Source organism: Chlorocebus sabaeus, chromosome 18 (assembly GCF_047675955.1).
Source record: "Chlorocebus sabaeus isolate Y175 chromosome 18, mChlSab1.0.hap1, whole genome shotgun sequence".
NCBI classification, from domain to species: Eukaryota; Metazoa; Chordata; class Mammalia; order Primates; family Cercopithecidae; genus Chlorocebus; species Chlorocebus sabaeus.
In genome coordinates this window covers 11,236,237-11,812,952 of record NC_132921.1, presented here as the reverse complement: position 1 = coordinate 11,812,952, position 576,716 = coordinate 11,236,237, and the positions used below count along the sequence as shown (strand labels likewise).

General features: G+C 35.7%; 2 protein-coding genes and 4 pseudogenes across 8 annotated transcripts; 3 read left to right on the top strand and 3 right to left on the bottom strand.

Annotated features, from left to right (window-relative positions):
• Positions 1–154,783: 154,783 nt before the first annotated feature.
• TMX3 (thioredoxin related transmembrane protein 3) lies at positions 154,784–194,259 on the bottom strand. Of its 2 annotated transcripts, XM_008013826.3 has the most exons (16): positions 194,028–194,259; positions 192,977–193,031; positions 190,463–190,502; positions 189,149–189,272; positions 181,212–181,257; positions 179,882–179,962; positions 177,714–177,813; positions 177,014–177,091; positions 171,148–171,214; positions 168,723–168,821; positions 165,456–165,513; positions 165,223–165,276; positions 163,973–164,029; positions 162,044–162,173; positions 160,520–160,588; positions 154,784–158,281 (listed from the first exon to the last, which is right to left on the bottom strand). In XM_008013826.3, exons 1-16 carry the CDS (start codon positions 194,071–194,073, stop codon positions 158,021–158,023), a joined length of 1,365 nt encoding a protein of 454 aa, XP_008012017.3. In that variant the 5' UTR covers positions 194,074–194,259; the 3' UTR covers positions 154,784–158,020. The 2 variants fall into 2 exon arrangements, with proteins under 2 accessions (XP_008012017.3, XP_037843918.2); XM_037987990.2 differs by lacking the exon at positions 181,212–181,257 and having other exon boundaries at positions 194,028–194,198.
• A 35,472-nt stretch (positions 194,260–229,731) lies between these two features.
• On the top strand, positions 229,732–230,062 carry LOC119620496 (NADH dehydrogenase [ubiquinone] 1 alpha subcomplex subunit 1 pseudogene; annotated as a pseudogene).
• Positions 230,063–271,815: 41,753 nt separating this feature from the next.
• On the top strand, positions 271,816–571,861 carry CCDC102B (coiled-coil domain containing 102B). 6 transcript variants are annotated; one of them, XM_008013822.3, is made up of 9 exons: positions 271,819–272,066; positions 309,151–309,762; positions 312,185–312,405; positions 320,675–320,783; positions 349,889–350,005; positions 374,769–374,978; positions 491,133–491,303; positions 532,450–532,553; positions 567,257–571,861. In XM_008013822.3, coding segments are annotated over exons 2-9 (1,536 nt in total). In that variant the 5' UTR covers positions 271,819–272,066; positions 309,151–309,159; the 3' UTR covers positions 567,258–571,861. The 6 variants fall into 6 exon arrangements, with proteins under 6 accessions (XP_008012016.3, XP_008012015.3, XP_008012010.3 ...); XM_008013825.3 differs by lacking the exon at positions 374,769–374,978 and having other exon boundaries at positions 271,816–272,066; XM_008013824.3 differs by lacking the exon at positions 491,133–491,303 and having other exon boundaries at positions 271,817–272,066.
• On the top strand, positions 340,943–341,449 carry LOC119620497 (succinate dehydrogenase cytochrome b560 subunit, mitochondrial pseudogene; annotated as a pseudogene).
• Positions 472,479–476,442, bottom strand: LOC103244245 (aminoacylase-1 pseudogene; annotated as a pseudogene).
• LOC119620530 (U2 spliceosomal RNA) lies at positions 557,719–557,820 on the bottom strand (annotated as a pseudogene).
• Positions 571,862–576,716: the final 4,855 nt, after the last annotated feature.

Genomic DNA, 576,716 nt, shown 5'->3' with positions numbered 1-576,716 from the left:
CCTCAGATGACTTCATTTTTATTTAAAATTGAAGTGCTTTCCAGTTCGAAGATACTTTTTACATGTTTAAAAGAATGAAAAGAGAAAACAGGCCAGGCATGGTGGCTCACGCCTGTAATCCCAGGAATTTGGGCGGCTGAGGCTAGTGGGTTATTTGAGGTCAGGAGTTGGAGACCAGTCTGGGCAACAAGAAAAATCCAGGAGTAGTAGTGTGCGCCTGTAGTCCCAGCTACTCAGGAGGCTGAGGCACGTGAATAGCTTGACCTCGGGAGGCGGAGGTTGCTAGAGTTTGCTGTGAACCGAGATCACACCACTGCACTGCACTCCAGCCTGGGCAAAAGAGCGAGACTCTGTCAAAGAAAAAAAATAAAAGAGAGAGAGAGAAAACAAGTAGATACAACTTCCAGGAGTTAATGAGCCTTTAGAACCCTGAAGCCCATGCTTATTAGTCTGAGGGTTTTATCATTATTATTATTATTATTCAGAATAGATTTGTAGAAGGTACACTTTCTAGAGATCTCAGACGTATCTATTATTCTGGAAATTCAAGTTTTTAAATCATTTTTGTTTAAGTCCATGAAAGTATCTATTTTGAATGTGATTCTTATCTATTCTCTATTATTGAAGACATGGTAGGTTTATTGCATCTATTTGATTAATTTTTTCTGATTGCATATATTCTACTGGGTTTTATTTAGTGTCAAGCTACAATGTGAAATAAATAAACATGTTCAATTAAAAAACCTGTCAGTCTGATAAACACTGATATATCAAGACACAATTGAATTTCCTTTTTCCTTTTTCCTTTTTTTTTTTTTTTTTTGGTCTGTGTTATGCAAACTAAAAGATCTGACAGTGGTAAATTTTACCCCATCAATCTACTTAAAATCCTAGACAATTTTATTGAGTTATCATCCTAAGTGAGTTGAGGAACACATTTACCTTATATTTGAGTAGGATGGAGAGGAAATCTCATTCACTCCTCCAAGTCATACACTGAAAAATATAAAAACCAAAATAAATCAAATGATGTACTATATAATATAATAGAAAAAGGTAAAGGTAGGAATGCTTGCAAAATTGATTTATTCGTTTAGTGGTATCTAGTCAAAGTTTCCCAGGTGACTTTATACGAAAATATATAGAACTATTATAAAATGTATCTGAGAGACCAAATGATCGTGCAAGATAGTTTAGTGAAAGAACAAAGCAGAATGACTTCCGCTGGGAAACATCAACCAGTTATACAGTTACAGTATTGAGACAAGAAGTTAAAAAGAAGAAAATTATTTATTAACAATTCTATTGTTACAAAAAGAGGTAGACACATTTGTGACTCTGAAAAGAATACATTTTCTCTAAACGATATGTCACATGTTGACAATTTGTCATTTTAGCTTTTCAATTTTGTTTTGTTTTGGTCATGGATTCAAAACTGTAATTCAGTCCTCTGTCCACTACAAATGTCACAATAGCCGATCCTCACTTTATCAAAGAATAATCAGTGTTGCCTTTGTTTTCAGCCACTTAAGGTTAGACTCAAGTCTATTTTAATCCCTGCTCTGTATCCATCATCTAAGGGAACTTCTTCCATATGTTTAACCAAAATACATGTTTTGAATGTAAGTTTTTACTACTTTTTAATGAAAAATGTATGTTTAATTCACGCAATAATTTAGGTGCTGAAACTACCAATGGCTTTAGTTACAGAAAGGAAAACATTGAGCTTATCCATCAAGGAAAGTATATGTCACATATATAATAATATTTTTGTGTATTTATTAAGATTTTAGAGTATGGTATAAAAATTTTAAAAGTTCTTGCTCATTATAAGGGATATGTATCCATAAATACACATAATCTTTATATATATCTATATACACACACACATATAAAATATACCTCATTGTCAATGTATTGCTTGCTTTACGTCCCTTAGTATCTGTTAGTTTTATTTTTCTTAATGCATATTCCAGTGAGGGACCTGGTCAATATTTATATTTCAAAGTATAGTGAAAGACATCTGGAATGCTGACACTATTCTATTTCTTGACCTGATTCGTGTACTTTATTTATTTATTTATTTATTGAGATGGAGTGTCACTCTGTCGCCCAGGCTGGAGTGCAATGGCGTGATCTCAGCTCACTGCAACCTCCACCTCCCGGGTTCAAGCAATTCTCCTGCCTCAGCCTCTTGAGTAGCTGGGATTACAGGCACGCACCAATAACCCTAATGATGTTTGTATTTTTTAGTAGAGACAGGGTTTCAGCATATTGGTCATGCTGGTCTCAAACTCCTGATCTTGTGATCCGTCTGCCTCGGCCTCCCAATACTTTATATTTCAGTAAGATGTATATTTAAGGTTTGTGCACATTTGTTTTTATTTGGTACAGTTTAATAATGTTATTGAAATTGAAAAAATAGAAGATGAGTTTTATTTGTGAAATCAGTCTATGAAAACCTCATGTTATGGGGAAATTGAATCTGCTCATTTACTTTCTTCTTAATACTCATCTTCCACATATTTTGACTCTAGCCAATCTATTTGCACTAGAATTGTATTCTAAGATAAACCCGAGTTTCATAATTTGCATAACTATAGAAAAACAGTGATGGTTACATTTTATATGGGCCTGCACTTGCAAGTAGGCACTCAAATAAACCACAATACCCAATACTTTGTGACTTTTCATGGTCTGTTAGCTTCTTCTTTTGCCAAGGTCAGAGCTGAGTCTCTACCTCAGACTGCTCTGGGATACAGTGAGACTGTCTTTGGGATGACTGCACAATCACCACAACTAACGAGTGATAGCAGAGAAGCTTTGAAATGCATTAATATAAAATTAGGAATATACACACACACACACACTTTCTCTTATTCTTTTATTTCTACCAATGGTTGATAGGGATGTTGAGGACTACATCACGGAGGAACCGATCTTCCTACTGTCATCCTTGAGCTGCTGTTGCTTGATCCTTTAGCTGATGTTGCAGGGGAAAAGACTTTGCAAGAAACTTACCACAGTTAGTGGAAGAGCATTCCTCCCATTAAAGTTCTACTGCTTTCAGCATTCCTGTTTTCAGCTCATAGAGAAAAATTAAGGAAACAAATCAGAGTCAACAGGTGTTCCAAGGAATAGACTGAGAATATTGCAGCCAGAGAAGGGGGAGGAGAAAGACAGAACAAATAAAAAGAGGTAATTTACATGTCATTACAATACAAGAATGAGAATAAAGACAAAACAGAACAAAAGAAATAATTAAGGTTATAGTGGCTGAGAAATTTCAGACGTAATGACAGACATCAAACCACAAATTCAGAAAACAGAGAAATACACACACACACTCACACGCAGATGTATCAATAAAAATGAAAGACAAAGACAAAATCTCGAAAGGAGCCAAAGGAAAAAACACTTTACCCATAGAAGAATAAAGATAAAAATTAAGCAATAATTCTCGTTGGAAACAACGCAAACAAGAAGAGAATAAAGCAAAATATTTAAAAAGTGTTGAAGGGAAAATAATCGACTTGTAATTTTATATTCAGCCATGTTATCTTTCAAATTAAATGAAAAATAATATTTTCAGGCAAACAAAAACAAGAAATGCATTGTCAGCAGGCCTGCCTTCCAGGAAATGTTAAAAGAACTTTTTCTGGCAGAATAAGAATGATGTAGCTTAGAAACTTCTATCTACATAAGAGAAGGAAGTGTTTCAGAGAATAAATAGAAGGGCACAATACAATCTTTTATTTTTCTTGTTCTTAATTGATTTAAAAAGAATACTAGGAGTCAGCTCCAAACCCAAATCCTACATAAGGTGTTTCTGGCCTGACAATAAGTTTTCCCTGGCAGCCGGCATGAGGAAGCAGCTCTTTCCCAAGGTACTTGGTACAGAGTCAGTGTGGATTGCAGCCTCGGGAGGTGGCTGCAGTCAGGAAATGGGCTTCCCCTGGCTCCCCACGCTCCTACCCTGACAGACACTTCTCGCCTAAGTGCCTCCATTCAGAGTCTCCTTTATGAGGTGGGACCTTAGCTAAAAATTGACTCAGGTGTCTCTGTGGAGGCCCCTCTCCTCTCTGACTCAGCAATCAATATTTTTCCTCTCTTACCTCTTCCTCTTTTGTCCTCCATTGACCCCACACTACCTGGATTTCTATACTTACTATAAAGCTACAATATTCAAAGCAGCACAGTGTGGGCCAAATAGAGGCACAGACCCATGGAACAGTACAGAGGGCCCCAAATGCAGACATTTACTACCAGATTTTAAGACTTATCATTAAAGCGGCAGTCATCAAGCAGCATGGTGTTGTTGAAAGAATAGACAAATAGATCAATGGAACCAAATAAAGAGCTCAGAAATAGACCCACCGATCTTGACAAAGTCAACTGATCTTGTCAAAGACAATTCAATGGAGAAAGAACAGCCTTTCAACAAATGGTGCTGGAACAACTGAACATCCATATGCAAACATCTAGAACCTAGACGCAGAACCTATATTTTTCACCAAGATTAACTTTAAATAGAACATAGATCTAAATGTAAAATATAAAATAATAAAGCTTCTGAAAGAAAATATAGGCTGACTAGATGACCTTGGGTTCAGCTTTCAGTTTTTAGATATAATACCAAAGCATGCTCCAAAAAAGAAAAATAAATTTAAATGATAATTTGAACTTTATTTAAGACATCTGCTTTGCAAAAAACATAGTTCTGAAATAAGAAAATGAAGAGACAATCCATCCCTTTGTAGAAAATATTTGCAAATCAAATATTTAAGAACAGATATGTTTCTAAAATGTATAAAAATTCTTAAAACTCATTAATTAGAAAAAAGGCAACTCATTTTTAAAATGGACGGAAGTTATAAGAAAACATTTAACTGAAAAAATGTAAATTTCAAATAAACATGTGAAAACACATTCAATATAATTATACTTAGGATATTGTAAAATGAAACAATAATGAGATACTGCCACACGTCAACTAGAAAGGCTAAAATCCAAAAAACAAAACAACAAAACAAACAAACAAGTGCCGCCAATACCAATCACGAGGCAGGATGCAGAGCAACAGGAACCCTCCCAACTTGCCTTCTGGTGGGAATCCCAATATCTTGAAACTTGGCAGCTCCTTACAAAGCTTTGCATGTCCCACTATACGACCCAGCAATCGTGTCCCTAGGTATTTACTCAACAGCAAAAATAATACCTTTGCTTGTACCCATTAGTGTACTTCTACACACACAAAAACTACACACAAACATATATAACAACTTTATACATAATTGCCTTGAGCTGGAAGCAACCAAGATGCCCTTCGATGAGTGAATCAATAAACTTTCACATTCATACAATGGACTATTATCCAGTGATAAAATAACTGATTTATGAAGCCATAAAAAATGAGTCTGATCCTTAAATGTGCATTCCTAAGTGAAATAATCCCATCTGAAAGCTTACATACTGTATCATTTCAATTATATAACATTTTAGGAAAGGAAAAGCTACAGAGACAATAAAAAAATCAGAGGTTCAAGGATGTAAGAGAGTTTGAATAAGTGAGGTATAAGAAATTTTTAGGGTGGGGAAATTATAAATTATACTGTCATTGTGAATATGTGACACTACTGTCCATTTGTCAAAATCTATTGAACTTTTCAACACTACATGTAATCCCTAATATAGACAAATGAACAAAGTCATTAAGGTGGTCAGAAGAATCCTAAGATAAAGTGCAGGATGGTATAAAAGAATCTGACTCTTATAAATGTATGAAAGAATATCACTGAAGGAATTGGGGGGAAGAAAATGCTCACTTAAGTAACTTCAGAAATGAGCAAAGTCTATAAAACTAAAAGCAAAATGAAAATAAACAGAACAATTGTACATAAACACTCTAGTTGATAAACCTGCTCCCTCACTCTGGTGTGGGTTAACAGTTCTGATGGGTACTCCTCTTCATGCATACTGGAATTGAATAAATGGATGGCGGGTGTTGGAAGCCAGATTTCTTACTGTTGGTGTGAGGGTTTACAGGTAAGCAAGGGGGCAGTTAGAATGACTCATGTGATAATGGATTAGAATCAGATACATCGGTGTGAGCTCATGTTTAGCTTAATAGAGACATGAATATTTTCTGATAGAAATGTTTGTATTTATCCATGGGGTAGTATACCACATATATTTCCTTGCTCTGTCTGCTAAAAGGGCCTAGAAAAAACAAACAAACAAAAAACACCTTCATAACAACCAACACTCATAGCCTACATCTTGATTGCTAATATCACTTCACAATAAAAGAACTAAGGCCTGTTTAAAAAATGGCTGATTCTAAGACTGGGACAGGATCTATACAAGATGAGTGTGAAGCATTGTACAGGGTCGGAAAATACGGAAGTACCAAAAGCAAATACACATACAATGGAGGGGTGTCAGGGAGATAACAGTGCTAACTCAGAGAGCTCCCACTGGGCAAAGCTGAAAGAATTTGACCAAAAAAAACACAAATAAAATAGTATCACATTATAACCCAAAGCATACAATGCATATCTATGTGTCTATATTGTCATATACTTACCTAAGTTATTGAATAAATAAATATATGAGAGAGAATGGACGAAACTCTCCTGCAACAGGAGTCCAAATACTCTATGTAGCTATTCTGCCATGAAGTGAGCAGACCACAACTCCCTAATCCTTAACTGTGGACAGCGCACAGTGGATTCCTTTCAAAGAGTACAGTGTGGAAAGAGGAAAGTGGGAAAAAGTAACCTTTGAGTAGAGAAACCTAACACACCATAGGCAGGTGTTCAAGGTCAATATTAACAGTGGCAAGTCACATTGATTGTACGTTCTCTCGGTATGATGAGATGATAGTGGTACCTTACCTCTGAAATCTTCCTACAAAAACCCAAATCCCAGTGTAATTGTGAGAAATCCATCATGTGAAACCAAATCAAGGAAAAGTCTTCAAAATATGTGACCAGAACACATGAAAATTCTCACGGTCATCAAAACAAGGAAAGCCTGAGAAACTTACACAGCGAACAAGATCCTAAGCAGACATAACTAATGAGTAGTCTTAGATGGGCGCATAGAACAAGAGAACATTAGCTGAAAACTATGGAATTCTGAATTAACTATGGACTTTAGTTAACAAGAATGCATCAATATATTGGCTCATTAATTGTAACAAACATTCCATTTTAATGAAAGACTTTAATAATAGCAGAATCTGACAGGAATATGTGGAGATTTGGGGAGTATCTTTGCAATGTTTCTGTAGTTCGGAGACAATTTTAAAGGAAAGCATCTATTTAAGAACATACACATAGCAAAGCAAAGAACAACTATAATATATCTCTACAGATACATAAAATCAGTCACATCAATTTTGATTCATACGCCATGATTCTAACTTTCTGTAACAGAGTAAAGATTCTAAAGTTCTCGTGAAAATAGGAAAACAAGAAAAGAGAAAATGAGCATTGTGTCATGGAGAAATACACCACAATCACACACTCACTACTTGGCTCTCAGTCTACCATTCTGTTCTTTCCCTTCAGTTAAGTCTCACTTTCGAATGACTACTGGAAATATTTTATTCCTAATAAACACTACCCCTTGCATGATGCATACAAATCCCTTCAAATATGGCTTAACCTAAGGTGAATGATCAGTATGGTAGCAATTATAACAATTAAGGGGAATGAAGTCAATGTATAATATTAAAATTCCAATGATTGTCTTACGATGATGATATATGTGATCACAATGCCGGGTATAAAATTTATTCAGACTAAATATTGGTCTCAGGACTCTAGTTTTCTAGTGTAATCAATTGAAACAAGCTTTATTTTTTTCAAAATCCCACACCATGGTGCCTTTATCTTCAGAATGTGCTCATGATAAAGTTAGTTTTCTATTTTGCTTTTCTGCAGATGATTAGGATATTCTTTTCCTGGGGGAACTCTGGCCATGAGGGCAGGGGCAATGTTGGGTGACATAAGGCTTAGCAAAAAGAGGTGTGATTCCAGCAAATTAAAGGCTGAAGAAAACACAGGACTACTTTGTAAACCTGTGGGTTCTGCCACACTGGGAGGCCCCTGGGAGACAAATCTTTGGAGAAGAAATGAACTACCTTGTGAAACCCAACAGCAACATGGCAGTAAACCAGTAGGGCCGTTGGTGGGGACAATGGAGATGCTGGAGTAAGAGGGCACGAGAAGGAGTTTTGTAGTAACTGTACTTATGCAGGAGACAAACAATTATTAAAACAAACAAACAAAAAAACCTTACAATTTGTTTTGAGGGACCTTGATGTTCATAAATGCTCAGAAAATTGATATAAGGTGATGATACATTTAAGTTACTGGGGCTTGTTTCTTCTTTTTTTTTTTTTTTTATGAAGTCTCACTCTGTCACCAGGCTAGAGTGCAGTGGCACGATTTCGGCTGTCTGAAACCTCTGTCTCCTGGTTTCAAGCCATTCTCCTGCCTCAGTCTCCAGAGTAGCTGGGACCACAGGCACCCGCCACCACGCCCAGCTAATTTTTGTATATTTAGTAGAGACAGGATTTCACCATCTTGGCCAGGATGGTTTCGATCTCTTGAACTTGTGACCCATCCTCCTCGGCCTCCCAAAGTGCTGGGATTATAGGCATGAGTCACCGCGCCCATCCAAGTTACTGTTTTTTCAATGCAGCCGAATTTATAATTTCATCTGTGGCCGGGAATCTAGACAGCCATCGCGTACTCTCAGCTTTAGACAGATTTCTTCCTGACTCTACTCCCTTTTCTTAGAGCATTTACTTGAGAAAACTTGTAATTTTAAATCCTTTCTATAATCCTCTGAGATGTAATTTATTTAAAGCTTTGGCTAGTTTTACAACCTAAGGATGTCTTTCTTAAAAACTTGGGGGCCAATTTTTTTTCTACAATGCAATCAAGAGTGGTTTCCCATCTGCTAGTCTCAGTGAGTGCCTTGTTCCAAGTTATCAAGCCAATTAGCAAACACCATGTCCCTCTCTACCCTGGTTCTTAAAACCTGCTGCCTGTTGTTTCAATAGAACTGAACTCAGACTCAGTTCTGGCGTGTCTCCCCTGTTGTGATAGCCTTAAATAATGTCTCCCTGGATTGTTTCACATTGTCCGGTGTAATTTTTGCTTTGACACTGGAAATATTTTGATGATGGATAAAATAAATGGCATGCCATGATGTTGACAAATGTGTACTGGATCAAAAATTGAAATATATGCGTCGTAGTTCTGAGTGTATGATTTTCTTTTTATTTGGCCTATGGCGAGTGACTTGTACTCTTCGAGCTTCAGGAATTTCTGGTGTAAAATGCACTGTGGGTCAACAAACTGTATTGTCCCATCTGTAGTTTTTGATGACTCCCCCCAGCGCCAACTTGGGACAAGCAATGGATTATGTAGCTTGATCATATTCTATACTTTTCTCATCCTGTCACTACTTTGGGGCAGGGCCAGAATTATCTCTAAACCTTAAATCCTTCCGTTGTAGGAGGTACAATTAACAACATCAACAAAAATACCCTTGTTTCTACCCATTCAATTCATGAGTTAACGCTCAGCAGACATTTCTAGGATATGTTTCTTTCCACAAAAAAATGATTTTGAAGTTGTTTTAAATTGTGTCTATGAAGAACAGCCCTTAAGGACAAACTTGGGCTAAGGTTGTTAAGTCTGATGCCCAAAACTATGGCCCCTAAACCGATTTCTCTTGTACGTGCAGCTACACAAGCCAAAGAAACTAGGCCCTAAAAAGGAAATGCTGCTGTTTCTTTTGTGTAGAGACACGAGTCCCAACATCTCAGGTGGAAATGAGACTTTCTCAGTGTATGATATGCTGGCCTTTGTGTTTGTAACTCCCAAGAGACAGAAGGCCTTTTTTTCTCTGTCAAGTTCAACATTTGTAGGGAACAGTTCTTTTCTATAGAATTTGAGAAAAAGGATGAGGGAAAGAAAGATAAAAGACCACAAAAGGAAGAGAAGGGGGAAGTAAGGGGAGTGGGAAAAAGGGAAAAAGGAGGAACAAATGAAGAAAGAGAAAAAAAGGAGGGAGGAAGAAGAGAAAGAAAAAGAACAGGAAAACAACAATGTGGTAAAGTATGAATTGAGACAGAATTTGTGTTTAAGCAGTATATTTCCTCATCGATCAATTACTAGAGCACATATTTTGAGATGTGTATCTGCACAACCCCAAAAACATTAATTAGAAAGAGAGAACTACTTTTGGTATAGGAAATACTTTTGATATTATTAAAAATAATATGCTGTAGACAGAAATAAAAAATTTACTAAGATGAAAAAGAAAAATCACAGCCCTGCAAGTGTTGACTGGCAAGTGCATTCTCTGCGGGCATATAAATAGTTGGTCATCTCTATAAAACCTCTGGGTGCCTTAACAAAGTGCTGGAATTTTCCACAGAGTATAGCTTTTCTTTATTTTGTACTTTTTATTGCTGTCTATATTTTACTAATAGGGTATCTGTGGGCTTTTTAAGAAATGAAATTTAAATCAAAGAATGTACTAGAGAAGAAATTACATCATTCCCCACTAATAACATGATTTAAATTCCTTTCCTCTCTGAGTGTAAGCTATGCTGCAGCTTTAGAGCACCTAGTCTTATCAGAAACCTAGGATAATATCAAGAATGAGAGGCAATCACGAAAAAGACTTCAATTTCTTTTTTTATGAATTTATTTTTAGTACATGTGGAAAAGAAGAAAAAAGGAAAAAAGAAATGTAGTATTTTGCTTCACTGTGCCTGTTCCTTCAAAAACGATTTTATATTTTTTGCTATATTGTAAGCCCTTTTTTTTTTTTTTTTTTTTTTTCCCTGGGAGACAACCCTTTTCTGAAATAGGTTGCTATTTCAGAAGAAAAAAAATTATTTTAAAAAGATAGAAAAGCACTTCCATTGTATGGGATTCTCATAACTAATAGAGTAGCTTTGGAAAATTGTGGCAGTGTGAAAATGAACAGTATTATCTATTAAAGAGTTAAATTCAGTTCTGGAACCACAATTTCTTCCTTTGCAATTTTATATTGTAAATTTTATTTGCTGTTCTTCTTAGCTTGGAATTTAGGCAATGCATCTGTTCTGAGGATGCCTAATGCACGATCCTAGAAATATGTACAATGTTTACGTAAGTTGTCAAAAAGCACAGAAAATGGTAAGAATTGCCATAATTGGCTTTCTTCTCCTAAGCATCATGATAGCATTTTTTGAACTTAAGGAAACATAAAAGTCAAACAAAAGTTAACAACAATTTGGGCTAAATGTGCAGTGTTTACTTTATTTACATTGTGTGCTACGTTGCTGGTTCAGACTCCAGAAAGTTTTCTGTCCTTGTTAACCAGGAAAAAAAAAAAAAGTTAATGAGCCAATTTATTCAGTTAATTCGTGTGTGTGTGTGCGCGGCAGTATTAGAAGTGCACTAAGTATCTAATTTCCTTCAAGGATTTATCATTTATCAAGTCTACATGGTTTATATGGATGTTTAGAAAGAATTCTTTGACTAGTCTTCTAGAATCTATCATTGCAACTAAGTTGGAAAAGGCAAGATTGTAGCCTGTAACTCATTAGCTTAAATAACACCTTCATATTGTTTTATTCTGATTGCATTCTATATTGCTCATTTTATCGGTTTTATATTTAGTATATTCAAGTCATCATAGACAAAATTCTGTTAATAAATGTATTTGGCTCACTGTATTTTTTTCTGTTGAAACTTTATATATAAAAATCATGTTAATATATCATTGTCAAAATAATAGTTTTTTTCTTTGCATAATGTACAGTAAGACAAGTTCAGAATCATTTCCATTATTTTTATTGACATTTAAATATAATTTAATAACATGGATATGTATAAGAACTTCTAAAAGTTAAAGAATAAATCAAAGCTATAAGACAATAATTAGCATTTCAAAATGCTTATATGAATGGTGATAAAATTATCTTTAATATCTTAAAATATGGTAATGCCTACTTTTGGGGAAAATCAGATGAACAGCAAAAAATATCATCTCACTCAAAGCTTCCGTTGAAGACTATCTAGACAAACCAAGTGGAGTGAAGAGTAAATTAGGTTTTGAGTATATTAAATTCCTATTGCTTGAAACAAAAATTTTAAATATATATATTTTTTATTTTGAAGAAAAGGACTTCTGGCAGATTTAAGTGCAGGAATTCATATGAAGATGTATCTCTCAGACCCCAGAATATAAATTACTTCATCCTTGACACATAAATAATTACTGATACTAGGCTCTTCTAACAGACTAGATAATTAAAGTAAAATATTAGGTTTTCCTAAATTATCTCTACTGTGCCTATGGAGAACTAAACCTTTCTCGTTTTACATAGGCTTTGAAAGAATAATTAGAGGAGTAACCCAGTAGAAAAAGTAAAGGAGAGTCCAGAGAAGTGGCAAGGAGAAGTTTGGGCACCTCTGACTAATTAGAGTGGGGTCTGGAGTACAGGGAAATCATCAAAGCTTGATGCCTAGCCAAGTCTTCTAATAAATTATCCATAATTCAGATTTTAATATCATTGAGATTAAAATGATATAAAAGTGGTTTAAAGCAAGTCTCTAGAATATTTGAATATATGTCTTGCAAAGCCATCACCACCCCCATGACTGCCATAACCAACCAGCACAATGATACTACTGTTAATAAATCTGTTATTATTAATTTCTTCATAGCACTATATAACTCTGTCAGATATCTTTCTATACACTTTAAGAAAACACATGACTTATATTCTATTATTATACCCTGTTTGTGTTGAAGAAATAGAAGCACAAGATGTAATGTACTTTGATTAAAGTTGCACTAATCAGTGATGGAATCAAGAGTTGGAACAAGGCACAGAATGACTCTAGAATCTATGTTCATAGACATTGTGCTCTCCTAATTACAGATGTATGAGACATTCTTGAGGTAAATTTATGTTTTATATATACAGACAATAATGGTAAAATGAGTCAAAATGACATATAATTTCCATAAGATACTTTGTTCAAACCCCAGCAGGAATCTAGCAACTTACTTCAACTCTATGTCAGCAATATTTGCTTGATTTATTTAACCAAGTGCAAGGATAACTTGTTTTAACCAATTATTCCCAAAACAAATTCAATTCCCCACTGTGCTGATAGAGAAAACGACATCATTTAAAAATGAAACGAGGGGAGCCTGAGATAACAACATGGAGAACACTTGTCTCCACCAGTCACTGAGCTAACCCTAACACTTTAGGATAACAGCACAGTTTAGCTTTCCTGAAGGATTTACAGGGTACCTGCTTACGGTGCTAGCTGAAGGACAGGCTGCAGGTCACTCACTACTTGAGAAACATTGAGAGGCAAGAATGAAGTCAGTGTCTACATCCCATGCGCAATGACTGGCCGCCTTTAAATGACCATCTGTTGAAAATGTCACCGAACAATGTCTACAAGCCTGAGCATCACCCTTTCTTTGTGTGCGAGACAGTTTTGTTCTGTTTGCTTTTTTTGATCCTTGAACATATTTCATTTATTGAGCAGAAACAGAGAAGCAGTCTTGATCTTGCCTGGAAACAGTCACAGGTTCATGCTTTTAATCCAATATTAGGTAATAATTTCTAATAATGAATATGTTCATCAAATAAGTATAGTGTAGAAAAAATAAAAATATCTCAATCTTTTACTTATATGACACTGGCTACGTGATTGTAATACGCCCAGAACACATAAAGTCCCAAATAACTAATGCAATGAACATTTTTATTTTCAAGAGAGTACTTAAATTTTTTTCTATTTTCTTTTTAACTTTATATGCTCCAAAATTCTATATACAAACTACACCAGAATCCATGAGAAAAAAATGACTACAAATTTACATTATAAATAGTACTGAAATGGAGGGGTCTTGTTTTTATTCAGCCTTTTTTAACTTAAAATTTTTTTCCAAATATTTTCATAAATGCATTTAGTGGTAGCAAAATTCTCTACAAAAATATTCTTAATATTCAAACATTTTCATATCTATTGATTTTTTATAGATTAAAGAAGAAATATATTCTCATACCGACTTCCATATTGGTGGCAATGATGTACATAGCATATTATTTGGTGGCAATGATGTACACAGGATATTAATTTGTGCATCAAAAAATTACCATTGAGTGACAGGGAAATGCTGAGTACTTATCATCATTTTTTAGTCAAACAAAAGTGATTTTTGATATCAGGTAGTAGTAAAGAATATGTTAAATTTGTTATTCTACACATGAAGCACTTGTTTTATCCAAAAGTAGAAAATGAAGGATTTTTTTTCTTTCAGGTTTATGATGCAAACGCCTGTTTACCAAGCCCCTAGATGTCCTCTAAAGTCCTGCCTAGCTCTAACTTCAATGATCATGACTCGACTGATAAGAAAATCAGCTTTTCACACATGCATGTTTATCTGCTTCTCCATCTAGGTTTTTTTAGTTTAATAAGGCTATCTGGACTATCCATGTTTATAATACCATCCCTATTGTACAATATAATCAAATTATAAAAATTCACTATATATATTTTTATAGATAGTGAAATATATATATTTTTATATATAGGGAAATATATAAATATATATATATATATTTTTTAGAGAAAGGATGTCACTCTGTCACCCAGGCTGGAGTGCAGTGGCACGATCATAGCTCACTGCAGCCTTGACCTCCCGGGCTTAAACAATCCTTCTGCCTCAACCTCCCAAGCAGCAGGAACCACAGAGGGGCACCAACATTTATTTGTTAATAATCATTTTGTTCATTTATTTTGTTCTAATTTATTTTGTTCATTTTTTGTTGATACAGAATGTTGCTGTGTTGCCCAAGCTGAGGGACCTTCCCTCCTGGGCCTCACAATGTACTGGGATCATAGGCATGAGCTGCCACTCCTGGTCCACGCTAAATTTAATTGATTGTGTGGTATTATGTGATTACATTATGTACCTAGAATTAATAATATAGTATGTTTCCGTCACTTAGATGACTACTGAAATGCATGAAGATAGAGCTGTGCATGTGCAAAGTGCTGATGGTGCAAAGTTAAGCACTGCTTGGAGAAATGGGCTGAAAAAGACCTTAATTTACACAGGCTGTTCATCTCTTAGACTCCTTCATAACTTCTCACTTAACAGGTCTTTAAAATGGGCCTCTGAGATGAAGGTAATATTCCATTTCTTGATCCAACAACTAGTTGCCCAGTTATATTTACTATATTGTAAACAAATTAAAAATCAAACTGAACTCTAATGTTTTGTTTATTTTCCTGTAAGTATGCTTTAAAGAACTGATAGAACATAGTTCTGTTACTTGATTATTTAAGCTTTGTTTAAAAATAGTTTATTAAAATATTATTTAAACTGCCTAAGTCATTGTGACTTCATTGAAAGCAATTAGTTGCCATTTTCTAAGATAGGGAAGGATATGGCAGTGACAGGGAAAAACAATACATTAATACAATAATCTAATTTCTGTTACAAATGGTACAATATTTCTTTAGTATTTATGATCAGTGCTTTTATTTTTCTTTACTGGAGATTCTTGTATTGATTTAAAATTTGCCATAAGCAAAACATTACATTATTTTTAACATATTGCTAAATATATTTCTTGAAATTTTTACTAAATTTTAATATTATCAAGGTAATATATAAGCAATGAATACTTGTATAGGAAAGAGGAAACAGAAAAAAGTCTTTGCAGCCACAAAGTAAGTATTTTAACAGTCTTTTAACACCTTGGTAACATAAATAACTTAGAGGTAAACCACATTCTTGCCCTGTTAGTACAAGCTAATCCAAATGTTGCGAAATTCGCTATTGTGTGTAAATCTCTGATTTACAATTTCTCATATATCAGCCTTACCCCCAAAGCAATAAACCTTACTACATTGACAGTTATGTTAAGGGTTATTATATCAGGTGGCGTGCTTTTTTTTTGTAACCAGGAAACATAAAGCTAGATTAAACATGGATGTTTATATGAAAATAAACATATTTTCGTATAAATAAATAAATATAATCTATTTATATTTAGCAAAATAAAATATTAGCAAAATAAAATAACTAAAATAAAAGCTATTGAGTAAAGTTTCCAAGTACAGAGACGATTGCTTTGAAGTACTTTGTTTTACAAGGGGACATTTTTTCTTCTGAGGGAGTCAATATAATTTATAAATATTTGGGAAAAATATTTTTTGCATGGTCCTTTACAAAGAATACACTTATCTAATGCTTTTATTTATATAATTTCCCTGAAAATTCTTTATTTTAAACTGTTATACTTGAAAAATTATTCTCTCGTTAGCTAGCACATTATCAGTGGAGATTTTTGTATTAATATCTATTTATTTATTTATTTTTGAGACAGAGTCTCGCTCTGTCGCCCAGGCTGGAGTGCAGTGGCGCGATCTCGGCTCACTGCAAGCTCCGCCTCCCGGGTTCCCGCCGTTCTCCTGCCTCAGCCTCCAGAGTAGCTGGGACTACAGGCGCTGCCACCACGCCCGGCTAATTTTTTGTATTTTTAGTATTAGATGGGATTTCACCGTGTTAGCCAGGATGGTCTCGATCTCCTGACCCCGTGATCCGCCTGTCTCGGCCTCCCAAAGTGCTGGGATTACAGATGTAAGCCACCGCGCCCGGCCTGTATTAATATCAATGTGTATTGATGCCCTGTTTTAAAGCTATTTAAATAAGTAATTTATTCCCTCATGCAGAAAATTGGTTTAGTTTGAAAAATCTTAAAGAATTACAGGTGTTCGTCAATGTGATTTGTGGTTGTAGCTAGGAATTTGAAAGATAATGTAGTACAGAATGGAGCTACCCAATTTCCTTATTGTTTATCCTAAATTTAATGCATTCTTTTGAATTATTGCCAATCAACACCTGGAAATATATGAGCCTGAAGTAAGCTTCCCAAACTAAGAGTAATGTCTGAAACGTGAACAAGTATCTTAGGAGAAATGAAAGGTTTATATTCATCTATAAGAAAATTTACTCTATCAAAACCTCTTTAAATCTATATTATCAACACATGAGATTACATCATTCTTGGACTTTTCAATGAAATGCAAAATTGCATATATTTATTATCACTACAGTGTTGTATTATGTGAGGCAGAACAGTATGACATAAATAAAAGAAACCAAAGCAAAACAACTAGAAGGTCAGTCTATGAAGAGAATCCTAATTAGGGTGCCATCATTTCGTTGCTAAAGAATAGATAAAGAACAGATGTCTATTGACATCTACCCATGCATGTTTTAGAGGATAAACATTTAAATGATTAACATGTAATCACAGGCATTGTCATCTATCTATCTATCTATCTATCTATCTATCTATCTATCTCTGAGTGATAGGAGATGCATCAAAAATGGGTCCGATCTAGAAAAATATATGGAGCAGCTAAGGGTGACCTTAGTGTCCAGGAATAAATATTTTTCATTATATCTAAATGTGAGAATATAGCTTATTAAAATGAGCATTATTTATAGTATATTGACTTTAAAAATAAATATTAAATTTTATCAATTTGAAGTGAATAGTGAATAGCAATATGTCTTCTATAAATCTGTCAGTAATGGAATACCAAAATGTCAGAAAAGAAATGCAATGGAGACATAACACCCAGAAATAAAAATGCGAAAAGGAAAGGAAAGGAAAGAAGGAAGGAAGGAAGGAAGGAAGGAGGGAGGGAGGGAGGGAGGAAAGAAGGAGGAAAGAAGGAAAGAAGGAAAGAAGGAAAGAAGGAAAGAAGGAAGGAAGGAAGGAAAAAGAAAGAGAGCGGAAGAGAAGTCAAAGAAAAAATTTGAACAAAAATTCAAAGCTAGGAAGTAGATGAACAGATGATATTGGACTTACCAGAAAGAAAGATGATAAAAATTTAAGTCTATAGGGAAGATGTTGTAAGAAGGAAGTTACTTCCTACTTCAGATCCCTGAAGTATGTCAAAAGTTTACCTCAGACACCTCTAATTTTGGGATATGAGAAGCTAAATTAAATTAAAAGAATGGTTTTGAAATGGTAAAACGAAGAGACACCTCTTCACCTTTATTGCACAGCTAATGAAATATGTTTTCTTTCTTAGCAGAAAACGAAGTTATATTCACTCTTTGTTTAGGATGAAACAAGCAGCTTAGATTGAAGAAACCAGCTGGGATTTATATGGAGTGCCTTCTAAAAACAAGGTAGTATACTAACATCTGTAGACTTCCTGGTGAGATCCTTCAGCCCTCGGGCTTTCTTGCTCTCAGAATGTTGCCAACCTGGTTTAAAATATCCACACTTGCATTCCCAGCAGAACCACTGATAATTTCTTTCTAGGAAAACTGACAGACCCAAAGGACAATACTATGAGAAACATACAATAGGGATTCTCACCGTGGAAATATAAGTGGTCAATAATAATAACATTAGTACAAGATATAAAATGTAAACCTTGATGCATAAATACAGATTTTTGGACTAGTTATTTTTAAAATAAATATATAAAGAAAACAAAAATACATGCTTAATTCAATTAATAAAACTAAGGGCAAGCTTCAAACTAGTTTTGCTGTCTAATTTCCCATATGTGACACCCCAACTGCAATGAGTTTTCCTCTCTTTAATGTTAATCATTTCAGTGTGCTCCTTAACACTTTTGAACCCAAAGAAAATCTCTTAAAGCTGACTGGTTTTAAGAGAATCCTGGCCTGGTGCGGTGGCTCACGTCTGTAATCCCAGCACTTTGGGAGGCAGAGGCGAGCAGATCACAAGTTCAGGAGTTCAAGACCAGCCTGGCCAATATGGTGAAATCTCATCTCTGCTAAGAATACAAAAATTAGCCGGGCATGGTGATGCACGTCCGTAGTCCCAGCTACTCGAGAGGCTGAGGCAGAAGAATCCCTTGAACCCGGGAGGTGGAGGTTGCTGTGAGCAGAGATTGAGCCACTGCACTCCAGCCTGGGTGACAGAGAGAGATTCCATCTCCAAAAAAAAAGGAATCGTATGTTTTGCACCCACCATTTTGTGTGTCTGTATGTGTTCATATTTTCTATTAATTTTGTCATATGAAACTAATCTTTCAATTTCATTTTGGTACTATTCTATTGTATGAAAATGCAATAATCTATCTCTTTACTCTTTGATTTCATTGGTTTTGGTTAGTTACTTTGCTATTTCAAAAAATGCTGCTATAAACATTTATTTTGAATCTCCTGATACATGTGTGCAAATATTTTCCAAACGTATTTGTGAAAGAATAAAAACACTGTGCAATAGGGTAGCACTTCTTTAAATTTACTAGATAATGAAAAAAACTATTTCTAAAGTCTTGGTTAAAGCCTGAGTTCTACTAGGAGTGACTATGAGGAACATAATAATTCTTTTTCCTATAAATTCTTGTCAATAGTTTGAGAGGCTTTCTGAGATGTGTGCAGCAGTATCCCTCATGATGTTAGTTTTCAGTTCCCTGGTTAAAAACTTGGTTTAGAATATTTTTATATGTTTTATTTGCTAGTTAGACACCTTATTTTATAAAGTTCTTAATTAAGTATTTGAACATTTTTTCCATAGAGTTTTCTGGCTTTTTCTTACCAATTAGTGAAACCCTTTGTATGCTTTGAGTAAGAACCTATTGCAAGTGTCAGCAACATTTTCTGTAACATGTTAGATGGTGAATATTTTAAACTCTTTTGTCAAGAGACAAAATCAAGGCTATTATTATATAGGTGCCTACGTTAAGAAAGAAAACAAATCCCCCAAAGACTTTTTAAAAATAAAATACATATAATAACACTATAGTATTTTTGTTTTGTAACACAATTTATTAATGAGAAGAATTAACTTCTTTTTGGAAGGAATAACATTTAACTAAAATAGGGCATATAGTTAGCCTTTGTTATTATTAAAATCTTTTGCAAATATTTACCTTTTAACAGTTATCTGTAATGAGATTTTTCCATTGTTCATCATTTCATCTTTGAAAATGCCTTGTTACACAGATAGGTACTGTTATCAGTATATGAGTATATGATTTTAATTTATGATATGTACCTACTAACAGTTATTTAGAAGATTCAATTACATCCTACTCTTGATATTTGCTTTAGGCATATAATTCCATTGCTAATTAAACACCTAAATGAAGATTAAGTAAATGCTCTTCAATTGCAGATAAATATTTTTTGAAATGTGGAAAATATATTTAAATTTGCACTGAGGTCCAATAAATGTGTTGGACTATAATTTTATCTCAGAAAATGTTTCTATTAAAAATTTGTGTGAGAAGAGGGATCTCACATCATGTTTTCTCTTTTGACAATACAGGAAACAGATAAAGCAGTTTGACAGTTTGGGTCAAACTGTTATTTGGTGAAATGATTTTACTGCAATTTAATTTTCATACAAAATGCTCTTTTACCTTGTAAATTTAATTGAATTAACTAAAAACCATTATCTTGTCTGCAGAAAAACCTACTTTTCAAGACCACTTAATAATCAATAGTATATGACGTTAGTTCTTCTTTTTAAGGAAACAAAAAATTCAGCCCTGAGCTAAAAGAATCACATAAAAGTTTACTAATGCTATCAATGTAACTGAAATGCAGTAGGCAATTCAGAAATCCCGTTTCTATATCTGACAAAATACAAGTTACCATAGTTAAATCTCAGAAACAAGGAAGACTGGCGTTGGTACTACTGGTTCCATAACACAAGACAGATTCTAATATTTACTGCAAAAATTTAACATCACAATGTATAATACAATATATTCATAGTCTTTAAACATCTTTTATTTTCACAAGATTTATAAATGTTTCCAGGCCAAGTGGGTGGCTCATGCCTGTAATCCCAGCCATTTGGGAAGCTGAGGGTAGGGAGTGTGGGTCACTTGAGGCCAGGAGCTCGAGACCAGCCTGGCCACCATGGTAAAACACCTTTTCTACTAAAAGTACGAAAATTAGTCAGGCATGGTGGTGGATGCCTATAGTCTTAGCTGCTCCTGAGGCTGAGATGAGGCATGAGAATTGTTTGAACCCAGGAGGCAAAGATTGCAGTGAGCTGAGGTTGGGCTACTGCACCCCAGCCTGGGTGATAAAGTGAGACCCTGTCTCTAAATAAATAAATAAATGAATAAAAATATTTCCAGTGAAAGCTTTTACTCTTCTCTACATTTATTTACCATCATCAAATATAACACATTTTAGCATATTCCACTTCAGGTTGTACCAAATCTGGCTTTTCATAGCATCTTTGAAAATATTCTCAACTGTAATTTTTCTAAGCAGGTATTCACAGAAGTTAGTTATTCCCAAGAGGCAAGTATTGACTCCTGACATAGACTACAAGTGAACATCTGCTAATGCATCCAGATCTAAGGACAAACACTAAATATAATTTGTCTTTTTAAAAAAGACTATTAAGTTACCCACAACATCCTAAACTCTTTGAATATCTATTTTTACTAAAAGGCTAATAGTCATAAACAAACTGATTTTCTCTGGGCACATTTTTCAGCTACTATCATTAGCTCACTAGCAATAAATGGACTTTCCCTGCTTGGTCAACGAATGAGCCACTTGCAAACATACTTTATTTGCAGTTCCATTTTTGCTTTATATTTTTGTGAGGAAATCCTGCTGTTACAAAATATTCCATTTCAAACTTTCTAATTTTCCCCACTGTTTTTTTCCTGCAAGGTGAGAATATCGTTATGACTGCTTAGTCTAGTAATTTCAACACATATTGCATCCTATTGTCATTTAATTAGTGTAATTGCACAGTAATCACAATGTTTTGGCCTAATATAGAAGGAAATATTTCACACTCTAATGTCTCCTAAAAATGTGACATTAATAATCCAATTTTCTCTTTCTTTTTCTTTTGACATGATAGATATCCTCTGGTATTAAAATAGGTAAATAAAACACCTATATAACGATATGTGGCACTCACAACACTGTTCAGTTATACATGCATCCTAGTGATTTGTGGTGCTCTGAGGAAGAATGTGGATCCCTAGAGAATCACATCAGGTCTCTGATGAAACTACTCAATTTTGCCATTATAGTTCAAAAAAAACTGTAGATAACAACTATGGATAAACAAATGAGTATGGCTGTGTCCTTCCAAAACTGTGAAATGTGAATTTCTTACGATTTTCCTATGCCACAAAGTATACTTTTAACTTTTTAAATCAATTTTAAAATGTAAAACCTTCTTAGATTGCAAATAGTAAAAAAAAGAAAAAAAGAAAAAAAAAAAAGGCAGTGACCAGATTTGGCCAATGGGTTGTAGTATTTTAACCTCTGCCCTATATTGATTATATATGTAACAAATATTTTCTCCAAATCTGCAGGTTACCATTTCACTCTTCCCTAGTGTCTAGTGCAAAAAGAGCAGCATTGCGCTAGCAAGTCCCACCTTTCGCCCTAAGGCGGTTTTCTCCTAGTAGGGAGAAGGTCAGCAGTAAGACATATGAATAAAGATCTCTGTGACATGAAGAAGTTTAAGGAAAAGTGCTGTGCCTTGATATGCATATGCAAACATCTCCATAAACCTTTTTAGTGCAAAAAGAGCAGCATTGCGCTAGCAAGTCCCACCTTTCGCCCTAAGGCGGTTTTCTCCTTTCTCAGTAAACAGAACATACAATCGGGTTTTACACCGAGATGTTCCATTGCCCAGGGACAGGCAGGAAACAGATGCTTTTCTCTGTCTCAACTGCCAAGAGGCCTTCTTTCCTCTTATACTAGTCCTCCTCAGCACAGACCCTTCACCAGTGTCACGCTTGGGGACGATCAGGTCTTTTTCTTCCCACGAGGCCATATTTCAGACTATCACATGGGGAGAAACCTTGGACAATACCTAGCTTTCCTAGGCAGAGGTCCTTGCGACCTCCCTCAGTGTATGTGTCCCTGGGTACTTGAGATTAAGAGAATGGTGATGACTTTTCACAAGCATACTGCCTTCAGGCACTTGTTTAACAAAGCACACCCTGCACAGCCCAAAATCCGTTGAACCCTGAGTCACCACAGCACATGTCTCTTGCAAGGACAAGGTTGGGGGTAGGGTCACAGATTAACAGCATCTCAAATACAGAACAAAATGGAGTATCTTATGTCTACCTCTTTCTATATAGACACAGTAACAGTCTGATCTCTCTTTCTTTTCCCCATATTATTTTTTTCTTAGTTAGCTTGCTTGAGGTTTATGAATTTTATTGACTTATCAAAGAATCGCCTTTTATTTAGTTGATTTTCTCAGCATTTTATTCTGTTTCCAATTTTACTGATTTCTGTTCTTTATCACATATTTTCTTTGTTTTAGGTTTAATCCATCATTTTTAGTTTATATAGGCATAAGCTTCTTTATTGAACTCAGATCTTTCTCTTTTGTAATCTATGCACTTAATAACACAAAACTCCTCCTATCTCTACTTTCTCTGAATCAAACAAAATTTCACAAGTTATATTTTATATAGTTTAAAACATTTTGAAATTTCTTTTGAAATGTTTTCATTGATACCAGAAATTTTAGGTTTGATTTTTTAATTATCTTCTTAATGATTTTAAGTTTGACTGTGATATAACATACTTTGTATAATTTATATTACTTCAAATTTGATAAAGTGTCTTTATGGCACCTTAATTTATATAATTTATTTAGTGATTGTCATGTACATAGATATATTGCCTATTGGTTTTGTTTCTCTGGACACCCCTGGCTAATATTAATACATTCTTGAGAAACTATGTCTGCTACTTTATAATCCTGTTACTCTAGTTAAGCCCTGTTGTGATGTAAGATGTGAGTGAGGCGGTCATTCTAAGCTCCTCCAATTAAGTATCATTATTTTATCAGGTTTGTGTGTCAGGCCTGTGGTAAACAGGATACCATGTTGCACTATATTTCTAGATTTTTTAAATCCACACTATAGTAGCCTTTATTTTATGGTTTTTGCCTTTATTTTATGACTTATAGTTTTATTTTTGTGTTTGATTCACTTTGTCTCCCACATTTTGATTCTTGATACTAAATAATTTATAAGTGAACTAATTACTATGACTATATTCTAATTTTCTGTTTCCTTTGACTTTAGTACTTTGGCAGCTACTCATAGGTGATGGAATTTAGGGACTCTAACACTTTTGCTTTTGATATCCCACTCTCCCAGGGAAAATTTTCAATTGCTTTTTTTTTCTTGCTGAAGAATATTATTATAGTCATTTGGTAAGAGAAAGTTCAATAGGTGCTTCTTTCTGTTGGTGTCAATAGTGTTCACTTCCAGCATGAAATGCAGATCTATCTTTCTACTCAACAAGTTCATAAAAGGTGGCATGAAGGTCTCCAGAAACCATATGATAATGGGTTGTAAGACTTTACCTGCTATGTAGTGTAAAGAATGTCTATTAAACAGTTCAAAACACTCCCCAGTCTTTGTATGATTCTAATTTCTGTGTGTCTCATTGAGTTGCCATGAATATGACCATGAGAAACCTAGAATACATGATCACCAACATCAAACATGTACCGGTGGCTTGACCTCTTCTACATTTACATCTCACGTGCTCTTTACCTAAGATTTGCTTTACTCTTGACATAAACCGATATTCACATTCAAGTTTTAATTCAGATGTCTTATGTTTTCAATCTTCAGAAACATTTTGTTTCCTTGCCAATAATTAGTGCTTACATTCAAATACCTATTTTTCTTAACTGAACTTAGAAAGCGTCATTGCAATAGTTATTATCTATTTCTTGTTCTGATTATTATTTGACATCTGTTTGTGGCTTATAGCAAAAGGTAGGGCTGTTTTATATACCTGGAATTTAGGTTGAGAAAACGCCAAAATTCCAAAAAATATTCAAAGAACTAGTGATTATTCAACAAGTGTTATGACAGTGTTTGAAATCGGATGTTGAGATACATTAAGACCTAGATCTAGTCAATAGTTGCTGTTTCTTAATATAAACAAGGGCATACATGATTTCCATTTACATTTCACTGGCCAGAAAATGCACATGGTCCTGACCTTTCTGCAAGGAGTGAAAGGAGCTGGGCACATTCCTCAGCCCAGGGCTCAAAACTCCCTGAGCCCAGTACAAACACATCCCATCCTCCCATCCCACCACATATCGCCATATATCTCTCAAACTCCCTGAGCCCAGTACAAACACCACCTGAAAAGTCTCCCATAAGGAGACAGCCGTTCAAAGTTTTACTGAAAGCACGGGAACCAAAAGAATTCCTTTGTTCCCCTGTAACTTTCGGGCTATAAAAAGCAAACACTCGCATTGCTCGGGGCCCTCTTGTATGCTGTGGAATGGAGGGACCAGGTTTGAACTTGTAGTAAAGATCCTTGCTGCTTGGCTTTGATTCTGGACTCTGGTGGTCTTCTTTGGGGAACAAACGGTCTGGGCATAACATCTGGGGGCCTGTCCGGGATTCCCCAAGCCCACCAGACCCCTGGTCAACGGATCTGCTAGGATTGATCTACTGATAGGTGAGCTGGCTCGTCTCCGTTTGTCTGTCTGCGTCTGTTCTGAATCTGAATCTGTGACTCATGAGGTCTGAAACTGGAGCTGGCACAGTCCTGGCGGACGCGCTATAGGATGGCCAGTGGAGACCGGTGGGAGACGTCCCCTGGCTCTCCTCTGATCTAAATTGCGATCTGAACTGCCCCGGTTTGGGCAGCAGCTGTCTTTGATCTGGGCTGCCCGAGCGCGATCGCGACCCAGGCAGCTAACTCTGACCCGGGCTTCCGGTGCGCGCTTGCGATCGGTTTGGGCAGCAACCGTCTCTGACCCGGGCTGCCAAAGCCCACCTGCGACTAGATATCATTAATAAGTCAGATCAGATTTCCTTTACAGGGATTCTAACCCACATTCCTTTACAGGAATAGACTACAAATCATTACAGGATGGGTAATACCCAGAGTACTCCTCTATCTCTCCTTACAAGTAATTTCAAAGAAGTTAGAGCAAGGGGCCATGATCTTGGTATAGAAATTAGAAAAGGAAAGCTAATTACTCTGTGTCGCTCCAAATGACCTGCCTTTGATGTGGGGTGGCCACCCGAAGGGACCTTCCGACTTGCTGTCATCACTAGGGTAAAGTCTAAGATTTTCTTACCTGGGCGTGCGGGCCACTTAGATCAAATTCCATATATCCTCATATGGCAGGACCTTGTTGAGAACCCGCCTCCTTGGCTGTGCCCTTTCCAATTAGCCTCTGAACCCTGTAAGGCACTGGTTGCTCGACCACTAAAATCCAAGCAACCAACTGCCCCCCCTAATCCTGTTCTACCTGACAGCGGGGACCCACTGTTCACAGAACCCCCTCTGTACCCCTCCGGGCCCCAGGCCCCAGCCCCCCGGGTTGAGCTGCGGGAAGGAGCAGGCGGAGGGGAGGTGGCCGACGCACCTGGACCCACCCCCCGGGCTGAGCCGTGGGAGGGAGCAGGCGGACGGGAGGCGGCCAGCACGCATGGGCCTGCTGAAAGGGAAAGTAACTTTGAAGGGCCAGTGGGGCAGACGCGAGGGCGCACTTCGTGGACTAGCCCCCCCCAGCCGCCTGACTCCACGGTGGCTTTACCCCTTCAGGAAATAGGACCCCCAGATGACACAGGAATCCCCAGGCTCCAGTACTGGCTATTCTCCACCAGTGATCTGTATAACTGGAAGACTCAGAGTGCTCAGTTTTCAGACAACCCCAAAGATTTACTGGCTTTACTGGATAGTGTCATGTTCACCCACCAGCCCACTTGGGATGATTGGCAGCAGCTCCTCCAAATCTTGTTCACCACGGAAGAGCGAGAGAGAATACAGGTAGAAGCTAGAAAGCTGGTCCCGGGGGACGACGGTCAACCGACTGCCAACCCCGACCTCATAAACACGACCTTTCCTCTGACCAGGCCGGCGTGGGACTACAACACGGCAGAAGGTAGGGGACGGCTACACCTTTATCGCCAGACTCTAATGGCAGGTCTCCGGGCAGCTGCTCGCAAGCCCACTAATTTAACTAAAGTATATTCTATTCTGCAGGGAAAGACAGAGAGCCCAGCTACCTACTTAGAAAGATTAATGGAAGCTTTTAGACAGTACACCCCCATAGATCCAGAGGCTCCAGGAAGTCAGGCAGCTGTTGTAATGTCTTTCATAAATCAGGCAGCCCCAGATATTAAAAGAAAACTCCAGATTAGAAGATTTGGAAGGAAAGCAGATTCAGGACCTCCTTCAGATAGCCCAGCGGGTTTACAATAACAGAGATACTCCAGAGGAAAGGCAATTTAAGGCCACTGAAAAAATGACCAAGGTCCTGGCAGCAGTGGTACAGAAAGAGCATCTACAGCCAGAGTACACCCAACCTAGGCGGCCCCTCAGGCATGATAATCTGAGCAAAGACCAATGTGCCTACTGTAAGGAGGCTGGCCACTGGGTAAGAGACTGCCCCAAAAAGAAACGAGGACAGGGACCCCCTAGGTCTACACCCGTACTAGTCACTCAAGATGAAGACTAGGGAAGACGGGGTTCGGACCCCCTCCCCAAACCTAGGGTAACTTTGCAAGTGGAGGGGTCCCCAGTCCAGTTCTTGGTCGATATGGGAGCACAGCACTCAGTCTTAGTTAAAACTAATGGGAAATTATCCTCCAAGTCCTCGTGGGTACAAGGGGCCACAGGAGTTAAGAAATACCCATGGACAACACAAAGAACAGTAAATCTCGGAGCCAAGAATGTAACCCATTCTTTCCTGGTCATCCCTGAGAGCCCCTGTCCCCTACTGGGGAGAGACCTGCTAACTAAAATGGGAGCACAGATCCACTTCCTCCCTGAGGGGGCCCGTCGTGACCAACTCCCACAATCGACCCGTGTCCGTCCTGACTATAACCCTAGAAGATGAGTACCGGCTCCACCAGGAGCAAGCGGCCCCTGACCAGGACATAGCAACCTGGCTCCAGCAATATCCAGAAGCTTGGGCGGAAACAGGGGGCTTAGGTCTAGCAAAACACCGTCCTGCCTTATTTGTTGAACTTAAGCCTGGGACAGACCCCTTGCGGGTACGCCAATACCCGATGCCCCTAGAGGCCAAGAAAGGAATTGCCCCGCATATCCGCCGGCTCCTTGACCAAGGGGTCCTTCGCCCATGTCACTCACCCTGGAATACTCCATTGTTGCCGGTACGAAAACCTAATAGTGGAGAATACAGACCTGTACAAGACTTAAGAGAAATCAATAAGAGGGTTTTGGACATACATCCAACTGTGCCTAACCCGTATACCCTCCTGAGTACCCTAAACCCTAAACATCAATAGTACACTGTTTTAGATTTAAAAGATGCTTTCTTCAGTTTGCCTTTAGCCCCTCAGAGCCAAAAGCTCTTCGCCTTCGAGTGGAATAACCCTGATAGGGGCATAAGTGGCCAACTGACATGGACCAGACTGCCGCAGGGATTCAAAAACTTTTCTACCCTGTTCGATGAGGCCCTCCATGAAGACCTGGGTGAGTACCGACGCAAACACCCTGAAATAACCTTACTACAGTATGTTGATGACCTCCTAATTGCTGCTGAGACCCAAGAAACTTGCATCCAAGGGACCAAGGGTCTCTTACAAGCTCTGGGGAATCTAGGCTACCGAGCCTCGGCAAAGAAACCTCAAATCTGTAAGCCAGAGGTAACATATCTAGGGTACCTGCTTAAAGAAGGGCAGCGCTGGTTAACAGATGCCCGGAAACAAACTGTTCTGCAGATCCCCAGGCCACAATCCACCCAACAAGTAAGGGAATTCCTGGGGTCCACGGGATTTTGCAGACTATGGATACCTGGGTTCGCAGAACTGGCTAAACCCTTGTATCAGGCAACAAGGGGGCAGCAGCCATTTAAGTGGACAGACGAAGCCGAGTTGGCTTTCCAACAGATTAAAACCGCCCTACTCTCCGCGCCTGCACTGGGACTACCTGATGTTACCAAGCCCTTCCACTTATACGTAGATGAGAATAAGGGTGTCGCCAAGGCGGTAATAACTCAGAACTTAGGCCCCTGGCGGAGGCCAGTTGCCTACCTGTCAAAGAAGTTAGACCCAGTGGCTGCCGGGTGGCCCCCTTGTCTCCGAATGATTGCGGCCACAGCTCTGATGGTGCAAGATGCTGATAAACTTGTCATGGGGCAAGAATTGCGGGTTGTACTCCACATGCCATCGAAGGTGTACTCAAACAGCCACCTAATCGATGGGTGAGTAACGCCCGGCTCACCCACTACCAAGGACGACTACTAAATCCTCTCAGGATAACTTTCCTGCCCCCAACGACCTTAAACCCTGCCACGCTGCTGCCCAACCCAGACCTGGACACCCCACTCCACGACTGCACCGAGATACTAGCTCAGGTGCACGGAGTTCGAGAAGATCTGCAGGACCGCCCACTTCCTGACGCCGACCTCGTCTGGTTCACTGATGGGAGCAGCTTCATGCATCAAGGCCAGAGGTGCGCTGGAGTGGCAGTGACTTCAGAGACTGAGGTAATCTGGGCGGAACCCCTGCCCCCGGGGACGTCGGCCCAGAAGGCCAAACTGATAGCGCTCACCCAAGCTCTTACCTTAGGGGTGGGGAAAAAGCTGACAGTATATACAGATAGCTGATATGCTTTTGCAACGGCGCATATACACGGGGCCATTTACAGGGAGCGAGGGTTACTGACAGCTGAAGGAAAAGAGATAAAAAACAAGCAAGAGATCCTAGCCCTGCTGACAGCCCTATGGAGGCCAGAAAAGTTAGCCATTGTGCATTGCCCAGGGCATCAGAAACCAACCACTCCAACTGCTCAAGGCAACTTTCTGGCAGACCAAACTGCAAGAAATGTGGCGAAGGCTCCCAGCCAACTCCTTGCACTCCAGCTCCCTGACCCGGGCCCCCGGGACTTGCCATATCTCCCTGATTATTCAGAACAAGATCTCCAGTGGATCGACAAACTTCCCCTGAAACAGATCCAAGATGGGTGGTGGACTGATACTAATGACCAAACCATCCTACCAGAAAAATTAGGACAACAAGTGTTAGAACACATCCACCGAACCACCCACCTGGGTGCTCGGCGGATGATAGACCTGATCAGACGCTCTAAGCTCAAATTCAGACATACAGCCGAGACGGCCAGCAGCATTGTGACAAGTTGCAAAGTCTGCCAGCTTAACAACGCCTACCCCCAATCCCAGGCTGCAACGGGAACAAGGCTCAGGGGAACCAGGCCCAGTATCTACTGGGAAGTAGATTTTACTGAGATAAAGCCAGGAAAATACGGGTATCGGTACTTACTTGTCTTTGTAGATACTTTTTCAGGGTGGACTGAAGCATTCCCCACCAAAAGGGAAACTGCTCAGGTTGTAGCAAAGAAAATCCTGGAAGATATCCTCCCCAGATATGGCTTCCCCATCCAGATAGGGTCAGATAATGGGCCGGCCTTCGTCGCTAAGGTAAGTCAGGATTTGGCTTCCATCCTTGGGGCAAATTGGAAACTACATTGTGCTTACAGGCCCCAGAGTTCAGGACAGGTAGAGAGGATGAATCGGACCTTAAAGGAGACCTTAACTAAATTAACTATGGAGACTGGCGCTAATTGGGTGGTCCTTCTCCCCTACGCTCTGTTCCAGGCCCGTAATACCCCTTACAGACTGGGCCTTACCCCTTATGAAATCATGTATGGCAGACCCCCACCCCTAGTTCCCAGCCTAAAAGATGATCTGCTCAAGTCTGAAACAGAAAATGTCTCTGAACTCTTATTTTCCCTACAAGCCTTGCAGAAAATTCATCAAGAAATCTGGCCCAAGCTGAAGGAACTATATGAGACCGGTCCCCTGCCGACACCCCATCCGTACCAGCCGGGAGACTGGGTCCTGGTCAAGCGACACTGACAAGAAACCCTAGAACCCAGGTGGAAAGGACCACTCCAGGTACTCCTGACCACACCCACCACCCTGAAGGTAGAAGGCATCACGTCGTGGATCCACTACACCCACGTCAAGCCAGTGGACCCAACCTCCGACCTTCTGGGACCAATCACGGTGGCGGCTGAAGCACCAGACACGTGGACTGTGGACAGAGCTAGGAACAACCCCTTAAAACTCACCCTGCGCTGGCAGCATAGCTCACTGCAAACATGCAGTTAGGTAGTCTAACCCTAATGTTAGCCGCCCTAGTGGCCGCTGGGGAAATCACAAAACCAGCTCTTAATCCCTTTGTCTGGAGATTCTGGCTTTATGAAAACTGAACCCACCCTGGGCAACCTCATAAGCCCGGGAAATTATTGGCCAGTGCTGATTGCCCCTCCTCAGGGTGCAACAGCCCAATTCTACTAAATTTTACTGGTTTTCAAATAGCCAAACCTATGACACCAATAATATGCTTTGAGTTTGATCAGACTAAATACAATTGTAAACACTATTGGGGGCACCAAAATGCCGGCTGTCCTTATAACTATTGTAACATCCATAGACCCCGTTATTGGGGAGAGAAAAAACAGTTAGACCCTAAGTGGCCCTTCCATCGTAGACGGGATGGAGACTTTTCATATACATGGATAGAGACCCCTGGAACTCCTGCTGGACCACGCCTCAACATGGGGCTGTATACTACTCCCGCTCCTCCACATGGCCTAGCAGTCACCTCTATCTGTGGCGAGGCCTAGTGCAAGTACTGCCCCTGGTCCACGGGAATATCCAACAACAGGAAAACAGACTAACACAAGACTTATGTCATTTCTCCTGGTTAAAATTATTACAAGAAGGACTAGAACTTGCTAACCTTACAGGACTTCACAGCCTGTCTGGCTGCTTTCTGTGTGCCACTCTAGGGCGTCCACCGCTAACCGCTGTCCCTCTGCCATGGGGATCCTCTACCTCTGCCCAAGCTAACAACCTCCGAAACCTCTCATATGCTCCTATCCTAAACGTGCCCCTATACCTAAACCCCAGTCAGGAGAAGTTTCCCTACTGTTTCTCAGGAACCAATTCCAGCCTCTGCAGCATCACTGCAACGCCCCCTAATATCACCCTAAAGGCTCTGCCGGGCATATTCTTCTGGTGTAATGGAACATTATCTAAGAACCTACCTAGTCCCTCTATTACCAACCTACTGTGTCTTCCTGTCACATTAGTTCCCTGGTTGACTCTACTAACTGCCGGCGAGTCCCTAGGGTACACCGGTAACTGGACTAGTACTGCTATTCACCCAGTCCCTAGACCGAGACCTGCATGAGCCATATTTCTCCCCCTCATTGCGGGAATCTCCCTCACCGCATCCCTCATGGCGGCCGGACTGGCGGGGGGAGCCCTAGGTCACACCCTCATAGAAAGCAACAAGTTGTACCAACAATTTGCCGTTGCTATGGAGGAGTCGGCTGAGTCCCTTGCCTCCCTTCAGCGGCAGCTCACGTCCCTAGCTCAGGTAACCTTGCAGAACCGGAGGGCCCTAGACCTACTCACTGCAGAAAAAGGTGGTACATGTATGTTTCTGAAAGAAGACTGTTGTTTCTACATAAATGAATCAGGGCTTGTAGAAGACCGGGTCCAACAGTTACGCAAGTTAAGCGCAGAAGTAAAAACATGGCAGTTTGCTTCAGCTGCAGACCAATGGTGGAATTCCTCTATGTTTTCTCTGTTATCCCCCTTCCTTGGACCCCTGCTAAGTCTACTATTTCTGCTTACCATAGGACCTTGTGTTGTTAACAGAATTTTACAATTTGTTAGGGAGAGATTTGACACCATACAACTCATGGTCCTCAGAGCCCAATACCAACCTGTAAACGTTGAAACAGAATCAGACTTATAAGACCCAAGATTGGCTCTAGAGATACCTGAAAAGAAGCGGGGAATGAAAGGAGCTGCGCACATTCCTCAGCCCAGGGCTCAAAACTCCCTGAGCCCAGTACAAACACATCCCATCCTCCCATCCCACCACATATCGCCATATATCTCTCAAAACTCCCTGAGCCCAGTACAAACACATCCCATCCTCCCATCCCACCACATATCACCATATATCTCTCAAAACTCCCTGAGCCCAGTACAAACACATCCCATCCTCCCATCCCACCACATATCGCCATGTATCTCTCAAACTCCCTGAGCCCAGTACAAACACCACCTGGAAAGTCTCCAATAAGGAGACAGCCGTTCAAAGTTTTACTGAAAGCGCGGGAACCAAAAGAATTCCTTTGTTCCCCTGTAACTTTCGGGCTATAAAAAGCAAACACTCGCATTGTTCGGGGCCCTCTTGTATGCTGTGGAATGGAGGGACCAGGTTCGAACTTGTAGTAAAGATCCTTGCCGCTTGGCTTTGACTCTGGACTCTGGTGGTCTTCTTTGGGGAACAAATGGTCTGGGCATAACAACAATTAGCATATAATGAGCAGTGAGGATGACCCCATATAGCTTTCATTGCCATGTTGGTTTTGGTGGGTTTTGGCTGGTTTCATTATAGAATCCTGATTTATCAGCAAGGTCTTTATGATCTGTATCTTGTGACCTCCTACTTCATCCTGTGACTAAGAATGCCTAACCTCCTGGAAATGTACCCTAACAGGTCTCATCCTTATTTTCCCTAGTCCCTGTTCAAGATAGAGTCACTTTGGTTCACACGCCTCTGACAGTATCTAAGTCTTGTGAAAGGATTTGGCATTGTTGTTGTGGGGCTAGTGAAAACCAAGGAAGGAAAGAGCACTTGTCTTATAGTGTTTTATTCATTAACTCACCTTACGTATATGTGTAGATGTAGATACAGATATGGATGTAGATTTATGTAGAAAAACATAGCAACTCTTAGGTAAGGCACTATGATAGTTATTAAAGGGTATTTTAAAAATTGTTGCTTTCCAGAGTTTAAAATAATGTTAGCAAAACAAGACAATTATACAGTCTTCTGGATGTTTATTCGTAGTTTTTGGGTAGCGTGAATATAGAAAACAACTATATTATGGTTTAAAACATCAAAATTTGATGTTTTTCTCTAAAAATTATATACTAGCAAATACTATTGTTCTTAATTCAACAGATTAAATTATCATAAAGACTGACTACACTTGAACATAGGATTTTTTGACCAGGCACAGTGGCTCATGTCTGTAATCGCAGCACTTGGGGAAGCCGAGGCGGGCGAAACTCCGAGGTCAGGAGTTTAAGACCAGCCTGTCCAATATGGCAAGACTCTGTCTCTACTAAAAATAAAAAAAAATTAACTGGGCATGGTGGTGGGTGCCTGCAGTCCCAGCTACTCGGGAGGCTGAGGCAGAAGAATCACTTGAACCCAGGAAGCGGAGGTTGCAGTGAGACAAGATCACAGCACTGCACTCAAGTCTGGATGACAAGAGTGAAACTCCATCTCAAAAAAAAAAAAAAAAGAATAAGACTTTTCCAAAAATTTTAAAGTGGGTTTAAAGAATGTCTCTGCAGCAGCTTTCAGATTTGTAAAACAAATGTATTCATGCAAACAGAAGCAATTAGTATTACAGAGTTTTTATTTTGTAACTTTGCCAGACTAAGTATTTTATAAAATTTGTGTCTGCTTTAAAAACTTTTGCTGCTAAAAGAGTTTTGTAAATATAAACCATATTGAGAAGGGATAGTTCCTTTGACTTTGATCCCCTTCATGGGCAGGAACTGGAGTGGCTCATCTCACTCAGCCCAGCACTGGCCACTCTCCTCGTGAGAGGGAGCATGCAAGCGAGTACGGGAACCGGAGGGAACAAAGGTTGAAACCGGCCAGTCACTCCTTTCTGGCAGGAGCAGGCTCTATGCAGGCTCCACAGCAGCGTCCAAGCCCCTGCCGTCTGGGCACCTGGGTTCTTGTCTGGCCTCCAGGAAGAATCAGGTCACACAAATGGATTGGATGGTAGTGTATGCAGAGGATTTTATTGGGTGATAAAAGTGGCTCTCAGAGGGATGGGGAATTGGAAAGGGGATGGTGTGGGAAGAAAGTGATCTATCCCTGTAGTCATACTGTCTGAAGTTAGCTGCATCTATCTGTAGTCTCTGAGGCTAAGTTGCTGCTTCTCTGCTTACTGCTCAGAAGCTTGTATCCCTCTGCTAGCCAGTCTTTTAGGTAGTGTGAATGGGCACAAGATAGGGGTATGGCAGGCCAAAAAAGCAACATTTGGGTGGAAAAATGGGGTCAGCTGTTTTCACTTAGAACCAGGTTCCAGGCTTAAGGGTGGTGGTGGGGGGGGGGGGTGGGGGGGTTGGTTTAGCCAGGAGCCCAGGTGTTCTGTATCAATATAATTGTCTAATTTCATCATGCCATTTTAAAATGATAGAAAAAAAACCTCGCTATGTAAAATTTTATATTTATGACTGGGCACAGTCACATGCATCTGTACTCCCAGCTACTCAAGAGGCTGGGGCAGGAGGGTCTTGAGTCCAGGAGTTTGAAGCTGTAGTGTGCTATGATCATACCTGTGAATAGCCACTGTACTCCAGCCTGGGCAAAATAGGAGACCCCATCATCAAAACAAACATATGACAAGAAAAAACCCACTTCACATATATGTAATACACACACACATGAATTTCATGTCAAGCGTACGGAACAGTAATGGTAAGGAGAATGGACTTGGATGACTGTTGCTGAAAGTAACCAGTGGAAAAAGACAATGAAAGTCTGAGGCTCAAGGTGTAAGTCCAGGGGTTTTGTTAGCAACATTTGAGAACAGAAGAGGCTCAGGCCCAGGACTTAATCACAAGAGCAGCAGAAGTGGAGAACGTGTTGGATTCTCAGCTCTGGAAGGTCTTCTAGAAGAAAGTCAGAACACTGAGTGATTAGGAGTGGCAGCATGAAATAAGAGCTGGAGCATGAGTTAATACACCTGAAAATGTGAAGTCTCCAATTTCTACGAGCCTCTAGGCCTGCAGAATTAGCCAACTGCTTTGGATTTAAGGAGAATGCCACCACTCCTCCCCCGATTACTTGAAGAAAATGACTGTCTTGCTGGTAAATATATGACCTTTAAGGGCAAACACATATTAAAAATAAGAGGCTTACTTCTGGCTATTAAAATAAGGGAAAAGACTCCCCCACTCCCTTTTCTTAGAGCTTTGACTTTAGAACGTGTTAAGTTCTCTCTTTGAAATGTATGTAAATCTTTTAAAAGGCTAAATAAGCCTCTTGCCCACTTTCTAACCAGGGAACGTCTTTTTTAAGAACCTGGGAATCATGTCTTTGAAATGTGACCATGAGGGAAGACAGCAGCCCTAGCTCCCACTTTCTAGAGAAGGTCGGAAGCCTAACTTCATGGCACCTTGCTCCAAGTTGCAAAACTATAATACCTCTAGTCAGAAAGATGTGAGACGTTTATTTTTCCTTTGGACAAAGTCAATTAGCAAACACAGATGGCCACCCTAATTACCAGATAAGTTTAGGACAAACTACATGTGACAAATGGTAGTGCCAAGTCCTTTTACTTGAGGGCTAGTTATTATTTTTCTTGAAAACTTTTGCGTAATGAGTTGTTTGCCTGCTATATCAAAGGGTGAGATTTCTTTCTGGTTTTGCAATCTCTTAGCAGATTTCCTGTAATGCACATCACATTATGGTTTAATGATTATCCAATAATGAAACTATTTTCTTTCTTTTCTGCTTTTGTGGAGAGGTTTTCTAGGTTCAAAGGAAATTGTGTTTTAATTATATTTCCCCAACAACCCCATCTCCAGGTCAGCCCTTCTCTTCTGACCACCAGATCAATAACTGACAAGAGAACTGCTGGGTGTCCTGAGGAGTAGATGGGGCCACAGGTCAAAGGAGCTGCAGGACAAGGCTAACATGAACCCCAGGAACTGTGTGCAGCTGGAATGAATCCAATGGAAGTAGATCAATAGAAGAACATAGAGATGGATATGAGAATTCTCAATCTGGGAACACTCCCAAAAGATAGGATTTAATCCCCTAGTAGGAGTCCCAGGAGGCCATTCTAACATTACTGCTGGATACCTTCGAAGCTTAGAAAAAGTGATGCCTCGGGCCCGGCGTGGTGGCTCATGCCTGTAATCCCAGCACTTTGGGAGGCCAAGGCAGGCAGATCACGAGGTCAGGAGTTTGAAACCAGCCTGGCCAACATGGGGAAACCGCGTCTCTACTAAAAATACAAAAATTAGCTAGGCATGGTGGCAAGTGCCTGTAATCCCACCTACTCGGGAGGCTGAGGCAGGAGAACTGCTTGAACCGGGACCCAGGAGGTGGAGGTTGCAGTGAGCCAAGATCGCGCCATTGCACTCCAGCCTGGGCAACAAGAGTGAAACTCTGTTTCAAAAAAAAAAAAAAAAAAAAAGTGATGCCTCATATTAACTGTAGTTAAAATAGAACCACAGTGGCATACTCTACAGGATGACTTCAAATGATTTATAAAAGCGGGTTTGCTAAATTGGTTCTATATCTGAGATCCAACACCCCTACCTACTCTGTTTCTCAGGAGGACCTGCCTGAAACTCTATATATCAAAGCAATAAGGATGGCTGATCTCAATTTATCAGAACAAAAAGGAATGTGTATCTTACCAGTATCATTGTCAAGTGATAGCCATCTTCTATAGACCAGGGATGATGGTAGGAGAGGCTCTTACAGAAATGTGCTCCCTGATAGCAATGGGAATAATAGAAACTTCAAATAAGAAAGGAAAGGCAGAGGACCTTCATGTGTGCAGTTATTATAATGAGCAGCCAAAAGGGTACCTGAGCATAGGAGTTATGTGAATAGTTAACAGAAGACGACTTTCCCAGGAGCAAGATGTATGGGCAGCAGATAAGAATATTTTTCTATCTATACAATCAAACTAATTCAAGAATAGATGATTAGGAGCTGAGAGCAGTCATCCCCAAGAAAAATCACAAGCCTCTGACTAGTTTCAGGACATAAGACAGTTTTCATGGAGTCCATTTCTTAGAAAGAGAAGCTGGATCTCAAGCAGGTTGGACCCTGAAACACCATGGTAAGTGAATAAGGCAATAATTCCCCAAGTTCATCCCCAAAACACCTATGGCCATTTACTCAGGCAACTATGTATTCTGAACAAGGGGAATACTCATACATTTTGAGTTTACTGGGCACAGAGTCCGAATCATCATTGATAACTGGAAACACAAAGCATCATCATGTCCCTCTCTGAAAGAGTGTGGGTTATATGAGGACCACGTAATAGAATTCTGGCCCAGGACCAACTCACATTGGGTCTACTGGGGCCATGGACTCTACTAGTGGATTGGATATATTTAGTAGTCGGCAGAATCTTCAGGGTCCTTGGTATGGTGAGGTTAAGACTTCTTATAGGAGGAAAGACAGTTGGAAGCCTCTGAAATCACCTTTACCCCCAGCAGTCAAGATAGCAGATCAAACTATGTTGCGTTCTAGAGTCTAGGGAAAAGATTAGAACCAGCGGTTGGGACCTAAAGGTTACTGGAGTGGTGGTGCGCATTTTATCTCCATTTAATTCATTGAGTTAGATCAGAGATTGGCAAAATTTTCTGTAAAGAGATAGATAGTAAATACTTCAGGTTTTGTGGGACATTCAGTCTCTGTCCCAAACATTCAACTCTGGCTTCATAGCACAAGCAGCCATAGACAATACCTAAATAAATTAGTGTAGCTGAGTTTCAATAAAACTTTATTTACAAAATCAGGCACAGGGACAGATTTAGCCTAGAGACTATAGTTTGTTGACTCATGATAGAGACAATATTTAAAAATCATAGCTCATATGTGCTGAGAGTTTATTATATTTCAGGCATGATCAAGTTTATAAAATATTTATTAAGCTGTGTCTTACTGTAGCCTTATAATTTATTATTGTCTTCATTTAAAAAAATAGCCCTTTCTGTTATGCATAAAATAGTAAAAAATATTTTGATCTTCAGTAAGGAAAGAAAGCAAACCAATAGAAAAATGGGCAAATGATATTCTGGGCTGATTCACAGAAGACAAAATTCTAATCGTGTTTAAACATGTAAAAATACACCCAGTAAGATACTGCATCATCCCTATGAGTATCACAAGAACGATAGATTATATTCCTACTTAAAATATACACTTTTCATCCCTGAAAGAGGAGCCTACTTCTCTACCGCATTGGTATTGGGCTTGGTGTGACTTAAAATGATATGTGACTTAAAAATGATATCAGGGAGTATTTCTCCCAGATATCAAGCTTGGCTACATGGTGTGTGGGCCCTACTCTGAGGGAGAATTTTGTATGATCAAACTGTTGAATCCATGTTACTTGCTTTGGCTAACAAAATGTAGACAAAACTTATCTGTGTCACTTCTGAGCAGACGCTTTAGGAGCCAGCTTAAAGTTGTGAAGTCCTTCTGCATCTGACACAAGGCTGACAATGTCCTACACAGAGGAAGATCCATCAGCCTGGGGTGGAAAAAACAGTGTAAAGCAGCAGCTTATAGACAATGGGCTTGCAACACGAGGCCTGTAGGAATAAAAGGTTGCTTATGCATTTGCAAGAGCTGTATAAATTGGTTATCGACACTTGGACAGGATTTGAACCTTGCCAGTCTCCTTGTTAGAGATGTCACCTTGGTCAAGTTGCTAAATCTCTCCTCTGACTTCCTTTCCTAATCCAATGTTGATAATGATCGTGTTTTTAGAAACAAGTTTGTTTTGAAGATTAAATGAATGAGTACCTGTAGATTACACAGAACTGTGCTTAGTGCTTGGCAGAGAGTCAATGCTATCTTCTCCATGATTCATTGTACTTTGGGAAATCTGTGCTAGCTTTGCTGGAAAGCTGATTTGGGTTTATAGTGTTGGCAGCAACTGATAAAACTTTGTTGCCTTTCTTTATTCTTGAACCTTCCCTGCTGTTATTTTGCATCAGGATATTTGTTTTGAATATGAGATCCCAGAGGAGGAAAGAATCACTTGGCAAGCCCAAAGAAAGTTCCATTAGCATTTTCATCAAGTTTGGCATATGGCACCTTAGACAGCACAGGAAGGGGAGATGTTAAGGGCCAGTAGACTGGAAAGAGATTTCCTACTAAGTAGAATGTCTATTCAAAAGAAAAAAAAAAGTAAAAGAAGAGATATGATTGTCCACAGGAAAGAATAAAAGAAATCTGAAAGTCATACTAACTCGATCTAATCTTTGAATCCTCATGCAGAAAGTATTCAATTCCTTGTGATACCCAGTGAAGTTTAGTATTGTACTCACCGTGATATTTACATATGAAAAGTGTCTAGTTAATTATATTCTGACTGTTCCACCTGTGCGAAAAAGATAATCAAAACAAAGAAGGGTCAGCAAGAACACAACATTCAGAAGCCATCTGAAGGAGCTCAGTCTCTACAGAAAGAATGGGGAATGATAATATTGAAGTGTCTTGTTATTTGTAATATCACAGAGCATTAGGACTTAAAGTCACTTTAGCATTCAGTTCAGTTCAACAGCATTGCTGACACTGCTAATGTGTGCCAGGCTTGGCTAGTTACTGGAGATGGAAAGGAGAATGATGGTGAATGTGGCTGCCTTGGGGAACCACAACCTTCCCAGAGTAATCAGGACACACAAACACAGTTTCATGAGAAAGAGACATACCTATGTATAAAAGTAAATTTTAAAAAAAATACACAAAGGAGGAAGTGATTCAGTCTACCTTTTCGAGTCAGAAAGAAAACTCCAGAAAAGAGTAAATCCCCATTATTATAAGTTCAAGAGAAATGAATTATCTAAGGTTAGGTAGTTGCTTCATGTCAGCAGTGGAATTTGAACTACAGACTAACTCTTTGTTTTATAGAAATATGGAGGGTTTTTTTTTTTTTTAATCTTTTTAAATAGTTTTGTTCATTCTAGTGCCACATCATTCAAAATGTAAATGAGAAATATTCTCATTAAAAAAAACCCATTAGATCTGAATTTTCATTAGAATAGAGAATTACTCTGTCAATGTAAGGATTAGAATATTACCATCAAATTCAAACTTGCGGAAATTCAGGCTATATTAGCTAGATTAAATTTCCAACATAGAAAATGTGTAGTGCAGACCATTCAGTATCTCACACATGTTGAAATATCCTCATCCATTAGAAAAATGCCAGTATTCAAAAACATTATCTCCTCAAAAGAACACATACACAAAATTAACATGTGAATTCCTTTGAACACATAGAGCATATTGAAACGTTTTTTAATGTATGTAATTATTTGATAATGTTCACTACTCTGGCAGTGCTTGGGACTTGGCCATTTTGTCCATTGTTGTATTCCTAACTTCTAACAACAACAGCAACAACAAATCTGGTGTTGTAGCAGGACGAGTGGCGGACAAAACTCCTCAGACACCAAGTTAAAGAAGGAAGGGGTTTATTCTGCCGGGGGCATCGGCAAGACTCGTGTCTCAAGAGCCGAGCTCCCTGAGTGAGCAATTCCTGTCCTTTTTAAGGGCTCACAACCCTAAGGGGGTGTATGTGACAGCGTCGTGATTGAGCAAGCAGGGGGTACGTGACTGGGGGCTGCATGCACCGGTAATTAGATTGGAACAAAACAAGACAGGGATTTTCACAGTGCTTTTCTATACAATGTCTGTAATCTATAGATAACATAACCAATTAGGTCAGGGATGGATCTTTACCAGGCCCAGGGTGCAGCGCCGGGCTGTCTGCCTGTGGATTTCATTTCTGTCTTTTAGTTGTTACTTCTTCTTTCTTTGGAGGCAGAAACTGGGCATAAGATAATATGAGGGGTGGTCTCTTAGTGTAATAGGGTTCTCCAGAGAAAAAGAAATAATAGGATGGATATTTGTTAGTCTGTTCTCACACTGCTGATAAAGACATACCTGAGACTGGGTAATTTATAAAGAAAGGGAGGTTTAACCGACTCACAGTTCCACATGGCTGGAGAGACCTCACAGTCATGGTGGAAGATGAAGGAAGAACAAAGTCATGTCTTACATGGTGGCAGACAAGAGAGCTTCTGCAGGGGAACTCCCATTTATAAAACCATCAGATCTCCTGAGACTTATTCGCTATCACAAGGACAGTATGGGGGAAACTGACCCCATGATTCAAATATCTCCACCTGGCCCTGCCCTTGACACATGGGGATTATTATAATTCAAAGTAAGATTGGGTGGGGACACAGGCAAACCATATCAAATATATGGAAAGAGTTTTATTATAACGGATTGGCTCACACAATTATGAAGGCTGAGCAGTCCTATTATCTAAGGTTGACCAATGACAGCAATGATATGCAGGACAGCCAATAACATAATTTCAGTCTGAGTCTGAAGGCTTAAGAACCAGGGGAGCTAATGTTATTGTTCCAGTCCAAAAACAAACAGGTTCAAAACTCAAGAAGAGCTAAAGCTTTGTTCAACTTCACAAGCAGGAAACAAAAACAAGAACAACAAAATGGTGTGTCAGTTCAAGGTATTCAAGTGGGAGAAATCCCCTCTTACTCTCAGGAATCAGCCTTTTGTTTTTATTTAGGCCTTCAACTGATGAGATAAAATGCACCCATATGGGGGAGGGCAATCTGGTTTACTCAGTGTGCCCATTCAAATGCTAATCTCGCTCAGAAACACCGTCACAGACACAGGGAGGGCAATGCTCCACCAAATGTTGAAACGCCCTAGAGCCCAGTCAAGTTGACGCATAAAATTAATCATCACATATGGTAAATAATAAGACCCAATCTATAATGCGTCAATGAATGAAGAAAGCTATGCAAAGAGGCAAGTCAAGAAAATGTGTAAAATACAGACTTGAATTTAGGTGCTAGATTAGAAAATTGTAATTTCTCCGTAATGGAAGAAAAAGGATCTCTAATCAAAGAAAACTAATGAAAAATACTAATTGAACCTTGATAGGCTGAGCCATTTGATTCTTCCTATTGATGATAAAGGGATTTGGGAGTCTGACTTTTCCTCTCTGGGCACATGAGTTATACAGTCTTTCCATTTGGTATGCTTCTATTCCAGGCAGCATGAGGTATCAAACTTAACTGAAGAACTGAACACGACTAGAACATAATTTACCAGTCTCTTCACGTATAACTGACTGCCTTCCTCAGTAACACGTCAGGGAACATTGTAATTAAAACTGCTTTCAATTTATTTCCACTTGAGAGCCTTGCCTCCCTTGGGATTCTACAATAACATAGGAATGCCTGAGACTCCCGTACACAGTAAGAAACTCGGCTTATTTGCAAAACTTTTAGGTTGTCTTCTAACATTGTGATCCTGTTTCCTGTGTGTGTGTGTGTTGTTTTTTTTTTTTTGAGATGGAGTCTCGTTTTGTCACCCAGGCTGGAGTGCGATGGTGTGATCTGGGTTCACTGCAACCTCCACCTCCTGGGTTCAAGCAATTCTGCTGCCTCAGCCTCCATGCCCACCTAAGCTCCCGCCACCACGCCCAGCTAATTTTTGTAGTTTTAGTACAGATGGGGTTTCACCGTGTTGGCCAGGTTGGTCTTGAACTCCTGACCTTGTGATCCACCTGCCTTGGCCTCCCAAAGTGCTGGGATTACAGGCATGAGCCACTGTGTCCGGCAGTGATCCTGTTTTAACTAAAAGCTCTGTTTACTCCTTCCTGTTCCTGATTACCGTTTCTTCTTTTTCCAACATTATGTGACTAATTCCTATCTCTGTGTCACATTTTCTACTCATACTCTTGAACATATTGCATTTTACCTGAAAGATCAAAAGATGCAATTTTCTATGTAACTTTTGGGGTTGTTGTAAATGATAAATGAAATGATGACTTGGAAGGATTCATTATCTCCCAGTTATGCTGTTAGCAGTATTCTTTTCAATTAAAAATAAATTGCTTTTAAAATAAAAATAACATGCAGGGCATGGTGGGTCACGCCCATAATCCCAGCACTTTGAGAGGCCAAGACGGGTGGATCACTGGAGGTCAGGAGTTCGCGACCAGCCTGACCTGCACGGTGAAACCCTGTCTCTACTAAAAATACAAAAATTAGCTGGGCATGGTGGCGGGCGCCTGTAATCTGAGATACTTGAGAGGCTGAGGCAGGAGAATTGCTTAAACCTGGGAGGAGTTTATGATCCAATTGGCCACCTTTGGCCTGGTGCAGTGGTTCACACCTGTAATCCCAGTACTCTGGGAGGCCGAGGCAGGCGGATCACCTGAAGTCAGGAGTTCAAGACCAACATGGCCAACATGATGAAACACTGTCTTTACTAAAAATATGAAAATTAGGCAGGATAGTGGCATCCACCTATAATCCCAGCTACCCACGTGGCTAAGGCAAGACAATCGTGAACCCGGGAGGTGGAGGTTGCAGTGTGCCAAGATCACACCACTGCACTCCAGCCTGGAGTGACTGGTTTCTCACCTCCTTGAGACTTTCTACAAAGCTATAAAAATGTGTTTCTGTTTGTGGGGAGAAGAGAGGAGGAAATGTTCATTCACTGACTCCTGTACCCCAGTTGTTAAAGTTTTAAGCCCATGGAGCATTAACTGCCTTATTCTTTGAGGTCGGGGTGCCTGGGTATGAAGCATGCTCCAGTGCCATCCCATACTCTGATCTGAGCAGTGAAGCGCTGAACTGGGAGAAAGAAATAAGCAACTCTTCTCTCCCTAAGAGAACAGTTCTGTTGTGAAATAATCTCATTGCTATGTCACGCCTCTGGTGCCCTATAACAGTTTTCCCATGTCATTCTACACGGCACTTTCTCATTTCACTGCCTTTGCAGAATGCTAAAGGACAGTGTTGCATAGTGATGAAGAGCACACATTCAGGAGTTAGAGTGCCAGAGTTCAAATCTCAGCCTCAACTTTTTAACATTATATACCAGCCATGTCATTGTTCCTTAGTTCCCTAGCCTAAATAATAAGAGATAATAAAAGTACCCTACCCTAAAGCCTTTTTATGAGGCTTAAAGAAGTAAAATGCATAGAAGAGTGCCTATCACATAGTCAGCTTTATATATCTACAATTATTTTGTTTTAAATTTTTGCTTCTTCAGATATTCAAAATTTACAATAAACACAATCTATATTGAGATGTTTCTTCTTCCTAACATGAGCTACAAAATGTTGACTGTTTTTTTTTATTATTTACCCTGATCGTATCTTTCTGTTTACTTGACCCTGTAGTATCCTTAAATTTGAATATTTCATTTTTTATTCCCTGTGCTACAAACAACATTTCACTTGGGATATGATAATGGAGGAAATTTTAAACTACATTACTTAGAAAAACACATGCTTTCTCTCTCCTATCTCTGTCTCTGTCCATCTCTTTGTTTCTGTGTGTGTCTCTTTTTCTCTGCATACTCTCTCTTTCTCTCTCTCTCTCTCTCTCACACACACAGACACACACACACACCCTTCGATCTTAAGGAAACAGGTTCAAATTCAAACTGACATGAGGAAAGTAGAGAGAAAGAACTTTGAATAAAACATGAGACTGAAATTTTAAACTAGACTGGACTCATATTTAATAAACCAAAGTGACTGGAATGTTTTTAAATCCACCCTAAGTTTATGTGAAGTAATGGGGAAAAGATACATCTCTGGAACATAACTGAATTATTTTAAAAAATAAAATCATTATATGCCTGTTTATACTCTCAATGAACTGAGACACCTCAACAAACTTATAAATACTTGCAACTTAAGTTTTCAGTTTTAGTTACCATATTATCTGCATCTATAATATATGGTTGAATATAATAGGGAACTGAATATTATGATATACTCTTTTCCCAATGAGAAGCTTTCTTGATCAATTTGAATGGATTAAATTCTAGGGATGTGGTTGAAATATAATTCCACTTTATAGTGGTTACTGCATAAGAGTAGCAATATGTACCTACAAGGTAAAATAATACAGACAGTCCCCAACTTACAATGGTTCGACTTATATAATTTTCCAATTTTACTATGGTACAGAAGTGATACGCATTTGGCACGCTCTTCAACTTACAACGGGGTTTGAGACAATCTACTTGTCAGTCTCTGGGGGAAAAGGCTAAGTGAGAGGAATAGATGCACAGTTTGTAATATACCGTGGAAGAGTTAGAAACAAAGGATTAGATGAACCCAGCAATATGGCCAGATCTTAAAATGATGTTAATACAATCCTAATGAAAACAGTAAGAAACATAATGAAGTCTTCATCACAATCTTATATTTTCATTACAAATACATGCACACCCATCCACTTTTTTTTATGAGGAAAACTTTAAAACACATCTAAAGACTAAAAGAAATGTGAACAAATGAAAATATATGTCTTGTACTTAGATGGGAAAGCTCAAATGACAAAGAAATATTGAATTCAGTTGGTGTACAATGAATAATGTTGTGGTGGTAACTCTGAAATTATATTTTTATATTGTATTGTTGAACAAATACAAAAATATATTGCTTTCCCTGAGCCCAGGAATTCATGACTGCAGTCAGCAATTATCATGTTGCTCTACTCCAGCCTGGGTGACAGGTTGAGACCTCAACTGTAACTACATGTGTGTGTGTGTGTGTATACACATATACAAGTATATGTATATGTATATGTATATATATAGCTGTTATTGGGAATGAGAATTTTGTTGGGGAAGAAAGGAGATACAAATATGGAAGGAAAGAACTAGTACTGAATTTTATTTACAGATATTAGTATGAACTCATATTTTCTAAAATATGTGTATATCTCAGTTCTGGTCACAGAAACACCCCGGGGCAATAAAGTCCCAGTGACCACAAACAAACCCAGCAGCCAGATCTAAGCATGTATGTCCATTCCTGACCCAAAATAACCAGGGCTCCTTGGATAAATGACTGATTTCAGGTCTGGGTCAAAGAGAATACGAGTGAATACAAGAAAGTACAATGTGTTGAATCAGAAATCTAGAGAGTGCCTAAAAAGATAAGAAGGGCATGCCAAAAGCACATAAGACTCAGCCTGAGGGGATTCCACATGCCAAATTTAGATTACTTTGAACATCAAAAAAGAAAAATGATAGTGAGGGATTGTGATACATTGGATTAAAAATAAATCAATGGATCAAAAGATGAGGGAGTGGTAAAAGGGTAAGCTCTTCTTTACAGATTAAGGTAAGCAGTAAAGTATTTGTAACTTTATAAATATTACAAGTAAACAAAACAAATTTTAAAAAATAAACACAAAAGGCCGTCAGATTTTTCAAGGACACATGCTAATACAAGGACCCAGATCAAATACTTTATAATGGTTGTTTATGATGGGAAAAGGGAAATATTAGTAAGGAGGGGGAATGAAAGAGAATAAATAAATGAAACAGGAAAGAAAGAACATATTTTACTGTAATTTGAAATGATAATAACATGAATATTTCACTTTGCTAGTGGAGAATAAAACCAAAAATAACTAAAGAAAAAAACAGAATCATATTTTAAGATCAACGAATTCCCTAACATTTTTTGTTTATCTGTAACTCTTTCTTATTTAGTCCTTTAATCTAAAGCTGGTTTATCATTTTTGTACAGAAAATATCATAGGATAATATTTTCTTTTGTGTTGGCCAAGAATGTAATACTTATGTATTCAGATCCATAATTTCATAGTGAATGCTCCTTGCATTTTTATTATCACACAAAAGTTTAGCAAGAGAGTATAAGTTGGAATGATCTGAAGACAGAAAGATTTTTATCAATTGATATCATTATATTAAAAAACTAATTTACTAACAGAGAGCTTTGAAATCTTGTTATTTTATCCAACTTTTCAAATTATACACTTCTTTCCAGAATAAATATAACAGCTGATGCAGTAATCAAGTACATATTTGCATATAAAAAGCATCTACTTAATTATATTTTGACTGTCACACCTGTCATAAATAGAAAACTGAAAACATCAAAATTAAATGGTTCCAGACCATCAAGGCAAGAGGTAGATTAGCAGGAATTCCAGACATCAATAATAAGGAAACTTCCAGTAAGACATACTGTTAGCATTCTGAATTCACATCTCAATAGAATCACACTTTTTTTTAATGCAAAACAGAAGGATAAGATCCAACCATCTGCTGTCTACAAAAGACCTACCTAATAGGAAAAGACACCATGCAAACAGAAAACAAAAATGAACCCAAGTAGCTATATTTATATCAGAGGAAAAAAACTTTAAATCATCAACAATAAAAAAAAGAGAAAGAAGGTCATTATGTAATAATAAAGCATTCAGTTAAACAAGAAGACATAACTATCCTAAATATATATGCACCAAACACTGGAGCACCTAGATTCACAAAACAATTCTGCTAGACCTACGTAAAGAGACCGAATACAATAATAGTAGACTTCAATACCCTGCTGACAGTGCTAGACAGATGACGAAGACAGAAAATCAACTGGAATTCAGCTGCACTCTAGACCAAATGAACCTAATAGACATTTACAAGAAATTCTTCTAGCCCAAAACCACAAAATATACATTTTTGTCATCTGCTCATGGGACATTCTCCAAAATAGACCATATGCTTTGCCATAAAGCAAGTCTCAACAATTTCAAAAAATCTAAATCATATCAAATATCTTCTTGGACCACAGTGGAATAAAATTAGAAATTAATACAGATAGGATATGGTGGTTTATGCCTGTAGTACCAGCACATTGGGAGGCCAAGGCAGGCAGATCACTTGAGCACAGGAGTTTGAGACAAGCCTGGGCAACACAGCAAAATCCCATTTATATACAAAAATTAGCCAGGTATGATGGCAAGTGCCTGTAGTCCTAGCTATTCAGGAGTCTGAGATGAGAGGTTCCCTTGAGCCCAGGAAGGAGAGGTTACAGTGAACCAAGATCATGACACTGCACTCCAGCCTAGGCAACAGAGCAAGACCCTGTGTCAAAAAAAAAAAAAAAAAGGAAAAGGAAAAGAAAAAAAAGACATTAATGCAGAGGAATTCTCAAAAGTAAACACACACTTGGAAAATAGATGACTTATTCTTGAATGATCTTTGGATAATCAATGGAAATTTTAAAAAATTTGAAATGAATGAAAATAGAGACATGATATACCAAAACCTCTGGGAAATGTAGCAAAAGTAGTGCTAAGAGGAAATTTTATAACATTAAATCCCTACATCAAAAGGATGTAAAGATATTAGAACAACAACTTAATATTCCACCTCAAGGAATTAGAAGAACAAGAATAAACCAAACCCAAACCTTGTAGAAGAAAAGACATTTAAAAAAATCAGCAGAACTAAATTAGATTGAGACCCCCAAAATAATACAATGATCAATGAAGTGAAAAACTATTTGAAAAGATAAACAAAATTGATAGACCACTAGCTAAATTAAAGGGAAAAAAGCAAGAAGATTTAGATAAGCACAATCAAAAGTTATAAAAATTTTACAGCTGTTACCACAAAAATACAAAAAGATCATCAGAGGTTAATAGGAACATCTGTGCAAAAACTAGAAAACCTAGAGGAAATGGATAAATCTGGAAAGGTTGTACATTTCTGGAAACCTATCCATTTCATCTAGGAAGAAATAGAGCCAGGAAGGAATAGAAACCCTGAACAGACCAATAATGAGTATTGAAATCAAATTAGTAATTAAAAATCTCCCAAAAACAGAAAAGGAAGGTACCAGATGGATTAACTGCCAAATTTACAAGATGTACAAAGAAGAGCTAATACCAATATTACTAAAACTATTCCAAAATATTGAGGAGGAGAGATTCCTCCCTAACTCACTCTATGAAGTCATTAACACCTTGATTCCAAAATCAGCAAAGACACAACAACAACAAACTATAGGCCAATATCCCTAATGAACATAGATGCAAAAATCTTCAACAAAATACTAGCAACCCAAATTAAACACATTAAGAAGATAATACATCATGATCAAGTGGGTTTTATTCCAGGGATGCAAGGATGGTTCAATGTACAGAAATCAATAAATGTGATTGACAACATAAACAGAATTAAAAACAAAAATTCTATGATCATCTCAACAGATATAGAAAAAAGCATTTGATAAATTCCAACATCCCTTCATAAATAAAAAAAAAACTCAATAAACTAGGCATCAAATTAACATACCTCAAAATAATAAAAGCCATATTTGACAAACCCACAGCTAACAACATACTGAATAGGGAAAAATTTGAAAGTATTCCCACAAAGAACTGGAACAAAACAAGTATGCTCACTCTCACTACTCCTATTCAACATATTACTGGAAGTCATAGTTAGAGAAATAAGGCAAGAGTAATAAATAAAGGTATCTAAATAGGAAAACAGGAAGTCAAATTATCTCTGTTCACTGATGACATTATGTTATACTTAGAAACCCTAAGGACTCCGGCAAAAGATTTCTAGACAGGGTAGATGATTTCAGAAAAGTTTCAGAATACAAAAATCAATGTACAAAAATCAGTTTCTATACACCAATAATGTCCAAGCTGAGAACCAAATCAGTAACTCAATCCCATTTGCAATAACCACACAAAAAATCGAATACCTAGGAATACATTTAGCCAAGGAGGTAAAAGATTTCTACAAGGAGAAATACAAAACAGTGGTGAAATAAATCATAGATGACAAAAACAAATGGAAAAAACATACCACGCTAACAGATTAGAGGAACTAATAGTGTTAAAATGACCATACTGCCCAAGTAATCTACAGATTTAACACAATTCCTATCAAATTACCAACATGATTTTTTACAGGATTAGAAAAAAAAATTCTAAAATTCACATGGAACTAAAGAGTGAAAGTAATTCTAAGCAAAAGGAACAAAATTGGAGGCATCACATTACCTGACTTCAAATTATACTACGAGGCTATAGTAACCAAAACAGCATGATATGGTACAAAAACAGACATGTAGATCAATGGAACAGAATACAGAGCCCATAAATAAAGTTATACAACTACAACCAACTTGTCTTCAAAAAAATCAACAACCGCAACAAAATGGGTAAAGGACATGATGCTCAATAAATGGTGCTGAGAAAATTGGATAGCCATATGCAGAGGAATGAAACTGGACCCCTATCTCTCACAATACACAAAAATTAACTTAAGATGGATTAAAGACTTAAATGAAGACGTGAAACTATAAAAATCTTAGAAGAAAACCTAGGAAAACTGTTTCTGGAGGTTGGCATAGGCAAAAAATTTATGACTAAGACCTCAAAAGTAAATGCAACAAACACAAACATTGACAAACGAGACATAATTAAATGAAGAAGCTTCTGTATAGCAAAAGAAATGATAAACAGAGTAAACACACAACCTACAGCATGAGAAAAAGTATTTGCAAACTATATATCTGACAAAGGGCTAATATCCAGGATCTGTAAGGAACTCAAACAACTCAACAAGAAAAATCAAGCAACCACATAAAATGTGGGCAAGGGACACGAGCAGATATTTCTCACAAAAAGACATACAAGCAGCTAACAAACATGTGAAAAAATGCTGAACATTGCTAATTATCAGAGAGATGCAAATTAAAGTACCAATGAGATATCATCTTACATCAGTCAAAATGGCTATTATTAAAGTCAAAAAACAACAGATGTTGGTAAGGATGCATAGAAAAGGGAATGTTTATACACTATTGGTGGGAATATAAATTAGTACAACCTCTGTAGAAAACAGTATGGAGATTTCTCAAAGAACTAAAATAGAACTACCATTCAACTTGGCAATCCCACTACTGAGTGTCTACCCAGTGGAAAATAAATTATTATACAAAAAAGATATCTTCACTCATATGTTTATTACAGCACCAATCACAATACCAAACATGGAATCAATCTAAACATCCATGAATGGCTGCTAAAGAAAATGTGCTGGTCGGGCATGGTGGCACATGCCTGTAATCCCAGAACTTTGGAAGGCTGAGGCGGGTGGATCACAAGGTCAGGAGATCGAGACCATACTGGCTCACATGGTGAAACCCTGTATATACTAAAAATACAAAAAATTAGCAGGGCATGGTGGTGGGCACCTACATGTAGTCCCAGCTACCTTGGGAGGCTGAGGCAGGAGAACGGCACAAACCCGGGAGGCAGAGCTTGCAGTGAGTTGAGGTTGCACCACTGCACTCCAACCTGGGTGACAGAGCCAGACTCTGTCTCAAAAGAAAAGAAAAGGTGTTACATGTATAACATGGAATACTATACAGCCATAAAAAAGAATAAAATCATGCCTTTTCAGCAACATGGATGAAGCTGGAAGCCACTTTCCTAAGTGAAATAACAGGAAAAATAAAATCATCTACTTCACGTTCTTTCTTATAAGTGGAAGCGACCCAAAGGAAGCACTAAATATGGGAAGGAAAAAACGTTACCAGCCACTACAAAAACACACTGAAGTACAAAGACTAATGACACTAGGAAGCAACTACATCAACAAGTCTGCAAAATAACCAGCTAACATCATGATGACAGGATGAAATTCTCACATAACAATATTAACCTTAAACGTAAATGAGCTAAATACCTAATTAAAAGACACAGAATGATAAGCTGGACAAAGAATCAAGACCAATCAGTATGCTGTATGTGAGAGACCCAGCTCACATGCAGAGACAGACATAGGCTCGAAATAAAGGGATGGGGAAAAATTTTACCAAATAAAAAGCAGAAGAAAGCAGGGATTGCAAGCCTAGTTTCTGACAAAACAGACTTTAAACCAACAAAGATCAAAAAAGACAAAGGTCATTACATAATGGTAAATAGATCAATTCAACAAGAAGAGCTAACTATCCTAAATATATTTGCACTCAATACAGGAGCACCCAGATTTATACAAGTTCTTAGAAACCTACAAAGAGACTTAGATTCCCACACAATAATTGTGGGGTACTTTAACATCCCACTCTCGATATTAGACAGATTATCAAGACAGAAAATTAACAAGGATATTCAGGACTTGAACTCAGCTCTGGATAAAGTGGACCTGATAGATATCTACAGACCTCTCCACCCAAAAGCAACAGAATATACATTCTTTTTGGCACCACATGGCCCTTACTCTAAAATCTATTACATAAATGGAAGTAAAATGCTCCTCAGCAAATGCAAAAGAACTGAAATCATAAGAGTCTCTCACCACAGTGCAATCAAATTAGAACTCAATATTAAGAAATATTGAGTTCTCAAAACCACAGACCTATATGGAAATTGAACAACTGCTCCTAAATGACTCTTTGGTAAATAATGAAATTAAAGCAGAAATCAAGAAGTTCTTTCAAACCAAAGAGAACAAAGAGACAGCATACCAGAATCTAAATGCCCACACCTAAAAGCTACAAGGATCTCATATCGACACCCTAGCATCACAATTAAAAGAACTAAAGATAAAATTCAATATCCCATCATGCTAAAAACCCTCAATAAACTAGGTATTGATGGTCTGTATCTCAAAATAATAAGAGCCATTTATGACAAACCCACAGCCAATATACTGAATGGGCAAAAACTGGAAGCATTCCCCTTGAAAACCAGCACAAGACAAGGTTTCCCTCTCTCACCACTCCTATTAAACATAGTATTGGAAGTTCTGGCCAAGGTAATCAGGCAAGAGAAAGAAATACAGGGTATTCAAATAGGAAGAGGGAAGTCAAAATGTCTCTGTTTGTAGATGACAAGATCCTGTATCTAGAAAACCCCATCATCTCAGCCCAAAAGCTTCTTAAGCTTATAAGCAACTTCAGCAAAGTCTCAGAATACAAAATCAAAGTGCAAAAACAGCAATCATTCCAATACACCAACAATAGACAGTCAAAGAACCAAAATATGAATGAACTCCACAATTGCTACAAAGGGAATAAAATGCCTAGGAATACAACTAACAATGGAAGTGAAGGACCTGTTCAAGGAGAACTACAAACCACCGCTCAAGGAAATCAGAGAGAACACAAACAAATGGAAAAACATTTCATGCTCATGGATAGGAATAATCAATATCATAAAAATGGGCATACTGCCCAAAATAATTGATAGATTCAGTGCTATTCCCATTAAACTACCATTGACATTCTTTGCAGAATTATAAAAAACTGCTTCAAAATTGATATGGAACCAAAAAAGAGCCCGTATAGCAAAGACAATCCTATACAAAAAGAATGAAGCTGGAGGCATCATGCTACCTGACTTCAAACTATACTACAAGGCTACAGTAAACAAAACAGTATGGCATTTTTTTCCAAAATAGATATATAGCCCAATGGAACACAATAGAGATATCAGAAAAAGGAATGCATATCTACAACCATCTGATATTTTACAAACCTGACAAAAACAAGCAATAGGGAAAGGATTCCCTATTTAATAAATGGTGCCGGGAAAACTGGCTAGCCATATGCAGAAATTTGAAAATGGGCCCTTTCCTTACACCTTATACAAACATTAACTCAAGATGAATTGAAGACTTACATGTGAAACCCAAAATTATAAAAACCCTACAAGAAAAGCTAGGAAATACCATTCAGGATCTTAGCATCAGCAAAGATTTCATGACAAAAACACTAAAAGTAATTGCAACAAAAGCAAAAATTGACTAATGGGGTCTAATTAAACTGAAGAGCTTCTACACAACAAAAGAAACTATCATCAGAGTGAACAGACATTCTACAGAATGGTAGAAAAGTTTTGCAACCTAACTATCTGACAAAGGTCTAATATCCAGAATCTACAAGGAACTTAAACAAATTTACAAGAAAAAACAACAAACAACCCCATTAAAAAGAGGGCAAATGCTCTGAGCAGACACTTCTCAAATGAAGACATTTATGTGGTCAACAAATGTATTTTTAAAAGCTCAATATCATTGATGATTAGAGAAATGCAAATCAAAACCACAGTGAGATACCAACTCACGCCAGTCAGAATGGCAATTATTAAAAAGTCAAGAAACAATATATGCTGGCAAGGTTGTGGAGAAATAGAAATGCTTTTATACTGTTAGTGGGAATGTAAATTAGTTCAACCATTGTGGAAGATAGTGTGGTGATTCCTAAAAGACCTAGAACCAGAAATAACATTTGACCCAGCAATCCCATTACTGGGTATATACCCAAAGGAATATAAATCATTCTATTATAAAGATACAAACACACATATGTTCATTGCAGCACTATTCACAATAGCAAAGACATGGACTCAATCCCAATGCCAATCCATGACAGACTGGAAAAAGAAAATGTGGTACACATACACAATAGAATACTATAGAGCCATAAAAAGGAATGAGATCATGTCCTTTGCAGAGACCTGGATGGAGCTAGAAGCCATTATCCTCAGCAAACTAACACAGGAACAGATAACCAAACACCACATGCTCTCAGTTATAAGTGGGAGCTGAATACTGAGAACACATGGACACTGGAAGGGGAACAGTGCATACTGGGGCCTGTCAGGTGGCAGGAGAAGTGAGAGGATCAGGATAAATAGCTAATACCTAGGTCATGGGTTGATAGTTGCAGCAAACCACCATGGCACATGTTTACCTATGGAACACATGGACACATCCTGCACATGTATCCCAGAACTTAAAATAAAATATTAAAAAATCATAAAAATAAGTGGGAGCTAAAGAATGGATACATATGAACATAAAGTTGGAAATAATAGATACTGGGGACATGAAAAGGAGGGAGGCTAGGAAAGCAATGAGGGTTACAAAAAATTACCTACTGGGTACAATGTTCACCATTTGGGTGATGAGTACACAAGAAGCCTAAACCTCACCAATACACAATATATTTATGTAACAAACTTGCAGATGTACCTCCTGAACCTAAAATTGTAAATAAATACAAATTAAGAAAAAAATAATAAAAATGCCTGCATATGTAAATTGACTATAAGAGGAGTTTTCTGTGGCATGTATACACAACTGGATTTCTATGAGTTATAGAATTCTAAAACTTAAGAAAAACCTTAAGAGACAAAGAAAACAGATTGTGAGGTGACAAATCAGTAACCTGTCTGAGCCAACACTCAGTAATCTGTCCTCCTCATTTCTGAGATCTCTCACTTGGAGTTCTCAAACCCCAAACAGAGAAACTAGCTTTGTGGCTTAAGAGACTCTAATGAAATGGCGTTAGTCTGCAGCCCTCAGCTATGAGACTAACTTAGAAAAGTTAGACAGTCACCAAGACTATTTTCACATGAGTTAAACCATATTTTCAGAAATCTCATGACCGTAACTACCACAAAGCTTAAGTTTCAGAACCCCCCAGTTTCACGTGTCCTTTCCAACTCCCAGGCAGTTTTGTTTTGTTAAAATGTGAATAATTTTTCTTGAAGACACCACCAAAATTGTATCAGCTTTTGGCAGGACAAAACTTGGATCCATCCAGGTGTCCTCTTCTTCAAAGCCAAAATAGTCACTCAACAACAATACTTGCCACCCATCCTCAATAAGTTCCCTCCACCACTTCTGCCAAATCACCTACACAAGTGTCATGAACAATAGACTGACATTCTGAACACTTAAGGTACACAGTGTACCAAATATACTAGGATAAATATTTCACAGATTATATAGGGGCTCTTAAAATAAAACATGCCATCAAATTCCAGTAATAGGTATAGTAACAGCTATTTCAATCAAGTTGTGAGCATTAAATGAGCTAACACATAGTTGTATTTAAGATAGCAACCTGTTATGTATTAAGCAATCAATACCTGTTAGTTTTATTGTGTGTGTGATTGTTTCTGTCATTCTTGGCATTTTCAGTCTCGCGATATTTTTTTTTACAGGCAGACAAATTAGGTTTGATCAAGTAGTTTTAAGAAGGGGGAACGAAAAAAGAAAATAAACACATTATACTGCAGTAAGCTGACACTGTAGAAACCCAGGATAGGTGGCTTCTAATTCAGGAAAATAGAAGCAAATGCATCAACTTTTAGAGGAAGCCAGGGACTGACGCTTCATTTGACTGGAGAAGTATGAAGCACAAAAGGAAGTATAAGAAAGGTGAAAAATTAATTAGTACAATAATAATAATGACAACAAATAATTCAAAACAATGCAAATGAGAACTAAATGTAAGTAAATATATGGAAAATAGAAGACAAATTTTAAAGAGTGAATTTATATTGAGGTTTGAGTTTAGGTACCAAAAAAAGAAAACAATTATTATTTTTTCTTTTTTTCCTTTTTTTAAAGGACTGCAAAGAGATTAATGTATGACTATTTCACAAGTGCTTACTGCCTACCAGGTGCTATTACAGGCCATGTGATGCCACGTGGGAGTTGGGGGGAGTCATCATCCATCAATCCATGCTTCTATCCATTCATCCATCTATCCATTCTACCTTCCTCCATTATTCCTCTTTTTCACAACATCTCTCCCTCCCTCCCTCCCTCCCTTCCCTCTCTTCCTCTCCTCCTTTCCTCCTTCCTTCCTTTATTCCTTCCTATCCAGTGCTTATAACTTGTCAAGCATATATTCTAGCCACTGGAGACATTGTGGTAAATAAAGCAAAGTCCTTTCTGGCATTCTGTGACAGACTGAGATAAAAAGGGTAATTAACAAATACAACCCCCCCACACACATTTATTTATTTATTTATTTATTTATTTATTTATTTATTTATTTATACCATACCAGTTATCGCATCAATCAGGATCCATTTAAGAGACAGAAATTAAATAATAATTTTAACAGAGAAAGTCTAACACTAAGAATTATTAGGCAAAACAGGGTATTGGCTATTAAAGGGTAGAGAATCAGTCCAGGAGTGGGGGCTCATACCTGTAATCGCAGCCCTCTGGGAGGATGAGGAGGGAGGATCACTTGAGCCCAGGAGTTCAAGATCAGCTTGGGTAACACAGGGAGACTCTGTCTCTATTAAAAAAAAAAAAAAAAGAATAAAATGAAAAGTAGCTGGGCATGGTGGAGCACACTGGTGGGCCCAGCTACTGGGCAGGCTGAGACACGAGGATGGCTTGAGCTCAGGAGGTTGTGTCCTGCAGTGAGCTATAGTCTCACCACTGCACTCAAGCCTGGGTGACAGAGTGAGTCCCTGTCTTTAAAAAATAGATAAATATGCCTGGCGCGGTGACTCACACCTGTAATCCCAGCATTTTGGGAGGCTGAGGCAGGTGGATTATGAGGCCAAGAGATCAAGACCATCGTGGCCAACATGGTTGAACTCTGTCTCTACTAAAAATAAAAAAAAAATAGCTGGGCATGTTGGTGTGCACCTATAGTCCCAGCTACTTGGGAGGTTGAGGCAGGAGAATCGCTTGAACCCGAGAGGTGGAGGTTGCAGTGAGCTGAGATCACACCACTGAATTCCAGCCTGACAACAGATCAAGACTCCATCTCAAAAAATAAATAGATAGATAAATAAATAAATAAATAAGTTAAATTAAATTAAGAGTAAACAGTAAAAAACTCTAAAGAATCCAGGAATACAGATTTGGGAGCAGCCCGCACCATGAGGGCTGGGGCAATGGTCCTAGGGAAAGAACAAATCTAGGGTCCCCACTGGCCAGGACTTGGATCTGAACCAGGTCATCACCCATTGGATCGCAGAGAGATTCTCAATGAAGCCCCATTAAAGTGAGACTCACTGGTAATAAAACAATGACATTTAAAAGGCAAAATAGAGCACCCGGAGATTACTTCTAGAGGGAAAATGAAGAGCAGGTGATGGTGGACTTATTGAAGAGGGCACAAAGACTGATGGAAGAGAGAGATGGAATTCTGGAGAACCCTAGGCTAGAGATAGAGGTGAGATGTAAGTGATGGGTAAAGACCGATCTGTCAAATTAGAGCAGAGGTCATTTCACTCATGAATGGAATGTAAGAGAAATTCAAGTGAAAACCCTAGAGAAACATATACTTTTTTGGATGCAAGAAAAAAGAACAGCAAGTGAACATTACCAAGAAATAGAAAGAAAAGAGGGAAAAGAAGTTACTGGAATGAGTTTAGAAAAATAATTCATTGAGACCAAAGAGAAGCCAAGGATAAGGACACTAGGAAAGAACCTTTGGATTTAGGGATGAGTCCAGCTGGGAAATTTAAGAAAGCAATTTCTATAGAGAGGTATGCGTGAAAGTTAAATTACTTAGACAGTAAGGAAAGGTATAGGTCATGTGGTAAGGAATTTTGGTAAAGAAATGGAGATAAAACTATTACCCAGTCAGAATTTTATTTAATCTCAATGACGTAGACTGCAATAATTCTCTAAATTGTCTCACATACTCTGAAATCTTCTCATTGGAATTTGTTCTAAATACTTCATCTTATAAATCTTTCCAAAGTGAAGATCAAATAGTAACATTTCCTTGCTCAAAACATCAATAACTTCATTTTAATATTTAAATTATCCAATTATTTAGACTAGACCTCAAGGTCCTCTAACACTTAAACTAAACATTACTTTGTGTTTGTTCTCTGACTGCTCCCCAATTTATTTTCTATTATAACACAATTACAAAATTCACTAACCTGCACGCATGCCTGAACTTTCACGTCTGTATACCAGGGTGTCCAACCTTTTGGCTTCCTTGGGCCACACTGGAAGAAGAATCATTTTGGGCCACACATAAAATACACTAACACTAATGACAGCTGATGAGCTTTTAAAAAAAATCTCAAAAAAAGGTCATAATGTTTTAAGAAAGTTTATGAACCTGCACTGGGCCACTTCCAAAGCTGTGTGGATGGCATGTGGTCTGCGGGCCATGGGTTGCACAAGCTTGCTCTATACATTCATGATCTCCCTTACACTTAATTCAGAGTATGACTTCCACCTCAGTGTTCTGGGTCCTTACACAGACTTCCATCCCATCCCAAGTGCTTCTTTCTTTATCAAAATTTTCGTGATTGCTGTGGACTGAATTGTGCCTCCTCCATACATCTTTGAAACCCTAATCCCCAATGTGACTGTATTTGGAGACAGGGTACTTAGGATGTAATTGAGGTCACATAAGGTCATAAGGGTGGGGCCCTATTCCAATCGAACTGCTGGACTTATAAAAAGAAACCTCTTTCTCTCTCTGTCTCTCATTCAGTGTCCCTCTCTCTCTGTCTCTCTCTCCTCTCTTTCTCTTGCTTTCTCTCTCTCTCCCTCATTCTCTCTTCCTCTTCCTTGCTCAGTCAGAGGAAAGGCCATGTGAGGAGAAAGTGGCCATCTATTATCCAGGAAAGGAGCCCTTGCAGGAAACCCAATCCTGCCAGAAAATTGATCTTGGACTTTCTAGCCCCTAGGACTGTGGAGTAAATACATTTCTATTGTTTAAGCCACTGGGTCTGTGGCATTTTGTTACAGCAACGGGAGCTGGATAATACGAGATTTTATTGCTTTTTTTTTTAACCATCTACAGAATTCATTTTTGCAAAACAAAATGATAATTATTATAGTCTGAAGAATATTATATCTATTTTGTAGCCAACTTATCATAGATATTTGAATAAAATTCATGGAAGGGAAGAAATATAAAATTTATTTTTATATATCCTATAAACAACTGACCCATTACAGTATACCCTGCACACTCAACATATAATTATTATATTGAATTGAAATTGTAAAAATTCTAACAAACTCAGATTCTATTAATAGATTTACCATATGCATGTGAGTTTCTCTGTGTGTGTGTGTGTGTGTGCGCGCGCACACGTGAGAGAGAGAGAGAGAGAGAGAGAGAGAGAGAGAGAGAATTGACCAAGTAGTCTCCTCTTTGAAAAATTAAGAGTAAATGCTCAAGCTTAACTTTCTAAAAGTCCTGTGTTTTAAACTTTTTTCATTGCATATCACAAACACATCTGAAAATTTGTACGACTTACTGGATATTAAAAATAAACTGTAAACTACCAGGCAATGTATATGTAAGTGCGTGATATAATTTGTATATATGAATACAGTTTGTATATGCAAATATACTTTGTGTATCCTCTCACAGTTTGTATATTTGTCTCCATTCAAATTTCATGTTGAATTGTAATTCTTATTATTGAAGGTGGGGCCTGATGGAGGTGATTGGATCACAGGGATGGACTCTCAAGAATGGTTTAGCATCATCTTCTTGGTGCTATCCTCAAGATAGTGAGTGAGTTCTCACAATATCTGGTCATTTAAAAATGTGCAGTCGCACCTCCCCCTTCACTCTCTCTCTCTCTTGCTCCTTCTTTCACCAGGTGATATGCCCACACACCCTTTGCCTTCTGCCATAATTGTAAGCTTCTTGAACCCTCCTTAGAAACAGATACCTGAATTATGCTTCCTGTACAGGCTGCAAACTGTGAGCTAATTAAACCTCTTTTCTTATAAATGGCCCAGTCTCAAGTATTTCTTTATATTATAGCAATGCAAGGACAGCCTAACACAGTGTGAAATTGACAAGTCAATTTCTGGGCCACACTTTGCAGATCCAAAAATGAAAAAAGTGGAATTTGATCTCTAATACTCTCAGTGATTCTCACCTGTTTGTCAATACCTTTGAGATAAACAAAGACATACCAGACAATTTATGATGTTTACAGCTGTGTCTTCAAAGCTAGGACTTCAACAATATAGTATGCAAGGGCACTTACTTTACTAATATGGTGATTTACAGGTCAAAATTGTTTGTGACACTGTATATGATCAGACAAGAATTAAATATAAGAATCATCAAAATACACTGATTACACTCCTAGTATTAGTTAATGCATTATGTTGGGTGCTTTAATACATTCTTGTAATTTCACAGTGATCCAGTTAGGTTGGTACTAGTACCCTACTTTGAGATATAAAGTTCAGAGCATTGTAGCTAAATTTCTCAAGAAAATATATTTTATGTATAACATCATATAATTATATATTGTATTATATATTATATAATAACATATGTTAATACAGTCTAATCTAATATATTATATATGTATATTTAAGGTTAGTGAAGAAACTAGAACCAAATCTTGAAATACATTATATTGGTCGGGAGCAGTGACTCACAGCTGTAATCCCAGCACTTTGGGAGGCCAATGCAGGCAGATCACGAAGTCAAGAGATCATGACCAACTTGGCCAACATGGTGAAACCCTGCCTCTACTAAAAATACAAAAATTAGCTGGGCGTGGTGGCGTGTGCCTGGAGTCCCAGCTACTCTGGAGGCTGAGGCAGGAGAATTGTTTGAACCCAGGAGGCAGAGGTTACAGTGAGCTGAGATTGCACCACTGCCCATCAGCCTGGCAACAGAGTAAGACTTTGTCTCAAAAAAAAAAAAAAAAAAAAAAGAAATACAATATATTGAATTTTATTTGCTTATAAGTAAAGCACAGTATAAACTTGGTTCACTGAATTATGAAATTCAATATTTTTTTTCTTCAAGGTAATGGAAGATTTTTAAATAAATGACATTTTGTTCCACTACATTATATTTGGTGGTATGCCATAGATAAGTATGGGAAAAAAAGCAAAACTTTAAAGCATTTACATTTTTTAAAAGCCTGCTGTGTAATCTTTGTAACCTCCAAGGTATTTTTTTTTTTACTAAAATAAAAAAAAATCTTTAAGTTTGTACTGTGTGTGTTAAGTTAGCTATTTTAAGATGATAAGCATTTCATATATTAGACATTTAGCATAGCTAAAAACCAACACTTTAAAAAATGGACTGAGGGGTTGCCTACTAATTAAAATGTATTATGCTAAAGTTAATGGCAAAAGTTGAGATGTAATTAGCTCAGAGCATAAAGCTGTGAGAGAAACCTGTCAATACACACCCCCTCATTCCTCCTACCTCCACTCTAGTTTAAGCTGTGAATACTCACTCTTAACTCTTTTGCAACTTCCTACGCTTTCCTACTTACCATGTAAGATCCACATCTGTTCAATTCCTCCATGTATCTTTCCAATCTCTCAATCATTTAATCATTTTAAATTAATTACTTATTCTGACCAACTCTTCTTTGTGGGCTACCAGCCACTGGATGGAAAAGATCCCTTGCCTACAACACGTCATGTGAGTATATCAACAAAAGTAGATAAATCTTTGACTGCATGGAACTCTTACAATTCTAACATTGCATATATATTACATTTATAAATCAACATTTCATTCATCGCACTCTGTAAAACCTTGGACGCAGAGAGATATGCACAAGGGTGCTATTCCGAGGACAGACAGACAACAGTTACTGTCTGTCATCATTGGACAGCTCTCCTTCTCAAAAGAGAGGAATTTCACTTCCCACCCACCTAGTCCAGGCTTTCTTATCTCTTGTGCACATTTCTGCATTTTCTGCATTTCTCCATCTCCAAGCTCATCAGCCTTCAGCTCATGCCAACACCACTGCCACAGCCTTCTTCCTAAAATACCTCTTTGCATATGCTAAACTTCAGCACCAGAACTCCATGTTTTATCATCACCTATAGAGTACAGTTCTAATTGCTACACTAGATGTTCACAACTCTCCAATGATCAAGTCCAAAGTTATTTGTTAAACTACTTCTGCTATTCTAAAAGCAATCTCCATACTTCTGAGCTGGTCTTTTTAGCAAACATTGAAACGATGTTATATATTTTTCCAGGCCCTCAAAATGTTAGGCTTAGATTATCTTTCTCCTCATCTACACGCACCTTTCCTTCAGAGCTCAGACCAGTTCCCACATTGCCCATGAAGGTTATGGCCACCACTTTTAGTGATATCTTCCCTGTTGAACTCCTATATACACTATTCTCTGCCTTGATCACCTGACTTTTGGTAAATGCTGTCCCACGATGCTAATTTTATGTATATGTATTTTTCCTTACTAACTATAAGCTTAGTGAGATTAGAAACTAAATACATTTGTTTCAATTTTGATAGAAAAATTAAGATTATATGGCCATATTTGCAATCAAGGACCTTGAGGATTAGGTTCTAAATAATGAATCAATTAACAAACCAATATTTATGAGTGACTACTTTGTTTATGACAGACACTAGATGGCAGGAATTTTAAAAATGAATAAGAAATAGCCTTTGTTCTATACTCAAGGGAATAACAATGTATTCTTAATAATATACATGAATATAAATTATTATACTTCAAAAAGTGCAACTTATTATAAGATGGATAGAGAAAGAATTAATAATGTACCTTGTATTTCATGTTAACCTTCAGTTTACCTATCAAAATGTCTTTCATTGGTAGATGTCTCCTTGAGATGTGAAGAATTTGGAACAGCATTTACATAAAAAAGAACGGCAATTAGATTCCTTCCTAGACATGTCTTGAATGAACCATCCACACAAACTTAGATACTGCCAGGTGCTTAGAACAATTTGAAATTCTGAATCCTGATGTTTTAGTCTCAGATTTTATTTTACTTAATACAATACTATTAGGATCTATTCTCATAAATATTCCCAAGACCCCTGCTAATTGACAAGATCCTGCAATTTGGGTGTATAACCTCTATCCTTCCATACCAGACTGTGTAGATCAGGACAATTCTAGAATCCATGGAAAGTAGAGGGTGTGGAGGTGTGGAGGGAGGTTCAGTCTAGTTGCAATCCTTTCATGAAACTACTGTCCAGATGTACCCATTGGGACAGGGGCGGTAGAGGGTGGAAGCATTGGTAAGGGAGGGTGGTAGATGTCTTCGTCTAGTAAGGAAAATTTTGAAAATGTGGGAGTTTGGAGTTATCACTCTTACTTGTGTTTGCCCACTTTCCTCATCTTATAATTGAGATTCTGACTCTTGGCCCACCAACAGCCTTCATACCCTGGCCTCAGATGCCCGATAATGGCGTCCATGAATTGAAACTGTGGTCTGGTCTGCAGGGGTTTCCGTCAAGCCCTGAGCCTGAGGCTCAAACATGACTTATATTCAGTTGTACGCGTTATGGAACATTTTTGAAGCTTCCACAGAAGATTTCTGATTTTCTTCTTCTTGTTACATGATTTGGGAAATGTTAAAATCTCAATTGTCCTTTTCTCAGTGTACTCTTTTAGGGCAATTCGAAGCAGCCAGTCACTTTACAACCATGATAATATCATCTTTACCATCACAAATAAGCACTATGGCCACATTATCACTTCCTGTGTTACCCTTCATTCCATGCCCTCAACAGTGACAACTTAAGTAAATGTGACACTACCACAAGACACATGTTAACACTGTATCACTTTTCCTAGCAATTTACATGCTAATGTTATCAAATATTTGCATAACCCAATTCCAGAATCCCACTTTGAGATTCCAGCCCTGCCCACTTATGGCCAGTCTTAGTACTCATTCCAACCCCAGCCACTTATGGCAACTCTTAATACTTATTTTATTATTCAACATTCCCACAGAAAGTATATGTCAACACGAAATTAGTGATTAACAAAAGTTTAGTGATTAACAATAGTGACTCTTAAAAGGGTTAAGAGAAACCACTAAAATGAAGCAACCCACAGTTAGAGTGTGTGAGAATTTTTTCCCTAAGACTGAATGGGCAGCAGCTCCCGAAGTGTGAATCTGAGATCCCGCCTTCCACACCCAACCCTCAGGCTCCCTCTTGCCAGGGGATGCAGCAGACTCTTCATCTATAGACCATTTGCAGACACTGAGCCCTGATGAGCAGGGTGTCTACTGCACATTCCCTGCCTTCGTATTGGTGCCAATGCCCACCCACTTCTGGCTCTCACAGCTCCAGGGTTCCTGTGGCCACAGATACATCCTGCTGAAACTGAGCTGTGGGAATGAGCCAGGCCCCAAGAACAACTGTGATTTTCTTTTTTATTGTGTTGACACTTCACACTTGTGCAGTACTAAAGACCAGGTTGCGCTGTTTGGTAGTTGCAGTACTAAAGACCAGGTTGCGCTGCCTGTGAGATAGTGAACAATCCCCAGGCTTGCAAAGGAACTCCAGACTGACCTCGGGGATAGATCCTTAGGAACCAAAAGAAGGCCAAGCTGTTAGCAGAGCACGGAATGCCCTAACTACTGTTCTTTCCAACCCCCTGCCCTCTCAGAACTACCCAATCCTTGCAGCCTCAAAGTTTGCCTTTTCATTTTAAACATAAGGCCATAAATGCCTGCAGCAATGGTGGGAGAAAGTAGTTACTGGTCAAAAAGAAAAGGCAGTTTCAAAGCCAATTCATTTGAAGAAAGTACAATTTCCACCTTACGCTTTGAACATTCACAGTCTCAGTATCTGTCTCTGGGCATAAGCTGATCCCCATCTATTCAGGAAAATAACCTCACTGGGTTTGTAGAGACACAGCGTATGTGCCTGTTTGAAGCTTTTTCCTCTTGGGTCCAATGGAGTTACTTGGTTGAGGTAGCAAAACGTTGACTCTTCTGGGTTTGTTTGTTTGTTTATTTCTTTACTGAGAGTTCTTCCCTGACTTTGGACTTGAGAATGATTCTTATTTGTACTTGAAGCTGTCTCCTTACACCTCACCTCAAAGCAACTCTCGTGTCTTTGGAAAAGAGATTTTTCAGACCACAGATCAAAAATCACTTCTTAAGGTGATGGTACTGGGCGCCAGGAGGAAAGGGTGCCTGCTGTGTACTCTGGGTCAGTGGTGTTGAAAACAGCCCTTTTCTCGGCTTGCTGTTGAGAAATATGTGCTTGTGTCTTGTCTCTCATGACACTTGTTTTCTTCCCTGCCCCTGTGGATTGGCTTCAAGCTATTGACATCTGGTATTTGCAGATTTTGCAATGTGGTTCTACTTCTTTTTTGTCTGTAGGTTATTTCTCCAGGAGCAAAGAAAATAATTTCCTAAATCCATGCACATATGAAGAAATGTAGTATATTACTGGTTTTTATTCTTGTCATTTATAGAGCAAAACAGAAATAGAAAAAGGAAAAAAGGACTCAACTTTTGAATTCACCGAGCAAGTTGGAGAAAGTTGGACAGTAACTATGCTGTAGCAAATGAGGAACAAGCACACATCAGAACTTCAAGTACACATAGAAAGCAACTCTAATGTCTCCTTCCATTACAACTTTCAATAGTCATTAAGCTATATAATAGTAGAATATATATGTTTTACTATAAATTATCACTCTTTTATCCAGTAACTGAATAAAAGCATTGCTTTATGTAAAAGGAATCCCTGATGCAGGTAACTTTTATGTTTGAAGAGAAATCTCCAGGGTAAAGAGTAAGCTTCTAAATAATTAAGAAGCAACGAAATAAAATTGTATTTAAGACTGCCTTCTATATTTAAGATGCATGTAATTTCTGAAACCAAAGTATTTAGAGTTGTGTTTTTAATAGGAACAACACCCTTGCGAGTCCATGAACCTTTGGGAGGAGATGATGGTAAGGCACTTGAAGTTATGATAGAACTAGATACAAGTGGGTCAGCACTAGGGAGCTCACTTGAGCAGGTCTGGGGTTACAGCTGAGAAGGGTGAAGTGACGTAACAGAAGAGTGAAAACCAGGCACGCCTCATTTACTAAAGACTGAACTAATTTCTGCCCTACTTATCTGAGGTAGAGGATGCACACCCTAAATTCTTAACCTTTTGGATATTGTGCAATGTAATGATTGCCCTTAGGTATGTTACAACAATGGGAGTTGTAGATTGATTAATGCATATTTAGAGAATCAAGTGCAAAGAAAATGGAAAGGGGCCATCAACAATATATCCTAACTGAGATGCTGGGAAAGAAAGGCATTGATGTCACTACTCCTTAAAAAAATTAAAATTCCAAAACAAAAACAAAAGGGAAGAAGATTTGAACCTCCATTTCCACAAATTAGTATGTGTTTTCCGACTATTTTTTAAAATTTCATTTTCACGGTCGCTTATTTCCTAGAGCCTCTCCAGCCAGGCTACGTGGATGTGGGTCTCAGCTCCACCATTGACCAATAGTATAAACGTCAACAATTTCTTTAACATTTCTGTGTCTCAACTGGAGTAATAATCATGCCCTCCCACCACAGAGAGCGTCACTCTGCAAACAATGTGGTTAGAAAACACTTTAGAAGAGAAATGAGCATATAGTAAGTGCTTTATGTGTTAGCTACTTTTACTATTACATGTAAATACAGTAAAATTAAAAAGCAAGCAAGTATGCATCTGTCATCAAAGCTTAAATGGGATGGAGCAATGTGAACAGAAGGAAAGAATGAAGCAGTAATAATATAAAAAGGCAATATTACAAAGTATTAATTTTAGTATTTATAAGAGTATACTTCTATTGAAAGCAGTAAAAATTTACACATGACACAATGAAAAACTAGGTAGAAATGAAAGGAGACAGTACATTTTTAAAGTTAATAACTAATAATAAGTCTAGTTTCTATCTTGAATATTTAATATAAATTTAAAACATATTATTAATGCTAATTGACAACACAACTTACAGATATTAAGAAAAATTAAAAGGAATAATGTGTATTATCATAATTGATAGCCAGAAAATGCTATATTTAAAAGAAATCATATAATCTTGTAATACATAATAATATGAATTACAATATTAAATCTATAACCTTAGCAAAGAATAAAGATGAAACTAAGTTCATCTTTAAACTCTATTAGTTTTCATCTTTACAATTGCAAAGAACAGTGTTTTTTAAAAGCAAGGGAAATTAGGTATAGGAAATGAATAAATAAAACATGTGTCAACTGAAATATAAAACAAAAACTTGTTGAAAAAATAAATATCTGAAAGATTGGCAAAATTGAGTAATTCCACCCAAGCCTTACTAAGGCAGAAAGAGACAAGATCAGAAATAAAGTCAAAATCATAGAGTAGATACAGAAGAAAGTAAGGGAATTATAGGCAAACACTAAGTGAACTATATAGTAGCAAATTTTTACATTTAGAAAAAATTATTTATTAACAAAATACAAGTTACCAATATCAAAACAAGAAAATGGGAGAATGTGGGTAACAATTTACCGTTGAAAAAACTGGAAATGTCCTTAGAGCTCTAACATTGAAAAGAGCACCCAGGAACAGATGCATCAATGTTTTTTGTTTGTTTGTTTGTTCATTTCTGTCTGTTGAACAACAGAAAATAATGATATTGTTTACAATATTCCAGGCCATGGAAAAGATTCTAATGTGTTTTATAAGTATAACTTACTCAAGTAACGGACAAAGTTCATTCCAAATACTAGTCTGATAGAAGAGTAGATATGCAGATATAGCAAATAAATATTAGCAAAAAGATCTAAGAAGATACAAAAGTATATTATTTATATTATTCAGTATTTTTATCAGGACTGCAAAATTTGTTCAATATCAGATTATTTGCATATTTTACCTCAGTTTAAAAAAAACTAAAGAAAAACCATATAAATATATTAATAGATATGGAGAATTACTTGATAAAAATTCCATGACTATTAATAAAATTGCTACATAAAACAGGAAAAAAATTTCATTGGGAAATTAATAAGATTCTCACAATATTTTCTGCTAGAGAGACTCGCACTTTATTAGATAATAAATGTTGCTCCTGGAAGTAAAGGATGTGATTACAAAAGACCATTGGAGCTTTTAACTTTATTTCAACATCACTTAAAATATTAAAGATGAAACATTAATTAAACATAGAGAGATATGGTTTAAATATTAACTTGCAGAAAACTAAGAGTTGTGTTAAAAAGAGAATGAGAGTCATTATCTAGTGACTGCTTGGGGAGAGATTAATTCTTCCTCTGCATTTTACTTCACGACAATGTCTTTCCCACATAGGTATGCGTTAACTGCAGCTACTTCTGCAAAATACAGTGTGAGAGCCAAGGGAGTTTCCATTCAAATGTGTAACTCTGATGTTTTCCACTGTCTCATTTAGTATATTATCTTATAAGATCTAAGGTGGAGCAAATATTTACTCAATGGTTGCCATTTATTTTCAGAAAATGGTCCCCTGAATTGGACTACAGGCATTGAGATTTAATATGAACCCTGGAGTTTTCTTTAAAGTTCCTGGAAGTTTTGTTTCAGTTTATTATTGTATATACTCTGCCAATTAAAGAGAAACTAGGTATTTTTTTTTTTTTTTGAGGTGGAGTCTCGCTCTGTCACCCAGGCTGGAGTGCAGTGGCGTGATCTCAGCTCACTGCAACCTTCGCCTCCCGGGTTCAAGTAATTCTGCCTCAGCCTCGTTAGTAGCTGTGATTACAGGCACCCACCACCACGCCTGGCTAATTTTCTTTTTGTATTTAGTAGAGAGGGGGTTTCACCGTGGACTCGATCTCCTGACCTCGTGATCCAGCGGCCTCGGCCTCCCAAAGTGCTGGGATTACAGGCGTGACCTTATTCATATCTTTGTGCATTCAAAAAAAGGGAAGGGAATAATTAGTTGGTCATACCAGCTAAGATTTTAGAAAATATCTATAAGCACTATCGATTCAAGTCAACTGAATGTAATGGTGCCTTGATATTATTAATTGCATTCCATTTGCACATCCATTTGCTGTAATGTAAGTATGTTAGAACTGTATTTGTAATCATAAAAAAATGAATTAAATATAAAATATTTAATTAAATATAAAAAAGTGAACTTGTGCTCTTTAATGAGATAAAAGAAAACATATTAACTAAGCTGTTTGGAAGATGCTGTATCTAAGACAGACTATTCCAAAAAAGTGAGGGGGATATCACCCTATCCCATTCAAACAAAGCCTTATCTTTCTACCAATTTAATTAGTAAAATTTAAACTTCCAAGTTGCATGTAAACTATTAGCATTATCTAACTCAGTATGAAATCACTCTCTTAAAAATAATTACTCCTAAATCACTTTCCTAAAAATAATTACCCAATGACGCCAATCATGTATTCATAATGTGAATGAATTAGATGTAAGGTTTTTCATAACAGCAGTCTTATCCCAACATAACTTACAAGAAGAGAAGCAGGGAGTCTTTAGGTTCAGAAATCTCCATTTAACAATGATTTTGTTTCAGGACTTGTGCTCAGCCCTGGAGATGAGGAGTGGAAACTTCGTTTGTTGGAGAAAGGTCCAGACTAAGGTAGGATACAAACACACAAATGAAAACCTGTGAGGTAAGAGCTGTGGTATAAATTGGAGTGCTATGACTTTACAGAGCAGGGACATTTCATTCCACGAGTAAAAGGAGACATCCAAGGGGAGAATATCTGGGGTAAGAGGAGAAAGAAAAGATAATTAGCAAGGTAGAAAATGGCATTTCAGGCAGGGAGAAGATCTTATTCAAAGACCCAGCTAATGAGACAGTATGACTATGCAGAAAATAGTTCTGGTACCATAGCAACAGTAGAGGAAAGGGATAATGACAACCCAAGCTAAGCAGTGGCAACTGGCAAAAAGAAAAGAGAATAGAATCTAGAGCTATTTCAAAGTATAACTTGTAAGACTTTCTGGCTAGTTGGATGGGAGAAGGAAGTTGGAAAAAGGGTTCATCTAAAATAACTAATCTAAAAACTGGTTAAAGAGCAGAGCAGTGCTACTCACTGAGATATGGAATTCAAGAAGAATATGGGTTTGTTGTTGGGAGAAATGCCAAGCTCAGTTTGCAACATGTTGAGTTTACGACTCACTATCTGGCCGGAGATGATGGTAGGGAGATGGATAGTTAGACCTGGAGAAAATCATTTGGAGACAAAGGAATAATAGCCAAAGCCATGGATGAAATGTCTATAAACTGTGGGAAGAATGAGATATCAGGTTGAAATTATTAAAGGTCACCAAGTCTAACCATCTATATAACACTTCACTCTGCTTTTAAGTATTTACCTGTAAAAAATCAAAAAAGTAGAACATCTTATCTCCAAAACCAGTCTGTTGAAATTTTTTTGTTATAGTTCATTAAAATCACTTTTTAGATTGAATTACTTTTCCTTGATAATCTCTTTTTATACCCACCCATTTATTTAGGGACACCAACTACATGTATTTTGTCTGCTTGAAGTTGAAGCACAACTCACTGTTGCTCTGTGCATATTTTTTTGTGTTTGTTTTGTTTTTCTGTGCTTCATTTTGGATAGTTTCTATTGCTATGTCCTCAAGTCAACTAATCTTTTCCTATGTAACGTCTATTTTGCAGTTAAACCAACAAATGTGTTTTTATTGCAGAAAGTGCAATGTCTATCTCTAAAAGTTGAATTTGGGTCTTTTTTTTAAAGCTTTGATGTTCTACACAACATGCCCACTCTTTCCTTTAGTTATTTTATAGGTAATGTAGTGAAAATAACTGTCTTAATTCTCTTGTCTGCTAATTCTGACATCTCTGTCCATTAGACATTATTTTCAATTAAATAGCTTTCTCATTATCTTGGTCAATTTTCCTTTTTTTTTTTCTGCAGGGCTAGTAACTTTTAACTGGATAGCAGACATTGTACATGTTACCTTGCCAGGTGTTGGATATTTTTGAGTCCCTATAGTCATTCTTGAGCTTTCTTCTGGGAAACAGTTAAATTACTTGGAATCATTTGAACCTCCAGGGTCTTACTTGTAAGATTTGTTAGGTAAGACCAACGTAGCACATACTGAAGGGCTAATTATTCATAGGGTTGCCAAATTTAGCAAATAGAAATATTGTGCATACAGTTAAGTTTGAATTTAAAATAAATATTTTAGTATAAGAATTTTAGCATAAGAATATGAGTTGTATTTGGGATGTACTATAGCAGCCTGCTTGTACTCCAAGTTGCACTGTTTGTGATGGCCATGCAATATTTGGGACATATTTGTACTAACAGTTATTTGCTATATATCTGAAATTTAATTGGGTACACTGTAGTTTAACTGGCAATTCAAATTATTCTTTGTTACTGAGGCAAGACCTTTCTGAATTATATCCTGTGCATTATAAAATTTTTTTGCAACCTGGCTGGTGCAGACAGGCTCTATTATTTTATGCTGTGTGAGCACCAGGTACTGTTTCTTCTTAAGCTTTTTTTGTGGTTCTTTCTCATTTCTCCAGTAGTGTTCTCACATGGATGCATTGATCAGTGCTGAATACTTGAGACCCACTGAATGTCTGCGGGATTCATAGAGATATGCTGCTCTGTTCTCTCTGGTACTCTGCCCAAAAGTCTCCAGTCACTTTATGACTACAGATTCTCTCCTGAACTCATGGAGTGTTCCAGGTTCTTCTTAGCTTCGCCCTCCCTCTAAAAGGTCCTGGAAACTTAGGACAGCGAGTTGTGCCACTTGTAGGGCTCACATACTTCGTTTCTTATTTCTCAAGAATCACTGTACCTCATTGCCTCATGCCCAATGTCTTCAAAAGTGTCATATATTTTGGTCATTGTTTTTGGTTTTGGCCAGAACTACCTACATAACATAAATACATTAGTAAGATCATGAAAATAGAGGTTACAGTGAAGAGCAAGTCATATACAAATAACAAGTGTGTGATGTCTAGAATACAAATGAACTCCTGCAAATCAAAGACAAAAGCACAGACAACCCAGTATTTACAAATGGGTAAAAGACACTTCACAAAACAGATTGTTTAAATGGAAAATAACCATATGAAAAAATTCTGGACATGATGACTTATCTCAGAAATGAAAATTAAAACCACAGTGCGATTCTTATTTACACTGCCAGAAAGACTTAATTTTAAAAAATGGCTCATATCAAGTCTCACTAAAACTATGATGCAACTGAAATTCTTAAGATTGCTGGTGGGAGTATAAGTCACAAAACGATTTGACATTGTCCACTAGAGACTGTGCTGGAAATTTAACCTGTACATAAACAAATACAAACGCATATGTGTACCAAGAGACAGACAAAGAATGTTGATAGAAGTATTGTTTGCAATGGCCTAAAACTAGGGAAAAATTCAAAATTCACCAACCACAAACTGAAGCAACAAGTTTGCTATTTTTATGCAAAGGAATGCTACATGGCAATGCAAATAAACATACACATTGATATAAAACAACATGGATGAATTTGCCAGATAAGGAAGAGAAGCTAGACATAATAGAGTAAGAGTCTATGACAGGAGATAGTAGAGTGTTGATGAGTGCATAATTAGATAGGAAAATTATGACGTAAATCAAGAAAAAAGTCATCATAGGAAACAGGATAGTGGCTGTCTTTACAAGGGAGAGATGTGGTTGTATCTGAGACAGGGAACACCGGGGGTTTCTGATATGCTGGTAACGTTGTATTCCTTACTATATTACAATCATTAAACTGTCCATTTACTCATTTTTCTGAGTGTTTTTAATATCACTAATTAAAAAAAGTTTAGATAAAAAACAAAAACGTCTTCATGTAGCACAGAAGCTATGAATCAGCTTTTATTACACCAGGTGGGCACCATCATCATTCTATAATAATTACATCTATTGATTGATGAAAGTCAGTTTTCTTCTATGATACATTCAAATTTCTTCTAAAGATACAAATTAAGAAATAAACAATTTAAAAAATAAATAATGTTTTTCTTGTCTTCCCTCCAGAGTGGACAACCAAACAAGAAATAATAGTACAGGACTCACTGATAACATCGTATGTGTTATGTGTTCCATGTATATAGAAGGAAAAGAAATTTTTCAGAGATGTTTCACATCATGGATCTATAAATTTTTCTCATTCCTCCATTTATATTTTAATAAAAAGCAGAAGTTTTGGGTGAGCTCAGTATAGAGAAAAACATTTCAAGGAACAACTAGGCTTTTAATTTCAGCTCTGCTAGTCACCAAGTGTGTGATCTTATGCAAATTATCCAACATCTATGAATCTGTTTTATTGTTTGAAAAATGGGAATAGTGATATCAAACTTTATGGTTTTCTGAGACTTAAAATGTATATAGCATCCAACACCCTGTCCTGACATTCAGCCTCAAGAGTAGCTGGGACTACAGGTGCCCGCCACCACGCCCAGCTAATTTTTGTATTTTTAGTAGAGATGGGGCTTCACCATGTTGGCCAGGATGGTCTCAATCTCTTGATTTCGTGATCCGCCTGCCTCGGCCTCCCGAAGTGTTGAGTTTACAGGCGTGAGTCACCGCGCCCGGCCTCAGCCTTTCTCCTAAGCCATCTCACATCCAGAACTCAGGTACATGGCCATCCTGAGCAGCGAAAGACCTCTCTCCCATGCACTCACCTACCCAACCCAAAACTGGAGATCCTATTACAGTAGAAAAAGTGAGGAGTGGATCTTTGGGAAAAATTGGCAGTCTCTGCTTTACGATGTTGCTGCTTCATGTAAAAGAGAGAGAAAGGCAACAGATTGGTGTAGATCTGATAACTGCAGATCAGATACATGGCTTTTTTAAAACCTTAAGCTTTCATGAAAATTCAATTCAGTTATTCATTTGTTAAACAAGTGTTAATGAATCTCAAATGTTCTGGTAGGGACTTGGGAGATTGGAGAAGTGTATAATGAAGTAGGATATAATGTTTTGTTCCTTGAGGAATTTATAATGTAGGTGAAAGACACACTAGAAAATAATCTTCAGCAATAGATGAACAGATACTGAAACTATTTTAGAAATTTGGTTCAGTGCCAAAAAAAGGTAAGCAACAAGTATCTTTACAAACGTAAACCTATTACTTATACTGCATATTGTTTTACGGCACATCCCACAGCATATCATTAGAGTTAGACCTGGCTAAAGAACACATACACAATGCTCTCACAGTGTGGATTTTTAATGAATTGACAGTGACATTTGCCCCAGGCAACTTGTAGAAGCCCAGTTCTCCATACAAGTGCTTTAGTTGCATGAGAGTCTTTTCCTGAGACTTATTACCATTCTAAGAGTGTAGTGTGCAATAGGATCCACTTATTTTGTTCAGACAGAAGCAGAAATCTAACATAATTACTCCTTCTCATTATTAAGCAAATTTAAGAGCAGTAATTTGTAAAAAGATCCATAACTGAATTTCCAAATATTTTTCCCTCAAGCCACTGAAATTGAGTAATAATTGAACTGTATACATCTCCTGTTAATTTGGCTTCTTGGACACTTAAATAGTGATGTGGAAAGGAAGGTTATTTATTCAAAACTGTATAAATTAATACAGAAAGAAGAATATGACATGTTATTAGTTATACTCCAATGGCTCATTTAACTTTGCATTAATCCCCCAAATTAGGATCAGCTGAAGTTAATTATGGTCCTTTAAATGAAACATAATTACTGAAAAAGAATCTGCCAGTTTAACAAATGTCTTACAGGATAAAATTTTATAAAACATATATATGATCACATAAACACATATATGTATGTTTCTATAATCATTTATGTGTTTATGTGTTATACAAAAATACACACACACATATGTGTGTGCAATTGGTTGGGGATTGTGGTTTAATGCAGAATATAGCCAAATCTAAAATCATGTGACTTTTAACAGTGTTGCATTCCTCAAGACTATCACCAGTGCTTGAAGCAATTAATCTTTTGTATTTCAGGGCAAGATTCATTTCTATTGCAGAAACTTTAAAGGACTGCCTTCAGTTCAGAAAATTATATTTCACTTATTAGGAAAGGTAAAAATTTGGCTTAGAACAGTTAAATGGTCAAATACTTAAAAAAAATATTTTCTTCGTATTGTTACCTGCTAGATTTCTGGTGAGACTGCTATTCACTGCACAGTGACAAGTAGCACAGGGGAGAAGACGCTCATGCACTGTGGATATGTACAATGTCTGAAAGTATATTAGATGGAAATCCACTAGGAGTTTAAGACATAAAAATACTTTCAAACAGTGTGACTTTCTAATGTGTTACATTTTCCAGAAAATACAAACTAAGGGTAAGGCCCTAAAAAGAAATTTTCATTGACATCTCTTTCTTTTACCTACTGAAATCATTGTTTGTGATATTTCAGACATAAATGCTCAGGTTTTAAAATGTATCTATTACATTTATAAAAAGATAAAAAAAAAACATAAAATACAGTGGCACAACTGGAATACTTAATATTTCAAATTGTTAATTAACATTCCAGATGTAAAGAATATGAATCCAATTATTGTACTCCTTGATATTATTTCTCTATTTACATAAACTGAATGTTTTTTTTTCTACACATAAATCTTTATATCCTTTATGAAATACCTAATTTTCACATGTCCCTTTGTTATTTTAGACAAAGAACTTATAAGTACACAATGATTTCCATAGAAACAAATTCTGCAACCATTTAGTTTCTATAATTTTTGATACTTAACCCCTGACATAGAACCATCGCTTTCAGTATGTTGCCTGCAGCAATAGGGAATAACTCAGTAGTAGTCTTAGAAAGAAGATGAAGAGCTCCCAGCAGGGTTGTAAGCTACTGCAATAACATCTAGAGAGGGGCGTGGAGAATTGCTTCCTGATACAATGGTGATTAACCTACACAACAAGAGATTCCTTCATCATATAACCTTAGTCTACCAAACTTTCAAATATTGCAGCACATGCATAATTGTAAAATATAATTAATGTATTGTTGGTATACCTTTCTATTATAAGTTGTAAAGGTTTATTTTTTATTTGAATAAAAAATGCACCCCCTAATTTTCTCTAAATGCATAGTCTAATGTTTGAGAGAACACATTTAAGGACAAAATTGATCATTTAAGCAAATTAATTATCTATGATGTCTCCTATGTCCTATAACTATTAAAACTTCTTTTCAACCATTCTTAGAAGGCTAGTTTGATAATCTACCAACTATCTTTTAGTGCCTTCTATGTATTTGTGTCACTTCACATTGCAAATTACAAATTTAAAACATCCGTGGTTTACAATGAAATTTACAGGTAAAAATCAATGCTAAAAACGTGTTTGATATCCTATTAATAGTGACACATTGTTAAGTTAAAAACAACATAGATAGGAATATGCAGACATACACAGTTGTATATTCATACAGTAGAATGCTACGCAGCATTAAAAAAAAATTAGGAGTTTTAACATCGTGAAAAAATGTTGACCACACAGTGTATAGTAAAAGCAAGCACTTCTCAAAGTAAATGTAATAATCATTTTATTTAAAGAGGAAAATAACAATTTTTTAATAGAGCAACTGGGAAGACATCACCTTAATCAAGTGTTCTACTACAAACGGACAAATCAAAATGTGTGCCACTTACAGGGGCAATCAGGAAGCATCTCTTCTTTGACCTCCTTGTCAAACATTCTGCTATGGTTTAAATTTTTGTGTCAACGCAAAATTCGTATGTTGAAATCTTTACCCCTAAAGTGATAGTATTAGGAGGTGGAGGCTTTGGGAAATAATTAGGTAACAAGGGTAGAGCTCTCATGAATGAGATTATTGCCTGTATGCAATGGAGCCCTGAGCGCTCTCTTTCTTCTTTCTGTCCTAAAGGAGACAGATAAAGGAGAACTCAATCCCTACAACCAGAAAAGGATGCTCACCAGAACCCAACCTGCAGACACCCTGATCTCAGATTTTAGTTTCCAGCATTGTGAAAAACAAATGTCTGCAGTTAAGGCCTTCCGTTTATTGTATTCTGCTACCATAGCCTGAACTAAGACACATGTGTAACCAGGATTTCATTATGATGAAACATTAGTCCAACCCAGATTGAGACACACTTATTGAACTGGTCTATAATCTTCAAGGTCATGAGAATCCAGGAAAAAAAAATTGAGGAAAAGTTATAAATTGGAGACAACTAAGGAAAATTGACAAATATAACAGAAGACTGTGGACATGGATTCTTTTGCTATATAGGACATTATTAAAAAATTGGCAAAACTTACACGATCTCTGAGAACTAGATAGTAAGAGTGATGTCGATTTCCTTATTTTGACGGCAAAATTGTAGTTATGCAAGATATTTTGGTTTACAGGAAATAACAGCTTTGGAGCATGATAGAGCATCATGTTGAAATGCATCCTGAAATGATTCTGGGGAAAAAAGATACTCTTTACTGTTCTTGCAGCTTTTCTGTAAGCTTTAGTTTGTTGAAATAATAAACAAAATTATTAACCACATGCCACCTTGTTACATGAATGACCGAGGAACAAAATTTATCTAGTGTTTCCTCCTCATGTTTGTTCTATTATTTACTCCTCCCATGGAAATTTCAATGAATTTTCAAGCATTGCTTTTTTGTTCTGCAAATCCACCCCCAGGATCACAGGTCATTTTTCCAGCCACTGTCTCTCCAAACCTCTGATCAGCCAGAGCCAGCAGACCCCTCAGGCTCTTCCAGGCTGCAGCGGCTTCCTAGGCACCCATTCCTTCAAGGGTTCTCACCATTAACTTGATGTGTCAACCTGGCTGGACCACACTGCTCAGACATTTGATCAAACACTCTTCTGGATGTTTCTGTGAGGGTGGTTTTGGATTAGATTTATACCTGAATCTGTGGACTTTAATAATTTGCCCGCCATGAGGGTGAGTCTCATCCAGTGAGTTGAAGGCCTTCATAGAAAACAACTGATCTTCCCTGAGCAAAACTCTGGCAGTGTATGACCTTCAGACTTGAACTGCTTGAACATGACCTTGAACTGCTGCATCAGCTTTTCTCTGGGTCACCAGACTGCCAGCCTACCCTGCAAAGCTTAGACTTGCCAGCCTCCATAATCATGTGAGCCAACTCTTCGAAATCTCTCTCTCTCCCTATATGTATAGAGATAAATGTGTGTGTGTAAATATACATGCATATACATATGCATATATGCACACACATATACAGACACACATACATTATATATACACACAATAGGATTTGTGTATGTGTGTGTGTATATATATATAGAGAGAGACAGACAGACATAGAGACACACACACACACACACAGAGGGAGATGGAGATGGACTTGGAGATGGAGATGGAGATGGAGAGAGATGAAGATGGAGAGAGATAGAGAGACATGGAAATAGAGATGGAAATGGAGAGAGATGGAGATGGAGATGGACCTGGAGATGGAGATAGAAATGGACTTGGAGATGAAGATGGAGAAAGATGGAGAAAGATGGAGATGGACTTGGAAACTGAAATAGAGAGGTGAAGATGGAGAGGATGTAGAAAGATACACAAAAACTATATAGGCTCTGTTTCTCTGGAAGATCCTGACTAACACAAGTGCTAACAAGGACCCTCCCCTACTTCTCCCTGAGTATACTTGAGATTAACTATTCACAAAACTTTTCTTAAAAACAATGAAAATGGCTTACAACTACTTGTGCAAGGACCTACTTGGAGGACTGAAAAGAGCAAATCCAGGAAGAAGCGCTGTGGAAAGGAAGGCAGGCCTCACAGGGCAGCGTGCAGTTTCCACGCCTAATGACTCCATTAGCAAATGTTCGCATCCGGGCTTTCACCTGACGATAAATTTTACTCCCTCCCCTCAGTTTTAAGGGGGCATTGCCTTTTCTACCTGATTGTAAATTACACAACTGTGTTCCTTTGAGGAAAATTCCTAGATTTACTCAAAACTGTAATCTAGCCCCTATTTCCCAGAAGGGGTCATCATTTATAGTTTCATCTCTAAAATTTTCTACATTTCTTAAGTTTTCAACAATGAGCATGTAGTAATGAAAAAGTTAAACACACTAGTTATACATTAATTATGAACCCACTGTCCAATAAATGGTGGTGCATAGTTTTGCCACTTTCCCTGCCACACTAATCACATTATAAAATGTGTAACTGCTGCCATGTGCTTCAATTCCTGGCACATGTTATCCAGTATCCTGCTGAACCACTTGTACTTTGTGTCTAATACATCTTGTAATTCAGAATATCCTCTTAGCAGAAAGCCTGCAGCATTTGAGAAATTTCCATTGATTTATTTTTAGATGCCTGGCCAGGCATTTTATTGCCTTACGCTACCATGTAAACTAGAGCCACATGGAGTCTTTGTCTACATTTTTAATTTTACTTCTCTAAACAAAGGCATCTCATTATGCTGGGATGACCTGAATAGCTGCATGACACAGGTAGTGATGCTGCAAATCAGAGATGGGCCACAGCCTGTCATGGTCAGTTGCCCAGAAACAGTTAAGCATGAGTTATGGATAAGCATCCATGGAGACGCTCCCCCAAGTCCAAACTCGAGGAACATGTAGGTGTGTGTGACATGCCCTGCCAGGAGAAGACCGTCCATGCTTACGGCACTCTGGGAATGGCCATAGTGTCAGAATTGATCCTATCAATCCAGAAACCTCAGCCATCCCTTCAGCCCCTGTACTCATTACAGCAAGTGTCAGCACCCGTATGGTATTCCTGGGGGCAATTAGGCTGTAGCTGTGCCTTTCAAGATAACTTTGACTTAAAATTGCATCGTTAAAATAATTCCTGTAGAAATGTAATAATACCCTTGTATAACCAATTCTATTTTTACCATCTTAACCATTTTTAAATGTACAGTTCACTAGTGTTAAGTATAATCACGTTGCTGTGAAATGAATTTCCATGATTTTCATGTTGCAGATTTGAAACTCTGTACCCATTAAACAACAAAACAACAATCTCCCTTTCTTCCCTCTCCCCGGCCACCATTTTCATAGATTTGACTACTTCAGATACCTCACATAAGTAGAATCATAGAATCAGACAGTATTTGTCTTTCTGTGACCGGCTTATTTCACTTAATATAATGCCTTCTAGGTTTATCCAAGTTGGTGATGACTGAGTGATAGGATTTTTTTTTTTAAAAAAAAAGTCTCAATATTATTCCATTATGAACATATATATATATATATATATATATATAGAGAGAGAGAGAGAGAGAGAGAGAGAGAGACAGAGAGAGAGACAGAGAGAGAGAGAGAGACAGAGTCTCACTCTGTTGCCCAGGCTGAAGTGCAGTGGGGCTATCTTGGCTTACTGCAACCACCACCTCCCAGGTTCAAACGATTCTCCCTGCCTCAGCCTCCCAAGTAGCTGGGATTACAGGTACCTGCCACCATGCCTGGCTAATTTTTGTACTTTTAGTAGAGGCAGGGTTTCACCATGTTGGCCAGGCTGGTCTTGAACTCCTGACCTCAGGCGATCTGATCTCCTTGACCTCCCAAAGTGCTGGGATTACAGGCGTGAGTCACGACGTCCGGCCATACCACATGTTCTTTACCCATTCATCTGTTGATGACACTTAGATTGTTTCCATATCTTGGTTATCATTAATAATGCTGCAATGCACATGGGAATACAGATATCTCTTTGACATACTGATTTCATTTCCTTTGGACATACGTCCATTAGTGGGGTTGCTGAATCATATGGTAGTTTTATTTGTAGTTGTTTGAAGAACATCCAGACTGTTTTCTATAGTAGTCGAACTATTTTACAATCCCACTAACAGTGCACCAGGGTTCCAAATTTTCACATCTTTAAAATATTTAGTATATTTTGCTTATTGTTTTTTAATAGCAATCCTCCTAATATATGTAAGGTGATACCTCATTGTAGTTTTGATTTGTGTTTCTCTATTGATTAGTGATATTAAGCATCTCTTCATATGCTTGATGGTCATTTATATATCACATTTTGAGAAATGTATATTCAAGTCTTTTGTCCATTTTAAAAATTCAGATTATTTGATTCCTTGTTGTGGAGTTGTAGGATTTCTTTATACATTGTGGATATTGACCCCTTATCAGATATATAATCTGCAAGTATTTTCTCCCATTTTATAATGTCTTTTCACTTTGTTGATTATATATTTTACTGCACAAAATTTTCTGATTTTCTGTTGTTTCTAAGTTTGAGGTAGCCCCCTTGTCTATCTTTGCCATTATTCTCTGTGTATTTTGTGTCATACCCTAGAAATCATTGTCAAGGCCAGTGTTATGAAGTTTCCCCCTATGTTTTATTCCAGAAGTTTTATAGTTTGGGGTCTTACATTTGGGTCTTCAATCTATTTTGATTTAAATTTTGTACATGATGTAAGACAGGGTTCAACTTCATTCTTTTGCATGCGGATATCCAGTTTTCCTGAAAGTATTTGTTAAAGAAACTGTCCTTTCCCTATTGAGTGGTCTTGCCACCCTTTTCAAAATTGGGGATATTAGTTTGCAGTTTGCTTTCTTTTATTGGCAGTGTCTTTGGCTTTAATATCAGAGTTATGCTGGTCTCACAGAATGAGTTTGGAAGAATTCTCTCCAATTTTTTTGATAAAGTTTCAGGAGAATTGATGTTAATTCATTTTTAAATGTTGGATAGAATAATTCTCCAGTGAAGCTATCTGGTTTTAGGTTTTTCTTTGTTGAGAAGTTTTTAATTACTGATTCAATTTTCTTGTTTATTATAGTTTGTTCAGGCTTTCTATTTCTTAATTTTTCAGTCTTGGCAGGTTGTGTTTTCTAGAAATCTGGGCATTTCTTCTAGGTTGTCAAATTTATTGACATATAATAGTTTATAGTCATCTCTTATAATCATTTTTATTTCTGTGGTATCAGTTGTAATGTCTTATCTTTTACTTCTAATTTAGTTATTTGAGGTTTCTTTCCTTTTTTATTAGTTATTCTAGCTAAAGTCTTGTCCATTTTGTTGATCTTTTAAAGAAACCAACTCTTAGCTTCATTGATTTTTTTCCTATTGCTTTCCTATTCACTATTTGATTTATTTCTGCTCTAATCTTTATTATTTGTTTTTCCCTTTTACTTTTGAGTTTAGTATGTTTCTTTTTTACTTTCTTAAAGTACAAAGTTAGATTGAGTTTTTTCTTTTTATTACACATTTGTGTTACAAATTTCCCTTTTAGCATGCTTTGTGCATCCAATGTTTGGCTGCTTAATATCAGGTGTTTTATAAAGTACATTTATTTCTTCTCTTTTCTTCTACCCTGGATCCTCATCCTTTTATGTGACTTTATTATTGAGTGCCTTCTCCGAGCCAAGCAATGAGCTGTAACTGGTGAACACCATACATAAGCAAAACAGTGGTTATCATGCCGTGTACTAAGACTTTAAGGAAGGTAGTGTATGCTGAAAACAGAATATGTATGATGAGTCCTGTATCAATAACAATGTTTTTTTCTGACATCAGAAAATCTAAGCCATTATGACTTAAACAATAAACACATGTACTGCGTTGAAGAATTAGACGTTCAGAGGAATATCAAGCATTGAGATTGTCTTTGTGCGAAAATTCTCTCTCTCTGTGATTATCCCAGCTCTGTCCTTCTTTGTGTGCTGGGTTCATCTTCCGGCCAATAACAATGAGGCTGCAACAGTGATGGGATGCATATTCAAAAGGAACCATGTCTAAAAGAAGCAGAAAAACTATTGCTGGTAGGAGGGATGAGATTAGCATCCCTGATTAGTGGGTTTCAACAAATGTTTCAAGAGACACTACTCACAATTTCGTGTAATGCACCGTTATTTTCTACTCTATCTCATTTTACAAACATTCTTTCACCACACACTATTAATAAATTTATTTTATGAATGACCAGTGGAGCACTCGCTACCGGTGAACTACAATTACTTACCTTTATCAGGGTCCACCCCTGGGGCTAAGTACAGTCACCAAAACTGCAGGGTGTTGGAGGGTGATGGGAAGATTTCAGGGAATAGGACATATAATGTCCACCATAGTCTCCTGACCCAGATTTGAATGGTTGTGATGGGAGATGGAGGTGTTGGAAACAAAGTAACACACAGTGAGGTGAAAAGCAGTTCAATATGGCCAGGATGTGGAATGTGAGAGAAGAAATGTAAAGACAGATATTAAAAAACAATTTAAGAAGTTGGGACTTTTTGAGGCCATTAAAGATTTTAAAGTTGGGTGATTCTAACAAAAAGATAACTCTAGCTGTGGTGTAAAGACTGTCTTGAACAGCTGTTCCCTCTACCTGAGATGGTGGTGGGATATTAAGGGGATGGGTATGTGGATGAAGAGGGTAAAAGGATTTTTTAAAAGAGTCTCAGGATCTGTAGAGTATAGCTGGGAAAATATTAGCCATGAGTCAAGAAACACAGGAATACCAGCTGATTTGAAGGAAATAACGGTGAGCTAAAGTTTGGAAATGCTATGTTCTTTCATCTTTGGGGCTTCAGGAGATAAATCTGGAGCCTAAAAAGGGATTTGAATAGTAGTAGCATGCAGAAAGAAATGGCATAAACTTAAAGACTAGGAGAAATGAGAAGAACCAGCAATGGAACCCTAAGGCCTGCCAATACTTAAGGGCTAAGCAGAAAATAGCACTCACAAGAACTGGAAAAGGCAGGTGAAGATTTGGAGAACATGGCCACAAAGAAGTTGAGACAACAGAATGTAAAAGAAAAATTGAGAAATGTTTTAAAGGATATCATCTAAGATAAGAAGGGAAACTGCCTGTTGTAATCGGGGGAGAGAGTGTGAGGGAGGGAGGGGGAGAGGGCGGGGGAGAGAGGGAGGGGGAGAGGGCGGGGAAGAGAGGGAGGGAGAGAGAGAGAGAGGGAGGCAGGGAGAGAGAGAGAGGGAGGCAGGGAGAGAGAGAGAGAAGGGGGGAGAGAGGGGGAGAGAGAGAGAGAGAGAGAGAGAGAGAGAGAGAGAGAGAGAGAGAGAGAAAGAGAGAGAGAGAGAGCACGAGCATGCAAGCACTAGCAATCTTGGGAGCACATTTCTGCTGAAGCACCACATAACTGGCAATCTGCCCTGTGATGAAAGAGTGCATTGGTGAGTGAACAAATTTTCTATTTCCATCTGCCAACTTGGGCTGTGAAAGGAAGAAATGAGAGAAACCTAGCTGGACAAAGCCATAGAGTTGAGGGAACACTTTATTTTTATTAAGATAGAAGCGGCATGCAAATAACTTCAGTGAATATAACAATACTTTGTAGCTAGTAAGTGGCTCAGCCTACTGCAGCCAGAAGATACAAAATATGTCCTGAAGAGACATATATTTCAACAGGTCAAAAGGAATTAGTGTTTGGAATATTGCTCCTCCTTGTGTTCTGCACAATCAATGTCACCTACTGCATTTTTACCAAGATAACACTTCTTCTCTGTGCTTATTTTTCACTCAGAACAGGTGCTGGCCAAGGAGAGCTGTCACACTTCCGCAGAAGCCATGCCACCACATTCTTGCAAGTAAGGTAGAGCGGCAAAGTCTGTGAATGTTAAAGTATCCCTGAGGTCAAGGACAGCTCCTGTTGGCAGAGCATTATCCAAAAACACAAGTGGTTTGATCTCCCTGTCCGTCCTTCTTCAGAAAAACTGGAATATAAATAACTGCAAGGAAAACTTCTTGCTGGTCATAAAGATAACTCTCCATGGTGCAAGGAAACCACAGCCTTTCCTAGTTCATTTGAAGGCACTTGCATTATTTTATGTCTGTGTATTTGTCTTCTAGAGGGTACTGGGCATCTGCATTAATAAAACGCACAGTTAGCATTACTACAGTATGTAGACACAGAACATCTAATCAAAGAAGGTCAAAGAAAGAAGCTTGCTCCAAAGGCTCTCAATGACCACTAAGTTCTTATACTACTTATTTAGTACGAGCCCCACAGTCCTCATCTTTTACAGGATGTCAACTCACTTTGCTTGCTGCTCAAGGATATGGGAAACTAGCCTGCAGACCACCTTCTGACACTGTTTTTCTGGCCATATGTAAGAATTACTCCAGCCAATTTGTCCACCTTCCTAGTGCCTTATCTTTTTTTTTTTTTTTTTTTTAATTCACACATAAAATTGTATGTATTTACTGTGTGGAATATGATGTTCTGAAGCATATATACACTGTAGAATTACTAAATCTAATCAACCTATGAATCACCTCACGTAATTGTTTTTGTGGTGAGAACACTTTACATCCACTCTTCTGGCATTTTTCAAATAACGCGTTATTAACTACAGTCATTGCATTGTACAATAGGTCTCAACTTACTCTTACGTAACTGAAATTCTGAATCCTTTGAATATCTCCCCATCCCCACAAACAGCAACACCCCAACCCCAGGTAACCACCCTTCTCCTCTCTGCTTCTATGAGATCGATGTTTTCAGACACCATATAGGAGATCACACAGGTCACCTTTGGATATGCAGTTCATGGGGCCAAATATTCTGTTTCATTCTCTTCCCCATTCAATTCTCCCCAGCCACCAGGTCTCACTCTCTATTTCATACTGTCTTCTCTCAACATCCTACCTGTGGTCATTCTTCTCCCCATCTTCTCTTAATTCCTTATTGTACAGATTTTTATATCAACTTTATTTAGAGATCATATGTAGCTTCTGATTATCTTCCATGTATGCATTCAACAAATATTTGTTGAGAAGTTGGAGGGGGGCCGTTCCATGTGCTCAAAAAGTTCTTGGCTTCTTACAGCAAAAGTTATAGTAGGACTTACAAAAGAACACTTACATAATTGCTTTTCAAGTCTGTATCTTTTGATCCCAACGAAACAGAGAACTCTGGAAGATACTATGTCGTATTCAGTAAAGGATGGACTTTGGAGTTAGATGAACCTACTTCATGCCTCAACTCTGTGTGAAATAAAGTAAGTGAATTAACTTCTCTGTGTCCCTCGGTTGTAGAATGAAGCCATTACTACCTGTTTCATAGGTTTATTGAGAGGATTAGCTAATGTAATATGTGTGAAGTTTTCTTACACTAAGCATGCTCTCATTAAACATGTACTAAAAGAATGAATGAATCTTTAGGTCCATGTGAAATGATAAAGGTGGCATATATAAATAAAAATCAGGCTTAAGAATAAAAAGAAAATAAATTGTGACTTCCCATAACAAAAGAAAATGAACATAAAAAAAGTTATGTCAAAAAAAAACTAAATGGAAAAATAAACAGCTCTCTTCTTAATCACTGAGTGATTACTATGCGCCTAGCCCTGGGCTAAGATATTTACTTATATTATCTCACTATGTTAGTCTTTTTTTGCATTGTTATAAAGGAATACCTGAGACTGGGTACCTTATTTAAAAAAGAGGTTTATCTTGGCTCATGGTTCTGCAGGCTGTACAAACATGAGACCAACATCTCGGCTCCTGGTGAGAGCATCAAGAAGCTTCCAATTATGGCAGAAGGCAAAGGGGGAGCCAGCGTGTCACATGGTGAGAGAGGGCGTAGGAGAGGAGGAGGAGCTGCCAGGCACTTTTAAACAGCCAGATCTCATGTGAACTCATAGAGTGAGAACTCACTTATGACCTAGCGATGGCACCAATACACTCATGAAGGCTTCCAGTGACCCCATACACTTCCCACTAGGCCCCACCTCCAACATCGGGATCCCATTTCAACATGAGATTTAGAGGAGACACACATCCAAACCATATCACGCCCTTACTTCTCAAAACCAGTCTGTGAATAACCTTACTTTACAGATATCAAGTTGAAGCTTAGAAAGACAACTAACAGAGCAAATAAATGTCAGATCTGTTTGTGTAAGCTTTACTGCCTAGAATACTGACCACTACATCACAAGAGATTTATTTGGCATGCATACAAGAATTTTTACAAACATATGAGAATAAACTGCACCAAGGTTGCCGCTCTGAATTATTACATTTCTGCATTTTCTATGTTTGACTGACTTGTTAGCATTCATTGAATGCTCAGTTTTTAATAAATACATGAGTAAAGCTTTATGTCTAAATAAATGTTCAATCCAAAGTAGTCCTTTGTAGTTTTAAGGAAGTCATTTGTATATTTCAAGTATTTCAATACCGTTTATTTTTAAACTCTCAATATACATTTTCTTTAGAATTTGTGTACTTTTTTTGCATTTGTGAAATTATTAAATTCTCATCTTCTAAAAATGGATGATTTTTGAAGATGGTCAAAACTTACTGGAGGCCAATGCTGAAAACAGGAGTGTGAGTACCGTGAATACTACTATTTTGACATTGCTATGAAGTCACACAACAGTCTCACTCTAAGTAGAATTTAGATAAAAGGATTATAAGAAATATCCTTTTCTACTATGCATTTGTCCTCACCTTGTATTGTTTGGTAGATTTAATTGACGCAAAAAAACATGCCATAGAAATAATGCAATTTACTTCCATCTTTATTGTCTATTCCTTTGGAGGAAATGTGTAATAAGCCCCATGTAGCATGACTAACAGAATCTATCTCAGCACACCACCTTCATCTGACATTGGGAGCTAGAACACCGCATTTGCAGAGTGATTTATCGTTTCAACCTACCCTGTCGTAAGTTAACTTCACAGTGCCTCTAAGGTACAGTAGTTGATATTTTCACTTCCTTTTGTCTCTGTAAGCACTGTAAGAATGTTTCTTCCACATAAGGCTTCTGACACATCACTCAAATTTTAGAAATTAAGTAATTATCTTTGTGGGTTTTTTATTTTTTTGCATTTTTTTTTTGCAAAGTTTGCTTGCTTTTATTCATGATTTATGTTGTTTATAACTTGGCTCGAAGTTTTAAATATGACAACATCATGCACGTTCAGAAGAGCTCCTTTCTCCATGCAAAAGTCAGCACACATTATAATATAATTATACCAAAAGCTATAAGAGTAAAGATAGACTAATGTAATTATAAAATTCAAAATTTAAAAACCTTCCCATCACAGAAACATCACAGATGACGCCAAAAGACAGAAGACAAACTGGTAAAGTCATTTGGCAGCTTTATAAGACATTATGAATTACAATATGTTGCACTTGTATGATGATTTGTGGTTTTAACACAACAAGAGTATATATAAATATATAATCAAAGGTAATCTTTAACGTAACTGTCACAGTTACTTCATAATTTAAGGAATGCTAAATATGTGCCCCTCCTATGACGTGGCACACAAATACTCTCCCACGATCTTGGTAACGTGCCCCTGTCAGTGTTAAACAGCAGCCCTGATCTGTTACCTCATCTCAACCCCGCAAGGTAGGAACCGCTTTGTGTGGCATCTGACCATATGACTAATCCATTTTAAAAGCATTCGCTTTATTTTGAGTCACCAGAAAAATCAAGAACAAGGCCAGAAATTCAATAGACAGATGGGCTACAGATATGAACTGTTCACAGAAAAATACGCATTGAAGTATGAAAGGATACTCAACCTCACACACACACACACACAAAAGAAAATAGCAATTAAAACTATACTGCAGTGCCATTTCTCAACTATCAGAGTGGCAAAAATATCCCAGTTTGATAACATGCTTCAATGGTGAGGCAGAGGAGAAACAGGCTCTCTCACATATTGCTGGTACAAAGACAGATGGTACAACACTCTATGGGAAGAAATTTGGCAGTGTTCATCAAAATTGCATATTCATTTACCCTTTGATCTAGCAATCCTACTTCTGGAAAAATATTTTAATTATACATTTGCAATTATTCAAAATGATACACATATAAAGATATTCATCTCAAAATTAATAGTACTAGTAGAAAATCAAAAATTATCCAAATGTCCATCAGTAGGGATTGGATAAACTTGGTGCATCCAACATACCCTTGAAGAAACAATGTTTGCTTAGTTCTGCCAAAAAACCCTAGAAACAAAGACATGTTATGAGCAATAAATAACGTCGGATTCTAGAATTGAATTATCTAAATATTATTTTGAATAATAAAAAATAAGTGCTTCTTGAGAAATGGGTGGTACCAAGTCTATAGCAGAAAATGCATAAAATAAACCCAGAACATGTTTTGTGCCAGACAGTAAAGAAGTTACCATTGACTAATGGAATTATGGCAAAAGACCATATGTAACAACATTAAGCATTCTAAATTCAAGCATCAGAAAGAACAATGATGACAGGGATGAAAAAAAAATCATCAAAGATGTTGAAATACATGAGTTATTATTGCTACTGATAATAGTAACGAATAACCAATGGGTCACTACTGGAGGTGACCAGGGTCCAAAATCATGACTTTGATAATTGTGAAAAGCATCCAGTTGCAATTTCCTTTAGCTGTATCAGTGTGACTAAGAGACAAGGTTTATTCATGTTCTATTCCATTCTGAGAAAAATAACTAGGGACCCATGGTGAAATCCCATTAGTACTTTCTCTTATGTTACTTGGAATATAAAGCAAAAGTATATTCCATTAATGACATTCAAATAAAAAACAGAGTGAAGCTGATTCCCAAAGGGGATTTTAAGAAGCAATTTTTAGATTTTTGTTTGGTGTCAGTACACATATGCAATTCTTTTTAACATTAGACCACAAAAAGTCAAAATTGTGTTTTTTGGTTTTTCTTTTTAAAGCACAAAGACCATGCTCACCTTGGTTAAGAACTTTGATTATAATTTAGTAATGCTTCTCTACCAAGAAGAAAAATAGAATTCCATGATGGTGTCAGAATTTTCAGGCCCTGTTCAAAGATTACCACACAAATCTTCCATAAAAACAGCCTACCTGGAAATAATGCCCTATTCTATTGAAATTCTTGTTTTGGTAAAATGATGTAAGATTCATAAAGGGAAATTTTCAGTGAGTTTTGGGGGCCTGGGATAAAAATTCTTATGGAGTAGTGGACAGATAGGGATCATGGCAAGCCAACATCAGTGATTATCAGAAATTACGAGTGAACAGATGAGAAAAAAAAAAAGAAGAGGATGAGGAAGAAATCCACAAAGTGTATATGTGTATAAATAATATATATTTGTTTTTAATTATTTATATATTTTATATATATATACACACACATGCACACACACACACATAAAATAAGAGAGACAGAACTAATCAGTTTTCTGTTGTCTGTCTCTGGATCTCTCTCCATCTGCGCATTTCTGAGGCCTACTTTCTCACATTTCCCAAAGGACATTTGAGAGCTTCCTTTACCCTAAAAACAACAACAACAAAAACAAGAAAACATCTTTCTTTAATTTGATTTAGTTTAAGTGGACTTCTGTCACTGTGAACCCAAAGACACATAACGTAAAGACTGGATTTTATTCTAAGTACAAGGAACACACAGTGAAAACTTGTAAGTGGGGGAGAAATCAAGCAGAACTGATTTGCCAAGAGGGGCATTGAACAGAGGGCTGGAGAGTGAAGACTGGCGGGCAGGGCAAGCAGGAACAGCAGAAGCCCAGTCTAGGGTGGAAGAAACAGACGCAAGATATATTTTGAAGATTTAGTCAAGAAACTCACTGATAAGATAGATGTGAAGGATTAAGGAAAAAAGATTAATCAAAGAGGATTTCTAAGTTTCTGATTTTAATGTTTGGAGAGTTGGTGGTACCATTTAGTGAAACACCCAATCCTGGGGGAGGTTCGTATTGGAAAATTCTATCTTTTGATGAGCTAAATTTGAGATGTCTATGATTCAGCCAAGTGGAACTGTTAGGCATTTAAATACATGGCTTAGGAACTCAGAGAATTTTGGACGAGAAATATAAATTTGGGTGTTGTTACTGTCTAGAGAATATTTAAAACCAAAAGAATGATAGGAGAGCATATCCAGAGCGAGAGAGAGGGAAAGATGGAGACCCAGAGCTGAACCTCTAAAAACTGAAAGGTCAGATTGATGGCCAACCCACTCATGAGAATGTCAACAGTGGATATTAAAAAAAAATCAAGCTAGGATCTTTAATGAATAAAAGGAGATAATCGAAAATTTGGTAGGTGACAGCAATAAAGAGGGTAAAATGTCTATGTTGCATGCCAGGAAATAATGTGTGAACTGGCCTGACAGACATCATATTTTTGGTGGGAGATTGTGTGGAAAGTTTTTGACACTGCTGTCAGGACACTGCATTCTCAGGGAACAGCTTCAGTCATAGCTGGGAGGTAGAAATGCTACAAAAGGATTGGGGAAAGAAGTATGCTGATCAGTGGAAGGGTTTAAAACAGAATGGTGAAATGGGTCAAAATAAAGACTATTCAAAGCAGTATGTTTTAGACATAAGAATGGGAACAACAGACACTGGCGACTACAAGGAGGGGAAAGGATGGAGGAGAGCATGGATTGAAAAACATCCTATTGCGTACTATGGTCAATGCCCGGTGACAGGTTCAATCTTTACTCCAAACCTCAGCATCACACAATATATCCTTGTAACAAACCTATACATGTACCCCTGAATCTACAATAAAAATTGGAAGAAAAGAAAAGCTGTGTGTTTAAGAGAATCCCAGGTGGTCTCCAGGGACACTTGGATACTTAGCTGTCAGTGAGTTACATAGAGATCTAAGAGCGAATAGAATTGGTCCAGAAGATGCCTTAGAGGAGAACAGTATCATGCTTCTAACCTTTCATGCCCCCTCATGGTTTTCTTCCTATGATTCTATATCATGCCTCATGTGAGCATTAATAACTTACCATAAAATGTATGTGTCATTTAGTAGAACATGAGCAATGGAAGCCCAGTACAAAGTTTGTTAAGCCCTAAACCCCCAAACTCTAAATGAGAGCAGCATATGTGAAAAATACTCAGACCCTGAAGCCAGAAGACCTATTTTTGGAAGGCTGAACATCCATGTCCCTTTAGACTTGAGCAAAATGCCTAACCTCCAGGTCACATACTCCTCGTAATACCTATCTCATTAAGTTATTGAGAAGGGAAAATTAGGCAAAATATATTATCAACATGTATTATGGCCAATGTTGGGGAACCACAATTTTTTAAAAAAATTCTTTCCAACCCAGAATACCTCTTCAGAAATGTAGAAGAGATAAAAAAATATATATATATATTGAATAAGCATGAAACCATGTGGTGTGCATCACAAGCATTCTTCTAAAAGATCACAAAGATGAATGAAAATCTCACCATTTTGCATAGCCAAGCAGATTCAACCCATTACACACATGCTTTCAAGATAAATCACCACTAGTCCTCAGGTAAGAGAAAGTAATGGCACAATTTGTTGCACATAGCTCAACCTAAATGCATTTGGTAATTGGGGTGAAGATCTGTGTTTGCCAATTGACTTTACACAAAGAAAAATACATTTCTTAAATCTTTATAACCAGAAATCATTTTGAGAGAGGTGTCTGCTGAAGTGAGGCTCCTATCCTTCTATAAAAAATGAGAGATAGAGGCACTGTCTTCCCGAATGATTACATTTCAAAGAGATGGCTCTCAGGGACTTAAGAAAGACAATACTCAGTCATAAAGAGACTTATTGAGCTCTAAAAACATTCTATGCATTTCAAAATGGCAGAGAAAGAAGCTACAGTTACAAGTTTTCTGAAGTAAATGTTCTAAAATATGGGGTGACATCTCTTATCTTCAAAGGAAAAATTTAGCATCTAATTTTTATTAGTATTTACCTTTACCAAGATTAGTCTTATTAATAATCACCATCATCACCATTATTGCCGTCATTGCCATCTTCATTGTCTCCATTATCATTATCACCATCATCGTCTTCATCACCATCATCATCACTGACTAGACAATATTTAAAAGCAAAGGAATAATAGGATGACAGCACACCGAGAGAGAGAGGGAAAGCCCATCAAAATCTAGACTTAGATGATGACAGACTTTATTCAAAAATATTATTGAAACAGAGAGAACCCTTCTATCTCAGAAATCGGCAAGTGTCTCATTCAAATAGGAAAGGCTTTTAATTTATAAGGAAAGGGGAAAAGACCTTTGCAGGAATTTTTGTTTATTTGTTTTTTGTTTTGAGATGGAATCTCGCTCTGTCACCCAGACTGGAGTGCCATCACACGATCTTGGCTCACTGCAACTTCTGCCTCCTGGGTTCAAGCTACTCTCGTGCCTCAGTCTCCCGAGTAGCTGGGATTACAGGCACGTGCCACTATACCCAGCTAATTTCTGCATTTTTAGTAGAGAGGGGGTTTCACCATGTTGGTCAGGCTGGTCTCCAGCTCCTGACCTCGTGATCCGCCTTCCCTTGGCCTCCCAAAGTGCTGGGATTACAGGCGTGAGCCACCATGCCTGGCCCTTTGCAGGAATTTTTAAGGGGAAGTTGGGCATGCAAGGGGCCATAACTGGTGGAATCTGATAGGAAATTCGTCTCATCCATGGTCAGTCGATGATCAGGAGAAGCAAGGCAGGGGACATGTTCTCAATTTTAGTGCTTGATCAAGTTGGAGAGGAGAGAAGCTTGATTAAATTCCGGTCAGGACAAGGCAGAGAGTAAGAAATGGGCAACTGTAACCACCCAGGCAATGGTAATTATGATGATAAAAAGAGAAACTGAAAAATGCAAGCATCATATAGTAGTAAATGGATACTTTTTCCCACAGTCAGTTCTTTGGACAGAAGGATGCTTTGCATTCTGCAGCCATATGTTCTTTTGCTAGTTTGTTCATTCCAAAATCCAGTAGAGTTATTCTAATAGTTTCAATAAATAAGCTCTGAACATTATTTTCAGCAAAGTAGCAGTAAGGCTCTGAGAAGAACTGAGACTGTGAAGAGCAAGGGTCTCTGTTGTTTCTAGCTATTTGGCAGCATCATTTAATCATAATTAACAATTAATAAACAAAGACACTTTACATGATAAATGCCTTTCAAGTGTCCAAGATACTTTGCAAATGATTACTTTCACAGAGACATTAATTTACAATTTCCACCTGTGTCTGTCCCTCAAGTACAACAATCACAAACTGGAAGCCTAAGAAACTGACTGTGCAAATAAAAGTAAATATGGTCATACTGGACCAGATGTAAGTTACAGCTTTATTTCAGGGAAAGAATGGAAAGAATGGAAAGAATATGCTGTGAAAAATAAGTTAACACTGAGAGAAAAAAAATAAAAGAGATAAGATAAATAAAATTGTGGAATGGATTGACCTGAAAAAATGCCTCTTCAATTTGCTGGAAAAGTTTTTTATAGATCCTTCATTACTAAATTAACTCATTTGTGTATATTATTCAAAATGTTTAGCTACAATAGTAATAGCTAAGACATATTAAAAGTCTACTGTGGGCTGGGTGCGGTGGTTCATGCCTGTAATCCCAGCACTTTGGGAGGCTGTGTGCTGATCACAAGGTCAGGAGATCGAGACCATCCTGGTGAACACGGTGAAACTCCGTCTCTACTAAAAATACAAAAAAAATACAAAAAAAAAAAAAATTAGCCAGGCAGGGTGGCGGGCGCCTGTAGTCCCAGCTACTCAGGAGGCTGAGGCAGGAGAATGGCGTGAACCTGGGAGGTGGAGCTTGCAGTGAGTTGAGATCGCGCCACTGCACTCCAGCCTGGGCGACAGAGTGAGACTCCGTCTCAAAAAAAATAAATAAACAAATTTAAAAAGTTTACTGTGTTCCAGACAATATTTTACGTGTTTATTGATTAATTGGTTTAACTTTCACAGGCCACGTGAGGGTTCTACAATCTGGGGAGGGAGAGGTCACAAAGTCCATCATGTTTATAATTCCATGGGTGGAAATGAACATTTTATTCCTTTACTGAAATGATTTTGAATTAAAGTCAAAATATTCATGGAAAATGGCATTATTAAGTCCTGACTTTACATTTCAGTGTAAAGGAATTCATCTGTCCTTCCTAAGAGTCTATTTTGATGAAGAATATATGAGAAAACTAGAAAACATTTACTCTGGTGAAAGAAACAGGAGGAAGAAGAAAAGGGAAAAGTACCAGAAAGTGTCACAGTTCACTAAGACAACCCAGATATGAGGTAATTTACAATAGCTCCAATTTCCTGAGAAGGTTCTTTGAAAAAAAATATACTATTCATCATTTTATTTTGCTTTTGTAAAACTAAATGAGAATGTATATGAGAATAATGAGAAAGCAAATTTTTACCTTTAGAAAAAAAAGGTAAGTTTTAGGGGGAAAAAAACTTGCATTATTTGACTAATGTATTTTTTCAAAGGAAACTACAGAATGTACACACTAGTACCTCATTCTTAATAACCTGCAATTTCTGACATTATATTGTTTTGTGTATCCTAAGTTGTTTTTAAATGCCCTAAAAATGAATGGGGAATAGAACCATGGAAAAGCCACCTCTCAGCTTAGATTTTTGTGAGGTATCTGTAAAATGACTGTTAAGGACAGTATTGTATTACCCCCTCAAATCCATATGTTGACATTCATATGTATGGTATTGACTGCCAGTACTCTAGAATGTGTCTTTATTTGGAGATAGACTCTTTGTAGAGATAACTTGGTTAAAATGAGGTCTTTGGTGTGGGCTGTAATCCAATACAAGTGGTGTTCTAATAGGAAGAGGAAAATGTGGACACAGATACAGACAGAGGGAAGATGACGTGAAGTCACAGAAAGATGAGAAGATAGACATCTACAAACCAGAGAGAGCGCTGGGACGAGATCCTTCATGGGCTCTGCCAATACCTTGATCTTGAACTTCCAGCCTCCAGAACTGAGAGACAATAAATTTATTTTGTTTGAACCACCTAATATATGGTACTTTCTTCAGGCAGTCCTAGCAAACCAATACAAGGACTGAACCACATCTTCGTTCAGATGGCACATTTTTAACAGCTATGATTAATGTCTGGAACTTTTGGGGACATGGCATCCACATGAAAGATGAAAAGACATACAGGAAAATTACAGCAGCAACAAAACATTTAGTGACAGGACCACAGGTTATGGATTTTCTCTGGGCATGCAGATGTAGTCTTTCTGAAAACTTCCAGGGACTTTTGCCATCTTCATATTAGAAAACAAAGTTGGCCGGGTGCAGTGGCTCACGCTTGTAATCCCAGCACTTTGAGATGCCGAAGTGGGTGGATCACCTGAAGTCAGGAATTTGAGACCAGCCTGGCCAACATAACAAACTCTCATCTCTACTAAAAATACAAACATTAGCTGGATGTGGTGGCAAGCACCTGTAGTTCCAGCTACTCCAGAGGCTGAGGCAGGAGAATAGCTTGAACCTGGGAGTTGGAGGTTGCAGTAAGTCAAGATCACACCACTGCACTCCAGCGTGAGAGACAGAGCGAGACTCCATCTCAAAATAAATAAATAAATAAGTAAAACAGAAAACAAAGTTTAGTTTCTGCATGCATCAAAAGAACTCCATTTCATGCCATTTCTAAACAGAAAGCTCAACGCATGATTTGTAACTAGAATTAAATGGCACAAATATATATATTGACTTCTGTATTTGCCACTAGATTTACTATTTATTTAAGAAGCCTTAAGTTGAGATTAGAGTGAACTATCTCAAATATATAATGGAAGGAACGAGAGCTGTGTGTGCCTTTTCCCCAGCAGCGGAACATATACTAGGAACAAGCAATTGTTTGATGATGTGTGGGACACAAGCAGATGTATTTGTATTCTGCCCTTTGAAAATAGTTCTTGTATATACATATTTTTATGCCTTACAGCTCAAGGGCTGGTGATTATCTCATTTTTAAAAGAACTGCTAACCATTTCAGGAAACTGTTGAATCTAATATCTGAAAATGATTTCAGAGTGTGAAAACATTTTATGCACTTTGCAAATCAAATGCATTCGACTGGAAGGGACTAGCTTATGTTGCTGACTCTATTTTGCATGTTTTTAATACTTAGGAGTCAGAGGGTTTGATCTTTGGTTTCTTTGATAAGATGCAGGTGCAATTATATTGATACACCTCAGTAAGTATCCTCTCTTAATGTGAGTTTTCATGTTTGCCTCCTGATAGGACACTTTCTGCTAATGATAGAATAGTAGAGAATTAGTGGCTTTTTTTCCTAAAAGTTTTTTTTTTTTCCTGCTTCCAGTCACACCTAGAGTTACTAAACATAAAAAGGTCACTGAAACTGATCCAAAAAGAAAAAATAAACAGTAAAATCAAAAGCAAAAACTTCTTACAAATTGGGGTTTGAAGCCAGTTTTAGAAGAAAACCCTAATTAGTTCATTTTTTTTCTGACAAAGTAAAACCTGAACAAAGGAAAAACAGACATAGCCACTTGCCTAGGGTCCCTGTTTCTTTTAATGAAGGTAACCCGGTGATTGGGTGGCCTTATCACATCCCTATGAGATATGACCTTGGGACTCTACTGTCTTCTCCTATAAATCAGATCACTTGAAAATACACGATTCTATCCTGTAAAAGACAATATTAAGAGAATCAAAAGACAAGCCACAAACTGGGAGAAAATATTTGCACAACAAATATCAGATAAAGGACTAGTACAAAGAACTCTTAAATCTCAACAGGAAGAAGAAAACAAACAACCCAATGTAACAATGCACAAAAGATCTCAACAGACATCCTACCAAAGAAGATAACAGATGGCAAATAAGCACATTAAAAGATGCTCAGCACCATATATCATCAGTAAATTGCAGATTAAAGCAACAATTAAGTACTGCTATATACTTATCAGAGTGGCTAAAATCCAAAACATTGGCAAAACCAAATACTGTTGGTGACAAGGAGCAATAGGAATTCTTACTCTCTGCTGGTAGGAATGCAAAGCGGTACAGACACTTTGGAAAACAGTTTGAAAATTTCTTACAAAATTAAGCATACTCTTACCCATAGAGTCCAGCAGTCATGATCCTTGGTATTTACCCAAATTAACTGAAAACTTAGGATCGCACAACAACCTGCACTGAAATTTTATAGCACCTTTATTCATAATCGCCAAGACCTGGAAGCAAACAGATGTCCTTCAATAGGTGGATGAATAAACTGCAGCATATCCACACAGTGGAATATTACTCAGCACTTATAAGAAATTAGCCATCAAACCATGAAAAGACATGGATGAAATGTACATGAACATTGCTAGAGGAAAGAAGCCAATCTGCAAAAGCTACATACTGCATGATGCCAATTATGTGATTTTTCTGGAAATGGTAAAACTATGGAAACAGTTAGAAAAAAAGGAAAATTAGTTGTTGCCAGGGGTTTGGAGGGAGAAAGTAAGGGATGAATAGGTGGAGCACAGGGGCTTTTAGGGCAGTGAAACAATTCTATATGATACTGTAATTGTGGATATATGTCATTATACGTTTGTCAAAAACCCACAACATGTACCGCACAAAGAGTGGGCCCTGATACAAACTATGGACATTAGTTGATGTGTCAATATTTGCTCATCAATTGTCACAAATACATCACATTAATGAAAAATGTTTATAATAGGGGGAGCTGGAGGAGTTAAAGAGTAAATTAGAATTCTGTGCTTTATGTGCAATGTTTCTATAAAACTTAAACTACTCACAAAATAAAGTATAATAACTTTTTTTTTTTTTTTTTTTTTTTTTGAGACAGTCTCACTCTGTCACCAGACTGGAGTGCAGTGGCGTGATCTCGGCTCACTGCAACCTCCACCTCCCAGGTTCAAGCGATTCTCCTGCCTCAGCCTCCCGAGTAGCTGGGACTACAAGTGCGCACCACCACGCCCGGCTAGTTTTTGTATTTTTAGTAGATATGGGGATTCACCATGTTGGCCAGGATGGTCTTAATCTCTTGATCTTGTGATCCGCCCTTCATGCTAAAAACTCAATAAACAAAGTATTGGTGGAACATAGCTCAAAATAATAAGAGCCATTTATGACAAATCCACATCCAATATCATACTGAATGGGCAAAAGCTGGAAGCATTCCCCTTGAAAATCGGCACAAGACAGGATGCCCTCTCTCACCACTCCTATTCAACATATTATTGGAAGTTCTGGTCAGAGTAATCAGGCAAGAGAAAGATAGGGTATTCAAATAGGAAGAGAGGAAGTCAAACTGTCTCTGTTTGCAGGCAACATGATCCCTAGAAAACCCCATCATCTCAGCCCAAGAGCTCCTTAAGCTGATGAGCAACTTCAACAAAGTGTCAGGATACACAATAAATGTGCAAAAATCACAAGCATTCCTATACACCAACAATAGACAAACAGAGATCCAAATCATAAATGAACTCCCATTCACAATTGTTACAAAGAGAATAAAATATCTAGGAATACAACTAGCAAGGCATGTGAAGGACCTCTTCAAGGAGAACTACAAACCACTGCTCAAGGAAGTAAGAGAGGACACAAACAAATGGTAAGACATTTCATGCCCATGGATAGGAAGAATGTATCATGAAAATGGCCATACTGACCAAAGTAATTTATAGATTCAATACTATTCCCATTCAACTACCATTGACATTCTTCACAAAATTAAAAAACAAAGCTACTTTAAAATTCATGTGGAACCAAAACAGAGCCTATATAGCCAAAAAATCCTAAGCAAAATGAAAAAAGCTGAAGGCATTATGCTACCTTACTTCAAACTATATTACAAGGCTACAATAACAGAAACAGCATGATACTGGTAAAAAGCAGACACATAGACCAGTAGTACAGAACAGAGATCTCAGAAATAAGGCCACACATCTATGACTATCTGATCTTCAACAAACCTAACAAAAACAAGCAATGGGGAAAGCATTTCCTGTTTAATAAATGGTACTGGGAAAACTGGCTAGACATACGCAGAAAATTGAAACCAGAAACCTTCCTTACACCTATACAAAAATTAACTCAAGAGATGGATTAAAGATTTAAATGTAAACCTGAAACTATAAAAACCCTAGAAGAAAATCTAGGCAATACCATTCAAGATGTAGGTACAGGCAAAGATTTCATGATGAAATCACCAAAAGCAATTGCAACAAAAGCAAAAGTTGACAAATTGGATCTAATTAAACTAAAGAACTTCTGCACAGCAAAAGAAACTATTATCAGAATGAACAGACAACCTACAGAATGAGAGAAAATTTTGGCAATCTATCCATCTGACAAAGGTCTAATATCCAGAATCTACAAGGAATTTAAATTTACAAGAAAAAAAAAATCAAAAAGTAGGCAAAGGACATAGACATTTCTTAAAAGAAAACATTTACGTGACTGATAAACTTATGAAAAGAAGCTCAACATCACAGATTAGAGAAATAAAAAATCAAAACCACAATGAGATATTGCCTCATACCAGTCAGAATAGTGATTATTACACCGTTGGTGGGAATGTAAATTAGCTCAACCATTGTGGAAGACAGTGTGGCAATTTCTCAAAGATTTAGCAACAGAAATACCATTTGACCTACAATCCCATTACTGGGTATATACCCAAAGGAATATAAGTCATTCTATTATAAAGATACATGCACCCATATGTTCATTGCAGCACTACTCACAATAGCAAAGACATGGAATCAACCCAAATGCCCATTTTTGATAGACTGGATAAAGAAAATGTGGAACATATACACCATTGAATACTATTCAGCCATAAAAAGGAAAAAGATCATGTCCTTTGCAGAAACATGGATGGAGCTGGAAACCATTATCCTCAACGAACTAACACAGGAACAGAAAAGCAAACACCGCATGTTCTCACTTATAAGTGGAAGCTGAACAATGAGAACACATGGACACTGGGAGGGGAACAATGCACACTGAGGCCCGTCGGGGGCTGGAAGGAACAGAATCAGGACAAATAGCTAATGCATGTGGGGCTTAATACCTAAGTGATGGGTTGATAGGTGCAGCAAACCACCATAGTACAGTAACAAAGCTGCATGTCCTATACATGTACCCAGAAGTTAAAATTACAATAAAATTAAATCAAAAAGGAAATCATGTAAAAATCTAGAATTCTAAAGATATATATATTTAATATGTTAGATGTCTCTAATCATTTTTTTTTAAATAACCCTATTTTTAGTTGTCTCTTTTTCCAAGCACTACATTTCTTCCCATCACCCCAACCCCTCCACTCTCAATTATTTTTGCCAAAATTTTTTTTTCAGTGAACCAGGTTTTGGTTTTATTAGGTAAGTTTAATATTTGCATTTTTAAAACTGTTTATTTTCTATTTTAGTCCTTTCTGCTTTTCTTCATATTAATTTTGACATTGTACTTTCTTTAGATTTATTTTTGTCCTTTTGTTTCTTGAATACTTCATTACTTTTACCTTTTTTATTTTTAATAAATGTATTTAAAGCAATACAATTTTTTTTTTGACAGTCTCGCTCTGTCACCCAGGCTGGAGTGGGTGGCACAATCTTGACTCACTGCAACCTCCGCCTCCTGGGTTCAAGTGATTCTTCTGCCTCAGCCTCCTGAGTAGCTGGGCTTATAGGCATGCGCCACTACCTAAAGCAATACAATTTTTGTCAGTATCAGTGTGATTACTTTCCACAGTTCTTAACTTGTAGTCCTCTCACTATTGTCTATGAATAGTTTGCAGTTTAGAATTTGATAAACTACAAAAAAAAAAAAAAAACTTTTACAAACAAATGTTAAATACAATGCATAGGATTTATTTTGACTTCATAGTAGTCAGAAAAGAGTGACTGTATAATTATTTCTTTGAGAACTTAATGTAATATTTGTGGCTTAATACAGGGTAAATGTCTGTGACTATTCATCGATGTTTGAAAATAATATGAAATCCCTCTTGGAGGTATGTTTTTATGAGTGTTCAGGCTTCTTAATTGCATGATTCAGTCCACAGTATTCGTGCTTATTTCTATTTGGTCTAACTTTTGCCGATATAATTTTTAATGTTTCTTACACTGATCACTGTTTTCATATTCTTTTATTTTCATCAAATTCTATTCCAGATATTTCAAACCTGTAATAAGCATGCACATTCATAACTTTCATGCTTCCTTGTTGGAAGTATATTCTATCAATATGAAATATTTCTCTGAATTATCTTGAAGTCATTTTAATATCAAACTCCGTGCTATTAAAGAATACTGTGGGCCGGGCGCGGGTGGCTCACGCCTGTAATCCCAGCACTTTGGGAGGCCAAGGCGGGCGGATCACGAGGTCAGGAGATCGAGACCATCCTGGCTAACACGGTGAAATCCCGTCTCTACTAAAAATACAAAAATTTAGTAGGGCGTGGTGGTGGGCAGGAGAACGGCGTGAACCTGGGAGGCGGAGGTTGTAGTGAGCCGAGATTGTGCCACTGCACTCCAGCCTGGGCCACAGAGCAGGACTCCATCTCAAAAAAATAAATAAATAAAATAAAAAAAAAATAAAGAATCCTGTGTAATCTGTGATGTCTAATTTGCCAGGGATCATTATTCTTTCTTCTCTCTCTGTTTCTCATGTTTGTTCTTGCTTTTTCACTGTCTTCTTTTCCTTTTTCATAAGAAAACCTTGTGGGGAAAACATCCAATTGTGTTAAATGAAAAATGAAAGAAGAATAAGTTTCCTCTTTTTAGCTAATCAAAATGTCTTATACTTACTTGAAATATTCTTCTAGAAATCTAAATTATGAATCTATATCACAATATTTTTCGTTATGTTAAACGTTATGATTTTAGAAGAGTTAGAGCTATGATTCAAAGCCTTTTTCTAAAGTAAAGGTCATTTGACAGAAAATTATCTACATTATTCCGTACTTTTTCAGTCTTGATAAAATTTCAAAATTCAAATTTGTCAATTCTCATACCTCTACTCTGTAGAAAACAGGGATATAATTTTTAACATTGCAGATTTGAAAGCAACCACGAATGGCAAGGGAGAAAGTGCATAATTTTAAAAATTTAAACCTTATTTTTAAAAACAAGGAAAGCAGGACAAAATTGTCAGAGAATAAGGGAAGTAAGGATAACCCCATAAACTACTGTCACAAACCACTCACACGTTGGTGCAGGCTTCCTTTTGAGAGGGTTTGCTGCCCCCTCTTGGCCTTTGCAGTGGGATGCAAAAGAAAAAAGCAAAAAAACAGACATCAAAGAGGCTTAACCAAACGGGCTTGAGTCTAAAACCTTTCGAAGAACAATTTATGTGCTGTATGAAACAACTTTTGTGGAGGAGTCTGTGACACTAAAGGCTGCCCCACCCTCTAGTCCCTTAAAAAGAGAAAGCTGACGTTAAGGATCTTCCTGCCTTGTGAATTGTCACGCTCTGTGTAATCGGATCCCACCCAGTGACTGGGCTCCCTGGACTGGGATGACTGGGCCACCATCTACATCCTCTGAACAAACTAGGCTGTATGGCATAAACCCCACACGAAACTGAGAAATAAAAGTGCTTCATGTTGAAAAATGAGTAAATCATTTTGCAGAACATACTAAGAGCAGTATAGGAAATAAGAGAAGCAGCAGGTAAAAATTGAAGTACACAAAGCCAGAAGCAGAGATTGTTACAGACAGAGATGAAAACAAGGGATAGAAAACTAAATATATATATATATATATATAAATGAGTTTGCTAGAACTCAAACCCCAAAAGCTGTGACTACGTTGCCCTACATTGTTGCACTTTGCAGGTATAACTACATTCACGATCTTGAGATGGCGAGAGTATCGTGGATTATCTAAGTGGGCCCAATGTAGTCACATGAGTCCTTCTTAGAAAAAGCAGGAAAGTCGGAATCAAAGAATGATACAATGATGGAAGCAGGGTCAGAGAGAAAGAGAAAGAGGGAGAAAAAGAGAGAGAGAGAGAAAGAGAGATTGATTTCAAGATAGTACACTCCTGATTTCAAAGATGGAAGAAATGTTGATGAGCCCAGGAATGCTAGTGGCATCTAGAAATCAGAAAGGTAAGCAAACGAATTCTCTCCTAAAGGCTCAAGGAGCAAAGCCTTTCTCACCCATTTTGAACTCCTGACCTCCAGAACCATAGTAAATTTGTGTTGTTTTAAACCACTAATTTTGTATTAATTTGTTACAGCAGCAAGAGGAAACCAATACACGTTTCTGGATTTCTTAGAGAAACTTCAAATTTGCTGTTTCCCCTCCTGTTCTACTGACATGCTCCTACATTTTACTTACATTCCCTATTTTCACAATATTATTCAACAGTCCCTATATTCTTCTGTATTTCCTATATGGTCATTCTTTATAATAGCAGTATCATAATCTGTAAACAGTACATCTAAATTTCCAAACCAAAATAGTGTCTTATTCCAAACAAGTCTCAAATTCACCTTTTTTTCTCTATTTTGACCGGCTTAGTTCTCTTCTGTCTCATCATATATTTGAATTATTAGAACAAGAAACTAATGTTTTCTGATCTCCGAATGCTTCCCAATCAATTCCATACTACGAAATTATCTTTATGTAATAGTCTTTTTTTTTTTTTTTTTTTTTTTGAGACGGAATCTCACTCTGTCACCAGGCTGGTGCAGTGGCACCATCTAGGCTCACTGCAACCTCCACCTCCTGGGTTGAAGCGATTCTCCTGCCTCAGCCTTCCGAGTAGCTGGGACTACAGGCGCTCTCGCCGCCACCACCACGCCCGGCCTAAATAAGTCTTATGTCTAAAAACAAACAAACAAACAAAAACTTCTATTGGCCAGGCGCAGTGGTTCACAGCTGTAATCCCAGTACTTGGGGAGGCCAAGGCGGGCAGATCACCAGGTCAGGAGATTGAGACCATCCTGGCTAACACAGTGAAACCCCGTCTCTAATAAAAATACAAAAAAATTAACCTGGCGCAGTGGCGGGTGTCTGTAGTCCCAGCTACTCGGGAGGCTGAGGCAGGAGAATGGCGTGAACCCGGGAGGCGGAGCTTGCAGTGAGCCAAGATGGCGCCACCGCACTCCACCCTGAGTGACAAAGCGAGACTCCGTCTCAAAAAAGAACAAAACAAAACAAACAAAAAAAACTTCCATCTTTCTCCTACAGGACATCAGTTAGAGTAATTAACTTAGAAGAGCAATTAAGTATAATGCAAAGATGCCCATGAGAATAAATTATAATATTTTATTGAGATATTAAAGACCTGGATCTTGTGGGCAGAAAAGTATTCCTTTAAAAGTACTCAAAAATATTGAAAATAGAAAAAAATTTAAGGTTAATTATACTAAAAGAATAATTATCAAAAAATAAAATATTCTATTAAAATTATGCTATACTTTATATTAGGCTATAAAAAGTAAAAATTATCTTTTAAATATTAAAAAATATGTTATACACTGGAAAAATACCTTCAATACATATACTGATCAAAGATTAGTTATACAAGTATAACTAATAACAAAGATACGAATATAAAGAAATATATATGACTAGTAACACATATGACTAATAATCATGAATATTAGTGTCAGGAAAATGCAAATCAAGACCACATTAAAATACCAGTGTATTATAAAGAAATAAAAACACATTGACTACAATGACTCTCAACATACAGTCTTATAAAGACTCTCAAATAGTTATAGGTACCATAGTTTCTTTTTGTTTTATATGGTTTTAAACAATTAAGAATTAAAAAATATATATTTTTTTACTATTTAAATGAAAAGCAATGGAATCATTGACATAGGATTCATTAATACAGGAATCATTGAATGGAGAGAGGTAAAGGGATGGGATTGTGGAAGTAAATGATTTTATAAGGGTCACTGTCAAAGTTTTAACTTATATTTTTGATGGTAGTTTGATGGGTATTTACTGTATCAATAAAAATAAGTGGTCATCATGGAATAATAATGAGAGTACCCCTTCAACAAAGAATTATGATTAATCCAGTTTTGTGTGTCTGCAGTTCAAAGGGTGGAGAAATGGGATGGGATGGGATGGGATGGGATGGGATGGGATGGGATGGGATGGGATGGGATGGGATGGGATGGGGTGGGGTGGGGTGGGAAGGGAAAGGATGGGCTACTGTCTCTTGAGCACCTAACTATGTGGCAGTCCTTTACTTGCTGCATTTGCATATGTCCTGATCAGTGCCCGCATATATCTTCTTTGTATAAGAATACTTCTACTATTATGATTATTTATTAGTAAGTATAATAGTATATTAGTATTATTAAGTATAATATTAGTAGTAGCATTAGCATACTATAATAGTATTAATAATATACTATTATACTTATTAAGCATTATACTTAACAAGTATGAGACTATAATAATACTATTATTATACTATAATTTTCTTGTTAAGACATACAGGCTCTGGGAGGCTTAGGAAAGCATGCTGAGGTTAATATTTTGGAAATGAAACTTGTAAACATTTTTGTTATTTAAAAATTCTTATTTAGGAATGAATATTTAGGAATATATGAAACCCACTAAAAAGAAATGCAAGTGAATAATCAATATAAGATTTAAAATTACGGTTTCTGCAGGGGAAGAGAAGGACTTGGTTTGACAGAAACGACAAAGCTGGATGTAGGCTATTGTTTTTTGTTTGCTTCTTTCTCTATTGAGGTAGAGGGTGATTCTTTGTAAGTGTTAATTATATTATAAAAAACAGCCAAATCAATTAATAAGTAATAAAAGAAGATCATGTAAGGGTCAGGATGAGGAGGTCTTAAGGATCATGCTTATTTCAACTATATGTTCCTGAAATCCAAACAGAAAAAAAAAAGAATTAGAAAAAATATATATACTTATGGAACAGAAGGGCCCATATATACATATAATTGGTGTTCTAGAGAATAAATCTTAAAATGGAAGAGAAAAATTACCCCCAGATATGTAATAAGAAAAATAAGTTTTCTGGAATTAAGTTTTCAATTTTCAAATTAAAATAGGAAAAACTGACAATGACTAATTTCAAACATATACTACCTGATATTGAAGTGCAGGAAGAAAAGTACAATTCTTACAAAAGGAAAAATCGGATTTTTGAGAGTTTTCCCTTAAACTTTCAATGTCAGCAAAATTTTTGAGGAAAAGAGAGAATAAAAAGATAGTTTTACTTCTGTTCATTTTTTGAAAAGTACTAATATTCATTTTCAAGCATTTAACTGCCTAAAATATAGCTATAAATGTATAAATAAATAAGATAAAAATAAGTAAATACCAAATAACATTTTAATAAACATTATAAATTTATTTAAATTTACTAAAAGAAATAATTAAAAATTAAAATATAACTATAGTATATCGTTTCCTAAAATGTCACTCGGAGACACAGGACTCATGAAGTTTTCTTGAAAAAATAATCTATTTAAAAGTGAAATCCACTGTACCTGAGTAAACATAAAACAAAGCAGAAAGGAATCTGTGGTAAAGGGTTCTGAGATGAGCATTAAACCGATTTATACATAAAACCATAATCAAACAACTCTGGGAACCAGGGTTTTTTTTGTTTGTTTGTTTTTTGTCTTGACAGGGTCTCACTCTGGTTGCCCAAGCTAGAGCGCAGTGGCCAGATTTCAGCTCACTGCAGCCTCAACCTCCCGGGCTCAGGTGATTCTCCCATCTTAGCCTCCCGAGTAGCTGCAATTACAGGTGTGTGCCACCACACTGGCTAATTTTTGTTTTTTAGTAGAGACAGGGTTTTGCCATGTTGTCCAGGGTGGTCTCAAACCCCTAGACTCATCTGCCCAACTTGGCCTCTTAAACTGCTGGGATTACAGGCGTGAACCACCACACCTGGCCTGGGAACCATGGTTCTTAAACAGAATGTAAAAATTAAAAACCTCATTAACAATAAAAACAACAAAATCAGTGGTGCAGAATAATGGATGTGGGAGGAAGTATTTGGTTTCCTCGTTTTTCATAGTAAGGAGTCAATAGATATATCCAATTTTAATAGTCATTAACTGATGCTAACCTCCTCCAAGATTATTTATAATCTTTCTTCTTGAGAATTTCTCAGGTAAGAATATCTCTTATCATGAAAGCATTTATCTGAATTCCATCTACTTCTATAGATCTATATGATGATTCAAGATAAATATTTGTATACTTATTGCTTAAAATTATATATATAGAAGTTAGCATCTATTCTGAAAAGGAAAATAACATTATTATAAATTGCAAAGAAAAGCATGAAACAGCAAAGAACAAACCTTGGGGCTTCTAGAAACTTAATTTTTATAGTGTCCATTTCCGTCAAAAGGCCATAACTGCTGAAACATATCCTCACCTTTCAGGAAACAATGTAACCTGTGGCTATAACCCCCCTGGCATGGTACACTGAAGTGTTATTGACATCTGTGTCTGATTTGATACTTATGACAAACATAAGTCAATGTCTTTGCAGTGACATTGCTGCACAATGCTAATGACAGTGTAACACCCCAGTTTACTATTCAACATAAAATTATCTGCTAGAATATAAAACTGCTTGACATTTTTTCCTCTATTGCTCCTGGAGACTAGGACTTTAATAAATACCTCTATGATTATAACAGTATAATTTTATTGAACACAATCATCTATAGGGATTTTTATTTTTTACTAGGAGAAGGAATGACTGTGTCATCTCGTTGGCTCTGGAAGACCTCATTCCATCGAGGGCCTGGGAGAAAAGCAGCAAATGTCAGGACCTTATTGGGCAATTTGACATGTAGACAGCTTCCTGATAAATGCAAACTATCCCGAGACAGATCAGCTGACAAATTTCTCATCTCTTTTTACGGCTTTAAAAAAATCTTTATCTCGGCCAGGCGCAGTGGCTCATGCCTGTAATCCCTGCACTTTGAAAGGCTGACGATGGCAGATAACGAGGTCAAGAGATCAAGACTATCCTGGCTAATATATTGAAACCCCTGTCTCTACTAAAAATACAAACATTAGCCGGGTATGGCGGCGCATGCCTGTAGTCCCAGCTTCTCGGGAGGCTGAGGCAGGAGAATTGCTTGAACCCCAGAGGCGGAGGTTGCAGTGAGGCAAGATCGCGCCTCTGCACTCCAGCCTGGCAACAGAGCGAGACTCCGCCTCAAAATCATCGTCATCATCATCATCATCTTTATCTCTCACCAATGTTTTATAATTTACTGATTTATCCAATTCATTGTCTTCCCACCTGCATATATATTCACTGATGGAAGCACTTTGTTTTTGTTCACTGCTTATACTCCCAGAACTGAGACATGTGACTGCCATATAGTTGGAATTCATTAAATATTTGTTGACTAAACAAATTGAATGCATTGATGCACAAGCTATAACCATAAATTACCTGCCGTAAAAGTACATCTCAGAGGCCCGCTATTATTTTCAGAAGGAGCTATCACTTTAATTTAGCTACATTATATTAAAAATTTCCTCAACAAGAAAGCACTTGCTAAAAGCTAAAGCTGTGGACTTTAATTGAATCAAATATTGAAATAACCACTAAGAACTATGTTTTATAGCAAGATATACCCTATAGCTGACCAAAAGAATACACTTTTCATTGGAAGTAACTTTAAAACCTTGGGTAGGTGTAAGGAAGATTTGTCAGCATAATACCAGACTAAGAATGTTGTCATTCTCCTTACTCTCTCAAAATATATAAAAGCATCAGTAGATCCATTTTAAATTCTGCAGTAGAAATCATTTTTTTAAAAATTACTTATATTTGTTTCTAAACCGTATTAAGTGTTCATATCCTAAACTAAGACACACTCACATTAAGATCCAAGTACCTTGATTTACTGGATATGTAGACTGGAAAATTACCTCATCTCACTGACACTCATTTCTAAAGCTGTAGAATAGTATATCTCACTGACTCATTTCTAAATCTATAGAATATAGAGACTTCTAGGGCTCACCCGTGCCAATTCTCTTCTCATTTTAATATGTAATCAGATTAATCCCTGCCCCGCCCCCACCCCAAAGTAGAGAGGAACCATGTAAACTGGTCCTTAGCAATTGGCTATGAACACAAATTTCTCTGGACTCCAAGGAGACTCTCGGTTAAGCTCAAAGTGGTAGAGTCTCCAAAAGCCTGGGTCACTGAGTAATCACATATATCATGGGAGAATACCTCTGCTCTCTAACCTAAGCTGGATGTGTTTTCTAGACGTGTACTGTAAGAGATACAATTCTAAATACAAATATTTTCTGAATAACCTTATGAAGTAAAAATTATGATTATAAATATGTATTTTTCCAGATTTTTATTATGTGTCAATAACAATATAAGCTTAACTCCCACTGGTTTAATAAATAGAATTGTATGGGGCCTGTAGCCCCTTTGTTTTGGCCAGTTTCTCCCATTTTCAACAGGTGTATTTACTCAATGCCTATAACCCCATTGTATTTAGGAAGTAACTAACTTGCTATTGATTTTACAGGCTCATAGGTGGAAGGGATTTGCCTTGTTTCAGATGAGACTTTGACTTGGACTTTTGGGTTCATGGTGGAATGAGGTAAGACTTTTGGGGACTGTTGGGAAGGCATGGTTGTGTTTTAAAACGTGAGGCCATGTGATTCGAGAGGGGTGAGGGGAGGAATATGGTTTGGCTGTGTCCCCACCCAAGTCTCATCTTAAATTGTAGTTCTCATAATTCCCACATATCATGGGAGGGACCTGGTTGTTAGGTAATTGAATCGTGGGGGCAGTTACCCCCTGCTGCTGTTCTCATGAGATCTGATGGTTTTATAAGAGGATTTCTTCCTTTTGCTTGGCACTTCCCCTTGCTGCTACCATGTGTGAAGCATGTGTTTGCTTCCCCTTCTGCAATGATTGTGAGTTTCCAGAGGCCTCCCCAGGCATGCTGAACTGTGAATGAATTAAACTTATTTCCTTTATAAATTACCAGTCTCAGATATGTCTTTATTAGCAGCATTTGAATGGACTAATACACAAATAAGCACATGAAAGATGTTCAACTACATTAGTCATCAGAGGAATGCAAATTACAATCACAATGAGATGTCCTAATAATGAGATATCTTTCAAACGACTAAGGTAAAAAAAATAGTCACAACACCAGATGCTAATGAGGCTTCAGAGAAACTGGATCATTCATCCATTACTGGTATGGATGTAAAATGGCACAAGCACTCTAGAAAACATTTGTCTGTTTTGTACAACGTTAAATATGCAATTGCCATAAGACCCAGAAATTACACTTATTTGCATATACCTTGGGGAAATGAAACCCACACAACAACCTGATGTTCACAGCAGCATTATTGGTAACAATCCCAGTAATGATGAAACAACCCAGATGTCCTTCAACTGGTAATTAGTTAACCAAATGGTGGTTCATTCATATCACAGAACACCACTCAACAATAAAAAGGAAAGCACTAGTGATTCACATGACAACCTGGATGGATCTCTTGAGAACTATACTGAGTAAAATTTTTAAAGGGTAATTTTAAAAGGTTATGCACTGTGTTTTTTCTTATGTAACATTATGTTAATGACAAAAATTTAGAAAGGGAAAACCGAGTAGTGGTTTTCAATGGTAAGAATGACTGTGGTATTGAAGAGCAGCCAAAGGGATCCTTTTGGTGTATGAACTATTCTATGCCTTCACTATAGTGATTCATGCACAAAGCTATAAAGGTAATGAAATTTCATAAAGCTACAATATCCACACGCAAACCCAAATGAGAACAAGTAAAAGAGGATATCTGAGGAAGATTAATAGGTTGTATCAGTGTATCAATGTTAGTATCTTGGTTTATTACAGTTTTGCAAAATGTTATCTTTGAGGGAGACTGAGTAAAGGTACACAGATCTATTATTTCTTTTTTTAAAATTTTATTTCCATGTGTTTTTGGGGAACAGGTGGTATTTGGCTACATGAGTAAATTCTTCAGTTGTGATTTGTGAGATTTTTGTGCACACCTGAGCAGTATACATTGAACCCAATTTGTAGTTTTTCTCTCTTGCCCCCCTCCCACCCTTTCCCCTGAGTCCCAAAAGTCTATTATATCATTCTCAAGCCTTCGCATTCTCATAGCTTAGCTCTCACTTACGAGTGAGAATATATGAAGTTTGGTTGTCCATTTCTGAGTTTCTTCACGTAGAATAATAGTCTCCAGTTCCATCCAGGTTGCTGCGAATGCAATTAATTTGTTTCTTTTTATATCTGAGTAGTATTCCATCATATATAAATACCACAGCTTCTTTATCTACTCGTTGATTGATGGGCATTTGAGCTGGTTTTATATTTTTGCAGTTGCAAATTGTGCTGCTATAAACGTGTGTACAAGTATCTTCTTTGCATAATCACTTTTTTCCTCTGCGTAGATACCCAGTAGTGAGATTGCTGGATCAAATGGCTGTTCTACTTTTAGTTCTTTAAGGAGTCTCCAAACTGTTTTCCAAAGTGGTTTTACTAGTTTACAGTCCCACTGGCACTGTGGAAGTGTTCCCTTTCCACTGCATCCCCACCAACATTATCTTTTTATTTTTTTGATTATGGCTATTGCAGGAGTAAGGTGGTATCACATTGTGGTTCTGTGCAGGAGTAAGGTGGTATCACATTCTTGCAGGAGTAATGTGGTATCGCATTTGCATTTTTCTGATCATTAGTGATGTTGTGCATTTTTTTCATGTGTTTATTGGCCATTTGTATATCTTTTTCTGAGAATTGTCTATTCATGTTCTTAGCCTACTTTTTGATAGGACTGTTTGTGCTTTTCTTGATAATTTGAGTTCCTTATAGATTCTGGATATTAATTATTTGTCAGATGTATAAATTGTGAAGATTTTCTCCCACTCTCTGGGTTGGATATTTACTCTGTTTACTCTGCCAACTCTTCCTTTTGCTGTGCAGAAGTTCTTTAGTTTAATTAAGTCCCACCTATTTATCTTTGCTTTGTTGCATTTGCTTTTGGGTTGTTGGTCATGAAGTCTTTGCCTAAGCCAATGTCTAGAAGGGTTTTTACAATGTTATCTTCTAGAAGTTTCATAGTTTCAGGTCTTAGATTTAAGTCCTTGGTCTATCTTGAGTTGATTTTTGTATAATATGAGAGATGAGGATCCAGTTTTATTTTCCTACATGCGGCTAGCCAATTATCCCAGCTTCATTTGTTAAAGAGGGTATCCTTTCCCCACTTTATGTTTTTGTTTGCTTTGTTGAAGATCAGTTGGCTGTGAGTATTTGGTTTTATTTCTGAGTTCTCTTTTCCATTACATTGGTCTATGTGTCTTTTTTTATACCAGTACCATGCTGTTTTGGTGACCATGGTCTCATAATATAGTTTGAAGTCAGATGATGGAATGCCTCCAGATTAGCTCTTTTTGCTTAGTCTTGCTTTGACTATGCAGGCTATTTTCAGTTCCACGTGAATTTTCGGATTTTTTTTTTTTTTTTTGCTAGTTCTGTGAAGAATGATGGTACTATTTTGATGGGAATTGTATTGAATTTGTAGATTGCTTTTGGCAGTATGGTCATTTTAACAATATTGATTCTATCGATTGATGAACATGGGATGTGTTTTCATTTGTTCGTGTTGTCTATGATTTTCAGCAATGTTTGTAGTTTTCCTTGTAGAGGTCGTTTACCTCCTTGGTTATGTATATTCCTAAGGTTTTTTTTTTAATTATTATTTTTTTTTGCAGCTATTGTAAAAGGAGTTGAGTTCTTGATTTGATTCTCAGCTTGGTTACTGTTGGTGTATAGAAGAGCTAATGATTTGTGTACATTAATTTTATATCCAAAAACTTCATTGATTTATCAGCTCTAGGAACTTTTTGGAGGAGTCTGTAGGGTTTTCTAGGTATACAGTCATATCATCAGCAAACAGCAACAGTTTGACTTCTACTTTACCAATTTGGATGCCCTTTATTTTATTATCTTGTCTGATTTCTCCATCTAGGACTTCCACTACTACATTGAATAGAAGTGATGAGAGTGGGCAATCTTGTGTTGTTCCAGGTCTCAGAGGGAATGCTTTCAACTCTTCCCCATTCAGTATTATGTTGGCTGTGGGTCTGTCATAGATGGCTTTCATTACATTGAGGTATATCTCTTGTATGCCGATTTTGCTGAGGGTTTTAATCACAAAGGGATGCTGGATTTTGCCAAATGATTTTTCTGCATCTATTGAGATAATCATGTGATTTTTGTTTTTAATTCGGTTCATGTGGTGAATCACAGTTATTGACTTGTGTATGTTAAATCATCCCTGCATCACTGGTATGAAACCCACTTGGTTCACGGTGAATTATCTTTTTGATATGCTATTAGATTTTGTTAGCTAGTATTAAGGAGTTTTGCATCTATGTTCATCAGGGATACTGGTCTATAGTTTTCTTTTTTATGTTATGTCCTTTCCTGGTTTTGGTATTAGGGTGATACTCGCTTCCTAGAATGATTTAGGGAGGATTCCTTCTTTCTTTATCTTATGGAATCGTATCAATAGGATTGGTATCAATTCTTTGAATGTCTGATAGGATTCAGCTGTGAATCCATCTGGTCTTGGACTTTTTTGTCGGTAATATTTTTATTTCCATTTTAATCTTGCTGCTTGTTATTGGACTGTTCAGGGTTTCTAATTCTTCCTGATTGAAGGTAGGTGGGTTGTATATTTCCAGGAATTTATTTATCACCTCTAGGTTTTCTAGTTTATGCATATTAAGGTTTTCAGAGTAGCCTTAAATAATCTTTTGTATTTCTATGGTGACAGTTGTAATATCTCCCATTTCATTTCCAATTGAGCTTATTTAGATCTTCTCTTTTCTTGGTTAATCTTGCTAATGGTCTATCAATTTTGTTTACCTTTTCAAAGAACCAGCTTTTTATTTCATTTATCTTTTTTACTTTTTGGTTTCAATGTCATTTTATTCTGCTCTTATCTTGGTTATTTCTTTTCTTCTGCTGGATTTGGGTTTGTTCTTGTTTCTCTAGTTCCTTGAGGTGTGACCTTAGATTGCCTATTTGTGTTCTTTCAGACTTTTTGATATAGGCATTTAAGGCTATGAACTTTCCTCTTAGCACTGTCTTTATGGTATCCCAGAGGTTTTCATAGGTTGTGTCACTATTATTGTTCAGTTCACAGAATTTTTAAATTTCCATCTTGTTTCATTGTTAACCCAATGATCATTCAGGAGGTCTTTTAATTCCCATGGTTTCAAAGGTTGCTTTTGGAGTTGATTTCCAGTTTTATTCCACTGTTCTGAGAGAGTACTTGATATAATTTCAATTCTTTAAATTTACTGAGTTTCTTATGACTTATCCCATAGTCTATCTTGGAGAAAGTTCCAGGCGCTGATGAATAGGATGTATATTCTGCAGCTATTGGGTAGAATGTACTGCAAATATATGTTAAGTCCATTTGTTCTAGCATATAGTATAAATCCATTGTTTCTTGGTCGACTTTTTGTCTTGATGAACTGTCTAATGCTATCAGTAGAGTACAGAAGTCCTCCATTATTATTTTGTTGCTGTCTATCTCATTTCTTAGGTCTACAATTGTTTTATAAATTTGGAAGCTGCAGTGTTACATGCATATATATTTAGCACTGTGATATTTTCGTATTAGACAGGATTTTTTATCATTATATAATGTCCCTCTTTTTCTTTAACTGCTATTGCTTTAAAGTTTGTTTTGTCTGATGTAAGAATAGCTATTCCTGCTTGCTTTTGATGACTATTTGCATGGAACTTCTTTTTCCACTCCTTTACCCTAAGTGTATATGAGTCCTTACGTGTTAGGCAAGTCTCTTGAGGGCAGCAGATACTTGGTTGCTGAATTCTTATCCATTCTGAAATTCTGTGTCTTTTAAGTGGAGTATGTAGGACATTTACATTCAATGTTGGTATTGAGATGTGAGGTATTATTCCATTCATCATGCTATTTGTTGCCTGAATACCTTGATTTTTTTGTTTATTTATCGTGTTTTGGTTTTATAGGTTCTGTGAAATTTATGTTTTGGCTTTATAGGTCCTGTGAAATTTATGTTTTGGTTTTATAGGTCCTGTGAAATTTATGCTTTAAGAAGATTCTGTTTTGACGTGTTTCCAGGATTTACTTCAAGATTTAGAGCTCCTTTTAGCAATTTGTGTAGTGCTGGCTTGGTAGTTTTGAGTTCTCTCAGCATTTGTTTGTCTGGGAAAAAAATGGTATCTTTTCTTCATTTGGATACAAAATTCTTGGCTAATAATTTTTTTTTTTAAGGAGACTGAAGATAGGACCCTAATCCCTTCTAGCTTGTAAGGTTTCTGCTGAGAAATCCGATGTTAATTTGATAGGTTTTCCTTCATTGGTTACCCGGTGCTTTTGCCTCACAGCTCTTAAGATGATGTCCTTCATCTTGACGTTAGATAACCAGATGACAATGTGCCTAGGTGATGATACTTTTGCCGTGAACTTCCCACGTGTTCTTTGAGCTTCTAGTATTTGGATATCTAGGTTTCTAGCAAGACCAGAGAAGTTTTCCTCAATTATTCCCCCAAAGATGTTTTCCAAACTTCTATATTTTCCTTCTTCCTCAGGAATGCCAATTATTCTTAGGTATAGTCCCAAACTTCTTGGGGTCTTTGCTCATTTTTAAAAATTTTTTTCTTTTTGTTGGATTGGGTTAATTCAAAAACCTTGTCTTCAAGCTCTGAAGTCCTGTTTTCTGTTTGTTCGATTCTATTGCTGAGACTTTCTAGTACATTTTGCATTTCTCTAAGTGTGTCCTTTATTTCCTGAAGGTGTGATTTTTTAAATTTATACTATCTATTTCACTGAAGATTTCTCCCCTCATATCTTGAATCATTTTTTTATTTCCTTAAGTTGGACTTTACCTATCTTTGATGCCCCCTTGATTAGCTTAATAATTGACCTTCTGAATTCTTTTTCAGTTAATTCAGGGATTTATTCTTGGTTTGGATCCATTGCTGGTGAGCTATTGTGATTTTTTTGGATCCATTGCTGGTGAGCTAGTATGATCCATATTACCAGAGTTGTTTTCCTGGTTCCTTCTTATTTGGGTAGGCTATGTCAGAGGGAAGATTTGGGGCTTGAGGTTGTTGCTCAGATTCTTTTGTCCCACAGAGTGCTCCCTTGATGTAGTACTCTCTCCCTTTCCCTAGGGATGTGGCTTCCTGAGAGCCAGACTGTAGTGATTGTTATTTTTCTTTTTGATCTAGCTAACCACAGTCTTACCTGGCTCTGAGCTGGCACTGAGGGTGTCTGCACAGAGTCCTGTGATATGAACCATCTTCAGGTCTCTCAGCCATGAATACTGGCACCTGCTCTGGTGGAGGTGGCAGGGAAGTGAAATGGACTCTTATTTGGGTCCTTAGTTATAGTTCTTTAGTGCACTAGTTTTGTGCTGGTTTACCTCTTGCCAGGAGGTGACACTTTCAAGAGAGCATCAGCTCTGGTAGTATAGGGAAGATCAGGAAGTAAGCAGGACCCTGGAACTCCTGAGATAATATGACCTTTGTCTTCAGCTCCCAGGGTGGTAGGGAAAGACCATCAGGTGCAGTCAGAGTTAGGCATGTCTGAGCTCAGACTCTCCTTGGGTGGGGCTTGCTGCGGCTCCTGTGGGGCATGGGCTTGTGGTTTCCATGTCAATGGAGTTATGTTCCCAGGAGGATTGTGGCTGCCTCTGCTGTGTCATGTAGGTTGTTGAGGAAGTCGGGGAAAGCCAGCAGTTACAGGCCTCACTCAGCTCCCACACAATCCAAAAGTCCAGTCTCATTTCCACTGTGCCCCCAGAACAGCACTGAGTTTGTTTCCAGGCAGTGGGAGAGCAGGGCTGAAAACTTGCCCCAGGCTAGCAGCTTCCCGGCTGAGAAAGCAAGCAGGGCTTTCACGCCTCCCTGCCTGCTGAGTCTGCACACTGGATTCATGCCCTTCCCTGAGCTCTGGCCAGGAGACTTTGCCTTCGGTTGGAATTGTTACAAAGTTCAGTTGGAGGTTTCCTTCTCCCTGTGGTCTCTTCCCAGTTCCTCTGGCAGCCCTCCCCAAAGACTCCTGTGAAGTCAGAAATGGCTTCCCTGGGGACCCAGAGAGCCCACAGGGCTTTTCCTGCGTTTCCTCTACCCCTGTATTTCACTCAGCTTTCTAAATGAACTCAGTTCCAGGTAAGATCATATCCTTCTCCTGTGATCTAGGCCTTCAGGTGCCCCAGTGAGGGTGAGTGTTTAGGGGCAGATGATCGATCCCTTTCCCACTTTCACAGTTTGGCCATTCAAAGTATTTGGGCTGTCTCCCGGGTCCTACAGGAGGAATCGGCTTCTTTCAAAGGGTCTATGGATTCTCTCAGCTTTCCGGATATATTCCTGCAGTAGTTCTTGGAGCAAAAGTTCATGATGCAAGTCTTCACACACTGCTCTGTCCGTCCAAGTGAGAGCTGCAATTTAATCCTGTCTCCTATCTGTCATTTTCCCTACCTCTCATCGCTGTTATTACTCACAGCTGCACGCAAGTCTATAATTACCTCAAAATAAAAAGGTTAAGGAAAAATAAATTACTCCAAAGTATAAGAATGATATTTCCATTTCTTATACAGAAATCTAGGGAAGGCACATTTTTAAAATTCTGAAGGAAAATCTGCTAGAATCTAAAATAGTATGTTTGAACTCTCATTGAAATTTGAGGATAAAATGATGACATTCCAGATATAAAAGTACAAAGAAAGACTATTATTTATTCCCCTAATTGGATTAAAAACTCAGTAACTTGAAGATTTATTTTGGAAAAAATGAGAAAGGACTCCAAGAGAAAAAAATCATAAGATGGGAGAAATAATATAAAAATACATCACAATAGCAATTACAGCCAGAATGATTATTGCAACTGTTAAGAAAGCATTTCTTTGAAAAAAGACATTAGTTTAAGATGCTAGATAGTCCTTGATTTGATACTTAACTGTGGTATGCTTAAATTTTTTAAACATCTGCTAAAATAATTGGAATAGGATGGAGAATATTCAGATCACTAGAAGAATCAAAAAGAGGGAATTCTAATAATGGAGCAAAAAGCTGAAATGAAAAGAAAAACATTAAACAAGAGAAAGTCTTACAAACAGAAAATATCCAGTATCAATAATAAGAGCAATGATGATTGACACTAATAAATATAAGTATCAAATTATTATCTCAAATAACATTGACTTGTCAAGCAGGGTTAAAATATTGAAATACAAAAGCATTACCTGCACAAGTATACTTCAAATCAGAAGACTATGGTAAGGCTGAAAATAATAATGCAATAATTTTGCAATAATTTTGCAATCTACTCATCTGACAAAGGGCTAATATCCAGAACCTACAAAGAACTCAAACAAATTTACAAGAAAAAAACAAACAACCTCATCAAAAAGTGGGCCAAGGATATGAACAGACACTTCTCAAAAGAAACCATTCATATAGCCAACAGACACATGAAAAAATGCTCATCATCACTGGCCATCAGAGAAATGCAAATCAAAACCACAATGAGATACCATCTCACACTAGTTAGAATGGCAATCATTAAAAAATCAGGAAACAACAGGTGCTGGAGAGGATGTGGAGAAATAGGAACACTTTTACACTGGTGGTGGGACGGTAAACTAGTTCAACCATTGTGGAAGACAGTGTGGCAATTCCTCAAGGATCTAGTACTAGAAACACTCACTATCTGACCCATCCATCCCATTACTGGGGATATACCCAAGGGATTATAAATCATGCTGCTATAAAGACACATGCACACATATGCTTATTGCAGCACTATTCACAATAGCAAAGACTTGGAATCAACCCAAATGTCCATCAGTGACAGACTGGATTAAGAAAATGTGGCACATATACACCATGGAATACTATGCAGCCATAAAAAAGGATGAGTTTGTGTCCTTTGTAGGGACATGGATGCAGCTGGAAACCATCATTCTCAGCAAACTATCCCAAGAACAGAAAACCAAACACCGCATGTTCTCACTCATAGGTGGGAACTGAACAATGAGATCACTTGGACTCGGGAAGGGGAACATCACACATCGGGGCCTATTGTGAGGAGTGGGGAGAGGGAAGGGGGGAGGGGGAAAGGATAGCATTAGGAGATATACCTAATGTAAATGACGAGTTAATGGGTGCAGCACACCAACATGGCACATGTATACATATTTAACAAACCTGCACGTTGTGCACATGTACCCTAGAACTTAAAGTAAAATAATAATAATAATAATAATAATAAAAGAAAAGAAACTAAACTCCCACACACCTAACAAAGTCCAGGCAATGGTGCTGAAGAAAAAAAAAAAAAGAAATTGACACAGAAAAATAGAAGTAAAAACAAGAAATGGACACTCTACCAAAGAAGAAATAGAATGACTAGTTAGCATAATAAGTGACACCTAATCTCAGTTGCAAAATCAAACAATGAGATTTACCTTTCTGTCATTAGATTACAATTTTTAAAAATAATATGAAAATGAAAATGTGGGGGAAACTAGATCCCTAATAAATTGGTATAAAATAAAATATAAAGAGTATGTGGGTATTCCATATGTACTTGTAATTCACATTAGCATATAAAAGTGACTCTGCAATTTATAGTTTTAAAAAAGTTTGTGATACGTTTTTCATTCTTGACTTTTTTGACCACAGGCCCTTTTGTTAAGTAAGATATGTTAATATCCTATAAGGCAATTATATACCTGCTGTTTTAATCAATGAATTAGTTAAGAAATGTGACTCCATGGGTCTGCCTATACCAGAACAAGTGCCTACTAAGAAGGAATAATAAAAACAAGTCATTTGAAAGAGGGCAAAAGCTTTTTATATAGATTCATAACTCCTGAAGCATAATTAGTTTGTCTTTCAGCTGTTTCCCTTGTATCAAAATTCAGTTATTTTCAATAATATGCAAATTAAGATGCCATGAGATGACATAAAGTAATAGATTAGAATTAGTTCATATAAAGTTCCCAGTTTCTCTTAAAACCATTGTCATAAGGTTTCCAAGTATGAAAATCATGTGCCCAATTGCCTTTTAGGATAAACCCTGATATTTGCTATTTTTACAGGAAATTAGTGGAAATATTTTAGTTGCCAAAATTTTAGTTGCCAACTCTCACAGAAAAATAGCTTCTATCTCTGTGTTATTAACCATATTACATTGGAATATTTAAAAAATCCTAACTTCTAAGAATTTGTGCATAATAGTAGAAACTGACTTTTAGGTGAAACAATTTTGGAGTTATTTACTAGTTTGATCACAGAATAAATATGCTATTACAAGATATGTCAGCAGGAGGTGAATTGACAATGGCCATTTCATGCCTAATAATAATGCCATTTTGAGCTCATCAGCAGAAATAGGGTAATATGTAAATTTTACTGTTTCACAGAGCTGATCTCATCTAAATGCAGAAAACCCTAGTTGTATACCTTGTCTCTTTTTCTGAACTTTAATCAATGTGTTTTAATTCTCCAGACAGAGCTGACTGATTCAGCGGACCTGGTTTATACCTTTTCCTCTCCTTGAGATGCTTGGGTGGCAATTCAGTGAGGGAACTGGAGAGAGTCCGTGCTATTATATCATGACTAAAAACCTTGCAATCTGTCAACAGTTTCTTCCTACCTCCAAATACAGACACCTACTCTGACACACACAACTCTGTTTCACCACAATCCCCAACACAAAATCGCTGCTCAACTTTTTATGGACAGCCTGCAGGGTGCTTTCCGGTGACTTTTTGTTTTTTTGTTTTTTTTTTTAAATAACACTTGTCCTTTGATTTTCATTTTACCAGTTTTCACTTAGCTAACATATGGGGTAATGAGAAGGCAGCACACAGTGGGGTTTGTAGCAGAATCTGCTTTAGAAATGGCCTCATGTACCCTGCACTCTTGAATATAATCGGCTCAGTGGATGCTCATTTCCATAATCGTAAAATATTTGACTTATTATTCTATGCCCCCAGAACTATATAGAATCCTTTCTATTTTAAGTATGGCACCCAATTTGGAGCAGTGGGGGCTCCAGAATTTCCGTTATGAAGAGGACTAGGGGACATCATCTGGTTAGGAGGAATGGGTCAGACAGATGAAATAGCTATAGAATTTACCTGGACTTTATTTTCATAACAACACACTCATTTAAGAGTGGGAATTGAGACCATGGTGGAGTGAGGACACCTTCAGTCTTTTTTGGGCACCAAGAAGGTTAAGAAGAAACCTTCTTACTTCGGCAGTTCGTTGTGCACTCAGCATTGCCTACTTTTCTGACCTGAAGTTCAGCTGGCAGTTGTTAGGGGCCCATATTCCTGTCTTAGGATGTGGTCATCCTATAGTTCCTTAGACAGAATTGAAAGCCTGACCCAGCTAATTCTGCTGGCCGGTTGAGTTCCCAAGACCCTCTTCCACTGTACTGTCTTTAGTTCTTTCATAAAGAGGCACAGAACAATATAAAAACTCTTGTTTGTTAAACCCCTGAAGATACTATCTTCTTTCCTTTTTCATCATTCTTTCTTCTTCATGATCCTCTCCTCTTCTGTTGACCTGATGCGTGTTTGTCCTGTGTTTCATTCTTGAACAGAGCCAATTAGAGCAGAGTATTGTGAAGAGAAAGAAGAGGAAAGTTGTCTTTCTCATTTCTTTTTTCACATTTCCTTTTTATTTGCAAAAGAATGCTCTATTCTGGTTGCAGACCCCAGGAAGAGTGGATGAGCAGGAGCCATCTCTAGTTTATTCATTGCCCATAATGAATTTCCAGTCTCAAATGGAGCTTCTTGCCCTTTGGTCAGCAAGCTTTGGCTTCGTATTTTTCCTCCGACTCTGTCTACCCTCTAAAAGGATCTGTGCAAAGCTATCATTTAAGAAAATACTGCTCAGCATGACTTACAGATAGTAAACTTTACTAGGGAACCCGGGGGTTGATCTTTCCCTGGAAACCTGCTCTTTAAAAGTTTTGCAGTGTTTTATTGGAAAGCCATAGAGTTCGTACTTGTTCCTCTAGATATAATCTTTCTCTAAATAACCACCCAATAATGTGTGGTTAGAGATGAGTGACAGGATGTAATGAGAACATTTGTTTGCTCCACCACTGGATTTTCTTTCCTAAGGAAGAAATATAAAACTAAATAATTCGTGTAACATGACTGACTCCCACACTATTGATTATAGCCGTTGTCATCAATTTGCTGCCCCACCATCCACCCTACGGGTATTATTGACAGATTGTGGTATTATTTGCTGCCAGGATTCCATTTTTTAAAGTAAGTATAAACAACATAAGAAAAATTTTAGCACATCAGAGAGTCTTGAAAATCACATAAGCTGCATCTCTGGTTTTTAATTAATCAGATGCCAAAAGTTGATCCTAAAATTTCAAACAGGATCAAAATGAGTGGTAAATAAGTAATTACACAGAGGAAGAGAAGAAAGTTATCAGAATAATTTTTTTTTTTTTTTTTTTTTTTTTTTTTTTTTTGAGACAGGGTCTCGCTTTGTCACCCAGACTGGAGTGCAGTGATATGATCACAACTCACTTTAGCCTCGACTTCCCAGAATAAAGTGATCCTCCAGCCTTCTAAGCAGCTGGGACCACAGGGACACACCACCACGCCTGACTTTTTTTTTTTTCTGGATAGGCAAGGTCTTCCTATGTTGCCCAGACTGTGTCAAACTCCTGGGCTCAGGCTCTCCTCCCAACTTGGCCTCCCAGTGTGTTGGGGTTACAGTCGTGAGCCACTGCACACAACCAGAATGAATTTCTTTATGATTTAAGGCCAATGCCAGAGGAATCAAATTTGATTTTTATTTGGAAAAAATGTAAATTATGTATTTATTAATTATAAGATAGCAACAATCTGTTTTATTATAAGGCCAGGCTTCTAGATTTAGAAAAAAAGCCAAGCTCTAAAAATTACTTATTTATTTGCAATTAGATCTTTAGTTTAATATTTAGAAATTACATTGAAGAGTTTTCTTTTTCTCTTCAGAAGTCTGAGGTAATTATATCTATCCAACTTAAATAGGTAGTATAATAAAAAGTTATGCAATGTGACAATGTACCAGTCTGCAGAAAGTACAACTAGAAAAAATGCTCTTATATAATACATCAAAAAGATCCTCTAAAATACAAACAAAAGGAGTACCAGTGGGTCCCTACTTTAAAAAAAAATGTATTAATATGCTGTCTATTCTAAGTTACAGAAATAATCAGAATATGCATAATTTATAATTTCTGATTTTCTTAGAGCTGAGTACATGGTTTATAAATGTAAGCTTCTCACAATGTGTTCTAATATTTGTGACAAATTATTTTCTTACCCACAAAATTATCACTAAGGTACAATTTCAGCAATCTCAACTGAAGATGATTTAGGAATTGAAAGAGATCACAAAACCATCACCTCAACAAGAACAACAAACCCAGGGTGTTACTTATTCCCAGTTCTTGCCCCGAGAGTAGTCAGGTTAGGGGAGTGGTACTGGTTTCTGTGCTTCCACAGCTGAAGAATTGTCTTACAGTCTGCTATGGTTTAAATGTGTCTGCCCTAACACATGTGTTAGAAACTTAATCCCTACTGCAACAGTGTTGGGGGGGTGGAAACTAATGAAAAGCGATTAGGCCCATGAGGGCTCCATCCTCACCAATGGATTAATGCTATTACCTTGGGAGTTGGCTGATTTCAGGAGTTGGTTAGTTATGAATGGATGAGTTTGGCCCCCTTGTATCTTTTGCCCTCTCTTTGCCCTTCTGCCATGGGATGACACTGCAGACACTTGTCAAACGCCAGACCCTCAATTTTGGACTTCCCAGCCTCCCGAATTGTAAACAATAAATTTCTGTTCATGATAAATTACCCAGTCTCAGGTGTTTTGTTATAAGAAGCACAAAACAAACTGAGACACAGTCTTAACACATTCCATAATAATTTTCCATTTATATATTTGTCATCCCCCTCAAGATGAGAGGGGCCTATGACGTCTAATTTTTATTATTTTCGTAACCAAGCATAGTATTTAATGTATAGTAGATGATACCATTTGGCTGTGTCCCCACCCAGATCTCATCTTGAATTTTAGTTGCCATAATTCCCATGTGTTGTGGGAGGGACCTAGTGGGAGGTAATTGAATCACAGGGGCAGTTACCTCCATGCTGTTCTCGTGATAGTGAGTGAGTTCTCACAATATCTGATTATAAGGGGCTTTTCCCCCACTTCACTGTGCACTTCTCCTTCCTGCCACCCTGTGAAGAAGGTGCCTTTCTTCCCCTTCACCTTCCACCATGATTGTAAGTTTCCTGAGGCTTCCCCAACCACGTGGAACTGTGAGTCAATTAAACCTCTTTCCTTTATAAATTACCCAGTCTCAGGTATTTCTTTATAGCAATGTGAGAATGGTCTAATACACTGAGCAATGAGTAAACCCTAATTAAATTGAATACAATGAAAACTGCCCACCTTCTATGATATAGACTTTTTAAAGAAAATAACTGAAATAGTTTATCTGTTACCTTTCTCTGCATTATCATAGGAATAGCCAAAAACACACACCCTGCAGTGGCTCTTCATATTACACTGGTTCATTCTGAATTCTGCTACTGAAATCCAGCTAGTTCTCCCTTAGAGAACAAAATACATTCTGAATTACTTAACAAATTATATGTTGCCCACCTGGCAAGTTTCGCCCCGTTACTTAGCATTTGTACAGCATTTTTGATTTGCTAAGTGCTTTAAAATAATTTTTATTCTCTTGGCTATCACACTTTCTGATGAGTAACCATATTTCAAATGTACTTTATTGCCTTCTGATTGCCTCTTTACATCACTAAGGAGGAGAAATAAGGATGTAGTGGGATATCCTTGCACAGTATTCATTTGAGAGATTTATTCAGAGTTTTAATATTTCAACTAAGTGGAAAACTTTGGAATAGTCTCCTGTGAAGTAAATAACCATTACTTTCCTAAAATTTAGATTTATTATTATGCTTGTGAAACTATTGAGTCTTCTCCAGGGTACTCAATTTTCTAAAGCTAACTTTTTGCTGAATCAGATATGTCAATAAATCACTGATCTGTGGATAACGTTTTAGGTTCCGTGCCATTTTTTTCTCTTATTTTATATCACATTATGGATGCTGGGTCTCTTGAGATAATTATATTTCATCTTTAACTAAAACAACAACAACAAAACAAAACACCTAGGTGTATAGAGTCTATGCTTGGGTTTTGTTGGGTTCTCTATAAGTACACTATTTCAGAAATATAGCAGCTATGAATCACAATGCCTTTAGCATTTTTTCAGCATCGTTTGCTTATATATATATACTCAGATAACATATTAATATATCCCAATAATTCAGAAGCAGTAAATGACACAATATTAGAAACTGAAAATGCAAACCAATAACCAGTATAAATTGTTGTTTGTACAATACAACATTATTCACCATTATTCTCAATCATAAACCACTCAGGCTGTGCAGGGCATTTAACTTATTAGAAGCAACACATTGATTCATAACCTGCCTCAATTCTATTCTCTTGTCTTCATTTTTTTCCCTGTTACCAATGCTCATTTAAATCTCTAAAATCATTTAATATTCAATACAAGAACTACACACTTCAGGAACCTACCACAAGGATTGTAATCCCGCAGATGTTTCCAGGAGTGTGGAGGAAAAAAAAAAGCTACAATGAGATTTAGGTTTCAGTCCTGGCTCAACTGTTTCCTACTACTGTAGTAGGAGTAGTCACATCATTTACATCATTTATTTCACTTAATCTCAGTTTCTGCATTCGTAAAAGTACATAAAAATTGTACCTATTTCTCAAGTTTACAATTATCCTAATATAAAATAATTCAAGAAAAAGTAACATCGAAAGTTATAACATGTGAATTGTTTTTAAATTTCCACACGCTCCTTCTGCACTTGGAGTCTATACGTATCACCCAGCAGTCAAGTAACATGTTGTATGCTGTTTTTCTTAATTCCTGGAATAGACTACAGTCTTAGTGAGGCTGAAACACGTGCACAGCAATTTTCTTGTGTTCTGCATGGTGTAGTACTGTGCTAGTCACATGCCGGCGCAAATAACATTTAATTATAGATAGACTTGTGTTTTTTGTCTTATTCATTCAGCTAGATTAACGAATTGAACTTGATGAATCTCATTTATCATTTCATTGTCTCTTCAAAAATAAGACATTTATGTTATTTGTTGAAGAGAGTTTCTTTTTGGAACAAAATACTGGAGGAGGTAAACAAACAAAATGACCATACTTTCTTATGATGGAAATCAAGTAGTGCTTTAGAATAAAAATCATTGAAGAGAAAATCAATGAGAAAAACTGAAAGTGGGTAGGAGTTTAGCCAAGAAAGAAAATAGGAAAATTTGTAAATGTCCTGCCCAAGACAATTTCAATTTCCTGCTACACTGAGATGGATTGGGAAGCTGTAGAAAAACTATGGGCTTTGGTGACCATCACACCACATTCTTGCTTTGAGACCTTGGCATAAACTCTCTGATTACAAGTTTTCTCATCTATGAGATAGGGCATAATAACCTCAACGGAGCGTAAGAGTAAAGAGTAATTTTGGCAGTAATTAATCTTTTCAAACAGCAAGCTCTCTGATTGATTCTCTAACTTCAGTGAATCCCCTCTAAAACATTAAATAGTTTTAGAAAGAGTGAACTAGAATGAACACTTAGGAACAGGTAATTAACTGAGATAATTAAGCAGATATTCAGGGTCTTGGCTTTTCCTTCATGATTAACTGAAAACCAAATCTTTATCTCCTACTTATGTGGCATGTCATAAGAAAAAGAAAAATGCTTCCTAATACTAAATAAACCATGCAGCCATCTGTGAAAATTTCATGTAATAAAATTTTTAAATTTCTATAAAACTATTAGGTTAGACCTTTTATAAAAATTAATTCAAAATAGGTCATAGACCTAAATGTAAAATGCAAAGCTATGAAACTCCTAAAAGACAACATAGGAGAAATTCTAGATGATCTTGGATTTTGCAAGGTTTTTGGTGGATGACACCAAAGGCGGGCACAATCCATGAAAGAAAGAATTTATAAGTTGGACTTTATTAAATTTTAAAACTTCTGCTCTTCCAAAGCCTCTGTCAAGAGACTGGCAAAACAAGCTGCAGACTGGGAGAAAATATTTGCAAGATACACACATGGTAAAGAACTGGTATCCAAAATACACAAAGAACTCTTAAAAAGCTCAACAATAAGAAAACAAAAACGCTGATTTAAAAATAGACAAAAGATCTGAACAGACACTCACACACACACAAAATACAGATGGCAAATAAGCATAAGACAGCATGCTCCCCATCCCATGTCATCAGAGAACCACAAATTATAACCACGAGATATCAGCACTCATCAGTTAGAAGACGGAATCCAGAATACTGACACCACCCAATACTGGGGAGGATGTGGAAAAACAGGAACTCTCATTCACTGCTGGTTGGAATGCAAAATGGTACAGAAAATTTGGAAGACCATTTGGCAGCTTCCTTCAAAATGTAACATGTTCTCATCATATGACACAACCATCATACTCTTTGGTATTTACACACATCAGTTGAAAACATACATACACCTGCTCATTAAGGTCCACAGCAGCTTTAGTCATAATTTCCAAAATTTGGAAGCAACGAAGATGTCCTTCAAGAAGTACATGGATAAATAAACTGCAGTACAATTAAAATATTATTCAGAACTAAAAAGAAAAGAGCTATCAATGCCCTGAAAAGACCTGAAGGAAACTGAAATACACATTAATAAGTAAAAGAAACCAATCAGAAAAGGATACGTATTGTGTGATTTCATCTATATAACATTCTGGAAAGAACAAAACTATGGAGACAGTAACAAAGACCGTGGTTACTAGGGGATGGGGGTGAGTAAAGAGGATTAGCTGAAGCACAGAAGATTTTAGGATAGGGAGACTATCCTGCACAATCCTACAATGACAAATACAGAACATCATACATTTGTCCAAAATCAAAAAATGTACAACACAAAGAGTGAACCCTAACATACAGTATGGACTTTGGGTTGTAATGTGCCATTGTAGGTTTACCGAGTAGAACGATTGCACCTTTCTTGTGGGGAATGTTGATATGGAGGGTGAAGGCAGGGGATATATGGGAACTCTGTACTTAATTGCTTGATTTTGCTACAAGCCTAAAACTGTTCTAAAAAATAAAGTTTATTTTTTAAAGAAACAAACTCTGTAGGACATCCACAGAGGCACAAAGAAGCATACTTTGTTAGTGACTTTTAAGACAATTGTTAAACTAGTGATGCTGAAAGTTAACATTTGAGCTTGAGTGTGATGAAGAAGACACGACCAGATGCAGGCAGATTCTTAAGGTTCTACGAGGCTCTTCCAGTTTCCATTTGTAAACATGAGACTTTTATTTCCTTAACCTTCCTGTGTCCAACCTTCTTTGTACCTGACCTCCTAACTCTTGGCAGGCATTTGAAACCAGTTTTCAAATTTCTCATTTCCATACTCATCCTAACCTGATTCCAGTTCATGCTATCTCCTTTCCTTTTTGCTGTGGTTCTACTTCCTGACAATATCTTGTCTCTGTTTAACTCAGAGAATACCCTGATACAAATCCCGCCCACTCTCCTGGCAAAAAACAGACTGTGCAACTGTGTACTCAGATGGTGCTGACCTATTTTCTCAAAAGGACTAAATTTACAATACTTCCAGATACTTACAGGTTTACATTTTATTTTAAAAAAGAACTGTTTACAGTATTTTATAATATAAAATGGCTCTTTATAATCTGTTAAGATATACTGCAGAACTGTTGGAAAATTATATATTGCACAGTTTACATTATCTATATGTGTCTAAAATTACAACCAATTAATAGAAACAACAGGAGCCTCAATGAGAAATACACACATTCACACACACATGCATGATGTTTTTTCTTTCTTCCTTCCACTGAGATCCGGGCAAGAGCTCATTTATTTAATACTTAACTTTGGAAAGACCAGTTAAAAAAAAAAATGTTAGACATTTAATAAGTATGCTAGGTATTAGGTTTTCCCTGAAAAGTGACTGGTAGTATTCATATGCATATTAAGAAGATGCCCCGCTTTGACTCAATTGTCGAGAAATCTAGGCTTGTCAGTTCACCTTGGAAAAATCATAAAGCAGAAATCCGTGAACACATAGCTCAGTGTCTCATTTGATGACTGTGACAGTGACTGCTTATACTTTTATGTGAAGCAGTTTCTTTACTGCCCATCCTTATCACCGCAAATTAAGAATAAGAACATAAAGATTTTTCTTTTGTCAAGCATGCCGTGCTTCTAGAATGTGCCCCCTTGCTATTTAAATACAACCATTAGCAAATAGAGAATAAGTGATAACCAGCTTGAAAAACTTCAAGAAAAGGCATCTTGTTTTTATTTGCTCCTTGTATCAGGCAGGGTTCTCTAGAAGGACAGAACTAATGGAATATATATGTATACACGTTTTCTGCAGGTTAAGGAACAAGGAGAGCCAGTCTGAGTTCCAAAACTAAAGAACTTGAAGTCTGATGTTCCAAGGGCAGGAAGTATCCAGCATGGGAGAAAGCTGTAGGCTGGGAAGCTAGGGCAGTCTCTCTTTTCACATTTTTCTGCCCGCTTTATATTCCAGATGCACTGGCAGCTGATTGTCCCCACCCAAATAAAGGGTAGGTCTGCCTTTCCCAGCCCACTGACTCAACTGTTAATCTCCTCTGGCAACACCCTCGCAGACACACCCAGGATCAATCCAATCCAGTTGTATCCTTCAATCCAATCAAGCTGACGCTATTAACCATCACACTCCTGAATGTTCTTCATAAACCTGGTGAAAATGATGGAAAACTGAAGTTGCATCCTGCTGCTAGCAACAGAAAACCACAGTCCAAGCCAGTGTAAACAATGAGAAAATTGTGTTATCTCATATAACAAGAAGTCCTGAAAAGAGAAGTTCCAGGCTTGATGGCCCAAGTGCTTAAGCTTAAAGCCATCATCAAGACCCTGATTTCTCTTCATCCTTCTACACGTCTGCTTGGATCTCAGCTCAGTTTTTCATGGTCATGAGTGGGACGCCAGATTTCCAGTGTTCACCTGCCTACATCACAACAGTTAGCAGAGACAGAATATCTTCTTGTGTGATTTTGTTCTCAGGGAAGTGTTTTGAGGGAAGAATTGACAGAAATTATATTCTTTGACCATTTCTAAATCATTCACTGGCAAGGGAAATGAGATTGCCATGACTAACATAGGAACACATGTGAAGAAGGTAGGTGTTGGAATCAATCAATATCTTTTCCTAGAAATACATCCTGCAGTTGCAACTGAGAAGCAAATTATAATGAACAACTGAGCTATGTCTCTTAATTGTTCTTTACCAAATTCCATTAATTATACATATTCTTTTTATGTTTGGTTTCAAATACTAAATGCTAAAAACCTTTATTTTGAAAACAATCTTATTTAAGTACACAAAAAAGTAGATATGCCATAAACCCTTTTTACAATTCATTACATTGTAATTCAGTAACTCATAAATAAAATACTTCATCTAGGGTTTGGTGTAAGAATCCTGCCTCCAGCCATGAACTTCTAAATAACAAATATTGTTTTATTTAGGTTAGCGCAATCTACTGTAACAATTAGCTCTTAAGTGTATAATGTGAAAGAAATAAATAGCAGTTTATTCTTTGCTCAGCGAATCGCACCCCCAAGCCATCTTCAGTTTGCAAGTTCTCTGTGGAGATTCTCTCTCTCGCAGCCAGCTGAATAGGAACATAGCACAATGGAAACTCATGAGCCAGGCTTGGAAATAGCACGCTTTCCCTGACATCCCGTTGGCTACGGCTCAATGATAGGGTCACTGTTAGCCATCGGGTAGTGGTTGAGGAGAAAACCTGGTTTTGTAACAGTAAGAGGAGAACAATGATATTATGGGCTCTTTGACTCAAATGCATCACGTCCTACATAGATGACCATGTTTAACTCTCATAACCACAACGTATAAATACGATGAATATCCCTACATTGCATATGAGAAAAAGAACACACTCAAGGAGATTAGTCAAAATCTTTTTGCAGTAAGCAGTTCAGCCTGGATCAAAATTTCCAAAGTGTATATTTTTTATGTTATATCATTTGGTTATGTGAGGAGAAATAAACCTTTGTCATTTGTACCTCAAGATTCTTCGAGAGAAGTTCTCTCAACCTTCCAGTGTGCTTTGCTTCAGCCAATTTTTAGCGGCCAGTGTCTTCCCCTCTGTGCAGGAGGGCTCATCCCCCAACCTCAGAACTGCAGCAAGAAGCCCTGCCGGGGTGCGAAGAAATAAGAACCCGCACGTAGCTCCTCCTCACTAGCTCCTCTCCAGAGGGGGAACCCAGCTATCCTGACTCCTTTCCTCTCAGCAGGATGCTTCTAAGGCTCCTGTTTTGCATCATTTCCCAGAATTACCTGGCAGAATTAAGCCTGCATCACCCACCGTGATTGAATCCTCCATGTGCACTCTTTCTTAATTGTCTCCCCTTCCTGTGTCACTCCCACATTTACCTACCAGCATTCTCAGAACTTTCCACACACAGCTTCTAGAAGAACCACAGCTAAGACTGTAAATCTCAGAAACAGAATTTTGAACTAAACAAAAAAAAAAAGCTAGTTGCAGAAAAATGCATAAAGTATCATACCATTAGAAAAGGAAAGAGGCATGCAGAACTAAATAAAATTATTTTGTAGGGATATACACATATGGGATAAATCATTCAAAAAAGAGTGAATAAGACACCCACATTTCAGGACAGTGGTGACCTGTGGGAAGGGCAGGTGAAGCCATCAGCTTCAGAGGACACAGGGCTTCAGTGATATTGAGAGTGTTCTAGCTCCTTTATAGGTAGAGAGTGAACTGAGTTTATCATTGTGGATTAATTTACAAGTGGACTAGCATATATTCATTCATATAAAGGGAATAAAAATATTTTTAAATGAATACATTTAGTAAAGGACATTAAAAAATCCCAATGGGCTAAAAGAAATGAGTAAAATAGGGAGGAGTTTAAATCCCTGAATTCTAGGGTGGGTATAGTGACTTCTGACTTCTGGCTGCATTTCTAACTTAACATGGAGGCTGTCAAAGGAGAGACTGATAGCATCAGGAGTGCCTAGATGTGCCTGCTTGACTAAGGCTGCCAGAAAAAGTACAGATGCCCCACTGTATTTTAATGTCAGGTAAGCAAAGAGTATTTTTGTATAATTATGTCCCTAGTGTGTCCCTCTCACTTTAGTCTGGTGATGTCCATTTTAGTTACTTATTTTAGTAAAGTGGGATATGTGTGTGTGTGTGTGTATATATATTTTATATATGTATATATTATATATTTTATATATTATATACTAGATATTATATATTATAATTCTATACATTATATTTTATATATTATATATTTTATATTATATTTTTATATATAATATATATTTTAATATATTATATATATATTTGTATGTTCTTAATGTATTCAAATATTGTGTGAGATACACTTATGCTAAAATATTATTTTTTAACGGCCTGAAATTCAAATGTATCTGGGTCTCCTGTTTCATTTTCCTTAAAGGCATTAATTACATAGAGATATCATGAAAAACTTATAAGACACAGAGATTGAGGGTTTAATTCCAAACATAGAACCCAGAGGATTGAAGTTGTACGCACATTATAAAAATTTTAAAATGATCATCACCATCAAGAATTTTTCATTAGAAATTTTATGTTTGGCTTCAAAAATATGAAGCTTTGAGTTTAAAGCACATATTAATCTTTAAGTTAAAATTATAAAACAGTAGTATATGTGGCTGAGTAAAGAAAATGATCATAGTTTATTTCGGGGCTCACGACCCCTCAGAGGGGAGCTTCTTCACCACAGAGACCCTGTATATCCCTGTATATTTCATTTAGATTTTTCCAAATCTCTCTGCTTTCCTACATTGTACTTTAATTGCAAACACAAAAGTGGTGTTTAAAGATTTCCTGGCCACGTAAGCTTCATTCTTGAACATATAAATGAATCTGTCTTTACGGCCCAGCTTTGGTGTTTCAGGAACATACTCTTGTCAACAGAAGAGGTGTTGGAATTCCAGGAGATAATACAAGAGAATGTAGGACATATGGTAGATAATGCACAACTACATTCTTTCACTTGTTCTCACAATGCCCTTCTTTTGCAGATAATGTGATTACATCCATTTTACACATGAGAGGACTGAGACCAACAGAAATATTATGGAATTTGTGCACAGTCCTACAGTTAGTAAGCGGTGAAGCCAGAATGTGATGCTTGGCCTCCCAAGTCCACACTGTTAGCCACTTCTGCCAGGAGCACCAGCCCAAACGGTGCAACTTTCTGAACATGACCACCTAGAACTATATTGAAATTTGGGCAAAGTTCACAGAAAAGCCACACACCTGTCGCTTCCTTAGAGCAGAAATGGGGTATGGTTGAAAGTTGCAAACACACTATGGTTAAATTCCTTTTTCTCACTTTGGCAAAGGAATATTTCAGCCCATCCCTTCAGCCTCACCTCACCATGAGTATAATCACCTGCATCCATTTTCCAAAGACATGGTGCATTGATCCGATCCCTCCCCTACAAACACATACATACTGAACTACATATTATAGCTATCTCACATTCTGGGATAAATGAAAAAAGTCTCCGGTGAAAATTTACATCATAAGACTTGACCAAATGCATGCTGTCCTGTGGTGTATGTTCAGGACATGTGTTATTCTTTTGGGTTGCCCAGAATGTGAATCACATTCCCACGTTTTGGAACCTGTGTGCTGTGGTAGCCTGGGTAATAGATAGGGAGCCTGTCCCATGAAGAAGACAAAAATCAATTTCCCGGCTATCCCATCTTTGCAGCTTGTGTACACATGTGACCATATGACCTGGCCCTCCCAAACAGATGTACTTCTGCCAGATTTGACTAGATGTCAAATCAGAAGTGAATGCTATGTGGTGTCCCTGCTGGCGAGGACTGTGGCAGCAGCAGCAGCAGCCGCCATGTAACTCTACTTTCCACAGGTAACGGTGATTAAAAATCCAGCAACTGCACCCAATATCAAGAATGAGTGGTATTAGTAGTTAAAGTGGTATTGCCTGTGGCCTTGATGGAAACAGTTGTGCAGCATGATTTAGAAACTGCTCTGGCTCTGCAGCACCCAAGGCTGATCTCCAGTCCTTTCAAGGCACTCTGACAATCCCAATGTCCTTTATAAGTTGGGTTTTGTTTAAATCAGTCAGAGCGGGTCTCAGTTGTTAGCAATTAAGAATACTCACTGGCAGAATATGGGAATCACAAGGCTTGAAATTCATTTAAAATACTTCTCTACACATGAACCTATTGGAACTTTATAAGAAGTAATCTGAAAACCACCTGTAGACACTTTTGTAAGTTAGGAATTCAAAATTTAATAGAGGAAAAATTATCAAATATAATGTCACAGTGAAAAATATTAGATATACAAGAAAATAAAGTACCATGAAGAAAATTATGTGGAAGCAACCATTAAAGAATTGTGATTCAAGAATAAGAAAAATAGGAGAATATAAAATAGGTCAAAAAGGCATGTTTATAATAATTAAGGAGATTTAAGAAGGAATGGGAACCAGTGAAAAGCCAAAGGCTAATGGAAAAAAGAGCAAGCATATTTGAAGAACAATCATATGTAACTTTTAATAAAATAAGTGTTTTAATTTAGAACAGTTTTAGATGTACAGAAAAATTACAAAAGTAGTCAAGTTTTCATAACACACTCAGCTTCCCATACTATTAATGTATTACAATAATGTGCTACATTGGTTACAATAAATGGACTAATATCGGTATATTATTATTAACTAAAGTTCATATTTTATTCATATTTCCTTCCTTTTTACCTAACATCCTTTTGTTGTACCAGGATCTCATCCTAGCTACCACATTACATTTGCTTGTTATGTCTCCTTAGGCTCAGCTGTAATTCTTACCCATATTAAGTTTTCTTATGACAAAAACAAAAACAAAAATACTGTTGGAGGTGACAGATGTATTTATTGCCTTGATTATAGCTAGAATTTATGAGTATATCCATATACCCAGACTCATTAAATTGTACACATTAAATATATGCTGTCTTTTGTATATCAATTATACCTCAATAAAGCCATTTTATTTAAAGAAAGATTTAACTATTTAACTACATGAGGTAGCCTTGTCGTGTGTCTATTCAGCTAGGCTGAAAAACATTTCCCAGAATTCTCCCTCTTCTATGTTTCCCAGTAGCATGGGCCACACATAGATTTTTTTGAGTGAGATTTGCAGGGTGGAAGTAAAGGCATAGCATTTGTAGCTCACACACTGTGCCGCTGGTCTGCTGACTAAGCTCACTGGCCGGAGGCAGCATCTGGGCCTACACATGGCCTTACACTTTTGCATCTGAGCCTCCTGGGCCAATGTCTCAATACCTTCAAGGATCCTGACTTCTGAAATGACACTCGTAACACAAGGTGAACACCAGAAGAACTAACACAGGTGAAAGTCACTCCTGGGAGCTTCAGCTGTGCTTGTGGACTTCCCATTCATGTTCTCTTCCAAAGTGCCTACCCTGTGAACTTCAGTAAACTTCAAGCTCCAACACCAGATGTGAAGACGACAGCCTTAGAAGGACTGCCTAACTAGCTTACCCAGTTCCAACAAATCCTTGTAACAAATCTCTCTGTGTGCGTATTAGTCTGCTCTCACGCTGCTATGAAGAGATATCAAAGACTGGGTAATTTATAAAGGAAAGAAATTTGACTCACAGTTCTGCGTGGGTGGGAAGGCCTCAGGAAACTTACAATCATGACGAAGGCAAAAGAGAAGCAGGCACCTTCTTCACGGGGCGGCAGGACAGAGTGAGTGCAAACAGGGCCAGACGCTTGTAAAACCGGCAGATCTTGCGAGACTCACTCACTCTCACGAGAATAGCGTAGGGAAAACTGGCCCCGTGGTTCAATTACCTCCACCTGGTCCTGGCCTTGGCGCATGGGGATTACGGGGATTACGGTTTGAGGTGAGATTTGGATGGGGACACAGAGCTAAACAATATCAGCGTGTGTTTGTATATATGCATTTAGATATGTATCTTCTGGTGTTTTTACCTCTCTGATTGAACCCTGCTGAAACAGAGTTTGCTACTGAGAGCGGTTCAAGAGAAACAGAATATTAACGATATGTTCTACGCGTTGGTTCTGGGATTTCTGGAACTGGTTCTCTGATCTAATTAAATTTAAAGGCACAAATGATCTAGTTTCCAGTGCAGTGCGCCATTAGTAATGCATGCATGCAGTGTCAGACCAGTTTAGACAATCACACCAGCGTCCGTAAGAGTCAAGGCTCCAGGTGACCAAGTATTTGCTGTCTTAGGATATTTTGGTGAAAAAAATAAGTAAAATTGGATGGATTTATTGCTGCTGGAAGTGGAGAACTTGGGAAAAGAAAATGAATCTTCTTTTGTTGAAGTTGGGTTAGTGAATTGAGAGTGAATGAAATCCTGAAAATTGGCATAAGAACATGTGGAGAGATTCTGATTAAACTGGGCACCTCAAACACCGAGTCCCACCAAGACCCCTTTGTTGGCAGAAGCAGCTTTCTCAACTCTGTGAAGAAGTTTGTCCTCCTTGGCCATAAACACCTGTAGTGACCCTCCTGGAGGTAGTTGCCAACGGGCCCAAATTTTGAAAATTTAAGTATGACCCATGAGGAGGTATAAGGCCAACTGAAAGAATGGCATGATTTTGCCCGTTCATATTGACTGAAACCTAAGGATTTGCATCAAAATATAAATAACTCTTAAAACCTAATAAGTAAAGGATAATCTGGTTTTTTAAATGGGTAAATAATCTGAATAGAAACTTATCTAAAGAAGACATGCCAGTGGCAACAGGCACATAAGAAGATACTGAAATTATTAGTCACTAAGGAAATGCATATCAAAACCACAGACAACATATTGTACCCTTTAAGATGATTAAAAGGAAAGAGACAAACAATAAGTTTTGACAAGGATTTGAATACATTGGAACTTTCATGCAGAATAGGTTAGTGGTTGCCTAGGGCTGGTTGGTGAGGGATGAGGAATATAAAGAAAAGGGAGTGACTGCTAATGGGCACAGGGTTCCTTTTGATGTGATGAAAATATCATAAAATTAGGTAGTGCTACAGTTACATAAGTATGTGAATATATGTAAATGAAACAACACTGTGAAATTTAAAATGTTAAATTTTATGGTATATGAATAAAGCTGTCTTTCAATAAAGCTGTCTAAATAAAGGTTTAGGGATGATGGAATATTAATGTGGATTTATCATGTATGACCTGATCTGGAAAGACCTAGAAGACATATCTTTCCTTACAGATGTGAGAAAACAACTCAAGGGGGGAAGCTGCAGCATTTTTGAAGAGTTCGCTCTTCTGTAAGTCAGAAATCACAAGGAAACTGCTATATTGAACTGGGCTCTCTACCCGTTAGAAGGAATGGGATTCCAGGATGGGGGAAGCTGTTGGGAGCTGTTGGAGCAAGACGATCCTTTCTTTCCCCTCTGGAGTTTTGATATTTGAGTCTGACAGATAAACCAACAATAGAGCAATTAACAGGAAAAAGGCAAACACATTTATTATGCGCACGGGGGCATCACAGGAAGGTGAGGACTCAATAACAATGGAATTTGGAAGGCTATGTGCCCTTCTTCATAGGGAGAAGGAGTGGAGAATGAAGACAAGTTAGAGGGGGAGAAAATAACTTTTAGAGCAGATGAGTGGACCTGGAAAACAGACAATCATCTGGTACAAAGTCATCTGGGCTCTGGGTGTGGCGTCAACTATAGTCTTCTTTCTGTGGTATGCGTCAGTCTCACCCTGTTGATAAGACATCTGGGGAAGGGATTCACAACAATTGACTACATTCTGGAGGATCTGGCCTTTAGTAGATGGGAACACTTCAGGGGAAGCCTGTCCCTGCATTTGCTGTTCCCCAGGAGCTCTCTTTTTGAAGTCCAAAGCGGCATATTTAAGGGGATTATTAATATTTCCTGAGCTCCAACAGAGCCAAGTGAGGGCACTTAGTCACTGAAGACAAGGTGAGTTACTGGAAAGGCCAATTGTATAATGTCTGCTAGTCAAACTAGAACTGAAACTGATGCGCAGTCCAGTGAAATTTTACTTGACCCGATTAAGCGGAAAAGCTATAGTCTCTTGAACTGAAGTCTGAATTGAATAACCAAATTAGAGTCATGTCCTTCAATTAATTTCCATTTCATACACTCAAAGCCTCTGAAATGGCTGCCCTGTGCCCAAATTCTTACCCCTGAGGCAGGGTGAAGAAAGCCTGAAGCCATCCCATTGGAAAAAGGACACTGCTGCATAGCAAAACAAAAACAATGTATATCTGCAAATCATCCTCTTTGTGGTCCCACCCAAGGACCCACGCTATTTACCATAATGACAGCTTTGGGTAGGGAAAAATGATCAGATCTTGAGGAATTACAGGATTTATTTCATGGTTCTAAACTGACAATACTTCCTGTGGTCACTGGTCAGAGTAGGAAATTGTGGCTGTCAGATAACTGATGGAGTCTTGGCTAGAGTCTGCCTCACAGTGGGCCACCTTCTGATTACTTTCCTAGCACCAGAATGGTTAGAGCATCTGCAAAGAACTTGCAGAATTCCCGCATGTACCTGACAATGGAGTGAAAAGAGAGCAAAATGGAAGTCGCTGGAACGGCCCCTGCCTTTGATAATAGTAAACCAAAGGTAGCACACATTCCTGGAGTGCAGAGATTGTTGCCACCATCAAGGACTCGAAAGATGCAGGGGTGGGGGATTCCATTCTATTCGGCTATTTTGCCTGTGTGGATAGCAGATGGATATTGGAGAATGAAAGCCGATTATTGAAAATTGAATCAGGTGGGGATTCCAATTGCAGCTGTTGTTCCAAATGTGGCTTTGCCAGAGGAAATTCAGACATCCCCTTGTATCTGGCATGTGACGATGGACCTGGTGAGTACTTTTTCTCTCTATACCAGGAAAACTTGCAAGCCGAATCCAGCCTGCAGCCTATTTTTGAAGAGGGGCAAACTTGCAAGCCAAATCCAGCCTGTAGCCTATTTTTGAAGATGTCTTAAGCTAAGAAAGGTTTTTGCATTTTTAAAGAGTTAAAACAAACAAACGTAGACTGTATGACAGAATCTCTTTGTGGGACCCAAAGACTAAATTATTTATTGCCTGTCTCTTTATAGAAACAAGTTTGCTGACCCCTTGTGGTGCTTTAGAGAAAATATTTTTGTATCTGAACAAATTTTGCTGAACCAGAACCAGGACTAAACGCAAGTCTCAGAAAATAATTTTTGACTGCTTACGTAAAACTCCAGAGCGCTCTATCTCCTGGAGGTATTTTTCTTCGTGTCAGAAGGGTGTGGAGACCTGGGCTGGGAGACACAGAGTTGGAGAGCTGAAGACAGTGGTGTTATCTTCCCCTGGTGAGATGGATTTATATTCTAAAGGGTTGGAGATAAAACTCAGGGTCCTCCTGAAGAAGCAAAAGTTCTCTCCCTTCTTTGAGGAAAGAAGCTGGACGGCATGCACAGAAGCACCTGGACTCTTTGCAGGATTTTCACCTGAAATATAAATACCTTATGTGTAGGATGGCTTCAGGCTTCCATCACGCTGCCCCAGGGATAGGAATTTGGGTACAGGGCAACCATGAAATTGTTTACTGTAAAGTAAATAATGATTAATCTACTCTACTCCAGAGACCTTATGGATGCATTTAGTATAAAATTAATAAATATGAATATTAAAAACTTAAAATTTCTGCTTTATACTTCTTAGTGAAGATCATAAGCAAGTGTCTGCTTCAAGCTGAAAAAGTCAGCAATATGTCCTTCAGGATTTTCTCAGTTCTTCAGTCCCATACCAGAATCGAGCCCAAGGGAACATCACTGTCCTTCCGGAATTTATCAGTTCTTCAGTCCCATACTGTCCCTCACTGTCCTTCAGGGATTTCTAAATTCTTCAGTCCCATACCAGAATCGAGCCCAAGGGAACGTCACTGTCCTTCCGGGATTTATCAGTTCTTCAGTCACATAACAGAATTGAGCCCAAGGGAACATCACTGTCCTTCCGGGATTTATCAGTTCTTCTGTCCCATACTGTCCCTCACTGTCCTTCCAGGGTTTATCAGTTCTTCAGTCCCACACTGTACTTCACTGTCCTTCAGGGATTTCTCAATTCTTCAGTCACATACCAGAATCTAGCCCAAGGGGACTTTTATGGATTTTTTCCTTCTCTGAGTATCACACTGGTGTATTGCATTGATAATACGCTGATCACATCAGTTTGCTAGGGGTGCCATAACAGGGTATCATGGAGAGTGGCTTAAACAACAGACATTTTGTTTTCTCACAATTCTGGAGGTTAAAAGGCCAGATCAAGGTGTTGGCAGAGCTGGTTTCTTCTGCGGTCTCTCTCCATGGCTTGTAGATACTACTTTCTTCTAGTGTCTTCAAAATGGTATTCCCTCTGGAACAAATTTCTTCTTCCGTCAGGACACTAGTCACGCTAGATTAGGGGCCACGCTAATGACTTCATTTTAACTTAATTTCCTCTTTCAAGGTTCTATCTCCAAATATAGTCATGTTCTGAAGTACTGGGAATTAGGACTCCAACACATGAATTTGATGGTGGGGAGGGGGCCGTAATTCGGCCCATAACACAGACTAAACCTGCTGGGCAGGTAGTCGCAACTACCCTAGAGACATTGGTAAGACACTGCAAGCCAGAGGACAGAAAATGAAAGGAAGTCCCCCAAAAATTTAGAGGCCTTTCATCTTGGTGAAGTCACTGATGGTCCAATGGTCTGGGACATATCAAGATACTACTTCTAGTAGTGGTGAAGGTCAAGTTGTGGAATCTGTTCCCAATCACTAAGAAAGATATATCAATGTCTGATAAATTTCATTAGATGCTGGAGACAACATGTACCTCATCTGGGCCCATTACTTCAACTCATTTGCTAAGCGACCTAAACACTTGCCAGTTTGGGGTGGGTTCCAGAACAAGGGAAGGCTCTACAGTAGTGCGGGCTCTGCATGGACCATCAGACCCAGAAAATGTGATGTGTTTATCTAGGTGGCAGATTGAGATGCTGGTTGGTGCTTTGGGCAAGTTGATGAGAGACTCACAGTGAAAACACTCAGGATTCTGGAGCAAAGCCATATTGTCTTCTGTAGGTGTCTATTGACCTTTGGAGAAACAGCTTTCGGTCTTAGCAGCTGACTGCTTGAACTCGGACCACCAACTTGCCATGTGAGCTGAGTTTTTCATCATGACGAGGTGTTGGCTGATCCAGTAAGCCATAAATTTAAACATGTACAGCAGCACTTTATTGTTAAATGGAAGACATATGTATGGGATTGGGCTTGATGAGGTCTGCAGGGAATAAGTAAATTGCATGAGGAAGTACCCTAGATGCCTCTGACCTGTACTTCTGATACACTACCTTCTCCCTCTCAGGACAGCCTCATGAGGAGGTCTCTATGATGTGTTGTCTTGGGAAGAAAAACTGTGGTCATTTCTGCCTATGGAATTCATTTCACTTCAAATAAGTACAGCATGCAATTAATTCATCTCACCGTTAATCTTCCCCATCCTCCTGAAGCAGCCAGCTTGATTGAAGAGTAGAATGGCATTTGGAAGACTCCAGTACGGTCCCAGCCTAGGCTGGGCCCTATCTACCCAGATGGTAACTGTCTGCAGGGCTTGGAGAAAATATGTATCGGGATCTAATAGAAAGTACTATTTCTCCCGTAATAAGAATTCATGGGTCTGAGAATCAAGGGGTGAAATGAAAGGAACCTCCTTTCATTATTATTCCTAATAATCCACAAACAACATTTTTCCTTCCAGTCTCTGCCCCCTTAGGCTCTGCTGGTTTAGATATCTTATTCCAAAGGGAGAAACCCTTCCACCAAGCACCACTTGGTCACTTAGTGTTCCTCATGTCACTAAATCAATAAGTAAAGAAGGGGTTGCTGCACTGGCTGGGGCATTTGATCCAGATTACTAAGCAGAAATCGAGTGGCTTCTATATAACGGGAGTGAGGAGAGGTTGTCTGGAATGCAGTGTGTCCTCTGAGTTGCCTCTTAGCTCTCAGATTTTCTGTAACTAAGGTCAATGGAAAATTATAACAACCTGATTAAAACAGAACCTTTCCAAAAAGAAATTTTACATTACCTCATTAGGCAAGGAACAGTGGCCAGCTGGGAATTGCTGAGGGCAAAGAGAATATGGGATGGGAAATGGAAGGAGGTGGTTATAAATACAGTTACGATCATATGACCAGTGGTAGAAACAAGGATTGTAATAGTCATGAGTATTTCTTCTTTAGTTTTGAAATGGATATATATTTATATATGCACATACACACGTGCTATTCAGAGTATAAACGTTTTTGTTTTTTTCATCTCTCTTATCCCCTTATTATCTACTGTAAGCTGTGTTAGTAGAACTTAACATAGTATTATGCTAAACAGAAGCTTGCCTTAGATACCATCTGTATTTGGTGATCAAGTGTGGTTCAGGATTATAGCACCATGTGTATGACTGCTGGTGGCCGCAGGTGGCCTCTTGTGGCTTTCTAATGTGTCAACTTGGCTATGCAGAATACTTCCGAATTCCTGTCCTGCGTTATTCCTCTGAAGATGAACCACAAAGTGATCTTATGTGAGAGTGAGGGCAGAAGTCAAGATGCAGACATTTCTAGCTCACACACACGACTGACCTCTGACACCTCCTCAATGGGAGGCACGGCTGGGTCTGAAGATGTTCCACCTTCATCTAGGTCCTCCTGCTGCTTCTCAGTCAGATTTTGGGTTTAGCACCATCAGGAAGGCTTTGGAAGGGCTCTCAAAGCACCAAGATCCATGGCAACAAGAACTGAGATGGGTTTCAAGCTCAGGCAGCAGATGCAAAGTTCAGGCAGCAGACACAAAGACCATAGCATTACAGAGATGTTCAACCTGCTCCCACCCACTGTGTAAATTCAAAGTCCCACAGTAAATGTGTGTCGGTGGGGTGGGGGGGGGGGAGCGGGGGAGATTGAGGGGGTACACATCTCCTAGTGTTTCTGCTTCAAAGATACATTATACTTTTTAATTTAGCTGTCTCTGGACATATGACATTTTTCTATTTTTGTTTTCTAATTTTCATGGAAACATGTAGTGGAAATGTTTACTTTGTCATAATTAATATATGAAAACATATAATTTTTTAATTTGTATGTGTGTATAGTCATTAATAAGTAACTGCCAATAAACACAGCAGTCTCTGTTTGAATGTTTTTAAGGGCAGTATTATTAGGGTATTTATGACATTCTTTTGTTTATTGTTTGAAAATTCTATCTTATCTGTCTATCCATTCATTGATTTACTCAATGATTCTTTCATTCAAACTCTTATTGAGCATTGAGCCCAGGCAACACAATTTCAACTCTTAAAAATGCCATCAGACTGAGGGTAGAGGCTTATGCCTATAATCCCAACATACTGGGAGGCCAAGGGCAGATTGGCTTGAGGCCAAGAGTTTGCGACCAGCCTAGGCAACATAGCAAAACCCTGTCTCTACAAAGAAATAATGTCATTAGATTTGCAACAGATAGATAAATAAATTGATTTAATTCATTCATAGTGTAATTCTGTACATTAAGCATCAAACCTAAGTTTATACAATGTCTTATGTGGCCAAGATGGAGGATGAAATTAACACCTCAAGAAAAGTCAGTGTATGCTTCAAAGACCTGTTGATCTGGATTGGTTGTGTAAGAATTAGTCATACTCAGATATATTCTAAGCAACAGTAGTCAGATATTATGTATTAATAATTTCCTTAAAAATGTTAAACTGTTTACATAAATAATTGTTGTTTTCCAAGTTGAATAAAAGGGATAAACCTTTCAGTCTAGGCTCATGGCTTTTCAGCATAATTTAGTAATTTATTATTAGTAGCAAAAGCCTTTTTAAAATCTCCATTAGTCGATTTTGTCCAAACCTATTTTGCATCTAAGTCATTTGAGACAGTACTTTTACAGACCCATGTACAATGCTGCTGTAGTGCATTCTATCTAAAGGCATAATGTATATTTCTATCACATCTGATAATTACTAAAAATCTCTGGCTGCAGATTCAAAATTACTCAATTAAAAATATATTGCTTACTGTATTTACTTTTTAAATAAAAGCATCTATTTTAAAACTTTTTAAACCTATATAAAAGTTACAAGAAGAGTACAATTGATGATTCTAGGTAAAGGGTAGGTACATAGGTGTTATAAACATGTAGCCACAATTGCTTTGTCTATTTGTCTCTCTAAAAATGCACAATAAGAAATATTTATATATATATTTTTTCTCTCGCTCTGTCGCCCAGGCTGGAGTGCAGTGGCCAGATCTCAGCTCACGGCAAGCTCCGCCTCCCGAGTTTACGCCATTCTCCTGCCTCAGCCTCCCGAGTAGCTGGGACTACAGGCGCCCACCACCTCGCCCCGGCTAGTTTTTTTTATTTTTTTAGTAGAGACGGGGTTTCACCGGGTTAGCCAGGATGGTCTCGATCTCCTGACCTCATGATCTGCCCGTCTCGGCCTCCCAAAGTGCTGGGATTACAGGCTTGAGCCACCGCGCCCGGCCTTATAATTGTTTTAACTACAACATATTCATGACCAAAAGCAGAACAATGGAGTCAGAGCCATGGTACCTTTCCTCTTCCCTTTCCAACAGGCATCACCCCACTAGAGGCTGGGAATTTTAGCTCCCATTTTGTTTCCTTTTTCTTTTACCATCTGAAGTTATCCAATCCACTTTCCTAGGGAAGAAACTGCTTTTGATCACAAAAGTCCAGTAATCTAGAAATGAACTGCACCTGGTTATGAGAACACAGCTGAGTAGACACACCCTCTCACGGGTTGTGTGTGTTTGTGTGTGTGTATGTGTGTGCGCGCGCGCGCGTGTGTTTTCCTATTTTAAATTTTGTTTTCTATATAAATTACTCTTGACGATGAAGCCACAAGGTGTGAAACTTCAACGAACTGCAGCTCCCTAGGGCTCCCTCTACTCGGGACATCCCTCCAAGCGAAGGTTGATTTAAGTCAGTTTGAGCCCTTGCTCATCTCTAGAGAAAGCAGCATAGAAAAAAAAAAAGAAAGAGAGAGAGAGAAAGAATCCCAGCTGAACACCTGAAGCTTCCACTGGGGCCGCCTGTCGTGAGGATGCTGTGAAGCACATCAGGTTCTTGTACTGGATTCGACCTCTGAATGCTCAGAAGGAAATCTCGCAAAATCCAACTTCTTTCAGAGGCACTGACGCTTTTACCTTTCCTAACAATCATTTCAACCATTAGTTCACAACTTGGAGTACATACCAAAACCCACTGCCGATTTTTTTTCTTTCTGTTCTGACTTCAAGCGGGAGTTCCTCCAAGACCAACCAAAAAGATTTGCTAAGGTTTATGTGTGTTTTTGTAAATCATCTGAGGTGACACTCATGTAATTCTGATAGGCACCACTGGTTAAGAATCCCTGATTTAAAATATAGTAATTGGCACCACAAAGGCTAACCATTTTAAACTGGCATTTGCAAAAGAGATAATTACTATTTCATAGTATTTGAGGGATGGAAATTATTTGGTTACATAAAAGTTTGCACAGTACTTGACATCAAATCTATTCTTATTTTCAATGACTACACAAATTTTAAGATTTTAGATCCCAAGCTAACTAATGAAAGAAATCTTCCCCGTTAAAATTTAAAATATCTTCAAAGCTAATGACACTTTTATGTTAATTACTTATTTTTCTTGCTGTGGAATCAGTAAGCACTTAAACGCTTTTGTACCATACGTTTAAAATCTTCAATTAAAATTAAATATATGCTTTTGTTTTTTTTAAATCAGAAAACTTTAACACTCTGGTGATAAAAACATCATGATGTAAAAACAACAGATTCCACACTCACTCATTCATTTGACAAATATTTATTGAATGCATAGTACATGCCAAGCATGTTCTAAAACTGAGAATATAGCCTTGAAATAAAACAGATAAAGTCTCTGACTATTTGGAGCTTACAGTTAAAGTGCATTTGAGGATAGAAGCAGTCAGTAAATGAGCAGTTAATACGTATTTTAAAATTTATATAGAACTGGCCTGGCATGGTGGTTCATGCCTGTAATCCCAGCACTTTGGGAGGCCAAGCACTTCGGGCGGATCATGAGGTCAGGAGATTGAGACATTTCTGGCTAACATGGTGACACCCCGTCTCTACTAAAAATACAAAAAATTAGCTGGGTGTGGTGGCAGGCATCTGTAGTCCCAGCTACTTGGGAGGCTGAGGCAGGAGAATGGCGTGAACCTAGGAGGCGGAGCTTGCAGTGAGCCAAGATTGTGCCACTGCACTCCAGCCTGGGTGATAGAGCCAGACTCCATCTCAAAAAACAAAAACAAACAAAAAAAATTATACAGAACCAAAAAGGAACCCAAATAGCCAACGCAATCCTAAGCAGAAATAACAAAGCTGGAAGAATCACATTACCAAACTTCAAACTATACTACAAGGCTACACTAACCAAAACAGCATGGTACTGGTACAAAAACAGGCACATAGACCAATGGAACATAATAGAGAACTCAGAAACAAGGCTGCACATCTACAACTACCTGATCTTTGACAAAGCTGACAAAAACAAGCAATGGGGAAAACATCATATTCAATAAATGGTGCTGGGATAACTGGCTAACCATATGCAGAAGATTGGAGCTGGACACCTTCCTTATGCAAAAATAAACTCAAGATGGATTAAAGACCTCAATGTAAAACCCAAAACTATAGAAACTCTGGAAGACAACTTAGGCAATACCATCCTGGACCTAGGAATGGGCAAAGATTTCATGACAAAGACACCAAAAGCAACTGCAACAAAAGCCAAAATAGACAAATAGGATCTAATTGAACTTAACAGCTTCTGCACAGCAAAAGAAACTATCAACAGAGTAAACAGACAATCTACAGAATGAGAGAAACTATACATCTGACACAGGTCTAATAACCAGAATCTATAGGGAACTTAAACATATTTATAAGAGAAAAGCAACCCCATTAAAAAGTGGGCAAAGATGTGAACAGACACTTTGAAAAACAGGACATACATGCAGCCAACAAGCATATGAAAAAAAGCTCATTATCACTCATCATTAGTGAAATGCAAATCAAAATCACAATGAGATGCCAACTCACACCAGTTAGAATGGCTATTATTAAGTCATTTAAAAAAACCCAGATGCTGTCAAGTTTGCAGAGAAAGTGGACACTTAAACACTGTTGATGGGAATGTAAATTAGTTCAACCATTGTGGAAAGCAGTATGGTAATTTCTCAAAGAGCTAAAAGCAGAACTACCATTTGACCCAATAATCCCATTACTGGGTATATACCCAGTGCAATATAAAGCATTCTCCCATAAAGACACATGTACATGAATGTTCATTGCAGCACTGTTCACAATAGCAAACACATGGAATCAACCTAAATGCCCATCAATGACAGACTAGATCAAGAAAATGTGGTACATATACACCACGGAATGTTATGCAGCCATAAAAAAGAATAAGATCATGTCTTTTGCGGGGACATGAATGGAACTGGAGGCTAACATCCTTAGCAAATTAACACAGGAACAGAAAACCACATACCACATGTTTTCAATTGTAAGTGGGAGCTGAATGATAAGAGCTTGTGAACACAAAGAAGAAAACAAATACTGGGATATACCTGAGGGTTAAGGTTCAGAGGAGGGAGAGGAGGAAAAGATAACTATTGGGTACTGAGCTTAATACCTGGATGATGTAATAATACTATGTACAATGAATCCCCATAACATATTAATATAACAAACCTTCACCTGTATCCCCAAACCTAAAAAAAAGAAAAAAGAAAAAGAAAAAAAAGAAGCACAGTGTAAAGGGATGAAGAACCGGAGGCCAGGAGGTCAAATTTACAGAGAGTAGGTCATAAAGGCATTAATGATAAGGCGATGAAAGTGATTTAGGAAGTCCTGTGGGTATCAAGAGGAATGTTATTCTCATCAGGAGGACCAGAAAGTGCAAAGGAGCATCTGGGTGTGTTCCAGGAACAGCAGAGGTCAGGAAGCTGGAAGGAAATGGGCCAGGAGATAGGTGCACCGGAGTGAAATGTGTTAACAGTGGGAGGCAGGGAGACTGTTGGAAAGCATTAGAAGCTATTTGAATTTGCTGGGGCTGCCATAACAAAGTGCCACAAACTGGGTGACTTCAGCAACAGAAACAGTTTCCCAGTTCTGGAGGCTAGAAGTCCAAGGCATCCACAGGGTCACTTCTTTTCCAGAGGTGTGAGGAAGAATCAGTTTCTGGCCTCTGCCCTAGCTTCTTGTGATTTGCTGGTCATCTCTGGCATTCGCTGGCTTGTAGAAGCATCATCACTCTATCTCTGCCTTCGTCTTCATGTGGTATTCTCGACGGGTGCTTGTCTGTCTCCAAATTTCCTCTTTATATAAGGATCAAAAAAGAACCTGAATAGCCAAGGTAATCCTAAGTAGAAGGACTAAAGTTGGAGGAATCACATTACCCAACTTCAAACTGTACTACAAAGCCACAGTGAACAAAACAGCATGGTACTGGTACAAAAACAGGCACATAGACCAATGGAACAGAATGGAGAACCCAGAAATAATGCTGCACATCACAACTATCTGATATTAGGGCCCACCCTACTCCAGTGAAACCTCATCTTAACTAATTACATCTGCAACAACCCTATTTCCAAATAAGGTCACAATCTGAGGTACCTGGGGTTAGGACTTCTATGTATGAATTTTTGGGTGACACAATTCAAGCAGTAACATAGGCTATGGTAAGGATGTTGGCAATTACACTAAGGAATGTTTTGAGCAGAAAAATGACTTAACCTGCCTTATATTGTGTATTAGTCCATTCTCACATTGCTATAAAGAACTACCTGAGACTGGGTAATTTATGAAGAGAAGAGGTAATTTATGAAGAGACTCACAGTTCCACAGGTTGTATAGGAAGCAAATCTGGGGAAGTCTCAGGAAACTTACAATCATGGCATAAGGTGAAGGAGAAGGAAGCACCTTCTTCCCATGGCGGCCAGAGAGAGAGAGAGCAAAGGGGGAAGTGCCACACACTTTTAAACAACCAGATCTCATGAGAATTCACTCACTATCAAGAGAAAAGCAAGGGGGAAATCCGTCCCCATCATCCAATCACCTCCCAACAGGCTTCACCTCCAACACTAGGGATTTCAATTCAACATGAGATATGGGTGGGGACACAGAGCGAAACCATATCACATTGTAAAAAAAATGACTTCAGTTCCTCTTTCAACAGTAGACCGCAGTCAGGCTATGACAGAAGCCCTTACCAGGGTAAAGGGTAATGGTGGCCTGAACCCTGATGCTAGTCTTGAAAGCCATGCAAAGTTTGGTTTCTGAATATATTTTAAAGATACAACTGATGGGCATTTCTCACAGATTAGATACACGGTGTTGAAGAAAATAAGTCACAGACAGATCCTGGCTTTCTGGCCTGTAATTCCAGCACTTTGGGAGGCCGAGGTGGGTGAATCACGAGGTCAGGAGATCGAGACCATCCTGGCTAACATGGTGAAACCCGGTCTCTACTGAAAATACAAACAATTAGCCTGGAATGGTGGCACATGCCCGTAATCCCAGCTACTCAGGAGGGTGAGGCAGGAGAATTGCTTGAACCCGGGAGGCGGAGGTTGCAGTGACCCGAGATCATCATGCCACTGCACTCTAGCCTGGGTGACAGAGCAAGACTCAATCTCAAAAAAAAAAAAAAAAAAAAAAAAGATAAAATAATGTAACACAGATTTATTAATTACACAGATTGTATATACAGCCTCATAATTTTAACTATTAAATGTTTACTGTGTTTTTGACTGTGTGTTTATAACTGGAAATAGAATTTCCAGTGGTTGCATCAAACAGACGTAGAAACTGGCAAGTCAACTTTAATAGAAGAAAACTATTTTTATATAAATTAGTAAATGACCATGGACACTTACGAACTAAGACAATGATGCAAAGATTCCCGTGAAAAATTTAGATGGGTGGAGAAATAGTCTCAGTTTCTATAAATTCAGCTTCACTGGACTTTTTCATCCACCCAAACAAAACTTGATATATTAAAGTTGGCTAAAAACCTTTTTGGATCTTTTTGTTATTAAAAGAGGAGACTGTCACACACATGGGCATGGATAGTGGCTTTACTGCTTACATTTATGGACTCACAGAATCTCAGTCTTGAAGAAACCAATACCGAGGAGTTTTCTAGCTTGAAAAACATTTTCACTGGGAGAACTCTGAGCCTCCAACAGCCCATTTTATCTCGGGATATTCTTTTTGTTGTTTCCTTACCTTGAACTGCGTTCAATTTCCCTGTTAACCTCCATCCATAGAACTACCACAGTTGCAGACACGCTGAGTAAATCTGACCCCTTCATATATTTGAAGCAAGCTGGTATGTTCTGTTTTGTCTTGGTCACTAACCCTCTGAGTCCCTGAGATCAATTATCAGTGCTCTTATGTTGAACAATAGATTGTGTAAGAAGAGAAACTAAGAAAAACAGAAAAATGGAAGATTTCCAATTGAGCATTTTAAGTAAAAGCTGAACAATCACAGTAGCTAAAAACTTAATGAAGACTGAAGCTATGACTGTTTTTTGCTGCTGTATATTCAATAGAATAAAAGATATTTCTTAAACGTTTATTGAAAGAATAAATCTGGGCAAAGCAGAAAGATTGCTTAAAGCCAGGAGTTCGAGACTCACCCCTGCTTACAAAAAATTTAAAAATTAGCTGAATGTGGTGGTGTGTGCCTATAGTCCTAGCTACTTGGGAGGTTGAAGCAGGAGGATCACTTGAGCCCAGGAGTTCTAGGCTGCAATGAGCTATGATTGTGCCACTGCACTCCAGCCTGGGCAACACAGTGAGACTCTGCTTCTAAAAATAAATAAATTTAAAAACAGAAAGAATAAATCACACAAAAAATTGCCACTTCTCATTAGTTATCATTTCAGTTTACCAGAGATGAGCTTAGAGAAAAGTTGAGCACTTGACTACAGTGAGGTATGCTAGCAGGAAAATCAGATAATTTTCCTATCTATATTCAATATTCATTATTTTAAATCTGTCTGACATTTACGTCTTTTTAAACTCTTCACATACATCAACCAATAATCTTACTGGTTTATATCTGCTTATGTTTATTCATTTTCACTAGAAGCACAAAAACCAGAGGATTTTTCCAAGACATCTGAACCTAAATATTTGTAATTGTTTAATTTTTAAGTCAAAGTAATTTTTTTCATTTCTATCCTAAATGTTAGAACTTACATTGCAGAAAGTAGCCAAGCAAACTTAAGACATTAGAATTTCACATTTCTGATGAACTTGAGGCTTTTCTCTGTGGTAAATAATGGTATAAATTCTAAATAAAGTGAGAAATCAATTAAATCTAAAAAACATTATAGTTAATATTTTAGCTGTTACCGTATGCCAGTCACTGTTCTAAATACACATCATGTACAACTCATTTCTCTTCACAATCCAACGAGATAGGTGCCATCATCCTCCAATTAGACAACGCGGGAGCAGAATGGTTAAGTGGTTCCCTCAACTTTACACAAGTAGATGACAGAGTTGAACCAGGGAGTGTGACACCGGAGCATCCACACACACAGTGCAATACAGCCACTCAACAGAGACGAGAAGCCTCCATCACACTCCTGTGAAATTTATAAACAGCTGAACGTGCTGTGCTTGGCCACCCATATCAGAAGAGGCGCATCCTAACCAGCTAGTCTGCAAATTCACAGGTTTGTGGGTCCATGTTTTGGGCTGTTATTCCTGTCCCAGTCACTCTCATTAAAAGAGATGTCCTTGTTAAAAAAATATATATATATATGAAATTATTTTTTAAATTAACATTTGTATAAAGCCTTTTTTCCCTCATATACCTGATACTATTTAAAACAAAATTTTTAAAAACTTGAGGTTTTAAATGTGGTTGTGTGGTGTCAAAGATAATTTGGCAGTTGATTTAAGGATTGAAATTCTTCTCAAAATAAACTGTAAGATATGCTTTTGGAAAAAATATCAGGTTTGCCAAATACAAATTATATCAAACCTATGAATCTCAGGTTCTTTATTTGTAATACAGTAGAATGAGACTGCAATCTGATCTCTCTCATCTCTAGAATTCTATGTTTCTATAATTGTAATTTTAATAAAAGGAAACACTTTCTGGAAGACATAGACGTAGCTGTTGTCTTTGAACAAAGAGCTATTCTTATTGCAAGCAACCAGGATACACAGTAAAAATAACAATTACAGGTTTTCAATTACTTTATTTTAGAAAAACAAAGGTTTACAATTTGTGCCATAGGCAGAATATCATGAATTCAACAAGTTAGTAATGCAGACTTTCAAAAACCTCTATAGATTAGTCCAAAGTAGAAAATTATTTTTTGCCCACTCTTGGACTCAGACACATTCAGAAAAAATATATATTTATAAAAATAAAATGGCAAGCCTAATCCCACCAATTGATAGTCTTAATATCCCACACTGGTTTATTTGATCTCTTAATGCATAAGAATTGTTGAATGATTTTTCCCTGTCCTAACTCCATGTCACATGAAGCAATGATGAAAATATGTTACTTTTTACGACACCAAAATAAAAAGGCCCCAAAGCAAAACACAAAAAAAGTCACTAACAAAATCCACTAAACAAAAACAATACTGCTAATTTACCTACTCATATAGACCCTTCCTTAAATCCCCCAGGTATTTGGCATTTTAATGTTATTTCTCAATCAGATACCAGGAAGCAACTATGTGAGAAAGCAAATGAAAATTCTAGGTCTAATACATGTTAAACAAGTTTCAGGTAATAGTAGCTGAGAAAAATATTGATGCACAGAATGAAACAAAAAGAATTGCCAGATATAATGCGGTGCACAGGGTACTTGATAAAAACATGCAGTTTGTCTCGCTGAAATATCCTTAAATATTATCTGAGCACCAAATTCTGCAAAAGCAAGGATCTAGAAATCTGAATTTAGAAGTTATAAAGAGAACTTCACTGCAATTAAAAGCTCCAACTTCCTGAAGGACCCCATTATTCACATAGAATCACGACAAAATTCATCATGGAATTAGAATGATACCTATGTTCTTCCACTAGATTCACCTATTAAGAGACCTATCTTTACATGGAAGTAATTTTTCATGGAATGAAACTAACATTCATAGTAATCTCTTATATCACATTGAAGGGAAAAGCACACGAGCAAACAAATTTTAAAATCTGTTTTGTGAGTAGTCTGACAATGTAAATAAACATCTCCCAAAGTAGGAAAAAAAGCAAAATTTTAATACAAAAAGAAATAAAAATTATTCACTTACAAACCACCTGCACATTTTGTTTTCCCAATAGACACACTTTAAAAGCACAAACAATATAAGGCAACAGTACAAAGCTGTGAAAAGGGTAGCAGAGAACTGAGGCATTCATTTATAAAGAACATCACAGAATACAAAGGAAGATCACTGGATATTTGCATTCACACTGAGCTTTACTCTTTTTTTTTTTTTTTTTTTCCTATTAAGGTCTTTCATTTACAGGTAATGATCAACAAGACAAAAATATGCAGATGATTAACTATAAATACGAAAAAAATAGATGACACTTTCTATAGCTATTTCCCCATGTCACTGACTGCTAAGTTTTCACTTCCTTACTAGGCTGAGTTTCAAATGAGGCACCCGTACTCGTGTAAGTTTTTCACTACTACAAAACAAGCTTGACTATTGGGAACATTAAAATTTATCTTCCCAAGAATCACTCATTATTCTTTGGAGAAGAATCTTGTTACTTGTTAAAATAACAGCATTTATCTCCGGTTTCCACTTAACAGCATTTCACTCTAGTAGTTTCTTAATTTTGGACTGCATATTTGTTTCATTTCCAAAAAACAGAAATATGGAGTGCCAAGCACTAAGAATAGGTATTTAATTATTAAATACTAAGAGTACATGGATAAAATAAAACAATTACTAGTAATTCCTTGGTAATTAAGATACAAGTGTCCATACTGTCTTGATTAGTATGGCATTAGAAACAACAGAGGCTGCCCTTGATGACTAAATCGCTAAACAACTTCAGTGTCGGGACCATGAATCACCTATTTTTTGACAATGAGTTACATATTTTTAAATAAATGTTCAATAAAATTCTTTATAGTAGAAAATTACTCAATGAATAGCCACTCAAATCTTAGTTGCCTAACATCAATTCTAAACTTAGCTAAAATGAAGGCCTCAAAAATAATTTATCTACAATAAACATACCAAACTGTTACTTTTAAAAAAAGGGTTTTTAGACATTGCTTTGGATAGAATTCCTGTATTAGTTTACAGAAGATGAGGTCACTTGATGAAATGGGTGACAGAACTAAGGAAATGGAGAAGGTAACCGGCTGATCACTTTTTTCCCACTGGATGTGACTTGTCACTGGACATGCTGATGTCACTCATTATTCATTATGAAACAGACACGGACAGGTCTACAGCATTACATAATAGATGCGTCAATAAACTTTACGTGTCTGTGGGTACAAACATACGTATTCTGGAGTATAAGTTACCATAAAGTTAACACACTGTAAACATAAAAATATGATACATACTACTTTTCAAAAAGCAGAAGATTTTTATCAAAGGAAATGTTAGAAGAAATCTCAATATATAAAATAGAAATAAAATACTAGGCTGTTCTGGCTAAAGCAGGGTAGGATTAATAGAGACCCTTCCCAACCTACAATGACAGATGAAATACTCGTTAAGAGTAATCCAAGGAATGGGTTGAGACCTCTACTCTCAGTAAACCCTGTTCATGTTGTGAAAGTCAATCACAAGACTTTTTTCCCCATTATCTAGGTCCATATGAAAATTTTATGATAATGCAACTGAGTATAAAGTTAAAAAGTAACATTTCTTCTCCTTTAAAAATAACTAACAAAATAAAATCACTATGCTATATAAAACCACGTTATTTTTAACCTCAATCTTAATTTGATACATGGAAAAAGTTATTAGTTCTCTTTAAAGTGCCTAAATTTTAAAGACTTACTTTTGTCCATATAAATATTGTCCAAAATATATGAGGCAAATGAATGGCAGCAGGGGAGGCATTACTTTTCTATATCACACATGTATCTTCTACCTGACTCACCAATTTAAATATTCTGCCCAAGAATCTTAACTTTTTGTCACAGAATATTCAGATAGAGAAACATGCAAATAGAACTGATCTGTTCTAATCACAAATATCAGGTAAATTTTGATGGAGTGCTCTGTGTTTGTTTCAGACAAACTGTTCATCTCTTTGCTCCAAACACTTCCCCACGTATGGAGGGACTACTTTAATCCATGCAGTTGATATTAGCAAAATACAAATAACATGTTCTTTTCTGTAAAGATCATGATTAAATGTCTAAATTCAATAAATAGACTCTTTAATAATTTGAAGTCCTATCAAATATTTTATAGTAATCAAGTCTCAATCTTTCTTCTTTTCTAATACATCCTTGGGCTCCTGCACTGTAGGCACTACAGATCCTCCGCTGCTAGGCTCCTGCTGTTCTTTGCTCTCTTCTATCTGTTCTTGGTTTTCATTTTCACTTTTAGACACTTCATATCGTTCTTCTATATAACCTCCATCTGTGTCGGCTGTGTAGATTCCATAGCACATGATACTGATGACACCCAGTGGCAGGCCAAAGAGAAAGCAGCCCATCAGTGGTGAGCTCTTGAATATAGACTGTGGAAAGAGAATTAAAACTCAGTTCCCTTCGTATGCAATTCTGATATATAAAGCATGACATGAACTTGAAACCACTATAGATTTCTCTTGTTGCTAGTCAACTTGTTTTTAGTTCCAATGAATCAAAGTCAGTAATTTCAGCAGTAACTACCATGTTAAAGACACTGTTAAGAGATATGATTTCTATATGCACATACATACGCATGTGTGTGTAGAACCAGCTATCAGCAGGAGAAAAAGGCATCAAATATTCTATAGCCTTTCCTAAAGACACTGATTTTTCTCACACTAACCACAAAGGTCTCTTTAAGATGCTTGCTATGTGCAACCAGCAGCTTTAGAGTTGTTTCCTGAACTACAGGAATCTGCTTATGGAGAAGGCTGGGTTATTTACCACAAAGAGGGTACACACATATTCTCTTCACATGGCATTTTTAATATTTTTTACTTATCTGGTTAGCAGTAAAGCTTCATGGACTAATTTCCCTCAATGTACATACTGTGTTCATAGCGCCCAGAAAAGTAAGAGTAATTTTAATGAATAGGGTTTTCAACTAGAATATACTGCATGAATTGCAATGATAACTTGAGAACATAGACAAGTTCAGAGAAGAAAAAGATCACTTTGGATTGAGGTAAGAAAAGCAAGTTTCACAGAATAAAGATTGTTTCAGGTAGGAAATTAAGGATGAGTGAGAAGGAGGCAGGATATGAGACAGGTGAGCAATAGGCAATTTGCATCAGCAAAAGCTAATATTCAAAAAACCAATGAGGAAAATACTTTAGACAGACAGAGTATTCTGATGTACACCCCTGGAAAAGGGAAGGAAAGTGATCAAAATCGATTATTTTAGTAATATTAATTGTGTAGTGGAATACAATATAGATTGGAGACTGGGCAAGTGGAAGTATGGAAACCAGGTGAAAAAGAGCAGCAGCGACACAGAATGTGATTAGGGCCCAATCCATGCTTGTGGCAACAGGAAAACACAACAAACTGAAGGATACTATGCAAGGAAAAGAAAAGACTCCCAGAATTTACTTCTAACCAATAAATGTCAGCTACATTTTCATGATTGCTTTGGGCCACAATGAATGAAAATGCCCATGTAATAGCTCAAGAAGGACAACAGGAATTAAGTTTAGGGCTCAAACAAATGTAGGAATTCCTCCACTGTCAAGTTGATTGACAGTTAAAGCTGGGAGAGGAAGAACAATTTCTTAAGAGTTTCAAGCAAGAAGGTTCAGATTCAAGGACTGCAAAGAGGAAAGAGAGGAAAGGGATGCTGAGAAACACTGACTGGAAAGATGGGGCAGGAGCAGGGGAGTAGTGATACTCACAGCAGCACGGAAAGGAGAATATTAAGGAAGGGATGCTTCAAAGAAATCCAGGGGAAATACATCAACTGATCTAATTAGTTTGATAGAGTGAAAGGAAGAGGAAATTAGAATGGCAGAAATAATCAGGTACGAGGTGACAGTGAAGTCAAGGAAATATATTTAGAAAGTAAGAGACAGGTAATTAGGGGCAGACATGTCAATTCATCTACCAGTGTTGATATTCTACTTACATATAACAACTGTGAATAAACACTGGGACAAACAAATGAAAGTAAACACTGTTAGAAAGGATTTGATCCATTACATTTTAATTCCACATTTAAAGTCTTCTATAAAAAGAATAAAAACAAAAACAAAGGAAGGAGAGAAAAAGGGAAGAAGGAAAAACATCTGTAAATGATCTTAATTATTTACCAACTAGGGAAAATAACAGAATTAACAGGGATGTTTAAAACTTTAAGACCTAAAATTTTATTTTGACTCCTGCAAAATAAAAAGTGACTTCCCAGCACACATCGTTTTCTTCAAGAAAAATGACCAATTTACAGAAGACAGCACGTAATGGAACTAAAAATTTCCTATTATCCACACTTTCAACAAATCATGGAAATTACTAAGTAAAAAGTTTACATGATAGGTTGCAGAAATAAAATCTTTTAAGTTATATTAAGTTAATTGATTCTGAATTTTAGTTTTAACTCATCAATCATATAATTAGAAACAATTTCCACCTAATGAACATATTTTCTTAAACACTGACTAGTCATATCCTGCAAATTAAAAAGACATATTTTGACCTAATCTTGTCAAACTCAGATTTTTAACATTAACACAGTTGGACATAAAGAACCTATATCGTCTTCATTATCAATGACATAAACTGTCACAACTTACCACAATAGTAGATTTGGCATCAAATACTATTCTTTTCAATCTCTGCAAAATGCTATCACCTCCTTGGGCCTTCAAACAAAGCAAAAAAAAAATAAATTACTTAAGTACTATTACTTCATTTATTTGGTGTTACATAACCTTGTAATCGCAGGCCAAATGGTTGACTCCAAAATATTACATAATCACCTGAAAAGGCCATGTGGTAAACATTTAATGTTGTTGTTTTTTGTCTGTTTCATGTCCAGCATTCCTCCTGCCTGCTTGTGTTAACTCACCCTGATTCTACTCTAAAACATTCCTCCTCCTCTATTCGTAACCCACGTAGCTTGGCTGAAGCTCACTCACCCCTGAGTACAGCCTAACCAGCTTTTGAGTTTAGCCGGGACTGCAAAACCAGAGCTGCAGGATACCTTTGCTACTGTGCAGGGAGAGTAGCAAAGGAAGCTACTCAGATAAGTGAAAGGAAGAGAGAGAAAAATTCCTGATGAAAATCAATCAAATCCTGTATTCAGTCATACTTGCAACCTGGCTCATTTTTCACATTTCCAAGCTCTATGAGACAATAAAATCTGTTGTTAAATAATCTGAGTTGCATTCCACTAGCTTAAAAATAAAAGTGTGATTATATAGGTGAGTTTCATTTCAACAAATTATTTTCAAAAATCTTACTATTTGATTAAGAGTGTTTTTCAAACTTCTTCACCTTGACTGAAAGTAGTTATGTTTGTTATTCTGTGAGCAAATTTTATATAAAGTTTGTGTAAAACTCAAACAACTCTCAAAAAATAGTAATTAAATTTCACACAAAAAAATGAAGGCTCTTTCTTTTAAAATTTTATTCTAGTCTATTGCATTAAGATGCATGCTGGTCACAACCTGGTTGTGACTTGCAGTGGTTTCACGACTTTCTAATACAGGTTGCAATTCACAGTTTGAAAAACACTGCAGTTAAAGTTTGTAGGAAAAAAATATAAAATTAAGACTATCCATTCACTTATTTCTGAGAAATATTTTATAGGATTAAGTCTAGAACTCTCCATGGGAGCTTTTATTCTCAATACATTTCCTCATTTCTTGAGAACTTGTGGTCTTATTTGCAGATTGTCTTAGAAAACCAATCCTAACAACTTAATCCAATTGTACTTTTTGGACCTAGAAACATACTAACAGACAGGTAAGGTCACTATTAAGATTATCCCACACAATGCAGACCTCCTAGCATCCCTAGCCCTCAACCTTAAATGCCAACAGCACCTCCCCATCACCGTGACAACCAAATAATATCCTCCAAATAACCCCTAAAAGGACATTTCCATCTTTTAGCAACCTCTGCCATAGAAGAACCTTCTGTATCTGGGAGAATATAACTCTATTCTGTCTATAATTGGACAGAAGCAATGTATGCAGGTCCAGCCCTCTACTCTGGGTGACGGCCAACTATTCTTTTCAGAATCAGAAGAAATGAACTAGCTTCTCCTCTACCCACTGTCCATCATCCCTTTGAAACAGAAGTGAACAACTTACTTCTACTGTGCCATCCAAAATGTTATTAATAAACTGGACCATGTCTTCAACATTCTTAATCTGTCTATCCAGCAAGAAATATTGTTGGTTGGAAGTATTCAGTACAACTACAGTTGGAACTGTCACTTCACTGAAAATATAAAAACAAATCAAAATATAGATTAAACACAGCAAAGTATTCTGATATTCATTTATATCTCAGTAGCTATAATTACAGAAGATATTTAATAAATTTGTGCTTATTTTATGGTAGAAAATGATCAAACAGACCTAGTATTTATTTTATGCATTCATGACATAGCTTTTTCTTAATTTTTTTTGGTATTTCTAGGATATGCAATTCATCTTTAAGTCTTTTCAAATTATCAAAAATCTCAAAAAAGTTTTACAATATATGTATTGAAAAAAAATTCCTATGGGTGGATCTGCACAATTCAAACTCATGTTGTTCAAGGGTCAACAGTCCCTTTAATAATTGTATAGATACTTTTTCTTTGTCTTGATTCTTCATCATATCCTACATCTGGTACTTTAATCTTTGGCAAATCCTCTTAAGTTCTTACTGAAATGAGAGGGACAATAAATGAAGTAAGGTGATGCTAATTATATTTCAAGATTTTAGCTGAAAATGATGAATGTTACCTTGGATTTGTAAGTTCACCCCCTTCCTCGCTCAGTGTTCTTACTTAGAAAATAGAAAACATCAAAATAATCTAATATATTGCAATAACGAATGAAGGCATTTGCTAGATCTATGATACTAAGCAAAGTGAGAGAAAACCAACACAGCATCGTGTTGTTGAACTTCCACTGGGCCCTCAATGCGGCTAAGAGTTAGTGTGTCTCTAGTGAGATCTCCCCATCTTCATTTAGAGGCTAGCTTATTTCTCTAGCCCTCTCCTAAGCCCTGTCATACTTGCTATTATGTTCTGCCTAACTTCTCACTCTTTAGACGTTTCTTCATTATTGCCTCTTCCAGAAAACATTTCTTGAGCCCTTCCACCTTAGTGTGTACTGGGTGCAGGGGTGTGTGTGTGTGTGTGTGTGTGTGTGTGTGTGGCGGGGGCTGAGGGTGGGAAAGTGTCTCTATGTTCCAGAGCCCTGTCCTACATAGATCTTTTCATACAGTTCTGTAATTAACATCTGTGGTCTTATCCAGTGGACTATAAGCATTTGAAGACAGGAACTCTATTCGTTTTTCCATCAGCAGTGTTTAACAGCGTACAACATACAGTAAATACTCACTAAATGTTCACTGAATAGAGTGGGTTCTTGTTCCAAATTTATTAATTCAGTACAGGGTTTGGTAAATGTTTTCTAATATCAGTCTTGTGAAATGGCAAATTAAATCTTTATATCATAATTTTAGATAAAAATTATTTTAAAACTGCATATTTTCCTACGAATTTAGTCTACTAAAATAAATTCTAGAACAATTAGTTTTTGAATGCTAAACATTTTCTATTTAATAGTCTTTACATAATTTTAAACAGATAAAAATTTTAAAATTGCACATTTTCTTACAAAGTTATTGGTCTATTAAAATAAATTCTAGAACAATTAGTTTTTGAAGCTAAACATTTTCTATTTAATAGTTACATTGCCTATTAAAACTGAACTTCTCAAGGTATGTATTAAGCAGAAGCTATGAAATTTACAAGATTTGGAAAAATGGCTTCTTTTCAGAATACGAGAAAACATTAAATCAGGAGATAATTTTTCTTTTTTTACTATAGACCAATATTAAAGTCAGTAAGTTTCGAATACAGAATTTGAAAACTAAAGTAAAATATTTAATGGGAGAATATCTGTATCTGAATAAGTCAACTGTTTGCTTTTTTCCAGCTACTTAATCCTTCTACCTGTATCTCAGAAACAAATTTAATAATATTAAGATTTGATAGCAAAATCATTCAGCATTTTACTTACTCCATCAGCAAGGTATTTATGTAGTCATTTCCATCCATATGGCCAAATTGAAAATCCCTAACAAACGACAACCAAAAATAAATAAATAAAAGGCGAGGGGGTAGGGAGAGAAAGAGAGAAAGCTCATTAAATATCAAAAAAGTAAATAAAACAATGAACTTAACTTTAGGCCTCAGTAAGCCCAGAAACTGTAAACATCTCACATGTAAATCATATACAATAAATACTGCTAAGAGTGTAAATTCTACTGGCTTCTGAGATACAAATACACAAGTAAAGGAAATTCTAAGACATTTCTACTTGGTTTATGCATATTTAAAATTCAGGGAAATATAAGCTAATCTATCTGAAATATGTTTAAGAAAAATTGCCCATTTTCCCTAAAAAAAAAAAAAGGACTAATCAAAAGATGCTACATACTATGTAAGAAAACTATATAATGACCCATTATTAGAAGACTCAGAATAGGAAAGAAATAATAATTCCATAATAAAATACATTTATATTGACTGTCTTTTTTTATGGTAGCAACAATGATTCAGCATAGTAAAAATATATGTATTTCTGATGCCATTTTTATTCAGTGATTCTTTTGAGTTTCTGTTAATCGTCTGCCTATCTCTGACTTCTGATTGCTCATTTATCTCCAATTATAACTACATGTTCATATTTTATTTACATAAAATGCATCTCAAATCGTATCAAGAAGCCAGGTATGATACAAATTATAGATCAAACTGTTTCTTTTTTTTAACTTGCAGGACATACCATCAGTGATTTTCAAGATCCAGACAATTCATGCTAAAATGCAATGTGCTATACAGTAGTCCCCCCTTATCCAGTTTCACTTTCTGTGATTTCAGTTCCCCATGGTCAACCATGGTCTGAAAATATTAAATGAAAAATTCCAGAAATAAACATATACATAATTTTATTATAGTGTATTGTTACAATTGTTCTATTTTATTATTACTGTTGATCTCTTACTGTGCCTAATGGATAAATTAAACTTTATCACAGGTATGTAGGTACAGACAAAATTATAGTATACATAGTATTCCATTCTATGCAAAGTTTCAGTCATCCACTGGGGGTCTTGAATGTATCTCCTGTGGATAAGTGAGGATTACTGCTATACTTCCCTTCCTTGATTCACTTCTAAAAGCATGAATACTACTAAGTTTGCTTTATTAAATTACAAAACTGTATTAAGAAAAAATAAAGGAATCCCTCAGAATATAAGCACCTACCTATGGAAGAGGTCTCTGTAATCTCTTGCAACTTCCTGAATAATTGACTTCAATCTGTAGAACAAACATATGAACTGGTCATCTGCACTTGAAAAACATAATTTTCCAATGACAGTATCTGCTCTCTTACATCTAATTGCTGCAGGTAAAGTAAGATACCACATCAAGTCCATCTAAAGCCATGCAGTCTGAAATGAACATCTGAAGCTTAAAACCATATCGAGGCATTATACCTGGCATGTTCAACTGATGTATTTTTCTCATCAATAACTGCAAGAGCCACAAGCTTTCCTGAAATAAAGAATGACACATCTGAATTCAATCGCCCTTATTACACAAACTGTTCAATCAACACTTTAGTTCTGAGTAGGAAATTGTAAAGTATTTCTAGAATTTAATTCCAATCACCCTACATGTTATAGCAAATTAAATCAACAAATTATGGTACATGTTTGTAGAGTGAATCAGTGAATTAGTCAACCCAGGTGGCAAATTCCCTTCCACTTCCCACCCCAAAATGTAAATATGAGTAAATATGTAATAATTTATACACTGAAATTGCACTTTTTATACCAACTTACAAGCTTGAATTGTATTTTTTCCTTGCACCCTACAAATTGACTAAGATAACTTTTTCAAAGGCTAAAAGCATAGGAAATAAGTTGATTAAAAACAAGTTTGCTAAGAATTATTGTAGCTCTAAAACAATGGTCTAGAAAAATAAGAAAATGATTTTTACATGGCCATTGACTTTGGTACCATGATTCAGTACTTGCCAGTTACAATATGCAGAATTAAACTGACTCACATTTACTTAACCCTAAATACAACATAAAGCATATGTATCCTGATATCCTCTAGGAAGCTGGCATGATGTAATAACCAGAAGAGTGGTGTTAGAATCAGAAAACCACACACTGCTATCTAGCAGTGTCCATCATGTTCCAGGCACCATACCAAGGCGCAGGGGAACAGGTAAGTGCCTCAGTACTCTTCCACCTATTTTCAAAAACTAATACATATTTCATAGAGGTATCGGGAGAGTTAAGTACGATTAGACGCACAGAAATACGGACATAAACCTGGTTCAGAGCAGGTACATACAAGTAGGATTAAATCAATAATCTTTTAGTATTATCCCTGTATTTTAATGCTGCTTCTAATTCCATACTGCTTCAACACCTGTTTAAATTCTACACAATCTTTAATCTTCTTTTAACTCTCTGAGGAAAACAGTTCACAATGGTATCTACCTTCTTGAAATATCTCATCTACTACTCATTTTTTTGTATTATATGCTTCTTTAATTTTCAAATGCCTCTGAGTTTTTTTTTTTTTTTCAAAATGTCTACAACACGCAGAGAATTCTCCCACAGACCAACAGGATTCTAAGAAACACAGACACAGTTTCTCACATATTCATTCAACAATTATTGAGTGTTAAATAATGTGCCACACACTGGGCTGGTTACGAGGACATGGTGATGAGCAAACACAGACAATGCTCTGCGCGTGTGAAAGCACAATACGGTAGAACTGGTAGACATTTCCATCAAATAAATGTCCTGTTAAAAATAAGAATATGCTGCTATAAAAAAAAATTATAGCGTCAATTAATGTAGTTTGATGGGGTCAGTAAAGATTTTCCTAAGGAAGCAGTATTTGGTCTGAGTTGGATGGATGAATATGAATTAACTGCATATTTCCAAGCAAAGAAAAAAGCACGTAAAAAGGTGCTTTGGTACAAGTGGCACAGCCTTTTCAAGAAACTGTTATCAAGCAAACTTGGGTAAAAATGGTAAAATAATAGTAACAATAATAAAAGAAACTAAAAGGTTAGTGTGCCTCAAGAAGGAAGAGTGTGGGGAGAGGCTAGAGTGAAATGAGGCTGGAGATGTAGGCAAGAGTTAGAACTTCTGAGAAAGACACGAGGTGTCTGAAGCCACAGAGCGTCGGGAGGCTGCTGTGGTGCTAGCATAAGGGGACAGGTCGGGTGAAGAGCAGGGGCACGACCACAGCTGATAACTAACAAGGGCAATTATGTCAGACACACAAAAGAACACTGCCACAGCACACTTCTGCCTCCAAATTCATCTGGGAAAAGATGTGTTCAGTTGAGCCAAAGCCACTTGTTTTAATCACCTCAAGGTCATGCTCTCTCCTATAATTACTATACAAGCAAAACTACTATATTCCTACATTTCCCCCTTTTCCTTTCATGTGAGTCTGAAATAATCAAAAAGGCTGGGCACGGTGGCTCATGCCTGTAATCCCAGCACTTTGGGAGGCCAAAGTGCGAGGATCACGAGGTCAGGAGATCAAGACCATCCTGGCCAACATGGTGAAACCCCGTCTCTCCTAAAAATACAAAAATTAGCTGGACGTGGTGGCGCGCACTGAGTCCCAGCTACTCGAGAGGCTGAGGCAGGAGAATCGCTTGAACCAGGGAGGTGGAGGTTGCAGTGAGCCGAGATCACATCACTGCATTCCAGTCTGGCGACAGAGAAAGACTCCGTCTCAAAAAAAAAAAAAAAAAACAAAACAGAATCAGAAAGTAAAACCACAGTCTTTGACACTGTCCCCAGCAACTTCCAATAATGAGCTAATACACAGCTCCTTCTGTAAAGATAAGCAAAGACAGAAATATCACTAGACACAGAACATTAAAAGCAAGCTCAGGAACAGCACAGAAATATCCCCCAAAATGTTAAAAACAGGAGAACGTGTAAGAATGTCTCTAATTTTCATTAATTAGATTTAAGAGCAGGCTATCATAAAGAAGAAACTCTACGCCTATTACATTTAAAAAAATTGAGTCTTGAATAAAATTTTCTCATTGTTTTACTCAAAAACTATACTTCCAGGCTATTTACCATAAAGTTACTAATGGATACAAATGTGGCACCAATAACCAAGATTTCTCATTTCTAATTTGCTATAAATTTATAAAACACTTTCTCCTAAAACTTATAGTTAGCTTCTTATAATTTTTATAGTTTGCATCTGAGACCATATCATCGGCTTCTTATAACTTTCATTTTTGTATTTGTGTTTATATTTGCATTGCCTGACATTTGCAACAGTGTAACTTTAAGAAACCATGCCAAATTTAATTTACATTTTTCCCTTTCACAGGTAAGAGCAGGCCTTATAAATAGGTTGTGCTAAGTTTTATCTTAACTCCTATCACAAAATCAGTCTCCTGTGTATAGCTTCTTAGTTGGTTATTTTTCTCACTCTCTTATTACCCAGGCTTTTTGTTTTCCTTGCCACCATCAGTTCTATTAGTAAACCATCGCTTTAATCACTGACCCACATGCAAAGGTATATCTTCTGGTAATATCAGTTTATGTTCTCATAAAGAACTGGCATTCAGATCTAAAATAAAAAAATAAGTTAGGAAATAGAGCTTAAATTCATTTCCTACAAAATAAGATTTTAAATCATCAATCAAAGAAAAATCATGTAACGTGATGGAGACTTGTACATATGCTTGTTACCTGTATCTCCAAGTTCATATAAGAGGAAGCCATCCATAGCAAGGTAATTCTGAAACCTTTCCCTGTTGATCCATGATGACAGATCACCATCTTCATACTCTTAAAACCAAGACAAAGGTTGACAACTTATAATATAAATATAAGTTTAAGATAGTTATAATAGCTTTAATCTGGTAATAGGTATAAAATGCCTGACAGAGAATCATACGTCCATAAATATTATTTTTAGGAATTTATTGCAAGCGTACGATCAAATGTACAGAAGGATTAATGCACAAAGCAATCTTCATTTATAGCATCATTAAAAATAGCATAAAATAATTCAAAATAAAGGAAATAATCAAAATATCCTAAATTGGAAATAATTTAAATAAATTTTGGTATATGTCGAGAAAGATCATTTATAAATTTTCAAAAAAACGTACAATTGAACAGATTACAAAACAATATAGGCTATTATACAATATATAACAGTGTAACTGTAACTTTGTAAAAAAAAAAAAAAAAGTATGAAAAGATAAACTCATAGAATGGTAAAATGAAGTCAGTTATTCCTAAATGGTTACCCTGGATCAATGGTTATACTCAGGTCATGGCACTATAGGTAATTTTTATTACAATTTCTTTGTTCTTCTCTCTTTATGACAGTCTTCCTAGTTTACAGCTCTTTCTCAAAGGTACAACTAACACACATATAAAATCATAGTACCTTAGCTTTTTTCCAATATAAAATAATTCCTCTGCTAAGCAGGTAGAAAATATAATATGTAAGAGAAATATTACATCCTGATTAGAAATATAATTCCGAAGTAATTGTTCAAAATTATTACAATTGCATAAAAAAGGTGATGTAAAGCAAATGTCTGTAAAAGCCTACCAATACATCTGGTTGAAGATAGGATTTTAATGACTTCTGGAAAGGTATGCTTTTTCTTGCAATGCTAAACAAAACATTTTCAAGTTATCAAACCCATAAAATAAGTGACACAATGCAAATCTTAAAAGTATTTATGGATTCGAATTTACAAATTAGGAAAATAAACATAAAACTAGAAATTGATTACTGGGCCACAATGTCCACTCCATGCTAAAAGCAAATTTTCTACGAGATTGCATACAGGGATCAATTTGAATTTCATTTGAAAATAAACCATCTCAAATACTGCACGTTCTCATTTAGAAGTAGGCGGTAAACACTGGGTACCATGTGGACAGAAAGATGGGAACAACAGATACTTGGGAGACGGGGAGGAGGACAAGGGCTAAAAAACTACCTATTGGGTACTATGTTCATTACCTGGGTGATGGGATCATTCGTACCCTAAACCTCATCATCATCCAATCTACATTCTAGAATATTTCTGAATGAATGGGTGTTCCCTATCTGGCCTCAAACATGGTAACCACAAGCCACAGGAGGCCATGGAGCATTGAAATGCGGTTAGTGAGAACAAGAAATTGGATTTTAAATGTTATTGAATTAGAATTTAGAACACTAGCAAGAACACTATCAGCTAACACTGCACTTACTTTTGCTTTTGAGTGGCTTTGTGGTGTCCTACAGATGTCGAGTTTCACCGTTTCCCTTGAAATTTAAAATATCCCCTGTAGCCCCTGTGAGTTTGCTGCACTGCCCTGGGGTATCTCAGAGCACAGTTTGGAAAACATGAAAGTAGGCATTTCAAAATACCAAGGAATGATGTTAGTTGTTGTAGCTGCATGTGGTTTATCTGCAAATAAAAAGTCTGCATTTTGTAAAGAGATGCGTAATATAAAGCCCATGGTGATGAAATGCCACTACAATTTGCTTTAAAGCACTTCAACAAATTCAAAGTTGAAGCTGGAGCAAATGTCATGATGGGCAAAGATCTTGGTAAGTGTTTAACTTCGGTGATGGGTACGCAGGGCTTTGCTGTTCTCTTTTCTATGATGCATGTTTGATATTACAATTAAAATATTTTAAAAGTAGACCAAGTATTTGCTTCAGTGAAGAAATGCTGAATAGCAGGTACATGGTTATTTCTAACAGCTAAGGGGAAATGCCGCTAGGGAGGGATACGCAGGGGCTTCAACACTATTGAACACGTGTTACTTCTTCAAGCCTTTTTCTGTATCTGAAATGTTACTTCAAAAAAATTAATTCTGAACATTTTAAAGTAATGTAAAAAATCACATAGAATTTATTCCTTAAAAACACATACAATTTAACAAACAACAAAAAGAAATGTTGTGTAGGTAAAGCTCGGAATAACAATAACAACTAAAAGTTGAAGGGTGAAAAACCCCAAAACATCAGTCATTCAAGTAATGAGAACTGTTATTCTCATTAAACAGTAGAAGCATTTACAAAATCTTTCCACCTAAGTCGTATAATAGACATTTTAATTTTAAAATGTTTTACATGAGTTAAAGACTTGGAACTTACCGTCATAAACAAAGTAAGTTTCATCTTTGAAAACAAGCACAGCCGGCATCTCTTTTAGTGTCACATACTGCAAAAAATCAGAAGTTTAAATAACTTTTATCACTAAAAAATTCTAATTAGTAACTATAATTTCAAAAGTCTTGAGATACCAGAAAACACAAACACACAAAAAAATAACAAAAAAGAAAGTCACAAACAATTAAAGAGTACAGTCAATCCCAAACTCATCCAAGGAGTATACATGAATCTTTTTATATATCCCCTGGTACAATGTCCTGTTTGCTATAGTAAAAACTGTGGATTATTCTTAACTGATAACAGACTTAAACATCAACCAGCCTATTTAGGTTTAAGTCCTTCCCCACCACTCACTGGCTGTGTGATAATGAGCCACTTTACCTAGGGGAATCTGCTTCCTCATCTGTGGAATAGAGACACTGAGACTGCCTACCTCACAGAACAATTGTGAGAGTTATGTCAGATACCATAACTGAGAACACTGCTTAAAGTGTAAACTGCTTTATAAGCCACTTACAGTAGTAATAAGGGATTCATTCAGAAAGTACCAGCTGCTTACACCTGAGTTGTACTTATTTTGAGAGTAAAATTATACTAGACAACAAATCAGATCAGAAGACAAATAATGTAGAAAAATAACAATAAAATAAAAATAAAGACAGTTGTCCTGGAAATATTAAAAAGGGAGGGAGACACATCTGGGGGGACAGAAAATAATACAGAATGATTTGGTTACATTACTATTAAAAAATGATATAGCACTATGAAAATAACAATTTTAAGGGCACTGCAAGAGCTCTTAAGTCAAGCATGCTCCATTCACCTGCTCTTGGCAACTCATCCACACAGATGCTTAGGAAGTATTTTTCAACATTCAGCACCTCCCTCTTTCATCAACATCCCTGAATGGTTACTAGAACACAAATGATACAGTCTCAAATCTTGCAGCCATCTAGTCTCACACACTCTGAAGCTCTCTTCCTCTCCCGTGTTTTCTTCAACTATCTTCTATTACTGTTATAGTCTGCATGCCAATCTCCTTCGTTCATCTTTAAGTATTCTGAAGTCAGAAACTGTCTAAATTCATCTTTGTACCCCCTTACTGCATCTCCTGGGGTTTTCATAAATACCAGTTGCAAAGCTAATGAAGCTCTGAAGGACAAAACATTAATATTCAAAGTATGGGAAGACCACAAAATTATGGGCTTTGCCCTTATTTGAGAATCATCTATGGGAGTAAAACTCATATTTCTCTGAAGTAACTATTATTTCCCCCTAGCAGACTTTTCCAAATACATCCTTAAAACTAAAAAAGGGAGATGACGAATATTAACATCTTCAGGAATAAAGAATGACTAAAAAAACTAGTTGAGAAGGCCGATTAAAAAAATAATAGAAGTAATGCACAAATACTAAATATGCTTACATAACAGATGCTATATATATGCCTACCCAGGCTCTCTGGGTTCTAGGGATTTTGGCCTAAAACACCTCATTGTTACATGAGGATTAAGATGGTGTCAAATGGTGCCAGGGCCTAGAACACAGCAAACCTTCTGGTGCACTCCAAGTGCCAACTGCTTGCAAAGCTTTGTAGATGAGGACCTAGCATAAATTCTCATCTCTCATACAAAAATGTGGTTCACTGGACTTGGGAGACAAAAATGTGTAAGAAGTTCAGATTCTAGTCCATTTTAAGCCTTTATGTTACATCAGGGCATTCCAGAACAGTGGTTTGTAACCTTCTGGGAACCCTGTCGGAGATTCTGATGGCAAGTGTGGCCTCTTTTTCTCATCTTACTCAAGGCAGTGGCAGCCCGTCTGGAGCAGCTGCTGCGGGAATGCCAGCTGCAGCAGGGGAGGTGTGGCAGGGGCTGCATGCTCCGTGGAGCCAGTGGGGGCCGGGAACAGGCGGGACAGCCCTACCCGCTACCAAATTTGTGGGGTGGGAGCCCCACGCTCCCAGGTGTAGCTGAAGCTGTTCAGCAGTGGTTCTGGACCCTGGCATCCCTGAGCTCTCTGGGACCCAGAAAGCAGCCACCCCCCGCCCAACTCCTGCAGGTTCAAAAATGCCTGCTCCTGCTCCCTGGCCTCTCCCTGCTGCCAGTGCCTGCTCTGATTTTGGAGCAAAGTTGTGGCCGAGCCCAAGTGTTGTCGCAACTTAGCCGGGTGTGTGTGCTCGGGGCAGCACTGACATGCCAGCTCCCACCAGTGCCTGGGCTTCCTCCAGACTTTGGACATCGACAAGCGTGGGAGGGAGGCTGGCTCAGCGCAACCTGCAGGCACTCCTCGGCATGAACAGCCTGGGTGCCACAGACGGTATAATCATGATGGCAGGAGTCAGACAGGTTCCTAAGCAGGAAGGGGTGGGTCCCCAGTAAAATCCCAATTTCCGGCCAAGGAGGGCCTGAAGCCTGGAGGCCAGGCTACCAGTTCTGGGTGAAGTCCACGGTCTGGAGTAAGAACTTCATTGATGACCATACAGCCAACTGGATAGCGCCTTTTCCAGGCCTGACCGTGGCCACCCATGGACCACTCAGCATGCACCTCCTCAATTCTGAGTACATAAAAACCCCAGACTAAGCCAGACACAGACTAGTCTGGATAACCTGCCTGTGGAAAGGAGCTACCTACTCGGGTCTCCTGAGAGCTATTCTGTTGTTCAATGAAGCTCCTCTCCGCCTTGCTCATCCTCCAGTTGTCCATGTGCCTCATTCTTCCTGGATGTGGGACAAGAACTTGGGAACCACTCAGTGGAGGGACTGAAGGAGCTGTAATGCAAACAGGACTGAAACATGCCCCCCAGTCACCATGTTGCTGGTGACAAGAAGGAGAGAAGAGCTGTGACCCTCCTGGGAGCCCAGACCTTGGGGATCCCCAAGTCAGGGCTGCAACACACTGTTAACACCCTCTTCAGGGCTCTGCAGTTCATGGTGTTTTCTGAGCTTTCAGGTGCCACTGCATTCCCCTTGTCCAGATGCTGGTTCTTGCAGCAGTGGAAGCCACTTGCAGCACATCTAGTCCAGCCACAGCCTCACATGGAGCAGAGGCCTGGAGCTGCCTTCCCTATGGCAGCCAGCACGCTTGGCTGTGTGCAGTGGCCAGATCCCACACTTGCTCACTCACACACCCCTTGCTGCTCCATGCCTGGCTCATCCTTGGCAGGCATGGGATCTGGGCCTGTAGCATGAGCCAAGCGCGGCCTGCCAGGATGAGTGGGCGGAATAAGCCCAGCGGGTGCAAGCAAAACCCAAGCAGAGGCACTGGTGGCCACAGAGGTTTCTGGTGGTGAAGTAACAACCTAAGGATCCCGTGACATTACCTTCCCCTTCAAAAGTAAATACATAAGTATAAAATACTTAGGAAATCAAAATGGGTTTAGGTTGTCCAGAAACTGAGGTTCCTCCAGGAGTTGAAAATCATTGTGGGGTACATAAGATAAACACCTACATATATTGCAGGAAGCATTACACACATACTTAGGCAAGTCTGTAATCTTAAAATATTTAAACATTAAAACATTTAAAAGAAATGAAATGTCTGACTTACTTTTGTGAAAAGAAAAACATTTCAATTTTTTTTTATAATTTACATTGATTCAAAAGAAAAACTCCCTTGACTTCTTTCATGTTTCCCCCGAGTTATTGCCAAATTCCTAAGGTCCCCTACTCATTAAAAGTTTCCTAAAGAGAAGTCTACACTTGCGATCTTCACTTTCTTACTTGCCATCAGTGTCTCTCAAACACCAATAAGGTTTTGGTCCCCACTACTCCTCTGAAAACCACAAACAACCTCCATGTGGGCACATATTGTGGTTATTTTCCTCTCATTATTTTCTTGATCACTTTGCAAAATTCTCACACAAACTGTTAACTCCTTTTAAAACACTTCATCTTGGCTTCCAACTCATCTCTTTTTCCCAATTTACTATTTTTTCTCAGTTTCCTTTGCTGACCTCAGGTTCTGGGCCTACTTATTTCCTTAAAAAATTGCTTTCCATGTCTAGGAAGGTTCTTTACACAGCCTTGACTTAACTTTAGACCCCTATGTCCAACTGCTTATTTGATGCTTATATTTAGATTCCTAATATGACATTCTGAATCAAATTAAAATGAGTAATTCAAAGCACTTTTCACTCTCCATATTTTCAACCTCTTCCTTCTCCAATATTCAAGTTCATAAAACACCACCATCTACTCAATTGTTCAAACCAAAACATCTAAGAGTCACCCTTGATTCATTCCTATTCTTCCAGATCAGTAAGCTCTGACAATTCTATCTTCTAAACACAACAATCCTTTCACTTCTTCCCAACTCTCTCACTAACCATCAAGCCCAAATTTCTTAGATTACTGCAAAAGTTCAATTGGTATCTGTGGACCTACTCTCATACCTATCTAATGCACTCTGCACTTAGCACAGAGTAATGTCCTTAAACAAGAACATCGGTCCATGTTCTTCACAAACTTCAACCTCATCACATGCACTGCCATGACTTACAAAGCCTACACTGCTCTCTACCTACTTCCCATCGCACTGTATGCACTACACTCACAATGGCCTACTGTTTTGTTCCTGTATCATGTCAGGTGTGTTCTCATCTTGGACATCTGTTATCTGTTCCTTGTTTCTGGAGTATTGTATCCACAGATCTTTGCACGGCTCCTTCATATCATGTAAAAGTCTCATTTCAAGTATGTTCTTGAGACAAACATTTCTTGACCAATCAACCTACAGCACCCATCCCACTCCTATTTGCCCCAACTACTACACTGTTTTAAACTTTTTAAAAAATTATTATTATTATTATTGTTATTATTTGAGATGGAGTCTCACTCTGTCACCCAGGCTGGAGTGCAGTGGCGCGATCTCGGTTCAACGCAACCTCTGCCTTCCAGGTTCAAGCAATTCTCCTGCCTCAGACTCCTGAGTAGCTGGGATTATAGGCCTGCGCCACCACGCCTGGCTAATTTTTGTATTTTTAGTACAGATGGGGCTTCACCATGTTGGCCAGGCTGGTCCTGTACTCCTGACCTTGTGATCTGCCCACCTCGGCCTCTAAAAGTGCTGGGATTACAAGAGTTAAGCCACTAGGCCTGGCCTTAATTATTATTATTATTTTTTTGAGATGGAGTCTCACTTTGTCACCCAGGCTGGAGTACAGTGGTTCAATCTTGTCTCACTGCAACCTCCACCTCCCAGGTTCAAGTGATTCTCCTGCCTCAGCCTCCCAAGCAACTAGGACTACAGACGCGTGCCACCATGACCGGCTAATTTTTGTATTTTCAGTAGAGACAGGATTTTATCATGTTGGTCAGGCTGGTCTTGAGCTCCTGACCTCATGAGATCCACCTGTCTAGGCCTCCCAAAGTGCTGGGATTACAGGCATGAGGCACTGCACCTGGCCTTTAATTTTTTTTCATGGCACTTATGATATCCTGTTTATCGACTAGTTTACTGAGGACCACTATCTCAGTTTGAGGACCCAAAAATCACTGTATTTGCCACACACACACACACACACACACACACACACACAATAATCGACCACTTGTAAGCCAATTTAGGAGTCTGAGGTATCACTTGTCATCACTACTTTTATTTTAAAAAGAAAGAAGCACTAATGTAAATCCCTAAATGCTATGAATCTGATGGTATTTGTTTATTAATAAAAAGAAATCTAATACTAGTAAAGAATCAGCATGTTTACTCTTTCCACACACATCACAGTAAATAAATCTGATATTAAAATCAATAATCAAGAAATGATAAATCAATTTTATTTATTAAATCAAGTAATAATTTAATAAATAAAATTGTGTCATTAAAATCAAATTTTAAATATTACCTCAGGAACCACTTCTTCTGAGGCAGAAAAGAAGTACGTATATACAATCAATTCTGAAGCAGCATCTATGTATTTCTCCTATGAAGATACAAACAGAAAAACAGTCATTGAAAAATGTTAAAGGTCAAAAATCATTCCTCATTAAACAATGAGAGTTACCTTATGTAGTAAGAGTCACCACTGTAATTTGCTACCTTATATCCTTTTAGGTGAAAAGAAAAAATATAAGCAAATAAAATTGTTTCTAAGGCAAAGCCAACGTAATTAAGAGCTTTTATCTTTCTTCAAATAAAGTTCATTGAATATAACATAAGTTCAATTTGTAGGTATTCATTTAATTATAAATTAGACAAACAAAATGATGGTGATGATTATAGGATGATATGTGTGTATACACATACAAAGTCTGCAGTCTCAAAGACTCAGAATTTGAAAAAGCAGCATAAGACTTAACCAGGTTAATAACAGAAAAAAATACTAAGGCAGGCAACATCTACTCACTTTTTACACACTTCTATTTCATATAGACAAACATGACAGAGGGTATACAAGGAAGTGTTTTTATTGTAAGAAATACTTAGACTGAATGAAAATATTTCTAGTAAGAGCAGAATAAGTTCTGAGTTTCTAGTGAAGTCTTGATTATACAGTAAATTAAATTACAATACATCTGTTTTTGAGGAATAAAAAAAAGTCTTACTTTCAAAGGTGATTCTCCACCTATATAAACAAAAAATACACGGTGTCTCTTCTGCATATGTTCAAACATTTGTTGACTTGGAAGTGGTCGAATTAGAGCCCTGTTGCACAACAAAACAAAAAAATAAACTTGAATTATAAACTAAAGTACATAATTTACTCCTATTTATACTATAACTAATCATGTCTCAAGTTATTTTTAGTAATATATCAATTGCATTTTAAGTATATCACAAAATCCACACGAATCTAATAAAACTGTGGTCCACGACTACTATTGCACATACATATAAAAGGTTAACATAGTACCCACAATTTAATCTATCAGTTTCAAAGTAAGTGTCAAAACATCCCTTCAGAGAGTACCATCATTACCAGTATTTTGATAGGCAAAAAGAGAACTATTGTCCACTTAGAATCCTCAGCCTAAAACAAAACAAATCCCAAGAGAATTATTTTTTTTCTCCCTTTTAAAAGATCATTCACAAAAAACACTGTGAAATACCATCCCAGGAATATACAGTACTTTATTAAGAATATTTATATCTTACTTTGTCAATTTAAATGGTATACACTTTTTAAGTACCCTACAGAGGTTAAAATCCAAAAGTATAAAAAGCATATCATTAATCATTTTCAGAAAAAATAAAATGGAAAATGACAGTCATAACATTACATAAGAACCTCATGAAAACAAAAAATGTTATTATACAAGCATTTTTCAAAGCAAATAGATTGAGAAATGAATTACACCATAGGTTATCATGAAGCACTTCAATTATAAAATATCATTAAAAAACTAAGAAGAGGTAGTCATCTCTTACATACGGTGTATATATTATAATATATAATTTTCACTCTACCACATTTATAAAAAGAACAGAACACAGGCCAATGTATTTTCAAAATCCTTATAATGCATTGCATCATCACTCTACCCTAGCCTCTATTTTAATACTTAGTAATTAACTTGCAAGTGACGCAACTCCAGAACTGACTCCTGAAATTTCATCTACAATAGAGTAATCTCCAATTACATCAGGAGAATGAATCCCTTCTTAAGCCTCAATCAAAACTCTTTAAAAATTTCCCAAACATAATGACTAATATAAATCCTGGGAGGATTCAGTACCTCCCACTGGTACTCCCCTCATATAACACAAAGTTATTTCAAAATTTGTTTATTCACAAAGGAAATAAAATGAAACATAGTCAATGAGAAAAATACAGTGAAAATTACATCAGTAGGCACTACAAATTTAATATGTAAAGATCACTCCTAATCCTGTGAATTTTCTCAAATAATTTGAGACAGTATTGTACCACCACAAATCCATTCCATTTTAATTTAAATTAAAGCTATTTAAAACTATCAGTATAATGTATCTGTTAAACTCATAAATGCCTATACTTTAAAGCCAATAAAGACTAACACAGCTTGATGACCATTCTCCTCAAGAACTTTCACATGATCATGTTAAATAATTCTAAGCACCGACTTTCTTTATATCCCATCAAAACGTAGATTTAAATAAATCAGTGACAAATTCAAACCAACAAGAAATGCTTACAAAGGAATTTGTTTCCTTATCAGTAAAACCTTAGGGATCAGTAACTTGAATAATCTTTGGGTTTTAACTATGTCACATGCTAAGTATAAAATGCACGAATACCTCACAGCTGGCAGAAAGCAGTATATGATAAATAATGAAAAATATTTTAGTTGTATCTAAAATACATTTTCGAGTATCAAAGAGTACGGATGAAAGCCCAAGTCTGTTCAGAACAATAATATCCCAAGGCTTTGTTGAAAACTCTGAACCAGGCAGTCGAAAAGAAAATTATCATAAAATAAAAATTAAGATTCACAGAGTTGCTACATGTAATCAAAATCTGGAAAATGTATTAAAAAAATCACTGGGGAAAATTATTCTATAGACAAAATGAATTTAAATGTGAGGTTAACAAGTATATAATACAAACCATGGTCTCTGTTTCTTTAAAGCATTTCTTTGGATATGCTGTATAATCCTATCTTCTCTCATAAGTAAATAATCAAATTTTACCTAAGAATGTCCTTAAAATATGTTTGTTCAATACAGTCTATTAAAATATATTTAATTTTCAAATATTAACAACATACAGTAAAGGCCTTTCCTAATAACTTACCCAGATACCCTGTGAGCAAACTCAATAATATCATCTTTTGTTCGTGGTCCTCTATAATTATATGCCAAGTCCCCTTTTAATCTTAAAAAGAAAAAAAAAAAAAGATTAAAACTCGGATTGTTTTAACTGTTTTAATATTTAATGTTAATCATTATCCACTGTTTCATAAAATTATATTATATAAAATAGCAAATGCAGAGAAGTTTTAGAAGTAGCTCTCATGTAAAATATGGTAGGCATTAGGCTGGTCAGAGGACCAGCAACACAAAACAAAAGAAAGAGGCTGCATTCTATTAAAATTACATGAAAATATTTTATGCTGCATTTGATAACTGCATTGTATCTATGCCTTCTGAAAAATAATCGACACACTCATGGTCAAGAGCTTGGAAAATTAAAGCACTATAATTCTCACTATGTTCCCTTTCAAAAGGTAAATGAAAGGACAGGGAAATAAGAGTATTTTGGAAGAGGCAAAACAAATGTTAATACAACATCACAGTTATTTGATGCTCCAACATTACAGAGTAAAACGATGCATAAAAACAGCTCTTCTAGAAACTTACGTAATTCTTCAAAAGCCAACCAATGAATTAATCTGTGTGCCTAATTAACTAAAATTTTAAAAAGGAAAAATTGGGAAGCACAATAGAATACTTATAATTAAACAGAAGGAAAAGATAGGATGATTTACTTAACACAAAAGGTAAAAGAGGCTAAGCAAACATTTTTTTAAAGTGGGGGAAGGAGAAAGGGCAACACAAAACCCAAGATATAAACTGAAATTATTTACATTTAAAAATTTGAGTTGTTAAAATATTTTTTAAACTTTATTATAAAAATAACTTTCAGAACAATTCCACAGCTCCCCGCATTACCAAAATAAGATTAATGAAAATCACGAGAAAATGCAATGATGACTACAAAACAAGTCCTTTAGAATTACCACATTTCTTTCAACTTGTACACTTTAATAGACTTGATCAACTCCTACAGATTAGAATTAATATCATCAACTTTGATTCTCTGTATTTCTTTTATCTCACAATCCACGCTTCAACTCCTCAAGGGTGAAAGACCTTTCATAATTTATGACTGTATACCTTGTCCTGCACAGTGCATGTCACACAGCAAGCAAAACATGTGAATTAGCCGTAAACAACATGATGACTTAAATATGAAGAAAAGCATAAAGAAGCAGTCCCTCTCCTTTAATTACACACTTCACTTATAAAGAATGGCCAAATCTCAATCTTCAATCCTCCAAGGAATCTACTAAGTAGAGTGAACTAATAAAAATACACATATAAACATACAACACTCAACTTACAGCTTAATTGTTGGATAACCTCGAACTCCAAACTCTGAAGCAATGCCTTGATAAGAAAAAGAATAAAGCATTCTAAATTTTTTTAAAATATGAGAAACTAGGTAACAAATGAGCCTTTTACTTTAAAAATATAGAAATATTTATACAACCCATATAGATACGTTGTTTTTAAGTCTTAAGAATATAAACTCACACAAAAGAAAAAAACAGGACATTCTCATACAAAACAATTACTTAATAATCCAATCTGTCACCTGCACAAAATACTATGACAAAATAAGAAATGCATGTCAAAAGAATAGTTAAAAATTTATAAAATACTTATTTTAAAAGATATTCTGGTAAAAAAAAAAAAAAAAATACATAAGTACTTCTCATTTGACTTCATGTCCAAGACATATATTTCTTCTAGGTCTCATTTACTCCTCTCAAAAAAAAAAGAAAAAAAAAAGGCCCATCTCTTCCTTTAGTGTTTTTTGAGTTTTCAAAGAACTGCAAGGTATTCTAATTTTAAAAACATAACTCGCATTTGCAAAATTAATTACTATAGTCAATACAGGATTGAAAAGCAACTTTGTTTTAGGAGTTTCTGCTTTTGTGATAACCTAGAGTAATTTTAATTATCTCAAAGATTATTCTGAAATCCTCACATGAATTAAAATGAGAATGGATGCTACAATAGCATCTTTTGAGGGGAAAGGAGAAAGTAACAAAAACAAGCAAATATCAAAAAGGAAGTAAGATATTAAAAAGTAGAGAAATCATATACCAAACTAATGCAACACTACTTTACAGACAAACCACCACCAGGACAGGAAAGAAAAAATATTTTCAGTTAACACACATTATACCATAAAGATATTTACAAAACTATACCCTAGTATATGAAAAGTACACTGTATTATTCACATAATCTTTCCCTTTGTAATTTTCTTTATTTCCAGGTATTTTGTTATCACACTTGGTAAGGAACCTACTGCATCTGAATTCCAGTTTAACAATCACTTTAGTAATCTTCACTAGTCTTTGGTTTCTCATCAACTCACCAATTCAATTCACAAAAATAAGGGCAGTCGATTTGTGACAAAATAATATCTAAAATTTTTCCTTCCTTTGTCAACTCTAGTTTCTCCCTTAAACATATGGAAATAGGCAAATAGAGAGACCTGGACAGTGGCCGACACGTATTTTCCTTAGAGGTAGCATAGACAGCAGAGGTGATAATTAAGAACTCAAGTTCTGAAGATACAGGTCCTGCTTCTGAACAGACATGCAAACTCACAGCAAGCATGTAATTTATTTGTGCCCATCTGTAATCTAGGACTTCATTCTGTCAAGTATGTTCTAATTGGAGACTGTGGGTATGGAGATTGCCTTCTTCCCAGCAAAAACACAGAAACTACTTTGGAGAGATTATGTGAATAATGAATATTCTTAATGATCCCTTTCCAAATTAAGAAGACAGGGAAACGTCCCAAATTAAGAAGACAGGGAAAAAAAATCCCTTATTACCTTTAACTAAAACTCATTTAAATCAAAATGTATTTATACACAAATCAAATAAAGAAAATAAAGCATGCAATCAATGAGAAAACACACTGGTCGTGCTTCACAGCCGGATATTGTGGATCTCATAAGCCTCAGAGAGAAAAATCCCAGCTCCACACTTAACCCGATCACATCATTTCCTTGACCTCAGTATTCACGTCGAGACAATGGAGATCTATCACCCAACTCACAGCCCTTGGCTTCTTGACCATGAACATTAACCTTCACTTCTGACCTAATTTGAATTGCTAGTAACTTCTACAAAACTTCAGCCTTAGATTTCTCTAAAGGGGAATGGCAGTACAATATTTTTAAAAAGCCTCTGGGAGGCCGAGGCAGGCGGACCACGAGGTCAGGAGATCGAGATCATCCTGGCTAACACGGTGATACCCCATCTCTACTAAAACTACAAAAAATTAGCTAGGCCTAGTGGCAGGCACCTGTAGTCCCAGCTACTCGGGAGGCTGAGGCAGGAGAATGGTGTGAAGTTGGGAGGTGGAGCTTGCAGTGAGCCGAGATCGCACCACTGCACTCCAGCCTGGGTGACACAGCAAGACTCCGCCTCAAAAAATAAATAAATAAATAAAATAAAATAAAATAAAGCAAAGCGGGAGTTACAAACACATAATGGCCCTGGTTAGAATTCCAACTTCATTTATCGTCTATGTAACTCTGGATGGTTTTTTATACTTCTCTGATTCCCCTTCTGAGAATACTACTCATCTTGCAGGGCTACAGGTTGGGATTTTAAAATGAAAAAAATAAATGGAACACAATTTGAGTCTGGCACATAGAAGATTCTTAAATGCTAGATCCTTTTCCTTCCTACTCTTGATCCTGACATCGTTAATTAGCTGCTGGACACAATGCACACATAGTATTAATAAAATTAATGTGCAGAATATTTTATAACTGGCATTAATATTTTAAAATTGCACCTCGAAACAATTCTGTGAGGAGGAAAAAATAGTGGCAATTCAGATCAAGAAAGCAAAACAGGAAGATTCGATAACTTGTTTGAGAGAAAACAATTTTGTGAGGAAGAGAAAAATAGAGCTAATTCAGATTAAGAAACTAAAATAGGAAGATTTGGTAACTTGTTTGAGAGCAAACATTGCGTAGGCAGCAGGGCTGAGATTGAAACGCGGTCTGATTGACTTTAAATTTTTTATTCTTTACTTTTTCATATTAGAGAAAAATAGTTTATATAGAAATCTGAGCTCAATTCCTTCATAAATTGAAGAGTCCATTTGCAACAAGAGTTATACCTTTGAAGTTTTACGATTTTATATGTTTATAAAACAAGATTCAGCATGAAGTCTTCTACTTCATTTCTATTTTCTTCTTGAAATGGTAACAATCTGCTGCTAGAGGTAAGTATGAATGTGAATCATGGTGAGCTTGGATACTAGGCCTAATTCTGTTTCTAACTTTGGTGTGTGAAATTACTCAGTCATTTCATTTCTAGTTGCCTTGTTATTTGATCTATAAAACGGGAAAGGGTGAAAGGAGTGAGAAGTTACTCAACCTCTAAAGTCCTTTTTAGCTCAAAGATACTACCTGTTTTAGTATTTACTGAATGTCACTATGTGTCTAACAAGAAAAGGGTATAAAATATGGCAGTGGTTTACCATCAACTGAAGACATTTTATTTGCCAAAAACAGTGAGTAAGGGGCAAGGAAGAAGTTGGGAGAGAACACAACTGGTATCTAGTGGGTAGAGGTAAGGGATGCTCCTAAACATCCCACAATGCACAGGATTCCTCCTCCCATCCAACTCCCAACAAAAACCCCACAGAATTATCTGGCCCAAAATGTCAATAGTGCAAGGCTGATAAACCTTGAGACATAGTCACTGCCTTCCCCTGAACCAAAAACAAACAAACAAACAAAAAAACCCACCGTACTATCTAGCCCAAAAATGTCAATAATGCGAGGTTGAGAAGCCCTGAAACAGTCACTGACCAAAAAGAGTTTATAATCTAGGAAGGTAAAATTAATTTTTAACTACAATCTATGAACAAGATGTCAGAATGTTATTGGCCAAATGTCATTTCAAATTTACACACACAAGAGGGCTAAAATGTGATCTTTATCATAAAATGATGTCACACTTAGTTTGGAGAGTAACAGAATTTCAGTGGTTCATAATAAAGATCAGCATGCCACTATAAGTAATATTATGTCATATGTTAACTTCCAAATGAGAAATACTTTTAGCACTCATTTTGAAGAGGTATGTACAAAAAGAGAAGCTAAAACACCTATCTGGATTTACACTGGACATAATTTTTTATATTATTTGGTTATGGTATTAGTTAACTCTATGCATCAACAATTTTGGTATAATTCCAAACACAGAGCAGACTAAGTCATAACAGTTCAAATTACTCTAGTTCAAAAATTCTGTACACACAGATTGGCTGGACTGAGTCTGATGGCACTTGCCTACGGCAAGTGATTTAATACAGCAAGTGATTTAACTATGGCAATGATTTAATACATGATTGAGAAATGAGTTATTATCAAAGACTCTTAGAAATGGTATAAACTTCATCACTTTGAATAGTCTTATCCCACCCCACACTAAAATCCTGTATCTACCAAAATAACATTCTACACGTCGCGGTTTTCCAACCTCAGTGTGCAGTGCAATCATCTGAAGTGCTGTTAAAAATACAGACTCTTGGCTGGGCGCTGCGGCTCATGCCTGTAATCCCAGTACTTTGGGAGGCCGACACAGGCAGATCACCTGAGGAGGAGGGCGGATCACCTGAAGTCAGGAGTTTAGGATCAGCCTGGCTAACACGGTGAAACCCCGTTTCTACTAAAAATACAAAAAATTAGTTGAGCGTCGTGGCACATGCCTGTAATCCCAGCTACTCGAGAGGCTGAGGCGGGAGAATCACTTGAACCCGGGAGGCGGAAGCTGCAGTGAGCTGAGATTGCGTCATTGCATTCCAGCTTGGGCAACAAGAGCAACATTCTGTCTCAAAAAAAGAAATAAAGAAAGAAATAAAATAAAAAATACAGACTCTCAAGACCCAATTGCAAAGGTTTTCACTTTTCACCAGTAGGACTGGGGTGTGCCTTCAGAGTCTGAACTGACAATAAGTACCCAGATAATGCTATTGCAGGTCGTCTACAGATTACATGCTGAGGAACAGTGATACCATGACCGTCTGAAAAGCAACCTATTGGGCTGCAAGAGTTATCTATGAAACAGTCAATCCTTTAGTGTTCCATAGGTGGACCTAGAATAAAAATGGCAGATGACTTGAAAATAATTCCATTTTTTACCTGTTTGATTCCAAGTTCTGCTAAAATGTCTGTATTTGAGCTGCCTTGAAAAATTTAGGAAAACTTTGAAATTCACAAGGCAAAAATCTGTTTCTAATATGTGAATGGTGGTTTTTGAATACTTAACTTCTTTAATACTACCAAGATACATTTCTTCATTACACATAAAACATTCCCTTGGTGCTAATATTTAAGTGGATAACGCTTCCATCATTGACATTTAACTCTCAACAATAGTCTAGAAAATAACATTAGACAATTGACTAATGTTCACAGGTTACTGTTTGTCTCTTCCCCCAAGAATGTAAGTTCCATAAGAGCAGAAAATTTTATCTGTTTTGCTCAAGGATGTATCACCAGTACCTGGTATATGCCAGGCATATCCTAACATGGTAAGCACATTAAGTGCCGCTAAATGAATGAATGCTAACTCTACAACTTTTCTACAAAGGGGTTTTTTTTTTTTTTTTCAATAAACTACGTTTGGATAATTCAAGTAGGATTTACAAGCAAGCCCCACTATGCAAGGTCAGGTGCAAGTAGTTGAGAGAGAGGGATGGTGGAGGTTTAGCATTCCATATCCAATGAGTAAAAAGTTGCAACCTGTATATGAGGTCTTACTACGGCTTTTTAAAAATAGCATTTAAAACACTTTCTTCTCTAAGTGACTCAGGAAAACAATCTTGGCTATTTTTTTCCCTAATCATAGTGCCACTTAATAAATAGTAGTACACAGGGCACTTAATACTGAATAATAAACTAATGAATTAGATACAATGTAGAATTTGACAATGTAAATTGTTAATTATCACTGAAGTATTACATGAACACTTTATCACTAAGATTTTTACTGGTTCATATGCTCCGTTTTTCTCATTGACTATTTTTCTTCATATTCCCATATTCCTTTATACATGACTCTGACTCCACTGACCTATTCAAGTGATCACAACAATTTGCCATTTTTAAGACTTTACTGCTCTTGTTAGTTTATTCATCTTTCTCCCTTTATTATGTTGTAAGCATTTCCAGGACAAGCAGGATTTGTCTGGGTCTTTAATCTCTAGAGATTAGCACAGTGTCTGACAAATAGTTTTTGGTAAACATTGATTGAGTGAACAAATGAATAAGCACATCTATGAAGAAGTATGTGTATGCACATCTAATCAACATATATACATATATATGGAAACAAGAAATTACTTTCAAGAGCAACAGTGGAAAACGATAACTTCTTAGACATTGTTAAAAGCTTATTTCAAAGAAATGTCAACTCAAACATGTTCTCCCTCTGTCTCTAACAATTTCTGCCATTTATCTCTTCTCCTCTCAAAATTTCAACGCTTCATTCGTGTGACTCAATAATTCCAGCACTAATATCTCACCTACACTGTAGGTCCCTATTCACAAACATCAGTTAAAAGACCACAAATTCAAAATCGTTGGTAACTTAGAAACACACACAAAGTTAAAACTGGTATTTTGCATATACCCAGTGGTAGCATAGTTCAGTAACTATACTAGGAATCTCTTTTTTCTGGTTTTCTTTACAGTGCAAAGCCAATCAATCTGTTACTTCTGTGATTTTGGTACGGAATATGCCTATGAAAATTAGTTTCCATCATACTCTACTGTCACCACCCACAATACCAGGCACCCAGCATCCAACACCAGGATATATACACAAAGCTGACTTCGATGATCTCCCTGTTTCTACATACTCTTTATCTCCCATCCTAAAAGTTGCTGCCAAAAATATTTTTATCAAGTCATTGCCTTCACAAAAATGTGTATTACCTCCTAAGACAAGTGATAAAATCCAAAACACCGCCTGACCTGGGATGCTCTTAACAATCTGGCATTATCCTTTAGTGTCATATATGTGCAGCCACTGTGCTAGGGGTTTTTAAATACAAGACATTAATATGATTTCCACAAGTTTGAGGATTATCACTCTCCTTCGTAGATACAGAAACTAAAATTGAGAGAAGTTAAGTGCTTCCCAAAGCTACAAAAATAGGACATGGCAAAGTTGAGATTAAAACATAGCTCTATCTTGCTCCAAAGTAAAATGCTGATTTCCTAAAAAGAAATACACATTACATACTTCCACTTTCTTCACTAACGAAAGAGAAACTACATGTACTGAATACAGAAAATGTTATATCTGCTGGAGCACTCAAACTTCAAAACCACCAATAAAAGAAGCATTATAATTAAGTATTTATCAATATGGAAACCAGATTAGGTTTGTTCAGAAACTTTCTCAGTGTTACACAGCAAAAGTAGCAGGCAGAGCAAGGATCTGAATCCAAATCTGCTTCCTGAAAGCTATGCTCTTTCCAAATTCTACAACACCTCACACTTCTCTAAATTTTTCTTCTTCTTTTTCCCAAATCCTTTAAAACAGGTATTGGTGTAAAAGGTCAAATAGGCTTCAGGCTTTCTGGGGCATACAGTCTCTGTCACAACTACGGAATTCTGCCATGGGGGCACAAAACCAGCCCTAAACAGATAACAAATGATTGTGCCTATGTTCCAATATAACTCGATTTATAAAAATGGGTAGTAGGAGAAATCTGGCCTACAGATCAAGGTTTGCTCACCTCCACTTCATTCTATTCTCTAGTACACACTCATTAACCTCTTTTACACTTTAGTATTTGCTCTAGTATTTTTTCTAATGTGAAAACCTTCCTGATCCTCATTGTATTTACCCTAACTCAATTCACCCTTCGAGTTCCTTTACAGCACATCTCAGGCTACTCAGAAAAAAACTGATTCGGAACTCAAGCAGCAATATCAATAATTTAACACTCATCTTTTTATAGCTGCCTCATGTAAACTATCTAAGGTGGGCTCAAAGGAGAAAAGATGGTTTAAACACCTGTTAAGCATAAGATTAACATATACCACACACTATATGTTCAATGGCTAATTCATTTAACTCATAAAGTATACAGTCTTAAATTATTAAGATAATGGAATTTTACATGAGCAAAAACAGTCTTCCTCCCACCCTGAATACTGCTGCATATAATTGTTTTTGCTGTGAGAACAGTAAAATAATAAACTAAGTGAAGGCTTACTAGAATAGGAAGTAGCATCCATCTTTCCAACCTTAACTGGGGAACCAATGCTTTTCATCTCAAGACCAACTTCATTCCAAATCGGTTCCAGCTTTTTACAATGGCCACACCATGGTGCATAAAACTTGTTTTAAAAAACAAAAAAAAAGATAACCATTAAAATGTTGTGCTACAGTGAATATGAATCTTAATATTTAAATAATCCCTTTGACTAAATGATCTAATAATGTTTTAGACAAGAAGTTTAAATATAATTTTTAAAGTAGATACATAATGAAAGATCAAAACATACAAACATAAAACTAGATACCTCAAAACCGGTACTATCTTAAGTTCATTTTAATTGACTACTGATACTTATTTAAAACAGATATACAATTCACAATAAGAATGTCTTTACTTCCAAGTAAATGTTCTATATGAAATGTTTTACGTAAAATGAATCCACAAAATAAACATATATACCATACAACATACACACCTAACGATAAATTTCCTATTACAAAACGTTTAACATAGTAGGTGACTTTGCTGACTTCTATCGCAACCACTGGCAAGACAGGGGACGTCATTAAGATGACGGTTTGGCATAGGGACAAGTCAGGTTGATTAAACTAAAGTCACAGTCTTTTACTCTTCTTTAGAATTACCAGATGGTGGAGGTGATACTCAGGCTCCTCTAGTTAGGTGGTGTTACAAACTAGTTGTTATATTTTCATGAAATAAGATTTTTTAACTTTATACTATGAAAATGTTCAAACATATAGAAAAAGAGAAAGAATTAAACAGTGGACCCTCTGTCAACTCTGCCATTCTTTTTCCATCTCTTTTGCTGCTATTCTACTTTTTGCTGAGGCATGTTAAATCATAAGGTTTAAATATATTCCAAACTTTAAAGAAAGGGAGGTGAAAATTTAATTTTGTTCACTGTTAAGATGAAAATATGACTTTGACTAAGTGATACTAATATATCTCTTGGAAACCATAAGAAAACAAGAGTGAATTCTGCAATAAAATCATACCCTATATCATTAAGACATAATCCAAAAGTTGACCTCATTGTAAGACAGGGTTCCAGCTTTTCCTCTTAAAACCCTCGCCCCCAAAGTTTCATCAAAAATAGGTTCCCTTGGGATGAACCTTAAAACTCTGAGGTTCTTTGTAATGTGAAATCTCAAATATAATAATACTTAAGAAATCAAATTGAGTATATACTTAAGCACTAGCTGTATACCGCCATTTTTGGGTAGAGTAGAATAGAAAACAATACTTAAAATGGTAGGGGTAACTAGCATATAAAATTTACATACTTACATCTACAAGCCAAATGTCATCATTTCGATTTTCTTTAAACCTAAAAAACAAGAAAACAAATCTTTGATTGTATGTTTGTGCCCACTATACAACTGTATAGTATAGGCAGAGATAATACATTGATAAACATAAGGGAAAGAACCAAATTCCTTCAATAAATTTTTACATAAAATTTTTACTCAGTGACCTATCCATTAAACATCTTAAAAATAAAAGCAGAGAACTGATCAACGATAAAGTAATTAGGAGGAAAGGCTGCAACAAAAAGAATTAAAGTAGGACTTGCTAGAAACACAAATAGATGCCTAAGCTCCTTGCCCTTCTAGAACAGTTTACACCTGTGCAGAAAAGGTACCAAAGGAAGCCTGAGGCTGCTATGCTTAGAAATAACTGTTTGCAAGATTGGTCCTTGGTTGGCATCTGGGAACTTGGATTTTAGAAGCGTTCTCACCATTTCCTGGTAATGATGGCTCAGTGTTCATAAAATGCTCGTGAAAAATACTGGATTGAGGAATTCCTGTGCTGAGATCCCAGACCACTCCCCTGAGATGTGTAGTCCAGGCCGGGGTACTGTACCTCACCATCAGCTGGTTAAGCCTAACCTTTAACTTTAACCTTTTTCCCTTAAATGTTCACCACCCCTGTGGATTAGAGTTTACAGCACATGAAGAGCCCATTGTATCACCCATAATTGGGCTCACTGATGTGTAGCTTGGGCCAAAAATCCAGGGTCATTATCAGATGCAGTGTTCTTAAGGTAACTGAACAGGAAACAAAGGTGGTCTTGTAGGGCCTAGACAGTGTGGCCCAAGTCATTGGAACACATAGGAATGGCTAAGTGAAACCCAGAGAAAGGTCAACTGCAATCAGTAGCCACAGGAACATTACAGGCAGAATGAGAGGCCCACCATGTTCTGTCTGCTGAGAATACGGTGGCCCACTGGCTTTATGAACCTGTCCCTGGACAGTATTGTTAGCCTTGACTGGGCTCTGACAAGCAAGACAGCTTTCTCATGCTGTTATGGTATCTTCTCACAACCGTCACAGTCCACGCATTCTTGGCCAATCTAGGATCCTGTCTGAATTTCTGTGAGCCATCTCTTGTGGATCCAGGAGGCAACTGGTTGCACATCTGCTTGCTCTGGAACAAGGAACAATTCATTTTCCTCATTTAGCTGATGAACATAGTTTGCTCTTGGTAAAGGTCCTCTTTCTCAGCACAGGGTCCTTTCTGGTGAGCATCCGCATGGGTAACCAAATGGTTATTAGGAGCAGAATCCCTTCCTCCTCCTCATGAAGAGCTGCCCATGTCAGGACACCCTGAAGGAGGAAGTCTGTAGTGACACACCCCACAAGGCAGAGTTTAGTAAGATTATCTCCTTGTTAATAATGGTTCTTCTCAGAATCAAAAACTTTCTGTCAACAATCAGCTAGCATCCTCCAGGGCCCAACAGCATGACCAGCGAAGTGCCCCGATAGGACTGTCAGAATTTTTGCTCTTCCAGAACAGCGCTGTATGAGCACCATCTCACTGCACCCGTCTGGTCATGCTGTCAGGTGTCCAGGTAGTCAACCAGAACAACAAGCGAAACTGAAACTAACAATCACGGCTTTATTCACTTACTGTGACAGTGCAAGTCAAGAGGTTAAAAAAAAAAAAAAAAAAAAAAAAGTGGCAACAGCTCCTCAGTGTTCCATCTCTCCCCATGAAACCAAACCAGGTGAGTCAGGTGAATGTGACACAGATGGGAGAACTCATCTCATTTCCTAGGAGCACTGAACAAAAGTCTTCTGTCTCTTTATGGGGAGGGGGGTGAGAGAGAAAAGGACTAGTAGTAAAGTGCCTGAGCTGACACCCTCAATAGAGATGTTTTAGCAGAGGTGTTTGGAAAATGCCTCAGGTGAGGCCCCAATAAGGAGTCTGCCAAACAGAGGCCACTGGGTTGGGAATGCAGAGATGCAAATGAGCGTGGCTGGCCTGGGAGGCCGAATCCTTGACTGCCACTCCCTCCAGGGACTGCAATGCACTGGTTATACACCAAGTTTGGTGTAGGGAGGGCACCTTCCCCTACGCCAGAAAAACCCTTGCAATTGTCTATAGTCAAGCCTGAAAGATCACACATGGGATTTTGGTCTGAAGGGAACCTCCTCACTTACTATAAGCAAGGTTGACTAATGTTGTGATACTATGAAGATAAATACAGTAGAGTTACCAAATTCTAGCCCCCATTCAATATAATGAAAGCAAAAAGATACAACAAATACAAGGTAAGATAATGGGGAAAAAAAAGAATATGTAAAAGTTTGCCACTGTTTTTTGATCTCATAACTATTAATAACACTCTTTTGGGCACACCCTCATTTTGTATCTATATAAAGCTTACAAGAAGTGAAAAAAAATGAGTAATATATAAAAATTGGTTCTAATCTAAAATACTAGATTCACATGCAAATATTCAGATATCTGAGTTGGACAGTTAAAATAATATTTTAAATATATATATGTATACTCACGATTCATCTAAATCCTCCACAAATCCTTTACAGACGACCATATCAAGTAAAACAACTGGAAAAAAAAAAAGACAAAATGTACACAATAAATGCTGATTATTTGGCTCATACTGTATAAGCTTAGTCATCTTTGAAATGTTTTTGACCTTTTACAACCTACCAAAAAATTCATCACTGATGCATCCCAGAGTGCAAATGATGCAAAAGCAAAAGTAGCTCATCCATTTAATAAATAGTCTGTATGCAACCACATCGCGACCGGCCAAGTTCTAGGTAAGCCAATAAAGCTAATATACACAGTTCCTTTTTCCTCATTTTCACTCTCATCTTACTTCTCCTTTTTACCATTCCATCTTTTTGGAATATAGATAGACAGTATTCTTCTATACTTCTTTTGCTTTAATAGCAATTATCTCTTCAGTAAAAACTCCAAATGTCATTCAAAATATTTACCCCCAAATAGAAAGTCGAGCTGTAACTCTAATACTTATTACACGGCCGCGTCTGACACACAGTGGACTCTAAAAGGTAAAGTGAGCGGACCCCAGTGAGAATGAGGGCACTCCGTGCTGACGGGAGGCAGCTGAGAACCGCTGACACACTCAGGTCCTTTTCACACCGCACAATCCCGGTGGCCTGACCCTGATCTGTCCTCGACCACCCTCTCTGAGCACTGGTGGTAAAAACCCTTAAACGTAACAAGACTCGGAACCTAAAGTCAAGACAAGATCTGGTCGTTAAGGTGGGACGGCGGCATCCTTCTTGCCCATCAAAGGAGTAAGCTTTACTGAAACTTCCTGCCACAATGAGAAAAACACAAACACAAGGCAGCGCGCCCTTCCCACGTCCAGCACTGGTCCCGCACAGCGGCGGCGGAAGGACCCTCAGGTGTCCGCTCCGTCACAGCCAGGCAGGGCGGCGGGGCGGGGACGGCAGGACGCTGCCGGGGACCGGGTGGGCATCTCCGCGGGCCCCGCAGGCCTCGCCCCAGACCCGAGCCCAATCCCGGCCCCACGGCGGGGCCAGGTTGCGACTGCTGAGCGCCCATTACCTGTGGCGCAGAGCCGCAGGGCGGCCCAACTCCTCCACGCTGCCATGCTAGCCAGGGAGAGCTGCAAAAGCTGACTCTGTGCAAAAGAGGGATAAAGACACTAGCGTTCGCTGCCTGCCCGCCCGGAAAGGGAAGCAGACCCAACCCGGAGCGGAAGAGAAGCACCGCGCTCAATACGGGGGCGGGACTAGGCCTCCCTTAACCTCCCAGCACCCGGCTGGTCTCTCTCTCTGGCTATGAGGGGGAGTACGGCGCATGCGCGAGGAGGGTAGCGCCTGCGCAGTCGTGTTCTTAAGAATGCTTTGCGCCCTCGGCGCCCCGCCCAGCCCAGGAGCGTGGGAACCCTGCTTAAGGGCTTTATTAGGGACAATGGTGCTTGTTCACTGGGGCGCGTTTCTGGGAAGGTGAGTACCGGTGAAAGTTACGCTGAGGCTGAGGTAGGCTCCGACGACGCACTTGCAGGTTGAATATTGGCACATCATTTACTTGCTACTCCTGTGCAGTAAGTGCACCTGTGGGTTTTGATGCTGGATCAAATTCCTGGAAAGAGGAGCGCATTAAGACTGTGGATTGCTGAGCTGCGCGACACTTCGTATTTTTCCAAAACGTATTTGTAATATTCTTTCAACCTGTTTGCATAATGGAACATCTCTTAAATGTAGCAAGCTTTAATGCATTTTTGCCAAAGTAAGGATTGCCTCTTTAAAAACTTTCTCTTGAAACTTGAGAACATGAAGTTAAGCGTAGGATATTTTTTGATGACTCTTTTCTGATTATTTTGGGACTAAATAAATAGTATGAAATATTTATATTGCTACCTGTTTTTTCTTCTACACGGCAATGATTTGTAAAAACCATATACTTTCATGAGACGGTTACTACAGCAGTCACTACTTCCAAATTAGATGAAATTTTTATGGGACATAAGGTACCAGAGAATTTAGATCAAACCAAATTTTGAAAACCTATGACAGCAGAAGGGGGATATGATGTCAGCCGGTTCACCTTAGGTTCAAAATTCCAACAGGCCGAAATGTTATAAAACGTTGTTATTCCTAGTGACTGGAAGATTAAATTGCACTGTAATTGAGAGCAAGCCCTAAATGTCACCCCCTTTGTGCATACAGCATGCACAAACGCGAGCCCTCTGCAGATTCAATTTTTCTTTTTGTTTCTTTCTTTTCTTTCTTTCTTTCTTTTTTTTTTTTTTTAAAGTAGACTGAAACGTAAGAGGACTGTTGAAGTGATGGTAATGTTCTCGCGGTGGTGGAACAGCTTTATAATAGTACCATCGCCTCGATACTCTTATACAGAAGCTTTTCTACTTTCTTGGCAAGGTCTCTGAATGACCCATATTCAATTTTTTTTTTTCATTCTTATGTATTTCAAAGTTTTCTGTCTTCCACATCATGCAAAATAAAATAATTTCTTTTTATATTTGCATTACAGTTTAAGTTCACATGTGGAGAACAACGAAAACAGGTTGACCTAAATTTGTGCTCTTCAGTAGTGTAGCCACTAACCACATGTCGCTATTGAGCTTTCGAAATGTGCCTAGTGTGATGAAGTAACTGAATATTTAATTTTAATCTCAGTAAACTCAAAAACTGGCACTTGATTCAGCTATTGGAAAGTTTTTAAAATATGGTTGGAACAACTGAGGTATGTGAATCTACTTTTTCAACTGTAAACTTTATGAAATCTAAATACTGATCAAGTCCCAGGCGTCAGTGGCTCATGCCTGTTATCCCAGCACTTTGGGAGGCTGAAGCAGGAGGATTGCTTGAGGTGAGGAGACTGAGACCAGCCTGGTCAACACTGAGACCCCATCTGTACAAAAAATTAAAAAATTAGCCGGATGTGGTGGCTTGGCGCGGTGGCTCACGGCTGTAATCCCAGCACTTTGGGAGGCTGAGGCGGATGGATCACTAGGTCAAGAGATTATGACCATCCTGGCTAACACAGTGAAACCCCGTCTCTACTAAGAATACAGAGAATTTGCCAGGCGTGGTGGCAGGCGCCTGTGGTCCCAGCTACTTGGGAGGCTGAGACAGAAGAACGCATGAACCCAGGAGACTGAGCTTGCAGTGAGCTGAGATTGCACCTCTGCACTCCAGCCTGGGCGGCAGAGGGAGATTGTTTCCAAAAAAATATATAAGCTGGATGTGGTGGCACACACCTGTGGTCCCAGCTACTCCAGAGGCTGAGGTGGGAGGATAAGTTGGGCCAGGGAAGTTGAGGTTGCAGTGAGCTGGGATCCTGCCACTGCCTTCCAGCCTGGCAACAGAGCAAGACCATGTCTCTATAAAATAAATATCAATTAAGTATTTCTGATGAAATTAGAGAGGTTGTAATGAGATATACTATAAATGTAAAATATACACTGGATCACTGGATTGGGAAGACGATATAAAACTGTAAAATGTCTCAATATTTTTGTACTAATAATATGTTATAATGATTATAGCTTAGATATATTGAGTTAATTAAATTATTAAAATGAATCTCACTTGTTTTTATTTTTTAGTGTAGCTACTAGAAAATTTATAATTACATACGTGGTTTTGCATTATATTTCCGTTGCACATCACTGATCTAGGCAACGTGAAAATGATCAAAATATTGCATTAATCTGAAAATTATTTAATAAACCAATAAACTTTTTAGGCTTTTTGTTCAGAGAACATTCTAAATTTCCACATGCTAAAACATATTCTGCGGTGAAAATTTTAAGTGTTTTTTCCTGCTTATCTACCTCAAGTGGTGATAATTTTTTTTGAGATTTAAAAGATTCTACTATTTTGACAATATTTTTAAAAAGACTTTCAGATAAGCTACACTTGTACAGGTGTATACACACACACACACACACACACACACACATATATATACCTTGTATATTTTGCATACATATTGCTGTAGTCTAAATGTGTAACCCAAATTTCATACGTTGAAACTTAATTGCCAATATGATAACATTAAGAGGTGGGGCCATTTGGGCATGATTTAATCATGAGGTGGGACCCTCATGAATGTGATAAGAGACCTTATAAAAGAGATTGAAGGGATTATCTTAGACCCCTTTTCCCCTTCAACCTTAAGCCATGTGAAAACACAACAAGAAGGTACCGTCCTGGAAGCAGAGAGCAACCTCTTATCAGACACCAAACCTGCTGACTCCTTTATGTGCAGCCTCCAGAACTTTAAGAAATAAATTATTATTTATAAATTACCGAGTCTGTATTTTTTTTGTTATAGAGCACCAACAGGCTAAGACACATGTCCTCAACAAAAGTCATATACAAGAATGTCTTGTCTATAGCAGGACAGTTTGTATTGTGAAAAGCTAAACAACTCGAGTGTCTAATAGTAGAATCGATAAATCGTGCTGTAATCCTATAGTAATGTACTATATAGCAACGAGAATGAACGAACTTTTGTATGGAGAACTACGTGGTCGCAAATCATAAACTAAATGTTGAACAAAAGAAACCAGAAACTATAGAAAGGTACTATATGATTTTATTTACATAAGCTCAAAAGCAGGCAAATTAATCGTATTAAAAGTTGAGGTACAGGTAAACATCATGTTTCTTGATGTGGGTGCTGCTTACAATGATACGTTCACATTGCAAACATGCATTGAGCCATAACTTTAGCGTTTCTGTACTTTTCTGTGTTTGGGTGCTAATAAAAGCTTAAAAATAAGAATAAATACATAAAGCTACATACATTTATGTTTTTTAACGGAGACATATTATATAGTTTTAAGAGTGCTTCTCAAATTTTAAGCATCAGTTGCCTGGAGAGCTTGATTTAATGCAGACTCTAGTCAGTCCCTAGAGAATCTGACCCAGTGGGGCCCGTGAATTTACATTTCTCAAGAGTTCCCAGGTGATGCTGTTGTTTCTGTCCTGCATATCTCATTTAGTGGTGTTGAGGGAAAATAATTTCAGAAAATACCATTTCTTTTTAAATCACTTTGTGTAAAATATGCTTTAAGGAATGATGGGAGAAAAATCTGTTGTATATTGATTATAATCTTTATTTATTCAGTATACTAATTACATTAAAAATACTGGGACCAGAAGAAGAGCATAAATATAGGCAGCAAAACTTAGAGATATAGAACAACTTTATGCAAACATATCTGAAAACTTAAAGTGAATATTATTTAAAAAACAAAAGTGGTTCAAAAACTAAAATGACTTAATAATTAGCAATTAAAGGAATTGAATCAGAAGCTTAAAATTTTATCATTAAAAAATGAGACCTGATTGATTTCAAAATATGTACTACCAATCTTTGTGAAAACAAAAATTAATCTGTATTAGGATTCTCCAGAGAAAGAAAACCAAAGGAAGCTTTATTATGTGAATTGGCTTATGCAGCTATGAAGATCAAGAAGTCCTATAATCTTCCATCGGCAAGCTGGAGAACCAGAAAGCCACTCCAAGTGTTTAATTCAATCCAAGTGTGAAAACCTGATAATGAGGGGTCCAAAGGCCTGAGAACCACAAGTTAGTGATGTAAGTCCTGATCTGAGTCCCAAAGCCCAAGAACCAGGAATAGTGATGTCCAAGGGCAAGAAAAGATAGATGTCTCAGCTCAACCCCAGAGAGGGAATTCACCCTCCCTCCATCTTTTTGTTCTATTCAGGCTTTCAATGAACAGAATGATGCCCACCCAAATTGGGGAGGCCATCTGCATTACTCAGTTACTCATTCAAATGCTAACTTTTCCTGAAAACATCCTCATAGACATGCCTAGAAATAATGTTTTACTAGCTATGTGGGCATCTCTTAGCCCAGTCAAGTTGAAACATAACATTAATCACACGGTTGTTACAAACACGTCCAGACAATCAAAAAATAGGGAACACTCACCAATTGGTTCAGAGTCTAGTATAAACTTGGTACCCAAACCAGGGGAGTCATGTGAGAATGGAAAACAAACAGGCCCATTTCACTTGTGAACAAAAATGGAAAAGTTCCCAATAAAATATCAAACCAAATCTAGCAGTTCACTGAAAAAGATAATAATCATGACCAAATTATTATTATTTTTTTTTTGATCCAGAAATGCAAGCCTTGGTTTAACTTGGGAAAAAAGTTTTAATGAAATTTGTAACACATAAGAGATAAATAACATATGATTATTTAAATAAGCACAGTAAAGGGAATTTATATATTTCAACCTCTCATCAGTAGTAAATTAGGAATAGGAAGACAATTCTATGACATGTTGTGCTGTAAAGGTTAATATCCACCAGTTCCAGAATTATCCTGAGATGTTTTGCTAAATTTCTTGAACACTAACCACTGGTCAGTCACCAAAATGTGCTGATTAATAATGATGTTTTTGTAACCATGGAATTTTCAGGTGTTTTTTACCTATTTGTTACATTGTTTATTAATTAATGTGAGATTGATTTGCATTTGGTCTTAGTGAAATCTCCAGAGGGTTCTAGGATTGAGGCTGATTTTGTAGCAGTAGTATACACACATGGCCAGGAAAACATTTAAAAACTCAGGTGAGACTCCACCTTGTGTTCCTTCATTTTAAAGGGTTCTATGCACATGCACATTGTTCCTGATCCAAGAGAGAATGTGCACTCATGACCCTTAGAGAAAGAAGAAGCTAGAAGCCTTCACGTGGAATCTTTTTCCAGACTCCTTGCTGGGAGAAGGACTTTGATCCATATCCTTATTTCAACACTGTTATTACATCGTATCCCTTTCCTGCATAGATTTGTAAGCATTGTTACATGAAGCCCTGTAAGTCTTTTTTAGCAAGTGAGTTCTGTTTTTGTACAGTTGATGTTAGAAGTGGGATTGCTTAGAAAACTCCTGACTCAGCTGGGCATAGTAGCTCACACCTGTAGTCTCAGCACATTGGAAAGGCTAGGCAGGAGGGTGGCTTGAGGTCAGGAGTTCAAGATCAGCTTGGGCAAACTAGCGAGCCCCTGTCTCTACAATCATTTAAAAAGTAGCCAGGCATGTTGGTCTGTCTACCTGTAATCCTAGTTGCTTTGGAGGATGAGGATTGATGGAGGCCAAGAATTTGAGGCTACAGTGAACTACGGTCACACCCCTGCCCTCCAGCCTGTGGGACGGACAGACACAGACTTTAAATAGAAGACTCCCAGAGACTGGGAGATTGCTGTCTTTCTGCAGAAAGTTCCTACTCTCTCAGAACTCGTGATTAGTCATTCGTTAATAGCAACAATAATTATTGGGCATCTACTTAAACAGCATTTATTGGAGTATAATATATGCACAAACAAGAACACATATCATTAGGGTACAAGTTAATGAATTTTTACAAAATAAGCATGCACATGTAACTGTTTCTTGTGATGATCCAGAAACAGATCATTGAAGCACCCACAAAACCACCCTTGTCCCTACAACCCTTGTCCCTTTCCAGTGCTCCTTTCCACCCTTCCCCTTTACTACCTCTACCATGGGAACCACTCTGCTGACTTCTGACAGGTCAGATTAGTTTTGAACTTGATATCAATGGAATCATACAGGACGTACTCTTCTTTCATTCAACATGAAGCTTGTGAGCTTCATCCAGAAAAAATTTAAAAAATAAGATTCCTTCCTCATTCTTTTATAAAAATATGACTTAAGCATTATTTAGAAATAGAAAGGGAAGAATCTGGTAAACAGGATGAAAATATCCTATTGATTCAGAGGTGGTGCCAAGCTATGCTTGGTTGGAAGTAGCATAGTGTTTGATATTAGTTACTGATAATAAGACTTTCTGTTGCAATCTGGAAATTATAGAAACTGAATTCCAGAAGCGAGCAAAATTGGAAGAGAAATGCAAACTGAAGGCAAGCTGACTAAAATTCCAGTGCCTAGTTGTTGCTTTCAGCATTAGCAAAAGTGAAAGTAAGTTCTGAAGTTGGGTTTCATTCTCTCTGGCTGTCAAAGAAACCTCAACCATAGGAACTTGGACAGTATAACTTCTGGTGAGCCAACTAAGCCTGAGGTTATAACCTATTACAACGAAGAAGATAATTCAAGTGGGGGGAAGTAGATGACACAAGGGAGGAAACAACTGAAGTAAGGGATTGTTCTGTGAAGTAAGAGAGGTATTTTGTACAGGGTTATAAGCCTTACCCTGATGAAACTTTGTTCAAATGGCTTGTAAGAATTTTAGATCCATAGCATTGTCTCTGGCTTTGAACACTGTTGAGGGAGGAGGATGTTTGCACTCATCCTGCATCCTTTTTAGGCTGCTATCTTTGTGGGGATTGTTCAAGGATAAATCCATCCTGACTGGAATGTAGTAAAGAGAAGACAGTCATTCCCAGAGAAGGGCAATTTCCCCACTCTTCCCTTGTCATTAAATGGTTGACTGAAGCTGCAGAAATGCTGATGATACAGACATTACTCGCCTGACTATATGACAATGAAACAGCTCCATCTGGGATGCTCCTCATCCAGCTTATGAGTGCTGCTATTATAAAAGACACCCCACCACCATGAATACCATACGTGATTATGCTTTGGGGACCTAAAAAGGATATAAAAGATACAACTTTGGATTTTTATTCCCAACTTCTTCCTCTCAGACTTCAAGATAATATTATACAAAGGGTAGGGTTTTACAAAAGAAAGTAAATTTAAGAAAAGAAAAGGTCAAGAATTACTTAGATGTTTAAGAATTAGAAGTCTTTAGATGTTTAATTTAAAATGACACGAAAAAGGAACAAATGGGCAGAGTACCCACCAGATCTTTGATGAAATTTTTCAGGAAGCGAGAGAAATACAAATTGCTTCTTCTCAAACTTCCCAAGGTATTAAAATACCAAAGCAGATATACTTGGCTTGTCTAAGATTAGGGGAATTTCAGATAGAGAAAGGTGGTCATGAGTCTCCAGCATTGAATTCCAAAATATCTGCCTTTATTATTTTTTTCTTTCTTCAACTTTTCTTTTTCTTTTTTTCTTTTTTTAGATTCAGGGAGTACAAGTGCAGGTTTGTTATGTGAGTTGTGTATTAGTCCTTTCTTACACAGCTGTGAAGAAATATGAGAGACTGGGCAATTTATAAAGAAAAGAAGTTTGACTCACAGTTCCTCATGGCTGGGGAGACCTCAAGAAACTTACAATCATGGTGGAAGGCACCTCTTCACAGGGAAGCAGGACAGAGAATGGGTGCCCAGCAAGGTGGAAAGCCCCTTTTAAAACCATCAGATCTTGTGAGAACTCAATATCATGAGAATAGCATGGGGAAGAATGCCCCCATGATTAAACTATCTCCACCTGGTCCCACCAGGGGGATTATTACAATTCAAGATGAGATTTGGGTGGGGACACAGGACACCTCTTCACAGGGTGGCAGGAGAGAGAATGGCTGCCGAGTGAAGAGGGAAGCTCCTTATACAACCATCAGATCTCATGAGAGCTCACTGTCTACCCTTTGCCCCTCCCAAATCTCATGTTCTCACATTTCAAAACACAATCATGCCTTTCCAACAGTCCCCAAAGTCAGCTCATTCCAGCATTAACCCAAAGTCCAAGTCCAAAGTCTCATCTGAGACAAGGTAAGTCCCTTCCACCTATCAGCCTGCAAAATCAAAAACAAGGTAGTTTCTTCCTAGATACAATGGAGGTGCAAAGATTGGGTAAATACAACCATTCCAAATGGGATAAATTGGCCCAAAGGGGATACACGCCCCATGCAAGTCTGAAATCCAATAGAGCAGTCATTAAACCTTAAAGTTCCAAAATGATCTCCTTTGACTCCATGTCTGACATCCAGGGCACACTGATGCAAGATGTGGAGCAGCCTGGGCAGCCCCACTCCTGTGGCTTTGCAGGGTACGGCCCCACTCCTGGCTGCTTTCACAGGCTAGTATTGAATGTCTGTGGCTTTTCCAGCTGCGTGGTACATGCTATCAGTGGATCTACCATTCTGGGGTGTGGAGGATGGAGGCCCTCTTCTCACAGCTCCACTAGTGACTGCCCCAGTGGGGACGCTGTGGTGGGGGCTATGATGACACATTTCCCTTCTGCACTGCCCTAGTAGAGGGTCTCCATGAGGACTATGCCCCTGGAACAAACTTCTGCCTAGATATCCAGGCATTTCCATATATTCTCTAAAATCTGGGCACAGGTTCCCAAACCTCAATTATTGACTTCTGTGTACCCACAGGCTCAACACCATGTGGAAGCTGTCAAGGATTGGGACTTGCATCGCCAGAAGCAATTTCCCAAGCTATACCTAGTCCCCTTTTAGCCATGGCTAGAGCTGGAGCAGCTGAAACATAGGGCACCAGGTTCTGAGATTACACAGAGCTGGGGGGCCCTACGCTTGGCCCATAAAACCAGTTTTTCCTCTTTGGCCTCTGGGCCTGTGATGGAAGGGGCTGTGTGAAGGTCTCTGACATGCCCTGAAGACCTTTTCCCCTTTGTTTTGGTGATTAACATTTGGCTTCTCACTACTTATGCAAATTTCTGCAACTTGAACTTCTCCCCAGAAAATGGAGTTTTCTTTTCTAACCTATCATCAGGCTGCAAATTTTCCAAATTTATATGTTCTGCTTCCTCTTGAATGCTTTGCTGCTTAGAAATTTCTTCTGCCAGATACCCTGAATTGTCTCTCTCAAGTTCAAAGTTCCACAGATCTCTGGGGCAGGTGCAAAATGCTGCCAGTCTCTTTGCTAAAACATAGCAAGAATCACCTTTATTCCAGTTCCCAAGAAGTTTCTCTTCTCCTTCTGAGACCACCTCAGCCTGGATTTCACTGTCCATATCACTATCAGCATTTTGGTCAAAGCCATTCAACAAATCTCTAGTAAGTTCCAAACTTTCCCACATCTTCCTGTCTTCTAAATCCTTCAAGTCTCTAGGAAGTTCCAAACTTTCCCACATTTTCCTGTCTTCTTTTGAGCCCTCCAAACTGTTCCAGCCTCTGCCTATTATCCAGTTCCAATGTCGCTTCCACATTTTCAGGTATCCTTATAGCAGCACTCCACTCTATTAGTACCAATTTACTTTTCTTGTGCTGGTATGAAGAAATGCCCGAGACTCGGCAATTTATAAAGAAAAGGGGTTTAATTGACTCACAATTCTGCGTGACTGGGAAGACCTCAGGAAACTTACAATCATGTAAGGCACCTCTTCACAGGGTGGCAGGAGAGAGAATGGCTGCCGAGTGAAGAGGGAAGCTCCTTATACAACCATCAGATCTCATGAGAACTCACTGTCATGAGAACAGCATCAGAGAAACTGCTTTCATGATTCAGTTATCACCATCTGGTCCTGCCCTTGACACATGGGGATTATAATTCAGTGTGAAATTTGGGTGGGGACGCAGATAACTGTATCAGGTGGATTCTGTGTCACTGCAAAATGCCTGCTTTTAATAGAAAGGCACTATATTAATTTTCTATTGCTGCAGTTTAAAGCAACACAAATTTATTATGTCCCAGTTCAGTAGATTAGAAATCCAGTACACTAAGCTAGTCTTTCTGCTCCAGGTCACAAAAATCTACAATCAAGGTGTCCGAAGGCTCTGCTCCTTTTTGGAGGCTCTAGGAAAGGACCCACTTCCAGGCTTCTAAGGTTGCTGTTGGAATTTACTTGTATGTGGTGGTAGGACTGAGGGCCCTGTTTCCTTGACAACTGCTGTCTGGGAATTATTCTCCACCTACATTTCCTGACTCATGGCCCACTTCAAAGCCAGTGACAATGGGGCAAGTCTTTCTCCTGCTTCAAATCTTTTCAACTTTCCTTTCTGCTGCAACTCTCTACCTCTTCTGCTTTTGAGGGCTTGTGTGGTTATTTTGGGTCTCCCTGAATAATCCAAGATGCTCTCCATATCTTAAAGTCAGCTGGTTAATTTTTATCCCAAAAAACCCTTCAGAGCAGTAACTGGATTAGTCTTTCATTGACTGAGCAGAGTATGGGAACTTGGAGTGGACACCTTTAGAATTCTGTCTACCACAGGCAATAATGGATGAAGAAGGGTGATGGGAAGGACTGGGTCTCCTGACCAAATTCCTGTGGGAGAACCAAAGCCTACAGATGTGTGGGTAAAATGGCCTAGAGATGGAGAAGCAGCTCTTTTAGGTCAATTAGGTACAGGAACATTGCCTCAGCCTGCTTAATGAGTCCATTCAGGGTGATAGAATTAATTTAGGGGAACAGGGAGATGCTTCTGGAAGAAGGATAAACCTTAAAATCTCATTGGAAGTTGAAATACATGATTTTCAAAAGTATACTGTGGGGATGTCTCCCTTACCTGAATGTATAATTGGTATGGATAGAATAATTAGCTGCAAATTCTTCCTCCTACTGAGTGAAAATTTTTACAAATGAAATAACTTGTAGATCTGCTCTTCATTCAGTACTAATTGGATATGAAAAATGGGAACCATTAGAGTTACCTAAGCTTATTCGAATAGTAAATTTGAAATGCTAAGTAACATATGCCTACAGCAACAAAAAATTACTGCCTTAATTAAGGAAATGTTAGCTGCAGGCATGTTTGTGTCCACACACTCTTTATACAGTGCCCTGATGTTGCCAGTGAGAGAGGCTGATGGACAATGGAGACTGTCAGTGGTTACCAGAAACTCCATTAAACAGTAACTTTAATAGCTTCAGAGGTCCCTGATATAATCCACACTATTCAACTGCTAAATACACTATTTAACAAGCTAAAGGTGACTGGTTTTCTGTAATTGACCTGGCTCATATTTTTTGCAATTTTAGATGCCAGGAAGAGTCAATAACAATGTGCATTCACGTAGAATGGTTTTCAACATACATTTGCCTCAAGGATACTAGAATTCCTCCCTGCATATTGTCACAATCTGGTGAGGCAGATCTAGATGCAATACGTTGTCCTAATGCTCTATCCTGATGATTCTATGATTATCTTTGAAACTGAGAGTCAAGCTAAAAGCAACTTTGCCATGATCATGAATCTGATTGGGGATCTGATTGTGGATGGTGCATGAACCCTAAACAAATCTAGGACCTTGTAAAGACTGTAAAATTTGGGAGGAGTCCATGGATTGGAGTGCCAAATGATACACAAAAGACTACAAGGAAGAAAATGTTCTTGCTCCTCTCCCCTCAGACTAAATGAGAGAACTAATGCCAAACAGGCCTATTTGGGTTTTGGAAAAATCATGTCATCTACTTTGGGATACAACTGGGTCCATCCCATTAAATCACCTGGAAAAAGTCCATTTGAAGGGAAGCTTGAACAAAACAACAAGCCTTCTTGGAACTGCAGAGCCTGTAGTTGAAGCTGTCCTGTTTGGACCATATTGTGCTAATACTGAGATAATATTCAGTGTCAGTCACCTGCATTCATACTGACTCCAGTCTCTGGCTAAAGCCCATAACCATGGTCAGCAGTGACTTCTGTGTTTTTGGAATAGAAAATTACCTAGTACCGTTCTCTGGTATATTTCTTTTAAAGACAGTTACTAGACAGTCACTGTGCATTTAGTAATAAAGTCTCAGTAATTGGAGGACATAAAATTATATGAACTCCTTAACTACCTCTCATGTCGTGAGTAATGTCAAGAAAGCATCCCAATATGCAGGGAAATGTTCATAGAAATTCCATCATAATGTGGATGTAACTGCACAGAAGCGCTCTGCTATGATATGCAATGAGGCTCAATGTATTCATGAGCAAGTGGCCTTTTTCCACTAGGACTTTCTAAAAAGCCATCTGAAGACTTGGCTGCTGCTGCTACTGGCAGGCCTAACCTTTCTACCAGTTGCCTCAAGGATACATGGCAATTGGCCTGGTTTACAGGTGGCAATTCCAGAATGGAGTGCCATGGCTCAGTATGGAAAGCAGCTGTCTTGTGTCCAGCAGTTAGTAAATTCTTCATGGATGAATAGACCAGGTTGGCAGCCTACTGGGCAGAATTACAGGCTTTGTTCCTGGCAGTAATAGAATTGACACAAATAAAATCCCAATGATTTGGGTGCATATTGACTCTTGGACTGTTGCTAATGGACTTTCAATTTGGTCTGGCAAGTGGACTGTAGATAATTGGCAATAAAGAGACTCCTATCCTGCTCTTTCTATAATTCTGAGTGCAAATCGAAGAAAATCATACTGTTGTTCACCAAAGAACTTCTTTTCTAGTTTCTGAAGGTGATTGGAATCAACAAGTTGATGCTTTCATTCAATCTCTTGAAGTGGCAATATGGGTCTATGAAATGAGTGGACATTCTGGAGGTCAAGCCATGCAGTGATGGGCTGACTGACAATGTATACTGTGGGACTCTGCTGAAGCTCAAATTTCTTATAAAAATAGATTATTCTGCTTGCCAGCAGGAGAAGCAACATTTGAAGTCATTTCTGAGAAGTAATCCCAGGGAAGAAAGTCTAATATATAACAGGGAAGTAGATTATATTGCATCTTTTCCTGCTCCTTCAAGGGTATTTGAGTGGAATAGACAAGCATAATAGATATTCTTGATTTGGCTTTGCATTTCAGTATCTGAATCCATGGCTGCTAATACTACCCAAAGATTGAACAACAGAAACCAAATTATGGCACAAGTTTTGTCCTCCTAGTTAAATTCCTCACGTCAAGGTGAAGCTTTCAGACTGTACATCAAGATTATGTTGCAGCTGTGCTCTTGCATTCTCTCCTCAGCTTTAGGCACAGCTGGCTGTGACCTGAAGCAGGCAGAATGCTGTGGTCTATTGCTGCTTGCCTTTAGCAGCCTCATGATTTACATCAATGTGCCCTAAAAAATTATAATTTTCTCTGAGTGTTATCCTGCACAAACTGTTGAGAAACACCAGGATACACAATAAGGATCAATAATATTCATCAAACATTGTTATGAGTAAAACAAAAAAAGAAAATAGAAGAATTTCCTTTAGTATCTGGAATCGGATGAGACGTTCAATATTACCATACCTATTAAATATTGTACTGAAAGTCCTAGCTTGAGTCGTAGAAGAAAAAAGAGAAAGGGGTAGTATAAGGATGGGAAAGGGAAGCAAAATTGTTACTGATCATGGATAAGGCAATCTATATTGAAATTTTATTTAAAGTTCATGTATTCTGCAGGAGTAAATTAAAAAAAAAAAAAGTTCATGCAAATTATAAACATTAGTAAAGGTTTACCAAAGTAGCTAGGCTTATGGTCATTATGCAATAATAAATTGTGTTACTTTAAAATAGCAATCAAGGCTGGGTGTGGCGGCTCACGCCTGTAATCCCAGCACTTTGGGAGGCCAAGGCGGGTGGATCACGAGGTCAGGAGATTGAGACCATGCTGGCTAACACGGTGAAACCCCGTCTCCACTAAAAATACAAAAATTAGCCGGGCATGGTGGTGGGCACCTGTAGTCCTAGCTACTGGGGAGGCTGAGGCCGGAGAATGGCAGTGAGCCGAGATCGCGCCACTGCACTCCAGCCTGGGTGACAGAAAAAGACTCTGTCTCAAATAAATAAATAAATACATACATATATAAATATATAAATAAATAAATAAATAAAATAGCAATCAAGAGAAAACATGCATTTAAAAATATCAATATTAGTAACAAAATGCTAAATTATAATTAATCCAAAGATGTGGCAGCTATAGGAAGAAAATTATGACACTATTTCAGGAAATTAAACAAGACATCAATAAATGGAGAGAGAAAGCACTGCAGTGGATAGAAAACAACACAAGGTATCTGTTATCCCCAAGATTATCTATCGATTCAATGAAATTTCAACGACAATTTTAAGAAGTTTTTTTCAGGGACCTTGATATATTGATAAAAATTTATAGAGAAGAGCAAAAGTCCAAGTATATCTGAAAAACTAAGATGGAAGAGCTTATTCTGCTAGATACCAAGATTTTACTAAGGACAATGTAGTATTCACACAGGGATAGACCAACTGACCAGTGGAATACAACAGCTCAGAAAGGAATTCAGGCATTAATGGAAACTTGTCACATGACTTGATACATCACATTGGAGAAAACTGCAGAAAAGCGTATAATGTGCTCAGACAATTTTATCCATAAAGACAAAACAATTAATTTGGGTCCAAACCTACACCATTGACAAAAAGTAGTTTCAGCAAGAAAAAAGACAAATGAGCAAGCAAAACATTAGTCTTGATAAGAATATATGGAACATCTTTAACACTTAGAGGTAGAAGAGGATTTCCTGCATACAAATGTTGCAAGTCAGAGGGAAAAGATTGATATATTAATTGAAAGACACCATGAAGAAAGTAAAGTGAAAAGACAAGCAACAGAATCGGAATTGTTATGTGCAACTAACTACTATAAAAAGTTAATTAAACATATGAAAAATACAAAGCACATAACATAACAGTGGGCAAAACATATGGACAGACATTTTATAGAAGAGAAAATGTAAACATCAAATAATATTCAAAGATGCTCTACTTCATTAAAATGTACTAAATTCAAAATAAGACCTCACTGACGTACCATTGACTTTCATTTTGTGTGGTTGTAGAACAATGGGAATCCTTACGCACTATTCATGTGAGTAGAATTTATATTTATAAATACAGTAAACTTAAGTTTCTCTTAGTTGTTTTAATACTAAATATAAAATGTGAGGTTTCATCTAAATGAATTCCATTATTACATACTTCATATTAGATTTCAGATCATCATTACAACAGGTCAGATTCTCTTATCCATTAAAAATATAAAAATACAAAAACTTTAGTGCTGTGTTTTCTTTTTCTTAAAAAAATCTATATTTACTTCTAAGTCTCCCTAGGGTTCAAAGGTACTAACCCAATTATGAAAGTCAATTAATATTACATTTAATTAGGTTATTCATTTTTTTATAGACTTAGTCCAAGAGGATCACTTAGATACTTTTCCAGGACTCTGAAGAAATATTTTGAACCTTATTTGTAGTTATTATGCCATTTTTTCATAATTTCAACAGAGTGACCCACTCATGTAATACTTCCATCTGCTCATAGATGTCTGCAGCTTAAGATAAGCAATCGATCAGAACACTTATGATCTGTTATCATCTTTTCCCTGAATTTTAAAAATGTTAAACATTAATGTAATCTCACTCTCATTCATATTCTTAAAGTAAGCAAATCCTACTGATTTAAAAAATAATAGTAGATTGGTTATGGATGTCTCATATATCTTCATCTGACTGAATGCCACACTTAAGAAGTCAATCCCTTGAGTCAGAAAATGTCTTCTACAGGATGTATTTAACACTGAACTGTATTCTGCATCCTTTATCAATATAAGAAAGGCATCAACATTATCAAAAGGACTAAGTAATAAGAGTCCAGCAGAAATATTCTGATATCTTGATCTTCTTTGGCAGATTTAAATGAATATTTATTTGGGTAGGTCATTATGGATTTAAGACCTTTTTTTCCCCCCCCGAGATGAAGTCTCACTCTGCTGCCAGGCTGGAGTGCAATGGCACGATCTTGGCTCACTGCAACTTCTGCCTCCAGGGATCAAGCGATTCTTCTGCCTCAGTCTCCCAAGTAGCTGGGACTACAGACATCTGCCACCAACCTGGCTAATTTTTGTATTTTTAGTAGAGGCAGGGTTTCACCATATTGGCCAGGCTGGTCTTGAACTCCTGACCTCATGATCTGCCCGCCTCAGCCTCCCAAAGTGCTGTGATTACAGGGGTGAGTCACTGCATAGATTTAATGTATTTGAGTTAACCATAAGTATTTTTCTAGTTTTGATGCTGATATGATCACAAACCCCTATAATCTAGTGTCTGTGTCCTTTTGATCTGATTCCATTAACCCTTGAATGAAACTGGCTTATATGAAAACGTGCACACTCTCTCATACTTTCCTTCCCCAGACTTGGAATCAGTGATCCTTCCAAAATATCCCGGCTTCTTTTCATGGAAAATTGATTTTGAGGAACTATAATCTGGACTCTACATTTGCATATTGGGTTGGTCCCATCTGAGGTTCCATTGCCTCAAGGTCATTTTAGTGGCCAGAGGGATAAACAATTTTGTATATGTATGTATGCATATATAATATAAATAATTTTGTATATGTATATATATAATATAATATCTGTTATATGATCTCCTAAACAATAATGCTAATTCAAGTATATATCAGTTGTCGAATTTATTTGGATCAAAACTTTTCAGACAGACAATAGTCTTGAGATTTTGAAATCTCCGGACACCATTTCTACTGCAGTAAAAGTACTGAAAATTGTATGAATTAGTGCAAGCAAAGCTCTTTTTGGAGGAAAGAAATATTTTTATTTATTTTTATAAAACTGAACACATATCAAAGGAGAATGGTTTACAGTTGTTGAGATTTAAATTGTAGTATCTACTAAATACTTGCTATTTTTCTCACATAAAAGTACTTTCTCAGTCCTTTGGCTTTAATACTCTAAGAGCACTCTGAGGAACTTTATTCATGTTGATGTTTTGAGTTACTCAAACATTAAAGTTCAGAAAGTGGAGAAGCTAATTTCAATAAAATATACTGCTTCAAGAGGGAAACTTCAATCTTTTTCCTGTGGGCCAGTGTTTTTCTTCGGAAAACACACAGGAAGCACAGGGCTTTTCTTCGATCACCCTGTGTATTTTAAATCATTTCTAGTATTTCTATGGTGGATACCATAAACTGTTTGGTTAATAATAATCATAGCTTGAAGTCTTATTCCTTGAAATTTGTATTTGGCATTTCTTGAAGGCTTTTTTTTTTTTTTTTTTTTTTTTTGAGATGGAGTCTCGCTCTGTTGTCCAGGCTGGAGTGCAGTGGTGTGATCTCAGCTCACTGAAACCTCTGCCTCCCGGGTTTAAGCAATTCTCTGCCTCAGCCTCTGGAGTGGCTGAAACTACAGGTGTGTCGTCCCACCATCACGCTCGGCTAATTGTTTATATTTTTAGTAGAGACGGGGTTTCACCATGTTGGCTTGGCTGGTCTTGAACTCCTCACCTCAAACGATCTGCCTGCCTCAGCCTCCCAAAGTGCTAGGATTACAGGCATAAACCACCGTGCCTGGCCTTCTTGAAGGCTTCTATAGGAATGTCTCATAGTGATCTTTCTTTTGTAACCCTCACCTGCCTGCAGACAACATGAATTCATCTATTTAGAGTTAAGGTTTTCCAGTTTTCTCTTAAAATTTTTAGGATACCCTAGTTCCCAGATCTATGTATAAACAAAACAAAACAAAACAAAAACAAAAAAACCCTATGATTTTGAGTCATCCTTGCTATGCCAGTTACAAGTTTTATAGACCAGGGACCATCACGGCTAAACATCCATTGGACAAGGGTGGAGCTCCCTTCCAGATTCTTGGGCTAGGGACTTCCCATAGACTGATTTAGCTTAGGGACAAAATAAAGACATCCAATGTACAAGGAGAACGATATGAAAAAGAAAGATATAAGGGTTGGTGGGAAAGGTTATGCTAAGTCTAGAGAGACTCAGAGAAAAAGTAGACTCAGTTAATGATCCTTCTGTCATTTCGCAAGTCTTTCTGAATAAAACAGCTCAGAAATGGAGCCAAAGCCAACTGCATCAGCCCCAAGCAGGGAAGGGGATTTAATGAGGTGGGTCTGAAAGAATAGTACTAAGAACTCATGCCTTTCACACACACTGTCTTTGTCCTGGAAAATAGGACTGCTGATTCAGAATTAAAAACTAGTGTTGTTTACCAAGAGCCAATTAAAACATTAAAGAACAGAGGAGAAATGTCATCACATCTTGGTTCCTTAATCTGTCAAAATTACAAATATCCCTTTGAAAATTACCTTGTGGTTGAGGAAGGAGCAAAAAGGGATGAGAAGATATTTTAATACTCAGCAAAGGAGAGGAAAGGTAACCTTAGAGTCACAAGTTAGACAACTATCTGTCTGTCTGTCTATCTATCTATCTATAGCTTTTTAACTTAAGCATGCTCTAAGAAGTTAGACAACTTTAGAGATTTCTTTGAAAAGAGCACTGAAAATATAGACTTCATAGTGTTTTGTTGCAATAAACCCTCATATCAACCTTGAGTGTTAAGAGTTGCTAATCTCTATAGATAATTAACTTTAGATTTAGGAAATAAACTCACAGTAGCTTGCTTAAATTGAGAATTTACCTAAGAGGACTTCCAAATTCCTTTATAGCTTCAAGGATTAAAAATTTTTTACACTTTATTGCATGTTTACCCTTTCCACTTTGTGATGCCTTGTAAAAGCTAAGATTATTTTTATCAACCTGGAAAGACCTTTAGATTCCTTTACTCATAAAAATGGTGACATCTGCTGGAACTATGTAGTTCAGCACCAGAGTAAGGTCTGAACAACTGCCTGGACTCACATGTTGGCTGTGTTTCTGTGTTTCCAGGAGAGGTAGCAGATACACTTGCAAATGGGGAAACAACACAGTCTTTGCTTTATTTAGAATGAAGATTGATCATGGACAAAGCCAAGCTCTTTAAGACAAGATTTCAAGAGCTGAAAGCTTCTAGAATAATATCTTTGCAAAGAAACCCACGCTACTAAGAAGCTTAAAAAGTCAGAAAGCAGTTAGCAGTGGTTGCTATGGAAGCAACTGTAAACCTGTCCTGTGGGAAGAACAGAAGAGAATAGTCAGCTTCCCTCAGGGAAGTGGGTTCTAGGGCTCATTAAGAGGCACAGGTGACAGCAGACACCTAGCTCTGAAAAGACAAATAGTTAAGAAGTGCCTGTCTGTAGGTTATTTTATTACCAGAGGCTGCAGCATTAGGGGTGTAGCGATTAGCCAGAACAGCAGGGTACAAACATACATTATTATAAAATCCAGACTGTATTTTGTCGTCAGCATTGCAGAATGTTTTGAATGACACAGTATGACAACAACAAGGGATTATAGTCATCATCTTGCTTAGGGAGAAATTTTATGCATCATGTATATTTAAACCACAAATACCAAAGATTTTATGTGCAGTGACTCAAATATCACAATTTTAAGTCCGTTTCAGATTTGAAGCATATGCCTGCTAATTCAGCATTCTGAAAATGAGTATCCTTGTTTATTTTTTTCATATTTTTATAAAAGTTGACATTTTTATTTTTTCTCAGGCTAGAAATATTTGATAATTTTTGTTACCGTTCTCTAAATCTTATTTTCCAGAACTTGGCAGAATGAAGACAAAGTGTGTGAAAGGTATGAGTAGTTCTTTTAAATTCTCTTTTATCTACCTGCTCATATTTTCTAGGAATTGAGAACTGAGTTTTTATGGATATTCTTTTTTTAAAAAATTATTTACCAATTGCATTTACAGACCACAAAATACTTTAGGGTTTCATTTGATCCACGTTACCATATCTCTTGCAGCAACTCATTTTACTATTTCCTTCATGAAAGTTTATACAGGACTTGTTTAGGGAGAAGAATTTCTGAAACTATATATTGCTGAAATATCTTTTTATTATAGCAACATTTTATTATTTATCTATTTATTTATTTAGAGACGGAGTCTCTCTCTGTCACCCAGGCTGGAGTACAGTGGTGCAATCTCAGCTCACTGCAACCTCTGCCTCCCGGGTTCAAGTGATTCTCCTGCCTCAGCCTCCTGAGTAGCTGAGACTACAGGCATGTGCCACCACTCCTGGCTAATTTTTGGAATTTTTTTTTTTTTTTTAAGCAGAGATAGGGTTTCACTATGTTGGCCAGGATGGTCTCAATCTCCAGACCTCTGGCGATCTGCCTGCCTCAGCCTCCCAAAGTGCTGGGATTATAGGCGTGAGGCAGTGCGCCAGGCCTATAGCAGCATTTTAAAAGGACATTTGCTTGGGTATATAATTTTATATCCAAAATTTTTTCCTTAAATATTTAAAAATATCCTACTCCTTCTTTTGTTGCATCCATTTTTGTTGCTATGTCTGATATTCTGATCCTTGCTTCTTTGCAGGTGATCTCTGACTCACTGTAAGCTTTGTAAATTTCTCTATGACTTGCATGTTCTAAAATTTCTCGCTAGCATTTTCAGTCATAGGTTTTTCTTTGTATATCCTGTTTGGCCTGAAGGCAAATCTGGCAATGAAAACCCAAGTGCTCACACACCCGTGACTCTGCTGAACTGCTCGCACTTCTTACCAGGCGTCCTCATCACAATGTTTTGCCCATGTCCAGGACTCTTTAACCAGAGATGCATTTTTTGATATGTGATATGTGAGGTTCAGTATAAACTAACCAATTAAAAACACCTTATGTTGTTAAGATCTGTGTGCTCTGTTGTTCTAACTGAATATTTTTATCTACAAAGCCTGTATTGGGGTTAATTCCATCCTTAGAACCTGGCATTAGAGGGACATCATGTGGTAGTATAAGGTTATGCAGGCAGGTTTGTTGGCAGCTTTCTTTGTGAATTGCTTTTTCTTGAGAGGTCAACTCTTCGAAGATTCACAGGATGTACTTTTGCTAACAATTATCATACGCCAAATATCATACCCTTTATACTAAAACAACACTTTGTCACTGTATAATGGATTAAGTTATTTAGGTGGAGAGGAATTTTCAGGATTTTTTTTTTAAGTTTTTGAAATAAATAGAGGGAATAACAATTCTAAAGGTTGTTTTAGGATACGCACTAATGGAGAGTATAAAACTATCCAGTGGATGTCACTTTCAGAATGCCTTAAAGTCATTAACATTTGAATCCTAACCAGATTTTAAAAGAAGTGTGAATGTTGTTTGCTCGTCAAAAGCAGTGATGATAATCTTAAATATAGAGTCCAGGAATGGCATCTGTGAAACACAAACATCTTTCTCCAACTTGATGGTGAATTAATGCTGACTGTCAGCTAATATAAGAGCCTTATTATTTAAATTGTGTTTTTTAGTAGCATTCTGATCAAAACCATTATTAATGTTGTTGCCTTGCACCGCTCACATCTTTATATCATTGTGTTCTAATATCATGAGATAAGCATATGGTTCTCATATAATTTTTTAGTGTAATAGTGTTATGTTTGTGCTATGTTTTCTTTACATGTTTTTATTTTGAAGATTTACATCAGATCCAGTTATTTATAGGGGATTGAAGACCAAACATATGCAAACATCAAGTATTTTAGAGTTGATTTCTAGCAGAGGCTGAGGTGGGACTCTTGTTCTAGTGATTTAATGAGGGAGCATCCTCAGGAGAAGAGCATGGGGGGGATCAGTACAGGACAGGGAGTCCAGCTCAGCAAGAATGTGTCTTAGCTGGAGACTGGCTTCAGCTTGACCCCACAGGACAACTCTAGAGCATCGCTGTCCAGCGGAAATATATTACATGCCATACAGGTAATTTTAAATTTTCTGGTAGCCACATTTAAACATGTAAAAAGAAACAGATGGTTTAAACACTTTGTTTGAACGAGTGCATCCAAAGTATTGACATTTCAGCATGTATCAATATTAAACATTTGATAAGATATCTGTATTAGTCCATTTTCACACTGCTGATAAAGACATACCCGAGACTGGAAAGAAAAAGAGAACGAATTGGACTTACAGTTCCACACGGCTAGGGAGGCCTCACAGCCATGGCGAGAGGCGAAATGCCCTCTTACATGGAGTCAGCAAGAGGAATGAGGAAGAAGCAAACGCGGAAACCCCTGATAAACCCATCAGATCTCGTGAGACTTATTCCCTTTCACGAGAATAGCATGGGAAAGACCGGCCCCCGTGATTCAATTACCTCCCCCTGGGTGCCTCCCACAACACGTGGGAATTCTGGGAGACACAATACAAGTTGAGATTTGGTTGGGGACACAGCCAAACCATATCAACATCTTATGTTTCTTTTTATACTAAATCTTTGAAATCTAGTGTGCGAACAATGTGTCTCACTTTAGGTGCTCGACAGACCTGTGTGGCGAGGGATGACGGTATCCAGTGGCACACACCTCAACCTCACAAGAGTTGGTCGCGTCTTGAGCCAAAGGGGTCAACGTTTGTACCCCCAATTCAGTTATTGGCTATACTCTGTTCTCAAGGGTTGGGAGGAGTAGTCTTAAAGGCGAAGTGGTTCCTATTTGTCTGAGGGCAATTCTTCTTGAGAAGGTGTTCTCTTTGAGTTTTACCAGCAGGGGATGGGCATGGGGGGAACATGTCTGGGCACCTGAAAACAAAGCATTCTCGACAGTCCCTAGGGGCGCTCATGTACACTTGCTTCTCACATTAAGTTCCTTCGGTGCACACAGGGCTTTTCCAGGATTACATTTTTTTCTGAGAAAACTATGAGGAAGGCTAGTGGGACCAATGGTAGCTCCCACTGCAGGCTTGGTTCCATCACTCTCTCATACCCAAGATTTCCCTTCCCCACCAGTGTTTCGAGTCTCCTCCCCACTGACTGGTACTTGTGGTGGTGGTGGTGGTGGCAGTGGTGTGGGGGGTGTGTGTGTGTGTGTGTGTGTGTGTGTGTGTGAAGGGAGGGTTTTCTCAAACTCACATTGCTGCAGGATCCGACTCCCTGTTTATTTTGCTCTTATGAATGGCTGTGATTGGCAGTAGAATTAAATCCAGCAATGCTAGTAACAAAAGACATCCTGGTGGATCACCAGAGTGCAAAATATCTTCTGCTCTGTCTCAATTATGTAGCAGCAGCCCTATTTCTTCATGATTAGAGTCAATTGCTCCTGCTAATATAGCAACTTCTTTCTTAGCTAGTTACTTCACTAGCACAAAGAACATAAACTGAGCAGTAATAACTTTAAGTTTAGTGCAATCCACGTTGTTCCTCCTGGTGGAAGTGATTTCTTCTGGGAATCAGGAATGCTGAACCCACAGAGATTATATTTATGCACATTGGAAGTACAAATCCCTTGACTGTGGATGGTAGTGAATGGCTACCTCCCCTGCTCTCTACCTGGACACATGTATTTTACATTTTGAGGACCGTATAATGACCATTCATTTAATGTGTGTATTGCATAATAAAGGATCGTACCCCATCCCCTTGCAGGGTGTCACATTGAAGCTCGTGATTCCCTGCATCTACAAAGCCTGCTTTATCACAGGCCATGGCTCTTGCATGCTGTGGGAGGTGGTAGGACCGGGGTATTCCTTGGTCTTATGCCCACTGCTTCACCTCTATTTCTTTAAAGTGAGTCTCTGGGAATGAGGTGATCATATGTAGGATCCTATGTGAGCAGAGTAGACATTCTTTGCATTCTTAGATAAGAGGGCTCGCTGAGATATTACAGATAGGAAAGGCAGACTATTACCTGGAATACTGGTCTATCCCATCCAAGTTTACATATTAGTTGGAAGAATGGAAGGGATCTGATATAATCATTTCCAAATAATGTCCAATATAGACCTTCTGAGAGATGCTTTCGGCATTGGTCCCTGATGGTGGCATGACAGAGCTTCAGCAGCTGCTGTAGCTAATTCACCCTTGGCCTAAGGAATCTCTTGCCTTTGGACCCATGCATCTCTGCCATAATGGCTGCTTCAACTGAGCCCATTGCATAAGCACTGGGATGACTGAGAATGGAGTCTGACTAAAATTTATTTGTTAATTTATCTTGTCTTCTTGCTTGATGAGTGTCTCTTTGGCAGTAGCTGCTTCTGTGGGCAGTAACCTGATTTAGAAGGAGCTCCACACTTTGTTCCCACTCCCATGCCTCCCATGCATCTCATCTGCATGCCTCTCCCCAGACCTCTCTGAATCCAGTCTACCAGGCCTGCTCCTCCTAGGCCTCTGACTGGACAGTCAGCACTCCCCATGATACACCCTTATCTCAGCCATACCTGTTTTCACACAAAGTGGATGGCCAGGCACATCACCTGAACCTCGGGCCATTGGACTGTAGATAAGCAGCCATTCTCTTTTTTTTTGAGACCAGGTCTTGTTGTCACCCAGGCTGGAGTAGTGCAATGGTGCAATTTCAGATCACTGCAACCTCCATCTCCCAGGGTCAAGCGATTCTTGTGCCTCAGCTACCCAAGTAACTGGGATTACAGGCATGTGCCACCATGCCCAGCTAATTTTTTGTATTTTTAGTAGAGACGGGTTTTTGCTGTGTTGGCCAGGCCGGTCTCAAACTCCTGGTCTCAAGTGATCTGCCCAACTTGGCCTCCTAAAGTGCTGAGATTAACAGGCATGAGCCACTGTGCCATTTGGCCACCTACCATTCGTTTTTGATATGCACCCAAATTTCTAACAGGGTCACTGTTTCATGAACAAAGCCTGAGCTTTTAATTCTTCTCCTTTGCTTTTACTCACCCCACTCCCTGCTGTCATGATGCCATAGGTGTGAGCTTAGGACAGATACCTGTTCACTACTGGCAGGTGACATGAGAGTCTAGGTCAACAGTTTATGCAACTTACTTGTGACCTCTGAACCTGCTCATGTTTGATACTGGGTGTGATTAGTCCGTTGTACTATAGATTATGGCTGGGTCCGCCTATCACTTGGTGTTTCTGAGAGTACACAATATAGTATTTTTGTCCATGAAGTCACTTGATGACTTCATATCTCTGGTTCCACTCTGACCCAGTAGTAAATCAGGAACTGTTTTACACATGGTATATGTAGTTATTTTTTGCAGATGACATGCCTTCTTCCAAACCTAGAGATCTAGCCACAGCCTCTTGCTGGGGCTTACCAGAAGCTCCTCCTGGCATCTGTCTCTATTAAGACGCATCTGGAAATATGAGATGGCCCAGGTAGTAGGTTTGCTGCTACACAGCCTGGAACAACTGCAGAGCTTCCTTGTGTTGTGCTGCCTTCTGAAAAAGCAACTTGTGTCCCAAGATAATTGGATTATGATGTCATTACTAGTATGACATATGTTGAATTAAGTGATATTCTAAAAATAAATACTTAAATAGATACTGAAACACAGTCCTGTGGTATCTCTTAAGAAAGGATTTCTCAACCTCAGTACTATTGACATTCTGAGTCAGATAATTCTTTGTTATGGAGAAGCATCCTGTACAGTTTAGGATGTTTAGCAGCATCTTGGCTTTTACCCACTAGATTCCAGCAGCACCTGCCCCAGTTGAGACAGCCAAAAATGTCTCCAAATATGGCCCAATGTCCCTTAGGGGATAATCAACCCCAGTTAAGAACCACTTGTTTTATGATTCTCTAGACTTTATCCTGTATTGATAAAATGAATGTTTGCTGTCATTTTAAAGATCTAGGAAAATTTTTCTCCAACGTCAATCTGATTTTTGAAGAGGTTATAAAATCTTTGTTTCCTCAAGTTGTAAGATAAAAATGATTATAAAACTTAAAATCCCCATTATAGTTTCTATATGAAACATTTGCAAGTCACAGAAGGTTTTGCTTTGGTTTTGCAGGACTGTTACTCCTATACCATGATCAGATCATTCATGTGATCTCTAACATCGATGTGAGATTGACATATGATAGAATAGGGTGTTGGCGAACACTTGCTTTTAATGTGAGGAAAATCCACCAGTGCAGCAGTGAGGAGGTGAGGACCTTGGCCATTGCTGGAATTGGAGGTAGTGGAGTAGATCTGCGTGAGTAACCCAGTGCTGCCTAGGACAGGGTGGGTACATCTGTCTACAACTGCCTCAAGCCCTTTCATCCCTCACACTAACCTAAGGCCCATTTTAGCCTGTTTCAATAATAAAGTAATATTTACATATGTATACTATGAATATGTGTATATATGTACTTACGAAGTATTAAGTATATATAAATTACTAAAGTAACACTGACTTCTATTTGCTTTAGAAGTACCTTATTTATCAGTTTGCTCAGCATGGAGAAGGGAAGAAAATGTTATTTGTTGCAGGAAGTCAACCCCGAACGGAGGGACCGGCCAAAGCCGCAGTAGAAGAACATAAATTGTGAAGATTTCATGAACATTTTAGTTCCCAAAATTAATACTTTTATAATTTCTTATACCTGTCTTTACTGTAATCTCTGAACATAAATTTTGAAGATTTCATGGACACTTATCACTTCCCCAATGAATATCCTTGTGATTTCCTATGCCTGTCTTTACTTCAATCTCTTAATCCCGTCATCTTCTTTGTAAACTGAGGAGGATGAATGTCGCCTCAGGACCCTGTGATTGTGTCGACTGCACAGATTGTTTGTAGAGCCTGTGTGTTTGAACAATATGAAATCTGGGCATCTTTAAAAAAGAACAAGGTAACAGCGATGCTCAGGGAACAAGAGAGGTAACTGAACTGGCCGCAGGTGAGCCGGATGGAACAGAGCTATATTCCTCCTCTTTCATAAGCAAATAGGAGAAATATCTCCGAATTCTCTTTCTCAGCAAGGAACATCCCTGAGAAAGAGAACGCGCCCTGAGGGTAGGCCTATAGACAGCCCCTTTTTAAGGCGTCCTGTCTTTTATGGTCGAAGCCGAAGGCATGAAATAAGCCTGGTCTCCTATAGTGCTCCCAGGCTTACTAGGATGGGAAAATTCCCACCTAATAAAGTGTGGTCAGACAGGTTACCTGCTCTCAAACCCTGTTTCCTGATAAGATGTTATCAATGACAGTGCGTGCGGAAACTTCATTAGCAATTTTAATTTCTCCTCATCCGGTGGTCCTGTGATCTCACCCTGCCTCCATTTGCTTTGTGATATTTTACTACCTTGTGAAGTATGTGATCTCTGTGACCCACACCCTATTCGTGCACTCCCTCCCCTTTTAAAATCGCTAATAAAACCTTGCTGGTTTTATGGCTGGGGAACATCACCAATCCTGCCGACATGTGATGTCTCCCCCGGACACCCAGCTTTACATTTCTCTGTCTTGTGCTCTTTCCCTTTATTTCTCAACCCAGCTGGGACACTTAGGAAATAGAAAAGAACGCACGTTAAACATCGGGAGCTGGTTCTCCCGATAGTTATTTCTTGAATCTTCCTCTCAGACTTCAATGCCTGGTGCTCCTGTTGGGAATGTTGAGAAATAAAATCAAAGAGTAAATATTCTGTGGCAAGCTGGAGCAGCTCTGTAAGGGCCAGTCTAGTAGGTGCTCTTGTGGATGGTGGCAGCTTGTGTCATGCATGCATTGGATAAGTCCACATGGCATATGGCTCTGTGACTCACAGCGCAAATAGTGTTAACTTTGGCCAGTGACTGGTGCTTATGGCAGCTTTACTCGCAGATGTTTTGCAGTTGCTGTCAGGGCAAGTGTGTACTTACAAATGGCTTCCATCCAATGGTGTCCAGATTGTTTGGGGCAGGGCAAATATAGGCAGGTCAGAGGGTCAAGCCAGTGTTAGCAAACATGCATGGGCTGCACCAATGGCACGCACCTTTCCCAGACAGGCATGATTGAGCGACGGATTACATTTCCTCCTCACAAGAAAACTGGATGCCTCTGTCGCTAAACAGAGCCCACTCTCAGTGCAATTCTGGGGTAGCTGAAGCATGGGGCTCTAAAGGGGACAGAAATGAAGACACTGTGAACGTACTGAAGGGGATAGAGTTGTGCTACAAATAAGACTCAGGAATAGGATTGCCAAGGTTGAAATATTTTCAACTTTGCAATAAGGCAAATGCCTTCCATATTTGGTTATCCTGAAGAAAGGAAAAGGTCCCTTACCCCAGATTTTGTCCAGATGTGAAGGCTGTTCACACACACACACACACACACACACACACACCCCAAGACGATATAGAAAGGTTTATTGCTCAGATAACAAGGCTTTCTTGCGACAACAGGGTGGCTCCTTAGTGGGTCCAAAAATGGTTTGAGAGAACAGAGAAAGCAGTTGAGCCTGGGGTTTTTACTGAGGTTAGTGATAAGAAAGGAGTGGGGGTTCCCACAGGCAGTTTGAAATTCCCACTGGCACCCAAGGAGGGAGCACCTCAACGTTATTATAAACTTTCCCAGGTGCAGAGTAGAAGGAAAACAGGGAGAGGTGAGGGTTCAAACCTGTGCGTGGTCAAACATTAAAAAATGGCGGCTGACTGTGTGTTAGCTTCCTAGGGCTGCTGGGACAAGTGACTATAACAACAGATTATTTGCTTAAAACAACAGATTATTTGCTGCCTCACAGTTCTGGAGCCTGGAAATCTGATATCAAGATGTCTCCAGGGATGATTCCTCCTGGAGGCTCTGAGGCAGCATGTGTTTCAGGCTTCTCTTTTAGCTTCTGGTGATGGCTGGCAGTCCTTAGCTTTTCTTGGCCCATAGAAGCATCTCTGTGATCTCTGCCTCTGCCTCATCATGGTCTCCTTGTGTATCTGTTTTGCGTCTCTTTTCCTCTTCCTATAAGAGCACCAGTCATATTTGATAAAAGGCCCACCCTACTCCAGTGTGACCTCAACTAAATTACATCTTAATTACTTCCAGAACCCATTTCCAAATAAAGTCACATTGACGGGTACCATGGGTTAGGATGTCAACATGTATTTTGGGGAAACACAATTCAAACCACAACTGACTATTAAATGTTACATGCCAGTCTTTGACAGAAGTGATTAATGCTTGTATATAAGGCAAACATAATGGCAGACATAACTTCTTGATGGTTAATTTATCCTTAGTGTAAATTTAAGTGGTCATGGGCCACTGGCATAGATTGGGTGGGTGTCTGGAAGGGCTGAAAGAAATAATTATCTCCATTTATCCTTTCTCCCTCAGTGCCATTGAGTTTCTGCTATGATTTTTGCCATTACTAACCACTGTGTAATAAGAATGAAATTTTGCTTCACTAACTTCATTATTGCTTTGTTTTCTAAATGTGCTGCATATAGAGACAGCACAGTGATCATCTTTGAACTCTTTAAAAGAGACACTGTAATTAAGGTAATTTATGGCTGGTTTGTAACAGCTCTAGCTATATTTCTGGGGATGCCTGAATGTCTGGCTTTAACTTTTGGCCAAGATAATGGTATGGAATTTATAATGTTCTGTTTAAATTTTAACTTATGACTTTTTTAACTTATGACTTTCAACTGGCATAATGGGTTAGACATCCTGACCTATGGGTCAGAGGTACATTAAAAATCTTGAGCCAGGCACACTGGCTCACACCTGTAATCCCAGCACTTTGGGAGGCTGAGATGGGTGGATCACCTGAGGTCAGAAGTTCGAGAGCAGCCTGGCCAATGTGGTGAAACACCATCTTTACTTAAAAAAATAAATAAATAAGCCTGGTGTGGTGGCACACACCTGTAGTCCCAGCTACTCGAGAGACTGAGACAGGAGAATCACTGGAACCCAGGTGGCGGAGCCTGCAGTGAGCTGAGATTGTGCCACTGCACTCCAGACTGGGTGAGACAGAGCGATATTCCATCTCAAAAACCAACCAACCAACCAGCCAACCAACCAACAAAAAACTCTCTTACATCTCTGTCTTGAGCTCTCTGAAGCTTAGATTCATTGCATGGTTCAATTCACAAAGCACATTCGTGTGTGAATAAAGACCCTGAGGAGTTAGCACTGGGATCTCTCAAATGCTCAATGCTTGCCTCCACTCCAGTCTCTTTCTCTAAATGGACCTATCAGTTGCGTTTAAACCAAAGCCTCGCAGGAGAATGCTCTATGGAGTCTTGTCCTTTCAGATACCTGAACTCCTGAAATGTTTGGAGAGGTTGAGGGAAGGCTTGGGAGTAAATTAACACAAAGTTTGTGGTCTGAAGACACCTTAGTCATTTCAATGAGTGAATGCCTAGCTTGCAGCTGATGAAAGAACTTCAAATCTGTCTGATTATTAAGAAGAAAGAACTTCAGATTTGTCCAGTTATTATTATTACTTTGTTGTTGTTGTTGTCATTGTTTCTGTTTTTCAGTTGAGTGTGAGCAGAAAAAGAAACTGGGTATAAATTAATTTTTTTGTCCTACAAGGTCAAAACATTTTTATTTTGGATTTAAATTCTTTTGGATTTTGAAGTCTTTGGACTTGAACACTTTTAGAATTTGCATTTAATTTCTTTCTGAAAATACTGTTAATAAGACTATATCAAACATATGGGACGTTTTCTATAATTGTTAGAATTTTACTAGCAGAACATCTTTAGGCAATTTATTATTTTAATATCTTATTGTTGTAATTCAATTTCACTGAGGATCTTCTGATACGCTCTGTTGAAATTCCTAAGTGGACACAGTTTGGATTGGAAATGAGATAGAGAAATAATTTTTGGCTTTGGTGGCAGACGTGTCTTGGAACTAATTAATTTGTTGTTCTGACTATTTTCAGATCCATATGGGACAAAATCAATACTAACAGCTATTGAACTGTGGAGGTTTTAACATTTTCTGAAAATTTTTTGATACTCCTTTTATAAGAGTTGGGGGATTATGTCTTTTATCTTGAATCTGGGCCCTTTCAGTGACTAGCTTATAAACAATATCATACAGAGAAAGTGAAGTTCCTAACTTCTAGGATTAGGTAGAAAAAGCTGTACTGCATCCTCCTGGTTCTCTTGGCACGTTTGTTTTGGAGCCATGAGTTGCTATGTAAGAAGTCCGACCACCTGGAGTAATGTCAACCAATGCTCAGGTTGACAGCATCAGTTGAGGTTTGGTACCATGGATTCAACCACGTAGGACCAATCACCAGCCACGTGCATGAAGACACCTCTCAATGATTCCCCGGCTGTGTGGTTACCCCCAGCTGTTAAATTGCGCCAGCCAAGACCCCAGAGATGGTGGAGCATGTGTAAGACATTCACACTGCTTCATTCTGTGAGCATTGAAAAGTTATTGTACATCACTATGTTTTGAGTACTTAGTTATGCAGCAGTTATAACCAGAGAATGCTCTCCGAAGTCTATTCAAAGGGGTAGTAGTTAGCATTGGGGATGAAATCCAGTCAAGACTGAAGTTGGACATCCTGTCTGTTACTGAGTTTCCTTCCCCTAGGAAAATAGCCACAGTCCTGATGGAACCATGGCATTAACCCAGAGAACCAGGAGAATGAAAAGCTGAGCACCATCAGGGGAGACCTGTTCTTCACTTCTGGAGTCAGTAGGAGAGACTCTTGTTACCTTCCCAGTCACTCCCCACAGAGGTAGGAGAGGAGGCTGTGGAAGTGATGGACTTGTTGTTATTTGAGAAGAAGTGGGGTGTGCTTGGTTCAGCTCATATATTTCTGTTTTCCTCACTGGGGCCCAGCCTGACCACAGAGAACATATGGCCCTGTTTCAGCTGCCCATGTTACACATGTAGGGGGCCTGGCTCACTTAGGGCAAGCATGTGGGGTTGTAGTGTCTTCTTTGACTAGGACTAATTCCGCAAGTCAACTAGGAAGCTTATTCTCTCCTGCCTCCCACACTGTATAGTACCTGCTACAACTCGGTCTGTGAAAACAAAATATTTTGTCCTTCAATGCCCTCATTTAAAAATTAATTTTTAAATGAGGATATAATTGTACATATTTATGAGATACATAGTCATGTTTTGATACATATATAATGTATAGTGATCAGATTAGAGTAGTGAGCATATCTATCACCTCGAATATTTGGTACTTCTTGTGCTGGGAATATTAAAAATTCTCTCTTCTAGCTATTTTGAAATATACTAGAAATTCTCATTAACTATAATCACCCTACTGTGCTGTCAAACACAATAACTTATTTCTTCTATCTAATTGTATTTTTGTACCTATTATCCTACCTCCCTTCATGTCTCCCGCCCTTTTTCAGACTCTAGTAACCATGATTTTGCTTTCTACTTCTATGAGATAAAACTTTTAGACTTTCACATATGAGTGAGAACATATGGTATTTATCTTTCTGTTCCTGGCTGATTTCATTAACATAACGTCCTTCACACTCATTCATGTTGTCCAATGGCCTCATTTCTAATCTCATTTTTATTACTTTCAGAACTCAGGTGGGGATGGGGGGGTACCATTTGTTGGGCTTCTTTAAGATGCCAAGACAATTCTCCTGTATTTATCTCATACATTCAGTCATACTATTTACATGGTCATGTGATTCATCCAACCACAGACAGAGTAGATCTTTACTGTTATTACTAATTTATAGCAAATTTTAAAAACATATGCAATGCACAACATCTTGTCCTAATCCTTAGAAACAGACTCCAGATTTAAGCTTAGAAACCAGTCTTTCAATATGTTACTGCCACATTAAGAGCTTCTTTCAAAAGAGTGAAACTTTGCATAATTTCTGGGCACTTAGAGTTACTTTTACTTTAACTATTTCTGAATGCTATCCATCACATGAGAGGGTGATAAAACATTTGTAGATTACTAAAGAAAATAGTTCCAGTGTTTTCAGCTGGGAATCCTTTTCAATCATAATACATTTCAAAGGGCTGCCAGAAGATTTATTAACTTTTTCTCAGAAATAAATCTTAAACAGTTTGCTACCCAATGTGATATGCTTCTTTCATAATCCAAACCATACTGAGATTGCACAAAAAATGACAAAGTCCCTAGTTACAGAATTCCTGAACAGTGAAATTATGGCTTCAGAGGTAGGAACAGCCCAATATCTTTCATTTCAAGAAAAACACAATTTTCTAACTTTTACCTCTACAGGCAAAAAATTTACTTCTAAAATTCTTTTGAGTCTTACACCTCAGTGTTTAAATTTTATCCCTGCATTAGTATTTTTTCTTTCTTTTTGTCCACACAGATTCTATATCCTTACTGGGTTATCATCTTTTTAAAAAAATATTGACAGTTTTATTAAAATATAAGTGATATATAAAACTGTACATATTTAATGTATACAACTTTATAATCTTGAACATATAGATATTCCCATAAAAATCATTACCATGATCAAGGCAATAAACACATCTATCACCTTATGTAACCACTTTTTATGGTGAGAACATGTGACATAAGATCTCTATTTATTTATTTATGTTTTAATTGACACATCATAACCATACACATTTATGGGGTACTGCGTGATATTTTGATACATGGATACAATGTGTAATGAGCAATTCAGCATAATGAGAACATCCGTCATCTCAACCATTTGTCATTTCTTGGTGTTGGGAATATTCAAATTCTCTCTTCTAGCTGTTTGAAGATACACAGGAAGTTATTAGCTATAGTCATTCTACAGTGTTGCAGAACACTAGCACTCATTCCTTCTATCTAGTTGTAATTCTGTATCCATTAACCATTCTTTCCCTCTTCTCTTTCTCTGCACCCCTTCCTATCCTGTCGTAAGCAGTATTCTATTCTGTAATTCTACGAGATCTTTTTATTTTTTCCTCTCCCACATATGAGAGAGAACACAGAGTATTTGTCTTTCTGTGCCTGGCTTATTTTACTTGACATAATGTTCTGCAGGATTATATCCTGGAAACAAACTTTTAAAGTGCATAATATAGTATTGTTAGCCATAGGCATGGTGTTGTACAGGTTTCTAAAACTTATTCATCTTGCCTCACTTAGATTTTATACCCATTAAGCAACAATTTTCTATCTTCCTGTCTCCATCTAGCCCCGAGCAACTGCCATTCTCTTCCCTATTTCTATGAGTTTGACTATTATAGACACTTTATGTACATGGAATCATGCAGTATTTCACCTTCTATGACTGGTTTATTTCACTTAGCATAATGTACTCCAGATTCATCTGAGTTGTCACATATGACAGTACTTTCTTCTTTTCAAAGTTGAATACAGTGATACACCATTATATGTATATATCACATTTTTTTCCCATTCATCTGTCAACGGACATTAGGTTGTTGGGTTTTGGCCATTGTGAATAATGTTGCAGTGAACATGGGAGTTCAGATGTCTCTTTGAGATCTTCATCTTAATGCTTTTAGTTATATACCCAGCAATGGGATTGCTGAATCGTATAGTAGCTCTATTTTTATTTTTTTGAGAAACCTCTATTCTGTTTTCCCTAGTCATTTCACCATTTTAAATTTCCACCAACACTGTTAGAAGGGTTCCAGTATCTCTATATGCTCACAAATGCTTGTTATCTTTTCTGCTTTTGATAATAGCCTAACAAATGTGAGAAAATATCTCATTGTGATTTTTATTTTCCTTTCCCTGATAATTAGTGATGTTGAGCACCTTTTCATATACTTGATGGCCATTTATATGTCTTCTTTGGAGAAACATCTATTTAAGTACTTTGTCCGTTATTAAACTGGTATGTGTGTGTATGTGTGTGTGTGTGTGTGTGTGTGTGTACGTATATTGCTATTAAGCTGTAGAATTCCCTTATATAATTTGAACATTAACCCCCTGTCTGACTGCCTGAACTAGAGTTCCAGATACAATAGAGGATTTTCTCATTGTTTGCATCCTGATGAGATTAGACCTGAATATAAAATCTAGAGCATGAGCAAACAGGCTGAGTGCTAGGCATCCATTTACTGTCTGATAGTTTTGTAGTCAGCATGGTGACAGAAATTTCCTAATTTGACAGCTTCATACAGCTGTTTTCCCAAAGGAGTAGTTTTCAATTCTTTCATCAGCATTATGGATAGCAACCTCCTCTGTTAGCAACTCTGGCAGCAATGATAGAACATTACCCAAATGCTTTGTAGGTAATAATGTTCTGAAGATATTTCTGGAAGCATAGCCTAAGCCGAGTGCTTTGGCCCTTCCTATTTTGCAAGCTCTTTAGTATGTAGTAAGACATCCCTTTTTCAACCTAGCTAAAGCAGATTCTGTTTTCTGCAATGGAACTCTAACGTGTAAATTATTTATGAAGCAAAAGTATAGCAACATGCATAGGATGATAAACTCCAAATAACTCAGAATAGTGGTTTTGACTGGCAATGTGTGGCAGAGAAAAGCACAGAAGGAGGTAAATGGAATAAGAATGGGGAATGCGACTGGGAAGGGAGCTGAAGCCCGGTCACCTTTCAAGGACCCAGAAGTAGGGTTTTGGCCTAGGTAACGGGGCAGAGATGTGGTTCGAGATTCTCCCCGGACTTGCCAGGGAGAATGGGCGTGTGCTTATTTATTCCAGGAGTGGCTACTGCGTACATCCAAAGGTTCACTAATGGGGGCAAGGAAAAAAGGGTTGCTCATTTTGGGTATCACTGGAATCTGATGGAAAGAGATAAGCGCATCTCTGGAGTTGATCATTACTATGTGTCAAAGGGTTTGGAGAACATTGATTAAGGAAGCATTTTCCTGACTGATGAAAAAACAACTCAGTTATGGCCATCTACCCCTGCTAGAAGGTTATACAGTGTATTATGTAACATGCAATGTATTATGTAGTGCTTAATAAAAATAAAATAAAAAATAAGAATGGGGAATGCAGATAATTTCATGGCATTATTTTTCAATTTTTATTTCTTAAATGATTAGTGAGTGCCTGCATATTTACTATGTCAATTCTTACACTTTTTGTGTATGAGAAATGTTTTCTTTAAAATAATCTCACCAGATATTCTTTGGAATTTTGTGGATGTGTTTTCTCAGCTGATCATCATTCTTCTGATGATCTCTTATGAAAACTTAGGTATCTCCAGTCTCGAGGATAAAGATATAAGTGATACAAACCAGTTAACAAGCTTATTGCAGATGGTCTCAACCACTTCCACTCATATGCACATGCACACCTCACATACCACACACATTACCACACATGCAAAGTTAAGAAACATAGCATCCTTCCTCCTTTCCTCTCCCTCTCCTCTCTCTCTCTTTCTTTGAGACAGTTTTACTCTGTCATCCAGGCTGGAGTACAGTGGTGTGATCATGGCTCACTGCAGCCTCAGCCTCCTAGGCTCATGCGATCCTCCCACTTCTACCTCCAGAATAGCTAGGACCAGAGGGTATACCACTGCATTTGGCTAATTATTATTTTATTTAAAAAATGTAGAGATTGGGTCTTCCCTTGTTGCCAAGGCTGGTTTTGAACTCCTGGGCTCATGCAATTCTCCCATCTAGTCCCCTCAAAATGTTGGGATCACAGACATGAGCCACCATACCCAGCCAGTATTATCTTTTTATGTGGTTTATATTAATATATACACACTGAAATTGTAAAAATTTGGAATGATTTTTTTCAATAACATGATTCAAATATTCTATTTTCTTTTTAAAGCACTCTGTATGGATTGTGTACAGACAGGTTAAAACTCAATTCCTCTTGCTGTTTTTCAAAGCCTTTTGATTGTAATCAATCTGTCAATACTGCTGTATGGCAGTTTCCTCCTTTGGAAAACAGAAAAAAACATATTAATTTTCTTAAAGTTTTTTGTAAGAGTTATTTTTCAATTGGGTGAAAATTATTTCACAAAATATTTGAGGAGGTTTACAACCAAAGTTATGACAAAAGCAATAGCAAGACTTTTGGCAAAATGAAAGGAACACAAATAATTCCCTCTCTTTGTCTTTTAAAATCCCATTTAAACATCCAGTAGTTAAAACAAAGGCAGAAAATTCTGCATGTTCACTGGAAATCAGTCAGAGGTTTGTGTATTCCACATTTTAGAGAACTAGAGGAATTGCTGCTAAATTTAGTACGAATGTAACTGAACCGAGCAAGCCTACGTAGAAGTGGTATGAGTCTCTGAGACAAGGATATGCAGACAGCAGTGGTAGCTGAACATTCCAGACAGTACAAAATTTGAGAGGAGGGCTGGGCATGGTGGCTCACAGCTGTAATCCTAGAAATTTGGGAGGCTAAGGTGGGCAGATTGCTTGAGACCAGGAGTTTGATGTTGCAGTGAGTTGTGATTCCACTGCCGTACTCCAGCCTGGGTGACAGAGTGAGCCAATGTCTCTACTGAAAACAAAAGAAAAGGAAAGAAAAGAAATTGAGGGGAGAGGTTTGGAAGCAAAGATGAGCTGGGGAGACTGTTATGGACTGAACGTGTCTCTTCTAATTCATATGCTGAAATCCTAACTCCCAATGTGATAGTTAGGAGGTGGAGCCATTGGTACTTGATTAGATAATGACAGTGGAGCTTTCATGAATAGGATCCATACTCTCATAAGAGAAGCTTAAGAGAGCTTTTTAGCTCCTTCCACCATGTGAGCATGCAGGGACAAGGTAGAAGTCAAGGAAGAGGAAATGAGCCATTTCCAGACACTGACTGCTAACATTTGGACTTCCCTGGCTCTAGAACTGTGAGAAATAAACTTCTGTTGTTTATAAGTCACCCAGTCTATGGTATTCTGTTATAGCAACCTACATGGAATAAGATGGAGACCATCAGATAAAACACTTCTAAAGTTTTTCTCTATTCTTTCACTTGGATTTATTGAAAAATGCAAGTAACTTGCATAGTTGGCATTTAGAAAACTATGCGGAGCCTAGAAGCAGAGAAGTCTTAAACTTGATCTCCTTCAAAGAGAGAAATAGGCTTATGGGAGGATGTGCTCCCCAGAAAACCTCTCCAAGTCTTTGCTGTAGTCACTAAGCTCCTGGCTGTGGTTTACATGAGGATCTAATTCATCATTATTTAGCTCAGCCTGCTGGACCTCTGGACTTGGAGACCAGCCCTGCTGTGACTGATGTGGGCAGGCTCAAGCACTGAAAAGTTGTAATGGAACAGAAAACAAGCATGGAATCTATGAAAAATTCCATACTTCAAAATAAGGTAATCTCCATTTCTCTACACATGAAAGAGATTCTTATAATTTTATTATAAGAAATAGAATAGGGATGCTTTATATTTATAAAAGCTACAATGTAAAGTACAAATATAAAAATTACAAATATTTCTATTTTGCTTGACATGGAATGAAATATGTAAAGCAAAATCTACCACAAAATTGTTAGAAAAGTAACTGAAATGGCAGCTGTCATATATCCATGTAATTAATCCATAATATATTTAAGACAAAAATAATATTTTAAAAATATTGATTACAAAATTGTATTAATGATCAAATTAAAAATTTGAGCTCAATATGGGAGAATTCAATTTTCTTACCAATAGCCATAGAAAAACTATAAGAATCAATCATGTAGAAGACCAATAAAATAATTTTATAAATTACAAATGATAGAAATAGTATATAGAGTTGCTATATTTAGCGTATGAAAATACACATGCTTGAAACATTTCACATAGTGTTCTAAATAATTATGAAAGTATAGATAAAAGAGCTATTCAATCAACACTACTAAGAAAATAAGAAAATGTGATAATCCTAATATCAAAATACATGAGATTTAGCCAAAGATTTAAATAGATATAAATACAAATTTTAAATAGTCTAATTATCAAAAATTTTTTAAAAAATTAAGCAAAGTTTATGTATGGTTCATGGAAGATTTTCTGTAAGTATTATTTTGAATCACTAAGTTATTTCAGGCAAAGAAATAAGAGCAAAAAAAATAAAAAATGAAGATGAGTAAAATTACTTAGGATTTTAAAATAGTTAAATTTATATCAATAAATTAGTCCATAGTAAATTAATCTAATAGTATCTATAGCTTCTAAAAGAAATATAACCAAAGCCCTTAAACAATAAATAGATGGTTCTCTGAACTGTTCTATCAATACAAAAGAAAACACTCACAAATTGAAGTAAGAAAGGCAATATAACAGATAAGAGATTCAATAACTCTGTAAGAGAAAGTTATCTTCTATTTATTCTACTAAATATGCATACTTCAATAATGTTTTAAAATGCAAATTGCCAACATTGATTTAATAAGAAAATATCCTCCATAGACTGATGACCAGGTCTGCCACATATAGTAGGCAATGCTAGTTGCAAACTTCTAAAAGGCAAGAGAAGGCAGGCCCAATGTAATCTTTATGTTTAAATGACTCTGCCCGGAGTTTTGCAGTATGGTACCAAATGTGTACAGCTATACTTGGTACACAAACAATGATCAAGACAGAAATGGAAAAGATATTGAACTGTTACTTCTGGGAAAACTCAGAAGCCAAGTAAGTCAATTCAATAAGAAAAGGGAAGGCAGATGTCCCCAGGATTTTCTAAGCCAAGTTTTGTGCCACTACAGGCATGTCCTGTTAATGCAGTGTTGCATAGCGTATTCATGGTTTGGAATGTTGTATCTGGGGTGTGTGTGCGCGTGTGTATGTGTGTGTGTGTGCCCATGTTTGTGCATGCGTGGGTAACCCATCCAACAGCATCCTGAGTGCTGGTGAGAACTGGGTGGTGGTCAAGCCTCTGCTCCAGTGTTACCTCCTTAAAGTGTCAATTCCATCCTTTTTCTATCTGAAAATGTGCCCTACATCCATCAGAAAAGGCTTAACTGTTACTAGAAAGCCTGCCTACAGCCCCTGAATTGAAATACATTCTGTTATATTATAATTGCATTATGTTCTGAATTTTTTTCTCCTTATCCGTGACATTTTAAAGAATATACTGTGCTTGCTTACATAATAAGGACATGATATTAGCTTGCATGAAGAAAAATGGCCTTTTTGTCTTTAGTAAGATTGTAGTTTCTAGTGAAAGCTATGATTTTATGTATGACTGTTGACATTCTTGCCTCTCCAAGGAATCCTTAGAAGATAAAATGTCTCTTTCCTCTTGGTAATATTATTTCAAAAATAGACTTAATCTAAAACAGCTGTTGAAATTGATCCCAAACTGCAGAGTAGGAAAAGGAGGAATAATTTTATTGGGTAAAACTATACATAACAAACTGGTCAACCAGATGGAATTTTCTCTTAAAAAACAACTAATGCTATTTTAAAAAAATACATACTGGTGTGAAGAAAATTATATAAAATGAGTATAACTTTTTATTGCTTTATATTAATTGTTGCTAGATATTATTATTTCCTTCTTTCTATTTTATTTTACTCTACTTATTTCCTCACAAATTAAACATTAAATAATATTTAAGATTTTAAAGAAAAAATAATGAGAAAAATTATAGCTCTAGTTCGCACTTTACTTTTGCTACATAGCTTCTAATATGCTTTCCTCTTTCAGAAGAATTTGTTATGTTGTAAATTTAATGTTCTGAAGAGGAAGGGTTATACCTCACCTCACTTCTGTCCCCAGAGTCAGTGCATGAGCAAATCACATGTGCCTGGCCAATTGGAAGCTCCAACTGGAAATTTTAGCCCTTGAACAAATATTAGAAAGACAAGAGATGGTTAGAATTCCTTTACAAAAACAGCAGTGGTAGCTGTGTCCTGCAGACTTTGAAAAGATGGCCTTTTCACCTCTTCTCAGCTTTATGGTGGTGTCCTGATTTGTGCCTATATTACAAGCCAGTCTTCTATTTCTCTTAGAGTCCAGAAGTATTAACATGTTAAAAATACATTTTCATTTTATTTAAGGTATACAAAATTGATTTTGATACTTGAAGCTGAAGACATATATATATATTTGTATTATACATGTAGATGTATAATGTATGTATTATATATGTAGCTATGTATGTATGTATGTATTAAATATGTATATATGTAATATATATAAATAATTTGGTTTGGTTTCTATAAACACAATATTTTAACAAATCAAATATGATCTTAAAATTGTGCAAGTTAAACATGTTTGTGCTGCAGTAAGAATCAGTATTATTTAAGATATTTCTATGAGAGAAAAGAATGACAATAGATTGTTTAACACAATCTATACAGGGATGGCATGCTGGAAAACTCCAGCACACCATTATCAGTAGGACTCACAAAGAGATAAGACCTCTGTAGCTGTTATAATCTATAATGTAAGCATCACTGTAAATTGGTGGTTATGACCTCCAAAATCCAATGGTGCTGGAGCTTAGGATACTAAGTGGAGAGAAGATTGTGATAAGCTCTGATAAGAGAAAAAAGTCATGATATCTATAGCTTTAAAACGAAGTCATTCTCTTTATTTTTTGAGAAATAGCTCCTGGCTTCTTGCTGGGACCCGGGAAGATTAAATGCTTGTTTCATACATAAATGAGGCAGCGGGGTTATTTGAAAGCCTTTTTAAGACTTGGTGGTTCCTTATATGCCAAATCCTTCCCCATCCCTATAGTAAGAAATGAGCAAAACAAACTTAACAAATAAAAAATACAACAACTTAAAACAAACAAATCTATAAAGAGAGAGAGAAAAAAAAACACTAAAATCCCCCAAATGGATGAAATGATCTTTCAAATAAGAAATAACAGCAGAATGCCACCCCTACCTAAAAAAACAAAAACAAAACAAGACAAAACAAACCAGCAAGATACACTCAGGCTTGAAAAGAGCTTCTGAAAATTAAAACTATGAAAGCACTATTAAAAGCTCAAGAGAAAGGCTGAAAATGATATTTAGGGAAACTCATGGAGTATAACAAAGAAAGAAAAACTTATATAAAATATTGGGGAAAAATGAAGGAATTTTATTACCAGTCCAGTATGTTTAATATCTTAAAAATAAGACTTGTGGAGCCAGCTAATTGAGATAAGAGAAAGAAGAAAATGTTTAACGCAATAATCAGTAAAATTTCATATGAACTTAAAGATATGAGTTTCCATATTTAAAGGACTCGTTGGGTACTCAGCTCAAATAATAGACATGAATATGTAGCAAGACACCATGATATTTTAGTTTACCAGCATTAACAGCTTCTAGTGGTCAAGGGAAGAAGTAAAGGTGAAGGGAACAGGTGACAGTCACATACAAAAAAAATGAGATTAAGAATGACATCAGACTTCTCAACAGACATATGGAGGGCCAGAAGACAATGGAACAATGTCTTACAATTTTGGAAGATGATGCTAAGTATAGAATTCTATACACATTCAAATTGTCAATCGGGTTTTGTACAAACTAAAAATGTTTTAAATCTGTAAAGTATTCATTTATTTTTATAAGTAATTTTTATGGAATGTAGATTTTTGCCAAAATGAGGGAGTAAACCAAAAGAGAAAAGAGGATATACAATACTCAAGATTTAGGGAAGTCTCGAGTGGCAGCTGGATTGTAGACCTACAGAGCAACCATGCTATTATGGACCAAACAGCTGCCCACACCTCTGAGAGTTCTGCAGGAACATTCCCCCCAGCCCTCACCCCTCTTTGGAGGTTACATTTGATGAAGAAAACTGCTTTGTTTGGAGTTTCAGGGGCAGCCTGCATCAAAAGACTGATCACTGCAGGGGTATAAAGGCACAGTTATCTCACCCCAAGTTGGAAGGGGCCATCTCAATTCCAGAATACTGAGGTAGTCTCCCTCGCCAAATTGTCCTTCCTTCTCCATTTCACAGTTGTGATCTCAAGTGCATTTCCTAATAAACCTCCTGCACACTAAGCTCCATCTCAATTTGTGTCTTCTCAGAGCCATTTAGCACAGTTTGGTTTTAAACTACGTTAAATACCGTCTTAAAGTAAAGTTAATAAAAATAAGTACAGTAGCCTGACACAAATTAAAGTAAAAATAAAATATGTAAGTAATATTAGTGTACAAAATTCACACCCTAAAGACCTGTAATATAGAGGAGTTTAAATTAGAATGCAAGCTTTAAATTAGAATACCACCAATGTGAAAGAGATGAACACAGTTAATTACATGACTTGCTAGGTGTAAGATAAAAATAAACTTGCTCCTAAAGAGAAAGACACTGTATTACTTTATTTCAAGAATAAAGAGAAATTTTTCTCATGAGTTATTAAACACTTTTGTTGTACCAGGTATCATTGATACATTCATTTATCCAGTCCTTCCAAAGACTTGTAATTGTACAACAGGAATCTTCAAGGACTACACAGTAAGGTGTAAGAACCAGCAAAGGAAAGATATAACCATTGCCCAGTGTCACATTGTCACTATAAAAGCAAATGCGTGGTGCTATGGGAACCCAAGGACCAATGCTAAAGCTGATTTTGGTGTCATAACAGGGTATCCAGTGAAAGTGATGTCTAAATTTAGGTCTGAAATATGAATAGGAGTTAGATGAATAATGAGAAGAAAGAAGCAGAAAACCAGTAAAGTCCTTTCAGCAAGAAAGATAACAGCTTGCCTGGGTGAATTGAAAGCTTTTCAGGGTAGCTGGATGGCAGGGTTTGCCTAACCTAAATTTATCTTCATCCTGGAGTAAGAGCCGCTTAATTTTGTTAAGATACAATATGCAAGCAAAAGAAAAAAATTCAGCCTCTTTTGTAGCAAAGTAAAGGCATATTACTTATTTATGACCAATGAATACAAGTAGAGATGCTGTATTTCCCACGGAATCCTCTAAATGGAGGGAGTGCACCCTTCTGTGGCTTTCCTTGTTCTGCGCCGTGGAACACAGCTGAGTTTGAGCACGAAGCCCGTCGATTTTCAGTCTTAATTTGTCTTTTTATACAAACATCTCCGGCTACAATTTCCCTCTCAAACAAATTTCATGGCCTCCCACAAGTTATGATATGTATTATTTTTATTTTCTCTAATTACACATTTTTAAACATTCATCTACAACTTGCTTAGTTGTGAAAAGAGTCTTTATGTAGTACTTCTTTGAAATTTGTTGGAAGTTTTTCAATTTTTATAAATATTCTATATAAGTTCCTAGAGAATTCATTTTTTAAAACGTTTCTGTGTGAAGCAGTTTCTGTTAACTAATATACTCTGTTTACCTGGGTAATCAGTCAATACTTGAGATATGTTGAAATATCCCACTCTGAGTGTGAATTTGTCAAATTCTCAATTTTAAAATAATTTTTTATTTAAATATTTGAATCTGTATCATTTGCTCTCTACACTTTTTAGAATTTTTGTACTTTCCTGGAGAGGTGAATATTTTATCATTTTCTTGCAAATTTCCTTAACACTAGCATAGCTTTGTGCTTTAAGATCTATTTTTGGATATTATATAACTACACTAGATTCCTTTAAATAATACCTTGTGTTACAGATTTTTATAAATGTTTTAAAAATTTAACCCTTGTAGCTGGGTTTAGTTTATATCATGTTTATTTAACTGTATTTAAATTTAAGAAGTTCAGTTCATTTACATTTATAATTATTTATATTTTTGACTTATTTTTAAAATCATTACTTTGTGCTTTCATTTGTTCTGATTTTCCACTGCTTTTTAAAAATCTTTTTTGATTGACTGAACTTGTATCTTTATCTGTTTCCCTTCTTCATTTTAAAATCTTTTGCTAGTTTCTAAGTAATTCCATTGTTTAAACTTATTTTGGATGGTGTCCCTTGACATTTTACCATCCATGTTTACATAAATGTTGTTTACAATTACAGTAGTCTCTCCTTATTCAACGTTTCGCTTTCCACAGTTTTGTTTACCCAGAGTCAACCATGGTTCGAAAATAATAAATGGAAAACTCCAGAAATAAGCAATGCATAAATTTCAAACTATGTGCCATCATGAGTAGCGTGATGAAATCTTGTGGTGTTGCTCAGCAAAGACTTATAAAGAAGGCTAACATATCTCTTATAACCTTTTTGTCCTCCAAATATTTTATGGAGAACATATTTGCCTTAAATGTATTGTTGTTTGGGATGAAATAATTTATTATAACTAAATTTTGAAATATTCCTTGACACTTTCTAAGCTAAAATCTTTCTTGTTTCCATGCGTTTTCTCCACACTGACCACATTCCCACTCACTAGTCACTTACTGGCCATGTGGACTATCAGATTGACTGTCATGGCATTCCAGAGCTTGTGTTCAGGTAACCCTGATTTTACTTAATGATGGCCCTAAAGCTCAAGAGTAGCAATGATGGTAATTTAGATATGCCTAAGAAAAGCCAGAAAGTAAAAAGGTGAAAGGTCTGTATTTTATAAGGAGATAAAAAAGCATCATGTGTGGAGGTTGCGAAGACTACAGTAAGAAACAACCTACCTGTGATATTATGAAGAAGGAAAGCAAAAGTCATGCTACTTTTGCTGTTGCACCTCAAACTGTAAACACTACTGCCACAGTGCATGATAAATATTTAGTTAAAATTGAAAAGGCATTACATTTGTAGGTGGAAAACAGGAACAGAAACGTATTCTGATGGATGGCAATTGGGTTTGGTACTACCTGTGGTTTTAGGCATCCACTGCGGGGGCTTGGAATATATCCCCTGCAGATAAGGGGGGCTACTGTAATCAATATTTTATCTCAGCCTCACAAACCACACAAAGGCCTTAGGGGAAAAAAACTGCTATGTCTTCTTGATTTATAAAGCATTGTTTCTGATATTTTAGACATGATCTTATAATTTTACATGGGTTATATTATTCAAATTTACTTACCATTTTATATAGATAAGTTTGGTTTACATTGATTTACTGGACTCCTATAGTCTTTAAAGACCTTTTTTCATGCTTACTACATTGTAAACATGGAGAATGCCTGTTTTTTTAAATGAATCATCTCCCTGTTTCTCATACAACTGTATTGACAGTTGCCATGGCACAACCTCCTTGGAGATTACTTATGTAAGTCACAGGAAAGGACGCCTGCAATATTTAGGTGGATTTGTAAAAAAGCTAGATGGAGTTACCATATGCGTGCATGGTTGCCCCTTTCTCTCTTATGTCCTTTTCATTCCTCCCTAGAGGAAAGGATAAAAGAGTCAAAGCACAATAGCTATATTTAGAATATTGGCAGAAAGATTCTTTGTATTCCGACAATGTAAAAAAAAATGTTTCCTCGATAATAGCATGACAACCTAATCTGAAGAATTAAAGATTTTCTGTTCTGAGAATACTACGATATGCCGATGCAGAGGATTTTGAGGTTGATTGCCTCTTTCTACACTCAGTAATGATAAAAATATAAACACTACCAATACTCCTCAATACAGCAATGGAATCTAGCATTTGTTTTCCCTTGTGTTAACCTCTAGGTATTTCTTCCATGTGAGTATAATAATAGAGTAACTGTGGCTTATAAAGTAGCCTTTTCCACCATTATCATATAATTACCCTTTGTTGAATGCCATGTGCCTAAAAATGCATTAGAACCTTGATCATCGTTGCTTTCTATTCTCATAGCTTCATAAGAACTCCATTACGCTTACTTTTTTAAATCAGGAAATTGAGAGAATTTGCTCAAGATTAGACAGATAATGATGATGAGAGCTGGGCTTAGATTCAAAATCTTACATTCAAAAGCTAAGGATCTTAAGTACTCTTTGTTTGAAATTTGATCAACTACAATCTTGCCTCCAACAAGGCAACATTTCTTGCTGTCATTTCCTTTCTGTTATTTCCCTTCTGTCTACTTTTTTCCAATGGATTTTATTCCAGGTGCTCCATATAACACTACTATGATTACTAATAATAACATCATGTTAACTCCATAGAATAGCATTGCATGGCAACTCACAGTTCTTTGAATGTATTATTCCAATTTATCTGTGCAACAATCCTATGAGGAAAGTTTGCATGACTTCTAGTTTTACAGATAAGTAGCCAAGGCTCACAGAAAGTAATTCAGTTTTTCAAGATTACCTAGTTAGTATATGGCAGACTCAAATTGTATTCCGGGTCCTCCAATTTAAATTCCAAAGTTCTTTATTTCACAATAGCCAATTATTGTAAAGATAAAAACATAAAACAAACAATAACCTTCAAACTACTTAAGGATGTAAGACACCAGGCTAGCAAATTCTTGGTTATCTGCAGACTTGTAAAGAATGCCAGAGTAACCCTTATAACATTTTTGACCTCCAAATATTTAAGAAGAAAATGTTAGCATTAATTTATTATTGTTGCATTAGCTAATTTACTATAATTAAATTTTAAAATATCCCTCAACACTTTCTAGCCTAGAATTTATTTGGCAAGTGACATAATAAGATATGTTTATTGCGGCACTATTCACAATAGCAAAGACTTGGATCCAACCCAAATGTCCATCAATGATAGACTGGATTAAGAAAATGTGGCACATATACACCATGGAATACTATGCAGCCATAAAAAAGGATGAGTTCATGTCCTTTGTAGGCAAAGGACATCATTCTCAGCAAACTATGGCAAGAACAGAAAACCAAACACCGCATGTTCTCATTTGTAGGTGGGAACTGAACAATGAGATCACTTGGACACAGGAAGGGGAACATCACACACCAGGGCCTGTTGGGGGTAGGGGGAAGGGGGAGGGATAGCATTAGGAGATATACCTAATATAAATGACGAGTTAATGGGTGCAGCACACCAACATGGCACATGTATACATATGTAACAAACCTGCACGTTGTGCACGTGTACCCTAGAACATAAAGTATAATTTAAAAAAAAAAGAAAAAAAAAGAAAAAAAAAGAAAACAATGGGAGTCTAAGGCAGGCAGATCACTTGAACCCAGGAGTTCGAGACCAGCCTGGGCAACATAACGAGACCCTGTCTCTAGCCAAATAATAATGATAAAAAAAAATAGCCGGGCATAGTGGCACGGATCTTCAGTCCCAGTTACCCTGGAGGCTGAGGTAGGAGGATCACCTGAGTCCAGGAGTTCGAGGCTGCAGTGAGTGGTAATCATGTCACTGCACTCCAGCCTGGGTAACAGAGTGAAACCCTGTCACAAATAAATAAATAATAAATAAACAAACAAATAAATAAGCTGGGGATGGTGGTGCATGTCTGTCATTCCAGCTATTCTGGAGGTTGAAGTGGGGGGATTGCTTGAGCCCAGGAATTTGTGGCTGCAGAAAGCTACAATAGTGCCAACACACTCTAACCTGGGTGTCAGAGTGAGACTCTGTCAAGAAAGAAAGAGAGAAAGACAGGGAAGAAAGAAAGGAAGGAAGGAAGGCAAGCAGGCAGCAAAGGAAGGGAGGGAGGGAGGAAGGAGAGAGAGAGAGAGAAAGAAAGAAGAAAGAGAGAAAGAAAGAGAAAGGAATGAAGGAAAGAAAGAACGAAAGAAAGAAAGAGAAAGAAAGAAAGAAGGGAGGGAGGGAGGAAGGAAAGAAAAAAAGAAAGGGAAAGAAAGAGAAAATAAGTGGAAGCCAAAGGCACTATAGTAATTTTTAAATTTACATAATCTATCTCCTTTTAGCCCCTTTTAGAATCATTCTGTAAATTTGCTAATACCATTATATACATCAGTAACATTTAGCAAGAGCAAATATTGACATTGGAAAAAGTGGAAAACATTTGCATCATGGTGATTTGCAATCAGGGTTATTAGCATGGCTTCAAAGATATTATCGTTACTTAATGTTCTATCAACTATATTTAATATAACATATATGATTCTTATACTTATTCTGATGTAACTCATACTTTTTCTTTCTCTTTTTTATTTTTATTTATTTTTTTTTAGTTTTCTAAACCCAGCTGCACATGTGTGACTCTCATGATTGCTAGTGAGATGTTCAAATGTAACCGCTATCTGGAATGTTATGCCTTTTAGGGACATAGCAGTTTTGGCTTGTTAGCAAAGACTGAAAATCCAATTGAACAAAATTTTCTTTAAAAATTTTAAAACATATTAATTCATAAGAAATAAGAATTAACCATAGATACATTTAAGTAGCAATCTAAGGAGCCAATTGTTTTGATTCCTATTTTTGCAATGTCTAAGTTTATTCTTAAATATCATAATACATGTATCTATCTTTCTCTTTTCTTAGAATCATGCAATAAAATAGTGATGGGTGATTAAATAACTCCTAGGACAAAGAAGCAAGATTACAAATAAAGCTACTTCTGCTTCTGTGGTCATTAACAAAGAGCTGTATAAAATCAGTAAAACAAGGACTACGTTACTGAAATTTAAGAAAAGTAACACATCCTGCATCTGTCCCAGTGATACGTCCATATATGATTCCCTAAAAAAAGGTCTTACAGCTTTTAGTTAATCTTTGCAAAAATTCCTGAGAAATGCGCAGGTTTAAGAAGTGGAAATTCTCACCCACAAGTGTGGGATGAGGACAATGGGTTGGCAATGGATTGACAGTGCTTAAGTATTCTTTATATCTGGTCCACCAAAATCCATAGACAATCATTCATTTAGTCCTTAATAAGGCACTGTTTTTCAAATCTGAAGTAACTGGCAGCAGATCACACAAGCACAGGAATTTCCAAGTACTGTTCTGAGTCAGAGTCTGGTGTCCCCTTTCTTTATCTTTTCATTTTGGATACTTTGTTTTGCCAGCTGAGAAATACCTTTCCAAAGAAATCAAAAGGTATGAGTCTGGCTGGTGTGCCACGGGCCTCAGTTGAAACTGGCATGTTAGATAGTCAGGAGGTAATAGTTCAGAGAAAGCAAAATTTTGACTTTGGGAATTAAAACAACAAAAAAAGATACTGCTTTGAACTTTTGTAATTTATTATTTTATAAGATCTGGTACATATTACTTCATTATTTTACATAACACCGATTGGAGAGGCAAAGATAAATGCTGTTTTTCCCCATTTCATGGATAAGAATGTTAAAACAGAGATATTAAACTGAAATACACACTTTGTTAAATGCAAATTACAGAGCCAGAAATGTAATATGCTCTTTGAAATAATTTTGAGGACGATATTTTCTCTTATTAGCTGGGTAAAATCCATACTAGGCTAAAATTCACTGTTATGTAGAACTTTGCATTCTGTTTCTGCTTTGCTGTTAATTTGTTGAAGTAAGGAAACTCATTTCTTGTAGTGTTATGGACTGAATGTATGTGTCCTCCCAAACCTCTTATGTGAAGCTCTAACCCTTAGGAGGTAAGGCCTTTGGGAGGTAATTAATCTTAAATGAAGTCATGAAGGGGGAGCTCCTATAATGAGGTTAGTGCCATTTTAAGAGGAAAACACCAGAACCTTCTTTCTGAGCCATGTGAGGATACAGCCAGCTGGCAGCCGTCTGCAAGCCAGGAAGAGAGCCCTCACTAAGAAGGAATCCACTGTCACCTTGTTCTCAGACTTCTAGCCTCCAGAACTGTGAAAAATAAATGCTTATTGTTTAAGCTCACCAGTCAATGTTATTCTGCTGTAGCAGCCCAAGCTGATGAAAACACTTGCAGATCCACGTAATACTGACCAAAGTTGCTTGATACATGATACCAGAACCTCATGCAAACTATCTTTACTATGATTTTTAGAAGCAGTAAAAGGTCGTAGTATCTCTCTGAAAAGCTCATTCATATCATTAGACATATTTTACAAAGAATAGTGTAATAACAGTTGCTTACGGTCATATACAATTTTACACAAAATTATCAAGATTTATGTTAAATATATTCAAGTTTTTCTTCCACAAAATACATTTTAGTAAAAGGTAAATCATTTATGACAAAATATTTGCAAGTTTTTTTTAATTGTTATTTATTTATTTATCTTAGGTATATTGAATGAAGAATTAAAATTTGGATTTCAAGTCATTATGACTATACTTATATATAGTTTAGAATAAAATATAAAAATGATAGTAGTTGAAACATTTATTTTTGGAAATTGACATTTTTCTAAATCTTTTTTTGTGGTTTGTCAATCATCAATATGTAATTTAAACTATCAGGCTAATTTATTACAACTGGTAATCACATAATGGATAGCATTACAAATCCATTCTCTAATGGAAGTCTATAGCAATTTACAATCAGAGAAGAACTTTAAAGAATAAGGTTATTGATTCCCTGTTGCATAATAGGAATTATTAAACCAATAATAAACCAAGGTCTCCTCTGAAGGCAGCAAAGACAGATAGATTTTACTATCATAAGGACAGTAGTTACTCCCCTAATGATAGCCTTTTCCAGGGTTTAACTACTTATTCTGCCAGAGGATTCTCTTGGTTTCACCGAATTTATATTCTAATTTTCAGATCAGAAGAGCAGCTGGTAAATATCACTTAGAATAAACTTTCTGTACTTCAACATGTACAGTCATGACATTATTATTTGTCTTTTACCAGGGGTCTGAAGCTGAGTGCCTTATTGATTTTATATTCTCTTATTTTACATTACTGATTACTTTCCTTTGAAAGATTGCACAATTTATAAATTATTTAGCATGTAACTACTCAATAGCAAATTATAATATTTAGTTACCAAAGTCAAAATCACAAAAGTTCAATGTGGTGAGATTTGATATTTTTGTTTAATGTAAATTACATATGTATGAACAAATTATTTTTCTTGCCCTGAAATATCATATAACCTATACTTTTAGGTTAAAACAATATAATTAGATATATAAATATTATTTCTTATTTTATTTAATTAATATTTATGGGATTAGTATGCACTGAACATATGAGATACAGTGTTATCTCCATCAAGCAGCTTTCAGGCTGATGAGGGAAATATGGATAAGAATTTCTTAAACTATTCTAACAAGTAATAAAGTTATTACTAAGGCATAATTTTAACTGAAAGAAAGGGGAATGAGGTAGTAAGGCATAGGTGAAATGTAAGGTGGAATTGATGGCTGAATTTGGTGGCTCACACCTGTAATCCCAGAACTTTGGGAGGCCGAGGTGGGAGGATCACCTGAGGTCAGGAGTTAGAGAACAGCCTGACCTACATTGAGAAACTCCGTCTCTACTAAAAATACAAACTTTGTTAGGCATGGTGGTGCATGCCTGTAATCCTAGCTACTCAGGAGGCTGAGGCAGGAGAATTGCTTGAACCTGGGAGGCAGAGGCTGCAGTGAGCCGAGATCGTATAATAGGCAACAAGAGCGAAACTCCATCTCAAAAAAACAAAAAAAAATTGAATTGATAGATAAATGTGTTTTTCATAAGCACAGAAGTGGATGAAAGTTATTATAGAGTGAGAGGAGAATAATCAAAGACAAGGATCATACAAATGTTGATGTATATTAATTCTGGGTAAGAGGATGACATATATGTAGCAAACTATAAGCCAGAAATGAAGATGAGTCAAGGGTAAGTTTACTGAGAAAATAATGTGTTATGTTTAGGAAACTAAGTAATTCCTAGAACATAGGAATTGAAAGAATAGGGTGGGAGCTGTCACTGTAATCAACTCTATATGGAATGTCAAAGAGGTTAGACTTTATTTGATAAGTAATGGGGAGCCATTGAAGATGTTTAAGCAAGAGAACAGCCTGGTATAGCTTACTGTATTACTACATTACTATGGAGCAGTGTGTAGATGAATTTCTTGTAAGTAATACCAGACTGAGTTGAATATTTATATAGAAAATAATGAAGTTATTTTATTTAATTTATTTATTTTTAAGACCCTACCTTAAAAAATGATAAGTAATTACAAGCATACATATAAAAGGCAAAAAGAAAAAAAACTTTTGGTAGATACATAAGATATTTTCACGGCAAATTTGAATTTTTAAACAAATACATAAAATTCTCCAAACGAAAAGGAAAATACTGATAACTATTTTTATTAAAAACTCAATAGATTTTCAATAAAAATTTGACAACATCCTGCATTAGTCAGCTTAAGCTGCCACAAAAAATGCCACAGACTGGGTGGCTTAAACAATCAGAATTCATTTTTTAACAGTTCTGGAGGATTGAAATTCTAAGGCCAAGATGCTAGCTGGTTGGGTTCCTGGTGAGGGCTCTCTTCCTGGCTTGCAGTTAGCCACCTGCCTTTGTACTGTCTCTTCATGTGGCACAGAGAGAGAAAGATAGAAAGATCTCTGCCATCTCTCCTTATAAGGATGCTCTTCCCATCAGGAAGACTTCACCTACCTGATCTCATCTAAGCCTTATTACCTCCCAAAGGCCCCGTCTCCAAATAACATCACATTGGGGGTTAGGGGTTCAACATATGAATTTAAAGGGAACCCAATTAGGTCCATAGCACACCGCATCTTCTGCTTCTGTCCTCTCATTTTCTCCAACCCTATGGTTCCTTCTGGAACGATTGCTAGATAACCTCCCTCCAAACAAAACATTGGGTTCTGATTTCAACAAGAATCCAGACTAACTAGTTGGCAGTGGAAAACATACTCTCAGCATGGGATTGCAAAACTCACTGGCAGGTAGGCAAGAAGACTGTGAGTGGTAGTGAGGAAGGCTGTGAGTTAAAAAAAAAAAAATGCAAGATCTCTTGCAATAATCTGAAAGTAATTCTTCTGGCTAGAATACACAGACCAATGCTAAAATCAAAAATGGAGGCTGGAGAGAGAGAATGGGAACAGATTATGCTGATCCTTATAGGACATGTTGAACTGTTTGACTTTTCTCCTAAAACAAATGAGAAAGCACCGAAGGATTTTAAACTGTGGAACAATATGGTCATATTTGCATTGAATATATTAGGATGAGGAAGAGACTAGAGAGGAATAGGTTGCAGTAAGGGTGTAGTCCAGGTGGGTGTAGAGGCTGTTTCATTAGTCCAGCTGGAAAAGATGACAGCTTGGACTAGATGTTGGAAGCAGAGACCATAGGAACTTTTCTAAAACCTTAAATAAGAGCATCTCTGCATTTAATGAAAGATTTGACCAGATGACCATAGTGGCTCCTCTGCATACTCCTTTGAGGGACCATGTGAATATTTCACTAAGAGGTAAGAAATCTCTTGTTAAAGAAATCATGATTTCCTTAAGTTTCTTTTGCTTTTAAATCTCCACTAGTTGATGCAATATAAGAAAAATGAAACACACAGTTATGTATTCCACATAGTATCAGTCAGCTATTGCTGCCTAACAAACATTTCAAAATTTCAGTGGCATACAATAAGAAGCATTTATTTCTTGTGTGTCCATGTGTCAGTTGATCTAGGCTAAATATTTAATTTCTCTTAAGACATCGGCTTAGAAATAACAAGGTGCAACTATCCTTATTCCACTGGACAAGTTTATTGAACTGGGGAAGTGTACTCTGCTTCTATGATGCCAAGGCAAGGTTGTGGATGCATCCTCCCACCATAGGGGAGGGGAGAATTGTGGCTAATAATTCAACCTATGGCAAAAAATTAACTAGATCATATTCTGCTCAGTAAAACCTGGAAGATTTTCAGCAATTCCTTTCGCTGCAGTTCTTCCTGTACCATTTAGTCAAAAGCGATTTCTTCCTGTGTACATTGCTTTTAATAGGATGGTTGATGCATTTTATTGCAAGGAAGCCTGTGTAATTTTGTAAAGTTTTTCTTAAATCTCAAAGTTGTAATATTTCTTGATGCATAAGAGCCAGACTTTGCAGAAGGGAGGAATACTTTTCTGTGAATTTAACAAACTGAGTTTTACAAATTTACAGCCAAGTCCAGAGTACTGAGCATGGTGTTTTAAACCATCAAAGGAAGAATATTTAATATTGTAAAATATCAAATATTGCATCACCCTGAAAGAAATAGAAGTTTGATCAGTAGGTTAGAAGAAATTATTTTGCACGGACCTAGATTGATATGAATGCTGGTAAAGTAACGAGGCCTTTGACTGAGAAGATAGATTTGGAGAATTCCCAGATTTGGGATTCTGTGCCTGACATTCCAAAATGCAACAGGCAAAGCAACATAAAACCTGTTTACATTGTCAATGGCTATATGGTGGTGTTTAGGCAAATGGTCCTGCAGGCAGCCCCATAGTTTTGATACACTCCAGGGTGATGTGGTCAAAGCAGCCAAGACTTCCCAAGCCCTGTAAAGGGGAAAAGATGTTCTTTGGAGATATGTTGGGTCAGGATGAGAAAATGTAGACTATGTGACTAGTCAAGATGAGAAGCTGTAAAAGGGACTGGTGATACCTGAGGCAGATATCACTTCTAAACACGTAAAATCATCAGGGATACAGTATGTCAGGGTGCAAAATAACAATAACTGAACATGGCTCAGGGGTTAGATACTCGCCTCTTCATCTCAGGATGAATACAAGTCACACGCACTTAACTACTTAACTGTCTCACCTTATCTTGCTCTCTGGCATTTAGGTAACCCTTATGAAAAAAGAAAGGATAAGGAGGTTTGGAGAAACCTTGGGACCACTTGCTCTGTAAGCAAGGAGCAGTAAGGTCAAGAGAGCATGGGCCTTGAAACTGTGCAGACATGTGGCTGTGGATACATTTGAATATCTGCTAACAGAATATCAATTTTCAACTACAATCTGACTGAGTTGCCTTGAATTAGAAAAATAAGAGCTTTCTGCCATCAGTGAAAGTAGGGGTTAAAATCAAGGTCACTTAGAAGTTGAATTTACTTATAAAAAGAGAGAGAGAGACTTACATTTATGTACATATGAGTTGTTACTCTGAAATACAAACACACACACACACACACACACATACATATCACACATACAGGCACATATCTTCCAGAAATAAGGATTGTTAAGATACTCAGTTCCTAAATATCTGGTCAGAGTCTCTTTAGGTAAATAGATCTTTCTTGTTCCTAAATGTTTTAAAATTATTGCTTCACCATGCACTTTTAAAAATCTTTATTATTTCAGTTCTACACATTTCCAAGGTGAGTGATAAATGTAATAAAATGCAAAGTCAAATGTAATGAGGTGCAGAATCAAATTCTTCTCCCATGATAACTAAGATCCAAAAGTCCTCAACCCCAGATTTGAACGCCTTAAACTGTCAATCAAAATTAGAAATTGCCAGAGCCTTGTACAAAATCTAGTACCATTTAACATAATGACATTTTTTTACTCAGTGAATTTTTGTACTGAAATCTTTTTTATTGCCAGCACAAGGTGAAATGGAAAGTTGGAAATAATATGAAAAGCTGGTAGCATAGGTGGCCAAACCAAATAATTAAAACAAAATCATACTCAGCAACATATTTTTGGAACTTGTAGAGTACAAATTATCTGCAGCTGTGAATAACTTCTAATATTTAAGTAATGAGTGAAATTTTTACTTTTTGACCCAAACTGTCGAGCTTGGCTCTCTCCATAAGATCTATGGCCAACTTTTCATTTTGCTTTGAACTTTACAGGTTTGGGCAAAATCTGGACTCTTAAGAAACGAGAGAATTTTAGTTCTTTTGTAAAATTAATCTGTCCTATTTAAGAAGTTCTTTTATTATTCCTTGATAGATGTTATCTCTTGATAAATGGTTTAAATTGGATAAAATGTTAATTCTATGTTTACTTGGAAATTGAAATTTAGAAATAATTTATCTTGCCCAAGGAAAGAAGGAATGTTAGCGGAGTATAGCCAGACTTTTCTCCATCACTCTCAATAGACTAATTAAAAGCATGGTTTTAGTATTTTATTTGGGAGAGTTCAGTGAAACACATTCCCAGAGGTCTCTAAAGTTTACCAGAAAAATTTCAGGATGAAAGAATATAAAGGAGATGAAAACTATGAGAAGAGAGAGAAATAGCAAACCAGTGTGAGTCTGTAAAAGGGAGTTAAAGCTTTCTGGTTAAGTGGTCAGAGGGCAAAGGAATGTTACAAAGTTTTGATTCCTGAGACATAAACCATAAAAAGTGGAATACAAAATAGAAGTTAGAAAGTTAAGAAAGGATTTAATCAATACCAATATGCACTCAAAAGCGTATCATTAGCCATAATAATTTATTCCAAACAAATGTATTTTCATTCTTGGAAACAACATTGTCAAAACTAGAAAAAAAAATGTCAAGTCAAAAGAATCAGATTGAATTTCTTCTTTTAGAGGATGTCAACAGCTGTAAATCATTTGCACTCCAAAAGTTGTAAGAATGAGTCTAAGTGAAATACTATAATAGTAATACGGGAGAGGAGCCTGGGAGAAAGGAAAGGTTAATTTGATATGTTCTGAAATATCCAAGAAGTTAGTTTGCTTCATATGCAGTAAAGAGAGGATAAAGTTTATCAAAAATGAAGTTTTTAAACAGTTAATCTTTTCTAACTTACTTTTTCTGTAACACAGTTTTATTTACTGTGTGTACTAGAATTTATAAAAAATTAAATGACTAAATTGCCTTGTTATATTGTGCCTTAATATAAATGCATTTAACTGTAAATTAGTACTTAAATATGATTGTTCTCGAAGCACTGCTTAAAATAATTTTATTTGTTAAAATTGAATACAATTTTCCTTTTTAATAAAAGCTATATTTTTCAAGTACATAAAATGCAAAGTATATTACTTATTGACTATCATTTAAGCGAAAGGTTTGGGGAGCTATAAAAACATTATTTAATTTTAAAAGATAGTTGTCTGAAATATAAACATACTGACTGGTATTAAAATATTTGGGTGGCAGAACATCCAGACGGCATGACTGATTTCTTGAACAATGAAAACAATAATAACCCCATAAAATAGTCAAATATTTATTTTAACTTAACCACACATTTTACCCAAAATTGAAATTTTACATGTGCTTAAGAGAAAAAAACATTTGCAAAAATGTATGCCTTTTCTTTCAATGGTCCCTGTAATTTGTTGAAGGGTTATGCAAAATTGACCATAATATCATTAGTTTTAAAATATGCCATACAAGAAACACACACACAAACAAATTAAAAGTTAGGCAGGTTGTAGGGAGACACCCTGAAACTATTGCTACAGAATAAAAGATGAAATGCTCCTGATTATTGTAAATACAAAATAGCCTGCAGGATTGTGTAAAGACAATGCCAGGTTGGGCTGCCAGAATGAGCCAGCAGCGTGTGATGTACTTCCCCCTGCAGAGAGCCTATGAATGGACGTGCAGTCAGGGAAGTTTCACATCACCAAGATTCCTATCCCAGAAAAGCAGATGTTCATAGCTCTGGGAATGGACTGCAACCGTTGTGGAGAGCCTATAAACTGACGCATGAGGGGTGCCTGTCCATATGGATAAGATAGGGCTATAAACGCCCTTATCTTGCCATAGCTCTTCTAGGCCTCTTTAGGGTTAAGGCATACACCCTTATGAGAATTTCTGATCTAACCGGTTGTCTAGGTTCACGTCCTGTTTCTGTGGATTGTTTGTAAACAGCTTTTGCTGCAACTATTACTGCTGATTAATATCTTGCTAATCACAGGTTATGGAAAGACTGTGTTTCTGTTTTAAGGCCCTTTTAGAAATTACTGATGCACACACTATATTGTAAATTCTTATCTCTGTATACTGTACTTCTACCTATAGATGTTATGTTAAAGAATTACTTCATCCCCATGTGACCATCTCACCTCATAATCAAAAGACCCTAAATCCCTCACTAACCTACCCCCACCCTCACTAAACTTAATAATAAATGCTGGTATATCCAGTGCATTGGTGGCCCTGTGGGACCAGAAGGTGGTGACCCCCTGGACCCAGATTTCACTATCTTGTGTGTGTCTATTATTTCTCGACCTGCCAATCCACCTGGGAACAAAGAAAGAGCCCCATTGCATTGCAGGCTCCTGGCCAGATCAAGCAGTAGCAGGTGGTTCACTAACATTCTGCAACTGACACCTTTGAAGTTATAATTTTTATTCATACTGAAATTGCTCCTTTTTTATCTTAATATCTTTCAATGTGAAATGATATTTTGAGACAACTCTTTGGGTATTAGGGGTTGTCTTTGCTACTGGATTTGTCACTATTCCTAATTTTTTCACTTAACAAAACCAGAGTATATAAATGTATATGTATATGTTTATACACATGTATAGTTATATATAATAATTATATATACATATTTATATACAATGTAGAATGGATTCACACTAATGATTCCATTCAAAATCAGGACAAGGGTTTCTATTAAACTCTTCAGTCTCACATCTGTATCTGTTTTCTCCATGTTGCAAATCCTGGTTCTTGACAATGGCAGGAATGGTAGCATTAGCTTATCATGGTCCACAAAATTTCTCATTTGCCTTATCTATAATATACACACAACAATCTCAGAATAACAATATCAACACTACCACCAAGAATATGATTACAGAAAATAACTAAATATTTTCCAGCTATTTTTGTCAAATTATTGTGATTTAAATAACTTAGAATTATTGATCATTGTGTGTCTATATGCCACTAACTGAATACACGTTTAAGCTCAATTTCTTCGTTTTATTTTAGAATTTTAGGGATTGATTTATTTTTAATTTAATGTTACATGGCCTCAAAGTTGAAACTACAAAAGAGATATAATCAAAATTTAACTTATATTCTTTGCTCTTCATTTAATAATCCCAATAGTTATCATTTAAAAATATTATCATTTGCTTTTAATTTTAATATGTATTAATTACATAATCAGTACTACTTGTACTTTTCATTTGAAATATTATATTTTTTCCATTTAACATATTATACATAAAAGATTTAAAATATGTTATACATATTTGTATATGTATACATAATCATGTGTTGCCTTTCTTCTTTTCTGTTTTATTTTTGTTTTGTCTTTTCACTTTATATTCTAGACATCACTTTATAGTCATATACAGAAATATTCCTTATTCTTTTTTTACAACTGGAGATTATTATGTTGATATGCTACTATTTATTCATCACTTCTAATATTGACAGATATTTGTGCTATTTCTAATATATACTTTTAAAATTATTCTTGCAATGAATGATCTTATACATTTTTTTTTTTGTATTTTCACCAGTTTGTTTATCTTTGGTGTATATTTTTTAAAGTGGCCATACTGCTACATTGAAGGTAAAGGTATATTTAATTTTGCTAGATAGTAAGAAATTCCTTTTATTATGTAAGGTCATTTTAAGTTGTTTAGTTAGAGTCTGATTTAGATAAGATCCATACATTGTATTTGCTTGATATGTATTTTGTCTCTTTTCCCTTGACATTTGTTTATTGTTATAACCAAGTATGGAATTGAATTTTTAATTTTTTCTCTTCTCTGTATTTCTTATACATGGAATGATAGATTTAGAGGTTTGATCTCATTTAGGTTTTCTTGGCAATTATACTACACAGGAAATGCTGGTACTTCCATCAGGAAATGTAAAAAATAGATTGTTTTCCTTATGTGATGCTAGTAGGCATTGATAACTCTTTCCTGGCTTTCTTTTTTTTTTTTTTTTTGAGATGGAGTCTTCCTCTGTTACCAGGTTGGAGTGCAGTGGCGCAACCTTGGCTCACTGCAACTTCTTCCTCCTGGGTTCAAACGATTCTCCTGCCTCAGCCTCCTGAGTAGCTGGGACTACAGGTGCATGCCACCACACCCAGCTAATTTTTGTATTTTTAGTAGAGATGGGATTTCACCATGTTGACCAGGGTGATCTCGATCTCCTGACCTCCTGATCTGCCCGCTTTGGCCTCCAAAAGTGCTAGGATTGCAGGCATGAGCCACCAAGCCCAGCCGGTGGACTTTTTATTAATTCGTGATACTCAGAGTGATGACACTCTAATTCTATTGTAATATATCTTTGATTATTTCTTCTGTTTGTACTCTGTGTCCATTCTTGGTTATTATGATTAGATGATTAGATGAGTGTTTTATATTTCCACATTGTCCTGTACATTTCTTAACCTCTATTTCATAGTTTCCATCTCTTTTATCTGTGGAGTATATTCTGGGTTTTTCTTTGGCTTATATTTTCAAGTTCACTAATTGTCACCTCAGTTGGGTATACTCTGCTTATTATCCATTTTCAATTAATTTTTAAAATTTCAATCACTTAGTTTTTATATTTAGAAATCCTATTTATTTAAAAACCACTTGGACATTTTTCATAATTTCTTGACTTTGCTATATTTTTCAGAATTATGGTTTTATTATAAAGACACATGCACATGAGTGTTCCTTGTAGCACTCTTCACAATAACAAAGACATGGTATCAACATAAATGTCCATGAATAGAAAATAGAATAGAGAAAATGTGGCACATTTACACCATGGAATACTATGCATCCATCAAAAAGAATGAGATCATGTCTTTTGCAAACACAAGGATGCAGCTGGAGGCCAGTGTTCTTAGCAAACTAACTCAGGAACAAAAAAACAAAATCTCGCATGTTCTCACTCATAAGTGGGAGCTAAATGATGAAAACACGTGAACACAAGGGAACAACACACACCGTGGCCTATCAGAGGGTGGAGAGTGGAAGGAGGGGGACGGTCAAGAAAAATAACTGATAGGTAATAGGCCTAATACCTGGGTGATGAAATAATCTGTACAAAAAAACCATGACACAAGTTTGCCTATGAAACAAACCTGCATATGTACCCCTGAACTTTAAAGTTCAAAAAAGACTTATTGATACACATTGAAAATAATTATTTTTGGTTAGTCTCGATTCTAATACATAAATTTGTTGTAGTTTTTCTTGTATTATCATTTTTTTCCCGTATACATCCCACATACATACCACTCACATCCTTTGTGATACTTACGTATTGCGTCTCTGTGTGTATTTGGGTGGGCAGATAATTTCCCTTAGAATTTTACCTATAGGAAATATTTGTGATCTTGGTTGAATTTATTTCCATCAGTTCCATGGGGAAATTTTCATCTCAAAACCATTTAAAAATAAATTTGCTGAGAACTTTTTGATTAAGCAGGTAGCGTGAAGTAGAGCTGCAAACTCGTAACAGGTTCAGCTTGTGTTTCCATGTTTTAAAGGACAATTTCTCCCTTCAATGCTCAATACAAGCTCAAGACGTGCAGATGTCTTTGCTGTACCTTTCTTCTCAGTAGATGAATTGATCATTGACTTTTAGTCTCAAGTTATAGTTATTTTGGATTTCCACTTTTATATGAGGGTCTATGCTGTTGGGGTCCCGCATTGTCAATTTCTAGGCTTCCTCTCCTGTCTCTTAGGCCCTGAGGAGTCCTCAAAATGGGAGTCAAAGTTATCAATTTTAGACAAATACATTCACAATGAAAGTTGACTTTAGCCCTCTTTTTCTCCTTGATTTCTAACTTTCACTTCATGTTGGACCTAATAATTCTTAGTCTCCTTACAGATCAGCAAAATGTTATTTCTTCTTTTATTCTGGCTACTGAAACTCTTTTTGTTGGTATGGGTTAAGGGGGGTATTTAGATCTCTATGCTTGCAGAAAAAGAAACTATTTTATGGCATGTGGAATTTTAAAATTGGTGTAAATGATAAGCTATTCAAATAAATGACTTACTATGTCATGTGCCTCAAATAAGCAGATTAAAGAGTAACTCGAAGAGAGTCTTGCCTGGAAGTAAATGAATAAATAAACAACATCAACAACAAAAAAAACTAAGAACGGTTTCCTAAATATGTCAGATACAGTGATTGCAATTGCTTTTCAAGGGAGAGAAGAGATTCAAGCTTGACAAGTATATTACAATGAATCAAATGGAGAATTTTCTTCGATTTTTAAAGGAAGATTCTCATTACTAAGTCATCACTTGCTGACAGGTTACAGGTACTAGATTCAAAATTAGTTTAGAAACTATAGAGCTTGCATAAGAGTATTCATTAAACCACTGATCCATAAGTTTCACAAGTGAGGCAACACTTTCAGGCAAGGAAATGGGAGACATAGCCCAAGACTAGTATCTACAATTTAACAGCAGAAGAACAACTTTATGACCGTCAGATGTACTTGGGACTCGAGAGTAGAACCAACATTTTCCCTCTCCATATTCCAAATTGTCCTAGCATCTTTCTTTTAATTAATGGCAAGAGTTACTGGTTACTGAGTTCAAAATCTCTCTTTGCCAGCAAAGGAACTTTCTTAATTTCCCAAAAATAACACCATCCATCTTTTTCTAAGATTTACCATTTCTTTTTCATCAACCAATTTACTCTTTAGGAATTCACATTTGATTTCTACCATTTCTGTATAAGTTTGATTGCCAGGAATTCTTTCTTTTAGCTCTGGCAATACTACATTTATAATTCAGTAGCTGCAACACCATTTTATGTGAGATGTACCCGGTTTTAGTTTGTCATCTCACCAGATATTGCTGATTCAGAGAGAAACAGGATTTTGGATGTCATCAGGTCAAATTTTTTTTTTTTTTTTTAATAAGTAGTAAACAAAGTCTAAGTCACAGTGAATTGAGAAACTTTCCCTAAAGTCACTCAGTTAATTGAAATATGTTTATGTTAAAAAAATTCCTAAATCCCACATGCATAACTGATTGAATAAATCAGACTCTTATTCAAAGAGCATTTATTGAAAACCAAATACTTATCAAGCTCATGTGCTGGGAACTGGGGATACAAAGGTGAACAGGGCATGGGAACTGCTTTGAAGGAATTCAGACTTGGGGAAGCATAACCATGAAGAAATAGTGATGAGTTCTGGTGAAAGTGATTTCTCGTTATAGTCTACAATGATGAAAAGGAAGAAAACCAGGAAAAAAAAAAAAACAAAAAAACACTGACAACCTAGTACCAGAATTTTGAAGAAGTGAAGACTATTAAAAGGTAAATAGTGTGGGTATATGAAAAACGAACCTGATTTATTCTAAATTTGGATAGAGGTTATTCTGAATAATAGTAAGAAGGTTCATTATGCATTCCTGTTTGATGACACACACTACCCAGAAAACTGGACAGCCATCCTTTTTTTCTATGAGGTTGACAGATGTTCCCAAATACCTTGCCCTCATCCCCCAGTAGCTTGATAACCAAAAAATAAAAATACTCAAAATTTACTCTGGCAGGAAATTTATGTGCATACGCATGTGTTTGCATTTTTACAGGTGTGTGAGCTGACAGTGCAGCAGGAAATTATATGTGTAGTTCTCATCAGGAGAGAACTATAAGGAAGTAGGCCAATAGGAAACCTAGTAGCACAGATGCTAGGGATTATATCTTTTCCTTGTACTGTGTTGCTTAAGGCCACATAGTCTAAGGATTACTTAAGTCAAAGATGGCTTAAGCATAACACAAGGATTGCTTAGTACAAGATTGCTTAAGGCAATTGAAAAGCATGAAGAAAATAATGAAGATTCATTTATATTTTAAAATCGTACCTTTCTTTTGTATTTTCACAAGAATTCAATAACATACATCACATATTGGCACAACAGTACATTATTATCTTTATAAATAAATTCAGTACATTTATTTATGTTATGGGTTCTTATGGAATATAATTTGATGATTGTTGCATAATCAAAAATGTTTGGAGACTATTAAAGTAGAGAAGCAGAAAATCATACAGTGAGGAAAGGAAAAAAACTAAAACATATAGGTGACTGTAGAGATGAGTTATATTATTGATTCTACAGAGCCTTGCTGTTGATTATAAGGAGCTCGGATAGCTTAGGCAAACTTGCTGCCTCACACATGGGCTGATTTTTTAAAGAGAAAATAATTTTATTGAGCTACAATTCACATGCCATACAATCCACCTATTTAAAATGTACAATTCAATAGTTTTAGTATATTCACAAAATCGTACTACCATCATCACAATCAATTTTAGAACACTTTTATCAACCAAGATAAAATAAAATTAAGAAAGAAACCCTGTGTGCATCAGCAGTCACTCCTCATTTCCCTCTGTCTTCAACTATAGGCAAACAATTATCTACTTTCTATCCTTATTTATTTGCCGATTCTGCACATTCTATATAAATGAATTATATAATATATTATTTTTTCACTGACTTCTTTTACTTATCATAATGTTTCCTAGCTTCCTCAATGTTTCAGCATGCATCAGTACTTTACTGATTTTTATTGTTGAATTATATTCCATTGAATGTATGTGCCATCATTTCTTTGTCCATTCCTCAGTGTAAGGGTTGTTTCTACTTTTTGGCCGTTATGAATAATGCTGCTATAAACATTTGTGTACAAGTGTTTGTGTGAATGTAGGTGTTTATTTCAGTACGGTTTTAATTCTGGGGAACTGCCAGACTATTTTCCAAAGCAGCTGCACTATTTTGCATTCCTCCCATCAACATGTACAGATTTCCCCTCCACATTTTCATCAACACTTTTTTTAATTTTTTTTATTCCATAAAAGTTTATTCACAGACACCGAAATGTGAATTTTCTTGTCATGAAATATATTTTAATTTGTTTTCAATCATTTTAAAATCATGTATGTTTTTATGATCTTAGCTATCCCAGTGGAAATAAGGTAGTAGCTCCTTGTTGCTTTGATTCACATTTCCTAATGACTAATGATGCTGAGGTTTCCAATAGGTGGATTCTGACAGTTTTAACAAGTTTTTCTGTGTTTCTGGGCCCCAGGGTTCCCTACTCTACCATTTTGGCTGATGTTACTTGGATCAGAAACATTTTGCATTCACCAGGAAGGCAGTCTCGTCACAAGTCTGTGTTAACTCTCCTATCCTTCTGTCATAACACAGTCCGAGGATAACGAAATTAGTGTCAGAACAATGACATAGTTATAATCACACCAGATAAGCCAAAAGTGAGTAGAAAATTGAGGGCTTGTTAAGACACATGCTCTACAAACTCTGATGGAAAAAACACTGTCGTATCTGTTAAAGTTTTAGGGATACATGATAACACATTTCGATTAGTTCGTCTTGCAACTAATAAGCATAGATAAGCATAAATTATCTGTTTTTTGTATGTATCATCTGTAGTAACTGGCTGACAACATCATGAAAAGTACAAAACAAAATGCCTTCATTACTTAGCTGATTATGGAGACTACGAGTGGTAGTCTTCTTTGTGCATATTTATATTTTTTGATTTATTGAAAAGAAATATCTATGACTTATGTAATATATATTAATTTTAAGCAGGAACACATTTAAGTTCTCAGAAAATTAATAAGAGAAGAATGAGTGGGTGGACAGAAAGAAATTTGGATATAGAATTTTTTGGCTGAATTCAAGATTCTTTATCTGTAAAACAATAATTTTATTACATTATTTTCCAAAGTGCTCCTTAGAGTCTGGGGATTCCATGGATGACCTCCAATGGCCATTGTTGGAGGAAATTAGATGTGAAGAGAGTTTCCAAGTGGGCAGGTATCCAGGCTGTCCTCCTAGAATTAATGGGAGAAGTTTCACTTTTGACATCCATGACTTCTGTGTAATATATTGTTTAACTCTTGAACAAAAGTTCTCCATTACTTTAAAAACATTTGAAACACAATGTGATAAATAATTACTTAGGTTAATTTTGACTGTATGCTATCAAAATATTAAAATATAATTATTATTTTGTTATTTTAAAAATTGTCTAGAGCTTATCTGGGTTTGGCTTATATAATGATTTGTGGAATAAACAGAAGACAGAAAGACTGGGTTATGGGTATTTAAAATTATTTTTATAATAACATGTATTGCTGAGCCTTTATAGATTAAAGTGAGGAAATGTATAAATTTCGATTTTTAAGATCTAAGAGATATAACTAGAATAACAGTCACTGAAGTATTTTTGAGGGTTTCTAGAATTAGGCAAAGAATATAAATACTGAAGCTACTTTTATTACAGCGATCTTGTGTAAACAATTTCTATAATTTAACCAGAAAGTGAAATTTTCTGATTTCAATGAATAGGAATGTACTTTCTCTTTAAAGAAGCAATAGCACTCTTGTTCTTTTACTATCCTGTCAAATACATTATCATCACTGAATTTTCTTGGAAAGATGGTAAATAATGTTTATAGGTCCAAATTTTCATTTTCATTTCAAATTTTGTAGGTCCAAATTTTCAATTTTCTAGGATTTGGATTAAATTACATATTTTTATTCAGCTTATCACCCAAAAGTTTATATTTTTACTAATGTGGTGCATTTTAGAGTTCATGAGGAAAATCAACATATACACCTCTTTGTCCTTGTTGTGTAGGAATATAATGAAATAAAATCACCATATATATATGTATATATATATGTAATGATTTATTCCTTTTCTTCTTCTCTCTCAAAGGTTTGTGAAGTCAATACAAGTTATGTCTGTGTATAGGAAAGTATGCCATGGAAATATTAGTGCTTTATTTAATTAGCTCATAGCACTGCACATTTCTTTTACATCTGAATGAATATTTTTGCATGGTCTCTGCTTTGACGTCAGAGTTTTCATATTCTCAGTTTTGTTTTGTTTTTTAATCTGGATCAGGGGTATATTACCCTCCTACAGTTCAAAGACACTGTCTTCACTCTCTAATTTCCAGTAGTTGGAAATAAAAGATTTGACTTAATCAGCATTGATTAACCAAAACTAAATGAAATATTGAGGGAAACTTGCTTGAAAGTATTTAGAATGAAAATAGTATTCATTTTTCATGTTTGTGGTGGTGTGCTAATCATGTTTCATAATATAGTAAAAATATTCAACATTATTTCTAAAAGACAAAGACCATATTTTAATCACAGAGTTGATTAATTAGCACCAAACAAAAACAAAAAATTAACCGTATATGAGGCCATTCTTTTTTAGTGTAATCGAACGTATGCCATTATTATTATTATTGTTACTATTGTTATTATACCTGCCATTTACATTTAATGAGTGCTTACTATCTGCCAGGCTGGAGGTTCTTTTTTGCAGATTCACAATCATCTTTTCAACAATGTACTGGCCTTGTTTTGGAGGTGAGGTAACTGGTCCCCAGTGGAGATTGGTGCGATTGGTTAGTTTATTTATCCAGCAGACCTGGCCTGGGAAGGCTTCTGTTTTCAGTCCGGTTTCCCATTGTGATATGTGGGTGAAGAGCAGGTAACCAGGTTCTAGATGTCCATATCTAAAGGTAAGGAAGTCTTACTTTTGAGTAGATTCCTTAAGTGTGTTTCACTAGGAGTGGACTGTCCGTTTCCTTTACTTTCCAGTGTTTGTTGTCGTCTTGAAGTTTTCTAAAACTTTGTGATGTGTCTCTCCCTGTCCCTTGTGCTCATGCTAGGAAACCTCCTCAGAGAGATGATCTACTTCATTTAAATGTCACTTCTTCCAGCATCAGACAGTGCCATTCAAGCAGCTGCTGTGTGTGTGAGCAGAGAGAAAACGTCAAGTCCTGTGGTCAGGCAGGCAATGCACTGATAATCCTAATGGTTTATACCTCATTGGTTTAGCTTATGCTGCACTTAGATTTTCTACCAGATACTTTTGACTTACATTGTTGACGGCCTTCTCTTTCAGATATTGGGTGATGTCGTTTTCTGTGCTTAGATGTCCCTGTCATCAGTTCCCATATATTTCTGGTGTTTAGAAATTCCCAAAAATGTCTTGTCCGATTTACCTCAGAAGACGTAAATCACTCTTTCTTGATTTCACCATTGTTAGAAGTTTATTTTTAAAACAAGAACAATACTTTTATATTATGGGAAATAGGAGAGAAAACATATGACACGGAGCCTATTATATTAAACTAAAATCTGCTGATAACATTTAGGGGTGCTTTTGAGTATATTGACTCAGGTTTAACAGTTGATACTCAAAACTAAACTCCGTGTTTTATTCTTTCTAAAAAGGAAATTGTGTAACATTTCTAATGGTGCTTTTTTCAATCATGACATTTTTGTGTTTCATTTATATGAATTTTTTAAATCCTTAAGCTGCATTGGCTTACCTCACATATGCTCTAAGTATTCAATATTTGTTAAGAGCTGTTGTATTAGTACATTCTTACATTGCTGTAAAGAAATGCCTGAGACTGGGTAATTTATAAAGAAAAGAGGTTAATTGGCTCATAGTTCTTCAGGCTGTACAGGAAGCATGGCAGCTTCTATTTTGTGGGGCAAGTGGGTGGTTGGGGAGTGCTTAGAAAAGCTTCCAGTTGTGGTAGAAGGCAAAGGGTGAGTGAGGTGTCTCACATGGTGGGAGCAGGAGGAAGAGAGGGAGGGAGGTGACACACACATTTAAACAACCAGATCTCACGAGAATTCTTATCATGAGAACAGCACCAAGGGGATGGTTGTAAACCATTCATGAAGGATCCACCCCCATGATCCAATCACCTCCCACCAAACCCTACCTCCAACATTGGGGATTACAATTCGACATGAGATTTGGGTGGGGACACAGATCCAAACCACATCAGCCATCAAACCTGATTAAATGTCATGACTAATTAAATACTTTACAAATCATATAATTTACTTTACTTATAATTATAGTAAATGCAATGTTGTTTTTATTAAAGAACATGTTTTACCACTCAATCATTATTTATATAGATTCTTGTAATATAAGAAAAATAATTTTCTACATATATACATTTTTACTTTCCAAAATCTCCTTCAGTAAAATATATGGTCTAACATAAGCAACATATTAGGATCAAGAACAAACCTAGATCTTTTAGGACTTGGTTCAGATTGTCTTTAAAGCCATAGATTATGCTATAAGCATTACTGTTTTGGTAAATTTTATTTGTTTATTTGTGTTTTGTTTATAGCTGCAATTTATGACCAAAAATGTCAGTCTCTCATGATATAAGGAAATGGCATTTTTTGAATTTCACAGAGTATAAGTAATGTGTGTACTAAGAAATCAAAAGGAGAGATTAGCAAAAAAAAAATAAAATAAACTTTCAAGAGAGTAAAATAAAACTCACACTATGTAGAGAATTAATCCGTATGCCTTAGCAAGTGGTAGTTCAATATTGCTACCAAGAATATTTATTAACATTATTCAGAACAATTATGCATTGAGGATGATTAGCTCTGTCTTGAAAGAGATTATTTAGCAAGGGCTGCCCAAATAGTTTGAGTTTACAGATTCAGAAATGAGATATGTTTTCTTAATCAATGTTGTAAAATCAATGTTTTTGTTAAGTTGCAGACACTCTTTCCTTAGTGAGGTCAAGTGGAATTGCAATTTAATATAGTTTCCTGATCAGTAAAAGCACTTTTCATCAGTATAGTGGATGTTGAGTTCTTTTGAGAAAAAAGCAGTGCTTAGCCTTATTGATTGAGATGTATTAAGGTGAAGTATTTGTTCTTTCTGTGTATGTGGTAATCCTGGAGTAGAAGTCATTCAGAAAAATTAATTATAAGACTGTAAGACTGCTTCCTGCAGACAAAAATGGGTTTTGTAACAATTTTTTTTGTTTTTATTTCTTATGTGTTTGATATCCTAATGTAGACTACATAAATGACTGTGTTTGAAATGTGTAAGTAGAGTGTTTGTGTGTGTGTGTGTGTATGTGTGAGAGAGACAGATTTTAAAGCACCTAATATTTTAGTAAGATAAACTTTCAAAATTATCTAGTCTAATTTTCTAACTATATATATTTTTTATCATATATTTTCATATATATATATGTATGAAAAATAAAAATGAGACTTGGAATGATGGAGTCACTCTGCCTAAGACCACACAGCTGACAGCTGGTGAGTAGCAGAGCTAAATTGTAGCCTCATCTTTTCACTACTCCATCACTATAAACAATGTATCTCAGCTGATAGAGATTTTGCCTCTCAGGGGACATTTGGCAATGTCTGGTAACATGTTTGGTTTGCACAACTGGATGTGCTACCGATAACTAGTAGGTGGGGGTTGGAGACACTGCGGAACACCCTATACTGCACAGGACGGCCTCACATAACAAAGCATTATCTGGTCCAAAGGTCAACAGTGCTGAGTTGGAGAAATCATTCCAAGAAGCTGAGTACATCCAACTAGTACTAACCAAGGAAAGAACAGTTAACCATTTACTGCTGCTATGAGCTCAATTAAAACCTAATGACTGTATTTTTAATCCTAATTTTATCAACTATATCTGACGATTTGAAAAGCAAATATTTATTTCTAGGCCACCTTTTAGTAATTAGATATTCCCAAGAAAATTTCCTAAAATTTTCAGCCTCACAAAGATAACTTCACAGTTTTTATTAGAAGCTTAAGTAATGTGTCTGTTTTGGTCAGAGCCTAAGTAGTGGGTGGCAAAACAAGACCACAACCATGAAGCTACCGGGTTGAGAGGTAGCAACATAAGTTATACCTTCTGACTGGGACATGTCTGAATTTACTTAATGTTCATATTTACAATATAAAAATTTGATTTTAGATTATTTTGTGGATGTTATAGTTAGGTCAACATAACTACTTTTAAAAACAACTATTGCTAATTATAGCTTTAATCCATTCCTTTAATTCATTCAGGTGTTTGTTAGGTACTCTTTTAGCACTTTATATCCATTATTTCTTAACTGTTAGAATCTTTCTACAGGTTACATCTATTTTACAAATACATGAACCGAGGCTTAGAGATGTAACTCTTTGAGAACACGCAACCGATGCTTGAACTCAAGTCTGTCTGACATCAAGATCTCTTCTTTTTTTCTGCATGTTAGATATTGTAGATTAGATTTATTTTTCTTAAATTGTTTTCTTAACTTTTCCTTTAGGTGAAAAAATATAAATATAGTTAGTTTTGTGTTATAGCTTAGACATTTTCATAAAAGTGCATATTCTTTTTATAAAGAAAAGTTAGACATCGAGAGACAATTATTCCTATTTTTAAAACAGCAGGAAGGAAGAAATATTCTTTTCTATATTGATGCAATATGATTCACTTATTGTCATTTGGACTTATGTGACTGATGTATCTGGGCACGCACAGGTTAGTTTAATAAGAGCTGCTGGCTATCCAGCTGGTCTCTCCTGATTAATGAAGAGTGCATTTGGAACATCACAGCTGCGCTCTGTGAATTCATGAGTGCACAGTTGTAATCTGTGATTTCAAATCACCTAGTACATTTCAATCAAAACCAAAATTGGCTTCCTTACAAAAAATTTTCAGTTGCTGACATTGTAACATGTTGTTTTAGAGTAATTTTACAAATATTGTTAAGTCATTAAAATTGTAGCAGTTAAGATTTTTAAACTACAGCTGAATTCAAATAGTTACTAAGGTCCATAGGAAATTATTTATCTGACTTCATTGGTATTTCTATTTTTTAAAAAAGTTTGTCAATATATGTATCTAATGTTAGTACTATTAATTCTTTCAATTTATAAAAGTAGAATAAAAACAATGTTAGAAGAATTTTAAAATCACTATATACTTATTCAATATTTTGATGGTATATCTTTCTAATTTACTTTCTCTATAACATGTCCAATTCTGAGACATTGTTTTTATTTTCTTCAGTGAATTCATAGAACATCCATCCATCCATCCATCCATCCATCCATCCATCCATCCATCCATTTATCCATTTACTGTTCCATTAAATGATGAGACTAAGATATGTCTTAGCTCTGCTACCAACCAGCTATCAGCTTTGTGGTCTTATTCATTAATTTACTTGCTTTGTTTTTTGCAAAATATTAAAATATAAATACAACATTATCTCCTTAAGAAATTCATAGCTTTTTGAGAAAATAGACAGGTAAATAAATCCACCAGTATAACTTTGGCTGTAGCGTTAACTTTTTCTATAGGAATCAGGAACTGTCCCACGGAGATGGTGAGAGATAGATGTAACATTCGGTAAAGGTTGCTGTAGGAGTTTTCAATTTCATGATTTCTTCTGGACCTCCCAATTAGGTGATAAGAATGTAGAGTAAATCAGTTTTGATTAATATTTATTCTCCATTGTGTTTCCAGCTAGATACTATTACAATTTTCCATTGGCCTCTAACTCCCAATCTAATAAATAATGACATAGGAGAAACTTGATGACAGTAGTTTCACCAGATTTAGTTCTCTTTTCCTCCCATCACTGAAATCTCTCATGAGGTTGATTAAAGCTCAGAGTTTTTCTTCTGTTCTTAATGTGTAGCTTGCATCTGAATCATGACTTCAGGAGCTTATTATCATTTAAGAACAGCTTCCCCGTCTCCAGCCTCCTTGTCTTGTTCAAGGAATGAAAAAGGAGAAAGAAGTCAACAGACTGGCATTAGAAATACAAAACTTTTCTAAACCCATTAGGTTTCCACTTATGTTTCATTGGCAAAACTGCGCCACACAGCCAAGTATATTTGTATGGGAGGCTTGTTAACACAGGCTTCAAAAAAATTGACCACATTGTGCTCCAAACAAAAATAAACAAATGTTTTGTAGGGAGGAAGGGGAGAAAGGATACTCAGAAGGTAAATATCAGAACCCACAGGGTGGATCTAATATATAGAATGAAACTGGAATCCACTAAAAAAAAATAGCCTTCATTGATGTGTGCTGAGTACCTCAAGACATTATGAACTTGCCAACAAATTTTGGAAACCTCACAGCTGAATTTTTCTCATTTCTTTTTCATATGCCCCCAAGTGATTGTTATAGGATATGGAGTGTCAGGATAATGGAGGTGTGTGTGCACAGAGGTATTATAACCATGGTGTCAATGTACCCTTTGAAACTAGGATGGAGACCATAGGTAATTTTGTTTTCTATTCTCAGAGGTCCCATGCTATCAATCAACAAATAATTTGTGAGCCAGACTTGGCAGTAAGGATGAAGTAGGACACCTTCTCCACTTTCTGACCCTAATGGATGTGGCCTGTGTAGGGCAAAAAGAGCCTTCACATGAGAAAGCTATAAATAAGAGTGCCCTCCATATATAGTCAAGTTTTGCCTGTCAGTAATTTGTAAACTTGCCAGTAAAAAAAAAAAAAAAAAATGTTGTGGTAAGACAAAAACAAATGCAAAGATATAGAAGGACATAAAGTGAAGAGAGAGGTTTCAGGTTTTAATGTAAAGATGAGTTATTAAATTTAAATGGCGAAGAAGAATAAGAACTTAGGAATAGCAAAGAGGTTTCTAGATTGAAAGACTCGATGGGTGGCAGTGTTTTTATTTAAGATTGAGATTACAAGGTACAGTAGAGTATTTGGAAGAAATATAAGAGCTTGGAGGATTGGAGATTATTGAAAGATTTGAATGGCTCCTAGTGAATATTTCATTAGACTTTGGAAATACAGATCTGAAGCTTTAGAAACTATTAAGGAAAGACCATATATATTTCAGAATTATATGTCTATTGGTTTACTAGGGCTGCTGTAACAAGTATCACATGTTTGTCACTTAAAACAATTGATCTCATAGTTCTGAAGGACAGAAGTCCAAAATCAAAGTGTCAACCAGAAATACTCTTTCTGAAAGCACTAGGGGAGAACTCTTTTTTGACTCTCCTAATTCTGGTGATTGTTGGCAATCTTTGGTTTGTAGACATATCACTCCAGTTGCTGTCTCTGTCTCTCCCATAGCATTCTCCTCTGTGTGTTTTGTCTACATTTCCCTCTTTTTATGAAGATACCAGTCCTTGGATTATGGTTCCCCTTCACTCAGTATGGCCTCAGTGTAACTTGATTACATTTTCAAAGACCATATTTCCAAATAATCATCTTCATAGGTACAGGGAGTTAGGATTTCTTAGAGGACAAAATTCAACTCACCAAATATGTGTGGCAAAAGAAGGCTCAAAAATAGATGTGCTCACCTAGACAGAAATGTGAAATAAGAATAGGGCCAGTGATGGCTTCTTGAAGGTGTTCCACTGTTGAAAGGAGAGAAAAGTAATTAGAGAGGAGATAAAAATATGACATGGTCAGAAAGGTGAAAAAATAATCTAGGAAAGTTGTGTTTTAGAAACCAAGAAAAGCCAATGTATTACGAAAAAGGGAGCTGACAAAAAGATTAAAAATCCTTCAGGGACTTCAAGTGCATAAGTACCGGAAATAGACTACTGTATCTTTTTAAAGATGGAGCAGAAGGCTGGGAGAAGAGAGACAATTTAAGAGGCAGAGAGACACTGCAGTGATCTAGAAAGATCATGATGGTTGTCTGAACCAGAGTAGTGGCAGTGAGAAAAGAAGACTGGCCCATTAAAAAGTGGGCAAAGGATATGAACAGACATTTCTCAAAAGAAGACATTCATACAGCCAACAGACACATGAAAAAATGCTCGTCATCACTGGCCATCAGAGAAATGCAAATCAAAACCACAATGAGATACCATCTCATACCAGTTAGAATGGCAATCATTAAAAAGTCAGGAAACAACAGGTGCTGGAGAGGATGTGGAGAAATAGGAACACTTTTACACTGTTGATGGGATTGTAAACTAGTTCAACCATTATGGAAAACAGTATGGCAATTCCTCAAGGATCTAGAACTAGAAGTACCATATGACCCAGCCATCCCATTACTGGGTATATACCCAAAGGATTATAAATCATGCTGCTATAAAGACACATGCACACGTATGTTTATTGCAGCACTATTCACAATAGCAAAGACTTGGAATCAACCCAAATGTCCATCAGTGACAGACTGGATTAAGAAAATGTGGCACATATACACCATGGAATACTATGCAGCCATAAAAAAGGATGAGTTCGTGTCCTTTGTAGTGACATGGATGCAGCTGGAAACCATCATTCTCAGCAAACTATCGCAAGAACAGAAAACCAAACACCGCATGTTCTCACTCATAGGTGGGAACTGAAGAATGAGATCACTTGGACTCGGGAAGGGGAACATCACACACCGGGGCCTATCACAGGGAGGATGGAGGGGGGAGGGATTGCATTGGGAGTTATACCTGATGTAAATGATGAGTTGATGGGTGCTGACGAGTTGATGGGTGCAGCACACCAACATGGCACAAGTATACATACGTAACAAACCTGCACGTTATGCACATGTACCCTAGAACTTAAAGTATAATTTAAAAAAAAATTTAAAAAAAACACACACAAAAAAAAAAACAAAAAAGAAGACTGGGCAAATTATTGAAGTACCATGAAAAAGGAACTAGTAGAAGGAGTCAAGGGTGACTTCCAGGATTTTTCTTTGAGAAACTGTAAAACTGGGTTGACAGTTATATAGATAACATAGCAGGTCCATCGAGATATGATGATTTCAGATTAGACAAGCTGATGCTGTATCTGTGTCATTTTCTGGATGAGGGGAATAGTGGACTGACAAGTATAAGTACTGAAAATTCAGACAGTCATTGGGCCTAAAAGTAGATATTTGGGAGCCATCCAAAAAGAAAGATGGTAATTGAAACTATGAGGATGGGTGGCATTATCCAGAGACAGAATATACACTTTTTATGTAAATTTATCCAAGAACATACGTGACACACACCAAAGGATGGATGGAGGACGAGGCATCATCAAAGAGGATGAGGAGAGCCAGCAAAAGAGGTCAAGAGGAAAACCAGGAGAGTGTTGTGCCAAGATAAGAGATGTCTTCATGTGGGCAGGGTTGTGAACAGTATGAAAGGCTGTGTAGATGTCAACTAGAAGAAGGACTGAGGTGCATTGGAAAAATTAAAAATAAATAGAATATTTATGTGCATGCGTGTGTGTGTGTGTGTATGTGTGTGTAGTCACTTTGGTGAATTAAAATCAGATGGATGCAAGACTAAACAAAATTCTTGGCTGGAGAACTTTCAATCATTTGGCCATGATGGAAAGAATGGTACCTGAAAGTGAAAATGACTGAATTGAATGTAAAGTTCATTGGCATACATGAAATTGACCAAGGAATGTATGGTATTTAACATCTTGTGGGGAAAATCCAGACAAGAGGGAATGTTCAAAGATAGAGGAGCGAGAATTATGATTAAGTTTAGCTCGAATGGGTCAGTTGGCTTTATACAGGAAGATGGCCACCTTTTCCATTGCATCAGAAAGTAAGTGGGAAAAGAATATTAAGTAGAGATAGATGATAACACCAGAATAAGCCTACAAATTAGGGAAGGGTGAAAAATAAAACAATTCAAAGACATTATTGCCTACATTTCACATGTTGTTTTTGTGCTACTTATAAGGAGCAAGTCGATCCTGTTACCTTTTGACTTTTTCTTTTTTACTTTGGACATTTTTTGCTGCTAGTTTCAACCACAGAAGCTCTCTTTTATGCGGTCTTTGACCTCCCCCGACAACCCCCATCAGAACACTTCCTGACAGCTGAGTCATGTCACTGGAAAGCTACTTCATATTCTTTTTCCCCAGGGAAAGGGGAAAAAGCCAGGGAGCTTTCACTGGGCACCCCAGGGACTACAGCTCACATTCCTGCCAATGTGACCATGATCAAGGGTTTTGATATACAGTTCTTGTTTCATGATTTGTACACTCAGATCTTTTATTAAATGTGATTTCTTTTGCTTTTGTGCAATCTAATGCAAATCAGATTGGATGAATATTTTATATTGTTCTTGAAATCTGCAGTATAATTTTCTTTTAAATATTTTGCAGATAGGTACTTTCTAGACTTTTTTTTTGCTTTGCTATTTTAGTTTTTTCTATTATTATTACAAGTTATACTGTTGTAATTAAACATTAAGTACACTTGGGGATGAAGGCGTGGGTGTCTTTTTCTTTTTCATCCACAGTACAGGTTTCAAATGCTTGTATGGAAAGCTTTGGATAACCATACTTAGGGAACATTAAAAATGATTTTATTTTGGTTGGCTCAATGGTGATCCAAAGAGGGGGTTGTGGTAGTGGTTTCAATAAAATTTCACAACCAATGGGAATCTTTTTTGAATTTGTGTGGAGTGCCCTTAATGCTGGAAATAATCCTGTTGGCTAGGACTCCAGAACTGTACAGATGAGAAAAGGATGCAGGAAATTCTGTTGTTTACACATGTGGCTGCAACTGAGACGCTGGAGCAGCCCAGCAAGCCCAGAGGGTAAGAGTGTTTAATAACCTTGTGGTTTTCTATTTAATTTTTATATTTTCCTGCTGAGGCAGAGCATGTGTTGTTCTCGGAGCAAAGACAGTTGCTTACAAGATGCAGAGCAAAACTACTGTAGAGCTGGGAAGCAGAAGGATTTGGAGTTTCTTTTTAAAGTGATTTCTTCCTTTCCCCTTTCATTTTTCCACTGTGGGTGTTGTTATCCTGACAATTTGTCATACATTTCCTGTCTTTAAAAAATAACTGTATACTAAGCCAAACTCAGGTAAGAATTTCAACTCTGCATTTAGACAGTAATAGTGTATGTTGATATTAAAATTTTGTTTCATAGTTCCAAATGAATGTGAATTAGTCATTGTGTTTGAAGGAATCTATATTCTTACAGTAAAAAAGTAAAAGTGTTATGGAAACCTTTCTATCTATGCCTCATGTACCTTGAGTTCTTTTCAGTTGTTGAGTCTTCATGCTAAATTATTGTATTCATTATTGGAAAGTATTTTTCAAACTTAGCATGAATATTGATTTCTTTACATGTTACCTGTATAATGTGGAGGAGATAGGGATACAGAATAAACTAATAAAATCCTGTGCATAATAAAAGTGATGTTTAGCTATATAGAAATAAATTAGAAAACTGAAAAATATCTCTGGAAACCATCGAGAAGCATTTGCTTATGTTTTCTGCAAAGATAAATTATCAATTGAATGTCAAGTGGGTACATTTATTAAATATAAGAAAGATTCTTTAAAATGTAATTAGAAATATGTCAGTAACATAGGCACCAAAATATATAAAATATTTATTGATGTTCTTATTTACATCAATACCAGCTTTTCTGTTTTCTAAAATAATGTGAATGTGTTTTTGCTATCATTTTTGTGGGAAATAGTGTTATTACAACTTTTGAGTAAATATTCTCTTGTTAGTAAAATATGTTATTGACAATAAATATTTTTATATATCCAGTAAATATTCCTGAATTCTATTTCATGTTTTAATGAAAACAATAAATTAGAAATAAATATTTATAAGTTAGTGACACAGTATCTATGTAGGTTTGTGTGACGTATTTGAATATATTCAGAAAAATGCTTTATGTGAATTGCTTAATTTTCCAAAATCTCATATGTTCTTATGAAATCATAGATCATTTCATTGTCTCTCTTTTGCATCCTTCATATGTTATCATTGGAGTCAATAATTGCTTGGGTCTCACTATGGGCGTGGCTTCAAAATAATTTATAAATGTTTTATCTAATTATTAGAGCCACAAAACTATGGCTGTAATTCTTAAAATACAAAAAATGATCTCAAGTCATCATATCTCTTATGCTGATATTACAAGACCAATTGAATTCTGCCATAATGCCAAAATATTCAGAAATTCCCTTTTTAGCAGATATATCAGTCCTAAAGAGATGCCAGAGCCTCTAAAGAAAAGTTCAACTTCTTGAACTGAGTGTTGAAAAACTAGCAGAACTTGAATAGGTGCTGAAAGCAAGAGGAATACTCTGCTTTGAACAAGTAATTGGCAAAAAGGGTTTTGAACACGAATTAGCACATAGCACAAAAGAACGGTGAGTAATTCATCGATTACAGCAGAAAAAATATACCTTTGTGAGTAGCAGACGTACTCAATACATAGAGCAGGAAAAATTTATGGAGCATCTTAACATTCCACACAGAAAAATTCGGTCTTTACATATCATACAAAGGGTCCAATTGCAAGTTTCTGAAAAGAGATGGAGTTTCTGTGCCTCTTTTCATCATCATTACCATCACCATCATCATCATCATTTTGCCAATACATAAAAGCATTTGCTGCATGCAAGATGATTTACATACATATCCAGAATTTTTATAACTATGCAATAAAATGAACAATATTTTACACATTATTTTCATTTTGCACATGAAGGAACCTGATGTTCAGAAATGTTCAATGATTTGCGGAAAGCCACAGATAAAGATAGTGAGGGAACCAGAATTTCAAACGTCTTTCTGGCTCCAGTGTTATTTCCACTATGTTGTACTGGTATTCTAGGAATGTGAATCTGGCAGAAGTCAAGCAGAATGGTTTGAAGTGGACACTGGGATTACAGGGTGCAGGGAGGAGGCAGTGAGACAACAGTCCAAAGATCCATTCCAATATTCTATAAATCCAGACGAATCACCGTTCTGTCAGTTGGGCCACGCATTTCCTTTGGGAATTGAGAGAAGAGAGACTGACACTGCAAATAAGGGGTAATTTTTACATTTAAATTAGCTGCTCTCATATTCAACACTTATGCTTTTCTATCTCCTACATTTTCTTAAATCTACTTAGAGAAGATATCTTTTGCATTCTCAGAGAAAATGTCATCACTGATTTGCATTGAATACTACCTATTCACAAATGAGACATGTGAGGCGGCCAGGAATGACACTGGGGATGCACTGACTTTCCTCTGTTTCTTTTTGATATGTGATATCAACAAACACACAGTGACCAAATAGTCTTAAAACTATGGAATCACCAAGTTATTATCAAGTAAAGGCATTGTATAAGTTTCATTTCAATGGGTGAAAAGCATATATAAAATTCACATTGTGATAGATAGTGTAAAATACAGTATATTCAAAGTAAAAAAGAATAGAACTTATTTATTAACATGTTTTTCTTCATATATCCAAACCTTAAACACATTGCTTTACTTCTTCTCAGAGTAGAATTAGTGTCTGGAATAACATTCATTTTCTTCTTCTTTTTTCAATGACATTAAAATTATAGCTTATTTCATAACAATGAGTATTTTTTGTTTAATGTATATATGATGGAAACTGTGCTATCATTTTATAAACATGCTATCTACTAGTTTAGAAGCATACTATCATTAAGTAGCCTTTACTGAAGGAGTATCTTTTTGCCATACATGAAAACAAATGAGGATAGTTGAAATGCAAAGATTTGGTCCTTGACCTTCACATTTTATTTTTGTACAGGTCTAGGTTGCATTCTAAGAATATATTATATAGAAGACATTTTGTATAACTAGTACTTCATCCTCAGTGCCCTGACTAATTGTGGATGTTCAACGGAGATTGAATGTGTGCCTGAGACCTTGATTGTAAAAAGGAAAACTAGATATTGTATTGGAAGTTGTGCTCAAGGCCATTTAATTGTAGTCATAGCTTTGCAAAGGATTGTTAACATTATTATATACTTAAATATTATCTGAGTTGATTTATATTTAACGATATTTCCTAAAAGAATTGCTGTTGTGTGTAGTAAAGGCATAAAAATATTTGATGTCAAAATTTTGATAGAAGGATTTTTTTGCTAGCTAAAGAAAAAGGTGTCCTTAATATTGAGAAAAAAACATATGCTCACCGCAGAATTTATAAATGTATCTTATCATAGTGTCTGTTTCAAATTTGTAGAATTAAAGCTTCTAAAAATAAAAGTAGGATTTTTTAGTCACTGACTAGGGAGCATGTATTTCTAAGCTGCAGTACACATTTGGAAATATGACACAGGTAAAGAGGCAACAGTTCCATGAAGAAAAACTTGTAGCAACTTTAGACTCATTTTCATTTGTAAATACTTTTGAGTGTTTCATACAATCTTTCCTTTCCTCCCTTAGTGAATTTAGGATTGTGAAGGCATTAGGTAAAATATTACATTTATGACATCTGCAAAAGATCAAATAGTCTTATTAGTCAGCCTATATTCATGAATTTTCTATCTTCTTTTGGCATAAAGGGTTTTGAACAAAATGTATTTCACAATAAAGCATGAAAATTATAAGATGTTCAGTGGGATTATAACATTTGGTAGCATAGGAAAAAAGAGAAAGATGTGGAAGTGCCATAATCCGTTGGTGTTTCATATAATTCTAGAAGGTTCTGTTTATAACCTCTTCTTAATTTGGAGCTAGAATAATCCCAGGGATTATCTGAGGGTTCAGGTGAGCTCTGCTCTATCTTTGTTTTGAAATCACTTTACAGGTATTGTCAATGGTAGGAATGAGTTGAGTCAAAGCAACTGCTTAGAGTCCCTGCCGTCCTATTTGTGATACCGCCCAGGCTTTTTCAATCTTTTTGTAATAATGAAACTTAAGTTACGGAATTTATGATTGCATGGATTAAAAACGTGGATGTCGCAATTATGCCGTGCTACAAATGGCCTCTAAATGTGTTAATGTTATATGAATTTACATGCTGGCTTTTACATTTTGGGTATGGGACTAAATACATTTGACCTGATAATGCAGATTAATGGGAGAAATTCCAGTATTCATGGATTAGAACTAGCAGGGCTATTTCAGATACAGGCATCTCACAAAAGGTTGGGGCCTAAGCATAGATACTGAATGCAAAACCCTGCTCCTGGACCTCACATGGTCCATTCATTGTCTATGGTTGGCCGCCATTGTTTATTCTGTGGCTATAAGTTTCTTCCATATTACTGAGCAGGATGTTTATCTGAATTAATATAAATGATACACTCGAGAAGCATAGATCTTTATCCAAAACGATATCAGAAGTAGAAATAGTGCAGAAGACAAACTTCACCTCCCATCTGCTGATTCTTTTGAAACCCCTTGGTTCTCTTATCTCTGAAAGGGATACATGGCTTTGTTCTCCCAAATATCCTGTCCACTTTCCACACTGTTTCAAAAGTATTTCTGGCCAAATAAGTGTAAATCTTCATCTTTTGTAGATACAGACAATCATCATAGGCGTATTTGTGTATTATTTAAGTACTTGGGAGAATAAAGTTGCTGACAGCAATTAAAGTGGTGTGATTGGGGTTAACCTCACTTAAAACTGTTCCGTTATTCATTTTAAAAGCCTACAAGCATTTAATATCCAAAAGCCACCTTCTTTAGAGAAGACTGACTTATTTAGTGGAATGTGTAATGCTTGCCTTTTGGAAGAAAAGGAATATTTCTAAGTCACTCTGTTTTAGATTTATCCATTTAGTAATAAATATCTACCATGACTCAGACACTGTTCTAGCAATGGACGTAGAGATGTGAATAAAAGTAAAACCACTTTCTTTTCATTAAGTATATAGTCTAGCTGGTAAAGCAATAGAATCCATACATACTATATAAATATATATTAAGTCATGATAAGTACTGTGAAGGAAAAAAAGAAAATTCAGGCTAAAAGGGAATAGAACATGCTGCACTCTTGAAATGGCCAGGGAATGTCCCTTCTGTTAGGGTGGATGATGTAAGATACCTAACCACGAGGAATCTTGGCAGAAGAGAGGTAGAGGCAAAGGAAATCACATGTGCTAAAGTCTTAAGTCAGAAGAATGTTTGTCCCTTCAAGGAATGGCCAGATGGCCGGCAGCTGCTGGGAATGAGCAAGGCAAGGAGGCATAGACAGAGGCATCTTGGGGAGGAAGTAAATCTAGCTTAAGCTTCAAGATATTAGGGTGGTGCAAAAGTAATTGTGGTTTTTGCCATTACTTTCAATGTTTCCATGTTCACCAACCTAATATTATTTTACTTTTAAAAGACCTCTTCATACCCCAACTGTAGGAGCCTCAAGTCGGGAAATCACGGATCCCGATGAAGAGTTCAGAGTGGTTTATGTTTAGACCATGAGAACATCATAAACTACAACCACTTTATTCTGAGTTTGATGGGAAGCCATTTGAATGTTGGGATCCTAGAAATATTGTAACATTAAGTTGAGTGTTTAAAGCATCACTCAGCTGTAGACTGGAGTAGGGAAAAAGTAGAAGTGGGGAGACCAGATACAATACAATAGTCCAGGCAAGAAACAAGGTGGTTTGAAGGAGTTGTTAGAGATGGAGTTTTTGAAATTCTGCATAGGCTGTATTTCATATTTCCTGCCAGAACTGACAGAGTTTCCAACAGTGATGTGCAGTGTGAAAAGGTAAAGGAATCAAGGATAACCCCTAAGTTTGGTCTGTAAACCTAGAAGAGTGAAATGTGCATTTATTGACACAGGAAACACTGTGGAGGAGCAGGTGTAGATGAGAGGGGAGTTCACGTGTTTGTTTTTAAACACGTGAAATCTGAGATGCTGCTTAGATATCCTTAGCGATGTTAAGTGGGGAACTGGACACATGAGCCCAGAGATAAAGGAACATCTCAGACCAGAGATATAGATGTTAGGAAATTTCAGAAAATTTATGAATTTGAAGGCAAAGGCTTGGATGCCTTCACCCAGAGTAATTGCCCCAGCCTGAAGTCTCAGTGTTGGAGGGCCTCCAGTCAGAGGTGTGAAGCTGGGACAGAATGTGGGCAGCTACCAGGGAGTAGGAGGAGAACCACGACAGAAGATGCCCTCAGAAGCCAAGAAAAGTGAATGATGAAATGGACAATCACATACAGGGCTTCTGACTCGTCAAGTAAAACAGGAATTTCAGGCCTGGAGTTGACCATTAGATTTGCAGTGTAGAAGTCACTGATTTTCTGTTTTGTGGCAAACTAGAGTTGAAAATGATACCATGACTTCAAGAGAAAATGAGATAAATGAAAGTGTCTTTTAAATAATTTTTGTTTTAAAAAATGCCAAAGATATGGAATGGCTGCTAGGTGGGGATCGAAATCTTTTTTTTTTTTTTAAATGTTGAGGGTATTACAGCATGTACATTTGCTAATGGGAACAATCTAATCTAGAGAGAGGTATAAACTGGCTAAATAGGAGAGGAGTGTATTTGAGGAAGCCATGTCCTCAAGTGGATTAGAGGAAATCTTATAGAGCATACAAACGGGAAGTTTGGTGTTAAGAACATGGAGTGAGTCTCTATAAAAACAGACAGAATAACATATGGATATCCATTAGACACATAGATATGATGGAACCAGTGGATGGCAGTTGTCTTATAATTACCTATCTTTTCTGAGTGAAATAGAAAAACTCCTGCAATCTCAACAGATAAGGCAGAGCTGAAGAAGATATGAAAATTTTGAAGATAGAGAATGTATGGAGTTATTCAGTAGAATGTTTGTGAATTAACCAGGGAAAAAGATGAATTTCCCTGTGGTAGAGTTGGCTTGGCTATATTGGAGGCCCATATGAAGTTCAGAGTTGAGAAACTGAAGTGACACCAGATAGCAAAGGGTGTGTTTTCTCGAAGCATGATCAAGTGTGTAGGTGCAGACATGGAGCAGGAAGATAGCTGTAATTCACTGACATTAGAGTTTCTAAGCAAGTAGGGTCACGAGAATGCCAAGCTTGCTCAGAGCAATTTGTTAAAACTGGAGACAGAATAGGGAGGAGAGAGTGGGTGTGATGCGGGTGACGAAGAGAGAAAAAGCAATACTATCCATTGATAGGAGGCCATAATTGGGTCAAAGAAGAGAGTTATGGGGACAATAGTAAAGGGTAATCAGAGTGCTTATCATTGATATGGAAAGAAATGCTAGTATGGTAATGGATCTAGGTGCATATCCAGCCAGTGGGTGGGTGAGGTCATATTATTGGAATTAATAGGAACTGAGAGGTGGGGATATTGTAAGAACACTATATGTGAAATACTTTGGACATTAAAATTTTTCTTATCCCTGAAAACATACTCAACTTCTCCTAATCTATTAACATAATTAGTTTCATTAGATACATGTTAATATCCATTCCCATGCCAAGACTCTACAGTGTTGTCAGTGATCTCATTTACTTTTCTCTCTGCTTATGTAACGTTTTGATCAGTCCTACAGACAGTATTAAAGAACAGTCTTCAGCCAGGGATCAAAGCAAGACAAGGAAGTCTTCAAATACAGCAGACTACAAGCCCATAATATTTTTTAGGTATTTATCATTTTGCCAAAATTGTGGATAAAAATAAAATTATATGTATTAATAATGTTAAGAACACGTGAATTAATATTATTTTTAGGTTTTTATTTACAATACAACTGCTATTTTAACAATGACATACATTTTTAAAATTAATAATTATTTTTTCCCATGCTGTCTAAACAGCTTGAAATATAATGGGATTTTTCAAAGCTTAGATAAGAATGTTCAGCAAATATATCCAATTTTTAAAATGATGTTCATTTTATTTTTGCATGACTGTTGCAACATCACCTCTTCTGTATTATGTGGCCATGTGGCAGAGAATGAGAATGTCACATTCACTTACCTTTGAATAGCAGGCATAGCTACTTTGGTGTGCATTTTTATTATCAGTAGAATATGTTTTTCAAGCATATATTTACAAGTAATATTATTAGTAGTTATCTTAATGTCCTCTATTTAGGAAGCCTCTAGGTGTTAGAGACAGCAATATTGCCAAAACATTCTGAACATGTTTGAAAAAAATCAGAACACAGTTTTCTATTTCTGTAAAATTCTCTGTGGAAAAAGAAAAGTTCTTGAAGTTTTTTGGATGCTCTACAGCTATTTTGTCCAATAGAAATATAATTCAAGCAACATTTGCAATTTGAAGTAGCTACATTTAAAAAATTAAAAAACAAACATGTGACATTAATTTTAACAATATTTTTGATTTAATCCAATCTTTCAAAAATATCACTTCAAAATGTAATTAATATGAAGTTATTAATGAGATAGTTTACACTTTACGTTTCATGCTGTGTTTAATACTCAGCAAACATCACAATTCAGGCAACCTTCATTTCAAGTGTTCGCTAACTACATCTGATAGGTGACTACCATTTAAGACAGCACAGGTTTAACACTCCAGAATGTAAACAGTTCAAAAATATCTTCATAGCAACCATAGAATATATTTCATATTGATATTTATGTCCTTGTTGAAAGGGGGAACACACATGAGTTTGAACGTCCTTATCAAGGAAGAGAATTTACCTAACGTTTTCTGAACCAGTGTTCTCTGGGTTCTACCATAGCTCTCGTGTTATCATATTTACATACTTATGTTATTTTGATACTGAGAAGTATGTAAGACAGTGGCCTCTAGAAACAACTGGGACCAATATATTCTCTGCTTGCTATAATTTAAGAAAATTTACTAATTTAAGAAAATTTAATAGGTATGAAAATCAGGCAATGATAAAAACGATAAAACTCAATTTAGGAGTCCACATAATTCTTAGTACTTTTTCTCTTTGTTTTGTAAATTAAATGCAATGTATAGATCTGGGAAATCATGAGACATTTAAGAAAAACAAGTAAAAAATAGAGGTTTTGAGGAAGATTCAAGATATGACATTATAGGAATTACTTGGGAAAGAATTGAAGAAAGTATTTACATGATTGGGAGGCAAAATATAAAGCAAGCAAGCTTTCAGAAATCTAAGAGTTTAATCTGGTCTTCAACTCTTTGCAGCTTTCCTTGCACATGACATCCATTTTCTGTTTTAGGGACGGAAAGACAGATCTTTTGAGAAATATAAACACTGAGTATTCACTTCCTGTTATTTTGACATTTTTAATCCAGTTCCTTTACTTGTCTTTACTAAGACAAACAACTATGTCAAAATGAAAGGAAACAAATGAAAACAGATCCCAGATCAATCAGCAGTTGTGTTAAGGATTCTGCTTTCTAGTTAAATTGTTTTTTTTCTTTATTTCTACCTTCTCCTATGTCAAAGGATGAAAACCAGAAATATCAACACTTAAAAAAAAGATGATTGCAGAGTTGGGGGCCTCTATGTCTGAATAAATTACTAATTTATTTTTGTTAACATGGAGAAAGTATGAGCAGGGATGAACGTTTCACTAGGATTTAAGCAACTAATCTTCAAATCAAAAGCTAACTTTTTTTTTTTAGGATTCCATGTCTTTTCCTTCTCAAGATTACAAACTTATCTATAAGTTTTATATTATAGATGTAACTTTCCCAGTGAAATCAACATTTTGGATCTCACTATTATAAGAAGTAGCTTACATATTGTACAACCATTCTATCTTGTTTTTCAAGTAACATATCTAAAATTGGATTACTTGTTTTATATTATATTAAGATGGAAAGATTAGAACAAGACATGTGACGGATATTATTTTTATCTTAGAAGAGTTCATATAAATATAATGATTCTGTAAATAAGATTAGAGTGGTCAGGACAAAGAATCCAGCATTTTGTCAAATATTACTAGCTGCTGTTCCTAAAATTTTTGGTGATACACATACATGTATTAATATTTCTTTTTGTTGCATAATAAAATAACATTTGGTTTTTGAATCATTCCATTGTTATTTCATTGCTTTTACTACACATTTTTATTTCAGTTTTCCTGAAGATTATGAAGCTCTTTGGCTTTAGAAAATGATTGGTTTAATGCCTTTATAGTACAATATACTAACAAAGTGTTTTATTTACATACAAAATGAATTTTACATGATTTTATTTTTAAAAATTTATGTCATAAGAAGTATATATTCTGAAATTTATGCTGTTGCTATTCAGAGGTAAGTAGCCTTGTGATTTCAAAATAGATTATGTGTTTTAAGAAAAAACATAATTATGAAACTTGGGAAGTTTCATGTTCACGAATAATTTTGTTTTCTCAACATCCTCTGCAATTACATTAATAAAAGCATATCATTCAAGGACTAAATCCAGCCTGCTGTAATTTGGAGCATTCATAAACGTAATTGAGCTTCTACAATATTGTGCTTTGAACATGTTGCCACGGGTGGGTGAAAGCAGCTGGCTTTCCTGTCTCAAATATTTTGAGAAATTTTAGAAAGTAAAGTTTACTCTCAGCCAAGAAGTCCCTCATTTTCCGTAAAGGAAGAAGAATTGACCATATAAATATTGATATTTGGGAGATAATTCAGGAATTTTAGAGAAACTCTAAAAACACAGTTTAAGTTTGTGTTATAGTTTGCGTGATAGATTATGGAATTCTATTTTTTCTAGCTTTTGATGTACATGAAAACCTATTGAAAATTATAATGTTCAAAGCAATTTGTTTTTAATAATTTAACGCTATTTTTGTTCTATTAAAAATGTTAACATCTAAATAACTTGTAACAAACGTAATTTTGAAAACTTTTAATTTAAATAGTTACATAATTTTTAAAATAAATACATACTCATTTCCATGAGTCAGATTTTACACATAATCAAAAGTAAGTTCCATGAGAGTGGACCTTTACATTTATTGATTCACTGGTACATGATTCACTGGTACCTTTACATTTATTGATTCACTGGTACATTTATTGATTCACTGGTACACGAAATTCAATGCCTAGAATTTCATGGCTGAAACATAGTAGAAATTTGATAAATATTTGTCAAATGAATGAATTCAAGATTCAAAAACTAAGAAATGTTTATTCTTATTCAGCTTTAACAACTTTCAGGAATGAGTAGATATCATTATATACATGTGTGAATGCTTATAGTAAAATGATCATTAAAATACATTGCTTTACCTGCATTTGCTCATTTGTTTGTCGCTTGCTTTGCTTTTGTCTCACATGAGTTACTGAAATGTTTTTAAAACTCAAAATTGGATAACAATCGAAGTAAAGACAAATGAAAATAAGTATACTTTAAAAATCTGAACATTATTTTACCACTTCTTGTTTTTCATTATGTGTAATTTAATTTGCATAAAGATTTTTTAGTCAAATTTATATTTAGAGATGGATTTGAAAGTGTTAATCTTTAAATAGAGTGCGTATGTACAACAGATGCTTTTTAAAAAATACAACAAACAAAATCTAATAACACTAAAAAATTTGGAAAGAGGTCGTAAGCAACTGTCTTACAGAAATTCAATTTTCAGATAGATTTTAGTCTTGTCTTTTTTTTTAACCAATCAAGTTATTTGTAAATCTCACTGAAAAACTTCATATAATGGACAATCATTTGCATATACACACTCAGCAGGTGGTAAGCCCTGTTCAGACTTAGCAGATATCACACATGTGATTTATATCTGATTAAAATGGAAATACAACAATGAATCAACGTATTAGTTTACAATATCATTAGAAAAATATTCAGGAAAAATTTTCTCCCTATCTGCCTTAATCCAGGAAATCATATCTCTGTTATTAGCATATCTTATTCTCCATCACTTTTGAATAATTCCTGAATGCTGGTGACTCTTGGGTAATTGTAAACTTAATGCTTTTTTTCCAGACAGGTTGGGTTCTCTAGGATTGTGATTTTTAGAGAGTCTGTTTTGAAAAATTTTCTTTTCTTTTCTTTTTTCTTTCTTTTTTAAATTATACTTTAAGTTTTGGGATACATGTGCAGAATGTGCAGGTTTGTTACCTAGGTATACACGTGCCATGGTGGTTTGCTGCACCCATCAACCCATCATCTACATTAGGTATTTCTCCTAATGCTATCCCTCCCCTTGTCCCCCACCACCCAACAGGCCCCAGCCTGTGATGTTCCCCTCCTTATGTCCATGTGTTCTCATTGTTCAACTCCCATTTATGAGTGAGAACATGTGGTGTTTGGTTTTCTGGTCCTATGTTAGTTTGCTGAGAATGATGGTTTCCAACTTCATCCTTGTCACTATAAAGGACATGAACTCAGTCTTTTTTATGGCCACATGGTATTCCATGGTGTATATGTGCCACATTTTCTTTATCCAGTCTATCATTGATGGGCATTTGGGTTGGTTCCAAGTCTTTGCTATTGTGAATAGTGCTACAATAAGCACACATGTGCATGTGTCTTCATAACAGAATGATTTATAATCCTTTGGGTATATACACAGTAATGAGATTGCGGGGTCAAATGGTATTTCTGGTTCTACATCCTTGAGGTATAAAACAATACAGAGCCTTCATGGAAACTTTGAAATAAACAGTTTCTTTTCTATGTTGACAAAAACATAAGAGGTTGGGCGCAGTGGGTCACGCCTGTAATCTCAGCACTTTGTGAGGTGGGCAGATCACCTGGGGTCAGGGGTTTGAGACCAGTTTGGCTAACATGGTGAAACCCCATCTCTACTAAAAATACAAAAATTAGCTGGGTGTGGTGGCATGCACCTGTAATTCCAGCTACTTGGGAGGCTGAGGCAGGAGAATCACTTGAACCCGGGAGTCAGAGGTTGCAGTGAGCCAAGTTCTTGTCACTGCACTCCAGCCTGGGCAACAAGAGCGAAAAACAAACAAACAAAAAACATCAGAAAGCAAACAATTTAGGCAGGCAGAAGGGTCTTTAAGAAAGAGGGAGATAGAACAAGATAGACAAAGTAATGAAGAGATTGAAAGGAAGAAGGCTTTCTGGAAGGGGAGCATAGTGAGATAGCAGTAATGACAGGTGAGGATCCTGAGGTTGCGTGAAGCACAGAGGACTTCAGGCTGACTCTCAGAGGTAGGAGAAAAACTGAACCTGGAAGGTAATGTCCAAAGCCAGAAGAGACAAATATTGGGCTGAGGTAGGATTTAATATGCTGAGAATATTCACTTAAAGGGGAAAATAGCTCAGTCACTGAATGTGGTACCTTTTAAATTATCCATTTGGAAAAATAGTATAAGATTCTCCTACCACTGCTGATTGAAATAAAACTCTGTAAGAACAAATATACTCGTAGTGTTAGAGTTTTACCATTACAAATCAGTGCCTAATCTTTTCTTGTCAAACATTCTATTGTTAAAATAAAAAGCTTGCTAAAGCTACACATCATGGTTGGGTTTACAGAAAACAAAAACAGATTTTCATATTTCCCTTAAGAGTATTAACCATTTTGACACGAAAATATATTTGAATAATTTTATTTAAAAATAGATTCAAAATTCACATTATGTTAAAGCATCCAATAGCTTTCATTCTACTTTATAAAATGTGATAAAATTTTAAGATGTATTTTGTGATGAAACTTAATTCTCAACTAAAGACTCTATTTCAGGAGAAATTTTCCTTTTAATTCCTGGACCGTGGTAATCATTTAGAAATTGTGGCTATATATGATTACTGGATTATGGTCATTTTAAAGCAATAGAAAACAACTTTCACGTAATAGTTTACTTTAAGTAATAGAAAAGCATTTTAAAGAACAAAATAGCAAATTTGAATAGCGCCTCTATAGTTTAGAGCAACTAAATACCTCTGTAGCAGAAGGTGTGTCTTTCAGATGTTGAATATTAATTGGGCAGGTTGATATATTTGAATATATCAAGAGGAAGCAAAATACAAAGAGGCAGCGAAAGAAATCATGACCCTAGTGAGTCTTCAAGCATTTCCTATGTTAAAAATGTGAAGGTACATATTTTAGTTCAAGCTGGTGCTTCTACTTTGTGTGTGTGTGTGTGGAAGAAATATTCCTTCTGAAGAATTAACATACAGAAATTGAGTACTGACATCCTAGAGTCAGTGATAGTATTTGGACTAAAGTGGATGAGACAGAGAAGCATGAATGCAAATAAAAATTTTTATAAGTTAAAATGAGCAAGACTTTATAATTGACTGGATATAGAAGACGATGAAGAATGGTTAGTAAGGGAAGCCTAAATCTTTGGCTTACACAAACTGAAAGGATAGTGGTGCCTTTTATTAGTAGGAAAAAATGAGAAAAATGGAATTAATTTTCTATAGAGTGAGAAGTATAAAAGGCTTTATCTAAACTCCTTAAAGCAGGAAAATTTATGCTTTGCTTTTAGAAAACAGAATGAGTATTTTCTTTGCTCCAATTTCTAGGAAAAGGAGGAAAACATTTTTCCAATCTGTGTTTTTTCACATGGAGGAATTTTCTAGCTGTGCAAATTATTGTTTTGCGATTAATCACTTTTTTTCTAGGCTTTTCTCTTAATTACAGGCTTTAAGCACTATTAGCCAGAAATATTTATTCAATTTAGAACATCTCTCTCAATAAATCAGCCACTGAAATAGAAATAAACTGGTTTCATCAAGAAACAATATGAATAGATTTGGGTAATTAATACTTTTTCCTTCAGAGAAACATTATTATAGGACTTTGGACCAGAAATGTGGGTTAGTTTTTCATTCAATGGTCAGTTATATTCAGACATTAACTAAAATCTATCATGTATAATCATATTATTTTCAAAGGAAAATTAATGATTAAAATATAGCAATTTTCTCTATTTAAATATTTCTTTTGATTTACTAAACATTTCTAAAGACAGAGCAATAAATGATAAGGTGAATATCATATTACAGAAACTATATACTTAATGTTTAGAAATAATATCAATAAGAATACCTGGGTTTTAAAAAATGTATATGATCCCAGAAGTGTTTTAAGAACAAATAATAGTAACGAGCATGTTTCCCAAAATATTTCATTTGCAATGAAAACAAATTGAAAAGAAAAAAAAAATCTCCAGTACGTTTATATTTAAAGGCCAAACACAAACTGTACTAAGGAAAACTAATACTCCAGAAATATTAGAATAAATTTCTTCTTCTGATACACACCTATATCATTGCTAAAGTTTTTGATCCACAAATATTTGCCAATAAAAATTATTTTCAACAGAATATTAACAAATAGAATGCAGATTGTCTTGCCTTGTAACGTAAGGAGTTCTTTACCATTCTATGTTAAAGGAGGATATTTTATGTAAATTTATGTAATCATATAACAATAAACATGCTTTTTATTTGCTAGTTCTGAGATTTTAAGTCATTAAAAACTAAATTTTCTTTGAGAACAGTTCTAAAATATTACAAGTCACTGATCACTTTCAAATCATTCTTCTCTTACTTTTTCCTTCATTTCTTTGATTTACACAGACACAAACACGGAGACACCAAATATATTTTCATCTCCAACAAATCTGTGTATTCAAATGGATGGGATAAGATCACTTGTTATGGCCCAATGGACATACATAAACTGCACGTATATGCATTGGGGCAATTGTAAACTGCATTTTAATTGAATTATAGAATTAGTTCTCTCTAGATTCATTAGTTGAATGTCTTCCATGTCCTAGTCACTGTGAAGACAAGGATAAATAAGACATAAGTTCTTTGCTAAGAAGCTTATAGACTGGTATGGAAACACATATATTAAAATTATTATTCAATGCCATAGATACAGAATGAAGTGATTAACCAGAGCATGGGAACACAGATGAAAATGGAACAAACTGACCAGGAAATATGGTATAGATTCATCATTTCTCTCATACCAGTCACCCTTCACCTCCATTTACACACACACACACACACACACACTGAACTCTAGTTTGGTTTTCAAATAGTTTTGCACTAACTTCTTTTTTTTCATCTTTTTATAGATATAAGATATATGTATTTTTTAAAAAATCTGGATCGTGCAGTTCATGTACTGTAACTGTAAGCTAAGAGTTGATGACAGGGCTAGGGCTCTGTAAAATGTGCATTCCATTTGGAGAGGAACCAGGGAAAAATCAATTTGAGTTGTTTATTTCAATCTATCAATTCATTTTTCCCATAGCTTTAGATAATTTGGAAAAAGGATTGTTCACACTCCCGTATCTCATTCTTCATTTTATCTTTAAGTGTTTTGCTTTCCAAATTTTATTAATCCCACACCTGATTTCATTGTAGCAGATTTTTTACTGTCCAAAGGAGAAGTAGAAAATGGAATAAATTGTTCAAAGATTGATTCTTGTGATAATACCCTCTATCTTCACTGAAGATTTGGTACTAGTAATCAGAAATGTATGAACATTGGTTTTAGACTCTGTATTTTAACTTCAGCCACAAATTCACCATGTACAGAAAGAGAATTTCATGTAGAAAGAATGATCATTTATTGAATGTCTACATTGTTCCTGGGGTATCTGAGTGTGCATATTGTAGCATATATTCTAACAATAAACTGTAGGTAAAATCACTCCAGTTTTATGGTTTAAACTGAGTCTGGGAAAAGTTAACTTCTCCAAAATCTCTCCCCGTTCAAAAGTTAAATCAAGTCACTTTTCACTATAGCCTTCTTCCTATTTCCTTTTGGATGGAGTCATGCTCTGTTGCCCAGGCTGGAGTACAGTGGCACAATCTTGACTCACTGCAACCTCCACCTCCCAGGTTCAAGTGATTCTCCTGCCTCAGCCTCCCAAGCAGCTGGGATTACAGGCGCCCACCAGTACTACTGGCTAATTTTTGTATTTTTAGTAGAGGCAAGGTTTGACCATGTTGGCCAGGATGGTCTCGATCTCCTGACCTCATGATCCGCCTGCCTCGGCATCCCAAAGTGCTGGGATTACAGGCGTGAGCCACCACGCCTGGTCTCCTTTTCCCTTTCCAAGGAAACAAAAAGTCTTGCAGAAAATTTCTCTTAAGGAGCTATTGACTATTTTAAGATCAGTAATAATGTCTAAAAGCAGCATTAAATACGGCAATGATCAGTTCGTCTACCTTAGTGTATAATACAACGGGAAATAAAATGTTTTTGTATTCAAGCTAACTTCTGCTATGATTCACACAACATACTCTTGTCTGCTCCATTGTTTTGCATTGTGAGAGAAAGAAATCAGTGAGTTGTGTTCAAGCCACAGGAGTCCCAAGGTGGTCAGACCAAAAATTATGCTATTTTCCATTTATGTTTTCTTACTAGTAGGAAAATCCACTGTTATAAAATGTTGCATGCATTTTTATATTTTATTTCAATTCATGATGACTTTTATAAAACACTTGATTCACATGATTACATATGCCTGAGAATTCTTTAGACTTGTTAATAGTACGTATTATCTGAAAGCATAAAATATATTTGAATACGGGTTTGTTTTCTAGATTTCATACAACAGAACTCAGTGGGACACTTGGGAATCTGAGGAAAGATTTTTAGATTGCCAAACAGTGTTCAAAATGTAAAAGTAAATTTGGCTTTCATAAACATAACGAACAAAAGGAACTCAACATTTGAATTTAGCCTTCTTCCAAAATATGCCGTCATTTTTTTTGCATTTTCCATTTTAACATTCAAACAGCAAAATAATTATCTTGGTTCTGTTTTTCTGTGTCTCAACTCTTTGCAAATGGAAATATATTCAAAGAAGATGAAGGAAGTGGTTAGGCTTTTCTGCAAGTTCAATTATCTTTGTGTTATTGCTCATTATTTTGAAGCAGATTCAGAGAATCTTGTTGGTTATCTATTGAGATTGAACATTTTTATAAACGCGAGAAAGATAACTGTGAATGAAGATGTTGTTAAGCAAATGTTCACAGTCATGTGTGGGGGTGTGCAGGGTAAACATAGGAAAATTGATTACTCGGTCATGAGACTTGCTAAAGGCTTTCCACAACATCTGCTGAGACTCATGCCTCATTTCTATTAAGAGAAGGAATATTTGATAGTGAAATCCTCTTTATCTGAACATACTTGTTTTAATGAGTATTAACTTCATAAGACAAGGAAATATCTGGATAATTTAATTTGGGTGGTAAGATAAAGCATGCATCAACTAGTATTTTGTGATATACTCCTTGTAGTAAAGGCACATGATTAGAAGAAAAGCTAACATTTTCATTATATATGTTATATATACACATTTCATTACTATTTTGTATTTTAAGTCCATTCAAAATCTCCGTATTAAACTACATTATGTTACAACAACGTATTGAGACTCATTGAGTTTGTGCACAGTATTTTCTTTTGGAGGAACATGTCTCCTTTTCAGCATAGCTGAACTGAGCTACAACTTTCTGAGATCTGTGAATTTCGGGCCTTGTGCTGCCCCTGTGGTATCTTTGTACTTCCATGGGAGAACACGTTAGTATATTGTGATAGTATTCTGTTTATCATGTCTATTCTCCTGCTTAATCTGGAAGCTACGTGACAGCTAGAAATTTGAAAAGACGTAGTATTTGTAAGGCTAGTGCTTAGCAATTGGCTGCTTTCTGATTATTTAAATGAGATTCAACGTTAATGACTTTATGTAAAGTTAATAAATTTAAACATATGCACCTCAACGAATTTTTAAAAAGAATACACCCAAGTAGCCAATACCCAGATCAAGATACCCAATACCCAATAGAATATTGTTGGCATTCTAGAAGCCTTCTTCATGACTTCCTCCTGTCATTACCACTCCAACTGAGGGTAAACACTGTTCTGAGTTTTCATGAGTAGCTTTTCCTCTTTTTGAACTTGTTATAATGGGGATTGTACAGTATGTATTATTTTGTGCCAGCTTGTTTTACTTCGCATTTTGTTCGTGAGATTCCTCCAACTGTAGCACTAGTTCATCTGTTTTTATTGTTACATAGTAACTATGGCAAAATTTTTGCATCCGTTTTTAGTTTATAGACAAAGATTCATTTCATTTTGAGCAATTAGGAATAACGTTGCTATGACAATTCTTAGGGGATGTGGGTTTCCATTGCAGTTTTAATTTGCACTTCCTTGGTAACATGTGATGTAAGAACTATCCATGTGATTATTGCCTATGTGCATATTGTCTTTCATGAAGTACGTCTTCAAGTTTTTAGCATGTTATTGAAAAATCATATGGTTAACTTTTTCTTGTCAGTTTGTGACTTATGAGTCCTCAGTGAAAATATGCATGCTTAGTGCGTTCCTCACGCTATTATTTGCCTTTTCATTCTGTTGACAATGTCTTTCTTCTCATGAACAGAAATTCATAGGTTTAATAAAGTTCTATCTATAAATATTTTTACTTTGTGGTTAATGCTTGATACCCTGTTTAGAAAAATCTTTGTTACCTGCAATATCCTGAATGATTTTTCTTAGATGACTTCTAGGAGGGTTATAGTTTTTACACTTTTAGTGAGCATTCTATTGGGAACTGAATTTTTTTATAAGCTGTGATGTAGTGATGTAGCTGTTAGTTCCAAATGGACATGATTGAGCTAGTTCCTTTTGTTGAAAAAGGGACAAATAATTTCACATACTGAACTGTCATAAATTAGGTCCCCAGAGATGTGGATCCATCTTTGGACTCTTAATTCTCTTTCATTTGTCTATTTGTCTCTTTCTGAGCCAATGAGTCATTGTCTTAATTACTGTACCTCTATATCACATTCATATCCAATAATATAATTCTCTAAATTTGTTCTTTTTTACAAAAAAGTTTTGGCTTTCTTTGACTTTTTCTATTTTCAAATGGGTGTTGATATCAACTTATCAATTTCCACAAAATAAAATGTATGAAGTTTTGACTGGAATTATTGAATGCATAGGTTGATTTGGGCATAAATGTCATCCTCACAATTTTGAGCTTTCTAGCCCACAAACAGACATAATATGTTCCTTCACTTTTTTAGATATTCTTTAGTTTGTCTCACGAGTGTATCATAGTTTATAGGATGTAAGCTTACCTATCTTCTGGCACATCCCTAGCTACCTAATGCATGTGATACTATCATGGAATTGTATTAATTATTACTATTTGATATCTGATGTCTAAATATTGGTTTCTAAAATGTAGAAATACACATAATTGTGTATATTGACTTCAGTAACTTTACTAAAAATCACTTATTAGTTTTAATAGTTTGTGAATTATTTTGAATTTCTACTTACACAATCATATTGGACAAAATGAGAGTTTTATTCACTTTCACTTCTATTTAATTTCCTTTCCTTATCATACTAATGACTAGACCTCTCCTTTTATATAATGCTGAACAGTAGTGGCATTAGGAGGCACATCCTTTTCGTACTGTTTTCAGGGGGAAGCTATCAATAATTCAAAATTAAAGGTGATTGCTTTAGGTTTTCTGCAGAAAACTGTTATCATATCAATGACTTTCCCTTCTATTTTTAGCTGGTTAATTTTTCAAATTGTAAACTGATGTTGAATTTTACCAAATGCATGTTATTCATGTATTGGTGTGTTTCCACTTTATTTTGTTAATATGGTTTATTAAGTCAATCACAATGATTGATAATCAAATGCTAAACCAAAGTTATATTTCTGAAGCATATTCAACTTCGTGATATATTAATTGTTTTAAACACCAAATTTCTCTTGCTAACACTTCTATTAGGGCATTTATGTCAGCTTGAGAGATTTGCAATTAAGTCCTGGTAAGGTCTTGGTATCAAGGTTTTATTGACCTCATAAAATGAGTTGGCATGTGTTAACTCTTTTTTTCTTATCTGGAAAAGTTTGTGAAAATTGATATCATTTCTTCCTGGTAACAAAATTTCTTCTTTCTGAATTCTTCATAAATAATCTCTGCTAGATTATTTTCTTTTAAATATCTCGCATTCATTCATTTATTCTTTCATTCATACAATAAATATTTACTTAATGTCCACTCAAACAGACATTGTGCTAGCCTTGCAGATGGAATGGTGAGCAGAGAGAAGCATGGATAGTACCCGCATTGAGCTCACAGCATAGCTGGTGTGGAAGATAGAGTAATCGAATAATTTAAAAGCATGGACCAAACTCTGTTAAAAATTTATGAAGTATGGATACCAGTGCTCAGAGACTACAGCAGGGACACCTAACGTATGACATGATCATGAAGTCTTCCTTAGAAAGCTAATAGTCAGAAGTAGATAGACTGCCTCATTTCTTTTTTCTTGTTTGAACTTATATCTAATTCATGTGGTTAGAATGTTCTAAATGAGGATAACTGGCTTCCCAGTGTGGTTCATTTTCTATGTTACATAGAGGATGTCCCAAAATATTGGAGTTTGGTGATCCAAAAGCAAATTCATGTCCTTCACACTACACAAAAATTTGGAACAAATACTACATACTTAAGTCAGAAACGAAAAACACTAAAAATAAATTAGCCTCACTGGGCCCTTAATAGCAATGCCTAAAAATAAATACTTGCTGCTTGTCTTAAATTTAGTGCAGTCATTTATTCTCATCATTTTCTACTTTCTGGCAAAATACATAACTTTTATTTTCCAGGATGCTATATTTTATAAAACTTTTGAAATTAATTAATTTTATAAATATAATATCTTTATTAATATTTTACAATAACTTGTTTGGATGCACTCTACAATCTCTTTCTTAATTCTTTAATTAGTCTCACATACAATATTTAAATGCCACAGAGATCAAACAAATTTTGAGTAGTCAAAATTCTTCCCTTTAATGAAAAATACAGAGTTTTCTCCTGTCTAGAAAGTCAGCTCATGCACTGCAAAACCATGCCAAATACAGGCAGCAGAATAATGAACCCAATATGTTGCAAAGTTCTTTCTTTTTCTTCTTTTCTTCTCTTTCTTCCTTCCTTCCAATGGAAATATATAAATATATGTGTGTATATATAAGTGTGTGTGTAAATATATATATTTTATAAATATATGTGTGTGTAAATATATATTATAAATATATATAAAATATAAAAAATATATAAATAAAATATTTAATATTTAATATAATAAAATATAATTTAATATAATACATCAAAATATGTTATAAATAATTAAATATATTTTATTGTATATTATAAATAATTAAATATATCATGAATAATTAAAATTATATGTTATAAAATAATATATTAAAATAATAACATAATATAATATATATAAAAATATAATATATATATTTACGCACACACATATATATATTTTCTGGAGAGAAAATCAGTAGACGTTAATTAGTAACTGAAACAAGTTTCTTTCCATTTTAAAACATGTAATAACCATTTTGAATAAACTATATATACACCATTTAATATAATTGTAGAGAAAAATGAAATAAAATATTCCAAAATAATTTCAAAACTCCCTTAGCAGAGAGTCAAGAGTTTCAATGTCAAAAATGTTTCAAGATTTGTATTCTTCTATTTGGGATATGATGAGTATAAAGAATTTGCTAAATGTGCTAGGTCAAATATCACTTTGTTCTAGAAGCTTGTAAAATTATAAATTGGAATACTTTCTAAAAATTATGAAAACTACTGCAGTTTTCTGAGAACTGTGTTTTTTAATTGTTTAAAGCTGAAATATTGGCTGGGCATGGTGGCTCACTCCTTTAATCCCAGCAGTTTGGGAACCCAAGGCAGGTGGATCACGAGGTCAGGAGTTCGAGGCCAGCCTGGCTAACATAGTGAATCCTTGTCTCTACTAAAAATGCAAAAATTGGCTGGTCACAGTGGGGCACCCCTGTAGTCCCAGGTACTCAGGATGCCGAAGCAGGAGAATCACTTGAACTCGGGAGACATAGGTTGCAGTGAGCTGAGATTGCGCCACTGCACTCCAGCCTAGGCAACATAGTGAGACTCCATTTCAAAAAAAAGAAAGAAAAAAACCTGAAATATTGTAGAATCGAATAAATGTTTAACATGTCAATTTGGTGTTTTAATTTGAAATTGGGCATTTAAAAACTGTGATTATTTAATAGTATTATTATTTTTGTTTTTTACAACATCGATTTTTAAATACGCAGGATACATGTGCAGGTTTTTACATGGGTATATTGCCCCCAGGTAGAGAGTATAGTATCTAATAGGTAGTTTTTCAGCTCTCCTCCTCCCAGTAGTCCACAATGTCTATTGTTTCCATTTTTACGTCCGTGCATACTCAATGTTTAGCTCCCACTTAAAAGTGAGAACATGCGGTATTTGGTTTTCTGTTCTTGCATTAATTAGCTTAGGATTATGGCCTCCGGCTCCATCCATGTTGCTGCAAAGGACAATATTTCATTCTTTCTATGGCTGTGTAGTATTTTATGATATATATGTGAGGCAGGAGAATAGGGGCTGGAGACAGGGAGCCTAAGGCCAACCTGAGGCTGACTTCTTGGAATTGAACCAAAAAGAAAACCTCACCTCTCCATGCCTAAGTGACAAGAAACCAGAGGCATCTGCCACTCCAAACCCCCTCCACTCCCCTATAGCACAAATGGGAAGTACCTCTCATTGGTCTGGGGCCAAACCTTCACTTCAGCCTTTGATTGGTGGCGGGGGCAGAGTCTATTTCAGCCTCTGATTGGTTGTGGGCCAAGCCTCCACTGCAGCCTCTCATTAGTCATGGGCCAATGCTTCATTCGCATAGGTTGTAACCAATTGGAGGCCTCTAAAGGGTACATGTAGGTGTTACCAAATTCTTTTAGCTTAGTAAAAACTAAAGAACATTGCAATCGGGACTCTTGAGCCACTTTCTCGAGCCCGCTCCCTGTCTTTAGAGTGTATGTTTGCTTCAATAAATCTGCGCTTTCATTGCTTTTTTCTTTTGTTGTTTTGTTGGTGCGTCTTAGAATTCAGAATTCCAAGAATCAGGACTACTTGCAGTCAAGACTTTCCATCAGGTAACTTATGTGCCACCTTTCTTTATCCAGTCCACCACTGATGGATACCTAGGTTGATTCCATGTCTTTGCTATTGTGAAAAGCAGTGATGAGCCTATGAGGGCACATGTCTTTTTGGCTTCATGATCTATTTTCCTTTGGGTATATACCCAGTAATGGGATTGATTGCTCTGTTGAATGGTAGCCTTGTTTTAAGTTCTTTAGCAAATCTCTGAATTGCTTTGCATGGTGACTGAAGTAATTTACACCCCCAGCAACAGTGTATGAGCATTTCTTTAACTCTGCAGCCTCACCAGCATCCGTTGTTTTTGGGCTTTTTAATAATGGCCATTCTAACTGGTGTGAGATAGTATCTCATTGTGGTTTCGATTTGTAATTTCCTGATGGTTAGTGATAATGAGCATCATTTCACATGTTTGTTGGCTTCTTGTGTGTCTTCTTTGTGAAATGTATGTTCATGTCCTTCGCCCACTTTTTAATGGGGCCATTTGTTTTCTGCCTGTTGATTTAAGTTCCTTAAGCATTCTAGATATTAGATGTTTGCTGGATGCGTAGTTTGTGAATAATTTTTCCCATTCTGCCGGCTGTTTACTCTGTTGATAGGTTCTTTTGCTGTGCAAAAGCTCTTTACTTTACTTAGGTCCCACTTGTCAGTTTTAGGGTTTTTCTTTTGCAATTGCTTTGGGAGACTTAGCCAAAAATTATTTGCCAAGGCTGATGTCAAGAAGGGTATTTCCTAGGTTTTCCTTTCTTTTATAGAAATTCTTTTATTTTATAAAATTCTTTTCAGAATATTATAGTTTGAGGGCTTACATTTACACCTTTAATTCTTCTTGAGTTAGTGTTTGTGTATAGTAAAAAGCAAGGGTCCAGTTTCACTCTCTGCATATGGCTACCCAGCTATCCCAGCAACATGTACTGCATGAGGAGGCCTCTTCCCATTGCTTGTTTTTGTTGGCTTTTTCATAGATTGGATGGTTGTAGGTGTGTGGTTATTTTTCTGAGTTTTCTATTCTGAGCCTTTTGGAAAAGTCTTTAGGGTTTTCTAATTATAGAATCATACTGTTAGTGAAGAGAGATAGTTTGACTTCTTTTTCAATTTGGATGCTTTTTATTTCTTTCTCTTGCCTGATCGTTCCTGCCAGGACTTCCAGTACTAGGTTGAATAGTAGTGGTGAGAGTGGGCATCCTCATCTTGTTCCAGTTCTCAAGGGGAATGGTTTCAGCTAAAACCTGTGATTTTCAATTACATTCCTAAAATACATTTCATTGGATAAAATATAGGCAGAAAAATAAAAATATTGAAATGTGCACAAGTTGTTATTTGAATAGTACAGAATAGCCAGACTGACATATTATAAGTATTTGGAAATGTTTTCTGTTAAGTCAAAGTCTCCATGAAATTACAATTTAAAAAATGATGTGTAATAATAGCAATGATTAAAATAGATCTTTGCTGATCTGAAAAATGTCTTTGTCTATCTTACAAGTACACACTATCACACACTCACACATGCACTCCATAAATAAAAACTGGAAAGGCATAGAGAGACAAATATATATGTACCTCTTGGATTCTGGTAAGAAGGAAATAGGTTAATATATGTGAAATACTCAGGAAAATTCCTGATAATTTCTCTCTCTCTTTTTCTTTTTTTCATTATACTTTATGTTCTAGGGTACATGTGCACAACGTGCAGGTTTGTTACATACGTATACATGTGCCATATTGGTGTGCTACACTCATTAACTCATCATTTACATTAGGTATATCTCCTAATGTTATCCCTCCCCCCTCCCCACACCCCACAACAGGCCCCAGTGTGTGAGGTTCTTCTTCCTGTGTCCAAGTGATCTCATTGTTCAGTTCCCACCTATGAGCGAGAACACGCGGTGTTTGGTTTTCTGAGAATGATGGTTTCCAGCTGTATCCATGTCCCTACAAAGGACATGAACTCATCCTTTTTATGACTGCATAGTATTCCATGGTGTATATGTGCCACACTTTCTTAATCCAGTCTGTCACTGATGGGCATTTGGGTTGGTTCCAAGTCTTTGCTATTGTGAATTGTGACGCAATAAACATACGTGTGCACGTGTCTTTATAGCAGCATGACTTATAATCCTTTGGGTATATACCCAGTAATGGGATGGCTGGGTCAAATGGTGTTTCTAGTTCTAGATCCTTGAGGAATCGCCACACTGTCTTCCACAATGGTTGAACTAGTTTTCTCTTTTATCTTTCTCTCTTTCTTGCTGTCCACAAGTTTCATTGTTAGATGCCAAGCAGTTCAGTTTATCTGTTATTTGATTTACAGAAGTTACTCTTATATAAAGGTAAATATTACAAAATATATTGAGAGGCACTAAAATGATTTATTCTCATAGTAAATGAAATTGATAAAACTGATGTGCTTAAAGATTTTAATGCCACTTTATGTGTTCAGAGTAAGCGCTACTGAACTTAAGGTGCTATTTGAATAGAAAGCTTTTCTCATGCTATTGTATTTGGCACTCAAAAAATGGGAAAGAAAAAGCTAAATAATACATTGGCAGTTCCATTTTTCCAAAGTAAAACAATATTTGCATTTGTGGTTTAAAAATATTTTTCAGTAAATTAGGCCAGGTGCGGTCTGTAATGCCCGTGTTTTAGGAGGCCGAGGTGGGCGGATCACTTGAAGCCAGGAGTTGGAGACCGGCCTGGCCAACATAGCAAAACTCCGTCTCTACTAAAAATATACAAATTAGTCGGGCATGTGGTACGTGCCTGTAGCCCCAGCTACTCAGGAGGCTAAGGCAGGAGAATCACTTGAACCAGGGAGGCAGAAGTTGTAGGGAACTGAGATTACTCCACTGTACTTCAGCCTAAGCAACACAGCAAGACTCAAAAAATAAAAATGATAATAAATAAATAAACATTCAATAAGTTATTAAAACTTCAAGATGTAAAAATGAACATGTTCATCTTTACATACCCTTCAGCGGAAGATCATGCAATGAATTAAATGCAGTAATTCTGCTTGTATAAAATCCAAGTACAAAATCCAAGTATTTTGTACTTATAAGTAGTCATGTGCTCTTGAAAAGCACTTTTGGAAAATGAATCTGTACAGTGTTCTCATTTTCTAATTTTAAATTGTTAAAGGCACCATTTCACGTCAATTTATATTTCCTGTTACTGTCACCTCTTTAGAGGGTTAACATATACTAATGATAACCTAGAATATTTCTCTCTTGTTTGTTTCTATTTTCCAAATATCAAGATATTAAAATGCATTTTTCTGACAATTCACATTCTTTTAATAGACTGCAGACACAGAAACTGTGAGGTAATAAATATAGTGTTCTAAGAAACTAAATTTTGGTTTAATTTTTTATGCAGCAATATCGTTTCTGTGGAATATAGGTGTGGCTTAATTGAATCCTCTGGCCCTGGGTCTCTCTCATAGGCTTCAGGGAAGGTGTCAGCCAGAGCTGCAGTGGATTGCAGACTCAACATGGGGTAGATCTGCTGCCAAGCTTCCACAAATGGTTGTGGGCAGGATTTAGTTTCTGGGAGCTGGTGATCAGAAGCCTTCCTCAGTTCCTTGCCACATGGGCCTCTCCAAACAACTGCTTATGATATGACTCTTGGATTTATCAGTGACCGAGAGAAAAGGCAATAGAAAGAATGCTAGCAACATGGAAACCTCATTCTTTCATAACCTGATTTCAGAAGTCACATCTTACCACTTTTATAACATTATATTCATTAGAAGCAGGTCACAGGGCCAGCCCCCACTGAGAGGAAGGGAATTAGACAAGGCTGTGAATACCAAAAGGGGGGATAAGTGAGGGACATTTTAGAAGTTTGTCTATATTTTAATTTTAAAAAATGATATTCACACACACTGGGAAAATCCATTTGAACGTTTTTTCTTTACCATTTTACCCAATTATTCTGAGGTTAAGGAAACATTTCAAGAGTAAAACAAAATATAATTACAAGGTTTGCAGTCATGGCCATAATCTCACTTTTTATTGGTACTTATTAGCGCCTGATTGATCACATTAATTGTTACATAGCTATAATCTATATTTGAAATTCATGGATAAGAGTTAAAATGAAAGATTTATATGCCATAGTATTTATGTTACTATATAACCAATGCTGAACTTCTAATACAAAATGTCAACACTAGGAATATCACTTCAAATGATAGTGAATTTCTTACCTGAAGCCACAAAGGCTACAAGGAGATGGTACATTTTTAAGTGCTGAAAAAAATCAAGTGATAATTGTAGAACTGGTAAAACTATCCTTCGGGAATGAATGGAGAGTAAAGATACCAGATGAAGGAAAACTAGAAGATGCTATTAATAGCAGGAACTACCCTTAAAAATTGGCTAAAGGAAATTCTATAAAGAGAAACAAAATGATAAAAGAATCCCGTAGCATCAAAAAACAAGAAGAAACAATCAAATAGAAATATGAATATATGATAGAATATCTTTCTCCTCATTTGTTTTATAAATCATATTTAATGATTGAAATAAAAATTATAAAATCATTTTATACTCAAGAAAGTGATATTTAATGATAGAGAAGGTAAAATGACCTAAACAGAAGTAGGTTGTCCATACTTCACTTGAAGAGATGAAATGCTGATTTCCAGTAGATAAGGCTGTTACATTTGTGTATTTTAACTCTCAGAACAACAAGTATGAAAACTGTACAAGTGATAAACTAAAAAATACTGTACCTATATCAGCCAGGTGGAATCCACACAAAAATTCAAATAACAAAGAGGAAAGCAAAAGAAGAAAAGCAGGGATGGAAAGAGAGGACAGAAAGAAAACAAATTATAAAATGGCAGATATAAGTTCTAACACATCAATAATTACTGTAAATGTAAATGGCCTAAATAGACCAGGTAGAAGTCAGAGATTGGCAGGGTGAATAAAATAAAAATAAGCAAACAAACAAAAAGCATGAACAAGTTACATGCTATCAATAAGAAACTTAACAAGAAACTCACTTCCTCAGATCATCAATGAAGATTGCCATCTATCACAAATAAAAGAATGTTAAATAAAAGAGTGGAAAAAAATACCTTGGAAATACTAGTTTTTTAAAAAGTACCTAAGAGTGGCTACGTTAATACCAGAGATGTTACTTCAGAAAAAAACAAAACAAAATAAAATACAGAAACCCACCACAGACAAGGAGGAAAAATTCATGATGATAAAAGGATCAATACATCAGGAAGACATAATGATCCTACGTGAGTATATGCAAAACAACACAGCTTCCAAACACATGAAGCAAAAACAGGTACAACTGAAAAGAGCAATAGACAAATCAGGAATTACAGCTGAGGATTTCAGAAATCTCTCTGAACAACTAGTAAAATGACTGCATAGAAAATCAGCAAAGGTATAGAGAATCTGAACAATATAATCAGCAAATAGGATCTAATTGTTATGTATAGAAGAGTCCACCATACAATTGCAGAACATACATATTTTCAAGTGTCATGTAACATTCACCAAGGTACATATCCTATACAAAAAAAAACAAAAAAAACCCTTCAACTAATGTAAAATAATTGAAATTAGGCAAAGTATGCCATCTTTCTGTAATGAAATCAAACTAAAAATCACAACAGAAATATCCCTAAAGAAGTAAAAATTAGACAACATATGTCTAAATAATTCATGGTTCAATAAGGAATTCGCCAAGAAAATTAAAAAAATACAAAACTGAATAAAATGAAAATACTGTAACATCAGATATTTGAAAGACAGCTAACATAGTGCAGAGAAGAAAGATTATGCCCTAAATTCTTACATAAGAAATAAAGTTCTCAACCTAAGTTCCTACCACAAGAAACTTAGAAAAAGAAGAGCAAAATAAAGGAAATACCAATTCAAATATATTTCAAATATATTTCAAAACAATTTCAAATATATTTGAATTGTTATTTCTTTTATTTTAATTGTTACTTTAAAAAATTTAAATTATTTCTTTTAAATACATTTAAATATAGTTAAATTATTTAAATGTATATTTAAATATATTCTGTCATGTCACTTCCAATCAATATACGGAATACAAAAGTTAAATACTGTTATAATTTTAAAATATTGCTTGACTTGATCATCAAGACAGGTGTGACAATCTTACACAACTTCTTAGGGGGTGTATTTGAAAAGTGGCTTTTCTGGCTTTCTTACTTTTGAAGTCTGGGTGAAAGGCATAGGTTTCTTATGTCTGATCTTTCTCTTTTCTGAAAGAAAAAACTATCTTGCCCCATTTTTCCTACATGTTCGCTACAACATTCGGATTCACCACTAGAAATTTTGGAATTTGAAGAAGCTGGGCTTTTTAAAAAATTCTGTTGATTCAATTTATATTTTTTAAGTGTAAATTTTACTCTTTGGTCGTGCTGTTTACAGTGAAAATTGAATTCCAGATCATACATACAAAATAAAGTTTAACATACCATATCATGCATGATTTTACATAAATACTTTTTACTTTAAGAACTGGGATGACTGAAGTGGAGTATTTGGACACATGCACAGGTATTGCTCATAAAAGTCTTAGGTACATTGTAAAATGTCTGCTTCTGAATCCAATTTTTTGTCTCAGCTTTTTGATGTGGAATATAGTTTAACCCATTTGGATTATTAATGTAAAGAATGTACCGTGGGGAAAATAAAACTGACTTTAAGAATAAATTTTGTTTTGATTAAAAAAATTATAGGTGCTTTTTGAAAATAATAGGACAATCTTTGAGCTTCACTCTTCAAACTTCATGAAGTCTGAGAAAATTTTCCAGTCAGCCAACATAAAGCAGTTGGCAGCTTTGCACATCCTATCAAATGGATGTGAGAAAATATTACCGCATTTTACTGATACATAAGAGCTTTCTCCTGTTCACCACAAAGTGTAAATAGACCTGTGAAGATCTTGTGACTTAGCCACACAGATTCTTTAAGAATAAGTGCGAATATGGTAAACGCTTTAGGAATTTTGCTTAGAAAATGCATAGGAAAATTGGGGTCATCTGTGGTTTTGTTTCCTGAAACTTTAAATGCACAAAAACATTTGGAAATCTCGATGAATTCAATGTTAACGAAAATCTATAATTTTAACAAATAAATAGCTTTTAAATGTAAAAACAACAAAAAGAAACAGAAAAAATTCCCCGATCTTGATGATATAACCATCCTTCTCTTAGCACCACCTAATTTGTAGTGGAACCATGATAGGAATTATTTCATAGAGTGATTTTCCCTCACATTAGATACTGATAATAATTATCATTTGGAGTTATTGGCTATGTGCTCTCATTTTAATTTTCTTTTAACATTTTAGTGTTTCTAGAAACAGTTACATTGTCATCATTGTCATTTAATCGATATGAGGTTCTACAAGATGATGTTTACATAGTAATGTAAATTTCAGATACAGTCACCTGCCCAAATTTAGAAAGTGGTAGAACCTTTAACAATATCAGGCTTGTGCAGTGTTATTTCCCATAAAATGTGCACCATGTCTGTTAGCCACCTGGAAATAGTGCTAAGCTGCTAAGTACATTCTTATACAAAAATAAGATTAGGTGCGGCTATATAGTTCCAGCAGAGCTAATGTTAATTTTATTTTTGGCTTAAAGTCTCAAGAAACATTTTGGCTTTTTTATTTGGCACCATTAAGTTGGATTAGATTGCATAAGAACATTGGGATAGTTGTGGCTTTGTTAACTAAAACCTGGCATGGGTATAAATATTTTAAAATGCGGATGAATTGACTGTCAGGTTTCCATACAAACAGGTAAAATATGTAGAACAGATTATATATACATGTATATACAATACTGTATATTACATTTATTCCATATGTATTCTATATAATATAGAAATATACTTAGGCTGCTAAGCTCAAATGTATGACATAATCTCTTTAAGTCTCAAAATGTGTACACTGGTGAGAAATTTCAGCAATATTTTAAAGCAGAGCTTTCTTGAACCTGCTTGGCATCCCAAGTACTTCATAAGAGTAGTTAAATGATGTATCCACCAAGAAAGTCTAAATTGTCTGAACCTAAATTTGTACTTGGCAGGCAAAGCACCATAAAGGCTTCAAGTTGATCAGCCTGCCAGAAAACAGGAATTTTATTTTTCCAAGACTCATTACAAATTATGCATTGACACTTTATAAAACGGATTATGGATTTTGGATCTCTCTGTATTTCTTTATTCATATTATAAAGAAGTCAGACTGGTCACTTTTTCTCTCTGATCCATGAGGTTATTATTATAATGTAATTTTTAAGCCCCTTAAAGCTTATAAAAAACACAACAATGACATCAAGATACTATGTGGAGAGACTCTAAAATAGTTTATTTTTAAAGAACTGGAGTTTTAAAAATCATTGAACATTATCTTAGAAATGTAATATTTTATCACGATTTTTTCTCAAATAATTTTACTGAAAACCTAGCCTAATGGAAAGGCATCACATACATTTGAACCAGTGACACATTGCTTCAATAGCACTAGGTAATAGCAATAGCTTAAAGAGGGAGCAGTGAAGAGTAAGCTAGCAAAAGGTCTTGTTTACTGTATTAATTCCATCCCAATTCTTTAAAATAGAGACAATTTCTATCTGATCAAATAATGCTATTTAAAATTTAATAAAGACTCTTGGCAAACATGAAATTATGTTTTAAACTTTGTGTTTCTGCTCATTTTATGTTATAATGCTTTTGAAAGTAAAATATCTAAGTTTTAAATTATTGGCAAGTTGTTCAAATTTATTTTATATTATTAGTTGCCTGCTTTGACGAATTATTTTCTGTCTCTATACAATTTAAAAGCCTCTCATTTGCACCAACAAGCATAGAGAGAAACTGTCTGTATAATTTGCTACAGTGTAAGGATTTTTAGAATAGAATATTTAACCATGAGCAAATCTTGAACTACATACATATGATGTCATGTGGCCATTTAGTGTAATGGTTTCATTTATCTCATCATCACAACTATAGTCTTCTATTTAACATTCTGTGTACTCTTGCAAAAATTCATGTGTGTGTGTGTATATATATATGTATTTGCTTTAGACCTATATGAAATGAATTTTCATACTCTTCATTTATGCCTGTTTGACAGGCCACATTTTATAATACAATAAAGTGTTTATTTTCCCAAATATTAAAATCTGATTCTTTTTCTTTTTGTCAGATTATATTTCATCATATCTATCATAATGATTCTTTCTTAGTATTGTACTTTGAATCTGTATTAATCCATTTTCTCACTGCAAATGGCTTTTGTTATTTTATGTGCATTACAAGTCCTATGCTTCTTAGGAAAAAAAATTCAACAAAGGTTTCATTTTCTATAGATTAAGATAAAGCAATAACTATAAACAATAAGACAAACATCTTTGTAATGTCTGTTTTATCCTGCCATGGAAGTTTAACTTCTGCCAAAAATGCTTTTCTTTCTGGCCCATTTCATTCTTCAGATAACACATCAACTGTCACTTGGGAGAGACTTTGATAAGTACATAGGGAGTTTTTGGATTACAACACACTGCTCCTTTCAAAGATATAGTTAAAAACTGTGATTGTTCATTTGGTTTGTTGTTCATGATTGTTAGCAACATTCAGGATGGCAGAAGTGATGTCTATTTTGTTCACTTTCTAGGAGCAGGTCAGCGGTGGATATTCAATCCACCTTATTTTGTTGTTGTTGTTGTGTTTTGTTTTGTTTTAGGCTTTCAGCAGCAGGAAACCTTGGTTTTTAGCTTCTGTTTCTAGTGATAGGTGGAAAAGAGGGATGAGGAAGGGGTTTTGGTAGCCCAGGCAGAAACAGAAACTAAGAACCCGTGACTGTGTCCTCCCCCTTGGACACCCTTAGACAAACGGCCACTAAGGGATCTAGATAATATAATTATAATGCTTTTGAAAGTAAAATATCTAAGTTTTAAATTATCTGACACATTAAGTTCTCCTTTGGCAACAAATAATTTTGTTAGTAATATTATATATACTTTGTAGACCCTTAAGATTTTATTTGGTTATGTACTACATTCAAAAATATTTGCAGGAATCACGGTGGACTGATTGTATAAGCATTTTTACAATGCAAAAATCAGTACAAGAAACCAGAGTCAACAGCATTAAAGTATTTTCCCACGTTATCAGTGGCCCTGTTCTACAACCACTGGCAAATACTTTCATAGTTGTCTGAGCTAAAATACGAAGAGTGCACACGTTTGTATAGGGAAATGAAGACTTTAGTGCATGCATATGTGTGTTAACCAACCTCATCTCAAGCAAGTTTTCCTTGCCTGAGAAAACTTTTTAAAACAGGAAATACTCTTCAAGTTCAAGGACTGACTGATTAAGCCCAACTCATTTTTATTTAGTCAGATGTGAAAAAATACACAGTTAATTGGTAGGCAAGATCTCAATGTACCAGAATCCAATTATAGAATCTTCAAAACACTAGTGAAATAAAAGTTAATGAGACATTTAAAGACATTACAATTTTATGATACTGATTTATTTTGAAAACTAGCAAGGATAATTTTAAGTTTAATATGCTGAATTAAATTCTCTGTCTTCACTTTGGAATTTCAACCAAAAGAAATATCATTAAACAGTGAATAGTAAATATATATATGTGTGTGTGTGTGTGTGTATATGTATATATATATGTGTGTATATATATACACTGTTTCTAATTAAGAGTTCCTTTTGTTCTTTTCTTTTTTATATTGTTGTTGGAGTTTGGTCAGTTGTATTCTTATTGCCCTCTGAATTATAATATATGAAGGGAACAAAATACTCCAAATCAGCAATAATTGAAACATGATTGGACATATACCAATGCTAACAAAAATAATTACAACCATGTGTCTATATTATTATAACAAGTATTATAATGAAGAGTGAAGTGGTTTGACATCTCTACATAACACTTGTTAAAATGTTTTCTTCTCTACTATTAAAAGTTAATATTAATTAAGTTTAATATTATAAGATCTCTTAATAAGATAGCCTTAATGTTCATCTTTTAAAATATTATGTAGTCTTTTTTCCCAATGATTAAAGGCTTATTTTGTAAGTTAGTTATAGTAATGAAACCCATTCAGTTGATTAAATAGATGGGTCATAAGGAGGCGATTTATGATCTGTAACTATATAAAAGCAAATGAAAAAAGTGAGAGGATTAAATGTCATGCACATAAAATATTATATAAGATTATTTACACCAGAAAATCATATCTGAGAATAAAAATGGGTAATTATATACAGCCATGGAACTTTATTAATTTACAAATTAAGCTGCACGTTTTGAGCACTTTTTTAAAGCAAAAATTCTACTTACTATATTCTCAATATACCTATATTACAATGTTGAATAAAGAATTGGGTATATGTATTGTTACATATGGTATGCCTTTACAAATTAATTTGTGTTTGGTATATATATGGAAAGTTGATTTTAATTCCTTTACGAAGCTTTGCATTGGACTAAGACTGTGTGTCGTGTTATCTACGCTGTAAAGTTTCCTCATTTCTAAGTGATAGTCATAACTTCATCAGTATTCCGTAGATCACCTTGACCATACCTAATAATCTAACACTGACTTGACACATTCTACATACTAAACAAAATTATTGAACAAGTACACGTATTTGTTATAATGTAAATTATGTATCTTTAAAACTTAACTGTGCTTCTCTCACCCACCAGACTGTAAAACCTTTGACATACAAGAAACATGTCTTTTTCTTATCACAATATTAACCACAGTGAGAAATTAATTCATGTATAAGTTAGATGTGCTTTTGCCTGAAAATAACAGAAAACTCAACCATCATTAACTTAAATAAATATAGGTTGTTCTGCTCAAATAGCAAAGAAATCAGAGGTATGCATTCTACGTTGTCATGCCATAATTCACACCTTAAATCAGGCTCTTATCTTCATGGTTCACCATTTTGAATGTCATGAGAAGGCTGTTATACTCACCTTCTTCCAGAACTATGTCCTTATTCAAACACATGGAAGGAAGAGGAAAGAGAGTTCCTCATGGTGATATTCTCATATTTTTCTGGATGGGAAATCTCAGCACACTTCATCTCACATCCCAGCAGCCAGAGTCAGGCCATATGGCTGCCTTGAGACTCGTCAATAGTCAACAGATGAAGGGCATCATGGAAAATGTAGACTATGATTTAACCTCTGGCACTGAAATAAGAGGCTTATTTGCCTATACATCAATAGGTTGTGCATTCTGCCTGAACAAATTGAGGCTTAGCAGGGATAAAGAAACCATTAGGTAGTTAGTGGACAATAAATATTACAGTTTGTATTTTGTAGTGGACAGTGTTGCAATAGATATGACCTAAATAGGACTGGATTTGTCAAAATGAATTATTTATGTCATGTGCTATCTTCGATTGATCTTTATAGTTTTATTTGGAATTTTTTGGCAAAATTGAATATGAGAATTTTCTATTTCTTAGTGGACAGTTACAAGTGTTTAAATTCCTCTATATTTTTAGTTACATTGGAAAAATATGCAATATTGAAAAAGCGCGGCCGGGCGTGGTGGCTCACACCTGTAATCCTAGCCCTTCAGGAGGCTGAGGTGGGTGGATCACGAGGTCAGGAGATCAAAAACATCCTGACCAACATGGTGAAACCCTATCTCTACTAAAATACAAAAAAATTAGCTGGGCGTGGTGGTGCGTGCCTATAGTCCCAGCTACTCAGGAGGCTGAGGCAAGGGAATTGTTTGAACCCTGGAGGCGGAGGTTGTAGTGAGCCGAGATCATGCTACTGCATGATCAAGACTCTATCTCCAAAAAAAAAAAAAAAAAAAAAAGTGGCATTGTTTTCATCAAATTTCAAAAACAAAAAAAAGTAGGTCTTATTCCTGTATTTACAAGGGAAATTTCAGCATGAAATTATGTCCTCTATCTTTTCTCAGGTCTCAAAGATGAATATGAATTTAGATTCCATTCATCGATTAATTGAAGAAACACAGATCTTCCAGATGCAGCAATCATCAATTAAGTCACGTGGTGACATGGTGACACCTGCCCCACCCCCCAGGGATACTTGCTTCCCACTTCATGGGCTACAATCTCATGCTGCTCACAATTTCTGTGCACACTCATGTAACACCAACAAATGGGATATTTGTGAAGAACTTCGCCTGCGGGAGCTTGAAGAAGTCAAGGCCAGAGCTGCTCAGATGGAAAAGACCATGCGGTGGTGGTCAGATTGCACTGCCAACTGGAGAGAAAAGTGGAGTAAAGTTCGAGCTGAAAGGAACAGTGCCAGGGAGGAAGGAAGACAACTCAGAATAAAACTAGAGATGGCGATGAAAGAATTGAGTACACTGAAAAAGAAACAGAGTTTGCCACCTCAGAAGGAGGCATTAGAAGCTAAAGACACCCAGGATCTGAAGCTTCCTGGTTTCACAGAAGAATCCTGTGAACATAGAGACCAATTTCAAGTGAGTTCACAAATGTATGAGTCCATCAGAGAGTGTTTGGTAAAAAGAAAATTTTCTACAAAGGAGGACACAAATAATAAGGTAAGAAAAAAATCCAGAGACTATGTGAATATCTGAAGGTCATAGATAGTGATGGGGAGGAAGAAGGAAGTGACAAATCCAGTGATGACTATACTAGTCTGCCAAGGCTACCGTAAAAACGTACCATAATCACAGTGGTTTAAGCAACAGAAATTCATTTTCTTATAATTATAGAAGCTAGAAGTACAAGATCAAGGTGATAGCAGGGTTGGTTTCTTCTGAGGCCTCTCTCCTTGGCTTATAGAAAGCCGTTTTCTCCCTGTGTCTTCATATGGTCTTTTCTTTGTACACATGTCTGTGTCTTAAGTTCTTCTTGTAAGGTCACCTAATGAGCCTAATTTAACTAAATCACCTCCTTAAAGGCCCTGTCTCCACCAACAGTCACATTCTATGGTACTGGGGATTAGGACTTTAACAAATAAATTTTGAGGAAACACAAGTTCAGCCCATCCTAGTGGTTTTACTAATCTTTATAGAAAAAATTAGCTCAGCATTTTTCATCTGAAAAGAAAATATTTGGAGACATTTCTTTCCATTTGCCTTAATTATTTCTAAATTGTAAACAATCCATACAGTAGTTTGAATAGTTCTCAATGTTTGGGACTCAAGCCTCACAATTAACTACTTATAAAATGGGTACTGCAGGCAAATAGGGTACCTTAGGAAATGCTTTATATCGACCACTGATGGAATTTCTTGGTATACTTAGAATCTCAGTTTCTGAGATTTCTGTACAAAACACATGGAACTTTAAAAAGTCTCTCAGTTTATACACTTATTCATCCATGAACCACCACGCTGTTTTTTCTTTTTCTTTTATTTTAGCTTGGTAAATAATATTAACAACCCAAAGAACATACTTTGGGAACTCCTGTTACCTCTTATTATAGTTTCAGTTTATTTTGTTACCTCTTTCTACTTAATTCCTTCTCTAACACACATTAGTTAATATCTTGCACCTCTACCATTGCATTTAGTATTTTAAGCCATTCTATAATGTATATAATTTATGGTAGGTAAAACCTAGATTTAACCATAAATAAAAAAAATTAAGAAGATTGCAATACAATGATTATTTCTGCTTATTTGGTCTTCTATGTTTTCTTTTAAAAATGTTCAAAGTTGATAATCTAGGCTTTGTGTGTATTTTTTGGAAAATCACATATATTCTCAAAACTCAGCTGTATTAATGTATGCGTTAGAAGAATGCAATGATGAGGATAAGGGAACATAGCTCACATCAAGTTCTCTAAATCCACAAAGCGTTTTTATTATTACAAGTTACTAGCCTCTGCATTTGAGAAAATGAAGGATTCTCTTCACATGTATTATGATAGAAATTTCTCAATATTTTGGGATTTATTCTGAAATATCTCCTTAACATTAATGTCAAGAATAAATCAAACATAATACTTATTTATTAAAAATGTATTTATTTGTAAAATATCCTTCCAGATATTCCTTCTGATGGTAGGAAAATAAATATTACCTGTTGAAGAAGCTTCAATCAGTTTTTTCCTTAAAATTTTGACCAGTATCTTTGCCAACTCTATACCTAACAAGAAAGATATGTGTATGTATCCTCAAACAACACATCTTATTTTATTGTTTGTCAAAATATTATAGTATAGATGATTGCAATGATCATTCTTGAGAGAATTAAGGACTGAATCACACTAGGTAACCTGGCATTCACATACTACTTAAAAAATAAAATAAAAGTGAAGTATCATCGAGATTTTACTTGTACTTGACTATTAATTGAGATTTTATTTGAAATTGTCTTTCATTTTAAACTTATAAACCAGGGCAAATTTAAATCGTAGGCAAATACCAACAGCATGAGCCCTGTGAAGTTTTTGAGTTACGCTCTAAGAGTGTCGATGCAGTTGTTGCTCTAGTATTGATGCCCATGTTTATTAAAGTGCCCCATTAAATTCTATTTGAGATGTGGCTCATGAATTAAAAAAAGGGGAACTAAAATAAAGTGATAAGCAAGCTTTTTAAAATATTCAAGAGCTTCCTGAAAATTCTATCTTGTCTTTCAAAAATGTTAAAAAATAATTACTTTGAAACTGTGTCTTATGACAAAAGAAACTTGAAAGAGGAATTCATCAACTCATTAAAAATTATTTACAGCTGTTCAAGTTTGTGCATGATTGTTTTTAGCGTGATTAGAAAAAGAGAACAAACAGAGTTAAAGCAGAACTTTTGAGAAGTGTATTTTTTTTGTAAAGAGGTAGAACATAGAAAAAAATAAGTTTGAAGAAGAATGTAAGTAAGTGCGACCACGCAATGCTTTTAGGGAATGATAATGAAATAAAAATATGAATTTGTTGTTGTATCATAACATTTATTTCTTTATGAAAATGTATTGTCATCACGATTTTTCTCCAAGAGGTTTAAATATTTTTTTTTTCAGGAAGAAGGTGTGGTTATTGATTCTCTAAAATTAAGTGAGGAAATGAAACCCAATCTAGATGGTGTTGACTTATTCAACAATGGTGGTTCTGGAAATGGTGAAATGAAAGCTGGGCTGAGACTGAAAGCAATAAATCTGCCTTTGGAAAATGAAGTAACTGAAATTTCAGCTTTGCAGGTGCATTTGGATGAATTCCAAAAAATCTTATGGAAGGAAAGAGAGTAAGTGCTAATCATTGTCTCCCTTAACCAAGTCTAACTTTCAAACCACTTAAAATTGTTAATACTGATAGATTGGTCATTTGATAATGTATTTTATCCATGTTTAGTCATTAAGTTTTAGGATTTAAAGAAATTAGTTTGACATATATTCATATTTTGAATTTTAAAAAGTAGTATATAACTTGTTAGTGTTTTTCATTCTTTTAAGTTGACTTTTATCATGACTATGTTTTTATCATCTCTGGTAGATTCACTTTAATTGTATCTGAATTCTTAATGTACAAGGTTAAAATATCCAGTGTGTTATTTAATTGTTACAGCATCTTGGACTTGGTAAATAAAAAATGAATAAATATGTTCATACTAATAGCAGAAAAATCACAATTTTGTGAGATATTGATTACAGAAAAAGTTGTCTGATACATGGACCACTAAGGGCATCAGGCTTGTGATTAATTGGCCTGGATATTCATCTTTGTTCTGACGTATTCCAACTATGTGAGGTTGGCTGTTGTCCCTTTGTGAAAATAGCTGTAGTGATGTTATGTTCCAGTTATCTATTGTCTTGAAACAAACTTTTCCAAACAATTATCATTAAAACGTATCAACAGCAACCACCATGTCTTCTGTTCAAGAATCTTGAGCATGGCTTGGCATGGACATCGTATCTCTCACTTGTGCCTTCAGTTGCAATGGCTCAAAGGCTGGCCATGTCTGGAAGGCTGGGGGCTGCAGCCTCTCTCACTCATACGTCTGGCCTCAGTCCTCATCTAGGCCTCAGTTGGGACACCTGCACTGGGGCTATTTAAGGGGGTGCTTGGCTTCCTCACAACACTGGGGCTAGGCTGCGAGTGAACATCTTAAGAACACAGAGAGAAGAACGCCATTTGAATGACGCTGCCTCAAAAGTCACGTAGCATCACTTCAGACCCATTATTGGTGGTGGGAATCTCAAAGGCTGACTCAGATCAAAGAGAGAGAAGCACTTTCAACGGAAGGAGTGTCAAAACAATTTTATAATAAGGGCGTGTGGGATGCAGTCATTGTGGCAATGGTCTTTGCAAAATACAGTCTGTCATAGCCTTCCTCAGTGAATTCTCATAAAGTCAAGAACAAATAACATCTGGGAAAGAGGATAGTAATATGAAATATTCAATATGGATTTTTGTTTCTTTGCAATCAGTTTACAATTTTATTAGCACAATGTGGAATATGTAACATATAAATGTGGTTCCAAAATCTAAAAATAATTACTTTTATCTCTTAGTTATAAAAGCCTTAATGGGCAGAACCAGAAAAGCAAGAAGGATATGTATGCCTATATAAACACAATGTATTATATAAGCATATGTTATATAACAGTTTTAATTTTCCTGGTTTGAATGGACTGAAATCGGGATAAATATGCATACTAGCCATTCACAGATACAGTAAGTTCTTTACCACTTATTTTCTGCCAGAAGTTTCTCATTAGTTCCTCTGAAATTTACTAGTGCCACCGATTCCCTTTTTCAAACTCTTCATCTGTATTTCGCTAGATTAATAGATTGTGATCATACAAGCATTTATGTACAGAATAAATACTTCTTACTCCACCAAGTGTAAATTCCTAGTAGAGGCAACCAACATCAGTAGAAAAAAGAATAAAATTGAATTTTTAGGCTTGTACACATACTGACAATTTTATCTAGACCTATACATTTCAGTCACAATCTAATCTCTTTGCTTTTACTTCTTGAAGGATTTAACTTTTGGTAATTATAGACTTCTCTCCAGCACTCGTACGATATTACTTCCCTGATGCAGTCTAATGGGAGCAGTGCAGAGCTGTGTTTTTCTAGATGTAAACTTTCCTATTCTAAAGTGTCAGTTTTAAAAATATGCATGTTCTGTCTTAACACGCTTATCCATGTACATATACACAACATGTACTTTTTACTTTCTTGGAATACATGAACAATTCTCAGAGTAAGTACATTCTCCAGTTCTCAGTGACTTCAGTCTAGAATCCATAGACAGGTCAAAGAATAAGAGAAAAAAGGAGGCTTTCCATGGCCTTGTCTTCCTACTCTCCTCTTTTAAGAAACAATCCCACAGACTTGATGAGTCATGGTTCCTGTGTCCATGAATCAACATTTGCATGCAATCCGCATGAGGCAATCACAGTCTTTTTTGCTATCACAAGAGAACATTTTCCAAGAATATAGGATATGCTATTACTTATAAATCCATCTAATCTTTTAAATTCTTCTTCCTGGAATATCAGTGAGTGGGTGGCTTGAATTGAGATGTGAATGTATTTTTTTCTGCATTCCCATCTAGTGGGAAAATTCTCTTCTTAACTAGTGCACAGAAATCAGCTCAGAAAACTCAGGGACTCATTTTTTCCATTGTCCTTGACTAGAACCTCTTCATCAAATAGAAGAAACTTTATTGTTTTATTTGCACTCTGAGTACTGTTCAGTTTTATGAATAATTCTCCAGCATTAAAAGTTTCTCATATACTGAGAATTTATATATTTCTGATGACTTTCATAAAGACTTCCCAGGTAGAAAATTTAGAGGAAGGCCAGGAAAGCTGATCCCCTTATAGAGCTATGTGTACCTAAAAATTTAGGAAGCTGAAGTTGGCAATACCAAATCTCAAGTAACAGAGACTGAGATAAAATATTTTGAACTGTTCTAACATTCAGAATCAGTTTTCAAATTTCACTGCAGAGACCTCGTTTATCACTTATAAAATGTTTGTTCTGTGTCCTTTAAGCTGAACTTCAGTCCTCCCTTTCCATTTCATCTTTTTTTTTTTCTTTTCTTTTTGAGACAGTCTCGCTCTGTTGCCCAGGCTAGAGTGCAGTGGTGCAATCTCGGTTCACTGCAACCTCAGCCTCCTGGGCTCGAGCCATCCTCCCACCTCAGCCTCCCGAGTAGCTGGAATTACAGCCTGTGCCACCACGCCTGGCTAATTTTTTTTTTTTTTTTTTTTTTTTTTTTTTTAATTTTTATTTTTCGTAGAGACAGGGTTTTGCCATATTGCCCAGGCTGGTCTGGAACCCCTGGCCTCAAGTGATCTACCCTCCTTGGCTTCCCAAAGCGCTGGGTTTACAGGTGTGAGCCACTGTGCCCAGCCCATTTTATCTTCTTAATTTTTTTATATATAAGAAAAATAGTATGCTTCAATTATTTTGTTTTGCTTCATTAAATGTTCAACTTTTTTTCATAATGAGATTTAAAATCTAGGTTGGAAGTTTCAGCAAATTAAAAATGCTTCAAAGGTTATTATTTTTGGTCTATGTATGAAACAGATGGATTTCTACTTTACATATATATATATAAAGTATATATATATATTCCTCAATTAATGAATACATTGACATGCAAATCTAGTTAATACTATTTAATGTAAAATTTGTAAGTATTAGAAAGTCAAGCTTATTTTGTTTCTTTATTGTCACTCATGGAATATTCAATAAATCTTTACCATCTTTTGACTCTCCAGTGTCTATTTTGTGTTTTGGCAATTTGCTACCAAATGAAACAGAGTCTACACCTGTGCATAGAATATAAAAATACCAGTAAGTCTCTACCACGGTTTCCTTTGTAATGAGGGTACAGACACTTGATTTAGGAATAGTGTATCAGAGGTGGCCGCCTAGAGTTTTAAGCCAAGCCAGTACCCCAAGGCAGTAGACAGCATCTCGAATCCATGCCTGAGGGGGAAGCAGCAGCAGAAAAGAAACTTGTTTCCAGTGGCAGCGGTGGCCTCTGGTGCCTGTCCCATATTGGTGATCTTGAGGTCCCGCTGTGATGTCTCTACCTTAATGGTGGCCGAAATAGTGTGCTTAAGGAAGATTTCGATGGCTTTCTCATCAGTGTTCCTGGCTGCATGTATTCCCCAGAAATTTTTTGAGCTACAATATCCTTTTCCACTCAAATTAGCTAATTTGAATATGTTTGCTTGCCAGACACATAATACCAGGACAGAATACAGGCAACAGACAGAGGAGGTTACAGGCAGTGGGGTCTTCATGGGACCAGTTTTGTGGCATGAGAGTAGGTCTTCGTCCCTGTCTGCTTCATCTGCAAACCTTGTTCTATGATTCTCCTGGAGATCTGAGCTTAACAATATTCTTCAAATACTTATCTTTTCTAATTAAATTAATTGTATATGGCTTGGCTGTTTGCAACAGCCGAGTGCTAACATCCAGTGCTGAAAGATGTAATTATGAATAGTAGGAAGTGCAGTTGCAAAATGACATATATGTTGCTTAAAGTATATTTGTAAAAACTTGTATTGTTAACAGTTTAATACTATCTCTAAATTTTGAACTGTTATAAAAGTGAATATCTGTGTGTTATTACAAGGTATCATTTGATTTGGTAAGAACAATTTTATATTAATACACCCTTTCAGAAAATAACGATTCAATTTTTTCCAGTGAAATTTCCCACAGTTCAACCATGATTAATATTTATACCTAGATATTAATTTTTAGGACCTTTCATCCCTGAGAAATATTTGAGTAATATTATTGTCTAAAAATTTAAATTTTATTTCCAATTATTGTGGAATTGTGACAGTAAACAAAGCATCAAAAAATGCGTGGAAATATAATCACAACTTTTCATAAAAATAATTTTGGTTCATATTTTATTTTATTTTATTTTATTTTTGAGACGGAGTCTCGCTCTGTCGCCCAGGCTGGAGTGCAGTGGCGCAATCTCAGCTCACTGCAAGCTCCGCCTCCCGGGTTCACGCCATTCTCCTGCCTCAGCCTCCCAAGTAGCTGGGACTACAGGCGCCCGCCACCTCGCCCGGCTAATTTTTTCTGTTTTTAGTAGAGACGGGGTTTCACCATGGTCTCGATCTCCTGACCTTGTGATCCGCCCGCCTCGGCCTCCCAAAGTGCTGGGATTACAGGCGTGAGCCACCGCGCCCGGCCTGGTTCATATTTTATATTTAGATTCTACAAATTTTATATATTTTAGCAATATGATTTTTTTAAAGTTTATATCATCATATTAAAGATACTACATTTTTGCTAAGTTTTGCCTTTTTAATTTCATTCTCATGAAGAATGTGTACATAAAATATGCAACATTTTAGAGTAAATATTAAGTGCCTTCTTGTAGCTCAAATGCTCTGACAACAATATACATCTCAATTATAAATTTAACTATATTATTCATCAACTTTGAAAATCTCTCTGAAACACAGAATAAAATGATTAGGCTAGAAAATTAAGGACTTATAGAGTGCCCTCTGCTGCATAAATTTAGACACGCAATGTCCTTAATGCTGGCACAGAGACACAAAAGTTTATGATGGGGCTATCTAAATACTAAAACAATTTAAGTATCCCATTGTCATTAAATAATTTTTTATGAATTCCTTTTTTTCTCACTCCCCTAACCAAATAGTAACCTTTTTCATAATAAAAATGCATAATTTTCTTTTAGGAAACAAATACATATCAGATATTTTCTTTATGATGTATACCTGAGGTAAATATTACTTTCTTTGAAAATTTTTGAATTTATTTTGAGTTTCTAAATTATCATTTGATTTATTAAAGTATAACATCAAAAGCAGACATTTGATTTCGCAACATGTATGATTTTAACTCTTGGTAATTTTCAAGTATGTTTCCATTATTCTATTATAAATAAAATAATTCTCAAAATTAATTTTAAGGAGAAACATAAATATATGCTTCATTACACAAATACAGTTAATTAAAATCTTCTATAAAATTATTTTATTAATTTAACATATGCCATTTGCTTTTCAAGTTTTTCAGTTACTGACAAGACATTCCCACGTCCTACTCAAGAAAATCTAAAAAATTAAAATTGTAAATATGGTGATTCTTATCTTAAACATTCCAATGAAGTTACAAACTTAGTACAATTTTATTATAATTTTCAATATAAATTCACAGGTCTAAGTCAATATTCAATATCTTATAAATATTCTAATTTATCACCCAAAACTTAAAATGCACTCAAATGTTAGATATGCAATATAGTTCATCTTATAATGATTTGTACACATAATTTCTAAATCTAACACAAAATACTAATACTGATCTGTTTATTGTTTCTATATTTAATTCTTTTCCTCTCGTCATCTCAAACACAACTACTAAAACAAAAATTATATCATAATAAGCAACTTGGGTGTCCTCAGCTGGCTAGGTTTCCTTTTCTATCTGAAATTGTGACTGCTGTGGTTAATCTGGATTATAAACATTCATATTCAGTGTTCATAAGACCTAAACTTTCAAGTTGAATCTTTTTGTTTGTTAATTTTGTTTAATATATTTGCTATGTTAATAAGGGATTCTGGATCAGACTACTGTAAGTGGTGCTTGGCACCATTTTTTTTTTTTTTTTTTTTTTGCAACCTGTCTCTTTTGAGGTTAAGCTAAGCTCTAACTAATTCTTTTATATCCTCTTTCAATTTTATGGCTTGATTTATGTAAATATAATTATATAACATTTTAATAGACTGCTTCTCCATTTGATTGAAGTAAACTAATGTATTTACAGCCTAACACTACTTTGAATTATCATAGAATTGTTACCAAGAAGAATCATATTTCTTATTAATATGTAAATGACATTCAATTTTGATTCTGCCTGCGTCTTCTAGCTCTGTGAATATGTTCCTAAGATCTTTCTAGTCACATTTAATATCACTGAAATAGAGCTGTATATTAGTTAATTATGAATACAGTAACTATGTGACTAACAATCACAAAATCTCAGTGTCATATAACAATCAAAGTGTATTTACCTGGAGCTCAAACATACAAGTTCTTTTCAAACTTTTGTTTCTGTCGTCTCTGCTAATATCTCATTGTCAAATCCTAGAATTGAGGAATGAGGAAAACAACTCTGTCCGTGGAAATGGAGGAAAAGCAACGAGTATTTTTTTTTTTTTGAGAAGGAGTCTCGCTCTGTCGCCCAGGCTGGAGTGCAGGGGCCGGATCTCAGCTCACTGCAAGCTCCGCCTCCCGGGTTCGCGCCATTCTCCCGCCTCAGCCTCCCGAGTAGTTGGGACTACAGGCGCCACCACCGTGCCCGGCTAGTTTTTTTGGTTTTTTTTTTGTTTTTTTTGTATTTTTTTAGTAGAGATGGGGTTTCACCGTGTTCGCCAGGATGGTCTCGATCTCCTGACCTCGTGATCCGCGAGTATTTTTGAATAGTAATCAAATCTACCTTACAGATAAGAACAGGCCAGCTTCAAAGGTCAATATATGTTCATTACAACCAGAAATAAAACAATTATCAATGACTAACAGACATTGTGGGCAAAAAAAGAAAAAAAATGAACAAAAATCCAGTGGTTGGTGTATTAAAGGACAAAATTTTTTATTTCTTTTTTTCTTTTTGAGACAGAGTCTCGCTCTGTCGCCCAGGCTGGAGTGAGTGGCGCGATCTCGGCTCACTGCAAGCTCCGCCTTCCGGGTTCCCGCCATTCTCCTGCCTCAGCCTCCTGAGTAGCTGGGACCACAGGCGCCGCCACCGCGCCCGGCTAATTTTTTTGTAGAGACGAGGTTTCACTGTGTTCGCCAGGACGGTCTCGATCTCCTGACCTCGTGATCCGCCCGCCTCGGCCTCCCAAAGTGCTGGGATTACAGGCGTGAGGCACCGCGCCCGGCCTAAAGAACTAAATTTTAATCCTAGTTCTGTTGCTAGTTCTACAAATAGAGAAATTAATTTCAGTTATTTAGAATAATTTAAATAAGGATCCCAGTGAAATTTCTTTTTTACAACCAAATTTGAAATGTTTAAAATTAGTTTTAGATCCCCAATAAATGACTATTTTTTAAGATTGTTAGGTGGCCTGTTGGAATTCTGTGTCATTTCAAATGATTTTTTTCATTCACATACAGACACAATATGAAGATGGATATAATACCATGTTAAAATTAGAAACGTGTATATCCTCCTATGTAAGAAAATGTTATGAGTGAGAGGAATTGAGAGGCATGCATGAACTACATGGAAGAAATCAAGCAGAATGTTAATACTGGCAAAGCCAAGTTAAATATATGTAATCTACTGTAAAGTTCATTGTCAGAATAATAAACAAAAAGTTTTATTCAATATTTATAATTTTTTAATAAGTTGCAAAATGTTTTCTCTCATTATGATCAGATACAAATATCAAAAATTAGGAAAATGGCTATAAAATTGAATGCATCCTTGAAATTATTTTACAATTGAAGCTGACTTTTTTTCTTTTAATTTTTAAATTATTTAGAATGCGCACAGCTTTGGAAAAAGAAATAGAGAGACTGGAGTCGGCTTTGTCTCTATGGAAGTGGAAGTATGAAGACCTGAAAGAATCAAAGCCAGAACATGTGAAAGAGGTATGAGGGAATATGATGTAAAGGAAGAAATGAAACCTAGCTTTTTCTCTCTTTGGATATGTAAACAAGTGGGCAGAAAGGCACAACAGACAAGAGGAAGGGAGGTTAAAAACTGGAATTTCCTCTACAAGAGCAATATTTGAAATCACTTGTCAATGGTGAGCTTAGTCAAATTCAGACTATATATATGACATCTTGTTTTTATTTACAAATTTGTGGCAGTTTTATATTGGTAATTATTTATTTTCAAAAATCTCATTGCATATATTTATGATATAAAAATGATATTTTGATATACATATTGGTAGTTAAATGGTTAATGATTAGCTACATGACACAATTAATTATCCATTCTAGGCACATTAGAGCAGATGGTTAAAGATATCCTCTGATAGCACACCATCTATCATAAATGACTTTATCTTATTCGTTCATGAAGCAGTCTGATAATATCAATTTATCTCAGGCGTATTGAGGTTCTTTTCATATCAACATTGTAGTTATTTGGTATCAGTCACTTGCCAGAATACTTTTCTTTTGCATTTTCATCAATAAAATGCCATCATGAACCTTTCCCATTTTGATGATTTATTATCGTTTATTATTTAAGTAATATTAATTGTACATGTTATGTGTACTAAAGCAGAGTATTACATAAGTGTGTGGGAAAGAATAATGAGTAAAGAAAAGAAAAATAATGGGTAAAATAATGACTATTTTCACGAGTTAACATTTAGTGGGTGTGTGTGCAGTATAAATATATATACACACGTATACATGTATGCACAAACATATACATGGATATATGGATCCATAGTATTTACATGCACAGGAACCTCTCTCTGGGTATGACATTCAAAATGCATTGATATAGACTGGAATAATAGTTCATGGCACAAGAACACATTATGTTTAGAATACGTGTTTATGTGCTCTGTAATATAATGGGTTCTAATTTTGACTGAAAAAGCTAATATTTAAGATGCAATTAGTGGAAAATTTGTTTAAAAAAGGATGCATTTACTACCTCTTGCCACTAGTGTGCAGTACAGACTTGATAATCTTAGTTTCGTAAGCCTTTATTTGAGTAACATTTATGTAGCAAATATACTGAAAAAGTCAAGTTTTTGAGTTGGTTTAAAAAGCAATACGTACATTTGAAAATGTTTAATGTTTTCTGTTCAAATATGAGTTTTGGTAGCAAAGTAAGTGAGAGAAAAAATAAAAGTATGATGTTATACAGTGTAAGGTAGATCTGTATTTGATGACCATTCAAAAGTATTTATGAATACATATATGATACTTTTGATAGATAAAATGCTGATAGGGTTTCAGAACAGGAGAAACCTCAAAATTGTGAAACATGTGTCTTTTGAGTGCATATGTCAGTTAAATGAACCACAAAGTTGAATAATGAACTCAATGAATGTAAAATTTTGTAGACATGGAAAATTTATAAATATAAAGATCAAACACTGTTTGAATTATTTATACGGAAAAATTTTTTAAATATGTCCTTTCATTCCTAACAAACATTTCTGATGTTCTTAGGATTTTTTTTTTTGGAGAAATGTGTTGTATACACATGTTTAAATTGTTTTTGTAAAATAAGGTTAAATTTTTAAAAACGTTTAAAAACTAAACAAACAAGACTACTTAGAAGGAGTTTAATTATTTATATATTCCTTGTTGAATCATTTCTTATAATGGGTTATAACAGATAATAATTTTAGGCTACATTTAGAAATAGTATTGTAGCACAAGTATAAGCGTAAAATATTTAAAGTCTCCATACAGTTGATTGACAATCAGAAGGTGTGTCATGATTCGCTCTTTAAAATTTCATGTAAATTATTCTTTCTTACTCCCTTTTTCCTCAAAGATTCTGCTAATGACCTTTGCATTTATCATAGCACATCATCTCTGTGAATGTTTGAATACAAGTGTAATTTCTGTTGTAGATGCCAAAAATGTTAAAAGCAAATACATGCCTGTCTAAGAACTGGTGATGGAAAGATTAGCAATTGTTAAAGTTGGAAACAGATGTGCTTAATAGACCTAGATTTGTAAAAATGCATTTGAGAGTCTGGTGTGCTTTTAGAGGGAAATCATTCTTCAATTATTGACATATAGAGAAGAGAAAAGATAAGAATTTAATTGCAAAATCTAAGTGTTTAAAATACAACCAAAATAATGTATAGTAGAGGTAATTATATCCAAAGTGCTGTTTTCATGCTGAATTTAATACTTATTCAGCTTTTCCTTTGCAAGTCTGTCTATATTGATTCAGAATTAGATTATGAATTCTGAGTGTGTGAAAAGGATCATTTATATGAAATTTCATGGTCTAGAGGATCAAACATTCATGTAAGTAACATTGAATACTCATAATTCTGGTTCCTCATTTTAACAATCAGTGACTCTGATTCTTTCCATAATGGAAGAGATTCTCTGCCATATGTGAGAATACTTGCTAACATTTAAAAATTAGTCTCAAGGTAACAAAAATTTAAAAAGTAACTTTTAATTCTCTTTGAAAATTGTGAGCATTTGCTTGGGATGTTCTAATATATTTTCTTTTCTTTTTTTTTTTTTTTTTTTGAGACGGAGTCTCGCTCTGTCGCCCAGGCTGGAGTGCAGTGGCCGGATCTCTGCTCACTGCAAGCTCCGCCTCCCGGGTTCACGCCATTCTCCTGCCTCAGCCTCCCGAGTAGCTGGGACTACAGGCGCCCGCCACCTCGCCCATCTTTTTGTGATCATAATGTACCTAGCAGCTTATAATTTATAATATTCCCTCAAAAATATGTACGAATACTTATAGAGACACAGGCATTGTTGGGCCCCTTTCTGTCTTACATTGAAGCCTTATTTTAAACACTACAAAATACCTTTCTGATTTGGGAGAAAATAGAAAATTAGAATTACTAAGTTGTATGTAGCTAAAATTCTACACTCACACCTTACCTTTTTAAAACATGTGGCATACGGGAGCTATTCTGCATACATCAAGGCAGGGTCCTTGAAGACAGTTATTAGAAATAGGTGTATGGTGGAATATTAGTGCAGTTCTGAGCTCAATGCTAATTTTGAAACATTGACTCTTATTGCTATTCCTGTGGCTTAAATTATTCCACTGAAGTGGCTATACACATTAATGTATCTTATCAATTCTGCCTCCAAACTGTATCTCACATCATTCTTTCCATCCCTGCTACTTCTCCAGACAGGGCCATTATCATCTCCTTGCTTTTTCCTTCCAGGTCTATTTACCAACACTGTTGACCTATTTAAATTCATTTTACACCCACCAAGCAGCATGATATTTCTAAGAAATTACATAGGATTGTATTAGCCTATTGTTGGAAACACTTCAGTGAATTACCTGTTACTTAGTAGATAGCTGCCTTCCAAGTAATTCAGCAGTCTAAGGAAGTTCACATTCACCTGCCGAAACCATTACAGGCTGATGGTTCAGTGGATGCCCACTGACACCACTCTTTCCTACCCTAACTGCTGTAACAAGCAATACGCTAAATCCCAGTAACACCCAATAGGTGATTACTGTTGACTCACATATAGCCCTACCTGTGTTTGGAGGGCAGCTTTCTCCATCTATCCGGTGACTCTGCTGTCCTTCAGGTTCTCAGAGATTCACTCAGTTGAACACTAGTCCATCTGATCAGAGATTAGAAAAAAGAGAGAAGGGAAGATTATGCAAGGATAATTTATATGGGCCAGGCTTGGGAGTAGTGTTCATTATTTCCACTTATAATTCACAGATGAGTCCTCATTTGTATAGCAATACCTAATTGCAAGGCATGTTGAGCAATGCATTTAAGCTGTATACCCCAAAAGAAAAAGAAAATGGATTTGGTAAGCATCTAACTAGTTTCTGCAGCAAGAGTCAATACATTACATGGTATAGTCATACTTACTAATGTCATATCTTATTAATAAATGCATTAATTAAGATATGCTTTCATTAGTGTGGATAAATACAGTTTGAGGACTTTGGCTTATATTTAAGGGAGAGTGGGCCTTCTAATCCAAATCTCTCATATTGAGAGTTGGGCTTACATCTGGAGAGCTGGGAAGTGGAAGGCTTTTGTTTCTCCCCCCATGGAACTTGCCCTATGTCCTTGAGAAAGACTGAAGAGTGAGTGCTTCTCAAGGTATATATTTCCCAAAGAAATGGGGAGAGAGGAAGGATTAGAGCTACCTGTGATGAGTTTCCTCTTTTAAACTCACCAACCAGCCAATTCCCTCTTCCTTCTGGGTGGTTGGAGGGAAAGATACTTGGTTGGAGTCTGAAGAGTGTTATGAGGGCAGCTGGCCATCCACAGGGATGGATGTTTTGAGTGGAGAAGGTTTTCTCCTTGTACCATTCATCATGGCCTACGTGGCTTCATTTCTGCAACACCTCTTTTGTCCTATCTTTGTCATTTCCCCCTGCCCACGCTTACCTCTTGCTACCCTGGCTTTCACTCATCTAATCAAAGGAACCAAACTTCTTCCTGCTCAATGGCTGGGCCCATGCTGTTTTCCTTGTTGAAAACACACACCTCACACCTCTTTCCCCTCCTATGCCAGCCACACCTTGTGATTAACCTCAGTTTGTACATCACTTCATTAAAAAATTGTCTCTGTCCAAAGTATGTTTCCTTTCCTTTTTTTTTCAAAGCAACAAGTAATATTTTAAAAGACTTTATCAAACTGTGTGGTTACTTTTATATTTGTTTACTGTTGCCTTCCCCATTGAACTGTCAGCTTCATGAGGATATAGATCATGTCTGCTTATTCACCTCTCCATACTCAATGATGAATAAATGTGCTTAATATTTGTGATGAATAGTAAATGAATGAAGTACTGTACTAATACTTTTCTTAATAGCTGTAAATGCTTACATTTCTAAACAGAGGCTATGGGATAGTGTAAGGTGAGTAGTTGACTTCCTGGACTTGTCTTTTGTTAGTAAATGAGTCCACCACCCTCCGTCCCTAAGGATTTTAGATTTTCCAGGGTACTGAAATGAAGTCTTATCCATCATGAAAATCTGTTCAGTTTGTTCTCTGCATGACATAAATCAGCTTATCAGGCCAAAGAGTGAGGCAGATAAAACACCATGGTAGAATTCTGCAAATGAATATAAAAATGAAGCATGTGGGATACCACTTTACTGATATAAGTACCTTCAAGACCTTTTAAACAAACGTAATTAAGAATAATATAAGCACTGAATTACATAAGTCGGAATTAATTAAGCTACTAGGGGATATTTTATAGGCATTGTCAAGGTAACTCTCAGAACACCGAGATGACTTACTTAACTCTAAGTCTATTATAAGAATTATGAAATAAATTTAGGCTTTTCAGAATCTACTTGTAGTAACATCAAATGATGAAGAAAAAAGAGAGGTTAAGCAATATCATTTTAAAATTTTAAACACAATGAAAAGGAAACAACTCATATTTAATTAGTTTAGACAGTTAATAGGTTGAGGATAATGATAAAAGTAGACTAAAAATATATAAAGAATGAGGTCTCTAAGTGAGTTACACAGGTAATTACCTCACACAATAGCAATGTTTTATACCATGGGGAGCACTTGGTCTATGGAATATCTTTATTTTATATTTCAGATGGTGGGATAGTTTCCAGAGACTAATGTTCATAAATCAAAAGCTTCTGTTTATTTTCTCTTATCAGAAGTCTTTACAGACACATTCACTTAAGACAATTCCATAAAGATCCTCCTCTTATTAAATAGCATTAGTCATTTTACCTAGAAGACCAGTTTTCGTGTTGAAAGGGAGATCAGACCAGGTCGCCTGCCTTCTTTTCTTCTCCCGGAAAGTATGGCCACTTCCCTCTCCCCCACCATGTACAGACATCAAAGGTATTGATTGTACACAAGGGAATGAAAAATCAGACTGAAAACAAAGGTATATTCTACCATTAAAAAAAAAATCCTTTCTCTGTTATAAACATATGTGAAACGATAAATTTAAAATTGTCCATTCTTTTCATATACATTATATGTCAATTTTTACTGTAAAAACATCCCGTTTTATTTTATTTATTTATTCACCTGCTTTTTTTATGAGACAGGTTCTCGTTATATTACCCAGGCTGGATTGCAGTGGCATAATCATAGCTCACTGTAACCTAGGACTCCTGGGCTCAAGCAAACCTCCTGCTTTGGCCTTCCACAGTGCTGGGATTACCGGTGTGAGTCACAGTGCCTGGCCTTTTTTCCCAAGTATATAATTTAAGTGCAAGGAATCTAAGGTCAGGATTTGATAATTTGTTAGAGTTTGGCATGTTTATATACAGTGAGATAAAATTGATTATATGGGGAATATGGTTGAAAAATGGAGAGTATTCTTTTTCCTTGTTAGAACATCGGAATGAAATATGGTATAAATTATGATGCACTTCTATAATTCTGCCAGTTTTAACTATCTTAAGTTAAAGGGTAGTTTATTATGGTTAATGGATGTTAACATTAGTATTTCATAACCACACAAATTCTTTGAAGAATAATAATCAACTTCCAAAATATATGCTTAAAAACTCACCAATAAAAATTACAAAAATTTTGCATAAGACATATGAAATCTAAAATTTAAAAAATTCTATGTGTATAGTTCACTAGTGTATCCTGAATAATATTATTTAGGCACTAAATGGCATAAACAGTCATGAAAATGAGCCATGCATCAATGAACAGAGGAATTTTGATTCCTTTGGATGAGACAAGATAATGGTAAAAACATTCAGGGAATTGAAATAAAACAAAACAAACAGCAACCCAAAACAGGAAAAAAAAAGAAGACACAAAAAATCCCATGAAGCCACCACCTTTTTGGTCGAACGTGGACTCCTGGAGTATTAACATTCATATCAAATCAACATTCCAGCCAACAGATTTTCTTAAGATGCAAGTATCATGTTTCTGGTTTTCAGCCACTTCTTAGTTAATCATTATATCTTGCTGAGCTAAATTCTTGCTTTAGAAAATTTCATGGACTACTGGTCACCCTCCAGAGAACAGCACTTGAATGAGGCAGCACCAGGATTGTATCCAGGATAGCAGGTCAAAGTATCACAAGTGCTACTTATGAAATGAACTTGGTTTAGCTGCTCTAATGAGAAGGGACTATGGACTTGGAGAAGATTCATAGCATTACCATCACCTCTCCCGGGTTGTGAGTGTCCTAATTAGTAGCTATAGACTTAATGAGAGTTAAGAAATCATAAGGCAGTTTTAGCTATTATTTTTCCAGAGATCATCTGGGAGATTTGAAGACATACAATGTCATCCTTGAACTGAAGGTATTCTTTGAAATGCGTTTTAGAATGTGTAATTGTCCCATGAGGCAATACTTCTTTGTAATGTAATTCTGAAGTTATGATCAAAGCTAGAGGAAGATATAATTCTTTATCTGTATTAAAACATCTAATGTGTACAAAATGAAGTTCTCATGGAATCTCATAAGGTTTCTCACATGGATAATCTGAATGTTATTTAAAACAGTTAAAAATTCTTTAATGCAATTGTACTGAATTAACAGAATCCATTAGATTCAACTGAGAAGTTCTTTGTTTTAAATACATTTTTGGGGATTTTTTTCTAACTGATTAGAGATGCTTCTCTGATTTCTTTGCTTTGGAGAAGCTAATTATTTTTACATATACATTGAGATCCGCTGCTTTGAGATATCAGATTGCAAAGCTAGAGGATATTATGGAGATCCCAAAGACCAACTATGACTGTTAATTTTATGTGACAACTTGACTAGGCCATGTGATTGACATTTGAATCCATAGGTTGAGTAAAGTTGATTGTCCTCCCCAGGGCAAGTGGCGCCCATCCAATCAGTCAAAGGTCCAAACAGAACAGAGCCTGAGCCTCCATATGTAAGAGGGAACTCCTCCTGCCTGATTGCCTTTGAGCTTGGACATTGTTTATTTTTTATTTTTTTCTGACTTCAGATTGTAATTACACTATCAACTCTCCTGAGTCCCCAGTTTGCCAGTTGCAGATCTTAGATCTGTGTGTACTTATAATCTCTTAACATACAATTACAGATATAATATCTCTAAATATATATAAATGTGTTTATATGTCCATACATGAACACACGCGCATGCACACACACATCCTATTGGCTCTGTTTCTCTGCAGAAGCTTGACTCATGCAACAATCTTACTGAAAGAGCCACAACTTGACCTAAGTGTACTTGCTGCAATGCCAGCTTCTTCCCACTCATTTTTTTCTCCTTTGACTAGGTTTATTATTGGCAGTGAAAGAGCTATGTGTGCTTCTAGTTTGTAATTTCAAATTTGAAATGAAATAGTCATCCCTTGGTATCTGTGGGGGATTGTTTCCGGGATCTTCTGCAGATACCAAAATCCACAGGTGTTCAAGTCCCTTACACAAAATGGCATAGTATTTTCATATGACCTATGCACAGCCTCTCATATACTTACATCGTATCTTGATTACTTATAATTCTTAATATGCCATTTCTAGGTTACTTATAATTCCTACACACCATTTCATGCATGTGGAGTCAACATAGCACTCTGGCACCTGGCAAATTCAAGTTTTGCTTTTCAGAACTCTATAGATTTTTTTTTTCCTGAATATTTCGGATATTAGATTGATTGAATCCATGGATGCAAAACTCATGGATATGGAAGTATATACTTTATTTAACTTACTATTTATATTGATTACTAGGTTGACTTAAAATAATTTTTATATGTATTGTTGAAAAGATATTGTGCTAACATACTGATACTTGATATTTGGTTGATTTATTTTTAATTTTGTTTTTGAATGAAACCATTTTTGGTTTTACAAAGGAGAAGAGGTTCAATTCCTCCTCGGTAGGTTCTCAGTGAAATTACAACAGTTTGAGTTTCAGGGCCCCTTTCTTATTCAGGCCTCTAGTATGACTATGACAGAAGTCCTAGCAGGATGTAAATATCATCACATGTATTTTTATGCAATTTTCATAAGATAATTGAGACACACGTGTTAATATCTCTATCTGTTTCCACTCTGACTTTTCACCCAATATTCTTGCTTTCTTCTCTGATTGGCATCAATGAGCTGCAGAAATATTTGTGATCTTCCCAAGTTGATGTTGAGTTGAGACTACATACAGTTTGTAGATAGTGAAATATATTTTTTATTTGTTTCTGATGTATATTTAGTCAATATGAAAGTTCTCCCATTTCTAAAATGTGTTTGATAATGCACCATACTTTTAAATGAAAATTACATAAAATATACTTTTTAAAGAATACCTGCATTTGGGGGATAGAAACTTCAAAGAGTGAATATTCCAAATAAGAAATAGACCTTTGTGTTACATTGTGAGCTTACTTCTCTCAATTTCATTCTCAAAAAATGATCAACTTTTGGAAAAAGTCTGGAAAAAAGACTAAATGCTATCTATGAAAAATGATATTACTATATCACTCTCGTACTAAAAGTTGATTAGAGTATATAAAGCCAAAAAGCTAGGAAAAAGTATAAAGTCAAAAAGCTAGGAAAAAGTATTAGTCATTTTAAAATTATTACTATTCATTTTAAAATTATTACTATAACTTTTATTATGTTTTCTAGATTTTATTATGTTTTCTGTGATTTCTTAATGGTATTTGTGAGCTTTCCAAAATTTGCAAATTGTTTTCTCATTTCAAATATTTACTTTTATTCCCAATTTTTCTTTATCCCCAAATTGTTAAAAAAAAAAAAAAAAAGAAAGAAAGAAAAAAGAAAAGAAAATCTGACTCGATGAAACCGTTATTTATGGTCGTCTGTATTCCTTTAGGTTAACCCCCAAGACTCCATTAGGCGGCCCTCTTCTTCATAGTGCTGTGACCCACTGCACACGTGCTATAAGCACACACACTTATAACCAAGTGTGTGTTTGCACTTCTGCACACGTGTGATCATATTTACATTCTGCTAGGACCTCTGTCAAGCTCCTGTTAGAGAACTAGACAAGAGAGGTGCCCTGAAACTCAAACGTTTTTAGCTTCACTGTGAGCCCACCTGTGCAGAGGAGGAATTGTACTTCTTCTCCTTTGTAGAATAAAAAATGGTTTAGTTCAGAAATGAAAATAAAATCAAACAAATATAGGTATCTTTATGTTAGCATAACACCTTTTCTTTTTTTTTTTTTTTTCTTTTCTTTTTGAGACAGAGTTTCACTCTTGTAGCCCAGGCTGAAGTGCGGTGGCGCCATCTTGGCTCACCGGAACCTCCGCCTCCCGGGTTCACGCCATTCTCCTGCCTCAGCCTCCCGAGTAGCTGGGACTACAGGCACCCGCCACCACGTCCGGTTAATTTTTGTATTTTTAGTAGAGATGGGGGTTCTCCGTGTTGGTTAGGCTGGTCTGGAACTCCCAACCTCAGGTGACCCACCCGCCTGGACCTCCCAAAGTGCAAGGATTACAGGCGTGAGACACCACGCCCGGCAGCATAATACCTTTTCTACAATACATATAAAAATTATTTTTAAGTTAACCCAATAATCAATATTAACAATAAGTTAAATAAGGTATATATCTCCTCCATGAGTTTTGCATCCATGGATTCAATCAATCTCAGATCAGAAATATTAAAAACAAGTAGGTTCTAAAAAGCAAAACTTGAATTTACCAGGTGCAGAAGTGATTACACACACTTGTAATACATGCCTCTTTGCGTGTAGGGTATAAACCACCCTGAGCACAGAAACCATCTTTTTTTTTTTTTTTAGTTTTAGTTTTTATATATTTTTTAAGTCTTTGTGGGCTCCTGCTACCTTGGGGTCTGACTCTTAGTAAGAAGTGATCAGCAGATGCTTGAAGATGGGCTTAATGCAAGTAGATAAAGAAAGCTTTAGAACATGGGAAGGAAAGTTGCTGAGAATTAGCACTGCTTATTTTATCCTATTCACTATTGTTCTTTCGTTTTTTCTACCTAAGTGGCTTTTGCTGCTGCTTTGTGTTTACATTGTTCACACAAAAAGGCACAAAGTCCTTAAAAAAGAAAGTGAAATTTTGTCAGTGATTTGGTTGCAGAAAATATTTGCACAGGTCAGACTCCTATTCCCAAAGACTTCAGGAATGTCATATGTGATGGGAGAGTTAGGGAATGTGTTAACACATTTTAAGACACCCCATTCGCAAAAGATTTTATAAGAAACAGTATTTCCAAGACTAATTTATTTGCATAAAAAGTAAGCAGCATCATGTTCAAGCCCCATTGCAAGATTGATACACAGAGTTTGAGGTTAGGAAATTCCTCTTTGAACCACACACTCAATGCTACTTTATGAATATGTAAAGAGGTGAGAGAGTAGGGTTTTTGACTCTTCCTAAGATAGGGGTGTCAATAAGACGAATTAAGAGGTGAAAGCTCTTGTTATGTTTCAGATCATTTGATTAAGAATGCTCCAAGCAGAAGCCCTTTAAGATATAAAATTTAGTTAGAAGGCATAAATGCTGTATTCCTTTTGAATAAAACAACCTCTGCTCTTTACATATTTTAACAGATTTATTGAAATATAATTCTCATACCATACAATTCACCCATTTAAAAATACAGTTAAGTGGCTTTTAATATATTTACGGAGTTGTATAACTAATACCATAATCAACTGTAGAATATTTTCATCAGTCCAAGAAGAACTCAGTGTACATTAATAGTCACTTCTTATTTCTCTGCAGCCCCGAGAGCCTGAGAATACCATTAACTAATTTTTTGCTGTAGATTTCTCTATTCTGGGCATTTCATATAAATGGAATTTTGTGACTTTCACTTTAGGTAGGTTTTCAGAGTTTCTGTAATCTGCTATGATAGCACTTTTTTCTGTCACAACTCAATAAAGAACATATACATAATGTTTTTTAAAAAAACCAAATAGCTTTTAAAAATATATATTAAATAGTGTAATTTTCTCTTTCTCATAGGAAAAATGTTAACATTCAGGTGTGTGTTAGTCATGTCTGAGGCAAGAAAAAATTTTTTTAAATATTATTTTTCTTAAATGAAAACTTTAGATTTGGCAGGAATATAGGCCACTTTCTTGTGTTTGGTAGAGAAGGAATGAGAGAGAAAAAAATACATTTTAATTTCCAAGGCTTTCCAGAAATGTAAGATCTTTCATTGTGACCATAGTTGGCAATATTTCTTTTTTACTTGATAAAATTAAATCACATACTTTAACTTCATAAAATATTCCCAAACGTGAATTTTTTCTTTAGTTTTATATTGCAGTAATTATTGTACAGCTTTAGGCAATATTTAATTAAGAAGTAAATAGTGTTAATTCTTTTAAAACTCTATTTGTCTATAGGAAAAATGTAAAACATGCTTTTCTTCCGAATATCATTTTTTTCTTCCCTTAAGAGACACAGTCTTGCTCTGTTGCTCACATTGGAGTGCAGTGGCACAATCCTAGCTCACTGAAGCTTTAAACTCCCTGGCTCGAGTGATCCTCCCACCTCAGCCTCTAGTTTAGCTGGGACTACAGGCATGCACCACCACAACTGGCTAATTTATAATTTTTAAAATTTTTGGAAAAGGGTGTTTCTCACTGTGTTACCCAGGCTGGTCTCCAACTCCTGGCCTCTAGTGATCTTCCCACATTGGCCTCCCGAAATGCTGGGATTAAGGGTGTGAGCCACTGTGCACAGCCCTACTAACTTTCATATCCTATTATTTCAGCTTCTGTATTAGCTGAAGGACTCAGGGTCGTGGAGCGGGAAGAGAGAGGGAGCTCATAGAATAATCTGTGAAGTTTAAAAAGTTTATAAGTGATAAATTAAAATGGTATCACTTTCAAATATATACCTTGAAGATGTTTCTACACAGCATTTTCCTAAAATCACAATCATGATTTATTTATTTTATAGCTGTGATTGATTTAAATATTATGGATATATATGCATATATATACACACAATATATGTGCATGAATGGACACATTTATACACATACTTATACAGCATACACACACATACAGTATATATATACACACACATATACAGCAAATATAATGATCCATTCTTTATTTTGTTTTCTTTATTTTCTTTTAAACAATGATATGTATATATGAACAAAAAGCATTTATATAAATTTATAGCTATTATTCTACATTAAATAAGTATTGTAGAGTTTATTTTTGCATATACATTTTTGCTTTCTTTCCTGCTCCACTTACCTTGTATCACTCACTGCAGATTCCTTTATCTTCCTAATGCTCAATACAAAACCATATGCCAATATGTATGAATAACTATATACTTATATACTCATAGTATATGTGTACATATAACTAAAGACAAATACGTACAGATACCTATAGTATTTTGTAATTTTCATGTACTAGATCACATGAATGGTTTTCTTACTCAACATCTCATGGCCAAAATTCCAAGGAAACTAGGAATTGAATGGCTTCAGAATGTTTCACAACGTGATGATTCCACAATTTATTGAATTATTTTCCTAATGGTGAACATTATTCTTTTTTTCCGTCTTTTGTCCCTGTGCACGATTTTTCAGTAAACAACTCTGTGCATGTATCATTAGACTCTGAAGCTTTGATTTTTAGTCTAGTATTTTTTAATACCTCAGTTTAAGGTATGACGAATGCCCTCATGCTAATCTACTTCAGGAAATCTGATCTCGGGTTTTGATTTAATCTATCTGGGATTCTCCCCACTGTCCTCAGGAAGGTGTCTCAAATCTGGAGAGGAACATATTGCCATAGACCTGAAGGCATCTAATCACTTTTGTTACCTGTGATGTCTGCACATGATGAGCCCTAATAAGTTTTGATTGGATGCTTGTCATTATGAATTTTATCTTGTTGAGTGTTAAATATTTTCATCGTTTTATAATTATTCTTAACCTTTGTTCTGAGTCCTAATTCCATTACTTGGAAGCATATCTTTCATGTCTTGAAGCTTTTAAGTCTTGTTAGATGAGACCAGAGTAGCATTTAGCATCAGCATCAGCATCAGCAACAGATCTATTTTCTGTCACCATAGATTAGTTTGCATTTTCTAGAATTGTATCAAAATGTAATCCTACAGTGTTTACTTTTTTCTTCTATCTTCTGGTACTTAGCATACCTGCATAGAGATTCATCATTGATATGCATGTCAAATTGTCTTTTTTTCCCTGGCTGTTAACACTTTTTTCTTCATCACTGGTTTAAGCAATTTGATTGTTATGTACATTGATACCACCTTCCTATTTCTTATGCTTGGAGTTTGTTGAAATTCTTGGATCTTCAGGTTTCTACTCTTTATTATATTTGGAAAATTTCTGGTCATTATATTTTTCAAATATTTAACTTCCCCTCCTCTTTGCCAGGAACTCTATTTACAGTATATTAGGTGACTTGAAGTTGTTCTACCATCTGCCCATTGGCAGTCATTGAGGTCTCACTAGGGTGGGCTATTGGGAAAGTGCTGGAGGATGTTAGGGAGTTTTGATCAATGGGTTGTATCCATCACTTTGAGGTATGCCCCAGTTTTCCAATGTTATTCTCTGTGATTTGGTCATCTATCTTTTCTAACAGGCACCCATTGAAGTAAGATTTCTACCTTGCTGCAGAGAAAGGGAGAACTAGAATTGCTATCTTTTTTAATATATACATTTTAAGGAGATGGCTTTCAGATCTTTGGAATAAATATTTCTGGAATATAAAACTGTCAAGAAACTGGGAAAACATTTATTCCTTAAAGGGGCAGATAAATAATTTGCAAGTTTTTATTTTTCTTTTTAAAAATACATGCTCCAAGAAAAGGGAAATCAGGGGCTACAGTCACGAGTAAACCTGTCTGAAGTTTTGTCAAGCTAAGAGGAACATTAAGTTTCTTTTGATGACTACCATGCTTATTTTATCACTTGTGCTTTCTTTTTCTGGAGCAGTTTAAATGTTTTTTGTTTTTTTTTTCTGCATTATGTGTTGTATTTTTCTATTTATTTCATGACATGTAAGTTTTGATTAGATGCTTGTCATTATGAATTTTATCTTGTTGAGTGTTAAATATTTTCGTCATTTTGTAATTATTCTTAACCTTTGTTCTGAGTCCTAATTCCATTACTTGGAAACATATCTTTCATGTCTTCAAGCTTTTAAGTCTTGTTAGATGAGACCAGAGTAGCATTTAGCCTAGGGCTATTTTACCTACTGAGTACTGAGACAAAACCATTTGGATGGAGTACTTTACCCAATGGACTGTGAATTATGAGGTCTTCCACTCTGGCTGTTGAGAATGGGGATGATTATTAACTGGCCTTGTGTGAATCCTAGAGGTTGTTACTTTTAATTCTTTCAGATGTTAGTTTTCTTAAAAGTATGCACTGATCGCCACCCTGTTGAATACTCTGCAGCCCCTGAGGGTTCTGTCTCTGATGGTGCTCATCTTGGTGAGCACTTTGCTAGACATTTCATTTGAAGACTATGACTAAGAAATAAAATTATTTGTTGTGATTCAGTATCTGAAGCTGTTAGAAATAAATAACTCAAAATTTAAGGGAAAATCAGGCATATTTTTAGATTAAAAATGGAATAATAGAAACTGATTGATTTCTAAAGGAGCTAGGTATTTGCCAATAATTTTACAAAATAACCTCCTTCTACTGATTGAACAAATTTATATAATCAACTCTCTCTAAATGTATATGTTATAGATTGATAAACAATCACATAAAGAACCACACACCATCTTGTATTTCCTTATCTGAAATATATGCTAGATAACTTCTTGATAAACTACAAATTACATTTCTCAGATCAATATTCTGAGCAAGTCATAATGAATTATCTATTGACCATGTGATATCCTTTGTAACCTTGTGGATATGTCTGTTAAGAAAAATAAATAATTATTTGGAACTCTAATTGGCTTTTTCCTGGCCTTTCAGTGACTCTGTGGACAAAAATCAGCCATCGGCTAAAATGTGTAACCTTGGATTGTTGAAACAGGCACTGAACCTTCACTTTGACTCCATTGAGTTAGGGATTACAGAATGGCAGTACTGATTTAAAACAACCCTTTCAATCATTTATAATAGACACAGTAAGGATGTATTACTTTTCATATTTTTTATTTATAAAAATTTTATGATTCAGTAGTTCCACCCTTGGATGAACTGCCATCCATATTCATCTGCACCCCCACAACCATATATAGAAACAAAAAGTTAGCCTCCTATTACATGTATGTTACAGAGTTCTATGTCAAAGAGTAATAATGTCTTCAAGAGGTGGCAGATTCTCTTAGTGAATCACTAACAGGCAAAAAGACTTTAGACTAATAGATCTTGCTCTTATGCTGGGCTACTCTCCAAGTATGCCTATAAATAGAGTGGGCGTAGAGTTTACTTTTTAAAATGTTTTATTATGGAAAACTTTGGCTGTGTACAAAAATACAAAGAATACTATAATGAACCCCAACATTTCCATCAGCCATATTTAATAATTTTAATCTCATGAACAGTATTTTTTGTCCATATTATTCCCATCTGCATTTTTACCTTACATTATTCTGTCTGGGAGTATTACAGCATATATCTCAAAACATAAAGACTTATTTATCACTAAATATAACAATAACATTTTAAACCAAAAAAATGAAAAATGATTTGCTAATATTAAATATTTAGTGTTCAAAATTTCAATTTACTAAGAAATATGATTTTAAAATTATTTACTTTATTTGAATCAGAAATCAAATAAAGCACAGACATCTTGATTGGATATATATTTTAAAGTGTGGTTTATATATATATATATTTATATCTATTTCTCCATTTCTCCTTTTTCTCTTTTTATAATTTATTCATTAAAAAACTAGATCATTTATCCTGTAGAGTTTTAATGTGCAATACCCTGTACTGTAGTACTGTTTGCTATTTTACTCCATCCTCTGTGTCTCCTACAAAATGAAAGTCGAATTTAAAGAGTTTGGTTTGATTCAATCTCAAGACTTTTTCATAGAAATGTGTCAGTGTGTTTCTCTATTAGGAAGCACATGATATATGATTGTGTCTGACTGTGGAATTAGTAGACTGATACTCATTGCCTAGAACCATAGATGAATCAGGAGTTGCAAAGCCGTAATTTTCTAGCTCAATTATTTCTGCCCAAGCTATTATTTGGAATATTTAAATAAAGAGAACTTCATCTCATATAATATTTTGTTCATTTAAGTAAGTCAGGACACATAATAAATTTACATTCTCCCCAACCCCGCCATTTCTTTAACCAAGTAACAAAATAATGAATTGGTTCGCTACCATTCTTCAATGTTGATCAAATTTGATAAATTTTTCTTTTTTTAGTATCAATATTAAGACATGGATTTAAACTTATTGGATGTATTTCATTCTATTACTGTATTATCCTTACTGATATTCAAAATCTACCATATTTAGAAAGCAGGAACCTCTTTATATTATCTATTGAGTGCAATTGATGTATTAGTAATAATACATCAATTTTTTATAGATTTCTGACTTCATAGAATGACAAGATATACTGGAATCACCCTGTTTCAGACCTGGATAAAGCAAACTCTTTAGAGTCCAGGGTTCTTTCAGTGGGAAACATCTTAAGACTACAATCTATGCATACATATGTGCATAGATACTGAGATGGTCATTATTTCTAGGCCATTTCAGTGGAAAGACTGGGAAAAATTGTAAATATATTGAATTATTTTTGCCTCTCTTTATTGGTCATAGTTTCTAAAGCCCTTTTTAATCTATCCTCATTATTTTTGGATTTTAGCATTTTATTTCTTTTCATCTTTCCTCAAGAAATCATCTGTTGCACTAATTTGCTCTTCCGTTCCTTCTAGTTTATTCTGAAACAATTTTTCTTTTCTTCTATTTTCTATTCTTTCAATATAGAAGAGACAGAAAAGTACAAAGAAGAAAACAAGAAAGGTCACCCAGAGAGAAGCATACTGAGATTTTTGTGTACAGTCAGCTCATTTAAAATACCGAGATTGGGATCCTACTGCTGCCTGCTTTTTCATTTTCCATGAAAATAAACCCTGACCTGAAGTGTAATGATTTTTTCTTTTATTTCTAATTCTTTCCTGGGTACTGTTACATTTTTCTAATTCCTGGTTTTCCTGCATCATACTATTTATTGTTTTAATAATGTTGTTCAATTGCATTAAAAATTAGTTCTGTTTTTCTTTTTCTATAGTGGACATATATCTTCCACTGCTTCATTGTCAGTAGCATACTTTCACTATCTTTAAAACATTATTTTTATCTTTTTGTCCTTAATAAGATCATATATGGTTCAACTACAATTGTCTTCTGTTGCTCATTATGGCATGAATTAATTTTTGTACTGATAATAAAAAGATTGAATCTGGAAACATTTTCTGGCTTCACTGCTTAAGAGCTGACTATTCTTAATATTTTCATGGAATATCCAAACTATTCCTTGTTCTTTCCAAATATTTCTTGTTCTCTCCAAAAATGTCTGACTCTGGGTTATTTCTTTTCTCTGCTTGTATTGCCACTATTCCCATCAATATTGCCACTATTCCCATTTATTATCAGTATTCTCTTCTCAGTAGAGGGTGTGTTTTTGAAGGAAGCTTTATGTTTTCTGTTTTGCTTTGTTTTGTTTATGAAAGTATAAAGAATTAACACTTTCCTAGTTCTTTAGGGTTTACCACAAGCCTCTTCCATTCACTCACAAATCAGGTTGTGTAAAAATGTGTGAACTCTCCTAGTTGTATTTACTGTTCTCACATTGGCCTGACACACTTGCCAAGGCATGACGATTGCCAACTGAAGGGTTCCCATATTCTCACGTCCTCCTTTTCTTATATGTTCACAAATAGATGCTGATCTTCTGCAATTCCTGAAGTGTCAGTAGATTTTCTTAACCTACTTATGTCTTAGGGTTCACAGGAATAACTTTTCACCTCATTTTGTTATAGGCATCTACAATTTTGGTTTTGTTAAGTTCACTGCTCCGACTGGTTTTATGGAGAGACTTGCAGACTTTAGAATAATTACCATCATCATACCACTGCCGTCTCCCTATGATTCCTCACAGGAATAAGTATATGTTTTTTAATTCCAGATTCACAACTTCCATATATAGTTATTCATAAATTAATCTGCCTAAGGAAGTACTTTGCAAGCAAATTTTCCTTTCCTATATTACCTTCCATCCACTTTTCGAATGAAGGGCATACTCGTCTCTTTTTCTCAGTATTATTTTGAAGCATTTTGTGAGAGTGGAAAAACACTTGGGGTACTTAATAGAGAGATATCAGATCCCCTGGAGCTCAGAGAGATATGTTGAAATATTGTTGTTGAGAAATAAACTAATCAATGGGTCACAGATCTTTGGCATTTCAGGTGGTTTCTAACTTTCTCTTTATAAGAATATAGGAATATGACCTACCAGACTGGTCAGCTTATAAATAATAACAAATAAATTTTGATATTAGATAAAAATGTGTCTTTGTCATGTATTTAGAAGGATAGTTAATAAAACACAACGACTCTGATTAAATAAAACTTCTTCCATGTCTATCTAACATGTGTGATCAATTTTCTTAATGCCTACATTAACAAAAGAATAATTCTTATGTCATTCTATCAGTAACTAATTTCATCCATAAACACACAAATTAATTGAAAAAAGTTCACCTATCTCATTAAGAGATGCATTTCTAGTAAATGATTAGTTTATATTTAATAATTATCAAAATCTGTACTATCTTGTTTATTTTTAAGCAATTGTGTACACATAACAATTATTAGGGTAATTCATTCCAAAAGAAACTTTTAAAAATATTTGGGGTGTTATAGTAATAATAGATACATACATACTTTATACCCACAGTTTTATTGCGTATTATAGAGTAAAAACTTTCTCAAGTGTAAACATTTCACATATCATGGTATGATAATCTGGAGGCAATGGGATAATAAAAATTGAGGGAATAAAATAACAATATAAAATTGTAAGTAGATGATACCAAATATCACATTTCTATGTTTTTAAGATGTCATTGCTTACAGTAAAGTGTGATATAATCATTCTATTTAAAATGTCAACATGTAGACTTTTGTCCAGGCCAGATGCAAGATGGTTGCACTCTTGCGAAGACATGTTGGCTGTCATTGCCTTGGAGCCCAATTTAACCCTCTGCTCTATATCAGAAAAGCTGCTCCTTTGGGAACCTCAGTCAAAAAAGAGATGGAGTGGCTCTGGAATAAGAACATAGGTTCAAACTGCCCTTTATCTTCCCATAGCTCTATCTACAGTTAGTCTATTCCCATGGCGATGTCCATTTGCCACCGTGGCACTGGTATTGCTTTGAGTGCATGGGTCTGTCTTTTTGGTATGTCGGCCCTTTTGCTCCCCGGGAACTTTGAGTCTTATTTGAAACTTGTGAAGTCCCTGTGTCTGGGGCCAGCACCGATCCACCACAGCTAAGTTTGCACTCCTCTTCCCTCTCATGTATCACACCTGGAGTGCGATCTCACACTTGATGTGGTACCTGGGAATAGCCTTGAAGCCCAGCTACATCAGTCTAGAATGGTTGTCTTGGTTCTTACTGTGTTGTCGTCTGTAGGGCTGGCAGCTATATGAAGAGCTGATGTTCCCAACGTCATCTTTCCACACACTATTAAGTTCACATATCTTCCCATTTGTCACTCTTATCTCCAGTCTGGGCCAAGTTCTCCTGATTTATTTAGATCCTTTTGGGCTTTCAGATCCCCTGGAGCTCAGTAGCAGTAGATCATAGTGGTGGAAAAGGGTCCAGTTTTACCCTTGTTTCTAAATATGGAGTGGCTGCAAAATCTTCCCTTTTCCTGCCCACAACTTGCCTACTCTGGGCATAGAAGCACTTATTCTCTCTCCAACTGGGCTTTGATTTGTGCTGAGTCAGCTTTTGGCTCCTTCTCCCTGAGACAGTGGAAACTGCCAGCTCTGTGGCCTCTGTCCTGGGGGCTGGGGGTGAGACTTTTGGTGCCACTGCCTATGGGTTGTTGGCCTAAAGGACAATTCTGTTCATTGGTCATAACCCATGCCTTTAACACCTACACAGTGTTATTGAAAGAAGAGAGAAGAGGGAGTGGAAGGGAATGAATCTATCCCAGCTGGAGGGAGATAAAGAGGGCTACTTAGTTCTTGGAGATGCCATTTTGGGGAGAAAATATATCGCTTCTGGCACAAGACAGAAATCCAGACAACTACCATTGAATATATTATTTCTCAATGATATTTCCTTTTATTGCATTTCCAGAAAAACAAACTTCTTAATTTCATGCTTCCAAGTCCATATACCTTTTTTTTTTTTCTGAAACTGAGTTAAAATACTCATTTTATGAAAAGTAAATATTTAAAATTCACTAAAAATTTTATTTTTGAGTTCAAATAAATAAACCATTTTAACAAAAACTTTAAAAATTAAAAAATACATACGTAAGAGAACAAAAGACCATTGAGATAAGTTATTTGACATCCATATTTTGACTTGAAGAATACAATAACTTTTTTATTTGTTAAAGCTAAACATTCTTCAATGTATTTTCTACCATTCTCTAAAGTTAAGGGAGGGAATTAGGTAAAATCTACTTTAAGGGATTGTGGCTAAATTTTTTGAAGCAATGATCTAAGGCATAAAATACTTCTCTGTGGTTTATCTTCCCATTTGAAGACTTCTCTTTGCATTGATAAATAATACATGTTATTTGGAATCTTAACCTTGCTGTCACATATTTCTGGTCCCACTGCATTTGAGTCTACTCTTTGGACACATTTCCTCCTTACGTTCCTCAGCTTTCATAAGAATATATCGCTACCAAAACCTGACCAAATGTAAAATACTTGCTCATATACCCTTATGCTAATTGATATTCAATACTTATCTCAAGAACCACATTAAAAACGTGTGTACCAACATGAAGGCAATCGGGAGAGCTAACAAAATTTATTGACCAAGGTCAATCTGATCACAATTTCAAAAAATGACCCAAACTTAAGTGTGAAGAAAAGATTTGGGGGGTGAGCATGATGAGGAAACTGTTATGAGCCTGTTACAGTAATCTAGATAGAAATATTCACGTGTCCTGAGCTTGGTGTTGGAGGAGGTATGTTGAGAAATATGTAGGTGAAGGAAGTGACAATGATTGGTGATTAAACGAATGTTGCAAATGCATGAAGATTCAGGGGAGGTGACACAGAAAGAGAAGTTAAGATTTCTGACCTTATCAGCCAGGTGGACATTCACCAAGAGAACACAACAACAAGAAGAAAAATGTAAGGGAAAAAGACAGTGAATTTAGTTCTGAATATGTTGAGGTTGAGTTGGAAGTGTTTGGTAGGATTTTGGATTTATGAATGTAGAAAGGAAAGTTGAACAATGAACAGAGAGATGATGGCTTAAGCCATGACAGTAGGTGGGATGACTCTGGGTTGGGGCACTGAGGATTGACACCAAGCAAGACAGAGAGAAAAGGAGAAACTGCACAGAAATCCAAGCAGGAGGGTGTTGCGGGAAGTCAGGGACCCGAACGGAGGGACCGGCTGAAGCCGCGGCAAAAGAACATAAATTGTGAAGATTTCATGGACATTTATTAGTTCCCAAAATTAATACTTTTATAATTTCTTACACCTGTCTTTACTGTAATCTCTGAACATAAATTGTGAAGATTTCATGGACACTTATCACTTCCCCAGTGAATATTCTTGTGATTTCCTATGCCTGTCTTTACTTTAATCTCTTAATCCCATCATCTTCTTTGTAAACTGAGGAGGATGAATGTCGCCTCAGGACCCTGTGATTGTATCAACTGCACAAATTGTTTGTAGAGCATATGTGTTTGAACTATATGAAATCTGAGTATCTTAAAAAAAGAACAAGATAACAGCGATGCTCGGGGAACAAGAGAAGTAACTTTGAACTGGCCGCTGGTGAGCCGGACAGAACAGAGCTATATTTCTCCTCTTTCATAAGCAAATAGGAGAAATATCACTGAATTCTTTTTCTCAGTAAGGAACATCCCTAAGAAAGAGAACGCACCTTGAGGGTAGGCCTATAGACAGCCCTCTCAAAGCAAGCCATCTTTTATGGTTGAAGCCGAAGGGATGAAATAAACCCCAGTCTCCTGTGGCGCTCCCAGGCTTATCAGGTGGAGGAAAATTCCTGCCTAATAAATTGTGGTCGGAAAGTTTATCTGCTCTCAAACCTGTTTCCTGATAAGATGTTATCAGTGACAATGCGTGCCTGAAACTTCATTAGCAATTTTAATTTCTCCTCATCTGGTGGTCCTGTGATCTCACCCTGCCTCCATTTGCTTTGTGATATTTTATTACCTTGTGAAGTATGTGATCTCTGTGACCCACACCCTATTTGTGCACTCCCTCCCCTTTTGAAAATCCCTAATAAAAACTTGCTGGTTTTATGGCTGGGGAACATCACCGATCCTGCCGACATGTGATGTCTCCCCTGGACACCCAGCTTTACATTTCTCTCTCTTGTGCTCTTTCCTTTTATTTCTCAACCCAGCCAAGACACTTAGGAAATAGAAAAGAACCCACGTTAAACATCGGGAAGCAGGAAAACTATTCTTTGTATAAGCCCAAGGAAGAGAGTCTTTGAACAAGGGCATTGTCAACAGTGTATAGTTCTGCCAAGGATTCAAGTAAGGGCAGAACTGAATATTGTGTGGTGGAAAGTATGAGGAATGCTGGTAGCAGAAGTGAGTGAGAAAGTTAAGTGCAGCAACTCTTTCAAGGCACTTGATGGTAAGAGGAAACAAAGAACTTGAGTGGAAGCTCCAAGACTGGATAAAATATTATCCTTTTTGTTAATCTGTTTAAATTCCTTGTAGATTCTGGATATTAGACATTGATCAGATGGGTAGATTGTAAAAATTTTCTCCCATTCTGTAGGTTGCCTGTTCACTCTGATGATAGTTTGTTTTGCTGTTCAGAAGCTCTTTAGTTTAATTATATCTCATTTGTCAATTTTGGTTTTCGTTGCAATTGCTTTTGGGGTTGTAGTCATGAAGTCTTTTCCCATGCCTATGTCCTGAATGGTATTAGCTAGGTTTTCTTCTAGTTTTTTTTATGGTTTAGGTTTTATGTTTAACTCTTTAATCCATCTTGAGTTAATTTTTGTATAAGATGTAAGAAATGGTCCGGTTTCAGTTTTCTGCCTATGGCCAGCCAGTTTTCCCAGCACCATTTATTAAATAGGGAATCCTTTCCCAATTGCTGGTTTTTGTCAGGTTTTTCAAAGATCAGATGGTTGTAGACGTGTGGCGTTATTTCTGAGGCCTCTGGAAACCATCATTCTCAGCAAACTAACACAGGAACAGAAAACCAAACACCGCATGTTCTCACCCATAAGTGGGAGTTGAACAATGAGATCACATGGACACAGGGAGGGGAACATCGCACTCCGGAGCCTGTCAGGGGATCGTTGGGGGGCGGGCAAGGGGAGCGAGCAGCAAATCACCATGAAACATGTATACCTATGTAACAAACCTGCACATTCTGCACATGTATCCCAGAACTTAAAGTATAATCATAATAATAATAAAGAAAAGATTATCCTTCGACCCTTGATGTCCAACACTCCCTCATCCCCAACCGAAATGGAAAGTATTGAGCAATTACATGTTAATGGGGAAGAAACCAAGAAAATTTCAAGATACACGAGATAAACAACTCTTAGAATGTGTTTGCCAAGTACCCTGAAGGTATGAAATTCTAAGTACAACTGAAGTGATTAGACTTTGGCTTTAGAAGAGATATTTAAGTTCTTTAAAAGAGTAAAAGATTTCTGTAGAGACATGCAAATTTGTATATTTCATCACAAGAAGTAGGAGATCCTTAGCTCCTATTTCTCCATGAAAGAAGTTGAAAGATTATTTGTTGAAAGTTATGGGAGAAATGGTAGATTTGGTGTTTAGGGGATATTGAATAATTCTACATGGTTAATAATATTGACTTAAATATTTGGTGAATGATTTCCAAAGAGCAGAACTTTGGAGTCTGCATTAACTACTTAATCCTTTTAGATCATTTTGAAGGTTAAAATGTGAAGCAAAATGACAATAGGGTATGTTACTTTTTTTGCCTTTTTGTAATTATTTTTCTTTTTCTACTATATATGAATAAGAAAATACTTTATGTTACACAATACTTTTGTTTCTTGGAGATTGTCTTCAGTTTTTTTCCATTCCATGCTTATCTGAATATAGAATACACATTTATATGTGGTACTGATAATTTTCCAGAAGTGAATTATAGCAGATATTTCTGAGATCAAGGATATGGCAAATTGCCTGGTTTAAATTTTCATAAACACTGCAATAAAAACAGAGGATTTTTAAACAGTGATTTTGGAGTTATATTATGGTACAAACACAGAAAAAAGAGAAGGTTTACCAGAGAATAAACTAAATAAATATTAAATAAAAGGACAGGAACTTGGAAAATGCTTTCTAATGCTGAGTAATTCACCTCATAGAGTACTTTCTATTTCTGTCACTGTCAACTTAACAAATGTGATATATCAGTTGTGGATGACATTCATAATTCCACTAAATTAATCATTATTAGCATCTATATGTCCACTGCTTTAAATTTCTCAGCTGCTAAATAGATTTTCATTACAAACATTAATCTAAACCTAAAGTTGAAGAGGCAAGTAGCAAAATTAAGGTTATTTTGTGTCCAAAGCATAATTTTAAAATGTTCAAAGTAATTGTTTTTTAAGGAGAAAGTATAGTTGTTTAATCAATCTGTTCATCAATTTTCCCTGCTATATTGTTTTAATGGCTTTAGTTGTATAATATTTTATTACTTATTATTTTATTTATTTTTTTACTCCTCCATGCCTAGAATATACAAATAATAGTGAAGAAGACAGAAGGTCTGGAGTAGAATGAGGACCAGGAGTAGGAGATGAGGGCTGAGGAGTTATCAGATCATGTGGATAATGACTTTGATTTATATAGTAAGTTGATTGAAAAGCTATTGAAGAAAATTGAGCAGGAGAGTTTCATGATCTGAATTGCTTTTTAAAAAGCTTTATTTGGTTGCTATCTTGAGAAAGGAAGTATGAGGCTACATGCAGAAGCAGAAAGAATGGAGGCTATTAAAATAACTGAAGTAAGAGATCATGGTGGTTTTTGATGAGAATAATGGTGGAAATGGAGAGAAGTAACTGGATTTATCATGCTTTGTGAAGGGCAAGCTGATTTAGTTAGCTTTAGTTTGGATGTGGCATAGAGAAATAAAGAACTTAACATATTCAATAATTTTGGGAAGGATGGTATCGATATTTACTGAGGTGACAAAGACTGACAGAGAAACAGTTTTAAGGGAGAAGCTCTGAATTCGGCTTTCCAGGGTGTTAAGTGTGGGATGCCGTTTAGAGGTGTTGAGTAGGAAGCTGGACATGTGCGTTCAAAGTTCAATGGAAAACTATATGCTGGAGACAGACACTTAAAATTTGCCAGCATTGCAATTAGTAAAAATGAAGTAGGTACACGGGAACCATCCAATGGAGTAGATCAGAAACAGGGCAGGCACCAGGACCAAACTTCAGTACACTCCAGTATTGAACTTTACTTCCCAAATACATTTTTTTCTTGACGTATTTAAAAAGTTTCCTAGAGGACTGTATTTTATTGTTTAAATTTTTGAATTTGCTGTGTCCTTAATTTATGAGTGTAATATATTCTTACTTTTTTCTTGAAGATAGTGATGACAGTAGTTTTTTAAAACTAATATCCTCTTTTATATCTTACATTGGATCCAGTTACTTCTCTCCATTTCCACCATTATTCTGATCAAAAACCACCATGATCTCTTCCTTCAGTTATTTTAAGAGCCTCCGTCCTTTCTCCTTCTCCATGTGGCCTCCCTTTTCCTCCATTTTTTTCTTTCCTCTATAGACATTCTGTTTCTTAATCGCAACCTTGACTATTCCTGTTTTTCTTGTTTTGTTTTGTTTTGTTTTATGCCACTCTTATGTTCTTCACATGCCCAGAGATCTTTGATTTTTCCACTCACAATGATGAATGATATGGATTTATTTGAGGTATTTGATGTGGGTTTCCTTTGCTGTTGTTTATAAAAATTTGCTTTCCTGCCTCCTCTCTCTTTTGAGTGGTACAGTTCATTGAGAGTTCTGTTGGCAACTGAAGGGTTTATTGATGGATTTAATTCCCTGTGGTTTAATGACGAGATTTCAGAAGTTAAACGGGGGGCATTCAATTACCCAAATGAATTCGATATTCTTTTGATAAACCTCAACCAAAATTGGTTGCTTTCATTTTACTTCTACTATCCTCTGTTTTATTTAGCAAAGTAATTTATGTTCTTCTGGCTAGGGATTAATGCCACATCGTCTATTTAACTACCATGATAGTGAGCTGGACTTGCCTACTCAGACTTCCAAAGAACTCTGTGGTATTTTCTCTTGTCCTCCTCCTTGCCTTCTGTGTGCTCTCTTTATGTTACCAGCTCTGAACACGGAGTCTCTCTGTAGTGTGTTGGGAAATCAGCTTCTACCATTATTGTAGTTGATTTCTAATATACTTGGACTATGACATTTTCTGCTGTTTCCTTTACTATCTTTTCCTATCAGTTTATTGCCTTTGAGACAATTATTTCAGTGGCCTTTAGGTCTATAATTATGGATGCGATAATGATTTAATACTCAGGTAATGCATTTGGCAAGAACTTTCTTAAAATCTGCTTCCTCCAGTTATTATCTTTGTGAATTTAGGAACGTTACTTAAGTCTCTTAAAATTATGGTTTATCTCGAGGTGGGCAGATCACGAGGTCAGGAGATCGAGACCATCCTGGCTAACACGGTGAAATCCCATCTCTACTAAAAATACAAAAAATTAGCCAGGCGTGGTGGCGGGTACCTGTAGTCCCAGCTACTCGGGAGGCTGAGGCAGGAGAATGGCTTGAACCCAGGAGGTGGAGCTTGCAGTGAGCCAAGTTCGCACCACTGCTCTCCAGCCTGGGCAACAGAGGAGACTCTGTCTCAAAATATATATATATATACACACACACACATATGTGTGTGTGTGTGTATGTATATATATGGTTCACTTTTCTGTAGAGGAGGGATAATGATAACAATGCCTAACATATAGGATTACTGTTAGCATTAACTAAGGCAATATATATCAAGTTCAGTTCTTGGGGACTAGTGCATGCTTAATATTACTATTATTAATAACAACATTATGAGTACTACTTTTTATTTTTAAACAGATAGTGTAACATTGGCTTTTGTATTTTAATTTGTTATAAAATTACACACATATTATGTAATATGGATGATGGAAACATTTACCTACATAGCTTAAAATATATGTCAATACAACAAAAACAGCGTATATGTGTGCAACTACACATTTTCTATACTTAGCAAATTTCATGGTTCTGCTGAAAATTTTTAATTTTAAGAACAGTTGTGGGAAAATAATCATTGTTTGCATTTGTAGGACTTTTCTCACCTTTTTATTTTTTTCTGCAGTCATTTTCTATGGAAATTTATTGACAGCTTTAACAGATGTTTTTCATATATTTTATCAGCCCAAGCAGTATGCATATACTTTTTTTTTCCATTGCCCAAGTTTGTCTCCGTTACAATTAATATGCTATTAAATAGACATAAAAAAGATTACAAAGAATACTGAGGTACTAATATTCAGGATGAAAAGATGAGGGTTAATTGGTAAGCTTAGAAACCAGCTGGTCAATTGTTTCAGAGTTTGTGGAGGTAACTGAGTTCTGCCTAGTTTTCAACTGATGAATTGGAATTTATAGAGATTTGCTTATTTTTTTTTAGAGGTTAGCATTTTCGAACTACGAGTATAACAATAAATGGTTCAACCACAATCATTACATCAACAGCAACAAGCTTGCCAGAATCCACATAGGAAAAAAGCAAAACAACACTAAAGCTAAATGAAAGACTAATGTGGATTATCCTGTAACCACCCTTTATAGCATCCTGTGATTATAATTTCAACTTTCTTTTTCAGTTTGACATTCGTCTTGGTCAACATAATGATGAAATGGAAGAACTGTCAGGCAATGTAAAGGAAGAATCCAAATCTCAAAACAGCAAAGACAGAGTGATTTGTGAGTTAAGAGCAGAGGTAAGACGTTGGGTAAAGAGTGCCATATATACTAAAACATAACTGACTGTTGTTAAATGCCATACTATGTTAAGTAGGGTAATGGATGTGCCTTTGGTTACTTTATGAAAGTGAATGCTGCTGCTAATGTAATTAGCTTATATATGATTTAAAAGGCTGTAGAATGACATTGGCCCATAACTAGATCTGAGTTATTTGAATATTAGTTAAAGATGAAATGTTTAACTATAAAACTATCTTGTAGCCAATACAAGTCTTACTGTGCATAAATATTTTTTAAATTTCAACCAGCTGCTGGATCATGTATGTTCATTTATTTTCAGAACCACTGACATACAAGATATGTGTCATGCAATTTCTGGTGGAATTAACATTGCTATTGGCAGCTAACAACAGTGAGAGATAAAATAAATTCACTTTTGTTATAGTTAATTCATTTCTTAGGTACACCACCTAAGAAACATTTATTTTTCCACTCCTGCCACCACCAAAAATAAATGAATTTTCACAAATGTGTAAACTCTGAGTGTTTTTTACTATTCTGTAGGTAAAAACAGAATTATTGCCTTTATAGAAAGGAGAAGGGAGTGAATTATTTGTACTTCATAGAAAATAGCATGATGACATTAAAAATGGAAAATCACAAATTATTTGTCTTGGAACAGATAATTCTGGGAAAATAGCTTGGAAACAAATGTGTAAGAGCAATTTACAGACTGAAATGAATTTAATGCAACCATAGGCTGGTAGAAAACTGATTTGTATTAGGTTTTCTTCCTTATATAACTCTTCAAATTCTGAACAGACACCAGAGTATATTTACATCAGATGAATATAGTGCAATGGGAAATATACAGATTTTGGAGCTAGAAATGGGTCCATTACCTCCTGATTACTTTATTCTGGTCAATGCTGTAAGCATCTCTGTGTGTCAGTCTCCAGATTAAAATAATAGTAATAATAATATTAATAATAGTCATGAAACAGGATTTTGGAAAATGTATGTACTGCAAGGAAACAGTTTTCTGAGACAGAGTGCTCTAGTATTGAAACTTGCAGCTAACCTGCTTAGGAGAATTATATCCTCCCTGTGTTCCTCCTCATCGCATCAATGCCGTCCCTTGACAGCTCTTCTATGAGTCCTAAAAGTGGTGTTGGGGTGAGACGGCATGTATCAAGAGGTCCATTATGAGAAAGGCTGAACTGTTGAATACAAATCTTCATAAGTCAAAGGGAAAAATTGGTGGCTTTCATAACTTTTGTTTTCTAAGAGGAAACAAACGATCAGGATAGATACCTCTTTTTCTTGATCCTCAGCTCTGAGAAGCATCTTTCATTAAACATTGTACAACATGCTGTATAAAAGCTTATTTAATAGTTAATGGCAAAAAAGGAGGAAGGCACATCTAGATATTTATTATAACTCTCCTCAAAAGCCAAGAACATTATGTATACACTTTTTTTTAAGACAAGTTTTAGGTTCACAGCAAAATTGGGCAGAAAGTGCACAGTTTGCACATACTTCCCCTTTCCCCCAGAGACTCCTCCACAACCAACATCCTTCATCAGTGCTGCATGTTTGTTATAACTGATAAACAAACTGAGACATTATCAACCACAGTTCATAGTTTAAAGGTTCACTCTGTGTTGTACATTCTATGGCTTTTGACAAATGCATAATAACGTATATCTACCATGTTAGTATCATGCAGATGCTAAACAAATATTGTATAGAAATATGCTTTTTTGCAACTTGTTTACGTAAATGTGTCACAACTACTTATGTTTACATAAAAGTACTATAATTTAATTAAATTTAATAACTTACTTAAAAATTAGTTTATTATTTTTAGATATATAATCAGCACTACAGTGAGTATGCATATGTATATAAATCACTGGACATTTAAAAATGGCTTATGATACATTCCTAGAAAATAGTGTGGCTTGGTCATTGGAATATTTATTTTTTAAATCTTCTTTTACACATTTCCAAGTGTTCTATTAGAAAAATTGTATCAATTTACATTCTCACTAAGTAAGACTAAAATCTCTGAATATTATGTGTAAAGCAAATACTGAAAAAGACTCAAAGTTGGAGAGAAGAGGTATATCACCCAGGGGACCTGAGAATTGAGAAATGGCATGCTGTTGAGTTTTCTGGGTTTTTGTCACATATATTCCAAAATTAGAACTGAAGAAGCCAGAAATCTGGAAACACCAACAGGTACAGATAAACACACAAAAATACCTAAAATGAAACACAACCTAAGTCTGCTTGCTTTAGCCAAAGTACTAAGGAAAAGTCAATGTAGCAAGACGAAAACTTTTAGGACAATAATGCTTGAATCCAGCCCAAATCACAGAACACTGTGGCCCCACCCCATGCCTGTTAGCTAAGGCCAGCTGTAGAACCTGGACTTCTACATACATCTGGAAGTAACAAGACAATGCTATCCTTTCACTCTCAATTGTGGTTTCATAAGAACCCAGCCAAAACACAATGTTAGATAAAATCCAAATCTCATGACATATTTCACAAAGTATCCAGGATACAATTGGATATTACTCATCATACCTAGAACCACAATAGTTTGAAGTGAATGAAAGAAAACAATTGATAGATGCCAACATTGAAATGATAAAGATGTGTTAATTATTTGGGAAGGATCTTAGAGAGGGCATCATCAAAATACTTCAGTGAGCAATTGTGCATATGCATGAAACAAATAAAAAATAGGAATTTTCATTAAAGAAATAGAAGGTCTCAGCAAATAAAACAATGCAAAGAAGGAACAAATGGAAAAATTAAAACTGAAAAATGAGCTGAATTTAAAAAAACAACTTCTGAATGCAGAAGACAGAGGAAAGAGTCAGTGAACTTGAAGATAAATGAATGGAAATTATCCTATCTGAATGAGATAAAGAAAATAGGCTGGATTTTAAAAGTAAAGTATCAGAGACCTGTGGGGTGATAAAAAAAATTACATTCATGTAATTTGAGGCCAGTGTGAGAGGAAAAATAGTGTAGGACTGACAGTACTAAAAAATAGATGAAAACCTCCCAAATTTCAAACGAAAGGATCAAATCTAGAGTCAAGAATTTTGGTGAATCCCAGACAGCATAAACCCGAAAAGGTTGATATTAAGATACATCATAGTCAAACTTATGGAAAATAAGAAAAAATAATCTTAACAGCACCTAAAAGGTAAATTACAGTATATACACAGGGGAAAAAATCCAAATAACAGGGCTTATCACATCAGAAACTCTGGAAGCCAGAAAGAAGTGACATACAATTATTTAGGTTTTAAAAGAGCTGTCAACTCAAAATACTATATCCAGTGAAAATATCCTTCAGATCATTCTCTGATGAGGAAAACTAAGATAAATTGTCTTTGGCAAATAAGCATATGAAAAGGTGTTCAACATATTAGTCATCAGGAAAATGGAAATTAAAACCACGATGGGACAAAACTATACACCTATCAGAATGGCTAAAATCAAAATAGCGACAATACTAAATGGTGGTAATAGCACAGCTATTGAATTACTCACCTACTGCTAGAGGGAATGTAAAATGATACAATCACATTGGAAAATAGTTTGACAGTCCTCAAAATTGCAGCTACCATATGATCAAGCAATTGGACTCCTAGATATTTACTTCATAAAAATAGAAGCTTATATTCACACAAAACTTATAGGTAAATCTTGAGTATTTTATATGTAAATGCCAAAACTTAGAAACAACACAGGTGATCTTCATGGGGTGAATAATTAAACAAGCAATTACATCTATACTTTGAACTACTTCTCAGCAACAAAACAGAATGAACTCTTGATACATGCAACCATCTGGGTGAATCTCTTGAAGTATGGTGAGTGAAAAATATCCCTAAAGACTACATAGTCCATGATTATATATATATATATATGATTTATTTATATATACATGATTTATTTGTATATATGATTATATATATAATCATATTTAAATATGATTCAGCATTTAGAAATGGAGAACCTATTAATGGTTTTCAGGAATACAGGAGTGAAGGGAGTGGGTGCTGTGGCTAAAAAACAGCCACATGATGCATCCTTGTGGTGATGGAAGCATTCTGCATTTGACTGTGTCAAATTCTTTGCATAACTGTCAATGTCGGACTTTGGTATTGTACTAATGTACTGCTGTTTAACAGCCTATCTAAAGGATTCATTCATTCATAACTGTAAAGTACTAAAAATTGTACACAATAGTAGGCACTCAATCAATACTAGGATAAGAACTTAGATCCAGGTCTCTTGGGTCCCAAAGATAAATTTCATATGGCTTTTACCATTGGAGGGGTCAGGGTAAAAGGCACATGGAATTTATCTTTTCTTTCAACTGCCTGTGAATCGACAGCCAAAAATGAAAATTTAATTCAAACATCCTAATTTTTTTTGAAATTTAAGTAGTGATTATATAAGCAACTCTATTTATTTTGCTTATGCAAGATAAAACATAAGTATTTTGTTACACAATTTTTTTCACACCCAGGAAGATTGTATTATCTATGGGGGCTTAGAAAGGTTCTTTCTCCATGTGAAAGTCAATTAGATTCTGTCTGAATAGGTAAAATGCAGTAATAGTGAAGTAAAAAATGAAACCAAATGGCAACAAAAATAAGTTCATATGCTCATTCATTATACAACCCAATTATTTACTCCACAAATATTAATCAACAATCTCCCATGTTAAGCACTAAAGATTCTACAAAGTGATGTATTGATGGCCACGGATGCAAACAATACAAGTCAATTAAATGCAATATGTTATATAGCCTTATAGGTGAAGCACAGTTATTTGTGTGAGGATAAAGAGGAGATATAGTGAATGAGATGGGTAAGGTAAAGAGCAGTTAGCCAGGCAAAGTGCAGAGCCAGGTAGAAAGGTAAGAACAAGGCTGGGCGTGGTGGCTCACACCTGTAATCCCAGCATTTTGGGAGGGCAAGGTGGGTGGATTCCCTGAGCTCAGGAGTTCGAGACCAGCCTGGCTAACATGGTGAAACCCTGTCTCTAATAAAAATATGAAAATTATCTAGGCATGTTGGGGGGCTCCTGTAATCCCAGCTACTCAGGAGGCTGAGGCAGGAGAATCACTTGAACTTGAGAGGCAGAGGTTGCAGTGAACTAAGATCATGCCAGTGTACCCCAGCCTGGGTGACAGAGCAAGACAAAAAACACAAAACAAACAAAAAAAAGAAGGTAAGAACAATATCTGAAAAGGGCGGTAGCATGTAAGAAGGGAGGATGCTGCAGAATTTAGAGAAAATGTTGTAGGAAAGGGTGGTACATGGGAATATTGACAGAGAAGGAAACACTTCTCCTTTTCTTCTTACATTAGTGTAGATATCAGAAAGTGTGTTGATTTTGGGGGTATTTTGATCACCGGAAGAGCAGTATGTTCTGACTGGGAGCAATTCACCACTAGATGTTTTTAAGGTATGCAGAGGAAAGAAAAATGTTTTGGTTTTGTGCTAAAAATGAAACTAAAAGTATTTTCAGGATGTTTTCTTAAATTATAAATTTAATCTTCAGTTTTGCAAATAGTGTATGGTATCTGCTATGCTGTGTTCTGGTAACTCAGTGGTGTGGGATGTGAAATGGACTTGCCTTCAGAGAACAGCCTTCAGCGAGGGGTACAGTATTCATCAGGGATCATACCTTTTAGTGTAAGTTGTCAGCAGTTTGGGAGCTATACAGCAAATGTGAATGAGGCTAGGGGGATTGACCTAGTCAGAAATTTTAGATGAAATACCAGATATTTTATTTACTGACATAGTTAAATAGCCTTATCTTTGACATGAAGGATATTGTATAATTAGAACTCTGGTGTCATCATAATTTAATTTTTAGAGATTGCCACAGTAAGTGTTGATCTGAATTGATTTAAACCTCCTGTATCTCCATTCCTCTTATTGACTTTACATGTTCTAGCAAAGAGATTTCAATTACTGAGAATATGATGAATATATTAGAAATGGTTATATGATTTTGGAGCAGGATACTGAGGAATGCAAGCAGGTTAATTCAGAAGTCTGTTAGTGATACAGATTTAAACATTTGGGGTTCATATTGACAAAACTCAGGAAACAGAATATATAAAATAAGACTTGATATGAATAAACCATTGGAGAAAAATAACAGTCTGGGAAAACAGAATCAAGCTGTCACAGTTAAATATACTTTCTGGTCATTTAGATAAATACAAGTCTAAATATTCAATTTTTTCAAGAATAAAACTGTTACTTATTCTGCATTTATAGAAATCTGATAAATAGAAAGTTGAATAACCAGTGAAAGCCTGTTATCATTTGTTCAGGAAATATTAGGTGCCTTGAGTAACAGGTATTTCTTTCAAAACATTTAAACTATATAGTTCAAAATAAAATACTGAAAATAATCTTTGATAGCACATCAGTAGTAGCTTTTCTTGGGAGCTACATCTTCTGAAAAGATTTCGAGCTAACTTAGGTTGATGATTGAATTACAATCTGAGGTTTATTGCCACCTTCAACTTTCTTACTGTCTTCTATTACATAGAGAAGAGCTCAATGATGATTGTGATGTGAGTGGGAAAAGAAGGGACTGTATCAATTACAACTGTAAATATTAGCTTGTCTTAGGAATAGCCCACCTCCCTTTTTTGGAAACTGCACATTTTAGTGCCAATCTCAACACATCTAGTGTTCGACACCTTCAAGCTACTTGAGATCTTTAATATGATGCCTCCAGCTCTTCCTTAGGACATAAACACATACATTTGAACTTTTCCTGTAAGTTCTGTGCAATTCTTCTAAGACCTTGTTTACTACTTCCCATGAGGTCACAAGTCAACTTAGCAAATCTACACTAATATGCTAATTTCTTTTATGTCATCATATCAATTGTTACTCTCAAATGCTTCCAAACCAAAACTGCTTTACTAACACTCTTATGGTTGTGTTTAACAAGGATTCTGATTTCCAGTAGAGAGAAATTTTCTGTTTTACACGAGAGGTCATTGACTTAGAACCTTTCCGTCATTATCATCAAATGCTTTTCTTAGAAAACATGTTTTCCTATGAACTGACACCTTCTGAAAACATATGCCTTAAATCAAACAACAATTACATTTCTCTTCTGCTGAAATCCCTGGTTAATATGAGTATGGCATAAAAAGGGAAGGAAAGGGCCTGACAGTTTAGGTGGTGGAGTTCTTAGCTTCATTCTGCAATAGTATGTGGTTCACAATTGCTCAACCAATGGCCATTAGCTGAATGAATGAGGGAAAGATAAGGACAACGCACATATCAAAAAAGAGAACTTTCTATTTTAACTTTCTAGGAGGTCAAAAGAAAAAGTAAAATAAGAATGGAGGAAGGGCAAATCTGTCTATATTCATTTGGAATATGTTTTGTTCTATATTTGACTCCTTTTTTGTTTGTTTGTTTTGAGATGGGATCTCACTCTGTCACCTAAGCTGGAGTGCAGTGGCACAATCTTGGCTCACTGCAACCTCTGCCTCCTGGACTCAGGCAATTCTCTCACCTCAGTCTCCCAAGTAGCTGGGACGACAGGTGCACACCACTATGCCAGGCTAATTTTTGCATTTTTGTTTTTTATAGAGACAGGGGTCTCACCATGTTGGCCAGGCTGGTCCTGAACTCCTAAGACAAGTGATCCACTCGTCTCAGCCTCCCAAAGTGCTGGGATTACAGGCATGAGCCACCACGCCCGGCCTAAATTTGACTACGTTTGATGCACTCAAAACACGTTGGTCACTAGTATGGTCTGAATGGGTATGTGTTTCCCAAACTGACATCCTGACTTCCAAGGTGATGGTATTAGGAGGTGGGACCTTTAGGAGTTGATTAGGTTATGAGAACAATTAGAATTAATGCTCTTATAAAAGAGACCCCAGAGAGCTAGCTCACGCCTGTACCATGTGGATACATAGGGAGAAGGTGCTGTCTATGAACCAGAAAGCAGGTCCTCACCAGATACAAAGTCTACTGGCAACTTAATCTTGGATTTCAGGCTCCAGAACTGTGAGAAATAAATTTCTACTGTTTATAAGCTACTCAGGTTATGATATTTTGTAGCCTGAATGGACTAAGACAGTCACAAGTATAGATTGGCAAGTGTAATTATTTGAAGGACAGAACTATCAAGAAAACTAGTGACTGGGCAACTAAGTCATGAAGATAAGCCCCATTTTCATATAACAGCTCTACTTTCGGGGTGAACTGGAGAAATTCACTGTCCTCTAAACCTTTTGTTGAATTGAGTTACTTCTTTAATGGAGTAAATTGTTTCTCTCAAATACTATTAGAAATTCTCCTGCATTTGAATATTTAAGCAGTAGAAAATGTTGTTAATTAAATAGCTTCCATAAATTTATGCATTAGTAAAACATTGCTTGATGTACTTTTTAATACTAGTAGTCACAAGTAGTTATTGGAACAATTATTTCTAACAGTAACGTACCATATTGGTTTTTATTTTCAGTATTGATCTGTTCAAGTTCAAAACAACTATTCTGGAATTAGGTTTTATAGGTTGAGGCATTTCTTTCTGTGTAGTTAGCAATGATTCAAGTGCCCTGAAAAATAGAAAAATTATCTCCTGTTCATACTTGAGTCTCTGATTTTAGGCTTTCTAGAAATCACCAAGACAATAATTGCTTTACTGAAGAAATAACTCAGACCAGTGATAAATCAAAACAATTATGCTTTGCAATTATTTTATTAACCAATGAGTGGAAGATGTCATTTGGAGATGAGCAGGGATGAAAGGAAAAAGAATTAGGCCAAGAAGCTTTCCCTTCAAAGAAGCAAAACTATTTAATATGTGCATCCTTGTCATAAATACTGAGAATTAATGAAAGATGCATAAAGATCTATTAAAATACTCTGTTCAGATTGAGTATCACTAGATATTTAGAGCTAATGTTTATGAATTCTTTGTAGCTCTCATGTGCCTTGTAAGGACTTAAAACATTAGATTTCATTTAATCAACACATCAATTTTATAAGATAATGTGATAGTTAATTTTATGTGTCAACTTGGCTAGGCCATAGGGTGCCCAGACATTTGTCCAAATATTATTCTGGGTGTGTCTGGGAGGATGTTTCGGGATGCAATTAACACTTACATGGGTGCATTGAGTAAAGCAGATTGCCTTCCCTAATGTGGGTAGATTTCATTCAAACAATTGAAGACCTAAATAGAACAAAAAGGCTGAGAACAAGGGAACTACTGATGCCTAACTGCTTGAGCTGGAGCCTTGATCTGCTCCAACCTTTGGATTTGGACTGAAACATCAGAACATCTTGAGTTTCCAGCTTGCTGTCTACAAATCTTGGGACTTAGCTTCTATAATTGCATAAGCCAATTCCTTATAATTTATCTTTCCCATTCTCTCTCTGTCTCTCGCTCTCTCATTAAACCTCACACCCTTGACCACTATGTGATTGCTGCTTTACACCACCAAAAATTAACTAAACATTTTATGTATTTGTTCATTATATTGCTATAAATTTAATTGATTTGTACATTTTTGAGAATATAATTCTCCTATGCTAGACTCCTAAGCAAAAACACAAAAATCAAGCAAAAGGAGTTATAATACATCTTTTGATACAATGCGGCTAAATAATAATAGGAACACTTCTTTTTAAAAATATTTTTAAAATATTTTAACTATTGTTTTAATAAGATTTTAAAAATCAAATGTCCTTAAAGAGCCAATGATAATTTGCATTGCAAAAGCTGACTTTGCATGCTGCACTTTAGCCACACGAATGAAAATATAAATAAATAAATAAACAAACAAGACAATTATTGTTACCACTCAGACAGTATGCAATAATGCCTTATAGCTTTGAGAAATAAAATAAGAGATGATCTGTGTCAGAGAATCCAATCTATTTTCTTGCAATGACTTTAGCAACATGCTCCTTCTCCTAAGGAAGTCTTGATACTTCTCATTCACTTCAAGCCCAAAACCTGACAAAGAAACGAGCAAAGCCAGTGACAACTCATAGTTTTAATAAAATATCCCCATGTTTTCCCCTTCACATCAGTCTCCACATTTAAAAGGATTGATTATTTCCTACACTATCCATTGATTTATTTCTAGATTCTAGAGTGATATATGATCATGTTTGATAGAAACTGGGTTAAGTTATTGTAGACATGTAACCAATTTATTCATTTTAGCTCCTAAATAAACCAAGAATGTAACTATTATTCCAGGCTCATATTTCATTTAAATGTTTTTTCTCACTACCTCGTATATAGAATTACTTACCTTTACAAACACAATAAAAGGATTGCCACATTTTCAAGAGGAGCCAAAGAGGAGAATTAACTTTTTACATCTGGAAAATTAAATATAGTTACTGTTTCCTACTTTCTCTTCAATCCCAGTGTTTGGAATGTAGCTATACATTTTAACTGTTCTTGCCACAAAATAAATGAACAAAAAATAGGTAACTATGTGAGGTGATGGATATGCTAATTTGCTTAACTACAATAGCCTTGCCACTCTCTATATACATTATAACATCATGTAGCATACAATATATACAATGCAATTTATTTTTAAAAAATAATTCTGGTAGCAGAAGTAGATTAAAAGCCCTACATCTAATATCTGAAGAGCAAAAACACTGATTACCCTCAAAATACCCTCAAAATAACAAAATGTTACATAAAATGTAACATGGAGAAAACAAAAATACTGCTCTTAGGACATGGATACATGATAGCACAAATGAAAATTAAATATATAATTTGGAGTTGAAAGTTGAATGAGTCACCCAGAAAGTAAACCACAAAGACAAGGATGTAATGAAAAAGGGAGTTTCTTAAACATTAATTTAGCAGTTAGTCCCCCAAATTAAGAGATCCTTAAAAAAGAAGTTTAAAAGCGAGAGAATTAGAAAAACAAAATTCTTCTAAATGAAGGTCATGATGGTTTAGATGAATATATCCATCCAAGTAAGTAGCATAATAATACCAAAAAGACAGAGCAAAGTTCATTTCATTAAAGTTCATAACACTGCAATACAATAAATCGCCTGAAAGGAAGCAGTGATAAATAAATGAGCACATATAGATAATCAGAAATCAGAAAAATTATCAAACTTCTCAACAAGCAACTCCAGAAATTATAAAACAATGTAGGTAAATGTTTAAAATTCTGAAGAAAGTGATTTACATCTTAGAATTCTACACATACTCAATTTACAATAATAATATAGATTAGAATAATTCATTAGAAGACCTATCAAATCTCCAAAAATTATCAACTGTTGTAACCTCTTTGCAGTTCACAAAATGACATAGGAAACATGAATTACGAAGTAGAACTAAATAGAAAAGATTTCAAGAGTATTTCCAGGATTATGATGAAAGTTGATGCCAGGTAAAAGATGTCTCAAAATAAAACAGAAGTGACACTCATATTATGTTCTGGGTATGTCAGTATTTCTAGGAAATGTATACTTCTATTGAAATGTTCCAGATTAGTAACTACATTGAAAACTAAGCAAGAAACTATGAGGCACTTCATAACTTCAGGAAACATAAAATTATAATAGCAAAATAAATGCGATTATAGTGTACCACATTGGTCACCTGTAAATATATATATATTTTTTTACAATGTTAAGATGGAATACGTGGCCGGGGGCAGTGGCTCGCTCCTGTAATCCCAGAACTTTAGGAGAATATATAAAATATAAATAAAAGAGGAGTAAGTGAATTAACAAAGGCAAACAGCTTAGGACTGTGCTTATCTCACTAGATATTCTCAAAAATAATAGACATTATAATTAATGAAACGATATATAATAGGACAAATAATACCATATATTATGTTCAGCCATGGTATGGAGATAATAGGCCTTCACATTAAAATAAGCGTGATGATTTATAAATTACATACAACCATTAAATTTTCAGTAAATGCCACCTATTTATTTGGAAGATGAAGTATTTGGATATTAACAGCAACAAAAAAGTGATCTTGAACCTATTGTTGAACTCAATTTTAACATGGAAGAAATCTTCAGTTGAACTTCCTTAAGTAGAAACCTAAATTATTTTATAAGCTTAAAAATATTCTTGATATATTGTGAAGATAATGAATCATTTTATATGTTCAATGTTTGTTTTTCAAATAAAGTGAATGCACTTCTTTTTCTGAGTCCATTGAAATTTTTGTTCTAGAAAAGATTTCATTAAATCTTGTCGCTGACTACATAGTAACCATTTTAATTGATCAAAGGAATCCTTTACCATATACTTTCTACTGCCTTGCTTAATAATGCTGGTGTTTACTCCACGTATCTAGTTTGACATTCACTCATTTCAATGGACCCCAGCAAAGTGGTTCTGTACTCCTTTAATAATCTGCTCTCAGAAGCTAGTCATGTGCTTGACATTTAGAGTTCAAGCCTTTCTTTACTTATTTCAGTACCAAGGACTTATAAGGCGATCCCACAATCCTGACCACTGCTTTTTTAGCTTCTATGTCCTTAAATTTTTCAATACTCATTCTATATTTCCTCTTTTTATAGTTAAACATCTTGGCCCCCACAAAGGCTTTTCCTCATGTATGCTCTATCCATTAATCCAGGTTGAGTAGAAGCAGTTGTCATTTTAACCTACTCCTTTATTTGACACTAGGACTGCTGGCAAGAGAAGGAAGGGGATTCTTCCTTCTCCCATCGATTTTACTTTGTGGAGGTGAGAGAATGCGGAGCCCAGCAGTGAGGTGGAGCATTGAGGTAAAAGCAAGCATAACAGGAAGCTCAAGGGATATATGCCAGGTTCTAGACAAGAGCCACTTAACATTTTCACTACAAATGATTTTGAATTCTGATAATACATAATTATTGAAAACTAAATTTCAAACGACACTCAAGTGTATACTCTGACCTTTATCTAATCGTTTGGGAAATCCTATCCTCTACCATAAATGTTAAGAACCGTTCTGTAAAAAGGTCAGGTGAGCTGAAGAGTCTTATGTAATCGATCCATAGGCATTGACATTTGTTTTTGAATTTGGACAAATGTCCGTGTTGGACTTTGGCTCACTGACATATTTGAGTCATCGATCCTTTCAACTAACTCGCACTTGCAAAATGTTTTTCCACTCCTAGAAGAGAAAACTTAGGTTACGGATGTAAATCTTCACTCAAGTGTACCTTTAATGCTGATGTCACTACTAACACAATCTTTTTTTTCCCCGCATCCTGAAGTTTTAACCTTACCAAGTAAATAAAAGCTTGAAACATCAAAATCAGTATGTATTTGTAGTGTACAGTGGGAAAACATGTTTTATCTAGAACTTGTCTATTTGTGCCAGAGTATAAATAAAATTCTGCAAGCAGGACCCTGGGAGTGATGGTGATATCTTGACAACCAAGGCATACATTCATATTTATGTTTAATAAATAGGTTTACTTTTTACCTATTTAGCACTCAGACACAGACAACTTTCTTAGGCAATCTGCTTTAGTTTATGGCACACGATCACCACTGGTTTCTACAAAGCCTTTCTCTTTGTGCTCAATCATTTATGTTATATTTTCTGCATATTTTTCCATACCATTTCCTACATAGGCTACTATTGCAATATGTTTTTCTTTATCTATGTTCTTTAAAAAAGTATATTTCTAACATTAATAAAGGTTAAAATCAGCACTATCTTTTATCTTTTAAGGTTATTGTCTGTTGTAGGTATACTATTTCAACACATGGGGCAGTCATCATGATGCCTGTCTCAAACGTGTTAACGTGCATCTCCCTAGAATAATGGCATTTACCTACATGATCATAATGATCAAACTGAATAAATTAATAAATTATTAATATTATCAATAGCTAATTCATAAATTCTCTTTTTCCTAGAATGTCTTTTATAGGCATTAATGTAAAGCAGACTCCAGTCTAGTTTTGTTAATGCGTCTGCTGTTATATCTTCCTAATTGCTTTTAGTTTAGAATAGATTCTCTTATTATTTCCCGTGAAAGTGGTGTTTTAAACAATCAGATAGGTTCAGTGGGTACAATATGCTATATTCTGTATTGGTCTAATTGATTGTTAATGGTATCCTTTATTCTTCTATGTTCTGTATTTCCTGCAAACAAGAATTAAGTCTAGAGCAGGATTTCTCCCCCTTGGCAGTATTGACATATTGTGGGGTGCCGCCCTGTACATTGTAGGATGTTTAGCAGTACTCCTGGTTTCTACCCACCAGATGCCAGTAGTACTTCTTCAGATGTGACAACTAAAATCATCTTCAGACTTTGTTAAATGTCTCCTCAGGACAAAATCATCATGGTTGAGAACCACTGATGGACAGACTAGACTCAGGTTAACGTATTTTTAGTAAGGATAATAGATAACATCTCCATGGATTTCCTAATGCTTCATATTAAAAGAAACAATGCCATGTTGTTCAGCTATTACCCATGCTAACTAGAATCCCTTGGTTAAGGTGTGGACTGCCAGCTTTCTCCAATATCATACTCACTTTGAAATTGGAAGTCGTGTGGTAGAACGCTTTGATTCCTGAATGTATCGTTTTCTCCAGAAACCCTTTATCTAGTGATTCTGAAACCCACTGATGATCTTTATGTACATTTATTATAGTTGGTAGTTGCAAAAGTTATTCTATCTGTTTACAGTTTTGAGCTACCATTTCCCTGCCCTTCCCAGTAGTTTTTCTTACTTTCTTTTTTTCTTTGTCTCTTTTTCTCTCTTTAACATTATAGAATCATGAATTAATTTTCTTAGGGTGTTATAGTGAATATTGTCCAGTATGGTCTGAACACTGTGTCCTTACCTGGTCTTTCCTCTGTGCTCACTTGGAGAGAGGGATCTCTGGTGCATCTTCCTTTCTTATAAGGACATCAGTTCCATTGGATTAAGGCCCCACCCTAATGAATCCTCTTAACCTTTGTTATGTATTTTATAGGACCTAATTCCAAATACAATCACACTGGGGATAAGACTTCTAAACACAAATATTGGGGGGAACACAATTCGGTCCATAACAGTTGGGTAGGATTTTCCTGGGATAGCAAGAATAAGTGATAACAGCTAGGTTCTATGGGGGAAAGTGGAATAATAAAAATTTTGAGTTGTGTATTTAATATCTTAGTTGTAGTGTGCCCTCTTTTGTCGATATAGTGAAGGGACACTTTTTAAAAATTCAGGCTTTTGGGTCGGGGGGATGAAAATAAATTTGTCTTATGATTCTTTGATAATTTCCTTAATATCAACTTCTTGCTTTCCTACTGTCCCTTTCCAGGAAGTTTCTAAATGACACCCCTGCTTTCCAAGATACCCCTTGCAATCTAGATGCTACTCATGAGCTTGAAAAACCTGAAAACAATTACCCTTGGGCTTTCTAATCTCCTTTATTACATTTCTGATAGTAGCTTGTGTTCTGGCTCCCCAAGTCTGAGACCTGTTCTCAGTTATTTCCCTGCTTAAGGTGATGTGGCTACCTTTACAGGACATCCAGCACAGTGTATGTTTTCTCTTCTGCACCATCCCTATCTGACTCTGCTCCCCTGTGGTCTCCAGAGAAAGCTCTGCTGCCCTCAGACATTTATTGCACCTCTTACCTATCTGTCAAGATTCTATAAGTCTAAGCCTCTTTATTATGTTGACAGGTTTGCAGCTACCAGTGATTTTATTTTTTTCTCAGTTTTGATCTTTGGAGATTGGGTTGAGAGATTGAGATTTAGTATGTGTTCATGTTTTAAACTATGCAATTTTCAAAGGATACTATTTTATAGCCATAGTCATCTATTTTTGTATTGATTACAAAAAATTACTTTAAGAAACTAATTTACTTGGATATTACAAAACAGACATCTAAATAAGTCTAGCAAATAAATAAATTTAATGTAATTTAAGGCTGAAAGATAAAAACATTGAAATCTTGAGGGATACCGCAAAGCTTAAAAATAGGTATAACATCAATACGTATATAAGGAAATAGCTGTGTCTGGCATTAGACAATGCCTCTCGTATCTCAATTACAGGGAGTATAGTTAAGTCAGAACCCAGCTGCTACGTTCTGAAACCAAAAAATGAGATCTTGCTTTCCACAGGCTGCTCCCAGCCTAACACTGACCTCTCTGTGCCTGGGAGGTGTGATGTTCCTCTGGCTACTGATGTTGACTCAAAAACCCCTAAGGGTCTTGCATAACTTTGCTTAGACTGCACTGAGGTCTCAGAGGCTTCAAAGCATCCTCCCTTCTTTACTGCTTCTCCCTCACTCAAAGCCAGTCTTGCATCACAATTTGACTATTCCCCACCTCTCTTGTCTTCCTCTCCATTTTTTTCTCATAGGCATTCTCCCTAATAAATTTATTACATTTCTACAATGAATTGTAGAATTGCTTCTTGGAGTATCCAGGATAACAAAAATAACAAAGACAAAAAAGCAAATAAGCTAATATTCTACTTTAAAAGTTAAAGAAGTGGCAGAAGAAAAGTGTAGTAAGAAGAGAAGAATGACAATACTAGGAATTGATCAAATAATTTTTTAAAACTTTAATAGAGATAGCAAAGGCAGAAGTTAATTCTTTGGAAAAAATAACTAATTAATCAAGAAGCTATAATTAGAAATTACTAGTAATAAAAAGTAGACATAGCTTTTGATAAGGCAGAGATTTACAAATATAAGGAAACACCATGAAGAAACACTGCTAATAAAAATGAAACCTTACATGAAACAAATTACTGACCAGAAAAATATAGCTTACCCAATATGACACTTTAGAAATAGAAAGGCTGAATGGATTTATAACAGCAAGTAATTAAATTAAAATATAATCAATGAAAACTCTTCTTGCAGTGAAACTCCAGTATCAGAAAAGTTTATGCACAAGCTGTACTATTTAGGATATATGATTCCAATTTTTAAGGACATCTTCCAGAGAAGAGAAAAGCAGAAATACTTTCCAACTTTTTCCAATGTGTTAATTTAACTCTACTACTGCATCCAAAGAAAGATAATAGAAGAAAGGAAAATTACAGTTAATTTCACAGATAAATTTAGTAGCAAATACATTCATCAAGTGCAAGTAATATTAATTTAAATTTAGTAATTAAAAATTGCTTTGTCACAGTAGTGGAAGACATATTATAGCATTAGAACATCTGTTATGCAAATCATCACATTAAACAGACTAAAAGCAAAAATCAATGGCATGGTTATCTCAAATGTTATTTAAAAAGCATTTGCCAAAACTAAATTTATGCTTATAGGGAAAAACACTTTAACACAGTAGCAATCAAAGTGGACTGTTAAAATCTGGTATCAAGTAGCAACATTTTAGAGCAAATGTTTTACTTAATAATGATTAGAAGCATGCTATCAGTTTAATATTTTACTTCAGGTCCCAGCCACTTCCACAAAAGAAGACAAATAAATACAATTATAAGAGTTGGAAAGATACAAAATTACAATGATCAAAAATGATACAATTATCTATTTACAAAACACAAAATAATCTACAAGATATATTTTCTGAGAATTTAGAGATATTGCTGGATATAAGATCAATTTTGTGTGTATACACCGGCAAAAATATATATATCTGGATATCTGTATCTATGTATAATAAACACTAGTATTTGTCCAATGATAGATAAACTGAATAAATAATACCAGCCCAGTATCAAAGAAACACACTTATGGGCGGTTGATCTATCACCACAGTTGTCATTATAACTCAGTGATGAATAGAGAAGCCAATAGAAACTGCTGACTTTAAAGATGAATAAAAAAAGAATTAGCTTACCCAGGTATAAGAGTAATCCTTTTGTTTAGGTGATCAAATTTTAATGTCGATGCATATGTAATTCTGGTTTAATTACAAAAAAGCTAATTGTTAGTCTTCATTTTTTTTTTTTTTTCAAAGAGTTCATCAATGTATTTGTTTTGGCAAATTCAACTTCCCCCTAAAAACCCAGACATTAGAACAGCAACATATATAAAACACAAAATGGTTATGCTAAATCATTCTTAGCACAGATGTGGAATAAAAGACGATGATTTAAAAGGGGTGCTCATTAATACTTTGTCACAATTTTATTCTTTCTTTGTGCATCATTCTCCAGTTCTGATTCATTTTACCATCTTTTATCCCACTATTTTCCTCCTTTAAATTATATATAAACTTTTTTCTTCTTTACAACTCAATGCTAATAATTGAAGCTAACTTGCTATTTTTTTCTGAACCATCAGAGTGTCTACAAATAATGCTTGTTAATTCTTTAGAGAAAACAAATATATGGATTAACACAAAGCATATTCTCGGTTGAGCAGAAAAGCTTGTTTTAGGCAGTGTCAGCAGGTTTCATGTTTCTCGGATACTGAGATCAATTGAAATCCTTGAGAATACCTGTTTGGCAACTTCGGTGCCAAGATAATTTGTCTACTTTTAAAATTACTTCTAGGAGAGATTTTGCAAATAGAGCGCTTACCTCTCATGTTTAATTACAATTCCCTTATAATACATTCATTTTTCTAATGCAGATCTTGTTAAGTATTGTGTGTTTGCATATTTCTTCCTAATAATAGAGCATGCTTGAGAGTGTAGTCTGTGCCTGGTAAAATTAAGTCCCATTGTAGATGCTTTATATAAACCCCTTGTTCCTATTATCCCTGGAACAAGATCTACATTTTACCAGCTCTATTGTGTTTCACTTCTCAGATTTGGTAAGCACTCATCCTGTAAAGTTTCACACTTCCTTGATTTTATAAGAAATCCTTGGTAGCATATCAGTGTTTGGCATGGGAGTGAAAGAAGGGTATCTTTTTCCTGTTTTGGTTTTAAATCAAGGCTTTTCTCTGGTTGGGCTTGAATGCTTTCATGAAACATTTCTCATTTTGCAGGGATAACAGTAACATGTTTATTTTTATGTTTAGTTTTCATAGTTCCTAAGTTATGTATAGATGATTATTACTTCTAATTGAGATGGGGAAAGTATTAATTCTATAAGATCATTAAGAACTTTTGAGGCAGTGCATGGTTGTTGTGAAATCCAGGGTCCAAAGCATCCCCTTAAGAGATTTTACTTGTGAGGTTTGTAAGTTTTCTCCACCAGAACATAATCAAAGTATTTACAAATGTATTTTCACTTGTCATTCTAATATGTACTGACTTATTTAGAAATAGATGCGTTAAAAAATGCTTACATTGCTTTTGATTCATGTTTAATCTGAAATAGCGTTTTGGCCACTCTCTTCTTTTATATTTAACTTTGGCACACATTTTGTTTCAAACTAGTGAGGCAATTTTTACTTTTAGAAATTCTCCAAGTATTTTAAATAAAAAGAAAGCAACTAAAATATGTATGACATTACACATCACTAAAATCATTTATTGTACTGTTGACTCTTGGTCAAAAAGAGACTGAGCTATCCCTAGGCTATATTTAACTAGGGACAGATTGGAAGTAGACTTTCATTTAAGAAGGGGTTCCTCCAATTCTTATTTGTGATTCTAAGACATAAAGGAAGACTGGTAAAGAATACAAGGGGTGATATCGATAATATGGACTCATTTAAAATGGAGTTGCCAGACTTTTAAATGTGATTCTACAGAAATTGCCTCTCTTGTGAATTAATTTGCCTTAGACAGACACAGAACAAAAAGGGGAAAAAAACCTAAAAGATATAAAACCAAACCAAAATTATAAATGAGAAACGTTTGCTATAATGCAATATAGGATTCAGAATCTGGTAGTTGCTATTGCAAGTGGATATGTGGTCCTGTTTACTGGTGTCTGAGCTCAGAAATAGAACCAGAGAGGATCTTTAGGTGAACCATGGCTTGGACTCCTTGTCCAACTGGAAAATGTCTTCTACTCTTGAAACCCCAGCGCCCTCATGCGTAGCACAGCCAAATGATTTGTGGAATCATTGTAAGAATAGGAAATAATCTATATGACTGTTTACCCAGGATACCTTAGGGCCTCAATAAAGGGTGATAATTTCTTACTGCTAGGAAACAGAAATGCTTTCTGTCATTTCCTTCTTTCCTCCAAAATCATAATGAGGTTTTATGGCTAACTTGTCTGAAATCAAAATTCAGAATATTTGCAAATCGATTACTGGAACATCCACATTGGTGTTAGGTGACTCTTCGCTGGCCTGCCAAGTGGCATATAGTGCATGCTTTTGGGAGTTTTCTCAGTTGATTAAGGCCATTTAAAAAGTGATTGTCATCTTGATAAAACTTAAGGAAAACGTTAATACACTATTTTGTATTTGAAGTGGCTGTTGATGTTTTCTTCTTTAGAGAATCAACTTATGACTTTAGACATTTTTGACTTGAATTTGGAAGTTAATAAATATTTTTCCTAAATGATTTCTTTTCTCCTTCACAACATTAGATTGTAGGAAAAAGTTTTCTTCTGTTTTAAAGAACACAAATTGAGGCAATCAGTCTAAAATGAGAATTGGGACTCATCTGTTGGTTATTTTATTAAAAATCATCTCTGCCTCACTGTGTTCTCTACTACAAAATGTAAAGCAGCTCTGACAATAGCAGTAAGAGCTCAGAGTCAATGTACTGAGAAATCCTTTTCATGTTAGGTCATGGTAAGTCAAGTAACTGGATTTTTCTAGAGTGCTGTCTTAATTTTGCTTTGTGTCTAATTGTTGTCATTGAAATACAGAAAGGATTTTTCCTGGAGACCATCATTATCTGCTTTCTCTCTCACTTAACAGTTTTTTATGGAGCACACATACAGTGTGTGTCTGGTGCTGGGCTTATGAGCAAAATGACACAGTCCTGGTTTCATAAAGCTTGCATTCCAGTTGTTGTTAATGATTACAATTTTAGGTCTATTTTCAACAATATCAGGCAATGACAGTTGAAGAATGAGTAAATAGCTATGTTTAGAAAATGATCCAACATTTTATCCTTAGGAATAATCACAATACTACAGTTTTTACAAGCAACTCAAGTGATTCTGATATTCATACTTATTTTTCAGAACCAGTCTGTGTTTGCCCAATTTCCTTTTATACCATGTCCTCCCCAAATCCTAGCTTTCCATAACTGGACAGACTCCTCTTGGTCTTGCAGTGTTCAAACATACTTCCTGCTTCCTGTGCTTGGTACACTCTGGGCTTGGCTGTGCTTTTCTGCCTTGTTAAACTTCAAGTTGCAGCTTAAATATCATTTCCTTAAACAACCTTCTCCTTTTACCTGATTTATTGCAGGCCGTTCTATGATACTCAATTTTTTTCCTTTGTAAAAAGATGCCCAGTTTTACTCATATTCTATTTGTATTTTTAATGTCATATATTCAGTTCCTCTTTGTTTCTTGATACATAAATATGCTCAATAAATATTCATTCAGTAAATATAGTGTTGGATATTTATGTACTTTTTCTCAGTGTTTAATAAGAAATTGATGTCATTAGGTGAACAAATATTTTAGTACTTACTCTACAAACAATGTACTTTTACGTTAAAATTTTCAGAAAACATGTTTCAGTAATTTCTGCATTATCTGAAATTCATTTAACGCTAGAACACACTAATGGTTAAAATTCACAGTTGAGTTAGAATTAAAATATTTTAGGAGTTTCTCTTCATCATCAGAAGCAAAGCAATGGAATTCTATTTCCATTTGATAAAATTATTGTAATTTTTTATGGTAAACTCTGAGAGCTTAAAATATTACTTGATTTTTTATTTATCATTTTAAGGTACATGCAATTAAATGCTTTTTAAATTAGTGGATTTTCATATGATTCTTGGAAAAGAATAATGTGATAAGAAACAGTTTTACAAAATAAAAACTAAAACTGCTAATAATTTTTATAAGATTTTTAGTTTTTAATATATGTTATACACATATATTTATCAAATAATTTGTATGTTTTGATAAATCTGTAAATAGTAAAACATCAGAAGGTATTATTTAAGCTTTGTTGTTGCTACTGCTAAAATAATTATTTAAAAAAAAATCTTAAGAGTTAAAATTTGTTCATTCAGACCATGTATTACTTATTTAAAACCTTGGTTCTACTTGTTATCTGTTACTTAATATTAAATCAATTTATTTAATTTTAACATTTAAAAGAATCCTACAAGTTTACAAAGACTTGACACAGCATATTTGTCCTTGCCCAAAAACATTTGCTCTCCTTATATTAATTTTTCATTACTAAGTTGCTGCCTTTTTGTGGCAACTTTATTATTTTTATTCTGACAAGTGAGGCAACGATAGAAACTTTAAGTGTTAATCTTAACAATGAAAGTAATGTAATGTACTAAATTAAATTGTGATATAATATTTTCACCTCATATTCCCAAACAAGCATCCCAAATGTCAAACTACATCATCAAAAATTTGACCCTTAGTTTATTATACATAATAGGTAAATGTGCCAAGAATGTAATTTTGGTTTCCTACATTTTAGAAGCCAGAGCATCTCTTAGATTTGGGAACAGAACATTTTCTACAATAATGGTACAATTATATATATATGAAAAAGCAGTTTTTAGGCTTTTATATCATAATTTATTATGATATTATAAAGGATATTTTTGAAATGTAACATTTTTCTAAATGTTGACTAAGTTGATGGGTTTTTAGAATTTAACATGTCATAGCAACAAATTTTATAGCAGTATGATAATTATAAAGTATGCTGCAATCAAGCCATTATAATTAACAATGTAAAAACAAGTAATTTAGAATGTTTATCCTTTTGAGATATTTTTAAAATGCCTCATACTTTAATCACCCTAAATAGTTTGCAAGGAATTTTGAGTAGTTGACCCTCTTCTGTCCATACAATACCACAAATATGGTATTTGTGGTATTGTATTTATGGTATTATATGTATGGTACCATACTAATTTTACTAGTAAGAAAACTTAATAAGAGAATAAATGTCTTGTCCAGAATTAGACAGTGAGTAAGTGGTGGAACCAGGATGAGATTCTAATAGATTTTCTACTGTAAAGAGTTACTCCATTATATAGATTTATGGAATAAATTACATTGATATCCATATGCCCAAATATATGAGAGAAATATACATTTTTTTAAAAATTTATATTACCACAGTGTTTCTCCTTTAAGTATTACATTGCTAGACAAAGTGCTTTCTAATTACCTTGATTAATTTCACTATTCACAAACCTCATCAGATTAGATAAATTGTCCACATTGGGGTAGATGAAGTTACCTGACTAAGCTTATCCAGAGGATAAATCGTGAAGTCAGATTAGAATGCATAGCTTAGGACTATAATTTACAGCAAAAAAAACTACTATTCACTTCTACTTACAATGTCCACAAAAAAAAAATTATAGCAGATGAATATAATTGCACCTCATCATAATGAGCACTTAGATGTAATAGAACTGCAGAAAATAAATACATTTGATATTGCCTCTTTAAAACATAAAAAACACTAAATAATAAAAACCAAAGGAGATATTAAAATTATCTTAAATCAGAATTTCTAAAGTAGGCTTCTGGTCATTGATGGTTATAAAAATCTCCTCATGTTGCTATACCATGCAGCCTTGGCTGAGAACCATGGGAAGAGGGCAGAGGTAGACAAAACTTTAGTGTAAAGGACCACAATGTAACTATTTAAGGCTTTACTACCTATATGGTCTCTCTCTCAACAGTTTAACTTAGCCTTTGTGTGTGAAGGCAGTTATAGGCAAAGTGTGAAGCACGGCTGTGTCCCAATAAGATTTTATTTGTAGTATTGTTTCAATTTTATATAATTTTACATTGAAAATATTTTAATGTAAAATTTTAAAATACAAAATTATAAAGTATATGTATGTATTTCAATATAAAATTAAATTACTTTTCTTTCTTCATTTTTTTTTTTTTTTTTTTTTTGAGACGGAGTCTCGCTCTGTTGCCCAGGCTGGGTGCGATCTCGGCTCACTGCAAGCTCCAGCTCCCGGGTTCCCGCCATTCTCCTGCCTCAGCCTCCCGAGTAGCTGGGACTACAGGCGCCCACCAACACGCCCGGCTAATTTTTTGTATTTTTAGTAGAGACGAGGTTTCACCGTGTTAGCCAGGATGGTCTCGATGTCCTGACCTCGTGAGGACCTCCGCCCGCCTCGGCCTCTCAAAGTGCTGGGATCACAGGCGTGAGCCACTGCGCCTGGCCAAAATGAAATTACCTTTTGCGTTACCTTTTGGCAACTGCGAATGTTGCATAGATGGATGGATGGATGGATGGATGGATGGATAGATAGATAGATAGATAGATCCATATAGCATCTGTCTATTCCCTAGATAAATGAGTGAATGAATAAGTGAAATATATCCAATCAAAATTGCCCACAAAATGGTTTTGTGTCTTCTCCACTGAGAATGTTCATCAGTTGAGAGTGGAGATTAATGTGTTCCCAGGAGCAGCAGTTGTTCATTTGACACATGTTTTTGAAAAATATGGTCCATATGGCTGTAGACATAGTTACATGAACCAAGAGGAAAAGTCTATTTATCTACGGTTTGGCCTGATCTTCAGACTTTTGTATTTTTCTCATGTTTTCAAACAAATAGAATTTTCTTTTTAAAATTATATCCATGGACATATCCACGAACCTTTCTTAATGGGAGTCTGTCTGTCGGTGGCGTTACCTTTTGGCAATTGCAAATGCTGCATGCTGCTTTTTTGTGTTTTCTGTGTGTAGCTAGAGAGATTGCAAGCTGAAAACACCTTGGAGTGGGACAAGAGGGAAATACTCGAAACAGAAAAGCAGGGACTGGAGAGAGAAAATAGAAGGCTGAAGATCCAGGTGAAAGAAATGGAAGAGCTCTTGGATAAGAAAATTAGATTAAGTGCAAACTCTCAAAGTCCTGATTTCAAGATATCACAAATGGACCTGCAAGAAAAAAACCAGGTATGGGTGCTCCTTGGAGCAAATTCTCACTGTCTAATCTCACCCTGATGCCTATGCAGAGTCTGTCTTCACTCGTACACACCTCCACATTTGGGTATTTCCTTTTGTGCTAGCTAATACCTGATACCCCTTGCTCTTCTGCCCACTAGGATGTAAAATAATGTAGTTCATGCATCTGAAACAAAGTGTGTCAAATGTTAAAATATGACAAATCTTCAGACAGTTTCGAGATTTCCAAAAGGAGGAAGAAAAATTAAGTAAGAAATAGACCTTTCTGGTTTTTTGTTTCTTATTAAAGCTTTGTCTCAGTATTTTCTAAGCTATTGATCTTATTTCCAATAAAGATTTTTTCATTAATTCAAGCAACTATACAATAAGCACTTGCTGGTAGCTATGGTAAGTTCTACATAAACATTTAAATTTAGCTGAAACTCACTGTTTTTCGTTCTTTTTTTGTCAGTTTCAGAACGATTATTTTTGAGCTAATTAAATGCATAATTTTTCAAATAATTTTTCCAGCCTATGGTATAAATCTTAAAACCAGAATAACATTCCTAATTTGAATTTGGGAAATTGAATTTTAGATGTGTTTTATCCCCAAGCCAATAGATATAGTTTGTGCTATAGGCGGACATTTTTTTGATAGTTTACAGATTTTTAAACGTGTTTTTAATGACAGTCTTATAGTTTTAATGTGGGTTTGTGTCAATATGCTGCAAATTTTATTTTCCTTGTTTCTATTTTTCAATTACATATAGCATCTTAATGCACAATTCTATTTCTCACTCAATTCCTGTAACAGTTTTCAAGGGTGAATTTGATAAGTTCATAGTTTTGAGATATATGAGTCATTCACACTCATATAAGCTCTAAAAGCTACATGGCCAGAAAAATTGAATTCCGTATTGTTTCGTCATTCTTTCATGAATCTAGGGATTTATTGCAAATGCAAGATTAAATTGTATTAGTGTTTCATGACCTAGCAGTGCAAATATCTAAAGTTAAATGTTATAGTCCATGACCATAATTTTCTATTGTACTGATTCATAAACTATCCATAATAATGTATTTGATTCTGGCATATGTACACTGAGAAATCTGTAGACATCTTTTTCGGACATCTCTGCTCTAAAAAGCGCAAAATCATCTCAATTACGGACTGTGGATTGATTATAGAAATACTTTTTATTTCATTTATTTAAACAAGACAAACATTTATTTGTATTATTCTCTGTGTCAATCACTGCTCTATATGCAGGTAATGAGAATATTAATTAATGAATCATTATCCCCACCCAGCATGGGCTTAGAGTCTATACAGGAAGTCATACACACAAATTTTTATAAATAAAACATTATAATGACTGCTAAGAATAAAGTGTCGGGGACACAGATTAAGAAGCAATTGATTATATATTTAATTTTGGCACTTTTCTAGTTGTACCAAAATGTCATAATGTAAAGTGTGTCTTTCAGGAAAAATTGAGACCTGTTTGGAGCTGGCATTGTCGTAACCTGTCGTCAGGGCACACCGATTCCAGACCTGGTCTCTTTGACGACAGTGTAGTTATTTGGGCTAGGACTAAGCAGAACTTGGAAACTGGGAGGATCCTCAAAGGTCTAAGTCAGTGGGTATGCTGATCACTTAGAAGACTGTAGGATTTTTTAAGTATAGATCATTTTGATGGTGGGGGTGGCGTTGGTGATTTTTACCCTCTTCATTATAAATTCAGACTATCTGCTGGAACTAAAATAATCACTTGTTTTGGAACAGTAGCATGCCAAAATTCTTAGTGTACTTCCCCAGAAGCTCAAAATGTCAAGAGTATGATGTCCTCAAATGTCAAATGAATCAGAGCTGTGTACAGATTATGCCAAGGTTCAGGGAATAGTGTAGATTTTATCATAACACGAAACCATACTGTAGTTTTAACACTATTTCAATAAAAATTAATTTATATGTATATAAGTACCATGGATGAATACCATGGTGCTATGTGCGTGTGTGTGTGTGTGTATATATACCATGTATGAGTACTATGTCTATATATGTATAGAAGTTCCATACATGAGTGAAGCAGTGAAAGAAGGTGCTAGCATGTAAAGGACACTAGTGCAAACACTGCATGAATCTTAGTCTCTGAAAGAAATATAAGATCTCTTACTACATGACATTTGCATTTAAATCACATTTACCAAAGGTTTGTGGTAGACATAAAGCTACCTGCTACTCATTAAGAACCCCACATAAATTTTTAAAAAATATGTTGGGTTTTAATATTCTTATTGTTCAATAAAATTTTTGTAAGTCCCTATTAATTGAAAAAGGTATGACTTTTCACAGGGCTTTACATTTGATTTTTTTTGTTTCAGTGGTATAGGGAATACATTTTTAAAGAAAATGCCTTCCAGTTTTAAATCGCAGTATTAATTCAAAGAAAAATAATTTTCTTTACATGAGTAATCTTATCATGTAAATCTCCATTGAGTAGTTGCTTTTATATACTATATTTAAGGATATGTGTACATCATCCTTTTACAACTTAAAAAATGCGGTAATACACTTGAACTTTTAATGGATAGACTGGAAAATTACTACTCTGGTAGTAACTATTTTTGAAGCATAAACCAATGTAGTAGACTTTTCTAGAACAACCATTGCATGAAGATCTTTCGATATGCTGATGCTTTTGGAAATAGTGGCACTGTTCCATGGTCCCTGGCATCAGCATAATTGACAAAATGACACCAGACAACAGAACTTCGGTGGCAGTATCGAGTGCTCTTCTCAGCATGAAGTCTACATTATAAATGATGGCAAAGATGTTTAAGACCTACATTTGTAAAAACATAAGTAAATCCAAGAGTATGCTTTAAGGAAGAGAAATACAGCTACATTTGAATGTCTGATTTCACAGACAATGGTAAATTATGTTAGTGATGTTTGATCATTAGAATGTACATTTCCATCCAACATTAAAAAAATCCACCTGTCCTTATTGGACTAACTGATATGACTTAAAGTGTTTTTAAAAAACATCGTCAATACACTCGGAAAATGTGAATTCAATAATTTGAGCTACTTGTCATAAGTTTTTCTTAGTTTTCTTTCACAAGATCAAGGTAGCTAAAACATTTAAGTATATTAAAAATTATAGTGGCATCAAAAGTGGGGTGTGCATGTCACACTGTGTTTAAAAAGCTCTTGCTTTTTGAATCTCCATATTTATAATATGTATTAGTACAATAGCATATCTACAGAACATAAATAAGTTAACATATATAAAGGGTGAAAGTTGGTAAGCTCATAACTGTATATGAACATAAAAAGAACATGTATCAACTATTTTATTTATCCCATTAGTTAATGAAGAAACCAGTAAGTTATTACAGCCAGTTCAAAGGAGAATCTAAGTGTCATACAACTAGGCACCCAATAATGCCGAAGTGAATGTGCTTAATGGATGCAAGAGCGGCTTGCTCTTCCATCGTGGGTGGGGAAGTAAATTGCACTGTCACAAAATAACGTTGTCCTACACGTTTATGGACAAGAATCAGTTGCATGGCCATGGATCATCTATAAATTACAGGGTTTTGTGTAAAATATCTTAATGATATCAACGTTGCAGGACATTATAGAATCAGAAAACCTTACCCGAGGAATGTGTTAGACACAACTTCCAGGAATCTTTGTTGATCATTGCAAAGACTTTCTCAATTCTCTCTGGCAATATAAGTTACTTGATGTGCGTGTGTAATAAGTCTATACATGAGGACATCAACAAACACATGGGGAGTGTTATTCTAGACTAGGGATGAACAAACTTTTTTTGTAAAGATCAAGATGGTAAATATATTAAACTATTTAAGTAAGCCACATAAGTCTCTGTGGCATATCCTTTTGAAAAATTATAAGCCTTCGAAACCATAGAGAATATTTCATGAGTGGCACACAAACAGGTCTGGAGCCAGATTTGGTTCATAGGTCATGGCTTGTTGCCTCCTGCTATAGCCCAGGGGCCTCTGGCTTACAGAAGGGGCCAAGAAGGCAAATGTGACAGAGTTAGGTTCAGGGTGAAAAAACAAAACAGTACCTCTCCCTAGCTGGAGAGCAGTGCTTTCCTGGGTGGCATTCATATTCAAAGTATTTGAAATATTGTTCTGGCCACACAAAACCCTCTGGGGTAGATTTTCCACTTGGGTTAGTAACCTGGTCTAGACAATCTACATTGAGCCATGGCAATCATTTTAAAACTGTCAACCAAGGATCGCTGCCTCTATTTCTCAGCAAGATTTCAATTATTATACTGGTGTCTCTTACTTGTCCTAGTTCCCTTTGTGGAACCAATTTTGTCTTACTGATTTCAGGAAATGCATTGCCACCTCCTGTGCGTATAGCAGGTGTACAACAAAGACTTGCTGAATGAAAATAAGTTGATGACGGTGAAACCCTGTCTCTACTAAAAAATACAAAAAACTAGCCGGGCGAGGTGGCGGGCGTCTGTGGTCCCAGCTACTCAGGAGGCTGAGGCAGGAGAATAGCATAAACCCGGGAGGCGGAGCTTGCAGTGAACTGAGATCCGGCCACTGCACTCCAGCCTGGGCGACAGAGTGAGACTCCGTCTCAAAAAAAAAAAAAATAAAGAAAACAAGTTGATGAACCATGACACACACATTTTTAACATGAAATATGTAGATGCTTATGCTATATTTATGCTGAGTATTTCAGCATAGTTTGAGAACATAACTGGTAAGTCTTCAGAATGTAGCTGATCAGAAGACTTTTCTCCAAATGACTTATTTGTAATTTGGAAAAAAAATCTGAACATTTCCCAACATTGCTATTCAAAAACTAGAGAAATTATGGTTTGAAAATACAGAGAGTTAAGAAATTAACATTAGAAACTTTTTTGGAAGCCAACCTGCTAGTCACTGAGTTTAACTGATATTAATATTTATGCTTAGCTTTAATGGAGACACATACATATTAAAACCACAATTTAAAAGCTATTAAATAAAAACAGAAATGACATTAAAAGCATGAATTTATAGAAATTAAAAACAAACATTCTGGTGTTATGTAATAGTCCTATTTAGAAATTATGTATTATGTCATCATCTATTTAGAAAAACCAAGAAAAAAAACCTTTAGATTTTATTAAAGTTAAAAAATTGTATATGATGCTACCATGGTATGTATCTAAGGATAAGTTTCTAAAACTAGCCACAGTATTTTATTATTATACTATTTGAAAGATGGCTGGGCACGGTGGCTCACATCTGTAATGCCAGCACTTTGGTAGGCCGAAGTGGGAGGATCACATGAGTTCAGGAGTTTGAGACCAGCTTGATCAACATGGTGAAACCCTGTCTCTACTAAAAATACAAAAATTCATTGGGCTTCTTGGTGGCGCAGGCCTGCAATCTCAACTACTTGGGAGGCAGGAGAACGGCTTGAGCCCAGGAGGCAGCAGTTGCAATGAGCCGAGATGGCATCACTGCATTCCAGCCTGGGTGACAGAGACTCTGTCTCAATAGAAAGAAAGAAAGAAAGAAAGAAAGAAAGAAAGAAAGAAAGAAAGAAAGAAAGAAAGAAAGAAAGAAAGAAAGAAAGAAAGAGAGAGAGAGAGAGAGAAAGAAAGAAAGAAAGAGAAAGAAAGAAAGAAAGAAAGAAAGAAAGAAAGAAAGAAAGAAAGAAAGAAAGAAAAGAAAGAAAAAGAAAGAAAGAAAGAAAGAAAGAAAGAAAGAAAGAAAGAAAGAAAGAAAGAAAGAAAGAAAGAAAGAAAGAAAGGGAGCGAGGGAGGGAGGGAGGCAAGAAGGGAGGGAGGGAGGAAGGAAGGAAAGAAAGAAAGAAGGAAGGAAGGAAAAAGAAAGAGAGAAAGAGAAAGAAAGAAAGGAAGGAAAGAAAGAAGACTTCTATTTTTTAAAGCAATTTTACATAATCTTGTTTGGGAGAATTCTTTTATTAAACACAAGTCAAAATCAGGAATGTTTTGCACTAAGATTAAAGGGCATAATTAAGTGAATTCATAACACTGAGGACAATCAGTATATCCCCTATGATAGGAGACAAAATAAATGAATTAAAAATAGGGGAACTAATTTACAGCATTTATACTGAGGAAACAAATTAAAAGAATAATATTGATTGATCCTAAACTATTTTAAAAGAATTTTAGTGATAGCCTAAAATTAATGAAGCATGAAATTAGGAGAATAATTGGTGGTGTCATTTTTGTTGAGGCACCTGTGGGAACATTAATAGAGAAATCCTCTGTGGTAAATTCTAGAGATCATATTCCATTGTTCAAAGGTATGGATCCTAAAGTCTTTAATCTAAGGTCAATAATAACCTCCAAATACAAGACTGGAAAGAGAAAGTTTAATGATAAACTGAAAATCAGAAAAACTTTAACATCCAGAAAAATGAATGTATCTATAATTTTAAAAAATGGTAGGGATTGGATAACACTGAACTCATGCCTTAGCTGGAATTAGATTCTGTTTACCAATGATTAACTTGACCACACATTATACATTACTTATAGTTTAACTAGTTCTTTCTCTTTCACTATAATGTTGATGAATTGTCAAAATTAAATTTATGAAATATTAGGGGCCTACTAAGAAGTTTAGGACTTTGAATAAAAGTCATAAGGTTAGCCAGGTGCAGTGGTTTGCACCTATACTGCCAGTTACTTGGGCAGGTGAGGTAGGATTCTTTGGACCCAGTTGTTTGAGACTGGCCTGAGCAACATAGCAGGAACTCCATCTCCAAAAACAACAACAATAACAACAACAACAACAAAAACTTTGCAAATACTGATCGTAGATGTTATAAAATTGTCGGTTGGTTGGGGTTTCTCTGACGTATGCTAGTAGCACATTTTCATCGTAATTATCAGTATAGGAAATGAAGAATTAGCTCAACAGAAATAGAAAATTAGGTTACTGAACAATTGCATTATTAGCATTCCTTCAATCATATCAGCAATTACAGATTTTCTTTTGATAATTAGTTTATATTTATTTACTTGGAATTCAGAGACCCACAATTGTACTTGAGATACTTTAATGTGCATATTCAAATTTAAGGCACAGATGCATAATCCAGGGATCTCTTAAAATGCAGATTGTAATCATAGAGCTGGGGTGATGTGTGTGATACTCAGTATTGATCATTTCCTGGTGATGCCATTGCTTTTGGTTTAGATCAGACTTCCAAGTAGTGAGGTGCTAGAGGGAACCACACAAAGTAGGAGGTGAGGCCTGCTGATAATTGTTGGTTGGTTAATAGGAAAAAAATATGTGGAAATAGTTGTCCTCCAGAGAAAAGTCTTTCCCCTCAATTTGAATTGCAGTTTTCCACATTTGCACATCTCCTCTGGATCTACATTTTTATGCAAGTTCTCAGAGTGCCCCTATCTTTCCAGTCTCTTATTTTCTTTGCCTTTCATTTATTGGAGAGTAGCGGGAAGTGTTTTCCTGAAACTCATGGAGGGATGTGGCCACCATAGCTCTGACCCTGAACTGAATAGACACCATTTTTCATAAACAGTTCACTTTCATCATCCTCAGGTCATGAAATAGCCTCTCAGATAATATTTTCTGGAAGTTGATGGAAAACTCCCTACTGTCAATGTGAGATATAAACCTTCTCCTTTCTGAACCCTGATCTGATTCTGTAGGTCTGGAATAAAGTCTGAGATTCTGCACTTCTACCAGGCTTCCAGGTGGTGCTGTTTCTGCTGGTCCACAGACTGCACTTTGAGTAGCAAGCACTTTGCCTATGGCAATTTTTAATAAATACTCTGCACCCTTGCATCGAATCACTTGCAATTCATTTCCACTCTACTACCAGAATTATTTTTCTTTGATTACGTGTTTCCACCCATTTTCACCTTTTAGTCCTTTGAATTACTTCATGCTTTCTTCCTCCACAGGACCTTTCAATAGGATTTTCTTTCTGGAGGAAAAAATATCATTTCATATATAAATTTATTTTATAACCAGGTTTCTCTAAGATGATCAACCTCATGTTCCTGTAAATTAAGCAAACAAGTAACTTAAATGCATGTGCACATTTAGGCAATATCACAGCTGGGCAGAGATAGGAAATCAAAAAGCAGCATGGATTCCATAATATCTCTCAGTCCCCAACATTATATGGGTCAGAGGTTTGAGCTATCATCTTCATTTAGCAACCTCTTTATAACCATATAGGACCTTTTCTGATACACAAAACTGGTAGTTATAGTAAGTGACAACATATTCATCTAACCAGTACCCATCTGCACCATGGTTAGCAGTGCGGCATCCACCTGAGCCCAGTGCTCTCCTATTGCTTATTTACCTCTTCGAGATCTGCTTTTGTTGCAGCTTCTGGCAGCCCTTCTCATGAAGCCTGCTACGGTTGTTCTCTGGTCTCATTTGTTTTCTTAAGTCATAGTAATTTTTCTGATATTAACTAGGATTTTCCTTCCTTAGAAAAGCCTTTCCTGATCTACCTGAATAGATCACATAGCTGTTGCAGTTTTTGCAATTGTCTAGTTGTTTGTGAGATCATTTGATTAATATCTCTATTGCATGTGACTAGGAGATGGATAAAGGATTGCATTACATTTGCTAATTCATATATCCCTGCAACCTAGCACACTTTTCTCATACTATGTCTTCAAAAACATTCATGAAAGGGATAAATTTTTAAAAAGAATGAGGTATTTGTAGCTTAAGATAAGCAATACTTTGTGTGAATTAGTCATCATACTAAAAAATAAAGGTGAATGAGTTTTCACAGATGCACGAAGAGAGGGAAGCTAGAATCTAGAAGTCGGGATGAATGGATATTGAATATTCACATAATTGAGAGGCATAGACAGAGGGGAGTTTGACACACAGAAAAACGTAATTCTGGGCTTGAGAAATCAAGAAAGAACTTTAGATACCTCTCCGGTCCTAAACTCTTTTCATGCTCTTACACTCCTTTTCCTCCCTTTGTTCACATTTTTGAAATTTCAGGAGGACAGATAAAAGATATAAGACAAATGAGAGGAAGGGAAGTGAAAAGTGGGGTTTGTGCTCACTACAAAAGGATAAGACATAATAACCAAAGAGAACAAACACACAAATGTAATATTTATCAAGAGAAGTCTTGATTTTTCTGTGACAAAAAACGTAGACTTGCAATTTCCAGATATTTTATATGATCTGTAGTATCTATAGTATCAATGCTGATTTGCTTTATTCAATATATGGCACAAAGTCTTCTTTATAATAGCTCATTTCTTCCACTGATATGAAGTCTATTTATTCTCTACTGTAAACGATAATTTTGAAAACAAAACGTTTTTGGAGAAAGTGGTCCGTATTCTTTTGAGAAAAGCCCCATGTCTCAGAAGAATTGTTTTGGAAGCTTGTTTACTGAAGTCATTCTGGCAACTGAATCCCTTCATTCAGATCACATAATGGATCGCTTTCAGAAAGTTAATGTGCCTGGGCAGTAATTGATGTGTCTTAGGAAAATGATGAATTCATCTAAAAGATAAAGTTGATTTGAAGTTGATTCCTAATGAATTTGCATTAATGACAGTAATCCATATTCGAGGAATTATGTTTATTTTATTTAGTAACTTTGACTTTGAAAATATTTTATTTACAGTCAGTGGTTTAGCAGGCAAACCTATCCATTTGTTGAATTTTCCTGATATAGTATGTTGTTTTTCTTCCAAATCTTACTATTATTTATAAAATCATTCATTTAAGAATACACAGTTACTTTTTTTACTGTTATGAAATAGAAATTATTATAGATAACATTATATTGGATCATTTCCTGTTTTTCTTTAACTGTTTACGCAGCTTCAATAGCTGAAATACCCTATAAATTCTATTTTTTAAATGTATCTATTAATAAAAATTTATATTATTGTGGAGAGAATTTTGATATATGGAAAAATTCACTTTTTTAAAATATAAAATGTGTTATATTTCGGTAATTAAATTGGAAAGCTATTCTTTTGAAGAATGCCCTGCTTGCAGTAAATGCTAGGCTACATGTAGGTCCTTCGTAAATTGATAATTTAGTTATTGAGTGAAATGTAGAAATACAACCATGATTTTGTGTACCTTTTAAAGTGTATGGGTGGGATTGTGTGGGTTGGATGGAATAAAGTTCTTTTGCCAAGTAATTGCTTAAGTTAGCAGAGATAAAGAATCATAGTTTTAAAATACCGTTTCTTAATGCCATGCAGAAAGCACGTGCCGAAAGATCCCTACTGGTTTGAAACAATCAATAAATTGCAAAAGTAGCATGACATTTACCCTAATGTAATATGATTGTTCATGCCTACTCTCAAATCCATGCATACACACACACACACACACACACACACACACACACACACAGAGAATTGACTTTTACAAATCTAGTTCTAAAATAGGAGAGTTATCCTTTTCCCTGTTTTATGATTCTCCACTGAAGCAAAGCTAAGTGGATAAGGTTTTGTATACAGGAATCATTACTACTAAGAATAAATTAGTGATAGGAGGAGTTTTACATCCTTTTATTTTCATATTCTCTTAGCAATGACTGTTATGTTTTGCTAAAATCATGAATATTAAATCTCAGTCCCTACAACAGTGTTTGGCACATCCTCATAACTATGTGTCAAATGCATAAGTTTACGTATTGATGCTTCTGTTATTACTATTTGAATTTAATTACGTGTTTGATTTGTTTTCAACTCTTATACTTCCCTTTTCTTCAATCAATAAGGCAAATGTAAGGTTATTGGAAATTTATATTATCCTTTAAAATCTCCTTCATGTGTATCAAACAGATGATATGTTAACCCATATCCAATTAAAATAAAGATGCAAAGTTTGACAATTTAAATCACTTATATTTAACAAAATATCATAGCATAAATTAAGACATTTATGAATGCCAGATATGAAATTATATATTTTTAATGTTTGATATAACTAGCATACTAATAATCCACTATATTATTACAAAATAATTTTGCAGTTCACATCACAGTTATTAGTTGACATAAATTAGCTTGATTTAAAGGAATGATGAGAGAAATAATTGTTTACATTCTTATTTAAAAGGACATAAAACACTATTGTTGCAAAGGTTATTTAAAATTAAAAGTAAAATGCAAGTTTGAGTTAAAATCATAAGATTAGTGTAAAGTCAGATAACTTTAACAGATCTGAGCCATTCAGTATTTTTTCTTTTTTCTTCTCTTTTTCATTAAAGTGAAATTACATAACATAAAATTACCCATTTTAAAGTGAGCATTTAGTGGCATTTAGTAGATTCACAATGTTGTGGGAGCGCCCTATTTAATTCTAAAGCATTTTCATCGCCCTAAGAGGAAACCCAGTAAGCATGATGCAGTAACTCCTCATTCCTCCCTCCCCTAAGCTCCTAGCAACCGCACTTATGCTTTCTGTCATTGTGGATTTCTGGATATTTCATATAAATGGAATCATACAATATATAACCTTTTATGTCTGGCTTTTTAAATTTATCATAATGTTTTCAAGGTTCATGCACATTGTAGCTTGCATCATTACTTCACACCTTTTTGGGTACTTCATTCCTTTTGGGCCTCTCTGGTATTTGTTCATCTCTTCATCAGCTGGTAGATATCGAGTTGTTTCTACCTCTGGCGCTTTTGAATAGTGTTGCTGTAATCATGCATGCACATGTATTATTTGAACACCTGTTTTCAATTATTTGGGGTATATATCTAGGTGTAGAGTTGCTGGGTCAGATGGTAATCCTATCTGTAACCTTTGGAGGAACCACCAAATTGTATTCCATAACAGCGGAACCCATTACCTTTTCGCCAGCAATATGTGAGTGTTTTTATTTCTCCACATCCTTGGCAACACTTGTTCTTTTGTGTTTTTGTTTTGTTTTGTTTTGAATTACACTTATCGCAGTGGGTTTGGTTTCTCATTGCGATTTTCCTTTGCATTTTCCCAATGACTAACAATGTTGAAGATATTTTCATGTGTTTATTGACCATTTGTATATCTTCTTGGCAGATATGTGTACTCAAACTCTTTGACTAATTTTAAATTGGGTTGTTTGTATTTTTGTTGGAAAATTGTAAGAATTCTTTCTATATTCTGGGTACTGTACTCATATGTATGAAATGCAAACATTTTGTCCATTGTTTATGTCATAATATCACTTTTTTTGATACATGCAGTTTTACATTTTGATGAATTCTATTTTTTTCTTTTGTTGTTTATTCCTCTGGTATCACATCTAAAAACCCATTGCTAAACCCAAGATTTTCCCCTATGCTTACTTCTGATAGTTTTATAGTTTTACCTGTCATATTTATACCATTAATCTATTTTGAGTAAATTTTTGTATGTGGTGCAAGAGAGAGATCCATATTCATCATTTTCCATGTAGATATCCAGTTGTGACTGCAGCATTTTTTGAAGAGACTATTTTTTCTGCCACTGAATTGTCTTGGCATCCTCATCAAAAATCAATTATTCATATAGGTATGCTTTAATTCTCAACTATCAATTCTATTATTTTGGTGAGAATGTTTGTCTTTATGCCAGTGCTATACTGTTTTGATTACTGTAAGTTTTGAAATTAGGAAGTGCAAGTCCTTCAACTTTGCTCTTTTTCAGTATCATTTTGGATATTTAAGGCTTCTTGAAATTCCCTATGAATTTGAGAATCAACTTTTCCATTTTTGCAAGAAAAAAATGCCATTGAAATTTTCAGGGACTTCATTGAGTCTTTAGATGGCTTTTTAGAGTATTGGTATTTTAATGGTAAGTGCATATATCTTTCCATATATTTGTGTCTTTTTATTTCAGCAATGTCTTGTAGTTTTCAGTTGATAAGTCTTTGATCTCCTTGGTTAAATTTATTGCTATGTATTTTATTCTTTCAGATGTACTTTAAAAGAGATTTATTTTCTTAATTTTCTTTTTAGATTGCTTGTTGCTCATATAAAGAAGCACAACTAATTTTTGTGTGTTCATTTTGTTTCCTACAACTTTGCTGAAGTTGTTTTTTAGCTGTAGTAAATTTCTTGTTCTAGATTTGTTCGAGTTTTTTATGTATGAGATCATGTTATCTTATACATGTTTTACTTTATCCTTTGCAATTTGCATGTCTTTTACTTCTTTTTCTTGCCTAAGTGCTCTTACTAAAACCTCTAGTACAAAGTTAAACAGCAGTAGTGGAAGCAGGCACCCTTGTCTTGTGGCTCATCTTAGGGGGAAAACTTTCAAACTTTTATCATTGATTATTAGGTTAGCTGCAGATGTTTCATATGTCATTTGCTATGTTGAGAAAACTTTTCAACTTTTTTCTAATTTATTATTTTCTGTTGTTCTCCCTGATGAAGTATTGCATTTTGCCATATGCTTTTCTTCATCAACTGAGATGATACGTTTTTTTCCTTCATTCTGTTAATGTGGTGTTTTATATGACTGATTTTATTATGTTGAACTACTCTTTCATTCTAGAATAAACCCCATTTGGCAATAGTGTAAATTTTTCTTGATATGCTGTTGGATCCCCTTTTCCAGTATTGTGTATAGGATAGTTACATCTATATTTATAAAGGATATTGGTGTGTAGTTTTCCTTTCTTGTGCTGTCATCTCTGGCTTGAAGTCAGGGTATGCTAGCCTTTAAAGGACAATAAAAACACCACAAAGCTTTCCTGCCATATTTAAGTTGTCTTTTATTGATTCAGCGATTGCTTGGTTCCATAAACCTTTGACTGCTTTCTAGAGTTCTGACAAAGTGGATTGTGCTGTTTTTCTTGATTTTTTCAATGTTTCTGTGGCGAGATGGACACTTGAAGCTGCCTACTCTGCCATTTTTGGTGACACCTCATCACACCCATTATTGATCTTGGGAATGATTTTAATGACATTTTGAAATACATTTTTCTCTATTGGACTTCTTGAAAACAGCATTCAGTATTAGAATAATCACAATTTATTACTATAAAAAAATCAGCGTGATATTGATTTTCATCTTCAAACAAATAATATTAATGATATTTATTAAGAATACTGTAGTAAGTGAAAAAATTTAGCATTGGGTAATATACATGTGTGTACATATATTTTGGGTACTTATTAGGTTTTACTTAAATGTACGGATTTATATGAGTATAAAAATGTATATTATTATTCTCCAAAGTTTCACTTGTGTTGATGTGGCTCTTTGTGTACTGATCCAGATCAAATTTGTAGTATACATTCTTTGGTTTGTCATCACTAAACATAAGGTAATGATTGGTAATTTAGCTTTTTCAAACTAGACTATCCACAGTGACTAGTTTTAACAAATTGTGTTTACTCCATCTATGTGATTCCGAAGACATAGTTTGGCATGGTGGGGAAAAAAAAAAAAAAATGGCAGATGAAACACAAAAGGAAGGCAGGAAAGAAGAAAGAGAAAAAAAGGAAAACAAGAAAGGGAGGAAGAAAAAAGCAAACAAAGAAGAGTAAAGGAAAGAGGAACAAAAGAAAAATTAAGGCAATTAGTTGTAGGTAGGAATGCATCATGGTATCTGTTTGCACAAATTAAAAGGAAAAAAAAACAGTGTCGTCTACTATTTTTATTTCAAAACAGTTATTTTTGTCAAGGCATCCCTCCCCTCTCCAAACAACTCATGTTAAAAAAGTTCTATATTCACTGTGAATTAGCCATTTTCATACAGGATCACCAGTAAAGACTGGCTGCTATGAAACCAGATTCTACCAATAAGTATTTTCAGATTTTCATTCACAAAGTAAAAGTGTACACTTAAGTATGTGTTAGAAAGTATGTGCGAGATGTGGAAGCATCACAAATGACCAGTAAAGAGATGTCATCACCAATTACTTTTTAAAAATAGGAATAGATCATGGATGAAAAGACTCTAACATTGAATCTACAAAGTATAATATTTTTGAGAAGTATAATATTTTTTGAGGTTAATAAATTTAGTTTGGAATCAACCGTGAGAAGTCGAAAGACTGGCTGGCTATGTGCATATAATTTTGATAAACTAATTAAGGTGGTTATCACAATGACAGACTGAAAATACAACAGGATCAGATCACATATAGGGAGTAAAATTATATTTCATGTGATTTTAAAAATGCATCTGAACCTTAATAGCTTATTCTACTGCTTCATACTTGGAATGTAATTTTTCTCTGTATTTTATTCTAATTTTAAATAAGGCAGAATTACAGACATGCAAGATAAAAATCCTTTGGTGGGGGAATGCTGGCAAATAGATGACCTTTAGTGAAATGTTTTATAAAAGAGATAGGGAGTTAGACTGGGCATGGTGGGTCACACCTGTAATCCCAGCACTTTGGGAGGATGAATAGGAGGATCATGTGAGGCCCGGTCAAATCATTTGACCAGCCTGGCCAACACGATGAAACACTGTCTCTACTAAAAATACAAAAATTCACTGGGCACAGTGGTACATGCCTGAAATCCTAGCTATTTCGGAGACTGAGGCCTGAGAATCCTTTCAATCTGGGCGGTGGAGATTGCAGTGAGCTGAGATCACACCACTGCACTCCCACCTGGGCGACAGAGTGAGACTGTCTAAATAAATAAACAAGATGGGGAATTGGATAGATCAACAAAATCAATTAGGTATGGAAAGGGAGAGCAACTCTTTTAAGGATTTTTAGTTAGTACAGCAGAATTGGCAGATGTATGCTAGTATTAAATATTTTGTGAGGTCTAGTTCATCATGGTAAGAGGACATTTTAAGGCATGACAGAATGATGTTATTTTAATCACCAACCTCCTCTAAAGTTACAAGGTTTTAATAACTGATTACAGAAAATATGGGAACGCTCTCGGCCAAGAGGAGTTTCTAGTGTGACCGGTGTAGACAGGGTATAGGCTGAGGACACACAGCACATTTGACTCCCAATGAAGTAAGTTGCCTTTTACCTCTAAGGGAAACAAGAATAGTTCTACTGAAGAAATATTTAATTCTTAGTTCTGGAATTCTAATTTAAAAAGCAACTCATGAAGTCAACAATTGGCTCTTTGTTCAAATTATATTGTTTTCAGTGCCGTGTTTGACTTCCTCTGAATTCTTTCTGTTTTAGGCCTTACATTCTCTCTCAGCCAGGATGAGAACCAATGGCTTAAGGCTTCAGAGTTTGAAGATGAAAAATAAAAAATTAGCCTGGGAATGGCTGTTACTAAAAAATGAAAAAAAAAAACCCAAAAAACAAAAAAAACCAGATGCTGGTGAGGTTGTGAAATAAAAGGAATACTTATACACTGTTGGTGGGAGTGTAAATGAGCTCAACTGTTGTGGAAAGCAGTGTGGTGATTCCTCAAAGACTGAAAAACAGAACTGCCAATCAACTCAGCAGTCCCATTACCAGGTGCAGACCCAAAGGAATATAAATCATTTTGTCATAAAGACGCATGCATCTGTTCATTACAGCACTATTCCCAATAGCAAAGACATGGAGTCAACCTAAATGCCCACCAACAGTAAACTGGATAAAGAAAAGATGGTACATACACACCACGGAATATTATGCAGCCACAAAAAAAAAAAAAAAAATAGGATTATGTACATTGCAAGCACACGCATAGTGTGGAGGCCATTATCCTTAGCCAGCTAACGCAGGAACCGAAAACCAAATACCGCGTGTTCTCACAAGCGGGAGTTAAATGATGAGAACACATGGACACATATGGAAGAACAATAGACACTGGGGTCTATGGGAGGATGGTGAGTGGGAGGACGGAGAAGATAAGAAAAAATACCTAACGGGTACTAGGCTTAATACCTGGGTGACAAAATAGTTTGTACAGCAAACCCCCACGGTATGAATTTACCTACATTTACCTACCCCTGAACATGACAAAAATAAAAGTAAAAAAATTTAGCTCAGGGAACCAAAATGTCAGCATACATTTACTTAGCAATATGAATTTAACCAATACCATTTTGATTTTGTAAAAGCTGTTACTGAACTCAAGAAAATATTTTGTAAATTTTTATAAGAACAGTAGCATGACACCAACCCAAATCACTGCATTTGTTATTTTCCATGCTCAAAACAGTACATGACTTGTTGATATCATCTGGCTACTTGATTAAGGTAAATTTTGAGATTTGATCCTGGAGAGAAGACAATTTTCTACAAAGTTAGTAAGGTCTATATAGTTTCAGTCCTGGGTTAGAAAAGAGCCACAGCCTCCCGATTCTATTAAAAATAACACTTTCTTGATGTATTTTGATAATCAGTAAAACACTACTCTGTAAGTACTGTTTTAGACAATTAGATATAAAGAAAAACATACATTAAAACATTCAAACTCTGTTTAATGCTTTTTACTCACTCACTAACAGTCCAGCCCAGTGGTTCTTAAAATGTAGTATCTAAACCAGCAACATTAGCAAATGCTAATTATCAGGCCCCATCCTAGGCCCTCTGAATCAGACACTTTAGGTGTGGGGCCCAGGAATCTATTTTAGCAAGTTAGAACCTGACACAAACTAAAACTTAGAATCTAGCCTATATATTTACATTGAACATAGTTATTTATATGATGACAGTGTCTTTAAGGTGAGGATAGTATATACATTTTTTAGTCATTGTATTGGTTGTTAAGAGGCAACTAATGCATGTGTGGTCCAACCTATAAGAGAAATGGGACCAGAGGCTGGAAAGGAAAAGAAAAAGAACGAAGCCCTTATCCTAGGTTCATGCTTATTATTTGAATGATTTTGGCCAAGTAATATTCTTTGTAATACACTTCAGTTTCATAATTTCTAAAAGCAGAGTTTGGAATAAATAGTTGAGATCCCTTTTACTCCAAAAGTCCATGATCTCATCACATTTTTCAAAATGTAGCTATGGAGTTAAAATAAATGTCACTAATTTGGGTTCGTGTGTACAATGCAGTATTTCCTTGGAATTTCAGTGTATTTTCACTAAAATGGCGATTGGCTTCCGATATAGCTTATTGTACTCTTTCTGGTTGCTGGATTTATTTCTTTTTTAATTCACACAGTTGATTTTGATATGCTTGTTGACATAATTGAGAGATTTTTTATTTCCTATTTCTCTGTGACTGGCCATCACTTTCTGTTTCCCCATCATTTGATTATGCTTAATTAATGGCATTTAAATTCCCACAGCATTTGGCAGCCTTTCTAATTCCCTCTAAATTACAGAAAAACAAAGGAGAGAAAGCATCCGTACATTAGTAACTAGAAAGAATCATCTCTTTGCTTTTTGATGAACTTTTATTTAATTTTCCATTGCATAGTTAGTGTGTGTGTGTGTGTGTGTGTGTGTGTGTTTCTACTTTAAGACAAACCAGCCAGGTGTGGTGGCCCATGCCTATAATCCCAGCACTTTGGGAGGCTGAGGTGGGCAGATCACCTGTGGTCAGGAGTTCCAGACCAGCCTGGCCAACATGGTGAAACCCTATGTCTACTAAAAACACACAAATTAGCCAGGCGTGGTGGCACACACCTGTAATCCCAGGAAAATCATTTGAACCAGGGAGGCAGAGGTTGCAGTGAGCCGAGATTGCACTGCTGCACTCCATCTTGGGCAACAGAGTGACACTCGGTCTCAAAAAAATAATAATAATAAAAATAAACTAACCAAACAGGAAGTCAATAAAGCTAAAGAAAGTGTGGTTCAACAGGAAGTCAATAAAGCTAAAGAAAGTGTAATTTTAAATCACTTTCATACTTCACAGGCAGTTCCTATTCTATTGTTCTGAAAACACTTTCCTTCATGTATTTCCAGTATATGAATAAATTTATATACAGGGACAGTGCGATTTCATTAGATGTTCTTATCTCCTGCAGCAGTGTTTTCAAAAGTTGGATCGTGGTCCTATCTCTGCTAGATAGGGTACTTTCTGAAGTAAAACTTTGGAATTACTAGGCATGTAACTTGGAAACCAGGAGCACATATATTTTAAAACATAGGTAATTTTTATGTGCACCATATTTGGAGGAAAATGACAAATCAACACCAATTTTCTCAAAATACATTATAATAACCTTTGCAATAACTGCAAAATATTTTAGGTTACATTGGGTCATCAAATAATGTCTTTCATCATAACAATGAGAGAAACAAAATCTATTCCTTGCTAGAGTCACTATGTGGAGTTTGACACTCTCCCCACGTCAGAATGGGTTTTCTCCTGTTACTCCCGTTTCCTCCCGTTACTCCCGTTTCCTCCCACATCCCAAAGACGCGTCTGCCAGGTGAATTGGCGTGTGTAAATGGTCCTAGGCTGAGTGAGTGTGGGTGTGTGAGTGGCCCTGCAATGGGATGCTGTCTTGTCCAGGTGGGTTCCCACTTGGTGCCCTGAGCTGCTGGGATAGACTCAGGCCACCTGTGACCCTGAACTGGAATAAACAGGTTGGAAAAGGAATGAATACATATTATTGTAAAATAAAAATTTATAAAGCATGCAATCATCCTATGGAAACGTTACAGTAAGCCATGCAATACAAAAGTGCTCAGCAAACTCGCCTTACATATGCTTGTTTTTGGATTGCATGGAGGCTAGAGGTGCTCCTGAAATCTTCAGTTTGGAAACATTTATTCCTTTTTTTTTTTTTTTTTTTTTTAATCACACCACCACTACAATCTCTGACCTCACTGCTTCACCAGAAATTGGATAAATAATTGTCTTGTTTTTATGAGTCTTTCTTAAGTGTGTGTATAGCTCACACTTATTTCAGTGTTTAATATTAGAAGCATTTATGGATTTTAATTTTTAAATTTGGTGACGTTTTTGTGACCAGAACATGCCATAGGAACTCAACTCTCGTTTATATCCATTAGCCAATGGTGAAATTGGTTTGTCATACATTGTTTCACATAAAGTCACAGTTTCCAAGAACCTATGGATGACTTTAGGTGAGGACTTACTGTATTTCTGATTTGGGGACTACTGGAGAGAGAGAGAGAGCACGAGAGAGAGAAACACACACACACACACACACAAAGAGAGAGACAGAGAGACAGACAAAGACAGAGAGACACACACACACACAGAATGAGTGAGAGAGAGAGAGAGAAACGTTAATAAGGGCAGCGATTGAGATAAATATCTTTTGTTATTGGTAATCTCAAGTGATGTATTTTCGAGAATATTTTATATGTCTTCTACTTACATTTAAATAGATATCACAAATAAAGTATATTTTCCCATCTGCTGCATTCATGCTTGAACCTCTGTGCTGGAGGCAGGTTGGGGACTGTTCAGTGGCATTGGCCTTGACAGCATGTGCAAGGAGCAGCAAAATGTGAGAACTCTCCCACGCCAAGGTGAGGCAGGTGTGAGGAGCGATAGCATATGGACGCATAATTAGCTGGCTGGGTATGTATTACAAGAATAATTCTACCTTAAGCTAGTTAAAGTTAATTATCCTACCTTGCCTTATGCCAGATAGAATTAATTCATTTTTTTCTAACTATATGGTTTATTTGGAACAATTTGGGTGAATGTAGTTGAGATGCTTTTTACCTATATTAATGAGCATATCATAATGAGTACTTTGTCCTTTGCCTGTATATACCATGGAGAAAAAAAGAAAATTTGAATTTACAGTATTTTTGAAATCCAAATGTGTTCTTTATTCAAAAATTATTTTAGTTTTAATGTTTTCTACTCTTTTTATTTGAGTGAATATATGTTAGCTTAACTTGGATTAGGTTAGTGCGAAAGTCATTGAGGTTTTTGCCATTTTTGCATCCGCCTAATACCACATGAGGAATGTCTCTTTCATTATTTCTTATAAGATGTGTCTTTTCCACTTTTTGCTTATTAGCATGTAACCCACTTTAAGGAAAAAAAATCAATTTCAGTCCGTTTTTTGTTTTAATAGTTGTGAAGTATGAATGAAGATTTTTTTCAAACTAAGGTTAAGTGGTTTTCAGTTTTTTTCTATGACATACAGGCAGTATGAGTTTGCAAATGTTGCAGTCCCTCTCCTTGTTTAGTTCATGTGGATTTGAAATACGCAAATGACAGAGAACAAGGAATATTAAGACATATTTTTATAAAAGGTACAAGTTATCACATCTTATCTGTTAGAGGTATGAGAAATTTCATGTAAATTCACTTAGCATCTATTCCTTCATTTGTTTATTCATTTAGTAGACAAACATTTTCTTAATATTAGATCAGTTAGTTTGGTTGTAGAGAATTATACACACACACACACACACACACACACACACACATCTATCTATCTATGCTATTACATATGTAATAGAAGGAATTTGATGATTTGGAAGGACTAGGGGAGCCAGCTCCTCCCTGGGCATGCTGACCAAACACCCAGTAGACTACCACAGCATGTGCCTAACTAAAGAATGGGCACCTCTGGGAAGTACCAGAAGATGCAGGGGTCAGGATGCCACTGTTCCATCGGTTCGCTCCATGATCACTCAACCCTAGCTGAGGGTGACAAAGTTTCCCACAGAACTAGGCCTGCTAGCTCTGTATCTCCTTGTTGCCTCTTTTCCTGCTTTAATGGGTTCCGAATCCAGATCTCTTTTTTCCAGCATCTAAATCTAATCTGCAGCTCTAGCTTCCGGGAAGTCAGGGAAATGTGGATGTTTTGTACTATGTGAGGGAATACTAGAAGGAAGGTGGAAAAGATGTCGAGATGTGTTATAGGCACACACAGGGTAGATAGGGAATGTAAGGTTGGCAAGATACACAATGTAACAGCTGTCCTCATGAGGCTTACAGTCAAGTGGAGAAGACTAAAGTAAATCAAATCATCAACAAAAACTCTCTTGAGGTAACTCGGTTCAGTGTTACAAATGAGTACATTCGTTGCATTGTTTTCTCCTGGGAAATGATGACTCAGATTGAGGTCAGAAAGATAAAAGGAAATTGGTACCTGGGTAGACTGAATCAGGGCAAAGGGCTTTCCATGGTTTGCAGAAGCCCAAGGTCTGGACAGGAGCCCTGTGTGGCTGGAGAGAGGAGCAAATGCCAATGTGAACAGAATGAGCCTGGGAGCACAGAGGTGCAGGCCCCAGCTGGAAATCAGTAGGAAGCAAGGGGATGACACAATCAGACAGGGATTTTGAAATAACGATTTTGCCTGGATTCAGGGCTCCAGGTAGATAAGTGTGTTTCAACCTCCCATTGTTCATAGCTTTGTGCTCCTTTGTTTGGTTAACGTTTGTATCTTTTCGAGAAAACTGAATTTCTTGAAAAGCACCATGTTTTTTTCTTTTTGGAGACAATTTTAAGTGTCTTGGGGTGAAGGGAGAGCAGTGGTTTGGAGGGAGAGCTGCTTGGAAGGTCAATGAGGTTCTGGGACTCCCCAGTCTGTGTTGACAGTGCCACAGTACCCTGGGTTGGTCATAGAATTTCCAGGAAGGATCTGATGATGGCTGATAAGACTGGGGAGTAGCTGTGCTCAGCATAGCTACATGTACTGTGGAAATTGAGGGAAAGGTGCAGAGAAAGGAGTCTTGCGATCTCTGAAATTAAACTGCTAACTCTTCCTCCGTTATACTTAGCTAGTGTAGCTAAGGAAATTGTCATGTTATGACCTTTTCTAGTAGCTTTACCTTACATCCTGTTGTTTCTGCCTGTCCAAATTTACTTGCACTGGGATTAATGTATCCTTCTATCTTGTATTAAGTACTATGTCCATCAATTCAGGTTATTTTTGGCATATCTAATGAAAGAACTTAATTTCTTTAATTTAAAAACCTGCATATCAATCCCCAGTTATCAGTGCCCAGCATCAAATCATTATTTCAGATGTTTTCTTTTAGCATCATCTGCAAATTACTTGCTTATTATTTATTTACTAAGAATCTCTGTGTTCTGTTCTTTCTATGTCTCTTTTTATTCCTAATATTTTATATTATAATCAGTGTTTTTCAACTCACCATAGCAATATAAAAAGTTATTTTTATTGGATATAACCTGGAAATAAACATCGTTTTTAAGAAAAAGGACAATGTGATACATAATATACCAAACAACTTTATTTGCCATATGTATACACTAAAATAATGCACACATACATATGTACATATTTATGATATAGTTTACTCTCTTCACACATGCAAACATGCACAGCCACATATACATCAGGTGAGTATGCCAAGGTAGTACACCAAATATTTGTTAATCCCAGAGGGTAAAGACAATTAGAAAATTCCTGAGTTTCTATTAGAATAATGATCTGTTCATCTGATATCAGAAGGTATTAAACCTAAAACCTAGACATAAATCTCAACTTTATCAAGGCAAAACCTATAAAATTAAATGCTTTCTGAGAGTCAGCACCCATTTCATCTTATATATCTTAGATGATTTGTGTTTTAGGGCCCCTAGTATCTATTCCCTGACTTCTACTTTAACATGTATTGATTTTTTTTTTCTCTAGAATTAACTCCATCCCCAAATTTTGGGTCACATCCTATGGTTATGGTTGACACTATGTCCACCTCCCGGCGAGTGATTCATGTTTGACTAGTCCAAACATTTAGTGACCACATATACTAGTATGGCCAAGCAACTACATCAGAGACAATTAAATGTAATTATGGTTAGACTTTTCAGAGATATGCATTTTCTTATCTGTTAACATTAAGCCTGCAAAAGTATAAATTTGGAACTGTTAAAGACACACTATCACTTGGAATTAAATTAGAAAGAGAAAGATGGAACATGTCAAGAAACCTGAACAGAAGACATAATGAGCTTCTGAATTAAGCATTGCTTGGATTAAGATACCCTTGGGATTTTCAACTATGTCACCAAATTGTCTTTTTCATTTAAGAACATTTGAATTGTTTACAATGCATTGGAATCAGCAGTTCTAAAATAAGTAGCAAATATATTCTTCACAAGCAGTATTTATCAAAGAAAAATACAGTTTATTAAATACAAAATAAACTTCCTTTTAAGAAAAACCAAGGAATTAATCTCTTATTTTGTTTTTCATTATTAGGATAGTAAATTGTATTTAGTTTTTAGCCATCAAATATGTATTGTTTATAAAAAGGTAAGAAGGGAAAATACATTATCACATCTATGGGCACATGTGTTTTTAGAACTACAAGTGGAATATGTGGAGGCTTTTTTTTTGTATCTGTGTTGAAGAAAACTATTCCAACATATTTTATAGTCTTATCCCTTATATCTATTTTGGAAAGGTGTAGTCTATGATACATATTATATTATTTTTATGAACATCATATTAAACAATTTTCCCAACTAATAGCAACACAAATTATTTAAAGTGATACGAAACTAAGTTATTCACTGTATCTGTATGAGTGTGTATACACATATACTGAATATATACTCAGAGGGGAAACAATAGAAATGAGATTTTGTTATATTGACACATTTTTAATCTCTAGTAGAAATCCAGGCTTTAGCATGGCAGTATCTAAGATAAATATCATTTTTACATTTATTATATATTTTTACCCATGCTGAACTGAAAAACTTTGGTTTCCTAATCAATGTCACCAGGTCATTTCAGAGATTAATTATAAAAAACTTTTGGAAATTCAGAAGCAGAATTTTGGTGTCTAGAAAAGGTATTCACCTTGTTAGAGTCATGATACTACTGGGATTTGACCTGTGTTCCCCCTGAGAGAACTCTTATTCTCCTAGCCATACACAGTATGAACTTGAACTCTGCTTCAAATTTAGGCTACAGAAAACTTTTCTTAATTTCTGAGTTAGCTATGACAATTCTCTTACTATTTGTGGATGTTCAGGTGAGTTAATCACATACTTTGTTTACTAAAGACAGTATTGAGATATTGTAGTTTATGTAGATCTCTAAGAGAATGTCTTCAATAATTGTTGTGGTGTATTTTGAATATTCTTGTATTCTTGCTTTATAACCCAGTCGTAATTATTAAGATATATGGATATTTTGAAATTTTAATTGAATTTTATCAAGACCTGCAATGATGCCATTCCCTGTGGAAAAGTATTATTATTATTATTATTATTATTATTATTATTATTATTGAGACAGAGTTTCACTGTGTCACCCAGACTGAAGTGCAGTATACGATATCAGCTCACTGCAACCTCTGCCTCCTGGGTTCAAGCAATTCTCCTGCCTCAGTCTCCCATGTAGTTGGGACTACAGGTGCCTGCCCCCGCACCAAGCTAATTTTTTTTTGTATTTTTTAGTAGAGACAGGGTTTCTTTGTGTTGCTCAGGCAGGTTTTGAACTCCTGAGTTCAGGCAATCCACCCGCCTTGGCCTCCCAAAGTGCTAGGATTACAGGCACGAGCCACCACAACCAGCCTATTTTTACTTTAAGTTCAGAGGTACATGTGCCGGTTTGTTACATAGGTAAACTTGTATCATGGGGATTTGTCATCCAGATTATTTCATCCCCCAGGTATTGAGCCTAGTACCCATTCGTTGTTTTTCCTGATCCTCTCCGTCCTCCCACTCTTCACCCTTTGATTGACCCTGGTGTGTATTGATCCCCTCTATGTGTCCATGTGTTCTCATTTAGCTCCCATTTGTAAGTGAGAACATGCAATATTTGGTCTTCTTTTCCTGAAAGCTAGAGGCATTACACTACCCAACTTCAAACTGTACTACAGGGCTACAGTAACCAAAACAGGATGGTACTGGTACAGAAACAGACCCATAGACCAATGAAACAGAACAGAGATCTCAGAAATAAGGTCGCACACCTACGGTCATCTGATGTTTGACAAATCTTCACAAGTATTATTAAAAGACAGTAGGTCCACTTTTAGGTACTGTGGTATATTAGTTCATTTTCACAGTGCTGATAAAAACATACTTGAAATTGGGAAAAAAAAGAGGTTTAATTGGACTTAGAGTTCAACATGGCTGGGGAGGCCTCAGAATCGTGGTGGGAGACCAAAGGTTCTTACATGGTGGCAGCAAGAGAAAATAAGAAGCAAAAGCAGAACTCCCTGATAAACACATGAGATCTTGTGAGACTTACTATCATGAGAATAGCGCAGAAAAGACTGACCCCCATGATTCAGTTACCTCACCCTGGGTCCCTCCCACAACACATAGGAATTCTGGGAGATACAATTCCAGTTGAAATTTGAGTGGGAACACAGCCAAACCATATCATGTGGAAGAAAAGCAATAAAATGATAAAAAAAAAGCTCTACCTTCACAGTACTGCATTCTTTTGAGTAATACAGATAATGATATACAATTCATAAAGAAGTACATATCTCCTGTGAGGGAGAACCCCAGCCTCTGGAAGGATCAACCAGATGCCTGTGAGGGTCCTGGGGCTGTTGTCATAATTGCCACAATCTAACAGATTAGCCAACAGAAATTCATTCTTTTCTGGAGGCTAGAAGTTCAAAGTCAAGGTTCCGGTAAGGCTCCCTCCAAAGGCTCTTGGAGCAAATCCTTCCTTGACTCCCCAACTTCTGGTGGCTTCTGACATTCCCTGACTTGTGACTATGTCAACCCAACCTATGCATCCTCTTCACATGGCCTTCTTCCCTGTGTGTCTGTGTCTCAAATCTTTCTCATTTCTTTTATAAAAGCATCAGTTACTGCATCTAGAGCTCATCCTAAATCAAAAATGAGCTCATCATGAAATGTTTAACTGAATTACATCTACAAAGACTATTTCCAAGTAAGATTACATTCAGAGCTATGGCAGTTAGGATTTGTACATATCTTTGTGGGGACGCAATTCAACCCACTGCAATAATTAGGTAACATACAGTTTGTAGGCCAGGTGCAGTAACTAACACCTGTAATCCCAGCACTTTGGGAGTCTGAGGTGGGCAGATTTCTTGAAGTCAGGAGTTCAATACCAGTTTGGGCAACATGGCAAAACTCCAACTCTACATAAAACACAAAAAATAGCTGGAAGTGGTGGCACATGCCTGTAGTTCCAGCTACTTGGCGATCTGAGGCAGAAGAATCACTTGAACCCATGAGGTTGAGGCTGCAGTGAGCCAAGATTGTATGACTTCACTCTAGCCTGGGTGACAAAGTAAGGCCCTGTTTCTAACAAACAAACAGAGAGAGAGAGAGAATAAAACCAGTTTGCCCCTATTACATAACTGCTAAAAGTAAACAACAAAATTCAATGGATCAGAGCAAGAGAGTTAGTGACAGCACACTACAAAGCGGATATTGCAGTATGGTAGGTAGGTTTATTAGTCTGTTCTCACACTGCTATGAAGAAATACCTGAGACTGGATAATTTATAAAGGAAAAAAGTTTAATTGACTCACTTCTGCATTGCTGGGAGGCCTCAGGAAACTTACAATCATGGAGGAAGGCAAAAGAGAAGCAGGCACCTTTCTCACAGGGCAGCAGGATGGAGTGAGTGCTGAGTGAAGGCGGAAACCACTTATAAAACCATGAGATCTCTTGAGAACTCATTCACTACCACAGGGACCGCATAGGGGAAACTGACCTCGTGATTTAGCCTGTTCTCCCTTTTGACACGTGTGGATTATGGGGTTTATGAGGGTTACAATTCAAGATGAGATTTTGGATGAGGACACAGCCAAACCATATCAGCAGGGCTGGTTTCATTGTGCCCAAGTTTCAAGCAGCGGTACATGGGCCAGAGATGGCTTCACATGCCAAAGGTGGCATGAGGGCTCCAAATGTTGTCCTCATGCAGAGATGAGAGGTTGTAAAAGTGTCATGCCCTGGTCACATTCACCTACTTAGTTATGAATAGGACTAGCTACTTCTGAGGTGCTCTCAGCAGTGATACACAGAAACGTTTAAGGCCTCTTCCAATATTCTAGCCTTAGTCCTTAACATGCTTTGCCTGTGTCCCCACCAAAGTTTCATCTTGAATTCCCAGGTGTGGTGGGATGGACCCAGTAGGGGGTAATTGAATCATGGGGGCAAGTCTTTCCTGTGCTGTTCTCATAACAGTGAATAAGTTTCATGAGATCTTAAAAAGAGGAGTTCCCCCACACAAGCTCTCTCTCTTTGCCTGAGTAACTGTATGCCTATGGTAGGCAGAATAATGGTTTCCAAAGTTATCTAAATTTTAGTCACTGGAACTGTCAATGTGTTACTTATATGTCAAAAAGAGTTTTGCAGGTGGAAAGAAGGCTGCTAATCAGTTAACATCGCATACATAGATGATCCTACATTATCTCCATGGGGCCAATGTAATCACAAGGGTCCTTAAGTGTAGAAAATTAAGACAGTAGAGTTGTCAGTAGAATAAGCAGGACAACGAGCACAAGCCAAGGATTTCAGGCAAGTTCTAGGAGCAGAGAAAGGCCTCTATTTGACAGCCAGCAAAGAAATGGGGAGCGTAATCCTATAAACACAAGGGATTAACTCTGCCAACAACTTGAATGATCAAAGAAGGAAATCTCCTGTAGAACCTATTAAAATATTACAGTTGTTGCCACATGAGAGCTATGTCAGGCTTCTGACCTCCAGAATTATAAGATAATAAATTTGTATTGTTTAAACCATTGTTGGTCATAATTTGTTACAGCAACAACTAACAACACCACTACTCTTGAGACTTGGATTTGATGCTCTGATAGGGATTGGGTCCGATTTCATTCAGTTTGTCTCATACAACACTTGATTAGTGCTATTATCAACAGAATTCTGATCAGCAGTATGAGGCCAATCAGCAATATTGATCTCAGCCATGCACACTAGAATCCTGCAATCAGCCTATTGAATAAACCCCCAGAAGAAGTAGTGTGTCTTATTTCAGGTAATCATTTATTTTCACTTCTCATCTTATGGCTCATATGCTCTGCTCCACCTGACCAGTGTTAATTAAGACAGCAGAGAGTGTTGATGACTACATATCCTTCTCCTTGTTGAGCCAAGATGTAGATTATGGGTTCTTAATTGCAACTCATACAAGAATTGCTGATATAGGGCTTATGCTGTCTCAGAGGGGACACAGGTTACCCTAGTTTGGGAATTGTTGAACTTGCTTTGGATCAGTATTATGTTGATTTGGTTAGGCCTCAAGAACAGGATCACCATATATTTGCAGATTCAATAGCCGTGCATACATAACTGAAAGCCAACTGAGAGTCAGAAGCAGCCCTTGAATTTTTATCCGTTCAAATGAAACAAGGTTGTCCAGTCTGTGCGTTTGTGCATGCACATGACAAGTCTGCATTCATGAGCTATGGTTGATGATAAAAGGCCCAGCAGGTCCAGCCATGCCTGCTGCTTGACTCAGGTGGATCTCTCTCCCTAGGCCTTCTGAAGCCTCAGGTGTTCCCTCTTTAGGTGTTGCGGTTTCTTCCCTCCCAGGCTGCTACTCTGTTTTTGTAAACCGATTCCTCACCTGTACCCAGACGTTTTGTTCAGGTGAGTCGGGTTTCATGGAGCTGGGACACAAATAAGGTTCCCATTGGGAGAAAGGTTATTTGTTGAGCACCTATTGTAAGCCAGCTGCTTATATTTGCTATGTGGCTTTACCTTAACTATAATCTTGGGTATAAATTTTATTATTGATATTTTACAAACATAGAAGCTGCAAGAAAGGTTTAGTGACTTGCTCAAGTCTGACATTACTTAGCTTTCTGATCTGGGTTGCCTTTTTAGATGGCTTGCAGTAAAAAAAAAAAAAAAATCAATATATTAAATTGAATGAGTCGATGTGATTCAAAAGCCTTTAAACTATACTGCCTTCTACTCCAAAAAAGAAGAATGGAGAATCTCTGTTAAATGAAAAGATACAAATATAGACATACAGAAACATACACACACAGTTTTCTTTTTCTCTTTTTACCATTCTGTCCTGTTTTAATAAAAACTTAGGGAATCACTTAGCAACTTATGTAACTCACAAGAAAATTTTTCCAGACATAAATATAGGTACTTAGTGTGTATACAAAAATGTATATGAAATGCACATTTATTGTGCACTACAGAAATCAGGCTAACAAAAATATGTATATATTTTTTACATAACTAATAATAAAATACCTATGCAAACTATGCAAAGTGTGCATGAAATCAACATAATTATCTTATTAAAATCAATTTAATAAATAATATTGTTATTATTTGATACTAAAATAACTGCCACAGATTGAGCACACAGTATATGCAATGCCTTGTGCCATGTATGGTATAAATATGACATCATAAAAAATTAGCTGATAGGTATTCTATCATCTCCATTATATAGATGAGACACCTGAAATCCTATGAGGATATGTAACAAGAAGCAAATATTCAAACACAGGTTCACAGTGAAGAGTGAAGAAAAGCATTGTTTGAATAATGTTGCCTTCCTACGAGCCAGAAATTAAAGAGAGTTAGTGGCGACCGTGGTAACAGAATTGCATTACGTTTGCTGTCTTTATATTACCTAGAAAACAATATCACACATGAGTAGTCACCAACACAGATCACATTCCATCCTGAGACATGGTTAGCCTGTGTTCGCAGCTAAGAGATTCATAATAATAAATATATGGATCCTATGGGAAATGGTTTTAAATTACCAACTATGCAAGGGATCTGTGGCCATCATCAGCAAAACTTGCTGCTTGACCCACAGCTGTTATACCTCCCTGAAGTGCTTGTTTCATTCTATGTTTATTGCTGTAATTGACATCATTAGCAACCAAGGAACTCTCCTAGGATTGAAGTTACTGAACTGCCTATGTTACTACAATTTGTCTTAAAATTTCTGTTACTGTGGTACAGTCTCTGTATCTCAACCCCCTTTTCCCTTCTTCCCCCCGAAAACTTATCAGATCTCTATTTTTAGGTACCCATTGCTCACATTTTCCTTATACACCTAATATGGTTAGGCTTTGTGTCCCCACCCAAATCTCATCTTGAATTGTAATCCCCATAATCCCAGGTGTCAAGGGAGAGACCAGGTGGAGGTAATTGAATCATAGGGGCAGTTTGCCCCAGGCTGTTCTTGTGATAGTGGGTGAGTTCTCATGAGATCTGACGATTTTGTAAGGGGCTCTTCTCCCCTTCCCCCACCATACTTCTTCCTGCCACCTTGTGAAGATGGTGTCTTGCTTCCTCTTTGCCTTCTGCCATAATTGTAAGTTTCCTGAGGTCTCCCCAGCCATGCTGAACTGTGAGTCAGTTAAACCTCTTTCCTTTATAAATTACCTAGTCTCAGGCAGTTCTTTATAACAGTATGAAAACGGACCGATAAACACCCACATACACCCAGATTTGGTTGGATATATCAACAAAAGTGCAACATTGAAATCCTCTGGATGCTCAGCTTTTCAGAAGAATTTCCATGTGAGGGGAGATAGGTAGTTCAGGGGACTTATCAACAGGCCTGCACAATTGTTCCCTGACATGGACTCCCACTGTCATCTGCACACAAGCCCATGCTGGTCTTCACTTCAAGGCTCTGGTTAGGCACTGAAGAAATGAGTCATCTTCTTGATCCTCCTGAGATTAGCTGAGTTGTACAAACACTTATGCCAAATGCGTCTCAAATTTTAGTGGGTTACCAGAGTGCCAGGGGACTTGTTAAAATACTGTTTATCAGCGCCCACCCCCAGGTTTGCTGATTGGACAAGTCTGTGACAGGCCTAAGTATTTGCAGCTCTCACAAGTTCCAAGCTGATGCTAATGCTGCTGGCCCACAGATCACACCTTAAGGGCTACTGCTGTCCACCAAGGCACTCAGAAAGGATGCATGGAAAAATCAGGAAGAACCAATGTTCTCAAAAATGACAACCCTCCAATTTTGCTATGGAAAAGCATTCTACCAGGTCTTCCTATCCTACCACCATGTACAACTTCCCTGACCACGTCTTCCTATCCTACCACCATCTACAACTTCTCTGACAAAACTAGGCTTTCTGTATTACAAAATACATAGAAATATGTAGAAAACTATTTCTTGTTAGTACTCAAACCTAGCTTCATATTAGTATCAACTGGAGAGATGATTAAGAAATACTCAGATACCACTCCTCAGAGTCCGATAAATAAGTCTGGCTTGCTGTGGTGGTATCAGCACTTTTTTTGGTTACCCCTGTTTCTAGGTGATTCAAATATACAGACGGGGGTAGAACCACAGCAAACCCAAAAGGGGAGGCTTGAGTCTCTTCTTTACATTTCTCTCCTTGTCACATCCTCCACTGAAGGGTGGGGGCTGACGTTGGATTAGAAAAAGAAAGCACAAAGTCAGCAAATTACTTCTGCCTTTCCTTTTCTCAGTTTCTGTTTATGATGTTTTGACCACAAAGCCTGCTCACTTTTATAATGGTAGCAACTCCACTTTCTTATTTTAGGAGTACTTACTATGGGTCAATGCTTTCTTAAGCTATAACATAAATTGTTTCATTTTGTACTTATATTTATAGGTGGTTACTAATTAAGATGAGCCGTATTACTTTTTTAAAAGTGGAAGATGTTATTTTCAGCCAGTATATGTCTGGGAAGATATCAACTGTTTTATAAGGGTACATGCCAATGATGATTCTTCCTGATGAATCACCAAAAAGCCCCCTGATGAACATTCAGTCATTAACACTAGTACAATAGAGAGTTCTAATAACCAGTTATTTTGAGGAGTATATTATCAATATATATCTCTGAGACTTTTTTTAAAGAAAACAATAAAACACCAACCTCTTGACCCTTCTTTGTTTTTTATAAACAAATCAAGGCAAATATTCTGATCAATATTTATACATTTTGGAGTTTTCTCTGCCAGGGATAATAAATTAGCAAAATATTAAAAATAGGAATTAGGATGAAAACAAAGGAAGCCAAGATACGTAGATAATGGCTTTTGCTAACATGCAGTAGGAAAGTTAATAGTAGAATATTTCATGATTATTTCTTAAATATTTGATATAATGATAGTGTAACATTAAATATTATTTTTCAATATGCAAGGACAAGAAAAGTTACAACTTAACTGAAAGTATTTAGAAATATTTATACATTCTATCTGTAACTAAGATTTAATCAAATAGTTTAATCAAATGTAATCTCAATATATATACTTTTTGTTAATAACTGCTTCTGCCTTTAAAATTAAATTGTCTATTATGTTTTTGCAGAAGCATTGATGAATCAGTTTATGAAATAAAATACCTATAATGATTTTTTAAAAATCCATTAGAGTAAGAGTTGAAATTTTCTATTTTTCATTGACTTGTTCTTAGTATTTACTCTTATAATTTTACGAACATGTATTTTAAAGGAGGCAGAAGCTAAATAGAATATAAATTCTCTTTTAGAAACACCTGCAATAGACATAATTGTTTAATTGACTTGAAGTTAAGGGATGTCTCATTATTTCACATATATTAAAAGTCATGAATGGCAGTGACATTAATATATCTCCAAAGTCACTATTATTGCCATTGTATCCACAAATTATTTTTAGTGTTAAACTTCATTATGTAATGAATATCTTTGTGTCATTGCCTTTTTTTTAACCTATCTTTATGAACTTAGAATTCACTTTTTAAATGGTTTTCTTTCCAGGGTGTGTTCACATTTTATTCATGTTCATCATTATTCTTTATGGAATATATTGATTTAATGAAGCACAGTATAGATGATTTGTTTCTAAATAAAAATTTGCAAATATTTACCCTAAGCACTAAATGCGAAAATCAGGTATACATTAATTAGGTTAGATACAAATTTTAGGTGATTCTTCAAGATTTTTTTTTTTTTTTTTTTTTTTTTTTGAGACGGAGTCTCGCTCTGTCGCCCAGGCTGGAGTGCAGTGGCCGGATCTCTGCTCACTGCAAGCTCCGCCTCCCGGGTTCACGCCATTCTCCTGCCTCAGCCTCCCGAGTAGCTGGGACTACAGGCGCCCGCCACCTCGCCCGGCTAGTTTTTTGTATTTTTTTAGTAGAGACGGGGTTTCACCGGGTTAGCCAGGATGGTCTCGATCTCCTGACCTCGTGATCCGCCCGTCTCGGCCTCCCAAAGTGCTGGGATTACAGGCTTGAGCCACCGCGCCCGGCCGATTCTTCAAGATTTTTACAAGTGAGATAGTATTCTTTAGCCAGTGTCTTATACAAAGCCTATACGATAAATGAGCCAAAAGTTAGTTTGTTGGAAACTTTGGTTGTTAATTCTACCTGGAAATATTTGAGTCTATGGTAAATGGAGCAGGCATGTGTAATGGAAAGTAGTTGTGGTGCAGGAGAAAGACTGTGAGCTTCAGAGTCAGATGTAGATGGGCTCCAGAATCTGGAAATAATTTTTAACTTCATGAAGTTCCAGATTTTTTAAAATTAAATGGCCTCATGAGAATATTGTAAAAATTGAATAAGATCATGCATATAACACATTCATAATTCTTGACACATGAAAGTCATCTTCAATTATTTAAGCATTTATTAATTTATTCAACAAATATCTTGTGAGCAGCTACAAAGCAAGGGCAATCTGGTAGATACAGGATACCATTTTAATCAGATAAATTTAGTTTCTATCCAGTAAAGTGTAGACTGAACGGTCAATAGTTTTTACCTCCCCGTTTTCTGTCTTCATACACTGGTCTGTTTTATTCATTATATGACATATTGGGTAGAAATTTAGCTACCTGAGAAGAGGCCAGATAATTCCTAGAAATAACATTGATTGATAACAAGTAGTTTGTAGTTTTAAATTTCAATAATTACACATGATATAACACTGATAGTTAATAGCCCATAACTTGACTAGACTTTTTTGAAAATCAAATAGTACCTAACACTTTCTCCACTTTTGGGGATATAATACTAACCAAGACAGAAATTACCCAATGCACTGTAGAGTTCATTGGAGAAGGAGGGGTGTTACATATTGCAGATAGTTGAATAACCAGTATCTAGGGAGAGAAAGGAGGGAGAGCTGCTTGGGTAACTAGGTATAAGTAGTGCTTTTTACAGAGGTAAATGCGATTAGTATGCTGGAAGAGCAATGGATTTTTTACAGGGAGTGTTTGTTTTGGTGGAAAAATCTATTCCGTCATTTTCAGATGGGTCTGATTTGAAGCACACAAAACATTTAACTTACAGACATTAATTGGGCAGTTAGATGATAGTCAAACACTTGAAGTTGGGATTTGGTATGAATTTGGACTCCACCTGTTAGAGGTGTGAACTTGGGTTCCTCTCTTATCTAAGCCACATTTTCCTCATTTGTAAAGTGGTGATTGTAATGCCTACTTCATAGGGTATTCAGAAGGATTAATAGATCATCAGTGAAAGCTCTTATTCCCAATATTGGCTCACAATAAGAACTCAACACATTTCCGTTATTAAGTTATGGTTTTGAGTCCTATATGGATCAGGACATCAGAGACATTGCCTGGATTATAAGTATGGATTTCAGAATCCTAGACCCACAGGTGGTAAACAATCTTATGGGACGGCAAAAGGCTATTGACAGTGAAGGAAGAACAAATACGAGACTGATCCTTATCCCTAGAGATAATAGTTGATAATTAGAGAAGGCAGAGCTGGCAAACGAAGCTGAGGAGGATCATCAAAAGGAAAAGAGAAAAGCAGAAGAATGGGATAAGTCTTGAAAAACAGTGAATCCAGGAGGAGGACGTGGTTACCTCTGTCAAGCCATGCCAGATGACAAAATGAAGAATAAAAGGTATGCGTTGGATTTACAACACAGGAGTTGATGGTGATCTTGGTGATGGTGAGAGCTTGTCAGAGGGGAGGAAACAGGGCAAAGAAACCATACTGGAGTGGAAAGGGAAGAAATGGAAGAAACTATTACAAACTACTATTTTAAGATATTTGATTGTGGTATTTTCAAAAAATGAGAAATTTAATAATTGTTATGTTGGGTAGTAGGGTACATTTTTTAATTGAGCCTTTTTAATGCTTTTAAGTAGAGGAAAACTGCTTTTCTTGGCAGGTGGATTTTAGCGGGGTGGGGGAGACAATGGATTATAGTAGGGCAAGAAAGCAGTTGAAATGAGGAGTCGCTGTCTAACCTCAGTACTAGAAGAAGCAGGGGAGAAATGAGGGTAGAAGGGCTGGAGAGCATGACAAAGAGGCAGAACAGGTATGCCTTTCTGCAGTGGTGAGAGGCATTGCAGCTGGAGACCAGGAATACAAGCTCAATGAGCTATTTAGGATTTTCATCAAACACATTTCAACTCGTCATAGCTAAAGGTCAGCAGCTCTAAGTTATATATTTTTCCCACCTGTAAAGGACATTGAATGGCTGTTGAAAGCTCAAGATCCATTTCATTAGATTGGAGCAGAAGCCTTAATAATTTGAACAGAAAATATAGCCTAACAGAGCCCTTTTTTCTTTTCCATTCCACACAGCAGGGGTATTGAAGTCAGTAAAGCCTTAATTTCACCCTTCAGTGTCTCACAAGACTAAGAACCTCCATTTTGATGAAATGGATGGAAAGGTTTTGTAAAGTTTTCTACATGAAATGGAACAATTTTTATGCTTCTGAGTTTTCCACTTTACAAAAGCATTGGTTTTACAACAGGCTGCCTTTGCATCCATTTTACTGAGGAAAGACAATGGCTTTGATGGCAGTCCCTGCTGCTGGGCTCTCGAAGCTTCAGTTTTCCCCTTAGCAAGGCTAAAACAGGAGGCCTGAGCCTTTTTAACCTTAAAAAACGGTATAAAATGCAAATTGGAATTTCAATTTTTCTCATTGCTTAAAAATTCCTGGTAGTTAGTGTGTCCAGTCATTTCACTGACTTAATTTCATTCTACATGTTCAAACATTAACCATCTCCAGAGCTTCCGAGTATTTCTTGGATGATGAGTTTAATTTGGTAAGACTTTCTTGGGTCTTACCTTTGATATACCAGGAAGAAGAGGAATCTATGGGGCATAGTTTGGCTATAAGAAGTAAACAAATTATATATTTTAAATATGCTTATATAATATACATATATATATGTCTGTATGCATTTGTCATGTATTTAAAATCACCAACTCTATCCTAAGTTTAATGCTTATGATGAAATATGTTAATGTAAGGAGAAAATACTAAGTTACCACAAAAACCTAAAAATAAAGAGTAATTGCATTGCCATCTACACTAGCTCACATTTTTGTGTGTTTATTTCATTCTTCTAACATCAGAATTTCCTAGGACTAAATTTGATGATTAGACCCACCTTGCTGGAAAGATCTACAAGGAAACAAAGGCCAATGCAGTCTGCGAAGGGCCCAAATACTTGAATTTACAATTATGTGATATAAGTATTCAAGATGTATATATAACACATATATAAGAGTAGATTATACATTATATAATTATATACATTATATACAACGTATACAATTATATGCATTATATTATACATTATATGCATGTATAATACATATATATACTATGTATTATATGTTTGTGGGCTATTTTTAAATCACAGGTGTTCTTGGGATACTGGCAAAGGAAGCTCTTAGTGACTTAATACTTTAATATTTAAATATATGGTAAAGTAATACAGTAAGTAACGCAAGGAAAATCAGTGAACGGCACCTCATCGAATGATGATGCACTGATGGACACAATCAGGTATGCTATACGTGGTTGCACAGGTTGCGCAAATATGACTGCCTCAGAGCAAAATGGAGCTGAAATTAAGGATGTGCTGAATTCTTCAGGTCATGGGCTCTGGTCTTCTGCTCTATCTCTGTTGGGGAGTAACTGCTATACTCTTCACAAAGCCAGCATGTGGTCTACATGCTATAACTGGGAAATCATATGAATGTGAGGGTCCAATATTGTGAGCACTCATTGAAATATGCCCTTTGAAAATCACCAGGAATCAGAATTTTGGATTGTTGCTTTAATTTTTTTATATCCAAATAGATTGTATGGTTACTTAAGGATATTATAGTAGAAAAGACTTGTTGCACAGTAAACAGGCATAAGGTGCAATATCAAGAAACTTACAGCAAATGCAAGATCACAGTAACAGTTACATGAACACATACATTTTTTTTTCAAATGAGCACATGATTTATTTGAAAAATCTACTTCATTTTAACTGCTAGGGAATACTCCCAGTATAGTGATTTTGTTTTTACAACATGTCTCATTCAGAGGCATGATCAGTAAATTTAACTTTTTACATTACAATAACGTTGACACCTCAAAATTTAAGTAGATTTAAGACTTTGAGTAGATAAACTTACAGTGTGAAAACATTGCAGCCAAATTTTTTTTTCAAGGCAAATATGATCTGTAAGTCACATTGTATCGACCAGAGAACTTTTTTTGTTTTATATAATGGAGGCTTTACAGTTTGCTATTGATTTGGGCCAACTGCTGGATACTCAAGCTAAGACGGAAGGCATTCATTACACTTTATTAGAATACATTTTAAGATATTTGTATTATTTAAGATAAGCTAAACTGCTATGACATTTCGGACCCAAAAGATGTAACGGTAGAATATACTGGAGTGTTTAGTATGTTCGTATAGCAATCTAATTTGGATCAACACCTTCCATGCTGTAGTTTTGATTTCCCAGGGAATGTATTCTCAACGCAGGCCGTATCGTATGAGGGGGTGAAGATTTTTTCATTTGTGGGTGTGAGAGGTAAAAACAACGTTACAATAGTCTGTGGTCCTCCAAGGAGCCACAGTTTATAAACACATATAGCATACCCATATTATTAAAATTTTATGGAGAAGTAGGATTAGGAAAAATGTCTAAAAAGCCTTCTTGGGAAAAGTAAGAATGGGGTCAGGGGAGTGTTGAGAAAGACTCCTGGGGGCCTTGTTCTTGCTTTTTGCTCCCATCTGGCAGAAGGTGATAGGGAGCACAGGTATGCATCTTTAGGGAAGCCTTATGACCAAGTTTGGAAGTGACAGGAACCTCTCACCCAGATCCACTGGCTAAAACTCAGTCACATGACCATAGCTAACTGCAAGGGAGGCTAAGAACTGTAGTCTAGCTGTGTGTCTAGGAACAAAAGGAATATTGGTTGTGGTAGCTGTATAGTGTCTTTTAATTCCAATTCATAGATGTGTATGTATCACAAAGTGGGTGTTCAATGAATATTTACTGAACTGTTGAACTGATATATGGATCTCTGTTATCTTCTAACATAACTTGTATATCCCAGCTCTGTAGATCTTGTCAGATTTTTGACAAATTATAGAGAATTATGAGTCCCATAAGAAGAATTATTTCTTTTCAAGTCCTGACACTAGGTAACCTATCAGTATTTCCATGAATTTAGTCCAGGCTTTGGCTGTTGTCTTCCTTTTTTACTCCATTATTTTGACATTAAATATAAATGTGTTATTCTATAAATTTGCTTTTATTGCTAATCTTATCTAAACATTTCAAATTTTTAAAAAATTTCTTTGAACTATTATTTGTATAAAGTCGTTTCTAATGGAGAAGCAGTACTTAACAGTAACCAAATGGAAAAATGGCAACATTTTCTAGGCCACATCATAGTTTTAGATGAATTATGTTGGTAAAGGTTATAGATAGATATTTAGACCACCTTAAAATGCATCCTTGGTGCATACAATTACTTTTAGTATGTTCCTTAGGTTAACATTTACTCCCTTTATCCATTTTACACAAACATCTTCTGAAAACATTCCTAGAGATTAATTATTCTACCTACTTCAAAAATATCTTAGTTTGAGATTATATTTGAGGTAATAGGATTTGGGGTGTGCCTTACTTTCCTCTTCAGTAAATAGAGAAGCTTCTTTGGTGGAGCTTTATAATTCCTTCCAATTTGTTGACAACTGATACAGGAAAGCTTCTCTCTTTCTAAATCTGCTTTCTGTTCTTGAAAAATAACACAAATAAAATGTAATGTCCAGTAGGCATCTTGAGAACACTTGGTGTTATTTGTTGAAGTGGGTATTCATTAGTATTTTCAACTAAAAATAGAGTAAACATTCATGTTTTTAATCTGTTTTTCTGCCAAGATAAGTTGAGCGATTACAATTTCCTCTGCTCTATATTAAATGCTTAAATAGTGTTGTTTTATTTACTCATCACAAAAAAATCTTCTGAGGAGATTATTCTTTTGCCATTTCTATTTTATAAAGGAGGAAACTGAAGTGGAGGGAGGACACAACATTTGTTAGTGGGGAATTCGGTTTAGAGGGCTGGCTGACTCCAGCACAAATCTGAATTGTTTATACACAATCTTGTAATAAGATTTAACAAAGAAAATGCTCATGTTTCTTTTTGCTATTTTATTCACAACTTGAAATTGAATTTTAAAGAGATAAGTTTATTTTTACCTATCAATTATTTTGATCTCAAGTTTTTAGAGGCCAAATATGCTTAATTTTAAATGTAATAATGGTTCATTTTGATTTTTCTCCATCAAACATTTCCATGCCCTCCACGTCATTTAATCTGGTACCATTTGACTTTCTTGTGTGTTGACATTGGGAGAGTCATTCATAAGTTAGAAGAAGTCTGTTCAGAATACTTAATAAGTATGTCTATTATTATTGTAGAGCTATAATTTCCCTAGATTGCTCAATTATATTTTGTGATAATATATTGGAATACAGTGTCAGCTCAAATATTTATTGTTGTATGATACTGTGTCAGGCTTTATTAAAATCATATCAGTTCCAAATTGTAGCAGAAGTTTGTGTGTTGTGATTTCTACAGTATGATCATGTAAGTGTAATTAGGATGATTGCAATTAGCTGAAACTTATGGTCCTCTTAATTTTGAATTTGAAAAATAACTAAAGAACATATACAAAAACCAACTAACCAAACAAAAATCCATAACAACGTGACTTTTAGCTACTATCAGTGTATCCCAAAGGAACATTTGACAGGCCGGGAGAAGTATTTATGAATTATAATCACAAAAATTAGGCTTCCTTTTAAATGAGACAGTAAATGCTTTCGCATGCCACTAGCTAAATGTTCTTTCACCTGTGAAGAATTATTATGGATGAAAAATCACATCACCGAAGTAGTTAATTTCTACCATGTCCACATTCACAGGTAGTGAGGCAACTCTATAGGCTCTGTACTTAGAGTAAACTAGTAATTTAACTAAATGTCTTAGTGTAGTAGCAAATAATTTGGGAAATTCTATAAATTACAAATTTTAAATGAAAATGACTTATCTACCTAAAGTAGTTGTTGGCAAACTGTATTCATGAAGATTGATTTTGGGGAGTTTCTTTTTTTGACTTTCAGAAAATTGAAAATTTAGCTCTTTATTTTTACAGTGAGCCAAGTGAATATCTGTCTTTGATAAGAATATAAATCATCAATTTATTTTATCCTATTTTTCAAAAGTAACTTTCTATTTTAGCATGTATGTTTTCTTTAAAGCAGAAAGCTATAATAAAACTGAAAAGACAGATTTACAATTAATTCTACTCATGATTTCTGAGGAAGCTCAATGTGTTTTAACTTCTATGAAGACAGATTTAAGTTTGAACAAGGTATTTAAATGACAATAAATCTTATCCTAAGTTAATTCTAAGAGGAAATAATTTTTACACATGTATAAAAGCATATAAAATATTCAGTAATTATCCATTGAGAGAAGGGAAAAATTATAAAACAATTCAGTATTTAGAAGTCACATGACAATAGCAATTTAACAGTACCTTTTCTTTGATTTTTTTTCAGCAAATACTATATCCAAATGTAGTTGTTATTGTGATATATATGTAAAGCTTTAAATGTCTCTCAGATTTTTGTTCATTCAATAAATATTTAGTACCTCCTCTACTTTACATTGTTCTTGAGATATAACTACATTTCAATTTAAAAAAAGACAAAAATAGACACAAAATCCCTGCCTATTTGAGGACATAGTATGCTGAGAAAAGACATACAATGAATGTCTGGCTACATTTGATATTTGGGTAGGTGGCAGTGAGCCCTATAGAGAAACAAAGCAGGGGAGGTGGTCAGGACTCCCACAGTGATGTGGGTCCATGCCCAGGCTTGCCACTAAATAGGATGATCAGAAAAGAGCACATCTATGAGGTGACGTTGAAACTGATACTTAGAAGAGATGAAGGAATGAGCTAGCCATGGTCATGACTTGGGGAACATTTTGCCAATAAGAGCAAGAGATTTTTAAGACAAGCGTGTGCCTAGTGTGTTGGGAGCCACTGTGACTAAATGGATAGTGCAAGAAACACAGTGGCAGAAGATGGGATTTTGAATCTATTTTTAAGGTAAGGTTGAGAAGATGTGCTGATGGATGAGAGAGAACGTGAGGAGTGAGAGAACGTGAGGAGTTAAGAATGACTCCGGGTAACAAGAGGAAGGGTGAGAATGACATTAGTGATGTAGAAATGAATGTGTATCGGCTGTATTTTGGAGAGAGGATTAAGAGGTGTTTGTGTTGGTTTGGTTTGCCTTTGGGTTTAGTTTAGTTTTTGTTTTAACTATGTTAACTTTGAAATACTCGTTAGACAATCATGTAGAGATGTCAAATAGGCTGTAGGTATCTGAATTTCAGGGGATCTGTTAGGTTGGATAATGTAAACTGGGCATCTTCAGCTTATAATGTTGGTTTAAGCCATGAAACTAGAAGAAATACCCAAATGAACACAAATTGATAGAAAAGCAACCAGGCCGGAAGATTTTGCCTTGAAGTTTTCAAGGTTCAGAAGTCAGGGAGAGGCCTTGGAACCATTAGGGGTACTGCGATGAGTGGCCAGTATTGGGGAGTTAGATATGCAAGTACAGCATCCTGGGAGCTGAGTGAAGGAGGGAAGGCAAAGAGAGATGATAGTGGGTGCACCTGCTGCTGCCTGAGAACTGTCCATGGTTCCCACTCTCCTCCTCCTGTTCGTGCCCCTTCTGTTTAGTGCTCCACATCTCATTCTTCACAGATTTAGCATCCCTAATCCAAAAACCTGAAAACCAAAATACTCCAAAATATGCAGTATTTCCAGCAGACATCATGCCACAAGTGGAAAATTCCACGTCTGGCTTCATGCAATGGATGCACAAAATTACTTAATATATTGTGTGAAATTATCTAAAGGCTCTGTGTATAAGACGTATATGAAACAAAAATGAATTTTGTGTTTAGACTTGGGTCCCATTCCTAAGATATCTCATTGGCAAATATGCTAAAATAAAAAAATCCAAACTCTGAAATACTTCTGTTCCCAAACACATTGTATAGGGGTTATTCAGCCTGTATTTTCTGTCATATTTTGATAAAAAATAAATCCAAATTATATACCTGTAAAAGGAAGCAAATTGTACAAAAATAATGCTTGGTATTTAGCTGTAGGTAGAGGTGTTCCTCTTTGTTCACCTCTCCAGTAGTTTTGTATTTCTCATTCATCTTCTAGTAAAGGCAGTAAGATTTCTTCAGCCCCTTGGTATAGAAGGAATAAATGGTTACAGGAGTCTTAGTGTTCTACTTTTAGAAATATACAACGGTTTTATTTTTCCTTGTATTACTTTATTACTGCATTTGTTTTTAGAAACAGATGATTCCCTAATGTATACAGCATGCTTCCTATAAGCATGGTTTCCAAAGACTTCAAATAACACGCTTCCTAAATACCTTGTGCAACTGAATCAAATAAAGACCTTCACTGTAATGCCTGAAAATGAATTAATTGTTCTCTAGACAGTTCAGAAATTTGTCAGGACAACATATATATATACACACACACATATATACATATATACACACATACATATATACACATATATACACACATATATATACACATACACACACCCAACACACATATACATACGTAAGTCAATTATTATCATTGACAGTTGTGTTCCATAAAGACCCCACGGACACCAAAGTAGTGAATATTGAATAATTGCTTCCAGGGGCAATGCAGGTTTAGGCTTCTGCAAGCCTCTGATCACAACATTTTACCAACCAGTTAATATATAATCTCGTTTAATATGTGTTTAAAGATGTCCTATTTAATATGCATTGTTGATTCATTAACATTGACCTTATAACCAATAACACTATAATTCATAGCAAATAAAATTTATCTAGCACGCGTGTTTTCTCTCTAAGGCACATCACAGCCTTCTAGCACTTAGGAACCTTAGACAGCACTTTAGCAAAATGCTTGGTGGTCATTTTAAACAGACAAATTGCCAACACAAAGCCAAAAATGTCAAAAACATGGCACTAAATAAGCCTCAAAAAGATACTTGTTCACAGAATGAGAGCTGAAACCAGAAGCTGAATGTAACCTTGTTTGACCTCAACTGGAAACGTGGGCATCCATCTGGAGACTGAAATTGTCTGTCACTTTGCATATGCTGACAAATGATCCCAAAAGTGCCCTGAGTATTGGGGATTACAAATACATTTTCATGAGTAGGTAAATTTGCAAAAATGCAATCCACACATAATAAAGATTGACTACATTTTTAATTGTTCACCAGTCTGGCTGTATTCATTCATTGACCACCAGTGTAATGGCATCCAGTGCACACTGGATTTTTTTTGAAGGTTTTAATTTTTTTCCTATTTTTTTTTTTATTATACTTTAAGTTCTAGGGTACACGTGCACAACGTGCAGGTTTGTTACATATGTATACATGTGCCATGTTGGTGTGCTGCACCCATTAATTGAAGGTTTTATTATATTTTAAATTTTGGGATACATGTGCAGAACATGCAGTTTTGTTACATAGGTATACATGTGACATGGTGGTTTGCTGCACCCATCAACCCATCACCTACATTAGGTATTTCTCCTAATGCTATCCCTCCCCTATACCCCTAGCCCTCCAATCCTCTGACAGACCCAGCTGTGTGATGTTCCCCTCCCTATGTCCATGTGTTCTCATTGATCAACTCCCATTATGAGTGAGAACATGCAATGTTTGGTTTTCTGTTTTTGTGATAGTTTGCTGAGAATGATGGTTTCCACCTTCATTCATATCCCTGAAAAGGACATGAACTCATCCTTTTTTATGGCTGCATAGTATTCCATGGTGTATATGTGTCACGTTTTCTTTATCCAGTCTATCAATGGTGGACATTTGGGTTGGTTCCAAGTCTTTGCTATTGTGAATAGTGCTGCAATAAACATATGTATGACTTCAATATTCATGCAGAAAAAAGGTCTCAAATCAAACCTTATTAAGTCAAAATTTATACAATTCAGACAATGTTTGGAAGGGAAGTTAACTTTTGGATTGTTAAGCTTTCTCCTAACTAAATACTATAATACAATCTATGAAAAAAGTATAAGGAAATATAAAATGTATCAGATTTCAGAATAAATATTAAACTTTTAAGAGAAGATATGATTATGACACATATTCAAAGTATACTTTATAACCGGAAAATTTTTATATTCCCTAAGGGATGAGGCCATGTTTTATACATTTTAGTACTTTTGACAGAACTTTGTACCGCATTTTGTGTATGGTAAAGGCTCAGTTAAAATTAGAATTTATACATTTTTGCTAATTACAAATGTCATATCTAGACAATTGTACAACCAAGTAATTGGTTTTATATTGACTGTTTTATAATACAAATATTTTATAATTTAAAAATGATCTTTTCTACTTAACTGGAATAATGAGAATTTATCATTTAAGAATTTTAGTATTCATCAATATGAAAACTAGTATCATTTTATATTTGAAATCCTTATACAGCTATCCCTAGATACATTATGATATCATTGATTTTCCCAGATTATTTCTATTCTTTATTGTTATAAATTTAAATATATTATTTTAATATATTTTGGATACACTCCAAATCTATGCATTCTTCAAGTAACAGCCATCAGCCGATATTTTAAAACAAATATGGGAGAATATAGAATCTATATACCTATCTAGATACCTCATATATTTAATTTATATCACACCAATAAAGGTTTATTTAGTAAAAGGTTAAGAAATCCAATAAAATATCAATTTAATTTTGTATATATACTCGTCTTTCCCCTGAGTACTTTGTTATTAAGTTGTGTATTTTACAGAAAATCTTTTGAAATACATAACCAATATTTTAAAAACAATAGAATCAGAACTATTTTTTTCTCCTAAACCTTCCTCATGATACTGTGATGTAGATAATGAGATAACCTATCAATTATATTTTTGCACTTATGTCACTTTTCCCCCCAAATGACTTGAGTTAGTTAAATATATATGAATACTGAACAGTGTAAGTTATCTCAGTAAGCGACTGACACTCCTAAGATTATAGTTGTGACATAACAAAATGTTCTCGCTGCCAAGTGTTCCACTTTTCCTTATTCTGATATCAGGGGCTTTATTTCTGTTCATTAGATGCTTTTAAATGGGAAATTTTGCATGTTATTAGATTTCTCTCTACATATATTAAATACCATTTATATTTGAACCACGATTTCAGGGGTATTTTTTATATATAACTTTCCATAAATTTACAGAAATACATCCTTCTACTCCAAACATCATTCTTGATGAAGATGTCTGTTAATTTGGATATTTCTAAAAGTCAAGTGTTATTTATAACCAAGACCTGCTATCTTGACATATAGTTTCCATTTGATGGCCGAAATAAAGGCTATTCTTCCTGTTATTGGAAAGTAAAGTTACTTTTGTTAAAGAAGACTTATCACAAGCTAGAAATCACTACTAGATTAGAATATGTTGTAGAAGTTTGCAATAGATTATGCCACAAGCCATTTTTTTGTTGTATTTTGTTTTTGCATTTAAGTAAAATGTCTCATTCTATTTTTTAAATTTTCTTTTCAACAGATGAAAACTTTAACAAAAATTACCACAATCCATTCAACATGCAGACACTTATTATCCTATTAAGTGGTGGCACTATTAGACAATTCACTCCATTAAGGCACATAAAACTGTAACTAATACCACATCCTTTGAATATATGGGCTTGTGGGTTCTGTTAGGTGCTTTTGCCTGCCACAAAATACATCTGTTTATTCCGTGATCATACTGTCAACGTTGTTTCTAACATAATATATGTTTCATTTCCATTTTTTCCCCAGGTCAAAATTCAAATATCATTTTTTAAGTATTCAATTTTTTAGATATCATGGTATTTCTGGAGATTAGGGCAATACAGAAGAAATATCAGATGACACTAAGGTAATTTAGAAATATTTTCAAAATTAGTTAAATAAGAATTCTAAAATGAGTCATAATTCTTTCAGCCTAACTACATTTAATCACAATTTATTCATGATTTATTGAATATTTACTTGGCATATGAAATAGTTTTCAGATATTAGGCAATTATAACATCTATCTCTTAGAAATGTGTATTTATGAGTCTTGATTTTGAAATTTATTGCAAGTAAAGCAGAAAACATGCTTATTTGCTTTTTCCTTTTTTTTTCCCAACAGCCCAAATCCCCCACAGATAACTCCATCTTTATGCACAGACTGTTTCTTTACATTAATGAATCGCATTACATATAGGGAAAGTCACCTCGTGAAAGCCACATTATTTCATGGTCCATTAAATGAAATGCTTACTCTTTGATTATGTATAAATCTGCTCTGAAAAATCTCAAAAAAGAAGCTTGTGAGATACAAGTTAATAAAATTTCATTAACAGTGATCACATTTCTCACTACATAAAAATTTTCTTTGTTTATAAAAATGGGTAGAAAAGCTTAACTGTTATTTCCTTTAGATATATGAAAAAGAGCTTTGTAGGTAAAGTAATATTAGTAGCAGAGTGTGCATTAATATTTATAATGGCTATATATAATGCACTCTTTTTAAAAAACTAGAGGTCTAGAATTAATGTACAGAATGCAATTTTTTTTTTTTTTTTTTTTTTTTTTTTTTGAGACGGAGTCTCGCTCTGTCGCCCAGGCTGGAGTGCAGTGGCGCAATCTCAGCTCACTGCAAGCTCCGCCTCCCGGGTTCACGCCATTCTCCTGCCTCAGCCTCCCGAGGAGCTGGGACTACAGGCGCCCGCCACTGCGCCCGACTAATTTTTTCTATTTTTAGTAGAGACGGGGTTTCACCATGGTCTCGATCTCCTAACCTTGTGATCCGCCCGCCTCGGCCTCCCAAAGTGCTGGGATTACAGGCGTGAGCCACCGCGCCCGGCCCAGAATGCAATTTTATGACATTTATTTCAAATCAGTTTTGTGGCATGTAGTATTCAAGGAAGCACCTTTGTCAGAAAATAGCTCAAGTTACTAAGTTCAAAAAAAGTAAACTAACCTTAGAGTACAATGTAATTCCCCAGCATGAACCTTATTTCAAATAATGATTGATCTAAGTCAGATGGCCTATTAAGAAAATCAACTCTCCTGACTTGAGATCATTATAATCATACTAAATTTAACCTAAAGATTCTGAAACATAGGTAGAGGGAGGAAATATCTACTATCTGCTATTTTTTTTGCATAAAACTAAAATCACCATGCCTTGTAGTTAGCATATGTTTTGTTTATTTATATTGCTATTCCTAATCTCTATTTGGGAAAGTATGTGACTTTTAATGAGATGTTAAAATTGATGGGGAAAATGAAAAAAAAAATCAATTTATAACTATGGTGAGCACAAAAATAAAAAACAAATATTTTAGTCAGATAATTTAAAGAATATTTAACAGGTAAATCACAGCACTATAAGGGTATATTAAGTTGGAGTTTGTCTTATTTATTAAGGATCTGAGGCAACACTTTGAGTATTGGGTGAAAGCTAGGTCTAAATTTATTTTTTTCCAAACGTATTTCTGTACTACAATCAAGGTTATGAGAAAAATAACTTCATAAAATGTACTTGCTAGATATGAAGTAGTTCCCCTCATACTATTTGTTTCTTGCGTTGATTCACAAGGTGGCAAAACTTCTTCACTTTGTTGCTTAAACATAAATGAAGGCCAATGTGATATTAAGAAGTTACTGTTTTAAGTTTGTTTTAATTCAAATAAATGCCCAGCATTGACATACTTAGTTGTTGACTATTCAGTAGCGATCATATATATCTTGTAGAAATCATGACTTAGAGGCAAAGAACATCAAAATGCAATGTGATGACATCATAAGGTAAGTTGAAAGTACAGAGGAACAGTTCCATTTTCTCAGAATCCAGTATAACAAAAATAACAGTATTTTATATTCAATAGGGTAATTCACAGAAGGAAAATTTTCATATTTCCTTTATGTAATGTGCCTTAATTTCAATTATATATGGCATCAAATAGTTCGCTTGCTTTTTTCCCAGTGGTAGGTGATCTCCTTAAGGCAAGGGTAATGTGCTATTAATTGTCTGCCTCTTGCCAAAGAAGATTATTGTACTTTTCAACTCGTACTGAAAAAGCTTATTTAGTATTCATTAAAATAACAAATATACAGTCATAGTGGAGTAAATTATATAGACATGAAATGGTTTTGCAGGCATAAAATTTAATATAAATTAATTTCAATTTCTGTTGGAGATGTCTCGATTTTGTAGGGACAGATTTGTCATACCAAATGCTATAAAACTCACAAACATTTCAACTTTAAGAGTCCATGTATTTCTTAATGAATTAGAAAGTTTCCGATAGGTTCAAAGAGAGAGACTACTAAATTTACTTTTTATTTTTGTTCTTACTCATTTCAAACTCATGAATTAAGTAGACTTTTAATTGAGAGACTTAGCAATTGTATTGCTGGGTAGATATTATATATTTGAGAAAACAATGATTTTTTTGTCATATTTCAATATTTTACTGAATGGTCTATTATGGTACTTTTCTAGGCTTTATACTTTTTCTACACTCTCAGAGCACATTTTCTTGTCTGCTTTATGGCTATTGTAAATAATTAAGTACTTTTTTGGAAAATGTTTGTTTTGTAGCATCATGATGTTAATTCACTCAAAAATTTGAACAAAATGGACATTTTTTAGTTATGCACAATAAAGATGATGTTCATCCAACAATGTAGAGTGCCAGACATTGAATTAGTACTTCATAGAGATTTATACTTCCAAGGCTGATAATATAGCACATTTAAGCTTATATAACAAAGTACCATAATCTAGATGACTTAAAAACAACAAATATATTTCTCATGTATCCAGAGGCCGGGAAGTCCAAGATCCAGTAGCTAGAAGATTAGGAGTCTGATGAGGGCCTGCTTCCTAGTTTGCAGATGGGTATCTTCTCGAATCCTCACATGTTAGAAGGGGTAAGGCAGCTCTCTGGGGCCTCTATGATAAGGGCGCTAATCCAATTAATGAGGGCAAAGCTCTCATGACCTCATCACCTCCCAAAAGCCTTGCATACTGATACCATCAAACTGGTGATTAGGTTTCAACATGTAAATTTTGGCAGGACACAAACATTCAAGTCATAGCAAATAATATTAATAATAAACATGAGATCAGTATTTGCACATTACTAGAACAATAACGAGCTTAGGAAAATTGCCTATAATCACAGAGCTGGCGGATTCCAGCCTCATCTTAACCATATGACTTTAAAGCCTGTAGTGCTAACTAGCTCATCAAGATGTGTACCTAAAATAGAATTACATTCTTGACCTTTCTTCCTCCATGCTCCTTTATAAAAGTCATCACTTGTGGGCAATCCCTTGTGATTCCAGTTTCACTAAATGTCTCTGGTACTGCCAGAGATAATTGCTTGGCTGCAGAAAGCCTTGATGTTTGCAAATAGTGTGACATGCTACAGATGCTAGCGTGTTGTCTTGGTCAGTCAGTCGGTCGGCCAGTGTCTCTCTCTCTCTCTCTCTCTCTCTCTTTCTCTCTCCCCCTCACTTCACACACACTCACCTAGCTATCACCCCACATGTACAAGTAGTACTCTTTTGTTTATCTAATTTGAATAAATAAACGAAACCACTTATTTTATATAACATGGGAAAATATGATAAAATTGCTTTATTAATGAAAAGACAGTAACTTCTGAGCTAAATAGTATCAGTGAATCGTCTGCATTGTAGGTTCTCTTTTAAAATAAATCTCAGTGTAACCAAATGCAAACCACAAAATTAATATTGTCAAGGTCATATAAAATGTGATTTGACTTGAGCAACTCAAAAATTTAAACATATATCTATATTCTCTGCCCCTGTCTATGATATAAAAATAGGTTCTTACTGAAAATTTTATTCATGTACAAGTTAGCTACCTAGTTTATTTGGCTAGACTTGGTTTTATTGGTTGGCAGGATATTTTATGATTTGTTATTTCCAGTAGATAATTGGTTAAAACTGCTCTCAGTAGTGTTAGTTGCTGAAGCATGCTGTTACAATGTAAACCTCAAGGCATTCCACGTAAGTGTTGTAGAAGAATCTCTTGTAGGACAGCAGTAAAGCAATTTGTCCTTGTTTATTCCTAGGAGAGCATATCCGTATGCTTTCTTCCTACGATAGGATCCTTAAAGAACTGTCCTTCTTAATTGCAATATTGTAATTGTGGCCTGTTGTTGCTAATACTACTACATTTTCTAATCTAATTCATAGGTATTAAAACCATTGACCTTGCACACTACTGGCTTGGGGAAAGGCATTTTTAAAAACAGCCTATCTTAAATGGTCACTTCATTTTTTTTTTTTAAACATATGTTTTGTGTACTTATTTTCTTACTTTAGTTCTTTTCCGATACATTTTATCTTATTGGTAGTTTAGTGGTTTAGTTGTTTCTAAGTATCTTTTGCTGCCAAGTACTTTGTAGCTTTTCGTACATTATTTTTCATATTTTAGAAGTATTACAAGAAAAATCAGAGCATGTTTAAGTGAAACTGAAATTTACTCCTAGTTCTATCAGCTAGACAAAACCACTATTAATCTAGTTATATATTTATTTAGATCTTTTTCTGTACAAATTATCTCCCATGTACATATGCACATACTCAACTACCTGTAGTTTAGCTTCTGTTTTTTACTTAGCAACACGTATTCATATTAACAATTAACCATCTTCATCATGCTTGCTACATATGCATGAGCACACACATATATCATGCATACTTGCTGTCTGCAAACACAAACATATACATATGAACTAAGTGTGTGAATATTACATACTTAAATACATTTAACAGAACAGTTGAGAATTATGGCTTGCCAAATGATGTGGTCATTATTTCAGTACTAGCAACATGACTTGATCCTGCATCTTTATCTTAATAGCATTCAAAATAATTTTCTATCTTAATCTATAAATTAGAGATGAACATTATATGGCTAAGTGCTTTAGGGCAGTTTTTCAATTTTTCATATAGAATCAAAACCAGATACTACTGGTTATCCAAAGCATGACAAAATTCCGTTTTGGGTATCATGGTGGTAAGATGTTTCCGTTTGAGGAATTGCCATTTAGAAAAACCTAAGGGCTTTGAAGGTAAAACATTTGTTAAATTTTGTTTCAGTATGGTTTCTTCAAAATAATTTAACAAGTAGGATAAAGATTTCCTTCCAAATTTGGCCAGTTAATTCTATACCAGTTACATGGAAATTGTATTATTCTGTGAGGAGAATAATGCTACAGGCCCTTGGTTTCTATACAGTTAATGATTTCAATAATAATAATCCCCAGTGGATGCATCATGGATCAGCAAATGTCTTATAATACATAAGACACAGTATTTTGTGGGAAATGGAGATTTTCACATACAATTCGTTTTCCAGGATAAAAATCACAGCATTATATAGTCACAACATGAACAATGCCCTTTACATTGATTTTAAAAACAATTTTAATTAAAGGGTAAGTATGGGTGTGATACTTTTATGTGGAATAAAGCATTTATTTCTTCATGACCGTAGCAGGATCTGGTTTTGCAGCCCCCACCAAGAGATAGAGGGGCATCAATGGCCTACAACTTCTGGAACAACTCTTTCGCTTAATTCATTACCTATCATTTACATTTCTTGCTATACTTGATCGAGTCATAGAATAACTGAAGTAAATGAAGATATTTAAAGTTAGGGATTTTGAGTGGAATTTGAAGCTTATATTTGCAATATTCCCAGTACTTACATATATGGTCCAAAATATAATGGTTGCACATACATCATAGTTACCTTAAGAAGTTCCTAGTTCAAACCTTTATGTTAAAAATGAGGAAGTGGAGGGAGAGAGATGGCTATATTTCTTTAGTTTGTAATGGATTTAGTGTCACTAGCTAGATCTCTCATTTCCATTCTGTATGTTCATTTCACAGTTAACTATTCATATAAAATTCAGGAAATCAAATGTGATGTATTTTCTGAAATGGTTTTCTCATAAGTAGTAGGCAAATTCCAGTGTTCAGGTTTCCTTCTGCAAGTGTCTTAACTCTGAGCATACTTTATTTTTATTCTGCAAGAAGGAGAGCTTGGCATATTTTTCAGCATTTTAAAATTAGAATCTTATTAAAATGTATTGAACTACGACAGGGAAATTGTGATTATTGTAAAAATAAAAATTCAAGTATAATTTCTCTTCTCATTCTGGTAAGGTGTTCCACCTCAGAGCTACTTATTTTTAATATGAGGTGTTTGAAATTTCTATTTAATCTAGAATTCACTTGAAAAAGTAGGAAATGAAAAACATTGTATTTATTTTTTTCTTATGTAAAGGAAGCCATAACCTCAATGGTAATTGTTCTAGCTAGATCAAGTTTGTAATAATTCAAATATTTTTATATTGTGCATCATAATTCCAACCATAATTTAAAATGCTTTTGCTATATATATACTCCATTTGCTAAAAGGTTTTAACTTATTTTTATGTTTGATTAATTAATGCCTACATGTGTGTTTGTGTGTTTAAGCTAAGCAGAACTTTATGCTTCTGAAATGTCACATAAGATGAAAGAAATTAGCACCATATTCCATGATGACAATTATGAAAATAAATTAGAATTAAAGCACATTATTGATGTACAGGGGAATTTCTGTGCATCTTTTATTTTTTCTTTTCAACATAGCATACCAATCTTCCTCTGTTTTAACTAAATTTCATAACTTTTAAGACTTAATTTGTACTGACTCTAGAAAGTTTACTGCTAAATGTTGTCTTTTTCATTAATCTGCAGTCTAACACATGCTATCTTATCATTTTCACATTTTCTTCAATTTCTGAGCTTTTTTTTACAATAAGCCAAAACTGAAGTGTATTTGAAAAAATCAGTGAAACATTGAAGATGGCACCACCATAAATTCATGATCACCAAATCACGAAAAGCTTCACATGGGTCCACATATTGCCTGGAAGACCAATGATGGATCTCTGGCCATATTGCTCTGGCACTCTGCTAACCTCTCCATTTCAAACCTCTTCAACTCCTCGGAAGCCTCTATTATGCCTATTCACTCCCTTCTCTCCCGTTTCTTACTACCCCCAGCAGAATCAACAACTTTTCTCTCATACATATTTAGTGAAGACCCGGCCATACACTAGTGGCTCTATGTGCCAAGTGTAACTGTGAATCAAACTGTTTATTCTCTCATATACTTGTGGTCTACAAATAATTAATCAACATGCTAGGTGATGATAAGCTAGTATATTAGTCAGGGTATATATATATATATATATAGGAGTTTATTAAATATTAACTTAGACAATCACAAGGTCTCACAATAGGGTGTCTGCAAGCTTGAGGAGCAAGGAGAGTCAGTCTGAGTCTCAAAACTGAAGAACTTGGAGTCAGTTGTTCAAGGGCAGGAAGCATCCAGCAGGAGACAAAGATGTAGGCTGGGAAGCTAGGCCGGTCTCCCCTTTCACATTTTTCTCTCTGCTTTTCATTCTAGCCATGCTGGCAGTGGATTAGATTGTGCTCACCCAGATGAAGGGTGGCTCTGCCTTTCCTAGCCCACTCACCCACATGCTAGTCTCTTTTGTCAACACCTTCACAGACACACCCAGGATCAATACTTTGAATCCTTTAATCCAATCAAGTTGACAATATTAACCATCACAGCTGGTGAAAATTAAAATAAGTTATAAGAGATGGAAAATAGCTGCTGTCACTCTTGGATAGGAGAGTTGGGGAAAGCATCTGATGTTTGTATAAAAACGCAATAGAAATGAGGCAATGATCTTTGCAAATATCCCGACAAGGTCAGTTTCCTGTAGAAGCAGCAGCACAAACTAATACTATGAGGTAGGAATATGCTTGTTTTATTTGAGGAACAAACATGGTATAATTGTATATTTCATAGACGAAACAATCCCTTAGTCATTTTTGTCACCCCTCTTTCTGATGTGGTTGCATCATTGACATCTTCTCTTTCTGCCTCTGCTATAATGAATGACAAAGGAATTCTTTTCCTATATGAAGTCAATCTGACCATCAGGATTATCTCCTTCTAGTAAGAAATCTTTTCTCTTTCTATCCTACGTGTTGTTTCATCTTTCGCTACTCCGTATTACCTATTGTTGCAGTCCTAAAAATAAGTTAAAAAACTTCTGCTAGTAGTATGTTCCTTTCTAGTTACTGCATGTCCCAGACAGCACCCATTATGAAATTGTGGCTAATAAATAAAAAAGTTGGATAACTATACATGTTTTATATTAAATACTAATTCTAATTACTGATTTAAGTATAGGAAACATTTCTAGTTATTGCATCTAAGAGATATCGTCAACCAGAATACTGGGTCTATAATTCCTAAAATATTTAGATTTTCCTGTCAATTCATAATTACATGAATCTGTCTAAGTTGACACCCTAAATATTAAAAGTATTGGATGTCTATTCAAGATACATGAGATGAAATTTTACAATCCTTAGTTTCAGGATTCCGCAAGAGTTGAACTTGCTTAGGACCCTTCAAGACTCTTGGCAATGCTTTTTTTTCTTCTAGAATATTTTCATCTTATGTAAACATGGAAAAGTATTGCAAACCCTAGAAGAACTTCCAGATGTATAGATATGAATCTGCTGAAATAGTTACGTGTAGACAGTAGTATATTTCAGAGTACCCAGAGCTTAAAGCCTCAACCTACAGGCATTCAATATTTGGGCATCTGTATACTTTGATAGCATTTGAGAAACTGCAAAACTTCTACATTATACCCAGAAGACTTTATCTTAGCAATTTGACTTTTATTAATAGTAAAAAATGAAAATCGGCTAAAAGAAAGTATACTATTGTGTAGACCCAATTAAATCCTAGAATTTTAAAAATATATATTTATAATACATAACATTTTTAAAATTTTGCTCTTCAATTTTACCTTTTCTAAAATGTCTGTTATATTTCTAGATAATGGCATTCTCACCGTCTATTCTCAATCTGTTTCCATTTGGTTCATTAGATTATGGAATCATTCATAACCCTTTTGGCATATACACATACAACAATTTTTTAATGTGGCAAAAGTGAGGGAAGAAATAACTCCCAACTTTCAGTTTAATTTGGAAAAAGCATTATGCATATGTTTACAAATATACCAACTAATTCTAGATTGACTTATTTTAGAAATGGTTTGTTAATTGCCTAAGAGAACAAACTTTAAAGTAGTGGGTTTTTTTTTTGTTTTTTGTTTTTTTGAGAATTAAACGTGACAGTGACAAACTATGGATGTAAGATATGTTAATCTATGTACTTTCACATAATAAAATGTATCTTAGAAAACATAAAGTGAAAAAATTGTTATTGCTGAAAATGTAAATATATATGGGACAAAGTTAACAATCTCAAGGAATTATTAGTCATATAGAAAAACCCTGATTGTGTAGGATTTGAATATTGTGGGGGAAAACTGAGCATGCACACTGAGCTGCAAGATTTTGAGGAAGAGTTGGCTTTAACTGAGCCCGAAGTAGGGGAGGGAAAGTGCAGAATTTAAATAAACACAGATGATGTTAGGGAGTTCCAGAAAAGAAAATTAACAACAATGGGAGAAAAGCAAGACTAAAAATTCAGAACGGGTGTTCGAGAAGCAGTTGACAGAAAATTTGGTCCTATTCGAACATTCCGAGTCCATCTCAAGAAATAAAATTGCAGTAGTAAGCAGACTTCAGATTTGCACTTATACATTCAATGAATACATCACTCGAAAGATATATATTTTACTTGTAATGAATAAAATATTTTAAAACTAGGATGATTGTATTCCTCTTCACCAATTTTGAAAATATTAACTAGTAGAATGAAACATTTAATGTTTTCCTTTTCTACCTCATAAAACTGACAAGTTGGCTGGGCATGGTGCCTCATGTCTGTAATACCAGCACTTTGGGAGGCTAAGGCTGGGGGATCACTTGAGGTCAAGGGTTTGAGACCATCCTGGCCAACATGTGAAGATGTGAAATCCTGTCTCTACTAAAAATACAAAAACTAGCTGGGTGTGGTGGCACACATCTGTAATCTCAGCTGCTCCGGAGACTGAGTTAGGATGATCACCTAAACCTGGGAGGCTGAGGTTTCAGTGGGCAGAGATTATGCCACTGCACTCCAGCCTGGGCAACAGAGTGAGACTTCATCAAAAAATTAAAAAATAAACAAAAACTGCCAGATTATTTTTTTACTCATGTAGAGCAGCACTAGGTGCCTGCACAAAATTTCTTTAAGCAAATTTACTGGAATTCTGTCTCTTGTTCAGAGAAAGATACTGATTATTTAATTTCCTTTCCATTCGAATCCATACACATATTTAAACTTTAAAAATAAATTCTAAAGAATACTAATGAAATAAAATTGCACTGAATTCCAGTGTATAAAGTGACATCAGTTTTGCTTCTCCATTTAAAATGATTTTAAGTGAATAAATGCAAATGCCCCAATGGCCTATAAAATATATTCTATGCTACACTACTTTATAATAGATCAATTATATTGGGAAGCAGACAAGCCGGTTTTCAGTTCTGCCCCTTCGCTGACTCATGCAGTATTTTTTTTCAAATTATATAAATTTAAATATGACAAATTTTATACCCCTCTTCAAAATGGGGTTATTTACAACTACCTTAAACTTCACAAAATTGTAATAATCAAATAACATCATATTGGAAACTGTAAGTTGTTTTGCAAGTACGAAGTATTTTATAGTTTAATTTAGCTTTTAGAGAGATGTTGAAGCCATTTTACCTAATTTTGAATAAGAAATTGGCAAGAATGAGAAGAAATAGGTTATAGAGTAGGTAACAGTCTGGGATAAAGGAACCAGGAAGAAAAAAGTAAAGTTCTCAAAATTAGCTTCTAAGTGAAGATGATCTGCCCTAGCCCCTAATCTTTAGGTTTTACGCTAAGATGAAGAAAAGTCAAAATTTAAGGACCTGTGATAAAGAGAAAAGCTGTATAAAAGCTTGATCAAGCCAAATTTCAGTGAGTAAGTGAAGGGCCATATTAATCAATTGGTCAACCCCAAGGAGAGTCAGTATTATTACCACTACTTGGCAAAATTTGTGAAGCATAATAATGCCAAATGCCATCAAGAATATGTGCCAACAAAAGCTGTTACATTGTTGGGATGCTAAATTGTTGTAACCATTTTGGAAGAAAATTTATATTGTTTGAATTTGCATTGTTTATAAACCAACAATTCAGTACTAGAAAACAAACTATACTGATATTCTTGTACATGTACACTACATACATGGGGGGTACTGTCCTATGTTTCAACAAGTACTTGAAATTAGAAAACAAATGACCATCAAAAACATGAAAAAGACTATGATATAGACACACAGTGGGATATTTTGAAGGAATCAAATGAAAAATCTATAGAGTGGCATTCAGCAACATGGATAAATTTTAGAAACTTAATATTGAGAAGAGTCTCAGAACACTAAGTCCAGGATGATTATATTTTTACAAATAGTAAAGCCAAATCAAAATCAAAACAATATAGCTAGCCATTTATAGTATACATTTGGGACATATATTTGTTTAGAAATTGTAAAGATGTTCTATTTTTCATATTTAGGAACCTGTGTACTGTTTTTTAATAGTTGCTGCACCATTTTGCCTTTTCACCAAAAATATACAAAGCTTCCAAGTTCTTCACACTCTTGCCAATACTTGTCTTTTTTTTTTTTTTTTGACAGCGATCCTTACAAGTATGAGGTGATATGTCATTGTAGTTTTTATTTGTATTTCCCTGATGATTAGAGATGTTGATTATCTTTTGATATGCCTGTTGGCCATTTTTATGTTTTCTTTCCAGAAATGTCTGTTCAAGTCCTTTATCCATTTTTCAATTATTTAGTAGGGTTTTTTTTTTTCATTAAGTTGTAAAAAATGCTTCAATATTTTGGAAATTAACTGTTTCAATAAGTATGAAGTGTCAATAATGCAAGATAAATAATTTCTAGATATATGTTTTAACACTTGAATATTTGAGAGAGCTCTCATTACATGTTCTTATCACAATAAAATAAAATGTAGTAAAACAATTTTGAAGATGATAAACATAAAATTCAAGATTGTGTTTACTCTGAGAAGGCAAATGGGTCATGGTGCAAGCACACAGGTAGATGTGGCAGTAGTGTAATGTTCCAGTTCTTAAGTTTGTTGTTGGGTTCATGGGTATTTTATCATGAGCTTTATATCTTTATCTTTTGAATCAACCAAACATTACATTAAAGAAAAAAATAGGTAAAAAATCAGATAAACTCAAAGAGAATGTCATTTTAGTGGAAAAAAAAAACATCACTGGTGAGACCATGTTGTTTGTGTATCATTTCATATCAGGGAAGAAAATTTTAATTTACTAGATAATTTTTTTTTTTTTTTAGAATAATACCTAAATTTAGGAATTTGCATTTGCTTAGATGATCAATTATCCTGTGTTAAAGAAGAAAGTGGCTGGGCACAGTGGCTCATGCCTGTAATCCTAGCACTTTGGGAGGCCGTGGCTGGCGAATCACCTGAGGTCAGGAGTTTGAGACCAGCTTTGCCAACATAGCGAAACCCCATCTCTACTAAAAATACGAAAATTAGCTGGGTGTGGTGGCGCGCATCTGTAACCCCAGCTACTCGGGAGGCTTAGGCAGGAGAATCGCTGGAACCGGAGAGGCAGAGGTTGTAGTGAGCTGAGATTGCGCCACCGCACTCCAGTCTGGGCGACAGAGTGAGACTCCGTCTCAAAAAGAAAAATGATAATAAAGAAGAATGAAACTAGAAAACACATTCTGAGATCTATTACATGATTTTTCTTACCCAACTGGATTCATTATTTTGTTTAAAAGTGGTTTTATATTCCTTTATTTGATATTGTGGAAATGAATGAATGGATATAAAAATGCTTCCTTAGGAGATCCAGTGATTATATGTGATGTACCAGGTGACACCTGAGGAAATCTTACTTTCCTGGGGATATCTGCCATCATTAGCTCTGAGATTTCACAAAACTTTAAAGGCAGAACTGACTTTTAGAATTATTGTATAACTTCTAGAGCGTTATTTCAATCTATTTACGTGGCATTACAATGCTCAAGTGATTTTCATTAAATTGCTTTTTCCTTAATGCCTGAACTATAATTGCATTGCCTCATCATTGGAATTCCTGACTTGAATATTTGCAATTCCTTATGTACTTTTCAATATGAAAACATCATAACCCTTGAGTACAATAACAGTGACACGAAGTCTACATAAAATGCTGTCTTACAACAATGACATCACAGCCACAGGAAACGCTGATCTATGGTTGTATCTTGCCAGCTGTTAAAGCACAGAGCTACTATCACAGCTTTATTTTGCTTTTGTCAGTCACTTTTCCTGAAAACTATCAAATGACAATGATGGCTACAATGCTAAATATGATCAATTATTATTGCTTTGAAGCGATGTATGCATTTATTTTTAAACTGAGTTTAAAAAATAGTTAAAGTACAAATCTTAATTTATTCCTCTTGTAGTCATGAGGGCTATTCCGAAGCCAAATTTACATTATGGTAATGGAGAAATAATGTTAAAATGAAGGAAGGAAAAAAACACAATAGGAAAATCACACTTGCCACCATCCATTACTTTTATACGCATGCTAGACATTTTGCATAGCTATGTAATTTAATTATTTATGAATCTAAAATTACACTGTAGAGCTATTATTTATAGTCTGATTTATAGAGGAAAACCTTGAGATTTAAAGGCATTAAATAACTTTCACCAACAACACGAGTGGAAAAATAATTTAAATTAAATATTTCTCATAGTCATTCCACTGTGGGAAGAGTGTGGGTGCAAATAACAATATGGGCCATTTCCATGACTATGATATATACATCGTTAAAATTCATTTCTGTTTACAGAATTCAGAAATTTAAATTTCTTCATCTTTTCTTTTTTTTATTATTTTTTGCTTTAATTACTATCTGGCTGACTGTTGGAACAGTTTGCTAAAGCTCAGCGTTTCCAAATGTTCTTGGTACCTTTGTTGAAAATGAGTTCATTGTAGATGTATGGATTTATTTCTGGATTATCTAATTTGTTCCATTGGTTTGTGAGTCCCTTTTTATGCCAATACTGTACTATTTTAGTTACTATATCTTTGTAGTATAATTTGCAGCCAGGTAATGTGATCCCTCCAGTTTTTTTTTTTTTTTTTTTTCCCTCTGAATGGCTTTGTCTGTTATTGGTCTTTTGTAGTTCCATATAAGTTTTAGAATTATGTTTTCTATTTGTGTGGATAACATCATTAGTATTTTGATAGCAATTCCATTGCATTTGCAGATTGCTTTGGGTAGTATGGACATTTTAGCACTATTGATTCTTTCAATCCTTGAACATGAAATATCTTTCCATTTTTTGGTATCCTGTTTAATTTCATCAGTGTTTTACAATTTTCATCATAAAGACCTTTCACTTTTTGGTTAAGTTAATTCCTAGGTATTTATTTTTATATATGACTGTTGTAAATGACATTACCTTTTACGTTTCTTTTTCCATATTTTCACTGTTGGCATGTATTTGTCTGTTTTCATGCTGCTGATAAAGACGTACTCAAGATGGGGCAATTTACAAAAGAGAGGTTTAATGGACTTACAGTTCCACATGGCTGGGAAGGCCTCACAATCGTGGCAGAAGGTGAAAGGCATGTCTCACATGCCAGCAGACAAGAGAAGAGAGCTAGTGCAGGCAAACTATCAGGTCTTATAAGACTTATTCACTATCACGAGAACAGCATGGGAAAGACCTGCCCTGGTGATTCAGTTTCAAGGTGAGATTTGGGTAGGGAGACAGCTAAACCATATCATGTCATATGGAAATGCTAATGAAGGATGTTGAATTATATCACATGCTTTTTCAGCATCAATTGAAATGATCATATAATTTGTCTTTCATTCTGTTGATATGATATAGAACCTTGATTGATTTGTGTATGTTGCACTTTGATTGATTTGCATATGTTTATTCTTGCATCCCAGGAATAAATCCCACTTGGTCATAATGAATGTTTTTTTTAGGTGTATCATTAAATTCAGATAGCTAGTATTATGGTGAAGAATTTTGCATCAATCATCATCAGAGATATTGACCTTTAGTTTTCTTTTATTATCTCTTTGAATAAAACTACTACCTCTATCTTTTTCTCTACCTCCTCTTTAAGGCCAGTAACTTATATTTACACTTTTGAGGCTATTTTCTTGATCTTGTATACATGCTTTATTCTTTTTTTTACCTTTTGTCTTCTGTGATTGTGTATTTACACATAGCCTGTCTTTAAGCTCATTAATTCTTTCTTCTGTTTGTTCAACTCTGCTAAGAGACACTGATCCATTCTTCAGTATGCCAACTGCATTTTTCAGTTCCAGAATTTCTGCTTGATTCTTTTTAGTTGTTTTAACCTCTTTGTTAAATTATCTGATAAGATTCTGAGTTCCTTCCCTGTGTTATCTTTGACTTTTGTTGAGATTCGTCAAAATAACTATTTTGAATTCTTTCCAAAAGGTCACACATCTGTCTCTCCAGAATTGGTTACTGGTTCCTTATTTAGTTTGTTTAGTGAGGTCATGTTTTCTTGGATTGTCTTGATGCTGTTGATGTTCACCAGTATGGGCATTTAAAAGTTATTTACTGTAGTTTTCACAGTCTGTGCTTTTTTTTTTTTTTTTTTTTTTGGTACCTATCCTTTCTGGGAAAGCTTTCCCTGTATTCAAAGGGACTTGAGTTTTCCTAAGTCTTTAGTCACTACAGTCATATCTGCTTTAGGGGTTATTCCAAATCCAGTAACACTGTGGCTTTTGCAGAGTCATAGAGATAGTGCCTTGGCAGTCTTGGGTAACATCTGGAAGAATTCACTCATTTACCTGGCAAAGACTCTTATTCTCTTCCCTTACCTCCACCCAAACAATCTTTCTGTGCTGAGCTGCTTGGAGCTGCAGGTGGGGTAACACAAGCATCTTTGAGGCTGCCATCACTGGAACTAGGTTAGGTCAGACCTGAAGCCAGCACTGCACTGAATCTTGCCCAACGCCCACAGTGACCACTGCCTGGTTATTGCCTACATTCACTCAGGACCTAAGGGCTCGATATTCTGCAGGAAGCCAGGGGCAGCCAGGAATCTACCTGGTCCTCTGTTCTACTGCAGCTGAGCTGGCACCGAAGCCATAAGGCAAAGTCTGTCCCACTCTTCCCTGCCTTTTTCTCAAGCAGAAGAGTGTCTCCCTATGATTACTACTGTCCCCTGGCTCATGGTGTGTACTACCAGGATACTGCTGATGTTCACTCAAGGACTTAGAGCTCTTCAGTCAGCTTTGGTAAATTCTGTCCATCCTGAGTCTCTCTCTTCAGGGTAGTGGGCTCCCCTCTGGCCCAGGGCTGGTTCAGCAATGCTGTCTAGTAGCCAACACCTGGACTCAGGTACCCCAGGCACCTACTTAGTGCTCAACCCCACTGTGGCTGAGCTGGTACCCAGGCTGGAAGACAAAGTCCCCTTCACTCTTTTCTCTTTCCTCAAGCATAAGGAGTTTCTCCCCATAGAAATCACAACTGGGAATGTGCTGTGTTACACCTGTAGCCAGTATAGCTCAGAGTCTTATCTAAGGCTCACAATGAGTACTGCTATCACTGCTGATTATTCAGGGCCCAATGGTTCTTTAGTCAGCATGCAATGAAACCTGCCAGGACTGTATCCTTCCCTTTAAGGCCTGGGGTCCCTTCTGGTCTTCTGGGTGTGCCAAAAAATTATGAATCCTCCCCGGCATTTATAATTGCGGGTCATCCAGAAGCTAGGGCCTGGATTGGGGGCCTTAGAGCTCTATCAGGTGCCCTGTTCTACTATAGCTGAACTGATATCCACAATGCAAGACAAAGTCCTCCTTCCTCTCCCCTTTTCAATCTTCAAGAGGGAAGGAGTGGCTCCCAGGGATGTTAGCTGCTCATCCTGGCATTGAGGAAAGGGTGACACAAGCATTCCCTTAGTTATCCCAATGGCGTTTCACCAGGTGGTGTGGACCTCAAGTACACTGGCTCTGGGCCCAGCACAGCACCAGAACTTGACCAGGATTTGCAATCCTTGTGACCTAGCCTGCCTTTCAAGTTTATTTCAAACCTCAGAGCATTTTAGTCTGTGGTGGCAAGATTTACCAGAACTCAGGTTTCTGCTGCTGTGATGAATAAAGGCCTCTGCCTTGGGCTGCTCTAAATGCTCCTTCTATGGCCACCAGCAGAGTTTTGCTTCTTGTTGCTTTGCACTGTGACCAGAAAGCACTGCATTCCAATGCAATGACTCACAGTCACTGTACCCTCTCTCAAGTGTGCAGGTTTTCTCAGTGCTGCCAAGGGATGGGGAGGGGTGGTGTTAGCAATTCCAGACTGTCTTTCCTACCTTGTTCAGTGCCTCTTTCCTTAATATGATGTGGTAAGTATTGTTAGTTACAAATCCATTATATACAGTAGGCTATAGTTTCCTTTAGTAAATGCATAAATTCCAGTTGGCTTCTTATATAAGTAATGAACTCCTCCTTCCATGTCTTTGCCCCAGCAACCTATGGTTGAATATATTAAATAATAAACATTTTATTTATGTAGATTTGTTTAGTTTTTATTGAAATGAAAAATGTTCCCATACATTTAAATTCTTAAAACATTTTCACAGTATTAATTTTAAAGGGATAGGTTAAATACATTGGCATATATAGGCAATTTGATTCCCCATCAATAAAATATGCAATTTTCTATTTCCTCAGAAGAACCTGAAAATATGAAGTGATTTTTTATACAAAATTGTTTTATTTATATACAAAATTATACACAATACAGAAACAAAAATGTAGAAAGCATATCATTTGATTTTATGTTTTCAATCAAAACTAGATACAGGATTATGACAAAAAATGTTTAACTTAGGTATTGTAAAATGTTCGCACTCTTTTGGTAATAAGACTATATTTCTTTAAAATTGATCTATAGCAATACTTTTATAAATATTTATATGTAAATTACTAAAATATTACAAAATGTACTAAGAAGTATATTACTAAATTTGTGGGAAATCTTCAGCATATCATTTATTACAAAACTTTAGAATACACCTATAAAATGTCATGGTATTCTGCCAACAAAATTGTTATTTGAAATGAATAATGAGGCTTTGAAATATATCCTATACTTCCTGATTCTGCAAATTATGTTCTAGCTCTTAAAAATATTGAATATTCTGTGCTTGTGAAGTTACGTATTTGCTCATATAAAAAAACATTTTGTCAGAAGTGTTATGGAAATATAAGTTCTCCAAAAGGTATACTTAAATACCAACTAACATAGTAATTCATGGATTTTAATAGAAATGTGCCTGCTTTTATATATTTATCCTCTGTGGGACTCTGCAAATTTATTTTATTTTTAAATTTCATAGGATGTAGGATCTCTGAACATTTTACCGCAGATATTATTTTTATATATTGAACATGTCTTACACAAGTATTTCTTGCACTAGATGTTTTCTGCTAATATATCCTGAAGAATTAGTTCTTGCTTTTCCAAAAAGCAGCAAAATTGGCATTTCACAATGTTATCCTGAGAATGATAATATTTTCTAATGTATTGTAGCATATATTCCACGCTTTGATTTACTTTAGTTTAGCTTCCCTTAATTAAGTTACAGCAATATGTTTCCTTAGTTTTGTGATTTAGTTTTTAAAAGGAAATAGAGCATTGCTTCATTTACTCCTTGGAGTCTCCCTTGGATTTAGTTCTGCACTCTGCATGGATACCTTATAAACCTATATTTTGAGTCTGGTTCTCACCTTGACCCTTTATCTGCAACTATCCAAGAAGTGAATGCTCTTGGGTGACTCTCTGACGTGTCAATACAACCTCTACTCCTTATGTATATTTCCAGACAAATCGTAATTTTCAGTGCAGTAATAGTCTCCCTTCCATCCTCAAAACATATTGCTTATTATAGTTCCATAATTTTATGTTATTGCTTATATTTTAAAAAAATTGAAGTTTTGACTAAGAATTATCACATCCATCCAGTATTTCATTGAATGTTCAAAGATTATATATTAAGCATTTACATTTAGGTCTTGGGTGAGGCATTGCCTACGTAGTAGCAACCAAGAAAAGCAGGAAAAAAAAGTAAAAATAAAAAAGTAGAAAACCATTATCTTTTAAGAGCTTATAGTAAAGTAAATAGGGAAACAAAATTCAAGTCCTATTGCTGTTTTCCTTATGAATATGTCTGATATCCATCACCTAAGCTTCTATTGTATTTCCATCAGTAATTCAGGCCTATGTACTGTGGCAGTCTTTCGATTTACTTCCAATGAGTCATATACATTGGCCTCAGTAGGTTTTTAAAATTGTTTTTCACTGAATCAAATGCCTTTCATGACTCCTTTCCTATTACACTTAAGGAATCTAAACAATTCTCATTTTTTAAGGCACTGCTTCACTGATTCACTCTTTTATTCATGTGTCCATATATTTATTTATTACATGGCATCTTTTTACACTGCACTTCAGTTTAGGTAGAAAAAGAAAGCATTCTTTAGTAGATGATGTGGAGAAAAATATGTCTCACTATATATAAAGATAAAATTGAGATTTATTGTGGACCTTGCCATATATGAGTAGCAAGACCATAATAGTTTAAAAATCTGGGAGGAGAAAATGTTTACTTTACAACGGGGAAGAACCTCATAAAACTCAGAGCAAAAATCAAACAGAAATGGTTTTATGTCTGAATATAAATTAAGAATTACTGGTGGATGAAGGACACTTCAGTAAAAGATAAAAGGCAGTACATTGATTGGGAAAAGGTATTTGTAAAGTTAAAATTAGTAAGAAAAAGTTTCTATGGAGTATAACAGGGAATTCCTATAAATTGGTCAGATAAATGATAGAAAAAAATAGACCAAAAAAGGCAAATATATCCTATATCTATTCTATAAGTGATTGCCTTTAAATTTAACATATACTTACATGTGTACTTTTATTACCCCATGTTAATTAAACAGTGTAGTCCCCATCCATCAAGACAAGGGCTTTTACATGTGCCCCCTCCATGGCTCCATCTGTTCTTCGCTGTTTTCTACATTGGGATAATCTGGCCTCCTACTTAGAGAATATTATAAATATTATCTTTATAATCAACAACTAGCAGATGTTGCAGTAATATCTAACAACTTCCAGTGATACTGCAGGTTATCATGGGTTTTTTTGACTGGTGACTAAAATTTTGTATCCAATGATTTACTCATGAATTCTTTATACTGTGTATGTATGTACATATATATGTATGTATGCATGTACTTATTTTGGAAAGTCTTCTAATAATTCTACATAAATAATTCTAGATAAAATTTATGGGTGGTATCATCATGTGAGAGAAAATGTATGTATATAAATATCTTCTTACTTCTCCCCCAAGCCAAAAACTTTCATTTATTGTGGATCAGTGCTTTCTCCCAATGTATTATGGCAGATATGTCAAATTTGGTACTTGGAATACTCTTTCAGAATAACAAATGGTGTCAGTCTTCAGTTCTGGAAAATTTTCATCTCTATTGCTTTACTTATTACATAGCCACAAATGTATCTTCTGGAAATCCAGTAAGTCAGATGTTTAAAGTGTTTGAAATGCTCTCTGTTTCTTTACAATTTTATTTTATTTTGTGCTTTCTATTAAATTATTTGCAGTACATAATGGGATAGTTCCTTGGCTCAATTTTGATTGAACAAATTTCCTTTGCAGCTGTGATCATTTTGTTATTCAGCCTACTTATTGCATCATTTTAATCTCAATGACCAAATGCTCATTTCCAAAATCTCAGTTTAATATTTTATGAATACAAAATTATCTTCATCTTTCTGAGGTGAATAATAACATCTAAAGTTCAGGTTTTTTTTTCTTTTAGCTCTATTTCTTTACATGAAAAGCTTTTGCTGAATTTTGGGCTTTATTTACATGGTTGGCTTTTCTCAAGTGTTGAATCTTAGTTGTGAGTTTAGTAATTTTTTTGAGATTTCCAGCTATATTATCTATTGGTTAAATTAATATAGCTAACTGTTTGCATGACATTCTTTCCCCATCCTTTCTCTTTTAAACTATGTCTTTATATTTAAAGTGAAATAAGTCAATGATATTTATCCACATTTTTACCCTTTCTTTCTTTTCTTTGGTCTTGCTGTTCTAGAGTTAGTTTTTTCATTTGGAGAGCTTCTTTTTAGCTAATCTTTTACCTTAGGTCAGGTGACAAATTTTCTTACTTTGGCAAATCTGAGATTATTTTCCTTTCCTCCTCATTCCTGAAGTGAAGTTTTACTTGATAATGAATTCTGAACTTATTTTTTTTCCTTAGTTCTTGAGTCACATCTCTTAGCTTTCTGGTTTCTTATAAGATATCTGCTGTCTTTTTAATTACTATTTGCTATAGGTAGAGGGTTATTTTCTCTGACTGCTTAAAAGATTTTTGTCTTTGTCCTTATTTTTCAGACGTTTCACTGTGATGTGTCTTGGCATGAACTACTTTGAGTTTATCTTGTTTGCTGTTTGTTCACCTTTTTAATTCTATAAATTTATGTTAATTTCTTCTAGTACACCTATGCTTTCTATTCCTATCCTTCTAAGACTCCAATAAAATGAATATTAGACCTTTTAGTTTGGTCTCACAGATCCCAGAAACTCTGTTCATTTCTTTTCAGTCACTTTTTTCCTGGATTGTTCATTGGGTAATTTCTGTTCTTTTATCTTCAAGTGAGATATTTTTCCCATTTGTTCCCCCTATTTTGCTACTGAGCTATTGATTTTTAAAATATTTTTATTATACTTTTACTTCTAAAATTTCGATTTCTTTCTTCTTTATAACTTTTACTTTATATTGAGACTTTCTATTTTTTTTCTGAGAGTTTCTGTGTTTTTATTTGGTTCAAGTGTGTTTATAATTGCTTGTTGAAGTGTTTTGTGATGGCTTCTTTAAAATCCTTGTCAGACCAACATGGCACATGTATACATATGTAACAGGCCTGCATGTTGTGCACATGTACCCTGGAACTTAAAGTAATAAAGTATAATAATTATAATTAAAGTATATATATACATACACACACACACACACACACACACACACACACACACACACACCCAGTCACTATAAAATTTAAAAAATCCTTGTCAGATTGTTTTAATACCTATGTCATTCCAGTATCAGTATCTCTGATTATCTTTTTCCCTTTGAGTTGAAATTTTCTGGGTTCTTGGCATGATGGGTACCTTTTTACTAAATCTAAACATCTGGTGTACTATGTGATGAAATCTCGATCGTATTTAGAGCTTTTTAAAAGCTGGCTTTCTCTGACACTGCTTCAGTGGGTGAAGGAATATACCACCTGTTAATTCCAGGTTTTAGTAAAAGTCCAAATTCTCCACTTAGCCTATGCTGTCACTCACAATTGAGACACTCTTCTTACTGCTAGACAGGGATGGAATTTCAGGATCCCCACTAGGCTTCTTGTAATGCAATCCTGCCGAGAGATTGAGGTAGGTTTACGTCATTATCACCATGTGGTCTCCACGAACACTGTGGTGTGGTTTTATACTGTTTGATATTTGCCCATAGCTCTAAAATATTATGCTCTCATTTTTTTTTTAAACATTCTCCTCTCTTACTAGTCAATTTGGGTAATTTCTAGTGACCCATCTTCAAGTTTATGATTATTTTCTTGACTATGTTTGTTCTACTGGTGATCCCTGTCTGAGAGTTCCAGTGACTGGGTCATATCTGAGTCTTGTTCTGATGATTGCCTTATCTCCCCGTACTGTGTCTCCTTGCCATTTCAATTAACTCACAATCCTTTGTTAAGAGCTGAGGAAGCTGTATGACACAGGAGATACAGAAGTAAATACATGCATGACAGGAGATCAGTGTGTGAGTTAGTGCTGTTTGAATCGGGAGTTAGGCAGGGGTTTTACTTTGTTATTGCTATGGTTACCCTTTTTATGTGGGACTCTTCCAATTCCTGTGGTGAGACTTTGTATTCTAGGTGCTGGTTGATATATCAGAGAGTTTATCTCAATATCTACACATCCCTTGGCTTTGGATCAACCTTTTGCACAGTTGCCTGCAGAGAATCTCTGTGTTGCCGCATTCCCTGCTGTATCTCGTTGTTATGTTGGTAGTGTGGTGTTGAGGGGCAGTGGGTAGAATATCCCCAAAAGTTCTGATTAAGCCTCTGTCCTAGGCAGGTTCCATGAAACTTGGTTTTTGGAGAAGTAGTCTTCTCAAGAGTTTTGCCCTTTCTGCAGATATACTGATGGGCCTAGTGTGGATTCCTGCTCCTCCCTCCTCCGGATAGTTCTTTTCTGTTTTACTGAACCCTTCCCCAGCTGTGGTGGAATCTACCAGTGCCCGTAGGCTACTGCTTTGGTTGCCTTTGGACTGCAAAATAAGACTTTTGTTCAGTAGGGGAGGTAAGAGAGATGGTGATTGTTCAATAGTTGCTGTTCTCTTTCCTTAGACAGAAACACAAAGGAAATATTTTCAACATACATCCCAATCTTCCCTGTTAGCCCCTCCTAGAGTTTATGGAAGAAACACCTGCAAGAGCTGAAACCCAGACCAGGTTTACTTCTGACCAATGGTGAAAGCTAGTTGTGCCTCTTTAGGGTGTGTAGAGCACCCCTTTTCCCTCCTGGGTGCCCTCTCCTATCAAACATAGCAGCATATAAAAACTCTCTACCAGTGGTTCCCAATGTTCACAAATCAAACACTGCTATGTTATGAAGTATATTTTGTTATACCCTTTAAAATAAATTGCCTAGTTAACATAACCTCAGAAAATAACTAACTTGGTGCTCAAATCCTGATGCAAAGGAGGATTTTTGAAAGTATTTTTAAATATGTTTCAAGACATAGTCTTTAGCACAAATTTGCAAGATTTAATAAATCAGTAAAATAATCATAATTATAAATAAGATTAGATTTGAACAAAGAAAGAAGTTAAAGGACAATTTCATGAAAAGTTTTACATAAATTAAGTTTGATTACAATGCATGTTAGACACTGCATAGTATATATTATCTTAGGTGTTATCGAAATTTAAAAAATTTCATAACCTCAAGAAGCATGTCATATGTTGAAAAGATGTATGATATCAGGTTATGAAAAGTTTATGTATAAATATGACCAAATGCTGTATTTTATTAATTCCTATGTGATTAATAATAAAACCTATAAATACCATTATCTCAAAGTAAAAACCCTTCCGCATGGAAACCATAGCACTGAGTTGGAAACATCTCTACTTTCAAGTACATTATTTTTCTTTTAAGTAATCTCAAATTAGCCATTAAAATGGGGTCTTTTTTGTATAAATTATAATTGAAAGTGTGATATTAGCATATAAAATACTATCAGAAAAAAGTTACTGATACACAAGTATTTCTGGAAAATTTATTTCCTACAAAAATGTCAAAATTCATAAGGCAAATGGAAATCTAAGTTAACCAGTATTGATGATGACAGTGATAGTGATTACACTAAGAACTAATTCCAATAATAATACAGTTATATGTTGCCTAATGAGGAAGGACATTCTTAGAATTGTGTTATTAGGCAATTTTGTCCTGCAAAACATCAGAACTTACACAAACCTAGATGGTATAGCCTACTACACACGTAGGCCATATAGTATAGCCTACTGTTCCTGGGTAAAGTCATATTTCTAAATAAAACTTTATGCTCTGACCTTAAAGCAGTAGTTTTTTCCATTCACGTGTAGGCAACACTGAGCTTCTCTGATGCAGCTCTGAAATCCCCTTATAGTTCAACACTAAGGTAGCTTTAAGCTTCTTATTTTGAGATAATAGCAGGTGTAAGAAACGTTACAAAGAAATCCCAGATGCCCTTCAGTATTTGGTATTTCCAAAATTCAAAATCAATTTTAAGTCTAAATTTATAGTTTCTCCATAATCCAGATAATAAAGCAATTTATCACCTTTAAAAGGTGTCATGTGCTTCTCTCCATTTTTTCTTTGTAGTAAGATCACTTAACATGAGACTTGCCCTCTTAACAAGTTTTTAATTATTAACAAGAGGCATTATCTTATATAGCACATCTCTAGAACTGATTCATCTTGTATAATAGTAACTTTATACCCACTGAACAGCAACTCCCCATAATCCCTCCCCCCAGCCCCTGGTAACCACCATTCTGTTGTTTACTTCTGTACCTTTGACTATTTTACATGCCTCATATAAGAGCACGCATGCAGTATTTATTCTTCCACAACAGACAGATTTTACTTAGCATAATGTCCTCGAGGTCCATACATGTTTTCCCAAATAGTAGGATTTCTTTTTTATTAAAGGTGAATGATATTCCATTCCTGAGGGTATACATATCTCAAAAATCACCAAATTGTATACATTAATTATGTGGATTTTTTTGTATACCAGTTATACCTTAATAAAGCTGGGGAAAATAATACTTTTGTTTCATTTATTCTTGCATATCTGAAGAGTTGAGATTGTGAGCTCACTGCAGTTCATTGTGATCTGTAGAAAACACATTAGCCTAAAATTTGGATGACCAACTGTGTAGAGAGAAGCATGCTTATTTTCCCTAACAAAAACCAGGCCATGCTAGTGTAATGAACTAGGACAACCCAGCCCCATCCAGGTTTCTGGCTGAATCCAGTCATCCCATCCTCATTTCTCATCACAGATGCAGAGCCCAGGCATCGGAGGGGCCCTCGCCTGTGCTGCCAGGGCTTCCACTAGGCTTTCATACTTCCCCTTACCTGCCTGCGTCTGGAGGTTTTTCCTGATTCCTATGGGCTCTGCAATGAAAGGGTACTTACGCAGTTTTCTGGAGGTTTTGGAGTTGAAATTTAGTCTGGACTACCTGGTTTAATATGCTAACATTTATTTCTTATTTCTTTTTTTCTCCTTTTAATTTTTTTTTTGGAGGGGGATTTCTTATAGGCAACCATTAGCTCTGTGAGGTCAGTCCCTGCACTTTGCTACATGGTACACAGTAGTTGCCCAAATAATACTTGTTGACATGGTAGACAATGAATTATAAGTATCACAATATGCACAGTGATAAAACATATGTCACAAAATTCACCTTTTTTTTTTGTATTTTTTTGTGGGTTTTTTTGGTTATTTTTCGGGGTTTTATTTTTTCTCCAATCTCATAGGTTGACATAAAATGTTCTTAATATTTTTAACTATGATCATGTTTGTGGCTACATTATCAATTTGTATTTCAGGACTTTTCAATGAATGAATTTATCCTTGTTTTTAACCAATAATTTCAGAAGTATGTAATCAAAAATATTATAGAGCAAATTATCAATAGTTTTAAAATTATTTAGTTGCCCAAAAGTAAAAAATACTTTACACTTACATATACGGATTTATTCTGGTAAGAGCAAATTATATAGTCTTGAAGTAACAATTTCATTACCTTTCAGCAAATCTTACACCATGTAAATCCATCAGCTGTGGCTGTTTTCTGTATTGAATTTGAGAATAAGAAATTTAGGTTCTTCTTAAGCTGTCAGAATAAGAGAGTTCCATAAAATATATTAGCAAGTGATAAATATTTAGCATAGTTACTGCTGTCAAAATCATAGACTGCCTGTATTTCAAATAGTAAACAGATAAAATATTAGTAGTAAATCTTTAAAGCACACTTATTTCTTTATCTTTCCATTTTTTTAGATATCACGTATTTCCTACGGGAATAATATAGCTAAGACTGTTTTATTTTCAATAAATCAAAATATAAAAAACAAGAACTACATTGAATTAGAAGTAGCATAAATATTCATGTTTCATCTTACATAATACTTTATTTGTCCATGTCTTTTTATAAAAACAACTGATTTTTCTGTTTCACATCTAACTTGGAGATGTAATAGGCTTAGATAATTTGTGATTATAAATATCTAAATTCTTCATCACCTGATTGTATTAATTACTTTTATTTTTTTCTGCCTGGTTTCTAATCTCAGCTTTTCCACCTACTTTCAACATACCCATGGGGAGATTTAACTTGTTTCTACCTCAGTTTCCTCAGGATTGTTTAGATAATTGGATAACTTTATATTTGTTTCTAACTTGGAATGGCCTCTAGCACATAAATTATAAATATACTGACAATGTTTTCTGAATGCAGTATGCTTTATCAATCCTTTTAAAATAACATAGTCCATCTAACCTGAAATACTACAAGAAGTTAAATGTAGTACATGTGGAATCTGTAGTAATCGGGAAGTAGATAATAAAGTAATGCTCACATCCTGGATTTTCGGTCCTATATTGAAAAATATTTTATTGCAAGGATGAGTTTCATAGTTTGACTCAATGGATAAATTAAATGTGATTTTATTGTGCAGCAAATATATATATATAAAATATATATGCATATACATGTATACAAACAAATATTTGGTTATAGTCAAGGTAGCCATATTCAAGAAGTATGAACATTATGCAATAAATATTTGCAATACAGAAACTTACTGTGAGAACAGTGTCCTTAAGAACAGTAATGAATCATATTAAAATAACTTTTATCAAAATATATTCTTAATTAACCTTTAATTAAAATCATTTTGATTAGCTCTATTTTTTTCATATTTTCATCTATCCTTGGTATGTAGACCTAAGTGTGCTTGCAAAAATATTTTCAAATTATATATAACCAGTAATACCTCCCCAACTTACTGTTGTTTTATACAACTGGTAATTATATATTGTTACTTTGCAGACTTACGTTTGAGTCTACTTTTTACAATTTCCCTCTTTCACACATTCATCAATTATATCTTCCCACTCAGCAATTATCTAGTGAAGTTACATATACACAAAAATCGTTCTTCAGGAAAATGAAAGTCAATACTTTGAAATTTGACTCACTCCAGTTATTAGACTGTGTGATCACTTGCTGTATTCATAGATCCCTTTTCTCTGGAAATTATGATTTTTGGAGAAGGAAGTGTGCACCAGTAACTAATCTGCCCATTTAAGGGGAAAGGGAAATCACAAGATAACATTAAGTTCTTGGTTTTGCAAACTATAGGACGTCTTTTAAATGCACAGTGAAAATTGTGTAAGCCACTGAAAGAACAAACAGTGTACTTCTTCTACCTTTTAAAATCTTTCCCCTTTGGAGTGAGGTTTTTCTTTTGTGCCCTCACAGAAAACCTAGTGCTTATTAATAACATACATCATAGCATGTCAGTTATTAATTTATGTCCTTGAATCTACTGGATTGTACACTTACATTCAATTGAGGTAATATGTATTTTAATAGTATCAGAATGAAAAAGGTAGAAACGTTTGATTGTTTTCCTTTCTTCCTTTCCTTCCACTTCCTCTCCTCCTCTCTATCTCCTTCAGTGTCTTTACTTTGACTCCTGCAAATACACCTGGTAAATTAATGCCCAGTGTCTCAGCCAAGGCAAGACCTCATGCTTGGAAAGGATATCTTTATTCACAAAAAGAAAGTCACTAGAAATATAGAATAGTAGTTTGGAACATAGACATTTACAAAATTCAAAGCACTAGATTTGGGAAGTGAATCCTGAATTATTTCCTTCAGAGACAACATGAGAATTTGGGATCCAGGCTACTCTTCGTCCTTGCTTCCTGTTTCCACGTAGGTTTCTTCGACCATGAAAGAAGACGAGAAAGTTGTCTGGAGGGTGGTGTTAGCAGCAGGAATCAGGCATGTGGAGTCCCTGCCCTTCTTTTCCTTTCTGGTGGGTCTGCATGACTCAGTGCTCTCAGCTGGTCTGCAGAAGGGGTGTGCTTACACTCCTGTCTGACTGCGAGGGAAACCTGTGTCTTCCTGGCTTTCCAGGAATATTAGGGATTTCATTACTGCCCTGGAACTAAACCAGATTGCCTAACAGCATTCTAGGTAACATTCTGATTTCTATCTGTTCAGATTTGTCTATCTCACCTGGTTCAAAACGATGGGGAAAATGTTTGTTATCAATTACATCTCATAAAATCCCATCAGAGTTGACTTATATCAGATTCTCAATAAATATTTTCAATAGATTTCAGTAAATTGAATTTTAATTTTAGGAATCTGCACAGAGAGACATTAGGTATGAATAATGTAATATGTATTACTATAAATTTAACTGAACTTGATTAAAATTTTAGGGATTCTTTTTTAAATAATTCTATTCAAATTTAATTAAGAAGTAATGTCTGGGTGACTTTTGCTCTTCATTTTTAAAGTTCTTTCTCCTTCATCTAATTGTTTTAGACCCTTGGTCAAAAATGTTTTCTCTTTGTTTAAAGGTTACAGATGACTTCTGAAGATCTGCAATAGTAAAAGAAAAGGAACATATATTTGCAATTTGATGTAGGATATTCATGAATTTAATCATGGGATGGTTTCATTTAGAAAGAACCACATATATAGGCAACAGATTTTTAATGTTATTTTGGTGAGATTTGAATTGCAGATAGTCTAATGGTGATACACTCAAATCATTGAGTCGTTTATCAGTTTTCATATTGCTGCAGTATGCATGGGGGTCCTTAATCCTTAAATAGTCTGACCGAATACGTAATAGAGTATCTTCGTAATTTAAATATTGCACTTTGCTTAATTCCTTGTTTGATGGAGGGAGCTCTTCTAATGTTTTTCATATAATGGCAATTGAAAACAAACTTGTCATTTATTGAGACCACATGTAAGTCTATGTAAAAAAAAAAAACCCAGAAGATAAGGATCTAATACAATTCAGGGAAATGCATAAATCACATAGTCCAAAAATAATAAATCAATTTTGTTTTCATTATATTAGTTATATTAGTCATGCCATTACAGTATTTAGCTGACTGAGTTTAACCCACAGCATTCCCAAAGCTGTCATACTTGGTTGTTCAACGGTGTCTCTGGTTTAAACTAAGAAATGAATAATAAATATGTAGCTTAGCAACCATCGACATGGTACACTGATAGCAGTCTAGGATGCTTAGAAATGGTTGTGGATACACTTTTTCTTATAAATCATCATTACAAATGTACTATTTAACAAGAGGTTAAATGCTAGTTATCAAAAATGTACAATATAGAAATGGTTGTGAATACACTTTTCTTCATAAAAAAGGATGAGTTTGTGTCCTTTGTAGGGACATGGATGCACCTGGAAACCATCATTCTCAGCAAACTATCGCAAGAACAGAAAACCAAATACAGCATGTTCTCACTCACAGGTGGGAACTGAACAATGAGATCACTTGGACTTGGGAAGGGGAACATCACACACCAGGGCCTAGCATGGGGAGGGGGGAGAGGGGAGGGATTGCATTGGGAGTTATACCTGATGTAAATGATGAGTTGATGGGTGCTGACAAGTTGATGGGTACAGCACACCAACATGGCACAAGTATACATATGTAACAAACCTGCACATTATGCATATGTACCCTAGAACTTAAAGTATAATAATAATAAGAAAAAACATTATAAACTTACTATTTAACAAAAGGTTAAATGCTAATTATCAAAAATGTACAATATTTGTGATCTCAGCCCTTTTATTTTTGTACAAACGGTGTAACTTTTCACAAAGAACATTTTTCAGAACAAGAGACTTCAAAATATGGCAAATATGGTGATTGTCTTGGAAACAAAATTTTAAATGCTAATTTTTTAGGTACAAAATGGTGATAGAACTGCTTTTCACTGTTCTGCAAAATCCACAAACATCAAATCCATTGCATCTTAACTGCTACAATATCAAGTCTTCCCCAAAGCTGAGCCACTCTCTATGTAAATGATATAAAAAATACCGAAGCTGATATAAAGAAAACAAATAGGAATCTTTGGAGACTTTACTAACTTTTGTCAGCAATTGTGATTATTTAATTACTTTCTCTGGTTGAAGTACTTTTTCCCCCTCCAGATTTCATGTTGAAACTTAATCCTTAATGCAACAGTATTGGGAGCCTTATGGGAGCTATTCAGGTCATGAGAGTTCTGCCCTCGTAAATGGATTAATGCCTCTGTAAATGGAGTTTCTACAAATGGGCTTTCTCTCTCTCCTGCCCTTCTGCCATGTGAGGACAGAGTTCCTCTGCTCAGTGTTCAAGGCTTAGAAACAAAGACACACCCTAACCTGCCAGTGCCTCGATCCTGGACTTACTAGCCTCCAGAACTGTGAGATATTAAACTTCTTTTCATTATAAGTTATTCAGTCTGAGGTATTGTTGAAAGCAGCACAAAATGCACTAAGATATTATTTTAATATTATATTAATATCTGTTCACCTTTTTTTCCCTATGGCATTTTCCCATTTTATTGACATTGAAAATGGTTCTTGTTGGATATAGTTATTTATGTGAAACAAATTCCTTAATCATATAATGACTGATTTTCTTGAATGCCTTTTAACTTTAATATACCATAATTTTCCCTTAATGACCATGAGATTATACATATAAATAATAAAAGCAGTATTTGAAGTGTTAAAATAATATTAAATTTATAAATTTATAAATATATAAATTTGAATATATGTACAAATACTAAAATTGACATTAAATTTAAACTTTAAAAGTGAAGAGATAGAACTATGATCCAGGAACACAGAAAAATAAGATTTTATGATCTACGGGAGCACTGCATGAGATCTTTACATGTGTTACTGTTTACCTCCACCTTTATTATAAATAAAATGTATAATAATAATTTTAAACATTTACATAGGCTTTTAAAAATATTCAGGCAATACATATTAATCTATCAAAATGATTTCTTTTAAAAATACCCTATGTTGCAAGATACTTCTAAACACTACAAGAAATCCCAAGAATCATAAGACTCACATCTCCCAACGAGCAAACAAATAGATGGAATGTAAAACATGCCCACATGGAAAAATTGCAAGCCACAACATGCATTGTCTAATGGGCAATGTTGGCATCTACTTTAGGTACCAATGCCAGCTCTATCTATACTTACATAGTCTTAATTTTTCAGGATTGATTATTCTGTAAATTTTCCATGCCCTTTTTTGCCTCTTTATGGCTAAATTTTCTATTCAATTTTATTTTATGAACATTTCATAGATCACGAGAAAACAGAAATTCAATTATTAAATATTTCATTATTTTTGTCTTAAGAAAACAATGAAATTATAGAGCAATTTATTATTTATGTGAACTCTCATTATATATGTGAACCAAGTATTTGAGAAAGGCAGCTGGTCTAAGCTATAAAAATGTTTGAAAATTACTGTGAATTAATTTTTCTATTCATATCTCCAATGATTGTTATAGATATAGTAAAACTGTTTGAGTCTTTTGAGGAATACCATTTGGCATGTTTGTTGTATTAATGGGACATTCATAAGTCATCAGTAAAGGCTAAGAACACCAGGTCTGTTTCCAAGTTGAAGTGTGTGGTTTGGCATCATTTTCTGCGGTCGATCTCAGAAAGGCTTTTCTGTGTAGTGTTCATTCACTACCATCATGGTTACCTAATATGATTTTGCAAAGATTTACCTAGAGTCAGGGGTCATTGCACAAACGATTTCATTCATTCACTAATTCTTTCTACAAACAGTGTGTTTCTTATGCTCAGAGAAGAAACATTCTACACACCAGTTGTACTGCTCTCATTTTAAAAAAATCAAAAAGTGTCTACATGACACCAGTGTAGATCACACATAGTCACACTCAATACTTTTCTCTTACTCCTAGGGATAATTAGCCTTTATTAGTACATACAGCAATAGATGGGGTTTTATTTCATAAGAGTCAATGGAAATACAGATGCCTTTCACAGACGTTTGCTTTGAAGAGATATTGCTTACAGAAAATTCACTTTTCTCAGTTAAATAATATTTTTTCTTGATAGCTAGAATTAGACCAAAGTTTTAAAAATATATAAAATATCTGTGTGTTTTAGGTTTCAACTAATTGGTACATTTGTATTTATATATGCAGCAAATTGCTGGATTTGTAGCTCAAATTTTCACTAAAATTTTTATGAAATTTCATAAATCTTAAGTGTCAATATTAGAACATTAATTAAATATGCTTTGAATAGTAACTAGTTATCTTAAAACAGCTCTTAATGTTCTTATTTTGATAACAAAATGGTGTGAATTCTCATAGTAATTTTGGAAAGTGTAGAAATATTATGTATATGAAAAGGAATATTTTAAAAACCATTACGTTTTATTCTGCAAAATATTTTTAATAGATACTTTATAAAGTATTCAGGGAATGCATTTAAATAAAGTGCTGTAAGTCATAGTTAGGTTATCTTTACACATCCCTGATTATTACTTTTGCAATCACTAGGTCGAATGTTGGCCACATTTTAATTTATTCAACTACACTGCCAACTTTTTAAAAATATATATATCAATTTACTTTCAATAGCAACGGACAAATAACTTATAAATCCTATGGCTGTTTATACATGTTTTTGGGTTTCTGTCTTATTTAAAGCCATCATATATCTATTTCTCTCATGATACCACTTTGTCTTAAATATTGTTGCTTTAGTGTATTTGAATGCATAGAATTAGGATTGCAGTATATTTATCTTTCAAAATTTCCTTGGCCTTTTTTTTACACTTATATTGGCAGGAGACTTTCCACATTATTGTCCTAAGTTGCTAAAGAGAATTTCACTATGATCCACATGATTTGGATAATATGTTTTGCTAATTAATTTAGAGATTGGATATTTACATCACTGATAATATTTTATACCACAAGGAATATCCCACCACTATGCATATCATCTTTTACAAAGCTTTCTCTGGTTTTCTTCATATGTATCCTGTAAATCCTGATCTAATTTATTCTTAGATATTTTACACAATCTTTTTGCTAACATTAATTGGATCTTATTTTTATTATGGTTTCTATTAGGTTGGTTCTTGATTATAAGAAATGCTATTGCATTGTATGTGTTATTTTGTAACATATATCCAGATTGGCCTTGATATGTTTTCTTATCAGTTTATAGTCATGGGGTTAACTTGTTTACACTTCTATGCAAAGAATGATGATTTTTTTTTTTTTTTTAAGTTTAAGTTCTGGGATACAAGTGCAGAACGTGCAGGTTTGTTACATAGGTATACACGTGTCATGGTGGTTTGCTGCACCCATCAACCCATCATCTACATTAGGTATTTCTCCTAATGCTATCCCTCCCCTAATCCCCCACCCCCCGACAGACCCCAGTGTATGATTCCCCTCCCTGTGTCCTTGTGATTATGTTATCTCTATATTCATATTCTTTGTAGTTTTAAAATAATTTAAAATGTTGAGTAGGTAAAAACTTAAACTGTAGCACTAAAAAAAAAAAAAAAAAAAATTTGAAAAACAAGCACCTTAGGCTCTTTCTCTGATTTTATAGGTTTGATGCAACATTTTAACATTAAATGTGATGATTATGATGATGGATGATGACGATGACTGTAGAGAATGTCTATGAGTCTATGGAATATCCTGCTGATTGTAATGTCCTAAATTTCTATTTTTTGAAATGAATTTTTAAGTTGTAATCAAGGATTTTTAAATTTTAATCAAATGCTTTTTGGGCAATTGTTGAGATGATTTGGGGTTACTTTTCCCCTTCTAGTGAGCAATTTATCGGAGGAATTCTATGAATAACCTCTTGAGAGCAAAACCATTTCTGCCATTATAGCATAAACACTTCTTAGTCATGTATTATTGTTAAACAAATTTACTGCTGAATTCAGTGTTCAGCTGTTTTCTTGGGATTTATCTATTTATTCTTAATTTGCTTTTATGTAAAGTTGTAAATACTTATTTCATCTCAAATATTAATTTTGATGGCCTAGAAAATGTTCTTTATCATCACATGGAGAGCCAGATTTACTCTGGAGGTATGCATAGCAAGATGCTATTAATAGTACTTACCCTTTAATTTATTTAGTTACTTTTTGAAAAGGAAAGTTATTATTTGATCTTATATAAATCAGCAGATTCCGGGCAGATGGCTTTATTGAGACCCTATATTATTAGCTACAGGTCTTTGGATCTTACAATTAATTTGAGTAAAGCTATAGGTGCAGATAAACTCCTTGACATAACGTAAAATTCATCATGAGCATTGAAGGAGTCTTGTCATTTGCATATCTAGGGAAAGCACACTGTCTTGCAGTCTATTAGTCTTTGTTTTAGCTAGATCAGCCCATATGGAAATACTGAACGCAATAACCTTGCAGGCGCATACAGATCCACGTAGGAGCCAATGAAAACCAAGCCTAGTTATGTAGTGGTCCATTCCCTACCTATGACATATTTGAAGTAGTCCACTGCCAGAAGGATAATGTGAAGGTAACAACTCAAGCCTTACAGTCAGACTGTAGGCACACAATGTGCTACCAACATATAATTAAATGTTTAATAAATGTGTGCTCATTAATACTGTTGTTATAATCCTATTCTTCTCGAGTGAGCCCTGGGCACCAAATTGCCTATTGAACTGTCAGGGAGGTGATAACCTTTACTGGTGGCTAATACATTCTTTCTGAAACTTATTTTAATATGACATTAGCCTAACAATTACTATCCTTTCTCTATATTGTCTAGAGAGATAATTACGCTGTTCTAATAAAAGTTGAAATATGTCAAACATTGAAACAAATGTAAAAGCTAAGTTTTAAACTGTATTATACAAATAATTATTCTAATAGTACATCTAATCCAAGATTAAATTAGTGAAGATCAGCAACATGGAAATGAAAGAATCAGGATTAAAAGTAGGCTAAGACTTTAGGTGTCAAAATATATTGATTTATACTTAAAATTGATAATTATAACCGTATATCAAAATATTTACACTTCAAACGAAGAATAAAACCACTGAACACAAAAGGAAACAATTGTAAACATAAATATTTCCCCCAAATAAAACTGCAATAATTTTCCCAGTCAGAATTTACATAGGCCATAAGTGTAGTAAAATGTAAACACAAATATTTATACAATAAAACCTTTGAAGTAGACATTAAAATAATTCTTCTAAACAACTAGCAGGAAAGTCATTATTCATCAAGTGATTATTTTAAAAGGTACAGAAATACAAAAGGTACCAATATTTTGCATAATAGCCCCAAACTTGAAACAGCATAAAATGTATGAACAAAAATGTCGTTAATGTATTTGTAATATATATCTAGGATGGAAAGCTATAGAGAAATGATAGAACAAAACACAAACAGGCTGCACCTCAGATACATAATGTTGGGTGGAAGAAACAGATAGGAAATATTATAGACAGTGTTTTATTTATAGACATTTCAAAAACAAGGGAAACTGACTTGGAATGACAAGAATCAGACTAGTGGCCACTGTGGGGAAGGGAAAGGCTGCAGCATCTCCTGTGCTGGCAACATTCTGTACTGGACTTGGGAGGTGGGTCCGCAGGGCTGTTCACTTTCTAACAGTTTATGAAGCAGTATAGCTAGTATTTGTGCACTCCATCCTAAGTTATACCTTAAATAATTTAGAACTTTAGAATATGTTCAACACGCTATTCAGTAGTAGTGAATGTATTTTCAAACAGTCAAACAGGTTAGTATATTTCTGAAGAAAACATCACAGCAATATGTATTGACTTGAGAGTATTCTTTTCCTTCAGTCTAGTAATTCTGGAAAAATACAAACTCCAAGACAAAATAGAAACTCTCTAGTTCATTTAACAGCATGAAACAAAAGCTTAACACAATTAGAAAAAAAAAGAATAAAACAAGTCAGCCAAGCTGGTGCCTTTAGCTCAACGTTATGGGGAACTAAAGAACCCCTAAAGCAGTATAAAATGAAGAAAATAATATTTATTAGACTTCTTTATTGGGAGAAGGCTGTATATGATTGCATGCAGACAAAATAAAGATAGGATAAAATGCATTTTCCTTTGGCAAGAGAATAGTTAATGGCTCAGCTATGAAATGGGCTATCATGCAATCTTCAAAAGAGACATTCACAAAGACTTCTTCACTTTCATGGAGACATAATTGTATTAAGTATTAAAAATAGTGGGTGAAATGGATTGTGGTGGCCACTGCAGTTTGGCAGGTTCAACCTCCATTCTCCTCTCCTCCCCTGATGTTTTCCTTTACAATAGGGGCTAAAGAGTCTGAAAAGTCATTTTCTGAGCTCCCTTGCAGCATGAGGTCAGGATGCTGGTTAGGTTCTACCAATTCCCAGTACTCTCCTGAGACTGGGAAGGCAGAAGTGACTCAGAAGATACCATTCTGGTTTCTGTTTTCTTTTGTTTGCTATTGGAGTAGGCACATCAACCCGTTGGTCCAGAAGCAGCTGTGGCTAAGGAGGTATTTCATTCCAGAACGTGGTCACCAGACTTCAGAGTGTCCAGGGCAGCTGAAACAGTAGCCACTTTTCCCAGGTCCTGGTTCTCTCTTCCCAGCTGTATCTAAACTGCTTCATATTCCTGGTTTGATGCAGGGAGTAGAACGCTTGTGAGTGAGTTCTGCAGTGACTGGGACCATTCTTAGTGGTCCAAGATAGAACCCTCTCCTCCAGAATCATATTAAATCCCTTTTTTTTTTCTTAACATACCTAAAGTTTCCTTTATTGAATACCAAATGATACTGTGATTTAGATAGGTTCATTCATTTATACATATTTACTTAGGGCCTGATATGTCCTGTCACTATCCTAGGTCTTGGTGAAAACAAAAAAAAAAAAAAAAATTCTGTATACAGAGCAAGCTCTTTGCTCTGGAGCAGTTTATATTATAGGACAGGTAGTCAATCAAGAAAAAACAAATGATACCTAACTGTATACTACCTAAGAAAGATTTTTTTGTTTTGTTTTATTTTGCAAAAGTAAATAAAACAGAGGCAGCCTTGAGGGCACAGGTGGCATATGGTGCAGTATAAATAGGGTGGTCAGATGAGGTCTCATCAAGGAGGTGATACCTGAGCAAAGATTGGTAGGAGGTCAGGTAACACACCAAGAAGATTTGTAGGGTGGAGGGAAGGGCTACCCAAGGCCCAAAAGGCCTAACAGTCCCAGAATGTTTGAGAAATGGCAGGGCAGGCTTTGTGGTTTAAGCAGGCGTGAGACAGGTATGGGAGAGGAGGTCAGAGTTGGCAATGTGTCCAGTTATTTGGGAACTAGTAGGACATCATATGGACGCTGGATTTTACTCTGAAATATAGGTGGAGAGTATGGTGAGTTTTGGGCAGAGGACTGATGTTTTAGGAGGAATGAGCTGCTGACAGCAGATTGTAGATGAGCAACATAAGTCCTGATAAGGACGCTATTGCACCAATTCAGGAAACAGCAATGGGCTGCAATTCAAGAGGAAATGACAGCCGTGGAGGAAGAGTAGATATCATTGGATGGCTGAGTTTTATTTTCATATTTTTACTTTACATTGTTTTTCAAATTTTCTACAATATGCATGTTTTACTTAATAATAATAATATTTTGTGAATTAAAATTTACAGATAGCAAAATGCAGAGCACAAAATGACTAAAGGAGATAAATATACTGAATACCAAATATAAAACACCCAGAGAGGAAAAGGAGAGGAAAGGGAGAAGAAGAGAGAGGGAGAGGGAAAAAGGAAACCCAATAAAGTGAGAATTGGGAATAAATCTTGTTTGCGAGGGAAGTTTTATTGGACTAATTTGTCCTCATGCTGGTTAAGAAGAGACATGAGACGTAAGGGCAGGAAGATGGTGTGAAAGTCTTGATATTGTCAGATGACTATTGGCTTAGGGATGCTAGAATAGCTGAACTCAGTCGTTAGGACTCCAGAGATATTTAGAATGATGATTTGTCCTAAGCCATTGACTCTTGAAACAACAATAACAACAACAACAACAAACAAACAAAGAAAAAGCATCTGTTTAGTGCCTGTTTCTCTTTTAGGTGCCAGATATAGGGCAGTGAAAAAACATGCAAAGCCCTTGACCTCATGAAACTTGGTGTTTCATTAGTCTATAAAGAAACTAAGACAGAAATTTCTGAAATGATATCATAATTTATTACTCCTTATAAAGAATGAGAACTTGAGAGTAAAGTTGTTGCTCTAGAGTTGGATCTAGAATTATATAGAAAGACAAGTAGGGAGATTGGGAGAAGAACTTTTCAGACAGAAAGGAGACATTTTTGAGGATGAGACATGAAGCCAGGAAGCTAGAGATAATATGGTATGAGACATCAACCCTGTCTGTCAATGATTCAATTATAACCTTGTTCTGGAGAAAAATCCGTGCAGAATTATCTCTGATTAAAGCATATGACACTTAACTGCTGTAGTTCAATAGTTTCAAAAGTTTTGTCTTCATTCATTCCTAAAAGTGTAAGAAAACAATGAAGTACAATATATGGATGTTTTAATTTGAGTTGTATCGGAATTAGTATATGAATGCACGTGTGGATATGTGATAATTTTACACAATTTTTTCATAACCAATAACCATCCCCACCCCCAGCCCCACTCTACCTTTAAGTATCCTTCTACTTTCTATGTTTATGAATTCAATTAATTTGATTTTTAGATTCCACAAATAATATAATTTTAAAGATTATATGCACATACACTTGTATGCACCTAAACATTTTAGTTGTGATATTTTCTTCCCCTACTCTATAACCAGGCACTCTGATTTCAATTGCATAGACCTTGTCAAAGACAAAAGATGCTGTCTAATTCTCTTCTCCAACCACATATCAATGCAATTTTTAATTTTTAGTACATTGTATTTTTTAATAAAACTAGGTGCTTATACTTTAATTTTCTATGTATAACTGAAAAATAATTTCAATTTTTTGTTGCTAAGCCAGTCTGCTTTCCTCATTGTATTTTATTCATTAGAATATGCATCTTTTCTTCCAGGCTATAATCCCCTTCTATAAAAATTAAATAGTGTCTCATAGTAGCCAATAAAAATGTATCTGATAAATGACTAAGAATCTAGTAAAATATAGTAATATTTTAATAACATACTTATTAATCATATAATGTATATCACACATATTTTTCTTACAAAATTGTACATCACTATTCTGTGAGGAGAAAATTTTATATGTATTCATATATTTTCAAGTTAGCATCACAAACCACAAGGATTTGTACCATACATTAAAATATAGGTTTTAAAATGAGTGCTTTAATTATCTAATTATTTGTGTTCATATTATTCAATTTCCATGTTCAGAAGCATACTTTGTGTGACTGGAAGTATATATTAATTGGAGAGGAATCCTCAGGGGTGATTAAAGGTTTTTTTTAGTATAATTTATATAATTTGGGTGAGTATATGAGCTTTTTCAGACATTAGTAAATTTCAGAAATTTAACAAATTTTTTTTTCACTCTCATAATCCCTATTTACATGCCAAAGTGAAATGGACATTTGGCAGTTGACCAGTTAATTTGATCAATGCAGATGCCAAACAATATTATGTGGGAAAAAATATAACTTGGCAGCTTAAGTGAGGTCTTAATGGACCAAATGGTTTGATGCAACTGCAGGGAGGGTTTCCCTACCTTGTATAAGCTGACTCTATAAAACTCACAGAACATTTGACTGGTTGGCTATATGAAATCAAGCAAATGTTTTCAAATTTCAGTATTTTACCAGCCAGTGATAAAATTGATTGGATTCTTTTTTCTCTCAACTAGATATGAAGCAATGCAGTAATAATTCCTTATGTTCATTCATGGCCTTTAATAATTTGAACTGAAAAGTCTGAAAAAAAATTATTTATGGAGGTATCCGCTAAAATACTTATTATGATGTGTTTAGTAGGAGATTGCATTTATTATTCATGAACAAACTCAGGAAACTTTTTCACTGTATTTTTTTAGCTTTAAGATTAAATTTATCTCATATTTAAGAATAAAGTTAATTTAATGAAATATTAGATAATTTGTCTTATCTGATTTTTAGATGGTATGAAGCTGGTCTCATGCAATTATTGACTAGGGAATGATCAGAGCTGCGTGTTTAAAGGAGTGAAAAAATGATTCTGGAGAATAATACAAAAAATATCACAATAACAAAACCAATATAATATTTTTTCAAGAAAAAAAATCCAAAAGAAATTTAGAAAGAAATTGCCCTCCTGTATGAGAGAAATGCATTAGTTTCTCTGTGCAAGAAAATTAAGATTTTCTTTACTGTTATCTGTAGCAACCATTTTGAGTGCAGAAGTTAGCACTCAACATAAGTACATCTTAATGTACATTATCTCATTTATTCTAGTAGAATGTGATCTTACTAGGACCAGAACTGTGTTACCTTTGCAACAAAGATGCTCAAAAATAAAATAAAATAAAGTTTAAAATATCCTTCCTATGAGCTACTACAGGCTGGTTCCAATACACCAATACACTGTCTTCTCACAACCCCTACACTTTCAAAGTTCTGGAAATCTGGCATTTGCAGATTACTTATGTAAACAGCTAATACACAAATGCAACTACAGAAATGCCATAAATTGCAGAGTAAATCTGTAGAAAGGTGATGTCAACTTGCTGAAGGACAAACCATGAAGAGTTTCTTATCGGGATATGTAGTTCTGGCTCTTCTTCCCAAGGGGACTTTGAAACATGTGGGAACTATGCCTTTTCTTTTGATGACGCAAGCTTTCTAACTATGTCCTTCTCCCTAGAAACTATTTTTAACCTATGCCATTTCACATCATTGAATTCATTACTTGCTCTGGAGCAAAACTGGACCCATGTTGCACAACAGGAGATCTTCAGAATTTAGGTACAGAGATAAATTTATCTTAGATAAACTGTCAATTATTATTCCAATTTTATTTTAATTATTTACCTAACTTTGGATTTAAATGCATCTGTTTAAGAAATACAAACACAGAGTGAAAGATGAAACTTAAATATTCCACAATGAAGGATTTATGTGTCTTATGTATCATCATATTAAAATGTATCATATTTCCAGACAGTGCATGAGAGTACTTTAATGTACTAGTTAATGTTGACTTATAGAATAGTTTTGATAATTTCATTATCTAATAGATTTTGATTTCTGGATATAAAGGCCATCTAGAGAATTACATTTTAATTAGAGCTCTAAGTAGGTATCTAAGTCCCATGTTTTGGAGATAATCTGAGTTTGTAAATAATATATACTATTTCTCAGATGAGGTTAAAAACCTGAGTTAACTTTGTGGTTCTATAGCTAAGTTTCATTTCAATGGAAAAATAAAAGCCTGAGAAGTCTACACAATTTGTATACCTGTAATCTCACTTCTTGTTCACAAAGCAAATGCTCTGTCAAAAATGATAGTGCATTTTGCTATTCCATGGAAGAATTAAGTTTCAAAGGATAATATTTAATAACAAAATATACAATATTCTTAGGAGCGTGTGATTTCAGTGTAATAGAAGGAAACTCTTTCAATATTTGTATATAAATTCATATTTTCAGTTTGATATATTTTTGACGTGCCATCCACAGGTTTAGTATACATTGTTGATACTGAGCGATATGAAAATGAGTAAGAGAAAATCACTACTCATAAAACATACACTCCATATTTGTCAGTGTCCATCTAGTAAATAAAAATACTCTAGATCTATGAACAGTGTTTTTTTGGGTTTTGTTTTTTTGAGACGGAGTCTCGCTCTGTCGCCCAGGCTGGAGTGCGGTGGCGCCATCTCGGCTCACTCCAAGCTCCGCCTCCCGGGTTCCCGCCATTCTCCTGCCTCAGCCTCCCGAGTAGCTGGGACTACAGGCGCCACCACCACACCCGGCTAATTCTTTGTATTTTTTAGTAGAGACGGGGTTTCACCGTGTTAACCAGAATGGTCTCTATCTCCTGACCTCGTGATCCGCCCGTCTCCGCCTCCTAAAATGCTGGGATTACTGGCGTGAGCCAGCGCCCGGTCAGAGTATTTAATAGATGCAATTGAAGATCTGAGAAGCTATGTAAACTGCTACTGGGTAACATATAGATTAGTAATGGTAGGAAGAGGCTAAAAGGGTAGAGAGAAACTACAGTATGAACCAGGGTTGCCAGACCCTGTAGCAGGAGCTGTGTGGCAAAAACAAACTACTGTTGGTGCTTCTCTACTCAGATGAAAGAGCTACCAGAAAGGACTTTGAGCCACAGTGGACAGGCAACAGCAGTAAGAGATGCATCTCTAGACATCAGAGGAGAAATGCTCTGGGTTCTCTCCAGTTCCGCCCGCCAGTCTTCTGCCAGCATCTTCCATTGACTGAATCTACCAGGAAGTTACTAGCAAGAGGCCCTGGGAAATAGATTTCTCTGCAATGAAACAGTGTGGAGAAGGGGAAGGAATAGATCCGAGAGCAAATAAGCAGGTAGCCCATCAGCACAGGAATTAAGATGGAATTCTAATCACTAGTGTGGTGGAGCATGGCAAAGGCCATGAGAAAAGTATAAAATATTACTCAAGTGATAAGTGAAAAACTAAAATAGTAGATGGCATGTGATGTGTTTCATGTTTAATGTGAACATATTATTTATCTCCAAAACCAAGACAGTTTTAAAAAACTGGTACCAATCGTACTGACACTATTCACAAAAATCAAGAAGGGTGGGCTCCTTTCTAATTTATTCTATGATGACAGCATCAGCCTGATACCAAAATCTGGTAGAGATAACATGAAAAAAAAACTTCAGGTCCAAAACCCCTGGTGAACAAAGACACAAAAATCATCAGCAAAACTGGATACAGCAGCACATCAAAAAGTTAATACAAAATGATTAAGTAGACTTTATTCCTGGGATGCAAATCTGGTTCAGCACATGCAAATCAGTAAATGTGATTTACCACATAAAAAGAATTAAAAGCAAACACCATATGATCATCTCAATTGATGCAGGAAAAGCTTTTGATAGAATCCAACATCCCTTCATGATAAAAACCCTCAACAGAATAGGTTGAAGGAACATACTTCAAAGTAATAAGATCCGTCTATGACAAAACCACTGCCAATACCATACTGAATGGACAAAAGCTGGAACCATTGCCCTTGAGAACTGAAACAAGACAAGCATGCCCCATCCAAACAGGAAAAGAAATAAAATTATCTATCTTCACTGATGATTTGATTCTATATCCAGAAAACCCTAAAGATACCACCAAAAGACTCCCAGAACTGAAAAAAAAAGTTTCAGGATACAAAATCAACATACAAAAGTCAGTGGCATTTCTATACACATTCAAGCTGACAGCCAAATCAAGAACACAATCCTGTTTACAGTAGCCCCATCCCAAAACTGAAATATTTATGAAGACATGAAGGAGGGGAAAGATCTCTATGAGGGGAAGTACAAAACACTGCAGAAAGAAATCAGAGATGATACAAATGAATGGAAAAACATCCCATGCTCATGGATTGGAAGAATCAATATCATTAAAATGACCATACTGCACAAAGCAATTTACAGATTCACAGTTATTTACGTCAAACCATCAATGTCATTTTCCACAGAATTGGAAAAGTCTATTCTGAAATTCATATGGAACCAAAAAAGAGCCTAAAGAACCAAAGCAGCCCTAAATGAAAAGAACAAAACTGAAGGTAGCACACTAGTAGACTTCAAACTATACTGTAAGGCTACAGTAACCAAAGCAGCATGGTACTGGTTAGAAAGCAGATACACTGACCAACGGAGAAGGTTGTATAATCCATAAATAAAGCTATACACCTACACCATCTGATCTTAAACAAAGCTGACTGAAACAAGCAGTGGGGAAAAGACTCCCTATTCAATAAAAGGTTCTTGGATAACTGGCTAGCCATATGAAAAGAATGAAATTGGACCCCTATACAAAAGTTCACCCAAAATTTATTAAACATTTAAATGTAAGACCCCAAACTATGAAATTCCTAGAAAGAAACCTAGGAAACACCTTTCTCAGCATCCACCTTGGCAGGATTTTTAAGTCCCCAAAAACAAATGCAACAAAAACAAAAAATGACAGTGGGACATAATTAAACTAAAGATCTTCTGCACAGCAAAAGAAACTACCAACAGAGTAAACAGACCATCTACAGAATGGGAGAAAATACAAACTATGCATCTGACAAAGTTCTAACATACAGAATTTACAAAGAACTTAATAAGTAAAAAATAATAATAATAATTCTATCAAAAAGTGGGCAAAATACATGAACAGACACTTCTGAAAAGAAAACAAATGGCCAAGAAACATGAAAAAATGTTCCTAATCACAATCAGAGAAATGCAAATCAAAACCACAATGAGATATCATCAAACCAGTCAGAGTGTCTATTACTAAAAAGTCAAATAATAACCTGCTGTTGAGGCTGCAATAAAAAGGGAGTGCTTATACACTGTTGGCAGGAATGTAAATTACTTCAGCCACTGTGGAAAGTAGTTTGGAAACTTCTCAAAGAACTTAGAAGCAAAACTACCATTCCACTCAGTAATCCCATTAATGGGTATATAGCTGAGAGAATATAAATGATTCTATGGTAAAGACACAGGCATGCATATGTTCATTGCAGCACTATCCACAAGAGCAAAGACATTGAATCAACCAAGGTGCCCATCAACAGTGGATTAGAAAAAAATGTGGTACGTATACATCATGAAATACTATACAGCCAGAAAAAATGTTTTGTGTAGCAACATCGATGTAGCTGGAGGCAATCACCCTAAGCAAATTAACACAGGAATGGACAGCCAAATATTGCATGATATCACTTATAAGTGAGAGATAAACATTGGGCACATCTGGACACAAAGATTGGAACAATAGACACCGTAGACTACTAGAGTGGAGAGGGTGGGAGGTATGGGTTGAACAAGGGCCTGTTGAGTACTATTCTCACTACTTCAGTGGTGGTATCCAGACCCCAAACTTCAGCATTATGCAATATTTCCATGTAACAAAACTACACATGTACCCACTGAATCTAAAATAAGTGTTGAAATTACAAAAAAATAAAAAGAAAAAAAGAATTACTCTGGGTCAACAGGAATAAACTTGGAAATATAATATCTGAAAAAGACAGTACTGGAATCGATATGATTGAAAGTAAAAACTTCAGCTGGGCGTGGTGGCACATGCCTGTAATCCCAGCACTTTGGGAGGGCGAGGCAGATGGATCACAAGGTCAGGAGATCGAGACCATCCTGGCTAACACGGTGAAACCCCGTCTCTACTAAAAATACAAAAATTAGCCAGGCGTGGTGTCGGGCAACCGTAGTCCCAGCTACTTGTGAGGTTGAGACAGGAGAATGGCGTGAACCCTGGAGGCTGAGCTTGCGGTGAGCTGACATTGCACCACTGCACTCCAGCCTGGGAGATAGAGCCAGACTCCATCTCTAAAAAACAAAACAAAAAAAGAAAGTAAAAATTTCATGATTATGTCATTCAAATATATTTTGAGGTTAAATACCACAACTCACTACTCACTAACATATTTCAGCATTATTGATGTGCAAGAATCATTGTACCATTATATTGTGTAGACTATGGAGATAGTTTGGGAAAGATTGAAATCAGGTTGGTTTGGACTTGAGTGGCAAATGTTAGGATGTTTTTGGTGAATATTTATCAAAGATAACTAACGTCACAACGTAGGTGTGTATTGCATGGACAACTTTTATGCTATGAGGACCTTTGTTAATTCTTCATCGAGTTATGTCCTCAAACCTTGCATTTTGATTCATTTATTTCTCCTTGGTCAGGCTGTTTTTGCTGTTACCTCCTCTCATATCTGTTCCTAACTCTATATGCTGTGCCTCCTAATTATTCTGTTTTACTGTTTGGCACTATTTAGTTACTGGAAATCCATATTCCATCCTATTTTGTTACTCTGCAAGTATTCTCTCACAATTCACTAATGAATGCCTAGGTGTCAGATACAACCTAAATATTTCAGTTTTTATTCTTCTCTACGTTTTGGGGTCATTTAAAATATTGGCTCCCTTTGAAAGACGGGCACCTTTGGACAAAAAATATATTGGATTTCTTGCTCTCTTATAATACTGTGAAAATGAAGATTAACATACCAAGTAACATAAAAATTACCTAAATTCTAAAACTCATAGGAATAAAACTGTCTACCTCTTGGAATGTTTGGTATATTGGACATGTTGCAAATGAGAAGAGAAGCTGTGATATCTTTTTCATGCTGCTACCTTGAACAAGTTCTTTTTCTTTCATTCATGATAAAAACTTAGGAATAGCATAGAGCTTCGACATTATTGGATGTTAACAATGGTCCAGTATGCCAATGGTTAGGAAATGGAAATCCCGTCCCATCAATTATCAGATTCCATCCCTCATCAGCCTCAGACGGGGGTCCTGCAGGGAGGAAGGGCTGTGTGCATCTGCACTTGTTCCCACACCAGGCAACCACATTGTCTCTCTTGCCTGTGAGATTGCCGCACTCATACGTTTTCAGAGCTGGAAGAGAGGAAAGCGGAAGAATGAGTCTTGTGGACTGGTGCTATTGTTTCAGTTGTGGGTGCTCTACTGGTCATTAGAGGTACAGGCACTGTCTCTCTCTCCCATATGTTTGTCTCTTCAGTTGTCTCTTCAGATTAGCCACTGACTGCTCCTGTATCAGCTCCAATCCCTCCCACAGTCCCTTCCATATAAAATTCTTCTGTTGATAGCACTTCATCCATCCAGCTGGTCCTTTTGAGTGGAGTTCATTATTTTGTTGTTGTAGTTTTCCATAATGCATGTCCAGCTCCTCTCTATAGGACCTACTCATGGATCATCTCACACACTCATAACATTCATGTTCCAAAAAATTCTGAAATTACAGGCAATTATCAGTGAAGCACCATTTCTTTGCTCCATAGGAACAGGTTACTTTTTCTTTTTCCAAAGTCAATGAGCCACCATGCTGTCCCCCATACTCCTGGTGGCACATGTTAAAATCTTCAGGAAGTTCTCCGCAGCCCCTTAGATTTGGCTACATGTGGAGACCAGTAACCCTACCCCTATTTGCAGGGGAAGCAGGGAGGATTCAAATAACAGGCCTTTCCAGCATCTCCTTGTGAATCTTCCCATTATTCATCTTGGAGATGGGAGCACTAAAGAGATACAGGATCCAGCCTTTAATTTTCTCTGGTCATCACTTTATCTGTTTATGTTGACTTCTTGTTTGGGGAGGTAGGAAGACCAAGAATCCATTCTTTCTGGTCTTAGAGCCTAGGTAAAGCTGGACAAAATGGAAAGCCTCATTTTTTGTTTATCTTGGGTATCTTGTATATCATGTTATTGTGTGTGTGTATATATACAAGGTGTATGTAAATAATCAGAATCATTATATACATACAATTTGTGCATTTTGCCTTTTTATTCCCCATTATATACCCTCAATGTTTCTGTTATCAAAATTTCCACAGATGTTAAAGCTTTATAATTTTTCACTTTAAGAATTATAATTTATTCAATTCGACCCCAATCATATAGATTATTTCCTATATTTGTTATTAGAAGTAATGTTGAGTAATTATGAACATAAATCTTTTATATATATATTGTTACTTAGAACAGTTTTCTAGTTATAAAACAGGGAAAATTTAAGAGCTGTTAATATACTCTGGTAAATTATCTTCTCTCTGAAAAAGTCACGACAATTCACATGAAATGTGTGAGAATGTCTTTTCTTGCCATTCCTCTATCAATATTTGTATTATATATTCATTTTCTGGGTTACTGTATTCCATCTCTGTTAATTTTCCTTTGTATTTCTTAATCTTGGAATCTGAGTTACTTCCTATTAATTTTTATGAACGTTAACATGGTTTTACTTCTATTTGTCTTTCTGACCACTTCCCTGTTGTCACCTATATTGGCCCTTCCACTTTTTTTTCCCCCTTAAATAAATACAAGTCGGAATTGCTTGGACTTTGGGTCTGTAAAACCCAATATGCATGTCCATTTATTTTCTTTATTTCTATAGAATTATGAACAAAACCAACAGCTTTGTCTATCAGGAGAGTTTACTCCATACAGAAACACTTCTATATACAAGGGGTTGCCTGGGGAACTTGTAAAAGGCTGATTTATCAAATAAAATTAAGCATTTTCAACAGCAACAAAAAGTATTTTCCCTGAACATTTGTAACTTGTGCAATTACAGGGCACTAAGTGTGGGTAGAGAGAATGCTGGAGACTTTAGTTATAAAGCACTAGTTGGCTAAGTGTTCATGGCTTGAAGAAAAACTGTGTGGGAGTAATGCATTTCCCACTGAGCATGAGTCACTTATCTCACTTTCTCTACCCCTTGGGGGCCTGTAAAGTAGAAAAAGAACTTGTGATTCCACCTAAAATTTTGGTGACTACCATTAATGCTTTAACTTAATAGTTGCAAGCTCTTTAGAGATGCAAAATGCTGCATGAATGCTAAATTATATTTGCTATACTTGTGATTTAGCTATAGGATTAATAATCATATTTGCAATTCTTTAGAAGTCTTTAAATATCACACTGGGTCAGGATATATTATATAGTAGATGAAAATGTATTTCCTACTGTTATAGAACTTTATTATTTATAGATTTAATTGATGATTAATATATGCTATTATCAGAAAACAAGTCTAAACTCACATTATTTAGCCTACATCGTAAGAACTAACTTATATATGCACATGACACATACGAGATACCCTCAGGATAATATAAATAGAATGACATACATAAATAAGATGTAAAAATAAATATGATCTGGCTTATTAGGCTCTATAATTTTTTCCTTCAATGTTTACACATTTATCTAGTGACCTTATTTTTGCCAGTTATTGTGTCTTTATTTTTTTATCCTTTTGCTTTTCCCTTTCATTTGGTTCTCTGACTCAAAGGAAATAACCAACAATCACTACACGGGGACATTTAAGTAATCTAAACAATTGCTTGGGAAGGGAATTTGGACCTTTCCTTTGGACTCCATTATGTAGAATAAGGACCTGAGTATTTTGATTGTGCTCATTCATTGTTTCATTCATACAGGTGATGAGTGTTTATCAGCCACCATCTTTATGCCAATTGGAATAGGAAATGCATTGACATCGAGTGCAGGGTGGGTAAGGTGAGTCATCTCTTAGATGATCTCAGTAGCCTCTGGCTGAACCCCACATGGCCACTGCTGCCTCCTCCATTTCTGTTCACTTGGACTTAGTGTTTCTTCACCTTTGCTGCAGTGATCGAATCACCCGGAAGATTTTTAATGAACAATTATCCAAGTGTCACCTTCCACATCAGTAGAGCAGAATATCTGGAGAGGGAGCCTATTCGGATATTTTGAACCTGGGTTGTAACTAGAACCACCTTCTTTAGTTCCCCTGCCCAAACACAAACTTCGTTATTTGGAACGGGGAAGAAGAAGTCCTTGGCACTAGTTGGAATGGAAGCTCCAGGGGCAGGGGTTGGGGAGTTCTGAGGCTCCGCTCTCTCCAGGCAGGGTAGGCATGCTGGCCCGGGCAGGCAGCAGGTGTGAATATATGCCAGCCCAGGAGGAAGGCAGCCTCATGTAGCCACTCGTCATGGTCATGCAGTAGCACAGGTGTGTGGCTCATGAGTGAGAAGCCTAGAGCCAGGATCCCTACCGCTGTCAGTGGCAGCCAGGGTGAGGTTCATGTCCTTGCAGACCTGGCTAAAAGCTGCCCATCTGAGTCATTAGTAGGTGTCACTCAGGGCTGCGTCCGCTTCTGAGCAAACTCGAATGTGACCCCGTCTCCAGCTGTCTGGCACCAGCCTGCAGCTGCTGCTCAAAAGCTTTCAGGCCCACATCTGGTGCCACAACAAAGTCTAAGCTGGCACTTATAGTGGCAGTTGCCCATGTTATAAGCCATGCCACCCTCTAGCTTACTCACGTTCACAGAGGTCACGGCCCTCCCCTCCCCCTTTAGATGGGAGTTTGACTGCAGCCTCTGCCTTTTGGGATCCAGCTCATAGCCTTATACAGTTTTCCTGCAGCTGTGCCCTCGATGAAGCAGAGCCCTGGCCTGGCCTCCTCTGAGTGCTGGTGACCCGCATCCAAGGGACCCTGCTAACTATCAAACACAGTGAAGGCATTAGTTGGCTCATGACAGATTGTCACATATTCTTTAGATGGTTTTTAAGAAGGACACACACAGTTATAGCGAAATGCCTGCCTTCTATTTCTTCCCTCTTTTCCTATAATGAAGATGCACAGTGGTGAATGTTCTTTCTGTGTATAGTTTTGATCTTTTACTACATATTAGTGTACTCAAAACAATATTTCATTTATGCAAAATTTAAATGACCGATTTTATCCTGTATAATTCTGCAGTTTGCTTTTTACACTAAAAATATTTTACAGATGTATGTATATTGATAAATGAAAGTCTAATCTTTAATGTTATAGGAACCACTGTAGGTTTATTTATCAATTACCCATTGATGGATGTACATATATACTCAATTACAAACTATGCCATATAAAACTCATTGTAAAGAATGTAGTAAATTTCTCCAGGTTCTATTTCAAGTAAATAGAACTGCTGTGTAAGAACCACTTCCGATTTGATGGGTAGCACTAGTTTGTTCTCCCAATTGTTTGCAACAACTTACCTTCCCATAGTGTACACCTACACTGTGCTTGGTATCCGTTTAAATAAAACTTTATAGATATTTTGTATCTATATAAATATCAAGACCTATCTATGACTTCTAGTTTAACTCATTTATTTGGAATCTATATTTTACTTAATGTATTTAAATCAGCCTCTAGCCACTGGTATGGCTGAATCCTACACAGTGTATGTGTAGGACATTTAGTTGTAATTTTTAATTGTTTTATTTAACTCTCATAAATTTCCAAAGAATCTTAAAAACTGGTTTTTTTGAATTTGAATTCTACTTTAATTGCTTTGGTGACTACAAAAGTTATCAATAATTTCTTGAATTTGTTGAAATGGAAATTTGTTGGAAATTGTTGAGGCTTCTTTTGTGAAGTATACAGTGAAGTTTGTAAATATTCATTGTATATTTGTAAATATTCATTGTATATTTGTAAATATTCATCATATATTTGTAAATATTCATTGCATGTTGGTATATTCATTGCATGGTCTCTTGAAAAGGGAGTATGTTCCCTTTTCATTAGTTTTGTCAGGGTTGGGGGTATAGGGACACACACTCATACCCATTGAAATTGTTAGGCTTTGGGTCCTAATCTCACCTTGAATTGTAATCTCCATGATCCCTATAATCCTCCCCTCTCCCCGAACCCTCCTCCCACCCCACCCCCATGTAAAGGGAGAGACCAGGTGAAGGTAATTAAATCATGGTAGTATTTTCGCCTTTGTGGTTCTCATGATAATGAGAGAGCTCTCACAGGCTCTGATGGTTTTATAAGGGGCTCTCCTCTTCCCCCTTCTTCCTTCCTGCTGCCTTGTGAAGAAAGTGCTTTGCTTCCCCTTCATCTTCTGACATGATTGTAAGTTTCCTGAGGCCTCCCCAGCCATGCTGAACTGTGAGCCAATTACAACTCTTTCCTTTGTAAATTACTCAGTCTCCGGCAGTTCTTTATAGCAGTGTGAAAACACACTGATACATAAATTGCTACTGCAGTCAGTGGAGTGCTGCTATAAAGATACCTGAAAATATGGAAGCAATGTTGGAACTGGGTAACAAGCAGAAGTTGGAACAGTTTGGAGGGCTTAGAAGAAGACAGGAAAATGTGGGAAAGTTTAGAACTCCCTAGAGACTTGTTGAATGGTTTTGACCAAAATGCTAATACCTTTATGGACAATGAAGTTCAGGCTGAGGTGGTCTCAGATGGAGATGAGGAACTTGTTGGGAACTGGAATAAAGATGACTTTTGCTATGCTTTAACAAGGGGACTGGCAGCATTTTGCCCCTGCCCTAAAGACCTCTGGAACTTTGAACTTGAGAGAGATGATCTGAAGCTGGAACTTATGTTTAAAAGGGAAGCAGAGCATAAAAATTTGGGAAATTTGCAGCCTTACAATGCTATAGAAAAGAAAACCCATTTTCTGCAGAGAAATTCAAGCCTGCCACAGAAATTTCATAAGTAACAAGGAGCCAAATGTTAATTGCCAAAACAATGGGGAAAATGTCTCCAAGGCACATCAGAGAACTTCAAAGCAGCCCCTCCCATCACAGGTTGACCTAGGAGGAAAAAACATGTCCTGGGACAAGCTCAGAGGCTTGATGCTTTGGGCAGTCTTGGGACTTGGTGCCCAGCATCCCAGCTGTAGCTAAAAGGGGCCAACATACAGCTCAGGCCATTGCTTGAGAGGGTACAAGCCCCAAGGCTCATCAGCTTCCACATGGCATTTGGCCTGTAGGTGCACAGAAGTCAAGAATTGAGGTTTGGGAACCTTCATCTAAATTTCAGAGGATATATGGAAATGCCTGGATGTCCAGGCAAAAGTTTGCTGCAGGGATGAAGTCCTCATGTAGAACATCTGCCAGGGCAGTGCAGAATAAAAATGTGGGGCAAGAGCCCCCACACAGAGTCCCCACTGGGGCACTCCCTAGTGGAGCTGTGAGAAGAGGGCCACCATCCTCCAGACCCCAGAATGGTAGATCCACTGACAGCTTGAACTATGTACTTGGAAAAGTCATAGGCACTCAATGCCAGCCTATGAAAGCAGCCACAATGGGGCTGGTACCCTGCAAAGCCACAGGGGTTGGAGCTGCCCAAGATTGTGGGAGCTCACTCCTTGCATCCACATGACCTGGATGTGAGACATGGAGTCAAAGTTGATTATTTAGGAGCTTTAAGATTTGTGATGGTTAATATCAAGTGTCAACTTGATTAGATTGAAACATGCAAAGTATTGTTCCTGCATGTGTCTGTGAGGGTGTTGCCAAAGGAGATTAACATTTGAGTCAGTGGACTGGGAGAGGTAGACCCACCCACAATCAGGGTGGCCATCATCTGATCATCAAAGAGAGCAGCTAGAATAAAAGCAGGCAGAGGAACATGGAAGGACCTGACTGGCTGAGTCTTCTGGCCTCCATCTTTCTCCCATGCTGGATGCTTCCTGCCCTAAAAATCTTTTGGACTCTTAGACCTACACCAGTGGTTTGCCAGGGACTCTTGGGCCTTTGGCCACAGACTGAAGGCTGCACTTTCTACTTCCTTACCTTTGAGGTTTTGGGACTTGGACTGGCTTCCTGGTTTTTCATTTGGCAGAAGACCTATTGGGGGACTTTACCTTGTGATCATGTGAGTCAATACTCCTTAATAAACTCTGCTTCATATTTTCATCTATCCTATTAGTTCTGTACCTTTGGAGAAGCCTGACTAATGCAAGATTTAATAACTGCACCACTGGATTTTGGACTTGCATGGGGCCTGTCACCCTTTGTTTTTTGCCCATTTCTTCCATTTGGAACAGGTGTATTTACCCAATACCTTTACCCCCATTGTATCTAGGAAGTTACTAAATTGCTTTTGATTTTACAGGCTCATAGGCAGAAAGGACTTGCTTTATTTCAGATGAGACTTTGGACTTGAACTTTTGGGTTAATGCTGGAATTACTTAAGAATTTAGGGGAAGGTTGGGAAGGCATGATTCGTTTTGAAATTTGAAAAAAATGTGAGATTTGGGAGGGGCCAGGGGAAGAATGATATGGGTAGGCTTTGTGTCCCCACCCAAATCTCATCTTGAATTGTAATCTCCGTAGTCCCCATGTGTCAAAGGAGAGAGGAGATGGAGCTAATTGAATTATGGGGGTGGTTTCCCTCATCCTGTTCTTGTGATAGTGAGTTGTCACAAGATCTGTTGGTTTTATAAGTGGCCCCTCCCCCTTCCTTCAGCACTTCCACTTCCTGCTACCATGTGAAGAAGGTGCCTTGCTTCCCCTCTGCCTTCCACCATGATTGTAAGGTTCCTTAGGCCTCCCCATCCATGCTGAATTGTGAGTCAACTAAACCTCTTTTCTTCATAAATTATCCAGTCTCGGGAAGTTCTTTATAGGAGTGTGAAAATGGACTAAAACACCCACACATACATTTTATAGTAGATACATTTTTTTCATTCAAATTTTCTATATACTTGCAATTCTAATTTGGTTGTTTGGCAGAGAATTGACAAGTACATATTGTATCTATTCCCTCATCTTACTTGGATGACTCTACATAGGTAAAGTGAATTTCCCAGCCACCCTTTATTTATTGGTAACCATGTGCCTGAGTTCTGGCAACGAAAGGAGTATCAGTGAAAGTATTGACTGCAATTGACTTTAGGGCTGGCCTTTATGGAGTTATAAAATATACATGTAAAATGTACACATGTCAAGTAGACAGCTTGATATGGAATTCCGGATTTCAGTGTATGTCTGTTAATCCTTCTATCTCATTACGATTTTTTTCAGAACATTTTTCTGCATTTCATGTTATTTAATTTTGATATTTTATATATTTATTTATTCCTCAATAATATCTATTTCATTCATCCATTGTCTTTTTAATTTCTAGAACTTTATGTAGCTTTTTAGAAAGTTCTACTTTTTACCCCAAATCTGTCCTTTATGTTCTCACAGTTTCCTATTAATTATAATTTATAATTTGTTTATCATTTAATAATATGTGGTTTTTTGGCATTTTCACATTGCTGTAGCTTGAGCTCTTTGAATGCTAATTTTTCTACTGTGTTTGTTTACTCCTCACATTGAATCATTACTTCTTAGGATTTGAAACTTTGTTTTTGAGCTAGCTTTTCTGTCAGATTGATTTTTCTGTGGGTTTCTGTATTCTGAACTGTTGAGTCATTTGGGGCTTATTTCTACTTTGTATTCCCAGGGTTTCATTTGGCAATTAGGGTGATTTTCCATCTTGGTGATTACTCCAGCTCCTAACCTCCATATCAGTGTTTGCCATAGTATGAGGTTTGATTTTTTTTTAATTTAATGAGAGTATTTTGTTTTATACTCTGATGTGGATAGAAACAAGCTTGCATATGCAAGCCTGGAGCTAAATTCTCAATCTAACTATATGCATATATCTATATTATATACATAATTACATACAGACATACATATATATACACATATATAGACACACATATGTGTCTATATATATACATACATCTCACACACACACACACAAACACACACACATATATATAGTATTAGGGTTCTCTAGAGTGACAGGAGACTAATAGGATAGATGTGTATGAAAGGGAGTGTTAACTCACACCATCACAAGGTGAAGTCCCACAGTAGGCCGTCTGCAAGCTGAGGAGCAAGGAAGCCAGTCTGAGTACCAAAACCCCCAAAGTAGGGAAGCCAACAGTTCAGCCTTCAGTCTGTGGCCAAAGGGTCCTAGAGCCCCTGGCAAACCACTGGTGTAGGTCCAGGAGTCCAAAAGCTTTCAAGGGCAGGAAGCATCCAGCATGGGAGAAAGATGGACGCCGGAAGACTCAGCCAGTCTAGTCTTTCCATGCTCTTCTGCCTGCTTTAATCCTGGCTGCACTGGCAGCTGATTAGATGGTGCTCACCCAGATTGAGGGTAGGTCTGCATCACCCAATTCACTGACTCAAATGTTAATCTCCTTTGGTGGCATCCTCACAGACACACCCAGGAACAATGCTTTGCATCCTTCAATCCAGTCAAGTTGACACTCAATATTAATCATCACATAATCATCACATATATAGAGAGTAATTATCATAAAATAATGAACATTATTGAGAATTTGAGTTAGTGATGTGGTTGACTATCCTGAAGCCATTAGCGCCTTTGACATGAGAAGTTTTCCTGGAGTCATGTGAAGGAGCAATAATGGAAAGAGAAAAAAACATTGGAGATGGATAAGTGGATAAAGAAACTACAGAAAGCTATTTTAGAAGGTTTTGCTTTGAAGGAAAAAAGAGATCTGGTCTGTAGGTTGAGTGGGGCATGTAATCAAAATAAGTTTCTCTTTTTGTTTTAAGATGGCACATTGGCTCACGCCTGTAATCCCAGCACTTTGGGAGGTTGAGGTGGATGGATCTCTTGAGGCCAGGAGTTCGAGACCAACCTGGCCAACACAGTGAAACCCAGTCTCTACTGAAAATGGTAAAAGAAAAAAAAAATAGCCCAGTATGGTGGTGCATGCCTGTAATCTCAGCTACTCAAGAGGCTGAGTTATGAGAATCCCTTGAACCTGGGAAAAAGAGGTTGCTATGAGCCGAGATTGTGCCACTGCACTCCAGTGTGAGTGACAGAGCAAACCTCTGGTTTGTTGTTGTTGTTGTTGTTGTTGTTGTTAAAAAAAAAAAAAAACAGCAAAGTTGTGGGGTTTTATGACCAATGAATATCTAAGACTTCCCAAGTCACTCTTCTCTGTCTTATGTTGCCTTCAAATATGCCTCTATTCTACTTACTCTTAGATTCTCCTAACTCTGTTTCTCTTATTTCCAGCTGTCTGCATCTAATACTTGGTCTAGAGAATAGAAACAGTGACTATTTTGTTCATTTTGTTCACACGTATCACTAGAATCGAACAGTGTATTTATCAGTATGACATAAACTCACATCTGTTTTTGAATGACTATAGCATGTAGACTTGCTTGAGAGTGGAGAAAAGGCATTCATTTCTTTCCTATTGATATAGTACAAGCTCTCTGGGAATTGTAGAAAAGAAATGTATTAAAGGAAACTCCATGTAATGAACAAAGAACTTTCACATAAGGAATGTCTATTACCTATGTTTCTCTCTGAAGGGCTATGTGCAGCCAATGATCAGAGCATAAGAGGATAGTTTATTCTTATGGTAATAACAACAATATTAATTAGCTATGTATAAAACAACAAATGTATGTATAAAAAGCATTATGAACATGATATTATGTGTTAGTTACTTTATCAGATTTTTTAAAAAATGCATTTACCATGCCCAATGGCCTTTTGAGATGGGTGTTATTATTTTCTACAATAAATATAGTAAAAATGAATCTTCATAATCATGGATGTCTTGATTTCTTCTGGGGTGAAATGCAGTGTGAATTGTAAAACTAGATCTGCATTTGTTCTAACCTAGAATAGCCTATTTATTCTTAAAAAGTATTCCATTAGTGATATGACTATATACATACATACACATATATAGACACACACACATATACACACACATATATATGAATGCCTTAGTCCCAGAGATAAATATTACACACACACACATACAGAGTATGACTCACGGCTCTTGAGCAAACTAGTCAGAGACATTATCAGTATAGTCTTCCCATTTGTCCTCTCATTTCCATTTGTGATTATTATAACAGAGTAAAGTCCTGTTTTACAGATAATATGTTAAAGGATTATATAAGTTATTATATTAGAATTTTAACAAGAGAATGACCCTCAGAGATATTTCCTTTTGACCCTATTTTTATAGTCAGAGAAACTGCAGCATCAAATTTGGAAATTTGAATTTTACATTTGTAAAAAAGTAGTTTATTTGTAAGTGAAGTACATTAGTTTTTTATATATATAAATAGAATTGCTATACTTCCATTTTGATTTTTTTCATACTGTGGGATCTTAATGTCTGGTGAAATATTGGTGATACATTCAGATATGGTGATACAGTATTTTATTTGTATTTTAGCTAATCCTTTCCACTACATGTAAGTGTTCTACTAATAAGTTCATGGCCATGTGAGGCAAGCCACACACACTCACGTGCACTGCAGTTCAGGCCCCTCTCAATACATCATGCTCTTTCTTACTTTTGGTCTTGGCATGTGCTACTATTTCTGCCTGGAGAGACTTCCTCTCAATCTTCCTCTTATCACAATTTTTACTCATATTTCAAATTTCAGATCCAATGTTCCTTTCTCTAGGAAATACTGTCATCATTTCCCATGCTGTTAGCTGCTTTGTGTACCTCTTCTTTAACTTACCTCTAACACAATCCTTTCCAAGTAGAGTACCTACTGATTTGTTACTGTTGTTGTTGTTTGCTATTGTTTTTTTTCTGCAAACTAGATTACAGGTTGATTTTCTTGTAGGATTTTTCATTAGTTCAGCTAAAGATGGGCTCCTTGTCACATGACCATGAAAAATTAGGCCCACAATTTAAAGGGTGAGAAAAATGGGTTTTATTGGACAAAAAGGAAAAAAAAAAAAAAGAATCAAGGACTCTCTACAAAGCCAGAATCCTGCTAGTGTGCTTCCCACATCACAGATTAAATACCAGGTTTACCCAGGTAGAGAAGGAGCCAGGCTCCTCCCCGCTGCAAACAGTGTGAACTACTGTGGCTCCACCCCAGGGTACAGGCTGGATGGAGTTTCTCTGGGGATCCTTTCCCACTTGGCCATCTCAATTTCATATCTCTGTCCTTGGTGCTTATCATTGTTACATCGCTGATTACCAACAAATATTAGTTGGATGAATGAATGGATGAAATGAGGAAAGGTGTAAGGAAGGAAAGAAGAGAAGAAAGGAGAAATGATATCTCAGATAACAGACATTCTCAGTTGATTACTATTCATCTCCTTTTCCAGTTTCCCTGTCGTGATACAAGTCTAATTTTTCATATTTTTCCCCCTATTATTGCCCCCTTGCACTTCATTATTAAAGGCTCCATTCTTAGGCCCAAGACCTAATTATTAGAGTAACTTATTTAGTAGGTAGGTTTTCCTGATCACAGATGGGTTTAAACATTAACATATGACACAACTTTAGCCATTTAGACATAAAGTGAAGTCCTGGAGAACTAGTAAATTTTTTTCACACTTAGTGAAACAATTAAAACAACAACACTGAGAACACTGCACCAGCTTGAACAAGCTGGATTGTTCTATAGCAACAATAGACCTGAAAATCAAGATGGCTTCAAAAAAAACCAGTTATTTCTTGCCCACCCACATGTCTTCCAGTGCCACAAAGTGACAGAGGGATGCAAGTGTACATTTTGATACAATTGTAGACGCAGAAAAAAGAGGGCCTGGCGAATGGTACTCTTCAGCTGCCTGGAGACAACAAACATCCCTTCTCCTGTATTTCCTTGGCCAAAGATATTTTACATGACCATGCCTGATTTCAACTGTTAAATTCAAATCTGTTAAATTCAAAATTCAACAGAATTTCAACAGTTGATTTCAACTGAAATCAACAGTTGCTGATTTCAACAGCAGGGGCTGTATAATCATACTCTCAGGATGAGCGCCAAATGTTTGTGAAAAATAATGCAGGCAGCCACAGTTCTCAACATAGAAATATGAACCCAGTCCTTAGCAGGGTTACTGAACTGCCAAATTAACAACCATGAAGCCACTGTAACCTTAGATTTATCATGTAAGAGAAAAACATTTCTTGATTTTTGCCTATCCTTTTCCTGTTAATCACAGATGAAAATATCGTAACTGAATCAACTTTATTGTAATTCTCTCTTCACTAGTTCTCTATTACTGTCATTACCTCTTTAAGTGAGATGAAAGTGTTTTGTTTTGTTTTGTTTTTTTTAAGAAACGATGTATACTTCACTCTCTTGATCAATGTTTTCCTTTACTTTCCATGCCCTCTCCAAACTATTTAAAAAAAAATTAGATTCAAACTCTATACCGGGATTTTAAGATCTTTACCCTGTCTGCCCACAACCAAATCATCTGATGCTCTTCCCCTTTCTCCTCAATATATAATGCTTAAAAATCAGTTAGAAGGGTCCTCCCACCTACCTGCAATACCCTTCTCCCTCAACTAAGTCAACTCCATGTCATCTTGTCATCCAATGCTATCTTCCAGTCTTTCACTTTCTAACGGAAGTCTGTCCATAAAAAAATGTGTAAGGAAGAATATACTCCCCCAGACATCTGTCTCAAAATATTTTTTTTCCACAAAGATAGTGTTTTAGGTCTATCAAGTTAACTCCGGAACATGATAAAAATAAATAGCAGTTGTCAAATAACAAGAAACAAATAATATTATGGTCTCATAATTTAAAAGAATAAATTAGGATTTTTTCAAATAGGAAGAAAAATTATCTTGTTTAAACCGTGTCTTTTATGTATGTATCATTTAAATGATCATAACTTTTTCATTCTTATGTGCAATGTTTTTCTCTTTATCATGTTTTCCCATATATAGTATCAGGAGATTGTCTTATCAACAAACGGACACAAATCTCATTAGGAGAAACAACTTTTATCTTTCCTGCTTCTCCTCAACTCTCTATGTAGCAAAATTTGGCAGATACTTTGTGATTATAAAATAGCAAGCAAAGGACAAAGAGCACATATGACCTGAGGATGGCAGAGAAGAAAGGTGAAAGGATCCCCGTCCCCGATTGCATTTGTTGAGATGCTTGGTCTACTCTGGACCTGATACCTATGCTTATGATTGCATCTGATCAAAATGAACACATAAAACAGTCCCTTCTAGGCAGTCAATCTCCTGCTATACTTAATTCTCGTATCATGAAGCGATGTACATATAGATCACTTAAAGGTACAATTTTGTGAAGTTGCTTTTAGATGCGCTTTTACAGATGGGAAAAGTAGAACTTAGAAATAAGATAAAATTTGTTGATTTTTTTTCTGTATTTTCTCAATACTTGAATGTCATTGGGAACGTTTACATAACTGACTAGATAAAACATTAGTGGATGCTCAACAAATATTTTTGATCATTTGCCTAGTTATCTGTGGCATTGAATAAATACAAAGACATACTCCAAAATTTGATTTTGAATTTTTTAGGCTTCTAATTACTCTACTTACTTTACACATATTCAAGCATTGTTACATATAAAGATCCAAAACTAACTCTAATTTACAGAGTATGATATTGTGGGTTCACACAGTTTTATACACTACTTTCTCAGTAAAGTTTCCATCATCTATTTTCCATCCATGGACCGACTTTTGCCAGGAAATTTCATTCTGCAGGGCAGATATTCTAAAGTGACAGCCAGGGACACCAGATGCTGAAGCCTGTTACCTGGGAAGCGGATCCTGGAGATACCAACATGCAGGAAGTGTACTAGGTAGTACATTAGCTGTGGGGAGAACCGAGCAGCCCAGGTCAGAGGGAGAAGTAGGACTGGGAGGGCCGTGATTATGGGACCTCAGCTGATCCTTGGGGTACTTCTGAAGCTGGGATGGACCTTTGGATCTGTCCCAAGTTGGGGTAGCAACAGTCCTTTATACTTCTAAAATGATCGCTGCCCCAGGAAGTAGGTGTGGACTTAGTGAGGAGTCTCTTTGCAGCCAAGAGGAAAGAGCTGTCGGTGAAGAGCTGTTGTGAGACCGTTTTTCCAGCAGCTAGTGAAATACGTCCTTCCATACAGAACGGGGATCTCAGAGGCACAGGACAGAAACTTCCTGTCACTTGATTTTTCCTGCTTCTCTTCTACCCCTCATTAATTATTCTCTATCTTAAAAAATAATGAGCATTTTTTGGTAATTGTCACAATTGACAAATATCCTTATTTGATGGTTTTTAAATCTATTCTAAGTTTTACAAGGTTAGAGATCATATCTGACTTGTTCACTTGTATATGTAAAATGCACAGCACAGTCATTGGCACATGGTAGACATTTAGCGAATGCTTGTGGAATGAATGATATTGTATCAACACTATAGACAATACTAAATCACACTATATTTAACACATAAGATGTTTAGTGGACCTACTAAATACACCAATTAAGATGAGTAAAATGCTCTTATTTTAAAGCTATCATCTGTCACCATGTATCATAAATGTTTATGAATAACATTGAATTTATTCTTGTTGAAGATACATGTTCCTCTGGTTTCTGTATTTTCTGAGGCAGGAATTTGATATAGTGAGAATTATCTTAAAAACAGGTAGGTAGTACAAAAATTATAATGTGTTTAACTTGAGTGATATTGTGACTTCTTCAATGTATTTAAGTTGATGCATTGGATTGTTATAACAATCCAATGTATCTGGGTCAACTTTTGAGAAGAGAAAATCTGCCCTTGTTGATAGCATTATTACTTGCGGTGAGTGTACAACAAGGCTTCAATGGACCGTGAGCAAGTTATTTCCAATTTTTCATATTGTTATTTCTCTTAAATATAGTTGAACCATGTTATATGATGAATTATATGTTATCTACAGATCAGTATATTATTAACACACATATTTGATATTATAGATGCAGAAATTTATAAACTTCTGTGTATTAAAAATTTGAATGGATAGAAATAGCATATATAATATTACTTTTAAATTTCCTGTATGATGTTTTGTTTTTCCTTCAGTGAGATACATATAAACTGATTTGATTTATATTTACCAGATTCTCATTATGTCATTTTAAGGTATAAGAAAATATATTTTGTTAGCTTGCTATGACTAAACTCAGTCTTCAATAGTTGATGTATTATATGTACAATTAATTCTAGATAGAAAGCAATATCCTTACATATAACAAAATAAACTAATGCTGTAACAATATATATAATTTAAAGCATTCCATCAAATATTTCACATCTTTGGAAACTGATTCAATCTATTTGAGAAACTAATACTGTATTACTCTATTAAAAATATATACACAAACATATTTTATGTGTTTCTTTTCTATATCAAGATCTGAAATCATAGAGATCTGCTTATAAAAGAACTGTGAATTATATGTACTGTCAGTTGCATAGATTTAGATTTACAGAGGATTACATGCTGACAAATAATCTTTATTACCGTATATTTTTATACATATTTTCTGTTCAGATTTTTCCCTTCCAGAATGTGAATATATAACATAGTAATTATGTATTTTTTTACCATTAAAGCATATTAGAATAAGCTTGCTCTGAAGTACATATAGATATTACAATCTACCTAATTCTCTCTTCAAATGCAAACCACTAAATCTTCAAATTAGGATTCATTTTGGATGCTTTCCAGTTGTACATCTATATGCAAGATAAAAGATACTGCAATTTTAGATAATAATAGCATCTAACATATTCATTGGATTATAGTGTATGATCCTATATACCTTCACTATTTACTGTAACAGGTATGGAAAGAACAAAATGAGTGTGTGAGGAGATTCCCATCACTTTTCTATCACAAAATTAATGGAAATGAATGGATAGTAGCAAAGGCCATAGCTTTGAGATGTATTTATTTATTTATTTATTTATTTAGAGATTGAGTCTTGCTCTGTTGCCTTACTGGAGGGCAGTGGCAGGATCTCAGCTCACTGTAACCTCCTCCTCCTGGGTTCAAGCGATTCCCTGCCTCAGCCTCCACAGTAGTTGGGACTACAGGCACATGCCACCACACCTGGCCTTTTTTTTTTTTTTTTTGTATTTTTAGTAGAGACAGTGTTTCACCATGTTTACCAGGCTGGTCTCAAACTCCTGACCTCTGGTGATCCACCCGCCTCAGCCTCCCAAAGTTCTGGGATTACAAGCATTAGCCACTGTGCACAGCCTGCTTTGAGAAATAAAGAAGAAATCCATCTCTTCCCTTGAAAGTAAAATAGAGAGGACATGAATTAATGGATCAAAATGTCAAATAACTTGTCAAATCTTAAAGATAAGTCCTCTTGATAACAAGATGAACGCCAGCTCTGTGATATTGTTTTGGTCAAATGAAAGTGTAGGATTAATTTTAGTTAGGTTGGCCATAAGCAATTTGCATAGCTCTCTGAGACTAAGTAGGAAAAAATATGACCTCTAACACAGGATTGTCATGTGGATTTAGAGAGAGAAGGTATGTGAAGAATTTCTCATAGGGTAGGTACCTGGAAAACATTAATGCTTTTAAACTTTTTTTTTTTTAATCACTTTAAGCTGATATTTTAAAAATCACTTGAAACTGATTTTATCAATTTAGACTGATTTTTAAAATATCTTTGCATTAAGGAAGCAATGTATTTTTCTCCTTAAAGTGAAATCCAATTCTTACCTTTATTGAGGCACTCTACGAACACAATTAGAATATGTTAAGCTATGAGTTTGGCTCTAAATATAATTGGATATATTTTCTCACGTAACAAAAAATACCAAGGGTCTACTAACCCCAGGTGTAAGCAGGACTCCCCCTAAGTCTCAGATTGTTGTTGTAACTCAAGGTGCACATATCTTCCTTGTATATTTTTAAGTGATAAACATTTCTAAAAAATTATTTCCCACTCAAGGATACTTTTTCTCTTTTCTCATTGTGCAGCCAAGTTACATCCACTTTTCTAACATAGTCACTGGCAAGAGGAAAGCTTATTAGAATTGGCTTATACCAATGGTTCTCAAACTTTATGGTGAATCAGAAACACCTGGCCGGGCGCGGTGGCTCAAGCCTGTAATCCCAGCACTTTGGGAGGCCGAGACGGGCGGATCACGAGGTCAGGAGATCGAGACCATCCTGGCTAACACAGTGAAACCCCGTCTCTACTAAAAACACAAAAAACTAGCCGGGCGAGGTGGCGGGCGCCTGTAGTCCCCGCTACTCGGGAGGCTGAGGCAGGAGAATGGCGTAAACCCGGGAGGCGGAGCTTGCAGTGAGCTGAGATCCGGCCTCTGCACTCCAGCCCGGGTGACAGAGCAAGACTCCGTCTCAAAAAAAAAAGAAACACCTTACGGACTTGTTAAACCCACAACTTCTGGGCTTGAGTCCCTGAGTTTCAGATTCAGTAGGTCTTGAATGAAGTTCCCAAGTGATGCCGTTGCTGCTGGCTTGGGCATGACTTACTGAGAATATAGTTTCACAACTACATAGGTACCTCCTAGGCCTGAGAATAAGTTGATATTCTCTGAGCAAATGGCCAAACTGTAGAACATGAATGCCAGGGCTCTGCTTATAAAAATGGCATATGACCGGAGTAGAATTTGCGTTGACAAATAGAGATACCTTCCTTCCTTTTGTTCATTCCTTCCTCTTTCCTTGTATGAACACTGAAGGCTTTTTGCTTACTCCTTTTAAATCAATCTAAGTAAATTTTACACACCTAATGACAAAGCATTAATGATATAAGAAATAATGTTGCTAAAGCACAAAGTCACGTAAGTAATTGTAACTAGGTGCAAAATTCTGGAGAGAAAGCCATCAACTTGCAAAGTTATCACTTTCCCATTAAGTTCTGGATTATTTGTGCAGCAAATTCTTTATGCCTGACAGATCAAGAAAGATCTTTTTTTAACTGTTCCATTGTTGTTCCAAATAATAGAATTGTGCTCCCTATTACATGTTTCTTTGTAAAAGAATATGGTATAGAACTTGACATTTGAAAATTGCATTCTGAAGAGAAGAAATGAGAAATCTGTTTGCATTTTAAATGTGATGTGTGGTATAATTTAGCAAACTCAGTGATGGTGCATAAATGACAGTGTTACTGTGAAGCAATTGAAGTGACAGGCAAGCTTACCCAGAAAACCAGTTTGAGTATCCTGTCTAGCTGCCCAAGCCAAATCTATCTGTTTCCAGCTCCCTGTTGGCATCATTAAGGTTTAAATATCAATGGTTGTGATTTTGACTCCTATGGAATGAAGGAGCAGGATTTGCAGGACAGAAACTAAAAATGTCCCCTTCATTTGACGCTCATGTTTTCAGTGGATACTAGGAGGTGGACATTCTTGAGACAGGCAATAGTTGATAGGTATGGGGGACCTTCTCTTTCATTCAAACTCCCTGCTTCCTGAGAGTGAGGACCAGCATTTTCTCTGCCAGGTCCTGCCCTGTATCCACACCCTCACCCCACCTCTTCAGGACTTCGGAAAGCTGGGATTCACAGAGACTAAGAGCCTGCAACTTATCAATTGTGTCAGGTCAAAAGTCGCTTTATATCAGCTTGTTTCTTCTAATACCATACACTTCACACAGTTTTGCATTTTGCTTTAACATTTTGGAGATCTCTCCATATGAATATATAAAAGGCTGCCATATTATATTTAAGGGTTTAATGGTTTTTCTTAAATTTAATCAGGCTAATTTCACGGATATTTAGTTTCCTACATTTACTGCAAACACCAGCAACAACAAAACAATGCTGCAACAAATATTCTCATAATCACAACATTTCATACAGCTATGTGTATGTCTGTGGAATACGTTCCTGGAAATACAATGGCTGGGTCTGACTTTATGTGCATTTTTAATTAAAAAATATTGCCCGTGTTTCCCCATGAATGAATCCTTATTTCTCCACATTTTACTGGCAGATTATCTTACCATACTTAGCCTTTGCCAGTCTGAAGGCATCTTGATTTTTTCAATTAAGCTTTTTATTTTTGATATTTTTAGGTTCATATGCGGTTGTATAAAATAATGTAGACAGATCTAGGCATCCCTTATGCCCAGATTGTGATGAGAACATTCTCATCACAAGGTTCCTTTTAAGCTACCTTCACATCTACCTTACCCTCCTCCTACCCTGTCCTTCACCCCTGGCCACCACTACAATTTTCTATAATATCTGTAATTTTGTCAGGTCAAAAATGTTACATAAATTCAAATTGATGTGCCCCTAATTTGAGAGATACTAAATATATTTTGTTATATGCAAATTATATACTTACTGTGATTGAATTTATCATTTTGTGATCTCATGATTTGGGATCATACTTAGTAAAACTTCCCCTAAAGTTTTGATTAAGAGAAAAACACCACATCCACATTTATTTTCCAATATTTTATGGCTAGTTTTTACTTTTGGATCATGAATTCATCATTGGTATTACTGATGATTTGAGATGTGAAAATAATTCCACTTTCAATTTCTATCTAGACGTCCTAAGATAATTACCAATGCATTTTTTTATGATTGCCTTTTTGTGATTTTTGTATATAAAGTAATATGACAGTGTGTTTTAGGAAACCAAAGAAATATCCTTGGGTTTTCCTACAATATTATAACGTTATGAAGAACCAGAGGCTAACTTTTTCTTTATAGTTTTAATATATTTTGTTTTGTTTTCTTTTTTGTTTTTTTGAGATGGAGCCTCGCTCTGTCGCCCAGGCTGGAGTGCAGTGGCACCATCTGGGTTAACTGCAAGCTCCACCTCTGGGGTTCATGCCATTCTCCTGCCTCAGCCTCCCGAGTAGCTGGGACTACAGGCACCCACCACCAAGCCTGGCGAATTTTTTGTATTTTTTTTTTTAGTAGAGATGGGGTTTCACCATGTTATCTGGATGGTCTCCATCTCCTGACCTCGTGATCCTCCCACCTCAGCCATCTGAAGTGCTGGGATCACAGGCGTGAGGCACCATGCCCGGCCCAATAAAGATATTTTCTATAATGATAGTACAATTAATTTTACACTGCAAACTTTAACTAAAAATGAGAAATGATATTAATAATCTGAGGATAATTATTGTAACCTGTTAATTTATATAGTGTATGGTATTAATTATAACAAGATTGATTTGCAGTCCAATCACCCTATGATATATTAATATATTTCTTTACCCATGACGGGTCCTTACTGCAGGTTTCTGAGCCTGGTTCATGTGGTTTCAGAAGGTGTGGCTGGTGACGACATGACCACAGCCTCACAAAACCTATTTTCTTCAGAAAATAATTAAATCATGTAGTGTGCAAACTTTTAGCATCTGCTGAGTTAGTGGGTGATCAGGATGAACAACTTTTTTTGTATGTATTTATATTTTTTTGTTTATGGTTATGTGATTTCCTTTTGGGGGAAGGTTATATAAAAACTACTTTTGTATAAGGTGCAAAATAGATCATTTAGAAAACAACATAGAGTGTATTGTATTTTAGTCACATATCTTTCACTGATAGTCATATACTAATTATAATATTTGACTACAGAAATGTAGAATTCCAAATGAAGATGATGGCTCATCTAAATTCTTCCTAAAATGTTTTTCTCTTTTGTCAAAAGAAGTTGCCATTCTTCTGATTTTATCAGAATAGACTATAAATAATGTAATTTTTTGTTTTCCTTTGAAAGGAATTATTGAACCTTCAACATGCCTACTATAAACTAAGCAGACAAAACCAGGCAAATATTGCAGAACTGACTCATGCAAACAACCGAGTGGATCAAAATGAGGCAGAAGTAAAGAAACTAAGATTACAAGTGGAAGAACTAAAGCAGAGACTCAACCAAAAAGAAGATGAGGTACTACTTTATAAGTGAACATGTACTGAATAGCTTCTAAATAGTATTTTAGAGCACATCTAAAGATTGTCTCCCTTATTAATATATGGCATTAATGGGAATATAAATAGTCATATCTTAAATCAATTTAAAAAGAGTTAGGAAAGAAATAAGATTACACAGACAATGTACACATGTTTGTGGTGGTAATAGTATGTTTTACGAGTGCTCTATGTCAATACTTTAGCATGATCTTGTGTGCACACACGTGTGCGTGTGTGTGTGTGTTTAAATATGGGCACAGTATCATTAAAGCTTGGGTGTTTTAAGATTTAAGCATCTATATCAACAAGTATGATATATATTATTATATATTATATATTATTTTCAGCGCTCTTTAGTGTTCAAAAGAATCTAGGTACTTCATTTTGTTTTGTTAGGTCAACTCAATAACGGTTTATAGAATATTTTAGAAGTTCTTGGAAGATAGATATCTCACTGTAATATCTTAACAGCGCACATTTACAACTGTGGGGGTGATTGCAGCTGCAGTTACAAACAACAAATTTGTTTTTTTTTTTTTTTTTTTTAAATAAACACAGTCCCAAATGTCACTATGATTGTGGAACTGTCACCCACAGTAGCATTCTTTCACATGGTTTTCCAGTCACTGTCTCTGCTCCTGTTGGACAACTATTCAGGCAAAAACCATAGTTCCCTGGTTAAAAAGACTGTTTCTGTATAATGCAAAACAGTTGGAAATAAAAGAAATAAACAGCTGAATTATTTTTCCATGGAGTAATTTAAAAATCAAACTTACTCCACATTTTGATAATTTGTTTTTAGTAAAAACAATTCCAATCAAGCAGACTGGATTTTCTTCTCTAATAACATTGTATGGAAACAGAATCAATCATTCCACAAATGAGGCTCACACACTCTCCTCTGTGCTTGCTAGTGGCTCTTGGCAGGCGTTTCATCCTTGCTATGTCTCTTTTTATGAAGATATATATGTACTTTCTAATGATATTCATGCGTGGTGGGGCTGGATGGTGACGAGTAAGTTGGAAGGGGAATATAGTAGGAAGGTTCAAGAACGTGATTTTAGGTTTTTTATTTTATTTTAGCCATTACTTTGTGAATAATTTTAACATGCTAGTATTTGTTGTAGGGGGTGGGGTGGTGGTGATGATGGCGAATAAATCTTTGTTTTTGTCAATACAGGCTTTAAGATGTTATCTGAGACTAAATTATTGGTAAGGAAATAATTTCTTCTAGGGTTCGTGGACTAATGAAGTGCTAGTTCCTACAGATCTGATTCACAATGTAATTGTGCAATTTAAATAATGAGCTGCGGTCTTAAGGAGGATAACATTATTTGTTCCTCCATATAGGATTATATTTCCCACATCATCAGTGTCAGGCTTGGTCATGTGATATTTGCTTTGCCTGTGCCTTATGTGAAGGAACTGTGCACGCCAGCACCTTCAGAAGCTTTGAGAGCGAACACAGGACTCTGGCGCGTTTCTTTGTTTAAAAAAATACGTATTTTCTGTCATGTCTCACGTCCTGAGGCCACCACATCACGGCATGATTCTCTCAGCGATTCTAAAATTAAGAGGGCATAAAGCTAAGCCTTTGCTGACCCAAAATGGAATCTATATGAGTAGAAAGTCATGTTTATTGTCAGAAGCCACTGAGATTTGGAGTTGTTTGTTGCTACAAACAAAACAAAGCAAAGCAAAAACTTAGTTGATGCTGACTGGTATGGTCATTACAATAATTTTAAAAAAACAAATATTAAAATAGATGACATTGCTCCAGTACAAGAACAACCTCTAATGAAAACAATATGCAGATTTTTCAAAGAACTGAGAATAGAACTACTATTTTAACCGGCAATCCTACTCCTGGATATTTACCTAAAGGAAAAAAAAAATCATTATATCAAAAAAGATACCTGCACCTGTATGTTTATTATAGCACCATTCCCAATAGCAGCCATATAGAATCAACCTCAATGGATTGTGCCTATCAATGGAGGAATGGATTAAAAATGTGATCTATTTACACAATGGAGTACTATTCACCTACAAACACGAATGAAACCATGTCTTTTGCAACAACATAGATGAAGCTGGAGTTCATTTTTTTTTTAACAGAAAGCGCTCAGACACAGAAAGACAAACACCACATATTCTGACTTACCAGATGGAGATAAATAATGTGTACACATGGAGATAGAGAGCGGAATGACAGACAGTGGCGACTCGGAAAGGTGGGGAGGAAAGAGAGTAAATGATAAGAAATTACTTGAAGGGTAAAATGTCCATTATTCTGGTGATGGATATACTGAAAGTCCTGACTTCACCACTGTGCAATACACCCATGTAACAACATTACACTTGCACCCCGTATATTTATACAGATAAAAAAAAAGAAATACCTTTTTAAAATAAAAAGTAGGTGGTGAGAAAATTAAGTCTGGAATGATGGAATCTAACATTCGATACATTAGCTTCCTGTAATACACTGGAAAGCCAGTAATTTGCAGAATGACCTTGTGATTTTTAGGTGAAAAGATATGAACTAATATTCCTTGTTTGATATTGGTGCATTTGGCAAATGCTTAAAAAAAGGTGAACTCAGAAAAGAATTATCAAGTTTTCAAAGAGGTATATAAGGTAATATAGAAATTTAAGTAGTTCTGTGACTTCCTAATTGTAAGAGTTGTAAGACCACCTGATTTCCATCCAAAAGGTAAAATATATAAATTAGGATGGTTTTGAACAATAAATGTCTACTAAAATTGAACTTTGTGGCAAGGACCAAATCATCAAACCTAATGCTAAAGCTCGAAATCTATTTGTTTCCTGTAAATTATTTATGCTGAACAAAAATAGTGTAGGGAGAAGAGAATAAGATTGTGACTCTACTAGAACATTTTATAATTCAAGGTAACTGTAACTACCTGAAAGATAGAGAAATGTTTCTAAATTACTGATCTGAATATTGACTTATGAAATTTATTGGAATCAAGTAGGGAAAAAAAAAGATTACTAAGTCATTAATGAATATTATACTGGTGAGTGAGCTTCTAGTCTGGGCTAAAATAGACTCATTTCTCAAGATTAACATAATCCTTTGTTCCTCCAAACTTCCATGAGAATGAAGCCAGCTGAGCATGCTCTCAACTCCCTGGGAGAGAATATTCTCCAATGGCAAATTCAAATATGGCCACAGTATCTAATAACACTAGCAGGACCTTCTAGAGAGTAGAGCTAAGGAACATAGAAACTATAGACCTGGCAGCTATTTTCAGGGAGAAGAACCCAGGCCAAATACGGAAATATGTTCCATGGTCAGTATAGGTGCCCTTGCAACATCTACCAAGTAGATTCCATGAATGTTTTCTATTTCCACTTTTTATATGGAAACTTTTATAGAAATTTTTCTGTCCTAGTTTCACAATAGTATATTGGGCAAGCATGTGTGTGTGTTGGGGGAGTGGTGCGGGGCAGTACTTGCTTTATTTAGTACATAGATCTCTAGAGCAAGAACAGGCATATATACTGAGATTCGATGTGGAGATAATCATGAGGGTTTTTGTTTTGTTTTTTGTTTTGTTTGGTGTATTCTATATTTATTTGAAGGAAAAAAATAGCCTGCTGTATCTTCCTATAAGTAATTACATTTTTAAAATATTTGTAGGCATTCCGGAGAACTGTAGTGTCATTGAACTTTGAGGCTAATGCCGTGTTTGGAAGCTTGCTTGGGTACCTTGGTGAGGGGGTAAAAAATTTCAAGTGAAGAAGGGAGAAACACAGTTTGTGACCAAGTGAGTGGCCTACATTATACTGTATGTGAATGAGAGTGTGTGTATGTGTGTATGTGTGAGAGAGAGAGAGAAAAAATATATATATTTGCTGTTCTTTGCTGTGGGAGGAATATATTTCCCGAGCATGAATGAAGGCATGGTCCAATAACTTGTTTGGCAAATGGAATGCGTGCTGCTTTCCAACAGAATCTTTAGGAATCATAGTATCATAGGGAAAAGTAATTGGGTATATTTCACATTTGAAGTCTAGAAATAGGTGTATTGAAATATATATTTAACACACAACACCTTAAAATTTTCTGTACCTCTAATCGAATCAATTGATTACCACAGAAGACCCAAAGCACCATTAATTCACATGCATATTATAATGTATATTATTTGATTGCAGTTGTAATTTAACCAGTTTTTCTCTGATTAAAGGTCATCACTGTTTCGGTGAGTTAGGAAAAAATCTTAATCATGAAACTAAAATTTTACTTTAAATAACTATCAGCATCTCCTCAATTTGATTTCTCATTGAAAAGAAAATTATGTCAGTTTTATTGCTGAACTTTTCAATTTAATAGTAGCAAATTCTTCAACTTGCAATTAGTGTTTAACTGGAACCGTCAAATAGGAAGTTTTCAACTTCCACAGGTCAACATAGTTTAAGTAAATGAAAGTAAGTTAGTTGTCCTCTGTACTGTAGAGAGAATAGAATAGTATGTACTTTGGCCCATAGGAGAAAATCTGGGGTCTAATTAAATAAATGAACAAAGAATGTCCTCTGGGTCTGCCATGTTGTCACAAATGGCAGAATTTCCTTCTTTTTAAAGGAAATATGATTTAAAGCTAAATAATATTTCTCTGTGTGTATGTGTGTGTGTATCTCCTAACTTATCCATTTCTATGTGTGTATGTGTATCTCACAACATATCCATTTCTGTGTGTGAGTGAATCTCACAATTTATCCATTTATCCAACCGTGGACGCTTAGCTTGTTTTCACATCTTAGCCATTGTGAACATGTTGCAATGAACATGGAGTACAGGTATCTCTTTCAGCTATTGATTTCATTTCACATATACATGTATATATACACAATGTGTATACACATATACACAAATATACATGCACCTGTATGCATAGTGTGTGTACAGATGTATACATGCTATCTCCAGACAAGAAATTGCAGAATCATATGGTAGATCTATTTTTTAATTTTAATTTTTTTGGGAACCCTCATACTATTCTCCATAACGGATGTATCAATTGAGATTCTCACCAATAGTACAAAAGGGTTTTCTTTTCTCTACAGCCTCACCAACACTTGTTATTTATTTATTTATTTTGATAATAGCCATCTTGAAAAGTGTGACTTTTTGATAATGGCCATATTGATAAGTGTGAGGTCATGTATCATTGTGGTTACAATTTGAATTTCTCTGATGATTAGTGATGTTGAGCACCTTTTCAAATACCTCTTGACTATTTGTTTATATTAGTTAGATGTCTATTCACATATTCTGCCCATTTTTTAAACAAGTTATTTTTGGGTATTTTTGCTATTGAGTTGTATGAATTTTAAAATAACTTTTAATATGAACCCTTTGTAAGTCATATGGCTTGAAAAAATTTTATTTGTATCTTTAGTTTGCCTTTTCATTTTTTTTCTGCATAGAAGCTTTTTAGTTTGATGTAGTTCCAATTCTTTTATTTTTTATTTTGATCCTTGTGCTTTGGATATCATATTCAAAAATGTATTACCAAGAATAACGTCAAGAAGACTTTTCCCTAGGTTTACTTCTAGGAGCTTACAATTTCAGATCTCATTTCTAAGTCTAATCCATTCTGAGGTTAGTTTTGTTATGGTGCAATATATGGATATCCAGCTTTCCCAATACTACTTATTGAAGGAACTGTCATTTCCTCATTGCGTATTTTTGGTGCTCTTGTCAAAAATTGGATGACCATATATTAATGGGTTTATTTCTGGGTTCTCTATTCCATTCATACATGTGTTTGTTTTCATGCCAATACCATATTGTTTTGTTTACTATCAATTTTTAATAAGAAATCAGGAAGTTTGATGCCTCTAGATTTGTTCTTTTTAAGACTACTTTGAGATCTTTTATGATTCCAAATACATTTTGAGCATCTTTTTTCTATTTCTGTCAAAAATATCATTGGAATTTTCTTAGGTATTTTGTTGAATCTGCAGATAGCTTTAGGTAGTATGGATATTTAAACAATATTAATTCCTCCATTTCATGAACATGAGCTATCTTTCTATTTATTTGTCTCTTCTTCAATTTCTTTGATCAATGTCATAGTGTTCTAAGTGCAAGTCTTCCATCTTTTCAGTTAAATTTATTCCTAAGTATTTTATTATTTTTGAATATGGGATTATAATTTTCTTATTGTTAGTGGGATTGTTTTTTATTTAATTTCTTTTTCAGATAGTTTGTTTTCGGTGCTAGAAATGCAATTGGTTTTTGCAGGTTGATTTTTGTATCCTGCAACTTTACTGAATTTATTTATTAGTTTCAACAAGTTTTTGGTGGAGTCTGTAGAGATTTTTACATATTGGATCACGTCATCTAAAAATAGAGATACACTTACTCCTTTTCCAATTTAGACAGCTTTCATTTCTTTCTCTTGCCTCCGTTCCTTTGCTAAAACTTCTAGTGCTATGTTGAATAGAAATGACAAGAGTGAGAATCCTTGCATTGTAACAGATCTTGGAATAAATTTTTTGAGTTTTCACTATTTATCATGAGGTTTTTCATAAATGGTCCTTATTGTGCTTGGGCAAGTTTCTTCTGCACCTATTTTATTTAGACTTATTATCATAAACAGGTGTTGAACTTTGTCAAAGGCATTTTCTGCATCTGTTGAAATTATATATTTTTTTACTTTTCATTCTGTTAATGTGGTATATCACATGGATTAATTCATGTGTTGACATTTTTTCACATGGATTAATTCAAGTGTTGAATTTTTTTCCCCTGGTGCAAAATTTGTACTTGCCCTTGACTTGTTCTCTCTGTGTAGTTTTTAGTAAAAAATATATGCTTCTATAAATAAGAGGCTGTTCAAAATATCTAGTGAATTATTTTGTGTTAAAAGATACATCAATTGGGTTAACTAACTCCTAGCTGCTAGATGCTTATAATTCACAAACAAAACTGCATATGATGAGATTTAGCATCTTTTATAATAATTAAAACAAAAGTTCTATTTTGAGTAAGAGGAAGAAGAATCACCTAACTTTAAGATGGCATTCATGCTTGAAGTAATCCATTGTCATCTTCGTTGAACTAAGATTGATTGAGCTAGGTGCACTGTACTGTTATAGTGGAATAATATGGAGATAAATATTCTTGATGTAAGAGTTAAAGTCGAATACAATGATATCAAAATCTGGCTGAACTATGGTATCATTTTGGAAGATTAAAAAAATAATAATACTCAAGTGCCACCTCCAGAAAATTTGATGCAGTTATTATGGGTGGGGCTTGTGCATGGGTGCTTTTAAATAGTGCCAGGAATGATTCCATTAGGTTGATGTGAAAGTAATTGTGGTTTCTGCTATTACTTTCAATGGCAAATCCACAATTACTTTCGCACCAATCTGATAATATCTAGCCAAATGTCAGAACCGACAGTTTAATGAAAGAGGTTGCCGCAGTCAAAAGGCAAGTTAATAACTGTGGTATCCTTTGAATGCACATATTTGTGGCAAGAGATTGTACCAGTAAAATGTAAATAAAATGACTTGCTACCAAAAAGAGGTTCTTATCATAGTTTATATCTGTTAACATTGTTCTATGCAAAATTAATTAGTGTAATACATCTTCTAGATTTGAGATTAAATTCAAACAATGAAAAATAAACATGGGAAACATAAGATACAAGATGGAATTGAGGCTCTTCAGTTCACACTCAAAATGTTAGTGTTTTGCTAAACACATTATTGGTATGGCTTCACCCTTAGCAATTATCACCTTACTGTTACAGCTTAGCTAATTCTGGCTTCACATTTTAATGTCTTTTGGGGTCACGAAGGTGAAATTTTTCAAAACTCTGATATCATCGGCAATGATGAATGTGAGAGACATTTTGTTTAAACTGACAGAACATTAATTATCTAAGTTAATACCGGGTTTTTAAACAGTTCTTTATTTGGAAGGACAAAGCATCCTTTTCTAGCACTGTATCTATTTCTGTTAAATCTCATTAATTTGCACCCTGCTGATTTTAAGATTATGAGAATAGTGATAGACTAAAATTCACTTTTATCTATGAAAAAGATATAGCAAGTGTTTTAGGTAAGATTAAAAAGAAATCATAGAGAAGCCATCTGCAGGTTCACATGGGGACACAGTGACAGTTTCTAATGAGATCACCACACACCCAGGAACCGAACTGATTTGTAAAAACCAGCCGGTTCATGTAATATTTATTACTTCCTAACCTCTATATTAGATGTTGGAATATAAATGATTTCTTTCAAAGGAGAGCTTTTTAACATTGTAAGAGATATTCAATCCTAAGTATATACAGTCGAATGTAACAAATGTCAAGATGGCGGTATTCACAGGATGCAGCAGAAACAATTCGTTGTGTTTCTTTTCCTTTAAATACTCGAGGGCTATTTGGGATTATTCCTTTTAATTATTTATTGTCTGACACCTCAACTGGAGTAAATGGGCAAGGACAGTAGCAGCCTGTGCCTGTAGCACTGCCAGCTCTCAGTTGTGCTGCCCAAAATGAAGACATCATAGACAAAAGTGAACACATGTCCAGCAACCCAGTTGCCATTTATTTTTAATCTAGTAATTCCAATAATTTTATTCCCCCTTGTGTGGGTGATTTACACGTTATTTCTTCCTGCCATTCTTTATCTTGCTCTTGTTCTTTACTTTACCAACCACCTCCATGGTCTAGCCGTTCTGCTCCTCTTCATAACTTGACTTGAAAACCCAAACCCATCAAGCAAGGTTTATTCTCAGCTAAAACTTTTCTGAGTTGTATGTGAGTAGAAAGTGTCCTGAGTAACATAAAGATGTTTTACGGTCAGGTTATATGGAAAGACTTAGACCATGGTCTTTTGTTAGCTTTGCCTCCCCTGTAACTCTAGGCAGCATTATTAGACCCCTTATCCATATATATACGCATACACACGTGTGTGTATTAGTTATATATTGTATATAAAAATATATATACACAATATACATTTTTTCTTTTGAATAATGTCAGATAATTTGTTACTTCTCATTCAGTTATTTTATTGTTCATTAATTTACAAATAGGTATAAAATTATGGTACATAGGCCTCATTATATTAGAAAAAAATTGCAACTACTCAGCTAAGAGCAATATATTTTTTCCTTCTTTTTTTCCCCCTTTTTAGTGCTGTTGGTGACCAGGGTTGAATTAATCTTGGCACACTATCAAGTTATTTCTTGGCACATTCATTGTTTCATGCAAATACATTCTCTTCATTTATTTATGTATTCCCTTATCCTCATGCCCCACTCCCATTACCTTCTGTCTATGTGCAGCCATTTAAAGGCGGTTTTTGTGTATCTATTTGTACAGACGTGTTTTTGCACAATATGTCCTTTGTTTTGTGTGTATTTTAATTTATGTTTACCCTGTTGCTGGTCCCATATTGCAGGGAAATTTTCACCCAGATTTATAAGGGGGAAAGGTACAGGGTCTTTGTTTCAATGTTGTCTTTGAGGGTGAGAGATGGCAGGCTCCCCTGTATAGTAGATTACGTCGACAGTCACAATGCCAAGGATCCTAAAATCTGTGCTTAGTTAAAAAAATAAATAAATAGAAAAGCAGGAGATATTTTTAAAACAATGTCTTTCTGATCCATGACTGTAATGGAATAATGTTAGATAAGGCAAATGAAAAATATAAACTCAATCTAGCTTTTGAAATTGTGCACAATATATCATGTACTGGGCAAGATACAGAAATGGAATCAGATCTGGAGGTCAGTTCTGACAAATGCATTGCCTAGTTATGTGATCTTGGGCTCATCACTTAGCCTCAGTGGACTACACTTTTCTCATCTGTAAAGTGAATAATGATCTGTAAGATTACATAATTTTAACTATTGAAATGTGTGCAGTTGAGGTAATGAAACGTTTAATAAGGTAACTAAAAAACCAGTATCTCTTAAAATATAAAAAATTACACATCATTGATCTAACTAGGATTTGGGTGGCATGTTCAGCATTTTTATTAATGTACAGTGTTTAATGTAACCTTATGTAGCAGTATTTAATATTTCAGAATTTAACAAGTAATAATGTAATAAGATATTATATTTAATCTAATTTTTATTATAATCATAATGCTGAGTGCTACTAGTATAATAATTTATTAGTATAAATAATAATATAATTATGTTCTTATCACAGTTAAGCCTTACCACAATCTCTAAATTAGGTACTGTAATTACAGGAATTTGAGGCATAAGTAAGTAAATGACATGACCATAGTTACAGCTGGGAGAGAAAGAGCTCTACTATACCAATGCCAGTGTGGCAATATACATTAAAAACATAGCCCCTATTTTTATATATTATCATATTATTTACACCATGATAATAAAACTGATGATAAATTACTCATATTTGGAAATTAACATTTAAGGATAAAGCATTTTATTTAGAATATTTTCTTCCTATTTGGATTACCAAGCATAATTGATAAAACAGTGGTGTTACAAATTCCCGATGAACCTTTTTAACATTCAGTGATTACTTTTTCTGCTTTAATCAATTATCTTTATGCCAAAATCATAATGGGTATCAACAGCAACTATTTGAAATAATGTTCCACTTAGAAAAAATAGAGGACATTTTATTGTGTTTAGAGAAGTAAATATAATTGTTTCTCTAAATTTTCCTGTACAAAAAGAAATAATAATGGGAAATACTCTTTGGAGGTATTAAAATTATATTCAAGGATAGACTTATATCTTTAGATTTAAATGTATTCTAACTTTCAAAAATGAATTTACGTAACTAGTGAAGTCCATCCTTCTTGAAGATTTGTCAGGCAAGTCATTTTGTTACAAGACATTTTGGTTACCTAAAGTAGAAAGTGAAATCACTTTTGGAGGCTGCTCAATCTAGTACTACCAGAAAAAAAAAAAAGTAGTGATTACTTATATTTCAACACTCAGAGTTCTAAGGGTGTGAATTCTTAGATGAGCTATTTTCTCTTATATTACAATAAAATGGAAAATTTTTGAAATTTAAAAAGATACATATGCTAGAGCTATAAGTATTTGTACAGCTCTCCTGTAGTTGAAATAGCATACAACAAAACATAAACCAAACATAATTAGACATATTTAAAACTTTATAATTTGATGCATTTCACACGTAATGACTCTAAAGGTAAGACTATAATTTATGTTAGTACAAATTATCAAGAAATATTCAAAAAGCAGTTCTGTTTTTCTTTCATGTGGGATTAAAAAATGAGTAAATAGCTTTCTTGATTAAAGATGAATAAATATACCTGATTTTGTTCTTTAAAAATATATACAAATTGGGCTAATTATGTTTGAATAAAGATAACAGAATAATGATTACAAGAATGTAACGCATGTTCTCTACAGTAGAAATGTCTAAACATTTGTTTTTTCTCACCATCACTAATTGATAATTTTAAGAAAAGTTCAATTAATATTTTTGAAATATTGTGTAAACATTATATAGTTCTTATATAGGTTTATGTCAATATTTTAAAATAAAATATATTAGTAAGATTGATATTCTTTTAAACCACTTGCATAAGCAGATCAAATAGTCATGGAAAAGGTGATTTTTTGGTGTTAATATAATTTCTCAAGGGAATAAAATAAATATAATCATGCTTTAATTTTAAAATGCTATTTAATTTTTTTTTATTCTACCAATGAAGCAAATAGGTAATCTGGCTGATATAGAAAAGACGTCATGACATATAAAAACATTCTAATCATATAAACAGAGAAAAAGACACAGTATCTTAGAGGAGATTAATATAGTCATCAAAATAATATATGTACACTAATTTATTTTCTTTAATAAACAGAATATAATGAGACAAGATCATTGGCAGAAATCTTAAAACTAGAACAAAAGACGACTTTAAAAAGCAAAAGGACAATGTTGTTCAGTAGGAAGTAGAATTGAGGTGACTCAATATAGAGCTCAGAGACAAGTTTCAATGAGAGACTCTGGCACCTATATTCAGGCCAAGAGAGAAAATAGCTTTGGATATTAAGTGTTCAGTGCTGCTAAGGTGTGATAGTGTTGAGAAGAGGTACACTACTGCATGTGCATGTAAGCTATTTGCTTGTATAGTCATCTGCTAGAGATATAAAGTTATGTTTTTAGTCTACACATTTTATTGCTGTACCAAGCAAATCATATTTTATTTCTGGTGAAAGTTATAGATCATAAAGCACACCAAAGTTCTATTTTTTTTTTTCAGGAACCTGAATAGCTCAGGAAAGGGAAAAATATGATTCTGTCATTACTTGGTAATAGCACATTTGATTGGAGGAAACCACTTTTTAAGAGTTGAATTAGTTCATTGAATGACAGACTTATGTTTCAGAGGTGATAATCATATTTTAGAGCACAACTAGAAATAATTTATCAACAGCAGAAGGACAGAGCTGAGTAAGACGGCTGAGATCCAGAACTAGTTCCACATGCTGGGGTGGAGGTAAATCAGAGACAGTATGCCAAACCTAGGTTAAAACCATTTTGGCAAGCAGTCTACAAGGGGTGCCTATGTGGGTGTGCTGAGCGTGATTCCACCGACTCCAGGAGTAGGTAGTTCTTGAAGTCGGAGCACAGTCCTTGTCAAGCATCATAAAAGCCTCTATCAGTCATTTAAATGAAGTTATAAAGCAGAACTCATTCTGCGGGGGAGAACGTGTGATTAATCCAGGGTCTCAGGTGAAAAGGTGCTGGACAATACTCCGCAGTGTATCAAGAAGGGAATTCAGTCTTGCTGAGCGCGGTGGCTCACACCTGTAATCCCAGCACTTTGAGAGGCCTTGGCAGGTGGATCACCTGAGGTCAGGAGTTCAAGACCAGCCTGACCAATACGGTGAAACCCTGTCTCTACGAAAAATACAAAAATTAGCCGGCCTGTGGTGGTGCGGGCCTGTAATCTCAGCTACTCAGGAGGCTGAGGCAGGAGAATCTCTTGAACCCTGGAAGTGGAGGTTGCCATGAGCCAGGATGGCACCACTGCACACCAGCCTGAACCCTGTCTCAAAAACAAACAAACAAACAAACAAACAAACAAACAAAACCACAGAAAAATCCAGTGTCAAAGCTGGGCAACATCTGGTTACTAGAATGAGGCAGAATATAGCATTCAGGGGCTCGGCACACAGAGAGATGATCAACAAAAGCCCAGAGTGCTGAGCTCGGACTCCTTAAAATCATCCTCCCTAAAGTCAGAGAAAAGCCCAAGAGAATAGACACAGATATGTAGTAGTTCTGGAGCGGGAGAAGAAGGAGACAGAGACTGAGAATCAGTTAAGTTCTCCAAGATCACCCCTGTGGACCCAAACAATTATGCCACGTTTACTTTCTCTGCTGGGTATTTGTCTGTTATTTTGTCCCCTCTGTGTTCAGCAGAGAAAATACATCTATAGTCCCAATTTTCCAAGAACCTATGTTCCTGGAAAGCAGAATACATTTATAAAAATCATGAACACCCAAGTGCACAATAGGCATGAGCACAGGGAAAGGTCTGGAAAAGTGGCCTGGGAGGATCCCACACAGCCTGCTAGGTAAAGTTGGAAAAATGACTCAGTCTTTTTGTTCCTCAGCTTCGTCCATCACGAATTGAGGGAGTAGGATTGAATGAGGCTTGATTATCACTTCTAGTGCTATTGTTTAGTATCATTCGGAGCTAATACAGTTTAAAGCCATTCTGGCTAAGATTTTAAAATACGCACGTTTTCCACAGATGTCTGTTTTGAGATGTCTCCTCACAGATGTTAACCTGGGCTCACAATGTCTTTAAAAATCATGTACCTTCAGTAGAGGTGAACTATTGAATCCTTTACTGGAGGCAAAGTGATGGGTTAGATGACCTCAGTGGGTGATTTTCATATTCATGATCTTGTGGCAACTCTGCTTCTTGACATTATTAAACTGGTTTCTCTAATAAGTCATAAAACTATCTAAAGCACATTTTCCAACTTCCTTGATTAGCATAAGGTAAGCATATATATATGAATAAATATATATATTTTTATACTCAGCCAATTTGTATCATGTCAACATGTGTACTTTCAGAAATGAAAATTTCCATATGCAACAGGCAAGATTCATTTTGATGGATTTATATGCTACGTCTAGGTGTAAATCACTTAGTGTATTAACACTTTTACTTTAAAACTCTGACAGTTTGTTTAAAATCTTGCTTAATGTTGTTTCATGCGTTATGACATCAGTGAAACTTTAGACTATTGATACATTGATGGAGAAGGTCATCTGTTTTTTTAAAATTTCAGGCAAACAAGAATTAATTCATAGGAAAACAATTTCATAGAAATATATAACTTATTTTTCCTTGAACAGTGCATACGTATGATATAGGTGATGTTAAAAACTACTGGTGTTTAAATAGTGACTGTTAAATAAAATACGTGAATTGTAGTCATACATCCTCCATGTGAAATTCTGAATGAAAGAATATGTTACCCTGATCTCCAGAGACAGATCCAATTGGGGAAAACAAGCATCTAATGCCCTGAGCCCTTACTGTGTCCCAGGTCCTCAGTGAGGCAACCATGGTATAATAGTAATACAAAAATGCCAAGAATGATGACTGCCACTTAGTAAACATTCAGATATTTGTTGAATGAAAGTATGGTCTCTAGTCACACAGAACTTACAATCCATTTGACAAAAAGACAATTTAAAAGGAAATTATCCTGAAATGGGTGTAGAAGCTTATGGGGCAACTAAGGACAATTAGCCTAGTTTAGGGAGAAAGCTTCTTGGAATAAAATTAAGACACTGAGGAAGAAACTGAGAATCTAAGGATGAATAGGCTTTAGCTTTTAGCCAGGGCAAGGGGAAATGAAGGGAGTAGAAGGAAGAGCGTCTCTGAAGGCTAAAATATGAATGAAAGTTTGGTAAGTTTCAAGACGGAATGATATTCAGCACAACTGAAATGTGGCTGAACGTGGAGATAGTTGGGAGAGAGTGTGAAAAAAGACCTTAGGCTAGAAGCACAAGGCCTTGAAAACCATGTTGGGGAATTTCAACGTTATTTGACAGGAATAGTAAACCACAGAAATATTGTAGGAAGGACAGTGCTATGTCTGGTTACCATCATTCATGTAATGACCGTCTTCTTCCTAACGGTCCATTTCCCCTGGGTCTGGGGGTGAGGCAGGTATCTTCCTTACTACTCCTCTGCTCATCGGCAGCTACACACTGCTGTCCTTCTCCCTTGCTCTTCACACATATATACATGCATATAAACACACACATATATACATGCATATAAACACACACATATATACAAAGGTATACACACACATAGTTATGTCATATACAAATGGCATTCACTACCCCCTCCTCTTTGCTCTCATTTCCAATCTCCATCACTTCTTGAGGTTTTATCATCTAATAATTGCCACTGCCTTCAACCACCCTGAGTACTTCGTGATCTCAATATCCAAAAAGATAACACTCAGTACTCTTGGTTTCTCAAACTGTTGTCTTCCAATTATCCGGTCCTCCATTTCGCCATAGCAACCCACTTCCAAGGTCATAGTGTAGGTATTGTCTTTACCAATGACTGTATTTTCTCCAGGGTCTCAAATTACTCATCCCACTCTCCAAACATACTAGCGTATCTTTAGCAAGCTTACTCTCTTTAGTATTCTAAGTACAACACCACTTCAATTCACTGGGGTATATAGTCTATTAATGCTACCATCCTTCACTGTCATTGATCCACTTCCATATCTATATTCTCTCCTTATGCATTGTAAATATTGTAGCTTTAACATTATAATCACTTCATTGCATATTCCTCTATGTCTGGCCTCCATACCCTCTGTAGATACTCACTTGTAAAGCTCCATCTCTGGTTAAGTGCAGTCCTTGGCTCCAGCTACAGCTGCAGGTGGCAATAGGAAAACAAGCACCGTGGTGGTGGGACTTGCTTACATTCACCACCACTCATGTCAAGTGGCTTCTTAGTGCCCCAGAATTAGCTCTTCTAAATGATTTCACTACTTCTTACCCCAAACCTGTAATCTCCCCTCATCCCTCCACACTCTCAGCTGTTAATATTTCTCTGATTTTACAGAGAAATAAAAAATGTTTTAAAGGCAGAATACAGACTACAGAATATTCATCACACACTCCCATCATCACAACTACTAAACTACATAGAACAATTTGAACCATTATATTTTGCCTACATTACTGATAAAATACATGAAATTTCTGATTTTCTCTCTGGGTTTGCCTGTCCACATGGGCAGAGTCCTATCCACTTTTACTAAAAGATTATATATATTTAAGAGACAGAGTCTCACCCTGTCGCCCAGGCTAGAGTGCAGTGGCGCGATTTTGGCTCACTGCAAGCTCCACTTCCTGGGTTCATGCCATTCTCCTGCTTCAGTCTCCTGAGTAGCTGGGACTACAAGCGCCCGGATAATTTTTTGTATTTTTAGTAGAGATAGGGTTTCACTGTGTTAGACAGGATGGTCTGGATCTCGTGATCCTCCCGCCTCAGCCTCCCAAAGTGCTGGGGTTACAGGTGTGAGCCACTGCGCCCAGCCCAGATATATATATTAAAAGAGCTGTACACATCAAGGAATTCACTTAATTCACACCTGTGAATAATATATTGTATATATATAATATATTATGTATATTATGTATAATATATATTATATAATATATATTGTATTATATATAATCATATATAATGGATATAATAATCATATATACTATATATGATTAATATAAAATATATATTATATATTACATATTATATATAACTCAATACATATATAATTAAACATCTCCAGTGTTATAGCACTTAACTTCAATATTTATGCTACCAAACTGCATTTCCTTTTAAGTAATAAGTGTATAAATAAATATAACATATTGTCTGCAGATTATGGGCTTCTTTGACACATATACGCACACAAAATTCAAAAGGAGAAGTGTAATTGCATTTCCATATTTAGGTATATAATAGTGTTGTTTTATACAAAGTAGAATAACTGGTCACCTACAGTGATGACAATTTTTCACCAAGTTTCCTGAGTAGCAGAGAAGAGTGAATGAACAGCTCAGAATATTCTGAATTGTAGTCCTCAGCTAATTCCTTATTGCTCATTTATATCAATTCCTTGATGTGGACAGCTCTTAAAAAAAAAAAACTAGAATTTCCTTTCTATTACATAATTTGTTCATGGTCATGTTAAGGTAAAATAATTTAAGATTTTAATTTATATTAGTTTACTTTTCCTCAAATTTGGGGAAAATTGGAACTCCAAGTTTATGTGTGATGTTTATCTCACTATATAGATGCAAAAAGTTTCACATTCGTCTCTCTACATAGAATGTGTTCACTCGATGGTCTAAGTTTGGAAAACGAAATGAATATGTTGTAAAGAAACAGTAATTGCCCTGTTCAACCCCCAATACCACTCAGTAATTTTTTTCAGTTTATTTACCATTTTATTAATTTATATATGCATTTAGACATGTATTATCTCTTTCATTAGTCACTATCCAGTTTTGTTATCAACAGGTCAAATGTGTCAGAACTTGTCCTCTGTTAGCAGAAGACATCTCCAGAAATATTTACGGGTAGTATTAGATGACTTCGATGGCAGCAATCCATGCTACCATGTTTTAAAGGACACTTTTTTATGTGGCATTCTAAATACACAAAACCTACATTCTGCATCAGGCTGGAGGATGTGTTTCTTCATTGATATGTAAATTATATCCCATCAGGCGTGTGTCAGACATGTGAGAATTTTTTTTACACAGCTTCAAGAGACGTATAGCTAAATGACCACTAAACCAACCATGTCATGAGCTCTTCCCAATACTCCACTGGGAAAACATTCTTTAAACAAGCAGTTCTCAACTCTGGAGGTCCCAGAGTATATTTTTGGAAGTTCATAAGATCAAAACTACTTTAATAACCACTTTAGGATGTTGTTTGCCTTTTCATTCTATTGACTCTGTATTGACAGGTTAAAAAGGGCAGGTAAAATTGTTTCAGGTTGGTTCCAGGAACACAAATCACAGGCAATGATTATGTTCAAAGAAGAAGGAAGCAAAGAAATATGTTGAAATATACACTACTGAAAGACTGCTGACTATTTTCTCTTCAGTTTCCATATATATGGAATTGGGTTCTGTTTTAAGGCATGTGCTTTAAATATCAGTTTTCTGTCTTATTTTATCAGCACTGAGTTTCCTTTGACTTTTCAAAATGTTGTTGATTCTATAATTAGAAGTGATGTCCTGCAATTAAAAGTGTGCCAGCTTTATTCTATTTATTATTTAGTGGAAAAAGTTATTTTTTTCTTTATATTTCAATACTGCATATTAGGTACCTCACACTTCTTTGCTGTTATTCAAAATAGCCTAACAGTGATAACAACAAACCTAAACTGATCATAAACTTATTTTTTCCTCAAAAATATGTAACACAAAATATTTTTAAAAATTACTATCTATCCTAATTATTTTAAAAAATTACTGTACTATCTACAAACCTATCCTAATGTGCCAGTTCAAATCATTTTCCTCTAATATTTAGCAGTTCACCTATTGATGTAAATCCTGATTATTTCAGATAATGGTCATCAATATTGTAAAGGAAATTAATCAAAGTGCCTTGGTGGAGAAATATCTGGAAAAATATGGCAATTGGCCCAGTTACAAAATAATGAAAATTATAGTAGACATGTGCAGGAATGTTAGAACTCAGAATCTTAAATATAACTCAACAAATAATAAGTTGTCCATTTTTATTTTAGAAACATTTTTTGAAACCTTGCACTTTGGGAATCTTTTCTTGTTCTTTGAACTTCCACAGGAATATGGTCAATAATTATGTTTATAGGTTACGTATGCAAATGTCAGTATTTATTTTCTCGTTAATAAATGAGTATATGTTTTGTTTTTGTTTTTGGAGATGCTCTGTCACCCAGGCTGTAGTGCAGTGGTGAGATCTCAGCTCACTACAACCTACACTTCCTGGATTCAAGTGATTCTTCTGCCTCAGCCTCCTGGGTAGCTAGGACTATAGGCATATACCACCACGCCCATCTCATTTTGTATTTTTAGTAGACATACACCACCACGCCCATCTCATTTTGTATTTTTAGTGGACATGGGGTTTCAACATACTGGCCAGGCTGGTCTCCTGACCTCATGGTCCGCCTGCCTCAGCCTCCCAAAGTGCTAGGATTACAAGCATGAGTCACCATGTCTTGAGAAGTATATGTTTTATTGTAAGATTTTCTGTTTGAATTTAAATCCATGAAATAAAAGTTTTGTTTCTTTTATTTTCTGTCCAAACAGAGAAATACATATAAATGCATTTAGGTGCTCATGACCTAAAGGACTTCATTAACAAAGAAGAGGTTGCATGTAAAATAATTTTCCCTATGTGTGTGTTTGTCATTTTAGAAATTGTAATCTGTCATTTTAGAATTGGAAGGATATTTATATTGTAGAAGAAATCATTTCATCATGTTATATATTCTTCGTACCATTGTAGTCCTTTTTAGAGACTTAGGGGTTCTCTTCTAAACTTAAAAATAATAATAAAATATAATGTGCTCCCTTTCCTTTGTGGGAAATTAAGCATTAGTCATTTGGTTTATAATCCAATCATAAAACTGTTACTTATTTTCTTTTTACATAATTTGTACATCTTTTTATATTATTCCTTGTGGTCTGCTTACTTACAAGGCGCCTTCCCGGAAACCTTTTTTTTCCATCTTTTTCTTTTCAAGAATTTATTTTGATATAGCAGCATTTTTCTTTCAAATTTGGGGTATATAATTTTCATCTGAATAATAGTTGGAGCCTTAATTTTAATCAATTAAACGCATTTATTTACTGGTTTTAAATATTACTTTTGTTACTAATTTGTTTTTTTCTTTTTCAAAACTTTTTCGGATGAAGATCTTGTGACTGTTAATAAAATTGCTATGTATAGTGTTCTACGAAGGTTTCACTCCTCTTTGTGGAAGAAGATTTCTGTAGCTCACTAGTAGATTGTCACCTGTGTAGAAAGCCGATGGTGTGGCAGGTGGTGTCTTAATATAATAACTGGGCTGAATTCCCAGAGTACAAAGCCATGCAAAAGAGTTAACAAATCATTTTATGATAAGCAAAATCAAGTAGGTTCATTCTGAATTCTCCTGTTCTTAATGTTTAAATTCCTTTAAGAAAGTTTTATAATTTTGGTCATATTTAATCTTTGTATTTCTGTGAATTTTTTACATTTTTTTTCTTTTGGTTAAAATGATAAGAAGGAATAACTGGATTTTTATATCAAGATCCAGTATTATTTGGAGATTAGGCCAGGTGGCTCATAATATATAATAACAGATTGAAACTTGGGACAAAAAAATTTCAATTCCATTTCTTTCATTGAGTTTTTTGATGCTGGATTTCATCCCAATATCCAGACAAAGAGGCACATAGCCCAGTACTCTTAACAAGCTTCCTTCTGAAAGCAGACATCTGTTGTGCATTAATTGTGCAAAGATAAAATAGTGAATGATGGATTGCTGTTTCCCTAGGAACTTTATTAGTGCTCTCTGCTATTTATATTCCCAAAGAAGAAAGTGGGAAATATGCAGATCATGTGATGATCAGATACAAATCCTATTGTCATGAAAATTAATGTTACTTGACAATATTTTTTCTTCCTTTGGTGTTAGACAATAGTGTTACTCTCTGTACAAATAATTAGCATATCACTCGGGTTCATGCAACCCCAAGTGAGTTTTAATTATGATCCACATCAAAATCTTTGTGAGGTACTGGTTACAAACAGCATGTCCTTAACATTTTATCACACGTCTTGATGAGACTATTCTACAATTTAGAAAGAGATTCCCTATAGTTGTCTTTAATTTGGATAATACTGGATAAATGTCCCTTATCAAGGTGACACATCATAAACACTTGAAATATTGCTACTGCAAGTGATCTCTGGGATGCCAACATGTTCTATCAGCTACAAATTTGCCACATAATATCGTAGCTTTGGTTCTGCAGTTGCTATAGTACTCTGAAAAAATGCTCAGTGTTAGTCCCTCAAGGCATCAATTAAGAAGTACCAGCTTTGTAGGATATCAAGTACTTCACTCTCACTGGTCATGAAGCTGGTTTAATTTATGTAGCAGACAAGAAAAGAAAAAAAAATCTCTGAGCTGCAATGAAGTGTTGACTAGAATGTTTTATATATACATATCAATAATCATACAACATTATCTTGATTAATACATTGTAAAGCAATGTCAATTCTTGTTAGTTTTTTTAAGGCTTCTATGCCCACTTATCAAATCAATTTTTAAAGATTTTAAAAGTTCATCATATAGAGATAAAACATTATAATGTTATAAATTCAAGTGACACGATTATTTAAGATGATATTCTTAAGAACCTTGAACATACTGGATATATTCAATTAGCTTAATTCCTTTGTAGAAAACCTAGAATTAATTCTTCAGCTTAATATACAAAAATTATGGCAACTGAAAATGCATGTCATGCTTATTTTAAATTATTTTAACAGCCTTATTAAAGTATAATTAATATACCATAAATTTTGCCCATTTTAAGAGTTCAGTGCAATTTAATAGTTATTAGTATCAACATCATGTTGTGTAACAATCACTATAATCTCATTTTAAAACAGTGTCATCATCTCAAAAACGAAAGCCTCTACACACGAGCAGCCATTCCCATTCTCCTGTTGCCCTAGTTCTTGCCAACTATGAATCTACTTTCCCTCTTTACAGACTTTCCGATTTTGGACACTTCATATAAAAGGATTCATAGAATTTGTGACCTTTCATGACTGGCTTATTTTATTTAACATAATGTCTTCAAAGTTCATCATGTTGTAGCATGGATCAGTGCTTCAGTCTTTGTATGGTTCATTCATCAGTTGATGGATATTTGGGTTGTTTACATTTTTGGCATTATTTTTGTGTAGATGTATTTTTTCTTTACCTTGGGATTGTGAAATCATATTGTAACTCTATGTTTAACTTTTAAGGAACTGTCAAACTATTTTTCAAAATGGTTCTATCATTTTACATTTTCACATGCAATGTTAGAGGGTTTCAATTTCTCCACATTCTTAACAAAATTTATTGGAATCCGTATTTTTTACTCTGGCCGTCCTCCTTTGGTGTGAAGTGGTATCTTATTATGATTTGTATTTGAAATTTCCAAATGCTTAATAATGTTGAGCACATTTATATTTGCTAACTGGCCATTTGAATATTTTCTTTGAAAAAAATCTATTCACATCTTTTGCTCATTTCTAAACTGGTTTGTCTTTTTATAATTGAGTTGCGGTTTATTTATTTATTCTGGATACAAGTGCCTTCTCAGATATATAATTTGCAAATATTTACTCTTATTTCTCTCGTTCTGTGGATTGGATTGTCTTTCCACTTTCTTGATAGAGTTATTTGAAGCTTACAACTTTTAAATAGTTTCTCATTAAGTCCAGTTTGTTTATTTTTCTCTGTTGTTGCTTGTGCTTTTGATGCTGTGTATGTTCCTCAAATCCAATGTCATAAAGGAAACCATCGTTCTCAGCAAACTACCGCAAGGACAGAAAATCAAATACCACATGTTGTCACTCATAGGTGGGAACTGAACAATGAGAACATTTGGACATAGGAAGGGGAACATCACACACTGGGGCCTGTTGTGGGGTGGGGGAAGGAGGGAGGGGTAGCATTAGGAGATATACCTAATATAAATGACGAGTTAACGGGTGCAGCACACAAACATGGCACATGTATACATATGTAACAAACCTGCATGTTGTGCACATGTACCCGAGAACTTATAGTTTAAAAAAAAAAAAAAAAAGATTTTACTCTCATGTTTTCTTCTAAGGGTTTTATAGTTTTAGCTCGCACATTTGGGTCTATGATCTCTGTTGAGTTATCTTTGGGGAATGGTATAAAGGGTAGGTTCAACTTCATTATTTTCTTTGTCAATAGCTAGATTCCAGAATAATTTGTTGAAAAGATTATGATTTTCTGACTGAAATATCTTGGCACTCATGTCAAAAAACAATTGACCATAAATGTAAGATTTTCTTTTTGAGTTTTGGACACAATTATATTCCATTGATCTATATGTCTGTACTTAGGCCAGTAAAACATTGTCTTGAGTATTATAGCTTTTCTACTGAAAAGTACTGAAATTAACAAATGTGAGTTATCCAAATTTGTTCTTCTTTTGTAAAATTGTTCTAAAATTTTCTAAAATTGTTCTGCACATAAGTATAGCCACTTGGAAGGTTATTCTGTTACAGCTTTTGTCACATAAGATGACAATAAAGCCTTTTGGGTAATAACTGGTTCAAAATATTGAGAATATGGCTTTTTATCATTTCAGTCACTTTAATGGTCCACTTAGAGAAAACTGTCTCTGCCCTGTTTGCAAACAAACCATACCCTTAAAATGGCAATCTCTCAAATCTGAACTTGTGTCGTTCCATATAGAATTACTCAATTATACCCATTTATTTATAAGCAAGCATTTTACCTTTTGCTCTAAAGAATTTAATTCAAGATTTGAGTATTCCCCTGAGATATCCTCATATTCATGTCATTAACTCTATACATACAATTACATTATCAGTATACCATATTGAAAACATTATTGTTTATAGATCTCAAAGTTCAATAAATGATTTTAGCAATTCATTTATCCAACAATAGCTTGTCTAATATTTTAACAATCACCCAGTAGGCAAGGATGCTAATTAATTTACATGGAAGATACTTGGTAAATATTTAGTAAGCAGTTCAATGAAAATGTGAAAATCCTGTGAAATTCAATGGTCTTTGTTGGAAAAAATGAAGTTCAGTAGGTACACTACCTAAGTAATTCTTGAAAATCAGAATCATCATCATGGGTTACAAAACTAGAGGACATTTTAAGTTTTTGGATTCACAAGATTAAAATTATCTAATAGTTTCCATATAGGCAGTAAAAAGATGTGATATTGGAGTACCTGAAATTTATTCTGACATTGAAATATACGTAGAATCATGTAGCAAATGCTATATACATAGTAAATTTCTCAAAAGACAGCTTCTTTCTACCTGAGATCACCAAGAAGTTTTAGTAAAATGTCTTTATTGGTTTTACTGAGTTTTTTTTTTTTTTTTTCCAGATGGAGAGTTTATTGTCGTATAGTCCTTAATAAAGTGGACCAGAATATTTCACTTCCAATTATAAATATCAGGGCAAAATTTACTCTGTATTAGTGATTCAAAACTGGCAAATTGCCATGGATGCTTATTTCTTGTCAAGGTTCTGCATTGCATGAGATGCATTTAGGGAATTTGTGCACAGGAACTTAGCTGAATTTTTGCCATCATTCCTCATTACCCTAATCAAATTCCAAGCTGGACAGATTATAACGACACCCCACTGTGGATGCCCTGGAGCAGAATTGGAGCAGATTGGCCAAAAACACTTGCCAGAATTCCTGATGCTCAACTTGTCACTTCAAGTTCCATGGCAGGAATTGGTCCTGTTCTATTGCTAATGGAAAGATGTATTAAAATTGGTTATCAACTTCTTCCACTGGGATTTAGATAAAGTTTTATAATAGCAATAAAAAGAGGTAGAATGTACTTGCTGCAATCTACAGCATCTAACAGGCTTTGTAGCCATTTCTCTGTGTTATATTTTATTTTTCATGATAGAAATTACTATTTTCTAATGACTGTAATACCCTTTTAGCTGAAATCATTATCCCCAAATTATGAAGATTTAGAATATAGCTGAATCCTTGTTATCTTGTCAGTTTAATGTGATTCTAAGATATGGTTTGAATGTGTTTTACTTGAGACATAAATTTTTGGGAATCTACCTGGATTTTAGCAAGATGACCTGGGTCCTTCCCAGAGTATTATTCTGTACACAAAGTAAATATTGAATTGGATTCATCTGGCATACCTAAGCTTTAGGAAATTATTTATATAGAAATTTTCAAATTATGGCCTACTTGCTTGGCAATGACTTTTAACAACAGTGAAAGGGCATCTGTTGCTTTAGCCTATCCAGCATTCATTTGTTCTTTTTTAACAAACAAACAGTATTCCAGGCTCTTGAAATACAAGCATGAATACAATGAATACCCCTGCTGCATGGGATTTGCATTGTGAAATGAAAAGGAGAGAAACAGAGGCCATTAAAATATAGATCTTGTAACTCTAGATCTAGAAACTAGATCTTAGAAAGTATCAGAATTTCTAAAGTGGGTACAGGCAACAGTATTAAATATGGTGTTTGGCCTAAGCTTTGAGTAAATACATGAAAGATGATAAAGAAAGTGAATCATTCAGATATCTGTCAAAGGAAGATTTGGAGAAGAAGGAACGGTCAGTACACATCCTTGATTGAAGTTATCAAATAGAGAAAAACAGGTGATATGACAGCGCACTGCATATCAATGAAGCTATGTATGTTGTATATTATATATGTGCGTGTGTGTATAGTGTATGTGTATACATACATACATATATACACACACATACAGACATACATACACACACATACACATTACTGTTTGCAAAGTTTCTGCATTGCATGAGCTTCATTCAGGGAATTTGTGAACAGATACTTAGCTGAATTTTTGCCGTCATTCCTAATTACCATAACCAAATTCCAAGCTGGACAGATTATAAAGACACCCCACTGTGGATGTCATGGATGTGTGGACACACACACATCCATATATACAAACACATCCGTATACACACACACACACACATCCCGTGTATATCACATTTAGAATATATGGTTGCAACAACATCAAGGGGCTCACAGTCTATAAGGGACAGAAATAGAAAATGCTGATTATAATTTAGCTTTATAAGTTCAAGGATAAAGGTCAACAAGAGGTAAAATAAAGTGTCTAATGAAAGCGACATCTGTCAGGCCAGAGCAATTGTACTGCTCTTCCAAGTGTGTTCCAAGGACAAGCAGCATCAGCATCAGTATCACCTGGAGACTGGTTGAAATGCAAACATTTTGAGCCCCACCTGAGACTCACTGAGTCATTATTTTCATTGTATCGGGATTCTAAGGTGACTTATGAGAAGGTTAACAAAAGAAGAAAGAACATGAGCAAAGGCATGAGGGAAGAGAAATAATAAAACAAATACCACCAACAACAAGAAATCAGCCTTGTTTTGTATAGAGAAATGGAAAAATTCAGAATATAACAAAATAGATTACCCTGATAGAAGGTGAGAGAAGACAGTACATTGGAGGAGGCTTTGTGTGTTAATCTGAGTACTGAGTCTAATCTTGTAGCACTGGGGGCTATTGAGGGACTTGTTACTTGGGGCTAAATGGTCACAATAACCCCACCTAGGTCTTTGATGTAGACCACATGAGAGATTGTAAAAGCCTGGATTACACCTCAGGTACTTTCCATTGCTTTTAAAACATCCTTCAAATTAAATTAAATGTTGACTTTTTTATTGTAAATTTTATAAGAGCTTGAAACAAATTTATAAAATATCAAAATGTTTAAGCAACAAAATGAATAATTAATAATATCACAGCCATCTCTATCACTATTTTATTGGTATTTTTGTTTTTATTTTTATATATAATAATTTTTTACAAGAAATGTCATAAATTATGCACAGTGTTGTGAGGATTGTCAACTCAAATAGCATAAAATGGCCCTATGAAATCTGAATAAACATTTTAATGTCTGCAGAACGTTCCATTTTAATGTCTGCAGACTATAATTAAACATAATATTTTCAGTTACCATTTAGGTTAATTTGAATTTTTCATGATCATAATGGAGTCTATTTGTGCAAAATGTTTTATGTGTTTCTGATATTATTTCTCATACATTCCAATACATAATGAATAAAACATGAATATTTTAGGGCTTTTGGTATGGCTTAGATTTAGAAATGCCTTCCAAAATGTGCTCCAATTCATATTCCCACCATTCTCATAATTTTGGTTATTAACATTTTTCTTGACCAAAAATATACATACCCTCTTTAAAAGATGAACTATACAAACATAAAGATATAAAGCACCCATAATCCTACCTGCTAAAGATAATTTTCCACTAACTTTTTACACTATTTCCTTTCAACCATGTCTATTCAGTCACATATTTCATATCCATCTCTATACAACTGTGTTTTTGTGTATAAATGAATTTACACACTGATTTAGATATTCTCTCTGTATATTTATTAATATACACAAGCATTCACACACACACACTCTCCAACATCGTCTTTGTATTCCTAAAAAATATGCATTAAAGGCATTATATAAAACTTGTTTCAATGAAAAATAGTCAATTATTTCTTCAGATATTTCATAAATGCATATCCATAAATCTTAAACATTGTTGAGTGGCTCAATGTTTGATTAGGCTACAGTTTTTATTAAATAAATACTAATCTTTTCCTTTCATCAGTTGCTCTTGTCATTAGCAAAGCCCTTGCATATTTTTGTCACCTCTTATCACTGGTTACTAAAGAACCACTCAGACAGTGCAGCAGGGGGGTTCCTGTGCTTACTACGTTGCAACCATATGTCATCTCCATCATGAAAATGTCACTTTCCAGATTTTAGATCTAGAATATCTAATTGAAGACACAAAGCTATCTAGAGTATTCCATTGGAGTTAGAAAAGTGAATGCCATAGGAAAACAGCATGTATTTATTTTAATATTAAGATCCTACCCTATATGCAGTTGTAGAGCTTGCTTTCATTAAATTAACATTATATAGTAATATACATTTTTTCCAAAGTTATTTTGTTTCTTGAATATTATTCTAACACAGATATACCAATATTTTAATTATTTCACTAATTTGGGACATGTGTCCATTGTTGTTTTGCTATCATAGGTTACTTACCAAAATAAACATCTATTATTTATTCTAACTTTTCTGCATCTTCGAATATTTTCTATCACTATTGGTACCATTCGATATTATTATACCGATGTTTTAGATTGGTTGACATTTTGATTAGATGGTTGTACTCTTTTTAATTATATGTGTGGATTTGGTTAGATTACCTAAAGTTTCTTACGCTCTCTTCAATACTTTGATGTATTATAATGTCTCAACTAGCCACAAAATGCATGATTATGTATTTGCTCTTCCATTTTATTTAATTGAAATTTAGTTATTCAATGTTTAATAAACTTATTTTTGCCATTTATTACTTCTAGTCTCTATTTTGAAGTATTGTTAGCAGTAGAAACAAATCTTGGGAACTCACGTTTTACAAAATTATTAGAGGAAAATATGGCAATGAATCATCACAATATGTTAACGTAATAGTAAGGATTTTTTTCTACTCTCTAATTCTAAAGTTATATAAGATATTTCATTCAAATCCTGATTGAGCCAACTTTACTTTTGCAATTAAATTATGTTGCTTAGACTAAATTTTCTTTACTTCATTTACTCTATGAGATAAATCTTAGATCTTTTATGAGGTGGGGGAAAGACTTATAAGGTATCCTGATTTAACGGACCATAAAATGAACTTATATATTAAATGAGGAATGATATATATACACTGAAGTTTATTTTTCAACTGCAAAATCTTATGAAAAGTTAATCCTTAATATTTTATTATCATTTTTCCTTTTAGGTGTGCCTGGTGGCATCACCCATTTCACTATTGCTGCTAAACCAATATTTTATTTTTATGTGAAAACTCATGAGTCAAAGTTACATATAATATTTATTTCTTGTATTTTTTTATTTTTGAGCCATTGAGGCACATTAAACAAATTATATCAATTTAGATTTAGATTAGATGCAGGGTTTTTTTTTTTGTTTTTTTTTTTAAGTGTGATGACTTTCTCAGTGTTAAATTTGACTCTGTGGCTAAGGTTTTGATCAATTTGATGGTATTAAAATGTCAGTTTAGTCAATAACAAGATCAAGCAATAGGATTATTGAGATTTCTCGTTAACTATCCTCTGGATATTTGACAGAAATTCTTGAATCGGTTGATTCCTTTACTAATACGTATTCTACCTCCAACCATATCTATTGATTTTATCACTCTGTAGTAGAAGTATGTTTGATAAGCAGGGTTTAAAATGTGGTAAAGGTTTATGATTATGTGGATATTGAAGTTGTCTTATTTTTACTTAGATGAATGAGACAAAATTAATCTCTGTGCTTTTTAAGATTGGTTGCTATGTTATTAAACTTAAAAAATTCGTTTCTGAAAGGTTAAATTAAAAATAAACGGTATCAATATCAGTAACCTCTCTACCATTTTGAATCTAATTTTTAAACCTGGGTGAGGTAAGAGGCATATGAGAGCCCACAGGTAGGAAGCTTCAAGCTGGACTGAAAAAGAAAGAGGAAAAGCAAATGCCTGAAAAGTTCCTGCCATTACTGTTGGTGTCAGAAAGAGGAGAGAAGTAGGTTAGAGTGTTAGAGTTAAAAGAAATCAAGGCCCAAAGGAACATGCAAAATCATAAATATGGCATTGGCTATTATGTTATTGAGCAAAAAAAAAAAAAAGATTTTAATACATGCAGGTAAGCAGTCAGAAAGTTGAAGGGTATTTTATCTTTTATTACAGAATCAAAGCAGCACTTGCTATATATCATCCTACTTTTAGTACACAGCGTATACTCAATTTGCATTAGTTACATTGAGCTTACTCAGATGTCCTGTTTTTCATAATTCTTTATCACATTTATGCTGACATGTTGTTATTTATAGTTTTTACCAGTTCCTCTTATAGTTACCCCGATAGTGTGTCTTGGACTTATGGTTAACATGACCTACGCGTATTGGATACAGGTTTGCCTGCTATATTATATAACCATTTCTATCACTCTAGATTAATTCTCCTTTGATCTGTTCCTGTATTTCTAAAAAAGTTTACTATTTCATCTTCCAGCTTCCCCTGTGGACCCACTATAAATGATTGGCTTGTTTAATGCCCAAAGCCCTTCCATTCAACTTGAGACAAAACCCTAAGTCCTTTCTATGCCCCCAGGTTGTTACGTGCCTGGAGTCTGACCATTAGCATTTCAGCTTACGTATCTTTACTTCTCTCTTTTTTTCTTTTGTAGCCAGCTAGCAGTCCATCTTACGAATTTTTTCAAATTACCACCTCCTGGATTCACTGACCTTTTGCATAGTTTTCCATGTCTCAATTGCTCTGATTTGCTGTGTTTTGCTAGCTTTGGGGTTGGTTTGCTCCTGCTTCACTAGTTCTTCTAGTTGTGATGTTATTCAGCCCTTTCCAAACCAGGCGGTCAGTTCCTCTTACATCACTGTGTTTATTTTTTCCTTGGAGTTTATCACAAATTACCCTGTTGAGTTACGGGCTTTTTGTTGTTGTTTTCCTCTCTCCTTGCTACCACCCCAATTTGAATGTCAGAACTAAGGCAGCAAGGGTCTCCTCTGACTTATTCGTGGTTGTATTCATTACCATCAGCCATTTGCTATAGAACATTTTCTAACCAGGTTTGAAAGGAAGAAAATAAGGGTGGAACGAATGGAGGAGGAGCAGCATGGAAAAACTGGGAAGTTCTCTTTTTCAAAAATCACATAATAAGAAGTCATAAAATAATGTTACAATAAATTATTGAATTACATATTAAACACTCAGATTTACAACATAGGAATGAAATTTCACCAAACTGGCAGATGAAAAAATTTAAATAAAGTAAAATTTAAGGGATAACTTCAGATTTCTAATGGCCAAATCAACCTGTTTCATACCTCAAAGCTGCCACTAAGATGAAATCACAATTGGAGAAGATTTAGCAGCAATGTTTCCTTAAACCTGCTCATTTGGTCTTATTTACATGGCTATTACTTTAAAGCTACCGCCATGTCTCACTGTATCCCCAGCATCATCTCCTAACAGCTTTACCTGTTCTACTTTTCTCTAACAAAATCATGGTGATCTTTAAAAAGAATTCATATTATCTGAATACTCAGCACCCTGAATCATAAATTCACTTAAGAAGTGTGTAATTATAACCATTTCTGTCACTCCAGATTACTATAATAATCTCCACTTCTTAAACACTGGGCCACAGATCTACTGAATTATTTTCAGGGATTGAGTGTAGGGAGTTTATTCTTAAAAGAAATATGATGAGTAGTATTTATGAAATAAACTTTTGAAAGAGATTTGAAAAGCAAAGCTTGAGGATAATGTATGTGTGGCAACGATATGGAAATGCTGTTCCTATCCCTAATTAAGCCTGAAAGAGTTTTCCTTAAAGTTCTACAATACATCCCGGTTGTTTTCAGATTTTACAAGCACAGCATCACCTGAAGGAAGTGGAGATACATTGCGTGAGAACTGCCCCTGAGATTTTAGTTCAGAATGTCTGCTAAGTGGTCCATGAAAGTAATTTTTTAAAAACATTCCCAGCCATTGCATTGAGTATGTGGCCAGCTTTTTAGAAAGAACAAGGGCAAAACCAAAACCAAAGCAAAAAAATATATTACCAATACTACATTGAAAGAATGATTTAATGGTAAAAATCTATCTCCATAATTGAATATAAATCTTTTTACCTGCCATAAAGCAAGGCATCCTACTGACTGTACGCTGGAGGTTAAGAGTTTGAGGTTGTGGAATCTAGCTGTCTGGTTCAAACGCTAATGAACCATGATTCTACTTCTAATGAACATTGCTTCCAAAAACAATTAACACAATATTCTCATTTTGCCACAATAACTTTGGTTCTTAATCATAGGACCATTGTGCAGATTAAATGAAAGCATTGAAAACAGTGCCAAAGGCATAGTATGCTCTCAATATGTATTGTCATCTCAAATGGCAAATGCATGTAATAGTTCTCCTGGGAAACCCTGTACATTCGCCAAATTCAACAAGTATTTTCCCTCCAGAGAAGCCAATATGAAATATTTGAAATGAATAACTCTGAGAAAGACTGATTGAAGGAAGACAGCTATGCTGAGGACCATTATTTCTGTGTTTTGATATTTATAGAAAGCTTCCTTAGGATTTTAATAGTTAATTTACCTCTGCTGTGTGAGATAGTTTAACATTATTATTTCCTTTTTAAAATGAGGAAACTGAAGCTCACATGACTTCATAACTGTTTACATATGCAAAACAAAGGAACAGTAACAGTTGAGAACCACGTTTGGGATTTGGGATCTCTTCCTTAAGTGCCAATGAATCTCTCTAAATGATTGTTTCTGTTTTACTTTGTGTATATTATATTAGGCAGCATGGGCTGCCATAACGAAATACCACAAATTGAGTAGCTTAAATAATAGGAATTTATTTTTTCACATTTCTGGAGTCTGTACGTTCAGAGTCTCAAAGTACCAGCCAGGTTGGTCTCTCATGAGGCCCCTCTTCTTGGTTTGCAGATGGCCGCCTTCTTGCCGAGACCTTGTACCACCTTTTCTTGTTGTGTGTGCACTCCTGTAATCTCTTTCTCTTCTTATTTGAATACCAGTCCTACCTTTTTAGGGCCCTGCTCTTACAACTTCATTTAGCCTTAATTACCTTCTTACTCTACTTCCAGATACAGTCATATTGGGGTTTAATGCTTCAATATATGAATTTGGGTTGGAGGGAACACAATTCAGTTCCTAAAATGTATCAATAGTAAGTTATTCATGAAGCATTCAATATATCAAAACATGACAAATGACAACAAAAATATAATTATGATAAAATGAATACAAATTTTCCAGTGAATAAAACATATAATAAACTTAAATTACTAACATGTTAATCATTTCCTTCTGTGATAAAATACTCTAAATATTATGGTTTTAAATGTGTTAGAACTATGTTTTTTACTAAATAATCAATAGACTGTTCGTAAATAAACGTTCTTAATACAAAAAAAACAGAAATTATACTGAGGAATCATTTTTTAATTACTTTTACACTTTAAAAATAAATTTTACTTAAAGTATCATACTGTATTCAAACTCCAATGTCTTTAATAGTTGGACCAAAATATTTCCTTTTTAGTTTTTACTTTTATTTTAGGTTTGATGATACATGTGCAGGTTTCTTACACGGGTAAACTGCATGTCACAGGGGCATGGCATACAGATTACTTCATTACCCAGATAATAAGCATAGCGCCCAATAGGTATCTTTTCTGATCCTCTCCCTCTTCCCACCCTCTACCCTCAAGTAGGTCCCAGTGTCTGTTGTTTCCCTGTTTGTGTCCATGTGCTCTTATTGTTTAGCTCCCACTTATATGTGAGAACATGTGGTCTTTGGTTTTCTATTCCTATGTTAGTTTGCTTAGAATAATGACCCCTAGCACAATCTATGTTGCTGCAAAGGACATAAACTCATTCTTTTTTATAGCTGCATAGTGTCCCATGGTGTACGTGTACTACATTTTGTTTAGTCTACTGTTGATGGGCATATAAGTTGATTGTCTTTGCTATTTTGGATAGTGCTGCAGTGAACATATGCATGCTTATGTCTTTGTGGTAGAATGATTTATACTCCTTTGAGTATATACCCAACAATGGGATTGCTGGGTCAAATGGTAATTCTGTTTTAAGTATTTGGAGGAATCAGCACACTGCTTTCCCAGAATGGCTGAACTAATTTATACTCCCACCCAAAATGTATAAGCATTCCCTATCCTCTGCAACCTCGCCAGCATCTATTATGTTTTGACTGGTAAATAACAGCCATTGTGACTGGTATAAGATGGTATCTCATTGTGGTTTTTATTTGCATTTCTCTAATAATTAGGCTGAACATTTTATAATATGCTTATTGGATACGTGAATGTCTTCTTTTGAGAACTGTCTGTTTATGTCCTTGGCCCACTTTTTAATGGTGTTGTTTTCCTTTTGTAAATTTTTTAAGGGCCTTATGCATTCTGGATATTAGACCTTTGTCAGATGAATGGGGTTTGCAAAAACTTTCTCTCATTCTGTAGGTTGTCTGTTTACTCTTATGATACTTTATTTTGCTATTCAGAAGGTCTTTAATTAGATCCCATTTGTCAATTTTTGCTTTTGTTGCAATCGCTTTTGGCATCTTTGTCAGTGAAATATTTGTCAGGTCCTATGTACAGAATGGTATTTCCTAGGTTATATTCCAGGGCTTTTATAGTTTCAGGTTTTACATTTACATTTAAGTCTTTATAATTCATCTTGAGTTGATTTTTGTATATGGTATAAGAAAGGGGTCCAGTTTCAATCTTCTGCATATGGCTAGCCAGTTATCCCGGCATCATTTATTCAATAGAGAGTCCTTTTCCCATTGCTTGTTTTTGTCAGTTTTGTTGAAGATCAGATAGTTATATGCATGTGCCATTATTTCTGGGATCTCTATTCTATTCCATTGGTCTATTTTTATATCAGTACCATGCTGTTTTGGTTACTGTAGCCTTGTGGTATAGTTTGAAGTTGGGTAATGTAATGTCTCCAGTTTTGTTCTTTTTGCTTAGAATTGCCTTGGCTAATTGGGCTTTTTTTGCAGAGACACAACAACAGCAAACAAAAACTTCAGGCCAATATGCTCAATGAACATAGATGCAAAAAGTCCTCAACAAAATACTAGCAAACTGAATCTGCTAATGCACCACAATCAAGTAGGCTTTATCCCTGGGATGGCAATCAATAAATTTGATTCATCACATGAAGAGAGCTAAGGACAAAAACCACATGATTATCTCAATAGATACTGAAAACACTTTCACTAAAATCCAATATCCCTTCATGTTAAAAACTCTCAATAAACTAGGCATTGAAAGACTGTGCTTCAAAATAATAAGAGCCATCTAAGACAAACCCACAACCAACATTATACTGAATGGGCAAAAGCCAGAAGTATTCCCTGTGAAAACCAGTACAAGACAAAGATGCCTTGTCTCACCACTCCTATGCAACATAGTATGAGAAGTCCTGACTAGAGCTATCAGGCAAGAGAGAAATAAAAGGCATCCAAATTGGACAAGAGAATGTCAAACTATCCCTGTTTGCAGATGACATGATTCTATATCTAAAAAAACCTCATCGTCTGTTCGTTCCCAAAAGCTCCTTGATCTGATAAACAACTTCAGCAAAGTTTCAGGATGCAAAATCAATGTACAATAATCAGTAGCATTCTTAAACACCAACATCTGAGCCTAGAGTCATATAAGGAATGTAGTGCCCTTCACAATAGCCCCCAAAAGAATAAAATACCTAGGAATACAGCTAACCAGGGAGGTAAAAGATCTCTACAATGAGAGTTACACTGCTCAAATAAATCAGATATGAACAAACAAATGGAAAATAATTTCATGTTCATGGATAGGAAAAATCAATATTGCATAAATAGCCATATTGCCCAAAGCAACTTAGAGATTAAATGCTATTCCTATCAAACTACTAAAATGTTTCTTAAATATCTAATAATACATGTAAGTTAACTTCCTAAATGTCATAGCCCATATTGATATTCAAATACTAAAATCTAAAATAATAGAGCAGAAGTAAAAAATTTATGAATCAAAGAAAAAGTTTAAAAGAAACATTTCTCATTCATCTATTAAATTATTTAGGAACTGTCCTAAGTACTGGCACTGTAATGCCAAATAAGTGATGTTTTTTTTTCCAGTAGGTACATAGGTGAGAAAATGAAAATGTAAAATAAGTTGAGGGTCCAGAATAATATTAGTCAAACATTATTATTAGCCTATTACCTTATTGTATTTTTAATCTTGAACCTATATAACAGAATGAAAATCTTTCTAAAAATAAATTTTTAATGAGGCATGAATGTTAAACATTCTGGTTTCTCTATAGAAAATGGAAACTAAGAAAAGTGAAATCAACAAATATGTGTGAGTTTGATACAAAGGGAAACTTCTATGGTAAGAAAGTAAACTTGTGCCATCTCTGTGAATTAGGAATTATAGATAGCAATGAAATGTGGGTATTACTGAAAAATGTCCAAATGCTTGAAATTCAGAAATAAGACTAAATATTATTTGGGAGTTCATTATGATATAAACAAAATGTTCATTCTGTAAGCATAAATACTTGATGAGAAGAGTTTACAGAATACCATTTCTCCATCAGGGTACTTAAAAAAAACCTCCTCTCCCCCACACCCCTTAAATCTATATAATTCCTTCTAAATTTAAATTGATTTCACTTTAATAACGCTGGTACAGAGATCAATCAATTGGGATCTGGTTATCTTTAACAATGGTTTGACTTTGTTAAGGAGGATTGATATTTCTTACAATTTTAATAAATACTGAAATTAGTGGTTTATTCTATAGTGCCAAGGATCAGCAATCTACTTCAAGGGAAAAGCAAGATTTTTGTCTGTAAGCTGAATATGTGTGGAAAATTCCCCAACATTGTAAAATACTCAATTGGAAGAATAAAGGTGCTAAAAATTACTGTGTGGAAGGGAGGAGAATAAAACCACACAAATCTACCCCATGGAAGCCCCAGTAAGGCCAAGAAGAAAACAACCTGGCCACTTAGCAAATAAAACATTTCTTAAAACATTTTAATGGTTAACCTGGAAAAACACAATTAGTAGTACTCGAGGAAGATACTTTTTGTTGTGGATTTTTTTCCTAAAAAGAGCAGTTCAAAGCCAAGACCTCACAGCTTATTTAGAGTAGGTCAGGGTCCATTGCTTAAATTTTGCATTGCTTTTTTTTTTTTTTTTGAGGCTGAGTCTCACTCTGTTGCCCAGGCTGGAGTGCAGTGGCTCAATCTCGGCTCACTGCAACCTCCGCCTCCCGAGTTCAAACAATTTTCCTGCCTCAGCCTCCTGAGTAGCTGGGATTACAGGCGCCCGCCACCATGCCCAGCTAATTTTTGTACTTTTAGTAGAGGTGAGGTTTCACTATGTTGGTTAGGCTGGTCTTGAACTCCTCACTCAACTGATCCGCCTGCTTCGGCCTCCGAAAGTGTTGGTATTACAGGCATGAGCCACCACGCACGGTCTTAAATCTGCATTTCTAAAACCCTGATATTGTCTATGAGCCAAGAGTTGAAGGAGCAAATTACAGACAGATTCATTGTAATTCAACTCACAATGTTTGCATATAATTTTAATTTGTTAGTATACAGGACAAAATAGCACTTCAATAAGATGAGATGCTCATGCATATCACCCTTGTTGAAAACTTCTAAAACCTTGTGAATCTATCATTTCTGCTTTGTTTTAGTCATCACTTTAGATTAAGTGTTGTTCTTTATATTTTTGCCTTGTGGGATATTCTGCCTTTAAGATGACTGCTGCACTTTAGATATTAAATTCTCATTTTACTGCATTAACTTGCCTAGTCACGATAGTGCCTTCACGGTGTAGCCAAGAATCACTTATAATAGCAGTACCCATAATTACATTTCACATTAATTTTCATTGTCCTTCTACTAAAACAAGTTTAGGTTAGATAACGTATGCTAAATGCTTCATATCCAGCACCACATAATGCAATCTATAAATTTTATCTTATTTCATCTTCATAACATGACTATAAGCACAACCATTTTAAAGATGGAGAGTATTAGACTCTCTGTGGATATGAAACTTGCTCTAAGACACACATGGGAAAACTGTGATATGAACCCTAATTGATTTCAAAGCTTAAAGATATGTTTCAAAATACAATGGAGCTTATCTTAAAATACCTTATTTCAATTAGGAAAAAAACAAAAGGCTAACTTTTAGAAAACCAAGGAATGTTTACCTAGGTGTTAAGTTTCAGTAAAACAAATGTTCAGTTAATAAGACTATTTATTTTAGAGACAGGGCCTTGCTCTGTCACTCAGGCTGGTGTACAGTGGTACAATCATAGCTCACCATAATCCTGAACTCCTAGGCCCAAGCCATATTCCTGCCTCAGCTTACCAAGTAGCTGAGACTACAGGCATGTGCCACCAGGCCTGGCTATTTTTATTTTTTCTTTAAGAAATGGGGTCCCACTACCCGGTCCAGGCAGGTCTTGAACTTGTGGCTTCAAGTAATCCTTCTGCCTCAGCCTCCCAAAGTGCTGAGATTGTAGATGTGAGTCTCTTTTCCTGGCCTAATAAGGCAATTTACTTACTAGACACATACAACAAAACCTGTAAAATACATTTTTATTTCATTTTTTGGAAAAATAACTTTAAAATAGTTTAATATCATAAGATATAAAATTCCTAAAACTAAATTTAATAAAATTAAACCTCCCGAGAAGAAACTTTGCAAGGCTTCTAAGGAGAAAATTATATATTTAGTTGAGAGGACTTAAAGATGACCTAAGTAAAATTTAAAATACACTGTGTTTTGGGAAAAAGCATTAAATACTGAAATAATGTCAAATATACTTAAATTATCCCATAGAGTTAATGGAACTCCAGGTTAAATACAAATATAGTTCTTCATGAAATTTGCTATGCTGTTTTTGAAATTTATAAAGAATCAAGAATAATCAAGATATTTCTGAAGAAAAAGAACTGGGAAAAGGGATCTTTTACTATTGTATGTCAAAATTTATAATGAAATCTATAGTAATTCAGGCAATGTGCAGGACCAAATAAATTATCCAAAAAAGGGAGGGTCTGCTGTCAGACTTTATAAAAGAAACTTTATACATGAAATATACAGAATTTTGACATATGACAGGTTTGCTATGTCAGATCAATTGAGAGAACTCTATTCAATATTTATACTTACGTACCTTTCAAAATGTGTTTGTATAGGAAAACAATAAAATTGGATTTCTATCTCACGTCTTGTGTAAAATTAACTCCTGCTTGATCAAGAACATAAATGACAAGTGCAAAACATGAAAAAAAAAATAGTGAAAATACAGAATAACATTTTTCTATAGTTGGAGTACAAGTCCCAACTGTAAGAGAAAATATTGATGTATTTCATAATTTAATAAAAATAACTATGATTAAACCAAAGACCTCTTAAATGGAAAAAAAAATTACAAACCTGCCAAAAATGCCTGGGACTCTTATGACCAACAAAGGAATAGTATTAACATTATAACATGAATATATACAGAAAAAAACAAATGGAAAAATGCCAAAATAGAGTAATGAGCAAAAGGCCTGAATAAACCCACAAAAGAAAAATATTAATCTAATAAAAATATAAAGAGGTATTATACATAATTATTGATCAGGGATTGATAAAAGTTTTCAAATGTCATATCAAGAGTTAATGAAAATGTGATGAAACTGGATCCCTTCTAATTATTTTATTGAGTTAAATTAGTAAACAATTTTGGGAGACATTTGGTATTACCTTGTGAAATTTAGTATTATACAAGTATAATCTGGTGATTCTACTCCACATGTCTCAAGAGAAAAGTTTTAACAGATGAAACACATCTATATCTATCTATCATCTGTTATACACACACACACATCATATATGTATGTACGTATATATGACATGTGTGTGTATAACAGATGATAGATGCACTTATGTACCTTTCAAAATGTGTTTGTATAGGAAAAAATAAAATTGGATTTCTATATGTGATATATAATTGTGTGTGTGTGCACATATGTGTCAACAATAGGGATATAATCTGAAAAGATCATTGTTAGGCAATTTTGTCTTTGTGTGAAGGTCATAGATTTAGATGGTATAGCCTGCTCCATTATATAGCTCCATTAAAATCTTATGTGACCACTACCTTATATGCATCCATATTTAACCAGAAAGTCATTATGTGGTGCATTACTATATATCTATCCAGTTGGCCCTCCATATCCATGGATTCCACATTATTGGAATCAACCAATCAACCACAAATCAAAAATATTTTTTAAAAATGCATCTGTACTGAACATGTACAGATTTTTGTCATTATTCCCTAAACAATACAATATAACAACTAGTTATATATTATTTTTATATATTATATACTGTATTAGGTATTATAAGTAATCTAGAGACAATTTAAAATATAGAGGAGGATATGCATAGAATATTGGCAAATACTATCCCATTTTATATTAGTGACTTGAGCATATGTGGATCTCGAAATCTGCAGAAGGTCTTGGAACCAATCTCCTGTGGATACCAAGGGACCCAGTATATATGAATGTTCAGAGCATCACAAGGCTGGAGACAATGTAAATACTCATGGAAAGGAGGGTAGGTGTATATGTCATGGCATATTAATACAGTGCTATAATACAGGGAAGACAAAGAGACCACAGAGGAAACATTACTACAGACAAGTCTTAGCCATTGGATTTAAAAAGCAAGAATATTACATATAGTATGAAATACCTTTTTTAATTAAAGCAATTAAAATGATACATTTTCAATAATATATATATTTCGCATATATATATACACTTAGCATATGCATATGTGAATATGTATACACACACATGTATTTTGTTCAAAGCCATGGGAATAAAACACACAAGTTATAGTTCAGTGACTTATAGCTAAGGGAGGCAAGAGTGGAAATGGGGGAAGAGTGGCTACATAGAAAGGATTTTGTCAGATATTTCAGAGATCATTTTGAGGTTTGTTTTATTACTGAATATGTACGTTAACTCTATTAAATGAATATTTTCATTTATTCATGCACATATACAAAAGAAACACATACATTACTGGTAAGTTACTGTCATACAAAAAATATACCTTGTTTTTAAAGGGTTATTTTATTTCAACTACTTTTTTTTTTTAGTAAGGGCTTTTTTTATTAAGATGGAGATAGAAAACTGTGTCTTATATAGAATGGATCCTCATGTTTTTAAATTTAAATTTTATTTTTAAATTGACAAGTAAAAGTTGTACATATTTATGATATACAACGTTTTGCTAAATGTGTACATTGTAGAATAGCTAATCAAGCTACTTAATATATACACTACCTCAAATACTTATAGTTTTGTGGTGAGAAACAATCTATTCTCTTAGCAATTTTTAAGTATATGATAAGATGTTATTTACTGTAGCCACCATGATGTACTATAGAACACCTGAGCCTAACTAAAGCATTTTCTATTTCGCTTTCAGCTTGATGATTCCCTGAATCAGATCCGTGAGCTCCAGAGGTCTCTGAATGAAGAGAGAGAAAGAAATGAAAACTTAGAGGCTGAACTCAGGCACTTGCAAAACTGGTAATTTTTTCACAAAATATGCTGAATTAAAGATTAGGGCCTTAAATAGACATTTCCATATCCTTTTCTTAAATATCAGTAAAATTATTTTTATTAACTAGACATATTAATGAAAAAATCTTAGACAATACACAAATTAATGGGCTTCTTGACTGCTTCTAATTTTTGCTTAATAGATACTGCATATTCTCAAAAAGACAATGTAAATATCATTTAAAAACAACTTTAATTCTAAGATGTGTAGATATTTTGAAAGTCAAAAGGAGCTTTCAGAGTACTTCTTACATAAAATCTGAAAGAGTTATAATATTGGCAAGAAAAAGTAAGTTGAAAACCATACAAGTTGCTGGTCATTAGCAAGAGAATCATTGACTTTAAGTAAAAGTACTGGTTTGTTTAAGTAATTGGTAAACTTTTAAGTAGGTGTTTTCTGTCTATGTGGTGGGGATGGCAGACTGTATTAACAAAAATGAATCATTCTAGAGATGTAACAATACATTTCTTATATAATTTTATAAATCATTTCTAATTCTTTGTGTAAAACAGAAGTGAGCAGATGAATCAGAAAAAGTGTTTGTATTTTAAAGTAACAGATAACCTGTGATTGAAGCTAAGACAGGTTATAAGCATCGCTGAGAAACTAAAAGGACTTTTGACTTTTATCTGGATAGACATTTCTACAGTAAAATCATGGAAGGACATCAGCATTGCAAAGTAGCATCTAGATAGAAATCAGGCCACAATTAAGCTGTGGTTTCCCTTTGAGTAGTGGAAGTAAAGAAAATTAGGAAATTGTGGTTATGTGAATATTTCTTTAAAACTTTTATATACATTATAGTTTATTGCTTCATATTTATGTTTAGTTTTTAAGGTGAAATGTTATTTTGAACAAAAAGACACTTATAATTTTCCATACCTATTTTCAACTGAAGGCAACTTGTAAGATTTAGCTCAGTCAATAACATACTGGTTTTACTCATCTCCCTCTCCATTGATTAGTCCAAAATCTTAATAATTCATTACTGAATAAAGACCACTTTTATCAGAGTCTCTCATTGTAAAGGCTTTTTCATTCACTGAGTCTTTACTTTTTCCCTGTTTCTCTCCCAAACATGGGGGATTGTATGAATAGTAGGAACTCAGCACTGGGGGGCAAAGGGCCTGAACTTCAAGTGCACACTGGTGTGTGTTTGCTAGGCTGTGCAGTAATGAAGTCCATTTTGTCACTGTGTACTCTTGCTGGGTTCTGATGCTGAAATGTGAACTTCCCTCTCTTTGCTTAACACTCCTCCTGTTGAACTAGATCCATTTCAACCCTTTCCGGTATGACCTCCTCTATCCCATCATATCCTCTATCAACCAACTGACTAAGCAATTCACCCAGATGGAGCCTTCAGGACGGGCCCCAGGTCAAGGTCTCATCTCAGTCACAATCCCATATGAGAGCCAAATACAGTTTGGAGAAGCTAAATATTAGGGCTCCCCTTGCCTGACCATGTTCCTCTGCTTTTCTGTGGCTGTGCCCCAAGTGGGTGTGGGGCAACTGGCAAAGCATCTTCCTCTCAAGATCCTAAACACAAGTGGGAAACAAATCTCCCTGCCACCATCCCTCATCATTAGACTTCTACAGTTTCTTGCATACAACACAATCTCTCGATAAAAGCACATAAAGGGGAAAATGGGGCTCTTTTCTGAAAGGTTTGCTCATCTGACAATCTCAGAACCCAAGAGGAATGGGTTTTTATACTCTCACATTATATCATGTTCTCTTTTCTATTCTAGAGTTCCACTATTGTGATAGGCCAATGAGGCAACTCCTCAATGCTCTCAGTACAGACTCATATTGATAACTACCCCTTCCAGGGCTGCTATGAACAAAGCATTGTCTAGATGTATCAGGTGTATTAACTCGTTTAATCTTCATAGACATATATAATGGAGACTATTATTATCCTCACAAACCAGATGAGGAAGTTGAGATGTGATAGATTAAGTGGACAGGATTATGAAAGAACTTACTGGAAGAAGACTAACCTTGATTCAAGGCTGAAGTTGCATAGTAAACGTTTGGTTTGTACAGATAATGGCTTAAAAAAGATATTTGCTTCAATGATTTTCCTTCCAAATATTGGAAACTAAATATTGTTTCAGGTATATCTTGGTGTGCAACAATCAATGCCACAACTTAATGAAAACAACAATGATTTTCTATGATTCAAGATTCTGTGAGTTGGCTGTGATCAGAATGGTGGTTCTTTTGCTGTGTGTGATGTTGGCAGGGGTCACTCGAGGTTTCACTTTATGCTAATTAAATGGCTGCTGGTTCCCAAGAGGGTAGACATGAATTTGAGCTTTACCCTGTAGGTTTCTGCTTGTCTCCTATTCATACTTTTTGCAGAATAAACGACCCTTTTGCCTTCTGAGTCTCTCTCTTCTCAGATATCCTGCCTACCATGGGGTGCTGGGGTAATAGAGGCCTATTAATTTAGATAGATAGATAGATAGATTTATAGATAGATAGATAATAGATGATAGATAGGCAGATAGATAGATAGTAGATAGATAAATTAGATAGAGACAGACAGACGATCAATAGAGATTTTTTAAAAATTGTAATTGTGCTGAAAAACACATAACTTTACCACCTTATGCTTTCTAAGTGTACAGCTCAGTGGTGTTAAGTATAGTCAGTGTTATGCTGCCATTACCTAGAAATGTTTCATCTCATAAAGCTGAAAATTCTATGCCCATTAAACAACTCCCCATTTTTCCTCTTCTCAGCACCTTTCTAGGAATATGTCTCCTTTAGATACCTCATATAAATGGAATCATATAGTATTTTATTTTGTTACTGGCTTATTTCACCTGGCATAATGTCCTCAAGGTTTATTCGTGTTGCATGTGTCAGAATTCCCCTTATTTGTCCAGCCTCCAGTAATAATTTCTCTGTGACTTTTACAGCTTTCATGAATCCCCTCACTGCCTTTTCAGTGTCCACTTGTCCATGGTTTGTAAACCAATACTACATATTTTATGTTTTTGTTATGGCAGCACTGCATTTTCTGGTACCAATTTCTGTTTCAGCTATCTACTGCTACAAAACAAATTACCTTGAAACTTAGTAGCTTAAAACATGTTTGTATTGCTTACCACTGTTTTTTTGGTTTTCTGGGTTTAGCTAGGTAGTGCTTCCACTCAACCCATGGGGTGAGTCTTACAGCTGCATTTTACTAGGAGACCTCCTGGGTTCCAGGCATCCAAGATGACTTCAATCTCTTATCTGATACCTCATCTTGGGTGATGAATACAGCTGCTGGCTTGGCCTCTCTCTTGTTCCAAGTAACCTCTCAATACTCAGGAGTCAGCCTTGAGCTTTTTCCTGTAGGAGGATTGCTGGGGCATCAGACAACTGCTTCCCTCAGATTCGATTGGTTAGAGCAGGTTATAGGGACGTTCCAGTTTCAAGACAAGAGGACATTAATGCTATGGCTTTATGGAAGTAGACGCGTGCATATATAGGGACAGCTAGGAGTTGTTGGCATCCATTATTGCAGACCAGTGACCACAAATGGCAAAATGCAGCAAGTCCTGGTTCAAAGAAGACCTCACTCCTCACCCATTGCCACCCATGCCCATCTTGCAGATAAACAATTCAAATTTAATGGAAAGTTATTTTTTTTCCCCAGCTTTTCTTTTAGGTTCGGGGGTACATGTACACATTTATTACATGGGTAAATTGCGTAATCCTGAAGTTTGCTGTATGAATGATCTCATCACCCAATTCATGAGCATAGCAGCTAAAGGTCGTTTTCCAACCCTCACCTAACTCCCACCCTTCCTGCTCTAATAGTCCCCAGTGTCTATTATTTTCATCTTTATATTCACATGTACTCAAGTATTTAGTTCTCACTCATAAGTGAGAACAGGTGGTATTTGGTTTTCTGTTCCTGCATTAACTTGCTTAGGATAGTGGCCTCCAGCTGCATCCATATTGCTGCAAAGGACATGCTTTTGTTCTGTTTTTATGGCTGTGTAGTATTCCATGTTGTGTTTGTACCACATTTTCTTTATCCAATCTACCATCGATGGCCACCTGAGTTGATTCCATGCTTTTGCTGTTGCAAATAGTACTTCAATTAGCATATGGGTGCATGTGTCTTTTTTGGTGTGATGATGTATTTTCCTTTGAGTATATAACCCAAAAATGAGATTGCTGGATTAAATAGTGGCTCTGTTATAAGCTTTTTGAGAAGTCTCCAAACTGCTTTCTCCAGCAGCTGAACTAATTTACATTCCCACCAGCCATGTATAAGTGTTCCCTCTGCTCTACAGCCTTGCCAGCAACACCCGTTTTTTTTCTTTTTGTTTTTTTAGTCTTTTTAGTAATAGCCATTCTGACATGTGTGAGATAGTATCTCATTGAGGTTGTGATTTGCATTTATCTAATGATTACTGATGTTGATAATTTTTTATACATATTTGTTGGCTACGTGTATATCTTCTTTTGAAAAGAGTCTACTCAGGTAACTTGCTCATTTAATTGAGCAATTTTAATTTGCTCACCTTTAATGCTATTTGGTTTTTGCTGGTTTTATATAATCATGTTTCTTATAGATTCTGGATATAAGACCTTTGTTGGATGCATAGATTGTGAATTTTCTCCCATTTTGTAGGCTGTCTGTTTACTCTCTTGATAGTTTCTTTTACTTTACAGAATGTTCTTAGTTTAATTAGGTCCCCATTGTCAGTTTTAGTTTTGTTTCACTTGCTTTTGAGGACTTAGTAATTTTTTTTTTTTTTTTTTTTTACAAGATCTATGTCCAGAATGGCATTTCGTAGGATTTCTTCTAGGGTTCTTATATTTGAGGCTTACATTTAAGTCTACAATTCAACTTGGGTTAATTTTTTATATGGTAAAATGTAGGGATCCATGTTTATTCTTTTGCATATGGCTAGCCAGTTATCCCAGAATCATTTGTTGAATGGGGATTACTCACCCCATTGCTTGTTATTGTTGACATGGTCAACGATGAGGTGATTGTGTATTTGTGGCTTTTCTAATCTGTTGAATTGACCCATGAGTCTGTTTTTGTATTAGTACCATGCTGTTTTGGTTACTCTAGCCTTATAGTATAGTTTGAAGTCCAGTAATGTGATGCCTCCAGCTTTGTTCTTTTTACTTACGATTGCTTTGGCTATTTGGGCTATTTTTTGTTTCCATATGAGTTTTAGAAGTTTTTTCTTCTATTTATGTGAATAATGATATTGATACTTTGACAGGCATAGTTTTGAATCCATAAATCATGTCAGGCAATATGGACATTTTAACAATATTGATATGCCAATCCATGAGAATGGAACGTTTTTTCATTTGTGTAATCTGTGATTTCTTTCTTTGGTGTTTCTAGTCCTCCTTGTAGAGATTTTTCACCTAATTGTTTAGATGGATTCTTAACTATTTCCTTATTTTGTTCCTATTTTAAATGGATTGGGTTCTTGATTTGGCTCTCAGGTAGAATATTATTGGTATATAGAAATATTACTGATTTTTGCACATTCATTTTGTATCTTGAAACTTTACTGAAGTTATTTATCAGCTCTAGGAACCTTTGGCCATCTTTAGGACTTGCCAGGTAGAGTGTCATATCACCAGTAAAGAGAGAATTCGACTTCTTTTCCTATTTGGATGGTTTTTATTTCTTTCTCTTGTCTGACGACTCTGGCTAGAACTTGCAGTGCTATGTTGCAAAATCTCACTATGGTGAGAGTGGCCATCTTTGTCTCATTTCAGTTTTTAAGTGGAATGCTTCCAGATCTTGCTTGTTCCACATGATGTTAGCTGTGGGTTTTTCATAGATAGGTCTTAGTATTTTCAGGTATGTTCCTTTAATACCAAGTGTGTTGAGGGTTTTTAATCATGTGGCAATGTTGGATTTTATCAAAATCTTTTTCTGCATCTATTGAGAAGCTCATATGATTTTTGATTTTGATTCTATTTATATGGTGAATTACATTTATTGATTTAAGTATGTTGAGCCAGTCCTACAACCAAGAAATAAAGCCTACTTTATGTGGCTAATTTTTTGATGTGCTGCTGGATTTGTTCTGCTAGCGTTTTGTTGAGGATTTTGTGTCTATGTTTATCAGGGATATTGCCCTGTAGTTTTCTTTCTTTCTTGTCTCTTTGTCAGATTTTGGTATCAGATATTGCGGCTTTGTAGAATGAGTTAGGGAAAAGTCCTTCCTCCTCAGTGTTTTGGAATCATTTATGTAGGATTGGTAACAGCACTTCTTTATATGTCTGGAAGATTTTGGCTGTGAATCCATCTGGTCCAGGGCTCTTTTTTGTTGATAAGTTTTTAAATACCGATTCTATTTTGGAGCTGAATATTGGCCTGTTCAGGGTTTCGATTTATGGCCACAGCACTCTGAACATGCCTGATCTCCTTTGGAAATCTTTTCTTAATATAAAATAGGGGCCATGAGATTTATGTTTGTGTGTTGTCTCTTTTCCATTTTTAGCAACTTGTATTGATTTTTAATGTAATGAGATCATGTGAATTGTTTAGTAAGGTTTTTGATATTCTTTTGCTTTTGCACATATTCCTCCAGCTAAATCAGAAAATAACTTTTGCTGTTTATTATCTCTGTGACCTTGAGTGTGGTATTTGTAATGAAACTATGTAAAACTGCCTCAAAGATTGAATGAAATAATGGATGTGAAACCCTTGATAATAGCATCTGGCATTAATAAACATTCAACAAATATCAGTTTATTTGTATTCTAATTTTCAAGAGATTATTTCCTTCAAAACAACTAAATTTAGAAAGTAAAATTTATGTGCAGAAGGAAAATATACTTTTAAATAATCTTGGAAATACTTTACAAAAAATGTAAAATTGTAATGATGCTTGACTTCAACTATAACCTTTAAATATTGAATATATTTTCTTATATTTTGTGAAATATCTTGAAAAATTATTTGCATTCTGTAAAACATCATTTATAGTAACAATAACAATACTGACTTCACACACTTGACATTTATATATTAGACTTTGAAAGTGTCACGTATACAACATTGCTATATAAAACTATAGACATTAACTGGTAATCTCAATAGTTAAACTTTTATCTTTAAATTTCTAATTTGTCATTTAAGGAAAATCATTAGAATTATATATATCAGAAAACTCCAGCATAAGAGGAAATCAGAATCTAAATATTATCTTTAACTTAGATTGAATATTCATAATCACATAAAAGAAATCCTCAATATTCTTTGTAAAATACCACTTTGTGTAAAATATTTAATTGTTATATCAACAAACTCCCAAGTATATACATTTCAAAATAGAACTACAGTAAATTAAACATAGTTTGTATTCTAAACCTAAAGAAAAACATATATTGCAACTGGAAACATTTAATTAATTTTTACTGCAAAATACCATAGGTTACTGTAAAAAGTGAAGCAATATATACAGAAACAGTTTGCCTTGTTTATTCTCTTGTTTTCAATAATGCCCTTCTCATTACACAGCTCTTACAAAGGCTAATAAAATGTGAATGAAAGGAGGTATTAGTTGATTTTAAATCAAAATATTGAGCATACTATATTGTCTGTATACCCAAGAGAAACATGTACACAGACTTCAAAGATTAGTGTAGAACTAATAGTGCACATTTTCCTCCAAAATGCAAAGGCCTTCAGGGTCTTGGCCTGGCCTGTGCCATATTCTTAGGGATAAAAGATGCCCTGTGATTGGTGTGGGAAAATGAGACAATCTCCCCACAATTCTTGTCTTGGTAATTATGCAACTTTCCTTACTGTGACTCGACTTTGGGTTCATCACACCAATTGGAGTGGAGTGCATGGAAATCATTATTTCTGATTTTAATACATATTTATCTTGCTAACGTGATTTGTTTCTAAAGAACATGTAGGATTTTTCTTTTACTTTGGATTCAGGGGTCCATGTGCAGGTTTGTTGTATAGGTATATTGTGTGACGCTGAAGTTCTGGGTGTGGATAATCCCATTACCCAAGTAATAAGCACAGAACTCAGTAAGTAGTCTTTCAGCACACCTGCCTTGACTAGTACACAGTGTCTATTGCTTCCATCTTTGTGTCCATGCATACTCAATGTTTAGCTATCACCTCTAAGTGAGAGCATGAAGTATTTGGTTTTCTGTTCCTGCATCAATTCACCTAGGATAATGGCCTCCAGCTCCATCCATGTTGCTGCAATGAACATGATTTTGTTCTTTTTATGGCTGTATGTATGTGCAACCATATTCCATGGTATGTATGTGCCACATTTTCTTTATTCAACCCACTGCTGATGGGCACCTAGTTTAATTACATGTCTTTGTTATTTGAAATGGTGCTTTGATGAACATATGGATGCACATGTCTTTTTGGTAGAATAAATTTTAACAAAGTACTAGCAAACTGAATCCAGCAGCACATTAAAAAGTTAATTTACCACAATAAAGTAGGCTTTATTCTTGGGATACAGGGTTGGTTCAATGTATGCAAATCCATAAATGTGATTCACCACATAAACAGAATAAAAAAACTCATATGTGATCACCTCAACAGAGGCAGAGAAAGAGGCATCAAAGGAATATACTTCAAAATCATAAAAGCCATCTATGACAGATCCACAGCCAACATCATACTGAATTGGCCAAAGCTGGAGCCATTCTCCTTGAGAACCAGAACAAAACAGGGATGCCTACTCTCACCACTCCTATTCAGCATCATACTGCAAGTCCTACCCAGAGGAATCAGGCAAGACAAAGAAATAAAAGACAGCCATATAGGGAAAGATGAAGTCAAGTTATCTGTCTTTGCTGATTATATAATTCTATACCTACAAAACCCTAAAGACTTCAGTGAAAGAATTCTAGAACTGATAAATGACTTAGGGAAAGTTTTAGGATACAAAATCAATGTACAAATTCAGTAGCATTTCTATACACCAATAGATTCTAGACGAGAATCTAGATTGCGTTCAAGAACACAATCCCATTTAAAAGCCACACAGAAAAAAAGGAACTACCTAGGAATCCATGAAACTAAGGAGTTAAAAGACCTCTATGAGGAGAACTACAAAACACTGCTGGAAAAAAAAATCAGAAATGACACAAATAAATGCAAAAATATTCCATTATTCTCCCCATTATATATTGTTGTAAAGTTAGTACTATTTTCTGAAATCACCTCTAAATATATGGTTTCTATATCTTTAAATGAAGGCAAAATTCTATGTTTATGGACATAACTAATGCAGAAACATTTGAAATTTTCTACTTTCAATGAATACAGTTCTGTTGGTTATAAAAGAGTAAGTTTCTGTGATGTACTTAATACTTTTATCTACGATATTTATCAAAGAAACTAATAATAAAGATACTGTTTTCAAAAGCAAACTCTATCAGACCCATATAATTATTGTTGACAATCATGGCTTGGAAAGTTTAAATAGGAGAACAATTTCTATATTGAATATAATAATGTTCTTGTTTGGACCTATAAAAATCTATTTAAGAGAGGAACATAGCTAGTAGTTGAAAGTACTGTATTAGGAAAAAAAAATACTAAGTCCAGCTTGAACCATAATTAGCAGAGTGAGGCGCCAATCCATGGAAACAAGTAATCCTGGAAAGAGATTTGTCCTAAATAAGCTATTCAGTAGCCACATTGATGACCAGGAGAAAGAAACAGAGAAATAGAAAATCTATATTTCCAAGTTATTTTGTGTCAGCAGACAAGGAGAAATTAAAAATGGCCCTAAAGGAAGAGAATATAATGTATTAGAAACAATTTGAAGAATAACTCATATCATAAAAGCTAATGGTATAAGGAAAGACTGCTGAAGCACAAGTATGATATTAAGAGTGAATCTCATTTTCTTCCCTGTATGACCCACACCATCCTACCTGCTTTATGAGCTAGAAAATAGTATCTCCATTTTACAAGTGAGAAACAGTGGTTTCAGTGAAAACATTATTTTCTTAAGTATCACATGCTTATCTAGGGATTAGAAAAGACCTTCTACTTGGGCCGGGCGCGGTGGCCCACACCTGTAATCCCAGCACTCTGGGAGGCCGAAATGGGATCACAAGGTCAGGAGATCGAGACCATTCTGGCTAACACAGTGAAACCCCATCTCTACTAAAAATACAAAGAATTAGCCGGGCATGGTGGCGGGCGCCTGTAGTTCCAGCTACTCGGGAGGCTGAGGCAGGAGAATGGCGTGAATCCGGGAGGCGGAGCTTGCAGTGAGCCGAGATGGCACCACTGCACTCCAGCCTGGGCTACAAAAAAGAAAAGAACTTCTACTTGATTAACCTGACAGAATTATAGATGAGAGTGTTTGGAAGCCATCAGATATATATAAGATATTTAAGCAAACCATTTAATCTTTTGAAGTCTCGATCTTCTCAACTGTAAAATGAAGATAGCAATACCTATTATAAGCTTGCAACCATAATTTAGTGTACGCTAATTGTACCATTTTGAAGACCAGCATGTTTCATGATTATGTCATGAGGTTTAAATTAAGAATCAATTAAAGATAAAAAATGCACAAATGTAAAATTTTCCAATGGCTATTGATGTATTAATATTTTAAAAATGTATTCACTAAATTTGATATGTAATTCTCTAATAAAATTTGGCCATACTTTCTGGTTCTGCTCACCACAAACAAAAATAAGATCTCAAGAAGAATGACATGACTCAGATTTGAAAATATTTCCCATAAAGAGAGGTTAGAAGGAATTAAGGTTCTTTTGCATTTAACATGTCTGCAATTTGACTGTTAGAATAAAATCAAATTTTGATTAAAGATGTTGGGCTGGGCTGTCCTCTTTGGAAGAAATGACTAAGTGGAAGCATATAACTTAAAATTTAGAGGTAAAAGTTATTTTAACCTTAAGCTGTAACTCGGGGTAAATAGTGAGACAATAGTACTCAGCTCTATAAATAATAATGTTGTGAATGAACACAATACTATTCCCTTAGGCATATTATTCAGTTGCACAATAGCAGATTTCATCACTTCCCCTTCGCTTGCTTATTTAACCTGTGAATGAAAGGATACAAGCTCAGAGAATACTACACTTGAATGAGAATATAGCTTTTTTATATAAGTCTTTAATTAACTTAATTCCCCTGTATATAAAATATATTTTGGAGGATATTCTCTCATCTTAAGTGTGGTATTTAAGAAGTAGCTGCTTTAGTTATACTGTTGAGTGAAACTTAGTACTCATACTTTATTTTAATGGTGAGTCCTGTGATCAGGCGAATGGTATTAATGTTTCTATTATTTGACTTATTATTTAGAAAATTATTTTAATACATTTATTTGGAGGCTGCAATCTACACACACATACACACACACACGTACACACACCATCATCCCCCCATGCTGAGCCTACATATCATACAGTTGTTAGTAACTAAACATGAGATAAATAAGAAAACTATAAAAATGACATTATTTATTTCACATAAAGAGTAGGAGTGAAAGCAATTTCAGGGGTTCTAATAACTCAGGATTCATATTGTAAGTTGGTGCTTTATCTCAATAACAACTCCAAAAGTGGTAATAATTACTACAAATATTTGGAAACTAGACAGTAGTTCAACAAATATCTTAATGCCAAGGTAACTTTGTGTTTCTTTTTTTCAGCGATTTTTAAGGGCGTTTTAAAGTGTAAATTAATGTTAAGAACAGGAATTTCAGAACTGAAAAGCACAAATGCATTCATAATAGCAATGTATGTTTCCTTCGTTGAAGACAGAAGTGCTCTTGGTACACCTGTTTCCCTGAGATATCTATAACTGAGATTCCCATGGTTTGACAATGCTGTCAAATGCCCCAACCTCAAATATTGGAAGAAGTCTGGAGAAAAAGTGTAAATAGAACTAGTTTATATTAAATTACATTATTCTACTGACACTTGGTTAATGCAAGACATTTGTATAGTATAGTAGTCTACTGAGAACTCTAAGCCTTTATTTCAGAAAGAATTACTAATTCCTCTTCCATGGGAATTCCGTTTATGTGTTTAAAATTCACAGTTTATGAAACTACAGAAAGTAGAAAAGACAGGGTAGAATACGTGCTGAATTTAGCTAAATTCTATTCAGGTATGATGATGGCATTTATGATATTTAAGACACCAAAAATGTTGTTTAAGACATTATATATTAAATATTTCATTTCCTTATTACAACATAATGGAATTTACTTAAAATTTTGAACATAATATGTGAGTCCATGAGTCGTCTACTTACGTTGATTTAAATCGGTAACATTAGAAATAACTACATCTGTGACATTAGATATAATCAAATAAAAAAGTTTTTAAAGCCAGTACTAAACCATACAAAATTAAACCCCAAGTAGATTAAAGACCTAATATTATAAACAAAAGGAAACTAGGAAAGTATTATAAGAAAATGAGATTATTTTTGTAATCATTTCAGAAAAGACCTTTTTAAGCAAGCACAAATCTCAGAAACTATAAACTATGAGGTATTTGACTTCATAGAATTTTATAATGTATTTCATTTTAATCAGAGTGTCATTTCCCAAGGACACTACTCTTGTATACATTAAATCTTTCTCCTGCTGCTACTTATCCTCAAGTTCTATACAGGCTTTTCCTACTATCCTTGTTCTATTATCCCTTGAGAACTCATTACATCTAATAAACTCTTACACCAACAGAACTTTCACCACTCTTCTATCTCATCATGCCAATGTAGTTTATACTAATTTTTTAGTTAAATTCAGTTACATTTTCCTGAGAATGTTAAGATTGTTTATGGCGGAACCTCATAGTGCATTATAATTAAATGTTCTCACAGTTACCTTTTTAATTATTATTTTCTTTCTGAACTTAGTCATTGCCTATATTCAGTTGCATGATTTTCTATGTATGTGTATTTTTCCTTCAGAATACTTTTAATATGAAATAAATTAATTCTAAATGAACAGTTTTTCCTAAAAATCTATTATAATCAGGAGTAATTTCTGTTTGGACAGCTCTATTATCTTGGGATCTCCACTTACGAATATTTCTAAACTCCTTATATTTTTTGCTGAATGACCTCTTTGTTACAGTATATTATCAGCAATTTAAGAAAAATGATGTCATGCCAATAAATCTTTTAGTTTTTTTTTATTTCAATTTGAGCCCTTTCTAGTTCTGTCTTTATAATAGCATATTCTTGTTTTATGACTCCAGTGTCCTTTATAGCCTCTTCAAAGATAAGTAAATATTACTTTTGTATTATTCTCTGTGTTTTCTATTTCCTCCCAATCATAATTTTCTCGTTTCTTCATTTTAAACTTTATGATTCTCAAACTTTTGATTTACTCTTGGATGAATCTCAGCTTTCTCTGTTGCTCTCATCAATTGCTTGCTTTATTTCTAGGCCTTTTTAGTCAGCCTTTTCTCCTTACATACTTTGGGATTATTGGATACTTCTTTCTTTCTTTGCAGAAGTGTTTAGCTTAACTCTTTATCCTCCCTAACAACCTCAGAATTCAGCAAGTAACTCATCAGGAAAGCTGGCCCTCAAGTCTCAGTTTATCATTCCAGCCCACCGTGGCCTCTTTTCTACAGATTATATGTGGGTTTACTGCAAAGTTAATCTAAGCATTTATCTTTTATAAAAAGCATTTAGAATATTAACAATAATGTCGTACATATAAACAAAATATATAATTTATTTTATGGCTTTAAATTTCTTGATGTTTTCCTTGCATTCTGTGTGTTATATAGGGATTGTGTTATGCAGTACAGCTTTTATATATTACTCTCTGCTCTTGGTTTGGGATTTATACACTTTGATTTATACATCTTGATTATTTCTACTAAGAGTCATTTAAGTTACTTTTAAAATCTTGAATCTCTTAATTAGAGCTTTGTAATTAAGGCCAAGAATGAGATTACATTTTAAATATTCCCCTAACTGAAGAATTGTTTATCTAACTCTTGCCTTTGTTTTCCTTGCCCTTCTAAATTTACATGGATTAAAATATAGAACTGGAGATAAAAGCTCATAGTGTTATTAAATACATTTTATTCATTTACCCTGATTTTCAATTTGTAACTATTATGCTTTATTTTTAAATTAGTAAATATTTTTGACATTCATGAACAGTCAATCTATACCATGATTTCCATATTCTTAAGTCCTCAGATTATGTCATTACTCAGGATATTGACCTATTTGTGTATGTGTTTAACCTTTTAGTAAAAATCTTATTCCCAACTCATGTTTCTTAACTTATTTAGTGGGAATGAGGCCTAGATTAGCATCTTTCCTTTTTGACCATACATATAAGATGTGTTTGATAGTAACAATTTTTAAACGAAAGCATCAATATTTTTGGTTAGCTCTTAATTTGTTTTAAAACTTTATTGATATTTTAATCTAGCTTTTCCTATAAGTAACCTCTTTATTTTGGTCTTTTATCAGAAATCTGGTACAATATATTAGTAATTTTCACCCAGAATGATAAGCAGTTACCATTCCTTTCACAAGTGAAGAACTGCTTGGATTGCATGGAATTCTAGGTTCACAAAATATTACCATCAATGAACATCATTCCACTATCTCAGCATTACAGAAGAAATATCTGCCATCAGTTTTTCCCGTTGAAAGTATACTCTTTTTTCTGCCAAATTACTAAAAAGTGTTTTATTCTTATGTTTGAATGTGACCAGAATATACCTTAATATAAATACTGGCTAATAAATTTAATGTAATTGTGAAGAGCACGTTCGATTTCTATGTTCAAATCTTTCCGTTTTTCTGAGGAAGATTTTTTAGTACAATATAATGTCTTACATATTTGTATTTTTCTTTCTTTTCCTTCTACCTCTTGATCATCAATTATTCCTTCAGAAGCACTAAATATAACTGCCGTCACTTTTTGTTTGGTAGATCAATTGTATTCTTCTTAAGCATTAAACTCAGATTGTTTTTTTCCTCTGAGTTCTGGGAAAACTTTTAAAGTTTGTTAAATCTTCGTTGTTGCTAGTATTCCGCACTCAAGAAAAATTAAAAATACGTTTTATGGGTTTCCTTGTATCTTTTTTTCTAATATTAGACAACTCTTTCCTTTTGTTTTCATCATTGACTAAACATACCCTCTCCCTACCACATTCCATGCCTCCCTTATAAATGTCATTTTACATTGCATCTCAGGTGATGCCTAACAGAATTAAACACGCATACACACACAAGATCCAAATTTAAATTTTCTCCAAATATTTATGCTGAACCCTAAAAATATTATATCCTTTCTGATTCTAATATATTATTTCTCTTTGAGCAAATATTCTTGCTTTCAAAAATATTATGTTAACTATTTGTCTTCTGTCCTCCTCCCCCTCACCCCCCGCCTTGTACGAGGAGATATTTATTCAGGTCAAATGGCCTACATTATAATGCATTAATTTAAAGTTTTTTAGTACTCATCATCTATGATTCAAATGGAATAGAGAAAATATGATAACCTTAAACTTACAGCAAAAATGAGAGTTTCCCTTGACAATTTAGACAATGAGTCACCAAAATTGGGGATGAGAATAAAACTATTGGCATTAAAGTGTAGCGTTCAGGTCGTACCAGTTTAGCCATCTTTGAATGGTTTCTTACATTCTTCTTTTAAAATGCCCTCTAAACTTTGCAAAAGCTGAAAACACTTCAGCAGCACTGGAAACTATCAGGGTGCAACATTTCTGGTATGAACAGAGCACAGGGGTGCTGTCAGCAAGTAGCAGAACGCACATGCCCAGCTCAGCACCATGAGGATCTCTGGTTTTCTCCTCTCTCAGTCGATTCCACAGATGTCCCTACTTCGCCTGCTTTCTGTCCTACTTTTAGTTTTTCTTTGCCCTTCAGTTCAGAAGAGTGTGCTTCATTTTGGTTGACAGCTTTTATGTCACCACATGAATGATTCCCATTTTCCACCTTTGCTCTCTATCCCTTTCTGCCAAAGCAATTCTCTCCTCCTGTTCTGACAGGAACTCTTGGCAAGGAAGAAAAAGAATATGAACTACTTCAGAATATACAGTATCAACAGTTGACTTCAGACCCAACGTGTTAAAGGTTTTCTACTTGGCTTTGACTGTGGTATGCTTTGTACCAAAATTACTGTATTACTTTATAATCATCAAAGTTCAGTATTTTGGGTATTTTATGGCCATAAATGTATAAATATTATGCAAAGACAGTCAGCTGCTAACTGGCTTTTTTAATGGTTTGTGGTCTAGAATTGTGCTGTGGTTGTTATAGATCAATTAATTATTACTTGGGATTTGATATTCTGCCTTTCCAGTACAGAATACTTGATAACAAAAGCGTAATACATTATTCTTAAAACAAAAACAGAACAATTTTTCAATGTGTAGAATATGTTCATATTTCTAAGGCTCTCCCCATCGCTTCAACAGTGGATTAGATCAGCAGATTTGCAGTAGTGAAGAATATTAAGAGATACCTGAGAAGGAGCTGACTAGAAAAATATTATCTTTTCTATTCAATTTCCAGCATTGAAAATTAAAATTTTGAACAGCACTGTGCAATAGAAATAGTGGATTCACAGTTATGAGTCACATTGAAAAAGAACAAAAGTACTGATAAAATTAACATTGATGATATCTTTTATTTAGCCCAACATATGCAACCTATTACCATCATCAACATGCCATTAATATTGTAAATGAGCTGTTTTTATTTTTGTATTTATTTTACAATTAGTGCAGCTCATCTCTATTTGTACTAGCTGCATTGTAGTTACTCAATTGCCCTGCATGGCTAGGGGCTATCATACTGGAAAGTGCAGAAGTAAACTAAGGTAAAGAATATTTAAGTTCTTAAAAAAAAAAAACAGTAATAAACACTTGAGGAATAAAATAAAGTTCAATTTTAATTCTAGTAGTTACAAGGATTTGATTTTGGACAAATCGCCTGATTACTTTTTATGAGAAGTTTCTATTTGATTTTTTATAGAGATGATATTTTTTGTTGAAATATAGTCCACTTTTTTATCCAGCATGATTATGTTTTTCTATATATTCCACGATGTATAAATCTTGTCTATTGTGAAATCATTCTCTAAAACTCCAACATCTGGATTTTCTCTGCATCTGCTTGCACTGATAGGTTTGTTGTGATTATCAGTCATTTATGCATACATTTTTCACATTATAATTTTTAAGTTTATGCTGGACATTATATGTTATGGTACAGCAACTATGCATTATGTTTTCATCCTCCAAGAACATTAGATTCTATTCTTCAAGCTATTAAGAGAGAATCACCCTTTTTCTGTTGATACTTGGGTTTTAAGCCATTTTAGCACAGGTCTCCTTCAACTCTTTAACTTATCCCCATATTGAAAGAGAGGACTTACCAGTAACACATGCTTTTACTTGTAGGAATGGTGTTTCTGGCATCTCAACTGAAGCTTAGTGTGTACCAACTCTCTCTACTATGATTGGGAAGGAACTTCAACATCTCCTGAGTGAGGCCTCTGGAAACTCAGCTCATAAGTTCTCTGCAGCTGTTTACTGCTTGACCTCTTAGCATCTTGTCCCGCACATGGTCAGCTGAAAAATTGTCACAGGCCCTCAGCAACATTTTATGCAGATGCTCGGAGGACTTCTTGGCACTTTCCTCCTTTCTGATATTTTGCCATCCAAATCCCTACCACTTTCACAGCCCCAGACTCTGACCTCTGATTTCTCCTCCCACTCATACTGAGACCTTTGGTCTCTGTCTGGCTCCCTTTATCTGTGCAGCAATTTGAAACATTCCCCTAGCGAAAAATCCAAGGTTAATGTAAGTCTTACTTCATGTGCTTCCTTTTTCTTAAATATCATAGTGTGGGCTGATGCGTTCAAACATGTTTTCACACCTCTTAAAATACATTTTGCTCCAAGTTTATAATTGTTTACAGCTGTTGGATAAGTTTGATATCAGCTACTTTGTTTTATTCAGAAACTATTAAGTTCTTGACATCTATTTTTGCCACTCCCTAATAAATCCGAAAATTTGATTAAATCTCCTTCTACGTTTAAACTTTCTGTCTTTTTGTTATTTCTTTGGTTTAAATTATTATCTCTTCTCTAGATTCCTACAATAGCTTCTAATTCATGTCTCCACTTCCAGGACATACTCTACATTAAACAGTTGTCTTCTAGAAACACAATTTATCTTCCTTCCTTCCTCCCTTCCTCCCTTCCTTTCTCCCTCTCTCTTTCTTTCTTCTCTCTCTTCTTTCTCTTTCATCTCTCTCTGTCTTCTCTTTCTTCTCTTTCTTTCTTCTCTGTCTCTGTCTCTCTCTCTCTCTCTCTCTCTTTCTCTCTCATCTGTATTTTTGTTAGAGATGGGCTTTCTGACAGGGTCTGTATTTTTAGAAGAGATGGGATTTCACCATGTTGGCCAGGCTGGCCTGAAGTTATCCACTTGCCTCAGCCTCCCAGAGCGCTGGGATTACGGGTGTGAGCCACCATACCTGGCCACAATTTTGTCACTCTGCAAGTGAAAGCTATTCAATAGCTTCTCTTTAAACTTAGAATAAATCTTTGAACTCCTTACACTGACCTATAAAATTTAGGATGATGTAAGCTTTCTAAATGCTTTTCTATGCACTCTCTGTCCCTGCTCTATGCTTCAGTAGCATTGATTTTTTTTTTAATTTCTTGAATCTGCACAGCTTTGCCCATAGCAATATTTTTGTACAGTCTGTTTTTTATGACCATGACATTGTGTTCATCATTTTTCCCCTGACTTCCTTCTCTTGCTTTATGTGACAAGTTAAATGTTCTTTCAATGAGGCATTTCCTGATCACATAGAACTTTACCCTTAATCTCATAGCACCCTGATCTTTTGATTCACAACACACCAAAGTATGACTTCCCACTTGTGTACAGGTATATGCTCTTATGTAACGTCTTTATTTTCTACTAGATATAAACATCATGAGGAGAAGGATCATATCTTTATTTTTTGCCATATTGTGCCCAGTGCTGCTTCTTGATATGTAGTGTATAAAGTATTAAATACTTATTGGTATATACTAAGTGTTAAACAATTATATTTGAGTTAATGAAAAACATATTAAATAATATTTAAGTTCAGAAAGAGTTTTAGAAATCAACATTTGAAGCTTAATGGAGAATCAATATTGTTAAAGAATTTTAGAAAATTGGAACTAGAAGAAACCACAATCATCATTTTCATGTAATGATGCTACTGATAACATTGTCTGCACTGAAATCACTACAGTGTTGAGGAACTCACTATTTCACAAGGAAGCGTATTTTATTCTATGCCTGTTATTTAAAAACTGTTTTCTCATGTTTAATATAATTTAACACTATATTGAATTGTTTTACTTATAATCTTATGACAATAGTTATCTCAGTTTTACAAAGAAATATGAAAAAATTGTACGTATATTAGGTTGGTGCAAACATAATTGTGATTTTTCCATTATTTTTAATGGCAGAAACCATAATTACGTTTGCACCAACATCATATTTTGTTTCATTTGTGATTTCTTCTGAAAGCTAAACACTCAAAAGATACAATTAAAAATTATTATTTTATTTCCTTGAATGTTGAAAAATGATAAAAGATTATATTTTATTTCCTTGAATATATTGATTATATCTCCTTGAATGTTGAAAAATGATAAAGGATTCCAGGATCCTTTATCATAATTGGAATTATTTATGTTATATATTGGATTTGTGTCTTTATCCTCATTTGCTTTAATGATCCACATTTGCGGGCACTGCAAATAAGAAATTTTGAGTATTAGACAAAATTTAAAAAATATAAAATTGATTTTAAAGAACCAAACTTATGGAAAAAAATGTTAGTTAACATTAAGAAAGATGTATTAAACATTTTTGTCTTTATAGTGTTCACATTTTCTCATTAGTTATATTATCATCAAAGAAATGAAAATATATGGATGGATAGATGCATTCAAGTAAATAAAATATCATATTTTTAAGAAGACTCATATGTAATGTGCAAAAGTCAATTTACTTTAGTATGTGTGTATATAATCATTTAAATATATGAGTTGGAAATATATCTATGCTCTATATCACATAACTGAAATTATGATCAAATTAGAAAATATATTTGAAATCTTTTTTTAATGTTTAAATTTTTTTTCTGTCTCTGAATCATTTTTATTACCACTATTACTTAGGACATAGAGGTTTGCCTACAGAGTGACCCATTTTTTCCTAGGTATTTTTGGGTACTATATTAGATACTTCTAAAATTGTAATACCTTTTATGGGTCACTTAGAAACCATTAAATGAGTCATTGTTTCAGTACAATAAGTTACATTTGCAGTATTGCTGCCTATGGACCATTATTAATCTAGAAAAATGAAAGTGGTGGTCTAATTACCTAATTCTTTTCAGATTCTGGCTGAATAAAAATATAAACTAAATGATATAAAATGGTGTTTCAAACATTATGTTAAAATCAAATAGGACAAATATTGTTTAAATTTTCATATATAAAGTGATTGCTTACATAAAAATACGTAAGCAATCCTTGTTAAGATAGTACTATAAGATTATTCATTGCTCTTCCTTCCTCTGCCCTAACCTCAGTTGGAGATAAAACCTAGGCTTTGTGCTTCTTGTTTTTAGAAAGAAGGTCTCCTTCTATTGCCCAGGCACAATGCAGTGGCACAATCACAGGTTAATTCAACACTGAACTCCTAAGCTCAAGGATCCTTCCTCCCCGAGCCTTTTGTGAAGCTAGGACTATAGGCATGTGCCACCACAACTGGCTAATTTTTTAAAGGAATTTTTTTAGAAACAGGGTCTTGCTACATTGCCCAGGCTGGTCTAGAATTCCCGAACTGAAGCAAACCTCCAGCCTTAGCTTTTCAAAGTGCTGAGACTGCAGGTTTGAGCCCCTGTGTCTTGCCCTAAAATCTATTCTGATAAACTTAATAAGAAACACAGACATGTTCAGTGATACAAAGAGAAGTCTCCATTGACCAGAAACAACATAGACACGCACAACAGCAGTAGAGTTGTAGCTGGGGGACTGCCTGTCTCTGGATCCAAATATGGACAGTGGGAACTGGGAATACGACTCCTTGAGGGTGATGATGATCAAAGTCATCCCTTACAAAGCGGAGTGGAGAGAGGAAGCAAGAACATTAAAGAAAATCACAAGATTTCCAAACTTTTTCATCAAATCAAAAGCATGTTGCCTAATTGATCACATAAATAGAGGGAATACACTCAAATAAATAACTTTAAAAAATTTTAAATGGAATATAACTAAAGTTTTAGTTGACATTTATAAAATGAAGATTATGGAAAAGTTTAGACCATTAAAATTGCAAATTTAAGTGATATTAAATTTTGTAGAGAACAATTTCTAGTATTTTACAAAAAAGAACCGTAAAATAATTATTAAGTATTTTGCTCATTCATTAAATTTCTTATGCCTCCTTGAAACAAATAAGCCATGTTATAGAGCTGGGTTTTATTGGTGAATTTTGCCAGAAACTTAAGGAACAGATTTTAAAACATATTTTAGAGAAGCTCAAAAAACCAATTTCCTAACATTTTTATGAGGTAGTAAATTATTGACAGTTAATTAGAACCATGTAACGAAAGAGAATTATAGGCTGAGCATGGTGGCTCACACTTGTAATCCCAGCACTTTGGGAGGCCTAGGTGGGTGGATTGCCTGAGCTCAGGAGTTCAAGACCACCCTGGGCAACATAGCAAAACCCCATATCAACTAAAACATACAAAAAAATCATCTGAGTATGGCAGTGTCTGCCTGAGGTCCCAGCAGATTGGGAAGCTGAGGTGGGAGGATCACTTGAGCATAGGAGATCCAGGCTGCAGTAACGCGTGGTTTGTGCCACTGCACTCCAGCCTGGGTGACAGGGTAAGACCCTGTCTCAATTATTTTTTAAAAGAAAGGAAGAGAATTACAGATTAATCTATCATTATGGGCACAACAAAAATCCTAAGTGATGACCCAGGAAAATGGGATCCAGAAGTGCTATAAAATACTCATCAAGATCATACAGTGTTTAGTCTCAGAATTCAAATAAGTTTCTCTAGCAGAAAATTTAAGAATTAACTTCACCACTCCAATTAACTGAGAAAGTTATATGATTATTATAATAAAGTTGCATGAGTATATGATTTTAAAGTGGTATTATTAAAAATAATACCATTTAAAAATAGTGACATGTATTTATGACAAAAGCTAGGAACATAAAAGGACTTCCTTAACCTAGTTTAAATTTCTACTTGAAATGCATAGCAAATATTATTCTTCACAGTGAAGCACAGAAGCACAAAACCTCTCAATGAATTCAGAAACAAACAGAAACAACAGAAAACATTACTACTATCTCTCCTAATCTGTATTATACCTTAGTAAAGCAAAATTGTATAGTAATAAAGCAAGAAAAAAGATATAAATGTTGGAAAAAAAGAGACCTATGTAGTGGTAAAATACATATCTAAGACGATGTATAGAAAAGTTACACAAATGAAAATAACGTGCTTTTTTTTTTTGGTGAAAGTTCAACAGACAATCTAAAAACATAACACCAGTGAGCAACGTGAAGCCTTCCCACTAAGATCCAGAGCAAGGAAAGGAGGTCCCCTCTCACTACTGCTGTTCAACAACATTCTGTAAGCCCGAATGCAATGCAGTAGAATTAGAAAAGTAACTAAATGGTATAGAGATTGGAAAAGATTTAGTAGAATTATCTTTGTTAATGTCTCTGTAGAAAATCCAAAAGAATTGAAAAAAAAATACTTGCTACTAATGAGCAAGATAGTTTGTAGGATGCAAGGTTAATATAAAAAAAATCACATTTCTATATATCAACAATGAATAAGTGAGATTTGAAATTAGAAACAGAATACCAGTTACATTACCACCCCAAAAAGAAGCATGTAGGTAAAATGTAACCAAAGGTATTCAAGGTCTATAATGAGGAAAACTACAAAACTCTGATGAAAGACACCAAACAGGAACTAAATAAATGGAGAGAGATTCCATGTACATTGGTAGGAGACACAGTTATCAATACATCAGTTCTTTCCAGCTCAGTCTATAGATCAATGCAATACCATTCATAATTCTAGCAAGTTATTTTGTGGATACTGAAAAACTAATGATCAAGTTTATATAAAAGGGAAACAGGCCCAGAATAGCCAACACAATATTAAAGGAGAACAACGTTAGAGGATTGACACTGCCTGACTTCAAGACATACTATGAAATACAGTAAACAAGACAGTGTAGCATTAATGAAAGTAAAGAAAAATAGATCAATGGAACAGAATAAACATCCCAGAAGGAGGCTCACATAAATATAGGTAATTGATCTTTCACAAAGAAACAAAGGCACAAACAATGGAGAACAGCAAGAAAAAAATATTTTCCACAAATGATCCTGGAACAAGTGGATACCCACATGCAAAAAAAAGAAGAAAGAAGAATCTTGATGTAGACCTTCCAAGCTTCACAAAAATTAACTCAAAATGGATCACAACTGTCAAACACAAAACAAAACCCATAAAAGATAATATAGAAGAAAGTCTAGGTGAGCTTTGGTTTGGCTATGACTTTTTAGATGTGATACCAGAAGCACAATTTGTGAAAAAAATAATCGATAAGATGGACTTCATTAAAATTAAAAGCTTTTGCTCTGTGAAAGACTATGTCAAGGGATAAGAAAGGAAGCCATAGACTGGGAGAAAATATTTACAGAAGACATATTAACTGCTATTAAAAATATACAAAGAACTCTTAAAACTTAATAAGAACACAAGCCAATGAGCCAAAGACCTGAACAGACACATCAACAAAGAAGACATGCAAGTGGCAAATAAACATACGAGAAGATGCTTCACATCCTATATCATCAAGGAATTGCAAAATAAAACAACAATGAAATACCACTAAATATGTATTAAAATGGCCAAAATCCAAAACACCAAAAACACCAAACGCTGGCAATGATGTGGAGCAACAAGAACTCTCATTCATTGCTGGTGGGAATTCAAAACGGTACAGCCAATTTGGAAGAAAATTTGCCAGTTTCTACAAAACTAGATGTATCCTTACCGTATGACCCATTCGTTGTACTCTTTTGTATTAACCGAAAGGAGTTGAAAATTTATGTCCATACACATCTGCACATGTGTTTATAGCAGTTTTATTCACAATTGCCAAAACTTGAAAGCAACCAAGATGTCATTCAGTAGGTGAATGGATACGCCAATTGTGGTACATCCAGATAGTGTAATACAATTCATCATTAAAAGTGATAGCCATGAAAAGACAAGGACAAAATAAATACATATAACTAAGTGAAAGAAGCCAATCTGAAAAGGATAAGTACTAAAAATTCCAGCTATGTGATATTCTGGAAAAGGAAAACCTATGGAGACACCAGAAGGAACACTAGGTGCCAGGGGTTGAGCCGAAGAAAGGAACGAATAGGCAGAGCACAGAAGACTTTTAGAGCAGTGCAACTGCCCTCTATGATACTATCATGAGGGATACATGTTACTTATATTTGTCTAAACCCATACAACACCAAGAGTGAACCCTCACATAAACTATGAACTCTGGATGAAAATGATCTTTCAGTGTAGGTTTATCAGTTGTAACAAATGTATAATGTCATCTGGTGGGAGATGTTGATAATCGGGAGATCTATGCATGTGTGGAGCCAGAGGCTAGAGAAGATATCACTGTACCTTCCTTTCAATTTTGCTGTGAAACTTAAAATTCTTCTGAAAAACATCAGTTGAAGAAAAAAAAAAAAATTATCTAAAACCTATGAACAAAAAATTTAGATGTATTTCAATAATTCAAACATATATGTGAAATTCTTTTTGAGAAGATTACAAAATTTTTGTAGGTCTTGAAAGAAGTCATAAATAAACGAGGAGCTTGCATTTATGGGTAATACATTACAATAAGAATGTCATTTCTCCCTAATCTTTACATTTACCCAGAATACCAACAGAAATCCGCATAGAATTTGTCAAATTGTACTGAAATTAACATCAAAGACAGCAAAGAGAATAAATTTCAAGAAAAGCTATGTCTTTTCTGAAATAAGTTTTAAACTGATAAGAACAGATACTACACTTGATCTTAGCCAAAAGGCTGAGAAGCAATGAAAAATGCTTTAAAAAAGAAGGGTACTTCCATATCATCAGATGTCAATAGGCATTTACATCCGTAATAATTAAGATAATGTATATTGTTGCATAGATAATATGCCATGTTTGCTGATATTGTGAAACATTTTATGTCAAATAGCATGTATTCAACTAAATTCATGAAGAAATAACCTTTGAACTGTAATTTCTATTAATTAATGTCAAATACATCATTAAATGCCCTTAACATTTTTCTAGGAACTTTTTCCTTCTGATATTTTTATCTGAATAATTAACACATTTAAAAACATGGTCAAGTGCTGTATGTATGTCTGATAATTTACATTACTTCTAAAATGAACTAACAACAATATGAAAACCTAAGTACCAATGGTCTCCTTTTTATTTATTTTTTGAGACTGAAGTATTTTCACTGTATTTGTAGAATAATAGTTACAGATGCACACATATGGGGTATATGTGTATCTGTTATAGTGAGTGCGGCCAGGCATGGTGGCACACGCCTGTAATCCCAGCACTTTGGAAGGCCAAGGCGGGCGGATTACAAGGTCAGGAGATCGAGACCATACTGGCTAACAATGTGAAACCCCATCTCTACTAAAAATACAAAAAATTAGCTGGGCATGGTGGCGGGCGCCTGTAGTCCCAAGCTACTCATGAGGCTGAGGTAGGAGAATGGTGTGAACCCAGGAGGCGGAGATTGCAGTGAGCAGAGATCGCGCCACTGCACTCCAGCCTGGGTGACAGAGCGAAACTTGTTCTCAAAAAAAAAAAAAAAATTGTGAGCGCAATGAGATCAAGAATGTTCTTTGTTTTGCTCTTTGCTTTATAACTAACACCGAGACCAATTTCTGGAATATATCATGTGTATAAGAAATAAACATGGGAAGGGCAACAATTTTCTTGAATGAAAAATATTTTCCATTAGAAAGTAAAGCAGTTTCTTTTCTTTATTTCATTTTATAAAAACGTTATATCATGGCAGGTGGGCAAGGAATTTTGTGTTGAAAATGTGAAACATAAGTCATTTGGTGTATTTCAACTTTGTAAAATATATTTTTGGGGAGAAACTGAGTATCAGAAAAAAATTATGGAGTAAAAGCAAGGCAATGTTAAACAAGTGTCAGCTTGCCAATTTTTCTATATTTGTAAGTCGATATTTCTTTCAGAAATACATCTTGAGATTGAATATATAATATTTACAAGATCTGCAGAAATAGAGCCATTATCTTTGTTATTTTTTTCCTAAGTCATGAATCAAAATGCTGATGTAGTACGAAAACGTATTTAAGTTTAAGAGGCAAGGTGAATAAAGCAATAGGAAAGCTCTGACATGTTAAAGGATAAAATTGCAAGACTAAACATTTTAATTTTTCTTGAGGGGTGTGTTTGTGTGTGTGTGTGTATTTGCATTTATTGGAAAATAAATGGCTGACCACTTTTCATATATTTTATTTGCGTTTAATATTTTGATTTACATTGTTTCTCAATGAACTTTCATAGTCTTTCTCTTATTTTGGTTTGGAGAAGAAAAATTTCAATATGAATGGGCAAATTTTCTTCTAAGTAATCTATGTATTTCTAAATATTTTTTGTTATTTTAATGATTAAGAAAATTATAAAATAGAAAACATTCTATGGTTATTTAATTCTTCATGTTAAGAGAAAAAGGAAATTAAAACCAAATTAATCAACTTCCTAAATGAATGATCACATTGTATATTAAATAGTATTTAATTGCCATTTTATATTATAACAAAATAACTCACAATCACCATTATTATGGTGGCTGTACTTTTAGTAGAATTTGCTGTACAGCTGCCTAGAGCATTTTTATATGCCCTTTTATCAGACATACAGAAATACAAAAATACATATATTATTTTAACATATAAAGTTGTCCAGTTTGGTGATAAGAATTGAGGTATAGGAGGAGGTAAAAGAAAGAGATCTAATGTTTTTTACCCACACAAATAGATATAAGTGAAATATATTCAATCAATTTATCATTTTAATCAATCATATATGCTATTTCTATTTATGATCTTTAAATATTACTATATTTATTATCATTTTTCATAATATCTTAGCTCAGTGCTAGATTTTTATATAGAATTAAAGCAAGGCATTTGATCTATTTTAAGGAATATGTTACCATTGTTGTACCCACAGTTATTTCTAAAATAAGAGCAATGGCCTTGAATTCTAAGATGTGTGTCTAGCTCTTCACAATTACCAGATTATGCTAAGTAAAAATTATGTAGAGTAATGGAACTTAAATTTTATATTTGTTTTCCATTCTAATATAAAATAAATAAACCATTTACACCCAAATATACTCTATTATTTTCAAGTAACCTGGAATGTGAATTAATAATTTGTAATCTAATATATTACATAATATTTGTGAATATTTCATTACATTTTTCTATCTTAAAATTAAGCTATGATTATAGAAATTTTTATTTCATCTTCCTGATAAATTTACCACATTCTCTGCACTTTGAAAATGCCTTTTGTGTGTAGATTTCCATTTCTTCTCACCTTATCTTAATTTTTTTTTTTGAGACGGAGTCTTGCTCTGTCGCCCAGGCTGGAGTGCAGTGGCGCCATCTTGGATCACTGCAACCTCCGCCTCCTGGGTTCACGCTATTCTCCTGCCTCAGCCTCCTGAGTTGCTGGGACTACAGGCGCCCGCCACCACACCTGGCTAATTTTTGGTATTTTTTAGTAGAGATGGGGTTTCACAGTGTTTAGTCAGGATGGTCTTGATCTCCTGACCTCGTGATCCGCCCGCCTCGGCGTCCCAAAGTGCTGGGATTACAGGAGTGTATCTTAATATTTTATATATTTTCCTGCTACCATATCTATGACTGTTCAATAACTCCAATTATAATTTAGATATTTCTTTTAAAATTGACTTGTTTAGGAGAAAATGCAGATCATGTCAATAAACAAAACTATTTCTCTTTATGGTTTTTATATCTTAAATTATCTTTTTCTTTGTTGTATTTTCATGATTTAATATTAAACTTAGTCATTTGTACGACATGGGTTTATATTTCTTAGTTTATGTAATCCATAGGCACATAGGACTCACTGCTTAAGAAACCTGGGATTAGAATATTCATGCAGCTCTTCACTTTTGCAATATTATCTCAACATTATTATTGCCACGTCTGTCAAGAACACTATAGAACTCTTGCTGTGAAACTTGCTTACACAGTCAGATGCGAGGACAAAAATATTGATTGAATCACGGATGATTTTCTAGTACCACAGCAGATGCTCCATGTTTACTTATGCTTATTAAATTTTGATGATTAATCATTTTATGACATGTAATTGACACACTCAAATAGCAAAAATTAATAATGACAAGGTATTCCAATTTAAGAAGTGTCTTCCACTTTCAGAAATGCCCATTTTGAAAAATGCTGATATTAAGTAAAAAGAAAGTGGTCTAAGTTGTTAAGGTAAATTTGCATGTGTATAAGCAGAAAGTTGGCAGAGTTTGCATTTTTAACTATAAGAATAATGGAAACATCTCAGTGACCCATGCAAAATCTAACTTTCCCCATTCATTGGAAATAATGTAAGAACATAAATGCCAATAATCTGTAATATAACTTTTACAAAATTACACTTTATTTATGTCTTTTCATGGTAAATAAAAATAGCTATATGTATTCTAATATTCAGTAACTCACTTATGTATTATAGAATTTCTGGCTCAGAAACAAAGAATGAAATGTGCTTATGGGAGGGAGAGAGAAAGGGGGGAAGGAAGGGAGGGAGGGAAGAAGGGAGAAATGAAAAAAAAAAGAGGTTGCTGAGTTGCTTCTTTAACTTCTTTAAGACATTAAGTGCAGAATTGGAACCCACCTACCCTGCTGAATCTTCTGCTTACATTATATACTTCATTGCATTAAATTTGCTTGAGCTCTGCTCTTCACATTTCAGCAATGTTAGCTTTATTTATTACATTTATTTTTAAAAGTCTGTCACCTCTTAGCATCTAAAAATAAGTGCCTTCATTTATTTAAACTATATTGTGAAATATTATTTCTGGTCATGGAGTCAAAAATTTAGAGTTTCTCTACAAAATCTAAGATTTAGTGTGTATGTTTTTTATTTAAAATATTAAATTTTTAAAAAGATATCAGAAATGTTGACTCAGCAGTAATAAAACTTACAGGCACGATTTCACAAGCCAAAAAATGCCCACAACTATTTTCAATGAGGAGCCAGCGTCTGATGGGTTTTATTAGCACTAATTTGCAAATCTAAGTTACAATGGTTAGAACGCTAAGGGACTTTATCAAATTAGGATATTAAAACTTTGGATGGTCAATTGATGTTTCTACTTAATTTCCTAAGTTATTTACTAACTGGTTATATATTGGAGAAAGTTACCTGTACAGCGATTAAATATAAACTGCATATGATGGTGTTTTGCTTGTTATTAAAATATTATACCCCATTATTAATATCAAAAATTAGAATCACATTCATCATTTAAGAGAGTTCCAAACTTCGTTGTATTTTAATTTAACCATGAGATGAGCTATTTAGGAGTCTGAAAGCAGTTATTCACTGAGCTGCAGAATGGTTATATTAGGAAAGTCTGAAAATGAGTGATCAAGTGTTTCTGAACGATCCACCCTGCAAAATTCCAATATTACCTTTTTCTTTTCTTCTCCTATATACCTGCTAATGCTCACTTCCAAAGTGTATCTATTTCAACTGACACCCGCACTTAGACCTAATGGTAGACGAGGTCTTTGCCACTATTTAACCCATTACCAAGGTCGTTACGTGCAGCCACCAGCCTTCTCTGCTGGACCACCCTTCCCGAGTGGCCATCTTCATGCACCTTCCGTCTGATTCTGCAGAGCAATAGAGAATTTCTTGACTTGGTATGCTTTTTGCATTTACAAATCAAATCTCTATTATCTGCATGCAGCCCTACCTTCCTTATACCAGAATTACATACAAGTTTTTCTTCTTTAAAACAAATTTATGGCCGGGCGCGATGGCTCACGCCTGTAATCCCAGCACTTTGGGAGGCCGAGGCAGGCGGATCACAAGGTCAGGAGATAGAGACCATTCTGGCTAACACGGTGAAACCCCGTCTCTACTAAAAAATACAAAAAATTAGCCGGGTGTGGTGGCGGCGCCTGTAGTCCCAGCTACTCGGGGGGCTGAGGCAGGAGAATGGCGGGAACCCGGGAGGTGGAGCTTGCAGTGAGCCGAGATTGCGTCACTGCACTCCAGCCTGGGCGACAGAGCGAGACTCCGCCTCAAAAAAAAAAAAAACACACCAAAAAAAAAACAGAAAAAACAAATTTATCCTATTTTGTTCTTGATCTTATTTTATTCAGCTTATCTGGAATCTGAACTTTGTCATAAAAATTATTGTCTCTCTTCATACGTTCTCCAACCTTTCTTTATGCTTGTCCCTTCCATGTAGGCGATTGCATGTACTCAAGCCTTTGAAAGAATTACAAACCCAAACATTGCTAGGCCAATACTGCCTGCTCTTACAATTCTAATGTTTGTCTTTAACTATTTTTCTTGCGAATTCCTTGGGCTTCATATTCTCAAGTTACGCATTGCTATGTCCAATTCCTCAATTGTCATTTATTTTAACTTAAACACTCTTAAAATGAATACTATATGCTCAGCACTATTCTAAGCGTTATGTATGTATGTATTATATGTGTGTATATGTTATCTCAGTCCACCTGTTTTTTAATATCTTGCAAAATAGTTTTAATTTATAATTATAAAAGCAATATTTACTTATTCCAGACAAAATTTTAGACCACATAAAGTAAAACACAAAAGTTATCCACAATCTCAGAAACAAAAACTGTTCACTGATAATATTTTGCTCTATTTTGCATATTTTTGTGATTGCATGTGTGTATACATGTTTTTTGTACATATAGTGTTAGGTGTGTATTTAAATAATCATAAAGACTTGTGGAATACTCTCTGCTCTACATTTTGTCTAAGCAAAAACTAACTCATCTAATTTCACCATCAACTTTATATTTTTGCCATTTCACAAAGGAGGAATCTGAAGAAAAAGAGATTTAGGTAACTTGCTAAGAGGTGGAAATAGTATTGGCATTTTAGTAGTCTGTCTCCAGAGTTCATAATGTCTACAATGTATCTTACACAACTTTGTTGTGAACAGGCACACGCACCCATGGTCTCATAAGTATGCTAAATAATATATATTTATATACTAAATATATGCCGATGTATATTATAGAGTCACAATTTTGATGTCTATGCAAAGTTGAGCATTTTTCATCAAAAATGTATGTTTAATATTTTACAAATATTTTAAAACACCATTTAATAGATTCATAATATGTTAAGATATGAATATACTATTTTTAAAAATTACTTTCCTGTTGTTAAACATTTAGTTTTATCCTTTCATATTTTAAAATATTATAAGTATTATTTTAAACTTATTTTATTGTTTTAAACTTATTATAAACAACCATATTTATATAAGTCTGTTCTCATTTCTCATTAACGTAAGAGAAATTCTTAGAAAATGGAAACTGAACTGAAGGTTGGACCTGCTAACAAGTCATGGCACATATTACCAATTACCAATATTCTCTCAAGAAAAGATAATTTCCTCTGCTTTATGTTAGACCTAGGTCTATCATTTGGCATTCATTAAATAAACAAGTATGTGGTCCCTTTTTCTGTTTCAAATATGGTGCAATTTCTGAAGACGCAGTAGACATGACAGAAATGGCCACTGAAATTTGGGTGTGATTGTGTCTACTGGGGAGGGTAGTGAAGCAAAAATTAAATGAAAATATAAATAAAATTACATAATTTTGAGTCCTCAATAGGAAATGTACGGATACAGTGCAGAAAATGACGGGAGTCGAAGGCCGGGCCCGGTGGCTCACACCTTTAATCCCAGCAGTTTGGAAGGCCGTGGTGGGTGGATCACTTGAGTTCAGGAGTTAACATGGAGAGGGCCAACATGGTGAAACCCCATCTCTACTAAAAATACAAAAATTAGCCAGACATGGTGGTGCCACTTGTAGTCCCAGCTACTCAGGAGGCTGAGGCAGGAGAATCACTTGAGCGCAGGAGGTGGAGGTTGCAGTGAGCCGAGATGGTGCCACTGCGCTCCAGCCTGGGTGACAGTGTGAGACTCCTTCTCAAAAAACAAACAAACAAACAAAAAGTAAATGAGGGGACTTGAGTCTACTTGGTCCCCTACTTGGTAGTTAGTATTAATTGTAATAATATAAAGAATCTCATGGCTGAGAACCATAGTTTGACTAGGAAATCCAAATGGTTTCGAAAAACCCTCCCTGTGGATCTTTGCTTTGAAAGGAGAAATTTCCAAACATATGAATAATTTGATAAGTAGAGACTACACATTTCGTCTAGCATCCTAGGGTCACTACTACTCACTACGATTTGTATTTTCCTCTATAAATCACTTCGCTTCACCAAAGACCAAGCTTAAATTTGTTAGATACTTTCCAATCTCTCTTGCTTTTAATATAGTGTATTTCTTCCCCCTCATTTTCTTACTCTGCTTGAGTTCTTGCCGCAATATTCTACTGCTTTTTATTTGTATGCCTTTTCAACACCATGGATGCTTCATGTCCTCGTGGTATTACTCCAAATGATCACACAAGTTCGACTGCAGAGGACAGGCAGAGCTTGAGTGGAGATTTTTACGGGATGCTGCATGCTCCCTCTTCCCAGGCATTGCCTTAGGGCCAGCTGGATTTGCAGCGCTGTACTTACATAATTCTGATTTAATTTTTCTTGTGGGAAATTATGCCAGTTCAGGAGCTCTACATTCTTTTACTGAAATAATTATTTTCAAATCCCTGAAAGCATTTACATAATTCAACGGAGGTAAAACATTCATTGCAGGAGTAGTAAGATGTCCACCACTAAATTTTTTTTAAGTGAGGTTTAATTTTTTTCTTAATATGTTTCTTCTTCTGTAAGGGGAATTGGTGCTTATATTTAGAATCATGAAGCAAGAAACTATTCCCAATACTTATATGCTAAGCTGGAAAAGAACTCGAAATATATGCTTTGTCTGTTTTCTTAGGTTTATTACTGCAGTTAGACTTCTGATAGTTTATTATTATTATTATTATAGTTGAGAGTCTGCTCAATGTGTTTAATTTCTTTAGAAGACAAGCTCCCATATGCCAGGAAATTATATTCTGTCATGACTGAGCATGCAGAAACTATTTTTCAGAAAAGAGAGGAAGGCAGGGGAGGGGAAGAGAGAGAACTATAAAAAGTAAAGAATCCACATCTCCAGTATCAAGACAAGGACAGGAATAGTTTGTGGACATCCCATTAGAACACAATATACTATTTATAATTTTTATAAACTCACTTACTTTACCTTCCAGAATAAGTCATATTAGTTACTACTCAGCCCTTTCTCGGTTTTATTTTCCTTTCCTAAATTATATAGTCTTATCAGAAAGACTTAAACACTCTAAGTGTTTCAAAAGATGCTATTTACTTAAAGTTATTTTTAAATCCTTGTGACATCTGAATGAATTTTTCTTCCATTGAAAGTGAAAACATTTACTGTTTACCCATAGATAAAAATGGGCAAAATATTGGCATTATTAAATTATATTATTTTTTCTTTTCATTGTTTTTTATTGGTTTCTATCCCACAGAAACAAAACAAACAAACAAACAAACTGGCTGTCACAAATTATATCCCAATCTTTTTTCTTTTTCTTTCTTGAAGATCTTTGAGTCCCACATCTGTATCCTTCCTAAATTCCCTGTTTCCTTTTCTTCTTGGACTTTCAGATTGTAGTATTAGCATGTAAGAGGGATATCAAAAAGACTGCACAATGTCAGGGAAGGCTTAGGTGAAATCAAACTGGTACATCATTTGACATCTAAAATAGAGATGCCAAATGCGTAGCTTAGTAATGGTGTTTGCATTTCTTCTAGCAAAGTGGCTCCATTGTAATCTACCATAAATTTGCTGGAGGGCCTCACGCCCCACTTCCGACTAATAACTTTACTCCTGTCTTTATGATGCATTTGAAAGTTCAAGTAATCAGTTTGTATATGCAAGAAGATTATGTTTTGATCTGACATATGATTACAGAAAGAACTAAAATCCAAAATTAGGCATATTAATCTACAAAATATATTATTATGAATTAATGTATATTTAGCAATACGCTTAGGGTTATTTGTACAAGATTCCATCTGAGAATACTTTCTACCTGGGAATAATAGTTTGTTTGTTTTTTTTTCCTGTAAGCACATATATGCTAAAGCTATAGTAAAATTACATTAACTTGATTTATGATGTCCATAAAGAAAAGCATGATATTTCTGTCTACCTAATTACCAATTTTTTTTTCTTACTTTAGATGATACCTTCAGCTATACGACTGACCCTTCAAAGTTTGAAAGTGGAATAGAAAAACTTAAAGACTGCATTTTCTGATTGTCACCTGGCTCTGTTATTCTCTGTTCTATGGCATTGCTAGCCTCTCAGCTTAACTAGCAGATTATGAGTGTCAAGTAATGTTGCCTTCTATGCAAATATTTTCCTCATTTTAGATAACCTAAGCATTTAGATAAAGTTATAATCAATTATTGAGAGTTTTACTATCTGTGTGTTTAATGATTTATATTATTGTCTCAATAATTATTGTTGTGATTTTATCATTTTCTAGCCTACGTTATATGGGGTACCATGGTTCTTTTATTTTTAAATTATGGCCTTTTTATCAGTTTGGAAATGTAGCTATCCTATACAATTTCATTTGGCATACCGTGTTTATACAAGATTTGAATGATTTTAAACCTGCTCATATTTTGCTTTAAAAGAGGAATACAGTTGAATGTGTTTGGTTGCATGTATGTACAACTTTTAACCAACATGTAAATGTGGCTTTCATTCCTCTGCCTTCCTATGGGATAGCAGGATGCTGAGCTCAGCCAACCCACAGCTGATTTTGGAAGTTACGTCCATGTGTACTGCCAAATATGAGCACAAAGCTCACTATGTACTTATACAATTCTCCTAGAAAAAAATATCTTTATAGCAAGGCTTAAAAAATGAGTTTCATGCTAAGAATTAAGCCTGGTGACCAAGTTAGTCTTTGGTATGCATTTGATACCTGCCATAGATAGGAGGTGCGCCTACAGCAAGATGGCTCAACATGGAACAATGCCACTCGGTAGCACACGTAGCCCACCTTCATTAACTGCTTTCATATGCTGTCCACTGTGCTCAGTGGGTTTCGTGGGGTGGTGTTATTCTCACTATTATGTAGATGAGCAAATCAAGGTTATAGTGGAATTTGTTCAGTTTCACATGATTGGAACATTGTGGTCTTGGCTTTCAAATCCATGTCTACCATACGCCACAGACCCTTTTCTGTCCACTTTGTCACCTATAATTCTGAGCTCCAATATAAAGACTTCACCATATTTGAAAAAGAATAGTGGGAAGTCTGATGCTCAATTTTGTATACAAAACAGTTGCCTCTGTGACATCGTAACTGTTGAAATAAGAAAATGCCCTTTTGATTCAGGATGTTATTTAATTATTGCAAATCTCCTGTCATAGATCTGACACTCAAGTTAAAAAATTAGGCTCAGGTTCTTACCTATGGCCTTGCTTTTAAACCTACAAAATGTATATTCAACATTTACACATACAAAATTCATATAGTCTTTCAAAACTAAGATTGCATAATAATTGGATGGCTTGAAATTTTAAGTATTACAATATAAACAGCAGAGACTTCATGTTTAGGATTAATAATTTTTAATAAATGACATTATCTTTTGCATTATCATTTCTTGGTGTTTTGTATTAATTTATATCACATTTATTTTTATTTTTGAAATTTCACATTTCATGTTTTTCATTTTTTTTTTTCTTTTTTTTGAGACAGAGTCTCACTCTGTCGCCCAGGCTGGAGTGCAGTGGCCGGATCTCAGCTCACTGCAAGCTCCACCTCCCAAGTTCACGCCATTCTCCTGCCTCAGCCTCCCCAGCAGCTGGGACTATAGGCGCGCACCGCCACGCCTGGCTAATTTTTGTATTTTTAGTAGAGACGGGGTTTCACCGGGTTACCCACGATGGTCTTAATCTCCTGACCTTGTGATCCGCCCGCCTCGGCCGCCCAAAGTGCTGGGATTACAGGCGTGAGCTACCGCGCCCGGCCTTCATGTCATTTTTACATGTTATTTGTTTAAAGGTAACATTTTAACGAAGGACGTTGCCTAAAATAAGATTTTTTAAAACAGAACTTAGCAAAAAATATTAAATCATATTCAGTTTAAAATCAATGTATATGTTTTCTTACAGAAAATTTCTAGAAATCAGTGTATTTTTTCCCAACAGAGAAATTTTTAAGTATTATTTATGGAAGCTATAAGTAACTTTAATATTTAAAGGATTATTTAACATTTTTAAAGAACATAAACCAGTGATTGGCTTGCTTTTTTCAAATATGACTGGCTGATACATTTTCTTCAGTAGTATGATAGTAAAATATATGCCAACATTCTTTCACACTGACCAGATACAAATCCTCTCGTCTTCCCCATAGCAAAGAGTAACTTGCTATTTCCAGTGCTAATGTGACGTCTTTCTTAATGTTATCAACACACATACACACACCAAGAAAACACAAAAACATCAACAACAAAAAAACCCTATACCTTTGAAAAACTTAATAATTTTAAGCCACTATTTTATACTCACTTCTGCTTGGAAATGTTAAAACGTATATTATGATTAAGTTATTTGTAAAATTGAGCGTTGGATTTCACCTAGCTTCTTATTTTATAAGCTGCACAATATTACTTTCAGCACTCTTACTAGTATTCTTAATGAAGACATCCTTAACTTCATTTGTTCTTCCTCCATCAAATAAATAATAAAAATGTGAGGGAGAGTGTTATATTTGCATTACATGGAACCATTTGAAAGGTCATATTTCCAAAAAATAAACCTTATAGAATTACAGTGTTTGTGTTCATCAACTCTGAATGATAATAATAAAAACACTAAAGATTATTCCAATAATCTCTTAATTGTGTCAATAATCTGTACTAAATTTAGAACATACAGTCAGCATAGATTTGAGAGTTCATACTTGGTATATTAGTTACAATACATGTGACTTTGGGGAAGTTGTTAGTTTTAGCGTCTTCTTCATTATAATATGAATATCACATCTATGACATGAAATTATTTTGATAGTGAAATGGGTAAAATATATAATATTTAGCATAATTACTAGGACATTATATTCACTCAAAACACTTTACTTAGCCATTGATTAGTTTGAGGACAAAAACTGCTCTTATATCTCAGTCAAGAACTGGTAAAAATATTTGATTGTTTTATGTGGTTATGATGAATAATGTTCTTAAAGGTTTTTACTTTAAAACGATGCCATATAAATGTATTTTAAAGTCTCTATGTTCTCTTATTGAATTTAATTCCATATTTATAAAAGAGTATTCCTATTTTAAAATCAACTACCTATGACTATTTAACCAAACCATTGACTCATTTGTGTAGATTTATTTTGTAATTCTACAGATGGGAGAATTCATACAGAGAGATATATAAAATTGAAGGCTTACTTAGATTATATGTATCTGCAAGATGTGTAAGACTTCCGTATCTACAAGAGAATCAACATTGTTGATATAAGACACTAAGGAAGTAATATCTAATTAGCATAAGTATTTGGTCCCTAGCTACTATGTGACCTATTATGAACTTCTGCAGAGGAAAACCTACACAGATAAAAGAAAATGATTTGAGTTTGCCAGGTGCATTCTTGCTGTATCAGCCCACTTGGTGTGATGCCAATTCCTGCTGGTGTTTTTTTTCCGCCCTAAGGAAAAATATTCCTGAAAAAAATGTTAGTAATGTTTAAAGGGAAATAAGAGCCTTAATCCAAATTTGGAAGTTGTGATTAAGAAAGATTTTTCCACAAAAATAAATACATAACAATTAAAATAAAGGAATGTGAACTTTAATAAATGCACTGAAATTTCAAAATAAGCTTTAAGCTAAAGAGTTCATTAAGAAATTACTCTGTGCTGGAAATATAAAAATAAATGAAACTGTTCCTTGCAGAGTAAATATTCAGGAAAACCTACATAATAAAAGTGATAGCTGGTTGGTCTTTATTGGAATGAGGAAGTGTCACAACCAGTTTGTGCCACCGTAACAGAACAGACTGCATAATTTATAAAATACAGAAATTTATGTCTCACAGTTCCAGAGGCTGGGAAGTTCAAGATCAAGGCACTTGGCTAGTGAGGATCTGGTCTCTCTGTTTCCAAGATGAAACCTCATCCTCCAGAGGCAAAGAGCCTTGTTTCCTCACATGGGAGAAGGTGGAAGGATGAGAGGGTCAAAATCTCTTGCCAAGTACTTTTTATAAGGGCACCTGATCCCATTCCTGAGGGAAAAGATCTCATCGCTTAGTCACCGGCTAAAAGCTTCACCTCTTAATATTATCACATTGGAAGTACTCGAATTTTGGAATAGACTAATTAAAACAATAGCAAGAGTCAATAATTAGGTGATCACGATCGGAGAAAGACATTTGAGACAGAGGAACTACATACATTTTTTAGAAAGAGTGAGTAGCATCATGGAAATACCTCGGGCTTAGAAGTCAAAGTAGGCACCTTCTTTGAAGGTTTGCTTACTTGGTTTCCTCATCTACGAAATAGAGTTAATAATAGTTTTCTATGTCACTATTCAGTAGGTTTAACCAATATTGTAAAAATTATCTTGCATTTTAGATGCTATGTCAGATGTTTTTTCATGTCATACAATGTAATAATTTTGAGGCAAATGGCTTAGTGGATTGATGTGTTCCCTGGAAACTTTATGCTGTATGTTTTACTAATCAACACATTTATTCCCTAAATAACTATTTTCAAGGAGAGGCAAATAGTTTGAAATAAATCTGACTTGGGTTTAAGTCCTGGCTTCCTCTTTGCTTGTATGACTTGGAGAAGTGACATGTTAAGCTTCAGATGCCTCATCCTAAAAATGAGGAATAATTTGGCCCACTGTCTCTTTTCAATTAGCATTAACTTTTATGGACTTATATTAATGAATAGTGAAAAGGTATGCATGAATTTTGTCCCAATATTGCCTGTGTGAGCTTGTCTCTGACTCTGATATTCAGAACACAAATAATGAGGACATTTTATCAAAAGACTTGGAAATATGTTGCTGGGATGAGTAATTCAAAATTACAATTAATAATACCACACTATATTCTAAGCACTTATTTGAAGAATTCAAGGATTTTTATTTATAGTATATGGGAGATGATATACTGATGTATACAATAACAACACAGCAGACACAAGACAAAATTAGAAGAGACACCACAGAACACCAGGCAATTGCGTGTTAAATACACGGAATGTGTGTTATAGGAATTTAGAGACAGAATGATATAACCTGCAATGAACAAGTTCAGGAAGAGTTTGTGTGAACATGTGAGCTTATGTCTGCATTTGAGTCAAGAACTTTTGAATAGGCCAGGCGTGGTGGCTCATGCCTGTAATCCCAGCACTTTTGGAGGCCGGGGCAGGCAAATCACGAGACCAGGAGTTCAAGACGAGCCTGGCCAACATGGTGAAACTCCATCTCTACTAAAACTACAAAAATTAGCTTGGCCTGGTGGTATGTGCCTGTAATCCCAGCTATTCTGGAGGCTGTGGCAGGAGAATTGCTTGAACCAGGACCCGGGAGGCGAGGTGGAGGTCGCAGTGAGCCGACATCTCACCACTGCACTCCAGCCTGGGCAACAGAGCAAGAGTCCGTCTCAAAAAAAAAAAAAAAAAAAAAAAAGTTTTGAGTAAACAAAAAGATGGGGACCATTAGAAAACTCCTGAGGATAATGCTGCTCAGGGCATGATATTAGGACAAGAGATGGTTTCAGTGTGGCCTCCGGGAAATTGTAAGGCATGTGGTTGGGTGGATAGGAAATTGGAAGCAGAGGGTGGACATCATAGACCATTCTGCTTCTATGTTTGGACTGTGCATCTCTCCAGAGGATTGCGGGAAAGGAAGGAGCGATACTTCCTCTGAAAATAGGTAGGTTTATAGCTCTGCCTTACCTGGTTGTAAAATGTTACAGTATTTATTATCAGTTCTGGAAGCCACAACTAACTCCTGATTTGAAAACACTTCTGCACAGGATTATGGAGTAATTTGCTAGATATCACCAGAAACTACTTTCCTTTTTGTTCAAATATAAAGCTGTTAGGCTACAAAAATGCTGCCCAGTCCCTATTATCTTTCCTGGAAAGAAAATGAAAATAATATACCAATCTGAAATTGGATTTCAAAAAAAAGTAACATGATTTTGAAATAAAACTTCTCATAAGCAAATGCTTAGAAATCATTGTCCATTTAATTTTATTGCTTGAGAAAAGTGTATGTGCCAATTTCAAGCATAAAACGTATATTAAGCTATTTCTTCATATTTATCTAAACAAAACCACACCAAAGGTAAGGATCCTGAGGTTTGTTTTTCATAATCTGGACCCATGTATAGTAAAAAGAACACATGATAACGAAGTGGACTTCAGCTTCTTCTATTAAATGTGATGGAGAGAAGAAAGATGACTGATGAGGTCTCTCCCAAAGGAACAGTCCAGGAGTCAATTTACCAATCTGGCTGGATGGGAGAAAGAGACAAACTCTAAGGTGCATGGAAACAAGAATCACATTGTTTTGTCCATCACAGTTTATCCAGTACTAGTTACAATGCCTGGCCGGTAAGAAAGAGATAATAAATGGAAGAGATGGCACAAGTGCATGAGAAATCAACTAATCTCTAAAAGCATAGTGTCTCAATTAAATATGGAATTTGGTTCAGTTAGTGCATCACATGAGACTGATCAGGTTAAATCTCTTCTTTCATGAAAGGAATAAAACATATAAAGAAGAGAAACCACGTCGAGTAGGATGCATGATAATTTTCCCCTTAATATACTGTTACACATTAATTTATACCTGGGGAAACACATGCTCAGAAAGATCAAATGATTACCTAACCTCATGAGATAAAATCTATTATGTGTTCGGAGGGGTGCTTCACACAAGAAGCCCTCAAAACTGTCACCTAAAAACAAAGTCATTTTATATATCCTGGGGTTTGAGTTCAGGCTTCTTTCTGTCAAAGTCAATGTGTTCCTGTTACCACTACTACCCCTCCAATGGGAATTCCCTCTCCCACCAATAATCCATGTATGAATCATATATTTGGATACAAACGTCTCTGGATTGAAGAATGCAAAACTGGCTGGGTGCGGTGGCTCACACCTGTAATCTCAGCACTTTGGGAGGCTGAGGCAGATGGATTGCAAGATCAGGAGTTCAAGACCAGTCTGGCCAAGAGGGTGAAACCCGTCTCTACTAAAATTACAAAAATTAGCCCAGCATGTAATCCCAGCAATTCAGGAGCCTGAGGCAGGGAATTGCTTGAACCCAGGAAGCGTAGGTTGCAGTGAGCTGAGATCGTGTCCCTGCACTTCAGCCTCAGCGATAGAACAAGACTTCATCTGGGAAAAAAAAAAGAAAAAAAAACCTAAGTATTCAACTTATAAAAGCAGTTAACAATATTTTTATCTTCTAATGTTCTAATTAGCGTATTGCATTGCTAGGAACATGTGGGACATACACATACACGCACGCAGAGTTGTATATGACAGGCACCATCTGAATTGTTTGGACAGATTGCCATGATCAGGACCACTTGTCTCTGGATATGTATACTACATAGCATTTGAGGTTTGGGCTTATCAGTCACCTCATGCCTTTTGACACCAGGGGACCAAACAAATGTATGAAGTTCTTTCCTTTTTAAACAATACTACAGTAGGAGTTTGGTATTCTAAAATTGATATGCACTGTTTTATTAAAGTGTCACCTTTCTGTTGAAAGTGTCCATGCATGATTTTCCCACTCGCTTGAAATGTGGTGTCCTCATTGATAGCCTTTCTGAAGTTAAATAAGCGTCAGATAGAGACTCAACGATCTGTTATCACCAGGCAATTACATTTGGTTAATAACCTGGCTATATTCTCTGTTCATATTGGACAGCTCTGTAAAAGCCCTGGCATTAATGGATTTTATTCAAAGTGACAAAGGAAATATTAAAATTACAATACAATTTCCTTTATCTTCTCTTATCTAAATAGGAAAGGCATCTGCATCATGACATTAACTCACCCAGAGAGGAGAAAGTTAAAATACAATTATTTCTGCAAAATGACCTTTCTGCTACAGTGTTTACTTGACTCAGAATCACAATTTGGCTACAAACTTGTTTAAAATATATGGAGCTAGAAATGAGCAGGAAATCTAATTTTTGAACATTATTAAAACTTGTGCAGTCTTCCTATGTTTCTTATTCTTATCTCCTAATATTTAAAGCAAAATGTTTCAGTGCTTTTTAAATGTCTTTTCATAGTTTGCCAAATATATATTAATTCTATTCTCCCAACTAGAATAAATGATAAAACAAAAGCAGATTGTGTAAAACTGAGGCTAAACAAAAAATAAATTTATAGATAAATCTATAGCATCTAGAATCTTCTTCTTTAAAAAATATTTGTTAAATATTGATTTCAATAGTCAATCATTCATTTTCATTTAGAAATTAAAATGGACAGATGGATGGCACTAAGAAAATAAATAATTCACTCCTGCATCTCTTACAATTTACACCTATTAGACAACACACATTATATACAGCAAAATTACCCCCATTAAATACAAATTAACAATTAAATAATTGAACAATATAATCTGTATTTTGATGTCCTGCTCAATATTTTGTAATTAACATGAGACTCTGCAGTTTGTATAAAAATGCAAGTCAGTTTAAAAAAATTTATTGTGGGGAAAAGAAAGATCAGACTGTTACTGTGTCTATATAGAAAGAAGTAGACATAAGAGATTCCATCTTGTTCTGTATTGAGATGCTGTTAATCTGTGACCCTACCCCTTGTAAGAGACATGTGCTGTGGTGACTCAAGGTTTAACAGATTTTGGGCTGTGCAGGGTGTGCTTTGTTAAACAAGTGCCTGAAGGCTGTATGCTTATGAAAAGTCATCACCATTCTCTTAATCTCAAGTACCCAGGGACACATACACTGCCAAAGATCGCAGGGACCTCTGCCTAGGAAAGCTAGGTATTGTCCAAGGTTTCTCCCCATGTGATAGTCTGAAATATGGCCTCGTGGGAAGGGAAAGACCTGATCGTCCCCCAGCCTGACACCAGTGAAGGGTCTGTGCTGAGGAGGAATAGTATAGAGGAAAGAAGGCCTCTTGGCAGTTGAGATAGAGAAAAGCATCTGTCTCCTGCCTGTCCCTGGGCAATGGAACATCTCGGTGTAAAACCCGATTGTATGTTCTGTTTACTGAGAAAGGAGAAAACCGCCTTAGGGCGAAAGGTGGGACTTGCTAGCGCAATGTTGCCCTTTATGCACTAAAAAGGTTTATGGAGATATTTGTATATGCATATCAAGGCACAGCACTTTTCCTTAAACTTATTCATGTCACAGAGATCTTTATTCATATGTCTTACTGCTGACCTTCTCCCTTGGATGATCCTATTATACTGCCACTTCCCTTTTTCTAAGATGGTAAAGATAATGATCAATAAATACTGAGGGAACTCAGAGACCGGTGCCGGGGTGGGTCCTCTGTATGCTGAGCGCCGGTCCCCTGGGCCCACTTTTTCTTTCTCTATACTTTGTCTCTGCGTCTCATTTCTTTTCTCAAGTCTGTCGTTTCACCGAAGGAGAAACG

Coding starts and splice junctions, on each gene's coding strand:
- TMX3 (XM_008013826.3), bottom strand. CDS start 194,073: ATGGCAGCGTGGAGGAGTTGGGCCGCCCTGCGGCTCTGCGCCACAG. Junction 181,258..189,148: donor GGATGCTACTTCCTATTCTA/GTAAGCCTTCAC, acceptor TTTCTTATCAAG/GCATTGCTTCAGAGTTTGGA. Junction 171,215..177,013: donor CAGAAGAAGTGGTTCCTGAG/GTAATATTTAAA, acceptor GATTTTTTGCAG/TATGTGACACTAAAAGAGAT.
- CCDC102B (XM_008013819.3), top strand. CDS start 309,160: ATGAATATGAATTTAGATTCCATTCATCGATTAATTGAAGAAACACAG. Junction 309,763..312,184: donor AGGAGGACACAAATAATAAG/GTAAGAAAAAAA, acceptor TTTTTTTTTCAG/GAAGAAGGTGTGGTTATTGA. Junction 312,406..320,674: donor ATCTTATGGAAGGAAAGAGA/GTAAGTGCTAAT, acceptor TAAATTATTTAG/AATGCGCACAGCTTTGGAAA.